Below are 488,996 nucleotides of genomic sequence, written 5' to 3' on the forward strand. Positions count from 1 at the left end.
AGAATGCAGTCCTAATGCAAAGTCTCAACCTGAAACATACTACGTGTAAGCTTGCTAATGGAAATTATACTCTGCAGGCATCCTGTATTAGTTTTCAACTAGCTGCATCTCACTGCTGAGAATTAGTAGACAAAGTCTTCCATCTCTTCCTGTTTGTTTATGAAAACTGGTAAGATTTCTTCCAAGAATTCTGACAAAGGAAAATGTCTATTTCATTAGACATAGGAGCAGAATTAGGCCATTCAGCCCACCGAATCTGCTCTGTTATTCAATTATGGCTGCTTTTTAAAATTTCTCTCAATCCCATTCTTCAGCCTTCTCCATCTAACCTTTGACACCGTAACTAATCAAGAACCTATCAACTTCTGCTTTAAATATAGCCAATGACTTGGCCTCCAGAACCATCTGTGGCAATAAATTCCACAGACAAACTACACTCTGGCTAAAGAAACCCCTTCCCATCACTGTATTAAATGGACGCTCCTGCATTCTGAGGGTATACCCTCTGGTCCGAGACACCCCACTACAGGAAACATCCTCTTCACATCCACTCTATCTAAGTCTTTCAATATTTGATAAGTTTCAATCAGATCCCCCCTCCCTCATTCTTCTAAATTCCAGCGAGTACAGGCCCAAAGCTATAAAGACTACATGATTCTCATTGCATAGCCCAACTTACAAGTGCTTAATTGTCACATGTACTTCAGTGTAACCAGCTGTATTTGAGGTGCATGGAACAGGAAGAGCAATTACCATGGCCAGTTAGTTACAAGGAGAGGTTAGACAAACCTGGAGAGTTGGTGGTTTAGCCTGGCCTAATTGAAGTTTATCAGATTTATGACAGGCACAGATAGGGCAGATGGAGTCTTTCCTCAAGGGTGGAGACGGCAAATACAGGAGAGCATAGTTTTAAAGTGAGGGGAGAAGATTCAAGGAGATTTACAGGGCATGTTTATTTTTTTGACACAGACAAGCATGTGAACAGGCAAGGAATGTAGACCATGTGCAAGCAGATGGGATTAGTTGAAATTTTCATTGTCAACACAGAAGTTATGGGCTAAAGCGCCTTGATCCTGTGCTGTACTGTTCTCTGTCCAGTGTCATAGTTCTGCCAGATTACTGGATTATGGAATTATTGGAATTTTCACTTGGAGTTTGGGCAGATACACTTTTGATTCATTCTATGAGATAATCTACCTAACTTCCTGCAAGTCCTGCTTTAGTTGTGCCAAGCTCAAGGGCTTAATCGTGTCAGGACTTGGGGCCCGGATCAATATAAAGTATGTTTCTGGAAAGACTATTTGCATCAATACCTGCTTTTCCTGTGATGTCGTTAATAAAGTTAAACTAAGGCTCTACAATCAGTTTCCAGCACTCCTGCAACCACCCGCTGTTCTCATGCTTAGGCTATTAATATGAACAATGCATTTGTGTATCTTGGAGAATGAAATAGGGTTGGAGGACTAAATGCTGATGGCCAAAAGTTCCAAGGTCATTATTATAAGAGCTCATGATTTTCTGCAGCAAAAATCTTGCCAAATAATTTTTTACTTTAAACTGAAAAGCATCTTTCTTAAGGTAGGACTTTTTTGAGCCAGGAATCTGGATGAAATTACATTGATTGGATGAAATATCATTTTATTGAAGAATTTGTAAATATCCCATATAGTAACTTTGAGTCACCCTGAGATTTAATGAACTGTATTGTGTCTTGGTATTCATATCTTTAAGAGAAAGTTCAAAGCAGTCTATAAGGCTGGAGAGTCAACATGTTCAGTACCTTACATTGAATAGCTTGACATCTTTTTACCATGGCTTTTATTCATAGCACATTATTGTTCTAAATTTACCTTCCTAGGTAAATCATCAGTAAACCTATAAATGGGATTTATTCAGCATAATATTGAGATATAATGTAATGTACATAATTAACTGAAAATTGTGATAATATAAAACTAATATAATAATTTTTTTCATAGCTAATTAGGTGACTTGCAGGAATGGACATCTTTCATGAAAATATCTGTTTTCTGGCCACGTCTTTTCTGCATGTGTAGACTTGAAACCATTAATTACACAGAGTGTTGTGCAATCAGCTTTACTGAGTTGTATTTGTCATCTTCATGCCTTTCTCTATTCAGTCTTAGTTAATCACTGGCACCTAAAAGGTTTTTTTTAAAAAACTCAATATTAGCAGAGCAATGGTAAAGTTATCTCCTCATCAAATAATTAAAAATAAGAATTGTAAATGTAAGGAAGACCAATGGGGATTTAAAAATTTATATTTCACTGGCTATATTTATTTAAGGTTTTGCAAAAGCCACAACATCAGTAGGCTATGCCCTTGTGATTATCACCCTTTGCTTACCAAAGTTTTGTCTGTCCTTCAGCACATGTTTGGTTCAAAGAGAAGGCTAACCATATCGTGCTGCAAAAAAGTTGTTTTGTAAACCTAATTACTTTCTCATCTTCAAATTATATATTTGTTAAAGACTGGCTATCAGGCCTGTCCAGGTAGGCTGCTCCCAGTCTTCACCCAGCTGACAGGAGTCACCTGCCACTCATTTCCAACTCATCACCTGCAGCCAGTCTTCACCCAGCTTTCATCCACAGACCTTTGTTCACCCACCAAACCAGACAGTCTCAAACAATTGCTTCTAGCCTTCAGTTACCTTGTTGCTTTGTTGTGTCAAGTATTTGTGGCCCCTCATGGTTTGTCATTTTGCAGTTTATTATTAAAGTGGTTGCTCACTGCTAAATTATCCCTGCTGCTCAGTTTCTGAGTCAAGCTTCCTCTACATTTTTTGACAAGATGGACGAACCAACAATTGACCCAGCAGCATTTGCTCACCTAAACGAAGTTGTCCCATCAACAGGGAGTACACAACCCAGAAGCAGCAGGAACCCATTGACCATCTGTTCATTGCTCTCAGCTAACTCTGTCTCATTAAAGTAACCCCGCAGCAGTCAGCCTCCCAGTGCAGCAACTTCCTGTCCCTTTGCATCTTGCACTTTGAGCTGCAGTCATCTCTATTCTACAGACCCTGCCAAAATTGCCTTGATCTCTCTTGACAGGACGTGCTCTGACCTGGGGTGTCACCAACTGGGACATTAAACCATATCTGTAATAAACACCAGCAATTCACTGCTAAGATGCAGAGGGGTTTCAAACATCCGGGAAGTGGTTGGGAGGCAGATCGGAAACTGGCTGCACCAAGGATCGTGTTCGTGGCTGAATCACACCATTGAATTCAGGACCCTCACAGTGGATTGTGGCTGGGATGCAGAAGCGCTGCTGACCCATTACCATCATGGCCTCTCAGAGTGCTTGAAACAAGAGCTGTTTACCTGAGAGATGCCCACCAGCCTCGAAAGCCTCATCATTCTGGCCCTCTATGTTGACAAGTGTTTTATGTAATGATCCTCTGCACCATCAGCCAAAACCCCAGTTCCACTCCCAGAAACCGTGTCAGGCTGCAAGAACCCATGTCATCAGGGTGAGCTCCCTTAACCCCCAAAAGCTTGTGCATCGGTGAAAAAACAACTTATGCACTGACTGTGGAGCTACCGATCACCCATGCATCAAATACCCGTTCTGTCTAGAAAAACAGCACCACCAGGTAGAGACAAGGGTCCTGCCTCCCCCTCCCAGCCCCTCATTCCAGCACCATAAACCGAGTCAGTCTTTCTGTCCCGCTCCATATCCCGATGGCTCTACAAACACAGGAAGCTCTGGTGGATTCCAGTGTAGCAGGCAATGTTCTGGAATGGACCATGTGTGTGCAGCTTGGACTCCCCACCAGATTTATCTCTCACCTCTTCTGCGTCATGGCCCTTAGGGTTCGGGATGCTTGGAGCATGCACACAGCCTTTACTCTTGATCATTGGAGAGAACCATGAGTCCATCCAATTCCCTCTTATCAAATCACTGAGTACTGTACTCATCTTGGGTTACCCCTGGCTCTCCACTCATGACCTCACTTCGTCAGGCTTACTGCTGAGTTGGGGACCCACCTGCTGGGCCTCCTGCCTGCAACCTCAGCTGACTTGACCCCATAAATTTGTGGAGATGGAGGAGACTTTCAATTTCACCAAACTCCCATAGGAATACATGACTTGGCCATCATCTTCAGTCAAAGCAAAGCCTGTACCCTTCTGCCTCACAGACCACACGGCTGCAAGTTCAACCTCTTCTCAAGCACCAATCCTCCCCGAGGTGATCTGCTCTTCCTCTTTCCTCGGAGACCCAAGTCATGAATGACTACTTCATTGAAGCGCTACAGAATGGCTATCCAGTGCAGATTTTTTCTTCGTCAAAAAGAAAGATAGGTGACTTCATCAACCACCGTGGTACTCAACAAAATCAACATTAAGAACGGCTGCCCTCTCTCCTTGATGGACAACACATTAGAAACATTCACTGGGGTCCAGATCTTCACCAAAATGGATTTATCATGGGCGTACAACCTGATCCACATCTGCCAGGGGGATCACGTGGAAGATGGCATTCAGAACACCCACTGGCCATTATGAATGATTGGTAATGCCTTAAGAAATTTTCCAACAGTTCAGCTGTTTTCCAAGCCTTCATCAACGAGATCCTCTGAGACATGCTGCATTTGTCTACCTTGACAACAACTTCATCTTCTCCAAGAACCTCAAAGACCTACATCTGTTCAGTCCTTCAGCATCTCCTCAAAAACCAGCTTTACTACAACTTATCAACATGCCTGTTCCACACCCCAGTTGTTTCCTTTCTGGAGTACAAGCTTTCACCCCAAAGGTATAACCATGAACCAAGAGAAAGTGTGAGCTCTCATTGAATGGCCCTGACTATGCTCTTGAAACAGCTACAGCACTTCTTGGGCTTCTCCAACTTCTATCTCCATTTCATCAGGAACTACAGCCAAATTGCCACTCCCCTCACCAAACCATCTACCTCACAGGTAACCATGGACCACACTTTTGAGGAGCTCAGAAGATGCTTCACCACTTCTCCTATTCTCCACCATCCAAACCCCTCCAGATGTTTTGTGGTAGAGGTAGACGTATTTGACGTGGGCATTGGGGCCGTCCTCTCCCAGTGAAGACTGGACAAGAAGACACCATTGTGCCTTCTTCGTGTGCAAGTTCAACTCTACGTACTACACTATACATGAAGAAGGAGACAGCGAGGTATTTGCCATTAACTAGGCCTTGGAGGAATGGAGACATTGGTTGATGGGAAACACTAGGCCCTCTCTGATCTGGATTGACCACCAGAGCCTCCTATCCATGCAACAGGTACACCAACTTGACCCACGTAAGGCCATCTGGGCCCTCTTTGAGAAATTCAACTTCATCATCTACTGATCTAGTTCCAAGAACACTAAGGCAGATGCCCTGACATGTCAGTTTGACCTAGCTGAGATGGAAATCAGCCCTTTGTTAGATTCTCACCCTGATTACCTGGGATCTTGAGAACCAGATCCTACAGCATAAGCCTGCTCTCGCCAACACATACGACAACTATATGTACATGCCAGAAGCCAGGTGATCTGAGGCACTCCAGTGAGCCCATTTCTCACCCTTCTCCAAATATCCAACAACAATTTTCTGTGCTACCTGTTCTGATAGCTCACCATGATCGCAGATGTACATCAGTTGTTGCTGCTTGTCCTCAAAGTGCCCAGTCCAATTCCTCCAACTAGTGGTACTCTGAGGTCCAATCACCATGGATTTCATTGGGTGTTTGCCATCTTCCGATTGGGTCACGGTGATCATGACAGTGGTGGACTGGTTCTTCGAGGCAGCCCAATTCACTTTCCTACCCAAACTTCCATCAGCTGATGAGATGGCAGACATGGTTCTCCAACATATATTTCGCCTCCATGGTTTACCTCAGGACATTGTGTTAGACCGGGGATATACTTCATCCCCTGCATCTGGCAAGCATTCTGTTCCCTCCCCTACACCTCAGTGAGCTTTGTCCTCTGACTATCATCTTCAGACCAACGGTCAGTCCGAAAGTCAATCAGCAAGTGGAGAAGTTTCTGTGATGCTTTGCCATCTCTAACCCTTCTACATGGAAACGGTATCTCCCCCAATCTACACACCTTCTCTGCTTCTTTTGAATTGCTTCATGGCTGGCAACCCCCATTGTTCCCCACGGAGGAGCCAACGGTTGAGGTTCTGTCTGCCAGGGCCCTGCTGGGATGCTTGCCAGAGGGCTCAGAGAGCCATCCTAGCTGCCAACCATGCCTACAGCCACCAGGCTAACCAGTGTTGGTGCCCAGCCAGACTACTCCAACCTGGCACTGTATCTTTTGTCCATCTGTCCTTGCACACAGACTCCTGTAAGTTCTTGCCCTGGTTCATTGGTCCCTTTGAGATCAGCTATCACATAAACCCAGTCACTTACCATTTTCAGCTGCCACCATCCCTCAGGATCACCCCTACTTTCCATGTGTCCTGGTTCAAGCTCATGGTCCATGGGCCACTCATCCCGCCTGAGCCTGCACCCCCAGAACCAAGGATGGTGGAAGGTGGTCCATTGTCTACAGTTCACTGGTTGGTAAATATACGTTGTGGTGGATGTGGCATACAATACCTGGTCGACTGGGAGGCAAGGTCACAGGTGCCATCCTGTTTCATCTTGGATCCCTGATGGTCCTGGGTCATTGCATAGTGGCCATATGTCAGGCCTGCACAGGCGGTACAGTACTTCCCTGTTTCTACCCAGCTAACAGGAATCACCTGCACCCTATTCAACCCCACCTCTCATTCACAGTTCTTATTAGCCCATTGAACCAGCCGGTCTCAACCAATGGCTCCGAAGCTTCAGTTACCTTGTTGCCTTGATGTGCTAAATATCTGTTCCTTGTTTTGTGGCCCCCTTTGGCTTGTTATTTTGCAGTTTATTATTGAAGTAATGACTCGCCATGAAATGGTCTGCTGCTCTGTTGTTTAGGGCAAGCCTCTGCTATATTTCCTGACACTGTCAGCAGGTGGCAATCCTTTGCCTGAAAAGATTTTTAAAAGAAAAAACTTATTTATTCTGAACAAGACTTTATTAAAAGCAAAGTTTCCTTTACTTCCTTTTTGTGGAAATACAATATAGTTATAGATGCATTTCCTTGCTCTCAGAGTCCCACAAATAGCAATTATTTGTTCCATGGAGTGGAGCTTTGTCTTGAACTTTATTCAGACTATGGAGATACATGGTAGTAAAACATCAGCTATAACTGCACTGCAAAATGCTAGCATCAGCATAATATGACTTCAAGCATTCTCAATTCACTTTTTTTGGTGATCTGAATTCTAGATTTTTAGAAAATATTTGATAGTAAATATTAGGAACTAATACTTGAGATTGTATGGTATACTTTTTCTTTGTGTGGAGAGAATGTATCACATGTTATCAAACAACTACATCTACCAGTGTAAGTTCTTACATGTTTCTGGTTTGAAATTTAAATTAAATCATATCACTTTCTAAAAACCCTGGTACAACAGATTCTTCCCCTACTAAGTTCTCAAATTATAACCGTGGAAGAAATGTAGATTATCTCCAAATTACCCTGCATTTGGAATTTAAGGTTTTACAAGATTTGTAAATCTTGGTCAAATGGGTCAAATTTATACCTGATCTCCTGTCTTCCAGCTTATTGTTGGAATAGTGTTGTAATTAGATGAAGAGACAAGATATTCAATGTACGACACAGTAATTTGTATAAAGGCAAATGTTTCCCACTTCTTCCATTTAACTGCATAAAAACTGACTGTTCTGCTTTCCAATTTCCAAACTAACATCCTATTCAGAGCAAAAGTAAGGCCAAATAAGTGCAATATGAAAATAAAGTTGAGTATGTAAATACTATGTGAGTATTTCTCTTCCAGCTATTATCTCATCATCTCTGTATATGTTCTATGCATGCCTTTATTACTGGCTAAAAAGCACGATAGGTTAATTACTTGTTTGACTTCTACCCAATTTAGTCTGTGATAATGCTGACTTAATCTGAAGCTGTTTGGATGATGAAAATTTTCACATGACTTTTCATGTATTATGTACACAAGACGTAAGTTTTTAAATGACAGTGTTTTTCAAGAGGATGACCTCCTGGTCATGCAGCCACTGGTTTCTCCAAAAGAAACGAAACAGGAACATTGTCAAATTAGGAATTACAAGTTCACCTTATAGAACTGTATGGAAAGAAATTCAATAACACAATTTGACTTAAAGTTGTTGGAAACAAAATAACATGTAAGTATCAAGAATTTTGATTCACTTCTCACACACTTCCAATGGTCACAGTTCCAAAAAATATTTTAGTTTTCTGCTTGTGTATTTGCTTCTGGGTGCGATTCAGCACCAACTTCTGAATTATTTGTACATTAATTATAATTAGACTCCCCCTCCCATTTTGTTGGCACTACAACATTCCCACTAGCAGGAGATTATTTGCAATGGAAAAACTGTGTGTCTGATTTCTATATTAAATGAAAATGGATGTTATTACGAAGTATTTCATGTTAATACATTTAGATATTTTATTTTAAATTATACTAGGCAATGTGATAATGTACGCATTGATTCTCCTGATGAAGGCAATTAACACATTCTCACCCTCACCAGATTCAACTACTAGAGGCAGAAATGTTTGTGTAAGAAGCTAGGAAATCCAAATTATTAAGTGATACCCATCTTTGTTTTCCCTCATTTTGAACTAGAAAATAAAGTGGAATTTGCTCATGATAAAGATACAGTAAAAGTTAAGTCTGAGATTTCCTCTTCAGAAGAACACGAGATGTTGCTTTTGTGAAGAAAATAATTTAGATTATTTTAACAATATTAGTTATGTGTTTCATATAAAATTAAGATAATAAATTTTGATTTGAATTTGATATATATGTACAAATAATTAGATGTTGAAAAATTAAATCCATAATATTACTCAATTTATTGTATTATTGAAATATTTCTTATTATAGCTTAGTGAGCATAATATTATTTAAACAATGCTTAGGTAAAGTTTAAGATGAAGTGTAAACCTGAATGTTGTACGTTAGTGGTAAGCATTTGAAATACAATGGATTGTGGTTAATTGGGACACATCAGGACCATACATTTTGGCTCAGTTAAGCAGTTGCACAATTAGCCGAAGTTTCATGGAAACAGTTAAAAATGTATAAAAACACAAACTACCATTTAACTGAGTAACAAATTATGTATTTAAATTAAATACAGAATATATTAGAACACCATCAATTCTACTACAGTACTATAAGACTGTATTTTAGTTCCTATTAGTTATTGATGGAGAAATTCAGATATGCTGTCGCTTTATTTTAACGAAAGCAGTGCAGACATCTCATGTAGATAATGAAATGCCTTCATAAAATGCTATCAACAATTGCATCCTTTATCTTCCTTGTAACATTCAAATTGATTGTCGATACCTTTAGATTCTTTGTAGTGCCTAACTTGTTGAAGTAGTGAAATTGTTTAATTTTTCACTCTCGGCCATTCCTTGTGTCTCCAAGGCTGAATTCTTGAAACTACAATGAACATATCAGTTCTGAATTGTCATCCTGGTTATTTCTTGCCAACTAACAGTGGCAGAAATAACCACTTTTTGAAAATAAGCTCATGCAACTGATGCTATTTAAAAACTGTTCGTTCTAAGCACATTATAGTGTGTTCATGTTTGACACTAGTTAGAAACTGTTTGGCAACAGTCTCCTGCCTTAATTAAATAGCATAGTTCCCCAAATAAACAAATGGAGCCCAGGCTATCTTCTTGATTATTTTTTGTTCTTTAAGAGGTGGCCCAAATTAAGTGGCTGCACTGATTACCCGATGGCCCAACTAACTGGAATTCACTGTATTGAGTGTTGCTTCTGTTGATATTTGTAATGTTTAAATATACTTGAAGGAAAATTTCATATCATGCTCTTAGGATTTTTCTTCATTATCTTAAAAGTGTAAGATTATGAGATGTTTGCTTAGTGGATGATTTCAGCTTCAAATTTATCTTGATGATAGCTTGAAAAGTGGGCACATGTTTTTATATTTTTATGTGTATTTTTAAAAATAAAGTTTAAAAGGTATGAACCAAGTCTGGAATTCTTAGAACTGTGTCTTATTCTTCAGCACTCTGCTGAACTAGTAACAGAACTTTAAGGAAAATTTCTAATGTCACAAAAAAAAACTTGTACTTGTGGCTTTGCAAATCCTTTAATTATGTCTGTTTTTTTCAATCAAAGTTTAATAGTGTTTTGTCAAGGATTAAACATGGGCTGTTAAAACAATTTCTAAATTATCTGCTGGTAGTTTCATAGTGAAATGACATTGAAATTATATAAAAATACATCATTTAATATTTCCTTATTGATTTCCAGACTAATTCAAAAATTTATTTCCAGGAACAACACAATTCTGGATAAATTTTCTTTGCATGTTTAAGCAAGTATTATTTTGCTTTGGCAAATTTATAAATGAAGACAAAGTTTAAATTGGATGGTTTAATTAGGATTTAAAAAAAATTAATAATATCTCATACACTCAATCCTGATCAATAATTCACTTGGAGCACTTCCCCATGCCATCTCAATTATATTTACAACCTTTGCTCTGTGTGCCTTGGTACCCTACTTTTCTCTGTAACGAAACATGATGTCCATCACAAATTGTGAGAAATTTGGAGACTTGATCATTTCTAACCTCTCTTCCCCCATCCTTTCTAAACGTAGTTCTTCTGCTCTGGCCGTGGTTCTTTTTCCTATGCTTCTAATGTACCTAAAGCAGCAGCTCCAGAATGTGCCAATTTTCCTTTCTGCACTGAGGAATCTGATCATAAAACTTTTTCTCTTAAGGAAGGTAATGATAGGATCATGCCCTGGTTCATCACCTCTTTGATAATCAGACCACTATATGCTATTTTCATGAATTTTTACTTGCATGTTTAAATTTATTGTCCATGGTGCTATTTCTGTAGAACAATGCCAAGCTCCGGGGGTTTAGGGGGGGGGGGTTGAGAAACTTTTTGTCATTAAAAGGAGAATCATGTGTCAATCTCAGTAAAGAGTGACAATTGCAATTATGACTAGAACTGATATGAGGGGACTGGCTTAACTTATTTTTGGTATACAAGATTTACTGAAGGAGTAATCATATAATCAAGTTCCAGTGTCCATCCTGAACAAGCTGAGTTAAATGGTGGTAGAGAGTCTGGTCCACTGTCACAAATCAGCATTTTCATTCTGTGACATGTTGAAGCATAAGATGAAATCTCCCTCCCAGTGGTGCGAATTTAGATTTATCATTGAACTATATGGCTGTCCTTTTGAGAATAGTTGATCCTTCTCAACAAGCCTATTCACCTGAACCTCCTGGAAGAAAAATAATCGTAAAAGTGTGATCACTCAAGTCGAGTAAGTTACTCTTCTAGGGAGGTGTCTATTGGTAGGTCCCTGGGTAGCTGGAGATGCTAAAATGGGATCTACATATTCTGGTGCAGTGTGGGCATGAGTAAATGGTGATCGTGGTGAATGGTTGGGTCTTTTTGTTGTTCCACTCTCTCCTTTTGCAGCTGCCACTTGTTCTCTGTAGCATAGCAGAGGTCGCTCTCATGTAGCATAGCTGCTTCTTGAACAGATTTCCTCCAGGTGTATCTGTTGAGTACAATGTCTTAACAGTTTTTCGATGTAATGTTGGATATCTTTAGACTGATTTTGATGTTATCTTTGAAGTGTTTCTTTGCCCACCAAGTGCTTATTGACCTTCCTTCAACTGGAAGTAAAGGCTCTGTTTGGAGAGATGTGAGTTAGCAATCTGGATGACATGATCTGTCCATCAGAGTAGGTGCTGCTTTATCATGGTGGAGATGCTATTTACATTGGCCTCCTCCAGTACGCAGGTGTTAGTGCATCTGTCCTTCTAGCTGATCCTCAATCTTTCATAAAGATCTTCGGTGTATCGTTCCAGGGCTTTCAGGTGTCTACTGTAGGTGATCCAATGTCCAGTTCCATTCAGTAATGAAAGGAGGATGACTGCGCTATAGATCAAAAGTTTTGTTTGGACCTGTAGATTGCTGTCTTCAAAGACTCTTATCCTTAATTTTGCATTGGTTCCACTAGCACTACTCAGGCAGAAAAGTAAAATATTTTGTGACTCTACCATCCTGGGATCCAAATTCCAGAAAGTGATGAATATACTAATATTTTAGTAACAATCTGCCTGCAGAAAATCCTAACTTTATCAAACTGTTGAATAACAAACCTGATTATATTTTAAAAAAAAGGCAAAATGAAAAATCTGTGTAGGGATTTGTTGTATCAGATTTGAATCTTTATCTGTTCCTTCCAGTAAAATACAATGTTTTGACTCCATCTGCTGGCAATGTGGTGACTTTTTTTCCAAAATAAAAAATTATACCTATTATGTTTGGGTTACAAAAATCTGACTAAAGAAACAATACTAAGTCATGAATTAATGTAATGTCTGGTATACTATTATTATTTATTCATATTTGTTAATGCAATATACATTTTAGAAATTGCTATTGATTATTGCCCAGTTGCCTACTGACACCATTGTGCAAAAAGGCGTATGACTCTTCCTCTTTTAGTTGTCTTGGCTTGCCCTTTCCAACATGAATCCAAACAATCCTCTCTTGTCAATGACTACCTTACATGAAGTATCATTATCTGATTCTTGGTTGCAGTTAATGAAACCAGATACAAGAGCAGGTGGAACTCCAGATGCATACATTGGAAAGATCTTAGCACTGTCTCTTCCATCTGACCCCTGAGTCGTTCACTCACAATCTGGCTTCTACCCATCCTAATAACTGCAGTGATGAGAATGCAACAGCATTAGTGACAGCACCAGCGTTCAAAAAAGTCTATCAGCTGGATCAAGGCTCCCCAACCTTTCTTTATGCCTTGGACCCCTACTATTAACAAAGGGGTCCGTAGACCCCAGTTTGTTACCCAAGCTAGAAGCTGAACAATGGGGATGAGGATTAGGTAGAAGCTGCAATGTTATACTTGAGTTCAGATATAAGAATAGATGTGACCTATTTCTAGGATGTAGTAATTAGGCAAGGATTCTATATCGAGTGGCTGTAAGCTACAGTGTCTCAGATAATGGTTAACTCCAGGGAGAGAGGGAGGCAGGGTCCTGGCAGTATCATGTTGACTCTTTTCCTTTTTGGCCCTGTAGGCTTCCAGTGGATATTGTGTTGTCCCTCTCCAAAGATACTGGACATTGAATGTAACTTCAGTAGGTGAGGTAGTGGAGATGGATGAGCCTCATAATGCTGCAATGCTTTGCTTTGTGTGTAGCCATCCAGGAAGGCCTTGAAGCAACCTGACAAAGGGGCATCTCATTCTACACAAGGTACTCAAAGATTTGTTACATTGGCCTGAGGTGGCATCAGCATTTGAGGTGCAACTCCTTTAAGTATTCAAAGAGAGGCTATAACTTTGTCTATTCTGCAAATACAAACACTTGTACATAGGACATGGATATAAGAACTGTGGAAGTGACAGATCACCTTGAATTGAAAAAACAACTAAAAGATATGTCACATGCAACATCTCTCCACCCAAGTTTCCATTGGGGGATCCCAACATAGAGAGATTTCCACAGGAACCTCCTTGGCTGACAGATGGCAGAACAAACCAAGGATGTAAGTTGCTAAGGAAATTTCCTGCACATCAACCCATTACACTGCCTCAGGTCGACTATTTTCAGTGTGTGAAAATTGCATTGGGAATTCTGTTAGTATGTTCAGGCCTTTTGATGATATGTTTGATATTAATTTGAAGGCAAACAAAATTAGACCTTGGGTTTATACAAAGATCAAGGAAGGATATTTTGCATCATTTGTTGTTTTAGGGTAAATTCTGAGCACTGTAGAATGTGATGCTATTTCTAAACTACTTGTTTCCCTTCAGCTTCATCATCTGAAAATACAACATTAGTTTTTGCATTTATACTTACACCACCCACCTCTGTCTTACACACCATGGAGTTTTTAAATTTCCTCAGACCAAACACTGGGAAAGCTGAAGCCACTGTCTTTCAGTCTGATCACAAACTCTATTCCAAAGCCAATGCACTGAAATTGAATGACACTGTTTCATGTATATCTGACCTAAATGCAGTTAAAAGTTCAAAGTAAATTTATTATTGAAGTACATAAATATCACGATATACAACCTAGAGATTCATTTTTTGCAGGCATACTCAATAAATCCATAATAGAATCAATGAAAGACTGCCCCCACGGGTGTTCTACCAGTATGCAAAAGACAACAAACTGTGCAAATACAAAATAAAGAAAAAAAAAGAAATAAATGAGCAAATAAATAAATAAATGGTAGGGCATTGAGGAATGCAGAGGAACAGAGAGATCTAGGAATAACTGTGCATAGTTCCCTGAAAGTGGAGTCTCATGTAGATAGGGTGGTGAAGAGGGCTTTTGGAACGCTGGCCTTTATAAATCAAAGCATTGAGTACAGAAGTTGGGATGCAATGCTAAAGTTGTACAAGGCATTGGTAAGGCCAAATTTGGAATATTGTGTGCAGTTCTGGTCACTGAATTATAGGAAAGATATCAATAAATTAGAGAGAGTGCAGAGACGATTTACTAGGATGTTACCTGGGTTTCAGCAATTAAGTTACAGAGAAAGGTTGAACAAGTTAGGTCTCTATTCATTGGAGCGTAGAAGGTTGAGGGGGGATTTGATCGAGGTATTTAAAATTTTGAGAGGGATAGATAGAGTTGACGTGAACAGGCTGCTTCCATTGAGAGTAGGGGAGATTCAAACTAGAGGACATGATTTGAGAGTTAGGGGGCAGAAGTTTAAGGGAAACACAAGGGGGTATTTCTTTACTCAAAGAGTGATAGCTGTGTGGAATGAGCTTTCTGTAGAAGTAGTAGAGGCCAGTTCAGTTGTGTCATTTAAGGTAAAATTGGATAGGTATATGGACAGGAAAGGAGTGGAGGGTTATGGGCTGAGTGCGGGTAGGTGGGACTAGGTGAGATTAAGGGTTCGGCACGGACTAGGAGGGCCAAGATGGCCTGTTTCCATGCTGTGATTGTTATATGGTTATATGGTTAAGCAATTAGTATCGAGAACATGAGCTGAAGAGTTCGTGAAAATGAGTCCAAAGTTTCTGGGAACAGTTCAATGATGGGGCACGTGAGGATGAGTGAAGTGATCCCTTTGGTTCAAGAGCCTGATGGTTGAGGAGTAGTAGCTATTCCTGAACCTGTTGATGTGAGTCCTGAGGATCCTGTATCTTCTTCCTGATAATGGCAGTGAGAAGAGAGCATGTCCTGGGTGGGGAAGTGGGTTGGGGGGGGGGGGGGAACCGGAGGATGGATACTGCAACATTTTGTGTAGATGTGCTCAATGGTGTGGAGGACTTACACTCGTGATGGACTAGGCCATATCCACTACTTCCTGTCAGATTTTCTGTTCCAAGGGCATTGATGTTTACATACCAGTGTGTAAAAGAGCACATCTATATACTCTCTACTATAGCAATTTGTCTATATACTCTCATCTATAGCAATTTGTCAAAGTTTTAGGTGTCATGCTTAATCTTCGCAAACTCCATAGGAAGTAGAGGTGCTGCCGTGCTTCCTTAATAATTGCACTTACATGCTGGGTCCTGGACAGGTCTTCCAAAAATAATAACATCAAACATTTTAAAGTTGCTAACCCTCTCCTTCTGATCCTCTGACGAGGACTGGTTCTTGGACCTCTGGTTTCTTTCTCCTGAAGTAAATAATCAGCTGCATGGTCTTGCTGACATTGAGTAAGAGGTTGTTGTTGAAGAACCACTCAGCCATATTTTCAATCTCCCTCCTTTATGCTGATTCATCACTACCTTTGATTCAGCCAACGACAGTGGTATCATCAGCAAGCTTAAATATGGCATTGAAGCTGTGCTTAGTCACACAGTCATAAGTACACAGTGAGCACAGCAGGGGGCTAAACACACAGCCTTGTGGTGCAACTGGGGTCAAACTGGAGAGGATCCAAGTCGTTCCTCAGGCAGGAGTTGATATGTTTCATTACCAACCGCTTAAAACATATCATCACCATGGAGGAAAGTGCTACTGCACAATAGTCATTGAGGTAAGTTACTACATTCTCTTAAGCATCAGTATAAATGAAGCCTGCTTGAAGCAGGTGGGTACCTCTGACTGCTGAAGTGAGGTGTCAAAAATCTCAGTGAACACTCCAGCCAGTTTTGAACATGATCTCTACATTACCAATAAGACTAACTGCTTCCACCTCCTTTCTTTTGCTAGGCTCTTCTCTATCTTTGCCTATGTGCGATCGAACCTTCATTTATACTTTAATTACATCCAGGTTTGACTAATCCAATGTACTTCTGACCAATATTCCTTGTTCTACACTCTGTAATCATCCAATTTTCTGCTACTCTTGTCTTAATTCACCCATGACTCTTGTGCTTACATTGACTTCTACTTAAGCAATGCTCAGTTTTAAACACAAAGTACACTGCAGATGCTGTGGTCAAATCAACACGTACGAACAAGCTGGATGAACTCAGCAGGTTGGGCAGCATCTGTTGAAATGAGCAGTCAACATTTCGGGCTGAGACCCTTCGTCAGGTCTGAAGGAGGAGGGGGCAGGGGTCCTATAAGGAGGGTGGGGGGAGGGTGGAAGGTGCCTTACACTTCCTCCCTCAAGTGCTACACCTGCCCTTACACTTCTTCCCTCACCACCATTCAGGGCCCCAGACAGCCCTTCCAGGTGAGGCGACCCTTCACCTGTGAGTCGGCTGGTGTGGTATACTACATCCGGTGCTCCCGGTGTGGTCTTTTATATACTGGTGAGACCCGACGCAGACTGGGAGACCGTTTTGCTGAACACCTATGATCGGTCCGCCAGAGAAAGCAGGATCTCCCAGTGGCCACACATTTTAATTCCATGTTCCATTCCAATTCTGTTATGTCTATCCATGGCCTCCTCTACTGTCAAGATAAAGCCACACTCAGGTTGGAGGAACAACACCTTATATACTGGCTGGGTAGCCTCCAACCTGATGGCATGAACATTGACTTCTCTAACTATCGTTAATGCCCCTTCTCCCCTTCTTACCCCATCCCTGACATATTTAGTTTGTTTTTTTTTCTCTCTCTCTGCCCATCATTCTGCCTGTTCTCCATCTCCCTCTGGTGCTCCCCCCCTCCCCCTTTCTTTCTCCCGAGGCCTCCCGTCCCATGATCCTTTCCCTTCTCCAGCTCTGTATTACTTTCACCAATCACCTTTTCAGCTCTTAGCTTCATCCCACCCCCTCCAGTCTTCTCCTATCATTTTGCATTTCCCCCTCCCCCCCACTACTTTCAAATCTCTTAGTATCTTTCCTTTCAGTTAGTCCTGACGAAGGGTCTCGGCCCAAAACATCGACAGTGCTTCTCCTTGACCTGCTGTGTTCCACCAGCATTTTGAATTTCCAGCATCTGCAGATTTCCTCATGTTTGTTTGTACATTAAATTGCATCTGCCATGAATTTACCCACTCACCTAACCTATCCAAGTTACCCTGCATCCTCTTAGCATCCTCCTCACCGCCACTCAGCTTCGTGTCATCCACAAACTTGGAGATGCTGCATTTAATTCCCTCATCTAAATCATTAATATATATTGTAAACAACTGGGGTCCCAGCACTGAGCCTTGTGGTACCCCACTAGTCACTGCCTGCCATTCTGAAAAGGTCCCGTTTACTCCCACTCTTTGCTTCCTGTCTGCCAACCAATTCTCTATCCACATCAATACCATACCCCCAATACCGCGTGCTTTAAGTTTGCACACTAATCTCCTGTGTGGGACCTTGTCAAAAGCCTTTTGAAATCTAAATATACCACATCCACTGGTTCTCCCCTATCCACTCTACTAGTTACATCTTCAAAAAATTCTATAAGGTTCGTCAGATATGATTTTCCTTTCACAAATCCATGCTGACTTTGTCCGATGATTTCACCTCTTTCCAAATGTGCTGTTATCACATCTTTGATAACTGACTCTGGCATTTTCCCCACCACCGATGTCAGTCTAACCGGTCTATAATTCCCCAGTTTTTCTCTCCCTCCTTTTTTAAAAAGTGGGGTTACGTTAGCCACCCTCCAATCCTCAGGAACTAATCCAGAATCTAAGGAGTTTTGAAAAATTATCACCAATGCATCCACTATTTCTTGGGCTACTTCCTTAAGCACTCTGGGATGCAGACCATCTGGCCCTAGGGATTTACCTGCCTTTAATCCCTTCAATTTACTTAACACCACTTCCCTACTAACATGTATTCCCTTCAGTTCTCCATCTCACTAGACCCTCGGTCCCTTACTATTTCCAGAAGATTATTTATGACCTCCTTAGTGAAGACAGAACCAAAGTAGTTATTCAATTGGTCTGCCATGATCTTGTTCCCTATGATCAATTCACCTGTTTCTGACTGTAAAGGACCTACATTTGTCTTGACCAATCTTTTTCTTTTCACGTATCTATAAAAGCTTTTACAGTCAGTTTTTATGTTCCCTGCCAACTTTCTCTCATAATATTTTTTCCCTTTCCTAATTAAGCCCTTTGTCCTCCTCTGCTCATCTCTGAATTTCTCCCAGTCCTCAGGTGTGCTGCTTTTTTATTTGCTAATTTATATGTTTCTTCTTTGGACTTGATACTATCCCTAATTTCCCTTGTCAGCCACAGGTGCACTTCCTTCCCTGGTTTATTCTTTTGCCAAACTAGGATGAACAATTGTTGTAGCTCATCCATGCGATCTTTAAATGCCATTGCATATCCACCGTCAACCCTTTAAGTATCATTTGCCAGTCTATCTTAGCTAATTCACGTCTCATACCTTCAAAGTTACCCTTCTTTAAGTTCAGAACCTTTGTTTCTGAATTAACTATTTCACTCTCCATCTTAATGAAGAATTCCACCATATTATGGTCACTCTTACCCAAGGGGCCTCGCACGACAAGATTGCTAACTAACCCTTCCTCATTGCTCAATACCCAATCTAGAATGGCCTGCTCTCTAGTTGGTTCCTCGACATGTTGGTTCAGAAAACCATCCCGCATACATTCCAAGAAATCCTCTTCCTCAGCATCCTTACCAATTTGGTTCACCCAATCTATATGTAGATTGAAGTCACCCATTATAACTACTGTTCCTTTATTGCACGCATTTCTAATTTCCTGTTTAATGCCATCCCCAACCTCACTACTACTGTTAGGTGGCCTGTACACAACTCCCACCAGTGTTTTCTGCCCCTTAGTGTTATGCAGCTCCACCCATATTGATTCCACATCCTCCAGGCTAATGTCCTTCTTTTCTATTGCGTTAATCTCCTCTCCTTTTCTTTCCTGTCTATCCCTCCTGAATATTGAATATCCCTGGATGTTGAGCTCCCATCCTTGGTCACCCTGGAGCCCTGTCTCTGTGATCCCAATTATATCATATTCATTAATAACTATCTGCACATTCAATTCATCCACCTTGTTACGAATGCTCCTCGCATTGACACACAAAGCCTTCAGGCTTGTTTTTACTACACTTAGCCCTTATACAATTATGTTGAAAAGTGGCCCTTTTTGCCCTGGATTTGCCTGCTTGCCACTTTTCACCTTACTACTTTCTGCTTCTACCCTCATTTTACACCCCTCTGTCTCTCTGCACTTGTTCCCATCCCCCTGCCATATTAGTTTAAAGCCGCCTGAACAGCAGTAGCAAACGCTCCCCCTCGGACATTGGTTCCAGTCCAGCCCAGGTGCAGACTGTCCTGTTTATACCAGTCCCACCTCCCCCAGAACTGGTTCCAATGCCCCAGAAATTTAAATCCCTCTCCCTTGCACCATTTTTCAAGCCACATATTCATCTGAAATATCCTCCTATTTCTACTGTGACTAGCATGTGGCACTGGTAGTAATCCAGAGATTATTACCTTTGTGGTCCTACTTTTTAGTTTATATCCTAACTCCCTAAATTCACCTTGTAGGACCTCATCCCGTTTTTTACCTATATCGTTGGTACCTATGTGCACCACGACCACTGGCTGTTCACCCTTCCATTCCAGAATGTCCTGCAGCCATTCATAGACATCCTTTACCCTTGCACCAGGGAGGCAACATACCATCCTGGAGTATCGGTTGTGGCCGCAGAAACGCCTATCTATTTCCCTTACAATTGAATCCCCTATCACTATAGCTCTCCCACTCCTTTTCCTTCCCTCCTGTGCTGCAGAGCCACCCATGGTGCCATGAACTCGGCTGCTGCTGCCTTCCCCGATGAAACATCTCCCCCAACAGTATCCAAAACAGTATATCTGTTTAGGAGGGAGATGACCTCAGGGGACTCCTGCACCACCTGCCTACTGCTACACTGTCTAGTGGCCACCCCTTCCCTTTCTGCCTGTGTAGCCTTTACCTGCGGTGTGGCCAACTCACTGATCGTGCTGTTCACGACTTTCTCAGCATCGCGGATGCTCCAGTATGAATCCAATCGCAGCTCCAGATGCTCAATGCGGTCTGCCAGAAGCTGCAGTTAGACACACTTCCTGCACACATAGTCGTCAGGGACACTGGAAGTATCCCTGATTTCCCACATGCTGCAGGATGAACAAACCACGGGGCTGATCTCAGCTGCCATGACCTACCCAATACTTGCCTCAACTTTTGAAACTTTCTCCTTTGAAAGGAACTTACCCAGCCTTACCTCACTTGGAGTGAAGCTCGTCCTCAGCCCCTTCTCGTCAAAGCCTCAAATCTCCACTCCTTCACTGGCCCACTCACTCACTGGCCACTTTCCACAAAAGTAAAGTGAATGGTGACCAGAGGCAGGAGGTTTGCAGCAGTAAAATCCAGTGTCATGAAGTTCGCATTCCCTTATCATTTCTATGGTGAATCTGTCTTGAGCATGGTTTTAAAAAACTTATACTGAATGTTCTGCACAGTACAAGGCAACTTAAAATTTTCAAACCCCATTCTAATGTCTCACTGATGAATGGTGGATGAAGCTAGGATTGATGCAGAGATTTGTTAACAACCAATATCACATATGGTGGAAATCTGAAATTTAAAGAAGTGTGGATCACCCAGAAAGATGGGTTGTGTCCATGGTAAGAAAAACACAAAGGAAAACATTAATGAAGGGTCTTGGGCCTGAAACATTAACTTGGTTTCTGTTTGGAATAACCCAGCTCGTCAGGCAGCATCTATGGTGAGGAATAATCAATCGATGTCTGGGCTGACACATTCATCAGAAGTGGAAAGGAAAGGGACAGAACCCTGATGAAGGGTCTCAGCCTTAAATGTCAACTGTTTATTCCCTTCCATTGATAGATGCCACCCGACTGGCTGAATTTCTCCAGCACTTTGAGTGCTTGCTCCGCAGTTCCACTTACTGCCCGTTACACCACTGGCGTTTAGGGCAGCAATGAAGATCCTCCATCTCTCGCGGTGTTCAGGACTTCCTTCATCATGGCAGTAGCTTCCTCGGGTTTTCAGTACTGTCAGTCACTCAAGTACTGGGTGGAGACTCAGATGGAGAAGAATTCGCATTGTTGTTTCCGTAATAGTTTCGGTTTTTTTTAGTCAGGGTTGTTAGCCCTGAGCTAAACCCCCGAACCTAGAGGACTGGTGGGCCATTCTTAGTCTGGCCTCCACCCTTTGATCTGTTTGGCACGGAGAGCCAAAGCATAAAGCTCCGACTCCAGCCAACGTGGTTCTCCGGGTCATTGAGGCACGCAAGCCTCCAAACCCAACGACAAGTTCGTGGTCCCCTGAAGGTCAACATAGCCAGTATCTGCAGAATTTCTTTGCATTTCCATTTCTCTTTCTACAGATGCTGCCTAGCAAACTAAATTTTTCCCAACCTTTTATATTAACTACGAGATCTTTTCTAGAAATTCAGGATTAGTACCGGTTGCAGCTTTCCGTCCGCAAAACAGTCCCTTTTCTCTTAGTCACAAATTTTGCACGTGAGACTAAATTGTGCTCTACGACATGAAACTATGGTCACATCTTAAATGTTACATATGTAAATTAACATAAAAAACAGTACGTTAACAAAAGATTTGTATCAGATCTTTGCATCAGAAAAGAGTAAATAAGCCACCTTTAAACAGAGTGCACGGACAATAGCTACGTTGCAACCTAACTTTATGTTCATGATTGACGTGCCGGACAGCCGTACGGATTTGTTGTTTTTTAAAATAAGCACCAATGGCTATCCGGCGGGCGGGATTAACTGATGCTGCGGACGGTAAACGGGGGGGTCAGGAAGGGGTCGGCGAGAACGTCTTCCTGCTGGAGATCCCTTGCCACGCTGCACCCTCTCGCATTCGCACCCGGCTCTTATTCGGATCCCACCTCGGGGCTGGTGAAGCCTTTGAAAGGATCCTTCGCATTACTTACGTCGCTTGCAAGTTTGGTTGGCCGGAGGTTTGGGCCGAGGCTTTCGGCGGCGTGTGGGAGTCCGCGGGCTGCTGTGAGCACATTCTCCGTCTCCTGGCGTGAGCGGCGCGGCCTGGCTATGCCGGTCAGGAACAAGTCCAAAACGGCCACCAGAGACTCGGGCCAGCGTGTAGATAGTGGTTCGGAGGAGGAGGGGGAATGTAAGCTGGAGAACAACCGAGGCGATGCGGACATTGTCAAATCTCCTAGTGACCCCAAAGAGTACAGGTAAGGAGCGGCGGTTCTCTTTAGGGCCTGCACCGGCCAGCGATGGATGGGGAGAGGGTGGCCTGCCAAAGTCACGGGCAGATTTTCTTTTTGTGTTGCTGAAAAACACTCATGTTAAATCATTCCTGGGACATAAATGTGGGACCTGATAGTGAACGATCCAAAAATCGGAGGGAGATGTCTTTAACAGATCTTCCCCATGGAGAATTTCTTCATTTGCGTACAACGAAGATCAGGGTGCAAGTTGAGGATTGCCTCTGGAAGGCAGTCAGATTGGAGTTCATTAGATTTCCATTTATAACCTCAGAACCTGTAGAACGCTAGAAGATACTGCTGTTTAAGTAATCGTTATGTGATTTCCAAGTAGCAGCCCCGAACTGAATTGGGGAATATTTTAATTATTTTTCAGAGGCAATTATATGCTCCAACGTTTTCATGTATGTATTGGAGGCAGTTTAGTCCCGTTTCGTTACTGGCGTTTTTCATTTGCTACGCGATTACTACTATGTGAGCATTTCCCAACTCTGTAGTGTGAGGACTTGTAACGATATCCGGAAATGTTTAGAAAATCGGATTATCAGCAGGATTTTGTTGAGAGAATATTTGTGAGTAAAATATGTATGGAAATAACAATGACTAACATATATAATTCAAGTACAGGTAAGGTTCAAGGTCGACCTTGAATCTGCTTGTGACTACAGTATTGTGCGTTGCTAATCTTTTAGTTTATTATGTACGTTAGCTGGGATGTTATTTTTATATATTTTATATGTTTATAAGGTGGCAAACAAAAAAACTTAAAATATATCACAGTATGTATTTCTTTGATATCAGTGTGTAAAGTTACCAACTGTTCTGTGCTTCATTAAGCATCATCCAGATTAAAAAATATTGTTTTTAAAATTTAATTTGTGCTGAGGTGACCTGTCTTCTTGAGCATCCTTTATTGTAATTGCTCAATTACTGCTGAATATACCTAATGCCCAGACATGGAGTTATCTCTCCAACTTGCTGTCTTTAAGATCTTATTGAAGAAGACTTTTAGGAGTTATTCCATGTGCTCTCTTTATTGCCATTCATTTGGCAAGAATGCATTATGAAAGCTGTTGCTGAAAGCTGTTAAAAACATGTTAGTTGAAATTGTCCACTGAAATTCAGATCTGTGTTGCCTTTATTGATCCAAGTGACTGAAATGTTATCTGCAGAATTATTGTCAAAAACTGAGAAACTGTGCAGATGCTGGAAATATAAAGCGCCCCCCCCCCCCCCCCCCAGAACTGAGCAGGTCAGACAGCATCTATGGAAAGTCTACGTTTTGGGCCAAGACCATTCTTCAGGACTAATTCTTGTCAAATATGTTTTGTCTTAAAATGAAGCACAGCAAAGGTGATTAAAGTGAATTACACTCTAAATGTCCTCCTGATGGAGCTACAAAATTTTAAGAACTAAACTCTAAGAGTCTTTTCAGGCTAGAGTTCACTGGTTATTAAGGAATTGAAACCTGCTTGTTTTGGTACAAAATAAAGAAGTTAACAAGAGTGGATACAGTCTTCATAGGGTTTGATTTCAGGAGTGCTTGGTTAAGCTGATTTTCCAGAATTATGCAACACACATGTTCACTTTCATGTTAATCTCGATGAAGCTACCTCATTCGTTTCACATCATTGATATTTCTCAATACCTTTGTACCTTCTCTCTTCATTGCACATCCAATACCATTTTGCAAGTTACAACTGAATGTGCTTCAACCATGCTTTCAGTAAATACCATTCCTGTTCATAATAGCTCAGCGTTTTTATCAAAAAAGTTCCCTGATTTTTGCCTTTGCCAGCTAACTTCAGTATGTCATCTGTTTGTTACCCCTTGTGTGAAACAGTCCTCTAACTGATCAAAACTCATTCATGGAAGTAACATTACTGGAACATTGATTTGGAGTAGACAAGGTGTTTTGTTTAAGTAATGAAAATTAATGACTAAATAAAGTGCTTGGATTTAATTAACATTAAAGTATGAAAAGTGAATTTTAAAAAATGTTGGCCCCAAAGTTGTGGCCAGATTTGCAGCATGATTGTGGCACTCCTGATATTTTTTTGCATATGGTAGTGAAACATTAGGCAAGACATATAAATGGTTAATGGCAGAAAGAAAGATATAGTTGCTGTTGGAGATGAGATGGATAGGTCCCTAGGGCTCAAGATGTGATATACCCCAGGTTATTGAGGGAGGCAAGAGATGAGAGCTAGGTCCTTAATCAATAACTTAATGACCTCTCTAACCACAGGCAAAGTCTTGGAGCACTAGCAAGTAGCTAATGTTAATATTACTCAAAAGGGAAGAAGGGATGATCCTGGAAACTATAGACTGGTGAGTCTCATATTAGTGCTAGGGAAAGGATTCTTATCAATAAGAATTATGAGCATTTGGAAAACAATGTCCTTCTGCAAGGTCCCTTATGCTAGGCTAATCCAGATGATTAAGCTGCATAGTGATTTGGTTGTTTGGGTTCAGGATTGGCTTACCCTTTGAAGACAACATGGTCGATGGGACTTATTCTGGCTGGAGGTCTGTGACTAGTGTTCTGCAGGGATCCATACTGGGAGCCTCAACTATTTGTTATATAAATGACTTGGATGATAACTAGATGAGTGAGTTAGTAAGTTTGCTGACTACAAAAATTGGTATTGCAGGCAATATTGCCAAGCATATTGCAAAATATAGATCAGTTGTAAAAATGCAAGATGGAGCTTAACCTGACCAAAAGTGTACTTTGGAAGGTTATGCTGAGGTATAGATAGAGCAGACAGACCACTGGTATCACTTTCTCAGAGCTGAAATGCCTAATACTTGAGGGCATGCTTTTCAGGTGAGAACGTTCAAAGGAAATGTGTGGATCAAATTTATTTATAGAGTAGTGGGTACTGCCTGGGGTGGAAATGGAAACAAATACAATAGAATAGAAATTTGGTACAACCGAAGGGCCATTTGCTATTAGTTTTGTGAAGATATTTTGTTCTTTGCCTCATGGCATAAGTACTGTGACATTCTTGTCCTTGGATGATAGATCTATTCCTCAAAGTATTTTAAAGAGTAAGTACCCCTTTTGATATTAAAATAAATCACTATCATTCATTTTCTCTAACACTGAAAATTGTAGATGTGTAATGACATTTACTTGTTAAACAATTCTTTAAAATAACAATTCTCCACCTTTTGTTAATTTTCAGAGCTTGTGATGTCAGCTTCACAAGATGTCAACCTCATGGTTAAATAGAACATGTGTTATCATCTTTCTCTAAGTATATCTCTTGTTCCCTGTTTCCTCACTGCACATCAAAAGATAGCACTTCTCAAAACCTGCCATGCAACACATCATTGTGATTTAAATTTTCATTAATTCGTTTAGAGATACAGTATGAAACAGGCCCTTCCAGCTCAATGAGCCGCACCACCCAGCAGCCCAACTATTTAAACACAAAGTACACTGCAGATGCTGTGGTCAAATCAACATGTACAAACAAGCTGGATAAACTCAGCAGGAGAGGCAGCATCTGTTGAAATGAGCAGTCAACGTTTCAGGCTGAGACCCGACAAATGTTGCCCGACCTGCTGAATAGCCCAACTATTTAAAGCTAGCCTAATCACAGGACAATTAATGGGTACGTCTTTGGACTGTGGGAGGAAACTGGAGCACTTGGAGAAAACTCGTGCCCTCATGGGAAGAACGCACAGACTTTATTTTTACAGAGGACGTCAGAATAGAACTTGGAACACCCTGGGCTGTAGTAGCATTGTGCTAACAGCTACGCTGTCATACTCATTTCCCCTCTCTCCTCCTCCATATTCCAGCTTCTGCTCCCTTCTTTCCCAGTTCTGGTGAAAGGTTCAAATGCCTCCAGCATTTTGTGTGTGTTGCTCAGCATTTCCAGCATCTGCAGAATCTGTTGCATTTATATCTCAGAAACTCCTGATGCTTTTTGTTACCTTGATGTAACAAATTGTGGCCTCTTCAACTTGCAGATGTAGTGTTTCAGCATTACTTAAGGTGTAGGTAGGCAGTGTGCAGAATTGTTAGTTAACTACTGTACCTGATTGTATGTACCAATCTGAATCTTCAAATTATTTCATTCAGCTGAAGAAAGTGGTCTAAACTTGTAGGAAAAGCAGCTTGGGCAAAAGTAAAGGTGAAAATGATGAAGTGCAAAGTTTTAGTATAAAAAGTTTTTAAAAATGAAACTATCAATTATAAATGTGATTAAGAATGAATAATAAATATAAATGAATACAATATTTAGTGATCTTTTATCATTTTAACATGGCACATCAAGTAAAGTAGATTTTTGTATGGAAAAAGTAATTTGTTATAAATGCTCTCAATGTATTTCAGGTATATCAAATTAGAAAACGGTTTAAATGCACTCTTAATCTCGGATATGCCCATTGATAAGTCTGGACCAGATAAACAGATTGAGGAAGATGAAAGTGATAGTGATGATGTCAGTTCTGGGAGTTTGTCAAATAATGATTCTGCTGAAGATTCATCAGGAGATGCTGAAGATTCTTCAGGAGACGATGAAGAAGATGAATTTGAAGATTCACAACATTGTATGGGGAAAAAGAAATCAGAGAAGCAGGTAAATTTTTTTCTTTGACCATCACCCATGAAGTTTTAAGTGAGATTGCTGAAAGAATCATAAAGAACCGGTAGTTCTTTAAAGTCTATGATTATAGAGTGAAGGGTTAATTCTGCTTTTCAGTATCAGTAGAATTCCATTCTGTAATCACCTGGGTAGAGATGTCAGGATCTCCAGGACTAGTTTTGATCACATGTGGGAGTTGGTGGCTGTTTGGTGAGAAACTTCTTGCATACTATATTTTTCTTAATTGGTTAAGATCCATTTCTGGATTTTATTCTGTACAAAGAATATATGGTTTCGGAAGGGCTGAAAATATGAACAACTGTGGAAGAAGGCCTTGATGTATTTCGGATATCTTCACATTGATAAGTGTTTATTGACTGTGATGAAGTGTTTTGAGAGGTTGGTGATGAAACCTATGAACTCCTGCCTGAGAAGCGACTTAGATCCACTCCAATTTACCTACCAGAGCAACAGGTCCACAGCAGATGCTATTACATTGGCTCATCAGTCAACGCTGGAACATCTGAACAGCAAAGATGCATACATCAGGGTGCTCTTTACCAACTACAGCTCAGCATTCAATACCATCATCCCTTCAATACTAATTAATAAGCTCTGAAACCTTAGCCTCAATGCATCCTTGTCAATTTGGATCCTGGATTTCCTCACTTAGAGACCCCAATCAATTCAGACTGGCAACAACATCTCATCCACAATCTCCATCAGCACAGGTGCACCACAAGGCTGTGTGCTAGTCCTCTGTTCTACTTGCTTTACATTTGACCATGTGGCTATGCACAGTTCCAATGCCATATTCAAGCTTGCTGATGACACCACTGTTGTAGACAGAATCAAAGTTGGAAATGACTCTGCATATAGGAAGGAGGTGAAAAATCTGACTGAGTGGTGTCATTATAAAAGTCTTTTATTCAATGTCAGCAAGACCAAGGAGCTGATTGTAGACTTCTGGAGAAGAAAACTAGAAGTCCATGAGCCAGTTCTCATTGAGTGAGCACAGGTGGAGAGGGTTAGCAACTTTAAATTCATCCTGGGCCTAGCATGCAAGTGCAGTAATGACGAAAGCATGGCAGCGCCTCTATTTCCTTATGAGTTTGTGGAGATTCAGCATGAAATCTAAAACTCTGACAAACCTCTCTGTAGAGAGTATATTGTAGTGGAGAGTATATTAACTGGCTGCATCAGACCCTGGTATGGAAACATCAATGCCCCTGAAAGGAAAATACGATAAAAATTAGTGGATATACTTGTCCATCACATGTAAAGCCTTCCTACCATTTGAACCCATCTACATGAAATGCTGTCGCGGAAAAGCAGTGTCCATCATCATTGACCTCCCCACAACCCAGAGCATGCTCTCTTCTTGCTGGCTGCCATCAAGAAGGTATGAGAGCCTCAGGACTTGCAACACCAGGTTCAGGAACAGTAACTCCCCCCAGCGATCAGCTTCTAAACCAAAGGAGGTAACTTCACTTGCCTTATCATTGAAGTGTTCCTTCAACCAGTGGATTCACTTTCAAAGACTCATCTCAGGTTCTCAACATTTATTGTTTATATATTTAATAATATTATTTCTTCCTTTTATATAGGCATGGTTTGTTGCCTTCTGCGCTCTGGTTGAACTTCCAGTTGGGCAGTCTTTCACTGATTTTGCTAGGGTTATTATTTTATAGATTTGAGTAGGCCAACAAGAAAATGAATCTCAGGGGTATATGGTAACATAACTGAGAATAAAAATTACTTTGAACTTTGAAAATGTGCTGAAGGAATGTGTCTAGAAATACCGATGCATGGTTTAAATTTGATATATCGACACCTTCCCCCCCCCCAACAGATATTGCCCAACCCCCAACCTGCTGAGTACTTTCAGCAGTTTGTTGCTCCAGATTCCAGCAATTGTCATTCACTGCTGTTCATCCTACTCTCGATTGAAGGCCCAAATTATATCTCCTTACACTTGGCAAATTGCCATTCTTTGGTCCAACTCCCTGACTGATCACAATCTCTTTGCAATTCATTGTAACCTGCTTCACTATCGGCAAGATCCCCTAATTTAGGATAATCAGTAGACATTATAGTCGTGCCATGTACATTCATATCAAATCATTTACATTCATGAAAAATGAGGGGTTCCAGTACTGAACCCTGAGGTACACCACTAGTGACAAGACTTTGGACTCTGTGTTAACTTTTCAGATTTTTGTATTTGAATGGAATATTACATTTGTAAACTATGCAAAATATCTTATTTTTTTAAGTGATTAGGTATTCTGTTTATATATAATAAAGGACATACTCGGGTATTGTCTCCAGGAAATGTAGAATATTAGTTTATTGGTTAAGTTTATCATTGTTGCTACAGGCAAATCTTTGGATACTCAGATGGGAAAGACTGTGGAAATATTTTTAATGATTTCATTGTTTGTAGTCAGCAGCTGCCCTTTGCGTTGGGATTGGAAGTTTTAGTGATCCCGATGACCTTCCAGGATTAGCACATTTTTTGGAACACAGTGAGTTAAGCTTTCAGCTTTGATATTTGAGTGTAATCCTTAAATGCTTTACACATTTAGAAATATGTTTTTTCTTTCATAACTAATTGTGAAATATGGCATGATTAGTGTTGGGAGGTCCATGATTTAATGTGAACTCGATATATTCAAATCTAATTTGATTCTTTGTGCAACATTCATGTAAGATTTTAATTAATCTGGATGAATCATATTGGTATATTTGGCAAGTTATTAAAGAAATTAATTGGTATTATTCAGTAATGACTTGAATTTTTCAGTTTTTTGATCTTTTGCTCATATTTCAGAGCAAACATGAAGTTTGAAACAAAATATTTGCATATTGTTCGAGCTCATGAGACTAGATGTTTCAATCCTTTTGATAAGCAGATCCTAGCTCAGATTTCTTGAGGTGGGGACTAGTGGGTGGCAGATGTCCAGGGGTCATCAGGTGGGCACCCCACTTCTTAGATGTTTTGTGAGTTTAAACCCACTGCATTTCCAGAGGTGACCTAGTGTACCAGGAGTGCTCCCCATTACATCTGCCCAACCATGGGTCATTTTAGAGCCCAGCTGCCATGAGTCCTCTTCATCCATAACCAGTGGCTGCTTCACTCTGCCACCTCTGAGAGTCTTTTATAGCTTGCTGCTGGCCCTAGCCTTGGGCTCCCAATCCCTACAGCAATCTGACCATGGGAATAGCGATAAATCCTCTGCAGTCAGCCTCTACTAGGAGAGTCTGGACCTTCCATCCACGCTGCTTAGCATCTGTAGCCAGCTCAGTGTATCTTACATGCCACTAATACCCCTCGTGCAGGTACTTGCTGATCAGTCACCTTCTTGTTTGGCTTGCCATTTATCTTGCTACAAATTCAAACTGCAATATGGCTCCATTACCTCATCACTCATTTACTTCATTCTTTCCAGCAACTTAAACCTTCCATACTTTCTGTGTTACGACAGCATCTTCTCTAGTTGCTGTTTTCATGAATTTTGGAATACCTTTCTGTCAAATCTACTTTGGTCTTCATTTTTGAACCCAATCACTTCTCATTTTGCTGCTGCTCAGTGTTCTGTTATTTTCATTTGGAGCAATATTTGTGTTGTCTATGCATGAAGAAATTGGTGTTTTGAATGCTTTAATTTGTATTTGCTTGGAAGACAGGACTGAGGCAAAAAAGTAGTGAGGCCATAGTCCGGAAGTGGATTACAGAAGTGGAAGTGCTTGTTATATTGAGGCAGATTTGTGTGGATCAGTCCCAGGGATTGAACAGTTCTTAGCCATGAGTGAGGTGCCAGAAGGCTAGAGGATAGAAAATGTTATGTCATTCAAGAATGGCTCGAATAATAAACTAGAAAATTAGAAGCCGATGAGCCTGATGGAATTTATGGCAAATGATTGGAAATTTTTGTAAGAGAAGGTATTCAGAAGATGCAGGATTGTTCAACCAAAGAAGAGAATATATTCTAAAGGAAGGATGAGGCACCATGGCCGACATGGGAAGTAAAAGACAATTTTAAACCGAAAGAGTACATATAATATAGCAAAAAGTAGTGGCAAAGCAATAAGATTTGGAAGCTCTTAAAGAGCAACAGAAGGCAACTAAAAAAGCAACAAGGAGATGTACAATAATATAAAAGAAAATGCCAAAATTTTTTTTAGGTATAGAAGGAGTAAAGTGAGCATAGAGTTCACATTGGAAGGCTGGAAAATGATGTATGGGGCAAAGAAATAGCGGATAAACTGAGTATTTTGTGCCAGCTTTCCCTGTGGAAGACATTAGCAGCATGCCATAAATTTGATAATGTGTTGAGGCAGAAGTGAGTAAGGTTGCTCTTACTTCCCAAGCTAAAAGTGCTCAGGAGGCTGAAATATCTGAAGATATACAAGTCACCTGCATCAAATGGACTACACTCCAGGGTTCTGTAAAGTAGCTGAAGAGATTGTTGAGGTATTAGTAATGATCTTTCAAGAGTCACCAGATTCTGGAATGGTTCCAGAGGACTGGAAAATTGTGAATGTCGCTCACTATTTAAGAAGGGAAGGAGGCCAAAGAAAGGTGATCAAAGGCCAGATAGTTTGACTTCAGTCGTTGACCAGATGTTAGAAGTTCATTATTACTGATGAGGTTTTGGGTTACTTGGAAGCATGATAAAGTAGGCCAAAGTCAACATGGTTTACTTGAAGGAAAATCTTACCTGACAGATCTCTTGAAATTGTTTGAGAAGATAAAGGGTAGAATATAGAAAGGAGAGTCGGTGGGTGTTTACCTGGATTTTCAGAAGGCCTTTGACAAGGAGTTGCACATGAGGCTGCTAAACAAGATATGAGTCCATGGTGTTTTAGGAAATTTGCTAGCTTGGACAGAAGTTTGGCTGACTAACAGAAAGAGTATGTGAATAAAGGGGGCCTTTTCTGGTTGGCTGTGGGTGACTAGTGGTGTTCTGTGGGGTCATTGTTGGGTGTGCTACTTTTTACATTATACATTAATGATCTGGTTGACAGAATTGATGACCTTGTGGGTGATAAAGATAAGTGGAGGGGCAAGTAGTGTTGAGGAAGCAGGGAGTCTTCAGAAGGACTTGGACAGATTAGGGGAATAGGCAAGTGACAGTGGAGGGAAGAGTATGGTCAGGCACTTTGGTAGAAGGAATAAAGGTGTAAACCTTTCTACAAGGGGAGCAAATTCAGAAACTGAGGTAATAATGAACTTGAGAGTCCTTGTGCAGGATTCCCTAAAAGTTTCCTTAAAGATTGCCTTACTAATAAGGAAAGCAAATTAATTTTTAGCATTTTTTTCTACAGAATATAAGAACAAAGATGTAATGCAGATGCTTTATAAGGTATTGCTCAACACATTTAGAGTATTGTGAGTCCCTTACCTAAGAAATAATATGCTGGTAGTGGAGAGGGTCCAGAGGAGATTTATGAGAATCATCCTGGGAATGAAAGGGTTGATGTACAGGATGATGAGTGTTTGGTTCTGGACCTATACTTGCTGGAGTTTAGAAGAATGAGGAAGAATCTCATTGAAACATTTCGGATATTGAAGGGTCTAGTAGAGTGGACATGGAGAGCATGTTCCAAAATGGGAGAGTCTAGGACTAGAGGACACACCATCACAAGAGAAGGATGTCTCTTTAGAACAGATATGTGAAGGATTTTCTTTAGCCAGAGAGTGGTGACTCTGTAGAATTCATTACCAGAAACAGTCATGGAGGCCAAGTTGCTGGGTATATTTAAAGTGAAGGTTGATAGTTTCTTTAATTGGAGAGGCATCGAAGTTATAAGATGAATGGTTGGTGACATTGGAGAATGGTGTTGAGATGGAAAATTAATCAGACTTGACTGAGTAGTAGAGCAGATTCAATGGGTAAAATGGTCTAATTCTGCTGTCTTATGGTCTGAATGGATAGGATGTGAAAAATAGTGCATTCTCGTTAATTGAGCCATTGGTTATTAGGTACAGGCACTTATTTGGGACATCTTGAAGAATAAAAACAAAACAAGAAAATAGCTGTGATTCCCTCCTATTTGGAACACTATGCTACTTAATTGGGGCAGAAGCTTGTTGCTGAACGGTTTCTAACTAGCATCCATCGTGTACTTACGTGGCTATTAATCACTATACCGTGCTTAGGTCGTTCAGTTTTTAAGTAGCAGCAGTTGCATGTGCTTGTGTTCAAAAAGCAATGATATATGTCATTGATAGTTGGCAGGAAGTATGCAGGAAGACAGTTCGGAACTGTTTTGCTTCTGTGGTTTCGAACATTCAGGCTTGGAGATACCAGATATGGCCAGGAGTGAAAATGAAATTATTTCACTAATTCAACAAGTTAATCATATTGAGTGTTACAATGAAAATGAGGATTTGGAAGGTGCAGTTGTCTAAAGCATTGTATGAAAGCAGTCCATTATCTGCACTTGTCCATACTGATTTTGTTCATTTACAGTCAATCAAAAAACATGACAGATGAATTCCTCTGTAAATAACTTTTAGAAATTAGTTTTATAGTACTGTAGAGGTATTGCTAGTGTTCTAATTCATTCTTTATTTCATTTAAATACATAAATTGTTACTCAGTTAAATGGTGGTTTGTCTTTTTTTATACCTGTTAACTATTACCATGAACTTTTGGCTAATTGGGCCAAAATGTACTGGTCCTGACATCACCCAATCAAATGGAATCCACTGTACTTGAGTACTTGCCATCCAGGAGGACAGGGAAGTTAATTCTATCTTGCAACTGATGCAATTTGATATTTTATGTTCATGACAGCAGTAAGAAGTGTAATTTTGTTTTGGCATAACTCTGATTTGTCAGCACAACACAGCCATTCATCCTAACTCATCTTATTCAGTACTTTTAATTCCTTCCATAGAGATTGTAAAGTGAGATTCCACTTAGATTACAGTGAATTTAATTGAACTCTGCTTTTGAATTTTCTTTTAATTTGTCAAAACACATGACTTGTAAATTGAATAAATTGTACTTTTTTGTAGTCATAGTTTTATGGTCTCTTGATTCTTGTTTCCAGTATACGTTTAACTTTTGTTGCAGTGGTCTTTATGGGGAGTGAAAGATATCCTGATGAGAATGGTTTTGATGCTTTCCTGAAAAAACATGGTGGTAGTGACAATGCATCAACTGATTGTGAGCACACAGTATTTCAGTTTGACGTCCAGAGAAAGTACTTTAAGGCCGCCCTTGATAGGTAAGCTTGTATTCGATAACCCATAACCATTTATATTTACAGTTGTATTGTTGGTATTAATTGAAAATCTGTTTTTGTTTTTAAAAAAAAAAGAGAAAAGCTGCCAATACTCAGCAGATTAGGTAGCATCTGTGGTGGGGGTGGGGGAAGAAACATTTCATGTTTTGGATTTAAGACCTGTGGCAGAACAGAGAAAATTAAAAATCAAGTTAGGGTTAAGTTGCTGAGAGGGTGGGGGAGGCTGGGTAGGGCAAGGTATGATATGATGAGGCCTGTGATGCCCACTTGATCCTAATATATAGAGCTGTTTTGTAAAGAGATTAATGAAAGCATTAAGAAGGGGGGGGGGGGGAGAGAAAATAAACTAATGAGTGCGTTTTCTCACTTTTCTAGTCTTCCTGAAGAGTTTTTCATCTGAAAGTTAGTCTTTCCTTTTCCACATTTGCTACCTGTTGAGCTTATTGTATAAACCCATGATAACTTGTTGCTGATATTTTCTCAGTCAGAAGGGTAAAATTAATAAAAGGCAAATGGTCATGAGCAACACACACAAAATGCTGGAGGAGCTCAGCAGGCCAGGCAGCATTGATGTGTTTGTTGCTTGGATTTCCAACAACTGCAGACTTTTTTCTTGTTTGTAAAAGGCAAATGGTCTTTTGATGAGGAGGCAAAATTTCTGTTTTTGAGTACATAAAATCATTAACTAAAGAAGTTCACAAAATGCAAGATCAATCCTGAGGATGATTTGATTAATATTTGGGTACATATCTTTTCACTGTTCAGGTAATTAAGAGCAGATGTAATCACCACCTTGTAAAAATGATTTTTTTTCCAGCAACGACTGATGTATATTTAATGATAGCATTTGGAAGAAAATGTGGAATTGATTCATCAGTGGTTGCTTCTAGTTTTTCTTTATTTGCCAAAGCGAATGGACATTGGAGAGTTGTAAAGTTTAAGTTTAATTACATCGTCTCAAAATAATGTTTGCTTTGGAATTGCTCAACCTCATTTCAAGAGAGGAAAACACTCATTATTTGTAGAATGAGAAAAAGGTTGATTACCTTTCATAACAAAGATCCTGATCAAAGCTCATCAACTTGAAGCAGCACTGCTATTCTCACATCACAGGTTATGCCAGACCTTCCAAGTATTCCTTGTGTTTTTCCATTTTGTTTTTACTCCAAATTCCCAGAATTTCCAGTATTATGAATTTCATTTTTTCATTATTCAGTACAAAAATAAGTACTATAATTTGTGGTATAATATTCAAAATTGCCAATGATATTGAAAGCATCATCTTCCAAATAAATTGTAGCACATTTGACCTCCATAAATCTGTCTTTCACTTATTCTTATTTGCTTCTTTATATTGCCTATTTTTACAGATCCTTTACTATGCCTGACTGATTCTGTTGAAATTTGATTCCAATCCATAAATCCTTCTGTCTCAATTTTTCATCTATGTGAAATGTACTTAGTAGTATTAAATTTCACACTCTCTGTTAGACCAGTTTCATTTGTAAGGAAAATATCAAATTACATAATGGTCTGCTCCAGTGTATTGGGATCTGGCATATTAATTTCCGTGTAGGCTTTTTTTGGGATGGAATTAGGTTCAAATTCATATTTGTTCTCTTGGCTGTTGGGGTTTAAACTATTCCTGTGTAATGTTAAGGTGTGTGGCTCCCCATTGAATCACCATTGGAGGTTATATAGCTGTAGATATATAATTTTAACCCGCAATAGTTTTAGCATTGAAAGAGAGGTGAAACATTTTCAGCACCCTAAAAATAGTAGGAGAAAATCAGATGTAGCTTGTAGCATGCAAATTCAGTTGAATTTTGTGGCAGCAGTGCAAAAAAAAATGTATTGATTGAAAGATGAATGGGAATTTGGGTAACACAAATATCAAGGATTTTCACTGAAAGAAGAAAGAGGGAAGTGGAGAAAGTTCTTGAACCAAGGATATTTAATTATGTAATATTTTACCATGGGATATCTGAGGTAATTGGTGTATTATTGGCACTTTTATTGAAATACAGTTAAAAGCTTTGTTTGCATCTAGACAGATCATTCTACACACAAGTTCATTGAGGTAGTAAAAAAGCATGTACAGAATGTATTATTAAGGTTCCAGAGAAAGTGCAGCTTGTCAAGTGAGGTGTAAGGGCCACGACAAGATTGATTATGAGATCAGGAGATGTTTATTGCCCAAGAAATCCATACAAGGGTTTTATAGCAGCAGGATACCAGCCCTTGAGGCTTAAGCTTTTGATGGAGAGAGCATGGAAGAGAATGACCGGGGTGGGAGGGTCTTTGATTGCGTGGGCTGTGTTCACAACATTCTGCAATTGGGCAGAGCAGTTGTCTAAGGGAAAATACCTTGAGGTTAAAGAGAATGGTATGATATTTGATAAGTAGAGAGTGAAGTATATTTGGAGAATATGGAGGTTGGGATCGTGGGATTTGAATGAACACATGTTGTAATTTCCATAATTCATTGAAAACATTCTTTTATTAGTCTGAGCCAAGTAGCCAAGTAGTTTTAGCTTGTGTTGAGCTGTATAAAGAAAGGTGTTTTCTGTGAGAATTGACCACTGAACAGATTGGCTACTATGTGATCTTACTTTAATTCTCTCTATTCTTACTAGTTTTGGTATGTGAAATGTAATCTTAATTTGCCAGTTTATTGTGATAGATGTATTTACCCAGGGCATAAACGCCATGAAAATCTGCTTTTTGCAGCAGCAGCACAGTCATTATAAATAGTAGTGGTTTCTGTCATGTCGCAAGAGGACAGGAACCCTGTGCAGCAATGTTCCCTATGAGGTGTGCCTGCACGCACATCTTTTGCTGCTAGCGCACAAAGGGATTTAAACTGCACACAAAGAGTTGTCGCACTCTAGCTGATTGGCATGTTAAGTATACTTCAATCACATTTCCTTTCTTTTCTTTTTAAATCTTTTTATTAATTTTAAACAAACATAAATGAAACATGAATACAGAGTTTGAGAGTACATAATTAATAGGTTAAAGTATAAATATAAATAGATGATAATCCATATATAATAACCTCCCAAACTCATAGTAATTACGAAAAATGGAGTAAATAAGAACCCCCCCCCCCAAAAAAAAACCTAACCAACATGGGCCATTGGATTATGTCAAATATACACAGTAGAGTCAATAACTCTGCACCTCCATCCAAATAATTAAGAATAATAAAAGTAAGGTTTAGGAAAGTCAGTTTAGCTCATATGAAAATGTTGAATAAATGGTCTCCAAGTTTTTTCAAATTTAACTGAAGGGTCAAAGACAACATTTCTAATTTTTTCTGAACTCAAACAAGAAATAGTTTGAGAAAACCACTGAAATATAGTTGAAGGGTTAATTTCTTTCCAGTTCAATAGAATAGATCTTCTAGCCATTAATGTAACAAATGCAATCATCTGCCGGGCTGAGAGGGATAAACAAATATTATCCACCATTGGTAAACCGAAAATTGTAGTAATAGGATGCAGTTGCAATTTGATATTCAGAACTGTTGAAATAGTACTGAAAATATCTTTCCAATAATTTTGCAAGCAAGGGCAAGACCAAAACGTGGGTCAATGAAGCAACTTCAGAATGACATCTGTCACAGGTTGGATTAACATAAGAATAAAATCGAGCAAGTTTATCCTTGGACATGTGGAGCCCTATGTACAACCTTAAATTGTATTAGGGCATGTTTAGCACAAATAGAAGAAGAATTGACTAATTGTAAAATTTTCTCCCACTGCTCAGTGGGTATAAGACAATGAAGTTCTTTTTCTTATTCCTCCTCAATTTTTTTCTGATACTTTTGGCTGTATTTTCATGATCATATTATAAATAATGGCTACTAAACCCTTCTGGCAAGGATTCAGAGCTAAAATTTTTTCCATAATGGACATAATTTTGGAGACTGTAACATATTATTCAAGAAATTTCTAACTTGCACGTATCTTTAAAAAAAGAGTTTTAGGCAAATTATATTTATTAGATAGCTGTTCAAAGGACATAAAACTGTTATCTAAAAATAGATCATGAAAATATGTTATACCTTTTGTTTTCCATAATACAAAGGCTTGATCCATAAGAGGGCTGAAAAAAAATGTTAAGATATAATAGGGCTTGATAAGATAAACTTATCCAAGCCAAAGAATTTACGAAATTGAAACCATATTCGCAATGTATGTTTAACTATAGGATTAGTTATTTGTTTATTCAGTTTAGATAAAGCAAAACGAAGCGAAGATCCTAAAATAGAAAACAATGAAAAGTCTTGTACAGATTTATATTCCAAATTTACCTATTGTGGGCAAGATGCTATAATTGATTCTTGTGTCCAAAATATTAATTATCGAATATTAACTGTCCAATAGTAAAATCTCTGGTTTGGCAAAGCCAAACCACCCTCCTTCTTAGGCGTCTGTAAATATTTTTTTCTTAATCTAGGATTTTTATTCTGCCACACATACGAGGATATTTTGGAGTCAATAATATCAAAAAAAGATTTAGGAATAAAACTTGGTAATATTTGGAATAAATATAGTTTCACAATACTGGAGATCTTAATATTGCTGTCAAGTTCATGGACTGATGGTGAGCACTAATAGTTTTGCCATTATTTTTTCAAAAACCTTTGCTTTTATAACAACAGACCCATCTCAATCTGTATTTCTTTCAGGTGGGCACAATTTTTCATTGGCCCCTTAATGATCCAAGACACCATTGATCGTGAAGTAGAGACAGTAGATAGTGGTAATGTACTGTTATATAATTATATACATTTTTCTGGTTAAAGTCTTTTGAACAGGCTGAAAATGCTTATTATTTTTGGTAATCTCAAACGAATAATGTAATATTTATGTGAAATAACAATTTTTTTCAGAGTTTCAGCTTGCTATGCCATCTGATTCAAGTAGAAAAGAATTATTATTTGGAAGTCTTGCTAGACCTGGTCATCCTATGGGAAAATTCTTCTGGGGTAAGATGTCTATTTCCATATTACTTTTCTTTTCTTAATTTTGTTCTTGCACTGCGATGATTCATATATCTTTGTAATATCAACAGGAAATTCACAGACACTGAAACATACACCAAAAGAGAAAAACATTGATACCTATGCTAGACTTAAACAGTTTTGGAAGCGCCATTACTCTGCTCAATACATGACTCTGGCTGTCCAGTCAAAAGGTGAATATTCATTGTTTGCATTATTTACTCTTGATTCTGGACGATACAGTAGTGATTCTTTGAATAATTATAGAAGTGCCACCTAATGTTATAACATTTGCTATATGATTAAGATAATGTATTTTAGAAATTTCACATTTGTTACTCTCAAATAAACTTTGCACCAACAGTAGTGAGAGTCTGGATGTTGAGTGCACATCCATGCTTTAGGGAATATCAGAAGTCCTGCACACCAAATGGATGGAAAATATTCCACAGCCAAATTATTATTTTATCCAGAACTGTGAAAGCTTAAAATGCTTAAAGCAGCTAAAAATATTTAAAGCATTTAAAAAGAAAAGCAGAGAAAGCCACTGAATTTGGGAGCCTTCACCTTCTGATGTTCAGTGCATCTTCAACTTCCACCTCAGCAACTAAATTCAATGGTAAATTTGAGCCTCACCTTTTTGCCATCCATGTCTATCGTGCAAGATGGCATCCCTGGTTTAAAAAAAAGTTCACTTTAATTTTTTATTTATCATAAATATAGTATTTATGTTTTGTTAAAATCTGGTTATTTATAAATTTGAACTAAATTCATGCCGCCTTTAATTATTAAGAGCTAGTTAAGCTGTTTTTAGAATTAAAAACCTTAGCAGATTTTATGACAGTGGCATCCATGAGCTGGGCCTCAGCTTCAGTCACATCTGCCTTGCCATGGGGGCCACAGCTGGAGGATTCTACAGGGTCATAAAAGGTTAACGTAGCCATGGGGGTTGTATGGGAGCGGTGGGTAGTTATGAAGAAGACGTGGGTTGAGTCATTGAAGATAAAGCCCAGTAAGTTAAGAACTCAAACTTAAAAGCCTAAAACAGGTTAAAAATATAATTGATTAACCAAGTAGAGATTAAAAGTACTGAAAAGATAAAAACAGTATGTCTGAACTAATAAACTATTCACAAGTCTTTTTTTTATATTAGTTTTTTTTATACATATTCTACATCGCTACAGATAAAAAACCCCAGATCGAAATGAAGAACGTTAATACATTGCAAAAGTAAACATACAATAATAATATAATACAAAAGAAGATAATTGAGAAAGCACCCAAATTGAAGACATGTAAAATTAGTATCCTCCCCAAGCCCCGCAACAAAAAAGAACTCCAGACCAACCACAACATAATATAGAGAGTATACATCAGGACATTCAAACCCCCAAAACTGTAAATACACTTAGCAACAGAAGATATTAATGCCTACTACCAAAAAAAAGGAGCTGAAAGCAAGGGACCGAAAAAAAACCTTAGTTAAGAGGAAGGTTATGAAAGTACTCAATAAAAGGTCCCCAGACCTTATGGAACTTTGTATCCAAATTAAGAACTGAATAATGAATTTTTTCAACGTCTAAGCAGGACATAATATCATTAAGCCATTGAGCATGCATGGGCGGGGCAACATCTCTCCATCTAAGGAGGATTAAATGGCTAGCCAGGAGAGAAGCAAGAGATAATATTCGACACTTAGTCGAACTCAGATGTAAATCTGTCTCACCCAAAAAACCGAACAAAGCAATTCAAGGGTTAGGTTCTAGGTGGTGATTCAGAATATAAGATAATGTTATGAAGACATTGTTCCAAAATTTCTCCAAGCTAGGACAAAACCAATACATATGAATGAGAGAGGCTTCGCCCCTTTTGCATTTATCACAAAGAGGACTAATATTAGGGTAAAATCGAGATAGTTTAGATTTAGACATATGGGCTCTATGAACAATCTTAAACTGTAAAAGGCAATGGCGAGCACAAAGAGAGGTTGAATTAACCAATTTGAGAATCGAGTCCCAAGTCTCATCAGATAAGGAGATATTTAAATCATGCTCCCAATTTTATCCACAGGGGCATGCCATAAGGATGCTAATTTATCACGAATAAGTGATATTAAACCTTTACCTAGTGGATTAATAGAAAGAAATAAATCCATAACAATTTTCTCAGGCATTTCAGGGAAGTTAGGAATTAAAGGATTAATAAAGTGTCTAATTTGGAGATATCTAAAAAAATGAGCATTGGGCAGATTGAACTTAGCAGAGAGCTGTTGAAAAGATGCGAAGCGATTATCAATAAAAAGATCTTCAAAATGTCTAACGCCCTTCCTATACCAATCATGGAATGCTGAATCATACGTAGTAGGTAAAAAAAGGGTGATTATGTAAGATAGGGCTAGAAAAGGAAAAACCATGGAAACCATAAGATTTCCTAAACTGAGCCCATATATGCAAAGTGTGTCTAACAAGAGGATTAACAATTAATCTGGACAAACTACTAGGGAGTGCAGAGCCAAGAAGTGCAGAGATAGATAAATCTTTAGTGGAACTCAACTCCATTGCCACCCAATTAGGCACTCGGGTTGGCCATGGAAAAAAGACCAAAAGGTAGCACAACGTATATTGGCTGCCCAATAATATAAACGAAAGTTAGGTAAAGCCATCCCACCCCCTTTTTTAGATTTTTGGAGATAAACTTTATTAATTCTAGAGCGCTTATTCTTCCACAGATATGACAAAATTATAAGAGTCTAAGGAATCAAAAGATTTGGGAATAAAAATTGGGATTGATTGAAATAAATATAAAAGTTTAGGGAGAACATACATTTTAACAACATTAATACGACCTACCAAAGACATAGATAGAGGTGACCATTGTAACAGACTCTGTTTTATAGTATATGAAAGATTGGCAAAATTTTCACGAAAGAGATCTTTAAACTTCCTTGTGACTGTAATCCCAAGATAAGTAAATTGATTATGAACTACTTTAAAAGGGAGATCACAAAATGTTAATTCTTGTGCTTCTTTATTAATTGGGAAAAGTTCGCTGTTACGTAAATTAAGTTTATAGCCAGAGAACTGGCTAAACTGATCAAGAAGTGAAAACATTGGAGGTAAGGATGTAGACGGATTTGAAAGAAAAAGTAATAAGTCATCAGCATAAAGAGAAACTTTATGCTCAACACCCCCTCTCCAAATCCCGGTCAATTCAGGACAATTTCGAAATGCTATCGCCAAAGGTTCTATAGCCAAATCAAAGAGAAAGGGACTTAAAGGGCATCCCTGATGGGTGCCACGTTTGAGGTTAAATAACTGGGATTTCTGAAAATTAGTCAAAACAGAAGCAGTAGGACACAAATACAGCAATTTGATCCAAGAGATAAAACATTGACCGAAGTCAAATTTTTCTAAAACTGCAAAAAGGTAGTTCCACTCTATACGATCAAGTACTTTCTCCGCATCGAGGGAAATAACACATTCAGGAATCCCAGTTGGAGTGAATATAAAATGTTAAATAAACGCCGAATGTTTAAAAAAAGGAAGACGGTTTTTAATAAAACCAGTTTGATCATCAGAAATAATAGAGGGAATAACAGTTTCTAATCTATAAGCCAAAACTTTGGCCAAGATTTTAACATCAACATTAAGCAAAGAAATCGGCCTATACGAGGAACACTCTGTTGGGTCTTTACCCTTTTTTAATAAAAGAATAATAGATGCCTCATTAAAAGAGGGTAGCAATTTACCGTAATTAAATGAGTCAGATAATACTGAGAATAACTGAGGAGAAAGAAGTGAAAAGAATGATTTATAAAATTCTACGGGGAACCCATCAGGTCCAGGAGATTTCCCTGAAGACAATGCAGAAATTGCAAAAGATATTTCTTCTGATGATATAGGCGCATTAAGTTTGGCTTTAAAATCAGATGAAAGCAAAGGAATATTCAGATTATTTAAAAAATGATCAACAGAGATATTGTCATTCAAAGATTCAGAGGAATAAAGTCGGGAATCAAAATTTTTAAATGTGTCATTGATTTCTAAGTGATCCGATGTAAAGTCTCCATTTTCCTTCCGGATCTTTTTAATATGTTGTTTGGCTTTGGAACGTCTCAGCTGATTGGCTAAAAATTTACCAGATTTGTCACCATGCATATAGAAGCGACTCTTACTTTCAAGAAGTTGGAGTTCGACAGGTTGAGTAGACAGAAGATTAAATTTAGTTTGAAGTTCAATACGCTTCTTGTATAATTCAGGATTCTTAGTTTGAGCATACAGTTGATCCAATTCTTTAATCTGATTAATGAGGTCTAATCGATCTGCACAGGACTTTCTATTAAGATTTGCTGTATAGGAGATTATTGGACCCCTCAAATATGCTTTCATGGCATCCCAGACAATCTGGGATGATATTTCAGATGATGTATTGGTGTTAAAATAAAAGGTTATCTGATCCTTAATAAATTTTAGAAAATCATCATCCGATAATAAAGTCAAGTCAAAACGCCAGTGTTTATTCCTCTGAGGGAGACCAGGAAAATTTAAAGACAAAGTAATTGGGGCATGGTCAGAAATCAGTACACTCTGATAGTCACAAGGATAGACAAATGGAATAAGTTGATTATCGAGTAAAAAGTAGTCAATTCTAGTAAAGGTGTGGTGAACATGTGGAAAAAAAAGAATAGTCTCTCTCAGTAGGATGAAGGAAACGCCATATATCAGAAATACCATAATTAGAGAGAAGAGTGAATGCCATATATCAGATATCTTATTATGGAGTTCAGAAGGAATATTTGAATTAATAAGGATGAGACCGCCCCACTAGCTTTGGTAGCAAAATTGCTGACCCGCCCACTTTGACAGAAGCCGAAAATGATCAAAACTATGAATATGAGTTTCTTGAAGGAAAGCAATGTCAGCTTTGAGTTGTTTAATATGCGAGAAGACCTTCCTTCTTTTAACAGGATGATTCAATCCCTTTACATTCCAGCTCACAAATTTAAGTGAATTAACAATTATCAATTGTTAGTGCATAGAAGGTAGCAGGCATATAAAAAATCAAACAGTACAATAACAGTTTGGGAGCAAAAATGTAAACACAGATCCGTAGAATCAAAACAGAGACATGTCCTGAATAACAAAGGAAAACAAAAGAAACAGTGAGTAGTGTTGGAACTGCAGAACCCCCCCCCCCCCGCAACCCAAAATTAGACTGCTACCTAAAAAAGCAGCTAGCTCTACCCAAAAAATTAACCCAAGTATGACTTCCAGTTCTGTGTCGTTAACAAAAGTTCCGTATAAATAATATAGCAAATAATAACTAATTTATGCACTAGAAAACAGAATTACAAATAGGAACAACTTCAACAGAAGTATAAAACTTAATACAAAGAAAATCAGAAGAAAACTAAAACTAACCTACCCGTGAAAAATTAGAAAAGATTAAAAGGAAAAAAAGGGAGGGAGAAAAGGGGGAAATTATAAAATTCAAAGAGAGTCCTTATCAACCATTTACAGAAAAAAAAAGCAAAACTTAAACTATGAATCAAGCAACAGGGAGGCCTTCAATAAAAAAACTCCAAAAATTCCAAAACAAGTTAAAGACAATTGTAGTTCTCTATAGATAAGGTTATACAAAAATAAAATAGATTACACAGGTAAAATCTAAAAGTTCGCAGGGAAACATTAAACTTAAATTATCTATTTAGAAAAAACGCACCAAGTCCAGGGAGAGATTGACTACAACCCTTAGAGTTTCAATAGATAATGACCGAATTAGTCAAGTAAAGTCTGAGTTCGGAAAAAAATAGTTTTACTTCGAGAAGTATTTATCAACCATTTTAGAAGGTCAGGCCGGTTCCGAAGAAGACGAGGTGGCTGGAAGACTTCCAACAAACGCCTCAGCCTCCTTCACTGATTTAAACCACTTATAATCTCCAGTAGTAAGTGTAATTTGAAGATCGACTGGATTTCGGAGAGAGGGTCTGAATCCGCGATCAAAAAGCACTTTCATTACATCTTTAAACTCAGCACGCATCTTCAGAACCTGGGGGGCAAAATCCTCCACAAAATGAATGACCGTATTTTGAAAAGCAAAAGTACCTCTGTGGAGTGCCTCCATCGTCAAACGGTTTTTCACCTGGTATTGATGAAAGCATAAAATAATCGGCTGTGGGCGGGAACCCAGAATTGCTCGAGGAACATAGATCCTGTGTGCCCTTACAAGCTCAGGTGGAGTTGGAAGAAATTCTTTCCCAAAAATCTCACAGAGAAACTTAGAAAAAAATTCAACGGGAGAGTCCTTTTCGGTGGCCTCTTGCAAACCAAGAATTCATAGATTGCAACGTCTGCTCCGATTTTCAAGATCCACCATTTTGGAAAAAAGTTTACTATTCTTCTCTAGGTTGGAGCAGAGAGTTTCAAGATATTGAACACGGCGTTTTAAATCTTCAGAAGTTACGTCAATGCAAGATAAATGTTCAGCATGTTCATCCACTCTAGCATTCATCTGATCCAGTTTGACATTCAGCTGGTTGAAAGAAGTTCTAAATTCAGTTCTAAAATCCATTAAAGTATCTTATCGATGTTGTTCCAGAACAGCGAGAATGTCAGCCGGCAAAGCCATAGAAGTTTCCTTTTTCCCGGTTTTAGTACTTTTGGTAGCCATTATAAGATAGATGTGTTCGCAGGCAGGTAAAAGAGAACTAATGAAATACCTAACTAAGGTTTAAGAAGGGAGACATATAGTGCAAAGGTAAGAAGAATAACGGAGCAAAAGTTTGGAGCAACTAAACAATCGCCATCTTACCGGAAGTCCACAAGTCTTTTAAAATTAACAAACCTTTGCTAAAGGTTGTTCCTTTCTATTGAAATCAATGGAGGCTGCCCCATGTGCCTTCTATCTGGTATTGAATTCTCCAGTGAGTGTAAATTGAAGAACATTTAGCTCAAGTTTCTTTTGCACAGTGGATTTCTTGAGCTGTGCACCATTGAAGTACAGTCTGCTGTCAGCGGCTTCCAAATTTGCATACAGAAGTGCAAAATCCTCCCATTGATTTATGCAAGTTCCTGTGCGGAGGATCAACTTTACCTTGAAAGGTTATCGTACTTATCATAGATTTCGATGTGCACTGCAAATTTAGTATGGCAGGCTTACAAGGAAAACTGCAAATTATAAATGTGGACATAGAAATTGATACTGGAAAAGCAGGTAAGCAATATACACAAATATCAGTAATCAATTTTTTTGATAAAAATCTTTGGAAGATGTTTTATAAATAACACAGCTGTAAGGGCAGCAAGTATAGCTGCAGATGTGACCGATTACTCCCATGTTTTCTTGCTTGGAGTTCTAGAGCTCACGAACCTGTTCTATTCTGAACTCTACACTGTGACTTGCATAAAGAGAGAGAGAGAATTGGTTTTAAAAGCGCACCATCTGTCAGTTTTGTAAGAAAGCATTTGATATAGATGTCCAATCTTGAATTTCAAGGATGCATCAGTGAATTTTAATGAAGACTAGACTTAAATTTAGGAACAATTTTGATGAATGTAGCATGCGATGGGTTAAACTAATGCCATTTTCCTTTTAACAATTGCAGAAAGCCTGGATACTTTAGAAGCATGGGTGAAGGAAATTTTTTCTCAAATACCAAACAAGTAGGACCTGTTCTGCATCGTTACAGTATTTCATGCATTTTTTTTAGATTATAAGAAAAATTGCGAATTATATTTGAGTATTTTTCATATTCAAAAATATTGGCTTCTTGTAATGCCATTCCATGGGTAGTAGATACACTTTAGTACTTTAATCAGGTGGTTTATCTTCATGTATGATGGTAACTTTTTCCAAATCAGTTGATTGTGGGTATGCTTCATGCACCTAAGCTCATTAACACCAAATATCCCTATGTTCCATAGGGATCAGAAATATCTCATTTCTCCCCTCTTTAGAACCATAGAACATTACAGCACAGAAACAGGCCTTTTGGCCCTTCTTGGCTGTGCCGAACCATTTTTCTGCCTAGTCCCATTGACCTGCACCTGGGTCATATCCCTCCAAACCCCTCTCATCCATATACCTGTCCAAGTTTTTCTTAAATGTCAAAAGTGAGCCCGCATTCACCACTTCATCTGGCAGCTCATTCCACACTCCCACCACTCTCTGCGTGAAGAAGCCCCCCCCCCAATGTTCCCTTTAAACTTTTCCCCCTTCACTCTTAACCCATGACCACTTTTTTTTCTCCCCTTGCCTTGGTGGAAAAAACCTGTTTGCATTCACTCTATCTATATCCATTATAATTTTATACACCTCTATCAAATCCCCCCTTATTCTCCTACGCTCCAGGGAATAAAGTCCTAACCTATTCAACCTTTCTCTGTAACTCAGTTTCTCAAGTCCTGGCAACATCCTTGTAAACCTTCTCTGCACTCTTTCAACCTTCCTGTAATATCCTTCCTGTAATTAGGTGACTAAAACTGCACAAAATACTCCAAATTTGGTCTCACCAATGTCTTGTACAACCTCACCATTACATCCCAACTCTTATACTCAATACTTTGATTTATAAGGGCCAATGTACCAAAAGCTGTCTTTACAACCCTATCTACTTGTGACGCCACTTTTAGGGAATTATGTATCTGTACTCCCAGATCCCTCTGTTCTACTGCACTCCTCAGTGTTCTACCCTTCCGAAGTGCAATACCTCACACTTGTCCACATTAAACTCCATCTGCCATTTTTCAGCCCATTCCTCCAACTGGTCCAAATCCCTCTGCAAGCTTTGAAAACCTTCCTCACAGTCCACTACACCTCCAATCTTTGTATCATCAGCAAATTTGCTGATCCAATTTGCCACATTATCATCCAGATCATTAATATAGATGACAAATAACAATGGACCCAGCACTGATCCCTGTGACACACCACTAGTCACAGGCCTTCACTCAGAGTAGCAACCCTCCACTACCACTCTCTGGCTTCTTCCATTCAGCCAATGTCTAATCCAGTTTACTACCTCTCCATGTATACCTAGCGACGGAATCTTCCTAACTAACTTCCCATGCGGGACCTTGTCAAAGGCCTTACAGAAGTCCATGTATACAACATCCACTGCCTTCCCATCATTCACTTTCTTGATAACTTCCTCGAAAAACTCTAATAGATTGGTTAAACATGACCTACCACGCACTAAGCCATGCTGACTTTTTCTAATAAGTCCCTGTCTATCCAGATACTTGTAGATCCTATCTCTTAGTATTCCTTCCAATAATTTACCTACTACCGATGTCAAACTTACCGTCCTATAATTTCCCGGCTTACTTTTTGAGCCTTTTTTAAACAACTGAACTACATGAGCTATCCTCCAATCCTCCGGCACCTGACCTGTGGATATCAACATTTTAAATATTTCTGCCAGGGCCCCTGCAATTTCAACACTAGTCTTCTTCAAGGTCCGAGGGAATACCCTGTCAGGTCCTGGGGATTTATCTACTCTGATTTGCCTCATGACAGCAAAATACCTCCTCCTCTGATCTGTAAAAGTTCCATGACTTCCCTACTTGTTTGCCGTGTTTCTATATACTCCATTCCAGTTTCCCTAGTAAATACAGATGCAAAAAACCCATTTAATATCTCTCCCATTTCTTTTGGTTCCATACATAGCTGACCACTCTGATCTTCAAGAGGACCAATTTTATCCCTTATTATCCTTTTGCTCTTAACGTACCTGTAGAAGCTCTTAGGATTATCCTTCACCCTGACTGCCAAAGCAACCTTGTGTCTTTTAGCCCTCCTGATTTCTTAAGTATTTTCTTCCTCTCTTTATACTCCTCAAGCATCTTATTTCCTCTTTGTTGCTATGCATGTTATACATCTCTCTCTTCTTTATCAGAGTTCCAATATCCCTCGAGAACCAAAGTTTCTTATTCTTGTTCATTTTGCCTTTAACCCTGACAGGAACATACAAACTCTGCACTCTCAAAATTTCTCCTTTGAAGGCTTCCCACTTAACAATCACATCCTTGCCAGAGAACAACCTGTCCCAATCTACGCTTTTTAGATCCTTTCTCATTTCTTCAAATTTGGCCTTTTTCCTGTTCAGAACCTCCACCAGAGGACCAGATCTATCTTTATCCATGATCAAGTTGAAACTAATAGCGTTATGATCACTGGAACCAAAGTGTTCCCCTACATACACTTCCATCACCTGCCCTAACTCATTTCCTAGTAGGAGATCTAATATTGCATCCTCCCTAGTTGGTACATCTATATATTGATTTAGAAAACTTTCCTGAACATTTACAAACTCTAACCCATCTAAACCTTTAACAGTATGGGAGTCCCAATCAACGTGTGGAAAATTAAAATCCCCTACAATCACAACTTTCTGTGTCCTGAAGTTGTCTGTTATCTCTCTGTAGATTTCGCTGACTATTGGGTGGTCTATAATACAAACCTATTAATGTGGTCATACCTTTCCTGTTTCTCAGCTCCACCCATACCCATATGGCCTCAGTGGACAAGCCCTCCAATCTGTCCTGCCTAAGCACTGCTGTAATATTTTCCCTGACTAGCAAAGCTACCCCCCCCAACCCCCACCCTTCATCCCTCTGCCTCTATCACGTCTGAAACATCGGAACCCTGGAACATTGAGCTGCCAGTCCTACCCCTCCTGTAGCCAAGTTTCAGTAATGGCTATGATGTCATAATTCCATGTGTCAATCCAGGTCCTCAGCTCGTCTGCCTTTCCCACAATACTCCTTGCATTGAAATATACACACCTCAAAATATTATTACCACCACACTCAACCTTACTATTTGTGACTTTGCATGAACTACTAACATCATTTATTTTTACCCCCATTCCACTATCTATTTTGGCACTCTGGTTCCCATCCGCCTTTGTACGAATGCCATAGCCTTCAACAATTTAAAAGGAATTGCCACCATTTTGACTACTTTTCTTGCACAGCTCCTCATGACTTGAGTGGCCCTTTACTGAATGTCAAAGCATTTCAAGGGGCTGGGTACACATTTCCAGTGTGAAGACCCTAATATGTGGATGCTCTGGACAACACTGGTTTATACCATTTCCCTTGTATCCAGGTACAGAGCACATGGAAAATGAACCTTGCTGTGTCTTTTAAACAGCAACTGAGTCATCCACTGGTTCAGTGGTAATTTTATGAGCTGTGCTGTGGTTATTTCTGTGGCGTGGCTTTTGATGATGTGCTGTGCACAGTGTATTGTTGGGTAGGCAAATGGTGAGTTTGCTGTTTGTTGCTCACTTCTGCCTTGACATCAGTGAAAATGTGATTGGCAAGTCAGTATTATTGAGTTCTAAAACCATGGTTTCCCTGCTCTGTATCATTGGTTTCACTAATGAATTTGATTTATGGTAGCCAAAGATTTTTTTTTTGTTAATTTTAAGAATAACTTGAATGCCGCAAGACAAAAAATTGGTACATCATATTATTATCATGCATATTTAAAAAATGAATTCTGGTTTAGAAGTATACTTGTAGAACTGAGAAATATAATTGCTAATGCTCATTTCTGAAAAATGTGACAAATAAATATTTATTTTCTCCTGATGTTTGTTTTTCACATGAAGTGGTCTTCCTAAACCAGATTTTTCTGATGTCGGGGGTCCCTTTGATACACCTGCTTTTAATAAACTTTATAGAGGTATGTGTACTATTGGATATCATTTACTTTTATCATACTTTAAGGTTCTTCATTTTATTTATTCATACAGTAATACTATAATATATATTTAATTTGTACCAGTGTAATAGTTTGTGTACATAAATGCATTGAATGTGTATATAAACTGGAAAAGCACAGCAACAGGTCTTTCAGCCCACCACATCTGTTCCGACTCTGGTTAATCCCATCTGCCTGCACATGATTTGTCCCTCTATCCCTTACCTATTCATGTTACGCTGTTTGAGAGCAAAATATCCAAGTTTGTTCAACCTCTAAGTTATTTGATGCAAATTCAGGAAGTATCCTGGTGAACATTTTTTGCATTATCTCCAAAGCCTCCACATCTTTCCTCTAGTTAACCAGAAGTGCAGATAATAATGCCAGTTACTGTAATTGATGGGTTACACAGCTACAGTATGACTCCTTTATACTTAGTGCCCTGACTATTCATGCATGCTTACCATCCTGTCCACTTGTGTTGCCCCTTTCAGGGCACTATGGACTTGCAAAGATCCCTCTGTCTATTAATACTCCTCAGGGCTATAATTTCCTGTATGCAGTCTTCTTGCATTTGACTTTCCAGTGTTCATCACCTCACCTTTGTCCAGATTAAATGCCATCTGCCCATATTTCAAACAGATCTGTTTTCTGCTATATCCTTTTATAACCTACCTTACTATCCACAACCCCACCAATTTTTGTGTGGTCTGCAAAATTATTAATAGGACCACCTATATTTTATTTATTTTTTAATTTAGAGATGCAGCAAGGTAGACAAGGCCCTTCCGGTCAACAAGCCCGTCCTACCCAATTACACCCATGTGTCCATTTAACTTACTAACTGTGCATCTTTACAATGTGTGAGCACAAAATTAACACACTGGTAATGGGGAGAATATTCAAGCTCCATATAGAGAGTGTCAGGAATTGAGCCCAGGTTGCTGGCACTGTAAAGCATTATGCTAACATCTACACTACAGTGTGTCCTCATAAAATCCAAGTTATTTTCAAACAACAGAGATCTCAATGCTGGTTCCACATCTTCAGTCAGAATGACATGTCTCCAGTACTACCACTGTTGTCTGTAATCAAGCCATATCATATCCAGCTTAACAACTTATTGTGATCATCTGGGTTAATCTTCTGGACCAACTTAGAAGTAGTAAAGTTTATGTTAACAATACCCACTGCCCTCTTTTCATCACTCATCTTTGATACTCTTATTACTTTTGTGAGACTAGGGTTCTCTTCACAAGACCATGAGACCATGCTGAATGTCCCCTGTAAGTCCACGCATTTTTAAATGCAAGGAAATCCTGATCCTAGAAGTCTTCAGGAATTTCCTTACCAGGAACTTGTAAGATCACAGACCCATCATTTCCTGGATTATTTTTGTTGCCCTTCTTAAACAGAGCACAACATTAATTGTTCTCCAGTTGATTGGGACCTTGCCCATATTTAAAGAGGATACAGAGATTTGTCAATGTCCTAGCAATCCCTTCCCTTGACTTGCTCAGTGTCTTGGGATCAGATCCTGGAGATTTATCCATCTTATTGTTTTTCAAGAGGCCTGACACTTCCTCTTCCTCCTTAATATCACCAAATCCTTTCCTGGACTGTCAATCTATGTCCTTTTCCTAGAATGCCAATGCAAAACACTTGTTAAGAACATAAATGCAAGATTGTTATACGTGCATTGAGGACCTCGCTCTTCCTCTGGATCCACAAATGAATTTCCTCCTTTGTCCTTGAGTGGATCTACCCTTTTCTCGACTCCTATTATAGATGCTTGGAATCCTCCTTAATCTCCTGCTGACTTTTATAGCAGCAGGTATGCAAAGAAGGCCTGGAAGATCATTGAGGACACCAGTCACCCAACCATAAACTATTTCAGCTTCAGTCTGGCAAATGGTACCGCAGCATTAAAGTCAGGACCAACAGGCTACAGGACAGCTTCTTGTTACAAGCCATTAGACTTAAATTCACATGTCTGTAAATTACGACTGAGTCAGTAAGCAAGGATATTTACTCCCTTGTGTTGTGGGCCGGATGTAAGATTTAAATAAATATAAATAATGCAATTGATCAGGATATTTCATGGCCTATTTTAGCTCCCTTAATTCCTTGGATCCTCCTTGATTCCTTTAAATTCTTTAAGGGCCTTGTCTAATTTCACCTTGTACTTTTTGTTATTAACAGTGTGGTTTAATTGCTTTTGATTGGTCTTAAAAAGCCACTTAGAGGTGGAAGCAAAAATACTTTGTCATTTAAGAATGACATAATTTTTCTGGAAAAAAATAACGTCTAAAAGTGAGGTTTGTGAAGCTGAAATAATTTCTTTAAGCAATGATGTCTTTATAGAATTCGTGAATTCTAACTAATGGGTGTTTGATTTTTCAGTGGCTATCACTGAATGTGTATTTGAAATGCAATTAAATAGACCCCAAACTTCCTTCACACTGAGGCATTTCAGCAGAGAGCAATGTGCCTAAATCATTCTCGGTGATACAGCAAATGTATCACAAGTTTTAAATATACCTTGTGATGCAATTGAAATAGACATTATGGCTGTTTGAAGTCAAGCTTAAAAAAAATAACATTATTGTACTTTATTTTGCAGTTATTCCTGTGAAGAATGTTCACTCTCTGAATATAACTTGGGCGCTGCCACCTCAGAAACAGTATTACAGGTATAGAATTGCATTCTAAAATATATTTTTTAAGGCGCTTACATATAAAAAGTTGTGAATATTACTACCTGAATTTGCTTATTTTTTGTGATAACTTTGACCTGCCCATGGACTGTTTACTAGGAACATACCCTGCACCCCACCCTATTAATTTGAGGTTGCCTGTATTACCTGTCAAGTACATTTCTAAAAGTACCAGGAGGTTTCAATTACTGCCACATTAAACCCTTGGAAGATGAGCTTTGCGATTAACGTACAATACTTCTTGACCTATTTCTAGGTTGGAAGTAGGGGCTAAGTATCCTAGGGAAAACTTATTGTTTTCTTATGACCAGATATATCTTTCTGCAGTTAAAAACTTTTCATAAACTGTAAGGCCAGCTTACTTATGTGCTTCTCAAGCTTTTAAAATTATAACTCCTTTTTCAAGGTGCTGACTACTGAAATCAGTGGGATCCCACTGCTAATAGCATTCCAAAAACAAAAATGCCCTTCAAGCATTATGCTGCTTCCTATGATCGAGCAAGTTTAGTTCCAATTTTTCGCTGTCCCCTGAATTCCACACATCAGCTGTGCAGAATCTTGTCAAAACCTTTGCTGAAATCCTTGTAAATGCCATCATATATTTTCACATCATCTTTCCTCCTTATTTTCTCCTCAAACAATCAAGTTAGTTAAGCATACCTTTCTTTAACAGATTTTGGAAGTTAATCTATTCCTTCTAAAAGAAGATTTTTAGACTTGATTCCACTAATTTGCTCAAACAAATTGAGCCATAATTACTTGCTTTATACCCATTCTTATTTTAAACAACAGTGGAACATTAGCTGATCTCCAATCCTTGAGCACCACTCCATTGGCCAGACTGATCTGAAACTGATGATTATGCCTTCTACAGATTTGTCTCTCAACATTAGTTATATATTTTATTCAGACACCAGTTGATTCACTTTCAGTGTTATTTCACTTCTAATGAAATGTGTTAATGATATCTAAATTTTCATTTTTAAGTTAGATCTTCTGGATCTTTCTCTACAGTTTAGAAGACAGTTGCAATTTAATCATTAAAAACCTTGCCCAATTCTGCCTCTGCACATGCTATTATTTTGGTCTCTGTTGGGCTCCTTGGTTTGGTTATTCCCTTTTATGCACTTGTATATTTTCTTTGATTTTAGTTGTAAATATTGTTACTCTATCCTCTTTTTTTTGGTCTCTTAATTTCTACTTTTAGCTTTTTATACATTTTGAATTCACTAGTTTATTAAGCTCTGCATCTAATGTAAGCTATTTTTCCCTTTTGACTTGTTATCCTTGTTGCTCTAGAATAGATAGTCCTGTTCATTTTATTTATTAGATCATGTATACCCTGAATTGCTTGAACTTCGAATGCTTCCCATTGAATTGATTTACTTTCTAGTGGTTGCTTCCAGTCCACACTTAGTAAACAATCCAGTAATTTAGAGCCTATTTTATCTGTATTTTTTTCCAATACTATATTGCATTAAATTAACGTAATTACAATCACTATCATACAAGTGTTCTCTTGTCATCTTCATTTCCAAAGTAAATTTCAAATCGCTACCCTCTCTTCTTTCCAGATATTACCTAAAAAAAATAAACCATACCAAATGTAATTTTTGAAATTCCACACGCCTTATATTGACCAAATCCTAATTATGGTGAAGTTACATCCCCCACTGTACTGTACTAGTGTTTTTGTATGTCAGAAATTTGCCACAGATTTGCTCTTCCATGTTTCTTAGGCTGTTTGAGTTTTGTATTCCATTCCCAGTCTTTCCGTTGTTACTCAGTGGGTCAGGCAGCATCTGTAGTTACAAATAGATAGCTGTTGTTTCACATTGAGACAGCGATCTGCAGCCTCCTATGTCTCTAATTTATTCAAAGGTTTTTCTACAAATTATCCCTATACACAGCCGGGATTATATATTTAATTAATGTTGACATCTTTTTTTAAATTTTCATTTTTATTCCATCTGAAAATCTGCAATCAGGAATGTCAAATTGTTGCTTCTGACTTTTTTGATTTATGTTTTAGTATTATGTAAGTATTTACTTGTTTGTATTACGATGTTTATAATTTTAACAGGATAAAGCCACTCCATTATATATCATGGCTTATTGGACATGAAGGTAAAGGCAGTATCCTGTCCCTGCTTCGCTCCAAGTAAGTATTAGGCACAATGAAGGTCAAAAATTTTAAACCTTGGCGCATGGTGGATGTTTCAATTTTATTGTTATTTTCATAATTAATACTGTGGAAAGATAAATCTGACTCTGTCATGTGGTTCAGAACACTTGGTTTATACAAAGGTTAATGAGTATCGTTTTGCATTACAAGGCACAATAATGCCAAAATAGGTTTACATGAAGTAATTTGAAGCAAAGAAATACTTTCTGTCGCTAGCACTAACTATTCTTTTAGATTTGAGATATGTGCTGTGTTCCACTGCTGAAATTAGTTCCTTAGAAATCATTCGAATCATGGTGACTATGATCGAACTTTTAGGTGAACCTTTTTAAATGCAATTAATTAAATAAAATTTAATACTAGAAAGAGAACTGTCATTCCTTTCACCTTATTTAGTAATTTGACATGGATTAATTTATTGTGTAATGTGAAAGCTTGAAATCCTTCTGACATGTACAGTAAGCTTAATTTTGATTTTTTTTCCTGCTGTAAAATTTAGCATAAAGTTCAAAAATTCAAAGTAAGCTTAGTAGCACAGTACATATATGTCACCATGTACAACCCTGAGATTCATTTTCTCATTCAGAGTAAACACAAAGAAACACAATAGAATCAATGAAAGACCTCCCCTAACAAGATGGACAATCATCAGAGGCAACTAATTGTGCAAATACAAAAAGGGAAAATAATAATAAATAAACAATAAACATTGAGAACTTGAGATGAAGAGTCCTTCAAAGTGAGTCCATAGGTTGTGGGAACAGTTCAGGGGTGAGTGAAGCTATCCCATCTGGTTCAAGAACCTGATGGTTGAGGAGTAGTAACTGTTCCTGAACCTGGTGGTGTGGGTCTTGAGACTCCTCTACCACCTTACTGATGGCAGCAGCAAGAAAGGAGCATAGCCTGGATGGTGGGGTCTTTGATGATAAATGCTGCTTTCCTGCAACAGCATTCTGTGTAGGTGTGCTCACTGTTGGGGAGGCTGATGGGGATTGTGTAGGCAATGTTGTTGCCAATCCAAGCTGATTGGCTGCTGCAAGTAAAGAAGTAGAGGATCCAATTGCACAAGGAGGTAGAGAGGTATAGGTCTTGAAGTTTATTTGATTAGCTTTGAGGGGATAATAGCATTGAATGCTGAGCTTTAGTCAATGAAGTGCATGCTGATATATGCATCCTCAATTCAATGAAATGGCATCTGTTGACCTTTTGTGATGATAGGCAAATTAAGATGGATCCAAGTGGCTTCTCAGGCAGATGTTGATATGTTTCATCTCCAGCTTCTCAAAGCACTTCATCACAGTGGTTGTAAGTGCTACTGGATGATGGTCATTGTGGTAGCTAAGCACATTCTTTTTAGGCACTGGTATAATTGAAGCCTACTTGAAGCAGGCAGTACCTTGCTGCTGAAGTGAGAGTTTAAAGATATCGGTGAATACTCTAGTCAGTTTACCACCACAGGTCTTTAGTACTTGCTCGGGTACCCCATTTGGGCCGGATGCTTTTGATGGGTTCACCCTCCTGAAGGATGCTTTCATATTGGCGTCAGAAACTGAAATCACATGATCTCTGAGGGCCTTGGGAGTTCATAAAGGTGCCTCCATGTTTTGACAATCAAAACAGGTACAGAAGGCGTTGATCTCATTTGAGAATGAAGTCCTGTTGTCACCTACATCACTTGCTTTCAGTTTGTAGAAGGTGATGGTATTCAAGCCCGGCTACAGCTGTCAAGCATCCTTCAGTGATTCATGTTCGGTCTGGATTGCCATTTTGCTTGTGACATGGTTTTCTGAAGGTCATACCTGGACCTCTTGCATTTTACTGATTGTCAGAACTGAACACTACTGATCTGGCCCTCAAGCAGATTGCAGATCGCATGGTTCTTACAGGGCTTTTGGTTGAGAAAGACTGATAAAAGTCCATTACAACTGTGTGTATTCCTCTGATCTATTCCCCCTTTTCTCCAAAAGTACCATTTTGATGAATGGATACTAGTTCCATGTGAACAGGCTACTCCAGTTACTGTTTGTCCTTGTTCTGTTTAATTCATCATTACAAGTGTTCAAGGGTTTGGATTGAGTGAAGAACCTTAAGTTTCTCAGACACCTCTTTATGCAGCTGACCCAAGAGGGCACAGTTTTCTGCTCTTGAAGATCATCATCTGGTATTTGTTCTTTCTTTCTCTTCCAACTCAGAAGCTTGGAAGTTGGAAAAGGTTTTGATGGTCAATGTTGCACTTAAGTAAGATTAACTTGGACAGAAATGTGGAGACAAATCATTTGACTTTGATAAAATTCAGATTACTTTTCTGACAAATAAAGAATGCCATGCCTAACATTATTGAGTTGTTTACTGAATGAAGCATTCGAGTCTTCAAAGAATTTTATCAGTTTCAAAACGTGAATAAAAGCATTGCGGGCCATTTTGAGAGCTATCGGACTTCTGTGTGCAACAGCAAGCCTATAAACTTTGTCATTTTCAATACTAAGCTCTCAAAATAGCTGAGAACTGAGAGCATGAGATGATTTTGTTTACTGCTGTGATAACAGTACTTAATGATTTGTGCATCATTCATAACGGTTGATAAGCCCACACCACATGGTACAAAAAAAAGATTGATTTTTGCCTGAAGATTTGATTTTGTTAAACTTGGAGATCAAAAATCTGCTCTGGAATTTTTTATTTTCCAGTTCCAATTGACTCATCCAATTGCCAGAGCAAATTCTGTTGTGCTAAGTATATTGCACAAAGTGTCTTCCACATTCTTAGCTGTTTCATCTGTTAAGGACATGCTTTTGAACAGTCTGACCTGGCATTTTTGTGGTATCCTGAAGGATTCGGCTAACTTGATTATAAAGAATGCAAGTATGGCTGTGAAACCCATTGCTGGAGCAGACTTCAGGCTGGATAGAAGTGGTGGAGTCCAGGCCCAAGAGTGAGAAATAAACCCATTTTTAGCTGATTCCAAGTGCTGAACCAGGTTTAAGATTAAGACATCAAGGCTGAGGGCAAAGGATAAACTGGTATTCAGCTCTCTACTCCATGAGGCTTTACTTGCCTCAATGTTGAACTGATCCTGTAGCTATGGCCTGAACTTCAACCCTTTGTATGTCATACCCTAATTCACAGGAATTGCAACACCGACTGGTGGTGTAGTAGCATTAGCATTGGACTTCAAGGCAGATGGTCCTGAGTTCAAACCCAGCTGGGTCCCAACCTTGGCAGCAGCAGTATCTGTGCAGAAGAAATCATATCTTGCCATGAAAAGGTCACAAAGAGTCGGAGTCTGAACGACAACTGTATGGGAACTACAGTAGTGAACAGCAATGAAGTGCATATCAGGCCCAGAAAAAACACCATTTCCTCGGTCCGTGTTTCTCATAATGTGTCAAGTACAAAAGTGCCACATTGATTCATGAACTATAATGTGCCTTGAACAAAGTCTAAGAGAATGATGGGTTAGCAAGAGATGAGGTGATTAAGTGGTCATTGTGATTCATTATAAGACACTGAGAATAAAATGCTAAGAGTAATTTATTTCTTAAACTAAGCATGTAATCCTTAAGCTGACCTCCTTGCTACCAAGTCCCCTCCCACCATCTCCTTTATCTTTATCATCCAGTTAGAAACTCACATCGCCCAGGGGAGCGATATCATCCATTTGGGAACCACTGATCTTGAGGCAAATAACTTTCTGACTTCACCTTTCTCATTTTCATGTCTTCTTGCAACTTTGGTAAACAATTAACCAATGTAACATCCCTCATTATCTGCTCTTAGTATTGATTCTAGTAAGCAAAATTTAAAGTTTTGAATACTTTTTCAGTTGTCATAGCATGATCTTTGGTAATCTTGTGAATTAACCAGTTAGTTTTTCCATTGTTTTTCTCATCCTGATAGCCCAAATCTACTATGAATGATTCATTCTCAGTGTTAATCTGTAATCCAGATGGCTTGGTTGCTTTGGTTCAAGATGCAATATGAAGGATTGTATTCTTAACCTTTAGAGCCATTGAAATTAATGACATTTGTATTGCATAAACTTGTGACAAAGTTCTAACTACCTGTTTTTAAAAAAAATAAATCTTTTAAGGCAAATAAGGGAATTAAATTGACATCTTCCATGTTCTACTGGTTTGAAGGCTGAAGACTGATTTTGGAAGCAATATGATGTCATGTCTTATAGCTGCTGCTCTGTTCCTTTATCCAGGTCCAGTGGAAGCTGTAAAACATAGAACATAGAATAGTACAGCACGTTACAGGCCCTTTGGCCCACAATGTTGTACTGACCTTCAAACCCTGCCTCCCATATAACCCCCCCACCTTAAATTCCTCCATATACCTGTCTAGTAGTCTCTCAAATTTCACTAGTGTATCTGCCTCCACCACTGACTCAGGCAGTGTATTCCACACACCAACCACTCTCTGAGTGAAAAACCTTCCTCTAATATCCCCCTTGAACTTCCCTCCCCTTACCTTAAAGCCATGTCCTCTTGTACTGAGCAGTGGTGCCCTGGGGAAGAGGCGCTGGCTGTCCACTCTGTCTATTCCTCTTATTATCTTGTACACCTCTATCATGTCTCCTCTCATCCTCCTTGTCTCCAAAGAGTAAAGCCCTAGCTCCCTTAATCTCTGATCATAATCCATACTCTCTAAGCCAGGCAGCATCCTGGTAAATCTCCTCTGTACCCTTTCCAATGCTTCCGCATCCTTCCTATAGTGAGGCAACCAGAACTGGACACAGGTAGGAGAATACAGGTCTTTATCTCTGGTTATGCTTCTGTGAATTAAACAAGCATAGCCAAACTTGACAAAGATCTTAATCTGTGTTTTAAACTTCCTTATTAAAGTTGTTTTGTTAGATCTTTAGTCTCCAAGCTCAACTGAAATAGGAATTCTTTTCTAGGTGCTTGGCTCTTGCCTTATTTGGTGGAAATGGTGAAACTGGATTTGAACAAAATTCAACATATTCTGTGTTCAACATCTCTATTACGTTAACTGATGAAGGCTATCAGCAGTTCTATGAGGTAACAACAGTAGTAATTATTTAGCTATTAATTTTGTATGCAGTGTTTTCTCTCTTTTGTTCCTGTCCAGTGGGAATTAATTCAAATCTCCTAACTTTATTGAATCAAAGGCAAATAATTCTCATTGTCAATTTTTGAGTATTGGCCCACATTTTGGCTGAAGAGGAATGTTGTTTGCTGCCAGTCTTGAGAGTGGGTGCAGGGGCTAGGGGTTATCATGCTCAGGGAAGAAAACCAGCCTGATGTGCTCAGTGATTCTGACGGATTGTTTTCTCTAGGTTGACTGACTGATCATTCATTGTGGTTGTTATTCATTATGAGAGAGAGAGAGAGAGAATAGGTTTAAAGTTAGATTTCCAAGCTCATTTTGTTTCGCAGTAATGTTTTGTATGTTGTTTTTAAAAACTCAGCTATACCTCATTGAAAAAAATGTGTACACTTTTTTATTGATGTGTTCAAAAATCTGAAAGTTCACTTCATACATTGATTGTATTAACAGATCATGCAAAAGCCTGCTGGTAGAGTTTTGGTTTTCTACATTTAACAGTTTATGGGCAACTGTACTCAGTAATGATATATCTTGAGAGATTTATTATTCTTCCAATCACAAATTATGGATCTTTTAAACAGCAGTTGATTTAGTTTGCTGTATAATAACACTTGCTTTTTTTTAATATAGGTTGCACATATTGTGTTTCAATACATGAAAATGTTACAGAATCTTGGACCTCAGGAGAGGTGATATTTCTTTCATATTATGGCTTATTTTTATTTCAGCTCATTAGCCATTCACAGAAAATGCTGCATGTCATTATGTTTTTCCAAATGTGAAGAAAATCTACTGCATGAAGGTTAACTTTGCCTCATTATCAAAAAGTGACGTTTTTCCTTTCTATTAATATATGGCTGCTTTTCCTGAAACTAGTTTTGAGGTACAATTTGCCATCACTGGCAACACTCTTGTTCTTTCATGTGACTCTTAATATCATCAGTTTTTATGACAAACATTTGACACAGTGCTCATCCATGGATGCAAGGGAAGGGAATGTTGATTGTTACAAATGAAGAGTACTGATCCCTATCCTACTTCATTTACCCAGCAGAAAATTGTTAATCTGACATCCCAGTCACAAACCTGTGTTCCACCCATTTCAGATGTTTGAATAATTTCACCAGCCTGCCATAAAAGCAAGGAGTATTTATTATCCTTCCAGTAAGGAAGAGATTTTTGTCAGTTTCTTATATTTTAATTTGAAATAAACTTGTTGAATTATCTTCACAGAATATTACGTTATAATATGTTTATGAAATTTGTATTCTGTAGGCCTCCAAGTAGTATAGCCAGGTTTCTTGTAATTTAAACCTCTAATTCCGATATCTTTTCTCAACCCAGATTTGTATTTGCCATTGTATCACTTTTCATTAGAGGTTTACAATGGGAGCTTTCTTCCAAGGTTCAGTTTTAACTTGGTAAAGACAAAGGATTGAGTCTAGAAATTTTTGTACCGTATTAGAAGTTGTCTTTATCTACTAAATATTTAGTATGGAATTAATGTGTTCTTTGGGGTAATAAATACTTTTGTTAATTACCTGATTATGCTGACTTTTCTCCCCAGAATTTATAAAGAGATTCAAAAAATTGAAGATAATGAATTCCATTACCAGGAGCAGGTATAAAGTGTATCATTTCCATCTTTCTCGCACTCTTTAGTTATTGCTAATTAATTAATTATAGAAATACAATCTTCACCTTTTGATATTTTTTCTTAGACTGATCCAATCGATTTCGTAGAAAATATTTGTGAAAATATGCAGCTTTTTAAAAAAGAAGATTTTCTCACTGGAGACCAGTTACTGTTTGAGTACAAGCCTGAGGTAAATATTAATGTGTTAATTACTTGTTATGTAATTATGCTACAGATTTTATTGAACTGTTGGAAGAAATTGCCTTTTTACAATTGTTCAATGTGAAAGGATCTTAACTGTAATGCTACTCTTAAAAATTTTAAGAGGTACTCTTTTAAAAGAGATAATTTTGAGATAACTTAAAATCTCAAGGGGCACTCCTTGAAATTGAGATTAGGGTGAGGCAGTGACTTTTCTCCTTTTAAAGTGCAGTTTCTTTAACTTGGCAGGTTCTTTGAAATGTATGTTGCATTTACACACAGAAGATACACATTGCAAAATAATATGTAGAAGAAACATGAGTTACTCTTGTATGTGATCTATACACTGAATGTCACAGTGATGCAGTTTGGTTCCACTAATTATTCTTTTCTTATGTTTTCTTCACACCTATTGCCCATAAAATGATTTCTATTTCTCTTGAAAGAGCTGAAAATGTTTTGAAAAGGATTGTTTCAATTGTTCTTTATAGTATATTTGCTATTCAGGAGGCTGAAGATATAAAATATTTTATGGAACTATTTAGCTGGGAAGAGTCTGAGATGATTAGTTTCAAACACAGTAATCCTCCGATTTCATCTCTTTGTTGGAAAACAACTTAAGCAAAGCTTTTGCTTTACAGGGTTGCTATGCTTTTTGTTTCTATTTCCTTTATGAACTCCTTCTTGGATCTAAATTGTCATTTTTACAGAGCATGAGTGTATTTAGCAAAGGGGATAGTTTTTTTTATTATTGCTTCTTTGTGAAGTACTTGATGATTTTCCCTGGCCATATTGTTTCCGTCATAAAGCAGTTGGGGTTATCAGACCTATTACATTGATGTATAAGGCCATTGATGGCTGTGCCAGCACCTCTCTAATACTTATTAATTTATATAGTGTACATTTTATTTCAAAATTGTTTGTTTGTGTGTGCATGCATACAACCGAAGGTGCAGTTTCTATTGTACATTGGAAAGTGTTACTGAATAATCTGGAAAGACAACTCTTCTAAACAATTTTTCAATAAATAATTGGAATTGTAAACAAAACCATTGTTTATGTCTCTCAGGATGAACTGCACTGTTTCAATTCATTTGAAATCTTTTGTAATGTAGGTTTGTATTTTCTTTATTTCAGTATAGATTAAGTCTCTTTTGTGCTAGAGGAAGTCTGCCTGAGCCATCAATTTTTTTTTCCCAGGTTATTGCTGCTGCTATTTCCCAACTGACCCCACAGAAAGCAAATTTGATTCTCCTTTCTCCCAACAATGAAGGAAAATGTACTCTCACAGAGCGGTGGTTTGGGACGTCATATAGTGTTGAAGGTAAAATGTCAAATAATAGGAGAGTAACTCAGTGTATCATTGGAATGGTAGAAATTTCTAAGGAAATAAATGAAATAGGGTGCTTAGAAAATGTTATGAAATATAAATGCTAGAATAGAATATCTCAAAATCTAATGGTAGAAACAATCAACTGGTTAGGCAGCAGTGAAAAGAGAAATACAGCGACATTGCAGGTCAAAGGAAGGTGGAATTTAATCCAGGTGAGTTTGAGGTGATGTATTTGGGGAGGTCATATTGGGGTAGGATGTACAAAGGATGGGAAGAATTTCAGTGAATAGAGGGACCTTGGCTCTGAGTTCATAGTTCCCTCAAAGTGGCAATATATGTAGATAGGGTGGTGAAGAAAGCTTACCTTCATAGTTTGGGGCACGGAATGTATAAGTTGGGATGTTATATTGCAAACTTATGAAATGTTAGTTAAACTGCAATGGAATATTGGGTGCAGTTCTAACTGCCACACTGTAGCAGCAGGTGGTTGTGCGAGAGGAAATGCAGAGGAGATTCAGCAGCATGTTGCCTGGATTGGTTGATTTCAGGTATGAAAAGAATTGTATAGATTGTGTTTGTTTTCCCTGAAGTGAAGGGGGCTGAGTGGTGACTTGAGAGGTATATAAAATTATAAATCAATGACGCAGTAGATAGTATGAATCTTTCCCATATTGAAGCTATCAGAAATAAGAAAACATTGATTTCAGCTAGAGGAAAGAGTTTCAAAGGGGAATTGAGTTTTTTTTAAACAGTGTGATTGATGCCTGGAACTTGCTGCCAGAAGAAGAATTGTAGTTTTCCTTAAATAGTTGATCATTTCAAACGATATCTTCATTCTGTGTTAATAGGAATTGACAGACATTGGGCTGAAACATGGGCAAGTGATTTCCCTTTGAATCCTGCCCTTCACTTGCCAGAAAAGAACGAATACATAGGTGAGTCAAATTTTTAAATTATCTTAGTCATACAGCTAACAAAATTTACAAAATAAAATATTCACCAATAATTTAAGATAATAAATATTAACCTTACCAGAGCTAAGCGTTAAAATAATGCTTTCTTTATACCCAGCAACTGACTTTACACTGAAGAGCTCTGATTGTACTGATACCATGTATCCAGTGAAAATCTTAAATTGTAAGAGTGGATGCTTATGGTACAAAAAAGACACAAAGTTTCAGATTCCTAAAGGTAAGTTTCCTTGTGGATATTTTGCTTTAATCTGCATTAAGTAAGAGGTGCAGCCACAATTCTGTGATGGTGGAAAAAGTTTATAGCTTATGGCCTCCTACATTGCAGGACATCTTGCACTCTACCTTCAAAGGCTGGTTGTATGTCTTTTCAAGTCCTTTTTCCAATCCCACACTGATATCAGCGTTCTTCACTATCGTAGTGTGGCCAAACTGGAAGAACAGCACCTTGTATTACATTTGGATAGACTACAGCTCAATAGTATGAACAATGAGTTTTCTAATTTTGGATAGCTCACTCACTTTGTGTTCCAGTGGGATGTCTTTGTTTCCTCCTACCTCATCACCAAACATCACCTTCTCAACTTGGCTCTGTTTGCCTATCATCCCTTTCTTACCTGATCCTGATCCCACCGAGCACTTACCAGCCTCCTTCACTACCTGTCCTCTTGCCATCATTGTGTCTATAAACAGTATTGTGCAAAAGTCTTGGGCACATGTTAAAAAAGTAAGTAAAGAGAAGATGCTTTCAAAAATAACAAAGTTTCTACATATCAAAGTTACAATAAAAAGCAGTAAGTAGTTTAAAATTAAAACCTAAATCAGATCAATATTTGATGTGACCACACTATGCCTTTTAAAAGTGCATCAGTTCTCCCACGTACACCATCATGCAGTTTTATAAGAAAAATGGCTGGTGGGTTGTCCAAGCATCTTGGACTACTTGCTACATTTCTTCTGCAGACTCTGGCTGTCTGGCTTGCTTCTGACTCAGGACAGCCTCTGTGTTGAGATCAGGGAACTGTGGAGGCCATACCATCTGCTGCAGAACTCCTTGATATTTTTGCTGAAGATAATTCTTTATGACCTTGGCCCTGTGTGTGAGGTCATTGTCCTGCTGCAAAATGAAGTTGAGACCACCCAGTCAAATGCCTCCCTGATGGTGTTGCATGTTCTCTGCAGACACGCATTCATCTAGCACTCTTCATTTCTTCTATGGACAAACTGTTGCCTGTTTGAGCCAAAAATTTGAAATTTTGATTCATCAGCTGAGTGCACTTGCTGCCATTGTTCAGCACACTAGACCTTGTATTTTTGTGCAGAGGCAAGTCTCTTAGCTTAATTTCCACTTCAGAGGAATGGCTTTTTGGCAACAACTCTTCCATGAAGACCATTTCTGAGAAGACTTCAATGGACTGTAAAGGGCTGTCCTTGGTTTCCAGTGGTTTCTGTGTATTCAGAGCTGATAACAATGCTAGACGACTTCCAATATAGGAGGAACATCAGCTTAATGTATATCTTGTCTGCTGCACTCAATTTCTATGGCTAATAACTGTGTTTCTGGTCCTCAACCTTGCCCATATCTTTGTGATTCTTTAGAAGAGCTTGGACAGCACATCTTGAAATTCCTGTGTGCCACAAAATTTCTGCTTGGGAGAGACCTTGCTAACGCAGGATGACCACCTTGTTTCTTGTTGCTATGCTCACTCTTGCAATGGTGTAAGAATTGATGATTTGAAGGTTAAAATGTCACATCTGCCACACCCTCACTTTTTCGTATGGTTGTCCTTTGCCCAGTTTGATTCCTTCTGCACCCTGTTTGTTTCAGTTAATCAGTTTATTTTACTCAGCTCATTGTCACTGATTATAAGAATTCTGTTTGTTACCTTTGTTTAATCATGCATAGTGCTAATGCCTACAAAGTAATTGAGTTTTTATTTGAAAAGTGGTCTAATATTTAATATGTTACTTTCTTTAATGCAGTACCGGAAATTCTCTGTGGCATTTAATTTTATTTTGGAAAATAAGTGTTTGGAAGTCAAAAATTTCCTTGTTTCTACTGACATACTAATGCAGATAACAAAAAATAAACATATAAAATAAAATGTATATAAAGGTTCTTGGGTGCGCAAGACTTTTGCACAATACTATATTTCTTTATGGTTCTCTTTTTTTTAATTGTTCCACCTATCACCAGCCAGTCTTGGTGTCAACGGTTGACTGGCCCTACCTACCTCTCCCTCACTCAATCTGTCCCTGTTCCAGTTAATACCAACCAGCTTCTGTCTCACCCCTCTTTTTATTTTTACTGGATACCTTTCTCCTGCATTCTCAGGGCTGACATATGGTCTTGGTTCAAAATTTCAACCATCCCTTTGCCTCCAGTGTTGCTGTTTAACCTTCATGCTGAGTTCTTCCTGCATGTTATTTTGTTTTTGCTCCAAATTCCAGCAAGTCTCCTGTCTATTGTCCATGCAGTGCAGGTGTCAGTCAAGAATTATTCTACTTGTAATATTCTTGCAGAATGTGTGTCCTTGTGAAATAATTTTATAAGTGTCAAATAAGTAACAGATTTATGGTTATAATGTAATTAGTAAAACCTATTGCAACAAATGGAAGGGAAATATCGTTTATTTTTTAGTTTTTTAAATATTTGGATATTTTTATTTACAGTAATGTAGTGTATGTATTATTGCTTTTAAAGATCTCATAAATTATTACTTTACAGGTTATATCCGATTCCACTTGATATCGTCTCACATCCATAAATCTGCAGAAAAGTAAGAGTTTAACTAATCAGTGTAAATATACTAATATAATTGTCATAAATTAGATCATGCAGGGTTCATGTTTACATGAAATTCATGTTTATATTTAGCAAAGAACACTAATAAGAGAGAAATAGTATTACAGCTGAACTTTTAGTAATGTGCAATAAAAATCTGGGGAGAGCACATTGTACTGCTTTTTATACTATCAAGCAGTGACAACTTCTGAGGACTGATAACACAAGTGAGTTCAAGGAAATCATGTACAACTGCAAGCACTTACAGTTTTGTTATTGACTCGTGAACAAAATGACCACCTCGTTCTGATAGATCAATTTCAAAGATTCAAGGTTAATGTCTATTTTTATCCACTGCCTTCAGTGTGTGTGAAAACAACTTAATGAATTTCTATTACTTGTTCAAAAGGCCAATTTGTAGAAGTTATGAAAAAATGTAATTGTTAAGACATTTTAGCAATTTAGTGGATTGTACAGTTCAATTTAATTACATACATCTCTTTATTTTCCCCTAGCTTGGTGCTGTTTGATTTATTCGTAAATATTGTGGCTCACAACCTTGCTGAACCTGCATATGAAGCTGATGTTGCACTGCTGGAGTATAAACTAGTGGCTGAAGAGCATGGATTAGTCATCAAAGTGAAAGGATTTAACCACAAACTTGGGGTATGTAATTCAGTCTGAGTTCCATTATTAGTTATATACTTAACTAAAAACACTGTTTCTCACTCAACTGTAGTTCCTTATTCCTGACACGAAGGGACATTGAAAAGCAGGCCCCATTGGGTTTCAGGAATTTGTCCAGATGCAATTTGAAGTTCAAAGTAAATTTATTAAAGTTATTAATTATCATATGTCACCACTGGCTACCCTGAGATTCATTTTCATGTGGGCATTCACAGTAGATACAAAGAAGCACAGTAGAATCAATGGAAAATCTTTAGACAACCAAGAAGACAAACAATCAACATGCAAAGGTCAGCAAACTGTGCAAATACTAAAAGAGAAAAACAAAATAATAATAAATAAATATGCAGTAAATATCGAGAATGAGTTGTAGAGTTTTGACAATGAAGCCATAGGTTCTGGAATCAGTTTAATGATGGGGTGAATGAAGTTATCTCTGGTTCATGAGCCTGATGGTTGAGAGGAAATAAATGTACCTGAAACTGGTGGTGTGTGGCCTGAGGTTCTTGTACCTCCTTCACAAGTCATAACACATATTTGAGATATGGTATAAAATTTATCCCTATGGACGTAAACACAGAATGCAAAAGAAACCTTTTGTCAATTTATAGGTTTAGTCACTTAATGTAGTGAAGAGATAGGGTTGACCTCCTTTGCCAAACCCTCTCCAGTCCAGAAACATGAACAGCTGTCCCAAGAGTGCAGTGCTGCCATGCTCTTTACCTATGAGGCATATTCTCTGCGTTATGCATTATGGGGAGTTGCTGTCGCTTCTTAAAGAAGTCCCTTAACATTTACTCTGCTTACACTATCCCTGCACTTTAGCCCTTCAAGCCCTTGTACTACTTCCAAATCATCTTTCCACTCTGAATTCCAGTTCTCGTAGTTCATCCCTATAAGATGAACTCGGGATGATTCCTTAGTTCCCTAACTTCCCCACTTCCTAATCTGTGAACCTTGCACATCAAGAGATCTGTCACATTGTCCTTGAATAGAGAGTGTGTGACAAAGGAGGGATTCCACTGTGACTACCAACCAAATTGCTTGGGTGATGTTATATCCAAACCTACAGTACTGAGTGACACCCTGAAGGAATGTATGTAAATAGTGGTTTTGTGTTACAGAAAATGTCTATGGATGGTTTTTCTAGGACTGTAAACCTTCCATAACATGGGTTGGGGAGTATTGTCTGTGGTTCTTTAAGTCTAGTGAAATGTCACGGTATTTTCTAGCCTCCTAATTGCTATTTTAGTGTTTATTAGTATTTCCTCTGTTATTGCTGTATTGAAGTACTGGGACTCCTTACCTGGCAGTATTGTGGGTGTACCTTCACCAGAAAGACTGCAGTGGATCAATGGCTTACTAGCACTGCCTCAAGGTGATAAAAGCCAGCTGTGCTAGTAAAGACCACAGCTGAAAAAAGGAATGCAAAAAAAAAAAAAAATTGCTCCTTGTGGCCCTTTTTCTCTAACTCTGACGTGTGGTTTGTGTATTCCAGCTAAATTTGTTCACATTTTTATTAATCATTCTCTTCCACGGTCTAAAATGAACTCCCTTAGCACCACTACCCTCCTCCACCCTTTCCAAAGAAGCACAGGAAATAATGATTTGTGTTTTGAAGCTGAAGTATGTGAGCATTTTGATGAATCTGAGAACATGGACTGTAGAGATCAGAATCATGATCTTGTCCCTGGGAACTGAGTTCTAGTTTGAGTTTGGATATTTTCTTACATGGGAGTGTTGTGCAATTTCTGATATTAAGCTAAAGAAGGGAATAAAACAAACTAAAGAAAGTGGATTGTATTTCTTGTACCAATATACAATGCTTGCAAAATTCTACAGATAAATCATTTAAGTAACCTCTTTTCACCAGCTTCTGTTTCAGCTCATCATTGATCATCTGGCCAACTTTGCAACCACTCCAGATGTGTTTGGAATGATTGTAGAACAATTAAAAAAGAGTTACTTCAATGTTTTGATCAAACCTGAAAAACTGGGAAAGTAAGTAAAGAATTCATTCATTTATTGATGCTTTAATTGTAATTGTTTCATTTTGAGACGTCTTTTAATGGTAGAAGTGATGTCTTTTAAATTCCCACTCATAATCATATCCACTGGAAGATTGTTATTGCATCTAATATGTTTTGCTCCACTCTTACTTGAGCAATGTGAATCGAGTTGACAAGACCATCATTCATTGTCATATCTATGTCCTTGAAAAGATATGCTGGTGACACCCAAGTAGAATACTAAACCTTTTGGGGGAGTAGAAAAAATTCAATGATCAATGGATAAAGCACAGTAAAGTTTATATGTATGTTCATGAATTAGATGGGTGTTTAGTGCATTCTGATGCTTTCAGGATTGCCTTTACCTCCACTGGCTGTGTATTTTGGATTGATTAATTAGTGATAATCTATAAACTTGTGAATGATCATTTCTTTCATGCTAGCATTAAGATTCCATCCTTGTTCAGAGATGTGTATAGGAGCGCCCTAAGAACTGAGCCAAGGCTAACGTTGAAGTGCCAACTTGGTAAAGCTCTATCAACAGGTGAAGCAGCATGATTCAGTAAACCCACAACCATCAAATCAAACTAAAGTTCTGCAGTCCTGTCACATCCTGTCGTGACCTCACTTGTTTCTCCTCCATTTCCAGCACATCCCATCTTCCCACTGTCAAAACAAGGTTGTGGTTCCCCTCGTCCTTGTCTTACCACTTACGAACCTATGTATCCAGTACGTCATTGTTAATAACTTCTGCCATCTACTGTACAATAGGATTCTACTACTAAGCACACTTTTCCCTCCCCCACTCCCTGCACCATTCTGTGGTGATTGCTGTCTACATGATTCCCTTGTTCACTCATCCCTCCCAACTGACCTCCCTCCTGGCACTTGTCCCTTCAAGTGTGACAAGTGCTATACCCTTCACCTACACTTCCTCCCTCACCATAATTAAGGCTCCTAAAAGGCTTTCCAGGTGAGACAACACTTCACCTGTGAGACTTTTGGGGTCTTCTGGTGCTCCTGGAGCAGCCTTCTTTACATCTGTGAATCCTGATGTAGTTTCAGGGACCGCTTTATTGAGCACCTTCATTCTGTCTGAAGGCAGAATCTCCTGGTAGCCATCATTTCAATTTGACCTTTTATTCCCATTCTGACATGTTCCAATACTGCCATGATGAGACCACTTTCAGGATGTAGAAGCAACACCTTGTTCCATCTGGGTAGCCTGAAGGCATAAATATCAATTTTGCTAACTCCCAGTCATTTCTCCCCCTTCCCCCTTCTCTCTTTTCCTATTTCCCATTCCAGTTCCTTTGTCACCCTCTCTCTTCTCCTCACCTGCCTATCTCCTCCCTCTGGTGCCCCTCCTCCTTCCCTTTCTTATACGGTCCACTGTCCTCTCTTGTTAGATTGCTCCTCTAGCCTCTTATCTCTTCCAGCTATCACCTCCAAGCTTCTTACTTCATCACTCCTACCTTCCCTTTCACCTGATTTCACCTGTCACCTGCCAGTTTATGCTGCATCCCTTCCTCACCTCAATCTTCTGATTCTGGCCTCTGCTTCTTTCCAGACCCAATGAAGGGGGTGTGCCTGAAACATCAACTCTTTACTCCCCTCCATAGATGCTGCCTGACCTGTTGAGTTGCTCCAACAATTTATGTGTTGATTTTTTTATGCCAGTTTTTTTGTGCAGTCACTCACTGTCAAAATCCTCAGGTTCCCATTTGATTAGACCAACCAGATAATTAGACCTGTAGCTTTAGAGAAGGTTGGTAACTCCTGTAAGTGATGACTCAGTTCTTCATTCTCCATAGCATTTTCACCATCTTCAAGGGAATATTGTCCACTTGCTCAGATGAATACAACTTAATTGACGATCAAGATTGAGTTATGCTTGTTTTACATGAAGCAGCTTCTGTGAACAGTATCCTGTGGTCCCTCTTTAAAATTCAGTGCTCTTAAATGGCAACCTCTCTCTGCTCACCCTAGGGTGTCAGCTATCTTTCCAAAATATGGTGCTTGGAATTCTATACAATATTCTGATTGAGTAATCTTGAGCAATATGTTAAGGATTTAGCATAAATTCTTAGCATTTTTTTCCATTTAAGGCCCCTGTTGACAAAACTATATCTGTATACTTCTGTGGTGAATGGTCCACTGTACTCTAAATGTTTTTTTTATGAAGTTATGCCATTTGGGAGCTTTATTACAGACATTTCTTCTTGGAGTGTCTTAAATAAATTGAATTGCAGACTTTGAATATGTGCATCAGCAAGTGGCCTTTCTTTTGTGCTGTCTTTTTGTAGAGATGTACGATTATCGATTCTGGAACATGAACGGTGGTCTTTGATGCAGAAGTACCAGACCTTGATGAAAGGTGGAATTTCAATCGAAGCACTGATGTCATTTGTGAAGAACTTTAAATCCCACCTTTTTGTAGAAGGACTAGTGCAAGGAAATTTCACAAGCAAAGTAAATGTTTTAGTGCGAAATAGTTAACCAGCAAAAGATAGTTTCTGTTGACATTGAACATTTCTAAGAAGGTTGGAAATATTGTAAATTATACTGAGGGAGGGTGTGGAAACTACGTTCTTAAAATGTTGTTATTCTGGATAACACAAAGCCTGGGAGAAACCCACACGGTCACATACAAGATGCACACAGATGATGCAAGGTATCAGATTGAATGGGGTTGCTGAAGCTGTGCAGCAACACCCCAGCTGCTTTAGATGCTTCTGCATGTCGAAGATGCCGGGTTTCAGCGATATTTCCGAATGTCTCTGAAACAACAAACAATAAGGGGGGTGAAAAGTACAGTACTGTGCAAATTGACTTGGGCACCTTAGATTTTTTTTTGTATAAGTTTTGTTTTGAATGTTTATTTTTTTGGTCTTCAGGATTAGTGTGCTAGGTAGGGCAAATCTTAGATTTTCAAGCATTAATTTTCCAGAAGAGTAAATGTTACAGAGAAATGTTTGTATTTTTATAAAGAAAGTAACATATTAAGTAATAAACCACTTTTCAAATAAAAACGATTACTTTTTAGATATATAGCCCAGTGCATAATTAAACAAGAAAACAAACAGGTGCTATGACATAATGAGTTGAATGAACTAAACTGATAAACTGAAACAGGGTGAAGAAGGAATTGAACTAGGTGAAGTACAACCAAACAGAAAGTGAGGGTGTGGCAGGTGTGACATTTTAACCTTCAAATCATGAATTCTTATAACCATGACAAGAGTGAACATAGCAATAAGACGCACAGTAGTCATCCTGCATCAACAAGGTCTCTCCCAAGCAGAATTTTCATAGTAAGCAAGAGTTTCAATATCTGCTGGCTAAGCTCTTCTAAAGAATCATTAAGAAATGGACAAGATTGAGGATCAGAAACACAGTGGGTGGCCATGGAAACTGCAGCAGATGAGAGATGCATCAAACTGATACCCATCTAAATTGGAAGAAATCCAGCATTGCTATCAGCTCTGTACTCAAGTGCAGCCCTCTATAATCCAGAGAAGTCTTGCCAGAAGTAATTTTCATGAAGTTGCTGCCAAAGAGACATTGCTCCAAGGCTCTGCACAAGATCACAAGGACTGGAATACTGAGCATTGACAGCAAGTGCTCTGGACTGACAAGTCAAAATTTTAAAATTTTGTCTCGTAACAGGAGACAGTTTGTCCATAGAAGAGCACTGCATGGATGAGGGTCAGCAGCCAAGAGTGAAGTGTGGCAGAGGCTCCATGCAGCTTTGGGGCTGCATTTTTGCAAATAGAATTGATGATCTGTTCAGAATTAATGGAATCCTTAATATTGAAATACTGAATTCTTATCAATCATGCAATACCACCAGGGAGGTGACAGATCTGGCCTAACTTCATTCTGCAGCAGGACAATGGCCCCAGGCGCACAGCCAAGGTCATGAAGAATTATCTTCTGCAAAAAGAAGAACAAGGGGTTTTACAAAAGATGGTATGGCTTCTATAGAGCCCTGATATGAACATCATCAAAGCTATTTGGATTACCTGGAGAGACAGAAGCAAGCGAGATGGCCAGAGTGTGCAGAAGAACTGTGGCAAGTTCTGCAAGATGCTTGGAACCACCTACCAGCTGATCTTATAAAACTGCATGACAGTGTACCTCAGAAAACTGATGTGGTTTTAAAGGCAAAGGGTTCTAACAGCAAATATTGATTTGGTTTACTGCTTTTTCTAGTAATTTTTTGATACTTGGAAATTTTTCATTTCATTATTTTTGAAAGCATCTTTGCTTTACAGATTTTTTTTCACGTGCCTAGACTTATGCATAGTATTGTATATCTAAAAATATATTTTAAAATCATCTATTAATGAAGCAGAAAATGTTTGTTTTTTTTTTAGAAAAAAAGTATCCTGGCTTTATTACAGTTCAGAAAATTTGTAGTTTCTGTTTTTGACCATGATAGCATCAAATCCATCAACTTTTTGCCACATACTTGGGTTATTTTTGCTCAGCACTGCCAGGCCAACTTGGGTCATTGTCATGCAGATAGATACTGTTTCTAGTGCCCCTTATGAGGAGGACATTCACATTATTTCTCAAATTCATTGGGTTCAGACACAAGTCTTATTGAACTGTTTTTAATTTTCATTTCTTCTCACCAAATTTGCTGCCAATGCTTTTAAAATCTGGCATTTAAGGTCACAATGGGCACAAGAACTACAAGTGTTAACATTTTGTTATTATACATACACAGTACTGAGTAGAAAGCCCTGGGGCTTAACTAGTTAATTTAGTGCATTCTGATTGGGGAAATTTAAGATGTGTGTTTTGATTCATGTAGTACATCTGCTTTGACTTTAAACAGATTTTATTTTTTATTTATCAAAGGTAGTGTTTCAGCATGAAACTAATGATTCTGTTTTCTCTTCAAAGGAGTCCGTTGAATTTCTAAATTATATTGTGAAGTAAGTATTTTGTTCTTCCTCCTTGTCACACAAATGTGGTGAAATTCGTAATGAATTACTGGTGAATTCTAAAAATAAAGCCCTCCCTGCTAAACAAAATATAACTTTCTGAAAGCCCAGAAATGCTGTTTGAATTTCTTATAATTCCATATAATTTTAAAATGGTAGAATGATTACTATACTTTGTTAATTGCATTGCAGGAAGCTGCAGTGTAAACCACTGGTGAAGGATGTACCTGTGCAGTTCAGGGTTGTGGAATTACCTAATAAGCCACATGTGTGCAAAGTGAAGTCACTGAACAAAAATGATGCCAATTCAGAGGTCACTGTTTATTATCAGGTGAATTACTAACAACGTATTCATTTTTCACCCAATTTTAGCTATTTTCAAACGTTTTCTTCTGTGATCAATGGTTGATGCAGACTCATAAGTTTACCATCTTACAGTATCCTGTCTTGAATGTCTCTATAACTCCTAATCTTTAGTGTTTTCTCAATCTGTTGGAGATACTCTTGGTTGAAAATCATAATCATATATTCTTTCCATAGTTAATGTAACAGAGTTAGAAGGATTTCAGTAAGTTTTTTATTCTGTCTCTCAAAGTAGTAGTGCATATTGCCAAATTGTCCATGTTCAACCTTTCATGTTTTGAAGGATCTGGTGCTTTCCTGGTGTATATGTCAAATAAACTCTTCTTGGGCTTCCAGCCAGGTACAGGTATCGATGACAAACTCCGCTATCTTCATCAGGGATGATGCCGAGTCTGGCGGTAATTGTACTGCTGTAGCCCATCCCTCCTGATTGGATGAGAGGAGGGACGTCCCATGGCAGTATAAATACCACCAGACTAGAGATGCCTCAGCATTGTCCCTGATGAAGGTGATGGAGTTTGTCATCGAAACGTCAATTATTATCGATACCTGTAACTGGCTGGAAGCCCAAGAAGAGTTTATTCTTTCAAGAACTTTTGCAAAGAATATTTCTAATGTCAGCTTATTTTTATTAAATCTAAAATTATTTGTTAAATTACACAGTATACTGTGAATGTACTGTATGAAAATATAAGCATTGTATTTAATCATAACAGCATCATTATTAAATGACTACAGGCTTGCCACTCATTTTGATATTGTTTGTTTTAATTTGGCTATTAACAAGTGAAAGATTCTTTTAAGACTAAATAGCTAACTTTAATATTTTTTCAGTCAGGTTGTCACAAAGTAAGGGAAAACGCCCTTATGGAACTACTTGTTGTAAGTAAATGTACACAAAATCTCATTTTCAATATTAGTAATTTTAATTTCTAAAAAATACTTATTTGTTGAAGGAATCATTTGAGAGTTCACTAGTATTTGTCAGAAGGCCTTTGGAATTCCAAGTCCTACTGTTTTTTTCACTCTTTGTTTCACTCTCGGCCATGTAGAAGTTACATTACAGTTGTAATTCATTGGTATTTTATGTATACTCTTACAACTCAATCACAATTTTCTATTTTACTCACGTTTCAGACCTATTTATACTTGCTACTTCCCAATTTCAATTTGGGTTAGAAAAGACCTGCTTCAGTAGACACAAATTAAAATGTACTGCATGTTTTAATGGCTGAAACATCTACTAACTTCCCCTTCTCCATTATAACTATATATATTTTCAATGTTGTAAGTAAGTCATATAAATATGCTTATTTCTCTATATGTTCACTGGCTTGAGTAAGAGATGCTACAGATGTGCTTGGCACTTGCAGTTTGCACAGTGCAGACATCCCATGGGGCAAATTGAATAAATCCAGTCCCAACTTTATTGGTACAGTTTTTATGCTAATTGTGCCTTACCACAAATTATGTTATAACTAGAAGGGGACAAAGCTTGGCAGAGACAATGTTGAAAAATTCTTCTTCAGTCGGCTAAGCTGGATGTCAAAGCTGTCAGAATACTAAATGTATTTGAATATTTCTGGCATATTTTAGTGACATGAGTTGCACTTGCATAGGTTGACACTGATCTGTGGAAGGCCATTTGGCTTCTGGTACCTTCTCAACCATTTAATCAGATCATTTTACCTCTGTATAACTTCCCTGTTTGGACCTAATCATTTGATTCCCTTAACATCTAAAAACTGGTGAGTTGGTCTTAAATGTACTCTATGACTGAGTCTCCACAGTTCTGCTCATTTGTGAATTTTTAAGTTTCACTGCAGTCTGTGCAAAAGGATTTCTTCATGAATCATGGTTGTCATGGACATAATAAAAACAGTCAAAGATGAGTGTGTCCCTACAAAATCATTAAATCTTCCCCAACCAGAAGCCCTGGAAGGACCATGACATAAGCAGTCTGCTGAGGGCCAGATCAGTGGCATTCATGACTGATGACCAAGTAATAGAAGAAGGTTCAAATACTATCTCTGGAAAGCTATCTCACGTATGAAGTGGCAATTCTGGACTGAACTTGAATCACTGAAGGATGCTCAAAAGCTGTGGAAGGGCGTGAATGCTATTACTCTTTAAAAGTGAAAACGAGTGACATAGGTGACAACAAGGCTTTGCTCCCAGATGAGCTCAATGCCTTCTATCCTCAATTTGACCGTGGAGGAGCCTTCACAAATGCCCACAGCCCCTGATGACCCTGAGATTTCAGTCTCTGAGGCTGACAAGAGAGCATCCTTTAGGAGAGTGAACACATCCAGCCCAAATTCTGAACTGGGCTGAATATTAAAGAGTGGGTCTGATCAACAGGCTGGACATCTTTAATCTCTAGCAGTCAGAGGTACCCACCTGCTTCAAGCAAGCTTCAATTATACCAATGCCTAAGAAAACCATGGTAACCTGCCTTAATGACTGTCATCCAGTAGCACTTACGCCCACAGTGATGAAGTACTTTGAGAGTTTGGTAATGAAACATATCAACTCCTGCCTGAGAAGTGACTTGGATCCATTCCATTTTGGCAGCCATCACAATATGTCCACAGCAGATGGCATTGCATTGGCTCTTCACTCAATCCTGGAACATCTAGACAGAAAAGCTACATACATCAGGATGCTCTTTATTGACTACAGCTTGGCATTCAGTACCATCATCCCTTCAAAACTAATCAGTAAGCTCCAAGAGCTTGTCCTCAATAACTTCTAGTGCAATTGGATTCTTGATTTCTTCACTTGCAGACCTGTCATTTTGGATTGACAACTTCATCTCCTCCCGTGTCTTCATCAGCACAAGTCCACCACAAACCTGCGTGCTTAGCCCCCTACTACATTCGCTTTACACTTATGACTGTGAAGCTAAGCACTGCTCCTCCAATGGCCTTTTTAAGTTTGCCAATGACGCCGCTGTCATAGGCCAAAGCAAAGGTGGTGACGAATCAGTATATACGAGGGAGATAGAAAATCTGGCTTTGTGATGCCACAACAATCACTTCCCACTCAATGTCAGCAAGAACAAGAAGTTGATCTTCGACTTCAGGAGGTTCAAACTAGAGGTTTACGTGCCATTTCTCATCAGGGAATCGGGGGTGGAGAGGTTCAGCAACTTTAAATTCCTTGGTGTTATCATTTCAGATGATCTCTCCAGGCCCAGCGTCCAAGTGCAGTTATGAAGAAAGCATAGCTGTGCCTCTGCTTCCGTAGGAGTTTATGAAGATTGAGCATGACCCTAAAACTTCTGATAAACTTCAATAAATGTGTGGTGGAAAGTATATTAACTGGTTGAATCACAGCTTGGTATGGAAACACCATTGATCTTGAACGGAAAATCTTCCAAAAAGTAGTGGACACAGACCAGTCCATCACAGTTAAAGCTCTCCCAACCATTGCAGGAAAGCAGCATCCACCATCAAGGAACCTCACCACCGAGGACTTGTTCTCTTCTCACTGCTGCCATCAGTAAGAAGGTATAGGAGCCTCAAGACCTACACACCAAGTTCAGGAACAGTTATTAGCCCTCAACCATCAGGCTCTTCATACAGAGGGGATAACTTCACTCACTTCATCATTGCTATTTTCCCACAACATATGAACTCACTTGCAAGGACTCTTCATCTCAGGTTCTCGATATTTATCGCTTATTTATTTTTTCTTCTGTGTTTTCACATTGGTTGTTTGTCCGTCTGTTTGGTGCAACAGTTCATTGATTCTATTATGTTTCCTCAATTTACTGTGTATGCCCACAAGAAAATGATTCTTGGCATTGGACTGGACTGGTCAAAGAACACTGAGGCTGTCTACAAGAAGAGTCAGAGCCATCTCTACTTCCTGAGAAGACTGAGGTCCTTTAATATCTGCTGGACGATGCTGAGGATGTTCTACGAGTCTGTGGTGGCCAGTGCTGTCATGTTTGCTGTTGTGTGCTGGGGCAGCAGGCTGAGGGTAGCAGACACCAACAGAATCAACAAACTCATTCATGAGGCCAGTGATGTTGTGGGGGTGGAACTGGGCTGTCTGACGGTGGTGTCTGAAAAGAGGATGCTGTCCAAGTTGCATGCCATCTTGGACAATGACTCCCATCCACTCCATAATGTATTGGTTAGGTACAGGAGTACATTCAGCCAGAGACTCATTCCACCAAGATGTAACACTGAGTATCATAAGAAGTCATTACTGCCTGTGGCCATCAAACCGTACAACTCCTCCCTCGGAGTGTCAGACACCCTGAGCCAATAGGCTGGTCCTGGACTTATTTCCACTTGGCATAATTAACTTATTATTTAATTATTTATGGTTTTATATTGCTATATTTCTACACTATTCTTGGTTGGTGCGACTGTAACAAAACCCAATTTCCCTCGGGATCAACAAAGTATGTTTGAATGTGGTGATGTCTGTGTACTTCAATAATAAATTTTATTTTGATCTTAGAACTTTGAACTGTGATAGGTCCTGAGTGGCTGTAGACCATGACATATTCTAATTATCACAGCTACGGGAAGCATGAATTCCACCTCAGCCTTATCAGGCTTCTGAGGAATGTGTATGTTTCAGTGAGATCACCCTAATTTTTGTCATGATTAGATTTCCACTCTGTACACAGCCTTTTTGTGGTGTTGTCCAGCTTAGCTTTTGCCTTCAAAATTGCTTGCTGAACTTCCTAACAACTTTTAAGGATTTTTGTCAAAGGACACAGTTTACCCTTATAATCTGTCATTATTTTAAAAAGTACAGGAATCTCTGGAACAGAAAGTTCCTGAGAGCTGTTTGTAAGCCAATCTAAGTTAGAAATAAATTTCCATAGCTATCTATATATCACTCTGCATATATACATGCTGTAATGCTTTCAATTCATTGAATAATTATCTTCACTGCCAAACTAATGGAACATACACTCATTCCTTTCATTAGTGAATACCATCAAACATTTTGTTGTTGTTACTAGTTTTAAATGTGCTTTAACGATGTGTGGGAAAATGTGTAGTGTTGTACAAACCATGTCACTTGTAGCCCAGGGAGTCCCTATATTCTGCATTACTTGTCTCTTTTTTTCCACGAAAGTGGATAACATTGAATTTTTCCATAATAAGTGGAATATGTTATGTCCTTAACTTGTCTATGTCCCTGCACTCCTGTCAGGCCTCACTACCTCCTGGCTTATTATCATCTTAAAACTTTGATAAATTTAGTTCACACTCTTCATAAATATCATTGAGATAAAAACTGTAAGCAGCAGTGCCTCTGTAGAACCCTACTTGTCAAACCTACCTCTCTCCCAAAAATGGCCCATTTTTAAAGGGTTGTCAAACATGATTTTCTTTTCATAAATCTATGTAGCTGTGCTCAATCATGTTATTTCTGAACTTGCCTGTTACCATTTCCTTCATAAGTCTCCTGGACCTTCCTATTCATGCTGGTTCAGCAAGTTCCCCTTTATTTCTCTTAAATTATGCAGTTACATTTGCTTCAAATCAATGGAAACTTGCTTGAAACTGATCGTCTTCCAAGATTTCACACCATCTCCTCTAAGACTCTGAACATTGTTAGCCCTTTTTTTGTTATGTGTTAAAACTTTTTAAAAAAATCCTTGCAAGAGGGACAGATTCTACTTTATACCGTACAGAGAACAAGATTCTTTTGCTGAGATGATTTTGATCCTTGATTTCAGATGCACATGGAAGAACCTTGTTTTGATTTTCTGAGGACAAAGGAAACACTTGGGTAAATATTTTTTCACCTTTTTAATAATGTGTATTATTCAAAGTCCTTATCAGCAATGCTCTTCTTGAAACTCACGTGAAGTAAAGACTAGGATGTCATTTTGGTTCAAAAGAGTAAATATAGATATAATTGAATGACATTGCATTCTAGATTTAAAAGTGGGTAAAAAGTAAACAAAGAATGCAGTTCAACAGTGTAGAATACTAAATAATGCAATTCATTGTGATTTTAAAACATCAATTGTATTAAAATTGGAATGTCCAGTTCAGTGCTAAGCAGGATTGTAGAATATCAGCTAAAATCCTGGCCCAGCAAGAAAGACAGACAAAAAGAAAATTGAACATTGAAATAACTGTCAGAGTTCAGAAATCAGATTTTCATTTTGATCAGAGTAGATGGTTGCAAGAGGATTGGAGACGTATTTATATCGTGTTATATGACATGTTTTTGTGTGGTTCCTGGGCTGCTGCCAATTTTTCCACTGGAGATGGTTTTCTTGTCACTGGTTCTGAAATGAAGTTGTAAGATTGACTTGATTATTGGAAAGACTGGTGAGATTTCAGTGAGTTCTTTTTCTGAAGATGAACTGTATTTTAGTTAATTAAAATAAAACACTATGTTGCAGCTCTATATTTGTGAAGGGAAGTCAAATATGTGCAGTGTGTGTTATAATGAACACTGATGTATTTAAATAAAATGAATAAGGGGCAAACAAAATCAAATTGTAGGGGTTGGTGGAAAGTAGAAATAATAATTTGTTGTAATGTTGCCGAAATTCTTGAATGTTCCTTAATAACTGGACACCAACTGAATGCCATCTCTATGCCTTCCTTGTAGCACAAAAAGGAGATGTTGGTTTATTGGATTTGATAGATAAATTGAATTAGTTTGAAAAATATTTGACAAATTTGCTCCTGCTGTGGGAATTTGCTTACTAGTTTCATTATGAGATCTTCAACTCCTATTCAAAATGCACTGGATTGTTAAAGTCTCACATTTGTGGTTGTAATCAAATAAAATTATTGAATAAATTTCAGTTAAAAGTAAATACTGTGCATTGCTTGAACAATTCTTGAAGTTTGTTTACAAAAAGGTTGATCCTACATTCCATAAATAAGCTTTCTACTGACAAGTAGAGAGTAATTTGAAATAACAGCTCCTTTCATGTAGTTTTATATTCTATGCTTTCAGGTACCACGTGTATCCTTCCAGCCGAAATACTTCTGGAATTTTGGGATTCTCAATCACAGTGGAAACCCAGGCAACAAAATTTAAGTGCGTTTTTCTGATTGTTGCTTCTGTTCATTGTATCTTTGGGCTGGGCAGGGGAAAGAGTGCAGCAATTAGCTTTGAAAATTACAGAATGATATGATACAGAATTTGGTGCAAGTGAGTTATCCACTTCTCTCTTTTATACCTCCTCTCTAAACCAACCTTGTGTTATTCACTAATCTCTTTATCAATTTCTTTCGCCATCACCTGAATTTTGCATTTACACTTTCATGTCTTGCACTATCATATTCCTTTTTGTGTGCTTTACTCCTTTCTTTTAATTTTCTGCATCTTAAAGATTGCTTTCTCTTGAGCTTCTAAATATTCACAGCTGCTGGTAATTCCTGTTGTTGAATTTGTGGGAATAGAGGGAATGGGGATTAGAATGAATGTGGATTCCAGTTAGAGGAATAGCCATGATCTTATTGAATGTGTACTGTGGAACAACCCTTATTTTCATTTCAGATGTCATTTTATAATTTAATGTACAGGGTCCTGATTCCAGCATTATTAATTGTATTTAAATTCTTAAACAGTACTGAAGTAGTAGACAAGAAAATTGAAGAATTTCTGAAAAGCTTTAATAAGAGATTAATGTCAATGAATCAGGATTCCTTCAATGCTCAGGTAAGTAATATTACAAATAATTTAATTGTAAAACTTTTCAAAATCAGTTCTGTATAGCTCTTGTTAGTCCAATAGAGCTTTTAATTTAAAAAAAGTAACTGTCGCTAAAAAATTGGAGAAATGTCTCTTGTGTGTTTTCTCATCTATGTGGCAACCCATGCTGATATAATTGGAAAATATGTCTATTCCACAAATGTGCTGATAGTTTGAAACTGTAACTGCTTCTGTTTAGTCAGCTTGCACATCTTCTCCTGACCCTGGTAACTGTACACCAGAGAAATAGAAAACGAAAATGCTGCGTTGTTGATGGAGTGGGGGAGGCAGTGGGGGTGGAGGAAACAAAGGGGTCTCTGTGGAAAAATGGGAAGATAAATTATGTTAACCATTCACATTGGAAACTCTTCTGACCTGCTGAGTGTTTCTAGTATTTTCTTTTTTGTTTCAGATTTGCTGTATCTGCAGTTTCTATTAAATTCTCAGTTACTCTGGTTAAACTTGCACAATTCATCTCCACGTGCTTTCCACCCCCCACCCCACAAAAAAAACACTATTGTCTTTCTCTTTTACCCAGCCACTAATTCAATATCCACATTCACGTGAGCTGGATCGTTTGAAACAAGACTATTCAAACTTATTTATCCTGAGCTGAGATTCAAAAAGCATGTGTCTTCCATCACTGAGAGTGTGTTAAAACACTCTTTCAGCAGTGTTTTAGATCTGCTGCTAAAACACGTTCTTGCTTTAGTCACATTCACATTTGAGTGCATTCCAATCTCTTAAAGAACATTGGAGCAACCAGCAATGTGCTGATGCAAATCAGGGGGTCATGCAGCATTGTTAGAGGAAAAAAGAGTTGACATTTAAAGGTCAAAACCCTGCTTCAGGGCTGGTTGGCCTCTTACCTACCCTCTCCCCTAGCCCCCTTCACCCATCTTCAACCCCCTCCCACTCCAGGCTCCATCCACTCACTTCACACTCGATTTCCCTGCTCTAATCCCACCTACCATCTGGTTTCAACTCCAAAAGCTTGCATTTTCATCTCCTTTACTTTTACAGATCTAGCTTTGGTAGTGTTTTGTGCTGCTTGTGCCTCCCTCCAGCAACTGCCTCCTATCTTTATGCTCCTCTTCCCCCCCCCCCCCCCCAACCTTTCTCCACCTGTTTTTGCTCTGTACCTGTGCCTCCATTTGTTACCTGCTACAGGCTTCCAACTCCATCCCTTCACCTCCCCTACTGGGCACCACCTGCGTGCCATCTCACATCCATCCTCAGTCTACCTATCACTTTTTGGAACCCTCTCTGCTGGCCATCTTGCTTCTCCACTCTGTCCTGATGCAGTGTTTCAACCCAAAATGTCAACAATTCCTTTCCATCCACAGATTCTACATGGCCTGTTGAGTTCCTCCAGTAAAGTGTTTGTTGCTCCAGATTCCAGCATCTGTAGTATCTTGGGTCTCATTGGTCAGTACATGGGTCTTGTCAGAAAGTCTGAGCAAATAATTTCAGAGCCATAAAGCAATACTCCATAGATACAGGCCCTTAAGCTTAACAAGTCTATGCTGACCAGTGCCCACCCAGCTAATCCCAATTTCCTGCATTTGACCCATATTCCTCCAGCCCTGCCCTCCATATACTTATCCAAGTACTTAAATGATACTACTGTACCAACCTGCCTCAACCACTTTTTCTGGCAGCTCATTCATTATCACACTGTCCTCTGTATGAAAGAGATGTCCCTTTGTAAATTTCCTCCTCTCTAGGGAAAAGATTGATGTCATTCACCTTGCCAGCTACACCTGCCTCTCATAGTTTTAAACATTTTTATTTCATCCTCTTATTTTTCAAAGAATAAAGTCCTATCCTGGCAGCCTCTTGCTTTCACTCAGGCCCTCTAATCCTGGCAACATCCTTTAAATCTTTACTACACTCACAGGGTGACCAAAATTGTACATAGTACTCCAAGTGTGGCATCACCAATGACTTGCACAAGTACAACATATAAGACCATAAGACGTAGGAGCAGAATGAGGCCATTTGGCCTATCGAGTGCTCAGCCATTTTATCATGGCTGATCCAATTTTCCTCTCAGCGCTAATCTCCTGCCTTCTCCCTGTATCCCATCATGCCTTGACCAATCAAGAATCTGTCAGCCTCTGTCTTAGATATACATAAAGACTTGGCCTCCACAGCTGCCTGTGGCAAAGAATCCCAGATTTACCACTCTCTGGCTATAGAAATTCCTCCATCTCTTCAAAAAGTATGCCCCTTTAGTCTGAGGCTGTGTCCTCTGGTCTTGGACATTCCCACCATAGGAAACATCCTCTCCACATCCACTCTGTCAAGCCTTTCACCATTCAATGAGGTCACCCCTCATTCTTCTGAATTCTAGTGAATATGGGCCCAGAACCATCAAACATTCTTCATAATGCATGCCATTCAATCCTGGAATCATTGAACCTCTTTTGAACTCTCTCCAGTGTCAGCACATCCTTTCTAAGATAAGGGGCCCAAACCTGGTCACAATACAACAGTCTTTACTGCCAGTAAAGACCAGTCTTTATCAGGTCTCACCAGTGCTTTATAAAATTTCAACATTGCATCCTTGCTTTTATATTCTAATCCTCTTGAAATAAATGCTAACATGGCATTTGCCTTCCTCACCACAACTTGACCTGCAAATTAACTCTTGGGGAATCATGCACAGGACTCTCATGCCCCTTTGCAAATCTGTTTTTATTTATATTTTCTCTCCATTTAGAAAATACTCGACCCTTTCATTTCTTCTACCAAGTGCATGACCATACACTTCCCAACATTCTATTCCATCTGTCATTTCTTCGCCCGTTTTCCTAATCTGTAAGTCCTTGTGTAGCCTACTTCCTCAAAACTACTTGCCCTTCCACCTATCTTCATATTGTCTGCAAACTTTGAAACAAAACCATCAATTCCATCATTCAAATCATTGACATACAACATATAAAGACCCCTGTGGAAAACCACTAGTCATTGGCTGCCAGCTAGAAAAGGCTCCCTTTTGTTCCCACTCTTTGCCTCCGACCAATCAGCCACTGCTTTATCCATGCTAGAATCTATCCTGTAATACTATGGGCTTGTGGTTTGTTGAGAGCCTTATGTGTCACCTTGTCAAAGGTCTTCTGAAAATCCAAGTACATAGCATCTACCAATTCTCCTTTGTCTATCCTTCTTGTTATTTCTTCAAGGATTCCAACAGATTTGTCAGAAGAGATTTTCCCTTGAGGAAACCATGCTGACTGTGGTCTATTTTATCATGTGCCTCCAAATACCCTGAGACATCATCCTTAATTGACTCCACAGGGGTCAGTCTGTGGAGTCAATTAAGACCATAATATATAGGAGGAGAATTGTGCCATTTGGCCCATCGAGTCTGTTCTGCCAATCATGGCTGATCCATTTTCCCCCTTCCTCTATAGACCCCACTAATTGGCTTATAGTTCCTATCTTCTGCCTCTCACCCCTCTCTAAGAGTGGAGCGACATTTGCAATTTTCCAGTCTTTGGGAGCCATGCCAGAACCTAGCGAATCTTGAAAGATCATTACTATAATATCCTAACTCCTATGCTCAGTACCCTGACTGATGCAGGCCAGCATGCTAATTGTCTTTTGAACACCTGTCTGCCTATGATGCTGCTTTCAACAAGCAATGGACGTACTCGTAGGTTCCGCTGTTCCATTACATTCCCTAGTGCCCTACCATTCATGGTGTAAGTCCTCCACTGGTTTGACTTTCCAAGATACATTACTTTATACTTTGCTGTAAAGAACTCCATTCGCTACTCCTCAGCCAACTTCCCTAACTGATCAAGATTCCCTTGTACAGGTAGTCCCTGAGTTACGAACGTCCGACTTATGGACAACTCGTACTTAGGAACCGAGGACGGAGAACGCCGTCCACCATTTTAAGTCGTTGCCGTTGACACTGGGTTGAGTGTTTAACTTTGTATTTGGCTTAAATTTTTCTTAGTAAGATTCATCCCGACCCACTGCACCCCCACCCCCCACCGTTTCAGTCGGCTGGTGGCACAGTGAGATCAGCATCAGGTTCAAGAACGGAGGTTTCCGAGTTCGATCCAGTGACAGACCTCTCCCGTGCCGGGTTGATGTCGATCCAGTGACTCCCGTACCATCTGTGCTGGGTTGATGTCGAGCTCGCAACTCCACCTCGTAAAAAAAAAAGCACTGCCACCTCCAGTTTAAATTCCTACGTGGAATGTTGTGGAGGATCAAATACCCAAACCCAGCACAGCCCCCACTTGTCCCATTTAGCCTGTCTCAGTGTGGTGGTCCTTACGACCCAGTGGAGCTCGGGACCCGCTGCCTACGGTGTTTCTGTTCCATTGATGGGAAGCGATCGCGATTGAAAATAAAGTGGAAATAATGGTGGTTTGGAAAGAGGTGAAACGCCATCGGTCATTGGAAAAGCATTAGGCTACAGTCGGTCAACGATCAGAACAATTTTAAAGGATAATGGATAAAGTGAGAATAAAGGACCATGTGAAAGGCCCTGCCCCGATGAAAGCTACAATTATTACTAAGCAACGCAGTGGTTTAATTATTGGAATACATACATTTCTTAAGTGTTTTATATGTATAGAAAGGTAAAATATATACTATATACTAAGGTAAACGTTTAACTAACTGACGCTAAATACTACCGGATGTTCTTGTTCCGACTTACGTACAAATCCGACTTAAAGACAAACTCGGGAACAGAACTCGTACGTAACCCGGGGACTGCCTGTAATCTACAATAACCTTCACTACCAGCAATACCTCATAATTTTGTGCATCTGCAGCTTGCTGATCAAGTATTAGTATCCAAATCACATATAAAATAAATAAATCTCTTATTAGATTATGCAAAAGAGATATTTTGGGCAACATGGACAGTGAAATTCCACTTGGGCTTCCCCTGGCAAATTATAGAATACAAAATATAGAACACCTACACATAGTACAGGCCTTTTGGCTCACAATGTTGTGCTGACCTTATAACCTACTCTTAAGATTAATCTACTGATGGATTTGAGGAAATATGCTGTACGTTATCAAATGAAGTGGGCTTTAAAAACTGACAACAGTACCTGGGGCTGACCTGTAAAATTTCTTAAATGTCCTAATATATTTACCTCTCCCACCATCCTTGGTGGTAGAGATGTGTGTATAAAAAAAACTTGCCTCTGACATTTGCCCCCCCATACTTTCCTCCAATTGCCTTAAAAATTTTAGCTGACAGATTTATCACCTCAAAGATGATCTCATCTTTAAATGAATTTGGGTTGAATCAGGTTAGTATGCATCAGTTACTCCGGTCACCATTGAGCAGTTTTGGACAGCATAGTGACATACCTTGTAGAGTTGCTGCTTCATGGCTCCAGTGACCCATTTTCAATTCTGATCTTCAGTGCTGTCTGTGAGGAGGTTTCCCTGTGACTGCTTGGTGTTCCTTTGGGTGTTCTGTGTCCCCTCACATCCCAAAAGATATGTGCCCATTTAAAATTTCCCCTTGTGTATGGAATGTGGACAGGAGTGGAGAGTTAACTTGAATGTGGGAAGGATAAAATGGATTAGGACAAGTCTGTCGCAGACTCTGTGGGTCCGAGGCCCTGTTTCAATTCTGTATCTCTGAGTCTAATGAAGGTGGAATTCAAATTAAGGATACTATTTGCTTCCTCCAGTATGTGTATATGAACATACATGTTTGTTTGTAATGTTGGTCTTTAACAGTAATATCTCAGGGTAGGTTAATGCCTATTTAGTAAGACAAGTCAGGGAGTCACATCTAGTGTTTAATGGTAATTTAAGCAACACCGAAATAGCATTTTTTTAAAAACTAAGTTTGTGCATCATAACTTGTATCCAAGTTTACATCTTTGTTTTGATGTTGGTAATTTTGCTACATAAATCCTTTCAAAAACACTAAATTTGCTTCTCTCTGTATTTATTGTGTCACATAGTTGGGAAAGAGTAGATTTAATAATAAGAAATTTACATTGGGGTTTAGATATGGTAAAAAGAAACTTTTCATTTGTGGAACGATCAAGATTACCAATAGATACAGGGTAACATGACAAAGAACTTAAGATACAATTTGCAGGACTCTTGGTAAAGAATTGTGAAACAGGTTTCTGAATTACTCTACTAAGGTTGGGCATTATTTTATTAAACTTAACCTTTACTATGATAATTTTGTTGTGTAGAAATCCTCCTGGAGCTAAGTATGCTTTATACCAGCAGGTGCGTGTTCTACCTTCTTCTGCAATTCGGGTCTATTGAAGTAAATGGAACCGGGTATAGGAAGCTGAGCAGAACACTTGGAGCAGTTACCAGTTTAGATATTGTTTTGCCAATCTAATGTTCAGCTGCAAACTAATAAATAAAGTATATTTCTTTTGTTTTCTTTTTCTTTTGCCTTTGTTTTGATTATTGCTTGATTTGAGCAATGCTGTATTTCAGTTTGTTGATTTTTTTCATCTTTTTCAACAGGTAACTGCATTGATTAAGCTTAAGCTATGTGAAGATACACATCTAGGAGAAGAGGTGGACAGAAATTGGGATGAAGTTTTTACACAACAATATCTGTTTGACAGGCTTACCCATGAGGTATTAATAAGTTAAATATATTACTAAGAAAGGATGTTACACTTGATGCAGCCTAGCTTACATGGAAAATTATTTGATTAAGTAATTAATTTTTAAAACATTCTAATTGATAAAAGTATTTCAAGTTTTACTATTTAAAGATTTTAGAGCAATGAGAATTTTGAGAATATTCTTTTATCTTTGTACTAGATTAACCATACTTAATTTCAATCATTTAATTCTCATCTAATACAATTTGGAATTGTAGTCATACAGCACGATAACAGATATTTCAGTCCACCTAATCCACACCATCAAGTGCCTATTTACGTTAATTCTGAACTAATTGTATTCTGTTCTCCCCAAATTCTTGATCTTATTAAATAATGGATCAGCAATAAAGGGCCATATTCTAACTTGCATGATACATAAATAATTTATATCTGTACTTTCACAAATCTACATAAGCTGGGAATGAGAGAGGAAACTTCCTCCCAATCATTTTGGGGGGAAAGATTTTGGAAAGTGGACTTGGCCTTGCATGCAGCCATGTCTTCCTTAATACATTTCATTTGAAAGGAACAGAAGAATTGCTGGCAAAGATTGGAAGGAACAAAGTTTTCCTCATTTTTTAAAAAATCCAAATTACGTTTGATTAATAACAGTTGTCAAAATTCTTATTATATTGAAAGTGTATAACTATTGTGTTAATACTATACTGATTTCTTTTGTTATCAGATTCAAGCTCTTAAGTCATTCAGCAAAGCGGATTTGGTGAACTGGTTCGGTGATCATCAGGGAGGGAAGAGTAAAAAACTTAGTATTCACGTAAGTAAGGCCTGTCTTTAAATAATCTCTTGTGTAGCTATTTTATATGTAAAAGGTCCACCATAAAAGTAGTTCCGATGAAATGTAAAACAGTACTGTAAATGTGAAGACATAAGAGGTGCTGGAAACTAGAGCTTAAAAAGTGCTGGGGGAACTCAGTGGGCAGCATCAGTGGAGGGGAAGTTTTGATCTAAAATGTCAATTCCTTCCTTCCCCACCCCCACCTCCTCCCAACGAATACTGCTTATCCTGAGTTTCTCCAACAGTTTAGATATACTTTATTGATCCCAAAGGAAATTACAGTGTCACAGTAACATCACAAATGCACTGATATACAAATATTGGAAGGGAAGGGAAGTAATAAGGAATAAAAAATAAGTTGCCTCAAACAGTATAACAGGAGGTGGTGGTCATTGCTTTCCTGGCTTATAGGTTGACTCATTATATAGAGTCTAATGGCCGAGGGTAAGAATGACCTCGTATAACACTCTTTGGAGTGGCACATTTATATTTAGTCTATTACTAAAAGTGCTCCTCTGTTCAGCCAAGGTGGCATGCAGAGGGTGAGAAACATTGTCCAGAATTGCCAGGATTTTCCATAGCATCCTTTGTTCTACCACTGACTCCAGTGTGACAAGTTTGACGCCTATAACAGAGTCAGCCTTTCTGATCAGTTTATTGAGCCTGTTGGCATAATCCATGTTGATGCCATTGCCGTAGTACACCACCACATAGAAGATTGTACTGGCGACAACAGACTAGTAGAACATGTGAACGAGAGGCCTGTATACTCCAAAGGTCCTCAGTCTTCTTGGGAAGTAGAGGCGACTCTTGGCCCTTCTTGTACATAGCCTCTGTGTTGGTGCTCTACTCAAATCTGTTATCCAGGTCATCCCCAGGTACTGTTGTCAGTTTTTAAAGCCCGCTTCATCTGATAACATACAGCATATTTCCTCAAATCCATTAGTAGATGTGTCATATAAAAATGCCCATTGAGTCTGCTCTGCCATTCCACCATGGCTGATTTAGTCATAGATAAATACAGCACAGAAACAGGCCCTTTGGCCCATCTGATCCATGCTGAAGCATTTAAACTGCCTACTCCAATCAATCTACTCTGGGTCCTTAGCCCTTCATACCCCTAACATCCACGTACCTATCAGTCAGATGCCTTACTGAAGTCCATGTAGACAACATCCACTGCCTTACCTTTATCGGCTTTCCTGGTAACTTCCTCGAAAAACTCTATCTCAGTTGGACGTGTCCTACCACTCATGAAGCAGTGCTGACTATCATTCATCAGTCCATGTCCATCCAGATACTCATATCTGGTCCCTTGGTATACCTTCCAATAACGTTCCCACTATCGATGTCAGGCTTACCAGCCTGTAATTTCCCGATTCATTTTTAGAGCCTTTCTTAAACAGCTGAACAACATTAGCTATCCTCCAATCCTCTGGTACCTTACCTGTCACTAAGGATAATTTAAATATCTCAGCTGAGGCCCCTGCAATTTCTGCAGTTGCCTCCCACAGGGTCCAAGGGAACATCTTGTCAGATCCTGGGGACCTATCCACCCTAATTTGCTTCAAGCTAGCAAACATCTCCCTCCTCTGTAATCTGTCAAGGGTCCATGAAGTCGATGCTACCTTGGCTCACTTCTATATACTGTCTAACTCCAGAGTAAATGCAGATACATAGGTCTTTCCCCCATCTCTTTTGGCTCCACACATTGACTACTATTCTGATCTTCCAGAGGACCAGCTTTGTCCCTTGCAATCCTTTTCCTCTTAACATACAGAAGCAAGAAAAAGTTTGTGAACCCTTTGCAATTACCTGGTTTTCTGCATTAATTACTCATAAGATGTGGTCTCTTGTTGGAACTTCTAGTACTGATTGAAGAGACTTTCCTGAACACATTTGACAAGCTCCATCCCACGTAGTGTTTTTACAGCATGGGAGTTCCAATCAATAAGTGGAAAGTTAAAATCACCTACTATAGCAATCTTGTTTCTTGAAACAGTCTGCGATCTCTATAAATTTGTTCCCTTAATTCCCATGGACTGTTGGGTGGTCGGTAATATAGCCCATTAACATGGTCATGCCTTCCTTATTTCTCATCTTCACCCATAACACCTCAGTAGGTGAATTCTCTAGTCTGTCCTGAGTACTGCCGTGACACTTCCTCTGAAGAGCAACACCACTTGCCCTCCCACTCTGTCGCATCTTAAACAACAAAATCCCAGAATAGTAAGTTGCCAGTCTGGTCCCTCCTGCAACCTAATGGCTCACTAATGGCTACAGTGTCATAGTTCCATGTATTGATCCATGCCCTGAGCTCACCTGCCATTCCCACAACACTTCTTCTATTTAAATATAGACAGCTCAGGACATTAGTTGTACCATGCTCAACCTTTTGTTTCCTGACTTTGTGGTCTTAACAACATGTGTCCACAACCTCTCCTTTATCTGTGCTGGCACTGTAGATTAAAACCCCCGTGCAGCATTGGTAAACCTTCCTGCTAGGATATTAGTCCCCTTCCAGTTCAGGTGCAAACAGTCTCTTCTGTACAGGTCCGACCTTCCCTGGAAGACAGCCTAAAGATCCAAAAATTTTATGTCCTCCCTCCTGCACTAACTCTTCGGCCACATGTTAATCTCTATAATCTTCCTATTTCTGGTCTCACTAGCACATGGCAATCCTGAGATCACAACCCTGGAGGTTCTGCCCTTTACCTTAGCACTAACCTCCCTGAATTCATTTTCCAAAACCTCATCACTCTTCCTGTCTATGTCATTGCTACCTACATGGACCACGTCCTCTAGCTACTCAGCCTTCCACTTAAAAATGCTGAAGACCCTATTGGAGATTTTCCCAGCACCTAGGAGTCAACATATCATCAGAGAATCTTGTTTACATCCACAGGACCTCCCTTCTGTTCTCCTAACAAATGAATCTCCTCTCACCACTGCTCTCCTCTTCCCCACCTACTCCTTTTCCTTACTGAGTCAGACTCGGACTCAGTGCCAGAGACCTGACTCTGTGACTTTCCAATGCTAAGTCATCCCCGCCCCCCCCCCCCCCCCCACCAACCTCCGCAACAGTATCCAAAGTGGCATACCTTTTGTTAAGGGGCTGACCAACTCTGCATTGGCTGTTTTAACTTTTCCCTTCCTGTGACCCAGTTTTTGGGTCCTGCACCTTTGGTGTAACCACCTCCCTATATGTCCTACCTATCACCCCCCCCCCCCCAAATGATCCGGACTTCATTTAGTTCCAGTTCAAACTCCTTAACGTGGAATGTTTACCTGCAAGAAGTGCATCTTAGTCATCAGGAACACTGGAGTCTACCTGTCTTCCCATATCCTGCAAGAGGAACGTTCATCTATTTTGCCTGGCATCCCTCCTGCTTTAACTGAGCAACACAAAGAAGGATAATCGACTGTGGGGGGGGAGGAGAGAATCTACCTACAGCTTTATGCTTTCTCTGACTGAAGTCTCTCCTCACTGAAACTTCAAAATCCCCACTCTTAACACTGTCTTCTCCAAAAATGGTCACTTCACTTGTCCCTGCCTTAATTTAATTTGTTCTTGCAAATCAATCTTGATCGCTGATTGGCTGCTGTTCAAAAACACCAAACTGCTGTGAGTCAATGCCTTAGGTACTCCATCATTGAGCCTCAGTAAGCTACATCTTCTCGTGTTTCGCATCTCTCATTGGCCACTGCTTAAAAACACCAAACTGCTGCAGTTCAATGCTTTATGTATTTGTTTGGCTAACCTGAGTGAGCTACGGTTTCTCACACTTCAGATCTCTGGTTGTATCGGTATCATCCTATCTATACTAATCCTATTTGTCTGCATTGGGCCTGCATGCCACCATGTCTTTCTTGTCCAAATGCCTTTTAAATATTGTCATTTGATCTGCCTCTAGCAGCCTTTTCCAGAAAACCAGCATCATTTGTCTGCAAAAACACCCTTTAGTTCCAGACTCTAATGCCCCTGGAAAATTATTATCTATACCCTGCATCATCTTGTAAGGTCACTCATCACCTTCATATATCTAATGAGAATAAACTCAGCCAATACAATCTCTCCTTACAACTACCTTTCTGGATTGCTTCTAGTGCTAAGATTATTGAGTACTGTATTAGCATAGGTCAGGTAAATGCTTGGTTGAAGGGATGGTGTTTAGGTTCCTGGATCACCAAGATTGCTTCTGCAGAAGGGAGATTACACCTCAACTAGAATGGGACCAACCTCATTGAGGGGAAGATTTGCCTGTGCTGTTGGTCTAGGTGTTCGGGTGGAGAGGGAAAACAGCAAGTCCAGTAGGCAGAGGAAGGCTCAACAGGAATTCAAAGCTAAGTTGCGCCTATTTAAATACGAGATAACTAAAGTAGATGAACTCAAAGCTAATTTAAGCAAAGAAACACAATATAGATGCCATCACAGAGACGTGGCTGGCAACTCAATATCCCAGGGTATAAAATATTCAGGTGAGACAATGAAGTTAATGAGGACGTGGCATTGCACTGTTAGTTAGTGCATGACTTCAGTACTGAGAGAGGATATCCTTGAAAGCTTCTCAAATGAGGCCAAATAGGTAGAAATTGGGAACAAAGTCTGTTGACATCTTATTAGGATGTATTACAGATCTCCCAACAAGACAATAAGAGATAGAACAACAATATTTTGGCAATAAAACTGGGTTGTGGTACCAGGGAGTATTAATTTCCTGAAGAATAACTAGGCTTGTCTTAAAGACTGAGGAAGATGACATTTTTGAAATGTATCCTGGACAGCTTTTTGACAATTTTTATAAACTAATGAGGAAAGGAACATTGCTGGATCTTGGGCAATGAAACTGATTGAAAGGAGTGTTGGTGGGGGTGTGCTATTAGAAGAGTGACTGTAGCTCCTTATATTTCAAAGTATTTGGAAAAAGATTGGGGTGGGCCAGAAATAAACATCTTAAAATGGCAGAATGCTGATTTCATGAGAACAAGAGCATCCACTTACAGCGACATTTGCACTGTGGGAAAGAACTCAAAGGAGAAATAGGAATTCAGTGCAAATGTAAAGGCCAGGAACAGGTTCAGGTGATTCTGGGCATTGAGTATTATTGAGATTGGTTAGAGATAAAGGAAGCATGAGGCAGGTACAGAGAACTAAAGATAAATGAGGCCCATCAGAGTAGAAAATAAGGCAAAACGATTTGGTGTAATGAGTCCCTCTTTTGCCGGTCTGAAGTTATGTGTTCAGGCTTTTCAGAGTGCAGCATTTCCACGTCCTTCATCTGTGAGGCATTGTCTCAAGTGCTGCATTGATCTGCAGCAGCCTGGGCTGGCTTAAACTAATTCCTAGGCTTTTACTCAACTTGAACTACTTTTTACACATTTCTCCCATGAACCTTGATCTTTGAATTCCATCACTTTCCCACTTACAAAACTCTTACCTAATCCCTGAGCGTTGCGAGTCAGAGAAAATGCTACAGCCCCTATCAAAATATAAGCAGTACTCATGCAGTGCACCCTGAAAATCAATTATGAATGTGGATCTTGTATTCTGGCACTGTATGATTTCACTTACTTATGATTTGTGCCACAGTGTAGATATGATGTATATTACTCACCTCAGTGTAATAATCAGCATTTCAGAAAAGACCTAAAATCCTCAGGAAAAGTCCAAAAAAGATTGAGAATATTCTACTGGTTGTGATCTGGAAGAAAGAGTTACAGTACTATTGACATTGAAGCAATAATAGCTGGATTACTTTTAAATAGAACTGTAATAGATTGAGGGGCAAGTGGCCTATCATGTAGAAACATTGATTGTGATATACTCATGTTAATTCTTGTTGATTATCATTTCATAGGTAATTGGATATGGGCAACATGAACCAGATAAGGCAACAGACTCCACATTTGAAGCTCAGCCTATGGGTGGAGAAAATAATCAACTAACTTATTATGTATCTGTGTCTCCTCTGATGAAAGATGCAATTGCCATTAACAACATCTCTGCTTTCACTTCAAGTCTAAAGCTTTACAATTTTCATAAAATTTTGAAATGAGGTTAAATCAAACCATAAGAATGTGGTGTGTTGCTAAGAATGTGCAGTTAACCTATAAAATGAAATCTGATTAGTGTTTCTGCTTTGAGCAAAGGCATTTCACCATGAACTGATATATTTCAAAAGTATGTTAATATAACTAAGAGTTTATTATGAGGTTTATGCCTTTACAGATCATCCAATAACATTGCACCAATTCACTGAGGCGCAGGTACAAGTAGATATTTAAATGATAATGCACTTTGGTTTGCCATTACTTCACTTTTTGGGGGGAAAAGTCACAACAGTTTGGTAATAATTTTTTCAAGAGGTATTATGAATGCTTCCTGTTCATAGTAAGCCTCAAACCTGACACACCAACCAGTTCTGCATGCGAAATAATCATTATGCAGCCTTGGATAACTCCCCAATGAACTGGTGTTCTTAGAATACCAAACTGATACTTTTGCAAAGAAAACAATAACTAATCCTTAATTAAAGCTGTGAGGGAGTTGTTTTAAACCTGTATTGTTTGATTTTATTGCTTTCTAGTTTTGGTGGGGAGTAGGGACATTTTAAATTTCCTGTAAGAATTACAATTCATAAGTTGAAGCCAATTGGTGTTTTCTTTTCATTTAAATGACATTGATTAATTTTAGAAATTACCATAAAGGTGGTTACAGTGGGAATCAATTTACAGGGGATGGAGGTAAATTCCTAGTTGTGTTCTTTTTCAATCCTAGATTTTGGTTTCTAACTATATATATTAGAGTACCTTAGAACTTTAAAGTAGAAAGGCTTGTTTCTGACATTTTATTTTGTCTTAAAATTTTAAAGTTCTGTAAGAGTTATGCTTTATTGTGGTTTTATTTTAATAGCTCAAAATGAAAGTGAAAATAAGCTAGAATTTTTGAGTTAAATATAAAGAGAAATTTTGCATACTATTTTAGAAGTAGCAAACAGTATTGATTCTGGTTTCTTAAAAAAAATCATATGAATTTCTACACCTCAATAACCTTAAAAGACACAGTATGTATTACAATGTGCATCCAAGCAAATTTATTATACTTGAGCATAATAACTACTGGAAGAATTCAGTGGGTCAAGAAGCATCTGTGGAAACAGAAGAAATGTTGATGTTTTAGACTGAGATGGGGAGGAAGGATGGCCAGCATATACAGTAGCTAAGTAGAACCAGGTTTGGGGGAGTGGAGAATGATGGGCAGATGGTTGATAAGGATGGAAAAGATGAAAAGGAGAGGGAACCTGGGGTGACTGTTGGCAGTAGAAAGGAATACAAGGAGTGTGTTATGTGAAAGTAGAAAATTCAACATTCATGCCATGGGTTTGCAAGTTACCTAAGTGGGATATAGATGCTGTTCTACAGTTAGTCTCATGTCTTCAGTTGACTACTATTGAGAATGATAGTTTTGACTGAGCTCAAGGTGGAAAGGTATATAATTTGTTCTTGGATGATTTTTTTCCCTCCCTTTAAGCTGTATATAAGAATTTGACATTAGAAGGTTTCAGCAAATAAATCTGCATTCTATTTAACAAATCTGGGGAAAACTAGTAGCACACAGGTGACATTGAATGTTTTATAAACTTAACTTGCTGCCCTTACAGACATGTTCAACAATTGGACACTTTTAGTTGGGACAGCAAGTCTCAATCAAATACATGTACAGTTAGCTTCGTAAATAATTGGATTGTTTTTAACTGGCAATAATTAGTTAAACTTGCATGTGAAAGAGATTTGAATGAGCATCAAATTATTAAACTTGGTCTCCACACAAGTTAGTGTATTTAGAGGCAGTATAAGGAAAAACTGTACCATTTGCTAGCTTCTGTTTCTTACCAATTTTAAATAGGTGATCATTTTGAACAATTACAAATTATTGATTCTGAAATTACTGTACTGGTTGCTGCAGTCCACAGAAATAACTCCAGAGTGGTGGTAAAAAGGCAGTTCAAAAATTTTGAGACCAGGCATGCAGTAGGATGGTGTTGGCAATGGTATTCATGGCTTAAAAAATGGTGATAGTTAGCTTCAGGAGCCGCTATTGAAATGTTAAAATATAAAGCTGCTGCTAATAGTTGAAGGTGACTATGAGCAGATAACCTTTCCTGAAGCTTACGCAGGGCACTCATTTTTTGAGTCACAATGCTCCTTCCATATTTCCACTGTATAAAAATTGTGAACTGCTGTAACCCCATCTTTGCATGATTGTATTAATTCTGGTAATCTCGTTTCAGCTTGTGCAAGGTGTCTTTTGTCAATAGTGAAAAGGCAGAACTATTAATAAGAGAAACGAGGGATCCAAATGTATAATGAACATGTATATGCAAAGAGAAATGAAAAAAAATTGTGAACTTTTTTGGTGTACAGCAAAAGAGAAATTACTTTTATCCTGTAAAATTAAAGTTGTGATTAAACTAACAAAAATATTGTAATCATTTTCCTTGCCCTGTAAGCCAAAAATTTAAGTATTTTCTGATGGTTCTATATTGTCAGATATTTGTTATTCAAATAGTGCAACATTAATTTGAGCAAAATCATTATGGTCACTTCCAAATGTTCTCCATGAAGGTTTATTATGTTGTTACAATAATCAGAATGAAAACTAGCCGCAATCATTCATTTTTGGAATAAAATTATATACAGGTTTCAATCAAATGTGACACTCTGAAATTAATAACAAGGCCTCTGTGTTAAATTATAAAGCAGTCATTGGCTTCATTTTCATTTTGTACCTGCTATATATAAACATGTATTCCAGTTCACACTTCTTATTAATGAAATTCTCCATATATATATATATATATATTTACTATATATGTACACATATCTATGAAAAGAGGTTCAGGCAATAAAGAAACATTCTAAGAGAGTCCTACATTTGCAAACAGGACTTAAGAACAATACATCAAAGTGGTACATTTTTAATTCTGTAGCATGACATTACGGACAGTGCACTAAAATAGGTTGTACAGCTATCCAAAATCTATTCTTGGCTGCCTTTTTGATTTGCAGTGTTGACATAAATTTGGCAGATGAAATTGCATACTTGGAGAATTGCAACACACTACTACAAGTTTCTGAAGTGGAGCAGGAGCAAACATTCCAATATTTCATTGTACAGCACTAAAAAGAATATTCTTACAACTCTTGCAGGATGTTAATTGTTCCACCACATCTTTTTGAAGTCCAATTTCCCTGAGAAACAAACCACTTAAAATTTACCAGATGAAATCTAAACAATGCATTTCTTAAATGAATGCATTTATGTAACCACAAAGTTATAGTGTTTTATTAAATATTAAGAAACGATACAAAATTTCTGTTAGGCAAAAGGAAGTCTTAATTGTAGGCTTTAAATGTTCAACCATTTTGAGTAATATCCTAATATTTATTGCCACCTAGCCTCTTTAGCAGTGGATAATCATATATCCAACATTCGCCATCTTCATGGAACACCTAAGAGGGAAAAGATCAAAGGTAATTTCCAACCTTGCGTCAAGCAAACTATATTAAATAAATGAACACAAAGGGAAGACAGTTGTGCAGCTGGTAAAGGGTGGAACAGAGGTAGAACCAGTAGCGCTGCTTCATAGCTCCTCTGACCACATTTCAAATCTGACCTCCAGTGCACAGCTTGTACATACTTCACATATTATGTTATGGATAATAATACCCCAGTATTGTTTTCCTCCCACATTTCAAAAATGTGCTTGTTACAAGATTAATCAAGTGCTGTAAATTGCCCCTACTGCACAGGTGAAGTGGTAAAACTGAGAGATTAATGATGAGAGTTTATAGCCATATGCACAGGTGTAATGAAAAATACTAAATGGGTATTTGATGCTTTTATGAATTTGGTCTTTTTATGCTGTTATCTTTCTAAGACTGACATAGCAAACTAAATACATATGGTGCCAAATATAGTTGAAATAGCTTCCTTTCCATTGCTCTAGGTAACTGCTTTATAAAACACCCCCATTCTGTCTGCAAGGGTAACCTTAAGGTTAAGTGGCTAGCCTCTATAACTGACTATCTCACTCACGGCTTAATCTATCCTTTTGGGTTCTAACTGTATTCTCACAAAGCTCAAAAAAAACCTGATTAGATTGCAATAGATTACAATCATTAGTCATCCTTGTTTAGTTCCTCAGTTCCAGCACTCAATTTGCTCCCCAACCACAGATTTCATTCATCCATACCTGTTTTTTTTACACCAGCTAAAAGCAACATACTATTACTATCACACAGTCTTTCTTGGTCTCCAGCCTATTAAAGATATTGCTTCATTTTCTTTCCACTCCTATCCTTAGCAATTTCAAACAATTCATTTCTAACTACACCAACCAATTGGGCAAAAGGGCCTATTTCCATTGCTGGAGGAATCTCAGATGGTGGCAGTAGGGCATACAGGAGTGAGATATAATAGCTGGTTGAGTAGTGTCGCAGCAACAACTTTGCACCCAACATTATTAAGACTAAAGAGCCAATTGTGGACTTCAGAAAGGGTCAGACAAGGAAACACACACCAGTCATTGTGTTGCCTTTACGGCACTTATTTAAAATATTTTCGCTTTAGTAATTCGTTTGTTAGCATTTTAGTTAAAAGTCAGGATTGTTTAAAGTAAATTCGTTGTCTGTGATATATCGCGGCATGCGATGACGTCACATCCGGTTTCGCCGCATCCTGTGGGAAAATACTGGTTTGGAGAAACGGGAAGGAGGGGGCTCACATGTGTAGGATCAGCGCGAGAAAAGTTGTCTTTCTACGCACTAGAAACATAGTGAAGCAACGCCGTAAGTTCATGAGATAATTGATATGTTGAATTAAAATGTTAACGCTGATTCTGTTAAAAGTAATGATGGTTGATAAGGTTTATGTTTTCGTTAGTTAAAGAGTTGCGGATAGTTTGTGTTGAAGTGTATTTAAAGCAGTCAATAGCGTAGGTAGATTCTGACTGTATGCTGCACTTTAATGTAATGTAGTTGTTGTAGTTTTACTTTTGCAAGTATTTACGATGTAAATGTGATATCAAGAAGGAAACAAACGCTGTACAAATCTTGTATTGTTTTATCACAGTTTTCACCATATGTTAATGAGGAAGAGTGAACAGTAAACGGTTAATCTTACTGCGATCCTGTTTTCATTGACTATGGTTTACCTCGGTGTTTAGTTCGGCGTTCTCTTACACCCGAGCGAGAACACTACAGTGAAAAGGCGGCATTATCAGGTGTTTCAAGTGCTGCAATGACAACTCGATCCAGCATCAAAATGTTGCCATCCAGCGACAGGGGCAGTAGGGCATCATCAAGTAAGGCTGCCCATGCAAGAGCTAAGGCAGAAGCCGCCAAGGTGCGAGCATTCTACGCCAAACAAGAAGCAAAATTGAAAATGGAAGAGGCTACCAGAGAAGCCGAAAACCAGAAGGAAGTGGCTGCTAGAGAAGCCAAAAACCAGTTGGAAAGGGCAAGGATAGCATCAGAGTTAGAAGTCCTGACGCTATACCGAGAAGCAGAAGCTGCCAGGGTGGAAGCAGAGTTAATAGAAGATGCTGAAGAAATGTATGATCTGGTTGACGTAAAATCTACTTAAGAAAAGATCAGATTGGAACGCACAAGCGACTATGTCCAATCTCAAATAGACCTGAAGATTCGTTCTTCCTCTCCATACTTATACGATAACGCCCCACTTCACGAGGAGTCTCAGAGAGGCCCAATTGCATCACATCCATCCGAGGAAGACAATTTACCCTTGCAACTCCGCGATGAATTCAAGAACGAAAGGGCTGATGACAAATACTTCTCGACACCAAACTTACCAGATTTGGCGAGAGGCAAAGACCGAATTCAGGACAGCGAATTCCATAACAGAAGTACGCCCTCAGTCATATACCCGCCGACATATTCCCACAGCCCGCATGCCACTTGCAGTTGAACCCATGGCACAGTATTTAGCACGACGAGATCTTGTCACTTCAGGACTGTACCAGTCTGACGATAAACCTGAAAATGACCGTGCATGGTACTCCACGTTCACCAACGCTATTGACGGAGTCCAACCCAGAGCAACCCAAGAGTTGGACCTTATGGCGAAATGGCTGGGGAAAGAATCATGCGACCAGGTGAGACGCATACGTTCAGTGTACATCAACAAACCCGAGCTAGCCTTAAGCAAAGCATGGGAGAGACTTCGGGAGGGCTATGTGGCCCCCGAAATTATTGAAGCGGCGCTATATCGACATCTGGGAAATTTTCCTAAGGTGTCAGCCAAGGACCACACGAAGTTAAGAGAGCTCGGAGATTTACTCACGGAGATTCAAGGCGCCAAAGAAGATGGCTACTCAACTGGTCGAGTATACCTCGATACTCCATTCGGGATTAGACAAATCGCGACAAACTTCCATTTGGACTGCAGGGAAGGTGGATGTCAGTTGCCTCAGAGTACAAGGAAGAGAACAATGGTTGATTTCCTCCCTTCGAGTATTTCACTAGGTTTGTGTGCAAGGAGGTGAAGAAGCGAAACGACCCTAGCCTCATGGGTCCAGGAAGCAGTACAATTTACACCAAGCCAGATAAATCAACTTCGAATAATTTCAACATTAATAAACCTGTCTCAGTGCTTAAGACTGAAGCCTTTACAACTAACGACCCTAGCAAGAATTGTCCATTGCATAACAAACCCCACCCCCTCAGAAAATGCAGAACGTTTAGGGAAAAACCCCTTGAAGAGTGGTTGGCTCTTCTCAAGGAGAAAAGAATATGTTTTAAAAGCTGTTTCTCTACCTCACCTTGCTAGAGAGTGTACGATCCCCATGAAGTGTCCTGAATGTAATAGCACTAATCATGATCGGGCCATGCATCCCAGCCCGTTACCGCAAACCGACGAAGCTCCTTCACCCCCACAACAGGACGGCAGAGAGGGAGAGGCTCACTCCAGGACAACTGTTGTCAGCTCGAGCTGTACAGAAGTTTGCGGTCAAGCTCAGTCAAGCCATTCTTGTTCAAAGATCTGCCTCACTAAGGTGTACCCTAAGGGAGCCAAAGACAAGGCATCAAAGCCTATGTAATTCTGGACGATCAGAGCAATCGCTCACTAGTCAGTCCAGAGTTCTTTGACTTGTTCAACATTGAGAGTAATCAGTTCCCATACTACCTTAGAACTTGCTCAGGCAATGTGGAAACTTATGGAAGGAAGGCAGAAGGCTTCCAGCTCGAGTCCCTGGATGGTAAAGTCGTCATCTGTCTCCCTCCACTCTTAGAGTGCAATGAAATTTTGAAGAACCACACTGAGATCCCGACGCCAAGTGCGGTGCTACACCAGCCACATCTCCACCACATCGCCAAACACATCCCAGAACTGGGTCCAAAAGCAGAAATACTCCTGCTATTAGGAAGAGATGTTCTCCGGGTGCACAAGGTTAGGCAGCAGGTCAATGGACCACACGACGCCCCCTTTGCACAACGCCTGGATCTGGGCTGGGTGGTGACAGGAGAGGTGTGCCCTGGCAATGTACACAAACCTACGGTTAACACATTCAAGACCAATATGCTAGAGAGTGGCCGCCATTCAATTTTTCAACCCCGCACAAGTGTCATGTGTATTAAGGAAGCATGACAAGGCTTTAACAAATGTAAAGTAACTGATGAGACGCTGGGTCAGTCAGTCTTCACTTAAACTGAGCATGATAATAAACTTGCTCCAACAGCTCAAGACACCATTTTCTTAAAAACAAAGGACACCAAGGTCTTCAGAGACGAAGGAAATAATTGGGTCGCCCCACTACCTTTCAGAGAACCATGCCAGTGCTTGCCAAACAACAAAGAGCAGGCAGTCAAGCGGTTCACGTCCTTGCAAAAAACCCTGAAAAGGAAACCTGAGATGCAACGCACCCGATTGACCCACGAGGTACTGTGCACACTAATGGCAGAGGTCACAGCCATTATAAATGCACGATCACTCCTACCCGTGTCTTCTGACCCGGAAAACCCCCTCATACTCTCGCCATCAATGCTCCTTATGTAGAAGGCAGGAGCTCCCCCTCCACCAGGGGACTTCTCTGATAAAGATTTGTACACAAAGCAATGGAGACAGGTCCAGGCTCTGGCAAATCAGTTCTGGTCTCGTTGGAGACAGGAATATCTACCTTTGTCATCATAGAGGAATCAGAAGTGAAGTAAGTTCAAGATCCTGGGTGTCAATATCTCTGAGGATCTAAGCTGGACCCCAACATATTGATGTGGCTATATTTAATTAGGAGTTTGAGGAAATTTGGTGTCACCTAAAACACTCAATTTCTATGAGAGCATTCTAATTGGCTGCATCACCATCTGGTATGGTGGGGGCGGGGGGGGGAAGGGGAGAGAACATGGCTTCTGGACAGGATTGAAGCTGGAGAGAGTTGTAAAATTAGCCAGCTCCATCATTGGCACTAGTCTCTGTAGTATCCAAGACATCTTTAGGGAATGGTCCCCAAAATGGTGGTGTCCGTTATTAGAGACCGCCATCAGCCCAGAACATGCCCTTTCCTCATTGTTAACCACCAAGAAAAAGGTACAGAAGCCTAAAGGCACACTCAACAATTCAGAAACATCTTTCTTCCCCTCTGCCATCTGATAACTGAATGGACATGAACACTTCCTCACTACTCTTTTTCTGCACTACTAATTTAAGTAATATATATACACTCACTGTAACAGCTTTTGCCACTCTATATCATGTATTGCATTGTACCGCTACCGAAAAGTTAACAAATTTCATGACATATGTTCATGATATTAAACCTGATTCTGATTTCTCTGCTTTACGGCTTATTGACCTAAAGTGTTTCTCAACTTGCAGCTTTTTCCTTTGTATTTATATACCCATGCTAGTCTAAACAAGAAGTTTTATTTCGATTGTTGTCTGTAAAAGTTTGCCCACCACTGATATTGCTTTGACTGGTTTCACTATCTTGTTTAAATGGAGGTAAGACATTTGAGCCTTAGTCTTCTGGTGCCACCTGATTTGTCCCAAGACTGCGAGAAATTTGCAATTTTTCACCTTCACTTCTGTCAATACTGGTTAGGCTACTTCCTCCTCTACCAGAAAATTTAACTGCACTGTCAACTCTTGTGGGGTCACAAACAGCGTTAGTTTATTTTGGCTTTCACTAACTGATTTTAATTTGCACTATAAATAACAACATTATTGTTTGGTGTATAAGTAGTTAAATCTGATAAAAGAAATGTGCGCTTTCATACCCGTGTCTCCCACTGAACTTCATTCTCCTTCCTCTCCCTTGCTTCAGCTCTTTGTCTTTCTTCAAGTCTGTGTTTTGCCTCTGTGGCAGCATCAATATCCTTTATTTTTAAGTTGTATGTTACGTCCTTCCAAAGTCTGTAGAAAACCACAAATAGAATCCATGTTTTTTGACACATATCCAAATTTCTAGCCATCAGTTTACAATAGATGCTCTACAAGGAAACAATTTGTACTAATATTATAGTATTTTTACTGGAGAGTGAGTGTTAAAAGGACAGTGAAATGTGATCTAAGTGACTTTTGACTGTGGAATGATTGTTGGTGCTGAAAGGTTAGTATCTCAAATGCTAATCTCAGCTTTTCACAAAGAACAGCCTCCAGCATTTACAGAGAATGGTGCAAGAAACAAAAAACAGAGTGGCAGTTCTGTGAACGAAAAAGCCTTGTTTTATCAAAAATTTCTTTAGATATATAAAGCGTAAGAGAGACATGAGTAGCTATTGGACCGCTGGAAAATGATGTAGTCAAGGTAGTAAAATGTGACAAGGAAATAGCAGACAAACTGAATAAGTATTTAGCATTAGTCTTCACTGTAGAAGACACTAGCAATATGTCAGAAGTTTGAAGTGTCAGAGGGCAGTAGTGAATAACGTTGCTATTACTAGGAAGAAGGTGCTTGGGAAATTGAAAGATCTGAAGGTAGATAAAGTCACCTGGATCAAATGATCTAAACCCCAGAGTTATGAAAGGGGTGGCTGAAGTTCAAGAATCAGTAGATTCTGACATGGTTCCAGGGGACTGGAAAATTGCAAATGTCACTCCATTCTTCAATAAGGGAGGGAGGCAGAAGAAAGAAAATTTATAGGCAAGTTAGTCTGACCTCAGTGATTGGAAGGATGTTGAGAGTTTATTGTTAAAGATCTGGTTTTTGGATATTTAAGAGGCACATGATAAAATAGGCCTTAGCAGCATGGTTTCCTTTAAGAGAAATCTTGTCTGACAAAACTGTTGGAATTCTTTGAAGAAATAACAAGCAGGATAGACAAAGGAGAATTGGTGGATGCTGTGCACTTGAATTTCCAGAAGGCCTCTGACAAGGAACCATACATGAGGCTGCTTAACAGTTAGCCCATGGATTACAGGAAAGACACTAGCTTTGGCTAATTGGTAGGAGGCAAAGAGTGGGAGTAAAAGGAGCCTTTACTGTTCCACAGGGGTGTGTATTGGGACCACTTCTTTTTATGTTATATGTCAGTGATTTGAATGATGGAAATGGTGACTTTATGGCTAGGTTTGCGAATGATATGAAGATAGGTGGAGGGGAAGGTAGTTTTGAAGAAACAGAAAGGCTACAGAAGGACTAGTTTAATTCTCAGTTACGCTGTTGAGTGGATATGACATTTAGTTTCACTTTTTTGACAACAGTTATCATGTCTGTGATGCAGCTTCCAGTGGCTGGGCAAGTCCAAACCGAATCCAGGTGAGGGATGTGAACACATCGTGGTTGTAAGTCACAAACAAATAGAGCATCTTTGAGCATCATCTTTAACTTTTGCTGAAGATACCAAAAACGGCAGCCATCCTGCTGATGGTGCAGGCTATTTAAACTAGGTATTAGATTGTCACAATACACTCAAAGAGGAATAACATTCTTACACATCTAATATTTTCACATTAAATTTACATTTGTGGTTTAGAAATGATGCGCATGATAATTTAGAGGAACCTGCCTAAAATTTAGTAAATTTAAAATACAGCTGCATTATTAGGAAAACTGAAAACATTTGGAGATTTATAAAATAATCACAGACAGGTACATATTTAACAAAAAAATATAAACTTATTAGGAAATGTGCCTTATCTGAGTTTCATGTACCCAACACTTAGTTCCTATACTGATAAGTAATATCTCAGAAATAACTAAGTAAAATAGCTGAGTTCTCTTGCTCACTGTTCTACATTTAGAAGCATTATACGAAAACAATAAGGAATTGGTTTGCCATTTCTGTATGCCACATTAACTATAACTGTTGCACTCCCATTGACATAAGTTTCCAGTTAGTAGTTCGTAAAGAATATAACAAAATATAATAGAATGCTCATTGTGGTGTTAGATGTAGTTTAATATAAAGGTGCATATTAAATTTAAAATATTACTCATTAGGCTCTTCTTAAAAACAAAATCATTCCAAGCCATTTAAAGGAATATAGAGAAGTATTTTAATAATGAAAACTAAAAATACCTTTGTGGTCAGCAAATGCTATGAACCTTCTGCATAGCCTACTAAATTTACAATATTGTGATTAAAAAGTAGAATATCGCTCTCTTCCATAATCATTCAATCTCAATACAAAGATCCTCATTACCTTCTGGATTCAAAGTCATCTTGATCTTCCAATTTTCTTACTTTCTTTTTGACAATGGGCATTTTCTTTGTATCCACAAATATGCTGCTTTCCTTCATTACAAACACAATAGCCCTTATTAGCTTAGTCATTGAGATATTTTTAAAGTGCATAATCTTGATTGTTGAATTATATTAATTAAAAATTATATATATTCCAAGCATCATTTCTGTGAATTTAATTTTGTACTTTAAACCCTTCTCAACTTTTCTTAGATGGGAGCATCTATCAAGGTTTCTACTGTAATTCATAAATTTCTCATCATCTCCTCAACAATTCCTGTACAATAAGTATTTTATTGGCATCCAGTGATGTTACTATAATTAAATTGCCTAATTATCTCATGAAATCAAAAAGACTATCAGTATAATATTCCATACTACCAGGTTTTTTTTGGAAATGAAAAGGTAGCATGAATTAAAATAATAAAAAAGCTGAGAATCTGAAATGAAGACAAAGTTCATGAAATAATCAGCTGGGTAGCACAAAGCTGTCTTATAGTTCCAATGATTGAGAAAATCTGCAGATGTTGGAAATCCAAGGCAGCTGGAGGAACTCAGCAGGTTAGGCAGCACTGATCATTATGGTTGTTATCGTTAGAATGACCTGGGTTCAAACCATGCCCCCAGTATTGTCTGTGTGGAGTCTGCATGTTTTCCTGTGGGCTTCCCCCAGATATTGCAGTTTCCTTCCCAATCCCAAGGTCATGGGTGCAGGTAAATTGGTGATTGTAAAATACCCCAGCTGTGTAGATGCGGTGATAGAATGTAAGGGGGAGTTAATGGGAAAGAGGGGAAAATAAAATACAGCTAGTGTATGACTAGTGTAAAAAGGTCATCCTCTACACGTGTTCCCTTGGGCTGTGCACTGAACCCACTGATGTACACTCTGCGAACGCATGACTGCAAGGTCAATCACATGATCGACTTCACCAATAACACCATAGTGGTGGGGCTCATCACCAGCAACGATGAGAAGAGAGGAGGTGGAAGAGCTCAAGTCCTGGAGCCAGGCAAAACAAAGGAAGAAGATGGTTATCAAATTCAGGAGAACTCACATCTTTCTCCAACAACAGCGTAGCAGTAGGAACTACAAGCTTTATTAAACTCATGAGAATGCACATCACACATAACCTCTCATGGTCCAGAAAAGTCAAGAAAGCTCGCCAACAGCTCTGCTTTCTGAGGAGGCTGAAGAGAGCTGGACTTTGCAATTCCATACATGCCTCATTCTACAGATGTGCAGTAACAGCATCCTCCCAGGCTCAAAATACAGATACTGCACTGTGGCGGACAGGAAACTCTACAACGGGCAGTCAAAACTGACCAACGCATCACTGGCACCAGCCAACCCGCCAAAAAAGGCCAAATAAGTGAAAGTGTGCTTAGGAGGGTTAACGGCGACTCCTTTGCTTGCATCTTCAGAAACAGCTCTATTTCCATTTTTAATATCTCTATTTTTCCCTTTCAGGGTTCTTTTGAAGACCCTGACCTGGAATTACACACTGACTACGGTTCTTTGCAGGAATGGGACCCGCTGTCAGGGTTGCCGTTGTTAACATGCCGAAGGGTTGGCCTAAGAGTGCGACTCAGATTCGGAAGCCTAGGATCTTGGGGCTCTGAAGATGGATGTATCGAGGGTCGGTGTCATGATAGGAGACCTGTGTGTACTCAGGGGAGTGGAAATATCTACTGCGGTGTGCCTGGAGACCCTGAATATTTGCGACCTTCAGGCACAGAGCTCGAAAAAAGCGATGTAACGGACTTCTCCCACTGTAAACCAGCGAGTTGTTATGTCTCCCCACTCGCTGGGAAAATGGAGACACCTTGTTCTCGAGAGGGAGAGTGGGAGGGAGAGGGAGAGAGAGAGAGAACGAGAACTTGTGGTATGTCAAATACCCTCTGAAATGCAGTCTTTGGGGTAACTGCAAGTCTGTGTCTTTGCTGTTGCTTTGCTCATGCTTGAGTGCTCAGTGGTGGTGCTGATGCTGTTTTTGTGGATGGTTGCAAAGAAAAAGCACTTCAGGATGTATACATTTCTCTAACTTTTGAAACTTTTTATATACAGAAAGATGTCAGCAAAGTTCCAGTGATCCCACACACTCTGCTCAACCCCATCAGGGAGGAGGCTATATAGCATTCATGCCAGGACCACTGCACTCAAAAATAAAATTACTTTTCTCAGCAGTAAGGATGATCAGCACCTCCACCATGACTTTATTTCCCATCAGTCACCTACGTACAGCCTAGTGTCATACAATCAATGTACACAAGTTATCTTATGTATTTATATTTATTGTGTTTTATTATTGTTGTGTTCATTATCTTTTGTGTTTTTTTTGTGCTGCATCGGATCCAGGATAACAATTATTTTGTACTCCTTACACTTGTATATAGAAAATTACATTAAACAATCATGAGATGTGTAATGGTTGGTTAAGGGCTGAAATGTCTGTGCCCAGGTTGTATGACAGACAAGCAGGTCCAGAGACACACAGTTAACCTTTAATGTCCTTACTCCTACTCCACAAAATGTTGTGTCATCTGCTGAGTATTTCAAACAGTTCATTTTATTTATAGAAAAAGTTAATCATTTTAAATAATTTTTATTCAAAGTCTAAACTGCTAGATTTTGCATCTAAACAATAATTTGTCTTGGATTATTCATTTATCTATCAGAAAAAGAGTACTGCATGCAAAGTGATACTTATATCTTTTTCCAGAGACAATGCTTACCCCAGTACTCCATTTAGCATACATCGCTCCATTCCACTCCCCTTCAATTGAGCAAAAGGATTTCTTGTCATGTGGAGAACTAAAACAGCAAATTAATAGGTAATTTCATTCAAGTTATTGTTGATAAATAATGATAATAAGATATCTAATATAAACCTACAAGATTTCTGCAGTTACTCGGTGTTTCTTGCCTCCGTAGAAGGGTTTAGTATGAAATATAATGCTGGCATTGTATCCTGTTTTAGCACAAGTTATGTTGCATTCACCTCCTAGTTCCACCCATGGAACCGTTAGAATTGACCTGTCAAACAAATTAGAAAATCTTCAAAAAGCACATTTAACTTGGCTTTCAAATTAAATAATAAGATTCCCTTAATATATACTTATGGACAATATGTACAGTATATTTTAAGTGGTACTATATTGGCCAGTACTTGCCTTCCATAGCCATTTGGAAAAGTGAGAATATAGTGCTCATCATAATCAAGCAGTGAGACACATCCTGTCAAAATACAAGAAACAGGCAGAAATGGTGAATTAGCCAAAATTTGTAAAAGCTCACTGTGAGGAAAACACAGCCTGAAAACAAAAATAACTACAGCAAAAAGTCTCAACACCTAGAATATAAAACTAAATAAGCAGAATGATGAATGACTCATCAACTTCTTTTATACATCATGAAACAATTTCAGATCCACAAGGTAGATTTTTGCTTATTACTGGTCTACTTTTCAATCAGAAAGTTGTTCTAGTTAACGTTTATGCTCCAAATACTGATTGTCCTGAATTTTTTAAAATGCTTATTTACATCTTTTCCTAATCTGAATCAATATAGACTGATAATGGGTGGGGATTTTAACTGTTGTTTAAACCCTGTGATGGATAGATCCAAGCCTACCCAAACTCTTCCGAATAAATCGGCTTCTCTTATTAACTCTTTTATGATTGATTCAGCTATTTGTGAAATTTGGCGTTTTCTTCACCCTAATGACAAAGAGTTTTCATACTTTTCCCATGTTTATCATAATTACTCAAGAATTGATTATTTTTTCATTGATCACCATTTACTCAAAGATGTTACTGATTGTAAATATGACTGTATTACCATATCTGACCATACACCTCTGAAGTTATCTATTAAAATAACAGATTCATATGTCAATACTAAATTTTGGAGGTTTAATCCTATTTTATTGCAGGATTTAGATTTTGTTAACTTTATTAAACAACAAATTGATTTGTTTTTCGCAACAAATTCTACAGTAGAGATCTCTAGTGGAATTTTGTGGGATACTTTTAAAGCATATATTCGTGGACAGATTATTTCATACTCTGCTGGAGTTAGGAAAAGAACTAATTCTAAAATATTAACATTAGTTGATAAAATCAAAGCAATTGATAAAATTTATTCAATGACTCCAAGTAAAGAACTTTATAAAGAAAGAGTGGAACTTCAAATGGAACATAGTTTATTATTATCCTCTTCGATTGAAAGTCAGTTAATTAAATCAAAAACCCAATTCTATATGCATGGAGATAAGTCTGGTAAATTATTGGCTAACCATTTGAAAATTGTTTCGGATAAACGACAGATTACTAGAATTCGTAAACAAGATGGTACTCTGACGATCGATCACAAAGAGATAAACATAGCCTTTCAAGATTTTTATAACTCCTTATATCAATCAGAATTCACTAAGGACTCTTCTATAATAAATGAATTTTTAAGGAAATTGAATATTCCAAAAATAACTGTTGAGGATAATGTAATTTTAGATACACCTATTACGGAATCTGAAATAGAAAAGGCTATTTCTTTAATGAATTCTGGTAAAGCTTCTGGTCCAGATGGTTTTCCTGTAGAATTTAAAAAATCTTTTTCTTCTATACTTTCTCCTTGGCTTTGTAAAATTTTTGAAGATGTATTAATTGTAGGTAAACTACCACAATCTTTTTATGAAGCTTCTATTTCTTTAATTCTTAAAAAAGATAAAGACCCTACTGAATGTGCATCCTATCGACCTATATCCTTATTAAATACGGATTTTAAGATTTTCAGTAAAATTTTAGATTAGAATATATTACCTCGAATTATTTCTGATGATCAGACTGGATCTATTAAAAATCGCTATTCATCTTTTAACATTAGAAAATTAATTAATATTATTTATACTTCTTCATCTAAAATACCAGAATGTGTTATATCTTTAGATGCTGAAAAAGCATTTGACAGAGTTGAATGGCCGTATTTATTTACTACAATGCAACAATTTAATTTTAGTTCAAAATTTATATCATGGATTAAATTAATATACCATAAACCTTTAGCTTCGGTTTTTACCAATAATCAAAGATCCCCTTTTTTTTCAGTTATTTCATGGTACGAGGCAAGGTTGCCCTTTAAGTCCTTTACTATTTGACATTGCTTTAGAACCGTTGGCTATAGCTATTCAGGAATCACCTAATATTCTGGGTATTACCCGTGGGGAGAGGACGTATAAAGTATCATTGTACGCTGATGATTTGTTATTATATATATCTGACCCTGAAAAATCTATCCCTGCTATTTCGTCTTTGCTTGCTCAATTTAGTAATTTTTCTGGTTATAAATTGAATTTTAACAAGAGTGAACTATTTCCATTAAATATGCAAGTTCCAATTTATAAAGATTTACCATATAAAATTGTTACAGATTATTTTACTTACCTAGGTATTAAAATTACTAAAAAACATAAAGATCTATTTAAGGTTAACTTTTTACCTTTAATTGATCAAATTAAGCAACTTGCTATTAGGTGGTCTTCACTATCTTTGTCATTGGTTGGTAGAGTTAATGCTATTAAGATGATGATACTACCTAAATTCTTATATTTATTTCAAGTATTACCAATTTTTATTCCTAAAGCTTTTTTTGATACTATTGACTCTAAAATATCTTCTTATTTGTGGCAGAACAAAAACCCTAGATTGGGTAAAAAATATTTACAGAAGCCTAAGAAGGAGGGCGGCTTGGCTTTACCAAACTTAAGATTTTACTATTGGGCAGTCAATATACGGTATTTAATATTCTGGACACAAGAATGGACTATAGCTACTTGTTCACAATGGGTAAATTTGGAATGTAAACCTGTGCAAGATTTTTCATTGATTTCAATCTTAGGATCTTCACTTCCTTTTTCTTTATTCAAATTGAATAAACAGATAACTAATCCTATAGTCAGATATACATTACGAATTTGGTTTCAATTTCGTAAATTTTTTGACTTGAATAAATTTATTTTATCATGTCCTATAATATCTAATTATTTTTTTCGGCCTTCATCTATGGATCAAGTTTTTCTTTTATGGAAAACAAAAGGTATAACATGTTTTTGTGATCTGTTTCTGGATGATAACATTATGTCCTTTGAACAGCTATCTAATAAATATAATTTACCTAAAACCCATTTTTTTTTAGATATTTGCAAGTTAGAAATTTTTTGTATAATGAGAGTCTTTTTCGAAAGAATGTCCATTGGACATTACAGATTGAATTTTAGCTTTTAATCCTTATCAAAAGGGTTTAGTAGCCATCATTTATAAGATGATCATGAATTTACAGTTAGATGTATCAGAAAAAATTAAGAAGGAATGGCAAGAAGAGTTGCATTGTCTTATATCTACTGAGCAATGGGAAAAATTTTTATTATTGGTAAATTCGTCCTCTATCTGTGCTAAACATGCCCTAATACAATTTAAGGTTGTACATAGAGCTCATATGTCTAAGGATAAACTGGCTCGATTTTACTCTCATCTTAACTCAACCTGCGATAGATGTCATTCTGATGTTGCTTCATTGACTCATATGTTCTGGTCTTGTCCTTGTTTACAAAATTATTGGAAAGGTATCTTCAGTATTATTTCAAAAGTCTTAAAAATTAATTTTCAACCACATCCTCTTACTGCAATTTTCGATTTACCAATGACGGATAATAATTGTTTATCTGCTTCATCTCAACGAATGATTGCATTTGTTACATTAATGGCTAGAAGATCTATATTATTGAATTGGAAAGAAATTAATCCTCCAACTGTATTTCAGTGGTTTTCTCAAACTATTTCTTGTTTGAGTTTAGAAAAGATTAGAAGAGTGGTTTTTGAACCTTCAGTTAAATTTGAAGAAACTTGGAGACCTTTTATTCAACATTTTCACATGAGTTGAATTGTCTTTTCCTAAACCTTACTTATATTATCCTTAATCGATTGGATGGAGGTTCAGAGTTATTGGCACTACTGTATATGCACTTAATATTATTCAATGGCCCATGTTGGTTAGTGTTTTTTTTCTCTCTTTTTTTGGGGGTTTTTTCCTTTTTTTTTCTTTTTACTTCTTTGTTCATTATTGTTCTGGGTTTGAGAGGTTATATATTTTTATTATTACATATCTGAATGTCTATTTAAACTATTAATTATGTACTCTCAAACATTTTGTATTCATGTTTCACTTATGTTTGTTTAAAACTAATAAAAAGATTTAAAAAGAAAGAAAGATTTTAATCCAAATATTAATTACATGGATCTGAATGCAACAGCTACAATGGAAAGGGAATAATGTCATGGAAATAATTTTAAAATTACTGACCAAGCAGATAAAGAAAAAGATATTAAATTATTTGTTGCTCAAGAAAGAGAACAAAATCAGGAATTTTCGGATGTTAAGAATCACTTCAAAATTAAGGGTTTTGTAAAAGAGATAAAATTTGACTGTCAGTTTTGAAATCATTAGCAAGCTGAGACCTGTTAATGATTTCAAAACCGACACTCGATTGAAGGACGATAACGTAATTTCATACGAAGAAATTCAATAGATGTATGGTGAAGAGTATATTGACTGGCTGTAAAACAGCCTGGTATAAGAACACCAAAGCCCATGAACAGAAAATCCTACAAAAAGTAATGGACAAGGCCCAGTTTATCATGGGTAAAGCCCTCCCCACCATTAACCACATGTACATTGAGGATAGTCACAGGAAAGCAGCATCTATCATCAAAGACCCCCACCACCAGGTTCTGGAACAGTTAGTAACCCTCAACCATCAGGCCCTTGAACCAAAGGAGCTGACCTCTCTTGCCCCATGATTGAAATGTTTCCACAACCTATGGATTCACTTTCAAGGACTCTTCGTCTCAAGGTTCTCAATATCTATTGCTTATTTATTTATTTATTCATTCATTCATTCGTTTTCTCTTGTGTTTGCAGTGTGTTGTCTTGCACTTTGGTTGTTTGTCCAACCTGTTGGGTTGGCCTTTCATTGATTCTATTATGGCTCTTGGATTTACTGAGTATGCCCGTAAAAAAAAAAGAATATTTTTGTATATGATAACATACATGTACTTTGATAATAAATTTACTTTAAACTTTGAAATTAGCTCCAAGGATTAATGCAATACAGCTGCCATGAGAGGGAGCCAGAACCAAAATAAAAACTGGTGAAAAGGCTCAAGATAATATTAAATGTCATTGAAATAAACTGAAAGTGGATATAGAGAAACAAAACACATTAAAAGACTCCTCTTTGCCTAGAATTATTTCCATTAAGAGTTTTCTGGAGCAGCATCCAAGTGTTTACTGCTCAACCTAGATATGCTCAGTATGAAATCCAAATGGTTCTACAAAATTTGACAATTTGTAGAAACAATTCATTTCAGCTTTGTAACTGGGCTAAGTAGTTGTATACTTATAAAAAAAACTGCATGTAAGATATCCATATTTATTGTTGCCTAATGAAAAAGCCAAAAATAGTGAGATTCAGAAAAATAATTTGTGATTGATTTGGGATAATAAATTAGCCATGACAAAATGGTTGAGCAGACTCGTGGACTAAATGGTCTAATTCTGCTTCTATGTCTTGTGGTCTTCAACAATAACCACATTACTGACAATATTAACACAAGAAAGCAATTCAAAAATACAGGTGGAACAAAGAAGCCCAGCAATCCACATATGAGAGAGGGGAGTATAATTTATTCATCACACTAAGCACTGAAAATAAGACCGAACCTGAATGAACAAAGGGAACATCATCACCCACGTCACAGACCAGATGGGACCAGGTTCACTGTCTCTTCTACAGTGGCCTCACTCAAAAGTGGTAATAGGTGGTCCACTATTGGCTTCTTTGAGGAAGTGAAGTCATCCAAGGCTCATGATATATAACATACATATCTGACAATCTCCTTTAGAAATATATAGAACAAAGAACAGTATAGCACAGGAACAGGATCTTCGGTCCACAATGCCTTCACTGAACAGATAGTCAAATTAAACTAAATCTCTTTTGCCTATACATAGTATTCCTCCCTATTCATGTGTCTAAGAGATCCTCAGTCACCATTGCTTCCACCCCCATTCTTAGCAGCATTCCCTACCATGCTCTGTGTAAAAAAAAATAAGCCCAGTACATACTTAAACCTTCTCCCTTCCATTTTAAACTTATGTCCTCTGGTATTTGACATTTCTACCCTGGAAGAAAGATTCTATCTGCTCTTTTCACATTTCATAGCAGAAAACAGTACACCTTACGAACAGGCCCTTCAGCCTGCAATGTTGTCCAAACTAATTAAGCTAATGATGTCTAATTACACTAATACCTCCTGCCTGCACATGGTTTGCATCTCTCTATTCCATGCACAACTATGTGCCTAAAAGCCTCTTAAATGCCTCTAATTTCTGCCTCCGCCATCATCCCCAGGCACCCACCACTCTAGAAAAAAAATAACCTTGTCCTATACATCTTTGAACCTTCCCCTGATCATCTTAAATCCATGTATTAGATCTTTCAATTCTGGGAGAAAGATACCAGCTTTCCACTGTAGCCCTCTTAACTTTGAAACTTCCATCAGGTCTTCCCTCAGCCTCTGCCATTCCAGGGAAAACAAGTCTCACCAACCTATCCTTATAGCAATCAGGCAGCATCCTGGTAAAACTCTGCGTTTTCCAAAGCCTCCACATTCTTCCTATAATAGGGCTACCACAACTGAACAGTATACTGTAGATGAAGCCCATCCAATGTTTTATAAAGCTTCCCAACTCTCGAACTCAATGCCTTGGCTAACAAAGGGAAGCACACCACCCTATCACATTCAGGCAAGATGACTGGACCCCAAGATCTTGTACACATCAACAGTATCAGGTTCCTACGATTAACTGTGTACTTTCCCATTACGTCTGCTCTTCCAAAGTGTTCCATCTCACTTGCCCCGATTAAACTCTACCAGCCATTATTTCACCCAAATGTGCAACTGATCAATAACCCTCTGTATCCTTCAGCAACCTTCTGCACTAGCCACACCATCAATCTTTGTTCTCTGCAGACTTACTAAACCACCCATCCATGTTTTCATCCCAGTCATCTTATATATATCATAATTTTTAAGAACTTCTACCCTACCCTCCTATGTTCCAGAGAAAACAATCCAAGTTGTCCAACTTCTCTTTAGAGCTCATACCCACTAATCCAGGCAAATCTGTTCTTTACCCTTTCCAAAGCATCCTTGTCCTTCCTGTAATAGGGCAACCAGAATTGCAAATAATATGAAATCATAGCATGGTTGCTATATCTAATGTTGTTGAAATTGGAGAGATATGTACATTTGCAGGCAAAAAGGATCAGTTTAATTTGGCATCATTATCTTAACTAATAATGTGGCAAGGGGCCTATCCCTGTGATGTACTGCTCTATCAGTCTGTTAGGCAAGGTAAGATAGTACTTGTCCAAAGGTATGACAGCACGGGAAAAAGACTGTATAGAACAAAAACCTAAACTGTGCAAGTAGCTTATTGCTGAGGAAATGTAGAGTATTAGTGGAGATAGATATTTCTTAAAATAAACTCACCTTGTCCAATGTTATGCACTCCTATAGACATCCCTAGAAACTTAGATTTAGTCCAAATGTGCGCATTGAACTGGATTTTCTTCGAGAGACATTCAGCATAAAATGCAGAAACTGTAACAAATGAGAAAACTGTAATCAATTCATGTTCTAATAGAAAGTAGAACAAAGCATTAAGATAGAGAAATACATAAAAGTTACAATGTAGAAGCATGCCATTGGACACAGTTCAATCTTGTCTGCCTTGTGAGTAACTAATTCCATTCCACTTCCATATATTCAATAACCAGTGGATAGGAGCAAATTTCCCATTCCAAATTTACAAATACAATTCTATTCAGTACTATCAAGCACAACAGAAGGCCAAGCTGAAGAACAGGAAGTGAACCTGCTGGCAGGTATCTTGCTGTAACAAGTTACACTAAGATGATATGCATAAAAAGGAACAAATCTTTTGAAACTGCATTTTTGAATATAATAATTTCCATCTTAATCAGTCCTGCTATTACGCAATACTCACCAAAGCTTAGATCAATGACACATCAACAGCCAGGAACAATGAGCTTCAATAGCAACTGGTATCACAGCTCAGCAAAAGTACAGCATTAAATTATGACATTACATCAGAAAAAGACCCTGAATCATTTTTGATACCTTATAAGACTAAAACATCCACTTCAGCTTTGACAAAACACCTATGATAAGGTTCAAAACACCAACTGCCGAAGGAACTCAGTAGGTCAGAGAGAATTTGCAGAGGGAAATGGACAGTCGACCTTCATCTGGACTACTAGATGGCCAATATAAAGTAGTGAGGAGAAGTGATTGTGTAAGCTGTAGGTGGATCCTGGTGAGGAGGGATGCAAGGCAACTGGAGTAAGGGTGAGTGGAAATAGTGACAGACACTGATAGTGATAGGTGGAGGCAAAGGGCTGTAGATGATGGAATCTAATAAAAAAGGGAGGGGGACAGTAGGGGGGGAAGGAACATGGGAGGAGTGTCTGGGCGATGGGCAGAGGAGGGCAAAGAAATGGTGGTTGTAGAGGGTTGGTACAGGAGGAACTGGGTAGATCAGGTGAAAGGAAAAAAACAAGACAGGGAGCAGATAACTGAAATTTGAGAATTCAAATGTTTATGCTGGTTTGGTTCCAGGTGGAAATGAGGTGCATTTCCTCTGGTATGTATTTAGTTACTCAGTTTCAGTTACTCCTTTTCGTTTTGCATTTTCAGCTAATGTTCTGCTTCTCATAATTCCAGTTTGTTTTTTTTTTGCTCTAACTGTACTTATTCATTTTTTAATCTAAATGTCACTGAGCTTGTTACGTCACAGAGACAATCTTGGCCTCCACTCTATCACAGATATTACCCCACCCCCCATCCTCGTGCTCCAGAACTTTGGTTTTATTTTGGGTGCCTAACATTGCCAGTTTTCTGCTAATTATTGTTCAATAGTTATTGAATATAAACTGAGATTATTACTCACAAGATTGAGCACTTTCAGAGATAAACACTGGCTATATACTAAAATGGTACTGAAATCGTACATTTAGCCTACTGTTCTTTAAAAGAGAAATTTGGTTTGTTCTCACCATGTATTTTAGTTTCCCTTCAAACAACACAATTCTTTTCCTTTCAAATACTTAACCCATCCTTTACTGAAGTTACTACCAAATTTTTTGCATCATCCTATCAGGCAGTAGGATGATGATAACTCATCATGTAAAAATATTATTAATTTTTCCATGATTTAATTATTATTGCAGCTTTTGGTCTTCTAATTAACAATCCTTCAAGCAAACACAAATTTCTGTTTAATCAAAGCACATGAGGAAATGGAATACCTCAGTATTCCCTACTCTAAACAGTTACAGCTTTACCTGCCCTTCCACATAACTAAAGTCCATCATCCCTGTTGGCATTCCAGAAAATCTGCTCTGCATCCTACTCTCTGGTCTTACTATCTGTGGGGTGATCAGGTTACTGAATCTAAACAGTGGTAGACACTGTGAGCCTGTCAAAGTTGGGGAGGGAAGGCAATAAGAATGTCTAGTCAGCCATGGAAAAGGTAACAATGATAATGAAATAGTCAGAAAATAGAAATTCTATGATGCATTTGGGTATCTTTAACATGATTACTGAGATTAAACTCACTTGGTGGGTGATGAGACACTTGCTCTGCTACGAAGGTCACACTGTTCTGACTGGCCTCTGGGATTGGTCCTGCAGCAACAGGCTCCTGTGGTGAAAAAACTCATCTGAAAATTTTCCTTACTGAGAATGTAAGCTTACTAACATGTACCAGAATACATTTCTGAAAACTATTTAAAGCAACAGTTATGTACACATTATCTAAACAGTGTAATCTTGTAGAGTTTAGAAAGAGGCCCTTTTGGCTCACCACATCCAGCTAGGTAGGTTGTGAAGAATCAGCAAAGAGCGGTAAGATAATACACCTGGTTGAGCGGTGCTGTAACAATAACCTGTCACTCAAAGTTGCAGAAGTGAAAAACTGATGGTTGTTTTCAGGAACAGGAGGAAAGCAAACATGTGCCAGTCTACATTGATAGATCAGTGAAAGGCAACAGATTTAAATCTCTGAGCGTTAATGACATCTTTTGTGGCTATCATTGATCAGGAGGTACTGAAGCTGGAATTCCCATGCTATAAGTTCAAGGACAGCGTCCCCCTTTCAACCATTCGGTTCTTGAGGCAACCTGCAATCCCTAATCACTACCTCAGTATAGCAACACTATGACCATTTGAACTACAATTGATGTTTTTTTTGTTCTGATAGTGTTCTTCCTTGAATTATTTATGTTTTCATGTGAATTTTGTTTATCTGATGCTATGTGCAAATGATGGCATTGCAACTAAGTTTTACACTGCTTCTGAAAATTCTTGTGGGACTAAACAAAAATAGGACAAGAATCTTACAAGAAAATTATTAGAAAAATGAAGCAACTTACTGCATTTTCTTCAATTTCAATCTCAGGTACTATCCAATGACATTTAAAAATCTCTCCAAGAATAGGATTGTATGGTTTCTTGGCTACCGATCCTTTGCGGCCAGCGTGGAAGGCTGAGAGATACCATTTGACAACCTGCACCATTCGGTCCCTTGGGTCAGTTTGGTCTACAATACTTTTTAAAGAAAGCATTTCAGTAAATGTCAAACACGAGGAAATCTGCAGATGCTGTAAATTCAAACAACAACACACACAAAATGCTGGTGGAACACAGCAGGCCAGGCAGCATCTATAGGGGGAAGCGCTGTCGACGTTTCGGGCCGAGACCCTTCGTCAGGACTAACCGAAAGGAAAGATAGTAAGAAATTTGAAAGTAGTGGGGGGAGGGGGAAATGCAAAATGATAGGAGAAGACCGCAGGGGGTGGGATGAAGCTAAGAGCTGGAAAGGTGATTGGCGAAAGTGATACAGAGCTGGAGAAGGGAAAGGATCATGGGATGGGAGGCCTCAGGAGCAAGAAAGGGGGGGGGGGGGGGCAAGCACCAGAGGGAGATGGAGAACAGGCAAACAACTAAATATGTCAGGGATGGGGTAAGAAGGGGAGGAGGGGCATTAACAGAAGTTAGAGAAGTCAATGTTCATGCCATCAGGTTGGAGGCTACCCAGCCGGTATATAAGGTGTTCCTCCAACCTGAGTTTGGATTCATTTTGACAATAGAGGAGGCCATGGATAGACGTATCAGAATGGGAATGGGACGTGGAATTAAAATGTGTGGCCACTGGGAGATCCTGCTTTCTCTGGCAAACTGGGCGTAGGCATTCAGCGAAACGGTCTCCCAGTCTGCGTAGGGTCTCACCAATATATAAAAGGCCACACCGGGAGCACCGGACGCAGTATACCACACCAGCCGACTCACAGGTGAAGTGTCACCTCACCTGGAAGGACTGTCTGGGGCCCTGAATGGTGGCGAGGGAGGAAGTGTAAGGGCAGGTGTAGCATTTGTTCCGTTTACAAGGATAAGTGCCAGGAGGGAAATCGGTGGGAAGGGATGTGGGGGGACGAGTGGACAAGGGAGTCGCGTAGGGAGTGATCCCTGCGAAAAGCAGAAGGGGGGGTGGAGGGAAAAATGTGTTTAGTAGTGGGATCCCGTTGGAGGTGGCAGAAGTTACAGAGAATTATACGTTGGACCTGGAGGCTGGTGGGGTGGTAGGTAAGGACAAAGGGAACCCTATCCTGAGTGGGGTGGCGGGTGGATGGGGTGAGGGCAGATGAGCGGGAAATGGGAGAGATGCGTTTGAGAGCAGAGTTGATGGTGGACGAAGGGAAGCCCCTTTGTTTAAAAAAGGAAGACATCTCCTTCATCCTGGAATGAAAAGCCTTATCCTGAGAGCAGATGCGGCAGAGACGGAGGAATTGTGAGAAGGGGATAGCCTTTTTGCAAGAGACAGGGTGGGAAGAGGAATAGTCCAGGTAGCTGTGAGAGTCTGTAGGCTTATAGTAGATATCAGTAGATAGACCGTCTCCAGAGATGGAGACAGAAAGATCAAGAAAGGGGAGGGAGGTGTCGGAAATGGACCAGGTAAATTTGAGGGCAGGGTGAAAGTTGGAGGCAAAGTTAATGAAGTCAACGAGCTCAGCATGCGTGCATGAGGCAGCACCAATGCAGTCGTCGATGTAGCAAAGGAAAAGTTTGCCTGTTCTCCATCTCCCCCTGGTGCACGCCCCCTCCCCTTTCTTTCTCCTGAGGCCTCCCGTCCCATGATCCTTTCCCATCTCCAGCTCTGTATCACTTTCGCCAATCACCTTTCCAGCTCTTAGCTTCATCCCACCCCCTCCGGTCTTCTCCTATCATTTCACATTTCCCCCTCCCCCCACTACTTTCAAATCTCTTACTATCTTTCCTTTCGGTTAGTCCTGACGAAGGGTCTCGCCCCGAAACATCAACAGCGCTTCACCCTATAGATGCTGCCTGGCCTGCTGTGTTCGACCAGCATTTTGTATATATTTTAGTAAATGTATTCAATTTGTACATTATATAAATACAAACTAAATCCAAGAGAAAAACATTTAAAAGACCAGCTTTATCCTATACTATGCACAATTCTCAATGTTAGTGTCATTTGATTTAATCTGAAGCATCTCTTCCATTATTTTTTATTTTAAACATATACCAATAAACCATTCAGATATGGCAAGTAGAAAGAAGCTGATATTAACAGTTGGTTTAAGGTTGGGTGGGGGGAGGGGGAGGGTTTTGTTAGGGTTAGAGAGGCAAAGTCATAAAAGTGAGAAACAAACTGCTTGGAGAAGTTAGGTGCCAAGCAGCATCTGTGGAGGCAAAGAGATAGTCAATGTTTAGGTCGAAACTCTTTATCAGGATATTCAGAGTCTCAACCAAAGAAGTCAATGATCTCTTGACCCACAGTTTGTTTTTAGTTCCAGGCTCCAGCATTGCTGTCTCTTGTGTCTCCATGATCTGAAAGGGCAGCATGAGGAAACAGTGCTGTTTGGTGCTAGGTGTTTTAAACTATGATTTGGAGCTCACTACCCATATGAGAGATAGAAAGAATTAATCCTGACTTTTGAAAGGGAATGCATTTGAGGGAAAATAATTTGCTGGATTACAAGAGCAAAATAATAGAGCTGAAAAGATTGCTTCTAAGGAGCTGGCACAGACTCAAATGGACCAAATAGCTTCTTTCTGTGCTGTAATAATCCGAAGGCTCAGGGATAGGATTTACAAGTTGTTCTGGAGGGGCCTATGCTTTGAGGTGGTCCTGGGAAAGATCAGGGATTGAGGGGACTGAAGAGATTTGAGACCCTGTAGGTGACCGGAATAAAAAACTGCTGGGAAGAGATCCTTGTATTGGCCTGGTTACCATCCTTTCATTGGACTAAAACTGTCCTCAGCTGTCTTGCAAAGTCTTGCTTCTGCATGAGTGAGCAACAACATTTTGGGCCAAACATCCACCTTAGAGATTTGAGCAAGTTTATACATGGAGAGCCCACAACAAATTTTGTGCCTTATGAGAACAAAATGAGAAGTACTTAATCACATTTGGAGTTTGTTTGGTTTTAAATTTATTTTTTTTTAGCCTCTTGCAGAAAATCATGCCACCACACGAAATAATTTCAATACATTAATTCTGAACATATCCCAAGAGTGTACAACTTACCACAAAAACCACACTTCCTGTGCACCTTCCTTGTCTTTGTTATCCACCCAGCTTCTCATCACCTTCCCCACATGGTTGCATCTGACCATCACCCACACAATTTACCTCCTATCCTCTCCGCCACATAATTCATCTGCTCATCACCCTTCCCTTACCAAGCTCAGCTTATCACCTTAGTTAATCAGATTCCAGGATTTGCAGTCCTCCTGTCTCTACTTACCACCTTCCGACCACTGTCTCCACCTTGGCCCTCCCTTTCCAATGCCCTCCTCTCACCCAAATGGCTCCACTGGTTCCTCCTACTACCTGTCAGCTTCTGCTTCAGATGGCCCTCTTGCCTCTTTACACTGGCTATCTCCCCCTCTAAACTCAGTGCTGATGGAGGGCTTCAACCCGAAAGGTTGACCATCTCTTTGTCTCTGCAGAAGCTGCTTGACACACTGAGTTCCTCCAGCAGTTTGTTTATCTTTGCTCCAGAGTACAGTATCTTTAGTCTCTGTGTCAACAAAATCTCTTTTTTATTTTCCATCCTGAAGTAAAATACTGCAAGCTGCACATGAGAATAGTTTGCAATCAAATCAGTGGCCACTTCTGGAAATTTTCAACTTCATCACTCCAAAAGTCACTCAAGGGCAGCACTTTACTAAGATGTCATGCAGATGAAATGGAAACAATCCTGAAGAAATTCCTTTAAACTGCATGTGTATGTTAATCCTATGTTACATCTAAATTTATCAGCATCATAATATTTCTAGGTTTTCCAGTAATTCTAGATTAATAAGTTAAGAAGTTATTTACCTTACAAATAAATCCGGATGTGCAAAGAAGTCTGCGTACATTTCTAACAAAGACCGCCTTTCCAAAATAAAAGTGGGAAGCACCACCTGAAAGAGGATCAGCATTTTGTTTTAACGAGCACAAAAATTCATATTACTTATTTTCAGAATTAATAGTTGATCTGCATAGAGTATCCAAAGCAGTAGAACTAAACAACAAAGTGCTTACCAAGGATGGGAATCTAAAAGGCTCAAATTACCTTAATATTTCTAACATTCAGAAACACATATATTGATTCCAATTGTTTTAAGGTTCAACACAAAAAACGCAGGAACTGACTTAAAACACAACCAAACTTATAATTTCAATGCCGCTAATCAAAAGAACAAAGACAATTTAAATAGTGATTTTCTAAAAAAAAACTTTTAACTTAAAAAAAGGCAAACCAAACCAATGGAGATTTATCAGAATATTCAAACAAAATCATCTGCCATTCTCACCTTTGTTAGATCCATTCCCAGTCGGACTTGGGATAGGAGATGCATGATAACACTCTTATGCTCTTCGACAGATTCCCCTTCCCCCTCATCATCTCTCTCATCATGCGTATCAAACAGCTCTAGGAATGACAGGAAGCACTGAGGAATCTGATATGTTGTATATGCCATCACATTCATATTAGCTTCAACGTGAACTGTTTAATGCTAAAGCTCAGAATATTGAAAAATGGCAAAAAACTTTACCCCTTGAAATGTTGCTTATTTATAAATCTAATATTCTGCTGACAACAATTTAGTCAAACTTTTCTATAAGCTTGAAAATTCTGTCAAAATTAAAAAGTCTTGATATAGTTGAAGCTTCTTGCCAGAGTCCGAAAAATTTGAAATTTTCTCTCAACTCTAAGATCATCCAAGGTATAAAAATAAGATCTATTGACTAACTAACAATATCAATGAACACACAGTGAAACCAGAAGTATTCATAATTAGATATATAGCTAGATGCGGCCTACAGCAGTAAAATAGACAATCCTGGACTAAAATAGAACACCCTTAAACTAAATTCAAAACTGAAAACTTACTAAATTAAGCTGAATTTTTAAGGCTAACATAACCTTGCTGTACAGATAGTTAAATAAAATATGTACACTGATCTAACATTTGCACTTCTGGGTCTTCCTAAGAAAACTCGTGCTTCAAAACACAAGGCAAAAAAACTTTTATAACAAGCATCCATTAGAAAGCTACTGATAAGATGGTGTTGTAGCGGTGTGCTACAAGCAGCGCTAAAATTACGACACGGAGTCGGTAACTGCAGTCGAAGGAAAAAAACTTTATTCGAAAACTTCAGCCTCACTTTTAAGCCTCTGTCAACCGGCCCCCCATGGCGAAGAGGCTCCAAAGCTCTGTGCTCGCAAACCCCCGTAGGCTATCTAATTGTGAGTCGGTTCGCATACTCTAGGAAATGAGCCGCCACATAGTATTGATTAAAATATTCAAATCATCCCTCCAGGAATGAATAAATTTAACTGATCTACCAAATGTATAATCATTTGGGGACCTTGCGTGACATTTTGCAGCCTGTAATTTCCCTTAAAGGGTTTTTTTTGAACTGACTAAACAACCTGGCACCTTTGCGATCTCCTAGGGGATTCAGTGAACTAGATTGTCAACAGTACAGGTACAGCTGGGTTGGCCATCGCGAGGGTTGGATGCCTGATGATGGAAAACAACCCTGTGGTGGGCTGATGTAAGCTTTGAGCATGGTTAAAATCATCCAGTGCCAGAGCAGGCAACAACCAGGTGTTCAGGACCATCTGCCTGTGTTTGACTGGTCTCCCACTCTTGTTACTACCGATGGGTGAGAGGAGCAGTCTTGGGTTGCATACCACCAGGTTCAGGAGCAGTTGTTGCCCTGCAGCCATTGCACAGGCTTTACTCGCCTTAGGGCTGAATGCTCTGGAGCTGTACACTCACCTTTGGGATCTCTGCAGCCCATGTTACATGTGCTTTTGTTACTTCTTTTTTTTTACTATTTGCATGATTTGAAAAAAAGGACGAAAGAAGGACGAACCAATGTTCGGCTCACCACTCTGTGAGGTTTACTGAAGTGACTCTACTGCTGTGACCTGCAACTATCGCCACCTGGCTCAGCTCTGAACTGGCTCAGTGTCCGTGGACTCTGCGTTAATGGCCTGTATTGTTTGTACAACTCTTATTGTTTGCATGGTTTGTTCTTTTTCTTGCACACTGGGTGTTTGATGGTCTTTGTTGTGTGTTGTTTTTTTTAAAAAATTGTTCTATTGGGTTTCTTTATTTTGTGGCTGCCTGCAAGAAGATGAATCTCAAGGTTGTATACATTATACATTTGTAGATAATAAACGTCCTTGAACTTTGAAGAGGTTCTAACTGCTCTCAACTTAAGAAATGAGCATAATTGAGCAGAAACATACCTGCATCATTTGTTCCATTAGACATGGAGGAGTTCAATGATTCTGTGGTGTCTGGGCGCTTCAGACTGCCACCTGTGTTGCTGTGAGAGATCACTGCCGGAGATTTAGCACTACAAAAATTAAAAACAGTCTCTGTAGTGTTGATAATGGAATATTTAAACTGCAGTCAATGACACTGTATAATGATGATTTCTTCTAAATTTTAATTCCAAGATCTTACTATTTCTTGAGCTCAGGGCTTTGGTTATTTTAATATTGAGCATATCGTCAAACAGTTGTAGAGGAATGGTGATGGTGATGGGGGAAACTTTTAACAGCTCAAAAAGAGCAATAACACAGCTTAAAACTATTAAACCAAAGAACCAAATATAACTTTCAAGTAAGATTGAAATAATAAAGATTATTTTTATTTTACAAAATGATTAACCATGCTCAAAGTCATTTTGAAGCATCTAGAACAGGGGTGGGCAAACTTTTTGACTTGAGGGCCACAAAGGGTTCTAAAATTTGACAGGGGGGCCGGACCAGGAGCAGATGGACGGAGTGTTTTGGTAATACACCTCATAAGAGAAAATAAAATATCATGGGATATGTAGAAAACATGTGCTTTAATTTCAATTGAAAATGAACAAATGCATTACAACAAAATATCTGTCTTTGAAGTCCCATGGTATTTAGCTATTTATTGAAGTGACTTTTAAAACACTGAAAATTAAATGAATAAAATACAGCTTTTTTAATAGTAACAGTTATTTTAAAGCAATGAAAATTCTGTTACCCTTCAAGATATTATCATCATCACTCTCCTCCTGACTGTCTTTATTTCAAAAACGGTAGGAGATGCAGGTCTACTTGTCCTGCTCCTTCTTATTCAATTGTCCCCTGTGCCAAAACTCAACAACGACCAGCCAGTATGCGGGGCGCGTTATTTGATCTGGAGCGCATTTTTTATTTTGAGAACATACGTGCACCTGCGCACTACTCATGTCCATCACTTAACAGAAATGACATGTAACATGTAAGGCTTATTGAAAAAAATATTTTCAAATGCATTTTTTACATAACACAACGAAGAAACTTATTTTTAATTTCAGTGGGAACAGTGTTGTTGGTCTCCCTTTTTAGCCAGCGCATCAAAGTCTGGATTTAGTTTTGTTGTGGCGATTCTCAGGATGGACCTGAGGTGTTGGTCAGTTAACTTGGATCTGTGGCTGGCTTTGTTGATGTTCATGACGCTGAACGCCTGTTCACACAAATAGGTCGAGCCGAACAAAGAGTAAAGTGCAAATGTGGAGTAATACGCTGCACCTCAACAAAGGTCAATGTGTAGCGGTGTGCTACATGCACCGCTAAAATTACGACACGGAGTCGGTAACTGCAGTCGAAGATAAAAACTTTATTCGAAATCCCCAGCCTAACTTTTAAGCCTCCCTCAACCTGCCCCCCTGCGCAGAGGCTCCAAAGCTCTATGCTCGCAAATCCCCGCAGGCTATCTCCCGTAGCCAGAACGTTGGCTAATTGTGAGCCGGTTCGGATGTGCCAGGAAATGGTTCGCCACAAATGTATATAGAATGCGTCATCTATTGGGAAAACGCCAGAATTGCGGGGGGAAAACGTTAAGAAGGTTTATTAATATAATTTCATCAAGTTCTGAGGGCCGGATTCAAAAGTTTAACGGGCCGCATATGGCCCGCGGGCCATAGTTTGCCCATGCCTGATCTAGAACATTTAATACAAATTTAAATTCTATCAAATGCTCTTGAAAGTATTCTCTATTTTTTAAAAAAGAGAATCTCTAATGTCTGTCTCATTTCATATGATGTTAGCAGTCAGCAGCTAGCATCTAGGAAAAAATGTAATGCTTAAAGTAAGATGCAACTGAAGATCAAATTTTAACACTGAGGAATTCAATTTGTAATGCTATATGCTAAATGACTGATCTTTGGGTAAACACAGACACAATAAGACTGAGTTAATATAGCCATTTCTGTGTTCGTGCCAATACTGATAACTTAAAAGACAAATTTGAATTTGCAAGTCTCCTAGCAATTTAAACCAACAACCAGAAGTGCCACATAAAACATGTACCAAAAATAACATCTGACTGCAACATTCCACATGTATAGAACTGTGAGAATTAAGAATCGCAAAAGATGTTGCATAACATCAAGTAACTGTTACTTTAATAAACTTGCAGCTTAAGCACACTGGTGAGTACACTTTTCTAACAAGCACCTATCATTATTTATTCAATTTTTAAAACAATTTAGTTTTTCCATTAATTCTAAATCAAAGGGACCTTTGTCATGATCAAGCCTTTGCATGAACTTAAGATTTTTTAGAATTATGCATAATCAAACTATTAACTCCACCACTGCTGATCATAATCTACACCAAATTTATTGTAGTTTGTTGAGAATACATTATTATATATTGTAATTCCTCTACAAGCTTGTTCAATGTTATAATACCATATCCTTGTCACCGCAGCTTCTTTTTGATAAAACAGCAACTTACATCTATACTATTAAAACCTCCCAAGGATTTTCCAGGATTATCAGAGAAAAAAAAAATGACACAAGTGGATCTGCTGGGCAAATGTATGTTTAAAGACCTCCCAACAGAGAAGGCTTTTGCAAAAGGAAGAAAGACCATAAAGTAACAGCAATGTGGGGGTGAGAGACGTAGAAGGTCAGAGCTAGATATTTGCAATATTCTTGGCCGATTATACCTGTACATGGTCTCAGAATATACAGGTGTCCTTTTAGAAAGTTGATGAGGAGGAATTTCTTCTGGTAGAGTAGTGAATCTATGGAATTCTTTGCCACAGGCAGCTGTGGAGACCAAGTCGTTATGTATATTTAAGGCAGAGGTTGATAGATTCTTGATTGGTCAGGGCATGAAGGGATTCGGGGAGAAGGCAAAAGATTGGATCCACCATCAGGAAATGGTGGAGCAGACCCGATGAGACAAATAGTCTTATATTGCTCCTATATCTTATGGCCTGGTGTGGGGGTGTAGGGGGGAGGGAGAGGGAGAGAGATGGAGAGACAGAGAGAGCATGATAGTGAGAGAGAGAGATGAACGGGGGGGGGGGGAGAGAGAGATGAACGGGAGAGGAGGGAGGGAGAGGGAGAGGGAGAGGGCGAGAAAGAGAGCGAGAGAGAGAGAGAGAGCGCGAGAGAGAGAGAGAGAGAGCGAGAGAGAGAGAGAGAGAGAGCGAGAGAGCGAGAGAGAGAGAGAGAGAGAGAGAGAGAGAGAGAGAGAGAGAGAGAGAGAGAGATATCTATATATGAATGGGAGAGGGAAAATATTGATGCCCTGGCCAGGAAAAAAGGAAGAATGGGACAAGTACAAGCAGCTGAAATCAAGTGAATCCCTGAAAGAGTACAAGGGGGTGTAATGAAGAGGAAATCAGGAGGGCAGAATGGGAACAGAGATGATTTAGGAAAATAAGAAGTTGGTATTGACTGGTAGGGCGGAACGGCTGGCTGCATGCTGCAGAATTCTACGATTAACTTCAATAATAAGCATTTAAAATTGATTACGTAACCTACTTAACATAAATTTCATAGAAAAAAATCCATAATTCTTAATTCAGGACAGCATCAAACAGCTCTCAGATCACAATCCTTAAAAGCCCATCTTTTCAGCAGCTTCACCTGTCACTTTAATCTAAGCCACAAATACCAATACCAAATTACTGCAAATTATGCTGGGAAACTCAAACCTGCATGAAATTTAAAGCATACAACTTGTTACAAGTTGACAATTAAAAAAATTTCAGCATTGGTCACCTTAACAACACGTTATTTTCAGAATATCAATGGAAAAAGACAAGTTTTCACTCCAATGTATTTATCTAATATGGAGCAACAATTGTGTATTCGATTGTATAAAAGGTATAGAAAAGAGAACTTAAACACAGATTGTGCTTCCTGGCTTTTGTCCATGAGAATAATGACAATAAGATTTAAAGGCCAAATCTATTATATTTTATAAGTAATCAGTTTTAAGTTTTCAATGATTATAAAAACTTCATAAATGAATAAAACATTTTGCAAGATATTAAGTTTTGCTGACATTAAGTGAGTGAGTTAAGTTAGTCTCCAAAAAATGTGTTCTGGCAGCCTTTTTTTGCATGAGTTAACACAAATCTCAAATAATTGTTTTAATAGTGGGTATGTGCATTTAATAATGAAGAATGAGGATTATATTTAAAATTACTCTTTTTAAAATTAATTTTAAAATGTTTAATGTTTTAACTATGTCACTTTACACCATTCAGTGAGATCTCCACAAATCCAGGACTGAACACAATACTCCAAATGTGGTCTAAGCAGAGTTTTATAGACCTGCAACATTAGTTCACAGCTCCAGAACTCAATCCCCAACTAACGAAGGCCAATGCGACTTCTTAACCACCGCAGATGTGGACCCCAAAACTCCTGTTTCTCTATAGAGCTAAAAATCCTTCCATTAATCTTGTACTCTGCTTTAAGTTTGACCTTCTGAAGTGTATTATTTCACAATTCACTGGATTGAACTCTACCACTTCTGAGCCCAGCTCTGCTTCCTAAAAATGTCTCATTTTAACCTACAACAACCTTTTACACTTTTCTCATAACTTCATAAAGTATTTGGAGGAAAGTATAGGGGCAATGTCAGAAGTATGTTCCTTCACACAGAGAGCGGTAGGTGCATTGAACATGCTCCCAGGGTTGGTGATAGTGGCAGATACATTAAGGAGATTTAAGAGGCTCTTAGATAGACATATGGAATGAAGACAAATGGTAGGTTATGTGGGAGGGAAGGGTTAGATTGATTTTAGAGTAGGTTAAAGGGTCAGCACAACATCGTGGGTCAAAGGGTTTGTGCTGTTCTATGCGTATCCAGAACACCACAAATCTTGTACATACATCAACAAAAATGCTTAAAATTTCCAATTAAACTTATACATAAAAAATCTACACATTCAATTTTTAATAATTGTACTTCTCTACTCAAGTTATTGCGTAGAGAAGTATGTTTCCTCCTCTATAACAACACTGTACTAACATAAAAATTGCCTGTATAACCAAGGTTTGTGTGATTTTCTTCAATAGATTATAGATCTAGGAAAATGCTTTCCCAGAACATCAGTTACAAACAATGAAGTTGCAGTGTTTGGTACCATATCTTAACAACCTTCCCACAGCAACAAAATATTCTTCTGTAAAAATTCCTTCTTTGAATATGGATGTGACATAAAATAGGGACTCCAAACAGCATTTTACAGTGGCATGCAAAAGTTTGGGCACCCCTGGTCAAAATTTCTGTTACTGTGAATAGTTAAGTGAATAGAAGATGAACTGATCTCCAAAAGTCATAAGGTTAAAGATGAAACATTTTCAACATTTTAAGCAAGATTACTGTATTATTTTTGTTTTGTACAATTTTAGAGTGGGGAAAAAAGGAAAGGAACACCATGCAAAAGTTTGAGCACCCCAAGAGATTAGCTCTCAGATAACTTTTACTAAGGTCTCAGACCTTAATTAGCTTGTTAGGGCTATGGCTTGTTCACAGTCATCGTTAGGAAAGGCCAGGTACCCTGACTCCTCAAACCTTGTCCCAACAATCAGCAGCCATGGGCTCCTCTAAGCAGCTGCTTAGCCCTCTGAAAATTAAAATAAATGATGCCCACAAAGCAGGAGAAGGCTATAAGAAAATAGCAAAGCATTTTCAGGTAGCCATTTCCTCAGTTCGCAATGTAATTAAGAATTAAGTTAACAGGAACGGTGGAGGTCAAGTTGAGGTCTGGAAGACCAAGAAAACTTTCCAAGAGAACTGCTGGTAGGATTGCTAGAAAGGCAAATCAAAAGCCCCGTTTGACGGCAAAAGACCTTCAGGAAGATTTAGCAGACCCTGGAGTGATGGTGCACTGTTCTACTGTGCAGCAGCACCTGCACAAAATATGACCTTCATGGAAGAGTCATCAGAAGAAAACCTTTCCTGCATACTCACCACTAAATTCAGCGTCAGAAGTTTGCAAAGGAACATCTAAACAAGCCTGATGCATTTTGGAAACAAGTCCTGTAGACTAATGAAGTTAAAATAGAATTTTTTGGTTGCAATGAGCAAAGGTATGTTTGGAGAAAAAATGGTGCAGAATTTCATGAAAAGAACACCTCTCCAACTGTTAAGCACAGGGGTGGATCGATCATGCTTTCGGCTTGTGTTGCAGCCAGTGGCACGGAGAACATTTCACTGGTAGAGGGAAGAATGAATTCAATTAAATACCAGCAAATTCTGGAAGCAAACATCACATCGTCTGTAAAAAAGCTGAAGATAAAAAAAGGATGGCTTCTACAACAGGATAATGATCTTAAACACATCTCAAAATCCACAATGGGCTACCTCAAGAGGCACAAGTGGAAAGTTTTGCCATGGCCCTCACAGTCCCCCCATCCAAACATCATTGAAAATCTGTGGATAGAACTCAAAAGAGCAGTGCATGCAAGACAGCCCAAGAATCTCACAGAACTAGAAGCCTTTTGCAAAGAAGAATGGGCAAAAATCCCCCAAACAAGAATTGAAAGACTCTTAGCTAGCTACAGGAAGTGTTTATAAGCTGTGATACTTGCCAAAGGGGGTGATACTAAGCACTGACCATGCAGGGTGCCCAAACTTTTGCTTCTGGCCCTTTCCCTTTTTTGTTATTTTAAAACTATAAAAGATGGAAATAAAAAGTAATCTTGCTTAAAATATTAAAGAAATGTGTCATCTTTAACTTTATGCCTTTTGGAAATCGGTCACCTTTTATTCACTTAGCTATTCATAGTAACTGAAATTTTGACCAGGGGTGCCTAAACTTTTGCATGCCACTGTATATACATTTGGTGGCCACTTTATTAGTACATCTGCTCGTTCATGCAATTATCTAATTCGCCAATTATGCGACTGCAACTCAATGCATAAAAGCACGCAGATACGGTCAAGAGGTTCAGTTGCTGTTCTGACCAAACATCAGAATGGGGAAGAAATGTGATCCAAATGATTTTGACTGTGGAATAATTGTTGGTGCGAGACAGGGTGGCTTGAGTGTCTCAGAAACTGCTGATTCTCTTGGGATTTCCATGCACAGCAGTCTCCCGGGTTTATAGAGAATGCTGTAATAAGTAGAAAAACATCCAGGGAGTGGCAGTCCTGTGGATGAAGTCACCTTGTTAATGGGAGAGGTCAGAGGAGAATGGCCAGACTGGTTCAAGTTGACAGGAAGGAAATAGTAACTGTTGCCTGTTACAAATGACCATATGTTACAACAGCAGAACATATCTGAATGCACAGCATGTCAGTCCTTGAAATGGATGGGCTATAGAAGAAGACCACAACTGGGTCCCACTGTGTGGCCACTTTATTAGGTACAACTCCTTGTCAAGCTGACTTGTTGCCCCTTAGTGATATCCCACAACTTCAGGTGACCCAGATTCATCTCTGACCACCAATTCTGTCTATGTGAAATTTGCATGATAACCTTTTATACCATAAGGTATTTTGACTGCATGGGTTTTCACAGGAGATCCAGTTTCCTCCCATAAGCCAAAAATGTGTGGTTTGGTAAGTTAGTTGGTTCCTGTATATTGTGTCGAGTTAAAATGAGGAGAATTACTTCAGTGTAGAATTATTGTAATAAGGTGTTTTAAGTTAAATTGTTGCATTTAAAGCCTTTATCTAATGTCAAATCAAGAACGCAAGAAAATAGCAGAAGCAGGCCACCTGGCCCTTCGAGCTTCTGGAGAGTATTTTGTGTTTAAGCTTCTCACCATTGGATCATAGGTGATCTTCTCTGGGCTGCAACTGCTCTTCTGTGCCAGCTTCCCATTGCCCTCAATTCCCTGAACTTTAAAAAAAAGTTATCTACCTCCTCTTTAAGAAACACCAACAATTTAGCTTTCAGAACCTTTAAGGATCTAGAATTCCAAGGATTTACTACCATCTGCAAGAAAAAAAATCTATGCACCTCAAATTTTAAATACAACTTTGTAAATAGATATCTTCATTAGACTTTCCCACTTATGGAAACACCTACCATGTCATATCTGCTTTCATGAAGATCGCCCTCATTCTTTCAAACTCATTTTTAAAAAAAACTTAGTGACAGGATAATCATTTTGCCCTAGGAATTAGTCAAGCGAGTTTCTGCTAGACCACATTCAATGTTAGATTTTCTTTCTCAAAAAAGCAGAATCAAAACTGTGTCAACAGGGAAGAGTAACAAAAATTGCATAACGATTTTTTTCTTTCCCATATCAAAACCTTAAACCAGTCTCAGAATAGTACACTTACTTCACTCAGTTAGTAAAAAGAAAGTTGACTCGCTCAAAAATTTTCATGAAAAGCTCAATAGCAAGTATGTCTTAAAATATATTATTTTTAATGGCTTCTGAAATTGTTTTGAAAAATAACATTTTTCATTTGCTCTTTTTAATAGTTAAGAAAATATTCCATGTAAGGTACTCACTCTAAGCAACGCTTCGGAGAAGAGTTGCTCTGGTAGAATTCATCTGCATCATAGAATTCATCCTCACTACTGGAATATGAAAAATCTGGCACTGTATTAGGAGACAGATTTACATGGCTGGGAGAAGTGATGCTGCTGGTTGGTGCTGACTGTCCACTTCCTAAACAACAGACACACACAATCATACTTCAGATGTTAAGATCTTACTGGGAGATTCTCTTCACCACCACACACCCCTCTGCACCAATATCAGAGATGCAATCAAATAGACCACAATGTTTTATTATTTTGCCATTAGGATGTTTTGTTAAAAATGTATACCTATCTGCTTTGCAACATGCATTCTACTTCACCTTATTTTTGCAACAGTTACCAGCTTTAGCTGAAGGTAACTATTTTGCCTGAATGTTAAGTTGAATTTGCAAAGATGTGTTCTTCAAAATGGAAAGCATTTCCCCTATGTACCCAGCAGCACACACAAAGTGCTGGTGGAATGCAGCAGGCCAGGCAGCATCTATAGGAAGAAGCACAGTCAACGTTTCAGGCCAAGACCCTTCATCAGGACTAACTGAAAGAAGAGATAGTCTGTACCCCTATGTACCCAATTCTTTTCACTCAAGTACAATTTGGAGGAGTAACAAATACAGTAACAATAAAATGCTGCCGAGTTGTGTTTTGTAATTCCCGATGTTGGGGAAGTCCAGAACGAGGGGTCACAGTTTAAGGATAAAGGGGAAGCCTTTTAGGATTGAGATGAGGAGAAACTTCTTCACACAGACAGTGGTGACTCTGTGGAATTCTCTGACACAGGAAACAGTTGAGGCCAGTTCATTGGCTATATTTAAGCGGGAGTTAGATATGGCCCTTGTGGCCAAAGGGATCAGGGGGTTATGGAGAGAAAGCAGGTACAGGGTTCTGAGTTGGATGATCAGCCATGATCATACTGAATAGCGGTGCAGGCTCGAAGGGCCGAATGGCCTACTTCTGCACTTATTTTCTATGTTTCTAACTTGTAAGCAAACTGTATGCCTTCCCATCCAATGTACTTAGCAAAACTGGCACTCACTTTTCATTCATAAATAAGAGAAAATCTGCAGATGCTGGAAATCCAAGCAACACACATAAAATGCTGGAGGAACTCAGTAGCCCAAGCAGCATCTACGGGAAAGAGTACAGTGGATACCTTGGCCTATCCTGATGAAGGGTCTTGGTCCAAAACTTCAACTGTACTATATTTCTCTTTCAGAAAAAAGAAGTTAATTCGTGCTTAGTGCATGATGAACTGCCCGTCACAAAGTGAAAAGCAGCCTTCTTTTCATTTCAGTGTTTAGTAAGCCACCGAGGGAGGTACAATGTGACTGAAATACTCAAAGCCAGCAGATTAAATGCAAACATTGCAAATGTGACTATCTACAAATGACCAAGGAATTCTTCTTGATTTATAAAGTAACCATTTGCGGAGTAAGTATGTTAAGTGCACCATAACAGCAATGCATCAATATGGACATTAAATCAGATTCTCATAAGATCAAAATTCTAAGGATATGATTCAATTAACCTACTTATGCTATACATTCACTTCTGAAATTGAGAAGAAGCTGTTCTCAAAACTACTGCGAATACAACCTTTAGGCTCTCTTTATGGAGTGCTACAAAGGCTGAATAGCCTTCACTCCTTTAACACTCCTCACTGCAGCAGGGCAAGAGAAGGCATGGCTTTGTAGGGATAATAAAATGAACTGGAAATGTATCAGCTCAATATAAATATTCTCCCTCAAGGTTGACTGCTGGCCCTTTATTCCCCAATTCTTGTAAGGGGAGTTTCAGAACACACAATAAAACTGCAGTGGGTGTATTTGAATTACACATCAAGAATCCTGTTCAACTAGAAGGCTCAAACATTAATAGAGCACTTAAGATTTAATCTTGTATAACTGAGCAGCAGTAATTCTTCTGAATGAAAAATAGAAAACAAAATATATCCAACCTGTACTATTTGGAGTTGGCGTCTGGTGATTACCCATTGCATTAACGGCAGATCCCACAGCCAAAGTTGATGGACGCTGTTCAGCTTTGCATAACTGAGCAGGTTCTGTCAAAAAAAGCATCTTCAAAAATATGAATTACAAAGCCTCTTTAACACTGTACTGTCTGGACTGAAATCAAAAGTACAGTGTGTCCTTTTGTAACTAACTCAGTCTCCAACTGTATACACTGTATTAAATGTTTACAATACATCCTGTTTTTCATGTATTTTCAAAGATTCAAAGTACATTTATTATCGATGTATACTGTACACAACCCTGAGATTCATCCTCAAGTATCAAAAAAGTAATACATTTCAATGTTATAAACAAACAGGATCTATTCTTCAAAAAAAAACTTTTTATCACAGTTTAATCAGATTGGTAACATTCACATTAACTTTTCCTATTCTATTAAAAACAGTGGGAGGACTTGCAAATGAGACACTTCACCCAAAAAAAAATTAAATGTTCTTGCACTATATTCAATCCCAGTGTGCAAATTGCACTCTTAATACCATTTGCAGCATGGCATCATGAATAACGGGAAGTCATTCATATGGAGACCAGAACATTTCAACCATAACTGCTGGTACAGTACATAGTAAAAATGAGAACGATTTTTCCAGGACCATGGTGTCCTGGTGTTTTTTTCAGGACATGACACAGTACAAAAACTAGACTGCTACATAAAAAACACAGAAAAAAACTACACTAGACTACAGACCTACCCAGGACTGCATAAAATGCATAAAACAGTGCAGGGATTACAATAAATAATAAACAAGCCAATAGGACAGTAAGATGTCAGTCCAGGCTCTGGGTTTTGAGGAGTCTAATAGCTTGGGGGAAGAAACTGTTACAGTTTGGTCGTGAGAGCCCGAATGCTTTGGTGCTTTTTCCCAGACGGCAGGAGGGAGAAGAGTTTGTCTAAGGGGTGTGCGGGGTCCTTCATAAATGTCTGTAATAGCGGGAAGAGAGACCCCGATGATCTTGTCAGCTGACCTCACTATCTGCTGCAGGGTCTTGCGATCTGAGATGGTGCAATTTCCGAACCAGCCAATGATGCAGCTGCTCAGGATGCTTTCAATACAACCACTGTAGAATGTGATGAGGGTGGGGGGGGGGGGGGGGTGGGAGATGGACTTTACTCAGCCTTCACAGAAAGCAGAGACGCTGCTGGGCTTTCTTTGCTATGGAGCTGGTGTTGAGGGACCAGGTGAGATTCTCCACCAGGTGAACACCAAGAAATCTGGTGCTCTTAACAATCTCTACTGAGGAGCCATCAAAGTTCAGCAGAGAGTGGTCGTTCCGTGCCCTCCTGAAGTCAACAACCATCTCTTTTTATATTTTCTGTTTATTTTATATTTCACTAAGTACTGTTTGTTCAATCAGAAAATTTTACTAATGACAATAAACACTATCCTCTTGTATCATAATGTTTGAAAATTTACACAAAAGAGAATGGAAAAAGTTAATAATGTGCCCTCTTATTGCTGAGTGACATAATAACATCAAGCGAGGGCAGGTACACAAATATGTGCAATGTCAAGTTACTTTTGGTGCAACACCATTATGAATGAATGAACGAAATTAATTTATTTCAGTCAGTACAAAATTTTTAAATAGTTTTTTAAACTTGTTAAGTGTAGTGCATGCTTTTAAATTCTTACTACAACTGTTCCATAGATTCACCCCTCTGACTGAAATATAATGATTTTTTACATTTGTTCTTATTCTTTGTGTTTGAAATATACATGTTCCTCTCAAATCATGTTGACTTTCTCTCATTTTAAACAACCTTTGGATACTTTGTGGTAGCTGTCCATTTTTTTACTTTATACATAATTTGTATTATTTTAAAATCGATGAAACTTCTGAATTTTAAAGTGTTTAGTTGCATAAATAATGGATTGGTTGGCTCATAATAACTTGTCTTATTTACAATTCGTATAACTTTCTTTTGCAGTAGAAAAATTGAATTTGTATTTGTTTTGTATGTATTTCCCCATACCCCTACACAGTAGGTCATGAATGGGACTATAAGTGAACAGTATAATGTCTAGAAAGATTCCTGATTTAAGAAATCTTGTGCTTTGTACAGTATTGCAATAGATTTTGACATTTTTGCTTTGACATAATTCATTTGTGGATTCCAGCTTAATTTACTATTACCACTCCTAAAAATTTTGTTTTAGATACCTTATCAATTTCAACATCATTTATTCTAAGTTTAGAATCATACGGTTTCCAGATATTAAGAATTTAGTTTTACTTAGATTCAGTGATTATTTGTTAGTATCAAATCATTTCTTTAAATTTTTGGTGTTATACAGCACAGAAACATGCCCTTCAGCCCTCCATGCCAACCAAGACTCCCATCTCAGCAAGTCCCATTTGCCTCCATCTAAACTTTTTCAATCCATTCATCGTCTGAGTCCCTTGTAAATGTTGTTAATAGAACTGTCTGAAACACTTCTTCTGGCAGCTCATTCCAATACAACGACCAAGCTCTGGGTGAAAAATTTAACCCTTGTATTCTTACTAAATCTCTTCCCTCTCACTTTACACCTATTCCCTTTACTTTTTGATTCACTGTGAAGTAGACTGTATATATGTCCCTCCTAGTTTGATAAACTAAGATTCTCCTATGCTCCCATGAAAAGACATCCAATCTGCTCAACTTCTCTCCACTATTCAGTCCCCTGAGTCCTGACAACATCCTCCTAAATCTCCTCAAACATTTCTGTTAACAATTCCTGATCAGGCTTTGACTATCTAAGTGATCGAAGATCTCGATCCTTAAAATTCCTAGTAATTTCCCTACAACCGAATCCAGGTTCCCTAGACTGTCCGTGTTAACCTTCTTGAACAATGGAATATTAACCACCTTCCAGTCTTCTGTAGCTTCACTAGTGACAAAACGAACAAGCATTTCTACAAAGGCCTCTGTGATCTCTTCCCTGGCCCACTATGAAATCCAGGGGGGCACTTGGTCAGGCCCTGGGGACTACCCCAAATTAATACACTATGAAGCTTCGTAATAGGTGTATGATCCAAAATCTCATTATTTGTCTTCATTTCTTTGTATCTGTGATATTTTCCTTGGTAAAATCTGAGAGAAATAGACATTAAAAATATCAGTCATTCCTGTGGCTCCACACAGAGGCAGCCCTGATGGTCTTTGAGAGAACCTAATCTCTCACTATTCACCCTTGTACTGTTGATATAACTGAAGAACATCTTGGTCTACCACATTCATTTGATTTTTTTTTGCCTTCCTGATCTCCTTCTTAAATCCGCTTACTTATTGAGGGATTCATTCACAGCCGAAGTTCCTTAAGGTTGTTATAGCCAGGGGAGGTAATGGGGACAAGCTCCCACTCCCTACTCAATTCTCCCAATGGCGTGCTCCTCAAATGGCCTCTGATAACCAAGTCCAGCTCTGGGCCTTCACATGTGGCTTAGCTACTAAGCCCAGTGAAACCACTTCTACTAATAGGAAAAGGGTCAAAGCTGGGTTACTGACACCTTAAAACCAGTTGCTTCAGGCAGATGGGGCTCGTAAGCAGTGGTTGGTAGCTCATCTACGAGAAGGAAAACTCTGATCTCAAACCTCTGCCACCTTGAGGTTATACCCACTCATGGGGAAGGCTTTGGGAGTAAACCCCAAGGGGAAAATTCAGAATTGGAGTCCCTAAGGCTGTTCTACATTTAAGTTCAATGCTGACTGGCAACAAACAGTATCAGTCTCTGCCATTCCTTTGGGTTCATCAGATCTGTGGAGAGGGAGAGCTTGTTACATTAGGCAACAGCTTGCTTTCCATATTGTATTGCCCAGGCTTGCAAATCCAGACTGCTAGGACACAAGATCCATGGCCAGCTCTGATCAGCGGCCTCCCCCATTCGCACCCAACTGCCTAAACATAATCAAGACGAACTTCTACAGATGCTGGATGTTGCCTAAACATGATGTACACTTCCTCCTTTTTCCCTTACCAGAACCTCAATATCTCTTGTAAACTAGGGATCCTTGGACTTCATATACCTACCTTTCATACTAACAGGAACATGCTACCACTGGATTCCTGATATGATCCTTTAAAAAAAAACCTCACACGTGCTAACAGTTCCTTTGCTTTTAGATACAGTCACCCAGTCAACCACAGATGGATCCTGCTTAATGTCCTCAAAACTGGGCAAGACTTTAATTTGTGGACATGTTCTGTCTTGTTCCATAACTTTTTTAAAACTAATAGATTTGAGATCACTGAACTCCACTGATACTTTAGTTACTTGGCCTGCCTTATTTCTTAACAAGAGGTCCAAAATTGTTTTTTTCCTGAGTAGGTTCCTCCATACATTGCATGAAGATTGGATGCACCTCACAAATTCTGACCCATCCAGGGCCTTTGAATTCTAGATGCCCCAACTGATATTGGTAAAACTGAAACCTCTCACTAGCACTACCATACTATTATTCACAACTACATTCAATTTCTTAACATACTTGCTCATCAAGTTCCTGCTGACTATTGGATAGGGTTTTAATACAGTGATTATCACTGTCTAATTTCTAAATTCTACCCACCTGGCCCTCTTCAATGATTCCTCAAGAACATCCTATACATTGCTGTAACGTTCTTCCCTATCAAAAATGGAGCACACTATCCATTCTCATCTCTTCCTCTGTCACTCCTAAAACATCAGTGGCATAAAAGATCAACCTGAGAGTCCTGATGTTACCTCATCAATGTTTCTGTTATGGTCATAACATCCCAGTCCTGAAAAGCAATCCATGTCTTCAGTTTGTCTGCCGTACCTATTATGCTATGTTCATTGAAATAGTTGTAATTTAAAGCAGTGGTCCTGCCCGGCCTTTTTAGTGTAAACATGGCTATCCCAATTGATAGGCCTACGCGCCGGCTTTTGCACATATCCCGGTCTTCTCATTGAGTTCACTTGTTCAAGTCCTAGTATATACTTATGAAATCTCTTTAGATTCACCTCTGTCTTCTCTGCCAAATCTATCTCATGCTCACTTCTGATTTCCTTTTAAGTAGATTCCTGCAAACCCTATACTTCTCCTGGGATTCACTTGATTTCAGCTACCAATAACTGGCACACGTCTTCTTTTTCTTGAACAGAGAGCCTCAATATCCAGTGCCATTCAGGGCTCCTTCCTCCTGCCATCCCTGCCCTTCATTGTTACAGGAAACGCAGACCTTAAGCTCCCAATATCTCATTTTAAAAGATCCCCACTTGCCAGATGTCCCTTAATCTGCAAACAACCAATGCAAAGCAACTTTTGCAAATTCATGTCTATTCTGGTCAAAATTTGCCTTGAATACTTTAGAATTTTAACTTGTGAACCAGATAGGCTGCTTCCCTGTTATCTTTGGAAAGATATCACTGTCTGACTTCCCAATCCGAGTAAGGTTTATCTTCACTGACATCCATTAGTTTTGTAGCAGTACAGTACACGACATATTGTGATAATAATTATAAGTTACAAAATAAAGACAGTGCAAAAGACAAATAACTAAGCACTGCTCCTGGACCTTTCAGAAACCTGATGACAGGGTAGAAGCTGTTCTTTAAATATTGAGTGCAAATCTTCAGGCTCCTGTACATCCTCCCCGATGTTGGTAACATAAAGAGGGCATGGCCCAGATAGTGAGAGTCCCTGATGGCTTCTTGAGGTACTACCTCTTGAATGACAGGGTGGGTTGTGCCTGTGATGGAACTAGCTGAGTCTACAGCCCTCGGCAGCTGCAGTCACGAGTGTAAAAAGAGTAGAGTAGTGGCCGAAACACACATCCTTGAGGTGCTCCTGTGTTGATTGCCAGGGAGGACAGTTTGATAAGAAAGATGATAATCCAGTTGCAAATGAAGGTTCAGAGGCCCAGATTTTGAAGCCTGTTAATCCTGTTAATCAGTACTAATGGGATGATAGCAATAAGTCCAGGTTCCTACTCCAGTAGAAGTTAATTCTGTCATGATTTCAAAGCACTTCATCACAGTAAATGAGAGTGCGATCAGGTGTTAATCATACTGGCATCTTACTCTGCTCTTCTTAGACATTGGTATGATTGTTGAACTTTTGAAGCAGGTTAGAATCTTCAAATGCAGCAGTGAGAGCTTGAAGATTCTAGCTAGTTGGTCTGTACAGACTTGCTGCTCCCCACCAGTTAACCTATTGAGCTACATAAAGTCCCCATACTTCCACTGCAGCTATGAAGTATATTCACCACTGAAAACCAATTCAAATAATCTTCAAATCATCTCTCAGAATAAGATGCCTAGTGATAATTCACTGACACAAAGCATTACGTATTATAATTGTAAATTATCACTCTCAAGCTTTATCTGGCATTGTCAATTATATACCTGTCTTCCTCTGACTTTGATCAAAGAGTCATGGCACTTAACAGCAGAGGGAAGAGGTGTTTACCACTTCCTAGTTCAGCCTACAACTCTGTACACTGTGACATATCAAGTACTCATTACTTTTTATTGCCCCTCCTCCCCAGTTTCTATGGTTATCACCCTTTGAGTTATAGAACTCTAGTTTCTTCCAATTTTAGCAAATTAAAAATGTTTCCTCAACTCCCTCCAACTCTTTGAAATAAGCAGATTTAAGACCCCTAGTTTAAGACCTAGGCCGAGGGAAATGGCCCTCCTCGAGTATTTTGTCCCTTTATCAAATTTTACTCAGAAGGAAGGAATTAATTGAATCACATTGCAAGCAGCTTCCCAGTCACTACAAGACCAGCCAAATATTAAAGCATTGTTTCCTTCCCTAGAGTACAACTTAGTTTCAACTCGTTACCTTCCCTTGGTGCCAAAGAACCTTTATTTTTGTTAAACCCATTTGTCATAATGAAAAAGCGTAGCTGGAACCTTTTGGACTACTACTACTAAAGACCTATGCAAACTCTCCTTGTTATCCAAAACCACCCCCACCTCAAAAATTGTCATGTCCTTCAAATTGTTTTTAAAGTTGTAGGCCAGTAAGATAGGTTGTCAGGCCTGCAAATTCTTAGTCCATTCTTAAGTAATAACAGAGGATAGCAGAATTTGATTACAAGGATTAGAGAAAAAAAATAATTTTCACAACTCGTCAGATGGATTGGTGAGGAAGATGCACAGTTAATTGCTCTGGTTACACAAGACACTCTGAAGACAAGACTTGCAGCAATTTGCAGCATAGGATGAAAATTCAGATTAGCATTTAAAAAAACATTTCACATGGTCCTTTGCAATGCAAACTCAGTGGAAAATTCATCTGGAAGGAATTTAAATCCTTACTTAAAGTGCAAGCAACTGGTATTAGTTTAACCAGCCAAGCGAATCATTAATAAGCAGTGGAGAATCTGAACCAGTAGATGTAAGGTAGAGCAGTGTAGCATTTTGGCATTCACTTCAAAGAATAAAATTTAAAAAGAAAGAAGAATTAGAATAAAGCAGAAATGGAGAATTGATTTTCATGAGTAACAATGTTGAAATCCTCGTCCTTGCATTTACAGTAAAACTTGGCCCGTTATATAATCAAGGAAAAGGAATCAACAACAAACACTGCTTATTGCCTTGTCAATGAAATCTACCACCAACGTTTTGCATAGGTAATTTTTTTTCCCTACTCTCACATGAGCAACATTAGCAAGACCAGCATAAGGTCATCAGTTCTAATGCAACAGTAACGTGGTCAAACCCAAGACTTGTATGTTATTACATACTCAATTCTGTAGTTACATCCAAGTGAAACATGAAAACATGGCAGATTTACTTCCTGCAAAATATCTGTAAATAAAATGGATTTTTAATAACAATCCAATGGTTGCTTATTTCCAAATTTTATTTAAGTATATTTAACCACCAAGCTATGGTATGATGTGATTATATTTTTGTCTTCAGCTCAGGTTGACATGTCCACTAATATAGTTACTGCACTGCTGTATCATATTGACTCAATCAGGTCAAATTTGGCTTCAGTTTTCCAGATACATACCACAGTAAGCCACAGAGAGAAACAGCAGAGAAGCAGGCCCATTATCCATGAGTTACGATTTATTAGCATAAATAGATTTCTCAGTTAGCACAGAACAACTTGCCCATGCTAATGCAGATTTACTTATGCTCATATTATTTTTGTGAATGTTGTCCATATCCCTCTATTCCTTTCCTACCCATGAGCATTTTCAACACTATGATTGTATCCAACTCTATCATCTCCACTAGTAGTTTGTTTTATGTCCTCACCACCCTCTGTGTTGAAAAACTTGCACCTCAGATACCCTCCTCACCTTAAAACTATGGTCTTTGGTTTTAAACTCCCATACCCTTGAAAAAGACTGGATATCTACCTTATCTATGCTCCTCAATTTTATGAACCTCTATAAAGGTTGCTCCTCAGCTTCTTGCACTTAACAATCATCTCTAGTATCTTCTTATAACTGAAGCGCTCCACTCCTGGTAATATACACACTATTCCAACTGTAGCCTAGCTAATGTCTTTTTCAGCTGCAACATAATTTTGCCACCTCGATACCCCTGTCTATGAAGGGAAGCAAACATCATCTTCATTATCCACTGCACCTTTGTCAACATTTCCAGGGAATCATAAATTTGCACATCAGCAGTTACAAGTTCCCAGCCATTACTAGCCAAGTTCGGCCAGTATTAAGACAACTCAAAATGAAATGCTCCTTATTTGTGCAAAATAAATCCCATCGACCACCACCCTGCCTAACTTTCCACATGATCTACATCTTTCTGTGGCCTAAGGCAACCATTCTCCCTACCCACAACTCCACCAATCTTCGTGTCATCATCAACAACAGCTTCTCAACTTTTGTTTTCAATTATGCATCTTCCTGTGCTTAAATTCACTGAATAGCATCTATGCAATAATCACAAGACCCATTAACATCATCATCCATTTGACAAAGTCAAAGTCAGTAAATTAAATCTGCAACAAAACTGGATCTACCTGCAAATACAAAACACAAGATCTTTCACTTAATGATTTTTGACTACCAATTAAGTGCTTTGTAAGCAGGACAGTTTTCATAATACATTTGTAAACAGTGACACTGAATTAATGCATACTTCCTTTCTAAATCCCAGCTTGTATATATTTAAATGCCATACAAAAGCAGTGGTAATCACTGCAGGAGTCACGTAAAGAAAAGCAGGTGATTCACTTGGTGAGAAATCTAATTTAATTTTTTTTTCCAAAGACACACAGTTGATAGGATTTAACACAGATGTAAAAGCACTTGGAAGAGGAAATGCTTGAAAGGGCTGGATGAACAGATTAAAATGTATCCCACTCATACAAGTCACATATTGACTCCTTTAGTTGGATATCAAATTAATTGATTGCCTCAACAAAACTTAGCAATTTACAATATTCCATGACATATTCTTTATAGTGGGGTTTTGAAAGAGGATGAGACATTGGCCAAATTTGGATATTACAAATTATTTTACGCCACAATTACAGACATATGAAGATACAGTAGTGGTTGCAGAAATAATTGTGATATATGGAGAGCATTTTAGGCATGATGGAAGATAGTGCAAAAACTACAAAACCCAGAATAAGTTGTTTTTTTTCCCAAAATAATTCACTTCAAAAAAATTAAAAGCATATTTTTTTACTACTTAGTATATTATAAAACTGTCATCTACAAGGTTGAAAAAAAAGAAAATGGATATGCTTTTACTTGAAGTACTGCTCTCAAAAGGAGTTCTGTCTCTCCCAAGGACAAATTTTCAATTATGTAAATAAGTAAACCATAGCCTGAATAAATAACAGTTGCAAGTTACACATCACTATCTACCAATCAGAAGCAAAAATGTAATTTCTACATGTTTTCCTTAAGTGTGATCACTATTAATTAGGCTGGATAATACTACTTTAATAACTCTTTGAGCACAAAACTATTATTTAAAACCCAAAGACAGTAAATACTCGAGCCAACCAACTGTATTTTCAAAGTATATCATGTGCTTCAGCTATGTAATTGTATATACTATTTGATGCAACTATATACCTGGTAGTAAAACAGTTTGGGTAGGCATAGTGCTAATTACAGCTGACTCCAAAGGACTGGGCTGAAAAACTCCATCCACTGGGTTGATTGTACTCTGGAGAGATCAGAAAAAAAGTTAAAAGGTTGTTGCATCACCATACTAATACTGGATAGCATCAGGGCATAGAAACAGATCCAGAGTGGAAGTCAGCTAAAACCTGAGAGAGAGGGGAGGAGAAATTTAAACGAAGAGGAAGGATTATAAAACTAATAACAATTAACTCAGATATAACAACATGGTAATCAATTAAATTTAATCCAGTTATTTGAGCAATTATCAGCATGAAGGCCTACATAAATGTGTCCTGTGATTTATGATATGCAGGATGTGCTTTTCTTTTGCTATTCAGTTGTTTCAATTATGAAAGCACAGTTTCCCAGATGTGCTATGCCTGCCCTTTTTTAACAAAACTTCTTGTAACGTTTGAAAAATACTTCCACGGATTTTGAATGTACTCATTTTATATTTAATTGTTGCTAGAAGTACTGTTAATTTTTCTTTAAAAGATCAAAAATATACGTATAATTTTAAAGAGATGCTCAAAAGTGTCAAGTTACTACCTTAATGAAGTAACAAACAACAATCTTGAAAACATACACATTTGTGACATTATATCCCAATCCTAAAATTCTAAATTAATATGCGTTTGAATTTTTGAACAGCATGATTGTGGCATTTTGCAGAAAAAATTAAGATTCAACAAATAGCACACAGCCAAGAATCAGAATCAGGTTTATTATCACTGACATATGTTGTGAAATTTATCAGTCCAAAATGTGAAATATGGATTATGTCAAAAAGAAAACATGATATGCAGTTCATATTGGTACATGTAAATAATTAAAACTATCATTTCAAGTAACATTAATTGAGGTATTTCAAGAGCAATGCTTTGCAATAAATATTTTCTTTACATTTAAATGAAGTACAGGCTTTAACATTTCAATAATAATGAAACTGGTGCATTCAGTAATTGAAAGCAACAGATAGTAATAAATGAACACATTTATAAAACTTACCATGTCACAGATGAATCCTATCAAAACCTGGATTCATTCATTCCCAGCATTTTGCACAGTACATGATGTGATGCTACACAACATTCAACAAAAATACCAGCAGGCAGCACACTGAAACCATAGCAGGGTTTCAAAAGTTAAACAGCATCTAATTCTACAACCAGGCAAATGAATGCCAAGCAAATATTAAAAGAAGTCCACAAGCTGGATAGAGAATTTCAAGAATTCCAGAAACCAGTGTTACTGATTTTCAAAAAGATGATACAATTTTAAGGTTCAGAGTTCCATAACCCAGCATCTACACATACAGTAGGTCTGAAGCATTAAATGTTCCCTGCTTGGCTGCAAACTGCAGTCCAGTAACTGATTACGGTCATGCTAAACCTTATAGATGTCAAAATAAATGCTTGTATTTTTGCTGTAATCCAAAAACCTGGGAAACAACACAAGGCAGTAATACCATACAGTTTTAGTTTAAGGCACTAATTCAGTCAGTCATGAATACATCTGGACATTTATAACAACAGGAACATCAATATTCTTGTAATTTGTTATGCTTTTACAAATCACTGTAGATGCCAAGCTAGAGAAGACATACAAGAAATGGAAGCAACCAGAAGAGTAAGTAAACAGCAGCAAATCAATAATTGAACATCCAGAAACCTATAAAGATATAGGACTTCTTTATCAACTACATTGCAAATCACTTTTTTTCCTTGTAGCGTATAACCAAGTAAGAAAGAAAAGATCATAAGATGTAGGATAGAGTAACAAAGTATCATACTAATTTATAAACTTACTATCATTCCATTTGCGTGCTTCTCCTCATTACTTTGGTCCTTAAAATTTTAGAAAGAGAGAATTTTTCAAGACACTGTTAAACAACTGGGCAAAGTCTAAAATAATCCATTTAGAGCTTAGGTAATCATTAGTATACTTAGAACTAAATGAGCCCAGAATTTAAATGTTCACTTTTTTTTTTAACTGGAGGCATAATTCAATAACTACATAGCAAAAGCTTTGAAAATACAGTGCCTATAAGAAGTATTCACCCCCCTCGAAGTTTTAAAGTTTTATTCTTTCACAACATTGAATCACATTGGACTTAATTCGGCTTTGACACTGCGCAACAGAAAAAGACTCTTTCATGTCAAGGTGAAAACAAACCTCTATAAAGTTATCCAAATTAATTACAAATAAGAAATACAAAATAATTGATTGGACAAATATTCACTCCCTTCAAATCAGTATTTAAAGATGTATCTTTGGCTGCAATTACAGTCTTGAGTCTGTGAGGATAGGTCTCTATCAGCTTTGTACTGCGACACTGCGATTTTGCCCCATTCTTCTTTATAAAGCTGCTGAAGCTCTGTTAGATTGCATGGGGATTGTTAGTGACCAGCCCTTTTCAAATCCAGCCAGAAATTCTCAATTTGATTGAGGTGTGGACACTGACTTGGTCACTCCAGGACATTTAACTTTGTTGCTTTTAAGCCAAAACTGTGTAGCTTTGGCTTTAAGCTTCTGGTCATTGTCTTGCTAGAAAACAAATCCTCTCCCAAGTTTCAGTTGTCTTGCAGACAGCATCAGGTTTTCCTCCAGGAATTCCCTGTATTTTGTTTATTCATTTTACCCTCTACCTTCACATAGGGTAAATGCTGATGGCCAAAAAGCCCAATTTTGATTTCATCAGACCATAGAAACTTCTTCCAGCTGACTTCAGCATCTCCCACGTTTTCTGGAAAACTTTAGCCGAGGTATCATGTGGAGTATTTTCCCCCCAATAGTGGCTTTCTCTTTGCCACTCTCACATAAAGCTGTGACAGGTGAAATACCTGGGCAACAGTTGTGTGTAGTCTCTCCCATCTCCCATCAGAAGCAGTAACTCCTCCAGAGTTGTCATAGGTCTCTTGGTGGCCTCCTTCACTATCCTCTTCTGACATGGTCACTCAGTTTTTGAGGATGTACTGCACATGGCAAATTTACAGCTGTGCCATATTCTTTCTATTTCTTGATGATTGACTTAACTGTACTCCAAGGGATATTCAGTGACTTGGAAATTTTCTTGTATTCATCTCGACTTGTGCTTTTCAGTAACCTTTTCATAGAGTTGCTTGGAGTGTTCTTTCGCCTTAATGGTATAGTTTTTACCTGAATACTGACTCACCAGCAGCTGGACCTTCCAGATACAGGTGTACTTTTACTACAATCCACACAATTTACTACAAACCTGTGTTTTCAATCATCGAAACACACAATGATCACCATATAACGAATCATGCAACTTCTAAAACCAATTGGTTGCACCAGTGATGATTTGGTGTGTCATATTAATGGGAGAGAATACCACATACTCAATTACTTTATGTTTTTGTTTGTAATTAATTTAGATCACTTTGTAGAGAACTGTTTTCACTTTGACACAAAATAAACTTTTTTCTGTTGATTAGTGTCAAAAAAAGCCAAATTAATTGATTCAATGCTGTAAAACAATAAAACATGATAACTTCCAAAATGGGGTTTTATAGGCAATGTATGTCAAAGCTGTTTAAAGCAAGGTAGCATTTTTGTTTTTGTTGTTTCTTGTTTGAAAAAAAGTAATATTGCTTTCCTTGTGTTTTATTTTTGGGATGAGCATTCATTATACCAGATACAAAGATATAATGAAATTATCTTACTTCACATTTTTCAGTAACAAATAACATTTGAAACATACTCTAACAGCTCAAACTGAGATTTATGACTTAATAGTAACATGATATAATGTGAGCCCAGTTTTCTGGATTATTATGAAGAGATTACATTTATTCTCCATTTAGCAGGATCATATTCTTTCCTGCATGGCCAATGGGAGAACACTGAGTATTTCTGATCTTCTCCTCTCAGGGGGAATGATACTGAACACTGCTCTGGTCTCACATACTCAGCACAAATTGGTGAAACTGCAAAAACTGTACTTTGTAAACTATCTACCCATGGGGACCAATGGCAGAATAAGACAACTTAGAAAAAAGATGGAAGAAATGTGCCTTTGGCTGTTGTCAACTGCGGTTGCATGAAACAATACACTTGCCAACAATTTTGAAAAGATGTAACTAAGGGAATTGAATTTGCAATGCCTTTTCTGACCAAGGTTAATGTTTTTACATTCAGTTGATATTAAGGATTTTATAAATTTTGGGGTCAATTAACCTAGTCTTGATAGCCATTAATTTTCACCACGTGAATCTGCTATATTAGTTGATTAAAGTAGTAACTAAAAGAAAATTACCAGACAAATAATACTGCATAAAGCATGTTCAACATGTTCCATATTCCACTGCATCAGCAACAAGAACTCACAGTGAGAGGATTTTATTTCCAAAGGAACTAGAACAAGTGACTATGAGCATCACAAGTATATGAAAATGAAAAACTATCTGTAAAATAGATGTCTCCAAAGAACCACAAATAGTATATTACTTTCAGTACTACCAAGGTATCAAGCTAATTGAGACTGCACCTGCCAAGCTACTAACAAACATACACACAGATCCTGATACATGCCCCTTTAGACTTCCAGAGTAATGAAGCAAAGATACAGACCCCTCAGCCCTACTCATCAATGCCAACCAAGCAGACTACATGAGCTGGTCCCACTTGCCTGGATTTGTCCATATACTTCTAAAACTTTCCTATTCACAATTTAGAGCAAACGCCTTTTAAAATGTAATCGTAACCTACTCTACCATTTCCTCGGGCAGCTTGTAACATTTACCCCGCATCCACGGTGTTCTTTAGTTCTTCCCCTTTTCACCTTCAATCTTTGCCCTCAAGTTTGCCCTAGGAAAAAGATGGACTAGATGGAACTGCTAACCTTACCTAAAGAAGGAACTAGTAAGATGGAGAGCTGTGTGCTCAGCTGCAGTTGTGAACAGGAAAAGAATGACAGAAAAGTGACAATAGTAGTTAGATACAACTGGAAACTTGGCTTTATACACCAGAAAGGACTACTGACCAAAGGGAATGAGAGAAGGTCGCCAATCTAAAGGTTGAAGCCACCATGCAGGACTGAAGTATTGATGCTGTGGGTCCACCACTTTCAGATCATATTTTCCCCAACTGGAACATATACCACCATTGCCTTATCATTGGTGGATGAAAACCTGAACATTTTCTGAACACTTTCCAGTTAGTAGTCTACCTCTACATTTCAGGACAAGCAGAAAAAGAGGTTTTGCAGCAATCTATTTTTCTCAAGAACATATTTAAACAAACTTGAACATGTAGGCAGAATAATTGAGCCACAAAATTCTACATTTCTACAGCAAAACAATAAACTGCTGGAAGAACTCAGCAGGTCAAGCAGCATCTGTGGAAACAAAATTGGATGTGTTGATTTCTGAGTTGGAACTCTGCATTTCTGCAGCTTGATAGTGTACAGTGCCTTTGAAATCCTGGCATGATTAGCTCTGTATCAAGATGAGAACTGTACAGAAATAACCAGAATGGGTGGAAAAGGAGGCCAGCCTAGTGCTGCAGTAACAAAATGTAGAACATCAGTTTAGTACACGATTCCACATATGGCTGAACTCAACCATGCAATGAAAGGAGAATGATCTCTGCTTTCACAAACAATCAAATTAAAATTTCTACGTAACAAGATCAAAACCAGATCCTGTCAACATTCAAGAGCAGCTTTTTACCTTCTGAAGTGTACAGATGCAAGACAACATTTGTGAACCCTTCGCATTACCTGGCTTTCGAGATTAATTACTCATAAAATGTGGTCTGATCTTCTTTCTAAGTCATAATATTAGACAAATACAATCTGCCTACAGTAATAACACATGAACAATTGTACTGCAGATCCAACATATAATCCTCTGTAACTTCCGCCACCTCCTACGTGATCCCACCACCAGCTACATCTTTCCCTCCCCCCTCCACTCTCGGCTTTCCGCAGGGATTGCTCCCTACGCGACACCCTTGTCCATTCATCCCTCCCATCCCTCCCCACCGACCTCCCTCCAGGCACTCATCCCTGTAAACGGAAGAAGTGCTACACCTGCCCCCACACTTCTTCCTTCACCACCATCCCAGGCACCAGACAGTCCTTTCAGGTGAGGCACTACTTTACCTGTGAGTCAACTGGGGTGATATACTGTATCTGGTGCTCTCGATGTGGCCATTTATACATTGGGGAGACCCGCCACAGACTGGGAGACCGTTTCCCCGAACACCGGCGCTCAGTCCTCCAGCAGTGGCGGGATCTCCCTGTGGCCACACACTTCAATTCCACAGACCACTCCCACTCCGACATATCTGTCCATGGCCTCCTCTATCGTCAAGATGTGGCCACACACAGGTCGGTGGAGCAATACCTCATCTCCCACCTAGGTAGCCTCCTGCCTGCCGGCATGAACATCCAACTCACAGACCTCCATTGATATCCCTGCCCCCCCCTTACCCCCATCCCCATCTATTATTTTAGTCTGGTTCTCTTCCTCTCTTTTTCCCCCCTCACTATAATCTCCCCCAAGCCCTACCTTTCTTTCTCTTTTATTTCCCATAATTCTCCACCTTCCCCCTAGCCCATTTCCCTCCAGCCTATCACTTCCCAGCTCTCTACTTCATCCCTCCCCCCACTTCTTATCCCCCCTCCACCATCCCATGTTACTTCACTCCTGATGAAGGGTTTTGGCCCAAAACGTCGTCACTACCTCCTCCCATAGATGCTGTCTGGCCTGCTGAGTTCTGCCAGCATTTTGTGTTTTTATGTACTTTTCGTGTCTTTACTGAACACATTGTTTAAATCATTCACAGTCTCTAAGTTCAAAAAAGTATGTGAACCTCTGGGGTGATGCCTTCTACAAAAGCTATTTGAAGCCAGGTGTTCCAATCAATGAGATAAGATTGGAGCTGTGGGTTGTAGAAGTGTCCTACCCTATTAAAAAAGACACATAAAGTTAGGTTACTGACAGAGCCTGCTTGTCTTAAGAAAGATCTGTTTATGTGCATCATGCCTTGATCAAAACAACTTTCAGAAGACCTGAGAAGAATTGCAGAGATGCATAAAGCTGGAGAAGGCTACAAAAACACTTCTAAAACCCAGAGTGTTCATCATTTCACAGTGAGAAATTGTCTACAAATGGAGGAAATTCAGTACTGTTGCTCCTCTCCTTAGGAGTGGGAATCCCTCAAAGATCACACCAAGAGCATAATGTGCAATGCTGAAGGTGGTGAAAAAGAAGCCAAGTTAACAGCAAAAGACTTGCAGAAATCTGTAGAAGTGGGAGTTTTTGTTCATATGTCCATTAAAAGAAAAACACTGAGTAAGAATGGTATTCATGGAAGGACACCACAGAAGAAGCCACTTCTCTCTGAAACAAATTCAAATTCAAGACTCAAGTTCGCAAAAGATCACCTGGATGTTCGACAATGCTTCTGTGGACACAGGAAACAAAAGTTTAAAAGGAGAGCTTCACAGGCGTTCAGTGTCACTTCCGAACAGCAACCGGAGCAGCATACAGTGAGGAGGTTCTTCACAGGTCGGCATGAGTAGCAGAGAGCTAAGCGGAGCAGCCATTGTTGGGAGTGGGAGTGTCAGGCTTCAGCTCAGAACTGCCACTGGCTGTGGCTAAGTTTCTGTTAAGTTTCCCTTTTTACTTACTGCGTCAGGGGTACTAGTGTAGTTTAAATGGTCATTATGTGTTCTTCCTGCCAGACGACCCAAAGTCTCCCAGAGAACGACATCTGCCTGAAGTGCATCCAGCTGCAACTCCTTGAAAACTGTGTTAGGGATCTGGGCCAGCAGTTGGATAATCTTTGGCTTGTACAGGAGATCATCAATCGGAGTTACAGGGAAGTAGTCACCCAAGTTGCAGGAGGCAGGTAGCTAGGTGACTGTCCAGAGAGGAAATTGGAAGACAAACAGGCAGTTAGCGCAGAGCAACCCAGTGGTCATTCCCCTCAATAATGAGTATACTGTTATGGATACTGATACGGAAGATTAGCTCCCATGGGATTGCCACAGGGACCAGGTTACTGGTACTGAGCATGAGTATGTGGTGCAGAAGGAAAAGAGGGAGAAGAGGGGAGTGATAGTGATAGGGGACTCAATAGTCAGATGAACAGACAGGAGATTCTGTGAATGTCAACAAGACATCCAGATGGTCTGCTGCCTTTCAGGTGCCAGGGTCAAGGGTATCTCAGATTGCATCCACAGCATTTTGGTAAGGGAGGCAGAGCACCCCGATATCTTGGTACACATTGGTACCAAAGATGGGAAGGAAAAGCAAAGAGGTCCTGAAGAGAGAATTTAGAGAGCTATGCAGAAAGCTGAGAAGCAGGACCTCCAGGGTAGTAATCTCTGGATTGTTGTATGTGGCATGCACCAGTGAGGGTAGAGACAGGATGATTTGGCAGATAAATGTGTGGCTGAAAAGCTGGTCAGGGGACAGGGCTTCAGGTTCTTGGATCATTGGTATTCCTCTGGGGGAGGTATGACTTGTTCAAAAGTGACGAGTTGCACCTGAACCCGAGGGGGGACCAATATTCTCGTGGGCAGGTTTGTTTGAGCTATTGGGGAGGGCTTAAACTAATTTAGCATGAGATTGGGAAGCAGGGTGAAGGGACTCAGGATAGGGTGGATGGTAGAAAAAAAAAGCAAATATAGTGTGCAGTCAGACTGTCAGGAAGGGCAGCCGGATGATAGGACAAAATTGCAGCCAGCAGAGTGAGCATCGGTCCAGTAGGGATGGAGTATCAAAAAGGGTAGCAAATACATTACTCAAAGTGTTATATCTCAATACATGGAGTATAAGAATTAAGGTGGATGATATTCTTGTACTTTTACACATTGTCAGGTATAATGTTGTAGCCATTACTAAATCGTGGCCGAAGGATAGTTGCAGTTTGGAGCTGAATGCACAAGGTTACAAATTTGTTACGGAGGGATAGGATGCTGGTCCAGAATGGCATCAATTCATTAGAAAGATGAGACATGGGATCGGAAGATGTTGAATCCTTGTAAGTTGAGTTAAGAAACTGCAAGGGTAAAAGGATTCTGATGTCAATTACATACAGGCCTCCCAACAGTAGATGGGGTGTGGACCACAGATTACAACAGGAAATAGAAAAGGCATGTCAAAAGGGCAATGTTATGATAATCATGGCAGATTACAACATGCAGGTAGATTGGGAAAATCAGGTTGGTAATGGATCCCAAGTAAGTGAATTTGTTGAATGCCCATGAGTTGACTTTTTAGAGCAGTTTGTCACCGAGCCTACTAGGGGATCAGCTATACTGGTTTGGGTGTTATGTAATGAACCGGAGATGATTTGCTAGCTCAGGAGGCAGTGATCACAATTTGAAATTTGATAGGGAGAAAGTAAAGCCTGATGCAACAGTATTTCAGTGGAATAAAGGAAATTATAGCGGTATGAGAGAGGAGTTGGCCAAAGTAAATTTGAAGGAGATGCTGTTAGGGATGACAGCAGAGCTGTAATGGCTTGAGTTTTAGGGAAAATGAGGAAGGTGCAGGAGAGATATTCCAAACACAAAGAAGTACTCTAATTGCAAATTTGTACACCTGTGGCCTACAAGAGAAGCCAAAGCCAATGTAAAAGCAAAAGAGAGTGCATACAACAAAGCAAAAATTAGCAGTAAGATAGAGGATTGGAAAGCTTTTTAAAACATACAGAAAGCAACTAAAAAAATAACTAGAAGGGAAAAGATAAAATATGAAAGCAAGCTCACAAACAGTATCAAGCAGGATAGAAAAGGCTTTTTCAAGTACACAAAAAATAAAAGAGATGAGAGTGGATATAGAACTGCTAGAAAATGAGGCCGGGGAAACAATTATTGGGGGGGGGGGGGCAAAGAGGAGGCAGATGAATTAAATGAGTATTTTGCTCAGTCTTCACTGTGGAAGACACTAGCAGTGTGCCAGGTGTGAGGAAAGAAGTGAGTTCCGTTACAAAGAACCACAGAACATCACAGCACAGAATCAGGCCTTTTGGCCCTTCTTGTCTGTGCCAAACCATTTTTCTGCCTAGTCCCACTGACCTGCACCTGGACCATATCCCTTCATACACCTCTTATCCATGTACATGTCTTCTTAAATGTTAAAAGTGAGTCTGCATTTACCATTTCATCTGGCAGCTCATTCCACACTCCCACCACTCACTATGTGAAGAAACCCCCCTCCCTAATGTTCCCTTTAAACTCTTCCCCCTTCACCCTTAACCCATGTCCTCTGGTTTTTTTCTCCCCTAGCCTCAATGGAAAAAGCCTGCTTGCATTCACTCTATCTATACCCATCATAATTTTATATACTATCAAATCTCCCCTCATTCTTCTACACTCCAAGGAATAAAGTCCTAACCTATTCAACCTTTCTCTGTAACTCAGTTTAGTCCCTACAAGGGAGAATGTGCTCAAACAGCTGAATGACCTAAAGGTACACATTTCACCCAGATCAGATGAACTACACCCTTGGGTTCTGAACCTAAAGGTACACATTTCACCCAGATCAGATGAACTACACCCTTGGGTTCTGAAAGTGATAGTGATAGAGACTGTGGAAGTAATAGTAATGATCTTCCAAGAATCACTGGACTCTGGCATCGTTCCAGAGGCCAAGAAAATTGCAAATTTCACTCCACTTGTTGGGACCGCTTCTTTTTATGCTGTATATCAATGATTTAGGTAATGGAATAGATGGCTTTGTTGCCAAGTTTGCAGATGATAGAAGGATTGGTGGCGGGCCGGTAGTTGAGGAAATAGGAAGGCTGTAGAAAGACTTAGCCAGATTAGGAGACTGGGCAAGTAAGTGGTAAATGAAATACAATGTAGCAAAATGCATGATCATGCACTTTGGTGGAAGAAATACATGTGCAGACTATTTTCTAAACTGGGAGAAAATCCAAAATTCTGAGATGCAAAGGGTCTTGGGAGTACTTGTGCAAAACCACCCTAAAGGTTAACTTGCAGGTTGAGTCAGTGGGGAGGAAGGCAAATGCTATGTTAACATTCATTTCAGGAGGTCTAGAATACAAGAGCAGGGATGTGATACGGAGACTTTACAAGGCACCAGTGACGCCTCAACTGAGTACTGTGAACAGTTTTGGGCTCCTCATCTAAGGTGAACACGAGAAAATCTGCAGATGCTGGAAATTCAAACAACAACACACACAAAATGCTGGTAGAACACAGCAGGCTAGGCAGCATCTATAGGGAGAAGCACTGTCGATGTTTCGGGCCGAGACCCTTCGCTGGGACTAACTGAAAGGAAAGATAGTAAGAGATTTGAAAGTAGTGGGGGGTGGGGGAAATGTGAAATGATAGAAGACCGGAGGGGGTGGAATGAAGCTAAGAGCTGGAAAGGTGATTGGCGAAAGTGATACAGAGCTGGAGATGGGAAAGGATCATTGGACAGGAGGCCTCAGGAAAAAGAAAGGGGGGGAGCACCAGAGGTGAGATGGAGAACAGGCAAACAACTAAATATGTCAGGGATGGGGTAAGAAGGGGAGGAGGGGCATTAACAGAAGTTAGAGAAGTCAATGTTCATGCCCTTCTATCTACTATAAGCCTACAGACTCTCACAGCTACCTGGACTATTCCTCTTCCCACCCTACCTCTTGCAAAAAGGCTATCTCCTTCTCACAATTTCTCCATCTCCGCCGCATCTGCTCTCAGGATGAGGCTTTTCTTTCCAGGACGAAGGAGATGTCTTCCTTCTTTAAACAAAGGGGCTTCCCTTCGTCCACCATCAACTCTGCTCTCAAACGCATCTCTCCCATTTCCCGCACATATGCCCTCACCCCATCCACCCGCCACCCCACTCGGGATAGGGTTCCCCTTGTCCTTACCTACCACCCCACCAGCATCCAGGTCCAACATATAATTCTCAGTATCTTCCGCCACCTCCAACGGGATCCCACTACCAAACATGTTTTTTCCTCTCCCCCCCTTTCTGCTTTTCGCAGGGATCGCTCCCTACGTGACTCCCTTGTCCACTCGTCCCCCCCATCCCTTCCCACCGATCTCCCTCCTGGCACTTATCCTTGTAAACGGAACAAGTGCTACACCTGCCCTTACACTTCCTCCCTCACCACCATTCAGGGCCCCAGACAGTCCTTCCAGGTGAGGTGACACTTCACCTGTGAGTCGGCTGGTGTGGTATACTGCGTCCGGTGCTCCCGGTGTGGCCTTTCATATATTGGTGAGACCCGACGCAGACTGGGAGACCGTTTCGTGGAACACCACCGCTCGGTCCACCAGAAAAAGCAGGATCTCCCAGTGGCCACACATTTTAATTCCACGTCCCATTCCCATTCTGATATGTCTATCCATGGCCTCCTCTATTGTCAAAATGAATCCAAACTCAGGTTGGAGGAACAACATCTTATATACCGGCTGGGTAGCCTCCAACTTGAGGGCATGAACATTGACTTCTCTAACTTCCATTAATGCCCCTCCTCCCCTTCTTACCCCATCCCTGACATATTTAGTTGTTTGCCTGTTCTCCATCTCCCTCTGGTGCTTCCCCCCCCCCTTTTCTTTCTCCTGAGGCCTCCCATCCCATGATCCTTTCCCTTCTCCAGCTCTGTATCACTTTCGCCAATCACCTTTCCAGCTCTTAGCTTCATCCCACCCCCTCCGGTCTTCTCCTATCATTTCACATTTCCCCCTCCCCCCACGACTTTCAAATCTCTTACTATCTTTCCTTTCGGTTAGTCCTGATGAAGTGTCTCAGCCCGAAACGTCGACAGCGCTTTTCCCTATAGATGCTGCCGAGCCTGCTGTGTTATACCAACATTTTGTGTGTGTTGTTGTAAGAAAAGATGTGCTGGCATTGGAGAGGATTCAGAGGAGATACACAAGGATGATTCAGAGAATGAAAGTATTGTCATATGCAGAACGTTTGATGGCTCTGGGCCTGTACTCACTGGAATTTAGAAGGGTGAGCAGGAGATCTCATTTAAACCTTTCAAATGTTGAAAGGCCTGGACAGAGTAGATGTGGAAAGGATGTTTTTGGTGGTGGGTGAGCCTAGGACAAGAAGGCATAGCCTCAGGATAGAGGGGCATCCATTTAAAACACGAGTTGTGGAGAAATTCCTTTAGCCAGAGGGTGGTGAATTTGTTAAGAGGCTGTAGAGGCGAGGTCATTGGGTGTATTCAAGGTGCAGATTGATAGGTTCTTGACTGACCAAGGCATCAAAGGTTACGGGGAGAAGGCCGAGGAGTGGGGCTGAGGAACCAAAGGAAAAAAAGGATCAGTAATGATTGAATTTCGGAGCAGACTTGATGGGCCAAATAGCCTAATTCTGCTCCTATGTCTTATGGTACAAATGTTGAACGTTTTGGCAGAAATGCACAATGCTACGCTTGGAGGAAGAAAAGGCACTGCACACCAACACCAAAACCTCAACCTAACTGTGAAGCATGGTGGAAGGAGCATCATTGTTTGGGGCTGCTTTGCTGCCTCAGGGCCTGGACAGCTTGCAATTATTGAGGAAACAATATATTCAAAATTGTACCAAGACATTTTAGAAGAGAATGCCAGGGTAGTGGTCAGTCACCTTAAACTTATTAGAAGTTGGATGACGCAACAAGTTAATGATACAAGAATAAATGAACAACAGAATGGTTTAAAAAGAAGAAAGTTTGTGTTTTGGAAAGGCCAAGTCAGAATCCAGTCCTTAACCCAATTGAAATGTTGTGGCATGACCTGAAGAGGGCTGCTCATGCAAGGTATCCCAGAAATATTGATAAACTGAAACAGGTTTGTACGGAGTAATGTTCTAAAATTCTTCCTCGTCATTGTGCAAGTCTGACCAGCAGCTACAGGAAACGTTTGGTGGAGGTTATTGCTGCTAAAGGAGATTCTACCAGTTACTAAACACAAGGGTTCAAATACTTTCTTTCCAGCCCAGACAGTGAATGATTAAACAATGTGTTCAATAAAGACATGAAATGTGCAATTGTTTGTATGCGATTAGTTTAGGAAGATTGTGTTTGTCTATTATTGTGACTTCGATGAAGATCAGACCACATTTCATGAGTAATTAATGCAGAAAACCAGGTAATTGCAAAGGGTTCACAAACTTTTTTTTTGCAGCTGTACATCTGGTGGAAGAAATTGGTAGTTCAAATGAACAAGATGCTATTTAATAAGAACAAAAATAGAAAATGCAGCTATTTACATTAAAGAAATTAGAAGCGCAATTTCACTGACTGGATAGTGCATCTTGGAAACATCTCCACATAATTTCTAATCACTTCAATCTATGAAGGAAATTAGCATGTATAATGATGCATGAGAAGACAACCTCCTTCACATAGTTTGACAATTTAATGAAATAGAAGAAACCTCAACACCGATGTCATTCAGATAAATGAGTTTAAAATTTACAGAATTCACGTATTGATTATTCTAACTTTGTCCGCAGAAATATAACATGGAATTCATATTCAAATCTAGGCACAATTGTATGGTGTCAATTACAAATCAATTAAAAAAATTAAGTTTGAATTATACAACATTAAAGACAGAGCAAAGCAAGTCAAGTAACATAAAGAGATTACTTATCAAACAAGGGAATTAAACAATTTTAAATTACTTATTATACTTAGAATGACATAAGAAATTATCCTGTCTGTTCCATTCCAATTGCCAGAAAAGCAGTAACATTAGCTCCATCCCCCTTTCCTTATTTCCTTGCATCCCTGTACTTAATTGTGATTCATAGTCATCTACTCTCATTAATTTGCCTTTATCCAATGCTAACTTAGCTGTCACCAACATGACTATGGGATTTAAATGGGACTTAAAACATGCAGAGGAAATTAATCTTGTAGATGCCAGCATGAACTAAACAATTTATAATTTTCTTTATACAAACAAAACCAATAAGATTACAAATCATATATAGTTTGATGTTGTCTTGCTGAACAAAATAATTCTGAAAGTAGGTGGTAATCATGCAAAAAAATTGACCCATTGCTGAACAAATACTAGTTGCTCAGATCTTCATAATGAAGATTTGACAGATAATATAGTACTGTTCTACTAAATTATTGAAAACTATTTCACAAATAGTTTGATGCAGTCAACCAGATGTAAGAAAGATAAATACAAAAGTTAGTTAATGATGTTGGCTGCCATCTTACCTTGGCAATCTGCAGCAACACTATACAGTGTTTAATAGATTCAACCATGTTCTGCAAAAATAAAAAAATGCACCATCGGCAATGATCAAAAGTATTTTTCACAGTTTAATCCAACATTTAACTGTACTTAAGCTAACTGTGATTAGCCAATAAGTCAATAAAAAAAATCACAGAGAAACTTACATTTGTTACTTCCTTGAGATTTTCAATTTTCTGGAAAATATATAGCAAACAAGTTAACTTAAAATTTCCCAATAACAAAACATTAAGGTAAAATGGTTTAAATAATCTCAAATACATAAAAAATGAACAAGCAATAAGCTTCAAGTATTAAATGCCAAGTGAAAAGTAGTCAAAATTGAATTTTTCACTGCTTGTTGTACGAAATAACTCAAGACATCAGTAACACAACAGTACTTCTCTATCAGGAAAACCAAGGAAAAGGACATAAGCAATAGCTTTAGAACCTAATCTATCAAAGGTTCAGCAATGAAACCCTATCAGTAGCTTGAGTGGCTCCTGTTATGTAGATCACACAATTCTACAAATTTTATCAACAGTCCATGACAGTAGCCCTGCACAAAGTTTAAATTAGAGGGTGATTTATAACTGCTCGCCTTGGTCCAAAATTTTTTTATCCCAAGTACAACACATACAGAATTGAAGGGGTATATGCTTTTGTAAGCTCATAACTATCACTGTTATTGATCTACAATGATCCAGGCATAAACAATATGCAACTTACTATTTGAGTATTGCATACATCAATGTGCTCTTTATAAACCACAGCTCAGCATTCAATACCATAATTCCATCAAAACTAAACAATAAGCTTCTAGATCTTGGTCTCAGTACTTCCGTGTGCAATTGGATCCTTGATTTCCTCACTTGTAAAACTAATGTCAGTTTGGATTGGCAACAATATCTCCTCCAGGATCTCCATGAGCACAGATGCACCATAAAAATGTATGCTTAGCCCCCTGCTCTAGTCGCTTCACACTTATGACTGTATGGCTAAGCATAGCTCCATTGCAACATTCATATTTGCTGTTGACATTACTGTCGTATGCAGAAGCAAAGGTGGTGACTAATCAATATACAAGAGGGAGACTGAAAATCTGGCTGAGTGGTGAAATAACAAAAACCTCTTACTCAATATCAACAAGACCAAGAAGCTGATAACTGACTTCAGGAGAAGAACACATGAGTCAATCCTCACTGGAGGATCAGAGACAGAGAGGGTCAGCAATTTTCCATTCCTCAGTGTTATTTCGGTGGACCTGTCCTGGGTCCAGCACGCAAGTGAAATTATGAAGAAAGCACAGCAGCAGATATGACCCACAGATTCATGGGTAAAGCCCTCCTGACCATTGAGCACATTTACACAAAGCGCTATCGTAGGAAAGCAGCAACATCATCAGGGAACTCCACGACACAGGACATGCTCTCTTCTTGCTGCTACTATCAAGAACGTGGTAAAGGAACCTCAGGACTCACACAACCAAGTTCAGGAACAGTTATTACCCTTCAACCATCAGACTCTTGAACTAAAGGGGATAACTTCACTCATCTTCACGCCCCATAATTGAGATATTCCCACAACCTAAGGACTCATCTCCAAGGACCCTTTATATTATGTTCTTGATATTTATTGTTTATTTATTATTACTACTTTCTTTCTTTTTGTATTTGCACAGTTTGCTATCTTTTGCACACTGCTGGAATGCCCAAGTTGGTGCGGTCTCTATTATGGTTTTATTGAGTATGCCCACAAGAAAATGAATTTCAGGGTTGTATATGGTGTCCTTCGATAATAAATTTCAGAATCAGATTTATCACCGGCATGTGATGTGAAATTTGTTATCTTAGCAGTGGCAGTTCATAATCTAGCAGAGAAAAAAAAGTAAAAGTAAATCAATTACAGTATACATATATTGAATAATTAAAAACGTGCAAAAATGAGAAATACTGTTATATTAAAAAAGTGCCCAAGGGTTCAATGATCATTTAGGAATCAGATGACAGAGGGGAAGAAGCTGTTCCTGAATCGCTGAGTGTGTGCCTTCACCTCCTACCTGATGGTAACAGTGAGAAAAGGACATGCCCTGGGTGCTGGGGGTCCTTAGTAATGGAAGCTGCCTTTCTGAGACACTGCTCCCTGAAGATGAGGCTAGTACCCAAGATGGAGCTGACTAGATTCACAAATTTTTGCAGCTTCTTTCAGTTCTGTGCAGTAGCACCCCCCCCCCCAACCAAAACAGACAGTGACGCAGCCTGACAGAATGCTCCCCACGGTACATCCACAGAAGTTTTTGAGTGTATTTGTTACCATGCCAAATCTCCTCAAACTCCCAATTAAGTATAGCTGCTGCCTTGCTTTCTTTATAACTGGATCGATATGTTGGGTCCAGGTTAGATCCTCGGAGATCTTAACACCCAGGAACTTGAAACTGCTCACTCTCTCCACTTCTGATCCCTCTATGAAGATTGGTATGTGTTCCTTCATCTTACCCTTCCTGAAGTCCACAATTAGCTCTTTCTTCTTATTGACATTGAGTGCCAGGTTGCTGCTGTGGCACCACTCCACTACTTGGCTGATCTCACTCTTGTACACCCTCTCATCACCACCTGAGATTCTACCAACAATAGTTGTATCGTCAGCAAGTTTCTAGATGGTACTTGAGCTATGCCTAGCCACACAGTCATGTGTATATAGAGAGTAGAGCAGTGGGCTAAACACATACCACTTGAGGTGCGCCAGTGTTGATCGTCAGCGAGGAGGATATGTTATCACCAGTCTGCACAAATTGTGGTCTTCTGGTTAAGAAGTCGAGGATCCAATTGCAGAGGGAGGTACAGAGGCCCAGGTTCTGCAACTTCTCAATCAGGATTGTGGGAATGATAGTATTAAATGCTGAGCTATAATCGATTAACAGCATCCTGACATAGGTGTTTGTGTTGTCCAGGTGGTCTAAAGCTGTGTGAAGAGCCATTGAGATTGCATCTGTCGTTGACCTATTGTGGTGATAGGCAAATTGCAAATGGTCCAGGTCCTTGCTGAGGCAGGAGTTCTGTCTAGTCATGACCAACCTCTCAAAGGATTTCACCACTGTTGATATGAGTGCTACTGGGCGATAGTCCTTTGGGCAGCTCAGATAATTCTTCTTAGGCACTGGTATAATTGTTGCTTTTTTGAAGCATGTGGGAACTTCCGCCCGTAGCAGTAAGAGGTTGAAAATTTGAATATTAATCCTTTTTTAACATGTAGCCAAAGACAATTACAGGAGGACAGATGACCGTCTTAAATAAGAAGGGAGAAGGAGGAAGAGAAAGGGCTTCATAAAAGGAAATTCCATATATCGGAGTCGAGGATTTTGTTAGTACAGCTGCCAAAGGTGAAACACAATAGGAGCAAGAAGACATGTGGTCCTTCACACCTGTTCTGCCATTCAACAAGGTAATGGCTTTAGTTCCATTTTCCTAGCAGTTTCCATAACCCTTGACGCCTCTATAGATTAAATATCTGTCTTCATTGGTCTTGAAGATAATGAGTAATTCAGCCACTAGGGCTCTATAGGAGTGAAAATTCACAAGATTTATGAACCTCAATGGAAAGAAAATTCTGCACACATATTTCTGATACTGTGCTCCACTATTATAGATCCCCCCACAAGGAAAAATAACCTCTCAGTTTTTCAAAAAGCAACAAACTGCTGATGCTGAGAAACAGAAAATGCTTGAATCTCAAGTAAGCCATATCTCTTGAGAAAGAAACAGGTAACATTTTGAATTGGTGACTTTCTTTAGAACAAGGAAAAGTTAGAAGGAAAATATGCTTTTGGTTACAGAGAATGAGCAGTTGTTGAGAGAAGAAAAGGAATTTTCAAAAAGAACCAAATGAAGCAAATAATGATTGTGCTGGCTTGATAGAGGGTGAGGATTGTTCTGTTTAATTGTAGGTAATCTATCTGCAGTATACACTGATGAAAGAACATAAGAAATCAAAACAGGATCAAGCCATCCAGCCCGATACCTGCTTCACCATACAGTAAGCTCATATCTAATCTCTTAGCCAGAAAAACTTTCCTACTCACCCTATACCCTTTTTATATCCATGACCATTATTGATCTCTCTCATCAAACCTAACTCTTCAAGATTCAAGACTGTTTAATGTCATTTCCAGTACACAAGTGAAAGGAGAATGAAATAATTGTTATTCTGGATGCAATGTAGCATATAAAAAAAAGCAAACTAAGATAATAAACACAATAATAAAAAAGATACGATCAACATAAATACATAAGATAGTGTTAGCCAGAAAAACTACAATCAGTGAACAGCAATGGAGGTGGCCATTTTGTGTTACTGTCCTTGCAGCTGTCAGTTTGTGACTGATCCGCTGATTTTAGCTCTGGGATAACTTAATCACAGCAATTGAGTGTGGACACAAGGAGTTTCTGCTAATGATCTGCTAAACCTGAGATCATTCTAAGATAAGAAAGTATTCATTGTGCATAATGACAGGTTTGCAGAGGTAATCACTTCATCTGGGCCCAGTCCCTGGGTGACCTGATTTGACTGGTTTAATCCAGAGTTGAACAGAACAAAAGAAGTCACCATCAAGGTGAAGGCCATGTGTAGCCCTGGGCTACACCCAATGCGAATCTGACACAGATCTTTTTGATTATTTTGAGCCAATGACATTGAAAGTCATAGATTGATTTGATAAGGAAAAGTATAAAAATAGACAACTTGGGAGCTCAGGCAGCAACAGCTCTCCAGAGACCAATGAATGCAGATTGGGAGGATCTCACATCGGGCATAAGGTTACCTCAGGACCACGAGGAACACCTGGCCAGTGCAGATGCTTTTTTCTTTTTTCTTCTTTGACTGCTCATGGAGAGTCAGGGAAATTTAGCAGATGTAAAACGCAGGTTGTAAAAATTCACATACATGTGAACTGAGCCAATAAAGGTACTTGACAGTAAAAACAGATTCCATCTCTCCCTGACTGATCATTATTGGTGAGAAAAATGAACAGTCAATGTTTTGGGCCCAGACTCTTCATCAGGACTAGAAGGAAGTTTAAAAAAAACGGAGAAGGAGAAGTCTGAAAGAGGAGAGTGGACCATGGGAGAAACGGAAGGAAGAGGCACACCAGAGGGGGATGATAGGCAGATGATGATAAGAGAAAGGGTAAAATCAGAGCCAGAATAGAGAAGGGAAAAGGAGAGAAGCGGGAAAGAGGGAGAAGTTACCAGAAGCATCAATGTTCATACTGTCAGGTTGGAGGATACCAAGTGATGCCAGAATTGGAATACAAGAATCTTAGAAGACTAGGAAGGTTCTAGGGTGATATTTTAGAACAATGCTTTACCAGAACTGGCAGTGCCAGTCAATAGGTATAGGACTAATGGTCGAATGAATTCACTGCAGAGAGCAGAACTCCAGATGAATTCAAGCTTACACTGAATGGAAAAATGACTCACAGAAGAGCAAAAATTCGCAAAAACAGAAACAGAGTTAAGGGCCTGAATAGCTCATAAGTTGAGACATGATTGGTGTTAATAAAATCAAAAATAATTGAACATTTCAAAGAAAAACCTCCTCAAGCAGTCATCAATTAATTAGAACTGCTGCTACTGTGATATGAAAGTAAAATTATTGCAGAGAATCCAAAACAAACATTGGAGTAGTTTAAGAAAACCTCTAACATACCTAATTTCTACATACCCACATAGAGAATATGCTTCAGAACTCCTACCAGAAAAGATTTCTTTTTAATAAAAGGTGTTTCACCACAGTCAATGAATGCTAATTTATACGTACTATTTACAGTGACAATCTTCAAGCCGTCAGATGCAGAAACAGAATGTTTAATTTAAAACATTGCTTTTTATTTCAGTGTTTTATAGCACACCTGCAATGAAGAGGGTTTATATGTGCTCTATAGATTCCGTCATAAACCTTGATAAGTTTTGGAAAGCATATTTGCGTAAGGATTTGGTGAACAGCACTAAAGATCAGTCAGATCCCTTAGGTGTGCTGGAGCTGCTGATCTCAAATGAAACAACTTTATGAGAACTGCAGTAGGATAAAGTATACAAAGCACTTTGTATCTTTGGAAACAATAATTCACAAGTTAGTCAAATAATGACAGAAAAGGAAAGGCAACAATGGCCGAACAATTAAGGTTATATTTAATACTCTTTTTACTATGAGGTTGAATTTGCTTTTACATTCATCACATTGCTCAAATATTTAACCTTCAGAAAAAAATTGTAAAATTGTGCGAGGGGTTAGGGCTTAGGGGTTTGGAGTTTGACGTTTTTGTTGCTGTTTTTCCTGTGGGCAATCTGTTAAGCTTTTTGTGTTTGAGAGAGGGAGTCAGAGGTTGGGTGTTTGGGGTTTGGTGTTCTCATTGCTGTTTTACCGTGTGGGCGCTCTGTTAGTTTTTACTGTGTGAGAAAGGGAGTTGGGGAGTTTGTGAGTTTTTCTTTTTTTGTGCGTGGGGGGGTGATGTCTTTCTTTCTTTCAATGACTTTGTTTTGTAGCTATCTGGAGAAAACAAATATCAGAGTTGTACACTGCATACATACTTTAATAGTAAAATTAACCTTTGAAAAATGCAGATAATTAGCTCATTGAAGTTAACAACTGACCAAACCTGTCATAAAAATTTTCCCCTTCCTGAAGCTGCTAACTTGCTGAATATTTTCTCCATCCTAATTTGGCTGACGGTATTCAATTTCTCATTAACATATCAGATTAAGATAATTAGCCTGAAAATTATTATCTAAAGGAGAGTACTGTATACTTGATAGTTTTAAAGAAATCATTTTTAACATCAAATTGTTGCTAATTTGCAAATCATTAAAGTTACAAGTCACAAATAAATGAGAACTTACCCTTCTCTGCTCATCATCATTGCAAGTCTTGACTTTTTCATCAAACAACTGGAAGTGTGGAAAGAAAAAGCCATTCCAACAGAAATAATCAACACAGGGGCAGTACAAATCTTTATTCAAGTTACTTCAACATTGATCAGATATTAATAACTTCCAACGCAAAACTCTTGAGCAATTTTTAAAAACATTTGGCACTATTTAAACTAAGTTTGAACGCAAATCCAAGTTAAGCTAAATAATTTAGTGTGTTTATATGATAATTACATTTTCTGTTTTTGACCAATGAAAAATAAAATAAACTGGATTAACATAAATAATAAATCTAAGCTAAAGTTATAAAGAAATTATTTTTGCTTTTGGTCATGTATTCTCCTGCTTTGTTTTTTGATGTTCTATGCTTTTTCCCCCATTAGAAATCCACACCTTTCTGAATTATAAAATCTTTTGAAATGTTTAATGCACCCTATTGCCAATAAGTGGATAGAATGGCTGAAGCTTAAGTCTGACAGTGCAAGTTGAAGGAGAGAAAGAGCCAAAGTAAGCAGCTGATGGTCAAGTAGGCAGCTGGAAATATACGCAGACAACCAGACAGGTTGCCACAGTGAATCCACAATAAAATCAGAGGCTGATGGCAGGATAAAAGCAGGGCTCGATTATCTTGCAGGTGGCTTTTAGAAATACTTAAAACTTTCAAGTACTGGAAGGAAGTATTCCAAACTTTCTCGGTACTTTTCAAGGTAAATTTTAAGCCTAACCCTTTGACCGCATTATTTGGTATTATTGGAGGAAAGTACTTTATTTTGGAGACACCTGATTTGCATATTTTGGCTTTTACTTCTCTCATAGCTAGGAGGGCGCTCTTGCTTAAATGGAAGGATGCTGTTCTGCCTACTCATGCTCAATGGTTACGGGATGTTATGTCATGCTTAAATTTAGAGAAGATCCGATGTTCAGTTTTTGAATCTAGACAAGACTTCTATACATTGTGGGGACCATTTCTGAGTTATTTTCAAAACTTTTGATTTGTTGCAAAAGTACAGACGGTGGCTAATAATATACAGGTGTCCCCTGCTTTACGAATGTTCACTTTACACCATTTCGGCTTAAGAAAGGTTTTGTAGGAACGCTCTACCTTTGTAAAGGGGGACACACCTGTATTTTATTATATGATATGGTTTTTTTTCCTTTTCTCTTGCTTTTCCTAAGAGCTCTGACTTTGATAGTGGGTTTAGATTTTTCTTCTGTATAATAACATTATTGTATTTAAATATTACTATTTAATTTAATTTTTATGAATACAGGGTTTTGTGATTATAACTGTATTTTTAATACAATGTATTTGGTACTATTTTTTTTTCTTTTTACTTATAATATATCTTCTTGTACTCTGTATTCCTTTATGCAGAATCTAATAAAAATATTGAAAGAGAGAAAACTTTGTCATGTTGATCTATAGAGACTGCCATATTAACTGTAGCAATCATTCAATTGAAAAATCTCATCTTTCTGCTGATACAAAGCACTTTAAAAGTTTTCTGAATTTTTGAACGACTTCCATATATGCAATAACTAGAAATTTAATATACAAGAACAAGGGCATTATCCCAACTAATACTTATTTCAAAGTAACATTATCCATAAATTGAGACCAAATTTTAGTTGTAATAATTCCATAAAAATAAATTTTAAAACATTCGAGGAAAACAGAATTTAATTTATTCTATGCACACAAGCACTACATTTAGGGTTTCCATTTTTGAGGATCTTTATTAGAACAAAGGCAAGTAAATACTCACAATGAGTAAAGAAAAAATAACAAAAGGAATAAAGAAAATCAAACCATAGAAAAATAATGTCTTGTCTGCCTACAGGTGATCCCCACATTACAAGAAAATGGGCCATTTCATAATTTTCCTAAGTGTAAATCCAAATCATCTCTGCAGGCAGCAAGAAACAGAAGTTAAAAATGTGTTAATTTATTTGTTCCCCACCCCCCCCCAAACATTTTTGGGTATTGAATTTGCAAATTCTGTAAAGGTGAATTTCAGGTGAATTAGTCTTACTGTGGGAATCAACTTTATTATAACTTTCACCTTCTCCTTTATAAACTCTTATCCAACCTAATGGATTCTTGGCTGCTCTCAACTTCATGTGATCTGACTCTTTACTTCCTTTTCTTGATCTCTGTGTCTTCATCTCAAAAGTTAGGCTATCTACTCATATCCTTTGTAAGCTTCCCTGACTTCCGTGGCTATTGCCACTACACTTCATCCCCAGCGGCAAGTAAACTACTGGAAGAACTTAGTGGGCCAAGCAGCATTCATTCATGAAGGCAAAGGGACGACTGACATTTCAGGTTGAGACTCTACATCAGGACTGAGAATGTAGAGGGAAGGATGATAGGTGCTATCTGACAGGTGGAACTAGATGAGGTCATAGTCATTTGGATTGTAATAATAGAGACAAGTGAGAGAAGGGAGGAGAGAATAGTGGACAGAGGCCAGTAGGAGATCAGTAGAACCAAATAAGGGAGAGATGGCCAGATGGAATTGGGAAGATGGGGAGGGTGGCACATCTATGTAATGAGTTTGGAGTGGGGTGAAAGGAGGTTAAGGTGAACAAAGTGAGAAAGCTCTGGGTGAACTGGTGGAAGTGGGGTAGGGGGGAGGGCTGGAGTGGGTTACCTTAAAATGGAAAAATCCACCATCCATACACTGGGAGTGAAAAGTAGGTACTGTTCTTCTGGTAGGTGTTTGGCCTCACTATGACAGTGGTAAACGCAGAAGGCAGAGAGGTCAGAGTGGGAATGAGAAAGGAAGGAGAAATGACATATCATCACCAACTCTCTGTGTGTACAGGTGCACCACAAAAAGATTGCTTATTTTACTATCAGGAACCACTTAGTGACTGGAAAAAGATGCTCTTGAAGGTACAAGTGAAATCCTGCCTCACCTAAAAGGGCTATCTAGGTTCTTCAAAGGTGGTGAAAGGTTTATCATTGCCCCCTCTACCATTGTTAACAAAAACTTTGACCATATTTTATCTATCTCCCGTACCACAACTTTCACTCCCTCTCTTTCAGAATGAAGTCTCCTGGTCCTTCAGCTTCCACCCACCAGCCTCTACATTCAACTGAAAATTCTCTGTAATTTCCACTACATTCAAAGAGATTCCAAAATCAGACACCCACGGTATGCCCGTTTCTCACTGTTACCATCAGGTAGGGGGTACAGAAGCCTGAAGGCACACACTCAGTGATACAGGAACAGCTTCTTCCTTGATAATGGATGCTGCCTTTCTGAGACACCGCTCCCTAAAGATGTCCTGGGTACTTCGTAGGCTAGTGCCCAAGATGGAGCTGACTAGATTTACAACCTTCTGCAGCTTCTTTCGGTCCTGTGCAGTAGTCCCTCCATACCAGATGGACCTGTCAGAATGCTGTCCATGGTACAGCTATAGAAGTTTTTGAGTGTATTTGACTGCATTGATATGTTGGGACCAGGTTAGATCCTCAGAGATCTTGTCACCCACGAACTTGCAGCTGCTCACTCTCTCCACTTCTGATCCCTCTATGAGGATTGGTATGTGTTCCTTCTAATCCAGACAGCATCCTGGCAAATCTCCTCCACACCCACTGTAAAGCTTCCACCTCCTTCCTATAATGAGGCAACCAGAACTGAAAATAACATTTTGCTACATTACCTCACGGTTTGTGAGCTTAACCCTGGAGACCAAAAGCCAACAATATGTCTTCTTAACCATCCTATCAACTTACTCAACAACTTGGAGGAACCGTTGGACATGGTCCCCAAGATACCTTTGTTCCTCCACACTGCTAAGAATTCTGCCATTAACTATGTATTCTGCCTTCAGGCTTGGCCTACCAAGTTGTATCACTAGACACTTTTTTTTAAGACAGAATCCATCTGCTACTTCTCAATCGATCTGTGCATCCCGTCATTCTCCTGTTGTCACCTGAGACAACTTTCTACACTATCCACAACACCACCAACGTTTGTGGCATCTACAAACTTACTAATCCACAGCTCCACTTCCTCAAAGTAATTTAGAATCATAGAGTTATAGAATGCTACAGTGCAGTAACAGGCCCTTTGGCCCATCCAGTCCATGCCCAACTATTATTCTGCCTAGTCCCGTCAACTTGCAGCTGGACCATAGCTCTCCATGCCCCTTCCCACATATGCAAGTATCCAAGCTTCTCTCAAACATTTGAAATCAAATCTACAGACACCACATCCAGTGGCAGCTTGTTCTACACTCTCACCCTCAGAGAAGATGCTCATGTTCCTGATCAACATTTCATCTTTCAGCCTTAACTGATGAACTCTAGTTCTAATCTCACCCAACCTCATTAAAAAAAATCTTGCTTACATTTACCCTACCTATACCCTTCATAACACTGCCTAGTTGATGGGTGTCCATGTTCTCTCTCTGTAACTGCTCCCATTTGCAGACAGACCAATTAACCTTATTTTCACCTTATCACCATGGGAACTCTGGTTTTACCTGATCAGGCACATCGGCACCATGTCCCACCCACACTGCCCCAACCACAGCTAACTGAGTTTCCTTTCCCTTCACTTCTCATTTCTGACAAAGGGTCTTTGACTTGAATTATTAACACCTTTTCTCTTCCTACAGATGCAGCCTGACCCACTGAGTATTTCTAGCATTTTCTGTTTTTATTTTGCTACACTCTGATACAGATCAGCTGGGAATTTGGGCAGCAAAATAACAAAATTCTAAAAATTGCAAGGTAATGCATTTTGCATAGGCTGGGTTTGAGACGACAAGGGAGCTACATGTTGCTCAAAGACGTGGTGGAGGCAGATACAATTGCAACATTTAAAAGTGACTTGGAATGAAAAGTCGAAGGATGCAGGCTTCAAGCAAGCAAATGGGATTCGCATAGATAGGCATCACAGCTGGCATGCACGAGTTGGGTTGAAGGGCTTGTTTCTATGCTATACAACTCTAAGACGACATAGATAAAATTTTGAGGGTGTTAGATGGTGAAAAAAAAAATTTATTACTTAAGGAGCAAACACGAGGAAATCTGCAGATGCTGGAAATTCAATAGCGCTTCTCCCTATAGATGCTGCCTGGCCTGCTGTGTTCCACCAGCATTTTGTGTGTGTTGTTTGTATTTATTACTTAACCTATGATGGGATATCTCAGGCAAGAAGGTATTGGGTGAGAGGAAGAAAGCATTGAAGAGATGGTAGAGATATTTTCATAACATTTAAGAAGCAGCTAGACAAGCACTTCTATCACCAAGTCATTGAAGCAACAAACCTAATATTGGTGAATGAGTTTAATGTAAATAGGTATATTGGGAAGCTTGGACACAGAAATGGACCTTTGGCCTACCTTGTTGTAAGACTCTAATAAAACACTTTCTCACCCTGCCTTAATAAATCATGCAGTTGGTCTTCACTCTACAGACTAAACCACAGAACATCTACCTATACCCAGCTCCTGTGTTCCCAATATCTTTAACATTTTTTAAATTTCATTTTTATAACCAAAATGCATCTATTCCTTTTGATGAATTTCCCACATTTACTTAAAAACACATTAAAATATTACTTTCATGTTCTTATTAAGCACATAAATATCAATCCAAATGGAGTCTTCCTGCTTTTTTGACACTTTTTTTTATAACAATGATGTTTGGGAAAGTGTCAGTCATTGGGGGTCAATATTGAGAAAGCACATACTTTGGATATAGCAAATCATTTCCAGCAACTGAGCCACAGGAAAAAGTGTGTTTAGGTTCAAAGACAAGAGGTTGCTAACAATGAAGTATGGTAGAAATAAGAGAAAAAGACAGGGGAACGAAGGGAAAAGTAAAAGAAGAAAAGGAAATTACTTCATGTGATCTCAGAATATTTCAAAAAGCTTTATAACCAGTCAAGTATTTTTAAAATACAGAACTAGGAAATGAATTAAATTGTACATAGCAAGATTCAATAAAGATCAGTTATACTTTGTAATGTTGCTTAAAAGACAAATATACCAACACAACCACCCTGCTAGTCTACAAACCAACATTCTAGAATTATTTACAGTTACTTCAGAAAACAGATTGCACCTCTTGCGGTGCAATAATGCCCAGGTATTTGTCCAACCTCACCTGTTTAGGTCTCTGAAATGAGATGCTCCTATTAATGAGGTTAGCGTGCTACTAACCAATTCATAGCTGAATCATGGCTGATTACATACACATTACTTCATGAGGCATTCAGAGATGAGGTGGCTTATAGTTTTCAACTTCAGCAGAAACTCTGGGGACTAATTATGGTCAAATTGACAAGAAACTGATTTGGTAGATTTCAAATTCTGACTGTGGAATTTGATCCTTACCAATCAAATTGCACATAATAGTTAAAACTATTATGCCTTGTATGTGATATCACACTGGTCTTCTAGGCAAATGTGTAAATTTTTCATAGAGTACAGGATAGAATCAATTCCATTACCTTCAGCTGATCAATTAAAATCTGTAAGTAGGCATCAGCTTCAGCAAGCTTCTTGTCAAAATCTTGAACACTTGGAACAAACCCTGCTTCAGAACCCTACCAAAATAAAATGGTTACAGTAATTTGTAAGGCATCTTCTGGCCATTAGAAGAAACTTCTGAACTTTAAAGACCTCAGCACTATTACCATATCATATCCTTTTGCACAAATTGCTCAAGTGGATACTTAAAACAGGAAATTACACCAGAAGTAGATATACTCCTGCTTAACACCTGCTTTTTTCATCTTACATGAATATAATCAACCAATTTTATTGAAGATTTAAAACCAGAATCCTTTCAGCTTTTCAACTCCTAATATTAGCTATTAGCTGCTTGCTTATTATCACACAAGCCATCCACACTGCAGCACAATCCCATCAATATATTTCCCTGTTATTTTCTTGTGACCCTAATATTTAGACTCTCATTTTCCCACCAAGTCCCACACTTTGCCTTTGATCCATTGGCCAATTGCCCAGACTGAGGGATAATTTAGTCACCAATTGACTTACAAGCACAAATTAGGGAAGAAGAGGTACCCAGAATGCCCAGAAGGAACTCAGAGAGAATGTGCAAACTCAACACAGACAGCCCAAGGTCAGAAATGCAGCCAAATCACTGAGCTGCAAAGCTATTATCAGCCAGCATTTTTATAACTCCCCAATACATTTTTAAAATTGTGTGTACTTTTTCTTCTCTGATCCATCAGAGAGGGATCTCCAAGACCAACAATTAATCCACGTAACAATCTGAGTGATGAATTTGATGTGCTTTCACTTCATGCTACCAAATTTGTTGATACTGTAAAAATTACCAAACAACTCAGTTTGCAACTAAAGCAGCTAAAAAACACAATGCGAATTTAATAATTACAAACTTTCCTTACTTGAAATACCAATTAAGATATTTAAATTAATGTAAATAATACTGTGGGATTCAGACTATTCTGTTGTTCAGTACAGCCTACATGCAATCCCCAGGTTACGGCCATTCAATTTGCCCTTACAGAATTCACAAACCAACACCCCAAATTTGAGATACAGAACAAAATACAGAATTTGTGAAAAAGTCAATAATTTTTTTCAATTATTTCTTGATACAAGCACTGTTGACATGGCTTTGCTTTACAGAAAAACGGGATGTTGGCCCTTTACTAACACTGCAACCCACTGCAATAGCTTGTGGGCTGCTTGTACTCATTTCTGAAATGCTTGTAAATACCTTGTGATTGCAGCTCTTTGAAATTCTCTATCCCAGAGATGCTCAGTCATCAAGTATACTGTAATAAGATTTAGACTGATAGATTTTGAAGTTAAGCAAGGGATAGGGAAATCAGAAGGTGCACAGAAAAAGATATAGAGCATCATTTGAAAGTTAGAGCAAACCTGAAGGATTGCTGTGGCCGTCATGTACTTCTATTACTGGGAGTTATTCTGTTCCAATACTAAATAACTGAGTTTCACCAAACCAAATAAAATCCCAACTCTTCCACTTATTAAAGATGTTAAAATCAGTGCCAAGGAGAAATATAAGTGCTTTCTACATTGCACTTTAAATATCATACAACGAGCCAATTAACACAAATTTGCTCTATTTTTTTCCAAAATAAATTAGACTCTAGAGCAGGAGTAGCGAACCTAGGGCACACATGTCCAAGATGGCACGTGCAAGTATTTTGTTGGCACATGGCATGCAGCGCCATCCCTTGATTCTTTAAACCCCTTCCATAATAAAAAAAATGCATAATGCTTACTTTCAAATGAAGCAGTAATTGATTTTTTACAACCCGAGAGCAGTGATTTGTTTCTCACAGGAAACATCTCACACCAGCTTGATGGCTACAAGATCACATGACATTGAACAATACATTTCCTCGTAGACACATTGTACAAATCAGTATTTGAATAATAGATGGTTGGGCTAATTGGCATTCTTCTTTTGTCACTCATGAGTAAACACTATATATTCAGTGATAATAACAGTAGATCTGATGTAGTTTAATACCACCATGCATATTTATTTTTGCAATAAATGTTTATATAAGGAAAACTATGTTAAAAAGGCTCTAGAGCTTTCCCGGCGTATGCTCAGGCTTCCAGTTGGGTACAGGTATCAATTTTAAATGACATTTCGATGACAAACTCTGCCATCTGCTTCAGGAATGATGCCTGGGCACATGATATTCCTACCCCCATTGTTCGTCCCCCCCCCCCAATTGGTGAGTCCTCATCCAATCAGGTTCTGCTGACCCACCTTGTTTACAATTGACTTCCAGTTATTACTTAGAGCAAGACTTCCATCTTTGTTAAAATTCTTTTCCTCTGGTTTTATTTCAATGGTTTCCTTTACCAGGTGGTCCCAAAAGCCACTGGCACTACATAGCAGTTTTGTGCCGAAATCAATCCTATGGCCATTGCAAATGCAAAGTTCTACTACCACTGATTTTTGGGACTGCTTGGTGAACTAGAGGAAAAGAATTTTAATAAAGAACTGGAATTTGATTGCAAACAAGGTGGGACAGTGGAAATCCAATTGGATGAAGATTAACCAATCAGGAAGGAAGGACGACAGGGGTATCAACACCATCGGACCAGACATGCCTAAGCATCATCCCTGATAAAGATGGCAAAATCTGTCATTGAAATGATAGTTAAAATTGATACTTGTACCCAGCTGGAAGCCCAGGAAGAGTTTATTCCAAAATTATGTTATTTAAGTTTTTAATCCACAAGTTATTTTTAAGTTGTGTTTACCCTTTACAGTTAGTTCAGAATGCCAGATGCACCAGTAAAGAAACAAACAAAGGTTTTCAAGCAGTGAAATGAAAGATTTGACATGATTAAAAGGGATGATTGAAACATCATGTGTTTTGTGCTCCAAAGCACTGGTCTGCCCGACTTCCTCAATAAAGCAGCATTATGAAATTTCATAAATCGCACTGTGGTAAGAGAAAGCAAGAGCAAAAAGAAAAGATTTCTCGAGATATCAGCAAGAAATGCAGCCAATTATTTTGATATTTATGTCAAGCAGCCCTAACTGCTGCTAGCTTTGAGATTTTAAAGATGTTTGTTCAACATGAAAAAACACTTAGGGATGGGGAATACTTTATAAAGAATTAAGGCTAGCGTTTGCTCCTTTCATTTCTGTTGGTCTTCCAGAAAAATATTCAGCACAATGCAGTATTTCCGCTCACTGGCAAATACTTAAAAGATAGAATATTAATAATGAAAACAAAGATAGCAGAACAACTAAGATAAAAACACAAAATGCTGGCAGAACTCAGCAGGCCAGACAGCATCTATGGGAGGAGGTAGTGATGACGTTTCAGGTTGAAACCCTTCATCAGGAGTGAAGTAACATGGGATGGTCGAGGGGGGATAAGAAGTTGGGGGAGGGATGAAGTAGAGAGCTGGGAAGTGATAGGCTGGAGGGAAATGGGCTAGGGGGAAGGTGGAGAATTATGGGAAATAAAAGAGAAAGAAAGGTAGGGCTGGGGGAGATTATAGTGAGGGGGGAAAAAGCGAGAGAAAGAGAACCAGACTAAAATTATAGATAGAGATGGGGTAAGGCGGGGGGCAGGGATATCAACGGAGGTCTGTGAGTTGAATGTTCTTGCCGGCAGGTAGGAGGCTACTTAGGCGGGAGATAAGGTATTGCTCCATCGACCTGCGTGTGGCCTCATCTTGACAGTAGACGAGGCTATGGACAGACATGTCGGAGTGGGAGTGGTCTGTGGAATTGAAGTGTGTGGCCACAGGGAGATCCCGCCACTGCTGGAGGACTGAGTGCCTGTGTTCGGCGGCACTGTCTCCCAGTCTGCGGTGGGTCTCCCCAATGTATAAATGGTCACATCGGGAGCACTGGATACGGTATATCACCCCAGTTGACTCACAGGTGAAGTGGTGCCTCACCTGAAAGGACTGTCTGGGGCCTAGGATGGTGGTGAGGGAAGAAGTGTGGGGGTGGGTGTAGCACTTCTTCCGTTTGCAGGGATAAGTGCCTGGAGGGAGGTTGGTGGGGAGGGATGGGAGGGGGATGAATGGACAAGGGAGTCACGTAGGGAGCGATCCCTGCAGAAAGCCGAGAGTGGGAGGGAGGGGAAGATGTGGTTGGTGGTGGGATCACGTAGGAGGTGGCGGAAGTTACGGAGGATTATACGTTGTATCTATAGGCTGATAAGGTGATAGGTGAGGACCAAGGGGACTCTATCCATGATGGGCTGGCGGGGGGATGGGGTGAGGGCAGAGGTGCGTGAAATACGGGAGACGCGATGGAGGGCAGAGTTGATAGTGGATGAAGGGAAGCCCCTTTCTTTAAAAAAGGACATCTCCTTTGTTCTAGAATGAAAGGCCTCATCCTGAGAGCAGATGCGGCAGAGGCAGAGGAATTGAGAGAAAGGGTTAGCATTTTTGCAGGAGACAGGGTGGGAGGAGGAATAGTCTAGGTAGCTGTGGGAGTCTGTAGGTTTGTAATAGACATCGGTGGATAGACTGTCTCCAGAGATAGAAACAGAAAGATCTAGAAAGGGGAGGGAGGTGTCGGAAATAGACCAGGTGAATTTGAGGGCGGGGTTAGAGTTGGAGGCGAAGTTAATGAAGTCGACGAGCTCAGCATGTGTACAGGAAGCAGCGCCAATGCAGTCGTCGATATAATGTAAGAAAAGAGGAGGACATATTACTTCACTCCTGATGAAGGGTTTCGGCCCGAAACGTTGTCACTCCCATAGATGCTGTCTGGCCTGCTGAGTTCTGCCAGCATTTTGTGTTTTTATTTATTTCCAGCATCTGCAGATTCACTCGTGTTGCCTTAGAACAACTAAGATATTGGTCCATGTAAATTTCTTTCCATTCCAAGAGCAATGGGTACATTATCAGCTAGGCTAATCATAATTGCTTAAGTTTGTAGTGGTGATGAAATATACAAGGAATTGGCCAACTTACAAACATTACCTGAACCCCCGCAAGAATTGCAATGAAAGACTATAAGATCATAAGACACAAGAGCAGAATTAGGACATCTAAATCGAACCTTCTTCGCCATTCCATCATGGCTGATTTAGTATCTCTCTCAACAACATTTTCCTGCCCCGTAACCTTTGACACCCTGACTAATCAAGAACCTATCAAGATTCAAAAGATTCAAGATTCAAAAACTTTATTGTCATTCTAACCGTACATCAGCTCTGCAGGGCAGAATGAGACAGCGTTTCCCAGGAGCAGTGCAATCATAACATAACAAATGCAATACTAAATAATAAACATAACAATAAATAGTAAAACACAACAGCCACATGTCAGTTAAAAACAAGTTATAAGTGTCCAGTGCAAGTTACAAGTGTCCAAAGCAGAGTCAGGTAGAGCAGCTATTTAGCAGTCTGACTGCCTGTGGGAGGAAGCTGTTTCGTAGCCTTGTGGTTTTAGTTTTGATGCTCCTGTAATGATTACCTGATGGCAGAAGAACAAACAGTTCATGGAGAGGGTGTGAGGGGTCTTTAATGATGTGTCTTCTGGAGGCATCGACTCTGAAAGAGGTCTTGGACAGAAGGTAGGGAGACCCCAATAACCTCTGCTCCCCTAACCACCCTCTGCAAGGCTTTGTTGGCAGCACTGCAGCTGGAGTACCAGGTTGTGATGCAAAAGGTCAGCACACTCTCAACCACGCCTCTGTAGAATGTAGTTAAGATATTAGTGGGGAGTGATGCTTGTTTAAGCTTCCTCAGAAAGTGCAATCTCTGCTGGGCTCGTTTCACAATCCCAGTGGTGTTCCTGGACCAGGTGAGATTGTCCAAGGTCTGCATTCCAAGGAACTTGATGTTTTCCACTCTCTCCACTGTGGAGCCGCTGATGCTGAGGGGTGTGTGCTCAGGCTGAGACCGTCTGAAATCGACGATCATCTCCTTGGTTTTGGTGACATCAAGCATCAAGTTGTTGTCACTGCACTAGCTCTCTAGGTGTTTAACCTCCTCCCTGTACATTGTTTCATCAAATTTAATGATCAGGTTCTCCTTGAATCTGGCTGCACAGTCATGTGTTAGCAGTGTAAACAGCAATGGGTTAAGCACACAGCCTTGTGGGGATCCAGTGCTCAGTGTGATGGAGTCGGAGATGTTCCTGCCAACACGGACTGACTGTGGTCTCTCTGTCAAAAAATCCAGAATCCAGCCACACATGGCAGTGTTAAGGTCAAGCAGCAACAGTTCTCCACTAGTCTCTGCGGGATGATGGTATTGAACGCTGAACTGCAATCAACGTAAAGGATTCTGGCACAAGTGTCTTTATTGTCCAAGTGAGAGAGAACTGTGTGCAGTGTGGTTGATATTGCGTCCTCTATGGAGCGATTTGGACGATAAGCAAACTGTAGAAGATCCAGTGATGAGGGGAGGCTGGCTGTGATATGAGGCTTGACCTGATGAGGCTAAACCTCCGCTTTAAAAATGCTCAATAAACTGGCCTCCACAGATGTCTGTGACAATGAATTCCACAGATTCACTACACTCCACCTAAAGAAATTCCTTCTCGGCCCTGTTGTAAATGGATGTCCCTCTAGTCTGAGGCTGTGCACTCTGGTCCTATAAGAAACATCCTCCTTATATCCACTCAATCCAGATCTTTCAATATTCGACAGGTTTCAATGAGATCCTCCATTATCTTCTAAACTCCAGCAAGTACAAGCCCAGAGTCATCAAACACTCCTTGGTAGCTTGTTCCTCTCCAAGCTTTGTGGACAAAAATTGCTGTTACTTTAGCATTTGTCTGCATTTTACAAGGCTAAGTTGCAAGCTCGACACTCAACCTAGCATGGATGGAAAGCACACAAGCAGCCAGCTGGATTTGAACACAGGACCACTCACCTCAGAGTCTGGTGTGGATGACACTACATCAACCCTCCTTAGACATTATCCCCTTCATTCGCAGAATCATTCTAGTGAACCTCCTTTGGACCCTTGTCAGCACATCTTTTCTTAGATAAGGGGCCCAAAACTGCTCACAATAAACCAAGTGCAGTCTGACCAATGCCTTATAAAGGCTCAGCATAACATCCATCCTCTCAAAGTGAATGCCAACATTGCATGTCCCTTCCTTACTACTGATGTAACCTACATGTTAGTCTTCAAGAAATCCTGCATAAGGACTTCCAAGTCCCTTTGCACCTGATTTTTGTATTTTTCCATTGAGAAAATAGTTACACCTTTATTCCATCTGCCAAAGTGTATGGCCATCCATTTCTCAACACTATATTCCACTTCTTTCCCCTTCTCCCAATCCAAGTCCCTCTGCTGATTCCCTGCTCCCCCAACACTACATGCCCCCCCCCTGTCTATAGTCCAAAAACTTGGCCACAAAGCCATCAGTTCTGTCATCCAAATCATTCACATAAAATGTGAAAAGAAGCAGCCCCAACACCAGCCCCTGCGGAACACCACTTGTCACATGCAGGCAACCAGAAAAGGCTCCCTTTATTCCCTCTCTTTGCCTCCTGCCAGTCAGCCAATCTTCTATCCATGCTAGCACTGTTCCTGTAATACCATGGGCTCTTATCTTGTTAAGCAGCCTCATGTGTAGCATGTTATCAAAAGCCTTCTGAAAATTCAAGTAAACAACATCCACTGACTCTCCTTTGACTATCCTACGGGTTATTTCCTCAAAGAATTCAAACAAATCTGTCAGACAGATTTCCACTTATGGAAACCATGCTATCTTTGGCCTTCCCAAGCACTGAAGTCAGGCTAACTGGCCTATAATCTCCTTTCTTCTGCCTCCCTCCCTTCTTAAAGGGCTGAGTGATATTTGCAATTTTCCAGTCATCCAGAACTATTCCAGAATTTGGCAATTCTTGAAAGATCATTACTAATGCTTCCACAATCTCTTCAGCTACCTTTTTCAGAACCCTAGGATATAGTCCACCTGGCTCAGATGATTTATCAACCTTCAGACCTTTCATTTTCCCAAGCACCACCGCCTTAGAAATAGCAACAACACTCATTTCTGCCCTTTGACACTCTTGAATTCCTGGTATACTGCCTGTGTCTTCCATAACGGAGATGGATGCAAAATACTTAAGACTCCTCTGCCATTTCTCCCCCCCTCCCCATTACTACCTCTCCAGCATCATTTTCCAGTGGTCCGATATACACTCTTGTCTCTCTTTTGCTATTTATATATCTGAAAGAACTTCTGGTATCCTGTTTTATATTAGTGGCTAGATTCCCTTCATATTTCATCTTTTCTCTCCTTATTGCTTTTTTAAATTGCCTTCTGTTGGCTTTAAAAGCTTCCTAATCCTCTACATTCCCACTAATGCTTCCTATATTGTATGCCCTCTCTTTTGTTTTTATGCTTTCTTTGACTTCACTTGTCAGCCACAATTGCCTCATCCTCCCTTTAGAATACTTCTTCATCTTTCGGATGTATCTATCCCTGTACCTTCCAAATTGTCTCAGGTATTCCAGCCATTGTTGTGTTGTCATCATTCCTGCCGGTGCCCCCACCAGTCAACTTTGACCAGCTCCTCCCTTATGCCTCTGTGATTCCCTTTACTCCACTGTACTACTGATACATTGGACTTTAGCTGCTTCCTCTCAAACTGCTGGGTGAATTCTATCATATTATGATCACTACTTCCTAAGAGTTCCTTTACCTTAAGCTTCCTAATCAAATTTGGTTCATTACACAACACCCATTCCAGAATTGCTTCCCCCCTAGCTGCTCTAAAAAGCCAACTTGTAGTCAATCTACAAATTCCCACTCTTCGGAATTTCTCAACCTGGTTTTCCCAATCTACATATCTGCAAATTGAAATCCTTGCATGGCATTGCCCTTTCCACATGCCTTTTCTATCTCCCATTGTAAACTGTGTCCCATATCCTGGCTACTATTTGGAGGCTCCTATCAAGGTCTTTTTACCCTTGCAGTTTCTTATCTCGACCCACAAGGATTCTACATCTTCTAATATTATGTCACCCCTTTCGAAGGATTTCATTTCTTTTTTTTTTACCAACAGAGCACTCATCCCTTTGCTTACCTGTGATTCCTTTCTACACAAGGTGTATCCTTGGATGTTAAGCTCCCAACTACGATCTTCTTTCAGCCATGGCTCTGTGATGCTCATAAAGTTGTACTTGCCAATCTCTAATTGCGCTACTATATTCTGTATACTGTGTGCATTCAAATATAACGTCTTCATTCTTGTTTTATTACCCTTCTTGATTTTGCCCCCATGTTACACTTCCACCGACGGCAAGTTTGCCTTATAATCTGCCTGTCCTTCCTTGCAGTCTCACTAACTACACACTGCATCTACTTTTATACCAATTGGCCCATTCTCAGCCCTATCATTCTATTCCCCCCCCCACCCCTCTCCCAACAAAACCATCCCAGACAGCTCAAGCAAACTTGTCTGCAAGGATATTGGTCTTCCCCCACCCCCCCCCCCCCCCAGTTCTGGTGTAACCTGCCCTTTTTGTACAGATCCAAAAATCTAAAACCCTGCCTCCTAAACAATTCCTTGGCCACATATTCATCTGCCTAATCTTTAAATTATTAATATTGCTAATCTTTGAACAGGTTTTCTAAAATGTTTCATTTATTGCAATCTGTTTTCTCTTTTATAGTTTTATTGTTAGTTATATTTATCTAATATAGCTTTATTAATAATAATATTCAATACACCTAAATAAGCAACAGAACTCATCCTTCTTCCTTAAAAAAAGTTCATAATTATTGCTATTTCATTAATGATAATCTCTTCTCAAAATTCCCACAGTATGCAAGAGAATTTTCTTTTTCAGACAATCGACAATATGGCACATGCTCTCGGAAAGGTTAGCCACCCCTGCAATATCATGGCAGGGAGGCATGTAGAGTCTGTCAGTAAGTGACAGCACTCACAAAAAGGCTTTGACAGCTGGTACTGCTACAACCCCAAGGCTCAAGAGTAGTCAAAATTGTTAACATCACTGAATGTGTGTGAATGCCTGACATATGAAAGATCAGCTAGGACCTGTCATCCAGAAATGTACTGCACAAGAAGAGGTCCTTTGACCTGTCAGGTCTGCGCCAATCAGTGAAGCAAAAAAATGTTACAGTTGATGTCAAAAAGCCTCAAGCGTGCACACATACACGTCTAAAAACCATTCAATCACACGTACATGACAGCTGATTTCTCACATTTTTAATGTAAACTAGGAATGTGTGAAAGCTCATCTTGCCCTTGGCACCAGGTGGAAGATGCTCTCTTTGGTTGAAGCACATGCCGGCAGAGCACATCACATCTCTGGTGAGAAATACTGATAAGTTCTGATATATGCTCATGGTGTATCTGAGTGTATCACTGAGTGTATCTCTGTGGTCTTCTGCTGTTGTAGTCTATCCACTTCAAGGCCTGATATGTTGTGCATTCAGTGATGTTTTCCTGCACACTACTGTTACAACAGGTGTATATTTAAAGTTACTGTCACATTCTTGTCAGCTTGAACGAGCCTAGCCATTCTCCTTTGATCCCTCTCATTAACAAGTTATTTTTGTCCACAAAACATCCACTCATTGGTTGGTTTTTTCCATTTCACACCATCCTCTGTAAGATCAGGGGTGGGCAAACTTTTTGACTTGTAGGCCACAAAGGGTTCTAAAATTTGACAGGGGGGCAGATGGACAGAGTGTTTTGGTAATACACCTCATAAGGGAAAATAACATATCATGGGATATGTAGAAAACATGTGCTTTAATTTCAATTGAAAATGAACAAATGCATTACAACAAAATATCTCTCTTTGAAGTCCCATGGTATTTAGCTATTTATTGAAATGACTTTTAAAACACTGAAAATTAAATGAATAAAATACAGCTTTTTTTAATAGTAACAGTTATTATTTTAAAGAACTGAAAATTCTGTTATCCTTCAAGATATTATCATCATCACTCTCCTCCTGACTGTCTTTATTTCAAAAACGGTAGGAAATGCAGGTCTACTTGTCCTGCTCCTTCTTATTCAATTGTCCCCTGTGCCAAAACTCAACAACGACCAACACAAGGACAGAACAGTGACAGCGCGCCAGTATGCGGAGCACGTTATTTGATCTGGAGCGCATTTTTTATTTTGAGAACGTACGTGCACCTGCGCACTACTCATGTCCATCACTTAACAGAAATGACATGTAACATGTAAGGCTTATTGAAAAAAATATTTTCAAATGCATTTTTTACATAACACAACGAAGAAACTTATTTTTAATTTCAGTGGGAACAGTGTTGTTGGTCTCCCTTTTTAGCCAGCGCATCAAAGTCTGGATTTAGTTTTGTTGTGGCGATTCTCAGGATGGATCTGAGGTGTTGGTCAGTTAACTTGGATCTGTGACTGGCTTTGTTGATGTTCATGACGCTGAACGCCTGTTCACACAAATAGGTCGAGCTGAACAAAGAGTAAAGCGCAAATGTGGAGTAATACGCTGCACCTCAACAAAGGTCAATGTATATAGAGTGCGTCATCTATTGGGAAAATGCCAGAATTGTGGGGAAAAAACGTTAACAAGGTTTATTAATATAATTTCATCAAGTTCTGCGGGCCGGATTAAAAAGCTTAACGGGCCGCATAGGGCCCCCGGGCTGTAGTTTGCCCATGCCTGCTTTAGATACTGTTTTGCATGAAAATCCCAGGATTTCTTCCCCATTCTGATGTTTGGTCAAAAAACAACTGAATCTCTTGACCATGTTTGCATGCTTTTACGTACTGGGTTGCTGCCACTGATTAGCTGATTAGATATTTGCATTAACAAGTGCACAGCTGTACCTAATAAAGTGATCACTAAGTGTAAGTGCTGGCACTTCTACAAGAGATCTGCTCCAATGCAAATAAACCAGTAACAGTTCTTATTAGCAAAATAAAACATGGTTGAATATATAAATGATATGATAAATCAACAGATCTGTTAACTGATAAGGAAAGTAAATCCATTAAATTGCTCTTTATAACTACAGTTATATTGCCATTCATACTTTGGCTTCAGGTGTCAACAGATTGAAAAGGCAATTCAATCTTAGTAGGTGCAGATATCAGCTTTTAGATATAATTAAAGCAAGAGTGCTGAGATCAGTATCAACAGCCTGATTCATGATGTTAGTCATTGCACTGGGAAGGATAATTCAGGCAAATACATCTGAAAATAGTACTTCATTGATCTTAAAACAGGTTTAACTTTTACAAAACAAGTTATCTAAGAAAGGGTCCTACTTATTTACTCAAAATGCATACCAAGAATGCTCCTCTATAACTCAATAAAAAGTATACTTGGCAGTGATCACATGAAAAATCATACTTCTACATTCAAAGTGTGATCTGCATTTATATAACATTTGTCACAAACGGGCACGTTTGTAGATGCTTTATGAACAAGCTAACATATTCTCCGGTTGCGTATATTTATTTATTATCAGCCACAGCACAAATTCACATGAATATATAAAATCAACAAAATCATCTCATTTGGTCACATGCACAATTTGAATGTGAGCAGTCATTCTTGTCATAAGATTCACATGATTTTTACACAAGGCTGTTCAAATGATTAGACCCATGCTGACTCAGTGGAAGCACTAAATACTATGTCTGCTCCTATTCCCATTTAACTTTTATTTTTCAAAAACCAAATTAGGTTCAGTGAATAAAAATCTACAATTTACGATTCATATCAACTCAAACTTGAATAATGGCAGAGCTACAATTGATAAACTACGACAGACAAGTTAAAACTTTTATATATTCTTACATGTCAGACATTTACAGCTAGAGTTGCATGAAAAAGTTTGTGAACCCTTTGCATTTACCTGGTTTTTGTATTAATCACTCATAAAATGTGGTCTGATGTTCATCCAAGTCAAAATAACAGACAAACACAATTGGCCTAAACTAATAACACACAAACAATTGTACTTTTTCATGTTTTTATTGAACACATTGTTCAATCATTCACAGTCCAGGCTGGAAAAAGAATGTGAACCCTTGTATTTAATAACTGGTAGAACCCCCTTTAGCAGCAATAACCTCCACCAAACGTTTCCTGTAAATGCTGATCAGACTTGCCCAATGGCAAGGAGGAATTATAGAACATTCCTCCACATAAAACTGTTTCAGTTTATCAATATCTCTGGGACATCTTGCATGAACAGCACTCTTCAGGTCACACCACAGCATTTCAATTCAGTTAAGATTGGCTTAGCCAATCCAAAACACAAATTTTCTTCTTTTTAAACCATTGTGTTGTGATCGACTCTTGTGTTTCACATTGTTGCCTTGTTGCATCATCCAACTTCTGTTAAGCTTCAGATGACAGACTGCTACCCTGACATTCTCTTGTAAAATGTCTTGAAACGATTTTGAAATCAATTGTTCAAAAAAACCATGATGGTTTTCACTATGCTTCAGAGTTAGGATGAGGTTTTGGTAGTGGCATGCAGTGAGTGCCCTTTTCCCTCCAATCATAGGTGTGTGTATTTCTGCCAAAAAGTTCAACTTTTGTCTCATCTATCCACAGAACATTGCCCCAGAAGCATGTGGAACACCCTGGTAGTCTTTTGCAAACTGGAGATGTGCAGCAATGTTTTTGTTTGGAGATCTCAGTGGTGTCATTCCATGAACACCATTCTTGTTCAGTGTTTTTCTTACACATGAACAGAGACTTTAACAATTTCTGGAGTTCTCTGGAGATCTTTTGCTGTTATCCTTCGGTTCATTTTCACCTCCTTCAGCCTTACTCTTACTGTGGATCGATGAAAACTCAGGTCCATAGAAACGCTTTTGTAGCCTTTTCCAGCTTTATGCATCTCTACAATTCTTCTAAGATCCTCTGAAAGTTGCTTTGATCGAAGCATGGTGCGCATAATCAGATCTTTCTTGAGAAGAGCAGGCTCTGTCAGTAACCTGACTTTGTGTATCTCCTTCATAGGTCAGCGCACCTCTCTAAGCCACACCTCAATCTCATCTCATTGATTGGAACACGTGACTCCGAATAGCTTCTGTCGAAGGCATTACCTCAGAGGTTCTCATACTTTTTCGAACCTAGACTAATAGTTTAAATGGTGTACTTAGTATTGACATGGAGAAGTACAATTGTTTGTGTGTTACTAGCTTAGTCAGATTGTGTTTATCTATTATTATGCTTAGATGTAGATCAGACCACCTTGTCTGAGTACTTAATGCAGAAAAACAGGTAATTTCAAAGGGTTCACAAACTTTTTCTTGCAACTGTATGTCCTTACAATCGACATTACATTTGAATAACTCCACTTTGGCTTATGAGCATATATGACCTAGCATGGCCTTCCTAAATAAAGGAACTACTTAAATTAGATTTCCTCCATTCTTCTGGCCCCTCACCTCAGCTAACAAAGATGCAAAAGTATCAGTCAAGCCTCAGCTATCTCATTCAGGGCTGAATATATATCAATCCTTCTGTGCCTTGTGATATTAAACACCTCTTTATACTAATTTTCTGCCGATTATCCACATGCCCTTCCCTGAATTCGCTATTTTCGACATGCTTCTCCTTAGTGATTGGTGTGGTTTAATATTGTCACATGTACCAACATACAGATAATTTCATTGCAGCGTTGCATTGAAGAAATAAAGGGAAAATAAAAAATAGAGTCCAGAACAAAGTGTTACAGAGGAAGGGCAGTGCATGCAGACAGACAATACGGTGCAAAGCCATAATGAGGTAGATTGTGAGGTCAAGGGTTCATCATATCTTACAAGAAAACCAATCAATAGTCTTGTAACAGCAGAACTGAACTGTCCTCTAGAGTGGTAGTACATGTTTTCGGACTTCTGTATTTTTGCCTGATGTCCAGGGTGGATGAGACCTTTGATTATGTTGGCTGCTTTAATGAGGCAGTGAGAAATGTAGACAGTGGATACCGATGAGAAGTACTCATTTAGGACCTCAATCACATTGCCCACTTAACATTCCCCTTTGGTCGACCCAACTATCCTTTTCTTCTGGATATCCTATAGAATGCTTGGAAATCTCCGTACTCTTACAGGCCAAGGATATTTCATGGTCCATTTTTGCTTTCCAAATTTCTTTTTCCAATCTTTCTTACACACTGCAATTTCTCAAGGGTCTCACTCAATTGCTGTCACCTACATTTGCCATTTACTACCTTTTGATTTCACCCCGATCAAACTTTTAATGTCCCAGTGTCATTTAAGGATCCCTAATATTGCCATCTTTTCCCTACACCTTCGTTGAACATACTGAACATGAACTTTCACTGTCTCTCTTTAAATTTCTACACATGTACAGTGGAGAGCATTCTGATTGGTTACAATGGATTGTAGATCAGCCAGTTCCATTACGGACATAAGCCTCATCATGACAGAAGACGTCTTCAAAAAGCAGTTTCTCAAGAATATGGCATTCCATCATTAAGGACCCAGGGCTTTATTATTACCATCAGGGAGGAGGTAAAGGAGCCTGAAGACCCACACTCAACATTTCAGGAACAGTTTCTTCCCCCTTGCTATCAGATTTCTGAATGGTCCATGAATACTAGCTTGCTATTCCTTTTTCTGTTTAGTTTTGTTATTTATCAGCAATATCCCTTTCAATAACTATCTTGAAATTTTTAAGAATTGTGGTTACTGTTCCCAAAGTTCAACCTGCCAGCACTTCTATCACCTGCACAACTTCATTTCCTAAGACAAGATCAAGCATTGCCTCTCTCCAGCAGGACTACCTAAACATCGTGTTCCAAAAATTTTCTTGCATGTACTAAACAAATTCTACCCATCCAGGACTCTCACATCAAGACAATCCCAGTTAACACTGGGAAAATTACAATCCCCCACTACTATAACCTTATTGCTCCTGCACCTTTCTGTGATGTATGCATACATCCGTTCCTTGAATTTCCATTGATAACTGGGAGGCCTATAGCAAAGTGATTGCTTCTCGGTTATCCTCAGATTCTATCACATGGCTGATGGATGATCCCAGTAACATATAATCTAAGTACCATTTTACATTATCCATGATCCGATCAGTGATTCTCCCTCCCTTTTGCATTGCTTCTGCCACATCAGGATTGGCAGTCAGCTTGGACCAGCCCTCTGTCTCTTGTGTCATCAGATCCTAATCCTTCAGGTTGTTCAGGATATGATTCAAAGCAACTAGGCATGCAGCAAGAGCCAGGTGGAGAATTCAGCCAATTATACAGAATACAATTCCCCCAACAATAGAAATTGGCATTGAGTTGGGGGTGGGGGTTGGAAGAAGAAAGTGGTCATTATGTGAGAAGAGCAAATAGCATTGACAAGCATAATGTAGAATTGGCCAATACCTCATCCCAAACATTTTTCTTCCCACTGGAATATGAAAAAGGACTGTGACCACAGAAACATAATGTAGGAATCTTCAGAAAAAGTGGAGTGGGGGACACGTATTGAACAAGATCCATACCCTGAAGGCTATTTTTGTAAGTGCCTGGATCAATGTATGCATGGACCCTATGCTTGAAACACCAAGTGTTACAATACACTCACTGACCCTGAAGGATTGACTAGCTATGTTGCTGTGAAACATACATTGTGGTGAAGCCTAGTCATTTATTGTAATGCTTTATGAGCAAAAATTTAGATAAGCATGAAACTCTTATTTAACTGGTCGTGAAAGGATCATATCTGTCAAATTCTTCATGCACAGAGATACAATGCCACAACACTTCACATTCAAGTCCCATATTGTGAAGATGAGACCATCTTCCATTTCCCAAGAAGATCTGGAGAGGGATGCATGTGTTTTTGTCAGGGTACATGCTGAAAGTTGTGCATCACAGACCATGTTCTCTTCTCGCTGCTGCCATCAGGAAGGAGGTACAGGAGCATCAGGTCCCACATCACCAGGTTCAGGCACAGCTATTACCTTCAACCATCAGGCTCTTGAACCAGCGGGGATAATTCACTCAACTTCATTTGCACCATCAATGAAGTTCCCACAAGCTATGGACTCTCTTTCTCAATACTTATTGCTTATGTATTTAGTATTATTTCTTTTTTTCTTTTGTATTTGAACATTGGTTGTCTGACCTGTTGGGTGCAATCTTTCATTGATTTTATTATGGTTCTTGGAATTAATGAGTATGCACGCAAGAAAACAAATTTCAGGTTGCATATAGTAAAATATATGTGCTTTAATAATAAATTTACTTTGACCTTTAAAGGCAGTTCTGAAGAGCACAGATTGTAGCAACCATTAATAGAAGTCAATATGGCACAAGCTGGACTTGGTCAGTCCTAAACCCTCTGGCCTTCCAAAACAAGGAGCCATCCCTGAATGAACTTTGCAGACTGGCTGATTTCAAGGTCTAGGACATATGCTAAGATATACACTGAAGGATCTATGTGGAAAGCTTACAACTTAAAGACCTCCTTCCATTGCATAAATTGAGGAACTGGTACCCCATACATAAGTCCTTCTGACCTCTCACACCATATGTGAAAGAAAAATTGACATGCTTGCTTTATAACCCAGAGTTTGTAAGCAAATTGGTTGGTGAGAGATATTCCATTTGCTCTATCCTTTCTTAAATTTGTATTTATTACATTAATGCACTAGATGCCAATATTTGTTCCAACATCACTGCAACTTTAGAAAATTAGTTCTCACATTATAACTGACATCCTAGATCAAAAAGCTCATAACTATGACCAATTCCAGAACAATCAATTATATTTAACACTATAAAAGATATTTCACAATTGAAAGTCATTCTCCCAAATTTTGGAATTATGATTAGAGTCCTCTTGCCAAAGCAATAATCACTGCATGATGAAATTAATCATCTTTCACACTTCCTCAAATAAAAAAATCCTGCTGGTTCTACTATAGACATAAACTTTTATTTACGTACTAAATATCACAGCAGAGGAACTGAAAATTGTTTCATAGTGTAGTCCCTTCATTATGGATTAACTATTGGCCAGAACAATATGTGTCCTTGCAAAGTAAAATTAAAGATCACTCCTACATGCTTCAGATTGATACTTGGTTAAATTTAGGATCTGAAACACCACACCTCTGACAGTGCAGCACTCACCAAAACTATTCTGGAGACCCTAGCTAAATCTTTTTTTTGTCTCAAATATTTGGCATGGGACTTGAATCCATAATCTTTTGGTTCAAAAGTGAATGGTACCAACAGAACATCTGATACTGTATCTAAATTGGAATGTGAATGGGGAAGCAGTCCAACTCAGTTGAACCACAAAAAGCAGTCAGAAACTATTTTTTTAAATGAACTATTTCTGTTTCTAACAACCCACATAGAAACGAGCTAGTAAAACACCAAATACTTTCAGAGTTACTCTTTGGAACTGATTTGATGATCAGTTTTAAAGGTGAGGAGCACAGAGCAGTCACGCAAATAGCAATCTGTGCAAAATTTTAAAATACTGTTATTTAAATCTACCCTTTGATTTATTTTACAATTTTGTTAATCCCATGAAACGTTGACAATTTTTTTAAAAATCTGGATTAAAACTCAATGTTCATTAAATTAATAATAGTCTTGTTTTAAGGCTTTAAGAGACTCTAGGATAGCCTAAAAGGCAAAGAAAAAGAATACAGTTATTTGTTTGCCTTTATCGCCATCCTAATCATTCTGCCAGAGTCAAGCACTTGGCCCTTATAAAATTTAGCCATTTACCATTCTGATCAAAATTATGAGAATGAAAATCAAATATGTTCTAAACCAAAGGGAAAAAAATTAGTTACTGTGCTGATAGAGATACTAAAAAGTTTTCCCAAAATGCTCAATAATGCTCATGGTCCTATATGGTATGCAATAATTCAAGCTAGATAGATTTTATGGGATTACGGTCAAGCTTGGCAGTAATACCCAACCAATACTTATTAGCAAGATCTGCACATCAACAATAGATGCTCAAGGAAGATACCAGAAAATAAACCACATCTTTATACCATAACCAGAACAAGTGAACAAGATTAGAAACAAATGGAGGAAAATATAATTAATTATCAACAGGATTTACAAATATGTATGTATGTTAGAGAATGATAGAGGCAAGTGAAGATTACAAGTTCTACTGAAGTAAGTCTTCAAAAATGTTACCCATATGGGTATTTCCAAGAGGAACTATAATCTAAACAAAGTCTTAACATTGCTACATATCTTGAAAGCATTTATTTCTACCACTGCTTTTTGGAATGAATTATATATAACTTTGAGGATTAACTCTGGCCCCTTTTTTAAAAAACGAGACCCTAAAATCTACAGATTTGCAAAGGTTACACAGAATCAATGTCATAAATACGAAAAACGTCGACATTTTCAACATAGAGGAAGGGAGGGGCAAATCGAGAAAAACCCGTTTCCTTTTTATATTAAAATACAGTGACGAAAGTTCTAATTAAATGTGATGATGCACAGAAAATGATTGAAAATATCCAGCGATTTCAATATTCACATCAGTATTTCCACATCATTAATTTGGTAAATACGTAAGTAAAAACAATACACGATCCAGCATAAACACCACAATAACCACAACCCAAACAAAACTAGAGCTATTTTAAAGTTCCAAGATAACATTTGAAAACACTTAAAAAGGACCACGGACACTAGATCGAAAAGAGAAAGCAACGTGGCCTACTACCCAAATGAGGATGTTTATGCAACTTACACCGGTGAATCCTTTCACTGCCATATTTTCATCCGCTTCAATCCAAAGTTAACGACGATTTGTTCATTTTCATAGCAAACGTTTACAAAATAAGTGATTTTATTTCCTCTGATTAAACAAAGAGCTCTGATCGTGAACAGTTTTGAACGCCGGGCTTCTTAGAAGCAACACAAAACAGTACTTCCTCTGTTTGCTAATCTATGAACTTCAGAACCTGCTCGCAGCAGCGACCCGATTGGCTTAAGCTCCTGTATATAATAGGGTTATGCACTGATTGGTCTAGGATCACCACCATTAAGCTATGTCATTATTTGTTTACATTTGAGGAAGGAGAACATTTTTTAAAAAATCTTGCGACTGAACACACTACGTGCAAAATTGCCAATTTTATTGCAACAAATAAAAGGACAGATTTATTTTTTAAAGAAGAGCTTTCGAATTTCTCGGCACACTTGCACAGTTTGGAAGTATTTTATCTGGATTTTGCAATGCATTTTGCAATTTATCTCATTTTCCAATTTTCAATTTTCAATTTTCATTTTTCATTTCTCAATTTTCAATTGGTATCGTGGTCCTTGTAGAATCAAGTATACAGTAAAGATTTAGGAGTCGAACTGTAACGTTAACGCTGGAGTTCTATTTGAAAATCATTTAACCTTTTTGTTCAAATACCGAGTGTTGATAACTGCAATTAAGTCGTTGTTAGATATCACTAATTATGAATACAACTACGTATTAAAATGCAAAACAATTAAGTTATGCAGTCACACGTAACAGCAGTGACTCAAGGGAGCAGGATAGCACATAGTAATAGAATCGTCACGGTACACTTAGCTAACATTTGGCACATCCAGTCAGCGTAAATCCCATTCTGAAAGGTGCCTTTATTAGAACATGCCTGGAGGAATATAATAATGCTGTCTCCAGCAGGTCAAAAAACATTTACTGGCGTTAAGCAAATATTTCTAGTTGGAAGATGCTTGAATATTAAATGCAACAGACCCTTTCATTCAGGCTGTTTGTGAATCTGCTTACAATGCTAATCAAAGTTCAAAGTAAATTTATTATCAAAGTACGTCACCAAATACAACCCTGAGATTCTTTTATTTTGCGGGTATACTCGGTAAACAGTTATTTGTGACTGCACCAGGAGTTATTGAGGCTTAGGAGCTTGATTAGTCCAGTGCTGGTCTGTAATCTAGTGTAGCTTTCTCTGTGTTGTTTTTTTTATAACATAGTTCAGTCTAGTTTTTTGTACTGTGTCATGTAAACCATGGTCCTGAAAAACGTCGTCTCATTTTTACTATGCACTGTACCAGCAGTTATGGTCGAAATGACATAAAAGTTGACTTGACTTGACTTGACTTGATCTACATAACTTCTAAGGTAGGAATTGATATGTTTCAATATCCACCTCTCAAAACACTTAATCCCTGTGGATGTTAAGTGCTACCACTTGAGGCTGGTTACCATAGTACAACTCTGGACAAAGATTTTGCTTCCTGAATACTTTTGGGTGTTCCTTATGGATTTTGGACTGTTGATGAAAATCACCATGAAATTTTCGTAACACGCACCATTTTTTAAAAATCAACTATATATTTGTTTTTTTCCAATTCATAATTTAAGTCATAATAACTAATGCCAAGATTAAGTAAGTTATTTTTGTTAGTTCACAAATCAAACAGGACATAATCACAGGTAATTCAAAGAAAATTCCAGTGGGACTGGAGAAAATTGCATGGAAGGCATTCAAGGATTTTGCTGCAAATTTTCTTGGCAACTACAGAGCAGCTGGTTGACAACATGCTTTAAACATACAAAACCATGAAGTGCAACATGCCACTAAAGATTCATTTTCTGCATTCCCATTTAGACTTTTTCCCTGCAAATCTTGACACTGTCAGTGGTGAACATGGTGAAAGGTTTCACCAGAACATTGGAGTCATAGGGAAACAGTATCAGGGCAACTGGAATCCATCAATGCTGGCTGATTATTGTTGGACATTAAAGCAAGAAGCCTCAGATACAGAGTACAAACAAAGTTGATCAACAAACATTTTTAGCTAATTGAACTATTGCAAAGTGTCAGCACCTTAATGCAACTAAATGTATTATATTCAATATAAGTCAATTTCTTGATTCTCCGAAGTCCTACGTAATACAAGTAGTCAGAAATTATATTTGTGTTCAGCCTCAAGCAGTCTATTAAAAACAAAAAAAAAATTCTGAGGAAGCAACAGTTTATAAAAATATGTTGCCCAGGGTAATTGAAGCCTGCTTAATGCAGGTGGGTACCTCAGACTGCTGAAGCAAGATATTAAAGATCTCAACGAACACTCCAGCCAGTTGAGTGCACAGGTCTCTTAGTACTTGATCAGGTACTCTGCCTGGGCCGGATGCTTTTTATGGGTTCACCCACCTGAAAGCTGCTCCCACATCGTCTTCAGAGACTGAAATTACAGGATCATCAGGGGCCGTGGGAGTTTGTGATGGTTCCTCCATGTTTTGATGGTCAAAGTATACAAGGCATTCAGCTCATCTGGAAGTGAAGCCCTGTTGTTACCCATGTTGCTCGATTTAATTTTTTTAAGAGGTGATAGTATTCAAGCCCTGCCACAACTGTTGAGCATCCTTTGTCAATTCAAATTTAGTCCAGAATTGCACCTTGACCATGAGATGGGTTTCCAGAGAATGTACCTCTTGTAACTTTCTTCGTCACCAAACTTGAATGCCTCTGATCTGACCTTCAGCGCATTACCGATCTCATGGTTCATCTAGGGCTTCTGGTTCAAGAAAACTCTCAATGATTTTGTGCAAACACATTTGTCTAAAATCTACTGTTTTAATAATAAATTAGCTGGGTGATACTGGGTTTGACCTTTTTCCCCACAAGGTGAAAACTTTATATGCAAACTGAAAGTTAACAGGAACTTGAGGTAAAGGAGCCATTAGGAGGTAGTAACCATAATATGATAAGTTTTAATCTACAATTTGAGAGGGAGAAGGGAAAATAGGAAGTGTCAGTATTACAGTTGAACAAAGAGGACTATGGAGCTATGAGGGAGGAGCTGGCCAAAGTTGACTGGAAAGATACCCCAGCAGGGATGACAGTGGAACAACAATGGCAGGTATTTCTGGGAATAATACAGAAGGTGCAGGATCAGTTCATTCCAAAGAGGAAGAAAGGTTCTAAGGGGAGTAGGGGGCAACCGTGGCTAACAAGGGAAGTCAAGGACAGTATAAAAATAAAAGAGAAGTATAACATAGCAAAGATGAGCGGGAAGCCAGAGGATTGGGAAACTTTTAAAGAGCAACAGAAGATAACTAGAAAGGCAATATGGAGAGAAAAGATGAGGTACAAAGGTAAGCTAGCCAAGAATATAAAGGAGGATAGTAAAAGCTTCTTTAGGTATGTGAAGAGGAACAAATTAATTAAGACCGAAGTTGGGCCCTTGAAGACAGAAACGGGTGAATTTATTATGGGGAACAAGGAAATGGCAGACGAGTTGAACAGGTACTTTGGATCTGTCTTCACGAGGGAAGACACAAACAATCTCCCAGATATAATAGTGGCCAGAGGACCTAGGGTCATGGAGGAACTGAAGGAAATTCACATTAGGCAGAAAATGGTGTTGGGTAGACTGATGGGACTGAAGGCTGATAAATTCCCAGGGCCTGATGGTCTGCATCCCAGGGTAATTAAGGAGGTGGCTCTAGAAATTGTAGATGCATTGGTAATCATTTTCCAATGTTCTACTATAGATTCAGGATCAGTTCCTGTAGATTGGAAAGTAGCTAATGTTATCCCACTTTTTAAGAAAGGAGGGAGAGAGAAAACAGGGAATGATAGACCAGCTAGCCTGATATCAGTGGTGGGGAAGATGCTGGAGTCAATTATAAAAGGTGAATTAGCGGCACATTTGGATAGCAGTAACAGGATTGATCCGAGTCAGCATGGATTTATGAAGGGGAAATCATGCTTGACTAATCTTCCGGAATTTTTTGAGGATGTAACTATGAAAATGGACAAGGGACAGCCAGTGGATATGGTGTACCTGGACTTTCAGAAAGCCTTTTGATAAGGTCCCACACAGGAGATTAGTGAGCAAAATTAGAACACACGGTATTGGGGGTAAGGTACTGACAAACAAAGAGTAGGGATTAACTGGTCCCTTTCAGAATGGCAGGCAGTGACTAGTGGGGTACCGCAAGGCTCGGTGCTGGACCGCAGCTATTTACAATATACGTTAATTATTTAGATGATGGGATTAAAAATAACATTAGCAAATTTGCAGATGACACAAAGCTGGGTGGCAGTGTGAAATGTGAGGAGGATGTTGGGAGAATGCAGGGTGACTTGGACAGGTTGGGTGAGTGGGCAGATGCAGTTTAATGTGGATAAATGTGAGGTTATCCACTTTGGTGGCAAGAACAGGAAGGCAGATTACTATCTAAATGGTGTCAAGTTAGGAAAAGGGAAAGTACAACTAGATCTAGGTGATCTAGCTGGAGCTGGAGCTAGTGGTGAACCTGAGGAAGGCTAAGGCACCGGTGACCCCTGTTTCCATCCAAGGGGTCAGTGTGGACATGGTGGAGGATTACAAATACCTGGGGATATGAACTTACAATAAACTGGACTGGTCAAAGAGCACTGAGGCTGTCTACAAGAAGGGTCAGAGCCGTCTCTACTTCCTGAGGAGACTGAGGTCCTTTAACATCTGCCAGATGATGTTCTACGAGTCTGCGGTGGCCAGTGCTATCACGTTTGCTGTTGTGTGCTGGGGCAGCAGGATGAGGGTAGCAGACACCAACAGAATCAACAAACTCATTCGTAAGGCCAGTGATGTTGTGAGGGTGGAACTGGAGTCTCTGACAGTGGTGTCTGAAAAGAGGATGCTGTCCAAGTTGCATGCCATCTTGGACAATGTCTCCCATCCACTACATAATGTACTGGTTAGGCACAGGAGTACATTCAGCCAGAGACTCATTTCACCGAGATGCAACACTGAGGGTCATAGGAAGTCATTCCTGCCGGTGGCCATCAAACTTTACATCTCCTCCCTCGGAGTGTCAGACACCCTTAGCCAATAGGCTGGTCCTGGACTTATTTCCACTTGGCATAATTTACTTGTTATTATTTAATTATTTATGGGGTTTTTTTGCCATATTTCTACACTATTCTTGGTTGGTGCAACTGTAACAAAACCCAATTTCCCTTGGGATCAATAAAGTATGTCTGTCTGTCTGTCTTGTTCATCAGTCATGAAAGTAAGCATGCAGGTGCAACAGGCAGTGAAGAAAGCTTCATTACACGGAGAGTTGAGTATAGGAGCAAAGAGGTCCTTCTGCAGTTGTACAGGGCCCTGGTGAGACCACACCTGGAGTATTGTGTTCAGTTTTGATCTCCAAATTTGAGGAAGGACATTCTTGCTATTGCGGGAGTGCACAAGGTTAATTCCTGGGATGGTAGGACTGTCGGGACTGCTGAAAGATTGGAGCGACTGGGTTTGTAGACACTGGAATTTAGAAGGATGAGAGGGGATCTGATTGAAACATTATTAAGGGATTGGACACGCTAGAGGCAGGAAACATGTTCCCGATGTTGGGGGAGTCCAGAACCAGAGGCCACAGTTTAAGAATACAGGGTAGGCCATTTAGAACAGAGTTGAGGAAAAACATTTTCACCCAGAGAGTTGTGGATCTGTGGAACACTCTGCCTCAGAAGGCAGTGGAGGCCAATTCTCTGGATGCTTTCAAGAAAGAGTTAGATAGAGCTCTTAAAGATAGCGGAGTCAAGGGATATGGGGAGAAGGCAGGAACAGGGTACTGATTGTGGATGATCAGCCATGATCACAGTAAATGGTGGTGCTGGCTCGAAAGGCCTACTCCTGCACCTATTGTCTATTGTCTAGTGAGTAGATGATACCATTGAAGAAATATTAACGTTTGGCAGTGGGGAACAGGAATCACAAATTTACAACATCATTTGCCACATCTAGGAAGAACAGGACATCCCAGGGAACCTTTGATCATGACCATCTTTAGGAGATAAATTCCATCGTGATAACTACAGGAGCATCTCCACATTTCTGCACCACTGCCCTGCTCCACTCCTACTTTTCAATCACTGAAGGATATTTTCCCATCAGTGTGGATTCTGTCCATTGAAAAGCATAATGGACATGATCTTCAACTTCAGTAGATCTGCAGAAAATAACATCAATCAGCCTACATGGCTTTTTTTAACTTCACAAAAGCCTTTGTCTCCATCAATTGAAAGGGGTCAAAGACCAATCTTCTCAAATCTAGCTGCCCTTAGAAATCATATGCGGATTTTAAGCCATAATCACAAAAACTTGATTCACACTAAGCCTAATCTCAATATAGAATAGTATTAAGGAAGGCTGCATCATTGCCCTGACATTTTCCCCTATCTTTTGCAACACTGCTCTACCTATTCTTCAAAGAGCTCTATATTAGGAGTGTAGATAACCTACAGGACAAATGTTTAGCCTACATCACTTCCAGTCAAGAATCTGGATTGGTCTAATTTCAGTCATTAAATAGCAGTTGATAACACTCCAGTGTTTATTTACCAACTAATTCAATAAAGGGAATGGGGTTTGCAGTCAACATCCACAAAACAAAGATTACCAACTTACCTACTACATACAGTATTTAATATTAATCCAACAAATCATGTAAAAATTAACAAATTCACCTTTTTCAATTCACTCAGCAGCAATTGTTACTGGTGAATTTACAAATTATGCATAGGACTGTTTCCTAACTTGTCCTAAAAGACATCTCTATCCACAATGCCGTAAGGATTTCAATGAATGCATTTTCCTCAGTTTCAAAAGCACACGAAACTGAACAGCCCTTGTACCTGCTCTGTCAAATAGATCATGGCTGAACTACAACTTCTGTGGCACCCTTCTAAACCAACCCATCTCTCTAGTCCCTGTATATCTAAAAATAAATTTCATTTGTTATTGAAGCAATTTTGCTCACTGAATATTTTGCAAATATTCAACAGAAAACTTTGTTTACATGGCAACCGTAAAATGTCTTCATTGTCATCGGCTTACTTGTATCCTTCAAGGAAGGAACTCGGCCAATCTGAACTGGCTTGGTCAATGTAATTCCTCTGGACATTTACCTTCCCTCTCTTCAGAGGGAAACTGGATAGACAATAAATGCTTGTCAGTGATATTCACATGCTAACAATAAATATATATGGCATATAAAAATTATTGTTTTGAACAACATTGCTTTTATAAGGATGAATATAATACTTTAGTTAGAATAAGTGGTGAATTTCTTTCCATTCTTTCCTTCAGAATCCACCAATTCCATCACAGGCACAACCCTCCCGCCATCAAGGATTATCTTCAAAAGACAATGCCATCCATCACAGAAGGCCCTCATCACATTACTATCATTAGCGAGGAGATACAGGAACCTGAAGATCCACAATTAACATTTGTGGAAGCTTCTTTCCTTCGGCCATCAGATTTCTCAATGGTCCATGAACCCTTGAACACTACTTATTTGGTTTTGTAACTTATAATTTCTATGTTCTACGCTGTATTGTTGCCGCAAAATAAGTTTTACATTTTTGCTAACAACCTGATTCTGATAATAAACAGTGCTATTGATAAAGGACCTTGAATAAGGACAATTATCTTTTCACTGAGAAATTGATGTGGTCTAGACTTAAGACAAATGAAGACCAATACTATAAATCGTACTAAATGAGAATTTAACAGGTAATTGATGACCTTTGAGGGGATAAATGCAAAACCAGGTATGGAACTGAGTATTACTACTTTTTCAAAAAGCTATAATAGGCCTGCTTGGCCCTAGAAAACACAGGAATGGAGAGCAGAGGAGCATAAACAAACCAATTAGCCTGCTTGCGCCCTCTGTCACTCAATGACATCTCAGCTAACCTCACTTTAAATACGATTTTGGTGCCATCTCCTTTAAATTGGGGACATGGCTTCAAGATATGGGGGTGGGGTCATTGAGCAACTTGTCCATTTTCCATGTGTGTTCCCTTAAGTGCTCCAGTTTCCTGCTAGGAAAGCTGCTAGGTTAAATAGCTGGTGTATGTAGATGACAAGAGAATCACTAGAGGTTAATGGACATTGGAGAGGGGTCACAGGGAAATATGGAATTGATGCTTGGAGAGCTGGGAAAGTCAATGGGCCAAATTACCTCCTTCTAGGTCTCAAGGATATATAAACTGAGACACTGAAGTTTGGATTCTTTTTCAAGTAAGTGTTATAATAGACTCCACAACCTCGTGACTTGTCCATTACAATAGTCCAACAATATTTCCACACCCAAAACTTTGCCCCTGAAAATGGTGTTGGCTATTACCAGCAAGTTGACAGTGACAGATGCACGTAAACCAAGTTTGGATTTACCATGAAGACCAACAGACTAGGGGAAGATTCTGGACCATCTAATTATTTGGTGATGACAATGCAGTTGATATTGTTTGAATTGTTATATTCTTATGTTGTGATCAAAGGTTCTTTTAGAATTCAGGAAAAAGTCACAAAACTTGTTGCTTCATGATTATTTTATTAAGGGTTTATAGAACAAAGAAAACAGGGACAGAACAGACATTGATAGAGGTCTACTAAGCAAAAAGAGAGATAAAAGAACAACAAGAAGATAATGATGCTTTGTGCTTTGCCATTTTATACCCAAAGATACGGAACAATTCCATTCAAATTTATGGATAGAGTTAACCAATGAGAACATCATTATTCAAATAATGCACTACAGCGAATCCTACAGAGCTTTCCAGAATTGTGCTTTGTTTAACCACTAGAGGCATATTAAACACACACATACTTGGATACCACAAGGAAGCAGAGGGAGCAGTTACTTGTATACAAGTGATTATATAAAACGCAAACTGACATTAAACTGTTAAACTGCAAAGTAACAATTAAACAATGTAAGAATGAAACAGTCAGCTCCAACAATACCCCTTCTGTCTCTGAATCACACATTTAGTATCATTACATCTGAAAATTCAGTGGCAGAAAAACGTGTGGTATTGACATTAAGTATAAAATAGAGTAGATTCCAGTTAATTGGGACATATAAGGGCAGTACACTTTGGCTCAATTAAGCAGCTGCTGCAATGAGCTGAAGTTGAATGATAATAGTTAAAGGTATATAAAAAAAAACCACAGGAGCAATTCAGCATACACTGCCTCAAACAAAATCAGTGCAGACACCTTGTGTAAATAACGGACTGTCTTCAAACAATACTTTCAATGATTGCATCCTTCAAATCTATATTTTCATTGTAACATTTAAGATGATTGTTGATACCTTCAGATTCTTTATACAGATAGTCCCCCAGTTACGTATGAGTTCCACTCGAGTCCGTCTTTAAGTCAGATTTGTACGTAAGTCAGAACAAGTACATCCAGTATTATTTAGCGTCAGTTAGTCAAACGTTTATCTTAGTATATAGTACATGTTTTACCTTTCAATGCATATAAAACACTTAAAAAACATAAGTATTCTAATAATTAAACCACTGCGTTGCTTAGTAATAATTATAGTTTTCACATGCTCCATTATTCTAACTTTATCCTTTAAAATTGTTCCGAATGTTGACCAACTGTAGCCTAATGCTTTTCCAATGACTGATGGCATTTTACCTCTTTCTAAACGTTTTATTATTTCCACTCTATTTTCAATCACGATCGCTTCCCATCATTAGAACAGAAACACTGTGGGTGGCGGGTCCCGAGCTCCGCCGGCTCCTGAAGTCCGCTGGGTCCTAAGGACCACCACACTGTGATAGGCTAAACAGGACAAGTGGGGGCTGTGCTGGGTTTGGGTATTTGATCTTCCACAATATTCCGCGTGGGAATTTAAACTGGAGGTGGGTGCTTTTTTTATGAGGTCGAGTTGCGAGCTTGACATCGACCCATCACGGATGGTACAGGAGACAATGGATCGACATCAACCCGGCACAGGAGCGGTTTGTCACTGGATCGAACTCTGAAACCTCCATTCTCCAGCCCGGTGTTGATCTCACTGCGCCACCAGCCGACCGGAACGGTAGTGGGGGGGGTCAGGGTGAATCTTACTAAGAAAAATTTAAGCCAAATACAAAGTTAAACACTCAATACAGTGTCAACTGCAACCACTTAAAATGGCAGACCACATCGTGATCCGACTTAAAATGGCGGATGGCATCACAATCTGACTTAAAATGGTAGATGGCGTTCTCCTTCCTCGGTTCGTAAGTACGAGTTGTCCGTAAGTCGGACGTTCATAACTCGGGGACTACCTGTATTTCCCAACTTGAAGGAATGAAATCATTTCATTTTCACTCTCAGCAATTTCTGGCATCTCCAGGTCTGAATGTTTGAATCCACAGTAAGCAATATGGTTCTGAATTATCTTACTGCTTATTTCTTGGCAACTACCAGTGACAGATATCACTGTTTTTTGAATATAAGCATACTCAACTGACGGTATATAAAAACGGTGCAGTGCCTAACACTAGTTCGAAACTGTTAAGTCTCCTGTCTCAATTAAGCAGTATAGTGTCCCAAATAAATGAAGGAGAAAAAGACATATACGTTCAAACGCTGTTCATAGACTTCAGTTTAGCATTCAGCACAATCATCCCTCAGAAACTGATTGGAAAGCTGAGCCTACTAGGCTTGAACACTTCCCTCTGCAACTGGATACTAGACTTCCTGACTGGGAGACCTCAGTCAGTCCAGATCGGAGGCAGCATCTCCAACACCAGAAGGAGATAGCAAAAATAAGAAATTAGCAAAAATACAACAACAAATCATATTAGAATAAATGTCATTATGTCTAGTAGTTGTAACTTGCTTGCAGTCTTCTGGCTGGTTTGTAATTTGCTCAGTGTAGGCACTATGACATAGGTGTTATAAGCAGAATGACCACAGCACTTGTCTTCACTGGGAGCCACTTTAGCTTTCTTGTAGTGGCTGGTGTGTGTCCATTTACTGTTACCTTCTACTGTCAGTGCCGAGTTACGAATTAACAGCACTTGCTAAAGACCTTTCCATCCAGTTCTCAATGGTTCCTAAAGTCGTTTCTTAATCAGTAATAAGGGTGTGTCCCCCTTCTGTTTGTTTCACTCCAAGCAGCAGAAATCTGTTGAGAAGACTGGACAGTTTGGGTTAATTTCACAAAATAGTGAACTGAATTGTCTGCTGTAATGAGTATACCAGCCTCTCTGAGATTGAGGGCTCCTGGCAGTGACTTAGGACACCCTGTTACCACCTCGAGCGGCCTCGGTTTAGCTTACTTGTTTGCGGTTGCTCTGATGTTACGTACATAGGAAGAGCCAAAGGCTATAGTACGCCTTCCTCATGAGACTTAGTCAATCACTGTTGTTGGTTTTCTTCATTTGTTCCACTTGTCCTGATGACTCTGGGTGATGTGGATAGTGCAACAACTCAATTTTTTGTAATTTATTTTTTATTGAAGTTCATCATCAAACATTTCCATAAGATGTATTTCAGATATTGTACATATATATAATAATCATATATGCCACAAATCTCCACATGATATTTATCTGAGGTATACACTTATAGAAAAGAGAGGAAAGAAAGAACAAGCGAAAGGAAAAAACTATGTACAAATAGGGAGTGATTTTTTTTTAAAACAACATATTCATTGATTTGAGAGGATAAAATAAGGCCTATGAGATGTTATGTAGTTAAACCAATTTTCCCAGTATGAATCAAATTGTTCCAACTTATGATTAACAGATGCTGTTATCTTCTCCATTTTGTAAATGTCCATTGTAATTTCCATCCATGCATTTAAGGTTGGGCTCTCCTGTGATAACCATTTCCTAGTAAGAGTCTTTTTACCAGCCACCCGCAGTATATTCATTAAATATTTATCTCTTTTCAACCATTCTTTAGGTAAATACCCAAAATATATGGTCTTACTCTCTAAGGGTATTTCACGTTTAAAGATGTCTTGTAGGGCATTGTGTATCTCACTCCAATAGTCTTTGATAACAGAGCATTCCCAGAAAAATGATAATGGTTTGCATTTTGATTTCCACAATTTCCCCAGCAAATAGGGGGGTTACTATCATAATGGGATTTCTGAGAGGGTGAAATAAAATATCTAATCAAGTTTTTTCATTCTAACTTCCTCCATTTCTGTAATCTGGTACACTTCCATTGATACCTCCACATTATTGTCCATTCTTCCTCAGATATAATTATCCCTCCTTCCTTCTCCCATTTTGTTTTAATGTATGAGGCTGAATGTGTTTTAAGATTTGAGAAACCCTTATATACGTTTGAAATGATTCTACTACTGTTATCTGAATTACCTGGTTTTCTAAATAGCTCTATCAAACATGTTCTTGCCTTGGTTACATTTTTAACCGTCCTATTAACATATTGTCACATCTGTAAATACTGATAAAAGTCTTGTTTTTCTAATAATTGTTTCTCTTTAAGCATTTCAAAACTGAACAGTGTTCCTTCTTTCATTATATTGCAAAGAACTGTTATTCCTTTAACTGTCCAGCCCTTAAATCTAGCATCCAGTTTATTTGGAGTAAAATCTGAGTCATATTTAAGAACTGCAATATCTCCCTCTAGTTTATATTCTTTTATAATAGTTTTCCATATTTTAAGAGTCCATTTCACCCATGGGTTATCAATAGTATTTATGTACCTTTATAGGTTGTTAGCAGCCAAAATTGCCTGTACGGGGATGGGAAGTATCCCCTCCTCAATGTTTTTCCATTGAGCGTCATGTGATGAGTTACACCAACGTATCACAGCTCTCAACTGTGCTGCAAAATAATAATCTCTAAGAGAAGGTAGGCCCCATACCCCCGGCTAATTGCAAAGTTTTGAGATGAACTCTAGGCCTTTTACCTTGCCAAATATATCTTGACAACATTTTGTTCCATTCATTGAATTGATTTTGATTAATCTCTATCAGTAGAGTATGAAAAGAGATACAATAGTCTGAGCAGTATATTCATTTTAATAGATTCAATCCTTGAACAAAAGGAATTAGGTTCCATCTTGTTATATCTTACTTAATTTTTTTATATAGAGGCAGATAATTGCATTCTGATAATTTTGCCAAATCTTTTGGCATAATAATTCCAAAATATTTGAAAGACTCTGTTTGCCATGCCCAGGGATATATATTTTCAATTTCTCTTGCTGGGGTATAGTTGTATGAAAGATATAAGTTCCAGATATAATGTGAAAAGTAGTGGTGACCATGCACAACCCTGTCTCGTGCCCCTTTCTAGGGCAAAACTATTTGATAAATATCCATTGATTTTAATCCTAGCAGTAGGATTGTCATATAGTGCCTGTATATAGTTTAATAATTGTCATGGAAACCAAATCTACGTAAAACTCTGTAAAGAAAATTACAATTTCCGAATCAAATGCCTTTTCAGCATCCATGTTTATCACTATTATTTTGATTTTATTTTTATTTGTATATGATCGATAATGTGGTGCCCTTCGTATATTGTCTTGTGTTTGGCGTTGTTGTATAAAACCTGTCCGATCGTTATGTATCAGTGTGGGTAGAAAATGCTTCTAATCGTTTAGCCATGATGGAGGTACGTAATCTATAATCTACATTAAGAATGGATATTGGTCTAAATGACCCACATTCCATTTTATCCTTGCCTTCTTTCGGGATAGCTGAGATTATTGCCTCCTTCCAGCTGGGTGACACTTGTGCCTTTTTTAGAGCCCAGTTCAGTGTGGCGAGTAAGACAGGAATTAACTCATTTTAAAATTCTTTGTACCTCTCTGCCATATACCCACCTGACCCTGGTGACTTGCTTAATTTAAGCCTACTAATTGCAGCTTTTAGTTCAACTTCAGTTACATCAGCAGTCATCGTTCTATTTTGTTCTTCGCTTAAAGTGGGTAACTCTAGAGAAGTCAGGAAGGTGTCAATATGGGTTATGCTTCTCCCTGGAACTTTGGAATATAGAGTTTTGTAAAACACTTCAAAAGCTTCTTGAATTTCACTTAGCTTAATTTTTTTAATTATTTTTGTTCTTGGATCCCAAATTCTATTAATTGTACTTTCTGCTATTTTTTTTTCAGTTTCCAACCAGTATTTTCATAGACTTAGATCCACTTTCATAATGTTTCTGTTTCAAAAACACTAAATCTTTCCTGATTTCTTGTGTAGCCAAACTATTAATTTCATTCCTAATTTTTAAAACTTCCTCTAATGTATCCTGTGCCAAATTCAATTTGTGCTTTTTTCTAGTTCCTTCAGCCTATTTTGTAATTCCTCTAATGTTTTATTCCTTGTATGAAGATATCACTCTAATATTCCCTCTTAAAACAGCCTTTAGAGTATCCTGTAGAATGGGTGAAACCTCTCCATTATCACTGAATTGTAAGTAAAGACCAATTTCTCTTTTAATTCATTCCTTAAAGTTGGGATCATTGAGGAGACTTGAATTTAATTTCCAAATAGTATTCTTTGGTTGTAGGTCAAAATCAACAGATACATATATAGGTGCATAGTCACTTACATCTATTGTCCCAGTTCCACAGGTGTTTATTTTGTCTTTGTCTTTTCTAAATGTCATGAAATAGTCTATTCTTGTATATACAGAATGGGGGGGCAGAATAATAAATGTAATCCCTTCTGTTGTGGAAAATATCCTTCCATATATCAATTAGACCAACATCCTCAAAAAGGGTATTAACTTTCTTATGTAGGGATTTTGTTTCATAGGTTTTTCTATTGGAAGAGTCTAACTTTGGTTGTAATTGTAAATTTAAGTCTCCCCCACATATCAGGAGACCTTCTGTTTCCGTTACCATAACATTAGTAATTTTCTGAAAGAAACTAATATCACTTCCTGGGCGTGCATATATATTCAATAGAGTAACTGAATTTCCATCTATATTCCCCCTTACCAGAATATATCTGCCCTCCTTATCTCCCATTTCGAATATTTTTTTCAAAATTTAGCTTGCTTGAGATAAGAATAGCAACTCCTCTCCTATGTCCTGATTTCTACGAGGAGAAAAACACATTAGTGAAGCCCATTCTCTTTAGTTTTCCATGCTCATTATCACTTAAGTGAGTTTCCTACAAATATACACATGGCATTGTTCTATTTTAATTTTGGATAGAATTTTACTTTGTTTGATTGGATTTAACAACCCATTGACATTAAAAGAAATGAATTTTACTTTGTCCTTAGCCATGTGTATTTATCTGTCAATATATGTTTGAAATTAGCAGAATAAAACTTAATCGATCTACTCCCTGAAAAAATAAGAAACCAAGAGATGTGAATAATAAAAAAAAAGGCAACGAAGGTGTGATTCCAAGGCTGAGGTCTCTAGTAGATGACCCTGGGTTGAGCTAGAATAAACATCTAGCTGTGGGGGATTAGCCCCTCTTACCTGTGAGTTGAGGGTCCCCGTTGCAGTACCCATAAAAGTAAGTAAACAAATCTATGTCCATTACACAGAAAAGATTTCCCTGTGTATTCCTCCCATATTATATATCTCTATCCTCATCAGGTAGGGGAAAAGGAGTGAATGAATGAATGAATAAAAAAATAATTGAGTAATATAAAATCCACATTATAATAAGAACCCACAGCCACTTCCAGGACAGCAGCGACATGCAGCGCATGTGGAAGGGCATTCAGGACATCACCAACTACAGGGCAACATCACCTAATTGTGCAGGTGATGCCTCACTCCCAGATGCACTGAACAACTTCTATGCTCGTTTTGAGGTGGAAAATGACATGGCAGCGAAGAAGTCCACCCCTCCTCTAAATGACCAGGTGCTGTGTCTCACTGTGGCCGATGTGAGGAGAACCCTGTGCAGGGTCAACCCACGGAAGCTGCTGGACCAGACAATATTCCAGGTAGAGTGCTTAGAGGATATGCAGATCAGATAGCAGATGTTCTCACTGACATCTTCAACATCTCCCTTCAAGGCCACCACCATCATCCCGCGCGCCGAAGAAATCTTCAGTATCCTGCCTCAATGACTACTGTCCTGTTGCACTCACATCCATCATGAAGTGTTTCGAGAGGCTTGTCATGAGGCACATCAAGACCCTGCTGCCCCCTCCTCACTGGACCCACCACAGTTCGCATACCATCCCAACCGTTCAACAGACGATGCCATTGCCATCACCCCCCACCTGGCCCTAATCCACCTGGACAAAAAAATATGTACATTCGAATGCTGTTCATAGACTTCAGTTCAGCATTCAACACAATCATTCCTCAGAAACTGATTGGAAAGCTGAACCTACTGGGCCTGAACACCTTTCTCTGCAACTGGATACTAGACTTCCTGACTGGGAGACCTCAGTCAGTCCGGATCGGAAGCAGCATCTCCAACACCATCACACTGAGCACAGGAGCCCCCCAGGGCTGTGTGCTCAATCCACTGCTGTTCACTCTGCTGACCCACAACTGTGCTGCAACACACAGCTCAAACCACATCATCAAGTTCACCAATGACATGATCGTGATGGGTCTCATCAGCAAGAACGATGTGACAGCATACAGAGAGGAGGTGCAGCAACTAACGGACCAATGCAGAGCCAACAACCTTCTCTGAATATGAACAAAACAAAAGAGATGGTTGTTGACTGCACGAAGACATGGAACGACCACTCTCTGCTGAACATCGATGGCTCCTTGGTAGAGATCGTTAAGAGCACCAAATATCTTGGTGTTCACCTGGTAGAGAATCTCACCTGGTCCCTCAACACCAGCTCCATAGCAAAGAAGGTCCAGCAGCGTCTCTACTTTCTGCGAAGGCTGAGAAAAGTCCATCTCCCACACCCCCCTCATCCTCATCACATTCTACAGAGGATGTATTGAGAGCATCCTGAGCAGCTGCATTGCTGCCTGGTTCAGAAATTACACCATCTCAGATCGTAAGACCCTGCAGTGGATCGGGCGGTCAGCTGAGATCATCGGGGTCTCTCTTCCCGCCATTACAGACATTTACACTACATGCTACATCCGCAAAGCAAACAGCATTATGAAGGACCCCACGCACCCCTCATACAAACTCTTCTCCTTCCTGCCATCTGGGAAAAGGCACCGAAGCATTTGGGCTCTCACGACCAGACTATGTAAGTTTCTTCCTCCAAACCATCAGACTCCTCAGTACCCAGAGTCTGGACTGACACCAACTTACTGCCCTCTACAGTGTTTATTGTCTAGTTTATTTTTTTATTGAAATGCCTGCACTGTTTTGTACACTTTATGCAGTCCTGGGTAGGTCTGCAGTCTAGTGATTTTTTCTGTGTTGTTTTCACGTAGTTCAGTGTAGTTTTTGTACTGTTTCATATAGCACCATGGTCCTGAAAAATGTTGTCTCATTTTTACTATGTACTGTACCAGCAGTTATGTTTGAAATGACAATAAAAAGTGACTTGACTTGTATTTCTTCAGATAGGTCTATTTTTGCTTCCGTTTAGGTTATCAACACTTTTAAAGTTAAGCCAAACCTAATGGTTCTTCTGGAGGGGGTGAGGGCTCTCTTCAGAAAACTCACAGTCTCTTCCTGATATACTTCTCTTGCCCTCCTCCCATCCCCTGCTTCTCAATTCTCTAATTATTTCCCAAGCAGAGCGGGATAACTGCTCAACCAGGCTTTCTCTCGGTTTGATCACACTGACGGGCAACCCCCTGGCCTTCATGTCTGTGTTCGCCTCTTCCACTGTCCGATACAGCCGTGTCCCATCTTCATAAAACACTCGGAGTTTGGCAGGGTATGGAGTTTGGAATCTAATCTTCCCTTGCTTTAATATTCACTTTACTTCAGAGTATTCTTTACATTTCTGCAGGACCGCCGGGAGGTAACCTTGATCGAATTATCATCCAAAAACACCCTCTTCTTTCCCCAGGCCCTTAGAATCTCCGCCTTGGTATTGTATTGAAGGAATCAAATTACTATTGAGCGTGGCTTATTTTCTCTGTCTCCAGTAGGCCTCAGGATCAGCACATGGTGCACCCTCTCAATTTCAAGCTCCATAGTCAAAGGAATCTCCAGCACGTTCTGCAGCAACTTTTGTACAAACTCCATCATAGACAAATCCTCTGCTCCTTCGGGAACATTGAATATCCTGATATTTTTCCACCGTGATCTTCCCTCCTGGTCAAGCAGTTTACTTTATTGTTGATTTAATATTTTTATCGTCTTTCTTAGTATCCATTCCATGTTTTGCACATGATCTACCATCTTCTCAATTCATGTCTCTGCCACTGCTATTTTTTGATTGATGGTGGCGAGCTCTGACTTGATATCATTTAGTGGCTGTTTTATATCTTTTTGGAACTCCCGTATCTCTTCCAGAATTTTTATCATATTTGCTGTTTCGCCTGAATGAGGCCCATTGTCAGCCTCACTACCACGCGGTCGGGTAGGACAGCCACTTGCTGCACCCCTCTCGTCCACAGGCTTTGCAGTGATGCTTTTTTTAATCTCCATTCTTTTTTGCCCCATTCTTGCCCCCCTTACCAATTCAGATATTTTCAAAAGATCTTATATTTGATGGATTAACGGGGCAAAATATGCATTTTTCCGGAGGAGCTATTGACTTAATCTGCCATTCTGGACGATGACGTCACCGGAACCCCCAATGAAACTATTCAATGTTCATCAGTTAACATAATTCCTGACAAACAGCTCCAATGTATTCCTTGGTCAGAATCGACTTGACATGGTAATCCTCATTTACAAATAGAATCTTTGCTTAGAGTTTTTGCTACATGTGTGGCAAGGGCTTTTTTTTGCTAGAATTGCCTCCACCCATCTTGAAAACTTGCCCACTATTACCAATACATCTGAGTATCCTTGACACTTTGGTAAAATGTAATCCACTTGTAAGTGTAAAAATGGACCAGATAGGGCAGGAACCCTTAATTGTGGTGGCTTTGCCCACTGCTCCAGGATTTATTTTTTGGCATGTCATGCATCTTTCAAGCATTGGCCAAGGCTATGCCCTGAGCTTTGGATTCCAACATCATTGGAAGAATCTGTCAGTCCTCTTTTCCATTCTAATGGATCCTAAGGAGTGTATTTGCAGTACCTGATAAGGATGCAGCTTAGTTGGGACTACAATATCCCACCATTCTCCATTCAGAACCACTTCGCCTCTCAGGAACTTACAGCTTACAACTTACATCTCTCAGATATCTGTACATTTGTCTGTGATAGAGAATTCAAAATTGTTTCCTTAATTCCAGTTGTCAGATTCACTGCACATGTTCCTGGTACTACTTCTACTCCTTCCCAAGCTGTCCTTTTTACAAGTTCATCATTGTGGTCATTTTGGAGTGGTTTTTCCATTTCAATACAGCAACTTCTGGGGGCAGTTGTATGACATCAGTAAGTTCTTATGTTAGTTGGCCAATTCTTGATTGGGGTTCCTACAGCCTTAAGAAATCCTCTGTCTCCATAAGTTTACAAAATCATTAAAAATTCCAAAAGCATATTGAGAATCAGTCTATACATTAACTGACCTTCCTTCTGCCAACTTAACAGGCCTCAATCAAAGCTTTCTATTCTGCCTGTCAAACAGAGACACCAGGAGCCATGTTTCCTCATGGCAGGGTTTCAGTTTCAGAAAGAACCATTCAAATTCCTCTCTCAATCATTGAGAAGCCAGTGTACAAATCTTTGGCAGAGTAATAACCAACAGGAAGCTGTTGGTCTCCATGTTGTTGAGCGAAGACTGCCTTCATATGTTTCTCATTGACATCTGAGGTAAATTAACTTTATCAGGAATTCCCCATGCAGAAGCAGTGAACAATGTCACCTTTAAAGTTTGAAACGTTTTCACTTATTCATTATTAAGACTACTAGGGTCATCTGAGCGCTTACTGGCTTTCAGTAGATTGTTGAGTAGCTGGGCATACATGTACTGTTGCAGCTACACAAACCCAGAAATGATCGGAGTTGCTGAACTGTTTTAGGAGGTTTTGCTGACCTATAGGCTTTTGCACAATTCTCAGTGACTTCCTGCCTCCCTTGGGAAATTTTCTGTCCCAAGTAAATTATCTCCTCTTGTTGCAATTGTGCCTCATGTAGATTTGCTTTGGGATCTTTGGAGAATAGAGAATATAAAGTACATCTTGTTCATGCTGGTCTGCAGTTTCTGATGCAATCAGGACATTAACCACGTATTGTACGATAGTCGAATCAATGGCTGCCAAGTCTCTTAAGAGATAGACAGTGGGACTGTTGCTCTCGCACACTGGTATTGTTCACAATCAACTGTAAAAGCCAATCACAATTGACATTCAGGTGCCAGTGACAAGAATACACTGGGCACATCAATAATTGTAATCAACTTGTGTGATGTCCTCTGGAAACTGAAAACAGTTGATGGATCAATACATTGATTAACAATGGTTTAATCTTCAGTCCTGTGTGCCTTCACTCTCTTGATCTTCACTGGAACAAGCTGTGACATAGCTCTCCATCCTATTGTTCCATCACTATCAGTCTTACTCAAGTCACCAGAGGCGGCTGTAAGATTCATGCCATGTTCATTCTGTAATTCTTTGGAGTTCTGATGGTGTCGCTGTCTCAGGAGGCTGTCCACTGACAACAGTAATTCCTCGGTGCTTAGATAGTGTCGCTGTCTCTGGGAACTGTTTGATGTGGGCTGCAAATACTCGGCACAGCTTAATAAGTTGATGTTTCACAGAGTGGACTACCAGCAATAACGTCACTAGCAGCGCACTTGCAGAGTCATGCATTTGAAGTCAGGGCTGAGCTTTTTCATTTTGTTTTAGTTTGCATCCAAGCTCTGCATAATGCACTTCAAATGAATTACCATGTTGTTCTTTCGTTTGCTCTGTTAATGCAATTATTTGCTCTTCAGACTTTTTAAACTGTCTCTATCATTGTTAAAAAATATAACATCGTTGGTAAATTATATCAAACAAATATTTTATTCAGGCAAGAGCTCTTAGTCTGTTTCACGACTCTGGCCATTGTTTTGAATCGATCTTACTTTGTATGTATTTTTTATCACTTTGACGCAATCTCAAAATCTTCATCGATTACAACCAAATAGAATGCAGAACCAGTATTTTTACTAGGTATCAAAACACATAATGGTACAACTGAAATAGATTGTAACTGAATAGGTTACAGCTGAGTAGTTTGCAACTGATATTTTCTTGTTCCCTTTTAAATAACAATGCAGCAGTGCTCAATCATAATTTCTATCTGATATCCGAAGCCAGAACCTATTTTCCTCTCAGGCAACAGAGGAAGAGTGGAAGTTCTTACCCTTTTGTTCAGGTACCAAAACCACACCCCCCCACCTTTGTCTTCAAATGTTCTGAGTCCTAAACCTCATAATCCTCCCGACTATGCCACATTTTGGATTCTGATGTTTTAATCAAAGGTTCTTTTAGGCGTCAAGAAAGAGGCACAAAACTTGCTACTTCACAATTGTTTTCTTAAGCATTGATAGAACAAAGAAAATGGACAGAACAGACAGTGATAGCAAAGAGGGGGACTAAGCAAAGAGTCCCTACTAAGCAAAGAGAGGGGCAAAAGAACCAAGACCTAAGAATAAGATGGTGCTGCTTTGTGTTTAACTATTTTATGCCCATAGAAAGGGAACAATTCCATTTAAATTTATAGATAATTAACCAATTAGAAAGTCATTATTCAAATAAGCAGAACAAATAAGTTTTCAGAGCTTACTACAAGTATACTTGGTATAACCACTAGAGGAATACTTAACTTGCATATACAGAACATACTCCAGACATTAAGAAACAGAATAACCAGTTGCTTTTATACAATTATTTAAAACACAAGCAGATAAGTCAGTTAAACTGCCAAGAGAATGTCAATGAAACAGTCTAAGAATTAAATAGTGACATCCAACAGAATAGACTACCAAATATGCTTAGTAGTGAAAAATGTGGCAGCACAAAGATTACAAATTACCCAAGGGACACAAGGCAGAGTGATGCTGAATGTTGCTTTTCTGTATGGAGCAGACAAACAAAAATGTTCACCACAAACTAGTATTTGAACTAGATATTAAATACTTGGCTGCAACAGACAATGAAAAGCTTCAAGGTTCCTGAAGTGGTTTGACAGAAGAATATGAATCAGAATCCGGTTTAGTATCACCAGCATATGTTGTGAAGTTTGTTGTCTTTGCGGCAGAAGCACAATGTAATATATAATAGACAAAAAACATGAATTACAGTAAGTATTCATATATTAAATAATGCAGTTAAATAAGTAGTGCAAAAATTTAAAAAAAATGTAGTGAGGCAGTGTTTACGGGTTCAATGTCCTTTTAAAATTGAATGGCAGAAGGGAAGAAGCTGTTTTTGAATCATTGAGTGTGTGCCTTCAGGCTCCTGTACCTCCTGATGATGACAGCAATGAGAATAGGGCATGTCTTGGGAGTACTTAATGATGGATGCTAACTTTTTGAGGCATCGCTCCTTGAAGATGTTGTGTATACTAGTGCACATGATATTCTGGAGGCTCGTAAACATGACGGAGCTGACTAATTTTACAAGTCTCTGCAGCTTATTCTGATCCTGTGCAGTAGCCCATCCATACCAGACAGTTAGAAATTTGCAAGTGTCTTTGGTGACAGACAAAATCTCCTCAAACTCCTAATGAAATACAGCTGCTGTCATGCCTTCTTTGTATCTGTATCAATATGATGAGCCCAGGATAGTTCCTCAGAGATATTGACACCTAGAAACATGAAATTACTCACTCTTTCCCTATATGAAGTCTGGTATGTGTTCCCTTGCTTTACCCTTTCTGAACTCCACAATCAGTTATTTGTTCTTATTAACATTGACATTGTTGCTGCGACACCACTCAACCAGCTGATAAATCTCGCCCCTGTACTCCTTCTCGTCATCATCTGAAATTTTGCTAACAATAGGCAGATACATTTAAATGAAGAGGGGTAAGTAGTAATATATCTTTGCAGCAAAAACAGTTAGTGCAAGAACTAAGAGACTTGTACATTGATGCAAAAAAAAAATTTGAAGGTAGCAGATTAGACTGAAAAAAGTCCATGTTTTTTTCATGCAGTCAGAGAATACAAAAGCTGGGACATATTGTACAAATTTATTAAGGCCATCTCAAGGAAAATTTGGTGTAGTGGTAATTACCACTGGATAAGTAATCCAGAGACCCAATTATATGCTGAGTTCAAATCCCACCATGGCAGATGGTGAATTTGAATTCAATAAACATATCTGATGACCATGAAACCATGTTGATTGTCATAAAAGCCCATCTGGTTCACTACTGCCCTTTAGGGGAGCAATCCTACCTGGTCTGGTCTATGTGTGACTCAGATACATAGCAATGTGGTTGACTCTTAAATGACCTCTGAATGGCCTAGCAACCACTAAAAAGAAAATAATGAGGAATGAACCTGGGCAGATAACCCGGCATCGTCCTAGGCACTGGAAATGACAATGGCAAAACCAGCCTTGTTGACCATGTGAAATCCTCCTTACTAACATCTAGGGACTTGTGCCAAAGTCAGGCAACAACCTGACGTAGTTGTACTGACAGAATCATACCTTACCGTTAACATTCCAGACGCCATCATTACCATTCCTGGGTATGTACTGTCTCACCGGCAGGACAGACCTAACAGAGGTGGTGGCACAAGTGCGAACATCAACCCTAGACCCCATCTGGTCTCATGGCCCCAGGTTAAACATGGGCAAAGAAACCTGCTGCCGATTATCACATCCAGTCCTCCCTCAGCTGATGAATCAGTACTTTTCTATGTTGAGCAGCATTTGGAGGGGGCACTGAGGATGGCAATGAACAGAATGTACTCTGGGTGGGGGACTTCAATGTCCATCACCCAGAATGGCTTAGTAGTACCACCACAGGGGGACGTCATGTGATGACGTAGAATTGAGACGTGAAAAGCCAGCTCTCCCCTAAAAAAACTAATTAATTAATGTTTAAGTGAAGAAAAGTTAGTAAATATTTTCTAAAAACTATGTCTAAACTACTAAGGATTTTCCTTAGATATGCCTCCTAAACAGACAAAGCAGAAAACTTCTACTTTGCAGACAGTACAAGCTGGGCCGGCCACCATGAAGAAGCCTCGGACTCAAGTGCATCTTACCTCCAGCGATATAGAACAGGAATCGGCCGCAACATCAACAGCTTCTAAGAAGGAACAAAAGGAACTGCGTGTGCGCGCAGGAAAAGGCAAGCACAAACATGAGCAATTTGAACTACAAATTCCAGCTACGATTGGAAGCGGAAGTGAAAATGAACCCGAAGAGGATTCGGATTCTCCGGAACATACAGATGAAGATGAGGAGGTAAAAGAAGAACAACAGGAAAAGGTTGGAGGTGGAAGATATTCTAGAGACATAAGAGAAGCTTTGGCGCAAACAATGCACGAATTAAAAGAATTAAAAATATTAAAATGATATTAAAAATATGAAGACTATGTTTGATAAAATGGTGAAAAAACAGGAGAAAACGGACAAGAAAGTTAAAAAGCTGGAAGAAATAACAGGAGACACTATTGATAGAGTGAATAAAATGGAAGATAATATTCTTCCCTGGACATCAGAAAGAAAACAACTGTTGGAAAAAAATAGACGTGCTTAAAAATTTTAGTAGACAAAATAATATTAAAATTGTTGGTCTTAAAGAAGGGATAGAGGGAGAGGATCCAATAAAATTTTTTCAAAAATGGATCCTGGAAAATTTGGAAATGAAAGAGGGAACCCAGTTGATTGAAATCGAAAGGGTCCACAGAGCCTCAAGACCAAAACCTCAACCTGATAAAAACCCAGGACTAATCTTGATAAAATGCTTAAGATATCAAGATAAAGAAAAGATCCTGAAGGCGGCTGCCCAACTTGCCAGAAAGAGAAACGGGCCATTGATGACAGCAGGGAAGGCAATTCTTTTCTATCCTGATATAAGTTATGACCTTCAGAAGGGAAAGAAGGAATTTAACCCAGCGAAAAAAGTTTTATGGGAAAAGGGTTATAACTTTATATTGCGCCACCCGGCAACACTGATAATTTTTTTGGATGATGGAAAAAGAAGATTTTTTTTTACTGATCATCGGGATGCAGAGGAGTTTGCACAAGAACTCCCAAATATTCACCAGACACAGAAAAGATTTAAAAGTGAAACAGGTTAAAGATGAAGATGGGGACATTGAAGTGAGTTGATGGACATTAAGGACAGAAGAATATTTAAATATACTTTTAATTATATGATACAGGGGAGAAAGGTAAAAATTTCAGAAATATCAATCGAGAGTAGTGATATTATTTTTTCTTCCCATATATAGTTATTGCATGTTACGGGGGAGCTGGGGAAACTTCAGATTGATCGCTACGGGATTCACTTGTGTAATCATGGCGTTTGCCATGACCCGCACAATGGAGGGGGGTAATGTGTTTTTTTTTCATTCACAACATTAGCAGGGGGGGTTTTTTGTTTTTTTTCTTTATTATCTATTTTTCTTTCTCTGCCTGAATGATCGGAGGGGAGACACAAAGCAGCATGGAGAATTTTAAAATAATTCCCCAAGATACTATGAGAGTTTAAAAATTATATATTATTATAGACCAGAGTAACCCCATTAAAAATAATGACTAATTTACTGAATTTTTAAAGTTTTAATATTAATGGGTTTAATGGACTGGTGAAAAGGAATTTTAACATATATTAAGAAAATGAAAATATATATAGCTTTTATACAAGAAATAAATTTAACAGAGATAGAACATCAGAAATTAAAGAGAGATTGGGTCAGAAATGTTATAGTAGCTTCATTTAATTCAAAGGCGAGGGGAGTTGCAATTTTGATCAACAAAATGTTACCAATTAAAATACAAAATGTATTAATTGATTCTGCGGGAAGATATGCAATTATACATTGTCAAATCTTTTCAGAACTATGGACACTTATGAATATTTATGCACCAAATGAAAACGATGTAAAAGAGGCTTTTTTGAATTTGGCTGATGCACACAATAAAATATTAATAGGTGGAGACTTTAACTTTTGTCTAGACCCAGTCTTAGATAGATCAACAAAGGTTGTTACAAAACCAAAAGTAGCAAAATTAACTTTATCATTGATGAAAGATTTAAATTTGATTGATATATGAAGAATTAACCCAAGAGAAAGAGATTATTCATTTTATTCAAATAGACATAAAACCTATTCAAGGATTGATTTTTTTCCTACTATCAGCAAATATTCATGACTGAGTGAAAAATATGGCATATAAAGCAAGGATATTGTCAGATCATTCCCCTTTGATAATGACAATGATAATGATGGGTAAGGAGGAATCGATTTACAGATGGAGATTTAATTCAATATTATTAAAACGTCAAGATTTTTGTGATTTTATGAAAAAACAGATTCCTTTTTTTTTAGATACAGACTCAGTTGATGATAAATTTATATTATGGGAAGCGATGAAGGCATATTTCAGAGGCCAGATAATAAGTTATACTTCTAAAATTATGAAGGAATATATGGTAGAAATAGATCAACTGGAAAAAGAGATTACAAAATTAGAAAAAGAATCTCAAGAAAAACAAAGACAACTTGTTAATAAGAAGCTACAATATAATACACTTCAGATATACCAAACAGAAAAAGCAATTTTGAGAACTAAACAGAGATATTATGAACTAGGTGAAAGATCATACAAGATTCTTGCTTGGCAGTTGAAAACAGACCAGGCCTCCAAAACGATAAATGCAATTAGAACAAGTGTAAATAAAATTACTTATAAACCTTTAGAAATCAATGAAATTTTAAAAATTTTTTATTCTGAACTGTATCAATCAGAATCACAAAATGATATTGTTGAGATAGAAAGGTTTTTATCACAAATACCTCTCCCAAAATTGAATTCGGAAGAACAGAAGGGATTAGATGTGCCTTTTAAATTAAAAGAGGTCGAAGAAGCTCTAGGATCACTTCAGAGTAATAAATCTCCAGGAGAAGATGGTTTTCCGCCTGAATTTTACAATAAGTTTAAAGATTTATTAATTCCTCCTTTTATGGAGCTAATACACCAAGTGGAAAGAACGCATAAATTTCCAGAATCTTTTTTGACAGCTATTTTAATAGTATTGCCAAAAAAAGACAGAAATCTTTTAAAGCCAACATCATATAGACCTATTTCTTTGTTGAACACAGACTATAAAATAATAGCAAAGATTTTATCTAATAGATTATCTAAATACTTACCAAAATTAATACACAAGGACCAAACAGGATTTATTAAAAATAGACAATCGGCAGATAATGTCACTCGGTTACTTAGCATAATTCATTTGGCACAAAAGAGGGAAGAAATGAGTGTGGCAGTTGCTTTGGATGCAGAAAAAGCATTTGATAGATTGGAATGGGATTTTTTATTTAAGGTATTGGAAAAATATGGATTAAGAGTATCTTTTACAAAATGGATTAAAATCTTAAATACTAACCCCAAAGCTAAAGTGGTGATAAATGGCCAAATTTCAACATCATTTCAGTTAACAAGGTCAACTAGACAAGGTTGTCCATTATCACCTGCTTTATTTGTGTTGGCAATAGAACCATTAGCTGAATTAATTAGAACTGACTCAGATATTATGGGTTTCAGAATTAACCAGGAGGAATACAAGATTAACTTATTTGCTGATGATGTTCTGATTTATCTAACTAACCCATTACATTCATTGTGTAAATTATCTTCTAGATTGGAAGAATATGGGAAAATATCAGGGTATAAAATAAATTGGGATAAAAGTGAAATTCTATCCCTTACTAAAGGAGATTATAGTCAATGACAATTAATAACTCAATTTAGATGGCTGATAAATGGCATAAAGTATTTAGGTATAAGAGTTGATAATGATATAAAGAATTTATATAAATTAAATTATTTGCCATTATTGAAAAAAATTCAAGAGGATCTTGATAAATGGATAATGTTACCAATAACATTGTAGAGACAATGCTGTAAAAATGAATATATTCCCTAGATTACAATATTTATTCCAAACACTACCAATACAATTACCGCAGAAGTTTTTTCAAGAGTTAAATAAATGTGTGAGGAAATTCCTTTGGAACGGTAAGATGTCAAGAATATCGTTGGGAAAATTGACATTGAAATTTGACCTAGGAGGGTAACAATTACCAAATTTTAAGAATTATTACAAAGCAAATCAACTTAGATTTATTGCATCTTTTTTCGATGAAGATAAACCAGCATGGATTAGAATAGAATTAGATAAAATAGGAGAAAATATACCAGAAGATTTTATATATAAATGGGAATCTAAATGGATACGGGAAAAGAAAGAATCTTCTATACTAAAACATTTGATTGATTTATGGAATAAGATAAATGTTGATGATGAGATAAAGAAATCTTTATTAGCAAAGAGACCTTTAATTCAAAATAAACATCCCTTTTACAAAGGATAATCAACTTTTATATAACTGGTTTCACAAAGGGATTAGACATATAGGAGATTGTTTGAAAAGAGGTATATTAATGTCATTTGACCAATTAAAGAATAAATAAAAAATATCAATCTTTTTTGTTATTTCTAATTAAGGGCTTATTTAAGAGATAAACTGGAACAATCAATGTTATTGCCAAAACCTAATGAAATAGAAACTTTAATTCATAAAAAAGGAAAAATTAAAAAAATTATTTCTGGTATGTATAATTTGATTCAAGAACAGGCAATTAAACAAGGAATTCATAAGTCAAGATAAAAATGGGAAACTGATTTGAATATTAAAATTGATGAAACAAGTTGGTGGCAATACTGTGGCGACCCATTTCCTGGCACATCCGAACCGGCTCACAATTAGATAGCCTACGGGGGTTTGCGAGCACAGAGCTTTGGAGCCTCTGCGCCACGGGGGGCAGGTTGAGGGAGGCTTAAAAGTGAGGCTGAGGATTTCGAATAAAGTTTTTTCCTTCGACTGCAGTTACCGATTCCGTGTCGTAATTTTAGCGCTGCGTGTAGCACACCGCTACAATTGGTGACCCCGACGGTCCAAACAATTTTTGGACCAGAAATGACCGACGCCGCCTCTGTTCATGCGGTTTCGTTGAAACTGCCGGGTTTCTGGACACAGCGACCGAACCTATGGTTCCAGCAAGCCGAAGCCCAATTCCACATTCGCCAGATCACCTCAGAAGACACCCGCTACTACTACGTGGTGAGCTCCCTCGACCAGGACACAGCGGCCCAGGTCGCGGAGTTCGTACAGCCGCCCCCGGCAGACGGCAAGTACACGGAATTCAAAGCCCTGCTCCTCAGGACTTTCGGACTCTCACGGCGCGAGCGGGCTGCCCATTTACTGCACCTGGATGGCTTGGGCGACAGACCTCCATCGGCTTTAATGAATGAGATGTTGTCTCTGGCCGGAGGACACACACCCTGCCTCATGTTTTAGCAGGCATTCCTGGAGCAGCTGCCCGAGGACATACGCCTGCTGCTGTCCGACGCGGATTTCAGTGACCCCCGGAAGGTAGCAGCTCGGGCGGACTTGCTGTGGAACGCCAAAAAGGTGAGCGGGGCGTCCATCGCACAGATCTCCCAGCCACGCTCCCAGCAGCAAACCAGTCCAGGCCCGGCCGCAGAGCCCGCCAACCCCCAGCCCTAGGAACACTGCTGCTTCTACCACCAGCGGTGGAGCGCAGAAGCCCGCTGTTGTAGCCCACCCTGCAAGTTCCCGGGAAACGCCAGGGCCAGCCGCCGCTGATGGCTACGGCGGCTGGCCTTCGGGATAGCCTCCTGTATGTGTGGGATAGAAGGTTGGGACGCCGGTTTTTGGTCGACACTGGCCGCCGTAGCCCAACCGCTTCTGGGTGTGGATTTTTTGCGGGCTCACAGCCTACTGGTCGACCTGCCCAGGAAGAGACTGGTACACGTCGAGACCTTTCAGACGTTCTCCCTGGGTGCAGCCCAGTTGCCAGCCCCTCAACTCGGCTCCATCACGCTGTCCGACAACGACTTCACCAGGGTCCTGGCAGATTTCCCATCGGTTCTGGCACCGCAGTTCACAGTGGCCATGCCCCGACACGGCGTACAGCACCACATCCTGACCCAGGGTCCACCCCTCCACGCCCGCGCTCGGCGGCTTCCCCCTGACAAGCTCCGACTTCCAGGCTCGGAGTTCCAGAGGATGGAGGAATTGGGGATCATCCGGCGGTCCGACAGTCCATGGGCCTCCCCCCTGCACATGGTGCCCAAAGCGACGGGAGGCTGGAGACCGTGCGGCGACTACCGCAGGCTGAACGAGGCTACCACACTGGACCGCTACCCTGTACCAAACATTCAGGACTTTGCAGCAAACCTGCACGGCGCACGGATCTTCTCCAAGGTAGACCTCGTCCGAGGGTACCATCAGATCCCGATGCATCCTGACGACGTCCCCAAAATGGCTCTCATCACCCCGTTTGGCCTTTTCAAGTTCCTCTGCATGCCGATTGGCCTGAAGAATGCCGCACAGACGTTCCAGCGGTTAATGGACGCGGTGGGACAGGACCTGGACTTCGCGTTCATCTATTTGGACGACATCCTCATAGCCAGCAGCAGTCGTCAGGAGCATCTGTCCCACCTCCGTCAACTCTGCACCCGACTGAGTGAGTACGGTCTTACAATCAACCCCGCCAAATGCCAGTTCGGACTCGATACCATTGACTTCCTGGGCCACAGGATTACTAAAGACGGGGCAACCCCTCTGCCCGCTAAGGTAGATGCGGTCCGCCACTTCCCCCGACCCACCACGATCAAAGGTCTTCAGGAATTCGTAGGTATGGTCAATTTCTACCACCGCTTCCTCCCTTCAGCTGCCCGTATCATGCGCCCCCTGCTCACCCTGATGTCGGGTCCGAGCAAGGACATTACCTGGGATGAGGAGTCCGCCGCCGCTTTCGTTCAAAGGAAGCTTTGGCGGACGCCGCAATGCTAGTACATCCCAGAATGGACGCCCCTACCACCCTCACAGTGGACGCATCTAACACGGCAGTCAGTGGGGTGCTAGAGCAACTCATCGCAGGTCGCTGGCAACCCCTGGCGTTTTTCAGCAAACACCTGCGGCCACCCGAGCTCAAGTACAGTACTTTCGACTGGGAACTGTTGGCGCTCTACCTGGCAATCCGGCATTTCAGGTACTTCCTAGAAGGTCGACCCTTCACCGCGTTCACGGACTACAAACCGCTTACCTTTGCGTTTACGAAAGCGTCCGACCCCTGGTCGTCCCGCCAGCAACGCCACCTGTCCTACATCTCTGAATACACGACGGATGTCCGGCACGTCTCGGGTAAGGACAATGTCGTGGCGGATGCGCTCTCTCGCCCTACCGTTCATGCCCTTTCCCAAGGGGTAGACTTTGAGGCACTGGCAGAGGCGCAGCAGGCGGATGAGGAGATTCCAAGTTACAGAACCGCAGTCTCCGGTTTGCAGCTCCAGGACCTCCCCGTAGGCCCAGGTGAGAGGACCCTACTCTGTGACGTCGTCACCGGCCAGCCCCGTCCCGTCGTCCCGACAGCCTGGCGGCGCCGTGTTTTCCACTCCATTCATAACTTGGCGCATCCCTCCATCCGGACAACTGTCCGGATGGTTTCCAGCAGGTTCATTTGGCACGGACTCCACAAACAGGTCAGTGAATGAGCCAAAACGTGCATGCACTGCCAGACGGCCAAGGTGCAGCGGCACACCAAAGCCCCACCGCAGTAGTTCCATCCCGCCCACCGGCGTTTCGACCACATTCATGTGGATATCGTGGGCCCCCTGCCAGTGTCGCACGGAGCACGGCACCTCCTATCGTGGACTGGTTCACAAGATGGCCAGAGGTGGTCCCACTCACCGACACCACCTCCGAATCTTGCGCCCGAGCCCTGATCACCACCTGGATATCTCGCTTTGGTGTACCGGCCCACATTACCTCCGACAGAGGCGCCCAGTTCACCTCCAGCCTGTGGTCAGCTATGGCCAGCCTTTTGGGGACTCAGCTGCACCACACAACTGCCTACCACCCACAGTCGAACTAGCTAGTGGAGCGTTTCCACCGTCATCTGAAGTCGGCCCTCATGGCCTGCCTGCGAGGAGCCAACTGGGCGGACGAGCTTCCCTGGGTCCTACTCGGCATCTGCACAGCGCCCAAGGACGACCTGCACGCCTCGTCGGCCGAGTTGGTATACGGCGCGCCCCTGGTCGTCCCCGGGGCGTTCCTACCAGCCCCATGGGGGCAAGACGAAGATCCCGCAGCAGTCCTGGGCAGACTACGCGAGAAGCTCGGTAACCTGGCCCCCATACCCACTTCACAGCACGGGCGGAACCTGACCTGCGTACCCAAAGACCTGCAGAACTGTAAGTTTGTGATTGTACGAAGGGGCAGGCATCGGCCACCGCTGCAGCGGCCATACGAGGGGCCGTTTATGGTGCTCCGGAACAACGGGTCCACCTTCGTGCTGGACGTTGGGGGGAAAGAGGTTTTCATGGTGGACCGCCTCAAACTGGCCCATGTGGACCTGGCATAACTGGCCGAGTTTCCAGCACCTCGGCGCAGAGGCCGACCTCCCAAGCAGGTTCTGGCCCAGACTGTGGACATTGGGGGGTTATATGGCGACACATTTCCTGGTACATCCGAACCAGCTCACAATTAGATAGCCTATGGGGGTTTGCGAGCACAGAGCTTTGGAGCCTCTGCACCAAGGGGGGCAGGTTGAGGGAGGCTTAAAAGTGAGGCTGAGGATTTCGAATAAAGTTTTTTCCTTCGACTGCAGTTACTAACTCCATGTCGTAATTTTAGCGCTGCGTGTAGCACACTGCTACAATATAACTTTTTACATCAAATATATATTACACCACAAAAAATAAATAGATTAAACTCAAATTTATCTGATCAATGTTTTTGATGTAATCAATAAATTGGTACTTTTTTTACACTCTGCTTGGTCTTGTTTTAAAATTCAACCTTTTTGGACAAATTTAAGAGTTTTACTGGAACAAATTATTGGAATACAACTTCCACATAATCCAACATTTTTTTTACTAGACAATATTGAAGGGATAAAATTGAAATCCAAATTGAATAAATATCAGAAAGAATTCATAAAAATTGCTTTGGCAGTAGCCAAAAAGGCTATTGCAGTTGCTTGGAAATCGGATTCATACTTTCATTCATATCGTTGGAAGGATGATATTTTTAGCTGCATTCCACTTGAAAAAAATTACTTATAATTTAAGAGATAAATATGAAATATTTCTGAAAATTTGGCACCCTTATCTACAAAGAATAGGATTAAATATATAGGTGCTCCGAAGATAAAATTATTGGTTATCTGGGGAAATAAATAAATAAATACACATATTAAAGCTATTATGAACTCCGTGAAGCATGTGGGGATCTTCCGATATCCAGGCATTCTTTCTTTCTTTCTTTTTTCTTCTCTTTTTTCTCTGTAGGGATATGTTAGGGGGGAGGGGTTTGGGGGGGGAAGGGTTGATAATTTTTTTTTCTTTCTGTAACCTATTTGAAAATTCAATAAAAAATTTACTTTAAAAAAAAATAGTACCACCACAGACCAAGCTGGTCAGGTCCTACTGGACATAACTACTAGACTGGGACTACAGCAGGTGGTGAGGGAACCAACACAAAGGAAAAGCACACCTGACCTCATCTCACTAATCTGTCTGCTGCAGAAGCATCTGTCCATGACAGCATTGGTAGAAGTGCCCACCGCACAGTAATTTGTGGAGACTAAATCCCGTCTCCATATTGAAGAAACCCTCCACAACATTGTGTGGCACTACCACAATGCTAAATGGAATAGATTTTCAACAGATCTAGCGACCCAAGTCTGGGCATTATGAGGCGCTTTGGGCCATCAGCAGCAGCAGAATTGTATTCAGTTACAATCTATAACCTCTTAGCCTGGGATAGTCCCCACTCTAACATTACCACCCAGCCAGGGGATCAACCTTGGTTCAATGAAGAGTACAAGAGGACATGCTGAGAACAACACCAGGCATACCTCAATATGAGGCATCACCCTGGTGAAGCCACAATACAGGACTACTTGCATGCCAAACACAATAAGCAGTAAGTAGTAGACAGAGCTGAGTGATCCCACAGCCGACGGATCAGATCTAAGCTCCGTAAGTCCTGCCACATGGTGGTGGACAATCAATCTACTCATTGGAGGAGGTGGCTCCACAAATATCTCCATCCTCAATGACAGAGGAGCCCAGTACACCTGTGCAAAAGACAACGTTGAGGCATTTGCAACAACCTTCAGCCAGAAGTACCAAGTCGATGATCTGGCTTGGCCTCCTCCAGAAGCCCCCAGCATTCCCCAGCTGTCAATTTGCAACCAATCTGATTCACTCCACATGATATCAAAAAATGGCTGAAAGCACTGGATACTACAAAGGCTATGGGTCCCAGACAAAATCTGAAAATTTGTGTTCCAGACTTGCTATGCCACTAGCCAAGCTGTTCCAGTACAACTACAACACCATCATCTACCCGGCAATATGGAAAATTGCCCAGGTGTTTCCTGTACACAAGAAACAGGACAAGTTCAATACATCCAATTACCACCCTATCAGTCTACTCTCAATTGTCAGTACAGTAATGAAGATGTCATTAACAGTGCTGTCATGCAGCACCTACTCACAGTAACTTGTTTACAGATGCCCAGTCTGGGTTCCGCAAGGACACTCAGCTCCTGACCTCATCAACTCCTTGGTCCAGACATGGACCAAAGAGCTCAACACCAGACGTGAGCTGAGAGTGATAGCCTTTGACATCAAGGCAGCATTTGACCAAGTATGGCATCAAGGTGCCGTAGCTAAAATGGAGTCAATGAGAATTGGGGGGAAACTCCTCTACTGGTTGGAATCATACTTGACACAGAAGATAGTTGTGGTGGTTGGAGATGAATTGTCTTATCCTCAGGACATCACTACACAAGTTCCTCAGGGAAGTGTCCAAGGACCAACCACCTTCAGCTGCTTCATCACTGACCTTTTCTCCATCATAAGGTCAGAAGTGGGGATGTTCGCAGATGACTGCACAATTTTCTACATTCCTCAGATAGTGAAGCAGTTCATACCCAAATGCAGCAGGACCTGGACAATATCCAGCCTTGGACTAACAAAAAATGGCAAATAACGTTCGAGCCACACAAGTGCCAAGCAATGACCATCTCCAATAAGAGAGGCACTAACCATTGTCCCTTAACATGCAGTGGCATCACCATCACTGAATACCCTACTATCAATATTCTGGGGGTTACCATTGAAACTGAACTGGTCTAGCCAAATAAACACCGTAGCTACCAGAGCAGGTCAAAGGCTAAGAATCCTACAGCATGAAACTTATCTCCTGACTCTGCAAAGCCTGTCCACCATCTACAAGGCTCAGGTCAGGAACATAACGGAATACTCACCTGCATAATTGCAGCTCGATCAACACTCAAGAAGCTTGACACCATCCAGTACAAGGCAGCCCATTTCATTGGTACCCCTTCCTTAAGCATCCAATCCCTCCACCAGCGATGAAGAATTGCAGCAGTGTGTACTATCTATAAGATGCACTGCAACAACACAAAGTTCTTCAGGCAGCACCTTCCAGACCCATGACCATTACCATCTAGAAGGACGAGAACAGCAGATACCTGGGAACACCACTACTTGTTAATCCCCCTCCAGGTTGCTCACCAGCCTAACTTGGAAACATATCACAGTACCTTTATTGTCGCTGGGTCAAAAATTATGGAATTCCCTCCCTAACAGCACTGTGAGTGTACCTACACCTCAGGGACTGCAGCGGTTCAAGAAGGCAGCTCATCACCACCTTCTCAAGGGCAACTAGGGATGGGAAATAAATGCTGGCTTAGATGGTGACACCCATATCCCGTAAATGAATAATTTTTTTTAATGCTTAGCTAAAATTGGTGCATAGTGTTCAATTTGGGACTCTACGTTTTAGAAAAGGTATGGAAGGCACAGAAAACAGAATACAGAAAAACAGAATTAGTGATTCCAGGGATGAGGGATTTCAATTCCATGAGAAACGAGGCAATGCGAGAACATACATAATATAGCCATTACGAAGCAGAGCAAGTAGTTACTTTTATACAATTATGTAAAAAACAAGTAGACAATGAATTGCTAAATTGCAAGGATAAATGTTAAACTGATCCCACATATGCTCCACAAGCTTAAAATCCCAGGACTCTCCTTTGTGTATTATATTTATGCCTCTGCACCTAGTCATCCAGATGAAAAATAGGAAATAACAATCTGTCCCACGATCACACAAGTTTCAAGAAAATACAATACTTGGCAACTGAAACAAAAGGTTTCCCAACTCCCACTTCCCCTGTAATATACAGAAAATTATATCCCTTGAGGTTAATTATAAAATGCATTCACCTCCTTTGCTAAGCAGAACTCAACCCCATGCAATTGAAACTCATGTGTGACGTCTACTGATCAAGTTTGGTTTGTTCCACTCTAGAGCTTTGTTTTATTATATCTATTTTAAATTATTTTTTAAATTGAGATACAGCACAGAACAGGCCTTTCTGGCCTTTTGAGCCACGCTGCCCAGCAAACCCCAACAACCCCCAACTTAACCTTAGTATAATCATGGGACAATTTACAATGATCAATTAACCTCCTAACTGGTGTGCCTTTGGACTGTGGGAGGAAATCGAAGCGCCTGGAGAAAACCTATACATTCCATGGGGAGGACATACAGAGCACACTGGGATTGAACTCTGAATTCCGAAGCCCCGAGACAGAATAGCTTTGCACTATCAACTACGCTACCACTGCAACCCGTGAAGTTGAGGGTTATGATACCATCTTCAACAGAAAGCCACACCTTAGCACATTAACCTCAATATTCATGCACCACCTGCAACCAGATCACCAAAAGTCACACCACATTCAGGGCTCTGATCCGAAATGTTGATAATTCCTTTCACCTCTACAGATGCTGTTCGACCTGCTGAGTTCCATCAGTACATTCTTCAATTAGTTCATGTTGGGTACTTCAGTCACTTCATCATCACTCTTTATTGCTCCCTATGCTTTGACAAGGGTGAGCTTGGGTTGTATATCTGGAACTCAGGTCCATTCACTCACCAAATGCATGGGACTGTCGGGTGAGGAAGTGAAGCTGGTGAGTAGTTAACATAGCATTGGAAAATCTGCACAAGATACTTGCTTGCATTCTTATAAATGTAATGTGTAGAAACAGGCCTTAAACCTGGTAGTTATTTCTCAAGTGGATCATCACTAAAGCATATTAATGACTCCAGCCTGAAGAAGGCAAGACAAAATAACGAGAAAGAGTGAAGAAGAAAGAAATCTACACCAGCAAAGTGTGGAAAGGGGATGAGGAGATAAAGGGGGACGAATAGACCTGTCAATAGGAAATACAACTCTTCATGATCCCCTGACATTCTAGTTCAACCCTTTTCTCCAAGGAGCATTCTTGTGCAGCAAACAAAGTAGATAGAGTTTCAATTTCAACAATTAATCCTTATTTTGTGTTAGTTTTCCTCCTCTGAAATACACATGTCCAACACATTCCCTTAAGAAAATGTTCTCTAAACATCTTTAAACTATTCCTCCTCACTCTTCAAGCAACTAGTCTTATGCTCTAAGACCTTAGCTTTTTCTTCCAGATATGCTGTTTACCCATAAAAAATGCCTTAAATTCTTACAGCAAGTGATTTTTACATTAGTCTCAAAGTTAAGAAGTGCCCAGAAGCATCAGGCTTACAACTCCATATTTGTAGAAATGTACAGCCAACCAAAAATTAAACAACTCAACTGCAAATAGTAGATAATCTCTTTGAATGATAGTAGGTCATTGTGTATAAGTGGATTTGGGGCCAAGCAGAAAAAGCTGAGGATGCAGGAATGGTAGATTTTCTCTGGTACAAAAAATGAGTTTAGTAGTACAAGGTTAAAGAAAGTGTTAGCTGGACTGTCCAGTCCCAGAAAGACTTGACTGGTTGGCTAACAATCTCCAATAGTACATATGCCTTCTTTGTGATGACTGTACTCAGATGCAAATAGCCTCACCAATATTGTGGGTGAGGCAACTGCACCAAAAATGTGAACCTGTATATTAGATACCCAAAGATACTCTGACTAACTACATTGGTTCCTTGCAGATGTTGGCAATGGCCTTCTTGCTGATCAGATTGCTTCTGACACCCCAGTCTACTCTTTGAAGTTTAGAGATTAGAAATGAGCAAGTCAAATGTATTGCATTTGACATCTTAATCAATGAGTGAATAGACCATTCTCATTAAATTCAGCAGGACCAACATCTTACTGTGTATCTTATGTTTTCAAGCTGACAAGCTTGACCCCCATCTTGTTAGTTAGCCAAGCCAATATGCTTATTAGATGACAGATTTGGGCAAACACGTGAAAACTAAATTTTGATCCAAAAGCTTGTGAGTTTTTGAAAGCTTGTTAACTTTATTTCTTCTCATTTGCAAATTAACAAATTGAGAAAGCATCATCTCCTCCCAAACCAGTCCAAGCAGCCCACCTTGGGTACAAAACAAAATCTCTTTCCCCAAAATATTACAATGAATCTTTTACATTATTATGCAAAAATCCAAGTATCATACTGCTTCAGTATCATAGGGTCAACCTCTGGAATGCACATCAGTCATAATACTACATTGGAACTGCACGCAACAGCAGTTATTTTTAGTCTATGAGCTTTAAAAGCTTAACTTCCACAGTATTTTTCTACTGGAAGTGATGAAGAAATTGATTCCCACAGATAGAGCATTTTACATTAAAATCCAATAAAAACTCACCCTGAGCTGCAGAGTATGACGAAGAATAGTTTCCTCTAATGCATGAATCCACTGCTCTCTCTCATCAGCATCACGGGCTGTAAAAATATACAAGATTGGTAATTTTGATAAAACAATAATGGAGCCAATAGAAATGGAAGCCTTATAATACCATTAATTAACTTTTCCAAAGTACAGTACTAGATCATTCATTGCCTTTGCAATTTAAACCTCATGAACTTTTGGCCCTTTGAACCATGGATTTCTTTTCCCCAGGAATCTCTGCTACAGTCATTTTTCCATTGATCTGGAATCAAATAGATCTTAAAATATTCAGCAATGACTTTACAAAGATAACTACTGGCAGAGAGATTTAACAATAATAATTATACAACATATGTAATCATTAAAACACCTTATAATGTGGCCCACCCCTTCATAACTTTAAAGTTTATTTGTGCAAAATCTATTTGCTGTATCTTCTATATAACCCATGGGTTTATTTTGTTCAAATTTTTCTTACTTATTTACTGAAGATGGTGCCAGCAAACAAGGTGACCAAAGACAACATCCTTCAGATAGTTCAAAGCTACTCTTTGAACTATTTCTTTCAAATACGATTCTGCTACTAAGCTTCTATGTGCGATTGGAACCCATGAGTTACATTATGACAGTATGTTTTCAGGCCGATTGAACAATCTGACACCTTGCTGTCTCCTAGGTAGTTTGGTGAGGTTCTGAGTGAAGTGTGCAACCTGAAGGCCAAGAATCCTGGAAACAGGGTTTGAGCCCATGATCGACCCCATTTCTCCCCGATTAAAGCATCGAGCAAGATTAAAATCAATGACGAGAGCGGAAGACAAGCAGGTGTTCAGCGCCATCTGCCTGTGTTTGACTGGTCTCCCTCTCCGTCTCACTCAATACTGCCAGAGTCTTGGACCTTGGGCAAGGTTTAATCAAAATGTGGTTAGTGGATTGTACTCTGCAGTTCATGTTACATGTGTGCTTCTGGTTACTCTTATCATCACTAGTTTGTATGATTTTGATCAGGGCAGCTGGCTCTACAGCCTGCAGTGAATGAACGGCACAGCACTAAATTGAACTGAACTAAACTGAACATTCATAGACTACATCAATGCCTCTGTAGTTTCATGTTTTATATTCTGTTTTTCACTCGTTATTTGCTGTTTGCATGATCTGTTCTTTTTTTTAAAGCACGTTAGGTTTTTGTTTCTCTGAATGAGTTCCATGGCTTTCTTTGTTTCATGGCTGTCTGGGAAGACGAGTCTCAGGGTTGTATACTGCATACAAACTTTGATTACAAATGTGCTTGGAATCTTTTAACCTTCAATTCCAGTGTTTCCAAACTGAAATTTGCAAAACTTTGGTGGCTGCATGTGGAGTCATAGTGTTTTTTTCTAAATTGCATCACCTATAGGTTTTCTGCAGTTCATTACAACCAAAGAAGCACTTTCTTTTTAATTTAATTCGTTCACATGCTGCAGGTATCACTGATGCAAAAGAGGCACATATTCCTGATGCACAAGGGACTCCAAGTGCCATGATTAAACAGAGATGAGCTGCCTTCTTAAACAATGACAATGCATATTACTAGAGAAGAGCCAAAGTACACAAGTTCCAAATAACAGCTTGATAGCACAAAAACAGGTCTTTCCGCCCATGTCCATACTGAGTGTTGCACCTATCTAGAGTACACCAGCACCATTTACTCACATCAGTTCCCTAACCTTTGGTACTTGCAACAAACACAGAACGCTGGAGGAACTCAGCAGGTCAGGCAGCATCTATGGAAAAGAGTACAGTCAACATTTCATGACGAAACCAAGTGCCTGCCAAGATCCTTTTCAAATGTGATGAGAATATTTGCTTCCACTACACTACCAGGCAGCACATTCTGGACTCCAAACACTCTGGGCCCAGCATGAAATTGCAATTATTTGGAGGATGCAATCTTTGATTGCATTGTACAAAGGCAGTCCATTATATGCACTAGGAATCTGCAGTGATTTTAGAAACATAGAAAGCCTACAGCACAATACAGGCCCTTCATCCCACAATGCTGTGCCAAACATGTACTTATTTTAGAAATTATCTATGGTTACCCATGGTCCTCTATTTTTCTAAGCTCCATGTACCTATCCAGGAGTCTCTTAAAAGACTCTATTGTATCATATCTGCCTCCACCACCATCGCCGGCAGCCCATTCCACGCACTCACCACTCTATCAGGTCACCTCTCATCCTCCTTCACACCAAGGAGAAGGGCCGAATTCACTCAATCTATTCTCATGAGGCATGCTCCCCAATCCAGGCAACATTCTTGTAAATCTCCTCTGGACCCTTTCTATAGTTTCCACATCCTTCCTCTGGTGAGGTGACCAGAACTGAGCACAGTACTCCAAGTCGGGTCTGACCAGGGTTCTATATATCTGTAATGTTACCTCTCGGCTCTTGAACTCAGTCCTACAGTTGATGAAGGCCAGTACACTGTATGCCTTCTTAACCACACAGTCAACCTGTGCAGCAGCTTTGAGTGTCCTATGGACTCTGACCCCAAGATCCCTCTGATCCTCCACACTGCCAAGAGTCTTACCATTAATACTGTACTCTACCATCACATTTGACCAACCAAAATGAATCACCAGAGACTTATCTTGGTTGATCTCCATCTGCCACTTCTCAGCCCAGTTTTGCATCCTATTGACGTCCCGCTGTAACCTCCGACAGCCCACCACACTATCCACAACACCCCCAACCCTTGTGTCATCAGCAAATTTACTAACCCATCCCTCCACTTCCTCATCCATGTCATTTATAAAAATCACGAAGAGAAGGGGTCCCAAAACAGATCCCTGAGGCACACCACTCGTCACCGACCTACATGCAGAATATGAGCCATCTACAACTACCCTTTGCCTTCTGTGGGCAAGCCAATTCTGGATCCAGAAAGCAAGGTCCCTTGGATCCCATGCCTCCTTACTTTCTCAATAAGCCTTGTATTGGGTACCTTATCAAATGCCTTGCTGAAATCCATATACACTACATCTACTGCTCTACATTCATCAATGTGTTTAGTCACATCCTCAAAAAATTCAATCAGGCTCGTAAGGCATGACCTGCCTTTGACAAAGCCATACTGACTATTCCTAATCATATTATGCCTTTCCAAATATTAATAAATCCTGCCCATCAGAATCTTCTCCATCAACTTACCAACCACTGAGGTAAGACTCACTGGTCTATAATTTCCTGGCCTATCTCTACTCCCTTTCTTGAATAAGGGAACAACATCAGCAACCCTCCAGTCCTCTGGAACCTCTCCCCTCCCCATGGATGATGCAAAGATCATTGCCAGAGGCTCAGCAATCTCCTCCATTGCCTCCCAGAGTAGCCTGGGGTACATCTCATCTGGTCCCGGTGATTTATCCAACTTGATGCTTTCCAAAAGCTCCAGCACATCCTCTTTCTTAATGTCTATATGCTCAAGCCTTTCAGTCCACTGTAAGTCATCCCCACAATCCCTCAAACAGGAGTACGTATTGTTAAGGGGGACAGCCAAGGAAGCACTCTCCAGTATCTGACTCTTGCCCTTCCCTCTCCTGACTGCTACCCACTTACCTGTCTCCCGAGACCCTGGTATGACTATTTGCTTATAGCTCCTATCACCTCTTCATTTTCTCTAACCAGACAATTTTGTTTATTACATACACTGCAGTTTTATAGTACTATTGTATAGTTCTAATTTGTTCCATATTTTATTTAAGTACACAATTTGTTACACATTGTCTTTTTATAGCTTTTTTTGTAATTTTTTTATTGAAGTTCATCAAACATTTCCATAAGATGTATTTCAGACATTGTACATATATATCATATAATCATATATATCACAAATCTCCACAAAGCACTTATCTGAAGTATACACTCATAGAAAAGAGTGGAAAGAAAAAACAAGCAAAAGGAAAGAACTATGTACAAGTAGGGAGTGATCTCTTTTTTTTACAACAGATTCATTGATTTGTGAGAATAAAATCAGGCCCATGAGGCATTATGTAGTTAAGCCAATTTTCCCCAGTATGAATCAAGTTGTTCCAAATTGGATAAAATTCTCTTTATGTTTGATTGGATTTAATAGCCCATTGACATTAAAAGAAATGAATTTTACCTTGCCCTTAGCCATCTGTATTTATCTGTCAATGTACCATTGAAATTAGAATAAAACTTAATCAATCTACTCCCTGAACAAATAAGAACCAAGAAACACAGAATAACAAAAATGGCAACGAACGTGTGATTCCAAGGCTGAGGTCTCTAGTAGATGACCCTGCGTTGAGCTAGAGAAAATGTCTAGCTGTGGGGGAATAATCCTCCTACTTATGAGTTGAGGACCCCCAATGAAGTATTCATAAAAGTCAGTGAACAAATCCATTACACAGAAAAGATTTCCCTGTGTACTCCTCCTATATAACATACATACGGACGCAGGCTCCGCAGTTTCGCTTTTTTAATTTCTATTTCTTCTCCCCATTCTTGCCCCTCTTTTCAGTTCAAATATTTTTCAAAAAATATTATATTTGATGGGATAATGGGGCTTAATACACGTTTTTCCAGAGGAGCTTGTGACTTAAGCTGCCATTCTCAATTATGACATCACCGGAACCCCCTTTTTATAGCTTTTTAATGATGTCCATGAAACTGACTAATAGAGCAGCCACTTAATTGGGCCAAAGTGCACTGGTCCCAATTAACCAGAATCCACTGCATTTCTCTCCTCATCTGTTCATCAGGTGTTTCACTTGACTGATAGCAACTTTTTGATTTGTACTAGAATGCACAAGTCCTTCAACTGTCTGTCATTCAAAATGTTTCTTCCACATATGGTCTACATCAGACTTCTTACAACAGATTGTGTAATTACTTAATTTCCCACCACTTACACTGCAGAATCAATCTGAACAATTAATATCATGTTATTATGATAGGTCTAGCACAGGAGCAATACAGGCATTCAGCTGGATAGAGAGAAATGGCCAAGCGTGATTTAGGATCAGGTTTGTAAAGAAACTTAAACTTGTTTTAACCTCTTTTAAAAATCTCATCATCACAGGCAAGGCCAGTGTTTACTGCACATTAATTTTCCTTGATGGTGAACTGAATTTTTGAACTACTGCAAAGCTCTCATGAGGGTATTTCCACAGTTGAGTAGAGAGTATAAAAGAATTTGCAATAAATTTCCATTTTAGGACAACTTGCGATTCAGAGGGAATCCTGCAAGCAGCAATGTTTCCAGTACTTGCCGTCCTTGCCTTCCTTAGTTGTTAAAGTTGCTGGTTTGGAAGGTGATGCCATACTAAATGCAAAATCATCAGCAAATTATATTCACTTCTGACCTTATGGTTGTATGTAATTTATTAAGTGAAGTAGCTGAAGATGATTGTACTGAGGACACCAATTCAATGAACTACTGCAGTGATATCTTGCAGTTGGATTGATTGACCTTTACATCATGACCACTTTATTTTAAAACAAGTTATGACTCTAACTAGGTAAGATTTTTGGCCTTAATGCCCCATGACCCAAGCTATACAAATGTTTCACTTAATCAATGATATAATAAGCAATCACTTCTAACTCCTCTATTTGCACCAAGGCAATAATAAGGTCTAGTTCACAGTAACACTTAGAGAATGCTGATAAACAGGTTTATTGACGCAGTGCTGTTTTAAAGTACTGCTGAAAACATCTTCAATCACTTTGCTAATCAATGAGCAGTAATTAGCAGGATAGGATTTAAACATTTTGATTTTCTTCCATATAATTGACATAACAATAAACTATTGCTTGCAATTTGAATGTTTCTGAATCACTTTGAAATTTAAAAATATTTGCATTTCTAAGTGCTTAGAGCAGTTGACAGGGAGTGACAGTTCATCAGCTTCCAGAAGTACTTCATTGCTTTACAAGTGGAACTGATTCAGCCACAGCCCACTCACCCCACCCCATGGCAACATTCAGCTACACAAGGTCCAACTTCAATTACCTTGCTACTTAGAAACAGGAATTATTATCTGCATTATGAAACCAACAATTATCCACATTTCAGAAGTTTGGGAGATCCTGTTTACCCTGTATACCTCGGACTTTAGATACAACAACTGAGTCATGTCATCTGCAGAAATTCTCTGATGACTCAGCGATAGTTGGGTGTACAAAGGGAGGAAGGTAGGATGATTACAGGGCCCTGGTGGAGGACTTTGTCAGATGGTGCATGCTGAATTATCAGCAAGACAAAGGAGATGGTGATGGACTTCAGGAAGACTAAATGGTGCCACAACTCGAAGTCAGCAAAACCAGAGCTAATTACTGACTGCAGTAGGATGAAACGGGAGGTACGTTAGCCAGTCCATATCAGGGAATCATAGGTGAAGAGGGTCAGTAACGCTGAATTCCTTGGTGTTATCATTTCAGAGGATTTATCCTGGGTAGAGCAAGTGAGTGTCGTTTCAAAGAATGGCACTTTTTTAGATGTCTGCAAACATTTGGCATGTCATCTAAATCTTTGACAAAGTTTTATAGATGCATCACACACTGGTATAGGAACATCAATATTCTTAAATGTAAAAGCCTACAAAAAGTAGTGGACACAGCCCTGTCTATCATGGGTAAAGCATCCCCAACATTGCGCACATCGACAAGGAGCACCATCTCAGAAAAACAGTCTTCATCATCAAGGACCCTTACCATCCAGGCCATGCTCTCTTCTCACTACTGCTATCAGGAGGGAAGTACAGGAGCCTTGGGTCCCACACCAGCAGGTTGAGGAACAGTTTTAACTCCGCAACCATCAGGCTCCTGAACCAGAGGGGATAACTTCGCCCAAACCTGATTACATAACCTATGGACTCAATCTCAAGGACTCAACAATGCATGTTCTCATTATTATTATTTTGTTTTTCTATTTGTATTTACATAATCTGTCGTCTTTTATTTAGCGAAACCGCAAGAATAGGCCCTCCTGGCCTTTTCAGACACACTGTCCGACAATCCTGATTTAACCCCAAGCTAATCACAGGACGACTTACAATTATACTGTGGGAGTCTTCACATTTCTGGTACTGTGGAAGGAAACCAGAGACCTGGAGAAAACCCACATATTCCATGAGGAGGATGTACACTGACTCCTTGCAGATGGTGTCAGATTTGAACTCCGAATTCTGATGTCCTGAGATGTAACAGTGCCACACTAATCTCTGTGCTATCGTGGGGCACATTGGTGGTCTTCCCGTCTTGTTTTTATGTAGATTTTCACTGATTCCATTGTATTTCTTTGCATTTACTATGAATGCCCAAGAAAATGAATCCCAGGGTAGTTCAGTATATCATGATGTGCTTGTACTTTGTTAATAAATTTACTTTTGAACGTTAAACTGTCAAGGCATAAAAGGCAGAAATTTCATGCAAATAAGTTCACAAACCAAAGACTGATTTCTAATTATCTTTGTTTTCAACACACTATGATATTCTACATCCAAAAAATCAAATTATACAGGAAAGCATCAGATACCAGATTAGATACAAATCAAACAGTTACAGAATGAAGGTTTCTCTGTCACTCACAGAAACTGATGGGATGAACCTAGAAGAAAGACAGGACATCTTGGACTGAGCCAACCACTCAGAATTAGCACCATATTCTCCCCCTGTTTAACACTTTCTGCAAAAATATAATCATGTTGTGACCCTCACCAGAGAGAATTCCCAGTAACAAATGGGCCTCAGAGATGCAGCCCTAAAGCCTGTTGCTCTCACTAAGTTAAAACTGGCTCATGGATGGATCTAAATAACACTCTGAGGGACTTGGCCATCAACATTAGAAATGCAAATATTTACATATTTAAATATTTGATTCTGATTTAATTCTCAGACTTTAAAAAAAAACACGTTAAAGTGATGCAAATGATATCAGACCAGTGCTTTTGGGGGAAAAAAGTACCAAAGTACAAACTTCTTTTTTTGTTCAGAGTATGCTATGCAAAACGACCTTTGAGAAGTTGATATCTAAAATACATACAATTGCACAAATGATGATCACCTTCACAGCTCCAATTATTCCTGCATAGTCATGCTCAACTGATAACTGAAGTGTCCTGTGTACATGAGGATGTTATAAAACAGATTTCAAGTTCAAATAGAAAGCATTAAGGAATATAGATCAACAAGGAATAAGAGACCTTGAAGACTTGAAACCAAATAGGATACATAAAGCTGAAGTGAATGACACAAGGCCAAAAAGATGAGGGAAGTCAATAATGGTAGAATTATGTAAACATTTATAAGTCAGCATGTTCTATTGCAAATATATTTCTTTTACATTCATTATCCCTTTTATTGATTTTAAATTTATGCTTGGGGTTTACTGAATTCCTCTGCTGTCATGGACATCTACACTCCATGTATCAAATTGTCATTAGTTATGAAATACCAACTATTTGACCAAACACCAATGAAAACACAACAAAATGTCTAAAACCAGGATGATGTTTCACTTGAAGAGGAAAATGGAGGAGCTCATTCAAGATTACTACCACCCTGCTTCTATGATAAAGGTCTTGGGAAAAGCTACACAAGAGGCCATGACAAGTTGCTGCAGTGCTTCTGGATGATACACACTATAACCATTGCCCACATGTTATGGAGATAATGAATGCTCAATTCTGTGAAGAATGGCACGTCAGAACAGCTGGCTGCTTTGCTCTAGGTGATACTGTGTTTCTCAGGTGTTAAATATCCATTCACCCAGCCAAGTACAGAGTATTATAGCACAATTATAGCACACTCATCAGAGTCTTATAACTGGTAGAAGTCAAGTGAGTCATTCACCACAGAATAGTTGGCTTTTGATTAGTTTTAGTAGCCAAAATTCAGATTCAGATTCAATTTATTGTCGTTTATAACCACAAATACAATGCAGTTAAAAATGAGACAACGTTCTCCGGAATGATATCACAAAAAAGCACAAAACAGACTACACAAGAAAAACCACATTACGTTTGGTAATCCCCAATCCAGAGTCCGGAGAGGCTGCTGTGTATCAATATCGCGCTAATGTCTCAGCACGCTCCCCGGAAAGGAACTCCAAACCCATCAGACAAAACTAAAGCTACAAGACATACACAAAACCACATAGTTACATATAGTTATAGTTAACATATAGTTTCAACAGTGCATTCAATACCATAATTGATAAAGACTAACTGACAAAGACCACATAATTATAACACATAGTTTCAACAGTGCAAAGCAATACTGTAATCTGATAAAGAACAGTCCATGGCACAGTTTAAAAGAGAGTCTCAAAGTCCCAACAGCCCATCATCTCACGCAGATGGTAGAAGGAAGAAAAATTCTTCCTGCCATGAACCTCCAGTGCTGCAGCTTGCCGATGCAGGACTTTGGGAGCCCCGACGAAAACCAACTGCTGCTTTAACAAACATCTATGCCTTTCCCCATTCTAACCTTGATGATTGCAACATTTTTTCGGGTCTAACTTTTCACCACCCATAAACTGGAGCTCATCCAAATTCCTGCTTCTATCATATTGCTGCACCAAGTCCTTTTTATTTTGCACCTGATCCATATTAGCTGTACATTGGCAAGCCCATGATTTTAAAATAACCTAGATATTCTTTGCTAATCCCTTCATATTTTACTTTGCCTTGCACTGGAAAATCCAGAGATGGCACTGATGAACCACAGCAACATTCTGTGGGCTACAGGCAATACTTCCAAACATACTTTTAAATATATCACTTTTCAATTACTCTACAATTACTCAATTTGAAGCAAGGTAATTTCCCTCTAGGGTCTCAGCAGACCAGACAAGTACGGCATCTTTAAACCAACAAAGAGTATTGCAACAGCTGAAAGTGAGGCAGATGGGAGGGGACTCCAAGCCGCTGAAACGCAGAGGGATGAAGCCCCCCTCTATCCAGCATCTTGTCAGCAAATGTACAGTTGCTGGAAAACAAAATTGAGGTCTTGAGGGCAAGATTGCTGTGTTGGAGGAAAATGAGAGACTGGTGTATTCTATGTCTGAGCAAGACTTGGCTTTTTCCCAGTACACCAGATACAGTGATTTTTGATTTTCAAGAAGGCTTTCGGTTTTCCATCTGGACCAAAATGCTGATTCAGAAAATGCAAAAGGTGGAGGTATGTGTTTGATGATAAACTCTTGGTGGTGTTCTGATGTGGCAGTTTCCCCAGCCTTGAACAATTAATGGTCAAATGCAGTGCACACTAGAAAGTTCTCCTCCATAATACTGACCACAGTTTACATACCACCAGCAGCTGACCATAGTCAAGTGCTTGAGATATTGCATGATGCTGTCTCCAAACAAGCAGTAGTTCATCCCAATGCATTTCAAATCATAGTCAGGGACTACAACCAGGCTTGTTTGAAGAAAATCCTGCCCAATAACAATCAGCGTATAACCTGTAGCACTGGACATCCAAACACACTAGACCACTGTTAGATAAAGAATGCCTACCATTCCATGCCCAGGCAGCATTTCAGTAAATCTGATCCAACCTGCATACAAGCAGTGGTTGAAGAGCAAATGTCCTGAGCTGTCAACAGAGGTGGTCGCAGAAGACAGAGGAGTGGCTATGGGATTGCTTCCGAGTCAGCTAACTGAGTCATGTTCAAGGACTCATTTATGGATATGAATGAATGCACCATGGTTGTCACAGGCTTTATTGAAACAGTTATAGATGAGTGTGTTTTCACAAAATCATTCAGAGTCTTCCCCAATCAGAAGTCCTGAATGAACCATGTGCATTCAAGTGTGGTGACGAAGAAAGTTAGAAGAGGTCCAGGTACAATCTCTGGAAAGTCATCTCACAGGCGAAGTGGCAAATACAGACTAAACATGAATCAACAAAGGATGCTCAACAGTTGTGGCAGCTCTTGAATACTATCACCTCTTATAAAGTTAAATCAAATAATATAGGTGACAGCAGGGCTTCGCTCCCAGATGAGCTCAATGCTAGACTAGCTTTGACCATCAAAACTCCCACAGTCCCCAATGATCCTATGATTCCAGTCTCTGAGGCTGACTTACGAGCAGTAGGGTGAACCCATGAAAAGCATCTAGTCAAGAAGAGGTACCTGGCCAAAGGTACCAAGGACCTGTGCTGATCAACTGGCTGGAGTGTTCACTGAGATCTTTAACCTCATGCTTCAGCAGTCTCAGGTACCCACCTGCTTCAAGCCAGCTTCAACAATACCGGTGCCCAAGAAGAACATGGTAACCTGCCTTAATGACAATCGCCCAGTAGCACTTACATCCACAGCAACAAAGTGTTTTTGAGAGATGAGCGATGAAGCATATCAACTCCGGCCAAAGAAGCATCTTACATCCACTCCAATTTGCTTACTGGAGAGAAAGGTCCACAGCAGATGATATCTCTATGCTCATCACACCTGAGGACTGGGAGAAATTCAGAGTTCAGCAGAGGAGGACAAAGGGCTTAATTAGGAAAGGGAAAAAAGATTATGAGAGAAAGCTGGCAGCGAACATAAAAACTGACTGTAAAAGCCTTTACAGATATGTAAAAAGAAAAAGATTGGTCAAGACAAATGTAGGTCCTTTACAGTCAGAAACAGGTGAATTGATCATAGGGAACAAGGACATGGCAGACCAATTGAATAACTACTTTGGTTCTGTCTTTACCAAGGAGGACATAAATAATCTTCCAGAAATAGTAGGGGACCGAGGGTCTAGTGAGATGGAGGAACTGAGGGAAATACATGTTAGTAGGGAAGTGGTGTTAGGTAAATTGAAGGGATTAAAGGCAGATAAATCCCCAGGGCCAGATGGTCTGCATCCCAGAGTGCTTAAGAAAGTAGCCCAAGAAATAGTGGATGCATTAGTGATAATTTTTCAAAACTCCTTAGATTCTGGATTAGTTCCTGAGGATTGGAGGGTGGCTAATGTAACTCCACTTTTTAAAAAAGGAAGAAGAGAAAAGCCAGGGAATTATAGACCGGTTAGTCTGACATCGGTGGTGGGGAAAATGCTAGAGTCGGTTATCAAAGATGTGGTAACAGCACATTTGGAAAGAGGTGAAATCATTGGACAAAGTCAGCGTGGATTTGTGAAAGGAAAATCATATCTGACAAATCTTATAGAATTTTTTGAAGATGTGACTAGTTGAGTCGATAGGGGAGAGCCAGTGGATGTGGTATATTTAGATTTTCAAAAGGCTTTTGACAAGGTCCCACACAGGAGATTAGTGTGCAAACTTAAAGCACATGGTATTGGGGGTATGGTATTGATGTGGATAGAGAATTGGTTGACAGACAGGAAGCAAAGAGTGGGAGTAAACGGGACCTTTTCAGAATAGCAGGGGTGACTAGTGGGGTACCGCAAGGCTCAGTGCTGGGACCCCAGTTGTTTACAATATATATTAATGATTAAGACGAGGGAATGAAATGCAGCATCTCCAAGTTTGCGGATGACACAAAGCTGGGCAGCAGTGTTAGCTGTGAGGAGGATGCTAAGAGGATGCAGGATGACTTGGATAGGTTAGGTGAGTGGGCAAATTCATGGCAGATGCAATTTAATGTGGATAAATGTGAGGTTATCCACTTTGGTTGCAAGAACAGGAAAACAGATTATCTGAACGGTGGCCGATTATGAAAAGGGGAGGTGCAACGAGACCTGGGTGTCATTGTACACCAGTCATTGAAGGTGGGCATGCAGGTACAGCAGGTGGTGAGAAAGGCAAATGGTATGTTGGCATTCATAGCAAAAGGATTTGAGTACAGGAACAGGGAGGTTCTATTGCAGTTGTACAAGGCCTTGGTGAGAGCGCACCTGGAGTATCGTGTGCAGTTTTGGTCCCCTAATCTGAGGAAAGACAATCTTGCCATAGAGGGAGTACAAAGAAGGTTCACCAGATTGATTCCTAGGATGGCAGGACTTTCATATGAAGAAGAACTGGATCGACTAGGCTTATACTCACTGGAATTTAGAAGATTGGGGGGGGGATCTTAATGAAAGGTATTGAAACTAAACTAACTTAATGAACGTAATGAAACTAAAGGGATTGGACAGGCTAGATGCAGGAAGATTGTTTCTGATGTTGTTAAGTCCAGAACAAGGGGTCACAGTTTAAGGATAAAGGGGAAGCCTTTTAGGACCGAGATGAGGAAAAGCTTCTTCACACAGACAGTGGTGAATCTGCGGAATTCTCTGCCACAGGAAACAGTTGAGGCCAGTTCATTGGCCATATTCAAGAGGATGTTAGATATGGCCCTTGTGACTAAAGGGATCAGGGGGTATGGAGAGAAAGCAGGTACAGGGTTCTGAATTGGATGATCAGCCATGATCATACTGAATGGCGATGCAGGCTCGAAGGGCCGAATGGCCTACTCCTGCACCTATTTTCTATGTTTTTATGTTTCACTCAACACAAACATCTGGACAGCAAAGATGCATACATCAGGATACTCTTTATCAACTACAGCTCAGCATTTGATACCATCTTCTCCTCAAAACTAATCAATAAGCTCCTAGACTTTGGCCTCAATACTTCCTTGTGTAATTGGATCCTCGAATTCCTCACTTGCAGACACCAGTTATTTTGAATTGGCAACATCTCCTCCACAACCTCCATCAGCATAGGTGCACCCACAAGGCAGTGTGCTTAGCCCCTGCTCCACTTGCGGAACACTTATGACTGTGTGGCTAAGCATAGGTCCAACGCCATATTCAAGCTTGCTAACTACACCACTGTTGTAGGCCACATCAAAGATGTTAACGAATCAGCATATAAAAAGGAAACTGAAAATCTGGCTGAGTGGTGCCATAACAACAACCATCACCGTTAACAACACCAAGAAGTTGATTATTAACTTTAGAAGGAGGAAACCAGAGTTCATGAGCAAGTCCTCACTGGAGGATCAGAGATGGAGAGGGTCAGCAACTTTAAGTTCCTCAGTGTTACTATTTCATAGGACCTGTCCTGGCCCCAGCTCACAAGTGCTATTACGAAGAAAGCAAGGCAGCTCCTCTACTTCCTTTGAAGTTTGCGAAGATTCAGCATGACATCTAAACTTCTATAGATGTGTAGCGGAGAGAATATTGACCGACTGCACCACAACCTCATATGGAAACACAAATGCCTTTGAATGGAAAATTCTACAAACTGTAGTGGAAATGGCCTAGTCCATCACGGGTGAAGGCCTCCACACCATTGAGCACATCTATATGAAATGCTGTCACAGGAAAGCAGCATCCATCATCAGGGATCCCACCACCCAAGACTTACTTTCTTCTTGCTGCTGCCATCAGGAAGAAGGTACACAAGCCTCAGTACTCACATCATCAGGTTCAGTGACAGTTATTACCCCTCAACCATCAGGCTCTTGAATGAAAGATGATTAACTTCACTTGCCCCATCATTGAAATGATCCCACAACCAATGGACTCACTCTCAAGAACTCTTCATCATGATTTAAATATTTATTTATTGTTTCTTTGTTTTTTCATATTTGCATAATTGTCTTTTGCACACTGGTTGAATGCCCAAGTTGATGCAGTCTTTCATTGATATTGTTATTATTCTATGCATTTGTTGAGTATGCTGCAAGAAAATGAATCTCAGGGTTGTATTCTTTAAACAGTCTTATTTTAATATTTTCTAGTAAAATTAAATTGTCACCAAATTGATTAAAGCTTATGTTAGAACAAGAGCACAGCCGATGAATGATGTTGGGTCAACTGGCTTTAAAGCAAATTGTAGTCTGTCTGACTAAATAAGATGTGGCCCATAGATAAATGAATTCCTGCTTTGGGGGCAGGGATCCAGTTTAAAAGTTGAATAAATTGTAATAGGGTCAGGGGTCCTCAATATTAATTTAAATGATCAGAGATGCATTTGCAAATGAGAAACCAGGTTCTGATCTGGGCTAGGTCAAATTACCTAGCAAAATTATAGCTCCTTGAGCTAGAGTTGGGTTTATATTAGCTGTGGTTAAGCTGGATTTTAATTGTGTGCTGGGGCCAGTTAGCACACTGTCAATATCACAGACTTAATGATTCATAACTTTACTGAATAGACCCTACTTCCTCAATACCTTTGATTGACAAAAGCTTATTAGTCTCAGACTTAAAGTCAACAATGACCAATTGCGGAAGAACTTTTCAAATGTTTAATACACATTGCATTCAGAAATGGTTCAAAATTCACTTCTACAAGTTTTAGCTCTAATACTCACATTGCGCACCAAGCCCTAGATACCCTAACCAGTGGAAATAACTTCTACCTACCTCACCAATTCCCTTAATTTCTTGAAATTTTCAATTAAATCGCCACTTTGTCTTTAAACTTTCATGTTGTGTAAACCTAGTTTTTATTTAACTCGCAATTAAACCTTTGCACTCTAGATAACATTCTCAACATCATTTTTTAAATAAAGATTCATTTATAATATATTGTGGTCATTGGGAAAGGCAGCAGTTATTGCTCATACCCAATTGCCTGAAGTGATGATGTACATTCTGGAAACACTGCATTTCTTCTTATGAGGATCCTACCAGAGATTTGTTAGGTATGGGAGTTCGAGGATTTAGGGTTTCTAAGTGAAGAGTCAAGATAGTGGGAGACTTGGGGTGAAACCTACAAAACCTGGGGTGTTTCCATGAGCCTTTACATGGTGGTAGAGTTCATTAATTTAGGAGATGCAATTAAAACACTTTTGCAAGTGATTATAGTGCATTTTGCAGATTGTTTCATAGCAAGAGTACACCAGATGGTGGAGAAAAAAATTATTTTCAGGATATTGCATGTGGTAGCAAACAGTAAGCTACCAGCTCCCCCAATACACATGTATGAGCTCCCATATACACTGCTAAATTTAAATGAAAACAAGACTTGGGGGAAAAAAACATTTACATGTAACCTCTTAGCATTAATCAGATACCATTGCCTCTTAAGAACTATACATTGCACTGTGCATATGTGACTACCATATAGAGTGATTTTGTGCATTTTCTTATGGTGAAAATTGAATTATAGACATCTAAAAGTAAGGATCCTACTTTTAATATCCAGGGACAGGCCTGTACTTTGAACTAAATGGCATCAAGCACCATCAGAGCAGCACTCCTTCAAATAAGTAGAACCATTTGGGGTCATGAAGTTTGTGAAGTTACCATTGCTAGGGAAAAGGTTCTTGGGAAACTGAAAGGTCTGAAGGTAGACAAGTCACATGGCCCAGAGGGCGTACACTCCAGAGTTTTGAAAGGGATGGCTAAAGAAATCACAGAGGCATTAATAATAATCAAGAATCACTGGATTCTGGATTGATTCTGGAACACTGGAAAATTGCAAATCACACACCATTTTTTAAGAAGGGAGAGAGGCAGAACAAAGGAAACTATAGGCTGGTTAATCTGACCTCAGTGGGTGGGAAGATGTGGTTTCATGGTACCTAGAGGCATGTTATAAAATAGGCCAGTGTCAGCATGGTTTGCTCAAGGAGAAATCTTGTCTGACAAATGTGTTGGAATTATTTTAAGAAATAATAAGCAGGATAGTCAAAGGAGAATCGGTTGATGTCATGTACTTGGGTTTTCAGGAGGCCTTGGACAAGCTGCCACACGTGAGGCTGCTTAACAAGCTATGGGCCCATGGCATTACTTGATAGATTCTAGTATTGATAAAGCAGTGGCTGATTGGAAAGGAGCAAAGAGCAGGAATAAAGGGAGCATCTTCTGATTGGCTGCCAGTGACTAGTGGTGTTCCACAAGGGTCTATATAGGGACAGATTCTTTTTACGTTATATGTCAATGATTTGGATGATGGAATTGATGGCTTTGCTGCAAAGTTTGCAGACAATATGAAGATAGGTGGAAGGCCAGGTAGTTTTGAGAAAACAGGAAGGCTACAGAAGGACTTAGACAGATTAGGAGAATGAGAGGAGAAATGGTAGATGGAATACAGTGATGGGAGTGTAAAATTATGCACTTTTGTAGAAGAAACTATTTCTTAAATGGAGAGAAAGTGCAACAATCCGATGTGCAAAGGAACTTAGGAGCCCTTGGGCAGGATTCTCTAGAGGCTAATTTGCAGGTTGAGACTGTGGTGAGGAAGCCAAATGCGATGTTAGCATTGATTTCAAGAGGACTAGAATATAAAAGCAAGGATGTCATATTCAGACTCCATAAAGCACTGTTGAGGCCTCACTTGTGAGCAGTTATGGGCCCCTTATCTCAGAAAGGATGTACTGAATTTAGAAGAATGAGGGGTGACTTCATTGAACCCTATCAAATGGTGAAAGGCCTTGACTGAGTGGATGTGGATAGGATGTTTCCTATGGTGGGAGTGTCTAAGACCAAAGGACACAGCCTCAAAATAGAGGAGCATCCTTTTAGAACAGGGATGGAGGAATTTCTTTAGCCACAGAGTGGTGAATCTGTGGAATTTGTTGACACAGGCAGCTGTAGAGGTCAAGTCTTCATGTATACTTAAGGTAGATGTTGATGGTTTCTTGATTGATCAGGGCAGGAAGGATTATGGGGGAGAGGCAGGAGGTTGGGGCTGAGAGAAATATTGGATCAGCCTTGATAAAATGGCAAAGCAGACTATGGGCCAAATGGCCTAATTCTGCTCCAATATCTTATGATCTTATGGTTTTTTCCTTCTCGTTCTTGATAGTGGTAAGGTTTTGGGTATCAGAAGACAAGGTACTGAAGAAATAAGAATGGAACACTTCATATTATAATGAAAGATCTTTTGTGAAATTGTTCAAGATGGTCAAATCAGGGATACTGCTCAGAGGTTCTCCAGCAGCAATTTACTCGGTTGAGATACCCGACTTCTAACCATCCTCTCCCATGCAACACTGGAGTGCTACCGCCTTGGTTTTCATTAAGTTTATTTTAACAGAGTTCTTTAAAAGTGCTCTGGTCAAATCCTGCCTTACTCTCAACTAGCCCTTGGAACACTAATTCACAGGAATTGCATCACTGCATGGTTAGTGTATGGTGTTCAAGTTTAGAATATGTCCTTTCGAATTGTCTTGACTGTATTTCTCTAGCTGAAGTCCCAAACGAGATATTGCTGCCTCGCTTTGTTTGCCTTCAGGCAGAATCAAGATTTGTCTGACATATGATGACATCATAAATTTCCCTTTATTGATCACAGCACTTGAGGCTAGACTTGAACAATAGTGATTGCAGTGGCCATTAGTTCATAACAAAAATAAGACCATAATACCACAAGATTTAGGAGCAGAAACAGGTTAGTTGGCCCATCGAATCTGCTCCACTAGTTCATCATGGCTGCTCTGTCTTCCTCTCAGCTCCAACCTCCTTCATGAATCTAGCAATATCTGCCTTAAATATACATAAAGACTTGGTCTCCAGAGCTGCCTGTGGTAACGAATCCCACAGATTCACCACTCCCTGGCTAAAGAAATTCCTCCTCATCTTTGTTCTAAAAGGACGCCCCTCTATTCTGAGGCTGTGTCCTCTGGCCTTAACTCTCCCACAATAGGAAATATCCACTCCACATACACTCTGTCGAGGACTTTCAACATTCAATAGTTTTCAATGAGGTCACCCCTCATTCCTCTGAATTCTAGTGAATACAGGCCCAGAGCCATCAAAAGCCTTTCAATCCCAGATTCATTTTTGTGAACTTCCTTTGAACCTTTTCCAGTGTCAGCACATCCTCTCTTAGATAAGGGGCACAAAACTGCTCAAAATACTCCAAGTAAAGCCTCACTAGTACTTTATAAAACCTCAACATTTCATGCCTGTTTTTATATTCTAGATCTATTGAAATGAATGCATACATTGCAATTCCTCACCACAGACTCAACTTGCAAATTAACCTTGAGAATCCTGTACAAGGACTCCCAAGTCCCTTTGCACTTTAGATTTCTGAACTTTCTCTCCATTTAGAAGATAGTTTCCTCTTATTTCTTCTACCAAACATCATGACCATACACTTCCCAGCGTTGTAGTCCATTTGCCATTTCTTTATCTACTGTCTTAACCTGTCTGTCCTTCTGTAGCCTCTCTGCTTATTCAAAACTACCTGCCCCTCCACCTATCTTTGTATCATCCACAAACTTTGCCCTAAAGCCATCAATTCCATCATCCAAGTCATTTACATGCAATGCAAAACGAAGCAATCCCAACACAGACCCCTGTGGAACACCACGAATCATTGGTAGCCTAACAGAGAAGGCTCAATTTATTCCCACTCTTTGCTTCCTGCCAATCCACTGCTTTATCCATGCTAGTGTTTTTCCTGTAATCCCATGGGGTCTTAACTTGTTAAGCAGCCTTATGTGTGACACCTTGCCAAATGCCTACTTGAAATCCAAGTACACATCTATCAGTTCTCCTTGGCATGAAAATGGCAGAAACAGACCAAACGAAAAAGTGTGGACAGTTTTGTGTGGAGTGTCTGAAATATGGATTTATATCAGCACCAAGTAACCAACAGCAGCCGATGTGTCTGTTATGTGAAAAAGTTTTTTTCCAAATGAGGCAATGAAACTGACCAGGCTACTTGCACATTTGAAGAAGAAACAAACTGATCAAGCAAACAAGAACATCTTCAGTCACTTTGCATAAATTTCAGAAACATAAAGCACTTCAAAACATGTTTACTAGCACCTCACAACAAAACAGTGATTGCATGCTTCATACAACATTTCAATGCTTATTGCTAATCTGGAAAGCCCCATGCAACTGGAGAAGAACTGATTCTGCCAGCAGTAAGGGAGGTTCTGAGTATAGTATTGTAGAAGTCATCAGACCAAATAATTAAAGTCATTCTGCTCAGTGACAACTTTATTCAAAGACAAATAGATGAAATATCTGAAAATGTGGAAGACACGTTGTGCATTATACTTAGGACAACAGTGTTTGTTCTGCTGTTGGATCAGTCAGCTTTTCCTGGAGATTAATCTTGGCTTCTGGGTTATATTCACTTCATAAAAGATGAAAGTGAGTTGTTATTTACAAGGGGCCGAGAAACTGATATGATGGGGGAGTCAATATTTCGAGTTGTTGAGCAATGTTTTCAAAGGGCATGGTATTCCACTCACCAACATTCTTGCTTGTGCAACAGATGGGACTCATTGATGACAGGATGCCACCAAGAGGCTGAAAAAAGTAAGCTGTTCTTTATTGCCTTTCCAACATCATATTTAGTGGAGGGCAATGTCAGTACAGTTGCCGAACTTCTTTCACAGCAACAAAGCAAACTGCAAATTACTGTATGTGGGAATCTGAGATTCCTTCTGACTGATGTTGAGAACCTGCTAACACCTCATCCATCTCAGTGAAAGGAGAAAGTAGTGAAAAGCTGGACTACTAATCTACACTCTAAAATTGTTAATGAAAATAGTTTTACTGTAATCAAATTTAAAAATAATTTATAGTTTTATGCAACAGCCAGGAAGAGATAGGGGATGCTGTTGATATGGTCTGGGAGGCAATGGGACAGTAACCCAAAAAGGTTTGGGAACCACTGCACCACACCTGCCTGCCACCTTGCATTATAGATACAAAGGTCAGCATTTCATTATCCTTTATCAGGTTTCATGCTCAGTTTGAAGAAACTAAACTGGAATTAATCAAAGTTTTGCCAAACTCAAAATATTAACAAGCACACGTGCAGTTGGTTGAAAGTAAGTTACCCCCCAGAACAAATTACTGACAGCTAAGTGAACAAGGCAAATTGCTTAGAAGGTTAAATTTTATTACTTTGAAACAAGTGGTATTTGTCATTTTATGGAAACAGTATGTATTATTCTTGGCTAGAAATTAAAATGCTAAGGTACTGGTATTTACGCACCACACAAGCCTACTTCCATACACAATTACAGCAACCTCTCATTTTCTCCAATGCTTATTCCCCTTCAATCTACTTCTCAAAATTTCTCTGAATTACTTCCTGTGGTAAAATATTTTAGATATTTACCACTCTTCTGGGCAATACTTTCTCCTGTATCATGAACATTTTGTATCTATTGTTTCTAACTTTAAATCTTTTATACTGATAGTCAGCTATTTGTTGTACTAACTCGATCACTCTCTTCTATACACTTCCTTAGTCCGAAAGGTTGTCAATCTCTTCTCCAGTAAAGCTCTCCCAGCTTTTAAGCTTTTCAATAAGAGCACATGTCTCTTACACTATTCTTAATGTATTCACATCTTTCTTGAAGTTTCCAGAATACTTTATTTCAATTATCTATCTCAATGCAACACATTTCTTTAATTTCACATGTTAAGTTTCCAATTTGTAGAATAAAAATGTAAATTTCCTCAAGTATTTCGACTGCAGCAATACTGAGAAAGAGTGAACATGTTTATCCTTGCACCTTTGCATCCTAAATGAGAACTGTTTGAGGCTTATTTGGTAACTGAGATTAACAAACTAATTACTTCTGTTACACTGAATTTACAAAGCAGTAAAAAAACCAATTATAAGGTGTTGCCTCAATCAATATTAACTTAACCATTCTAATAAATATTGCTAAAATTAGAATCAGAGGCCCATTACTATTTTCCACTTGCAAGTTTGAAATGCTTGTGACAGGAACCAAATTAGTAATCACTAATCCTTTTCCAATCAGATCTTGGGTCTAATATGTAATACATCTGAAGGAGAAATTTGAAGTGTAATAATAACAGTAATGATCAATAAAACAAGGCAATGAAACAATGATAATTTAAACAAGGGAAATAAAAAGAGCAAGTTATGTATAAAAAGCAACTTAAACTGACGCTCATCTTTTTAACACCTGGAATATGCAGTTTTCTAAATTACAACTATTCCTAACCCAATAGCTTTGCCATGCTATTTCTTAACCAGATGTCCTGACTTTCTCAATGAAAATGTTAAACAATATCATACAAATTTCAAGTGAGAAAGGAAAATTGAAATGACAATGCCTTACCCTTCCTACCGGTGAACCACAGCATACAGTGACGAAACATGACAAAAAGCTGGTCAAATTAGTAATAAAATCAGGAAGAGAATGCAATGATGGCACATAAATGAAGAGACAAATAATGCCAGTGGAAGAAATCGTAGGTTTGCAGAATACAAGTCTCCACCTTAAAGGACAAAAGCTGCTTTCGGCTTTCCCATTAATGCACATCTGCAGTACTCAGTTGAGGCACAACCCTGCTTGGCTTGGTCACTGTACTGCCAGTGCTGCCAGTCCTCTGGCTGTACAGCAGCAGTTAAAAGAGCATCAAGCAGTTCATAAAATTGTAAACAGATAACAGGATTGCTTTTCTCTTCATAACTTCTTTATTTTTTACATAATATTCAAAATCAAATGAAGACAGATCCTTATTTATCATGGTTTTAACGTAGTTGTAAAATGCCTAGTATTTAACCTGCTAAATAATCAAGTTCTAGAATATTCAGTCTCACGCATGCTTCACATGGTCTGTTAAAATACATATCCATGCACAAAATTTCAAGTGCCAGCTTTCATTCAACATCTTCACAGTCAAAGTACTTTCAGCCCTTCAAATGCATGTTGGAATTGCTCTGCTCTCACCTTGAAAATGGAATGTCTTCTGATCCACAGTGACTGTGAAGGTGCTGTCATCCTCATCGTCTATACCAATCACAGCTCCCTGTGAAAGAGAGACCAAAAAGCCTGGTGAAGCAAGCAGTGACATCACCAGCTTACTGCACAGTAATGTTCAGAACCGAACGTGAGAGAATCCAAACAATGCAAAAACAACATACAGTATGCATCGATCTTTCCCATGAGATTTTACAGAAAATCCCTAACAATCTGAAATTTGCAAGAATTTTGTTTTCTAAATGGATGTTTAACACTGCTACAAGAAATTCATCAGCAGATGCACTGCAGATTTTATAAACACACTTGTCACCAATAAAAGCATCATCAATACATTTCAAACACTAGCTTTAAAAGAAAAGCTGAACAAATTAATCAACTTTCTTGCAATTATGCACAAGTATTTTTAAAATTAAATAAAAAAAAGAAATATGAAAACTTCCCACTGAATTCAAGATTTCTGCAAATGATCTCCAGCATTCTTCTTCTCCCCCCCCCACCCCCACATGCCCTTGGCAGACATTCAATGATGATCAATATTAACATAACATACATTTTCAGAAAATGTTAATAATTATTGTGCTAGACAGCAGTTTCCAAAGGTCGGCTAATCAAAAGTACATTAATTCTTTATACTGGGTTAACTCTATCTTTACTGCAATGACCAAATATTATATAGAAACATGTTAACATTGCATTTTAAATAAATTTTAAATACCTACAGATAAAAGGTTAAAAACCAAGTAAAAACATTCTGGGTTAACAAATGAATCCTGAAGAGTTTGCATGCAAGATATTCTCTTTACATCCACCTCCTGACTACTGCACCCATTTTTATGCTGGTTTGTATCAAATTTCCATAATCTGCTTTTTAATTATATTTTCAAGCTCGTTCTTCTCCAACATGTGACATCAGAAAAAAATTTCTATTACATAGTGCAACATGTAAACTTACCCATTGCTTCTGCAAGAATTATGTCAACTATCCTAAATAGTCTTACTGTCAGGGTGTTAAGTCAAGCAATTGAATTTAAAAGCTTCAGATGATTGTCACCAGGATAAATCAGCTTGTGCTTGAGAGCCAGTAGAGGAAGAAATTGGAGAAGTCAATCAGGGAACCAGTGAGAGCACAAATTCAGGCTTATAGACATGAACTGTATTTGAAGGCAGGAGTACCAAGCCAATTGTCACAAATTCATTTGTTACCATTCTATTTAACTGTGATCATCATCTTCTGTGGAATATTGCAGTACATAATATTGATATTTCTGAACATAATCAAGCAGGGGTAATTCGCCCTCCTGAAAATATGTAATCTCTGCATGTATACTGAAAACATTTTACTTTAAATTTCCTTTACCTAGGTTAATCTATTCACTAATAGCTGAGCTGCAATTTCAAAGCTATTATTTCCAGCAGAAACATCTGATCTTCTGTTCTGCTCCTGAAATCACTGAGAGGATTACATCAAGTTCTAAGTGGAGAGGCTGGAAGCTTTTATTAAGTGAACAATAAGTAGTACATTGTAGAAGTTAATTAAAAACAATTTTAAAAACAGGATTGCTGAAATGTCTTTCAATTATTTCTAAACATTTCTAGTTATTTAGAAACAATGATCAAGACTTTGACAGCATAAGCAGTTAAACGAAGTCAGGGGAATTCATGTAAAGAACATTAGTTTCCACCACCCAAAGCCTAGTTATTACATGCAGCCTGTTCTCATTGCAGAGAGGCTACAACAGCATTGCAAGGACATTAGGGGCAATATGGCCACAAAAGGCAAGTGTAATGAAAGGCAAGTACATGGGCCAAGGAATGGTCCAGGTCCAGAAAGATCTTACCTAATATCTACTGCTACGAAACCCGTAACTGGGTCACTTACCAGCAAAGATAGAGAGGTCCATTGAAGTCTGATGGTACTATTTTTTAAAGTATTTATTGATAAAGGGGCACAAAAATAAGATTAATGCAAACATACAGATAATATACATCATCAATACTAAATCTAAAGCGCGGGTATAATAATAACCAATAAGAAATAGCTCTATCGTTGTCTAGGGGATAATGTATTGTCCGATGGAAATATAACAGTCACTGTTAGTTCATTCACGCTGCAGCATTTTGAGTTTAAGAGAGAGGCGGTTTAAAACTTGGCCAGGTCTTTTATGATGCCAATCCGTTGAGGCAGGGGAATGGGTTTCCCCATTGTTAGCTAAAAGCCGTTTTCCGTGGTTTCAGCCACCAGTTCCAGTAATGGAACTGAACGCATGTGGCCTCCTTCAGATGACTTCCTGCTATTACGTGGTTGCTTAACGTTTCTTCTGGTGCATCTGAGGGGCTGTTCCTACAGACCCTCTTTTATCCTGACTCGCAGGGTCGTAGATGTCAATCAGGTTGGGGGTGGTGCAATCTCTCCCTCAACCAGCCCACTTTGCCTGAGGGCGTTCACGTAGCATAGTATCTCAATCCACAAATTGGTCTCCAAGAGACAATGGCCATGTCCCGTAGCTTTACAACACCGGGGAAACAAGTCATTCTGCACGTCCCTCTCTCATTTCCTGGGCCCCTTGACCCAACCGAACTGTGATCTTGCAATTCTCACAAAGGAGGGGGCTTCGGACGTAACACTAACTTATTGAAACCCTGATGCTCCCTCAATCTCTAGTTTTAACCGTTTTTGTTTGTTAAGCTGGCCTACAGTTGCCAGCTTAATAAATCTACTACCTATAGCCTCACACTACAAATTCAATAATCTACACAGCCAAATGCCTTATAACCCTTGTCCCTGCTTTAATTTGGTAGCTTTGAGGTCAACAAAACACCTGTGCAAAACACAAATATCTAGACTATTATTATCCTCCCAATTTGGTTCTCACAATTTCTATCTTCATATTAACTTGTTTAGACCTGAATCAAGTGACAATCTCTGGATGATGTAGGAGTGAAGCATGCTCCAGAACACGAGAGAAGATCAGATTGATCTACAAAACAGTACTTCCGATGGTTAAACTTGTACTAAGACATATTATTTTAATTTCCCCCTCTTTGGAGGAGATTCTTAGAGATAACATCTACAAGCATTTGGAGAAGCAGAGTCTGACTGCCTCAAGCTTGACTGAGTTATTTGGCAAAGTGAAATAAACGAACTGATGAAGGCAAAGTCATGGACGTGGGGCATAATGGATTTTAGTAAGGCATTTGACAAAATCATACAAGGTAGGCTTATTCAGAAGGTCCGGAGGCATGGCATCCAGGAAAACTTGGTTACAAGGATTCAAAATTGGTATGCTCATGGAAGGTAAAGAATGATTGTAGATCCAAGAACATTATCAAAGAATGTATAAACTATACAGCCTTGAAACTTGTCTGCTTACTGGCAGCCACAAAGTAAGAAACCTGAAAGAACCCAATTAAACAAAATAACGACCAAGATCCAATGTACAGAGAGAGACAAAAAACTCCACAAATTACACAAATAAAAGAAACAAGCCATCATTCTGAATCAAGCTGAGTCCTTAGATCCAAATTCTTGGAGCAGCCAAGAGTGGGCCCAAAGCCCACTTATCATATTAGAGGGGCAAATTGCTGGGAAGCAAGCAGACACGAAGTACAGGAGCCAGCTCAGTCTCACAGGTCAGTGTCAGAGACAGAGGAGTGCACACCACAGGAGAGTGAATGAAATCAGCCCGATTCTTGCTTCTGGTCCCAAAACACTGCCTTTCCAGTCTACCTGGATCGGCGTTTAAATTGTCCAAACAGCAGATTGTGTCTTACATTAGGAACCTGGTCCTGCTGCTGTGAAACACACCAGGCCTAGACCACGCCACCCAGCTTGAAGCCATTCTTGACCTCTCTAAATCAGCTCAGCGCTTAGTGATCCAACCTCACAACCAGGTTAGTTGGATGGGCATCGAAACTCTTCTACCTCCATTGCTCCTCCCAAAATCGCTCACTCCAACTCCACCTGCTTTGATTTTGCAAAACACCAGCACAGCTCATCCCTTGAATTTGCTTTGCCTTCACTTGCCTCTTCATTGTTTGCAGTGATAGGTTACCACAGTTTACTTCAGAAAAGGTGTTATTAATAACATTTTTAGTCGAATTTCTTGACTTCTGAACTACCAGTGAACTGTCTCTTCCCTTCAGAGGCACCATCTTAAACCGGAAGAGACAGAGTGAATTCTGTCAGGAGGTCAGTGACTAGTGGTGTTCTGCAGGGTTTGTTCTGAAACCCCTGCTCGTTGTGATTTTTTTAGCAAAGATTTCAATGGCAAAGTGGAAAGGTGGATTAGTACATTTGCAAATGACATGAAGGTTGGCGCTATCGTGGAAAGCGAAGAAGGTTGTCATTGGTTAGGATGCAGAGCTGACTGAGATTTTGCAATTGGAATTCAATCTAGAAAATGTGAAGTGAACTACTTTGGAAAGTCAAATACAGGGTTAATGACAGGATTCTTAACAGAATGAAGGAACAGAGGAAACTGTTAGGGTCTACATCCATAGATCTCTCAAAGTTGCAGCACCAATTGACAATTAAGCTATATTGGCCTTCACTAATCAGGGGAATGAGTTCAAGAACTGCAAGGTAATGTTGCACTTCCTTCAAACTCTGGTTAACCACACTTCAAATATTGTGTTCAGTTCTGGAGCTGCCCCTATACAAAAGATGTGGAAGCTTTGGAGGAGAGATTCCCAACCTTCTTTACGCCATGAACCAATACCATTAAGCAAGTTGGAACACCTGGTTGGAAATCCCCGCTTTGGAGAGTCCAGATGAGATGCTGCCTGGATTAGAGAGCACTGAGAATAGGTTGAATGAGCTACGCCTTTCTCTTTGAGAAGGAGAGTGAGAGCTGACTTTATTGAGATGTGCAAGAAGATAAACGGCAGAAGTAGAGTGGAAAGCCAGAGACTACCCACTCCCCCCCCTAACCAGACTGAAGTAGTTCATATAAGGGGGCATAACTTTTAGGTGATTAGAGGGTTTTTTAAAAACACTAGGAGTGGTAGGTGCAAGGAACATGCTGCTAGAGGTTGTGGTAAAGGCAAAAACATTAGGAACATTTCAGAGAATCTTAGGTAGGCATACGGACAAAAGAAGATTGTCGGATGGAAGGATTAGATGATCTCAGAATAGGTTAAAGGGTTGGCACAACATTGAGTCCAAGGGGCCTGTACTGTGCTGTTCTATGTTGTTTTCCTGGTTTGCCCTATTTAGCACAGTAACAGAACCACATGGAACCCTCCTTATCCGCAGGTTCCACATGTGTGGATTCAACCAGCCACAGATCAGGAAAACCGGAAGTTCTCTCTCCAGCACTTGTTGTTTGAGCACGTACAGACTTTTTTTCTTGTCATTATTCCCCAAACAATACAGTATAACAACTATTTACATAGCATTTACATTGTATTAGGTATTATAAGTAATCTAGAGATGATTTGAAGTATACAGGAGGATGTGCGTAGGTTATTGTGGATCGGGAATCGAAAAAACCCCAGAAGTTCTCCAAGTCGGAACAGGTACGTCTGGTATTATTTAGTGTCAGTTAGTCAAACGTTTGTCTTAGTATATAGTATCCATTTTACCTTTCTATGCATATAAAACACTTAAGAAACATACGTATTTAGATATTATGTCCTTCTTAGACCTTGAAAAAATTCATTATTGTTTTTAATTCGGACATAAAGTTCCATAAGGTCTGGGGACCTTTTATTGAGTACTTTCATAACCTTCCTCTTAACTAAGGTTGTTGTTGTTTTTTTTGGTCCCTTGCTTTCAGCTCTTTTTTTTTGGTAGTAGGCATTAATATCTTCTGTTTTTAAGTGTATTTACAGTTTTGGGGGTTTGAATGTCCTGATTTACATTCTCTATATTGTGTTGTGGTTGGTCTGGAGTTTTTTTTTGTTGCGGGGCTTGGGGAGGATACTAATTTTGCATGTCTTCAATTTGGGTGCTTTCTCAATTATCTTTTTTGTATTATATTATTATTGTATGTTTATTTTTGCACTGTATTAATTTTCTTCATTTTGATTTGGGTTTTTTTTCTATCTGTAGCGATGTAGAAAATGCATAAAAAACTAATAAAAAAAAGAAACATACGTATTTCAATAATTAAACCACTGCATTGTTTAGTAATAACTGTAACTTTCATTGGGGCAGGGGCTTCACATGCTCCATTCTCACTTTATCCTTTAAAATTGTTCCGATCATTGACTGACTGTAGCCTAACCCTTTTCCAATGACGCTTCACCTTTTTCCAATCACTTTATTATTTCCACTTCATTTTCAATTGTGATCGCTTTCCGTCAATGGAACAGAAACAGCAGCAGCCGCAGGTGGCGGGTCCCAAGCACAACCGGGTCCTAAAGTCCACCGCACTGAGACAGGTTAAATAAGGGACTTAAGCATCATGTTTTTTGGTATCAAATATTGTCTGAGAACATTTACTGTAGGCAACATTGCTGATTTTCTATGAGCTGTGTGGGTCCCTATCTTAACATTTGTTTCTTATACAAAAGATGGGGGGGGGGGGGTAGAGAACCTGCAGTTATGTTCAGGCAGCAGTACTTAATTAGTCCTTGATCAGTGCTAAAGGATCCTCTAGGATATCACACAGCTCTAAATATACTTTTTTTTTTAATTATTAAGGCTGGGTTACATACTCAGTAATAATGTAAATTAAGCTTGTTCGGAAATTATGCACATTTTGTTCTGTGTAACGGAATAGATTGTGCTAATAATACTTGCAATGGATTGCTGAATTCATGACCAGCATTAAGGAAAAAAATTCTACATTTAGAAAGTACTTTGTTGAGAGTAGCTCAAATGGCTAAATGATTTCAAATCTGTGCCAGGAGCAGAGTAATTGCCATTTGCTGCTATACATCTTAGCAGCATCTGTTCTTTAAGCACTGAACTTCATTTAATTACAATACCATTACTGTGAAATACCTCTGTTCAGTCTGCAAGTACGATGAGTTTCCTGTCAAGTTAACTCTCTACCACTTCATGCCAACCCTTACGCCCTTGAACCCTCCTATTTCGCATTCTAATGATGCTCAGTGGAAGTTCAAAGAATTGCATCTCATCTTTCGGGTGGATACATTTACAGTGCCACACACTCAGCATTGAATCGACAATAATCATATGAAATTATTAATATTAATTTATTTGGACAACTGCTATCAGTAACAATTCCGGTGCTGCAATTTACATCTCTTATCAACCCATCTTATGTTTCTTTCCTTGTTCCATTATTATACCTGCGCATTGTATCTTAATCTATTGGCCATTTCAGTCTCTCCTTCCTTCAGTGCTAACAAAGACCTTCCTTTCAGTTCTTCCCTCCTACCTCCCCTTGAATAAGCACTTCCTCAATAAAGTAGAAAATAACAAAGCACCTTCAAAGATGAATACAAAAGGTTACACAGAACAAATTTTTAAGTTCAATATAAAATATTTAACATTTAATTCATTCATGAAAATGGAATGACATGAGCTTGAATTTCACTGCATTATTGATGACCAACATTGATGTTCTTAAATCTTGTAACTGAAGATAAAACTACATTTGGCAACTACATCTTCCATATACCTCTGATACTGATGATTTCTAAATGAGCAGATTAAATTACCATTTTTGTGCAAGTCATATATAAGTAATTAGTCAGTGTAACAGAAGTAAACACATCAATTGTGAAGACTAATAATGCGTTCAGTACAAAGTAAGCTGACACTTCAACAGAAAATAATAATTTCTTGCTCGAGACATGAATGAAGCAAATTGATTACGTCTTGTGCAACATAGTAGAGTCTACAAACCCTTGTTGTCTGCTTTAAATCAAATAATCAAATTCCTCAGTTCAATTATCTACACCATGAATGGAAACAAAAACAAATGAGATGTCTGGGAATAAAAAATTACTGAATTCTGGGTTGGAATTCAGAAGTTGCCACTGAAAGACAATGTTTTTCCTTGAATTGCATCAATATTTGATTAAAATGAAATCTAGATATTTCCTGACATGCAAGTATTTCAAACGTCCACTTCAATGCCCTTAACTTTGTTTATTTATGCATAATTCATCTGTAGATTTTATTCTTATTTTCCCAAGTTATTATGCGTTACATGTGTGTTATGTGTACTACGTGCTTTAGAGAAACATTGTCTCATTCACTTGAATTTCATTGGTGAAAAATCAGTTTAGGGTTATGGGTGTGGCAAGGCCAGCATTTTTTGTCCGGCCTCATTTCCAATTGAATAGGTAATGATAAATCAAATTCTTGATTCACCACATTCCTTCTAGTGAAAGTATTCCTGCAATGCAGGATGCAGAGTAGCAAGTCTTAACCCCAATGACAAAGGAACATCAATTTTTATGCAGAATAGTTGGTGGCTTGGAGAGGAACCAGAACTTGGTGGAAGCTCATCGCGTCTACTATATACACTGCTATAGTCTTGGGGGAAATATGCAAAATACAGAGATTTAATTGAAATCTCATTACTCTCTCATTTCTCTTTTAATGAGAAAGTAATGAAAGTCAGCAATGTCTTTTCTTATTCCAAATGGAATTTCCTTTTATGGAAATTCATCTTTAATGTAATGTAAGTTACTGACTTCATATAATTTAAGTGGCACCAGCTCAAGAGCTTAGAATATTGCTCACATTGAGGCTTTGGACATATTTTTGGACTTTCAGATAACATCTTTAAAAGAAAACATTGATCAGGTGATGCTTACACAGTGCTGGAAGAATAAGGAGAACATTACAGTTATTAAATATTCTACACTTAACCAGAATTTAGTTGAAGCAAACACAAACTTCCATCACTCTGCAGCCTTGGATACAGATAATTAATAATGATCATGGAACTAACAGACTTTTGAAAAAATACATTTGGAGTAACCAAGGTTCTGCTAAGGAAATAGGCTTCTAACCCAACCTGGCATTTTTGGTTCCTGCAACAGCATCCTGAAGGTCAACATAATTCCTCAGGTTTCTAGAACAATTCCAAAAGCCTGTCCAATACAGTCCATTTATAGTCTTAAATGGAACCATACCACAGAATTTTTGGGAAACTAATGCCTGACAGTGCCAGAGGAACCAGAGCATCAGCACCCCAGAAATGAAAGCACTTTTAAGCATTTTGTTTGTGTCCTAATGACAATCAACTCATGCATTCTGCCATCCTTCATTTTACAGCAGATATAAGCCTTAGCTTTAGTGCCTTGTTCTCCCTCCCAACTGAATTTCTTCTCGCTTTATTGGATTCATAAGCATTTGCAAAATCAGGATTAGGCCAAATTAAGGCAGTCAGCATGACTTTTTGCAGGTCCAGTCACATCTTAATAACTTTACTGAGTCCTTTGAGGAGGAAATAAAGGTGGAGTCATGGACGTTATCTATGTGGATTTTAGTAAGGTGTTTGACAAGGCAGAAGGCTCATCCAGAAGATTCTGATGGGATCGACAGTGAATTGGCTATTTGAGTCCAGAACTGTCTTGCCCAAAGACGAAAGAATAGTGGTTGACAGGACTTCTTCTGGCTGGAGGTCTGTGACTACTGATTCCTAAAGGGATTCAAGCAGACACTTCTGTTTATGATTTATATAAATTATCTGGATGAAAATGTGGATGGTTGGGTTGGTAAACTCACAGATGATACCAAAGATTGGTAATGTTGTGGATAATATAAAAGATTTACGTAAGGAGTGGTCGCCAAACCGTTGATCACGATCAACTGGTCGATCTTTGAGACTTTCCTACTAGATCCCGAAAAAACTGAAAAATAAATACACAAATACTACTGAGATTGTTTCCAGGTTGCTGGGTTTTAGTTCCATTCTTTCTGCCCAGTATGCATGCATGTAGCTCCCCCGCCACGTGCTGGTCCCCAACCACCAGGCCACAAGGAAATGATATGAGTCTGCTGTACCTTTCCTTATTCCCTGTCACGCCCACTGTTGAACTTGAATACACACGAGGTCATTACCCAAGCGCATCAGGGATCGCTGGTTGGTCTCGGGTAACCAGCCGCTTCGTGCGACCGGCAGGAAGTCCCATTGCTACTGGCCTGGAGCTCGGATAGATGGGCGCTGCTTCTAAACCTGTTCACCACACTGAACATTCGTAGGGAAGCTGGTGCTAAAATATTCACAGACGACCTAATTGAGGCTCAGCGTTTCGTAAGTAGCAGAGCAGCTACCTCGCTGTGATCTACTGAAACAAACTTTTGTCGGCCAATAGATCCAAGAGGGGTGGACACGTCCTGCTGCACTCCTCACCCGGTCGGTCGCTTTCTCCGGACTGCGACCACCACAGCCACGATACGGGAAAAGACGCACCTGGCCAAGGCAGCGGGCGGGCAGGAGGTTGGAGCTCATGCGGATGGGAGATTGTTTAATGAGGCAATGAAACTCTCAAAACTGCTTCGGTACCCTGAGTCCAAGCACCCCGCACTTAAATACAAACCTGCTGAGTTTTCTCCCAGCAAGCGGGACAGTAGGCAAGTGCTGAGAGCCACGTAAAGTAAATTGTGGAATAGACTGGACATAAGGAACCTGCTTCTAGTATTGCTGTATTCCGGTCATGTTTAATGCCCCCCTCCCCCCCCACTGGTTGGTCGGTCCGCAAGAATATTGCCAATACTAAACCGGTCCACGGTGCAAAAAAAAAGGATGGTGACCCCTGGTGTTCATACATTATTTCTACTTCCAGGTTGCAGGGTTTTACTTCTGGTCTTTTCTGCCCCAGTGCGCATGCATGTAACTAATCGATTTGGAGTCGATCTTGCCTTTCACTAAGACCGAGGTAGGGGATCTTGGGCTTCAAAAGGTTGGTAACCACTAATGTAAGGTATACCAGTCACAGATGAGATAAATGCCAAATAGAATTTAATCTGGCCATGTGTAAGGTATTGCACTTTGGGAGACCAAATGTAGAGGAACAGTACACTGAGTAGACTGAGAGTGGCCATCTTTGTCTCTAGGGTCGAAGTATCTAATACTATAGGGCCTGCAGGACAGATATTTTTCAATTAGAGTTGTCAGTGCCTTCAATGCACTCCCAGGGTTGTTGGTAGAAGCAAATATAAGGTTCCCTACCCCCCCCCCCAATTGTTGGATGGGACAAGAATGCGCTGAAGATGGAGGTATATAGACACTATGTACTCAAAAGGGATTTGTTTAGTTAAGCATTTGAATACTATTTTAATTAGTTGTTATGCTGTTGTCTGTTGTTATACTGTACTGTTCTATGTTCTAACAAACATAAGGATATCAGTCTTCATTATTGTGCTGCTTCAATATTGACCGCCTTACCAAATGAACAGGAGCTAAAAAATGTAATAGTTCTGTGTGTACATGTATTATATATACACACATGCACATACATACATGTACACACCTATACAAAAACTTTTGCATATTAATGAGCCTCAAAAGAACAAATCCTATAAAATCTGCCGTGAATAAGATTGAATAAACTACTATAACCAAAAATACTAACTGAAAGTGATCTGTGAATTTACATTTAACAGAGTTACATACTCCAAGTTGAAAATAAAACAAGTGAAGCAAATTAAATATGGTGTAATGAGGTCACAATTGGCATCCAAAGGATTGAATTGAAATGGGGAAAGAGACAACCCTTTATACTTTAACATTCACAAATGGCATGGCTGATCTTGATCAACTACAACTTTTATGCTATCCACACACAGCAATTGATCTGGTACAACTCATTACTAATAGCTACAGCCTCCTTGGTAAGAGATTAAACATTTACATCTCACAACATAGATTCACGTATTGCTCAAGACAAGGAACATATTGCTCCTTGTCTTGATCCTAAATGCTCCACCCACTATTCCAAGGCCACAAACCTTAGTTGCAGCTTTTAAAAAAATATCCTCATAACATTTCCTCAGTCATGGCCTTTAAGAATTTAAGATGTTTTATTGAAATTACATTCAATCTTCACTCCATGATGTACCAATATTTTCAATCTCTTCATGCAATAATATCTTTATTCCACGAGTCAAGTGAACTTTTTGTTAAACATATCCTCTGAGAATTGTTCTTTAAGAAGGAAGTCCAAATTCATACAAACTTCAAGGTGCAACCTCCACTAATATTCTACAGAGCTGCTACAGGCAGGTACAATTACAATGGCTAAAAGATATTGAAATAATAAGAGATTTACTGGAGGAACTCAGAGGGTCAAGGTATGGGGGTGGGGGGTTGTCATTATTTCAGGACAGTATGGAGAGAGCCAGTATAAAGAGGAGCAGGGAGCTACAAGATTCAGAATCAGGTTTATTATCACCGGCATGTGACGTGAAATTAGTTAACTTAACAGTAGCAGTTCAATGCAATACGTAATCTAGCAAACAGAGAAAATAATAATAATAATTAAAATAAAACACAATAAATAAACAAGTAAATCAATTATGTATATTGAATAGATTATTTAAAAATGTGCAAAAATACTGTATATTAAAAAAGTGAGGTAGTGTCCAAAGCTTCAAAGTCCATTTAGGAATTGGATGGCAGAGGGGTAGAAGCTGTTCCTGAATCACTGAGTGTGTGCCTTCAGGCTTCTGTACCTCCTACCTGATGGTATCAGTGAGAAAAGGGCATGCCCTGGGAGCTCGAGTTCTTTAATAATGGATACTGCCTTCCTGTGACATCGCTTCCTAAAGATGTCCTGGGCACTTTGTAGGCTAGTGCCCAAGATGAAGCTGACTAGATTTGCAACCTTCTGTAGCTTTTTTTTGATCCTGTGCGGTAGCCCCTCCATACAAGACAGCCTGTCAGAATGCTCTCCATGGAACAACTATAGAAGTCTTTAAGCGTATTTGTTCACATGCCAAATCGCTTCAAATTCCTAATAAAGTATAGCCACTGTCTTGCCTTCTTTATGACTACATCAGTATGTTGAGGCCAGGTTAGATCCTCAGAGACCTTGACACCCAGGAACTTGAAGCTGCTCACTCTTTCCACGTCTGATCCCTCTACGAGGATTGGTATGTGTTCCCCTGTCTTACCCTTCCTGAAGTTCACAATCAGCTCTTTGGAGTAGTAAGGAAGGATGAACGATAACAGGCAGGTTAAGTGTGGAATTCAAAGACAGGGCCAGGTGGTTAACAAATGCCTGGGAAGTGGGGCAAAGAAGGTGAAAATATGGGGAGGACACCCAACTGGAGAACTCAACATTTGTGCCATTGAGTTGTCGGATTCCCTGGTGGAATGTGAAGCGTCATTCCTCTCATTCCTCTGGTAGTAGAGAAGGCAGAGGATAAACAGGGCTGCGTGGGAATGGGAAAGATAATTGAGATCACATGTTATTGTGCTCAAAGCCTAAGTGCTGTACAAAATAGTTACCCAGTTTGCACTTCCTATCATGGACATAGGAGACCATATAGGAAGTACCAAATATAGCAGTCCAAATTGGAGGTGGTGCAAGCAAATCTTTGCCTCAACTGAAAGGGCAGCTTAGGTCAATTGGTTGCGATGAAGGAGATGTGCAGGGTAAAGTGGCAGGAGCCAGGGAAGGGTAGAGAGAGGGATGAGAAGAATTGGGATTCAAAGGGAGTGGTCCCTGTTCAAGACAAGAAGGGGTGGGGAGTAGAATGTGGCTGGTGGTGGAATCTCCAGATGATCTGCTGAATACAGAGGCTAGTAAGGTGAAAGGTAAGAACCAGGTTATGGTTCTGTCTGAATGGAGGTGGATTGAGAGTAGCAGTTCAAGAAACAGACGAGATGCAAGAGAGGGCTCCATCAACCACAGTAGAAGGGAATCCAATCAGGTCCACCTTAGAGCAGATGAGACAGATGGAGAAACAAGGAAAAAAATGTTAGCATCTTTACAAGAAAAAAACTGAAAAGAACTGCAATCTAGGTAGCTGTGGGACTTAGTAGGTTTATCATAAGTGCCAGTGGATAGTTTGGCTCCTGAAGATTGGGAGAGGGTCTAGCAAAGGGGCAGGAGAGTCTGAAATGCTCTGCATGCATTTAAGAACAGGATGGAAATTAATGGGGAGAAGGTGATAAAAATTGATCAGTTCTATATGGGTACAAGAAGCAGCACTAATGCAGTCACTGACGTATTGGAGGAACAGCTGCAGAGTGGAGAGCATTTGGAATAGGAACCGTTCCACATAACTAAAAGAAAAACTGGCACAGCTAGAGCTCATAATGGGGCCTCAGGACTATACTTCTGAGCTGTAGAAGTGAGAATATTCATGAAGGAAAAATAGTCCTATTTTGTCCTTTCTTCCACCCCACCCCAGTTTGATCCATCCACCACGAGTTCAGTAATGTGGCGAGCAAAGTTAAGTGAAGTTCTCCCCTCTGGTTTAAGAGCCTGATGTTTGAGGGATTGTAATTGTTCCTGAACCTTGTGGTGTGGGTCTTGAGGCTCCTGTACCTTTTTCCTGTTGGCAACAGCGAGAAGGCATCGCCTGGGTGTTGCTGGGGGGGGGGGGGTTCCTTGATGATGGATGCTGCTTTCCTCCTACAGCACTCTGTGTAAATGTGTTCAATGATTGCGAGGGCTTTACCTGTGATAGACTGAGCCATATCCACTACTTTTTGTGGCATTTTCCATTTAAGGGCATTGGTGTTTCCATACCAGGATGTGATGCAACTAGTCAATACACTCTCCACTACACATCTATAGAAATTTGTCAAGGTTTCAGACATCATGCCAAATTCTCACAAGCTCCTAAGGAAGAAGAGGCACTGTCATGCTTTCTTCATAATTGCACGTGTTAGACCCAGGACAGATCCTCTGAAATGACAACACTGAGGAATTTAAAGTTGCCAAACTTCTCCACCTCTGATCCCCCGATGAGGACTGGCTCATGGACCTCCGGTTTCCTCCCCCTGAAGTCAATGATCAGCTCCTTGGTTTTACTGACATCAAGACACTCCAGCAGCCATATGCACCTTCATTGACCTTCCCACCAATATTTTTCCTGTCCTTTCAACACCCCCTCCCCACTTTACCTTCAGCCACACTTAACTATCTTTGTCTCCCAACTCCACCACTCTCCTCCCCTGCCTGGTTCAATCTGCCTGTTAACCTTCAGTTTTCCTCATTTTACCAATCATCTCTGCCTCTACCTCACCATGTCCCATTTCTCTTTAAAATGGCTCCTCCATTCAATAAGATCATGACTGATCTGGCCATGGGCTCAGCTCCAATTTGCCTTTTTCCCATAATCCTTGACTCACTTGCTATACAAAAATCTATTGAACTGTGCCTTAAATATATTTATCAAATTAGCCTCTACTGCTTCAAGGGAAGAAAACTCTACAGATTCACTATTCTCTGGGAAAAGCAGTTTCTCTTCATCTTGATCTATTCCCCAAATCTTGAGGTTATTACCCCTGGTTCTAGTCTCACTTACTGGTGGAGACAACTCTCCTGCCTCTATCTTAACTATCCTTTTCAGATTGTATCTATTTCGAGTTAGGCCAAATCTAACCAATCTTAGTTTTTCCAGGGAGGAAGCTATCAAGAAGGTTGATGAAGAGTAGACAGTGGACATTTAAAAGGTCTTCTAAAGTCCATATAGACAAAGTCCCGCATGGGAGGCTGTTCCAGAAGTTTGAGTTGCACACTTTTCAAGATAAAGTAGCCATTTGAATTTAACATTAGCTCAGCAGGAAAAGATAAGAGTGACAGCAGATGGTTGTCTCTCTGACTGGAGGCCTGTGACTTGTGACGTGAGGATCAGTGCTGGGTCCATTGTTGTTTATCATTTATATTAATGATTTAGGATGATAATGTGGTAAACTGAATCAGCAAACTTGCAGTTGACACCAAGATTGGTGGTGTAGTGGACAGCATGAAAGGTTATCAAAACTTACAGCATGATCTTAACTAACCGGGAAAATGGATTGAGAAAATGGCACAAGGAATTTAATACAGACAAGTGTGAGGTGTACATTTTAGCAGGACAAACCAGGGTGCATTGTGAATGGTAGGGCTCTGAGGGGTACAGTAGAGTCAAGGGACCAGGCAAGAGATCCACAATTCCTTGAAATTGACACCACAAGTAGATAGGGTCAAAAAGTGACCTTTTTGCACATTGGCCTTCATATATCTGGGGTCTGAGTACAGGAGTTCGGACGTTATGTTAATTTATATAAGATGTTGCTGAGGCCGAATATTTTTGAATGCAAGAGGGGAAGTTGGAGGTTTTGATGCTACTGTCTCTGTTCTTTTCTGTGAGTGAGAGGAGGTTGGGAATTGATATTGGTATTCTTTTTTTTCTGCAAGGGAAGGGGCATGGGACTTTGGGGTTTACGAGTTTTGTTTCTTTTTCATGACAGGGCAGGGTGTTTATGTCTTCTCTTTCAATAACACCTACGGACTTCCTGTATTTTATAGCTATCCGGATAAGACAAATAGAGTTGTATTGTACATGCAAACTTTGACAATACCATGTACCTTTGAGTATTGTGTGCTGTTCTGCTCAACTACCTCAAGAAAAATATCAATAAGATTAAAAGAATACAGAGAAAAATTAGTTACCAGCAATTGATGACCAGAGTTATAAGGATGGGTTGAATTGGTTAGAACTTTATTTCCTGGAGTGCAGAACAATAGGGGAAAGGTGAGACAATCTTAGAAAGGTATACAAAATTTGAAGGGGATTGATAGAGTGAATGTATGCAGGGTTATTCCCCACCAGGTTGGGTAAAAGTAGAACTAGGGTTCATAGGCTTAGGGTGAAAGGTGAAATAATTAAGGGAGAAATTTCATCATTTGGAGGGTGGTGTGACTATGGAATGAGCAATCAGTGGAAGTAGTGGATGAGTAATCAATTCTAACATTTAAGAGAGGAGAGTTTGGTCCAATGATGTGCAGAGTTTTGTACAAACTCTGCAGTTTCTTACAGTCCTATGCAGAGCAGTTGCTAAACCAAGTAGATATACATCCAGACAGAACGCTTTCTATGGTGCATCCATAAAAATTGGTAAAGAGTCGACAGGGACATGCTGAATTTCACAAAAAGGGAGAAAATTTGTTTAGCACTGGTATTCACTGGAACCTAAAAGTCAAATCAATTGGACAACAATTTGGAGGAAACAATTTCACAGAAAAGATAAACTAAAGCCAAAATGAAGAATGTTGAGCAGAAATTATTGAAAAAATTAAATATACAATAAATTGAGATTTTAAAATATTTTGATACATTAGTAATCTAATTCCACAAATATACCAACAGTGGAATTTATTAAACTTACCCTCAATCTGACACAGCCTCTTCTGGAACCTCGCATCATTTTGTCCTTGGACTGGGGTGGGGGGGGGGGGGAATTAAAAAAGAAAAGTAATGTGAACCTGATTATAAGATACAATAACAAAAAACAGATCAAATTCATATCCTAAAATCAATTAAAAAGCACAATCTTTCTGATAAGGGAAGAAAAATAACTTTCATTGCACATTAACCAGTTGAACTATTGGGACAAAAAGCCCAATCTTGAATTTTGTTGGAAATAGGGAGCATGAAGTAAACAATACAGGTTTGTCTAGAATAAAAACAAAAAATAATCCAAAATATTACAGTTGGGTGGGGGGGGGTCAAATTTTATGACACTCAGAAGAAAAAAAATACATGGGTTGAAAATAGTCACTCCTAGAAGCCAATGGCTTAAAAATTATTATTTAATCACTGAATGAACAAATTACAAGCATATAGATACAATAGCTAATGATGTAAAACCAAAACCAACAAAAGGAAACAAGGTGGACTACAAATGAGGTAGTGATATTTCAAATTCTTATTACCAGCTTAATTTGAGCAGAAGGATACTTTATACACTTACAAAACAGTTTTCTTTCTGGTACTTTATTATATTTTTAATTATCTCGCAATTTTCCACACACAAAAACAATACTCCAACTAAAACAAAACAATCACATATAAAACACAAATGGCCCCAGTCTGGATGGACTGCAGGACAATCAGTTGCGTTAATGGGCACAAGAAAGAAAAAGTTACTGGGAAATGAGAAAGGGAATAATTTGAGAGCTAACATAGCCACTTATCTACTGCTACAATGTAAGAAAATATACTTAAGTAATAAAATATCCAAGTGCAGCACAAATAGGCCATTCAGCCCACTGAGTCTGCTCAACAAGATCATGGCCAATCTTCTGACTCAATAGCTGTCCTATTGTCATGTCCCTTGATCCCACTAATATCCAAACTTCTATTTAATAAAATTCTGAATACAATCAATGACTCCACACTCCTCCTGGACAGACGATTCCAAAGAGTCACCATCCTATTTCACGTTGCCTCAATCCTGAATGTCTTGTGCCTCACTTTGATGCTGGCTACTATTTCCATTCTTCTCAACCAAAGAAATCACCCTCCCTGTATCTCTGGAATTTTACCCATTTCTGTGCAATCTTGTTCCATTCTTTACAGTTGTATACAATCATGAATCAAGTATAATGTGCTCCTAAGGGGTTCTCTAATAGTGGGTCATCAGTGGCTGTAGAAGCCAATCTGCGATTGACATATTCTGGTGCAGTGTGGGCACGACTTAGTGGTGGCTGTGGTTAATGGCTGGGTCCTTTTGTTGTTCAGTCTCTCCTCTTTCAGCTGCCACTTGTTCTTTGCGGCACAGCAAAAGCCGCTCTCATGTAGCGCAGCTGCCTCTTGAACAGATTCACTGTAGGGGTATCTATTGAGGAGAAAGGAAATCATAGGCTGGTTAGCCTGACTTCAATGATTGGGAAGATGTTGGAATCGATTATTAAGGATGAGGTCTCAGTGTACTTGGACACACATCATAAAATAGGCCATGGTCAGCATTGTTTGCTCAAGGGAAAATCTTGTTTGCCAAATGTGTTGGAATTCTTTGAAGAAATAAACTGGACAGAAAAAGGAGAATCGGTTGATATTGTGTACTTGGATTTTCAGAAGACCTTTAACAAGGTGCCTCGTGAGGCTGCTTAATAAATTAAGAGCCCATGGTATTACAGGAAAGATTCTAGCATGGAAAAAGCAGTGGCTGATTGGCAGGAGCCATGGAGTGGGAATAAAGGGAGCCTTTTCTGGCTGGCTGCTGATGACTAGCGGTGTTCCACAGGGGGCTATGTCTGGACCAATACTTTTTACGTTATATGTCAATAATTTGGATGAGGAAATTAATGTCTTTATTGCAAGGTTTGCAGATGATATGAAGACTGGTGGAGGGGCAGATAGTTTTAAGGAAGCAGAGGGGCTACAGAAGGACACAAGACAGATTATGAGAATGTGCAAAGAAATGGCAGATGGAATATAGTGTCAGGAAGTGTATGGTCATGCACTGGTAGAAGAAATGAAAGGGTTGACTATTTTCTAAATGGAGAGAAAACACAAAAAAATGATTTGCAAAGGGACTTGGGAGTTCTTGTACAGGATTCCTCCAAGGTTAATTTACAGATTGAATCTGTGGTGAGGCAGGTAAATGCAATGTTAGCATTCATTTCAAGAGGACTAAAATATAAAAGCAAGAATGTTGAGACTTTATAAAGCACTGGTGAGACCTCACTTGGGAGTATTGGGCCCCTTATTTCAGAAAGGGTGTGCTGAAACTGTAGAGGGTTCAAAGGAAGTTAACAAAGATGATTCCAGGATTGAATGCTTGTTATATGAAGAATGTTTGATGGCTCTGATCTTGTATTCATTGGAATTCAGAAGAATGAGGGGTTACCTCATTGAATCCTATCAAATGGTGAAAGGCCTTGATAGGAAATATCCTCTCCACATCCACTCTATGGTGGAAGAGTCTAAGACCTGAGGGCCACAGCCTCAGAATAAAGTGGCATCCTTTTAGAACAGAATTGAGGGTGTACTTCTTCAGTCAGAGTGGTGAATCTGTGGAATTCTTTGCCAGAGGCTGCCGTGGAGGCCAAGTCTTATGTATATTTACGGCAAAGGTTGATAGTTCAGGCCATGAAGGGATATGGGGAGAAGGCAGGAGACTGGAGCCCAGAGGAAAATTGGATCAGCTAAATGGTACAATTCAGCCCCTATATCTAATGGTCTTACAGTCTAAAACAGCAAAAGAAAAATGTGATGTATTTCCCCTAGTAATTTCCCCTAAACAGGATGGGCAACTGATCAGCTAAATTACCAAATATATTACAAAGTCATTGTGCAAATGTGCATCTTGATGTGAACAACTTCCATCATTCAATAGCCATACACAGCAAAAATATGGACAGCTTCACTCAATTCACAGGATTTCCTCTCCCAACTAAAAGGCTATGAAAAAATTACCAACAAACTGCAATGACCAAAACACACATCGTGCAATATCCTTCCAACATATTTCTCAACTCTAATGTAGCCCAGAGCCAGGATATTGTTCAATGTCCTGTCAAAATTTGCAGTAGCCTTGCATCAACTCCAAGTCATGAACAAAATCTTGGTCCATTTTGTGGCAATGACTCCAAATCTCAAATCTAGATCTGTGCTTCTCGAAATTGCATGCCCCTAGTTTGTAAATTCAAATATTATCTTAAATAGCCCCTTTAGTGTTAAATGGAAGCAAGATTCTCCTATTTCTGTGGGTTCTGACATGGCTGTCAACAGCAAACTGAGACCTGCAACAGCCATTTTAAAAAGCATTTAAAAGGTGCTGGCAAGTAGATAGTTTGGGAGATAACACACTTCTGCCTTCACATGTGCTCTACCTTTCTCTATAATTCCAATATTCTTGGCCCACGTCAACTTGAACAGGGATTTCTACAACTTGATAGGCATGTTACACCTTTTCAACAACATTCTTCAATTTTTTCTTCTGTGGCAACAAATTACCAGATAGACAATGGAGCTCAGCATAAAGAAGCCAGGTTGGGAATTGAGTTCTGGACACATGAACAATTTGGCATGATCATACAAGCCACAGCAAAACTAGATGCTGATATGGGTTTGCTTATCCTGGATTTATGGGATTATTTGTGCTCTTTCGCTCCTGTACCTGAAGATAGCTATCACAGAACAACAGTGTTTGCTGCTGCACTGTAAACCAGGAGCTTTACGCTTGGAAGTCACATGTTCAATTATCACTCAAAGCCCATAGTGACACACTAAACGTGAATTTCAACTGTAATGAATACCTTTGCCAGGCAATACTTCCCTATAATAAACTCCCCACCTACCCAAAGGACAGGAAGCAGGATACATTTTCCAAGAGCCGATTGTGGAGCCAATTGTTAGGAGAAGCACAAAAAGATTGGCAATAATTTGTTAAGATGAGAGATTGAATTCTGCTGAAGGAACAAGAAAAATGTTGACGTAATGAGTAGTCTTGCTTGATACTTGTCTACACTGACGGTGAGTCTGTTATCTTATCAATGGATCTATCACAACTTGTCTAACATCATGTGCAGAAACAGGACAAAAATATATTTTTAGGGCATCAAGATTTGAGAAGAATGCTCTACAGTCCATCCTGATTTGCCAAGTTTTTTTAAGATGAGAAAAAGACATGCAACATGGTTGATCAGTTTTCTGTGTTTCTTCTGATGTTGGAACATGGTTAAGATCATATCCAGTGTACTTCTACAGGGATGAAATCCAGTTTCTTCACAGTTTAAATATTAAAAAACACAAAGGAAAAAAAAGCAAATTATTATTTTTTAATAGTGTTAGCTCCTGAATAACAAAAATTGTTGTCTGTGCATTTTATTCTTTCTTTGGGTTTATGAAAATTTGTTATTTGATATGAAACATACTAACAAATACACATTTTGGTAAATGACTTATTTTTTTTAAGCTGCTAAGTAATGTGCAAAGTATTACACAACAAAGCTTAAAGACTGCTTAATACTTGCCATAATTAACAGCATAACTCTATAATAGTGTAGAAACTTCAGCAGATTCCAAGCCTAATCATTCATTACACAGGCAGTAATAAGACGTGTCAGGCTTAAATGATCAATCATGTTACCAAACATACATTATCAGCACCAAAGCAAGCATATTATTACAACTAAATTACTGATGACAACCATGAAAGGTTGACTGCAGAGAACAAATAAAAGATGACACTCCGTGTAAGAGCCATTACAAAGAAAGCACAGCAGTAACTCTACTTTCTTAGAAGTTTGCAAAGATTCAGCATGTTATGTAGAACTTTGACAAACTTCTTTAGATGTGTGATGGAGAATATATTGGCTGGTTGCATCATGGCCTGGTAAAGAAACACCAATGCCTTTGAATGCAAAAGCCTACAAAAAAAAAATAGTGGATATAACCCAGTCGATCAAGGTTAGTTGTCCCCACCATTGAGCACATCTACAAGGAAGGCTGTTGCAGGAATGTAGCATCCATCATAAAGGACTGCCACCTTCTAGGGCACTCTCCTTTCTCACGGCTGCCTTCAGGAAGGTGGTACAAGACCCTCAGGACCAACACCACCAGGTTCAGGAACAGCTATTACTCCTCAACCATCAGGCTGTTGAACCAGAGGGGACAAGTTCACTTAACCTCACTAGCCCCGTTACTTAACTATTCCCACAACCTATGGACTCAAGGCAAGAACTCGTCATGTCAACGTCTCAATATTTATTCACAAACAAGAGAAAATCTGCAGACGCTGGAAATCCAAGCCATGCACACAAAACGCTGGAGGAACTCAGAAGGCCAGGCAGCAACAGTGGGGAAAAAGTAGTTGATGTTTCAGGCCAAAACCCTTCAGCAGGGCTGATATTTATTGCTCATTTATTATTAGTTTTTTTTTCTTTTTGTATTTTCACAATTTGATGTCTTTTGTAAATTGGTTGTTCATCTTCATTGCCTCCTGCCCAACTAGGTTACCTGGCCAAGTACTAAAGACCTGTGCTGATCAACTGGCTCATGTGTTCACCAAGATCCTTCGCCAAGTCTGTGTGAGATACCCACCTACTTCAAGGCGGCTTCAATTATTCTGGTGCCCAAGAAAAGCATAGTGACCTGCCTCAATGATTATGGCCCAACAGCACCTACATCTGCATCGATTAAGCATTTTGAGAGGCTTACTGATAGCATCACTATCATAGGTCAAATCAAACGTGGTGATGAATCAGTATATAGCAGGGAAATTGAAAATCTGGCTGAGTAGTGTCATAACAGTAACCTTTTATGCAGTGCCAGCAAGATCAAGGGGCTGATTATTGACTTCAGGAGAAGGAAACCACAGGTCCATGATCCAAAGGATCAGAGGTATAGCGTGCTGTGTATTTAATATTTAAATGTTTGACAAACTACCTTTATACCAGTGGTTCCCAACATGGGGCATACGCCCCACAGGGAGGTAATTTGATTTTTAAGGGGGGCAATTCGAGAATGAGTTATTAACAGTGAATTTTTTCTAGTAGGTCTGTGTGAGTATGAGTGTGTGTGCGAATTAATACATATGTGTATATACAGTATGCATACATAAAAATACTTGTGTGTATGTACATGTGTAATTGCGTATATACTGTATATATATATATATATATATATATATATATAGTGTATCACCATCATTACAACCATCAAATGGCTTTCATAATTAAATTAATGAATTGACTGATGTAGGAAGGAACAAAGAAACAAGTCCAAACGCGTAAGAAACTCGTACAAGGTCGCGCCAATGCTGCTTTTTGCAGTAGCTTTCGGTTCTTGGTGGTGTGAAGGTGTGTACATTGCGTCATCTCTTTTAAACGGTGTATCTGTCTTTGTATGCTGTAGAAACGAATCGGCATTGTTTTATTTATTTATTATTATTTTAATATCAATTAATGTTCTTTTTTTACAATTTCTTAGTAATTTCTTCCTCAGAGCTTTAACAGTCCTTTGGTTCTTTTATTTTTCTCTTTCATGAATGCCATGTTCTTTGGAAGCTTGTTTAAACCAAGTTAATGGTCTTTTAGGCTTCCTCCAGGTGAATAGGAGTTCACTTTCTGAATAATAAGAATTATATATCACCACAGAGGTGATATATCAGGATTTTAGAGGTGATTAGGTTGGGCATGGCCAAAAAAAGGTTGGGAACCACTGCTTTATACTATTCCAGTTAGCATAATTGACCATAATACCCAAAGATGGTTCTTGTCCATACATATGAAGCAGAAGTTGCTTTGAACACCTGAAGAGGAATCCTCTGGTTTGGTTGGTTCATTGATTGGCTCCATTTCACTGTTTGGTTCCAGCCTGCGCTGTATTATTGTGCAACCTGTTTTCCGTAGATCTGTAGATAAAGTTGAGAAGGTGTACTTGACTTACCAACCGTTAAACTGCATGAACTCGTTCCATACTGCGACTCAAGGGCACCCTGGTTGCGGATTTATGCATCCCCAATAACATCTGTTTGGTTGGCAAGGTCAGATGAGATTGCCGAGTTTCAGAAGTGTTGTGACAACAAGTGCTCACCACCTGCAGAGCTATGGTTCTTCGTGTTCCAGTACCTCATCCTTTTTTTGGGGAAATGCCTGCTCTACTAACGGCTGACCAGGTCTCACGTCTCAGGTCTCACCGCTCCTCCAAGAATATTGAATAACCCCGCCCGTCTTTGGGAATCACTGATGTAGAATCTCCTCCTCCTGACAAGACATATGGTATTGACTTATCCTGCATCAGTAGATTTACCAACCATTCGGCAGGTTGATGGGACCAAGGACAATATTCAGTACAGACTCAAATTTAGAAACATCTTCAAATCAATGAGCAACATACTGGGATCAACCAAGTAGAACATCCACACCATGGTAAAGCTGCACCAGAGGTGTTTTATGTCCACACTCTTTAACCAGTTACAATGCTGGCTCCTGACAGAACAAGCTTGCCAAGCTATCATCATTCCACACCGTGAGCCTCTGTACTTTCTGGCCAAGAAAAATCTCCAACCATGCCTTACTCCTTCAGTCATCATGAGGAAGCATTGTGATAGATTGGGCACATGATGAGGAGAGGCCAATTCCATCATCATGACTGCACTTCATTAGACCCCCGAAGGACAGAGGAAAAATAGAGAGTAAAGACAACTTGGTGCTGTACCAGAGAGGCAGAAATGAGGACCCTGAACAAAACCTGGGGCACAACAGAGAAGGTGGCCAAGGACAGAGATGGCGGGCCTTCATTGATGTCCTACACCAGCTGTGTGACAGGCAGTAACCAACTCCTGTTCACCAGTTCATTAGTGAGACTAATGGTAGTGAGATGCACGGCCTCTGTTGTTGCGTGTACCAGGCCCTCTACCTGTGGCATTATTCTGTTACAGTCACACAGGAGAGGTGGTGGTGTCGGAGAGAACAGAGGCACTGGAATTGGTGCTGGGTCCCCATGTTGGTGCAACTGTGCTCATCTGAATTTGCACAAGATGAGGATATTGCCACGTGCTTGTTCTTGCAGAAACCTGGCTACAGGATAACATCCCATTCACAATCAATCTTCAGGCCATACCACTCAGGACATGGGCTAATAATATTTTATGCGTGACTGTATGTGCTATCATACTATATGTGCTATGTACTGTAGGCGATTGTATGTACTGTGTTTCACACCTTGGCCCTCCCTAGGGGAATGCCGTTTCATTTCACTGTATACATTTGTATGGTTGAATGACAAACTTGAACTTGATGCTAATGTAATCACAATCTTTGTCAAATTGTTAAATAAATGATTTATCAACTAATTCTCGTGCACTGTCAACCCATTTTTGCCAAGAGACTGGAGACTATACATTTTTGATAAATTCAAATGAATGTTTTAGAGTGATTAGCAAAAGAATTGAATCATAAAAGCATATTGAAGGTGCAAACTACCCCCCCACACACACACAATCTAGATTTATAGTATTTTTAATCCTGGTCTCGAGAGTCAAAGCAAATTACAGCATAGAAACAGGCCCTTCAAATCATAGTCCTCACTCAATTATCAACTGTACATGTACATTAATCTTGTGTTGAACTCATTTTTATTCTCCACACTTTCCTGGATTCTACTGGTTTACACATTTAGGCAGACAAATTTAGGCAGGACTTCACACAATGAATGATAGAGGTTTGGGGAATGTTGTTCAACAGAAGGACCTAGATATACAAATACATGACTCCCTGAAAGTGGTTTACAAACAGGATGGCGACTAAAGCTTTTGGTATCTTGGCCTTTACCAGTCAGGACCATGAGTATAGAAGCAGAAAAATTAAGTGCAATTGTACAAAGTTTCATTCAGTACATATTTGGAATGTTTTGTTCAGTTTTTGTCACCCTGCCATAGAAAATATTCCATTAAGGTGGAAAGAGTGCAAATGAGATTTAGGAAGATATTGCTGGATTGAGTATTGGAGAGGTTGAGCAGGTTGGCACTTTTCCCAATGGAGCACAGGAGAATAAGGGGTGATCTTAAAGAGTTCTATAGAATTATGATGGTCATAGATAGGATGAATGTGCGCAGTCTTTCCCCCCTCCCCGCAGGTTTGGGAGAATCAACAACAAGAAGCATAGATTTAAAATGACTGGAGAGAGAATCAATAGGAATCTGAGGGTCGACTTTGTCCACCCAAAGAGCACTTGGTATTTGGAATGAGCTACCAGAGGAAGTAGTTGAGACAGGTACATGGGTAAGAAAGGTTTAGAGGTATGGGGCCAAACACAAATGGGACAAGCTTAGATTGGAATCTAGGTCAGCATTGACCAGTTGGACTGAAGGCCTGTTTCCAAGCTGCACACAGTGGCTACTTAATTTATCAATGGGCAAGTCTTTGGGATGCCAGAGAAAACCCATGGAGTCACAGGAACAACATGCCACTATGCTGTTCCAATCCAGTTCCCATTACCGACTGTTTGCTGCCTGTATCGCTGGTCGAAAATTCTTTGAATTCTTTGAATTATGATACAATCACATTGGCCTTTGATCACCTGGGCAATACCAATACATATGTCAGGCAGCTGTTCATTAACTACAGCTCAGGGGGACGTCACGTGATGACGTAGGATCAAGACGTGGAAATCCAGCTCTCCCATAAAAACTAGTAAAATAAAGTTTAAGTGAAGAAGAGTTAATAAATATCTTCTAAAAACTACTTATAAACAACTCAGGACTATCTTTAGATATGTCTGCTAAACAGAAACAGAAGAGAACTACTACTTTGAAGACAGCGCAAGTTGGCCATTATGACGAAACCTCGTACTCAAGTTGGATCTCTTTCCGATGAAGCACATGTCGCCTCCGATGATGCAGAACAGGAAACTGTGGCAGCATCCACAGTCTCTATGAAGAAACAGCAGGAACTGCACATGCGTGAAGAAACGGGTATGTGCAAACAAAACTACAAGTTCCAGCTGTGACTGAAAGTGAAAGTGAACTGGAAGTAGAATCAGACTCTCTGGAAAACACAGATGAGGAAATTGATGAAGGAGAAGAAGAACAGGAAGAAATTAAAAGTGGAAGACTTTCTGGAGACATAAGAAAAGCCCTGATACAAATAATGCATGAATTAAAAGCATTAAAAGTAATAAAAACAGATATTAAGAATACAAAGATTACACTTGATAAGGTGGTGGAAAAACAAATGAAAATGGATAAGAAAGTTAAAAAGTTGGAAGAAAAAACGGGAGACACCACTGAAAGAGTGAACAAGATGGAAGATAATATCCTTGCCTGGACATCAGAAAGAAAACTGTTGTTGGAAAAAGTAGATGTGGTTGAAAATTTTAGCAGATGAAACAATATTAAGATTGCTGGTTTTAAAGAAGGTATAGAGGAAGAAGATCCAATAAAATTCTTTCAAAAATGGATCCCAGAAATCTTGGAAATGGAAGAGGGAAGTCCGTTAATTGAAATCGAAAAGGCTCATGGAGCTTTAAGACCAAAGCTGCAACAAGATCAAAATCCACGATCGATCTTGATAAAATGCTTAAGATATCAAGAAGATAAGATCTTGAAGGCAGCTGCTCAAGGTGCCAGAAATAGAAATGTGCCATTGACGATAGAAGGGAAAAGAGTTCATTTCTATCCTGATATCATTTACGACCTTTTGAAGAGGAGGAAGGAATTTAACCCAGTGAAAAAAAATCTTATGGGAAAAGGGTTATAAATTTATACTGAGCTACCTAGCAACACTGATAATCTTTTTGGATGACGAAGAAAGAAGATTTTTTACTGACCATCGGAAAGCAGAGCAGTTTGTACAAGAACTTCCTAATATTCGCGAGACGCGGTAAAGAATTATGGAAATGAAATGGATTAAAGATGAAGACTGAGATAGGGATCGGATTTGATGTATATTTAAGAGTAGAAGAATATACAAATATACTTTAAGTATATGATAGAAGGGGAGAAAGATAAAAAAATTGAGGAATATTAATTGGGAGTAGAGATATTAATTTTTTTCTTTATTTATATATATATCTCTTTTTTTGTTACGGAGAGCTGGAAGAGCTTCTGATCGATTGCTGCAGGATTCACGTGTGTAATCATGGTGATTGCCATGACCCGTAAAACGGAGGGGGGTAATGTTGTGTTTCTATTCATTCACAACATTAGTTATCTTTTTGTTATCTTTTTCTTTACTATCTATCATTCTTCTATTTTTCTTTTTTTGCCTGGATGATTGGGGGGGGTGGGGGGGGGAGACACATAGCAACATGGAGAATTTTAAAGAGATTCTCCAAGGTATTATGAAATGACTAGTTTACTCAATTTTTAAAGTTTTTAAAGTTTTAATGGGCTTAATGGATCAGTGAAAAGAAAGAGTTTTAACATATATAAAAATGAAAGTAGATAAAGCTTTTTTGCAGGAAACACATTTAACAGAGATAGAACATCAGAAATTAAAGAGAGATTGGGTTGGAAGTGTTATTGCAGCTTCATTTAATTCAAAGGCGAGGGGAGTTGCAATTTTGGTTAATAAAACCTAACCAATTAAAATACAAAATGTACTAATTGATTCTGCAGGGAGATAAGTGATTATACATTGTCAAATCTTTTTGGAATTATGGACTCTTATGAATATTTATGCACCAAATGAAAATGATGCAAAATTCATACAAGAAGCTGTTTTGAATTGGGCGGACGCACACGATAAAATATTAATAGGTGGAGACTAACTTTTGTCTAGACCCAGTTCTAGATAGGTCAGCTAAGGTTGTTACAAAATCAAAAGCAATAAAACTAACTTTATCATTGACGAAAGACTTAAATTTGATTGATATATGGAGAAGAATTAATCCAAGAGAAAGAGATCATTTTACTCAAATAGACATAAAACTTATTCAAGGATTGATTTTTCCTATTATCAATATCAATAAATATTATCAATATTATCAATAAATATTAAGGATAGAGTGAAAAGTGTGGAATATAAAGCGAGAATACCGTCAGATCATTCCCCCTTGATAATGACAATGATAATGATGGATAAGGAGGAATTGATTTACAGATGGAGATTTAATTCAATTTTATTAAAACGTCAAGATTTTTGTGATTTTATGGGAAAACAGATCCAATTTTTTTTGGATACAAACTCACATTCAGTGGAAGATAAATCTATATTACGGGGAAACGATGAAAGCATATTTGAGGGGCCAGATAGTAAGTTATACTTCTAAAATTAAGAATGAATATATGGTAGAAATAGATCAATTAGAGAAAGAGATTACAAAGTTAGAAAAAGAATCTCAAAGATATATGACAGAAGAAAAACAAAAACTTGTCAATAAGAAGTTACAATATAATACGCTCCAGACATACAGAACAGAAAAAGCAATTATGAGGACTAAACATAGATATTATGAATTAGGTGAAAGATCACACAAGATTTTTGCTTGGCATTTGAAAACAGAACAGGCTTCCAAAACAATAAATGCAATTAGAACAAGTGCAAATAAAATTACTTATAAACCTTTAGAAATTAATGAAACCTTTAAAAGATTTTATTCCAAATTATATCAATCGGAATCACAAAATGAGGTTGCTGAGATAGAATTATTTTTTTTAAATCACAAATAACTCTTCCAGAATTGAATTCGGAAGAACAGAAAGGATTAGATATGCCCTTTACATTAAAAGGGGTTGAAGCAACTCTAGGATCACTCTAGAGAAATAAATCTCCAGGAGAAGACGGTTTTCCGCCTGAATTTTATTAAAAAATTAAAGATTTATTAATTCCTCCCTTTATGGAGTTAATATATCAAGTAGAAAGAACACAAACTTCCACAATCTTTTTCAAAAGCGATCTTAATAGTATTGCCAAAAAAAAGAGAGATCCTTTAAAACCAACATCATATAGGCCTATATCTTTGTTGAATACGGATTATAAAATAATAGCAAAAATTTTATCTAATAGATTATCTAAATATTTACCAAAATTAATACATACGGATCAAACAGGCTTTATTAAAAATAGACAATTAGCAGATATTGTAACTCGGTTACTTAGCATAATTCATTTGACACAAAAGGAGGAAATGAGTGTGGCAGTTGCTTTGGATGCAGAAAAAGCATTTGATAGATTGGAATGGGACTTTTTAATTTAAGGTATTGGAAAAATACAGGTTAGGAAAATCTTTTATAAACTGGATTAAAACCTTAAATACTAGTCCCAAAGCTAAAGTAGTGACAAATGGTCAAATTTCAACATCATTTCAGTTAACAAGGTCAACTAGACAAGGCTGTCCATTATCACCTGCCTTATTTGTATTGGCGATAGAACCATTAGCTGAATTAGAACCGATTCAGATATTATGGGCTTCAGAGTTAACCAGGAGGAATACAAGATTAATTTATTTGCTGATGATATTCTGATTTATCTAACAAACCCATTGCATTCGTTGCATAAACTATCTTTTAGATTAGAAGAATATGGGAAAATATAAGGGTATAAAGTAAACTGGGATAAAAGTGAAATTCTATCCCTTACTAAAGGAGATTATAGTCAATGTCGATTAATAACTCAATTTAGATAGCCGATAAATGGTATAAAATATTTAGATATAAGAGTCAATAACAATATAAAGAACTTATATAAATTAAATTATTTGCCATTATTGAAAAAAATTCAAGAGGATCTTGATAAATGGATGATGTTACCAATAACATTAGTAGGTAGAGTTAATGCTGTAAAAATGAATATATTTCCTAGATTACAATATTTATTCCAAACATTACCAATACAACTGCCACAGAAGTTTTCTCAAGAGTTGAATAAATGTGTGAGGAAGTTTCTTTGGAAAGGTAAGACGTCAAGAATATCATTGGAAAAATTGACATGTAAATTTGACCTAGGAGGGTTACAACTCCCAAATTTTAAAAATTATTATAAAGCAAATCAACTTAGATTTATTGCATCTTTTTTTGATGAAGATAAACCGGCATGGATTAGAATAGAGTTAGATAAGATAGGAGAAAATATACCAGAAGATTTTATATATAAATGGGAATCCAAATGGTTACGGGAAAAGAAAGAATCTCTTATATTAAAACATTTCATTGATTTATGGAATAAGATAAATGTTGATGATGAGATAAAGAAATCTTTATTAGCAAAGAGAACCCTAATTCAAAATAGACTCATTCCTTTTACAACCAACCAACTTTTATATAACTCGTTTCAAAAAGGGATTAGATATAAAGGTGACTCTTTTGAAGGAGGTATATTGATGTTGTTTGATCAACTAAAGAATAAATATCAAATATCAAATAACACCCTTTCCTGTTACTTTCAATTAAGGGCTTACTTAAGAGATAAACTGGGTCAAACAATGTTAACGCTGAAGCCTAATGAAATAGAGATTTTAATTCAAAAAGGAAAAATTAAAAAATTTACTTCTTGTATGTAAAATTTGATTCAAAAACAGACAATTAAACAAGGAATTCATAAGTCAAGACAAAAATGGGAAACTGATTTGAATATTAAAATTGATGAAACAAGTTGGTCAAGACTATGCCTTGACAGTTTGACAAATACAATAAATGTCCAACGTAGATTAGTACAATACAATTTTTTACATTAATTATATATTACACCACAAAAAATAAATAGATTAAACCCAAATTTATCTGACCAATGTTTTCGATGTAATCAAGAAATTGGTACTTTTTTTACACTCTACTTGGTCTTGTTTTAAAATTCTTAAAGACTTTTACTGGAACAAATTATTGGAATACAACTTCCACATAACCCAATATTATTTTTCTTAGTCGATATTGAAGGGATAATACCGAAACCTAAATTGAATAAATATCAGAAAATATTTATAAAAATTGCATTGGCAGTAGCCAAAAAAGCTATAGCAGCTACTTGGAAATCAGATTCATACTTAACTATGGACTGCTGGAATAATGAAATATTTAGCTGCATTCCACTTGAAAAAATTACTTATAATTTAAGAAATGAATATATTTCTGAAAATTTGGCACCCTTATTTACAAAAGATAGGATTAAATATATAGCAAACACGAGGAAATCTGCAGATGCTGGAAATTCAAACAACAACACACACAAAATGTTGGTATAACACAGCAGGCTAGGCAGCGCTGTTGACGTTTCAGGCCGAGACCCTTCATCAGGACTAACTGAAAGGAAAGATAGTAAGAGATTTGAAAGTAGTGGGGGGGGGGGGGGAAATGTGAAATGATAGGAGAAGACCGAAGGGGGTGGGATGAAGCTAAGAGCTGGAAAGGTGATTGACGAAAGTGATACAGAGCTGGAGAAGGGAAAGGATCATGGGATGGGAGGCCTCAGGAGAAAGAAAGGTGGGGGGGAGCACCAGAGGGAGATGGAGAACAGGCAAACAACTAAATATGTCAGGGATGGGGTAAGAAGGGGAGGAGGGGCATTAACGGAAGTTAGAGCAGTCAATGTTCATGCCATCAGGTCGGAGGCTACCCAGCCGGTATATAAGGTGTTGTTCCTCCAACCTGTGTTTGGATTCATTTTGACAATAGAGGAGGCCATGGATAGACATAATAGAATGGGAATGGGACGTGGAATTAAAATGTGTGGCCACTGGGAGATCCTGCTTTCTCTGGCAAACCGGGCGTAGGCATTCAGCGAAACGGTCTCCCAGTCTGCGTAGGGTCTCACCAATATATAAAAGGCCACACCGGGAGCACCGGACGCAGTATACCACACCAGCTGACTCACAGGTGAAGTGTCGCCTCACCTGGAAGGACTGTCTGGGGCACTGAATGGTGGTGAGGGAGGAAGTGTAAGAGCAGGTGTAGCACTTGTGCCGTTTACAAGTATAAGTGCCAGGAGGGAGATCGGTGGGAAGGGATGGGGGGGGGGGGGGGGGGAAACGAGTGGACAAGGGAGTCGCGTGTAGGGAGTGATCCCTGTGAAAAGCAGAAGGGGGGGGGAACGCATTTGTTAGTCGGGTTTGGTGAGACCCGACGCAGACTGGGAGATAGCTTCGTGGAATTTCTACGCTCGGTCCGCCAGAAAAAGCAGGATCTCCCAGTGGCCACACAATTTAATTCCATGTCCCATTCCCATTCTGATATGTCTATCCATGGCCTCCTCTATTGTCAAAATGAATCCAAACTCAGGTTGGAGGAACAACACCTTATATACTGGCTGGGTAGCCTCCAACCTGATGGCATGAACATTGACTTCTTTAACTTCCGTTAATGCCCCTCCTCCCCTTCTTACCCCATCCCTGACATATTTGTTTGCCTGTTCTCCATCTCCCTCTGGTGCTCCCCCCCCCCTTTCTTTCTCCTGAGGCCTCCCATCCCATGATCCTTTCCCTTCTCTAGCTCTGTATTATTTCCGCCAATCACCTTTCCAGCTCTTAGCTTCATCCCACCCCCTCCGGTCTTCTCCTATCATTTTGCATTTCCCCCTCCCCCCACTACTTTCAAATCTCTTACTATCTTTCCTTTCGGTTAGTCCTGACGAAGGGTCTCGGCCCGAAATGTCAACAGCGCTTCTCCCTATAGATGCTGCCTGGCCTGCTGTGTTCGACCAGCATTTTGTGTGTGTTGTTGGATTAAATATATAGGTTCTTCAAAGATAAAATTATTAGCTATTTGGGGGGAAAAAATAAATAAAGATATATACTAAAGCTATTTTGAACTCCATGGAGCATGTGGGGATCTTCAGATATCCAGGCAATCTTTCTTTCTTCTTTCTTTCTCTTTTCTTTTCTTTTTTTTAGATAGGGATCTTAAGGGCTGATATTAACTTTCATTACTTGATTATTCTATTCATTTTATGTAATTCTCTTAAAAATTTAATAAAAAATATTTTTAAAATTAATTACAGCTCATTGCTGAACACAATCATTCCTACCGCTCTGATCAAAAACCTTGAAAATCTGGGCCTCTCTACCCCTCTCTGAAACTGGATCCTTAGACTTTTCCACCAGAAGACAGTCTGTGTATTGAAAATAACATCTCCACCTCTGATAATCAACATTTGCACATCACAAGGATGTCTACTTAGCCCACTGTTCTACTCTCTCTACACCAAATGACTGTGTGGCTAAGCAAAGCTCAAATGCCATCTATAATTTTGCCGACAACACAACTATTGTTGACAGGATTTTAAATGGTGATGAGAAGGCATAGAGAGCAAGATATATCAGCTAGTTGAGTGGCGTCACAACAATAACCTTGCACTCAACATCAGTAAGACCAAAGAATTCATTGTGGACTTCAGAGATATTAAGACAAGGGTGCATACACCAGTGCTTAGATTTCAAGTTCCTGAGTGTTAACATCTCTGCAGATCTATCATGGGCCCAGCATATCAATGCAATAACAAGGAAGGCACAACAGCGGCTGTATTTCATTAGGAGTTTGAGGAGATTCGGTATGTCACCAAAGACACTCTCCAATTTCTACAGATATACTGCGGACAGCACTCTAACTGGCTACGTCACCATCTGGCATGGGGAGCGGTGGTGAGGAGAAACACTGCACAGGATCAAAGTTAGCTGCATAAAGCTGTGGACTCAGTCAGTTCCATCATAGGCACTAGCTTCCCCAGTATCCAGGACATCTTCAAGGAGCAATGTTTCAAAAGGGCTGCATCCATTATTAAAGGCACCCTTCACCCAGGACATGTCCTCTTCTCATTGTTACCATGAGGCAGGAGGTACAGGAGCTTCGAGGAACACACGATTCAGGAAAAGCTTCTTCCCCTCACCATCAGATTTCTGAATGTACATTGAGTACTATCTCTCTACTTTTTCCCCTCCTCTTTCTTCATTATTTAACCTTTTAAATATATTTATACTTACTGCAATTTACTCCTTTTATTATGTATTGCAATGTACTGCTGCACATAGCAACAACAGATGCCAATGATTCTGAAATTATCTGGAAAATACTTATGCACAATTGCTCTAAATGAAAAAGGCTGGAAAACATACATGGAGTCTTTTGCAACATGAAATGTTCATCACAAATAAACAACCTCACAACTATTTTGTTAATCCTTAAACCAATTTCAGAGAAGAATCAGAATCAGGGTGGTCATCAGTGACATATTGATAAATTTGTGGTTTTGCAGCAGCAGTACAGGACAGTACATTACAACAATACAAGTTACAATAAAATAATTTTTAAAATGAATAAGTAGTGCAAAAAGAGAGCAAAATAATGAGGTAGTGTTCATGGGTTTAATCTGATGGTACAGTCAATGTTTTGGGTCAAAATGTCGGCTCTACTTCTATTTTCATAGATTCTGGCTGGCCTGCTGAATTCCTTCAGCATTTTGTATGTGTAGCTTGAATGCAAACAGTTTGTTGGCCTTTATTCTAAGAGTATCTGAAATCAAGAGACAGAGCTGGCTCCAATTGTTTAATACCCTGATGAAACCACATCAGAAATATTATATACAGGCCTGGCTTTCCTCCCCAGGGAAGGAGGAATGTTTTGAAGATTCACCAGATTGATCCCAGGCTTTGCATATTTGTCACAACATGGAGAGATTAAGCAGACCAGGCCAGCGCAATTCAAAAATGAGATGATCTATTGAAACATAAAAATCTTGCAGGTCATTTGATAGACTTGAAGTGGGGATAATATTTTTCTTAACCGAGGCATCAGTCACCTCTGGTAGTGATTGGCCATTTTAAGTCATGAGGATGAAGATATTTATTTATGAACACGGAACTTTAGGTCTGGAACGTACTGCCAGGAATAATAGTGGAGTCACATTCAACTTTACAATTTTAAAAAAAGTACCAGTAAAAAAGTAATCACAAGATTACGGGAGAAGACCAACAGATTTATGTCATGCATCACTAGTATGGACTCAGCAAGCTAAATGTTAGCCTTCCTTACTGTAGTCAATACAATGAAAACTGTTCTGAGCATAATTGAAACATGGTGTATAGTTCTGTGAACAATATATGAAGGAGATCACAATCAGGAGGCACACTGAAGGTTTAGTATAATTAGAGCAGGTATTTGATGAAAGGTATTTGATTAAACATGAAATTTGTTTATGAAAAATGTGAATCATACACTTCAGGAGCAAGAAAGCAAAACAATAGCCTTCATTACCCAATGACAATTCTGTACATTAATTAAAAATTAATGGACCACATTACTCATCACTCCTTCTCATTGACTACATCTTTTCTTGTACCAGCACCTGTCACAGTACCAGCTTCAGTTCCCTCCTTTAGCCATTGCACAGTAGAAGTCCTGTCTCCCACTGATGCATTATTGAAGACACATAATTATCTACATTTAAAATTCACACAAACACATACCTAATCCTATCACCCATCCTTTGGATAGCTCGAAGTGTTAGGACAAATAAAATCATGCAGGAAGGAAACAAGTCCTTTGGCTCACCATGTCCATGCTGGTCAATCTATATTAAATTACATGCTCCAGTACTCATTCATAGCCTATATGCTATTACATTTCAAACCCTCATCTAAATACTTCAGTGTTGTGAGGGGACCTGCCTCCAACAAATAAAATTACTTACACTCTGAAATACGAGTACTTTATTATTTACTACAGATCCAGTTAGGGCCCTTTAATACAAAATAAACGGTAGGACAGTGTCCAATCATGCAAAGTAAAACCCACTGGCGTTAATTGTTTTCATGATAGTTCAATCGTATGAAGATTTTAAAAATACAGTGGATTCTGGTTAATAGGGACATAGCAGGACCAGTACATTTTGGCCTAAGTAAGCAACTGCTCCAATTATCTTAAGTTTTAGGGAAGCAATTACAAAGATATCAAAAAAGACAAACTGTTTATCTGAATAACAATTTATGTACTTAAATGTAATACAGAAAAAAACAGAATGCTACCAATACCTCTACTATACCATAAAACTGTATTAGTTATTGACAAAGGGATTCCTAGTGTACACTGCTGCATTCTTTTGATTGACTGCAAATAAACATAAACCAGTGCAGACAGCTAGTGAAGATAATGGACTGCCTTTGTACAATGGTTTAGATGACTGCAAACTTTAATTCTTTTTCATTCTAAACTTCAAGATGATTGTCGATACCTTGAAATTCTTTGTAGTTCATAACTTGAAGTAGTGAAATTATTTCATTTTCACTCCCCACTATTTCTGGCATCTCCAAGCCCGAATGTTTGACACCACTGTGAGGAAAACAGGTCTGAATTGCCTAACTGCATATTTCTCACCAAATATCAGTGATAAAAATCAAACACACACAACTAAGTCTATTTAAAAGTCTATTCACTCTAAGTATGGTATAGTGTCTCACGGTCACACCAGTGGACATCACTGATGCTAGTTAGAAACTGTTCAGCAAGTCTCCCATCCCAATCCAGTGGCATAATGAAGGGAATTCCAGCTATTTTCTCAAATAGCTTTTGCTCTTTAAGAGTTGTTCCAAATAAGCAGCTGCCACAATTAACCAATGCCCAATTAATCAGAATCCACTGTATTTATATACTCATAAACATGGAATTAAATGAACAAACAGATGTTCTTTTCACAACATGAGACAATTATTAATGAAAGGTTCTGAAGGAATAAACAGCAAAGGAAACTGCACTGATATACAGTGATTACTCATATTTTAAAGGCCAAAATAATCTCACACTCTACAGAGAAGGGAGACAAAAAACTGCAGCTGTCTTCCAAACCATCTTCGCCTTCCAACAAGATCAAGGCTAACCTATCTAATAAAACTTAATTTCTTTAATATCCAGAAATCTAGAAATCTCAGTTTCAGACATTAGCTATAACTGAATATCCACAAGAATCATCATCAACATGTGCTGTGCATCATGAGATACATAGTCTTATGACTATGTTTTTCTACAGGAGTGGTTTGCCATTGCTTTCGTCTTGGCAGTGTCTTTACAAGATGGGTACCCCAGACATTATCAATACTCTTCAGATACTGTCTGCCTGGTATCAGTGGTCACATAACCAGGAATTGTCATGTGTATTAGCTGCTAATAAGATCATCCATCACCTGCTCCTATGGCTTCAGGTGTTCTAGACCAGCGGGAGGGGTCAAATCACAAACAAGAGAAAAGCCTCAGATGCTGGAAATCTGAGCAATACACACACAAAATGCTGGAGGAACTCGGCAGGCCGGGCAGCACCTATGGAGAAACAGTACAGTCGGCACTTCCGACTGTATTCATTCAGTAGAACTGGAGAAAAAAAGATGAGTAGATTTGAAAGGTGGAGGAAGGGGAGAGAGAAACACCAGGCAATAGGTGAAACTTGGAGGTGGAGGGGGGGAATGAAGCAAAGAGCTGGGAAGTTGATTGGTGAAAGAGACGGAAGGCCATGGAAGAAAGAAGGGGGGGGGGGGGGGTAGGAGCACCAGAGGGAGATGATGGGCTGGCAAGGAGATAACATGAGAGAGGGACAAGGGAATGGGAAATTCTGTTTGGGTAGCCTCCAACCTGATGGCATGATTTCTCAAACTTCCAGTAATGCCTCCAACCCCCACCCCACCACCTTCACTATTTCCCATCTTCTTATCCCTCTCACGCCCGCCCATTGCCCCATTGCCTCCCCTCTGGTGCTTCCCCCCCCCCCAATTCTTCTATGGCCTTCTGTCTCTTTCACCAATCAACTTCCTAGCTCTTTGCTTCATCCCTCCCCCTCCAAGTTTCACCTATTGCCTGACACTTCTCTCCCCCCACCTTTCAACCCTCAGCTTTTTCCCTCCAGTCCTGCCAAAGGGTTTCGGCCTGAAAGGTTGACTGTACTTTTTTCCATTGATGCTGCCTGGCCTGCTGAGTTCCTCCAGCATTTTGTATGTGTTGGCCAGCGGGGGTGCAAAGCAGGTGCTACATCTTGCCCAAGGGTGACCTGCAGGCTAGTGGAGGGAAGGAGCACCTTTCACCTCCTTTGGTAGAAACATATCTCCAACCTGTCAACCAAGATCACAAGAATAAAGATCTCCAAAGATTCACCACCTTGAGTGAAGAGATAGGCATTCTAAAATTACATTCATCTTACACCATGTAATGAAAAAGGATCAACATACCAATTTAATCAAGAGCAGTAAAGTGGATTCACTTAAAATAAGGCTAACAAGGCTATTTGTCTTTTAACTATCCAGTATTGTGACTGCATATTACACAACATTTCCTCAGAAAAATGAAATCACTTCTTTTTTAACATTTCAAAATGGCGTGAATTTACTGAGGGCATTTTCCCCTATTCCAGGTCCACGTGTAATGAATTTTGTTTACAAATTAAACGTTCAAATATTTAACACTAAATTATATAAAAATACTTCGTCATAAATATTTAGCAAAGTTTTTGATTGATGATGTGCATCATGCATTTATAAACAAAGGAAACAAGGGTTTAACAAATATTTCGGTGTAACGAACACTCTTCAACAGACAGCAGATAACACTAGACTGTGTGACATTCTTTTGTAAAGTGAACCTATCATTTTTCTACCTGATAGTGTGGATTTGCCGTGCTCTGTGGAGCATTTTGCACACTCGTGGGGGGGGGGGGGAATACTTGTACTTTTGTTCCACAAAGCCACCACCTAATAGGCCACTCGACTATCCTAAAGCTATTTCACCTACTCTCACCTACCAGCCTGACCCTTTAAACTGGAAGTCCAGCCCATTAACTATACGTTCATTTGCTAACCCTATTTAGTTGACGAGCCAATTTTACGAACTAGGAACGCGATTTGATGGCTGCCCCGTCACACACGCAGCAGGTTGCGCCCGCCGGGGGCTGTAGGCCCTCTCTCGCCTTGCTGCCGAAGTTGCTGTGATACACGAATGCAGCCCGCCGTAAAGGCAAACGGGTGGGGATAAAAAACCTGCAGGATGACAAGCGGGCTGCGGCTCCCACTCCGCTCCCCCGACCCGGAGGCCACTAATTCACCTCGAATCCACTCACCGTGTAGTAAGAGAGTAGGCCGGCATTGTAGTCGAGCACGAACCAGCGGTACTGCCATCCTTTCATAACGTTGGTCCACTTGCTGAGCGGCCCTTCCATGATCGACGCCATCTTCGGGGAATGATAACAAACCGACCACTACGTCAGCGCCGCCTGCTCATTGGGAAAAGAACTGAGCTGAGGGGAGGAGACGCAGATTTTATCGCTGACAGAGAGCTTTTTTTAAAGTGGCCAGGTTTACACGCTGACTATTTACGGTGACACCAACTCCGTATTAACTTAGCTTATTCTCACGATTACTTGCCTCTTTCCCTCTCAGTTGCTCAACCGGCTCAAGACTGTCTGCTAGAGAGAATCAGATCATCAGCTGTAAAGCCAACGCAGCGGATAAAATCAATGAAGTGTGAAACAGTTTACGGCAAACAATAACGGCCGTTTTGTTTTGTAACATAAAAACTAAAAATGCTTTCTCAGCTCTTAAAACACATGAGTTAACTATCAGTTCATCAACATAAAAGATTCTGCAGAAGCTGAGAATTCAGAGTAACACGCAGAAAATGCTGGAGGAACTCAGCAGATCAGGCAGCATCTGTGGAAAGGAATAGAGTCGACGTTGCGGGCCGAGACCCTTCCTCAGGACTGGATCGTCTTTAAAACGTATGAAGTTTCAGAGGACTGTATAGTAAATTGACAAACGTTACACATGCATAAAAAGTTAAATATTAAGTTATATGTAACACTGAATGGTGTTAAAGTGTAATAAATGGAATCAAATAGTTCTTTCACAGGTTAATTTCAGAATGTACTTGATACATTGCCTGGCAAGCCCTACCAATAATTCATCTTCATTAAGTGATTTGTTCAGGCAGAGACAGTTGAGATATTACCACCCAGATACAAGATCCTTTACTAATCACAATCACCCCTGACTTGGAATTATTTTGTCTTTCCATCATCCTAGCAAGTACAGATCTTAAAACTCCTTACTCAATGACTCATGTGAGTACTCCCACAAGCCAATAAGGTGGTTAACCAACACCTTCTTATGGCAAATAGGAATGGGCAATTAACAAAGTGAATTTGTACTGTACTTACATAGATAATATAAATAAATCATATTTATTGAATGAAATGATGTCTTTATGGATACTTATCAGAATCAGGTTTATTATCACCACCCTGTGTTGTGAAATTTGTTAACTTAGCAGCAGTTTGATGCAATACAATGATAATATAGAAAGAAAAAAAGTAAATCAATTGCAGTAAGTATATAAATGGATGAGGAGCGATTGATAAGTTCGTGGCCTAAGGTAGACGGCGTCACTTGTAGAAAACCTACAACACATAATTTTCAACATAGTCCCCTCCTACATGTACACGCTTAGTCCAGCAGTCGTGGAGATTACGGATCCCTTCTTTGTAGAAGTAGGCATCTTGGACCTCCAGAAGTGGTCCACAGCAGGGGTGATTGATTTGTTTGTGGCCTAAGTTATAAGGAGATGAGTTATACAGCACTTATTACATGCACGTGCAGTTCAACTCTGAGTGATTATGCTGAAAGTTTGAATTTAATAACTCATCTCTTTCTATGATGGCTAGTATCCAAGATGGAGCTGACTAATTTTACAACTTCCTGTACTTTCTTTCAGTCCAGTGTGGTAGCCCCCACCCCTCCCCCCCCCCCCCCCATCAGTGATACAGCCTGTCATAATGGTCTCCATGGTACATCTATAGAAGTTTTTGAGTGTTTTAGTTGTCAAATCAAATCTCTTCAAACTCCGAATGAAATAAAGCTGTTGTCTTGCCTTCTTTATAGCTGCATCGATAAGTTGGGACTAGGTTAGATCCTCGGAGATCTTAACACACAGGAGCTTTAAATTGCTCACTCTCTCTACTTCTGATCCCTCAATGTGAGGATTGAATTGAATTGTCTTTATTTTTTACATCCTTCACATACATGAGAAGTAAAAATCTTTACATCTCCACCTGAATGTGCAATGTGCCATTTCTAGTAATTTTTATCAGTCAGTATAGCTTCGAAATATGATTGTGTCAGGGCGAATTAATCACTCTGATGGCCTGATGGAATAAGCTGTCCCAAAGCCTGTTAGCCCTGGCTTTAATGCTGCAGTACCGTTTCCTGGATGATAGCAGCTGGAACAGTGTGTGGTTGGGGTGACTTGGGTCCCCAATGATCCTTAAGGCCCTTTTTACACACCTGTATCTGTAAATATTCTAAATAGTGGGAAATTCACACCTACAGATTCTCTGGGCTGTCTGCACCACTTTCTGCAGAGTTCTGCGATTGAGGGAAATACAATTCCCATAACAGGCTGTGATATAGCCAGGCGGGATGCTCTTAATTGTGCCCCTGTAGAAAGTCCTTAGGATTTGGGGACTCATGCCAAACTTCTTTAACCATCTGGGGAGAAAGAGGTGCTGTTGGGCTTTTTTCACCACACATCTGGTACGTACATACCACGTGAGATCCTTGATTATGTGCATACCGAAGAACTTGAAGCTGTTGTGCAACAATGAGGGAGAGGTTGTTTTCTTGACATCACTGTGTCAGAATGATGTCTTCTTCTCTGTCGGCTGCCTGGTTATTATTTGAGGTAAGGCCAATCAATGTAGCATCATCTGCAATTTTAATTAGCAGATTGGAACTGTGGGTGGTGACACAGTCATGGGTATGCAAAGAGGAAAGGAGGGGACTTAGAACACAGCAATTGGGGGGCCTCCTGTGTTGAGGGGCAGAGGTGAGGGAGCCCACTCTTACCACCTGCCAGCAATCTGACAGGAAGTCCAGGATCCAGCTGCACAAGGCAGGGTGAAGGCTGTGGTTCATGTTCTCTCAACTTACCCTTCCTGAAGTCCACAGTCAGTTCTTTTGTCTTCCTGACTTTGTTGCTGAGGCACCACTCAACTAGCTGGTATATCTCACTCGTGTACGCACTCTCATCTACATCTGCGATTCTACCACCAATGGTTGTATCATCAGCAAATGTATAGATGGTATTTAAGCTATGCCTAGCCACACTGTCATGTGTACAGTATAGAGAGAGTAGAGCAGTGGTGTATGCACATACCCCTGAGGTGCACTAGTGTTGATCGTCAGCAAGGAGGATATGTTATCACTAGCTGCACAGATTGTGGTCTTCCAGTTTGGAAGTCGAAGATCCAATAGCAGAAAGAGGTACAGAGGTCCAGGTTCTGTAGCTTATCAATCAGGATCATGGGAATGATGATGTTTTGATGGCTCTGGACCTATACTCGTTGGAGTTTAGAAAAATGAGGAGGAATCTTATTGAAGCCTATTGAATATTGAAAGCCCGAGATAGAGTGTATGTGGAGTGTATGTTTCCTATAGTGGGAGAGTCTAGAATCAGAGGGCACAGCCTCAGAAAAGAGTGACATCTATTCAGAATAGAGATGAGGAGGAATTTCTTCAGCCAGAGGGTAGTGAATCTGTGGGATTCATTGCCACAGACAGCTTTGGAGACCAAGAAATTATATTTAAAGCAGAGGTTGATAGGTTCCTGATTAGTCAGAGAGTGCAAAGGTTATGGGGAGAAGGCAGGTGAATGGGAGTGAGGAGGATAATAAAGCAGCCATAATGGAATAGTGGACCAGATTCAATGGTCCAAATGGCCTAATTCTGTGACTGTGTCTTATTGAGTTATGGTCTTATCTGATTTTACAATAAGCTATTTGTCTGTGTTTGGTGGGGGTTTAGTATTAGCCCATTTAATGATCTAAAAATATTGCCCAGCCTTTTGGGAAGTGAGACTAGCCTGATCCAAAAGAAAAAAAAGTATTTGTACAGTTTGGTGTATTGTGCACAAAGGTCATTTTTCCATCATGCTGGGTGTGGTCTTATATCGATTCTATTCTGTTTCTTGTATTTACTGTGAATGCCCACAAGGAAATGGATCTCAGTATTGTATATGGTGACGTGTACTTTGATAATAAAGTTACTTTGAACCTCAAAAGAAAAGAAAGAGAAAAAAAAGAGAATAGCCTGATCCTCCACTTAGGCAGGGTGACAAGGTTTGTGAAGTTCCTAATTACTTCACAGCATCCACCACTGCATGATTTGTCCTCATTAGTGATTTACCAAATGTTTGTAATCATTTTCCTTGTGGGCAGCAAGCAGTTTGGGTGTGAGGTGGGGAAGTGTGTTGTTTCTCAGGAATACTAAACTATAGTTGGCTCAATATTGAAATTTAAGAGACTACTAGACAGGTATATGGAGAAATTTAAGGTGGAGGGTTATACGGGAGGCAGGGTTTAAGGGTCGGCACAACATTGTGGGCTAAATGGCCTGTACTGTGCTGTATTGTTCTTTGTTCAATATGACGAAAGGGGGAAAATATGAAGATAGAAGTGCTTTTTCTAGTTCTCTTTCTTCATCCAAACACTGGCAAACCGTCTGATCTATTTGAAGGGAGATTGCAGATGGCAGTAAGATGCAAAGTCTACATTTTGGGTTACAACTAGGAAACCTACTTGCTTTTTAATTGGAAGCAGAATGATACACGGGTTTTGTCATTGCTTTCTTATCAGCTCTCAACAATTATTCACACCTGTAATTAAATTTGTTTTAAAACCAGTCATTACCTTGACATTTGTATTGTATTCATGATGTTTAACTCTGTTCATGCTACTTCTTAAACTTTAGTTAATTTTACTTTCTCCCAATACTTATAAAGGTGGCTTGGAATTATGTAGATATATTAATTTCAGTATTTTCAGTATTATGTTGTACAACTGAACTTCCTAATGGAGCTGAATATGTATCACAATAATAAAATACAGAATCAGAATCAGGTTTAATATTACTAGCATATGTCATGAAATTTGTTGTTTTGCAGCAGCAGTACGTTGCAATACAAATAAAAAGCTAGGTTACAATAAGAAATATATACATATGAAATTAAATAAGTAGAGCAAAAAAAAGAAAAAAAGTGAGGTAATGCATGTAAGTTTATTGTCCATTCAGAAATCTGATGGCAGAGGGGAAGAAGCTGTTCTTAAAATGTTGAATATGCGTCTTCAGGCTCCTGTACATCCTCCATGATACAATAGTAGAAATGAAAAGAAGACGTGTCCTAGGTGATGGGAGTCCTTAATGACAGATACCACCTTTCGGAGGCACCGCCTTTTGAAGATATCCTCGATGCTTGGGAGGGCCCATGATGGAGCTGCAACATAGAAGCATAGAATATAGCAAACCTACAGCACACTTCTGAGAGCTCAAGACCCAAAATAGTAACTTTGACTCTTAACTGACATCCTGGAAAACCATTTAATTCAGTTGGAGGAGGCAGCTGGCAATTAAAAAGCTATGATAAATTTTCACCACCATGAATGATGTCAAAAGCACAAGCAAATTTCCTTACCATAACAGTAGAACACTGGGCATTGTCAATAACCAAGAGTAAAATAGTCTTCATTTTTCAGCTATTTTTAAAGTTGTAAATCTTGTTTTATCTTCAAGCTGGATTGCAGCTGAAGTGAGAAGGAAATGGATTAAAGTGTTTTGTTATTGAACATAATCTTTCAAACACAGAAGTAAATAGTGATTGTAGAATAAGTAAAAGTGATGGTATAGTAACTCGTCTCCCTCTCCTCTCTACAGATTTCCTCCCTATCTATCTTCCCCATCCATGCTTTCCCCCTACGGAAGAGGAAATGTGTTTAGAGAATTCCACATGTAATTATTCCTTAAAATGATTCACTGATCTCCTGCCTATATTGATTTTGCAACAATCAACCCTTGGCAAATACTACTGTTCTTCCTCCTGTGTATTCAGCTTATACTAAAAAATTACATTTGATTTTTGTTATTTAATATTCCTTTATTTTGATCATGATTACATTTCGTTCCAGTTGTATTTTTTCCTACCACAATACTGAGTCAGTGGCGAGGAAGGCAAATGCAATGTTAGCATTCATTTCAAGAGGTCTAGAATACAAGAGCAGGGATGTGATGCTGAGGCTTTATAAGGCAATGGTGAGGCCCCACCTTAAGTATTGTGAAGTGTTTTAGGCTGCTCATCTAAGAAAAGATGTGCTGACATTGGAGAGGGTTCAGAGGAGGTCCACAAGGATGATTCCAGGAATGAAAGGGTTATCATATGAGGAATGTTTGCTGGCTCTGGGTTCGTACTTGCTGGAATTTAGAAGGATGGGGGGGGGGGAGGGAGAGGGAGGGGATCTGATCTGACCTGGAATAGGAACGAGAGGGGATCCGGAAAATGAACTGCAAATGGAGGGTTCTGGTATGTGGGTTGGTGAGAGGAGGTTGGAATGAAGTTGAATCCAGATCTGGAAAATGGAAAAAGAAACATAATATTAGAGTGATTTCCAGTGATAGAGAGGAAGGATGGGATTTTTTTTTGGGGTGGGGGGAGAAGTAAAGAAGACTTCAAGGTATTGTTTAAATTTGACCTGGAACAGTCTTCTATCAATCTCATTAAATTAACCACGGAGTTAAAAATGTCTATAGGTGCTATAGGGAATACAGATTGTGCTTGTACTCTAAGAGGAGATAATGTCAATTGTTTGTAAGGATAAGAAACGGTGGGAGAAGGCATTATGTTTGAAGACATTACTTGGCAAAAAGATAGCATCTATGTTGCCTTATGAAAATTGAGGTATTGGGGGTGTTATAATGGGTCTTCTGGTGGAGATTTTGATAGAAGAGGTTAAATCTCATTTATTGGGAAGCAAGGTTATGGAGATAAAAAGATTGCAAGTTTTCAGAAATGGGGAAAGGATAGGTAGTTTATCTATATTGATATATTTTGATGAGGTGAAGCTCTCTGAAGTTAGTTTTGGGTATGTTAGTTATGATGTTTGAGCTTATATTTCACCTCTACCTAGATGTTACAAATGTCTGAGGTTTGGGCATGTTGTGGCAGTATGTTGTGGGAAACTAAGTTGTAGTAAGTGTGGCGGGGAACATAAGTATGAAGATTGTGAAGGCATAAAGTTTAACTGTTGTAATTGTGGAGAAGAACATAATGCAGCTTATAGACAATGTGAAGTTCTTAAGAAGGCAGCTGAAGTTCAACAGGTTAAAGTACAGTTAGGTGTCTTATGCAGAAGCCTTGCAAAGATGTTGATAAAGTATTACCAGTCAGAGAAGCATATGTTGGCATCAGTTCTCTTTCTAAAGATTGTTTATGAGTTGATAAAATGAAGCTTGTGATGTTTATAACATATATGGTGAATTGTACTGCTCAGACATCTAGTTGTACTGAGAAAATTAAAATTGTTGTGAAAACTGCTGAAAAATATATTTGTATAACTGGTGTAATGTGGGAAGCTGTAAACAAAGCTCTGATGGGTGGGATATCTGCAGTTCAGTCTCCTTGTGAAGGTACATAATGGGATTAAGAGTATCTCAGTGGAATGCGAGAAGCCTGATTCCTAATGGTCAAGACTTGAAGTTTATTTCTGATACACCAAATTCACCCAATGTTACATATATCCAGGAAACCTGGTTGTTACCAAATTTAAGTTTTCCTTTGCAGGATTATATTGTAATCAGACGTGATGGGTTAGTTGGTCAAGTGGGTGATGTTGCAAGTTTTATAAAGAAAGGAATAGGATAGAGAGTTGTGGATATGAATGAAGTGTATCAGGGACATAGTCAAAATACTAGATTCAACAGGCAGAAGTGTTAAAGTGGTAGATTTTTATGACTTGAGCAAAGCTTTTGATTGATTTGTTGGAAAGTATATGTAGCTCTAGCTCACTAAGAGTTGTATGGTGTGAAGATTTTAAGGCATATAGTACACTGGTGTTGATTGCAGATGATGGTAATGGTTTTATTGTAGAAGTTTTAGACATTTTACATCCTGTTTGTCTTAATGATGGGAGGAGTATGAGATTTAACATTTATAATAGTTCTGAAACTGCTATAGATCTAACTTTAGTTTTGAACATTCTGGCTGGAGTGGGTGAGTGGGATGTCATGGGAGGTAAACATTGGGAGTGACAATATTCCTATATTTATAAGCTTGGATTTGGATTTACATAGGGGGCAGGAGGCCACTCTTAGGAGGTGATTATTTTGGTAAAGCAAATTGGGAGCAGTTTAAGGTTTAGTGTGATGAATGTTTGTCAGGGTTGGATGTGGAGTTCTGCAGTGGGTTATGTCACATTATTCAAACTGCAGTGGAAGTGATTCCTATTAAAAAGATCATTAATAAGAAAAAGGTTGTTCCATGGTGGACGAAGGAGTGTGCAGAGGCAATTAGGGAGAGAAATAAGGTGTTTAGGAAAGTTAATAATGTCACTCGGAGATTGATACTATTATATAAGAGGGCATAGGCCATGGTGAGGAAAGTGATGAAGGTTGCAAAAAAGGTTTACTGGAAGTCATTTTGTGATAGTGATGAAAGGAATATTAAACTTGGAGACATTTGGGGAATGATTAAGAAAATGAGGGGATCTACAGGGCTAATTAAATTCCAGTATTGATTGAAGAAGGTCATACAATTGTTACTGAAATGGAGAAGGCTGAGTTACTGGTTCAGTCATTTGCTGCAATTCATAATCAAGATAATCTGAGTGAAGAGGCTAAACAATGTAAGTATAAGGTTCTAAGTGAACACCCTGATGTGTTGGAAGCCAGGTGTAGCAAGATAGTATTAGTAATGTAGAGTTTTTCTTGCATGAATTTAAGAAAGCTATTAATACTACAGATCAGACAGCTCCAATAAAGGATATGTTATTGTATTGTTTAAACATATGGCTGACAACTCTCGAGATAATATTAAAAGTCCTGAATCATACTTAGAGTTTAGGCCATCTTCGCCCCTTCATGGAAAATGGTTGTTGTAGTGCCTGATCTAAAACCTGGGAAACCCCTCTAGTTATAGACCAATATCGTTAATGTCTCACTTGTGTAAGCTTATGGAATGTATGGTAATAGAGTGGTTGGATTATATTTCAGGGGAAAAAGAGGTAATCAGAGTTTTATCAGAGTGGATTTCAAAAGGGTAGAATGACTTTGGATGCAGTTTTGTGTTTGGAAAATATTAGGAAAGCACAGATAAATAAAGAAGTTGTAATAGCAGTATTTCTGATATTGAAAAAACATATGATATGTTATGGAAGGAAGGGTTTTAGATTAAATTATGGAAATTAGGATTGTAATATTTTTGAATTTTTTTTATTTGAATTGTCTGTGCAGGTAAGGTAGATTTGGGCTTATATGAGAGATTGGGACCTCACAAGGCAGTATTTGTAGCCCTTTATTGTTTAATATTATGATTAATGACATTTTCTCTGAGTGAGGTATTGGCAAATCAGAAGCTCAGGTGGGGCTAAGAATTAGGGGATTATAGTAAGACTTGTGGATAATGGGCATAGGGGAGATACCTTTTACAGAATACGTGAAACTGTTGGATTGATGGGAGAATGGGATAAAACAAGAAGGGAAGGAATTGTATTGACTCGACTTAGAATTGGGCATTCCTTGTATTTTGTTGGAAAACAGCACTCTGGGATATGTAGGTTTTGTCATCATTATGAAACAGTTGAACACATCCTTTAACAATGTAAAGCATGTAAGGTTGAAAGAAAGCAAATGCAGGCTGCACTACTATCTTTAGGGGTTGACAGTTTTCTTTAAAAAATTTTACTATTATGGAAATGAAATTATTTCACAATAGTCTTTCACTACAATCTGTAGGGCTTTTAGGGGTAATTTAGTTTTCATTTGATAAATAGTCAAGTTTTTATTTCACCACACTTCAGTCCAGTTAGTGGTGGTAATGCACCTTTAAGTTGGACTGCCAACCACCATTAAAAGTCAGGAGATATTTCAGGTGACTTTAGAAAAGATTCTCAAAGTATCAGTATTCACATCTGAGATTGCTGCTATTATTTCAGTCTTGGAATTAGTTGAACTATTAGCTACTTCTGTGATCTGATTTGTTCTTGGTCTTGATATCTATTAAAACAGCTATTTCAAATTGTAGACCAGATATTCTTGAGATTGTACCTCATCTGTTGTGGCAGTAGGGACTAGACCCATGTATACATTTCTTATGGGTTCCTGCCCATGATGGGTTTTAATGGAAATGAGGTGGCAGATGCCCTTGCCAAACAATCATTTAAAATTAAGGATATAAATGTAGTAGTATCTTTGCATAAGAGGGAGATGAAAGCCATAATTAAAAAGTCTATTCAATCAGTGTGGCAACAAAGTTGGGACAAGAAAAAGAAAGGATGGTGTTTGTATAAAATTCAGAGGATGGTGGGAACTCAGCTGGGAGATGGGTATAGAAGGAGGGAAGGTTTATGTGCTAGTTTACGCATTGGACATGCCAAATTGATAATTCCTTGTTCAGAATTAAGATGCAGGATACAAGCATGTGTAGGGTGTGCTCGTCAAGAAAGACTGCAGCATATTGTTTGAATGTAGTTCCAATGAGGTGCAAATGGAACATCTAATTGTTAAATTGTGATCTTTGGGACAATCAAAGCTTAATATTAAAAGTTTGTTAGGATATCACTGCCATTGTAATGTATAGAATTGTGTATTTGATCTTCTTAAAAACTTTAGACCTTTTGTTATTGAGTTTTTGGGGGCAGGAATTTAGTTAATATAGTATATACTTCCCATCCCTGCTCCACAGTCCAACTCAGTAGGTGGTGGTAGTGTACCATGCGTTGCTCTGCCAACTGCTATTAAACTATGTGCAAGAACAAGGAAGCTATAGTGATTGGGCAGGGTTAGAGTGGGAAGAGTTAGAGGCTTTAGCTCAGGCTTTGAGGAGTGGAGCTCAAGGTGATGTTTCTGTTAAGTTCTCTTTTCTTTCTTCTTTATTGCACAAGTAGAAGAGTGGGAATGGAATCAGAGCAGTGGTGTACCACTGTATGATGTGGGAAGTCAGGGAGACCTCCAGTATCTCTGTTCACTACATCTTTGAGAAGTGCATCCAACTGCAGCTCCTTCTGGATCATGTTAGAGAATTGGAGCTGAAGCTGGATGACCTACAGGTTATTCAGGATACAGAGTGTTCGAGTGACAAGAGTTACAAGGAGGCAGTTTCTCCTAATTTACAGGACTGTTAACTTGGTCAGAGGGAAAAGCAACAACAATCAGTGCAGGGTATCCCTCAATAACAAGTATATTTGTTTTTGATACTTTTCAGGGTGATGACCTAGCAGAGGAAAGCTACAGCTGTGATTGTGTGGCTTAGAAGAGAAGACGGGAGAAGAGGTGAGCAGTAGTGATAAGGGATTTACTGGTTATGGGAGGCAACATACCAGTCTGGAATGAAGGGTCAAGGACTTCTAAATCGAGTCCATAGCATCCTTAAACGACAAGGTAAGTAGCCAGAGGTTGTGGTCTAGGGCGGTATCAATGACATAGACAGGAAGGGTGATGAGGTCCTACAGAGTGAGTTCAGGGAGTTTGGTACTAAGATAGAGGACATACCTCCTGCACTTGCTCTAGATACAACTTCAATGGCGTTACCAGTTTCCTTCATCTTCATCACCATTTGTCATTCAATCTCTCCTGGACTGTCACAGATCTTATTCTCTCTGCTCCTTCCTCACCCTTGTAATTCTAAACTTCTATCATGTCTAACATTTCACTGCTAGTCATTGAAAGGTCATCAACTTGAAATGTTCTTGTTTATCTCTATCCAAAATTTCCTGCCTCACTTGCTCCGTATTTACAGCATTGTCTTTTTATTTTGGATTTCTGGCACAAGTTTTTCTTTAGATAGAATACTTTGACAAAATGTTTGCTCATCTGAATGTGGCTCCATGCCATATTTTAATGTGCTGCTATTTTGAAACATTATGGAATGTTTTACTGTTGAAGGAACTGTATTTTACATGAAAATCAGATACATTCAGAATTGGAGCAGTGGTAGGCTAATCAATCCATCAAGACTACTTTTTAAAATTTTAATTAAATCACTGCTATCTAATTTAGCCATTACTCCATATTCCTATTACTGGCAATAAACTTTCATTTTCTTACCACTTGTCTATCTACCTCTACCTTTAAAAAATACAAAGACTATGCTCACATTTTGAGGAATTCTTCCTCAGTGTTGACCATAGACTTTATATTTTGAGATGGAAAATTAAAATGCCTCCTATCTTAAAGGAGCATCCTTTTATAGAGTATTGTGGTTATAGCTAGTGTGCCAAAAACTTTTGCCTATTACTGTATTTGTTAACGTGGAGCAGGGAGAGAGTTTGTAAACCAAGCAGGAGGAAATGATATTGGGAATGGCAAGGATGAAGAAATGTGGGAGGGGTATGGGACAGGTGGCAGAGGAGTGCCAGTTGGGGAATGGCATGGGTGCAGACACACCCAGAACTGAGGCACTAGGCAAGGCCATTCGATTCCAAACAATTGCTTTATTGATTATAGAATGTCTCTCTGGTGCATTCCACTTCCTCCCCTCTCCCTTCTTTTCCCAACCACAATTCCTCTCTCCTTGCCCCCTTCCCACTCAGTCCACAGTAAAGACCCATATCGGTATTGGGTTTATCATCACTCACATGTCATGATTTTCTTTTTGCGGGTGCAGTACAGTGCATACATAACAGTACCAGAGCACTGTGCAAGTCTTGGGCACCCTAGCTAAATGTATGTGCCTGAACTATTACACAGTACTGTATACAACCAGTAGTTATTAGTTCCAGGTTCTTCTAGAAGCATTCTCTCCATATCCACCTTAACAAGATCTCTTGGGATCTTGTATGTTTCAATCTAGTCCCTCTCCCTCTTTAACATTCCAGTATGTTCACTTTTCCTCATAAGTTAACTTACCCATTCTAGAAACTATTTTAGTAAACATTTTCCTAATAACTTCCAACATATTAATGTCATTTCTTAACACTCCTGAAGTAGTCAAACCCTCAGTTAAATCATAACATCCCCACTTTTTAATTTCCATTAGCAATAAATGACAATGTTCTGCTTGATGTCTTAATTACTAGCTAGACAATATGCTACCTTTTGAAAATCAAATAGTAGACACCAAAGTCCCTCTGTATCACAGATCTTTGAAGTCTCACACCATTTAGGTAGTTTTTTTTTTAAAACATTCACTGGTAAAATGGGAAACTTCATATTTTTGATTCTTTGCCTGTGTTCATTGCTTAATTTTGCCAGGAATGAGGATGGATTTTCCTTTGGTGTTAATTCGAGCCACTTGGGGGTTTGTTACTAAACTGAGCTCCTTCATTTATATAGACTAGTGTGTCCTGTCATTTTATGAATGCATTCAGATTTGAATGCTTTCTTGGTGATATGAAGACCATGGAGAAAATTTAGAGTGATTGCTATAGCTAGATCAAACTTCTGTAGTTATCACAATACTGATAGTGTCTCTTAGGACTTAAAATGCAACTTGAATGTGCAGTAGCAAAATTTTTAGACATTTAGGCAGACACATGAACAGGTAGTCAGTAGAGGGATATGGACGTGCAAGCAGATGGGATTAGTTTAGAATAGTTTAACATTGTGGTCAATGTGGGCTGAAGTGCATTTTCTTGTTCTGTATTGTTCAATGCAACAGCGTTTAGAAGAGGGTATTATGATTAATGATGAAACACAATGCATGCATAAATTTAGATGAATCTATGCTTGTTACTAGGATTTTTCATACAAGGAGGGTTATCAGTCTCTTGATGAAATTGTTTTGTGCAGAATGTGCATACTTGAAAATGCAAAAGAACACAAGTTTCAGATAGAGGCTGATCATGTCACGAGGTGGAGACAAGGGTGCTGGGAGAGGACCCACAAGCAGGACACAAACACGTCTTTCTTAGGTACAATAAAATAGTTTATTACTCGCTAGGGGACTAGGAACTAGGAACTAGGATCGCCGCGGACCTGGGACTTGCGGACGGGGGAGCACGGACAGCCGCGGACCTGGGACTTGCGGACGGGGGAGCACGGACAGCCGCGGACCTGGGACTTGGATACCATGGATCACTGCAGCCAGAAACGTGGACACCAAAACACAGGACAAAGAATCTTGAACTAGGACTCCTCCTCCAGATCAGGCATCGAGCCGGGACTCTTCTTCGGGGGGTAGACACAGACACTGGGCATGAACGTTGAGCCAGGACTCCACCTTCAGCTCAGGCACAGAACCAGGACTCTTCTTCGGGGGGGGGGGGGGGGTAGACACGGACAAGGGGCATAAATGTCGAGTCAGGACTCCGTCTTCAACTCACCCCTGGTAGATTGACCTTGCCCGGACCCACTCTGGCGACGGAAGGCGAATTGCTGGTACTCCGATGCGGGCTGGATCTGGCTTGTCGTAGCAGTGGCGGCGACTTGTGAAGGCTTCTTAACATTCTCGCCGTGAATGGCTAAAGCCAAGGGTTTATAAGCTGCCAGTTCGGGTCGAGGGTAGATTACCTTGATGGCCAAGCTCAAGGGACACGTGAAATGGAATTAGAAGGGAACAAGGGGTCAATGGTCCAGATCACAACCTAACTAAATTTAAAGGAGAACCGATCCAGACCATGACAGATCATTTAGCGAACCATAGTAAGCTGTCTGATTCCTGGTGATTGACTTAATTAGTGGCAGATGTACACTAAGAAAAAAAATTCCATTGCTTTTGGGAGCAATTAGTTTATTACAGGGAGGTAGCTATTTAAGAAAGTCTTAGTAATTAAATAAAGGAAATTCTCAGAAGGAGGAGTATATATTAATTCATTTGCACTTTATCTTGCCTCTCAACACAAAATTAGGACCGGGACAAGCCACAAAAATTCCAGATGCCAAGAAACCAGATGACTGGAACACTGAGATGGATGGTGAATAGAGTATAAAGTGAAGATTTGAAATGTTGATTTTTAAAAAAAATTGGTGAACATCTTTCCCCTTAGATTACAACTTATCAAGCTATTTTTTCATGTTGAGAAGCACCAAAGGTTTTGAACATAGATCCCAAATGGGATGATGGGACAGGTGAGATGTTGAGATTTTCATCAGTGAGAGAGGCAGGAATATGCTCATTTAAAAGTGGTGTATGGAACCATTTTTTCCTCTGGCAGTGGACCTTTGGAATTTGCTGCTCCAGTGGGTAGCAGAGACTAGATAATTGGAGATGTAGATAAAAGGCAGAAATAGTTCAAATTTTTGAAAGATACAGGGACTATGGACAACTGGACTGAAGAGGAGCTGAAGCAGCATAAATCATCCATGATCATGTTGATTGATGGGGCAGGCTTGAGGAGCCAAGTGCCTTACTTCTGCTCTTAATTCCTTGTTCTTGAGAATATATACTTAATGCACAAAAGAGAGCCAAATAAGTTGTAATGAGAACACTTTCTGTACATCTCCAGCAAATGAGATGTTGCACAGGGAAAATGATTTCAGGAGAATGAATTCCTAAAGAAAATATTTTGGATTAGGTACCAAAATCAACTCTATGCTCTTGATTTTGAAGGAAACAATATCTTAAAATGAGAGTACCTGAGATGCCAAAAGAATAGATAATTAGGCTTTGAAGCACAGAAATGCGTATTTTGACCCAACTTGCCCATGTCAACCAAGATGCCTATCTATACTAACCCTATTCACCTGCACTTGGCCCACATCTCTCTAAACTCTTCTTATCCATAACGTAGCAAGACATTTTTATTCTTGTACTCAAGTACTCTTGCAATTTCAACCTATTTAACATTTTCCCTCCTAAAGAAGTTTGGAAATAATAACACGTTATTCCTTAGCAAGTTGATGCCCTTTAGTATCCCATAAATCATAGCCCACCAAGCCAAAAAGGTCTTGTTTATTGGTTCTCTTAGTTTTGTATATATTAACTAATTTTCAATCTACCCCAGTAAATTCTCCCCAATCCCTCGTGCATGAACCTTATTCATAACCTCACATGAGGGACCATTTTGAAAAATTTGGAAAATCAAGTACACCATAACCCATGGTTCCCACGAGATATATTCCTAAGAAATTCAGTATATCAGTCCATATTGACTCTGTGCCTCCACATTATTTCCCAGTAAACTTGTACAGAATCCTTTAAGATTGCAACCTCTTCATCACTCCTAATGTCAGCTAGCAGGTCAATATTTCCACGTTTTCTTTGACCTTTCTTAAATAGCAGGGTCACATTTGCTACTTGCCAATCTGTGGGCACTTTTCCAAAATGTATAGAATGTGAAAAGAGCTTTGCCTCCTTTATAACCCTGTCTTTAAAAACTACGGATTGCAGACCATCAGCTCCTTGGAATTTATAAACTTTCAGGTTTAAAGTACCACATATTTTTGCTAAGCCTACACAAAAACCACTGAGAAAATGCATTTAAAACATCCTCTGTAAGGAATCTGCCTCAATTTGCATCTGGTGGAAATTTCACCTTCTGGCATTTACTGCTCTTCTGACATGGTGTAGTGTAGATTGATAGTAAAGCCTAATTATCCAGATTTTCGATCAGTTGAGAATAATAAATATAGGGATATCTACAAAAAACCCAATAGTTCTCTCAAGAAACAATTCTGACCATTTTTATATGAATTACCAATTAGCATTGGCACTCTGGGTTGCTATATAACTTTCAGGTAATATTGTACAGCAAAACGACTTTCCACTTCCGGTTAGTATATAGTGCTTCCTTATCTGAAATTCCAAAATTTGAAAACAGAAAATCAAAATTTCTTTTGAGTGCTGACATGTCACAAATGGAAAATTCCACAAGGCACTGGGAAGGTTCTTGGGCAATGCACAATGCTCTCACCCCACAGACAGTTCTGAGAAGTGACCTCACATATGGAATGAATAGAAGTTAATGATAAACTGGATAGAATAAAAAATCAAGATCTCAATCATTTATTGAAAGAGCGGGTTTATGAGGGTAAGAGTGAACTTATGTTGCTAAATGATATGTTGATAATGAAATAAGCAAAGCTATATCATGATGAACTGTGAAGATAATTGTGAATATTCGGCTGGCTGGTTGCAGAAATTTAAGAAAAGGCATGGCATTAAATTTTTAAGACGTGATGATAAAGCATCTGCTGATCACAAAGCAGTAGAGAAATTGAGTTTGCCAAAATTGTTGCCAAAATTTAACATGCTGAACAACTGTGTGATGAACAAGTTTAGGTCAGACTGCTTTCCGTTAGAACATAAATTCAGAGTTATAAATTATGGAAAGCCCAAGCTATCTCATGATATATTCAAAATCCAAAACACTTCTGGCCAAAACACCAAGCATTTTGGATAAGGTGTACTTAACCCGTATGTTTATAATAAATTTACTTTGAACTTCAATTCCTGGTCAAAATTTTGCTGAGACCTATTGTTCTTTCTAGTTTTTAATGAGAACTGAATTTGCATTCATGGTCATTCTCTTGTTAAATGGTCCAATGTTTCCTGCTAAGTATTACAGTGAATGCAAATGAAGTACTCAAGAATTGCCTTAATGCTTCTCCAAAATATAGCTCATGGTTGGGCTAAATCCCTGAAGGAAAGGGCTGACCTTAATTGAACAGTGGATGTTCATCCCAAATCAAGTGATCTTGTGTATGGAGAAAGCTCATGAAGATCTATTGCTTTTTGCTAGCAAGGGGTTTCACATTCATTTACTTTTTAAATGAAATTGGAATATATTGGAGGTATTGACATTGCAGCATGGGGTTTGATATTATGGCTTGTGTCTTTATGGACGAGAATAATAATTTAGAAAATGTAAAACTAAACAAGGCCTTTATTTCTCATTATCTCTCAACATCATCTCTCATTCGAGCACTTGATCCAAGGATCTTCAGGTTATATCTATGTACTTTGTGATACTAGGCGCTACTTAATGTTTCTTGCTCTGCTACCCTTCCACAAAGCAAGTTTGAAACCTCCACTACTTCTTGGTGGATGGTCCTATGCAAATCAGTTTCAGTAGCTTTTCATGATGGTTGGTATATTCAGTAAATTATTCAAAGTAAATTAAATAACCGAGGTACATATGTCATCATGTACAACCCTGAGATTTGTTTTTTTGCAGGCATACACAGTAAATCCAAGAAACAAAATAGAATCCATGAAAGGCAAATAACCAATGTGCAAAAGATGACAAGCTATGTGCAAATATGAAAATAATAATTAATTATAAACAATAAATATCCTGAAGTCCCTGAAGGGTGAGACCATAGCTTTTGGGAACAGTTCATGTTAAGGAGAGTGAAGTTATCTTGCTGGTTGAAGAGCCTGATGGTTGAGGGGTAATAATAGTTCCTGCAACTGATGGTGTGAGTCCCATGGCTCCTGTATCAACAACGAGATGGCAACAATGAGAAGAGAGCATGGTCTGGGTGGTGGGGGTCCTTGATGGATGCTGCCTTCCTGCAACAGCATTCCATGTAGATGTTCTCAATGGTGGGAAGGGCTTTACCTGTGACGAACTGGACCGTATTCACTACTTTTTGTAGGATTTTATGTTCAAGGGCATTGGTGTTTCCATACCAGTCAGTGCACTCCCTACCACACATCTATAGAAGCTTGTCAAATTTTTTAGATATCATGCAAGCTTCTAAGGAAATGGAGGCACTGCTGTGCTTTCTTTGCTTGCATGCTGACCTTCTCCAACTCTGATCACCCAATGATGACTGCTACATGGACTTCCAGTTTCCTCCTCCTGAAGTCAATGATCAGCTCAGCTCTTTTGTCTTGTTGACATTGAGAAGTTGCTGTTGTGGCAACACTCAGCCAGTTTTTCAATCTCTCTCATTTCTGCTGACTTGTCACCACCTTTGATTCAGCCAGTGACATTGGTGTCATCAGCAAATTTGAATATGGCACTGGAGCTGTGCTTAGCCACACATTCATAAGCGTAAAGTGAGCAGAGCAGGGGGCTAAGCACAAGGCTTTGGCTGCAACTGTGCTGATGGAGATTGTGGAGGAGGTGTTGTTGCCAATCCAAACTGACTGAGATCAGCAAGTCAGGAATTCAAGGATCCAATTGCACAAGGAGGCTTTAAGGCCAAAGTCTTAAAGCTTATTGATTAGTTTTGAGTGGATCATAGTATTGATAGGGGCATAATGGCTTAAGTGCAGAAAATTTAAATTTGACCATGGGTGGCAGTTTCTAAGGAGTTGGGGGAAGGATGAATGAAAATAGTCTGTGACATTACTAAAGCATTCATGTATTCAGATAATTATTTGAAACATATGTTTTGTATTTAATATTAACATCTGAAATATGTTAAGTTTAGAAAGCTGCCAAGAAGGGTTTAATAGTGATCGGAAGTCCAACATGTACCACAAAACAGTTGAGTTTTTTTTAATAAGCAGCACAGCACATATTCTTCACAAGGGAAGACAAGATCAACTTTTTTGAAAAAAATAAAAATGCTGTAAATGGAAGAATTCAGTGTTCAGAGTGGGCACTGAATGAGAATAATCAATTTTTAAAAGGCAGAAATGGCTGGATATGTTGGAAAGATTGACAAGTTTGGTTATACAGTGGATAATTGGCTCATATATACTGAGCTATTGGAACAGTAATTTGAAACAAATGAAATGAGAAGCCATTGCCAATTTTGCTAAGTGCATTGGGTTTAAAGGCATACAGTTTGCTCCAAAGTTTGACTGTTCCAACCAAACCTGCAGAAATGAGTTTTCCTGACTTTGTTAAAGTGATGCAGGAACATTTAGAACCAAGGCCATTGTTGATTGCAGAACACTTCAGGTTTCATAAGCGGAATCAAAAAGAAAAGGCGTCCATTTCAGTGTATGTGATTGAATTGAAGAGCATGTCTGAGCATTGTGAGTTCAGTAATGGGCTTGTTACACTAAGATTATTTAGTTTGTGAAATCCTAAAAGAAAGCATTCAAAACCTGCTCCTAACTAAAGCATAACTTGGATTTTAAAAAGGCAGTCGAAATCACAGTATCAATGGAAATAGCAGACAAAGATGCAACTGAGTAGCAATCAGGAATGAAAGTGTGCGTGAATAAAATTGCAGCTTCTAAACAGAAACCAGCCCAGCTGAACAAATTGTGTTACCATTGTGGCAGGGGTTCCCATTCACTAAAGAAATGAAGGTTTAAATGCAGAAAATGCAACAAAGTAAGTACACATACAAACAGCATGCCATGCAGACAAAAATAAATGGACTGCTCAGAAGAGAAAAAGATGAAGTCAGTTTTGAAAATAAAACTAATCTGTATGCAGTTGATGAAGATTCTGGTAATGATGAGAGTGACACAGAAAAATCAAATCTAGAGATGTACGAATTGAAAACTAACGAGACAAGCAAAATGGCTTGCATTAAAATGAGTGGCAAATTCATTGAAATGTATTTGGACACTGGCTTGGCTGTTTCAGTCATTTCACAAACTGAGTCCGCACAGCAGTTCAAACATACAAAACTGAAGCCTGCAGATATTCAACTAAAGACTTGCACTGAAGAAAAGAGAACTCCTGTGGGAAAGACATCTGTAACAATGAAATACAACGACCAACAAGCCATATTGAACTTGTATGTGGTAAAGACAGGAGGACCAGCATTGTGGGGCATGATGAGCTGAGAGTACATCTTGATTGACGTCCATCCACAATTTGCCTGCCACATCCTCTGCAATGAAGCCAATTGAAAATCAATTAAGAAGTGTACTGAATGATGCCTCAACTGCCTCCCGAGTCACTGGAGATACGAAAACAAAAGATTTAGCAGATGATGTGGATGAGGAAGCCAAGAGGAGAGATCAGATTGTAAAGGGAGCAATAGAAGGATTATAAGAGAATACTCCAGTGAACTAAATGGACCTTCCCAAAATCAAGTTGCGCAACTAGAAGAATAAATGGGAGGGAAGAGATAGAAAGACAGAATATGAATGTGAAAGAGTGAAGGAATGTGAGAACAAAAAAGAAAGGGATTAAAGTAGATTCAGAGAGAGATAAAAGAAGTAAGTGCCCAGAGCTGTCAGAACCACTTTTTGCAGTCTCAGAGACAACTCCTACAATCACAGAGGAATTCCTAGAATCTAAATTTGTTTCACAGCCACAATTCTCACCAGCCAAGCAGAGAGACCTCCCTTGACAGGAAAGACATTTTCCCACATTAGTAAGAAAGCCTCCACAGTGATAAAAACCTTGGCCTGAATGGGACAATTTAAAATTTACTATGCTTTGGCTGTCTGAATATAATATTTACATTATAATATACAGTGTATATAATTGGAATGTATTCTCCATTGAGTTGGTTTATAGCTAAGCAGGCAAAAGTCTGTGTTTAATATTTCAGTAATAATTGAGTGTATGTCTATGTATCTTTGATGAAGCATTCTTGTTCAATTATGGGTTATATGTAAAAACATGTTAATTGCATGTGTCATTACACTACCACATGATACGTGTGCATCTCACTTAAAGATGAAGTAAACCTGTATTCTTGGACACCCGTGTTTTCCTTTGACTTAGTTTAATGCTTTGAAAATACAAAACAGAACATAAACCATGCTGACTTTTGTCTACTTTATCATGTACCTCCAGGTATTCCAAAACCACATCTCTAATAATAGACTCCAGCATCCCCAACACTGGTCAGGCTGACTGGCCTATAATTTCCTTTCTTCTGCCTTCTTCCCTTCTTAAAGGCCGGATCGACATTTGCAATTTTCTATCTTCTGTAATCATTCCAAAGTTTGGTGATTCATGAAAGATCATTTTTGTGCCTCCACATCATTTTCCAGCAGTCTGATATCCACAAGATAATATTTTGCTATATTATCTTCTCTTCCTTTTGCTTTAATGCTGTCTTTGACTTGTCAACCACGGTTGCCTCATCCTCCCTTTAGAATATTTCTTCATCGTTGGGATGTATTTACCCTGTGCCTTCCATTTTTCACCAGAAACACCAGCCATTGTTGTTCTGTCATCATCCCTGCTAGTGTCACTTTCCAATAAACTTTGGCCTGATTCACACTTATGCCTCTAATTCCATTTACTCTAATTTAAAACTGTAAATGGCTCTAATATCTAAGTAGATAACAGCATCTACTTCCAAACAGAAAGCAAGTTAACCACTTGTATCAATTCAGAAAAGCCAAATTCATGTAATTAGCAATACTTCTTTACAATGTGTAAGCATAGTGTATTCGTCTGATTGGCTATCACATGATATACTGTGAGCTGAGGAGATTTCCGAAATTAATTTTGGTACAAGTGTGTTTGCTCCTCCCACATTTGCAGTTGAAGTGGTGATGAACTTCCTTGAAATCCTGCAGTTGTGACTGAGTGTCTTGTTATACTGACTCTGCCCCAAAACCCAATCTTTAGTCAACTTCTGGTACAATGGTATTTTGCACCACGTACAAATGTTTTATTCCTTAAAAGTAGCTTTTTGTTTTTGAATCACTTGGGTTTGTAGGACAAAATAGCAACCTCAAGACAATTTTTTTTAGTGATAACCAACATTTTTTATTTACTGATTTTCCAAATACCATCCTGAAACTTGAGCTCTTTTTCTCTGGATAATCAGAGATGACATTTTACTATTTGTCCACAGGATCATATCCAAGGCTGACTTTCTATTCCATCATGATGATCAAGCATTTCTTAATACCTTGTCAATGAAACCAAGAGATTGAGTCAGCTTTCCTCTAATAGCTACTAGTTTTCCTACTTCTATAAACTGCCCATGTATACAATGCAGGTATCATTCCAAGTCCTCCCTTCACTGATAACTGGAGTTGTAAATATACGTATATTAATATGACTCTCAAAGAACAAGTTATTTTTGACTGAAATGCAATGAACCTTTGCAAATTTACATCCTGGATGATTGTGGAAGCTCTGTCATTGATTGCGCTCAAAATTCTGTATGATCGATTTTGGATACAAGAGAAATTTGGAGAAATGGAAATGGGGCAAACTTGAAGGATTGAATGGCTTACTGCTCTACTATTTCTTAAACTATTTTTACTTAAACTATTCTTTACTTAAAGCATTGTACGCTTGAAGTCTACCAAAATGTTAAAATAAGTCAATAGCTTTAGCAGGGTTCTGAGCACCTCAGAAAATAGATTTTGCAATTTCAAAGTTCAACTTCTGTTTTAAACGTTGCTTTGTGTGCTCTTTATTTGAAAAGTAACTTTATAGCATGATTTATTTTCAGCATATCCGCAGTTTAAGATGTTATAAATAAATGCTGCAAAGTATCACATTTTTAAGGTTTTCAGTTTTGTAATCTTTGGATTTCAATCTTCACAATGAAACAGCGAATTGTGAAATGGTAATCCAAAACATGGTTAAAAATAGATATGCAATGGCATAAAATATCTTTGTTATCTCAAGCTAATAACCTTGGTCTTGGATCTTTTTCATGAGAATAGCCCATTGACCTGAAATTTTGTTTCTCTCTCTTATCTAAACAGCAACATCACCAATAATGTATTCCTCCCTTAGCACTACACTGATGCCAGCCAAGATAAATGCCTTACAAAGAAAGATTTTTTTTCTTTTTGGAACAAACCTGATTTTATCAGCACAAGCTCCTTTTTTTTCCCAATAGTTCCTTTCATTTGCTTCTCTAACTTTCCTGTCAATATAGAAGAAAAATACAGAACAGAATTCACTGCTAGGTTGAAGTAAACATCTGTCTTAGTCTCAGAAACTCCTTTGAATCAGATAATGGTCAAAACTGAGCAGATTGTACTTGTGGGCAAACTTGGATTGATAATTCAAGTTGAATCTAGTACTTGATTCCAGTGTTATAGTTCACCTGAAAATAATGATTCGAAGCAGTGTCCAGGGATGGAACATAGAACAGTACAAATTGAGTAATACACCACAAAATATTGGTGGAACTCAGCATATCAGACAGTGTATATGGAGAGGAATAAACAGTTGACATTTTGGTCAAGATCCTTCAAGACTGGAAAGGAAGTGGGTCGAAGTCAGAACATGAAGGTGAGTGGAGGGAGGGATGAGTACATGGTGGCAGATGATATGTGAAGCCAGGTGAGGGGGAAGGTGGGTGGAAGAGGGGGGGTGAAGTGAGAAGCTGGGAGGTGAAAGGTGGAAAACGACTGAAGGAGGAATCTGATAGTGGAGTGTACCGTGGGAGAAAGAGAAGGAGGAAGAGCAACAAAGGGAGATGGTGGGCAAGTGAGGAGAAGCAAAGGGGTAAGAGGGGAGCCAGAATGGGGAATAAAAAAAAGAAGGGGAAGAGTGGAAAATGACTGAAAATTAGAGAAATCGATGTTTATGCCATCGAGTACAGGCTATTCATTCAGAATATGAGGTGTTGCTCCTCCAACCTGAATGTGGTCTTATCGTAACAGTAGAGGAAGCCATGAATGACATATCAGGCCCAGCTGTGATGCCAATCTACCGATCTCATCTTCTTGCAGAGATTCCTATCTCTATTTTCTGTCTTATTTTTTCTCTATTTCTAAAACATCAACTACTTTCTGAAACATTGACTACTTTTTTCCATGGATGCTGCCTGGCCAGCTGAGTTCCTCTAGCATTTTGTGTAAGTTGCTCTCTATATTCTGTCTGTTCAAGTGTCTGTCTGAATGCCTCTTAAATGGTGCTACTGTTTTTGCGTACATCACCTTCCCTGAGAGCTCATTCCAGGGCATCTCCCACTCTAGAAGGAGAAAGAAAAGTTGACTTGCAAATCTTATTTTGAACATTCCTCATTTCACGTTAAACTTATGCCCACTAGTATTTGACATTTCCACCTGGGAAAAAGGCTGTCAATCCTATCAATCAATTTTGTCTCTTTGTCAGCTCAACCCCTAGAGCTTCTAGTCCTCCAGTGAAAACAACCCAAATTTGTCCAACCTCTCCTTTATAGATAATACAGTCTATTCTAGGCAACATCCTTGTAAATCTTTTCATCACCATCTCCAGAGCTTCAAAATCTTTCATGTAACACAGTGGAGAGAACTTTATACAGCTGGAATGTGACTTCCCATCTTTTATACTCAATACCCTGACAGATTAAGGCAGGCATGCTGTATCCCTTCCTTCCCACCTTATCAGTTTGTATTGCCACTTTCAGGGAGCTGAACTTGTACCCCAGAATTCCTCTCTACATTTCTGGTCCTAAGGGTCCTTCCATTTTACGGTAAGCCTTCCTCTTGCATTTGACTTCTCAATATATCCTCATATTTGTCTGGATGAAATTCTGTCTCCATTTCTCTGCCCACATTTCCACCTGGTTTGTATGTACCTTGTTCTGTCCTTTGAAAACCTTCTTCAATATCCAAAACTATCAATTTTCTTTTCAACAGCAGCTTTACTAATCAGATCACTAAAAACTTTCATCCTGTTTGTTAGTAGAGGCCAATAATAGAGGCCAATAATAGAGGCCAACCACTGATTCTGGTGGAACACCACTCACCACAGACCATTCCCATTAATGGGCATTATTGTATATTCTGAACTTCGGCTACCTGTAACGCTGCTTCAGAATTGAATATGAACCAACTAAATTTCAGCTGAAAGAAGGAAATCTGGAGATATCAGTGTTGAGGTTTCCAGGGCCATTTATTCACAATTGTGTGTGACTTTGCTAAAATCATAAGAGTCTGAAAGTTATGTTTCTATTAAATAATTACATTCTTTGTCACTTAACTTTGTTTTGCAGCAGCTGGAAAGGAGTATGTTGAAAAATGTGCCCTGTTCAAAGTTCAGGCTTATGGTTGTGGTCCATTTCGTTTTATTAGTAATGCTGCTTTTTGCAGTGGCTTTGATAAAAATCAATTGCATTGTAGTGTTCTGGCATTACTAGTACATAAGGATGTTTAAAGGAATATATTTGTGGGTATATATTTGCACTTAAATATTCTGGTCCAAATCAGGTAAGTGTAATAAAGTTCACTAATGATCATTTTAAAATGAAAATCCATTGATTACATAGTCATCATTACTGATTCACATTTGTTATTTCAGATTTATTTTGGTAGCAAAATATAAGTTCCTAAGTACATTATCATTTGGAGTCTCTTAATTTGGTGGTCTTGATAAATGAGTATCACTTCAATATTTTGATCTATTGGCCAAAGGTGCACTTGTGAATATCAAAGAAGAGACTGCAGGAGCTGGTCTGTCATTGAATTTCAAAAGCACAAAGGTTACATTATCTAGAGATTTAGATGAATTCTAAATACATAATTGCTAACTGGTCAAAAGAGGGTGTGCACAGACAAAATCAAAGTTCAAAAACTTGGAAAGAAAACAATTTCACCCTTGATCATGTTATTGATACGTAACCGTATAAAGATAGGGAAATGGAGCAGGAGTAGACCAGTTCGCCCTGGATCCACTGTCCAAAAGAAATCGTGGTTTATTCATACTTGTCTTCAACACATTTTCTGCTCTCTTGAATGTTTTGTTAAGTACCTGTCTATTTCCACTGCACATATTGTCAATGACACCACTGTTCTTTGTGATGGAGAATTACACTGATCTTCATCTTCTGAAAAATGGGTAATCTCTTATTCCAAAACGATACCTCTGACTTCAAGGTACACTCGAGAGGGAAACATCCTCTCCACTCCATTTTTCCAACTACCCCCCCCCCCAAAAAAACTTGTATGTTTATTGGTCTTGGTTTACTGTCACTTGTCCCAAAATAGAATGAAAAGCCGATCATATAGATCAAATTATTACACAGTGCATTGAGGTAGAACAAGGTAAGTCATTAAGAATGCAGAATAAAATGTAAAAGCTGTAGAGAAAATGCAGTGCAGGTAAACAATAAAGAGCAAGATCATAGTGAGATAGATTGTGAGATCAAGAGTCCATCTTATTGCACAAGAGTCCAATTCAAGAGTCTGATAACAGCAGGATAGAAGCCGTCCATGAGCCCAATGGTACATGCTTTTAGGTACCTGTATCTTCTGTCCGATAGGAGAGGAGAGAAGAGAAGAGAGAATGCCTGGAGTGGGGTCTTTGGTTATGCTAGCTGTGTTTCCTGAGGCAGCAAGAAGTATAGACAAAGTCCACAGAGGGGATGCTGCTTCTCATGATGTGCCAATAAGATTATCTTACATTTTTAAAAATTCCATTATGTCACATCCTTGCTTCATGTGACAACTTCATCCTTCGAATCCACTTGTAAACACTTTCTGCACAGCCTCGAATGCAAGTTCATCAATCATCAAATATGAAAACTAAAACAGTATTTCACGTGTGGTCTCACCATTGCTCCATAAGGTTGCATCAAACTTCCCTAACATTAAACTCCTTACTCTGTGCCATAAAGGCCAAGATTCCATTAGCCTTTCTAATTATTTTCTGTAACTGTGTACTAACTTTATGCACTAGGATGATATGTACAGCAATATTTTATTACTTTTTATTTTTCCAAAATGTATAACCTAACATTTTTCCACACTGTATTCTATTGGCCTCTATCTTGCCAATCCTTTAACCTATTTCTCTTTATGTCAACAGAATTGCATTGAATTGACTTATATTTCTTACATCCTTCACATACATGAGGAATAAAAATCTTTATATTACATCTCCATTTAAATGTGCAATGTACGATCATAGTAATTTATAATAATTTATAATAAATAGAACAGTTAATGTAACAGAAATACATTCAAATCAGTATATCAGTCAGGTGGCCTGGTGGAAGAAGCTGTCCTGGAGCCTGTTGGTGCTGGCTTGTATGCTGTGGTACCGTTTCCCAGACGGTAGCAGCTGGATTAGATTGTGGTTGGGGTGACTCAGGTCCCTAATGACCCTACAGGCCCTTTTTATACACCTGTCTTTGTAAATGTCCTGAATCATGGGAAGTACACAACTACAGATGCGCTGGGCTGTACGCACCACTCTCCGTAGAGTCTTGTGATTAAGGGAGGTACAATTAAGGGATGCAGCCAGTCAGGATGCTCTCAATTGTGCCCCTGTAGAAAGTGCTTAGGATTTGGGGGCTCATACCAAACTTCCTCAACCTGAGGTGAAAGAGGTGCTGTTGTACATTTTCACCAGACAGCTGGTGTGTACAGACCACGTGAGATCCTGCTTGTCTGCTCTACGCTCAGCTTTGTCATCCTAACTATGGCTGTAAATTGTAAATGGCTAAGTCCTCAACATTGATCCATTTGGTGTCCTCTAGGTATTGATTGCCAATATGAAAAAGACTTATTTATTCTGAGTCTTTGTTTCCTGTTATCCACTTCCCTATCCATGCGTAAGATATAGGAGCAGAATTAGGCAATTTGGCACATTGGTTCAGTGCTGTCATTCCATCATAGCTGATTTATTATCCCTCTCAATCCTATTCTCCTGCTTTCTCCCTTTGACTCTCTTATTAATCAAGAACCTATCAATTTCCATGTTAGATACATCCACAGTGGATAGCATGATGCTATTACAGCTTAAGAGTGCCCTCCCCGTGGAGTGCATGGGTTTCTCTGGTGTCCTCTCACATTCCAAAGATGTACTGGTTAATTAGTCATTGTAAATTGATTAAGCAAGGGTTAAATTTGATGTTGATACATTTTTTTGAAGAATATATTTCTGTTTCATTTGCACCCTTTTCCTCTGCAGTAACCTTTCATTTGGCACTTTATCAAATGTCTTGTGAAAATGCAAATATACTACATTTACTAGCTTCGCTTTATCCATCCTTTTTGTTATATTCTGGAAGAATACTAACAAATTTGTTTTGCATCATTTCCTTTTCGTACCAAAATTTTAATTCTCCTTAATTGTCCTTTGATGTTTTAAATGTCTTGCTATTATCTTCTCCATAAAAATTCCAATATTTTTTCTCTATAACAGATGCTAGGCCAAGCTCCTGCTTTCTGTCTAACTCCTTTCCTGAATAGCTCAAATAAAAAAAAGTTTTTTTCCCCAGGATGTTTTATGGATGTAAAGAGTGGACCTTTTGAGAAGTTGGAGGAAGATGTTTGTCAAGTATGAAAAGTCCTGGTTAAAATTCAACAGAAACCAAAGAGAACCAAGCATTCGTTATTAGTAAGGTCTAATTGTTTCCTTAAACCCATAATATTTAAGCTAAGCTCGCAGATTCTGCAAACGTAATGCAGGCATATACTGGAACAGAAGTAATCGCGCTCGGCTAACTGAAAAATAAACAAACAGAAGACTTCGTCCAAGATGGAAGGAAGCAAAATGTGTTTTTAGCAGTTTTAGAATTGTTTTTAATAACTAATCTATTGAATCACTGATAAATGAAACTGACGCAATGGCATCTGTTTATGATTGTTGCCTTCAACTTGCTATTTCTCATTAGTTATTTTCACTTCCATTTGACGGCATCTGTAGATTTAAAAATGTTCTTTTTAAAAAGTGTCCAAATTGCGAGAATTGTTCATTTTTTTACGTTAAATATATTTGGACTGATAATTGCGGGATTTCACCCCACGGCTCCCCGTCACCCTTACTCCCTGCCTTTCAGACAGCCAATTCTCCATTCTGCTTGGGCTTTGAATTTGCTTACCAGTTTTATTAAGTGACTGCCACAGGCACGAGAGGAAATGTGTCTGTCCTTGTATTTGCCGGCAAACAGTGCTGAGATAAGTCAGTCCAGGAAGTGTGTTCCATTGGAATTCCGGTGCCAGGTTTTATTTGTAGTCCTGGACTCGCGAACTTTTTTCAGTGCATGATGGGCTAAAGTGAAGGAACCAGCATGGCGGGGCACTTTACAGTCACTCAGGTAAAAGCAGGGCGATCTCACTCAAAATATTCGTACCGTTAATGCGTTTAGGACGATATCTATAAGATAAATCAGCAGATTGCGAAAAGCGGCTCTGGCCCTTGACAGCCCTTACATTTGACTCCATAACGTTCGCATTACATTGGGCCTGTGTGGCAAAGGCAAACGATTAACATGGAAACAAACCTGCGGGCGTAGTTTGCGGAAAGTTTGGGGCTTGTTTTTAAGTTTGTGTTGGGCCTACCCGGCCGAGGCCGACTGGCCTCCGGCCTTCGGCTGCCTCCAGAGGCTGGATTCATCGGCAGATGGGCTGGTACTGCGAAGGCGGCTGTTGTAGTGCAGCTTGGTGGGTGGGGGATGAACCAACAGGGTTTAAATTGTATCGGGAACATGTTTGGCAGATGTAACTTGCAAATTAAGGCCTCCGATTTAAGGGGACTAGATGTGTTCACTCTTAATGCAGTTCCTTATAAATTAACATCTTCTGTTTTGAGTGATAATACATTTGACCCCCCAGTCGTCGTACTTCGCTATTTTCTCATTATTTGTACTGGGCACTTCCTGCCTGCCTGCTCACCCACCCTTTCAGACAAACACTCTAATAATTAAATGGAGAGTGGGGAAGAGTGATTTTTTTCAATGATTCGGCACAACATAGTTCCTGTGCTGTACTGTTCTATGAGCAGACTGAAATTGTACTGGCCCTAAATAGATACTGTTATTTGATCACATAACGCAGTGTACGCTGTTGGCAGCCTTTTAAGTCACAGTGAACATAGATGGGAATTCAATGCGTCCAGATTGCATATTCTTTTACAAATCAGATGTTTAAGATTTAGAGACTTGAAAATGCACTTACTAGTCTATGATGAATTTCTGTATTACAAACTAAATTTGTCCTATTCCTACCACTCTTGTTGTAAGGAATTTGTTTCTTTGGAACTAAGATTAAAAAGTATATAATCAAAGGCATTTTCTTCTCATATATTAGCTTATCAGACAAAGTACAAAACCACAATGTGCCTACAGCCCTGAATTGCATTGTTTATTCCTGACCCATCTTGTTCCCTTTCTAAACCCATATTCTTCCCATCAAATTGCTAACCTTGGGGTTTCCATTCTGGCACTTTAACTCATATTGTGAATGATTTTCTTTCCTTGGCTGTCTTCAAACCTGTTGTTGTCATCCCTCATCCTTAAATAATGGACCCCTATCCAAGCCCTTTTCCTCTCAAGTTTTTTGAACATGCACTTTCCCACTTCTTTCTTCTTTTCCCAAAGTGCCTTGGTTCTATACCTCTAATCTGCTGTTCCTGCCATGTTACCAGAATGGTTGTTGTCAAAAATACTAATAATATCCTGTGAAATAATGATTGACTACAGCATCCTCCTTCATCCTTTTTGAGATGAGAAGGATAGAACACATTTATTTCCATCTTGCCTATCAAGTCACAACCAGAGAATCACCATTGAAGATGGGCGAATGAAGGGTCTTGGTCCAAAACATTGATTGTATATACATTTCCATAGATGTTGCCTGACCTGCTGAGTTCCTCCAGCATTTTGTGTGAATCACCTTTGAACGTTTCTTTTTCGATTCCACACCTCTTGTGCTTCTTAGAATATATCCTTTACTTACCATCACTTTCAGTGTGTCAGCATATTCTTCGCTCACCTGAGGTAATGCAAGTTTGAGATGAAACCCTCAAATAGCATTAAACATCTAGGAGCAATGATCCTTGCCTTTTGTATACTTCTGAGGCCTGGGCTATCTACAGCAAGCGCTAACTGTTCGGGAGGAAGATCACCATCACTGTCTCTGCAAAGTCTTCCAGATTACTGGCTTGATAACAAACTAAAGTCGGTGTCCATCTGAATATCTCATAAATAGAGGAATACTAGATAAACAGAGGAAAAGATTTAATGATCTCAAAACCTCCTTGGAAAAATGTAGGATCCACACCAAGTAATGAGATTTTGCTGCCCTGTGACTGCTTACAGTGGTGTTGAAGCATTTGGAATAGCTTTGAACATCTCAAGCTTGTGCACAGCTCTATGCATAGGCCACAGTTTCAGACAGTTCCAAAGCTATCCACCCTGTTGGGTACCTTCTTCTCCACTTGTGGCATGATCTGTGGGGCCCAACACTGGTTTCTTCAGTCATTTTGGAATTCACAGAACTGGAGGAGAAGTAAGTCATCCTTCTTCCCAAAGGATTGTCTAAGCCCACCCCCCCCCCCCCACCAACACTAACTCATTTACATTCAGCAACATCATCCAAAAATATTGCATCAGTTCTGCTCTGATGGTAGCCAATTCTGCCTAGTGCCCTAACCCTTCGGAAGTTTGCAACTTGTAATACTTCAATATCCAATACTCAGATCAGTAGAAATTTCCTCCGGCAAACCACAATTCATTCTTAGCTTGTCACACCAGACAGCCAGCCACTCTAGTGTTGTTTGGTTAATGTTGAGCAGGTCAGTATCAGCTAAATCTGATGAGAGTGGGCAGTTGCACAGAACGTGTTCAATGTTCTGCACCCTTTTGCCACACTCACAGGATTCGCTGGCCTTCAAACCCCACTTCACCATATTGTCTTCCGTCCTACAAACTCCCGCTCTCGCTCTGTTGAGAGTGCACCACTTCCGACCGTCAAACAGTGCCCCGCCTGGCAACATTTCTGTGGGGTTTGCACTGTATTATTTGGTGGGGTTCTGGCTTCTGTTTTTTGCTGGAGGTCAATCCTGTATGCTTGGGGGTGGGGGGGGGGGGTGTTCCGTGCGGTAGTTTCTCCACTGTAGAAAAGCTTTTCATCAATTCTAGGCGGTTAGAAACTGACATATGATGATGTACTGGGTGCCATGGATCCGAGTTCTGTTCACCTTTTTCAGTTTTTGTTGTTGCGTGCCCTTGGATCTCTGGGGGAGCAATGCCTACAAGTCTGTAAATGATGTTAGTGGGCGTGGATGCAGTGTACCTGTGATTATTTGGCAGACCTCGTTAAGCAATGGGTTTATTTTCTTCGCCTGGGCTGATCTGCCCCACACAGGTGCACAGTATTCTGCAGGTGCATAGCAGAGTGCCTGGGCAGTTGATCTAGTGTGTGAGCATTAGCTCCCCATTTCATGCCTGCTAATTTTTTCAAGAGAGAATTGCGAGAGCTAACTTTCCCTCGGAGTTTTTGGATGTGGGTGGCAAATGAGAGCGTTCTATCCAGTGTCATGCCCAGGTAAATTGAAGTTGGATAGTGTTCGAGCTCCTTCCCACACCAGAAGATCTTGAATTTCCGAGCTGCTTCTCGACTCCTCAGGTGGAATGCACACACTTGAGTTTTTGATGGATTTGGGTTCAGGGACCATTTTTCATAATACTGCTTTATTGCTTCATGGACTGCTGTAAGTTGTACTTCAACTTCTTGGAAGGAGTTAGCTTGTGTTGCTATGCATAGGTCATCTGCATAGATAAACCTGCGTGTGTTAGGAAAGGTTGGTAGGTCGTTTGTGTAAACATCAAATAGTAGAGGTGCCAGGACTGATCCTTGTGGTAGTCTGTTCTTTTGTGGATGCCACCTACTCTTAATTTCATTCATTCCTACATAAAATCTGTGATTTTCTAGGAGGCTTCTTATTACTTTGACTGTGGTTTCGTTCTTCAACATTTTAGATAATTTCAGTAGAAGGCCTTTGTGATTCACAGTGTCGTATGCTGCTGTTAAGTTGATGAATACTGCCCCTGTAATTTGTTGCATTTCAAAGCCATCCTCAATATACTGAGTTAAGTTCAAGACTTGAGCGCAGCAAGAGCGGCCTGGCCTGAACCCGGCTTGGTCTGGTGTTAGAAGTTCTTCGACTAAGGGGGATATTCTTTTCAGTACGAGTCTCTCATTGAGTTTACAGAGAGTGCAGAGCAAGGAAATTGGTCTGTTATTTTTTGGGAATGCTGGGGCTTTTATTGGGTTTTAGGAGAGCAACAACTTTGGCTGTTCTCCATTTTTAAAGTATTTTTAATGATCTTAGGCAACAGTTAAAAAGGGACAGAAGCCAGTGCAGTGCTTTAGGTCCAAGATGTTTAAGGAATTCATTAAGAATCCCATCTATGCGAGCAGCTTTGTTGGATTTTACCTGTGATACTTCATCTAATTCTTCAGGGTGAGAGGTGGGACGTTGTTATTCCTGTTTGAGAGAGCTGACTCTATCTCCTGATGTTGCCTTTTCTTTTGCCTCCGTTCCTTGTTATTTGGTCGACCATTTAATATTAGTTGGTGGGCAACCTGATTGGGTGTTACGGCAGCAATTCTCTGTGGTGGTCTATTGTCTGAGTTGAGTTTCCGAATGGTTGCCCGTGCCTTCTTACTGTCGTTGGTCATGTCTGTGTTTTCTGTCAGTTCCTGCCAATGCTGTTGTTTCTCTTGGCTCAGTAGGGACAGAACTAACTCTCCCATTTCATTTATGTCTTGACCAAACAGGTCTTGGTCGTATAAGTTGACATACTCATCATAGCTTTGCTTGATATCACTAGTTAAGCCCTGAATATATTTGGTTCTGCAGCCTTTGGGTATATTCTGCTGCGCTACTATCCAGATTAGTCGGACAAATTCATCATAATGATCAGGTTCTGGTGGTATGGTGTCGATAAATTGATCCAATTCGCTTTTCTCAGATTAAATCTTGGTAAGTACTTTAATGGTACAGGTCTCAGAACTGGAAGGGATTCTACCTGGACTGGACAATGTTGGGATTTGGGTATATATTGGAGGACTGTTCGTGTGAAGAGGTTGGAGCTTGCTGAGGTAACAAAGGCAAGGTCTGTGTTGTATCCTTTTCTCCATCTGGCACTTGTGAAGGTAGGGTTGTCCTTTAACTCATATAGTAGCTCAAGGCTGTTATTTCGAGCCCATGATACAACTCCTTCTCCGTTTGCATCACCATCTTCGTATTCCCAGTTGGTGCTATGGCTACTAAAGTCACCAATAATGAGGTACATTTTGTCTTGGAGATCTAGGTTAGGTGGCCACATGAATGGTTCATTAGGGGGGTTTGTTGACTGAGATGATATTTATGTGTTTTGTTTCAACTTTCAGAAGTTCCATTGAACCAGCTTAGATGTTTGCTGTGCTCATTACTATAGATTTATCTTTAATGAAGATTGCACTTCCAAAGTTTGACTAGGAGCGTCAGTAGCCAAGTGCATTGCTGGCATGTAGGGTTGGATGTTCAGCCTATGAGTTTCTTGTAGATCTAAGACATAACCTTTGAAGGCCACAAGCTCTTATTCCCAGTTCCATTTTTCCTTGTCTCTCTTGCTGGCAAATTGAACCAGCATCTTTGATTTTAGATTGACTCCAGAATGAAATATTGACCACAATCCTCTTTTATTTTAGTGAAAGCTTTCATAAATATAGTATTCTTGAAAACTGAGTATCATTGGTTGCACTGTAGATATGAGAGCTGACATTGCTGAAGTTAATCTTTCTGAGAGAAAGAAGCTGAACACTACCTTGTGATCCCTCTGCCGTATTATTTATGTACTTTCATTGTAATTTGTACTCAATTTATGACTTTCACCGTGCTGCTGCCACAAAACAGATTTGCCCGATGTTCAGTGGGATTGTCAGGCCTCCTACAAGGGAGGGGGGGGGGGGGCGGGTGTGTGCCCTGTTGCTCTTCTCACTCAGTTGGTCGCTTTCTCTGGACTGCGACGGCCGCGGCCCCGGTACAGGGACCTCCGGCCCTGACCTTGTCCTTGCACCCCACCCACAACCAGCCGTACCTGACCAAGGCATCTGGCGGCAGGCGGGCGGGAAGCTGAAGTTTGGGCCCGGAGGCTGTCTAATGAAGCCCTCAAAACTGCTTCAGCACCCTGAGTCCAAGCACCCAGCACTTAAAGACAAGCCCGATGAGTTTTGTGAGTGGAAAAAACGTGAGCAACGCGGAACAGAAGCTAAGTGCCAAGAGCTGCGAAAACTAAATTACGGAATAGACTGGACATAAGGAACCTGCTTCAAGTATCGCTGTATTCCTGTCGTGTTTAATACCCCCACCCCCCGTCAGCGGGTCCGCATGAATATTGTCAATATTAAACCAGTCCGCTGTTCCAAAAAATGGTGGGTACCCTGGTGTTTATACATTATTTCTATTTCCGGTTTGTGGGGTTTTACTTCTGGTATTTTCTGCCCTGGTGCGCATGCATGTAACTCATTAATCTGGGGTTGATCTCGCCTTTAACTAAGGCTGAGGTAAGGGATCTTGGGCTTAAAAAGGTTGGTGACCACTAATGTAAAGCAACACACACAAACTGCTGGAGGAACTCAGCAGGCCAGGCAGCACCTATGGAAAAAAGTACAGTTGACATTTTGGGCCAAAACCCTTCAGCAGGACTGGCGAAAAAATACTGAGGAGTAGAATAACCTCCAGCATTTTGTGTGTGTTGCTTGGATTTCCAGCATCTGCAGATTTTCTCTTGTTTGAACATCCATGTAAATTTGCTCTGTACTCTTTCAACCTTATTTACATCTTTCCTGTAGGTAGGTGACCAAAACTGCACACAGTACTCCAAATTAGGCCTCACCAACATCTTATACAACTTCAACAAAACATCCCATCTCCTGTACTCAATACATTGATTTATGAAAGCCAATGTGTCAAAAGCTTTCTTTGTAACCCTATCTACCTGTTGACGCCACTTTCAACAAATTGTGGACCTTTATTCCCAGATCCCTTTTTCCTATCACACTCCTCTGTGGCTTACTGCTCACTGACTGAGAGCTACCCTGGCTGGTCTTACCCAAGGGCAATATCTTGCACTTGTCTGCATTAAATTCCATCTACCATTCCTCAGCCCATTTTTCCAGCTGGTCCAGATCCTGCTACAATCCATGACAGTCTTCCTCACGACACCCCTGGTCTTGGTGTCATCCGCAAATTTGCTGATCCGTTTAACCACATTATTATCCAGATTGTTGATATAGATGACAAACAACAAAGGATCTGGCACCGATCTCTGCAGCACACCATTAGTCACAGGCTTCCATTCAGAGAGGCAACCCTCTACTACCACCCTCTGGCTTCTCCCACAATGCAAACATCCAAGCCAATTTACTACCTCATCTTGAATGCCAAGCAACTGGAGCTTATCGACCAACCTTGTCAAATGCCTTACTAAAGTCCATGTAGATAACATCCACTGCCTTGCCTTCATCAGCTTTCCTGGTAACTTTCTTGAAAAACACTTATTAGTCAGATATGACCTACCAAGCACAAAGCAGTGCTGACAATCCTTAATCAGTCACTGTCTATCCAAGTACCTATATGCCCAGTCCCTCAGAATGCCCTCTAATTTTCTCACCAGCCTATCTTGAACAGTGGAACAACATTGCCTATCCTTGAATCCCCCGGTACCTTACCTATTGCTAAGGATGATTTAAATATTCCTGCAATGGCCCTTTAATCAAGTTGTTTTCACTCTTAACCTCTGTAGCTGTTGATCTCCAGCAATTTTCACTTAGGCTGTTTATAAACTCGACCAGACCAATTCTCCGAGATAACTTTTATCTTCTAGCTGTCTCTTGAGGATTGCTGAAATTTAATCTTTCTGTTGACAGATGTGCCTTGAGATGTTTAATCTGCAATTTCCTCCTAAAACTTTCACTTCTTTGCATCTCTATTGCTTCATTTAAAAACGCTCCTTCAGGCCTACATCCTTGACTAAGTTTTTGGTCTAATATTTATTTATGAGGCTTATTGGTAAATTCTGTTTTGAAGTTTTGTGATATGCATTGCAGTATTTTGTTAAATTAAGGGCATGTGGCAACTCACTTTCTGCGCAGGCGAACCGGCTCACAAATAGTCAGCGCGCGGGGGGAGACTTTGGTAATGCACCTCTGACGTCATTTCTGCCCGGAGAGGGCGGGCGCTAGGGATTAAATGCCAGCGCTGCGAAGTTTGAATAAACTAGTCTCGAAACGACTTACCGACTGCAGGCAACACATAAGAGTACGAATTAAGGCTAAAAGTTGTTGAATATACGTAAAATAATAGGCAATTAAAATATTTATCATACTTGGTCAGGTTGACTCACACCTGACAATGCAGTCGTATTCAGTAGGGATGGATCGATGCTTAGGGGAGTGACCGGGAAGGATAATGTGTTTTTTTCCTCTCTGAACTCACAGAAGCGTTTCCCAAACGATGTTTGCATTGCAATGATTGCAGAATGTAAATACTCCGAATTTATCATATCGTGACCTTGTTTGAACTCTCTCAAATTGGGGAAGTGAGACAATGTGCCTTTCTGTAAATCTCTGGCAAGCCCTGTCAACTTGCGCTTGAATGCCAAAACATCCTCCAACATGTGCAGGGCTGTACGTCCTTACCCCTGAAGAGCTGTGTTCAGCGTGTTCAGGTGCACTGTCATGTTCACCATGAAGTGTAGCTTTTCCAGCCACTCTGGCTGTTCCAGCTCAGGAAAGGTGAGCCCTTTGCTGCCCAGGAAAGTTTTCACTTCTTCCAGACACGCGACAAAGCGTTTCAGCACCTCCCCTCTGGACAGCCAGCGATAAAAACACGTTGTAGCGGTGTGCTACACACAGTCAGTAAACTGCAGTCAAAGATAGCTTTATTCGAACTAAACAGCCTTGCTTTTAAGCCTCCCTCAACCCGCCCCCCCATGGGCGCGGATGCTCCAAAAAACACGTACTCACAAACCCCCGTAGGCGATCTCCCTTAGCCTGAACGCTGGCTAATTGTGAGCTGGTTCGGATGTGTCAGGAAATGGGTCGCCACAATGTCTTATTTAGATTGTACAAGATCACCATAATCTTCAAATTTAGAATTACATTTCAAAAACTAATAAACTAACATAAAATACATTTTAATTAAATACTGACCAATTATTTCCCAAAGCAACAGGGAGCCGCTGCACAGACGTAAAAGAGCCACATGTGGCTCCGGAGCCGCAGGTTGCCGACCCCCGGTCTAGACCTTTCAATATTCGAAAGGTTTCAATGATATCCCTTCTCATTTTTTAAAATTCTGAGTACAGGCCTAGAGCTATCAAAAACTCCTCTTACATTAAGCCTTTCCTTCTCAGAATCATTCTTGTGAGCCAGCAAATCTCGCCTTAGATAAGGGGCCAAAACTGCTCACAATGCTCCAAGTGTGGTCTGACCAATGCCTTGTAAAGCCTGCATCATGTCTTAATGTTTTAGCCCTTTCGAATGAGTGCTGATGTTGTATTTGTTCAGAATCCTGGTTTCTGAAAGAGGCGGCTGAAGAGATTGTGGAGGCATTAGTAATGATCTTTCAAGAATCACTAGATTCTGGAATGGTTCTAGAGGACTGTAAATTTCACTCCACTCTTCAAGAAGGGAGAGAAGGAGAAGAAAGGAACTTTGGTCAGTTAGTGTGACCTTGGTGGCTGGAAATATGTTGGAGTCAATTGTTAAGGATGTGGTATCAGGGTACTTGGAGGCACATGATAAAATAGGCCATGGTCAGCATGGTTTCCTCAAAGGAAAATCTTGCCTGACAAATCTGTTGGAATCCTTTGAAGAAATAACATGCAGGATAGATGAAGGAGAATTAGCTGACGTTGTTTACTTGGACTTGCAAAACACCTTAGACAAGGTGCCACATATGAGACTGCTAAACAAGTTATGAACCTATGTTATTACAGGGAAGATTCTAGCATGGATAGAGCAGTGGCTGATTTGCAGGGGCAAAGAGTGGGAATAAGGGGAGCCTTTTCTGATTGGCTGCCGGTGACGAGTGGTGTTCCACAAGGGTCTTATATGTCAATAATTTGAATGATGAAATTGATAGTTTTTTTGCAAAATTTGCAGATGTTACAAAGGTAGGGGAACAACAGGTAGTTTTGAGGAAGTGAAGAAGCTACAGAAGGACAGACGGATTAGGAGAATGGGCAAAGAAATGGTAGATGGAACACACTGTTGGGAAGTGTATGGTCATACACTTTGGAAGAAAAAAAATAAAAGGCTAGAGTATTCTCTAATGGAGAGAAAATACAAAAAAACTGAGGAGCAAAGAAACTTGGAAGTCCTTGAGCAGGATTCCCTAAAGGTTAATTTGCAGATTGAATCTGTGATGAGGAAGGTAAATGCAATATTAGCATTCATTTTAAGAGGACTAGAATATAAAAGCAAGGATGTAATGTTTGAGACTTTATAAAGCACTGGTGAGACCACACCGAGAATTGTGAGCAGTTTTGAGCCCCTTATCTTAGAAAGGATGTGATGAAACTGGAGAGGGTTCAAAGGAAGTTCACGAAAATGATTCCAAGATTGAACAGTTTGTCGTATGAAGAGTGCTTGATGGTCTGGGCTTGTATTCACTAGAATTCAGAAGAATGAGGGGTGACACCTATCAAATGGTGAAAGGCCTTTATAGAGTGGATGTAGCAAGGATGTTTCCTGTGGTGGGAGAGTCCAAGACTAGGCGATACAGCCTCAGAATAGAGGGGCACCCTTTTAGAATGGAGACGAGGAGGAATTTCTTTAGCCAGTGAGTGGTGAATCTGGAAGTCATTGCCACAGGCAACTGTGGAGGCCAAGTCGTTATGTATTTTTCAGGCAGATGTTGATAGATTCTTGATTGGTCAGGGCATGAAGGGATATGGGGAGAAGGCAGGAGATTGGGGCTGAGAGGGAAAATGGATCTGCCTTGATGAAATGGCGAGTAAACTTGATGGGCCAAATGGCCAAATTCTGCTCCTTTGTCTTATGGTTTTATTTGCCTTCCTTTCCACAGGGTCAATTTGCAAGTTAACCTTTAGGGAATCCTGTACAAGGACTCCTGAGTCCCTTTGCACCTCTGATTTTTAAAAAATTTTCTTCTCATTTTAAAAAAAAGTCTCCACTAAAATGCAGGGCGATGCACTTCCCTATACTCTATGCAATCTGCCACTTCTTTGCTTATTTTCTCAAACTGTCCAAGTCCTTCTGCAGATTCCCTGCTTCCTCAACACTACCTGTCTGTCCACCTATCATTTGTATCATCTGCAAACTGGGCCACAGGGCTATCAATTCTGTCATCCAAATCATTGACATATGAAGTAAAAAGAAGTGGTCCCAACTCGGACAGATGTGGAATACCACTAGTCACTGGCAGCCAACTAGAAAAGGCTCTCTTTATTCCCACTCTTTGCATCTTGCTACTGCTTTATCCAAGCCAGAATCTAACCTGTAGTACCATGGGTTTTGATCTTGTTAAGCAGCCTCATGTGCAGGACCTTGTCAAAGGCCTTCTGAAATTCCAAGTACAGAACGTCAACTGATTCTCCTTTATCTGTCCTGATATTTCTTGAAAGAATTCCAATAGATTTGTCAGGCAAGTTTTCTCCTAAAGGAAACCAAGCTGATTTTGGCCTGCTTTATCAAGTGCATCCAAGAAACCGAAACCTCATCCTTAATAATGGACTCCCAACATCTTCCCAACCATTGAAGTCAGGCTAACCTATATTTTCTTTCTTCCGCCTCCTTCCCTTACTAAAGAGTGGTGTGACATTTGCAATTTCTCTGGAACCATTCCAGAATCTAGTGATTTCTGAAAGGTCATTACTTCACAGTCTCTTCAGCAATCTCTTACAGAACCCTGGAGGGTAGTCTGTCTAGTTCAGGTGACTTACCTATCTTTACACCTCTGATCTTCACCAACACTTTCTCCTTGGTAATAGCAACAACACTCACTTCTGCCCCCTGATGCTCTCAAATTGCCAGCACATTGCTATTGTCCTCCACAGATAAGACTGATGCAAAAAACTTAAGTTCATCTGACATTTCTCTGTTCCCCATTACTCCTGCTGCAGCATTATTTCCCTCTCAAACTGCAGGGTGAATTCTATCATGTTGCGATCACTGGCTCTCAAGGGTTTGTTTACCTTAAGCTCCCAAATCAAATCTGGTTCATTATACAACACCCAATCCAGAATTATCTTTTCCCTAGTGGAGTCAACCACAATTTGCTCCAAAAAGTCATCTTGTAGGCATTCTACAAGTTCCTTCCTTTGGGATCTAGCACCAATCTGATTCTCTCAATCTCCTTGCACATTGAAATCCCTCGTTATCATCTTGCCATTATTACATGCATTTTCTGTTTTCCATTATGTTCCACATTCTGGCTACTGTTCGGGAGCCTGTATATAACTCCGATCAAGGTCTATTTATCCTTACAGTATCTTAACTCTATACACAAGGATCCTACATCTTCCAATCCTATGTCACCTCTTTCAAAGGAGCTAATTTAATTTTTATCAACAGAACCACCTCATCCCTCTGCTTATCTGCCTGTCCTTTTGATACAAGGTATATCCTTGGATGTTAAGCTCCCAACTATGATCTTCTTTCAGGCACACCACAATAATGCTCACAACATCTTGCCTATCAATCTCTAACTGAGCTGCAAGATCATCTACCTTATTCTGCATACTGCGACATTCTAATATAACACCTTCGGTCCTGTATTTGTCATCTTTTTTTGATTTTTGTTCCCATGTTAAACTTCACAGCGCAGAGACTGCAATTTTGCTCTATCAATTGCCTGTTGAACCTCACAGTCTACACACATGGCATTGACTTGTATACAGACTGATCCATCCTCAGCCTATCACTCTGGTTCCCATCCCCCAGCCAAATGAATTTAATCCCTCCCCAAAAGCTCTAGCAACTGTGCCCAGAAGGATTTTGGTCTCACTTTGGTTCAGGTGTAACTTGGCAGTAATCTCTTTCCCAGAAGAGATCCCAATGATACAGAAATCTGAAACCCTGCACCACTTTCTCAGCTATGCAGTCATCTGTTCCATCATGCCCGACTAGGGCATGGCACAGTGGGTAATCCAGAGTTTACTATCTTGGAGGTCCTGTTCTTTAACCTGTTCTCTAACTCCCTATACTCACTTTGCTGGACCTCTTCCCCCTTTCCACCCAGTCATTAGGGTCAGTGTGCTCTATGATCTATGGCTGCTCACTGTCCCTCTTGAGAATCATCTGTAGCCACTCTGAGCCAATCTGGACCTCAGCACCTGGGAGGCAACATACTCTTTTATCCATCCCTGTAACTATTGATTCTCCTACCACTACCACTTCCCCTGACTTCTGCTGAGCCTCAGGGCTGCTGCTGCTGTGCCCTGATAGGTCACCCCCCCCCCCACCCAGCAGGGTAAACCTGCCACTCTGAGGGGAATGGCCGCAGGGGACCCTGCACTGACTGCTAACTTCCCTTACTTCTGGTGGTCACCCATCTGCTATTGGAAGGCTGCACCCTGGTTTCTGACAATTTCCATTGTCCGTTCAAGTTAAGAAAAAAAACACTGCTCATAACATTTACAGTAAATCATTTCTGAGAAACCAAAACAGTCCTGAATCTTTTTCAATACATGATGTCTCGGTTGGACCTGCATGGTTGCATATTGAAGTTCAGGGGTTTTACACAGTCATTGAAGTTTATACATCTCAGTTTGGTCAATGACTATTATGATAGTTCATACTTTATACTGTTTATTTATTTTGTATTCTCTATTGTTATCAGCACCGTTGTCATATTTTCATGTTTGCATAAAACTTGCTGAAGAGAGTGGAGAGGGTCAGCAACTTTAAATTCCTCAGTGTTATCATTTTTGAGGACTGTCCTAAGCCCAACATGGCAGCACCTCTACTTCCTTAGGAGTTTGTGAAGAGTCAACATAACACCTGAAACTTTGACAAACTGCTATAGATGTGCAGTGGAGAGCATATTGACTGGCTGCATCACAGCCTGGTATGGAAACACTAATGCCCTTGAATGGAAAATCCTACAAAAAGTAGTGGATCCAGCCCAGTATGTCATGGGTAAAGCCCTCTCCACCATTTAACACATATACATCAAATGCTGTTGCAGAAAAGCAGCATCCATTATCAGGCATCCCCACTACCCAGGTCACGTCCTGTCTCACTGCTGCCGTCAGGAAGAAGGTACAGAAACTTCAGGACTCGCACCTTCAGTTTCAGGAACAGTTACTACTCCTTAGCCACTAGGCTCTTAAACCAAATGGGTAACTTCACTCAACTTCACTTGCCCGATCATTGAAAAGTTCCTGCAATGAATGAACTCACTTTCAAGGAGTCTTCATCTCATATTCTCAATATTTATTGCTTATTCATCTATTATTTCTTTATTTTTGTATTTGCGTAGTTTGTTGTCTTCTCCACTTCGGTGGAATGCCCAAGTTGAGTGGTCTGTCATAGATTCTGTTATGGTTATTATTCTATAGATTTATTGGATATGCCCACAAAAATGAATCTTATGGTGGTATATGTTGACAGATATGTACTTTGATAATAAATTTACTTTGAACTTGTATAAGATGTAATGACACAGCAACAGACCATTTGGCCCAATGAGTCAATGCTTGTGTTTGTGCTATGCTCAAGCCAACTCCCATTTATCTATCTATCTATCTATCTACCTACCTATTTATTTATTTATTTATCTATTAATTAATTAATTAATTAATTAAGATTCTGCATGGAATAGGCCCTTCTATTAGGATAACTATTTGGAATTAATACACAGTTTTGCAGTTTTCTGGATTTTTATTACCCTCTGCATGCCATCTTGGCTGAACAGAGGAGTACTTTTAGTAATAGACTAAGACAACTACACTGCTCTGAAGAGTGCTATTTTAGGTCATACTTACCTTTGGCCATTTTGTTCTATAATGAGTCAACCTATAGCTGGGAAAGTGATGACACCCCCACTTCTTCCTGGTAGACTGTTTGCGGTAACTTATTTTTTATTCTTTCTTATTTCTCTTCTAATATTTATATATTTGTCCATTTGTAATGCTATTATGACACTGTAATTCCCTTTGGGATCAATAAAAGTATTTACTGTAGTGTTTTTGGTAGTGTTCTAATTTGTTCTGTATTTCATTTAAATACATAATCTCTTACTCAGTTAAATGGTAGTTTATCTTTTTTATACCATAGAACCATAGAACAGTGCAGCACAGAAAACAGGCCATTCGGCTCTTCTAGTCTGTGCCAAAAGTTTATTCTGCTAGTCCCATTGACCTGCACCCAGTCCATAACCCTCCAGACCTCTCCCATCCACGTATCCATCCAATTTATTCTTAAAACTTAAGAGTGAGCCTGCATTTACCACGTCAGATGGCAGCTTGTTCCACACTTCCACCACTCTCTGAGTGAAGAAGTTCCACCTAATGTTCCCCCTGTACCTTTCCACTTTCACCCTAAAGTCATGTCCTCTCGTATTTATCTCTCCTAATCTAAGTGGAAAGAGCCTACTCGCATTTACTCTTTCTATACCCCTCATAATTTTGTAAACCTCTAACAAATCCCCCCTCATTCTTCTATGCTCCAAAGAATAAAGTCCTAACCTATTCAATCTTTTCCTGTCACTCAACTCCTGAAGACCCGGCAACATCCTAGTAAATCTTCTCTGCATTCTTTCAATCTTACTGATCTCCTTCCTATAGTTAGGTGACCAGAACTGTACACAATATTACAAATTTGGCTTCACCAATGTCTGATACAACCTCACCATAACATCCCAACTCCTATACTCAGTGCTTTGATTTATGAATGCCAGGATGCCAAAAGCCTTCTTTACAACCCTGTCTACCTGTGACACCACTTTCAGGGAATTATGTATCTGAACTCCCAGATCCTTTTGTTCCTTCCCATTCCTCAGTGCCCTACCATTTACTGTGTATGTCCTACCTTGATTTGTCCTTCCAAAATGCAACACCTCACACTTGTCGGCATTAAATTTCATCTGCCATTTTCTGGCCCATTTTTCCAGTTGGTCCAGATCCCTCTGCAAGCTTTGGAAAGTCTTCCTCACTGTCCACAACACCTCCAATCTTAGTGTCATCAACAAACTTGCTGATCCAATTTATCACATTATCATCTAGATCATTGATATAGACAACAAACAAAAATGGTCCCAGCAGAGATCCCTGAGGCACACCACTAGTCACAGGCCTCCAGTCTGAGAAGCAATCATCCACTACCACTCTGTCTTCTCCCACATAGCCAATTTCGAATCCAGTTTACAACCTCTCCATGGATACCTAGTGTCTGAACCTTCTGAACTAACCTCCCATGTGGGACCTTGTCAAAGGCCTTACTAAAGTTCATGTAGACAACATCCACAGCCTTTCCTTCATCTACTTCTTGGTAACCTCCTCAAAAAACTACAAGATTCGTTGAACACGATCTACCATGCACAAAGCTATGCTGACCATCCTCATTCATCCCTTGGTTGTCCATATACTTGTATATCCAATCTCTCAGAACACCTTCCAATAATTTACCTACTACTGATGTCCAGCTCATTGGCCTGTAATTACCTGGTTTACTTTTGGAGCTTTTTTAAAACAATGGAACAACATGAGCTACCCGCCAATCCTTTGGCACTGCACCCGTGTCTAAGGACATTTAAAATATTTCTGCCAGGGCCCCTACAATTTCTACACAAGTTTCTCTCAAGGTCTGAGGAAATATCAAGTCAGTCCCAGGGGATTTATCTGCCTTTATTCACTGTAAGGCAGCAAGCACCTCCTCCTCTTTAACCCCTATATGTTCCATGACACTACTGCTTGTTACCCATTGTTCCATATACGCTATGGCAGTTTTCCTCAGTAAATACTGATGCAAAAAAACTGTTTAAGATCTCCCCCATATCGTGAGGCTCCACACATAGATGACCACTCTGATCTTCTAGAGGACCAATTCTGTCCCTTACTATCCTTTTACTTTTAATATACTTGTAGAAACCCTTCGGGTTTACCTTCACATTATCTGCCAAAGCAACCTCATGTCTTTTTACCTTCCTGATTTGCTTCTTTAGTATTTTCTTACATTTTCTATACTCTTCAATTACCTCATTTGTTCCTTGTTGCTGATACCTGCTATACACCTCTTTCTTTTTCTTAACCAGATCGCCAATATCCCTTGAAAACCAAAGTTCCTTATGCCTGTTAACTTTGCCTTTAATCCTGGCAGGAACATGCAAACTCTGCACTCTCAAAATTTCGCCTTTGAAGGCTTTCCACTTACTAAACACATCCTTGCCAGAAAACAACTTATCCCAATCCAGTCTTCCTAGATCCTTTCTCATTTCCTCAGAATTGGCTCTTCTCCAGTTTAGAACCTCAACTCGAGGACCAGGCCTATCCTTATCTATAATTAACTTGAAACCAATGACATTATGGTCACTGGACCCAAAATGTTTGCCTACACGTACTTCTGTCATCTGACCTGTCTGATTCCCTAATAGGAGATCAAGTATTGCATCTTCTCTCCTAGGTACCTCTATATATTGATTTAGAAAACTTTCCTGAACACATTTTCAAACTCCAAGCCACCTAGCCCTTTCACAGTGTGGAAGTCCCGGTCAAAATGTGGAAAGTTAAAATCTCCTACTATTACAACTTTCTGTTTCTTAGATTGGTCTGCTATCTCTCTACAGATTTGCTCCTCCAATTCTCTCTGACAATTGGGCTGTCTATAATACAGCCCTATTAGTGTGGTTACACCTTTTCCGTTCCTCAGCTCTACCCTTCTTAACTATGTCCATGAAACTTCAGCTAATTGGGACAGCTGCTTAATTGGGCCAAAGTATACTGATCCTGATATGCCCCAATTAACTGAAATCCACTGCATGTTCTTCCTTGGGTGGAGATGAAAATAGTACCTGTACTCCAGATGTAGTTTCAGGAGCATGCTGCAAGTTTATATCAAAACATCCTTTGTTTTCCATGCCTTTTGTAATAAAGACCAATATTCCATCATCCTTGCTAATTACTTACTGTCCTGCATGACAAATCTGTCTGTCTTATGTATCAAATCTCTGCAGATCCCTTTGTTGGACAACATTTTGTAGTCCCATGCTATTTCCATAAGTGCTTTTTCATTTTTCTTTCCCAAGGGTATTACCTGATATTTGCAAATATTATATGATAATTGTCAGCTTCCAGTTTACTCAACTAATCTGTATCCCCCTTCAAACTTTGTGTGTTCTGTTAACTTGCTGAACCATCCATCTTGTATTTTCAGCAAAAATGTTTCTTCATTCAAGTGCCGAAGATTGTAAATAATAGAAGTCCCAGCACTGATCTTGTTGCCACTCTCATCACTGATTGCCAAATGATGCTATTTAGTGTGGCTGCTGTTTTTCTGTTAGCTACTTCCCTGTTCGTGTCAACATATAACCCTCTTCTTAAGCAAGAACTTTTAAGGTGCCACTTTATTGAATGCCTTCTGGAAAATACAAATACCTTGCATTGCATCAGCTGGTTGCCCTTTATCCACCCTGTATTATTCTCAAAGAAGTCTAGCTGGTTTGTCAAACAATACTTCCTTTTTGTAAAACAATGTTAACACTGCTTGATTGTCTTATGATATTCTGCATGCTTGGCTAATGTGGAATAAGGGATTTCAACCTTTTCCAAAGAACAGATGTTTGGCGAACCCTTTCTTTGCCTAAACGTGTTGGACTCAGGACAGATCCTCTGAGATATTGGTACTGAGGAACGTGAAACTGCTCACCCTTTGCACTGGTGATCCATCAATTTGCGACTGGTGTATGTTTTTCTAACTCCCCCCTCCTGAAATCCCCATTCTGGTGATTGTGCTAATTTATTGTCAGGAATTAGACTATGACCATTTATTTTCCTGTACAGAACTGATCCAGTAAATTTTTAGTTCATTGGACTCACAATGTCATAATTTGGAATTGTGTTCTGGACCTTTATATTAAGTAATTTTATGGCAGAGGTTTGCTGATTTCCTGTTGTTACATTATTTGCTCACTATTGGATGGCGTTCAGTGAAGCAACTTTTATTAGTAACAGATGGAGTCTAGAAACTGCTTGAATTGGAAATTTATCACCACTGGATTCATGATGGCATAAAAATCATTTTCCATGTTGTATTTTCTCTGTTATCCCACATTTTATTTCTGAACTGGGGCGAGAGTAAGGGAATTGAAGGGGAGTGACTGTTGGGATGCAGTTAAGAATATAAATTATAATTTGTGACTTCAGTATGCAAGCTGCTTCACATAAGAAACAGGAGCCAGAGACTCATTCCACCGAGATGCAACACTGAGCATCATAGGAAGTCATTCGTACCTGTGGCCATCAAACTTTACAACTCCTCCCTCGGAGTGTCAGACACCCTGAGCCAATAGGCCAGTCCTGGACTTAATTCCACTTGGCATGATTAACTTATTATTATTTAATTATTTATGATTTTATATTGCCATATTTCTACACTATTCTTGGTTGGTGCAGCTGTAACGAAACCCAGTTTCCCTCGGGATCAATAACATATGTCAGTCTGTCTGTCAGCCTTTTTCATCATTCAACATGATTATAATGGCTGATCTGATCTTTGTTTCCTTTGTTAATCTCCATAACAATTTTTCATTAATAACTCTAAATTGTGTTTATTGCAGCATCCATAGCACTTTATGATACGAGAATCTGAAAGAATCATAACCACATTAGAGGAGGATTTATCTTCATGTATCTCAAGTAATGGATCTCTTGCTATCCTGAAAACATACCCTGTATTCTAAACTTCACCACTAGGGGAAACCGCTTCACATCATTTATCTGCCAAGCCCTCCTACAAATTGTATATTAGTGAAATCACCTTTTTCTGATCTCCAAAGAATTTATGGCAATTCGACAGAATCTTTCTTCAAAAGAAGACCCCAAATTTTCTTATTCTAGGCCAGGGGTTCCCGACCTTTTTATCCTCTGGACCCCTACCATTAACTGAGGGGTGCATGGAACCCAGAGTGGGAGCCCTGTTCTAGACATATAATCTCTTTCTTCTTTTTCAATCTTTTTATTGATTTTCACATATACACAAAAAAAAAATAACATAATAATAAGTAAATTATAAATACAATAGACTTGAAATCACATTGATAATAAGATAATAATATCCTACTAAACATCAACAAAAGAAAGTACCTTAATCAAGTCCACATGATTATATGAAAAAAAAAACAAATAACCATTAAAAAAGAAAAAAAAATATTAAAAAAATATGTGAGAAAAAATATATGTTAAAAAAAATAAAACACTAAACTAAACTAACATAGGCAATAACAACAGTTTACAAGTATAAGATAGTGTCAAAGAACTCCGGAACTCCATACCTGAACATGAATAAGCAGAAAGGTCCGGAAAAGGCCAAATTAATTCATATGAAAATGTCGAATAAACGGTCTCCAAGTTTCTTCAAATTTAATTGATGAGTCAAAAATAGTGCTTCTAATTTTTTCCAAACTCAGATAAGAAATAGTTTGAGAAAGCCACTGAAATGTAGTAGGAGGATTTACTTCTTTCCAATTTTGTAGTATAGACCTTCTGGCCATTAATGTTACAAAAGCAATCATTCGTCTGATTGAGGGGGAAAACTGATTGCCATCTTCATTTGGTATGCCAAAAATTGCAGTAATAAAATGAGGTTGTAAATCTATATTCCAAATTGAGGAAATAGTAGTAAATATATCCTTCCAATAATTATGTAAAGTGGGACATGACCAAAACATATGGGTCAATGAGGCCACTGCTAAATGACATCTGTCACATAGAGGGTTAATATGAGAATAGAATCGAGCAAGTTTATCTTTAGACATATGAGCTCTATGTACAATTTTAAATTGTATTAAAGCATGTTTAGCACATATAGAAGAAGAATTAACCATTTGCAAAATTTTTTCCCATTTATCTGTTGATATGTTATATTGAAGTTCTTTTTCCCATTCTTGTTTAATTCTAACTGATATTTCTGGTTGTATCTTCATAATCATATTATAAATAAAAGCTACTAATCCCTTCTGACAAGGATTTAAGATAAAGATCAAATCTGTAGTGTCCATCAAAGTTGAATTAGGAAAAGATGGTAAAACTTTATGTAAAAAATTTCTAATTTGTAAATATCTGAAAAAATTAGATTTAGGTAATTCAAATTTATTAGAAAGTTGATCAAATGACATCAAAGTATCTTCAAAAAAGAGATCACGAAAACATTTTATACCTTTCCTTTTCCATATGTTAAAAGCTTGATCTGTCCAGGAAGGTTTGAAAAAGAAATTAAATAAGATAGGGCTATCAAGAACAAAGTTTTTCAAAATAAAGAACTTACGAAATTGAAACCAAATTCGTAATGTATGTTTAATAACAGGATTAAATATTTGTTTATTAAATTTAACTAAATCCGCAGGAAGACAAGAACCAAGAACAGAGAATAGAGAATATCCCTTTACCTCATTACATTCCAAATTTACCCACTGTGGGCACAGTGGTGAATCCAAATCTAATTTCCAATACAATAAATTACGAATATTATTTGCCCAATAATAAAATCTAAAATTAGGTAAAGCTAAACCACCGTCTTTTTTTGATTTTTGTAATTGCTTTTTACTTAACCTAGGGTTTTTATTTTGCCACACAAATGAAGAAATTTTTGAATCAATGCTATCAAAAAAAGACTTAGGAATAAAAACTGGTAGGGCTTGAAATAAATATAAAAATTTCGGTAAAATCATCATTTTGACAGCATTAATCCGACCAATTAATGATAAAAACAAGGGAGACCATCTTGTAGTAAGTTGATGAATTTGATGAAGCATAGGTAAAAAATTCATTCTAAATAAATCTTTATATTTCTTGGTAATTTTTATACCTAGATAAGTGAAGTTATCAGTAACAACTTTAAATGGTGTCCTATCAGTCAATAAAGTTTGTGCATTTAAAGGAAATAATTCACTCTTATCTAAATTTAGTTTATAACCAGAAAAAGTACCAAATTGAACCAACAAGGATAAAATAGCAGGAATAGACCTATCAGGGTCAGAAATATATAACAGCAAATCATCAGCATAAAGAGATAATTTATATAACTTCTCATTACGGGTAATACCAAAAATATTAGGAGATTCACGAATAGCAATAGCTAAAGGTTCTAATGCAATATTAAATAATAAAGGACTTAAGGGACAACCCTGTCTCGTACCACGAGATAATTGAAAAAAAGAGGATCTGTGGTTATTCGTAAAAACAGAAGCAACAGGTTTATGATATATTAATTTAATCCATGATATAAAATTAGGACTAAAATTAAAATTTCTCAATGTATTAAATAAGTATATCCATTCAACTCTATCAAAAGCTTTTTCAGCATCTAATGAAATAACACATTCTGGGATTGTGGGTGGTGAAGTATGAATTATATTAATCAATTTTCTAACATTAAAAAAGGAATACCGATTCCTCATAAAACCAGTTTGATCTTCTGAAATAATCTGAGACAGTACTTTTTCTAATCTAATAGCTAAAATTTTTGTAAGAATCTTAGAATCTACATTTAATAATGATATAGGGCGATAAGATGTACATAAAGTAGGATCTTTATCTTTTTTAAGAATTAGAGAAATATTAGCTTCATAAAAAGATTGAGGTAATCTCTTCTTAGCAAACGCATCATTAAAAATTTCACCTAACCAAGGAGAAAGCAAAGAAGAAAAAGTTTTAAAAAATTCTACTATATAACCATCAGGACCAGGAGCTTTCCCTGAATTCATTGATGAAATAGCCTCTCCTATTTCCACTATAGAAATAGGAGCATCTAACAGACTGTGATCTTCATCAGTCAGTTTAGGAATATTCAAATTGTTAAAAAAATTATCTATCATGGACTGGTCACCATCAAATTCTGAATGATATAAAGATTTATAAAAATCTTGAAAGGTGTTATTAATTTCTTTATGATCAGTAGTTAAATTACCGTCTGATTTGCGAATTTTAATAATTTGTCGCTTAGACATATAATCTCATGGACTTGAACTACACCACTTAAAACAACTTTGTCTCCCCTTACATTCTGCTGCTTTGCAGCTCTCTCGGTACTGGTTTCAAGTATTGGTTAACATGTAGCCAAATTGATTCACCAATTGAGGGTAAAAGTTTATTGTGGTATGTCTTAATGATCTGAGACATGGTGTTAATGCCAAGGGCTTCCGGCACTATCTCCTGTCATATATTTACAGTTGCAAGAAAAAGTTTGCGACTCTTTGCAGTTGCCTGGTTTTCTGCATTAAATACTCATAAAATGTGGGCTGAACTTCATCTAAGTGACAATAGTAGACAAACACAATCTGCCTAAACTAATAACACACAAAGAATCTCGCCAATACTGAGTACACTATTTAAATAATCACAATCTAGGTTCAAAAAAGTAGGTGAAACTCTGGGGTAATGCTTTCTACTAAAGCTAAAGTGTGCCAATCAATGAGATGAGATTGGAGGTGTGGGTTGCAGAGGTGCCCTACCCTATTTTTAAAAAAAAAGATCCACAGTCAGATTATTGACAGTGCCTGCTCTTCTCAAGAAAGATCTGTTTATGTGCACCATGCTCAATCAAAACAACTGTCAGAGGACATTAGAAGAAGAATTGTAAAGATGCATGAAGCTGGAAATGACAACAAAGGCATTTCAAAAGACCTTGGTGTTCATTAGTCCAGTAAGAGAAATTGTCTGCAAATGAAGGAAATTCAGTACTGTTGTTACACTCCATAGGAGAGATCACACTAAGAACACAATGTGCAATGCTGAGGGAGATGATAAAGAGCCCAGGAGTAACAACAAAAGACCTGCAGAAATCTCTACAACTTGCTAAAGTCTCTGTTCATGTATGCATTATAAGAAAAACACTGAACGAGAATGGTGTTTGGGGAAGAACACAATGGAGGAAACCATTGCTGTCCAAAAAAAAAAATATTGCTGCACATTTCAAGTTTGCAAAAGACCTTCCTGGATGTTCCACAACATTCCTGGGTAATCTTCTGTGGACAGATGGAACAAAAGTTGAATTTTTTGGCAAAAATGCATACCACTATGTTTGGAGGAAAAAAGGGCACTGCACACCAACAACAAAACCCCATCCCATCTGTGAAGCATGGTGGAAGGAGCATCAAGGTTTGGGGTTGCTTTGCTGCCTCAGGGCCTGGACAGCTTGCAGTTGTTGAGGGAACAATGAAATTATTCAAAATTGTATCAAGACAATTGCCAAGACAGTCAAGGAATAGCCAAGTCAGAATCAATTGCAATGCTGTGGCATGACCTGAAGAGGGCTGTTCATGCAAGGCATCCCAAAAATATTGATGAACTGGAACAGTTTTGCATGGAGGAATGGTCCAAAGTTCCTCCTCGCCATTGTGCAAGTCTGATCAGCAGCTGCAGGAAATGTTTGGTGGGAGTTTTTGTTGCTAAAGGAAGTTCTGCCAGTTATTAAATGCAAGAGTTCACATACTTTGTCCAACCTGGACTGTGAATGATTAAACAACTTGTTCAACAAAGATGTGAAAAGTATATTTGTTTGTGTGTTATTAGTTCAGGCTGATTGTGTTTTATTATTACTTAGATGAAGATCAGACCTCATTTTATGAGTAATGCAGAAAACCAGGTAATTAAATGGTTCACAAACTTTTTCTGGCGGCTGTATCTCCGTGTTTTCTCTGGTGGCTCTTTCCAAGGATTATGGTGGAGGAACCCTGAGACTTTGACATTCTTAAATTCAAAATATACTTTAGGACACACACGAGTTCTTTTTTTTTAAACTTAGCAGCGTTCAGTGGAGTATTACACCTTTGCCATGCTAAATTGGTCCATGGGTCAATGTTGGCTAATCCATTTGATTTTAATCTTGTTTCAGTGTTGTGATACAAATGAAAGGCTGACCGAGAAATGTCAGAGGGCAGTTAAAAGTCAGCAATATTGCTTTGAATCTGGAGTGAAATTGAGGGCCAAATTCTTTCCTGGAATGACTATTAGTGACCAGAATTTAATGGTCACCGTTAATGAAGCAAGCATTTTATCAAAAGAAAATCTCTCTTGATAATGAGACCAGCAATCTAATGCATAAGAACATATGAAATAGGAGCCGGCCATGTGGCCCGTCGAGCCTGCTCCTCCATTCAATAAGATCATGACTGATCTGGCCACGGATTCATCTCCACCTAACTGTCTTTTCCCTATAGCCCTAATTCCCCTAACATGCAAAAATGTCTCTAATCTTATCTTAAATATATTTACTGAGGTAACCTCCATTGCTTCATTGGGCAGAGAATTCAGCAATGCTCCTGGAAGGTGGCAGTTTTTAATAATTTCTGATTATTGTATTGGCAAATAATTAAGTCATAATGTGTATAGGACTTGGTTTGATGTTGCAATTTGTGAATCAAATGTGTACTTGGGACAGAAACCTCGTTTTCATGCTGTTACAGGCTCAGTTAGCTGCTGTCAGCCAGGGCACTAATAAAGGCACATTTGAAATTTAAAATGAAAACTGAAAATGCTGAAACTGCTCAGCAGGTCAGGGAGAATCTGCGGAGAAAAGGGAAGTTGAAATTTCAGGTCAATGACCTTTCATTGGAACTTGAAAATGTTTATAATGTCTCAAGATGTTACAGAGACTGAGGAACATGGAGGGAATAAAATAGAAAATCTATGATAGGAATACAAAAAAAGGATGATGGTTAAAATTAGTGGTGACAGACCACTTTATTTTTATCAGTTATCAGAAGTGGGGGGGGGGGGAATTGGCTAAGGATCTCTTTCCTAATCAATAATAAACATTGAGATTGTTCTATATTTCAGATTTCTCAATTTTGACCTTTAGAATTTGTGATCAGTCATGGTCAGGACATTTATAACCACTTTCTCCTGAGCAAGTGACTCCGAGCAGGAGCATGTCATGGGATAAAGCAGCAGGCAGCAAGAACAAGTTTAGTAATCTGGATAGCCGTGAGCACGGAATGACCACTTTTCAAAGTTTCTATTCTGAAAGGGGAAATCGGCAAAATAGGGGAGGGTAAAAAAAATATAAAGTGCTTCTTATTTTGTCTGCTTCTCTTAGTTTATAATTGCATGGGTTAGAAACTAATGTATAAAATATTCTAATCAGGATGTACTGCCTGTGCTAGCAAGGTCAGGAATAGAAAGAGGCCAGATGAATTTGTGGCTGAAAAACTCAAACAGAGGGTAGAGATTCAGTTTCTTGGATGATGGGCATCTCTTCTGACGTAGAGGCTACTTGTACGAGAGGAATGGATTACACTTGAACAAGAGAGGCATGAATATCCTTGCAGAGAAATCTGCCACTGCCAAGTGAAACCAGATAACCAGTGGGGTGGGACTCTGAGCACGGGCAAGTCATAGGGTAAAGCAGTAGACAGCAAGAACAAGCTTAGTAATCAGTATAGCCATGAGCATGGCAAAGGAATGTTCATCTAAACTATTTCAATGCACAAGGTTTGACAAGTAAGGCATACAAGCAGAGCTTGGATTGCCTCTGAGGACTGAGATATTGTAACCATAACAGAATTGTGGCGAGACAATGGCAGGACAGTAAGGTCAATATTCCAGGATATGGATGTCTCAGACGCGGCAGAGATAGAGATTATCGAGAATGTGGTATTGTTGCTTTGATGAGATCGGGCTTAAGAGCAATACTGAGAAATGAAATCATCTACATGGTAAAACTTAAGAAACAAGAAGGGAGGGTCACTCTACTGGAGGCATATAGATTCCTCAGCAGTCTGCAGGAGTTTTGAGCAGCAGTTGTAGAGAAATTGCTCATAGTTGTAAGGATTAAAATGTATTATAGGGAGATTTTTATTTTCCTTGTATTGACTGGACTACCCAGAGTGGACTTTCTGGAATGTTTACTGAGTTGCTATGTAGAGAGCCCTACTTGGGAGGGTTCTTTGGGAACAAGGCAGGGCAAGTAACTGAAGTGGCAGTCAAGGAGCACTTTGGCTCTTGTGATATTAGTTTTAAGATGGCAATGGAAAGGTATAGCACAGGCCCACATGTTAGAGTACTAAAATGGAGCAGGGCTAATTTCAGAGTAAGGTGGCTGCGCCAGATAATATCTCAGGCCAAGTATTCAGAAGTGTGCACACCACTGGCTCACTGATGTCTTCAAGGGCATTTTCAACGCATCACTCATCCAGGCTGCAATACCCACATGCTTCATATCATTATCATACCATTATCCCTGTACTAAAGCACTCTACAGCTTCAGAACTAAGCGACTCCCCTGCCTGGTGGTACTGACACCATCACGACTAGTAATAGCACTCATCAAAAACTCCACTCCTGCCTCATTGAACATCAGTGAAGCTGATGCTGGCATACATCAGTGACTGTGGGCTGCAGAAAATTGTTCCAGTTTTCCATTTAAGTATACTTATTTAGAATTACTTTCACTACAGTCTGAAGCATGTAAATTTCCTCAACTCCAGACTACGAAATCATTGATCTTTGCATCTCACGATCAAAAGTGGAGCGGAAGAAATGAGCTCCAGCCGAGCAGTTAAGTGCAGCGCCTTTACAGGTCCACACCATGGCCACGGCTGGAAACATGGAGGGGAGGCGGAATCCAAGCCAGGCTGAAACGCCGAGAAATGAGGCCTGCTCTACCCAGCATCTGTTGGAAAATGTGCAGTTGCTGGAAAATAAGATTGATGATCTTAGGCCATGGCAGCTGTATCTGACGCAAATCAGTTGTTTGTTGCTTTGAGACTTGCTTAACAGAGAGAGCACGCCAGACACAATTATCTGACCAGAAGATTTTACCATTTTTAGAATGGATTGTGGTGGCGTGTGTTTTTTTTAGTCAATTCTCTTTGGTGTTCGGATGTGGGGGATATGTTGACCTCTTGTTCTCCTGGCTTGGAACACATAACGATTAAACGTGTATGACTGTATTTGTCTTGGGAGTTCTCATCCATGACCCTGTCCGGGGTTTATATGCCACCGGCGGCCGATTATATGCAAGCTCTCATGAAACTGCACAATGTCGTCTGTAGGCAAGAACCAGCCCATCCTGACGCATTTCAAATTCTAGTTGGTGGCTTTAACCAGGCCTGTTTGAAGAAAACCCTGCCTATTTATCACCAACACATAACCTGTTGCATCAGAGGACCCAACACAGTAGACCACTGCTACACTATGACAAGGAAAGCCTATCATTCCTTCCCAGAACTGCATTTTGCCAAGTCAGATCATTTGGCTGTACTACTGTCTGCGTACAGACAGAGCCAAAAGAGCAAAGCTCCAGAGATCAAGAAAACTAGGAAATGGTCGTGGGAGGCAGGGGAACAGTTACAGGTCTGCCTTGAGTCAGTGGACTGGGCTGTGTTCAAGCACTCATCTGAGGATGTGAATAACTACACCAGGGTCATAACAGTCTTTTTTAAAACAGCTGTAGCTGAGTGTGTCCTCACAAAATCATTCAGGGTTTGCCCCATTCAGAAACCCTGGGTGAACCATGAAATCCAGAATCTGCTGAGAGCCAGGTCAGAGGCATTCAAGTCTGGAGATCAAGAATGTTACAGAAGGTGCAGGTGTGATCTCTGGAAAGCTATCTCATGGGTGAAGTGGACTAGACTGGTATCAATGAGGGATGCTCGACAGCTGTGGCAGGGTTTGAATGTCATAATCTCCTACAAAGTTAAATCTTGCGACATAGGGAACAGCAGAGCTTTGCTTGCAGATGAGCTCAATGCCTTCTATCTTCGTTATGACCACCAGAACAGGGTGGAATGATTGTGCACCCCTCATGTCTCCTGGTGATCCTTTGATCTCAGTATTTGAAAATGACATGCAGGCTGCCTTCAAGAGAGTGAATTCAAGGAAAGCATCTGGGCCACACCGAGTATCTGGCTGAGTACTGAAGACCTGTGATAACCAACTATCCGGTGTGTTTATGGATGTCTTCAGCTTCTTGCTCCGGCTGTGTGTGGTACCCAACTGCATCCAGCAAGCTTCAGTCATACTGGTACCCAAGAAAAACATGCTGACTTGCCTCAGTGTCTAGCACCCATTGGCACTTGCATCCACTGATGAAGTGTTTTGAGAGGCTGGTGTTGGAACATATCAGTTCGTCTTGAGTGGTGGCTTGGATGCACTCCAATTTGTCCACCGATACAACAGGCCCACAGCAGATGCCATCTCATTGGCTCCTCACACAACCCTGGAACAGAAAGGATGCATACATCAGGATGCTCTTTTATCAATTACAGTCTAGTATTTAATGTCATTATCCCCTCAAAGCTAATCAGTAAACTTCGAGACCAGGGCCTCAATACCACCTTGTGCAATTGGATCCTGGATTTCTTCACTTGTAGACCTCAGTCAGTTCAGATTACCAAAAACATTTCCACAATCTCCCTCAGCATAGGAGCCCTACAGGGATGTGTACTTAGCCCCTGCTCTACTCACTTTACACCTACAACTGTGTGGCTAAGTACAGATCCAACATCATGTACAAGTTTATTGATGACATGACGATTGTCGGTTGAAACAAAGGTGGTGATGAATCAGCATTCAGGAGGGAGACTGAAAATCTGGCTGAGTGGTGTAGTAATATCATCTTCTCAATGTCAATAAGACCAAGTAACTGATTGTTGACTCCAGGAGAGGGAAATCATTGAAGGATCAGAGGTGGAGAAGGTCAGTAACTAAATTCCTGGATATCACCATCTCAAAGCACCTGTCCTAGACCTATCATATAAATTTAATTATACCACTGTGCACACTGTGATATTTATGTCAGTATGCTGTTTCTGGATTTCACTTCAGCATTCAACACCATTATCCTACAGACCATGTTGAGCAAACTCGTACTCCTCGGTCTAAGTACTAAGTACCGTGCAACTGGATGTTGGACTTCCTACCTACAGACCTCAGATAGTCAAGATGCACGACTGCTCCTCCCTCTCCATCGTCCTCAATGTGTGTGCCCCCACCCCCCCACAGGGCTGTGCGCTGAGCCGATTGCTGTACACTCAGCTCACACATGACTGCCCGGCCAAACACTTGAGTACTCACATTGTCAAGTTCAGTGATGACACAACAGTGGTGGAGCTCATCACGGACAGCAATGAAACGGAATATAGGGAGGAGATGGAAGAGCTTAAGGCCTGGTGCATGCAAGTAACCTCTTCCTCAGTGTTATGATGAACAAGATGGTTATCAACTTCAGGAGAACTTGCAGCACTCACACACCTCTTTACATCAGCAGAAACTGTGACTAGTTATAAACTCCTGCGAGTGCACATTCAGCATAATCCCTCATTGTCCCTGAACACATTCTACACAATCAGGAAAGCTCATCAAAGCTCCCGCTACTTTCTGAGGATGCTCAGAGAGCTGGACCATGTGCATCGATACCCATATCATTCTTCAGATGTACAGTAGAAAACATCCTAACAAGTTGCGTCACTGCACGGTATGGAAGCTGCACCATGGTAGACAGGAATGGGAAGTCAAAACTGCCCAACACACCACTGGCATCAGCCTACCCATCATCAAGAAAACAAATCTCAGGACGTTATATGGTAACTTTGATAATAAACTCCTGCTGAAGGGTTTCAGCCTGAAACATTGATTGTACTTTTTTCCATAGATGCTACCTGGCCTGCTGCATTCCTCCAGCATTTTGTGTGTTTTACAGAGAGGATGTGTAGACAGAAAGATGCTGGAAAAGAGCCAGTAACATCATGAAGAATCCCACCCACCCTGTTCATACACTGCTTGTACCACTCCCTTCAGGGAGAGGGCCATGTTGCATCCGTCAGGACCACTAGACTCAAAAACAGTTACTTTTCCCAGACCATAACTCTGATCAACACTTCAACCCACTAATCCACCCCTCCACATCCCCAATATCCACTTTAACATTTCCTGCCAGTCACCTTATGTACAGACACTCCTCTGCCTAGTGTCACTTTATGGACATGCAATCAACCTCTGTATGTAGATAAGCTATCTTATGTATTTATATCTATTGTGTTTTTTAAGTTATTATTGTGCTCTTTACCTTATTGAGTTTTTTTGCGCTGGTTCAGATCTGAGTAACAATTATTTTGTTCCCTTCTACACTTGTGCACTGAAAATGAGATTAAACAATCTGGTATCTGGAATCTTGAATCTGGCAGCATCTCACAGAGGTGAATTGAATGAGCGTGTTGGAAGAAAAATGAACTAATGAAGTTCAAATTTCAAAGTAAATTTATTATCAAAGTACATATACTTTACCATGTACAATGCTGAGATTAATCTTCTTGTGAGCAAACACAGTAAATCTAAGAAACCCAACACAGTCAATGAAAGTCCATACCCAACAGTCCGAATAAACAAGCAGTGTGCAATAGACTACAAACTGCAAGGACATAAGAAACAAAAATATAATAATAAAATAAATAAGTAAGTGATAAATATCAAGAACGTGAGATGAAGAATCTTAGAAAGTGAAAGTAGGAGGGTTGTGGGGAACAGTTAATTGATGGGGCGAGTGAAATTATATCTCTTCTGGTTTAAGAGCCTGATGGTTGAAGGTCATGACTGTTCCTGATCCTGGTGGTGATGGTTCTGAAGCTCCTGTACCACCACCTGAGGGCAGCAGTGAGGAGAGAGCCTGGTATGGGTGGTGGGGGTCCTTGATGTAGTAGGCTGGTTTGGAAGGTTAGGTCCCATAGAATAAAAGGTGATTACTTCGATGGATTCAAAATTGGCTTGGAGGTAGGAAGCAGAGTGAAGTGGTTGAAGGTTATTTCTCAGAATGGAGGCTAGTGACCTGTGATGTGCTGTTGGGACTCTTATTATTTCTTATTTTTATAAATGTTTTAAATATGAATGTACAAGGCTCGATCTGTAAATTTGCAGTTGATACAAGGTTAGGTAAAGGTATAGAGATTTGATGTATGTTTCTAATTACATATAAAATAATGTACATTTGCTTCAGAATAAATCAGCAAAGAGGATAGTGATGAAGGTTATCATGGGTTGCAAGTGAATCTTTATTGGTTGGGGAGTAGCAAATTAATTTCAGTGCAGATACATGGTAGATGATGCATTTTGGAAAGTCAAACAAGTGTAGTACACCCTATCCTCGTTATATATGTCTTCAGACTATGCGTATTCACAGTTATGCGAGGAACCTATTTCTACCAACTTATATGTGTCCAAAACTCACAGTTATGCGAGGAGCACTGCTTTCCTGGCAATACAAGTCACGTGCGCATGTCTCATGGTCTCACATTGGTTTTGGTAACGTAGGGATGCGTGATCTTGCGCTCTTAAATTTTTGTTGGTTTTACCTACGGTACAGTGATTTTGTGCTTGAAATATTTAAATCTGCCTCCTAATCGTCTGATGTCATGTCCTGGGCCATCAGCCGAGCGGCTGGGAACCGCTTTAACACTTGGGAAAAAAAAAGTTGGAAATTATAACCAGCGCAGCATCAGGTGAAGGTAACACAGCTCTGGGACGCTACTGCCGGGAACAGAACCTTGTCTTTAAAGTTCTTTTGTTGATTGACAATGCGCCAGCCCATCCTAAACATTTGGACAGCATTCATCCTAACATAACAGTGTGTTTCCTGCCACTAACACAACATCGCTGATTCAGCCATTCGACCAAGGTGTGATCCATATTCAAGCCATATTTTTTCTATGGCGAACTATCAGATGCTGTAAGCAACAGACAATTTTGAAAATCCCAGGAGTTTACCAACGGTGAGGGAATGGCGGAAGTCAGAACACTTGGCACAAATAGCGATGGACATGGACCCAAGTTTAGAACGGAGTCAGCATTTGAGTCATTCCCTGCCATCAACCCTTCTTCCCTACAAGCAAATTTATGCTGAAAAACAAAATGCTGCCAAGCAAACAACCCTCACCATGTTATTCAAGCCAGTGTCATCTCCTGCTGCAGGCAGTTCTAAGAGCTCTGTGAGTCTTCCTTCACCCCTGTGCTGTGCTTGATATGATCCTGACACCGCAATAATCACTCATCTCCTGGAGCGAACACACCTGCCACTGTTGGTGTGTACTGTACACCCTAGTATATTAACTTTCTATGATTTATTGCATTGAATATTACCTTAAATTGATGAAATATAATACGAATGTGCCTTGTGGTACTGCTTTTGTGTCGTATTGGTATGAAAATGTGAATAAATTGCAAATAAAACATATTTCGGAAGCCCTCTGGAACGCATCCCTATTTTCTCCATTTAAATATTTATTCACATTATGTGTCGACTGCAAGGAACGTATCCCCTGCATATAATGAGGACAGGGTGTACTATGAATAGTAGGGCACTAGGGAGCGTAATGGAGCAGAGTAACCTCGGATTGTAAATGCATGATTCATTGAAAGCAGTATCCTAGGTAGACAGGTTAGTGATATAGTTATGTAGTATGCCGGCCTTTGTCAGTCAGGGCATTGAGTATAGGAGTTGGGATGTTATGTTGCAGTTACATAAATAGTTGGTGAAGCTGCACCTCAGTTTTGGTCACCCTGTTATAGGAAGAATGTGCTTTAAACTGGAAAGAATGTAGAAAAGATTTGAGGATTTTGCTATAAATAGAGGGCCTAGGAGAGTGGGGCCAGGCTATGTTTTTATGCCTTGGAGCATAGGCGCGTGTGGGGGTGATCTTACAGGGGTTTATAAAATCCGAGGAGCATCGATAAGATGGTCTTTCCCCAGGGTTGGGTACTCCAAAACTGGAGGCATAGATTTAGAGTGAGATGAAAGATTTGAAATGAAGAGGATTGAGGGACAACTTTGTCATTCAGAAAGTGGTGATTATATGGAGCAAGCTGCCAGTGGAACTGGTTGAGAGAGATTCAGTAGTTCATTTCAGAGGTACTTGAAGAAGTATATACAGGGTAGGGCTTAGAGGATTATAAGCTGACTGTAGGAAAGCGGCACTGTGACTCGATATATGTTTCTAATTACATATAAAATAATACACATTTGCTTCAGAATAAATCAGCAAAGAGGCACTGTTCAAAAAGGTTGTTCTAATTCAATATGTTGAATCAAAAGTTGGGGTTATTGAATGGTGCTCTGCAATAATATTTCCTTAAAACTTAAGTAAAACAATAAGTTATGTAACATCATATGATATCAATATAACATTTGAGTGTGTCACTTTTGTTGCAGATTTCCATCTTATTGGTCAGGTTCCAACTGCTGAATATTTTCTCCTGCTGATTTTTCCATTTATGTATGCTTGAGTTTCGGGTCAGGTTTACTGCAGGAAAATTTTTAGTTATGTCGTCTTGTTGGCATAAGACATAGAAGCAGAATTAGGCCATTTGGCCTATTGAGTATGCTCTGTCATTTGATCATGGCTGATGTACTTTCACTCTCAATCCCATTCTCCTGCCTTCTCCCAGTAACCTTTAATGTCCTTACTAATCAAGAACCTATCAAGCTTCGTTTTAAAAATACCCAGTGACTTGGCCTCAGTGGCTGTCTATGAATTCCACAGATTCACCACTCTCTGGCTAAAGAAATTCCTCCTCATCTTTTTTCTAAATGGACATCTCTTTATCGTGAGGCTGTGCCCTCTGGTCCTTGACTCTCCTACTATAGGAAACATCCTCTCCACATCACTTTATCTAGATCTTCCAAAATTTGGTATGTTTTAATGAAATTCCCCCCTCATTCTTCTAAACAGTGAGTGCAGGCATTAATGTCTGGTTTGAATTTCTTAAATTATTCTCTTACCTATTTCCTTAAGCAATCTGGTCATTTGGAAAGTGGGTTGGGGGATATTTAGACATATCTATGGTTAACACCAATGAAATATACCTGTCTGTGGGAAAATCTGTAATTACTCAGTCATGAGTTGTATGAGTAACGTAAGTAATCAAGTCCTCATAAGAGAGAGGTTTGTAGAAATTACGTCATTGCAGTTTTTCAAAAACGGATAAATTTTTGAAAGATCAAGGAATTGAGGGCTTTAGGAACTTGCATAGAAGAGGAGATGGAGACCTAAATATGATTAGGCATGAACATATTGAATGGCAGAACAGACGTAAGGAGCTGAATGACCTGCTCTGCTCCTATTTTCTGGTTTAAGATGGCGCAACCAAAGACATGCAACGGCTTACTGAGTTCAAAAGCAAAGGAATTCGATTTAAGAACATTACCAATAACACTTTTTTAACTGAATTGTGGTCAACTATCACTGAAAGCAATAAAGAGGTGAGCAAAGGCAAAGCAAATTCATGAGATGTGTTCTGTTGGAGCCATGCTGGTTGGAGTGGACGATTCGGAGGGGGAAAGATGGGACAAAAGAGTTCTGATGCCCATCCAGCTGGCCCAGATGCTAGGATAGATCACACTAAGTGCCGAGCTGATCTGGAGAGGTCAAGAGTGGCTTCTTCAGCAGTGAAATCGAAGTCTGAAGTGAATCGCTGAGCGGAGTGTTCTAGCCCCAGAATGATTTGTTAGAGTGAGGCCCGGGTCCTAATGTGAGGTACAATCTGCTGTTTGGACAATCTAAACACTGGCCCGTATAGCCTGAAGGGCAGGGTGCCAAGAGTGAAGGGAGGTTGGATTGCTCTGGGTGCCAAGCCATTCTGGAGTGGTTGAGAACAGCTTCTTCTGCACTGAAATCTAGGCCTGGAGTGATTTGCCATGGTAGGGCCTGGGTCCTGGTGCAAGTTGTGATCTGCTGTTCAGAAAATTAAATGCTGGCCCAAATAGACTGGGGTCTCCTCTTTCTGCAGTGTTAAGGCTGTGAGACTGCCCCTGGCTGCTGTGCCTCATGTCTGCGAACTGTGTGGTGATGTGCCCCACAAGTTTGATGAACTGAATACTGAGGCTTTGGGCCTACTTTGGACTGAACTGGGGATTAGGATCTAAGGGTTCAATTTGGTTTGGAATGCTGTTTTTGCTCACTTCTATTGTTTGCATGATTTGTTTTTTTTCTCCCTGCTTTGGAGGTTTGTCTTTTTTTAATTGGGTTCTTTCGGATTCTTTGCTTTCTGACTGCCTGTAAGCAAACAAATTTCAAGGTTGTATAATTTATACATTCTTCAATAATAAATGTACTTTGAATTTGAATTTTTTTTTATCTTCTTGGGTTTTAATGAGCTGTTCACAGTTGGGCAACTGAAGTGAACTATAGTAAAGGTCACCAAATTGGTTACCGTAAATTCCGGACTATAAGCCGCTACTTTTTTCCCACGCTTTGAACACTGCGGCAACACTGCGGCCTATACTACGGTGCGGCTAATGCATGTTTTTTTTTCATGCCGCCAAAAACATTTTGCCTTGTAACAGTAGACCAATAAAATTGATGAATAGTTCACAGAGATCCAATGAAATTGTACGATAAATCAAGTGCACTTTCACAATTAAATTATTGTAAATCAGTCATTTGTACTCACCCTCATCAACATGGAAAACACTCGAAGAAAAGCATATGATGCAGCTTTTAAGTTAAAGGCGATCAATCTGGTGGTTGAAGAAGGAAATCGAGCTGCTGCACATAATCTTGGCATAAATGAATCGATGGTGAGATGGTGGAGACGCCAGCGTGAAGAACTGAGTCAATGCAAAAAGACGACAAAAGCTTTCAGAGGTAATCATAGCAGATGGCCCGAACTTGAAAACTTTCTTGAAGACTGGGTTAACACACATAGAGAGTAGGCGGCTGCGGTGTTTCCACCTGCAGATCAGACTGAAGGCTAAAGCAATCGCCACCAAAATGAAAATCGAAGATTTTAGAGGTGGGCCATCGTGGTGTTTTAGATTTATGAGACGAAATGGCCTGTCCGTCAGGTTACGCACGACTCTGTGTCAGCAGCTCCCTCCCGACCACGAGGAAAAACTTGCTAACTTCCGCACATTCACTCAAACAAAGATAGCGGAGAATTCCATCGGGCCAGATGATATCATAAATATGGATGAAGTACCTTTGACATTTGACCTGCCTCTCACTCGGACTTTTTTAATAAAAAAGGTGACTCGTCCATCACACTGAAAACAAGTGGCCATGAGAGAACGCATTTTACTTGTGTTCTGAGCTGCACAGCATCCGGACTAAAGCTTCCACTGATGGTGATTTTTTAAGCGGCTGACAATGAAAGTTCAGTGAAAGCTGCCATCAAGAGTACAAACTCAATTCCAGCTGTGATTCCTGGGGGCACCACGAAGTATTTGCAGCCACTGGACATCAGCGTGAACCGGGCATTTAAAGTGGCACTGCGCGTTGAGTGGGAGGCTTGGATGACGAGCGGTGAGAAATCCTTTACCAAAACAGGACGCATGCGAAGAGCATCTTTAACTCAAGTCTGCCAGTGGATCCTAAATGCGTGGAGCGGTGTCACAACTTCCACCATCACCAGTGGTTTTCGAAAGGCTGGACTGCTGCGTGATGAAGAGGACCGCGTGCGCTCAAGTGAGAGCGACAACGAAGAGACTGAAGTGAGTGACGAGATCCTGAGGTTTTATTCAATTCGGACACTGAAGAAGAGGACTTTGATGGTTTTAGTGTGCAGGAGGAAGATGAAGAAGGCAATCAATAACTTTTCCTGGTAGGCTGCAGTATATATATATATTTTTTTACCAGTCGTTAGGAGATATTGGAATGTTGTTCGTGCACTGTTCAATAAAAAAAGTATACGCAACGTAATTTGTGTGTTACCGATACGTATGTATATTTAAAAGTAGCTGTGTTACAGGCACTGTTCGAAAAAAAGCATTTGCAATATATATTTGTTTATGTTACCATACGGATTTAATTATAAGTTAAAAAATCCTCACGTGTAATATCTTTCTGTGTAAATATCTCATATTACAACGTGGGACACCTGCGGCTTAAGATCCAGTGTGGCTTGTACAAGTACAAAATTGATTTTCTTTCTAAAATTAGAGCGTGCGGCTTTTAATCAGGTGTGCTCTGTAGTCCGGAATCTACGGTAGTTAAAAAAATCTAATGTAAATACAGTTTTAAAAAAAGTGGGATGGTGCTGCATAGAACTTGTTTGTAAGAGATGAGGGTTACGTATATGGATTTAATAGTAACATCATGGTTGTATAAACCATGCATTCTTGTTACTTACATGTCCTTGTTTTTTGCTGATCTTTGCATACTTCACTAGAATATTATTGTTTCATTTTCAGGGTCACTTCAGAAGAGTTAGTTATTGAGAATTTTATTTTTACTTAAGAGACTGAAAGATGTATTTTGCTGTCTCAGATTTGACATTGGTTAAGCAGCAAATCATGGTTGGTCATCATCAACACACTTTTTTTACCCCTGTATTAATACTATTTATATGTATAAAAGGCAAAAAATCTGAAATATTTAATTTGTACAAGTATCCATTCCTTCAAAATTATTATTCTGGATATGATTTCAAAAGCTTCAGATATAGAAAATCTTTTCCTTCCCTTCAAAAGCGCAAAATTTTCACCAAAATTATGGAACACTGTATTACAAAATGGGAGGCAGCTCATAGCAAGAACAGCCCAAACCGAACTGGCCCCATGTGAGAGTGATGGAGGGGGATTCCAGAGAGGAGGAATGCAGCCAGCCAATGCGGCCCACCGAAACTGGGCTGACTGCAGCTCTCTGAGAGAGGTTAACCCATCGGGGAGGCAGTGGAGTTGTGTTTGCAATGAGCCGCTGGTGAGAAGATCAGAGGGTGACTCCAGTGACTCCAACATCAGTCAGAGGACCCAAAATAATTTTACATGTCGGATTGCAAGAACTTCCTGCCATCGGATCAGGTTCCCTGCCTCCTCCTTGCGCCAGGGAGACAAGTCTCCCATTTGTGCACCCCGAGGAGAAAAGGGAATTATAGAATTTAGAAATGAGATTAGAATTATTTGCCATTAATGAAATAAGTAAATTTAGGTGATTGTTGTCAATTCATACTCTAGAGTAGGACCTTGTGCTTGGATTTCACAGCGCCCCCCCCCCCCCCATCACCACGTCATTCTTCCCCACACCTCGACCCCGTCCCTCGTCCCTCCCACCTGTCACAAATCCAGGAGCCATCCTCCTCTTTCACAGAGGTCACTCCCTAGGGTCATTGTCTCTATAATTAAATGAGGAAACTGTAACTGCCTTCTCAATTATAGTTCCATCCTCCTAGTCTCGTTCCCCTTCCTCTTCTAACCGTCCACCTGCGGGGGGTGGGGGGGTAGGGAGGAGTTGGTGTCACAGTTGATTGTGCTCTGGAAGTGCAGCTCCCAAACCCTCCCCTCCCTCTGCGTCATGGAAGGTGTTCAGTGAGCCAGTTGACGATGCGCCGGTTGAACCCGGTCCAGTTAGAGTGCTTGTCTGTGTGATGTACATTATGGACCTTGTGAACTTAGTGATGGCCCCCCTTCCTATCCAGGGATTTAAGCCCAAATGTGACCTTCAGCTAAATCAGCTGATTCTTCATCTCCATAGCCATCTCGTTCTCATTATAAAATCCAAAGTAGCTGGACTGCCTAGGGGTGATGACACCATCATCTAGCCTACCAATCAGATCAAATGCCCTGGATGAAAAAGTGGAGGGATGAGTTAGTAAATTTGCAGATGACACGAAGGTTGGAGGTGTTGTGGATAGTGTGGAGGGCTGTCAGAGGTTACAGCGGGACCTTGATAGAATGCAAAACTGGGCTGGGAAGTGGCAGATAGAGTTCAACCTAGATAAGTGTGAGGTGGTTCATTTTGGTAGGTCAAATATGATGGCAGAATATAGTATTAATGGTTAGACGCATGGCAATGTGGAGGATCAGAGGGATCTTGGGGTCCAAGTCCATAAGACACTCAAAGCTGCTACTCAGGTTGACTCTGTGGTTAAGAAAGCATAAAGTGCATTGGCTTTCATCAATTGTGGGATTGAGTTCAGGAGCAGAGAGGTAATGTTGCAGCTGTATAGGACCCTAGTCAGACCCCACTTGGAGTACTGTGCTGAGTTCTGATCACCTCTCTACAGGAAAGATGTGGAAAACCATAGAAAGGGTGCAGAGGAGATTTACAAGGATATTGCCTGGATTAGGGAGCATGACTTATGAGAATAGGTTGAGTGAACTCGGCCTTTTTCCTTTGAGCGACAGAGGATGAGAGGTGACCTGATAGAGCTGTATAAGATGATGAGAGGCAGTGATCGTATGGATAGTCAGAGTTTTTTTTCCCAGAGCTTTAAATGGCTTGCACAAGAGGGCACAGTTTTAAGGTGCTGGGGAGTACGTACAGAGGAGATGTCAGGGGTAAGTTTTTTTACGCAGAGAATGGTGAGTGCGTGGAATGGGCTGCCAGCGATGGTGGTGTAAACGGATACAATAGGGTCTTTTAAGAGACCCCTGGACCTATGGAGCTCAGAAAAATAGAGGGCTATGGGTAACCCTAGGTAATTTCTCAGTTAAGGACAAGTTCGGCACAGCTTTGTGGGCCGAAGGGCCTGTATGGTGCTGTAAGTTTTCTATGTTTCTATGTGCAGTTCAAAATAGAAATCTCGATGATACTCTTGGTGATGCTCTGTTCTTCCACGTGGTGTTGTACAGCTTTTTCAGATTAGAACAAGACATCAAGTCTTAAATCCACTCAGTGTTGGTCTTTGGATAAATGTAACTTAATTTCTTCTGGTAACACCTAATAATTCCATGATTCACAACTTTTATATAAAAATGCTTGATGTCTTGCCTTCTATTTTTATCATCATGCATATGTCCCAATATTAACTTCACTTTCTGTAAGATGTTTAGCTAAGTAAAGTGGGTGCTCCTTGCTTGCTGTCTGGAAATCCTTGATGTTATGTCTGCTTGATAACCACAATGTTGCTGGATGCCTCAAATGTAATTGGAGAGAAGGAATTCTGTGTCCCAATCATTGTGGGTTTGTTTCATTCGGATCAGCAATGAAATACTTCTCATTCATCACTGAATTGAATTGAATTGAATTGACTTTATTTCTTACATTCTTCACATACATGAGTAAAAGTCTTTATGTTACATCTCTGTCTGAGTGTGCAATGTGCCGAATGCAGATGGCTAGTGATTTAAAGACACCTTTAATGTATTTCAAGAATTATGAAGATCTCTGATGCATCCTCCTTTGCAGCGACTGTGAAAGAAGACACCATTTGAACAGAGAAGTTTACTTTGACCTAGTTAATTATTTCCACCAAGTGTTTGTTTTTCATAATGGTTTAATCTTTAGTTAATCCCACAATCTCTTCTATTGGTGTCATGTGAAGAAGTTTTACTCTCAACCCTTTAGAGCCAGAGCTGTTTTGTTTTGAAAATCTGGAAAACTTGAATGGAATTAACATCTAAGTAGGTCAGGCTGAAATAATCTGTTAGAAAGCAGAGCTTTGAAACTGGAAACTGTTTATATTTCATAAATGTGAAATATTTGAGATTGCTCCATACTTCCCAAAGTCCAGTCTCTTCTTTGCTATCACTTTCCCTTTAACAGTGTAACCTATACAGAGACTGGTCTCCACTGGGGGAAGAAGTTACCTTTATATTGTGCATTGTACCTTCAGATCATTACATTATGCTCTATAGTTAATATAGTTCTTTTGAAGTGTGTTTACTGTTTGAACATGAGAGCTGTTGTAGCTGTTTGGTGCACAGCAAGCTTCCATAAACACAATATTACAAATGAGCCTTTTAGGGTGTTGATTCTAGGAAAATTTTAGACAGGACTCTGTAACTGGATCTTCTCCCTTCACCTATTTAAGTGGAGACTTTGAAAGACGGCCCATCTGACAGTTTTATATCTCCCTTAGTACCGCAATGCAGTGTCTGTCTGAAACATGTCTGGTGTTTCTGGAGAGGGGCATTGTGATGCTTCATTTTTTTATTTTTAGCTCTCATCATTTTCCAGTCAACCTCTTGTACTCTCAAAATATAAGAAAAAGAAGCAGTGTACATTTTTCATGGGAATTCATAAGCTTGTAGTTACCCCATATCTAAGTAAGGATGTGCTGGCATTGGAGAGTCTTCAGAGGAAATTTACGAGAATGATCCTAGGAATAAAAGGGTTAATGTATGAGGTTAGTTTGGCTCTGAGCCTATACTTGCTGAAGTTTAGAAGATTAAGGGGAAATCTTACTGAAATCTACTGAATATTGAAAGTCCTAGGTAGAATGGACAGGGAGGAGATATTTCCAATGGTGGGGGAGTCTAGGACCAGTGGGCACAGCCTCAGAATAGGAGGATATTTCTTCAAAAAAAGCGATCAGGAGGAATTTCTTTAGCCAGAGGGTGATGTATCTGTGGAATACACTCACAAACAGCTTTGGAGGCCAAGTCATTGGGAGATTGTTAGGTTATTAGTAAGATTAGATTAGCTGTATGTATCAAATGTACATTGAAGCAAACAGTGAAATACATTGTTTGCATCAACAACCAACACAGTCTAAGGATTGTTCTGGGGCAGCCCGCAAGTGTCACCATGCTTCTGACGTCAACATACATAGTATATCCATAACTGACTAACCCTAACTCATTCTATGTGTTTTGGAACATGGGCAGAAACCGGAGCACCCAGGAGAAATTGATGCGGGAGAATGTACAAACTGCTTACAGATCGCAGCGGAGATTGAACCCCAATTCTACAGCTAGTGATGTAAAGCATCTTGCATCAAAGATTATGAGGAGAAGGCAGGAGAATAGGGTTGAATTAGAAAAACATACTCAAGTGGCCACCTTATTTGGCGCACAGGCTCATTAATGCAAATATCTAATCAGCCAATCATGTGGCTGCAACTCAATGCATAAAAACATGTGGACATGATCAAGAGGTCAGACCAAATATCAGAATGAGGAAGAAATGTGATCGAAGTGACTTTGACTGTGGAATGACAAAGTGGTTTAAGTCTTTCTGAAACCGCTGATCTCCTGGGATCTTCATGCACAACAGTCTTTAGAGTTTACAGAGAATGGTGTGAAAAATTAAAAAAAACTCTAATGAGCAACAGTTCTGTGGGCAAAAACGCTTTGTTAATGAGAAAGCTCAGAGGGAATGACCAGGCTGGTTCAAGCTGACAGAAAGGTGACAGTAACTCAAGTAGCCATGTGTAATAGTAGTGGTGTGCAGAAGAGTGTCTCTGAACTCACAACACGTCAAACCTCGAAGTGGACACACTATAGTAGTAGAAAATCACGCCAGGTTCTACTCCTGTACCTAATTAAGTGGCCACTGGATGTGGATAGAGTGGACAACCAGCACCTTTATTCCCGGGGTAGCAATAGCTAATACCAGAGGGCATCTGTATAGTGTGATTGGAGCAAGGTCAGATGTCTGTAATACATGTTTTGCACAACGGTAGGTGCCTGGGAGCACCACTGGGGCTGGCAGTCAAAGTTGATACATTGGACATATTTAAGAGACTTTTAGGCAGAGGGATGAAAGAAATGTTGGAGGGTTATGCATTATGTAGGAGAGAAGGGTCGAATTTGGAGTAGGTTAAAAGATCAGCGCAGGATTGTAAACTGAAGGGCCTGTACAGTGCTATACCGTTCTGTGTTCTATGTTAATTGAGGAGATTTTTAAAATTTATATAATCATGAATATTTTAGAATTGATGACGAGGTGCTTGTTGGAAAAAAATCCCAACTATCCATGGACTCCAGGGCTGTTATGGGACCTAGACATAACTTAAAGCAATTTAATTCGGCAAACACAGTTATCAACCAGTTGTGATAATATTGTTTTAACATGAGCCAGAATATTTTTTTAAAAACCCTCAAGAAGACATGTGTTTGTAACCAGCATTTTAACATATTTCTTAGGCTTTCTGAATGTTTAGTATTCCTCTGGAATAAATGAAATATTCTGTGCATCTACCAATTAAGCTACAAACCTCTGCTGCCACTTGTTTTCACATATCAGGTTGTGAACTGTTTGCATGCTGTCTAGCTCTCAAGCTGTTTGTCATTTGCTGGATTTCTAGGTTGTTATGTAGTGCTTAAGGAAATGCACGGTGTGGAAGTAATTGAACAGCTGTACAGCTGTTGTTTTAGCTCTCTCTTTCTTTTCAGTGTTGATCAAAATTTCAAATCTGCAAGTGACTTTGGTTCCAAATGAGTTCCTAAATTGAGTAACTAGTTTCAAAATTCTGTAACTTCTCTCTGATTATTACGGCAGAGTTCAAAGTTCAAATTGATGTATTTAATCCACTGCATGCAGAACTTTTAATCTGATCCATGGGGTTAAATGAGTTGACAGTGTTTTGAAGGACCAAGTGCCCTCCTTGTGTAGTCACAGTTATAGTTTAAACACAAAGTGAGCCCTTCAGTCCATAATCTCCATGCTAACCTCTTTTCCAATCTACGCAGATCCCATTCCCCTGTATCAGGTCCACATCCTTGCGTGCCTCGTCTATTTAAGCAGTGATTGCATCTCATTCTGTCACTACATTTGGCAATGAACTCCATTCATCGCTACTTTCAGTTAAATTTGCTCCTCAAATCCCCTTTAAAACTCCCATCCTCTCACTTTAAACTTGTACGTCCTTATTTTTGATATCACCACCTTGAACTTTTAGTACAATAAAACTCCAGCAATGGTGTTCGATTGTTCAGAAATCCCAGTGAACACCCAGCTCTCTAGGCGATGTTCGCCACTCCATTTTAACTCACTGAGGTCCCGGTTCCCTCACTCTCTTCCAGCTCACTGGGATCCTAATTCCCAGACTCCCACCCCATAAGCACCACACTTTCCAGCTCCCTTCCAAACTTGTCATTGACCTAAATGCTGTGGAACATAGGGAAAAATAAGTGATTTAAAGGATGTAGGTGCATTAATGTGAGTAATATACCAAGACCCACCACCATTGAAAATAAAAGTGTAAAGTGCTGGGATCACTCAGCAAGTGACAGGAGGAGGAGAGAAACTTTTTGTTCTTGTGAGCCTTGGGTTATTTTCTGATTGGAATGCTCCTTGGCCTGAGTTGATTTATGAGATTGTAGCTTTGTAGATTGTTTTGCATACATTTGGTCTTGGTACATGTCAATCAGAATTGCTGGTTTGACATAGATCTGCGACCTGTGTGAAGTTTGTTCATGCATCTATAGTTTTCTGTTTACTGTTTTTGAACCTAGCTGTGATGGCTCTCCAATTCAAACGCAGTTCAAACCCTCTGTTAATCCAGAACGGTATCTTTTGGTGGCAACAGACAGCACAAAAAATAGATTTAAAAAAAATACATTGTGAATTTCGCTCTTCAGGTCAGAATACTCACTGTCTGATTTTTTTTCTTACAGCTCTCAAGCGGAAACCCTTTATATGAAAAGTATTATCGTCAGGTAAATTGTGTTTTAATTTTATCCATGTGGCAATAACCCATTACAGATGTTTGAAGACACTGATCTGCACAGACTGCCAAATGATGATGCTGTATATGCATGAAAGGTTTGTGGGCAATGCTGTGCGTAAACATATTTTTCCATCTATAAGAATAATTTTTAAGATACATTTCGAACAGTATAAAATTGTTAGCTTACGACACATTTTCCATACAGATATCTGAAATCTAGAGTCCTGAAATCCATTTTGTATTTATTTTACTACTTTTTATTTATCTCTTTAATTAGGTGTGCTAATTTGCATTTTGGTAAATTTTCACAGCTTCTGGAGCTTTTTAATATGTTTTTCAACATTACTGTGTCATCCGTGAGTGAGATCACAGGACAGGGTGAAGTTAGGACTACAGGACTTTGAGAAGTAGATATGTGTTTTGATAGGGAGATTAGGATTAGTTCACCAAATTGTGTCTTGTTAGGGCTTTGAGGAGCATTGGTAGTGGAGTTTTTGAAGCAAACAGTTGTTGGAACATGGAATGCTGTGTAATTGAGGCAAAATCAGATGTGTGGCAAGAATGTGATATCTTTAGAATGGGGCAGCTGAGATTGTGCATGCAATTACCGTAAATTCCGATGTATAAACCGACCCCCCATTTTCTAGGTTTAAAAAGTGACTTTTCCATGTTACCTTTGTATAATCCGATCCCTTGTGTAGAGGTTTTTGATTTAACCAGAAAAGACCACAAGATCTCACATGCCGGTACTCAGCTTTGCCGAATCCGGAACCTGGAAATTTTGTGAACCAGTACCTGCTAAGAAAACAGGCCTACACGTTGTAGAGCGTTATAAGTGAATTCTTAGTAAATAAATCAGGGAGTTTTGGATGAGGTTCCCGATGGTGAAGAATCTTCTGAAATGTAACCCCCATGAAACCACTTAGTGCCCATCTTAATCTCGTTAAAACAACACAGGGTGGTGGGATCAGTACGAGTACTCAGTATTGAGTTTGCGACCACCATGTACAAAAGATTAAAACGAATGCGATATGATGCTGGCTTCAAGCTGAAGGTTGTTGATTTTGCTAAAGGAATGAATAATTCTGCAGCTGCTTAGTGTAAACGAGAAACAAGTGAGAGAGTGGAGAAAGGCAGAGGACACGCTGAGGGAAATGCCAAAGATGAAATGTGCAAAACACGCCAGTGGACAGAACTGGAAGAAAAAGTTTTAGAATGGGTGAATCACCAGCGATCGACTGGATACATTGTTACCACAGAAATGATTCAAGTTCAAGCGTTGAAAAATACTGTGATGCCAGCGAAAATTTCAAAGCTACGCAAAGTTGGTGGGCCCGATTGTATTGAGACTAAAAATAAAGATTGCCCAGAAGTTGCTGAGCGACCTTGAGAATAAGAAAGGGGGAGAAAACAGTCCTTGTCAAAACAATTGGATACGAGAAGCAACATTTTACCATCATGTTAACAGGTATGGCTGATGGGACCAAACTACCACCGATGGTGATTTTTTTAAAGCAGAAAGCATTCCCAAAGAAAGAAAAATTCCCACAGGGTGGTGTTTACGTTCAAGAACGTGGCTGGATGGATGGAAGCGGGTTGCTTGAAGTGGGTAAAGAGGTGTGGTGTCAATGTCCCGAAGGTTTCAGGAAGGAAAAGTCGCTACCTGTCTGGGACATGTTCAAAACGCACTTGTCAGATGAGACAAAAGCAGCATTGAAAGCTGAAAATATGGACATTGCAGTCATCCCTGGTGGTTTGTGTAAATTTTGTAAGCGTTTGTATTTTCTTTTGTATTTGACTCAAAAACAGCAAATAAATGCAACCTGTCTTCCATGTATTCGTTTTCCAAAGTTAGCACCCTCTATATAAGACGACCCCCTAATTTTAGGACCAAAAGTTAGGGCAAGATTCTCGACTTACACACTGGAATTTATGGTAATTCAATATTAGATATAAGGATTCATTACCCCTTGAAAGAAGGTATATAAACGGAAACACATTTTAGTCTCCAAAAATAAGAGAAGGAAGAAATTGGCAGACTGAACCATCCTTGAGGTGTGGCCACTGAAGTTGGCTGAGGTCCTCAAATGACTGCTGAGCCCACGGTCAAGTGCTGGAATTGGAGTTTGTACATGACCTGTTATTAGCTCTTTTTGCCTCATACAATTTACTTAAAATTTGTTGACTTTTCATTTGATCCTATAATGTTCACCGTAAAAGTTGAATTTTATTGTTCATCATGACCTTATGCACTGATACACTGATGAGTATATTTAAGAGGGAGATCAATAGACGTTTGTGCATTAAGGTGTTGAGGAATATTGGGATACTGCAGGAAAATAGAGCTGATACAAAGATTTAGCTGAGCTGTTGAATGGCAGATCAAGTTTGATGGTTGCAAGTTGCATGTCCTGTTTCTGCTTTTTGTTTTGTGTTATTATAAATGAAGCTTATTAGGTTCATAAATTTTATATGGGGAAGAAAGCCGACCATCTTCACCCGTTCTGCCCTGTATCTGATTCCAGACCCACTGATGTGGTTGACTCTTAACAACTACTCGGCTCAGGTGGAATTTGCTGAATATTCCAATAGTAAGCAGCTGGAAATAAATTTCAGTGTACAGAAATCATCCTTATTATCAATGATCCCATCTGTTCTCTTGCAGAAATATTTCAACCATTCTAAAAATAGCAGTGCATTTTCCTTAGTAATGATATCAGTTCAAGCAAAGGTCAGCTTTTTGAAAAACAAAGTGCTTGTATTCTCCCAGTATTACAAAGGCAGCATTTTTTGGAACTCATTATATTCGACACTAACTTTTTAATATTAGATTAACTGGATCCCATGTTCTTCACCAGAAGATTCATTGTTTGGAAAGAAAAATTATCACTTGATCACGTTATGACTATGTCACCTATAAGGAAATAATGCAGGGATGTTTTTAGATAGCCACACACATAAAATGATTTTCTTTCAATTTTGGAGGGAAAGGATTGGGACAATTAATTATGCATTTTATAAGCTGACTGCATTTGCACATTGACAGATGGTTTTCATTTATTAAGGTCATATTGTTGGCTCACCCAACCTGGGGTAAAACAGGAAGTCCCTGGTCATTTAATGATACCTGTCAGAATTTTTATTGTGATAGGTTTCAGTTCCTTTGGAACAGGTTGGCCAAGTGAGACCAAACAAACTTAGTTATAGTTTTCAATCTGAACTATTGTCATTGACCTATCTGGAAAAAGCCATGTACATGTAGGTATTGGATTAATTTGATAGAAGATCCTAGGTCAAATATCTTCTGAATTTGCACACTGCTTTGTAAATGAAGGATCGTTACATGCTTGTGGTAATGAAATGTTAAATGCATCAGATTTTCCTACATATCTCACACAAATATTTTAAAATAGGATTTGTGAACCCCTTAACTCCCCAGCCGCCACAAATGCACCTTGATGTAGACTAAGACCTGTCAGTGATGAATGCATAATGTGAAAACACATTCACCTTATCACAAACAAGAAAATCTACAGATGCTGGACATCCAAACAATGCACACAAAATGCTGGAGGAACTCGGAAGCCAAGCCAGCGCTTATGGAAAAGAGTACAGTCGATGTTTTGGGCCAAGACACTTCATCAGGGCTCAATGATGAAGAGCTGCAGCCGGAAACATCAACTACACTCTTTTCTATAGATGCTGCTTGGCTTGCTGAGTTCCTCCAGCACTTTGTGCATGTGGCTCACTTTTACTTATAGTACCTTGATATATTTATTTATTTGTTTTTGGATGATTATTTGTTTTTCCCAGTTGTTCTTTTGGGATTGGGTTTTTTTTCTGATTAAAATATTGCATTTCAATTTTATTCGCTTTGGTGAAAGATTAGTTAGTGACTATCATTAAAATATTGTCAAAGTCCTCACTTAATGGATGACTTGGATAAGGAATTTATCTAGGAGCAGATGTTCAGAAGCAAAGCCATGCTATATATTTATTTCTAGGTTTTTCATTTTGATTGATGTTTTTATTTACTAGGGATGAATATATAGCTTCATTTTGATCCTTCTCCCGAATTCCAGCCCAAAGTTTAAGAAATGTTAAAATAAACGAATCGCTATCTAATTAGTACAACAATATCATACCATCAGATCTTGCAAGATTCAAGATTGTTTCTTGTGATTTGTCAGTACAAAGGAGGATGAAATGATTGATTAGATGGCCAACGTGGGATATTGTGATATAAATATTCATGTGCTGCAGATCAGAGCAGCTGCATGCCTACACTTTTAATAATTTTTGGGCTTATCTTGTTCTTCTGCAGATTGATCCAACAAATAGTGGCAGAGTTGGAGCTGCAGAAGCTGCCTCGTTTCTGAAAAAGTCTGGCCTGTCTGATCTAGTACTTGGAAAGGTACTGCTTTCTCAAGTTGTACATGTACCCTCTGTGTCTTGTGGAGAACTCAAATGCCTTAGTCTCATTGTATTTCCTTTCTTTTCAAATCTTTTTATTATTATTATTATTATTATTCAAAATACACAGGTACATCAAAGTAATAACACTTACAATGCCTCAAAAAAATTATCTTAAAGATTGAAAGTTTTTGTGAATAAAAAAAAAACCCTACTAAGCATTGTATTTCCTAAAATAATATGGCAAGTAAATTATTCTTCTGGTAAATTGACAATTAACAATAATCCTCTATGTAAAATACATCTTATCCAGTTCTCTTCTAATCTTGTTCACTCCTATCAACTTTTTTAAATATCTTGATTTTGTTCCCTTCTACTATTCATTCTCATTTCATTTTATAATTTTCTGAGTAATCTTCAGTTGAAATTTTTTTTTTACTTTTCTGTGCTGTAAACCTTAACACAAAAACCATACTGCTGTAATATTTTTACATAATTCAATTTACTTTCAAAGTATGTTTATTCCTTAGGTTGGATCAAGTGCTCATCGTGTTAGTTGCCTTAACTATTTTCTTTTGCATTTCCTAAATAATCACCAGCTTCCGCTTGAAGAAATTGTTCCTCAGTTCCATTTAAAATCATTTATCTATTGTCTTAAGCCTGTGCCTTCTAGTTTTTGGGTCCCCTCTCTAACGAAAGGACTTATTTCACCTTATCTGTACATCTCAAGATTTCCTGTGTTCCAAGGAATAAAGTCCTAGCCTGCCTAAACCTCTTCCTATGACTTAGGCTCTCAAGTCCTGAAAGCATCTTCATAAATGTTAATCATCTCTGGATTCTGCAGTATATTATCTATCCACTTGCACTCAATAAATACAGATTGTGCAGCGGAGATAAAGTTCATTCAGCCTATTGTCCTGTGCTTAGGCTGGGGTTAAATAGGTAGGTTGCTGGGTGGTGTGGCTTTTTGGGCTGGAATGGCCTGTTCTATTGTATTTCTAAATAAAATAAATGAAAACTAATGATAGGGCTGGTCATCCATCTAGATTTGAGATGCCTGTACTAATATTCTTCAGGTACTGGATTTAGCCTTATTTTTCTGACAGTCATTGTTTTTCAAGGATTGTGGAATGATGCTAAAGTGCATATGAATATGTCAAATTGCAATAACAGTTAAAGCTGTGCTACATAACTATTTAAATCTATCACATGTGTTTGTTTTTCAGATATGGGATTTAGCTGATGCTGATGCTAAGGGCTTTTTAAATAAACAGGTATTTAAGCATTAAAATTGGAATAGATTGCAAAAACCTGGATTTATGTATTTTTTAATTTGTATTTTGACAGCTTCAATTGTAACTTTCATGTAGTGCCTTTAATGGAGCTTAAGAATCACAAAGAAAAGAATGATACTGAGCCACGTGAGATTTTGGGGGTAGCTGGTCAAAATCTTAATCAAAGAACTGGTTTCTAAAGATTTTCTTAAATGGGGAAAGATTGAGAGGTGGGAAAGATTTTGAGAGGAAATTAGAACTTGTGACATGCCAGTTGAAGATGTGGTGCTATTAAACCAGGCATGCACAAGAGGCAGAGTTAGAGAAGCATATGTAGACTTTAAGATTGTAGAGCAGGAAAAGATAAGACAGAAGTTGGGAGGGCAAGACCCAGGATGGACTTGAAAATCAGGAGAAATTGAAAGCCAAGGAAGCCGGTGTAGGACAACAGGAATGTGATCATGTACAAACTAGATGATGCCAATTCAAGGTAAGGTAGTGGAGTTTTAAGAGTTCTCAAGAGAATGTAATTTGGATGGCTAGTCAGGAATGTGTTGGAATAGTCCATTGAGGCAATTAAAAAATGTGGGCAACACACACTAAGTGCTGGAGGATCTCAGCAGGCTTGGCAACATCTATGGAAAGAGTTCGATCAACGTTTCAGGCTGAGACCTTTTTGCAGGACTGGGAAAATTTTTCTCCTGTGAGGGGGTTTTAAAGTTGCTAACAGTTGTGCTTATTTGTTAAATTTATTTTTCTGTTCATCTTTTTTTCCTTTAGGAATTTTTTGTTGCCCTAAAACTTGTAGGATGTGCACAAAATGGACTTGAGGTATCTTTGAACAGTTTAAACCTTGTTGCCTCAGCACCAAAAATTGTAAGTAAATTAATTTCTTATCTTAAGTTATTTGAAATAGCAGTAGAATATTATTTTGTAATTCCTGTTGAGGAATTGGGTCTGATGTTTACATTTTTTCAGTCAATGCTATTAATCTATTTCTCAGTTGATACCTTTTTAAATCTTAGTTCTGCATGTAAATAGAGTAGACAACATTGTGTTATCTTTCATTTTCTCTGCTTCCTTCTCTTCCCCTTTACTTGCTCCTTCCCAGTCATCTCAGTGCATTGTAGTGAACTTGTTTGTTCCCTGTGATATCTCTCCAACCTTCCATTCACATGCCGTGCTGCCTATATATTTTATTCTCCCACACTCCTTTCTCCCAGTTTTCTCCCATTTTATGCTTTTGTTCTATTTTCTGTCTAATTTCTTCCCTTTCCCTCTCTTGGTACAGTATTATAAATCCTAAAACTATAAGAGTGATTTCAAACAATTAATTTTCTGGCTGTTTTATATCACAAAGTGTTTCAGAGTCCCCAGAACTCTTTATGGATGTCTAGGGTATCTCAATAATGTATACTGTATTATACTAGTATCCAAGTACAGGCACTTTAACCAACATGGTGTTGTATTTAATCCGTCATTTTTCTGTGCTTGTTGACCAGAAGTAGTTTTATTCTATAAATGTTGGTATGTGCAGTGCCACCTCCTTTCTCATATCACTGTAACTTCCTTTAATCCACTTTAATACTGCTATGTCAGACTTTACTTGTTGAACTCAAATCATGTTGTGATCACTGGCTCCTAAGGGCTCTTTTACCTTAAGCTTCCTTATCACCTCCAATACATCACATTACACCCAATCCAGAATAGCTGATCACCTAGTAGGCTCAATGACAAACTGCTCTAAAAAGCCATCTCGTAGGCATTCAACAAACTCTCTCTCTTGAGATCCATTACCAACCTGATTTTCCCAATCGACCTGCATGTTAAAATCTCCCATGACTATCATCTGTGGTCCACATCCCAGCTACTATTGTTGGGAGGCCTGTATATAATTGCCAACAGGGTCCTTTTACCCTTGAAATTTCTTAATTCAACATCTTCTGATCCAATGTCACATCTTCCTACTGATTTGATGCCATTCCTTACCAGCAGAGCCAAAACATCCCTTCTTCCTACCTTCCTATCCCTCCAGTACAACATTCAGCTCCCAAAGACAGCCATTCTTCAGCCATGATTCAGTGATGGCCACAACATCATACCTGACAATCTGTAAAACTGCAACAAGATCATCCACCTTATTTCTTATATTCTGTGCAGTGAGATATAATACTTTGAGTGCTGTATTTTGTAGGTGTGTATACCTCTGTCATCCTATGTTTCCTCTTCCTTTTAGAATGATAGAAGTAGTCCATTACCCAGTAGTGGATCAGCACCTGTTGATGCTCCTTGGGCTGTGAAGGTACAGTGTTTAACTGTGATTTTTTGAGATGTTTTAAAACTATTCAATGAAAGACTGAAAGAGGGAATTGACAAAAAATATAATTTTTAAAAAGTTCTATATTGTAACAAATACTATTTAAATGTGCGACAGTTGAGGAACAGTGGAAGATTTTCAAAGAGATTTTTCGTCGTACTCAACAAAAGCATATTCCAGTTAAAAACACGGACAGTAAGGGTGGGGGGAGCCAGCAACTAATGAAATAAAGGAAGGCATCAAACTAAAAGATCATGCATACAAAGTTACCAAAAATAGTGGGAAACTGGAAGTTTGGGGAAACTTTAAAAGCAAAAAAGAGCCACTGAACTAGGAATAAAGAAAGGGAAGCTAGATTATGAAAACAAACTAGCACAAAATATAAAAACAGATATTAAAAGTTTTTATAGTTGTAAAGCGGAAAAAGGTGGCTAAAGTGAATTTAGGTCCCTTGGAGAACGAGAAGGGGGAATTGATATTGGGAAATGAAATGGCAGAGGCTTTGAATGATTCTTCGTAAGTCTTCATGGTGGAGGACACATCTAACATGCCAAAGAGAGATGTTATGGATGCAATGGGAAGCGAGGACCTTGATACAATAGCTATCACTAAAGAGGTAGTGCTGAGCAAACTTGTGGGCCTGAAGATAGACAAGTCCTCTGGTTCTGATGGAATGCATCCCAGGGTACTGAAAGAAATGGCAGAAGTTATAGTAGAGGCTTTGGCAAAATTCTCTGAACTCTGAGCAGGTCCCGGCAGATTGGAAGATAGTGAATGTGACACCACCGTTCAAAAAAGGATATAGGCAAAAGGCAGGCAACTATAGACCAGTTAGTTTAATATCTGTAGTTGGGAAAATGCTTGAAGCTATCATTATAGAAGAAATAACAAGGCATTTGGAAAGAAATAGATTCATCAGGCAGACGCAGCATGGATTCAGCAAAGGCAGGTCCTGTTTGAGAAGCACTGGAGTTTTTTGAGGATGAGCACAGTGGATAGAGGGGAACAGGTAGACATTATTTACTTGGATTTCCAGAAGGCGTCGATAAGGTGCCACATAAAAGACTTATCCATAAGACAATGATGCCAGGCTTTATTAAAAACCGTTTCCCTTTTTTTAACATTCGGCGTTTATTTAATATCTTATACTCACCTCCAACTGGGATTCCTGAATGTGTTGTTTCCCTCGATGCGGAGAAAGCATTTGATCGTACAGAGTGGAACTTACCTTTTTGCAGTTTTAGAAAAATTTGACCTTGGCCTAAGTTTCATCTCTTGGATCCAATTGCTGTACCTGTGTCCTACTGCCTCTGTTTTAACCAATTTTCAGAAATCCCAAGTATTTAATCTCAAACGTGGCACCTGCCAGGGATGCCCCTTAAGTCCCTTTCTCTTTGATTTGGCTATGGAACCTCTGGCAATAGCATTTCGAAACTGCCCTGAATTGACTGGGACTTGGAGAGGGGGTGTTGAGCATAAAGTTTCTCTCTATGCTGATGACTTATTACTCTTACTCTCAAATCCGTCTACATCCTTACCTCTAATGTTTTCACTTCTTGACCAGTTTAGCCAGATCTCTGGCTATAAACTTAATTTACATAAGAGTGGACTTCTCCCAATTAATAAAGAAGCACAAGAACTAAAATTTCATGATCTCCCTTTTAAAGTAGTCCATAATCAATTTACTTATCTTGGAATTACAGTCACAAGGAAGTTTAAAGATCTCTTTCGTGAAAACTTTGCCAATCTTTCATAAGCTATAAAACAGAGTCTGGTACAATGGTCACCTCTATCTATGTCTTTGGTAGGTCGTATTAATGTTGTTAAAATGTATGTTCTCCCCAAATTTCTATACGTATTTCAATCTATCCCAATTTCCTAAGTCTTTTTTTGATTCCTTACACTCTATTATTTTGTCATATCTGTGGCAGAATAAGCGCTCTAGAATTAATAAAATCCATCTCCAAAAATCTAAAAAAGAGGGTTAGGCTTTACCTAACTTTCGTTTATATTATTGGGCAGCTAATATACGTTGTGCTACCTTCTGGTCTTTCTTCCATGGCCAACCCGAGTGCCCTAACTGGGTGGCAATGGAGCTGAGCTCCACTAATGAATTATCTATCTCTGCACTTCTTGGGTCTGCACTCCCTAGTAGTCTGGCCAGATCAATAGCTAATCCTCTTGTTAGACACACTTTGCATATATGGGCTCAGATCAGGAAATGCTATGGTTTCCAGGGGTTTTCCGTTTCCAGCCCTATTGCTCATAATCACCTTTTTTTACCTACTACATAGGATTCAGCATTCCAGGTTTGGTATAGGAAGGGCATTAGACATTTTGAAGATCTTTTCATTGATAATCGCTTCGCTTCTTTTCAGCAGCTCTCTGTTAAGTTCAATCTGCCCAATGCTCATTTTTTCAGATATCTCCAAATCTGACACTTTATTGCTCCTTTAATTCCTAACTTTCCTGAAATGCCTGCGAAAAATGCTATGGACCTATTTCTTTCCATGAATCCACTATGTAAAGGCTTAATATCAATCATCCGAGATAAACTAGCAGCCTTACGATGGGCCCCCATGGATAAAATCAAAATGGCCTGGGAGCAGGATTTAAATATCTCCTTATCTGGGATTCAGTTCTCAAATCGGTTAACTCAACCTCTCTTTGTGCTCGCCACTGCCTTTTACAGTTTAAGATTGTTCATAGAGCCCATTTGTCTAAATCTAAACTATCTCGATTCTACCCTAGCGTTAGTCTGTGATAAATGCAAGAGGGGTGTGGCCTCTGTCACCCATATGTACTGGTTCTGTCCTAGCTTGGAGAAATTCTGGAAAGATGTCTTCATTACATTATCGTGTATTCTGAATCAGCACCTAGAACTAAACCCCTTAATTGCTCTGTTTGGTTTTTGGGGCGAGACAGATTTATATCTGGGTCCGACCAAATGCCGAATATTATCCTTTGCCTCTCTCCTGGCTAGACGCTTGATCCTCCTCAGATGGAGAGATGTTGCCCCGCCCACCCATGCTCAATGGCTTAACGACATCATGGCCTGTTTGGACTTCGAAAAAATTCATTATTCAGTTCTCAATTCGGATCTAAAGTTCCATAAGGTCTGGGGACCTTTTATCGAGTACTTTCATAACCTTCCTCTTGACTAGGGTTTTTTTTTTCTTTTCGGTCCCTTGCTTTCAGCTCCTTTCTTTTCTGGTAGAAGGCATTATTACCCTCTGTTGCTGAGTGTATTCACAGTCTGGGAGTTTGGCTGTCCTGACTTATACTCTCTATATTGTGTTGTGGTTGGTCTGGAGTTGCTGTTGTTTTTTCTTGTGTTGTGGGGCTTGGGGAGGACACTAAGCTTACTTGTCTTTAATTTAGGTGCTTTTTTTTTGCTAAATTCTCTTCCTTTGTAGCATATTGTTATTGTATGCTTAATTTTGCACTGTTTTAATGTTCCTCATTAGGATTTGGGGTTTTTAATTTGTAAAATGTTTTGAAAAACTAACAAAAAAATTTAAAAAAAAGACAATGATGCATAGAGTTGGGGGTGGAATATTAGCATGGATAGAGCATTGGTTAACCCAATGGAAAGCAGAGAGTTGTGATATATGGGTATTACTCTGGTTGGCAATCAGTAGTGAGTGCTGTGCTGCAGGGGTCGGTGCTGGGCACGCAGCTGTTCACGATATACATTAACGATCTGGAAGAGGGGATCGAGTGTAGTGTATTTAAGTTTGCTGATGATACTAAATTGAGTGGAAAAGCAAACTGTGCAGAAGATATGAAGAGTCTGCAGAAAGATATAGATAGGTTAAGTGAGCGGTCAGGGGTCTGGAGTACAATGCTGGTAAATGCGAGGTCATCCACTTTGGAAGGAAAAATGAAAGAGCACGTTATTTAAATGGTAAAACATTGCAGCACGCTGCTGTGCAGATGGACTTGGGAGTGCTTGTGTGTGAATCGCAAGAGGTTGGTTTGCAGGTGCAACAGGCTATCAAGTAGGCAAATGGAAGGTTGGCTTTCATTGCTAGAGGGATTGAATTTAAGAGCAGGGAGATTATGCTGCAACTGTACAGGATACTGGTGAGGCTGCACCTGGAGTACTGCGTGCAATTCTGGTCTCCTTACTTGAGGAAGGATATACTGGCTTTGGAGGTGGTGCAAAGGAGGTTTACCAGGTTGATTCCATAGATGAGGGGGTTAGACTATGTGCAGAGATTGCATCGGCTGGGACCGTACTCGCTGGAATTCAGAAGAAAGAGAGGAGCTCTTATGGAAACATATAAAATTATGAAAGGGATTGATAAGATAGAGGCAGGAAAGTTGTTTCCACTGGGAGGTGAGACTAGAACTAGGGGACAAAGCCTCAAGATTAGGAGAGTAGATTTAGAATGGAGATGAAGAGGAACTACTTTTCCCAGAGGGTGGTGAATCTGTGGAATTCTCTGCCCAATGAAGCAGTGGAAGCTACCTCAGTAAATATATTTAAGATAAGGTTGGATAGATTTTTGCATTGTAGGGGATTTAAGGGTTATGGGGAAAAGGCAGGTAGGTGGAGGTGAGTCCATGGCCAGATCAGCCATGATCTTATTGAATGGCGGAGCAGGCTCGATGGGCCAGAAGGCCTACTCCTGCTCCTATTCCTTATGTTCTTAAATGAGAAACTCATGAGATTCTGCAGATGCTGGAAATTCAGAGTAAGGCACACAAAATGCTGGAGGAACTCAGTAGGTCAGGAGGCATCTATGACGAGGAATAAAGAGTTGATGCTTTGGGCAGAGACCCTTCATCAGGACCGGAAAGGAAGCTGGGGGTGGGGAAGAAGCCAGAATGTGGGGAGGGGAAGTAGCAGATAGCAGGTGAAGCCAGGTGAATGTGAAGGTAGGTGTTGGGGAGGGGGAATGAGTGCAAAACTAGGAGGTGATAGGTGGAAAAGGTGAAGGGCTAAAGAAAAAGGAATCTGATTGGAGAAGTGAGGAAAGTGAAGGAGGAGGGGTACCAGAGGGAGGTGATAAGCAGGTGAAAAGAGAAGGGGCAAGAGGGCATCCAGAATTGGGGATGGAAAAAGAGAGAAAAAGGAGGGGGAGAAATTATCAGAAGTTAGGGATCTGAGTTTGTACCTGGGAACTTGTGGATCTTACCAGGCGTCTTTTGTAATTTATGAAATGTATTGTTCACATACAGTATATTATGGTAGAACCTACTCACCAGAGATGTGGATGTGCATCAAATCTGGTTCTTTGTGCTCCCAACTAGTTTCAAAGTTTTAAGTAAAGAGCTTAGTATCAATGGGAAGCTAAAGTTTATAAATAAGTATTGATTAAATATGGTAATTATATTGTCCAGATAGTCCAGCAATGTTTGTTCTTCCATGTCTAGAAACTTTCAAGATAGCTTTTGATTTTTTTTCCAATCCTTAGGGTTTTATGTATATAATATTCAATACAATTTGTGTGAGCAATTCATGAAATTTTAAAGCTTATGAATTGATTATTTACATTTAATAGCCTTCAGTTACAACCAAACAATTCAATTATAACAAAAGTGCAAGTTAAGGGAATTTAGAAGATTATTTGATTATATCTTTATTGATATAACTTGCAGCTTGAGGAAAAGTCGAAGTATGATGTAATTTTTGACAGCCTTAATCCTGTGAATGGTTTCCTGTCTGGTGATAAAGTAAAACCCGTGCTTCTCAACTCTAAACTACCTGTGGATGTCCTGGGAAGGGTAAGTAAAATCTTAAACTTAAAAATGAATACTTCGTGATATTGAAAAGACAAAACAAGGCACTTGTTACAGTACAGTGCGCTGGAAGATGATCTTTAATTAGAAAGTTTTTCCACATGTTCTATTGTGGTATATTCCAATCTATCTACATCGGCTTCAATGCTTTATTCTCTTAGTCTCTCTCCACCTTTTAACGTGTGTGTGCTAAAAGGAAAGCATGGAATAAAGGAACAAATTTTAGTGACAGTTACATTGCATCTTCTAGGTAAGAACAGCTTGGATGTATAAAAGTGATCATGTAAATTGGATATCAAATTTTAGTTTCCTTTTGTGGCTATATTTTATACTAGTTTAATTATATACAAGGTACAGTCGAACATCAACAGGCTGTAAGGCCAGATTCCAGTTACAAGGTTTTAATGCTTTGTGTGTGGAATATCTTCTAGTGCAGGTAGGCACTCTGGTTGCATGGAAGAGTTAGTCTGAAGGCCTGTTAGCATGCTGTCCAACTCTGTCTGTTACAAGAGAATATATTTTGTGTTTTTTTCCCATCTAAACGGATTTCTTGTCCAAGATGAAACTTTTTTCCAGCAATCTTTATGCTTAACATTTTGTGTTTGAGGTTTTTATGTATGATATGCAATGATTGTTTAAGGTGATCTGAGTCTTACAGCTAAAGATATAGAACTAAATTGAGGATCACCACGGGAAATATGATACTATGTTTAAAAATACCATGAGATGTATATTGACTCAGATTTTTCTGGGGGATGTCAGCGAGTCTACGTGATATTGCCAACAGTTTCCCTGGAAAATGCCGTGAACTTGAGTCTCCCAAATAAATTTCAAAAGCACTAACAGAGGCCTGCTAACTATTTGCTAACTGTATATGAGCAGCAGGGAATTAACTACCTGTGCCATTCCAGAATATGTTTATTTATTTCCTTGTTATATTAAGAATATTTAAAATATTTGATCATTTCTGATTTTTTGATCGTTTGATAATCTGTCAGTTATTCTCAAATAGTAGGTGTCTTTGGGAAGTCTGTTAGCTGGCTAAACAAAGAGGCTGTGCTTTACTAGCTGTCGTAAGGCTTTTCCTTAGGTTCTTGCCAGTCAGCTGGAAGTTGGCCTTTTTGAGAAAGTTATCGTCACATCCTCTGAACCGAAGTATGGAAATAGCAGTAGGTCATGGGATTTCAGCCAGAAATTTCTGTGCTGTTATGATGTGATGTATTTGCATCTTACTGTATTTAAGCATATTTTAACGAAATACAGACTCCTTTGGTAATTCTGTGTCAGCCATTTAGTCACATGATGTGCAGGATGTATGTCTGGGCTCACAACATATTCTCATTAAAAATTCAGGGAACAGTGGACAGTTAGAAATGAATTATGTGCCCCAGTTCAGTCACTTCATGGCAGTGAAATCATCTGCTGTGATTGACATTGGAATATCCAGTAATATCTATTTGCAATAGTTTAAAAAAAATGCTGCTGTGATGTGTAATTTTGTGAAAATTTGGATAAGAAAGTGCAAATATGTATAATTATTTACCTAATGCATCTTTGCGGTAACATTTTATTAAACTAAGAATGTGTAATATTGTGATTGATAAGGCTTCACAGTGGCACAGCAGGTGGATCTGCTGCCTCATAGCTGAGTGAGCCAGGTTTAGTTCTGACCTCTGCTGCTGTCTGTGTCTCCTCTCTTTGAATTTGTAAATTTCTTTCAGGTTATCTAGTAATCTCTCATTTACTAAAGGCACATCTGTTAGGTTAATGGAATACGTTAAGTTGTCCCTAGGTTAACAAATGGTAGCAGAATCAGATGGGAATATCTGATGGACATGTAAAATGGACAAGATAACCAGAAAGTGGGGAAGTGAGAGCTAATTGTTTTAAAACCATGTTTAGATTTGATGGCCTTCTGTGTTGTCATGAAATTTGACTGAAGGATATGATTTTCTTGACTGTCCTCTTTAGTTTAACAATATTTAACATATGTTGCCCTATTTGATGAAGCTTACAAACATTAAAGCTGGATTTTGCTTTAGAAATATCATTGAAGGTAACAGTAGCTGCAGATATGCAGTGACGTCTAGATGTCCATCATGCTGATCGGGCTGGTTTGCTACATCAGAAGGTTAAGCTGGCTATTTGCTAAAACACAAACCAGTTGTTTTCAGTAGATAAAGTTGTGAGTGATGTGTAGTTCAGGTCACTTTTGCCAGCAACTATACTGTAATATCTAACCAGTTACAGAAAGGTTCCGGAGAAAAGTCAGTGAAGTCCTGGTGATTTCAATGTGTTTGCTGCCTCAAGTGTATACTTGTCTGAATAATAGTTTTTTTAATAGATATTCTATGTTGAACAAGTTGAATTCTGAACTCGTTTTTTTATTACTTTACAGGTCTGGGACCTCAGCGACACAGATCGTGATGGTTTATTAGACCGTGATGAATTTGCTGTTGTAAGTTGCTAATTAATTTTATTTGTATCAGCTGTAAAGCCACAGGCTGCTTGATATCTGATTCTAGTCTGGTTGTAGTTCCTTATCCTGTTACAACTCTAGAGAGACGAGGGGTACCAGATGGTATAATTTGGAGCAAAATGAAACAAACTGCTGGAGGAACTGAGTGGGTCAATCTGTATCTGTGGAGGCGAGGGGATGGCCAGTGTTTCAGGTTGAGACCATGCATCAGGATTGAATGTAGAGGAGAGATGGGCAGTATAAGAGTTGAGAGGGGTTGGTGAGGCAGGGGCTGGTAGGTGATGATAGAATCAGATGAAGAAGGGGATGATGAATAGCTGGGCACTGTGGGGGAGGAAAATATAGGGGGCAGGTGGATGATATCAACAAACAGATAAGGAGAGAGAGAAAACAGGGCAAATGGAGCCAGATTGGGGGGTGGGTGCACGGGGTAAAGAGTGTGGGTGATAGATACAGTTTGTAGATAGTTGGAACCAGGAGGAGGAGGAGGAGAATGAAACTCCGTCAGGATGGTGGGGGTGGGGTGAGGAGTGCAGTTGATGGAACCTGTGTGGATCAGAAGGAAGTAAAAAGAGAACAGGCGGAGTGGACTACGTGAAATTGAAATTGATGGCCACTGGGTCTCCTGCAGGTTGTTGAACCAGTTTCCAGGGCTGGTTGCTTCATCCTGAGCAAGATGCTCTTGTCGTACTCTCTAAATTCCCTCTGCCCCGTAGAGGTAACTTTCACAAAACTGGTCTGTGTCTTTTGTGCCAAAGCAGATCTAAGTAGGGAGTTGAGGCTTGCCTTCCTATTAGTTGTATAGAATCTCAGCCATGGCTGAGATTTGTAAGTGTCTATTGTGCTTCAGGTTCTGATAATTTTACTGTTTGCTCTCACCCCATCTTCTCATCTCCTACTAGAGTTTTCCTTAGGGATTTTGTTGCCTGACTGAGTGGCTCATCCTTTCTTGCTGTATCCTCTTCACCTGGCCCTACATTTCCCCTCTTTTCCAGATTTGCTATTGAGATATTAACTTCAGTTTTAAAAAAAAACTCAGTTGTTACTAATTTTTGTTTTCTAGACCTTCATCTCTTAAGGGTCAACATGTTAATAGGATTCTGTCTCTCATTCATAAATTCTGGCATTCTTGCTGATCAACTTTGAATCTTTCTTCCTCAGCTCAGTTTTAATTTTCAAGTTCCTCTTCACTCCTTCTCATGCATTCTGCAGCTTTCTTCAGCCCGATGTTAGTTCCACATCACTCATCTTTTGCATCTCATGGCTAAAATTAGATTTTTTTTCCCAGTTTTGTAAGTTTTCTGTGAAGCATTATTAATCTTTTTTTTGTTTGAAGGAAAACTTTCTCAAAATACTTTGCTTTCATTAATCATTCACTCACCTGTCCAGGTCTCTCCGACCATCCTCTAACTCCTACATATGAGTGTTTTATTTCTTTTTATGAAGTGTCCTTTGAAACTTGCTAATAAAACTGCTAAATAAATGCACATTTCAAAAGTCCAAGGAGACATTTGCTATACTTTAATTATTAAAAAAATTAAAAACAAACTCCTATTTATAATGCATCTCCCAAGGCCTTATTAGAGCCAGTTTAGTACCTTGTGGAATGCTGGCTTTGTTGTTACACAGGAAATGCAGCAGCCATAATGTCAATTAAATTATGCCTTTCCACTGTTGAGCCTAAAATATTTCTTTACAAATATATTTTCTCACTAGTTTGATGAGTTTCAAATGGGCCATTAAGCAATGGGCTACACGCTTAGATGTTACATATTTCAGGACCTCCTTGTCAATGACTGCTGAAGCTGCATCTATAATACAAAATCTATTGTAGGCTACATATTTGTTTGTGCTGTTGGCAGCACATAAAGAATTCCAGAATCAAGCTGTGCTCTTTAGAAGCTTGATGCTTCCCTGCAGCAATAATCAAAAAATGACACCAAGGCGAGTGCTGTGATTCCGGTTACAGCAAGTAACCTGATGGGAACAACATTGTACTTTCCCTACTGGAACTAAAATTAACTCTACTATTTCTTGACTAACATTACATGATTAAACATCTGCTCAAATGTAGTGCCGATAATACCCTGAGGCATGGAATACAATTTATTGATGCTCTGTAGTTTTTAAGCCTAATATTCCATCTAGTAAGTGTCTCTTCCATGTATTTCACCAGGGACATTCTAAATAATGTTGTACGTACCTATATGAAGGCCACAGGTCTGTACTATTGTGCCAACCGCTGTGTTGGTGATTGTGAGAAGTCCCCGTTCCTAAAAGCTTCACAGTAGAGATGAAATCATGAAGATTGTTACATAGATTAAATATAAAGCTCTGATGATATATAGTATCAGGCTTCCAGTTTAGCTGTTCATTAGGTTAGTTTATTGAAGCTACCAGTTTTCATGTACCCGTACTGTTTATAAATTTTGAGAAAATATCTCCCCACCCCTTTTTGGTTTTTGCTGGACTAGTTGGTTTCAGTTTATTTCTTGTATTCTGTTGTGTAAAAATGAAAACAAAATGCAGGCAAGATTCACATAACCAAACAATTGCATGGCCTGCTAAAAGCTGTGAAATAAATGCTGTAATCTACGATTTGCATGCTTTCTGATGAATGTTTCAGTGAATTTCTATGATGGTGCAGCCATATTTGTGGGATTTCTAAATAAAGACTGTTCTTGAGTACCATTGCAATGTGTGTTATTGGCGTTCTGGTCTCTGCTAATGGGATGGACTCAGAGCCGATTTAGCAACTGAATTCTAGCCTGCAGATCATTAGAAACAACAAAATTGTACACCATCACAATCTGTATTTGCTGAGCTCAGTATATCCTTCACTCTGCCATTACCACCAAACCAGGGATTCAACTATGAATCATTGAAGAATGCAAGAGGACACACTGGGACCAAACAAAAGATGCCTATAAAAGGGTTGTCAGCCTAGCAAAGCTGCAGTGTTAAATTACATGCTTACTAAACAGAATATGATAGAACTAAGCAATCCCACAACTAATTGTTCAGATCATTAGTCTTCATATACCTAATGTGGTGGACAGTTAACCAGCTGCATGGAGGACGAAACTCCAAGAACATTTACAACCTCAAAGCCAATGAAAGAGTTTGTGCTCAAGCCAAGGCAGAAATGTTTTCTACTATATTTACTTAAAAAATACTGAGTCGATGGTTCATCTTGCATACCTTTGAGAGCACCATCATCACGAAGCCAAGCAGTTGCAGTGTAATGTAGAAAATTGTCGCTGTATGTCTTAGCTACAATAAAGGGGCACATCCAATCTGGTTATTTTCTTCCCAATTATTTGCCAAGTAACTTACGACAGTATCACTTAATCACCAGGCACAAAACTCTTGGCCCACTCTCAGCAATGATCCATGTCCTCCTGAGTCCTAGAGCTAAGAGAAAAACCCTACCAATGCCATGTCCACAAAATCTTTCAAATTCACTACAAGGATAGGTGAGCCAATGTTTGCCTTTCTCCACCCCCCCCCCCCCCCACCGTACTGAATCATTGGTTACATTCAGCTGGCTACATCGAGTAGACCATGTCCTTTGTAAGGCTGATTCCAGACTCCCAAGCAGACATTACTCTGAGCTGCAGCAGGAAGAGACCACTAGACAGAATGATAGCAGAACTGATAACAGCACTTTGGTCAAACAACAGCTGTGGCAAAAAGAAGCAGAGATAATGTTTCAAATGAAAGGCCCTTAATCGTGCACTGCTCAATAGCTTCCTCACTGATGCCCAATTTCACTAGTGCCACTTGCCAGAACTCATCACAATTATCCAAACTTTGACCAATGAATTGAATAACTGGAGATGAGAGAGGTTGCTCTTAATATAAAGGCAGCTTGTGATAAAATGTTGCATGAAGGAACTCTGATGAATGGGTATCAAGGTAAATGCTCCGATTATTGGAATCATACTTTGCATGAAGGAATATGCTGAGATTCTTGGAGATAAAATATCGCATGCCCATGGCTGTGCTGCAGGACTTTTTCATGGTAGCGTCCTCAGTCCAATCATCTTAAGCTGCTTCATCCATGACCTTCCTACAGAAGGCCAAAAGTGGGAAGTTAACTGCTGATTGCACAATGTTACATTTTATTTGCAACTCTTCAGAAAATTAACAAAATTTAATAACTCAGAACCTTAAAGTGAAAAAAGAGGTGGGACAGCAAAAGAGACTACTGAAGTTTACTGCATTTATAGCCAAATGTACAGCTACTATCGGTGGAGCAATTAAAATTGATTAAATCGAAGGCACACAAATCTTCAGAAACTTGCAAGATGGAAGGAGACTTTATAGCTAGAAGCAATGCTCAGGAAACAGTTTTAAAATTGAGGCTTTGTGTAATCAGGGTTTACTCTGTACAAATGAGCACCTAGCCATCAATGGCTAAATAGGATGTTGCAGATTAGGATGGAAGAACCAGAATTCTGAATGGTCTCAGTTTTACTGAAGTTGAATATGGGAGACCGTACAGAAAAATAATGGAAAACAGACCTAGACAAAGGATGTGCATTGCTATAACATCTAAAAAAGATCTTAAAATTCATCCAATTAATTAAGAACAGAGGCCTTGTCATTGTTGTAGCTGTAACGAATAATATCTACAATTGATATAACATGAGGAATGTATGTAGTCTAATGTTTAAAATAGTATATGTGGCAGTCTTAGCAACAACAAGTTAAGGTGGAGGCCGAGTTGGACAGTATTATGGAAATCTTGAAATTATGAATTTAAAACAGAAAATCTGAGAAATGCTCATTAGGTCAGGCTGCACTTTTGGAGAGAGAAATAGAATTAATGATCCATGGTCAAAGACCTTTCTTCAGAAGTGGGGTAACTTAGAAAACAGGCATGTTTGATCTTGTAGAGAAGTGGGGGGGGGGAGGAAATATCCATACTTTCTCAGCATTTGCTATCATTTTTATGTTTCCTTTTCAGTAACTACTTTGTCTTGAATCTCTCAGCCCTGGAAAGTTATTTTCTCTCTCCTTGATGTTTCCTCTGTTTTCACCTGTTCCATGCAGAGAAGATGTTGTTAACATGCCTTCAGCACTCTCAACACTAATCTATCTCATCTATCATCTCTTAGTCTTCACCCTGTCAAAAACATTCTGTTTGATCTCTCCATTCCTTTGCTTTCTTTAAGTTTGAATATGCCTGTGTTCCAAATCATTTTGTGTTCTGGAAAAAAACATTAGACCTGAAATGTTTCTGTCCCTACAGGTGGTGCCTGACCAGCTGAGCGTTCGACATTTTCTGTTTTTATTTCAGATGTTATGAAACTAATGTTCATAGTGAAGGTGCTGAGGTCTGAAGTTCATTTTGGGATTGCATGCAAACGAGGTTGCAAATAGTCTGATTCAGTCTCGGACAATTGTTTATGGAGAGGAATAGAGTCAGTAGTGAGAGAAGAGGTCAATTTGGGGACTGATGATGAGTTCTATCTGTCCATTGCTACTACTTGATATTGGTCAAACATACTGACAGTATTTTACAGTGCCCACCAGGTAAGAACAACATGTTTCATTTCCTGAAGAACATTAGTGAACCTGATAAGATTTTACAGCAATCCAATTGCTGATATTTAGTGTTAACCTTTTCCCCCAGTTTTGGGCAGGCACATAGTTATGGAAAAGCTAGTTACTTAATGGTTCTGTGATTTATTTATAATTAGAATTTTGTGAAGATTAATTATTTAGTATTGCTTTCTTTCACAAGGCTATGTACTTGGTTTACCGTGCCCTTGAGAAGGAGCCTGTGCCGTTTTCACTGCCACCTGCCTTAATACCTCCATCAAAGAGGAAAAAAGCTAATGTTCCTTCTGCGGTGCCACTTATTCCATCTCCGCCTTCTGCCAAGGAAAGCCGACAATCCCTACCTCCTGTGGGAATTCTACCTACCAAAACAGCAGCGGCACAGGTAATACACGTAATAGTAGCGTTAGCTCTTTAATATCATTGCTTTATTGATTTCAACAAAATATATTTCAGGAGATTCTGGCATGTGAACTAGATTTTAACTATCCTAGTTCTTGCTCCCTCTTATTATTGTCTGAAGCCCTGACCCTGGATCTGACCCCCTACAAACTTTTGTATTTGCCAGATACAACCCCAACTCCTCTAAGTCACTGATCTGAACTCACTAACTTTGATACTTATGAGGCACCTGAACCCACAACCCTGACTCGAATCCTAACTGTCAGTTCCATCTCTTCTGAACCTTCATACAGAAGGGATGATACCGTATCAAGCCTTGCATCCTGTGGGAATTCTGCCAACCAGTGAGCCAGAGACCGTTGCTGCCTCACTATGCTAGCATCTCGGGTTCAGTCCTGACTTTGGATGCAAACTTTGTGATTTGCGCATTCTGTCTGTGACAGTGGGGCTTTTCCCTCAGTGCTCCTGCTTCCTGTCCACAATGCATACAGCATGTGTGTGGCTGTTGGGTTAGCTAGCCACTGCAAGTTGCCCCTTATGTAGATGAGTGGTAGAATCTAGGGGGAGCTGATGAGAAGATGTAAACTGGGATTAATGTTGAATAAGTGTGAATGGTTTGTTCTGAAGTAGGCTGGATTGACCAAAGAGCCAATTTCCATGTTGTACCTCTCTATAGCGGTGCAACCCATAGAGCAATCTTGGTATGGCTTTGAAGTCATTTTCAGTAACATCACTATCTCAACTCACTTTTATCTTGTGCATCTGCATTTTCATGGGACATAGAACAGTACTGCCCAGAAACGGACTTCCACTACCACCCCAGGCACTGTATCGCAAACACTCACTATTCTGTGTTTTTTCCCACATATCTGCTTTAAATTTGCTGTCTTTCACCTTAAGTGCATGCTAGTACTAGACATTTTGACTGTAGGAAGCAGATTCTAGTTCTCTGTGCCTCTCATAATTTTATAAGCTTCATTCAGGTCTGCAGTCTGCCTTTACTATTGAAGAGAATCAAACACAGTTTGTCCAATTTCTTATAGCACACGCCCTCTAATCCAGGCAACATCCTGGTAAACGTCTTCTGAACATCGTCTTCACATTTGTCCTAAAATGAGGCAACCAGAATTGAATGCAATACTCCGGATGTGGCCTGACCAGAGTTCTGTAAAGCTGTGTTTCACAATCAGTTAAATTTTATTGTGATTTTTATGGCAGTTATTGTCAACCTGCTAGGCAAATTCTGTTGACTGATCATGGTGTATTGCTAAAAGATTACAATTCATGACCACAATAAACTAAAACGGGTCGTAAAGGGCATGCTTCAGATCAGAAAGGTGGAGTAAGCTGCTCTGCAAACAAGCTTTAGCATGATGGAGGTGATATATCTACAATGTAATATTTTGGGTAAAGTATATCTTGAGAGTTTTAAACTTGGGGAATAATCCTGCATTTCTGTCGTTTAAGAAGCAATTTATTTTACAGTCTGTTAAATGGGTTGTAACACCAGCTGACAAAACAAAATATGATGAAATCTTCATGAAAACTGACAAAGACCAGGATGGGTTTGTCTCTGGAGTGGAAGTAAAAGATTTCTTTCTCACCACGGGTTTGGGTCCAGCAACACTGGCTCGTATCTGGTAAGTAGTCACCATGGGTTTAATAGTAACCATTACTCTACTTTCGTTCACGATTTAGAAAGTGACCTTAATGTCCTTGTGTTACCACAGATTTTGGTAATTTCTGTTGAAATTATTTTAGTCTTCTAGTACTGCAATTAGACTGGCAATTCTTGAACGCAGGAGGGGAAATACTTTTAATTACTGTTCAGCACAGTTGTATTCTATTCACATTATCTCATCTTTTCAAATTATGCACAGTACTATAATTGATTTAAATTAATTAATTGCAATGTGCGTTAGGCAAAGACAGTCTGAGTTAGCTGTTACAGTGCCTTGAAAAATTATTCAACCCCAATCCTTTGTTCACTTAAATGAGTCTTACAACCAGGGATTTTGATCAATTTAACTGAGATTTTTTTTTTTGTGAATCACAGGCTCCTTTTTTCACAGTGGATCTCAAAACATGGAAAATTGTGAAGCATGATAAAGTAAAAATTCAGAAACAGAAGTGTAAGCAGCTTGAAAAGTACTCATCCCCCTTTCCTTAGTACTTAATTGAACCACCTCTCACAGCTAATACCATCAGTAGTCTTTATGGACACATCTACTAGCTTTGCACAATGTGGTAGAGTAAGATTTGCCCATTCCTCCTTGCAAAAAAGCTGTGCCAGGTTAGTTGGGGAGTGGCAGTGGACAGCAGTCTTGAGGTCTTGCTGGAGATGCTTGATCAGGTTAAGGTTGGGGGCTGAATACTTTTTCAAAGCACTAAACGTCTTATTCAGTACAGTTACTTGTCATTGTTCTTAAGCTGGAAATTTGTCAAACAATGAAAATATTTTCGGTCTGTGTAAAGACTGTAGGGGAGACACACTGAGTACTTAGCAGTCAATGAAAAGAGCAGTGCACCAATAATGCCTGACAACTTTGATGTTCTTAACAATAAAGTGCTATGTGAAATCACAGTGAATCATTCTGGAAGAGTTAATTCTTAATATTTTTGAGAAAATTGTGAAGCTTGTTTTTGTAGGTGAAAATCTGACTTCAAAGATTTTGATGATTGCCAGTTGTAGATTGATATGCAATAATTAAGCCATTTTTGTGAACAAAACTTTTTCTTCATATGGTACCTTGCATGCCTGCAAGAAATTCTAATACATCCCTTCGTTGTTGTTCTGTACCTTCCCCAATGTAGTTCCATTTGCTCTTCAATTATCTACTTGGATATGTTCTCCTGCTCTATCTTTCTTATCCCCTGGCCCATCTAGTTTCATCTGTCTATCATCTTTTCCTTGACTGTCCTAAATATCACCTCCCAAATTCAGTATCAAAACTTGTCTTCTTTACCTCCCCCACATGGCTATATCTGCCCATTATCCCCCACCTTGTTTGTTTCCATCAATTATGTAGCAACTTATGTCTTCATTCCCCTTCATTTCTTTATAATGCTTATATTCCCTCTACACTCTCAGTACTGAGAGAGAGCAGAGTTTTGACCTGAAACAGCGACCATTCATTTACTACCACAGGTGCCCTTTGTCCTGCTGTGTTTTCAGTTTGTTCTTCCCCCTCTCCCCCACCGCCCCCCCCCCCCCGGATTTCCAGTATCTGCAGTCTCTTGTGTATACCAGAAAGTTTGCAAATTACAAAGTCCTTTGGATTGTAAATTAATTATAAGGAAAACAGGTTCAGGTGCTGTTTTTGTTTCTGGGAGGAATGCTGGAGAATTCTTTCATGAGCACTTTCATGTAAATTTTATGTCCATGTGAAATGTCAGGCAATATATCAAAAGAGGGCTACAATGAACTCTGGTCTAGCTTATTATGCTTCATATCCAACTCCATACAGAAAGCTGATAGCTTTGAATCGTACTCGGGACAGTCCAGCAGAAAAATACTGGGTCTGAAGTCTGGGTTAATATCTACTAATATGTTTGTCTCCAGTGAAAGTAGCCTCTGTTCAGTATGGATTATAGGATATTAAAAACTCTCCTGCTATATAGATTTCACAGCTGGTGGGAACAAAGAAAGGAAGTGCTGTGCCTCTGCATTTATTTTTTTCTGAATTCTGAATTTAAACATGTGATTTAAAAATTGTGTCCAACTAATCCATCTGTGGAAGACTTGGCCAAACAATAATTGAACCATGCCTAACTATTTGGTAGTTTCAAATTCGAAGTAAACTTAGTATTGAAGCGCATTTATGTCACCATATACAACCCTGAGATTCATTTTCTTGTGGGTGTACTCAATAAGTTTATAGAACAATAATCATAACAGAATTAGTGAAAGACTTGGGCGTTCAACCAGTGTGCAAAAGACAACAAACTGTGCAAATACAAAAAGAAAGAAATAATAATAAATAAATAAGCAATAGGTATTGAGAACGTGAGATGAAAAGTCCTTGAAAGTGAGTCCATTGGTCGTGGGAATATTTCAAAGTTGGGGTCAAGTGAAGTTGAGTGAAGCTATCCTCTTTGGTTCAAGAGCCTGATGGTTGAGGGATAATAACTGATCCTGAACATGGTCATGTGAGTGCACTGATGGCAGCAGTGAGAAGAGAGTGGTGGGGGGGCGGGGGTGGTCCCTGATGATGGATGCTGCTCTTCTGTGACAGCGTTTCACAGGGATGTCTTTATCTGTGATGCACTGCGCCGTATCTACTACTTGTAGGATTTTCCGTTCAAGGGCATTGGTGTTTCCATACCAGGCTGTGACGCAGCCAGTCAACATACTCTCCACGATACATCTATAAAAGTTTGTCTGGAAATTTTCGCAAACTCTCAAAGAAAGTAGAGGTGCTGCTGTGCTTTCTTTGCAATTCCACATTCGAGGCTCTCTGAAATAATAATAATAATAGTGAGGAATTTTCATGTTTGACTTGCATACCAAGCTTATTCGGGTGACGTGGAGAATGACCCTGTTGATGGTGGCATGCTTCCTAATGAGCCCTAAAAGTCCATTTTGGAATTGGCTAGCACTGGACAACTAACAGATGCAAAACTCCAATTTAGTGTATTAACTGTGATGAGAGGTTGGTACATAATGGACATTGGACATTTCCTGACCAAAAGAAATGGCCTAACCAGTTTGGGGCTATATAGGGATGTGTTCCCTGTCTTCAATAGAAAGATAAGATTGCTTCTGCCACAGCTTTTGGTGGGGGAAAATAGAGTTTTCCCCTCCCCCCACTTAACCTGGTGGCATTAAATATTTAACTTGATTAAGAAAGGTTTGAAAAGAAATTGAGTTTCGAGGTCTTCTTGTTGTGATGCTTTGGCCACAGATGGCCTCCTAGCTAATTTAGATTAGCAATATCTGACTTTAATGTGACTTCTACCATAGCAGGTAATACTTCCTTAAAAGGGTTAGATATTTTAATCATCGAATCATTTTTGCCATTCTTTCTCAAAACATGATCAAATTTTTAATCAATAATTAAACATACCTTTACAGTTCAAGTAGATTTTCACAGCTTTATGATTATTGGCAGTGCTGTGTAATTTGTGACACAAGAACTTGAGAAGAGAATTTTTGAAAAATATTTCAAAGGAATACACATTTTTGTATTTAACTTATAAAACTGAGCATATGACAAAATGCTATAGTCATTTTAGTCTTTGTTTGAATTTAAGATACAAGAGAATTCTACCTATTCAGTGCTATTACATGCAGGTTTTGAGATCTCTTAATTTTCTGCCTTCACAGGGCACTCTGTGATACAAATGATTGTGGGAAGCTGAATAAAGAACAGTTTGCCTTGGCTCTACATTTAATAAACCAGAAGCTAACTAAAGGCATTGATCCACCTCAGGTTCTTACTGCAGAAATGATGCCTCCTTCTGATATTGCGCAAAAGGTAAACTGTTGTTTTTGCATGAAATTAGTGCTACATGATGGAAAGAGACAGCATTGGCATGGTTTTGTATGTTGTGGCCTCTACTCATGATCTCAACAACAGTCATTCAGTTTCTGAAGGAATATCTGAAGTGATCTGACTAATGATTCAGACTTGTTTGTAAACAACTCATACAATTATTCCTGGAGAGCAGGAGGGTAATGATTGTAATATTTGTTGGTTTTATTTAAATCACCCTTTCCTGTCACATGGTTTCACACATTATTCATGTACATTCTCTGCCTTTGTCACTTCCTTTTTGCCATCTGTTACAAAGCTAAAGATGTCAGATTGGGACCCAAAACAGGAAATGTGTTGTCTATGGAAGTGGAATAACCAAGCTTCATTCAAAATCCATCAGTGTGCACATGAAACATAGGGTGATCTGCATGATAAGTTTGATTCCAGTGATAATGCATTCTGAATATAAAAACTTCAAATTGATTGAACACTTTTGAGAATAGTAGTAGATCTTCTGGATTTTGTTGACCTTATAAGCCATTCAAAATTTTGAGTTTTTGGTTCCATTTGTACATTGTTTCTGAATGGATTTGATTTTTTTTCAATGAAATTCTTTTGGTGCCTTTAGAAATAATTGGATAAAATCTTATTGGGCACTACAGGTGGAAAAGGTAAGTTTATTTTGATAGTAAGAAACAGAAAGGGCTGGGAGTGGACAATCAAGTTAGCATCTATAGAGAAAACAAGGCAGGTTGTTATTTAGTACTGCAACCCTCTTTGAAATTGATTACTTTGAGACAACCAGGTATTTTAATAGAGTCAGAAGTCAAGATGAATGGAGCAGGAGAAAAGGGACAAGATAACAGTTAATAGGATGAATATTTAAATAAAAACAGACACTTTCATATGTGAAGGAAATTGATATGAATAGACAGAATGAACCACACTTAGGAAATGTGCCAGTCATCTAAGAAAGCAGATCTGCTTTTTCTTTTAAACAGGAGGAGGAAGGTAAGTGTGAAATTATAATGGAAATGCCAGCAGTCAGCTGTTGAGTTTCTGTTTGAATTTATTAAAATCAGTGTCCACACCCACTTGAAATGTTTGATTCTGTTCTGGAAGCTTGAGTAAGATTTTGGCCAGAGCAATACATAGACCCTAGATTGCATTTTTAAAAAATTTTGCTTCAAATAGATTGTCCTGAACATGAACTTTACATTCCATTTTTGTCTTTTTTGGTCTTGTATGCAGTGTACCAGTACCTGAAATTCTCCATTCAAATTTCCACGCCTTTCATTTTCCATTGTTGTTATAATTAGTACCATTTTCTGCTTTGTTGTGTATTTATAGCATAATTAGATGTGCATGCATTGTCTAATTGCTGTTTTTGTTAATGTCAACGTTTGTGGTTTTAGTATCATTTTCTTCTGCTTCCTTTCTATAATTTTTCTCTGCTATCATTTTGTGTTATTTATCTAATTTAAGTGATCCAGAATAATGTCCTGAATATTAATCAAGACTTATTGTGGGATTATTTGTGTATTGCTAGATTTTCTGCTAGAGTCTTTTCATAGTTTCCATTTTAAAATTTGTCTTTATTTGGGAATAATTTTACTGTTTTAATGTACTATTGGGATTTTGCAGTAAAATAATCTTGTAACTTTAGCTTGTAACAGCATGTTTAAATCATTGCATATCAGTATGGTAGAGAAGCAACCTAATCTTTCACTTTTGCCATTAAATAAAAGATTTCATAAATTTGGGTTGGTGGCTGTCTAATACTTATTTTCTCTCTCTCTCTCTCTGTCTCTGATTGTCTTCCTCTTCCTGAGTTATAGGTCAGTATGCTATGAGTATGTCAATGTAATTGCAATTAGAAATTTAAATTTTCTGTCAGTGGTATTAATTCTTCCGAACACTCTACTCTGAAGTTGCTAGATTTCTTGTTTGGGCACTCTTTGATGCAAAACAGACATTCAAGGAAATTGCAGGCCTCAGAAATAATCCAGTTTAGTTTTTTTGTAGCTTTACTAATTCTCTTTGAACCTTTCTTTCTTGCATTCTACTTGCCTTTGCTTTGCTACAGGCTCTATGCCTTTCTCACTGTGCCAGTCATCCTTGCTGCACTGCTTTGATGTCCCTAATATGTGAATAATGCTGGAAGCCTAACGTAGCACTTCTTCGTTTAAAATGCAAGGTTAGCATAATTATTTACTCTGTAATCTGTCCTATGTTCATTTTCCTTCGCTCATGGTGAACAAATCCTTCTAGATTTTTAATCTTTTATTTGCAGTTTTTTGACCAAGCACAGGTTTCAAAAATTATGTAATCCATCAAGATTAAAATCAGGCTTTGTAGTATTTCGCTGCATTTGACTACTAAACAAAATAATATGTTCTTTTGAGTTAATAGATAATCTAAAAGAAGTTGGGGGGGTAGATTTGACAACATTAATAAATTATTAATTAGTATGTTTTTGGCCAATTAATTTCTTGTTCTGCTAATTAACATTGTAAAGTTATGGGACATCTAAACCAGGTTACTGTGCGTGACAGAGGAAAATATTCTTACATTATAATCTGGTGCTCAGAATTAAACTTTAACATGGCATTCATTAGGTCAGGGCTTCAGATTTCATACATACTGTATATCAATCAATTTAGATTGGATTTTAATATTGTTGGAGCAAAAAAATATGATGGACAGGTTGAGGATGAGAATTATGCTCCAGTAAAACTCGTGTGCTCTGTTTAATCTGGAAAATGCGATTTAAACTGTGAAATAGAGTAATGCTGTGAATTTTTAACTGATCTGAAATCACGTGATAATATGTCTAAGGGCTTAAATAACCCAACACATGCTTTCCACAGAATGGAGCCACTCTGAGCACTGTAGCTGACTTTTCAGCCATCAAAGAACTTGATTCTATACACAACGAAATAGCCGATCTTCACAGGTAAACACATTTTTGATACTGTATGCACATCTTTTGAGTATAAAAGATATAGAACTGTGCAGGATGATATCAAACATTATGGAAATTCAATATTATACTATGTCTTGCCGTAAAGGATAATTACAAAAATAACAATTACTGGGTAAATATACTTGAGGTAAGTGTTCTAATTGATAATTATCTGCTGCAAATTGTTTTAGAAATATTAGTTTAATTATCTGTTTGTCTGAAAGTGTCAGCAAGACGTGTCAATGCAAAATATCTTTATAAACCAAATAGCACATTCTTTTTCTCAAGTCCCTACAATAGTTAGAGCCAGTGTGTTTTCACAAGGAATTTGATGGTTTTTGACAATGGAAATTATTAAAAATTGAATTTGTTTTCTAAAGCAAGTGAAACCCCTTTTTACCAGGCGTGTGTAGAGACGTGATTCGTTAGTCCCTCACTAACAGTCACTGGACTTAGTGTTGAGAAAACCACCTTTCTCAAACTTCATACCTTGGGTCCCACCAAAGCCAGGAAGTTGGGATGTCTCAACCACCTGAACCTCGATCTTTGCAAATATTGTCCCCATACAATTAAACATCCACAAGAAATAACAATGCACTGCGTACAATTATAAAGCATATTTACAAATTTCAGTTTTATCGAACAGATAGTAGGAAGAAGAAAAGAAAAAAAAATAAAAGGGCTCATTACAGTTAACCCAGTCCAAATGTGCACACAAGTTGGAGCTCATCTTGTAGTTGTCTTTAACTCACACGCTGGACCCATGGTTTGTGTGAAAGCAGATACTTCCTTCCAAATGTCGCTCGAAATCCATCTCAAACAAGTGGGCTCCCCCATGGGGGTATTGGTTCTTCCTCCTTAAAGCCATTCATCTGCACCAACACGTGCAACAGGGATGGCATCCTCAGCCACCTTCCCTCCTGTCTTCTCCCAGCTCCTGCCAAAAATACCTCGACCCACATCAGTGTCTGTCACAAAAATCTCTCCACCCAGCATTCTTTAGAACCTACTTCCAATTCCATCATGATTGGCTGACACAACGTTCCTTAATTGAACAATATAGCCCCTTTAGCTCAAACCCAAACATGCTAAAAGCAGAACAGACTGCTCTTACAGAACTGCTAAAATGAAATATCTACAGCATAGTAGTAAAAACTTAACCAGGGTGTTACACAAGGGTTCGCAAACTTTTGAGATGAAAGGCTTGCGTTTGCACTCATATAAAACAACTTTGGATGAGAGTCAGTATTTCATGTCTGGAATGAAGAATCTTGCTTCTTAAAAAGTTAATTCTGTTTTTCTTCACACAGATGCCAACTAAATTAACAGATGTTTGCAGCATTTTCTGTTTTATTTCAGATTGCTAATATCTGCAATTTTATGATTTTCATAATATAAAATTAAAGTTTGACAGAGCAATAGGCCATTCATGAAGAGCTGAAACAAGCCAAATACATTCCCACAAGAGGGAAAGGCAAGGAAATCGAAACCAGAACTCCTTGAATGATGAGGGAAATTGAGATTACCGTGATATTTAAAGAAAATTATATAATATTTGTCATTTGAATTCATTCAGTGAAAGCCAAATTTCGAGATTCAGAGTAAATTTATTATCAAAGTGCATATATTTCCTCATATACAACCCCGAGATTCATTTTCTTGGGTGTTCAATCAGTGTGCAAAAGACAACAAACGGTGCACATACAAAAATAAATAAATAATAACAATAAATGAATATCGAGAAAATTATATGAGGAGTCCTTGAAAGTGGGAACATTTCAGTGATGGGGAAAGTGAAGTTAGCCCATTTGGTTCAAGAGCCTAATGGTTCAGAAATAATAACTATTCCTGAATCTGGTAATGTGAATCCTGAGGCTCCTGTTCCTTCTTCCTGATGGCAGCAGTGAGGAGAGAGCATGACCTTGATGGTGGTGATGAGGGCATCACTGAGGATGGATCCAGCAAGTTAAGTACTGTTTTAAGAGGCAAACTGCAGTCGGTAAGGCAAGCATCTGACAATAGACTGTCATTTAGCGTGAATGCATTTAACAACATGTAAACAAAATAGTAAAAAGGGCAGGTTTGGATCTTCTAGATCTAAAGAAAGGATAAAAGTTCAGTAATGCAGTGAAAGTATCAATGTTTACTAAGGAGGAATATTCTGTTGGAGCAACTGCAGATGGTACAAGTCATGAATGGATAAAAATTGATAAGAAAATGGTTCCAGAAAGACTTGCTTTGCTCTTAATGGAGAGGCTGTTGTGCCAGGTGGCTTGTATTCCTAGTTGTTGAGAGAAACAGAGGTTGTTGACACACTTGCCGTGATCTAATCTTCCCTGGATACATGAAGGAACGCAAGGTTTAGAAAGTGGAAAAGATGATTGATTACCTTATGGTGATATTATTTGTAGCCTGGACAGTTAAAAATTGAAGGTGGATAAAGTAGTAAAAGATATAATTGGATGGGTGGAGTGTGAGTTAACAGGTACTTGAAGAAATCTGAGTTAATTAAAGATCCAACATGGATCTATAAAAGGAATATCATGTTTGACTAAACTAATAGAATTTTTTAATGGACTAGTAGAGGGAGCTGATAAAAGCTGATTCTAAAGTCTTTCATAAAAGGCTTGTTAACAAGGTTGTGTCTTATATTTGGAGGGTTTGTGTCAATTTGAACAAAATCTGATTTAAGGACAAAAATAACAGCAAGTTTTAGAAGACTTTTTTTCCCAGACCAGAAGATGTCGATGATGCTGTTCCACATTTTGACCAAAATTCTTCCTTTTATATATGACATAGAAATCTGAATGTAGAATAAAACGTCAAGTTTGCCTCGGACACCAGTTTCAGCGGCATAGCAAACAGCTGGGTGGCTGCAGTGGGACACAGATAGGTAAGCAGAAAGGGTATAGAGGTGACAGATAGCATTTAATATTGAAAATGTAGAGGTAGTGTAATTTGATAGAAGGGAGAGGTTTGACGATTCTTATGGGAGAGAGGAGGGCAGAAATGGTTTTCCCCGTTCCCCTCCCTCCCCCATAGCTGACAAGGTTCTTATTTCCTGTATTTCTGTTGTCACTTCTTCTCTCCAGAACAATGCAGGGTTTACTTTCTCTTCCTTTCCGAATGGTCCTTCATAGTTTCCAAGACTTCCAGTACAAGCCACCACCAGATATATCATCCCTTTTCTTTCCCTGGCTGCAGTCCAAAGGGACTGCTCCCTCTGTGAGGTTTGGGTTCATTGTTACATCTCCACGAATATCCAAACCCCTTTTCCTGGCACTTCCCCCTGCAATCTCAGCGACTTGTTCTTTACTTCTCTTCTTGCCATCCTTGGCCCCAAGCATACATTTCAGGTGAAGTAGTGTTTTATCTGCTTTACTACCATTTTAGTATAATTCTTCTGGTGCTCTTGATGTGGTCTCTTTTACACTGGGAAGGACAAATGCAAAATGGGTGACTGCTTTCCAGAACATCTCTGTTCATTTCACAAGAATGGCTCTGAGTTTTTAGGTGTTGTCACTTTATTTTGACACTCCAGTCCCATTTAACTCTGCTTTTGGCCTCCAACATTGTTATGATAAAGCACATAGCTTGTCTTCAGAATTGGAAAGTGATAGCCTTCTGGATGTTGTATTCTGCAGTATCAGGCATTCTAGCCCCTTGCCTTGCATTTTGCAGTGTTCTATTTTTCTTTCCCTCCCATCTACCCATCCAGCCAAATTCCTGCTGTTCACCAGCCTGTAACACTCTTTCATCCAGCATCACCACTAGTCGTGTCACAGAATCCTTCTGGCCTCTCTCTCATAGAAAGAAAAAAAGAGTAGGTCTGCCTTTCCTCTGTTTTCTGCTGCTTGAAGCTTAAAATTATTTTTAGTTTTTTCTGTTCTGACAAAAACCATTGATTTGAAACATAGCTCTGTTTCTTTCTCAGTAGGTACTGTCTGATTTGGTTACTCCCAGCATTTTGTTTAACAGCTTCTTTCCCTAACGTACCAGGTGATACCTCAAAAAAAGGAAGGTGTACTCAATAAAAATATTGAAGATATATTTACAAATTATTTGATAATATGTAGTCATGTTACCTTGCTAACTTGCTACTCATTTCTCTCTCTGTATTTTTGCATAGAAATGGTGTAATTGCATTCCATGCAGTGATAGTGCTGCACATAGGACAGCACAGCACAGGAACAGGCCCTTCGGTCCACAAGTCTGTGACAAACATGTTGGCAAATCAAATCAAACCCATCTGCCTGCACGTAATTCATATCCCTCTATTCCCTTGTATGTTCATGAGAGTTTCTAAATGCCTCTTAAATGCCACTATCAACCACCAGCTCTGAAGGCACCTACCGCTCTGTATTTAAAAAAACATCTTCCCCCCACCCCCCCCCATCTTCTTTAAACTTCCCCCCTCTCAACTTAAAGCTATGTTATCTATATTTGACATTTCTATCCTGGGAGAGACAGGGGAAGACTGACTATCCACTCTATTCTCTCAGGTTTCCCTTCTGTCTCCAATGCCTTAATATCGAATGTTATGACTCTGCAGTTCATATTGCAGAAAAGCTCCATGTAGCTTTATATCTGTGCTTTGTTTGCAGATTCTCTGAGTTTTGATGCCCAAGTTGTGTCACAACCAAGTCAGAATACTATGTGACTAAAATCAGGATTGAACTGCTTCTCCAGATTTGCTTACTCACTCTATTTGAAAATTCCATTTATGCTTTACTAACCAAGTGAGGTACTGCAGGAACTCTATGAATGCTTGCATTGTTCCACCTTTCTTTGCATTGCTCAAAAGGTTGAGAATGTGCTCCCATTTCAGTAAAAGGAGTATAATAGAGACATATTCATACAAAACTACAACACAGAAACAGGCCTTTCAGCCCACTTAGTCCGTGTGAAACCTGGTCTCATCAACCTGCGCTCAGACCAAAGGCCTCCATACCCGACCTAACCAAACTTCTCTTAAACATTAAAATCAAAGTCACATCCACACCTTGTGCTGGCTGCTTGCTCCACACTCTCATCACCATTTGAGTGAAGAAAGTCCTGTCATGTTCCCCTGAAACATTTCACTTTTCACCCTTAACCTATGACCTCTGTTGTAGTCTCAGCCAGCCTCAGTGGAAAAAGACTTGCATCTTTCCCATAGGTAGGTGGCTAAAACTACACACAGTGCTCCAAAGTAGGCCTCGCCAATGTCTTGTACAGCTTGAACATAACATCCTATCTCCTGTACTCAGTACTTTGATCCATGAAGGCCAACACACCAAAAGCTTTCCTTATGGCCCTATCTTCTTGTGACGCCACTTTCAATGAATTATGGGCCTGTATGGCCAGATCTCTTAGTTCTATCACACTCCTCAGTTCCCTACCGTTCACTGTGTAACACCTACCCTGATTGGTCCTATCCAGATGTAATACCTTGCACTTGTCTGCATTAAGTTCTGTCTGCTGTTTTTCTAGCTGGTCCAGATCTTGCTGCAAGCTCTGATGGTCTTCTTTGCTATCCACTACATCCCCAATCTCAGTGCCATTTGCAAATTTGCTGATCCAGTTAACTACATTATCATCCTGAAAATTGGTATAGATAACCAACAACAGCAGACCTAGCACTGTCCCTGTGGCGCTCCACTAGCCACAGGCCTCTAGTCAGAGAGGCAACCATCTACAGCCATGTAGACTACATCCACTGCCTTGCCTTCATCAACTTTCCTGGTAACTTCCTTGAAAAACTCTATAAGATTGGTTAGACAATACTTACCATGCACAAAGCCATACTGACTATAGTCCATGCCTATTCAAATATTCATACATCTGGTCCCTTAGAATACCTTCCAATAACTTTCCCACTACTGATGTCAGACTCACCGGCCTGTAATTTCCCTCCTCCACCAACTCCATAGCTGTGTGTTAAACTGTACTGTTTTTTTTCTTTCTGGCCTCACTAGCATGTGGTACTGGTGGCAATCCTGGGATCACAACCTTGAAGGTCCTGCCCTCAAACTTAGTACCTAACTCCTTGAACTCATTTTGCAGACCCTGAACTCACTGTACTATTGTGCAGCAAATACTTTATGTCATTAAACACATGCTCATGGGAGACATAAGTGACTGCACATGTTGTAATCTGGAGAAATATAGTCTGCTGGAGGAACTTGGCAATTAAGCAGCACCTTTGGGTGGGAAGGAACTGTTGATGGTTTGGGTTGAAACTCTGCATCATAGTGAGAATAACTGATAAGATATTTAGTTTAATTTCCTATATGGATCAGTGGATGAGGAGTAGTGTGCAATGGCTCTACATTGGAGGGGAATGCCAATCCTTCAACTTTCCAATTGGTGTGTATGCCATTCAATCTGTCCTCACTGCATGACAAAGCTTTCATGGAGCTCTGAATCCCCTGGTCTTTGTGCTGGTGAATGGCCTCTGCTATAGGCAATCTAGGTGCAATGCCTAGCTGGAAATGCAATTCTCAAAGAGGGGCAAAGCTAAGGAGGACACGGGAGCAAGCAAACCTCCCAAAAAATAACAATGAGGCATCTTGTTTTCCAGATTGATAATTTGAATGTTTTACATGATGATAGTAACCTAGTTATTAATGTGGTGTTCTGAAGCTATTAGTTTCATTTATGAATGCAGACCTGGTATCCAAATTATTTGTCTTAGGATATTGGTAAATTGACTCCTTTATACTTCTGTTACCTTGGAAGTCTTTTTCTCAACACCACCTGAATTTTTTATTAAGCAGAAATTACTTATTCAACACCTAGATGCATCCTGCACAAATTCCGACCTAGATTCTGCTGTGCATGTTTACTTATGACTAAGTAATCTTCACTTACCCTGTTTTCCAGTACCTTCATTTATAAATCAGAATCTTCCCTTTAATCATGGATCCCTCTGCCAAATACACTTTGCTGATCACACCAGTCTTCAGTCCCATCTCTGCTCTGCTGATTTGAGTTCATTGTGCGCTCACATTTCTCTCAGGAGCAGAGAGTTCACTTTAAGTGTATCTATACTCTGGGCTTCTTCCCCCAAATCTTTTCTACTTCCTACTTTATCCTACTTTCAAAACTGTTTGAAATTGCCCTGAATTGTGTTGTCAGTTCCCATTATAATTTGTATTGGAATATCATGCTTTGTTAGATGTAGAATGCAGGGTTTGTAACAATCGGTTTCTCTCTCTAAGCAACACTTTTGACTCCTGAACAGTTGATCACCAACTTGTTCTCTTCAGAGCAGGTTGTATTCAGCAGAAGGAAAGATTCAAGGGAAATATTTATGCTCACTGGCAAAACTTTCTTTAAAGAGGAGGCCACAACTGTAGCTTTGTCTAATGAACAAGGTCACCAAATGGACTCAATTCCCTCTATCTACTGATGATCTGAAAATGGCATAATATAAATTTAATTATGTTTCAAATAGGCGCCATGGTTCCTATTTTGGGTCATTAGCCTTGGCTCACTTATTAATGTGTACGTGTGCAGAATTGTCAGATAAGACCTGATGTCTCCTTAGGTCAGATAGCATAGAAATAGTCATGGATATAGCTGACAATAAAACTGGCTTGCAAAATAATAATAGTTTTGAGATCTGTGCTTTACTGGCAAGGCCACCATTTATTGCTCATTCCTAATAGGCATTGAGAAAACAGCTGCATTCATTGTGTTGAAACAAATCTCACAGTAGTGAGTTCCAGGATGCAGACCTAGCACTGACGACAGGCCAGTCATGTACAGTACTTACAAGGTAGGGCATGGTATTCAAATGCTCCGCTGGTCCTGGTGTTCATGAATTGGGGACCTGTCGCTGGGGTCGCTCACATGAGGCACTGTTATTTATTTCTTCATTGGTAAGCTACAGCTGACGTGTGCCTGTTCCTGGCTAGTATTGAGCTTCTTGAGTGTTATTGGAGTTATCCAGCCAAGTAGAGGCTGTTCCATTACATTCTTGACATGTACCTTGTAGTTGGTAGAAAAGCCTGGGGCTGTCAGGAGATGAATTTCTAGCTGTGGGATACCCATCTTCTGGTCTCCACTTAAAAGCATAGAAAGCCTACAGCACAATACAGGCCCTTCGGCCCATGATGCTGTGCTGAGCATGTACTTTAGAAATTACTTAGGGTTACCATAGCCCTCTATTTTTCTAAGCTTGTGGGCACAGTGTTGCTATGTGGCTGGTCCAGTTGAATTCCTGGTCAACGTGACCTGTCCACTTATAGTGGGACTCGGCAACATTAAAATGTTGGGATGTGTTAACATTTATTTTTGAGGCACACATGTTACTTGCTCTATGCAGACATCTTCAAGGAGCGGTGCCTCAGGAAGCCAGTGTCCATCATTAAGGACCCCCCCCCCCCCCCCCAGCTTCCCAGGACATGCCCTTTTCTCACTGTTACCATCAGGAAAGGAGGTACAGAAGCATGAAGGTGCACACACAGCGATTCAGGAACAACTTCTTCCCCTCTGCCATCTGATTTCTAAATGGACATTGAACCCATGAACACCACCTCATACTTACTTTTAAATTTCTGTTTTTGCACTGCTTATTTTAACTTAACTATTTAATATACATACAGTCAGCTCTTCTTATCCGTGGATTCCGCATGTGCGAATTCAACCGACCGCGAATCGCGAAAACCAGGATGTGCTCTTCCAGCACTTGTTTGAGCATGTACAGATTTTTTTTTCTTGTCATTATTCTCTAAACAATGCAGTATAACAACCATTTTATATAGCATTTACATTGTATTAGGTATTATAAGTAATCTAGAGATGATTTAAAGTATACAGGAGGATGTGCGTGGGTTATCGTGCATTGGGATCGAAAAAAATTGGAAGTTCTCTTACTTATTAAGTCGGAGCAGATACATCTGGTATTATTTATTGTCAGTTAGTCAAATGTTTGTCTTAGTATATAGTATATATTTGACCTTTCTATGCATATAAAACATTTAACGTATGTTTCAGCGCTGGGCTCGGGAACGGAAGTTCTCGGGACTCGGGACAGATTGCTCCCAAGTGCGCTCTTCACCGTGCCAGCTTGATGTGGATGATCAAAAGCCAAAAACCCAATAATTAGACCACTGCGTTGCTTAGTAATAATTGTAACTTTCATCGGGGCAGAGCCTTTCTCACTTTATCCTTTAAAATTGTTCAAATCGTTGATCGACGTAGCCTAACGCTTTTCCAATGACCGATGGCGTTTCACCTCTTTCCAATTGCTTTATTATTTCCACTTCATTTTCAATCGTGATCATGATTATTGTCATGAACAGAAACCCTGCGGATTCAGAGCTCGGCTGCTGGGTCCTAATGTCCACCGCACTGAGACAGGTTAAATAAGGTCTGGGGTTTCGCTGGGTCCTAATGTCCACCGCACTGAGACAGGTTAAATAAGGTCTGGGGTTTCGCTGGGTCCTAATGTCCACCGCACTGAGACAGGTTAAATAAGGTCTGGGGTTTCGCTGGGTTCTAAGGTCCACCGCACTGAGACAGGTTAAATAAGGTCTGGGGTTTCGCTGGGTTCTAAGGTCCACCGCATTGAGACAGGTTGAATAAGGTCTGGGGTTTCGCTGGGTTCTAATGTCCACCGCACTGAGACAGGTTAAATAAGGTCTGGGGTTTCGCTGGGTCCTAATGTCCACCGCACTGAGACAGGTTAAATAAGGTCTGGGGTTTCGCTGGGTTCTAAGGTCCACCGCATTGAGACAGGTTAAATAAGGAACTTGAGCATCTGCGAATTTTGGTATCCGTGAGGGGTCCCGGAACCAATCCCCCACAGATAAGGAGGGCCGACTGTATAATTACCGTAATTCTATTTTTTTCTATATTGATACTGTATTGTGTTGTACTGCTGCCGCAAAGTTAACGAATTTCATGACATATACCAATGATATTAATTCTGATTCAGACTCACATTTCATTATCACATATGATCAAAACATAGAAATGCATCATTTGCAATTACAACCAGTGCACCAGTGAGGGCAGCCTGCAACTGATGCTGCACATTCCAGTGAAAACAGCATGCCCATAGTGTTCCACAGAACACACAAACAGCATCAACAACAACAAAACAGCAGCAGCAAAATAAACTCTCTTCCCATCCCTCCCACCCACACAGGCATCCAGCCCCAGGCCTCTGGCCTCTAGTCATTCATGAGTTTGACACTTGCTAATAAATCACAAATGTAATTGACCATTATGAAAATCTTTGGTATTCAACCTTGCTTTCGCCTTCAGAAGATGGCTGACTCAGGAGACAAACTTTGGGGACTCCCATAGTGGTATCCTAGGGCTGAAAAGATTTTCATACAACAACTGCAATTACATTTTGTGTGAGGAAAATCTCTTGACAATATCCAGAGTGAATTGTAGCTAAGTAATACATTGAAAGAGATGGGGAAAATTATCAGAATCAAAAATTGTTTTTTTGTCACACTTTACCAACATTATTGTTTTTTCTTTAATTTAGTATCAAATGGAATTTTGTATGGAATGCAGTCAGGTCTGCTTCTCCAATCTCTTTCTAACCTTGCCATCAGTACTCTAAAAACGCAGTTCCAATTATCCAGTTTAAACAAAAATCATGCATCTGCACACATACTTACTCCAGAAATCTTAAGTAAACATGCATTTTTGCCTATAGGTGAAAAATACCGAGGAGTTATTTACTGTAGAAATATTAAAGATGGGCCGCAGTGTCCCTTAATAAAGGCATAAACAATGACATGTAATGGTGTAAGCTCCTTGAGGACTTGGAGAAGGTAGAGTAAATAAAGGCCTGTTGTATTACTTTCAGTGTATATCACACTCCCAGGTTTTTTTGTTGATTTGGTTTTATAGATTTGAGCTAGTTCTCTCTGGTGTATGTAGCAACTTATGTCTTTATCTTGGATACATTTGGTGACATTCTGTTTTTTTTAAAATCAGATCCTGGTTGTCTTTTTCAATGATAAATTAATTTGAAACAATTGCATAATATATACCTTCCACATTTTGGTGAGAACTAGCAAGCAATTTGTCTTTAAAAGTGCTTGGGTTGCCATCATCAGTAATACTCAGAACCTCAGTGAAAACCTAATCCAGCAGCTGTATAAAACTTGGAAATAATTCTCAAGAGCTTTATTTGAAGAAATAAATGATTTCTAGTTCACTATTTGCAGGTGCATGATGTGCTTTACAAATTTGCAAATGATATATTAGTTTTGTATTTAAAAAGCCATAATTTAATATTTGTTCTATTATATCATAGTCTTTTCTTAATAAACTACCTTTTGATTTATCGTTATTAACTGCCAGCTTACTGCCAGATGACCTGTTTACCTCCCTGCCACTGCTGTCTTCACCACTGTAAATTACTTCATCACACTGTCTCACAGGCTTGGTAACCACCTTCTATTTATATAACGATTCCCTTAGCAAGCTGCTGCTGCTGCGGTGTAGTTAAACAATTGTACATACCTGGCAACTCTTTAAAAAAAATCACAGTCAAATATCATTAGGGCAATTCAGGAAACCTATTTTGTATCTTCTTCATTATTCTTCCCCCCCCCCCCCCCCCCCACCTTTCCACATGAAATTAAATGAATGACTATGCAGAGTGCTATGTCTCCCGGGCTAGGTTGCTTTCCACGTGACTATTATTTCCTGGTTTCTGAAGAGATTCTGTAGAATCTGAAACCCTTGTCTGCGTATGTGGTGAGAGAGGGCAGGCTTACAATTGTTGGAGAACATCAGCCTCTGCTGATTATATCGTGCAGGTATGCAGTCATAGGATTCACTCATGACATTCAATTGATATGCATTTGATCTTAAACTCCACATTTCTGAAGCTGAGCTGAGTGCCAAGTTAGAATGCACCGCAAAGATGATGCGAGTGGTAAGAGATTGTTTAAAATCTGCACGGCACCGCTCTTCACCCGATGACCGGTGAGTCTGAAAATTATCAGGGGTTGGGGGGTGGGGAGAAGAGAGGTATGTGTTATGAGGTTCAAAAGACAATTGACAGATCAAAATAAAATTGTCGGCCATATCTGTGCACTGTCAGATTCTCATTAGTGGTGACTTCATACCGGATTAAAATTTTGCAAACATTTTCATGCCATTAATGTGATGCTATGTTAAATTTAGAATGCAAATGAAATAATTAAAATATCATGTAAGAAAGCCACAATTCATGTATGTCGTAAGATTTAGAAGCATACCAGCATTCCTGTTTTGCAGACAAAATCCTTAATTAAACAGAAAAGAATAATATTTCTGTCATATTCTAAAAATTCTCTTTTTTTAAAAATGTAATTTGTTAATTAAAGGACAATATTTTTACAAAAATGTTTTGAATGTCTGTTGTTTTGATACTAATCAAAATGTTTGTGTATTGGTAGTTTAAAATTTAGTTTTGTATAAAATATAGTTTAATGGTGGGATGATGCTTTTAGCTCCTCCTCTTCCTATAAACTCTAGCTTTGATTAGCCAACAGCTCCATAGCAACAGTGACATTTGTGATGAAAAATAGTCTCATTGATTTTCGACTCTGTATTTCACAGAACCCTTTCAGATATCAGGCATTTTCATTCCTCACTGAAATTAGGCATTTCATTCGTAGTTTAAAAGGTTACTGATAACCTTCCCTGTTTCCTTTCAAGCACCAGCTCATTGTAAGACGATGCATTTGAAGGGCGAGTCAGGTTTTGGGAGCTGGTTAGCTGTTCCTGCTGTAGCTGATGTCCTTAAGTATACTTGCCTTGTTTGCTGGTCTTCCAGGGAGAAAAGCACTGTTGAAGTGGAAATCAAAGAAAAGGAAGAAGCGGTCAAGCAGCGAACGAGTGAGGTCCAGGCAAGTATTAATTGCACCAGTTGTTTAAGTTAAGTGATCAGCATCTGCAAAGTCATGCTGTCCTTGCTGGATTTTCAGACTGTTTATCAGATGCTGAGATTTTGCCGATTTTACTGTCCATGAAGGGTTTTAGTTAGGATAACTGTCAGGTATGTCATGCAGAATTTTTACTGAAGCCAAGCAGTAGCTGTTTTTCAAGATGAAAAATATGGATTACTGTTGGTGAAAAATTAGTTTTACAATTTTCAAATACATCTATTAAGACAGATTAAGCCATTTGAAAAATTAACTATTAAAATAGTGAATCTGTTGTATCTAATGAATATTTTCTAATTGTTCAAGTACAATGACTTTTTAGCTTGAACAAAATTTGTACAAGAGCTTTTTGCTGAATATTTTTGCCTGAGGCATCAACAAGCACATTGATATTTAAGTGTCTAATACAGTTTTTCAGATTCCCTGTGAGCATCGAATTATTCTCAGCTCTAAGGATACTTGCAGCAATCATCATTAATTAATCAATAAACAGTTTAGGTGTCTGTTTCTTAAAATTAAGTTCTGTTTACCCTAGCTACTATGATGTCATTAATAGAGATGGTAGCATAGTTGAAGAGGGGATAGTAAGGGGCAAACATTACCCTTTTTATTGTTGGTTATGACTGATAAAACATCATTAGATTTCCAAATCATGACCAGCTCCAAAGTGAAATTCTTTCATTAAGCATCATACCAGATTTCAGTTGCATGACGCAGCTAAGATAGCTCAAAGAAATGTAGCTGCATTGTTATTGTGTGGTAGAATTCAATTCAAAATGAATGATTGTATTACATTTATGAAAGCTTCCTAAGAGAGCTATAAGAGCAAATCTAATATTTTTGCTTAATATGTCTTTTGAGGTTTTCAGCAAAATATTATAATCTGTGCAATTTGTTATTCTTTCATGAGCCCTCCCACTCATTCTTCTGTTACTGTTTGGTTATATTTAGCAGCTTTAGAATGTCTACTCTAATACCTTTTCATACTGTAAATTATAGCAATTCTGATGTATATAAATTTTGCTTCAGTTTTTAAAAACAGAATTGCTGAGTACAGCAGGCAGTAAAAACACCATTTGCCGGTACTACAGGGTCTGTTTTTCTTGAGTGGATACTGCAGGTTTTCAAGATACTGTGTGATTTAGCGAAATTAATAAATTTGTTTGGTTTTGAATAATATTTGGTTACTTCAGAAAGTAAATGCATTTTGATAGTCAGATACCAGGTTGTCTGAATGCATTTAACACTTCTGTTTTCATAACACTGTAATGGAGAGTCGTGAAACAAGAGTCTAGAGGTTTTCACACAATGTGGTTGGGAAAAAATAGTCCTAGAATTACATTTGTGCATTTGATGCCAGATTTCAAAATGGATTGAGAAAAGGGCTGCCAATATGTTGCTTAACCATCGTCTTAGTGGAGGAGGTGTATAATGCAGAGTCACATGGAAGGTGAGAGCTTCTCATGCAGAGCTGTGTTGCTGTTGAATAATTTGGGCTCCAGATGATAGTTTTGACGTTTAGTCACTGAACTAAATTGTCACCTTTTGAAGTAACTGCTGAATTATTCTTCTTGGGAATCCAGATATATGCAGCTATTTATGATGATAACTGAGTTCACTTAAATTGTTCATACATTTTAAGCTGGTCAGCATTGTTTTTCTTGCAATAAAGTTTGCTTTCCATGTGAACTTTATATTGTGGCCTTTACTCTGATGGACGTACATTACAATATAATTTATAAGTAATGCAAGAGGGAAATGCTGTGCACTGTCCATCAGTTGTGGACATTGTTCCCTTTCATGTGCCGTTTTTTAAAAATTTACCAACATCATCTCAAAGTAATTTGCAGTCAATGAGCTGCTCATTGATGTAATGTAATGAAATTCAGCACCAGATTGCACAGAGTGAAGTGTCATGTACATTGTCATGACTGAAAGAATTATTTGTGCTAATGATAGTGGTTGAAGGATAACATGATCGAGGCACTGGAAAAGCAGCTTGTTTTTAAGTGGTAATGTGTGATACTTGTGTTCACCTGAAAGCATCATTGACACTTTAAATGAATGGTTCTGATAAAAATTGTGGTAGTATGATATTTCCTGTGTGGCACTGAATTTAAACAAAAATGTGTAACAAGCTTTTGAATGGCCATCTACTACCGATTTATTCCAAAGTGATAACTGAGCTAAGACTAAATCCTATTGAATGTTTCATTCCAAAAGCTAGCAAGTTGGCTTGAGATTCCAATTTCTTCACACAATTGCGCTTGAGACAACAATGGATGTAGTGACTGAGTGAAAGCTGCCGACGACAAGGAAGATGCAGAAAGGTTAAACTAATGTTCTAAGCACTCAAAGAAGAGCAGCTAAAACTTCTCATGATAATAAAAGAAATTGAAAGGATAATAAGCCACATGGCACTTCAAGGTTCCTCCACTATTTAGTAATGTCATGGCTGACATTATGCCTTTGGTCATATCCCTTGATTACAGTGTCCATAAATCTTATCAGTTTTAGCCTTTAATATACTCAGTGACTGGCTATTTACAATCCTAGTACATTCAAGCCTTGAGAGGAGAATTCAAAGTGTTTTGTTGCTGAGAGAAGTAAGGGGATTTGAGGAATTGGCTATAATCTTCCCAACTTCTCAAGACATCAGATCCACCTAGTTCTTGTCCATGTTTAAAACATCTCTTGTTTCTTGATGGCCTGAGTTTGGTACAATGCTTATGTCTGATCAAATCAACACTTTTATTTAACTCCTAATTCTTGACCCATGCACTGATGATTTGGCTTCATGTTACAGGAAATTATAGTACAGGTAATTTTTTGGGAATGGAATCACCTCCCTCAGTTATACTAAAAAGTAGAAATCTAATTAAATCTGACTTAGCCTGGTGAACTATTTAATTGTTGATCCTTTTCTATGAATTCAGATCTTTGAGCCCTACATCTGTAAGTGTAACATCTGTAACACTTTGGCCCTTGTCCATCTTTAAAACATCCCTTGTTTCTGGCTAGCCAGGTTTTGACACAATCAAATCAGGTATGATTGATGCAATTCATTGTTAACACTCTTTATTTGTGTGATTTTTTTTCATTCTGTTAACTTTAGATTGGTTAAACTTTCATGTCTAAGACGAGAACTGGAGAGAAATGTAATGTAAATGAGGCAATGCATCTATATTGAGTCAAGTTTATTGTAAATCAAAGTTATTAGTCATTTAACTGCAGTGATGATGTGCACTGGCACCATGGTTCTAATTCACAGCCTAATTGCATGCTCTTCTCCCTGCTTTTCCAAATTGGTTAATTTGAGAGAATATGGCTGTTGAAGCCAGTAACATCAGAAATCAAAAAATCAACTTTATTATCCTGTGTGCAATTACATGTATGCACATGGTCAATTATAAAGTCTTTGCAGCAGCATTACTCTCTATAAAAACCTGGTAATCCCTGTGATTGATCCCTATTGTTTGGTAATATAGACTTGTAAGCCACAAATAGTGTGGAAGTGGATGAATATGTTGGAATTCAGGATTTCTTTGCATTGAAACACAGATGTTTTGTATTAAGTTCATGGGTGGGGGATTTATTGATAGCCACTTTAATCATGTTGTCATGAATAATTGGCTTTGACAGTTAGGCAAAGAACTGCACCTTCTAAAGAATTTCTAGGCAGTGCTACTTTGCGGCAGTGCTAATGTGACCATTAAATAATGTTGGCTATGTTGGGTTTTGATGCTTTCTGTATTTGGAGTTTTCCAGCTCCCTTGGGTGGGGTGATGAGACAAACAGTTCAGAATTGCAGCTAACAAAGAAGTAATCATGTTATGTTCAAAGTAAATAAATGTCACCATACACTGTACAACCCGGAGATTCATTTACTTGTGGGCATACTCAATAAATCCAGTAGCCATAATAGAATCAGTGAAAGACCTCACCAATGGGGGTGGACAACCAGTGTGCAAAAGGTAACAAACTGCAAATACAAAAATGAAAAAAAGAATAATAATAGTAAATAAGTGTTAATTATTGAGAACGTGAGATGAAGTGTCCTTCAAAGTGAATCTATAGGTTGTGGAAAGCTCAATGATAGGGTAAGTGAAGTTACCCCCTCTGGATCAGGCACCTGTAGGTTGAGGGGTAAGTGTTCCTGAACCTGGTGGTATGAGGTCTAAGGCTCCTGTACCACCTCCCTGATGGCAGCAGCGAGAGGAAAGCAAGACCTGGGTGGTGAGGGCCCCTGATGATGGATGCTGCTTTAATTTTTTTTTATTTTGTTGAGATAGAGCATGGAAAAGGCCCTTCCAGCCCTTTGAGCTGCGCCACTCAACAATTCCCCAATTTAATCTTAGCCTAATCTTGGGGCAATTTACAATGACCAATAAACTACCAAAATGTATATCTTTGGACTGTGGGAGGAAACCCATGCAGTCATAAGGAGAATATGCTAACTCCTTACAGGTAGCAGTGGGAATTCATGTATAATGCTCCACGTAGATGTGCTCAATGGTGGGGAGGACTCTATCTTTGATGGAGTGGGCTGAAACCATTATTTTTGTAGGATTTTCTGTTCAAGGGCATTCACAAACTACTCAGGAAGTTGAGGTGCTGCCATTCTTTCTTTGTAATTGCACTTGCATGTTGGGCCCAGGACAGGTCACTGAGATGATAATACCACTGATCCCCTGATGAAGACCTGACAGGTATCTCCATTTCTGCTGAATGGATGAATCATCAAGGTAAAGCAAATGCATCGCCCTGATTAAGATTTTTACTGTGGGTATCATTTTAGCAGTTCTGTAAGAGCAGTCTGTTCTGCTTTCACCCTGTTTGGGTTTGAGCTGAGGTAAGAGGCTTTGTTGTACACCTTAGGAATGTGGTGTCAGCCAGTCAGGATGGTGGAAATGGGAGAAGGTTCTGGTGAACAGTGGTGTTTGGAGGTTTGTTTTTAGGTGGGAGCTGGGAGGACACGGGGAGAAGATGGCTGAGGATGCCATCCCTGTTGCACAGGGTACTTTGTGCAGATGAATTGCTTCAAGGAGGAAGGAGCAAGACTCCCGTGGGAGATCTGTTTGTTCAAGATGGATTTCGAGCAACATTCAGAAGGTTGCGTGTGCTTTCACACAGACTGTGGGTCCAGCGCATGAGTGACAGACAAGAATAATGGGACCTTTTTGGTTTTTTTCTTTCTTTCCATTAACTGTTTGCTTAAGTTAACATTTTTAAGTATACTACTTTATAATTGTATGAAGTGTACAAGCTGTTATTTTTTTGCCGACGGGCTGTTGCAGGGGTAGAAGATCACACAGCAGTCACACAAGCTGGGGTCTGGGTGGGCGAGGCATCCCAACCTCAGGGATTTGGCTGAACCGAAGTTGTGTACACCCTAGACATACGAAGCCTGAGACAGGTGGGTTTCTCACCGCAGAGTCCGCGGCTGTTAGTGAGGGTCCGAGATGCCCAGTAAAAGTATGGAATAATTTTCAGATCTAAATTTATTAATGTGTACCTAGCTTTGATATAAATATAGTTATAAAAAGTAGCGCCATTATTAAAAACAAAAAATGCTGGAAACTCTCAGCAAGTCAGACAGCTGAGAAATAAAAATAGCCTTTCAAGCTGAAGACTTTCATCAGGACAAGGAAAGTAACTCTTAAGTTACTTTGAGAATGGGGAAGAGATGGAGCAAAGGAAATATCTGATAGTGAGGGCAACACAAGTGAATCTGCAGATGCTGGAAATAAATAAAAACACAAAATGCTGGCAGAACTCAGCAGGCCAGACAGCATCTATGGGAGGAGGTAGTGACAATGTTTCGAAACCTCCTGATGAAGGGTTTCAGCCTGAAACGTCGTCACTACCTCCTCCCATAGATGCTGTCTGGCCTGCTGAGTTCTGCCAGCATTTTGTGTTTTTTTATCTGATAGGGAAGGTCAGGTTGGGCATGATCATAAGCTGTTGAAGAAACCTGGTTGCTGTTTATTGAGATCAGTTAGAGAATGACACAAGCTAAGTGACATGTATAAAAAAAAAAGTATAATACAAAGCTTAGGAAGTGCTCAGTAAGTGTGTGGAGGGTAAAACTGAGTTAATACGACAGATTGGTGATCTGCAGTACAACAGGTTAGAGTACGAGTGGGGTGGAAAATTCAGGTGTTGGCAACTAGAAGATCAAGTTCACCTGTGTATATACTGTACCTAGACTTTTTTGTCTGCAATGTAGAGGAGAGTACATCATGAAAAGCTGTACACTTGACTGGAAGGATTGCAAGTGAATTACATCTTCTCTGTATGGGTCTCTGTATGGTGGAAAGTAGAGGGCTAAAACATCAGGTTGCATGGAAAGCGGCATGAGCAAGGAAATGGTTGATGAGCAGATCAGGGAATTACAAATGGATGGCCCCTTAAGAGTTTTGAAAGAGGATGAATGGGAAAAACATCTGATGGTGGGATCTCTATGGAGGTGATGGAAGTAGTGAAAGGATGATCAATTGAATATGGAATCCGTTGGGATGGAAGTTGATGATCAGGAGAACTCTTTCCAGTAGCAGAGTGGTAACAATCAGGGGGTCTGAGCTCTTTATCTTAAGACATGTATTTGAATCCCACTATAGCAGCAGGGAATTTAAATTCATGTAATTAAATAAAAATGGAATTTTAAAATATGGCTATTTTCATTAATAGTGAAAGCATAGGATCCTTGTGCAGCCTCTGTGTTTCTCTACTGTTTTTCTGAGAAAGAACTGCCTTTCCAATATAATTTACTCTTTACTGGATGACGACATTGATTAAATGATATCTTGAGTGAGATGTACTCATTTCAGACTTCAGCTTTGATATGAGCAACTTTTCACAGTTGCAAGCATTGCATTGTGGAGATTTCTGAAATTCTCTGTCCAGGGGGAACTGCCAAATTACTTTCCCAAATGGACAAGAAACGCAATAAACCAAGCTTTCCCTGCACATCAGTTTCAGGTTAGATACTCCAGTCTGCACCGACATTGCCTGCATACCAGATGAGCATCTTTCCCAGTTGAGAGGGATTCCATCTCCTCAGCATCGAGCTGTTTTGTAATGCTAGATCACTACCTCCTGAATTTCTTTACTTTATTGCAGGTAACAGCCTTGATTCATTGACTTTTCACTACTCCTTCATGGACCTTATTCTACTCAGCTCACTAGTTGACTATCGAGTACCCAGGGATTTCATTCATAAATGTGGTTCACAGGTTGTATCAATATGTTGAATACAGCTTTAGTGTAGGGTGAGAGCAATGCCACCACCACAACACATGATAGCAGACTCTAGTGCTTAAGGTTGTCACATCCTGTGAAGCTCTGTCACCTTGGGTTAGTTGTATCTTCCTCAAAAGGAAGAGATGCTTCTATATACCATATATTCAGCACTCTGCATACAGTGGATTCCGGTTAATTGGGACACATCAGGATCAGTACATTTTAGCCCATTTAAGCAACTGCCCCAACTAGCTGAAATTTCATGGAAGTAGTTAAAAAGGTATGAAAAGAAAACACTAACTACCATTTAACTGAGTAACAGATTATGTATTTAAGTGAAATACAGAACAAATTTGAACATTATTAATACTACACAGTACTATAAAACTGTGCTTTAGTTCCTAATAATTGGTTTGGTGGTTGTCTGTTGTACCTGATGATGACAGGAAACCTGTGTAGGAAAGTTTTTAAAGTAGGGAAATGCCATTGTACTGGGGCATTTCCACTTCTCAACCTTGGAAGTCCGGGTTCAATCGTACAAATGTTGTCACAACTGCTCTTCCTTGGTTGCAGTGGTTGACTATGACTGTGCCTTGTTATGCCCTTCACCCTCTACAAAGCTTTGCAGAACCCCCTTCCTGGCCATTGATAGGTTTCATCTGCCCAGTCTGCCAGAGCTGACTTTGCTTGATAGGATAGGCAATGTCCCTATCTCACCAGAGTATAAAGCCTGTCAGCTATCCTCATCTGGTTTAGCCCACCTGTCGAAGTGATGTGTTGCGGTGTGCCTCTTGGTTGTATGCAACAGCTCCTTGCAGTACATGTGAGAGCTGAGTGTATGCTGCTGTGTTCTTTAGATTTACTGTAAATGAACAAAGTTAGCATAGACACCTAGTGTAGATAATGGACTGTCTTCATACAATTTTCCGAAGATTGCATCCTCCAAATCTTTACTTACATTGCAACATTCAAGGTATCTTAAAAATTTTCAAAAGTTCCTAACTTACTGAAGTAATGAAATAGTTTCATTTTCATTCTCATTTCCAACATCTCCAAGCCTGAATGCTTGAAATTGCAGTGAGAAAAACAGTTCAGAATTGTCTTACTGGTTATTTCTTGCCAACTATCAGTGACAAAATTACTGTTTTTTAAGAAGCACACACAATTGGCGCTATTTAAAAACTGTTCAATTTAAGCACAGTGTAGTGTCTTAACACCACACAACTGTACACATCTGACACAAGTTAGAAACTTCTTGGCAACAGTCCCCTGCTACAATTATGTGATATAGAGTCCTAAATAAATGAAAGGAATCCCGCCTATTTTCTTGATTAGTTTTTGTTCTTTGAGAGTTTCCCAATAAAAAGGTTGCCGAATTAACCAATGGCCCAATTAACTAGAATCCACTGTATTCAGTTTTTAGTGTGGGGAAAAAAAAAGCAGAGAGTTGAATGAGCAATTAAAGCTCATGGTCTCTTGTTACCATCGGGGGGAGTACAGGAGCCTGAAAGCGTACACTCAACAATTTTGGAATGGATAATTTTTCCCCTCTGCCATTGGATTTCTAAATGGACATTGAACCCATGAACACTAACTCACTCCTTTTTTCCCCTCTTATTGCACTAATTTAATTTAACTTTTTAAATATATATTTACTGTAATTTACAATTATTATTGCAATGTACTGCTGCCACATAACAATAAATTTCACAACATTTGCAAGTGATATCAAACTGGATTCTGAAGCATTTATGATACAATGTGGTTAGGATGATGTGTGTACCTGAGAAAACAGATAAATTTTAAGAAGCCTAATGTAACATGTCCTGTAATGCTTCTATGACTGTAAAGGAAGTCCAGCACCTTTAAATGCAGATCTTCCATAAACTTCAAGTTAAACTTTGACGAAATCTGAATGTCGTGGTTGGACACCGGAAAGGGGGGAGAAACATAAGACTAAAAAGCATCTTGCTTACTTTGAGAAATATTTGGTTTTCTTGAAATGTTAGGAAACTGTGTAGTTTGGAGCAGGCTGCTAGAGATGTCTCTGTGTTAAAAATGCTGGCTACTTTATCTAATAATTAATTAGAAAGGTAATTTGCGGTATGGTGCAAATACTATTATATTTTTATCCTTTCACAAGAAATTAATATCTCATTTATTGCCCATTCTTAATTACCCTTGAATTAAATATTTTACCAGCCTTCCCACAATGCATTTAAGGATTAATTACATTGCCTGGAATCTCATAAGCCAAATCAGGTGTGGTTAACAAATTTCTTATCCTACAGGGTATTAAAGAGCTAGAGAGAATTTTAAGATCAAGTGGGAAGGTTCATAGTCACTGATGACAGTCTTCTTTTCCAAATAATTGCATCCACGATTTGAACTCTTGTTTCTGGATCATTAATCCAGATACCTTGGTAACAAATCCAGCAGTATCATTACTGTGTGCTGGGGCATTCTTGGCTGTCATATTGATAGAATATTGAGGATATCAAGGAGAAGGAGTAGAAGAAGAGCTACCAAGGGAGATAAAAGGGTGGTTAATAAACCATTTTAAATTAAGCATTGAATAACAGGATTTAAGAAGCAGTTGTACATTGAAATTCACACTTTCACAAGCTTATCTTACCGTGCCTATAGAAATATCCCTCCCCCCCCACCAGAAGTTTTCATGGTTTATTGTTTTACAACATTGAATCACAGTAGATTTTATTTGGCTTTTTTGATGCTGATAAACAGAAAAAGACTCTTTCGAGTCAAAGTGAAAACATTTCTACAAAGTGATCTAAATTAGTTACAACCATAAAACACCAAATAATTGATTGGGTAAGTATTCACACCCTTCAAGTTAGTATTTAGATGCACCTTTGGCAGCAATTACAGCCTTGAGTCTGTGTGAATAGATCTCTAATGGCTGTGCACATCTGAACACTGCAATTTTTCTCCATTCCTCTTTACAAAACTGCTCAAGCTCTGACAGATTGCATGGAGGTTGTGAGTGAACAGACCTTTTCAAGTCCAGTCACAAATTCTCAATTGGATTGAGGACTGGGCTCTGACTTGGCCACACCAGGACATTAATTTTGTTGTTTTTAAGCCATTCCTGTGTAGCTTTGGCTTTATGCTTGAAGTCATTGTTTTACAGTAATACAAATCTCCTTAGTTGCAGATTGCATCCAGTTTTCTTCCAGGATTTCCCTGTACTGTATTTTGCTGCATTCATTTTACCCTCTACCTTCAAAAACCTTCCAGGGCCTGCTGCAGTGAAGCATCCCCACAGCATGATGCAGCCACCACCACACTTCACAGTAGGGATGGTGTGTTTTTGATGACATGCAGTGCTTGGTTACGCCAAACAGAGCATTTAGTCTGAAGGCCAAATAGCTCAATTTTGGTTTCATGAGACCATAGAACCTTCTTCCATCTGATTTCAGAGTCTCCCAGCCACCTTCTGGCAAATTCTAGCTGAGATTTCATGTGAGTGTTTTTTTCAATACTAGCTTTCTCTTTGCCACTCTCCCATAAACCTGCAACTGGTGAAGCACCCAGCAACATTTGTTGAATGCGCTGTCTCTCCCGTCTCAGCCACTGAAGCATGTAACTCCTCCAGACTCATCATAGGTTTCTTGGTGGCCTTCCTCACTGGTCCCCTTCTTCCATGGTGACTCAGTGTTTGAGGACAGTCGGCTCTGAGCAGATTTACAGCTGTGCCAAATTCTTTCCATTTCTTGATGATTAACTTAACTGTACTCCAAGGGATATTCAGTGACTTCAAAATTTTCTTGTATCCATCTCCTGACTTGTGCTTTTCAATAACCTTTTTGGAGATTTGCTTGGAGTGTTATTTAATGGAGTAGTTTTTGCCAGGATACTGACTCACCACCCACTGAACCTTCCAGATACAGATGTATTTTTACTACAATCAATTAAAATGCCTTGACTGCACAGAGCTGATCTCCATTTAACTAATTATGTGACTTCTAATGCCAATTGGCTGCACCAGTGATAACTTGGTGTGTCATACTAAAGGGGGTGAATACTTATGCAATCAATTATTTTATGTTTTATGTTTGTAATTTAATTTGGATCACTTTGTAGAGATCAGTTTTCACTTTGACACGAAAGAGACTTTTTCTGTTGATCAGTGTCGAAAAAACAGTAAAACATGAAAACTTCCAAGGGTAATGAATACTTTTTATAGGCACATGGAAACATTTGAAACAGGGCGGGAGTAAACTATTTAGGCCCTCAAGCCTGTTCTACCATTCACTAACATTATGCCTGAGCCACCCTTGCCTCAACACGTTTCCTGTGCTTTCCTGAAGACATTCGATAAGGTGCCACATAAAAGATATCCATAAGATATGGATGCATGGCATCAGGGATGATGCAGGGGTCAGTGCTGGGCCTGCAATTGTTCACAATATACATTAATGATCTGGAAGAGGGGACCGAGTGTAGTGTGTCTATAAGTTTGCTGATGACACAAAATTGAGTGGAAAAGCAAATTATGCATGTAACACTTACCCAAAAGGCTGGTATATGTCTTGGGGAAACGGAGTTCCAGCAACTCACCAACCCACCTCCCGTACACGCAGGTGCTGTGAGAATCGAGTTTATACCTCGCACCCGCCAACAGTATCAAACCCACAACAAATACCGTTATGAAATACACTTTAAAGAGTTTACTAAAATTAAAAGAGTAGTAGGCAATACAATATATATATAAAAACAAAAGGCGCCAACTTATCAAAGTTCAGTCTGTTTAGTGCACTCGTTGGAGCTCAATCAACGAACCAATCGACCCATCTGGCCGTTGCACCTGGGACCACCCCAGTGGTCTTACGAGCAGTCCAGCACACGTCCACCTTCCTCGGCGTCTTCCTCGGCCTCTCCCTCACACCAAAAAACCCCGCGAAAACCCCTCCCCCAAGTTCCTAGCATCACAAGACACAATAACATTCCCCATTGATTAACAAATGAATACAATTACCATATCAGCCATTCTAAAACGAAACAACAAACGAGAGAAATACTTATCCGACAAAGAAGCATTCCTGCTCGTAAGAAACCAAAGAGGCCATTTTGAGTAACATACACAGGACATTGTACATTCTCTTCCCACCAGCAAATGTCATGCCCTCATGGCATTACTAGAGTTCCCCAAAGCTTCTTGCAACACACAAAACCCAACCCAGGTGCAGAAAGCAGTGACATAACTACCCAGAGCAGTAGAAATCACACTCGGTTCTCCCGGTACCACATATGTCAACCGCTCCAGGGGGTGCCTAATCCTCTGAGATCTCCATACCCCTTCTGCCCCACTGAGCTCCCTTGTCACCTGCGAACCCACTATCTCGGACACCCCAGGTCTACCTGACAGACCCGCACCCCCTTCCTCACGGGGGTCCGCCCTCACCTGAGATCTCTCCGGCTCACGCTCGGGTTCCACCCTCTCTCCCACCAATGTTGGCTGCCTCTCCATCTGACCCTCAAGACCTTCCCTCCTCTCACCCAACTCAGTATGGGAAGGGCCAGGAGCCTCCTGTCCTGCTACTGGAGCACCAGCGAATGGGCCCACTCATCTGAGTCGTCCTATTCCGAATCGGTATTCATTCCCAGGTTAGGGACCCGACCCTGCTCTTCAGCAGCGGGCTCTTCCCTTTCTCCGCGCCCTCGCAGAGTCCTTGTACTGGGCGTAACCTCCCACTCGGGCTCCTTATCCACCTGCACAGCTTGACCCAGTGGCAGCAGGTGATTCCGATGGAGTACCTTGATAGGCCCTTTCCCATCCTCAGGTTTCACCCGGTAAACTGGCAGGTTCGGCATCTGGCTCTCTTTTACATAGGGGCTGGCCGCCCATCGATCTGCCAACTTGTGCTTACCAGGGAGTCCCAAATTCCGTAAAAGGACCCGGTCGCCCGGCAATAATTGGACAAACTTCACCTTTCAATCATACTGCATCTTATTCCTCTGGTTTTTTTTGGTAGCCGCCGCCCCGGCCAACTCGTACGCCCGCTGTAACTCCCTCTTCATGTTGGACACGTACTTTAGATGGGACTTCCCGGGTAATTCACCCACTCCACCTCCAAAACACACGTCAGTGGGCAACCTCGCTTCCCGCCCGAACATCAGATAATAGGGCGAATACCCTGTAGCATCATTGCGAGTACAATTGTAACAGTGAACCAATTGTCCAATATGACGACTCCACCTGCTTTTCTGCCCAATCTCCAGCGTCCTGAGCATATCCAACAGGCTCCTGTTGAACCTCTCTGGCTGAGGATCTCCCTGTGGGTGATAAGGGATAGTCCTGGATTTCTCAACCCCAAGCATAGTCAGTAATTCATGGATAAGGTGGCTCTCAAAGTCCCGCCCCTGATCACTATGGATTCGCCTGGGAAAGTCGTAATGCACAAAATACTTCTCCCATAACACCTTCGCCACTGTAGTCGCCTTCTGATCTTTAGTGGGAAATGCCTGAGCATAGCGAGTGTAATGATCGGTGATGACTAAGACATTCGAGGAGTTGCTGGTGTCAGGCTCAATTGACAGGAAATCCATACATACCAGGTCCAGAGGTCCCGCACTCTGCAAGTGCGACAGTGGAGTCACCGACGCTGGCAGGGTCTTCCTCCAGATGCAACGACTGCATCCCCTACAGTATTCTTCGACATCCCCCCTCATCCGGGGCCAGTAGAACCGGTCTTTGAGTAATCCATAGGTCATTTTCACCCCCAAGTGTCCAGAATCATCATGTAAGGCCTGGAGTACAGCCTGGCGATACTCCTCCGGCAGGACCAGTTGCCAACAGCGGGGTTGGTCCGGAGGCGCCGTGACCCGGTACAAGATTTTGTTCTTTAACTTCAACCGAGACCACTCCTTCAACAACAGAGGCACGAATGTGTGTTTCGCCTTCTCAGCCAATGCCCCATCCCACTTCTCGACCGCTCTCCACACTGTGCCAATGCCCGGGTCATTTTGCTGAGCAGTTGCCATTTCCCTCAGACTCAGTTCCGGCAACTGTTTAGTCCGCAGTGCGGTCAGGTCACAGTAAACTAGGGGTATGGCGTTGTCAAAAACCCCCAAATGGTCCACGGCTCGTTCCAGCCTCCCTCTTCCCTCGGCCTTCACGGTGATAGCAAACTGACACATCGCCTTCACTCCAGGGGCAGGGACACTCTCCCACTCCTCGTCCCTCTCCTGTTCCCCCGGTTCCCGACGAGACAACGCATCCGCATCGACATTCTTGCTTCTGGGGCGGTACCTCAGGCTGAAATTATATACCGACAAGGCTGCCAGCCACCGATGTCCTGTGGCATCCAGCTTCGCCGAAGTCAAAATATAAGTGAGAGGATTGTTATCCGTTCTCACCTCAAACTTGGCTCTGTCCAGGTAATCGCCCAGCTTGTCCACCACAGCCCACTTCAGCGCCAGGATCTCCAACTTGTGAGTGGGATAGTTTCTCTCCGATGGCGACAAGCTTCGGCTGACAAAGGCTACCGGTCTCAATGTTTTGTCATGCTCCTGGTACAGAACAGCTGCTAGACCCTCTCGGCTGGCATTCGTGTGCAGCACATATGGTTTCTGGGGATCGGCAAAAGCCGACACCGGGGCCTGGGTCAGTGCCCTTTTCAAAGATCAGAACGCCTCTTCACATTGATCATCCCATCTCGAGCCAAAAGGTTCCGCCGGGTTCCAGTATCCTCCAATATCCTGCCTCTGGTCCCCCGTCCTCTTCTTTCTCACCAGGGGATAGCCACACAACAGCTGAGTCAATGGGTGACACACTTTGGCGTATCCTTTCACAAATTGCCGGTAATACCCACAGAACCCCAAAAATGAGCGCAGAGCGCCCACTTTCTGGGGTCTCGGCCAGGTGGTCACGGCCTCTAACTTGGTTGGATCAGTAGCCACTCCCTCTCGCGAAATGATATGGCCAATGTAGTTAACCGACGACTTGCAGAACTGGCATTTGTCCAGGGAAAGCTTCAACCCTTCTTCATTAAGCCGGCCCAACACCTTCAACAGCCTCTCCTCATGTTCCTCCAAAGTCGATCCAAACACTATCAAATCGTCCAGATACACCAGCACCTCTAACAGATTCATATCCCCCACAGTTCTCTCCATGAGCCTCTGGAAGGTGGCTGGGGCTCCGGATATGCCTTGGGGCATTCGTTCGAACTGAAAGAACCCCAGCGGGCAGATAAAAGCGGTCTTCTCTTTATCGCCGGCACTCATCGGGATCTGGTAATACCCACTTCTCAAATCCAGCACACTGAACCACTTCGCACCGCTCAGGCAGGCCAGCGCATCCTCGACTCTTGGGACAGTATATCGATCAGGGACAGTTCGCCGATTCAACGTCCTGTAGTCAACACACATGCGCACTCGCCCATTCTTCTTCCGTGCCACCACTATTGGGGACGCATAAGGACTTCGGGACTCAGCTATGATTCCGGCCTCCTTCAACTTGCACAAGTGCTGTCGCACGTCCTCAACGTCTGCCAGAGCCAGCCGCCAGGATCTCTCTTGGAATGGGGTGTCCTCCGTCACCCGGATGGTGTGGCAAGTGCTTTTGGAGCAGCCAACATCAAACTCGCCCCGAGAAAAAACAGCTTCCATCTTCAGCATCTTCTCCACTAGCCGGTGTTTCCACTCCGGCGACACAGGGGAATCCCCGAAGTTAAAGGCTTCAACGGTCAGCTCCCTTCGATGCTCCGATCCCTCTCCGTTAGGGGTCCTCACTGATGCGCTAGACCAGGGGTCGGCAACGTTTACCACTAAAAGAGCCAATATGGACCCATTTCCCACAGAAAAGAAAACACTGGGAGCCACAAAATGAAATAACACTGCATACAACGGGTTTTTTTTGCCTTTATGCTATGTATAAACAAACTATAATGTGTTGCATTTTTGAAATTGATGAACTCCTGCAGAGAAAACGAAATTACATTTCTGCATGCAACAAAAACATTTTGAACTCCGAAAAAAAGACGTTGGGTTGAAGGTTACTACATAGGTAGCCTACCTTGGATCGAAGAATTAAAAGAAAGCGCGCACTGGCGGGTGTCAGGCATTGGCAGTTGTGATGTATATTAATAGCGATAAAAAACACGTTGTAGCGGTGTAGTGCTACACGCAGCGCTAAAATAAAGACTGCAGTCAAAGGTAACTTTATTCGAACTAAACAGCCTTGCTTTAAAGCCTCCCTCAACCCGTCCCCATGGGCGCGGATGCTCCAAAAGACACGTACTCACAAACCCCTGTAGGCTATCTCCCTTAGTCGGAACGGTGGCTAATTGTTCGGATGTGCCAGGAAACGGTGTCTCCGCAAAGTTTTCATATTGTACAAGATCACCATAATCTTCAAATTTCGAATTACATTTTAAAAGCTAACAAACCACGGGGAGCCGCATCACAGAGATCAAAGAGCCGCATGTGGCTCTGGAGCCGCAGGTTGCCGACCTCTGCGCTAGACATTACCGTCACCGGGAACAGATGTGCCAGCGGCATTCCCCTCTTAAAGGTGATTTCTCTTGCCGTGGTGTTCCTGACACTTATAGCTATACTCCTCGCATGTACCACTCCTGGTCTCTGCACTTCGGGCCTCACCAGCGCCCCAGCCAGAAATCGTGTCTCCCCTTCAAGATTGTCTGGGGTGTCTACTAACAGGGCTTCTCCCGTTGGCACTCCTGGGAATCTGGGGGTCCCCATCACTAATGCTACCTCCCCTGGTCCGATCATCTTGGGCCTCGCCTGCGTACACCACACTGACCCTCATTTACACTCCGGGTTCAGCCCTTCGGGGGCAACCCCTTCTTCGAACACTGCTCGAAACACTGGATTCACCGAGAGGGTCTCCAGAAAGTCTTTCCCCCCCTTTCTCCTTACAAGCTCCCAGGAGCCGTCGCAAAACGGGGGAGTTAGTCCCCATCAGGAGGGCAGCACCACCGGGTCAGGACACACCAACACCAACGTCTCAATAGCTTCCGACACTCCCACATTGCCCTCCAAGAACTCCAATATCACCGATAGGTACCCATCGTACGGGTAGTCACCCTTGCTCACACCCTAAATCTGCAGGGCGTCAAATGGGGTTACGGGCAAATGCTTTAGATATTGATTGTAGAAAGACCGGTTCAATAAGGTCACTTGCGATCCCGTATCAAGAACGGCTTTTGCGTAAACTCCCTCTATTCGTAGACCCACACTGGCACGCGGTCCTATCAGCCCATCCGGAATAGAGGCGTGGGCACCGGTGGTCTTCCGGCTGATCTCTGGGGACGTGTTCCTCCAGAGGCTCCAGTCCGTTCCCTCACTGAGCCTCTCCTAAGTTTCCCGACACCTCTCCCTTTTTAGTCGCAGGGGGGGCTTGTCCTCCGCGGGACTCCTTGTCTCTCACAATCCCACCTAAAGTGTCCCTCCTCTCCACAGCTATAGCACACCCTCGGCCTCTCTCTCACACCAAAAAAACCCTAGAAAACTCCTCCCCCAAGTTCCCAGCTTCACAAGACACAATAACATTCCCCATTGATTAACAAATGAATACAATTACCATTATCAGCCATTGTAAAGCGAAACAACAGCGAGAGAAACACTTATCCGACAAAGAAGCATTCCTGCTAGTAACAAACCAAAGAAGCCATTTTGAGTAACATACACAGGACATTGTACATGCAGAAGATGCGGAGATCCTGCAGAGAGATATATATATAGATGGATTAAGTGAGTGGGCAAGGTTCTGACAGGTGGAGTACAATGTTGGTAAATGTGAGGTCATCCACTTTAGAAGGAAAAATGGAAGTTCAGATGATTATTTAAATGGTAAAGGATGGCCAGATCAACCATGATCTTATTGAGCAGGTTTGAAAGGCCAAATGGCCTACTGCTGTTCCCATTTCTTAATGTTCTCCCCATGCCACGACTCCCTTCTACAATAAACGTATGAGTAGTCAATGTGGCAATTGATAGTTATTTTGCCTCCACAGCTGTCTAAGGTGGAGAATTCCAAAGAGTCATGAACGTGAGGGAAGAGATTCACAGAGTAGGAGGATATCCATTATCCAAAATGGGTGACCTCTTACTCTGAAACTATGCCTTATGCTTCTAGTTACCATCTCTACAGGAAGTGTGCACCCTGTCATTTCTCTTCAGAGTTTTTGTTTTAATAAAATTACCGTGCATTCAGTTAAACTCCAGTGAGTTTAGGCCTAACCTTCATTGTTGATCAACCTCTTAGTTCTAACTTCCAACTGGATTGCTACCAATGTAAGCATTTGATAAACATTTGTCGAATCTCTGCCTCACGATGCTGGTGATCTGTCTCAACTTGTTTCCATTTTCTCCTGTGACCTCCGTGTGCTTTTGTTTCCTCTGACACCCCAAAGACAGGGTTGGTTAGGTTAATTGGCTATTTAAATTGTGTCTGTGAGTGTGCGTTAACTATAGAGGCCAAAACTACATATATTACTTCTTGGTCAGGCCCTCCCTAGTTTTATACCCATTATCGCTTGTTGTCAAGTCCAGAATTTCTAAGTACAAGCTTTTCAGAGTACTTGCCATAAAGATGTTGTATTTTCCTATATTATGCTACATCTCTCAACTTCATGCCTGCTCCTTAATACACCTATGTTCTCATGCAGGCTTCCTCTATCCTCACGACTTGATTACCCATCTTTCTTGGTAGCATCAACAAATCTGGCTCCAAATTTTAGTTGAAATCTTCTCAAGTTTACAGTAGTCTGGTTATGCCTGTGGGCAGATTTGTAATTCAAACTGCGGAGCTCTTGTTGAGTACTGAGCAAAATGAGCTTGGTGGTTCACAACAGTTTTCATCCAGACTTCTGATATTGTCAGAATTGTTCAGTTTGTACTTTCACCCTGTGAGTGCTTGATGGCTGACATGGACTCAGCTAAAGAGATTGTTTCAGTGCTGTGCTGTGTGACTCTATAAATCTATGATGTACAATCCAATCATTGCTAGGATTCCCTATGCCCATCTTTCTAGCTTCAGTTCTTTTTTTTTTTGCCAGCTCTTCACACTCTGGATTTCTTGAGGTTTGCACTTTCATGTAGGATTAGGGTCAACATAGAAATCTACAGCACATTACAGGCCCTTTGGCCCACAATGTTAGGCCGACCGTGCAACCTACTCTACAAGCTGCCTAGAATTTCCCTACTGCATAGCTCTCTATTTTTCTAAGCTCCATGTGCCTATCTAAGAGTCAATTAAAAGACCCTATTGTATCCGCCTCTAACACTGTCACTGGCACGCACCCACCACTCTGTACATTTCCAAGCACCTTAAAACTATGCCCCCTCATGTTAGCCACTTCAGCCCTGGGGAAAAAGCCTCTGGCTATCCACACTATCAATGCCTCTCATCATCTTATACACCTCTATCAGGTCACCTCTCATCCTCTGCCGTTCCAAGAAGTAAAGGCCAAGTTCACTCAACCTACTCTCATAGGGCATACTCCCCAATCCAAGCCATATCCTTGTAAATCTCCTATGCACTCTCTCCATAGTATGGACATCCTTCCTGTAGTGAGGTGACCAGAACTGAGCTCAGTGCTCCAAGTGGGGTCTGACCAAGGTCTTGTAGAGCTGTAACATTATCTTATGGCTCTTAAACTCAATCCCTTGTTATTTCTGTGTAAGTAGTGACTTGGTGACTGTTTATCAACTGTCCTTATTGAAACACTCTGGTTTCCTCGACTGCGTAAGTCTGGGGAAGACAATCTCTGGCCCCGCCAAACGTGTGAGATTGAGGTGTAAACCTACCCCCAAACTCCTTGTTTATGTGGATGCTGTGTAATTCGTTACCCTGTTACAAATGAGTGCCACAAAATAACAGACAGTTCACCACATACAATTAAAGATTTAGCTTTATAATTTGTAATTTGACTAACCAGTAAAGATAGAACTAAAAAAGGAAAGGGCCCATTTTTATGTAACGGTCTAATGTTCACAAATTGGAGCTCACGGTTTCCCTGTCTCCGACCCTCCATCGATTACCCCGAGCTTTGTCGAATCACAGCCCCGCTCTGGGTTGAATCCTACGACCGCTTCTCTCTGGCATCTTCTCTCTCTTCATCTCTCTCTAACAAAAGCCTCAAGCCCAACCTTAGTGCCCCTCACCTGAGAAACCTCCCCTTAATCTGACCATCCTAATTGGATGGCAGACAATTCTCCTATCTCTTATCTTCAACAGTAACCCAAACATAAGTGGAAAACAAGTACTTGTACAGAACAGCATAACAGTAAAAATACGTTATTCTTTGGAGACTTGAAACATTTGTGCATTCAGTCCTTGTGAGGTTGAAATGGAAGTAGTCCTTTTCTTTTGGAGCTCCACTACCTAGAGAGTGTCAAACTGGAAATGCCACAGCTTTTAACACCTAATTTTCACAGTATATCACTTGAGACATTGACTTCTAAAATGCTTAAGAACCTCTCATCTGTCCCAAGACATCATTGTATAATTGGTCTGAGCACACTGTAATAGTATTCTGAGAAGATCTTATGCTGCCTGTAAAGTTCATGCCATAATGGACTTGAGGGTCGCTCTGTTACAAATAAACATCACAATCTATAATGGAAATGTTGGCTCAAGAATGTGACGAGGTGTAAGAGTTTGTGGTCAGAAACTCTGTACATTGTACAATTTTCACAAATTAATATCAATAGTTCCTTCTGTGTGGTAATGTAGTTGTTTACGGCACAAATTAAAATTATTTTTCTTTTTCAGAATGTAGATCTTAAGAGTAACTCAGGACAGCCAATAATTATAGCTTATTAATATGGGCAAGGGGAAGTATAGTCTGACAAGTTCAAAGACTAATTTAATAGTGAGTTCAAGTCTGCCAGATCAGTGGAAAACATTAAAGCAAAAATAAACACAACTGTTGTATGAAGATGGAAGGATGGAACAATTACTTTTCATTATCTTTGTGAGTCTTGCAGCAAACTGTATTCCGTTGGAGTTCAGTCGGCAATGGTTAGACAAATAATGTATTTAGCTTGTCTAGTTGATTATTTCTTTTCTGCAGATGATGGAATCTGATAGGAAAGGAAGGTGGAACACAAGCAAATAAAAGTGGTAGAGTGGGCAAGTGGGAGGAAGGGCTCAGTAGGTGCTGGCAGATGGAGTGAGTAGAAGAGGGAAAGAAGGCGAAAGAATGGTGATGGGGTCTGGGGAGGGGATGTGGTGAGTCTATGAGGAACTAGGTAGATCTTGAAAATGAGAGAGAGACAAAGATAGGAAGCGGTTTAGCTGAAGTCCAGGAATCCAGTGTTCATGTTATTGGATTGTAGACTACCTTAGTGGGATTTGAGGTGCTGAATAGTCTTGGGCCTCCTAAAGAATAGAGGTTTAGCCCACTCAGTCTCTCCTTGTTTGACAGGAAGCAACTTGATAAATCTTTACTGCATCACTTTCTTGAAAACGTATGTTATTTATGGTATGGAAATGAGAATTGCACCTGACAAGTTATAGGCAGCCCCTCAGGGTTGGTGTGGGGGATACTTACTTCACTTTTGTAGGTTCTGTAGTGGTGGATGAGGGCTGTGTAAGAATGACATATCTTGCATATAAACGGCAAGGTGAGAGAGCAGGTGGATGAGCGGCTTGTGACGTCAGCCATGATTTTTATTGCTTGTCCAGGTCCTTTGTCTGCTCCTGACTGTATATCCTTAAGATTCTCAATACGATCCTAGATACTTTCTCAACATTTTGAGTACTCATTGGCCAGGTATTCTGAAAAGTTAATAGTGTTGGTCAAGAAAGCTTTGAGCACAAACAAAAGACCTTTCCTCTGCCCATTTGGTGATCTCTTCCCTTGACAGAGCTTGGAATAAAGTGTGTATTAGGGATTCTGGAGTCAGGCAAGTGAATGCCATATATTTGAGACCTCACTGCTCAGTGTACACTGTGACCTTGGGGAGTGTCTTGGGGAGTGTCATAAGTGTCTTATGGATCACTTATCCAAGGGCATTGATGTTCATTCTCTTATCCTTCCAGTAAATTCACAACATGGCAAGTCAGGTTTCACTATGGACTTTCATAATTGTGTATCAAATTCCCTGTTTGGAAAGGCCAACATTTAATTTGAAAGTCAAAATAACCACTGCTGGAAATCTGGAATAAAACTGGCAATTGTTGGAAACTTTCAGCAGGTTAGACAGTCTCTGTGGAAAGAGAAACCAAATTAATTAATACATCTTCATCAGAAAAGGGAAGCATAGAAAACAAGTTAGTTTCAGTTCTAGAGAAGCTGAGAAACTGTCCTAATGAAGGGCCTCGGGCCCAAACGCCTACTCTTTATTTCCTCTCCATTGATGCTGCATGACCTGCTGAGTTCCTCCAGCATTTTGTGTGTGTTACTTTGGATTTCCAGCATCTGCAGAATTTCTTGTGAAAAATGAATTGGTAGAAAAATGATATATAACTGATGAGGTGAAACCAAATGATCAAATGTGGAAAAATGCAGAGAAGTTTAAGGAGAACATGGGAAATTTCTTCATTCAGAGGATCGTGAGAGTGTGGAATGAGCTGCTAGCACAAGTGGTCCATGTGAGCTTGATTTCAACAATAAAAAGAAGTTTGGATAGGTACATGGATAGTAGGGATATGGAGGGTTATGGTCCTAGTACAGGTAGTTGGGAGTAGGCACTTTAAGTGGTTTTGTAATGAAGGACCTGTTTCTGTGCTGTACTTCTCCTGACTCTGTTATGATTCTTTGTATCTCTATGATTTCTCTGTGGCTAACAGCATGCTTTATTGTCACAGGTCAGGGTGGGATAAATCTGGGGATTACAGTTCTCAGCTTATTGAATCTCTCCCTCAATGCCAGAGATCTGGGTTCATTTCTGGCGCCAGGTATTGTCTCTGCAGTTTCCATTTTCTCATGTCACTTCAGTGTGTTCTGGTTTTCCCATTTCCTCTCACACCCCAAAGACATAGGCTATTAGGTTAATTTGCGATTTAGATTGTGTAGGTGTGTGGTAGATGAGAATGTGGGAAAAATTAAATTAATAAGGGAAAACTATTTAGTATAAATTGGTAATTGATGGCCAGCACAGAGGGCCTTTTATGACTCCATAATTGAAGTAGCAGGCAAGCTTAGGGTCACATCTGCAGATGAATGCAGGTTCTCCCTAAACCTACCACATTTGATTTCTCCTGTGTAAAGGATAACATCATGAACACTGAAGGCAAGATACTAGTTTCAAATAAGTTGCACTGTTTGGATCCTGGGAGGTTGTTTTTTAACAGCATTTAAGTTTTTAAAAAATGATTTAACATTAATTATCTATCAGTCTGAATTTGGAACATAATTGTATTTCAAGGTTCTTGTATCTTTGGTCTAAGTCTCTGAAATTTAAGGATGGGCTGGAATATGCTGAGCTTTTCAGGCAGAATGAATGGAATTCAGCCATTGCAGCTGAGATACTGATATTTAACGTGTGCTCTGTGAAACGCTGCTATCTGGGATAGTTTTGAAAAATGGACTGCAGTAGGTGGCACTGCCATCCCAAGACCCCATAGATTTCAATACGGATTGCAGGATGAATGTTTAGGAGGAAAGGGGGAATGAATATTACCATCTTAGAAAAGTATATCGTATTTTGCTTTGACATGTTTAACTAGTTATCTGATTTTAATTTTCCTTACATTTTCAGATTTTTAAAATTCAAATGCTCGAAACATAAAGATTGTTCCCATCCATGCAAGTTTTCACTGCTAGCAAGGCCCTGCCCTTAGCCTTGCAAGCTGTCAGGAATGAGCGAATGTGGCAGATGATGCTTCTTTGTCTGTATTAAGCGTTGTCAATGACAAGGTTGTGGGATATGCCCAGCAGGTCAGGTTATACCAGTAGAGAGAGAGAAAGGCTGAGCCAAAATCACAAGGTCCTCTCTTGCATGTCACAAAGCATTGCTGCTGTACAGATCATGTCCTGAGATGAAGGAATGTGAAGGGCCAACAATCTAACCTTCTGCATTCGGTTGGGTTCAGTTTGGACCTTGGCAGTGTTCTTTGGTAAAGGACTAATTCAGCACAGCCTGATCCAATTCACATAAAATGTTTTCCTATTATCTTGTTAAAAGTGACTTTAAGATAAACAATTGGCAAAAGGGAGAGAAAAACATTGGTTAATTAACTGAATTTTACCTCATTTTCTGAAGATACTGCAGTCCTTGGGTTATATTGCAGTAAAGTCAGCACAGTGTACATAAACTTGTGTAAAAATAGCTTTTATGTGCCTTTGGGGAGCTGGAAGCAAGAAACACACTTATAGTTACAATGCTGGTGAAGAAAAACACGCAGCAGTACAATAATTTAACTGGATGTTCATTCTTTTAAAATGGATAACATTTATAAGCAGTCCAATTAAAGCCACGTTCTACTGTTTCTGGAAAGCTGCAATAAAAGTAGAAAATGTAGTATTTAGTAGTTATGGCAGCATCTGTGGAGAATTGGAGTTAATATTTCAGTTCATTGACCTTTGCTGCAAACTGTTTAGAATTTTAATGTGATTTATCAGATAAAAGGCAGGGAAATGGGGAGCGGTTGAAAGGAATTAAGGGGAAGAAATATGAGTACAGTAAAGTTTAATGTCGTGTACATAAGTACGGTGAAGTATAGGTAGAGTGAAAAGCTTGCAGTCAACACAGAATATAAATTATACACAAAATTATATCTTACAATGGGCGGAAAAAGACTGCAAAAGCAAGGCAAGTCCATGGTAGTGCAAGAACTTGTCTGTAATGTTCTTTTGCTGAATCAGGGTTAGGGTTGTGCAGATAGGTTCAAGTTCTGATGGTCGTTGGAAGTCAGCTGTTCCTGAGCCTGTCGATGTTGTACCACTTGTACCTTCAGCCTGAAGGTAGTAACGAGAAGAGGGCATAACATGCCTGCAGTTATATTTCAAGCTTGAGGAGATTTGATATGTCACCAAAAACTCTAGCAAATTTCTACAGGTGTGCCATGGAGAGCATTCCATCTGGTTGATTCACCATCTGATGTGGAGGGGCCAATGCACAGGATCAGAAAAAGATGCAGAAGGTTGTAAACCCAGTCAGCTTCATCATGGGCACTAGCCTCCCCACCAGCTAGGACATCTTCAAAAGGCAAAGCACGATGGTAACCATCATCATCCAGCACCTGCCCCGATCATTCCTACCATCAATGAGGAAGTGCAAGAGCCTGAAGATGCACACTTAACATTTTAGGAACAGCTTCTTCTCCTCTGCCATCAGATTTCTAAATGGTCCATGAACACCTCCTCACTACTTTATTCTCTTTTTCAGAATCAGGTTTATTATCACCGGCACATGTTGTGGAATTTGTTAACTCAGCAGCCGCAGTTCAATGTAATACATAATATAGAAGGGGAAAAATAATAAATAAATTACAGTATACATATATTGAATAGATTAAAAATTGTGCAAAAACAAAAATAATATATATTAAAAAAGTGAGGTAGTGTTCAAGGGTTCAAAGTCTATTTAGGGATCAGATGGCAGAGGGAAAGAAGCTGTTCCTGAATCGCTGAGTGTGTGCCTTCAGGTTTCTATACCTCCTACCTGATGGTAACAGTGAGAAAAGGGCATGCCCTGGGTGCTGGGGGTCCTTAATAATGGACGCTGCCTTTCTGAGACACCGCTCCTTGAAGATGTCCTGGGTACTTTGTAGACTCGTACTCAAGTTGGAGGCAACTAAATTTACAACCTTCTGCAGCTTCTTCTTGTCCTGCGCAATAGCCCCCCCCCCCCCCCACCATACCAGACAGTGATGCAGCCTGTCAGAACTTTCTCCACGGTACATCTATAGAAGTTTTTGAATATTTGTTGACCTATCAAATCTCTTCAAACTCCTAATAAAGTGTTGTTGCTGTCTTGCCTTCTTTATAACTACATCGATATGTTGGAACCAGGTTAGATCCTCAGAGATCTTGACACCCAAGAACCTGAAACTGCTCACTCTCTCCATTTCTATGAGGATTGGTATGTGTTCCTTCATCTTACCCTTCCTGAAGTCCACAATCAGCTCTTTCGTCTTACTGACGTTGAGTACCAGGTTATTGCTGCAACACCACTCCACCAGTTGGCATATCTTGCTCCTGTACGCCCTCTCATCACCATCTGAGATACCACCAACTAGCAAATTTATAGATGGTGTTTGAGCTATGTCTAGCCACACAGTCATGGGTCTGTGGAGAGTAGAGCAGTGGGCTAAGCACACACACCTGAGGTATGACAGTTTTGATCGTCAGCGAGGAGGAGATGTTATCACCAATCTACACAGACTGTGATCTTCTGGTTAGAAAGTCGAGGATCCAATTGCAGAGGGCGGTACAGAGGCCCAGGTTCTGCAACTTCTCAATCAGGATTGTAGGAATGATGGTATTAAATGCTGAGCTATAGTCGATGAACAGCATCCTGACATAGGTGTTTGTGTTGTCCAGGTGGTCTAAAGTCACATGGAGAGCCATTGAGATTGCGTCTGCCATTGACCTATTATGGCGATGGGCAAATTGCAATGGGTCCAGGTCCTTGCTGGTGCAGGAGGTCAGTCTAGTCATGACCAACCTCTTAAAGCATTTAATCACTGTAGATGTGTTTTTGCACTATTTATTTATCTTTATATATTCTTATTGCAAATTATAGTAACGTATAAGTATGGCACTTTACTACTGCAAAACAACAAATTTTACAACATATATCAATGATAATAAACTGGGTGTTGGGGATTCTTGACGATAGATGCCACCGCCTTGGGGTAGCACCTGCTGCTGGTGCTGGTCACTGGTGGGGCGAAAGGGCAACCATAGGGACCAGTGTTGTTTCCAGTGTTGAGCATTGTTTATGATCCAAAATTAAACTTGACAATGGAAGGCAGTGTCTTTTTCCCAGGCTGACAATGAGTTTTCAGGGAACAGTGTTGAGAATTGAGCATAATAGGAGTGGGAGCGGTAATAAAAATAGCAGGTATATGGTTGCGCAGGATCATGCTTATGGTCAGCAAAATTATCAAACCATTTGCACAGGGTGCAGTTGGAGGGAAGATTTTTAACTGCAGCAGGGAGGAGGTGAATGGGTATGCACAGCATCGCCGCCCCCTCCCACCTTGGCAATACAGTGTGTGTGGGAAACAGAGGTTGTGAGGTGACTGAGTGGCCTGGATGTTTTGTCTGTAATGTTTCCCAAGAAGGTAATGTTTGTAATTTCACTACATTGAAGGTTGTAGTTTGAGCGCACATAGCCAGAATAATGTAATACTTTATATTTAAAACATGACAAGGACCTGCTTGGTCCTGGAGTATGAGTCATAAATGGTTTAGTTAAATTAATTCGTATTAAATGAAATTGAAGCAATGCTCAGTTAAATAAAACTGTACTGACTTATATATTCTAATTTTAAGTATGCCAGCAGCAGTTCTGAGGCTGAGAAATGTAATCTGTATATCAAGCACCACAGAAGTAATCCACTCAGTCAGTAGTTGTATTATATCTTGTAGATAGTGCTCTGGGCAGTGGCTTCGTTTGCTGTTGAGGATATTATGGGAAGTATATATATTTTAACACTTCAGTTGATCAAGTGTGTTCTTATATTTAAGTGACTGTCTTGATTGCAGGATCTCCAAGATGAAGTCAATAAGGAAAGCACAAACCTACAGAAATTACAGGAGCAGAGGCAAGAAGTACAGGATGTTCTCAATGACTTGGATCAACAGAAGAACAAACTGGAGGAGCAGTTAAACGACATCAGGCAGAAATGCACAGAGGAGACACAGTTGGTAAGTTCTAGTGAATTCTGGTGGAACACAGCAGGCCAGGCAACATCTGTAATAAGAAGCACTGTCGACGTTTCGGGCCGAGACCCTTCGTCAGGACTAACCGAAAAGAGAGATACTAAGAGATTTGAAAGTAATGGGGGGAGGGGGGAAATGCGAAATGATAAGAGAAGACCGGAGGGGGTGGGATGAAGCTAAGAGCTGGAAAGGAGATTGGCAAAAGTGAGACAGAGCTGGAGAACGGAAAGGATCATGGGACGGGAGAAAGAAAGGGAGAGGGGAGCACCAGAAGGAGATGGAGGATGGGCAGAGAGAGAGAGAGAAAAAAACAAACAACTAAATATGTCAGGGATGGGGTAAGAAGGGGAGGAGGGGCATTAACAGAAGTTAGAGAAGTCAATGTTCATGCCATCAGGTTGGAGGCAACCCAGCCGGTATATAAGGTGTTGTTCCTCCAACCTGAGTGTGGCTTCATCTTGACAGTGGAGACGGCCATGGATAGACATATCAGAATGGGAATGGGACATGGAATTAAAATGTGTGGCCACTGGGAGATCCTGCTTTCTCTGGCGGACAGAGTGTAGGTGTTCAGCGAAACGGTTTCCCAGTCTGCATCGGTTCTCACCAATATATAAAAGGCCACACCTGCAGCACCGGACGCAGTATACCACACCAGCCGACTCACAGGTGAAGTGTCACCTCACCTGGAAGGACTGTCTGAGGCCCTGAATGGTGGTGAGGGAGAAAGTGTAAGGGCAGGTGTAGCACTTGTTCCGTTTACAAGGATAAGTGCCAGGTGGGAGATCGGTGGGAAGGGGTGGGACAAAGGAGTCGCATAGGGAGTGATCCCTGCAGAAACCCTCCCCCTCCCTTTCTGCTTTCCACAGGGATCACTCCCTACGCGACTCCTCCCTCCTTGGTTTAAGAATAAGTAATGAAGGATAATAAATGATGGCATTACCGGTAGTATCCACTTACTGTGAATAGATGATGAAAATAAAAATGCATTCAATTATATGAATTAAAGTTCCCAAATGATTGAATTTGTGCCTTTGCAAAAGTTCTTTGAAATATAGTAACATACCAGCTATACTGTCAAAACTCTTACTGCAATTCCTGGAATACATTATATACTATTATCTCATTTTTCTTTCACGTAAAAATCAGGCTTGGTAATCATTCTACCACATTAAATATTTGGAATTGTCCAAATAAGTATTACTCATTACTCACCTTGGTTTCAGATCTCATCACTAAAGACTGAGATTTCAAATCAGGAAACCCAGATATCATCTTATAAGGAGGAGCTGATGCGAGCACAGGAGGAACTGGAACGACTGCATCAGGAGACAGCCGAGCTGGAAGAGCGAATGGACACAAGTCAAGCCCAGCTGGAACCTATACAGCAATCTCTTTGGTCATCCCATCATGATATTAATCAGGTAAATTGACCATTGCTTACGGACTAGATTACTGATATTTCTTGAATTAGCAATTTATGATTTTTACATTAGATTATTGCGTCAGTAAATTGGGAGATTTTCCATTAACGTAAAACTTAGGGATAGGGCTTTGTAGGGGCAGGCTTTGTCTCACAATCCTGACTGAACTCTTTGAGGAAGGAAGTGACAAAACAAACTGATGAAAGCAGAGCAGTGGAGGTAATGTATGTGGATTTTAGTGAGGTGTTAGACGAGGTTTCCCATGGTAGGCACATTCAGAAAGTTTGGAGACGTGCGATTCAGGGAAACTTGGCTATGTGGCTCCAGAAATGGCCTACAAGAGCTCAGTTGTTCCATTCAATATCAGGGAAATATATACAATATACATCCTGAAACTCTTGTTCTTCACAGGCGTCCATGAAAACAGAAGAGTGCCCTAAAGAATAAGTGACAGTTAAATGTTAGAACCCCAAAGCACCCCCACTTCCTTCCCCCACACACAAGCAGCAGCAAAGCAACGACTTTCCCCCACTCCTGCAAAAAAGCATCAGCACCCTCCACCCACCAAGCAAGCAATAGCAAACCCCCAATAAAGACCATGGTCTGCAGTAAAACAAAAACCAATCAATCACCTGACAATTCAACATACCACAGGCTCTCTCTAACAACAGCGAGAGGGGAGACATTACAAAACAACTCGCTGATTTACAGTGTTAAAAGTCTGTTATGCCGTTTTTTCTTTCGAGTTCTCCAACCAGAGAATTGGCAACAAACTCTCCCCATCAACGAGAGAGAGCATGCGATTTGCCGAGTTCAGAGCATCTGACAGCTACTGCTGTTCCCAATGTTCTGTTCTCTCCTGTGACATTTCATTTGGCGGCACCAGCTTAGAATCGGCCCATCCACAGGGCCGCAAAGCCTTGGAATCTCTAATGTGCACTTATTTTCTAGACCATGAAAAGTATCTGGTTGTGAGGCCCCAGGAGCAGGTCCCAACATCGCAAAGAACTGGTCTGAGTGTATCTCCAGGCCAGGGTCTTCAACAGAACTCTGTTTACCATAAAAAGGAAAAAGGAGGACATCAAAGGTAGAAAATAAGCTTTTTTTCATAGATGCACTCAATGAGTTACTATTGAGCACCATTCGCCTACCCATAGAACAGAGAGTGGTAGTAGATGGAGCGTATTCTGCCTGGAGGTCCATGACCATAAGAAAGTATCAGCTTTTTGTTGTGAGTGCCAGATTGCAAGGCCCTTGAAGATAAACCTATCAAATTTGCAAGGAATGGAGAGTTGGAGAGTGCAGATATCAGGGCTGCAAAAGCTAGAAGTGATTACAGAAAGGTGGAACAGTGAGACTATGAAAAGGTTTGAAAATGAGTGTTATAATTTTAAGTTAGACGTGATGTTAACCAGGATTGTGGTTCAAGTTAGCTCAGAGGCATCCTTGCTGTCAACTTGTGTAGACATCAGCTGGCTTAATCGTCTACATTCATAGGCTATGCAAATGAAATAGAATGGCACCTTAGCAACTGGCAGCCAAAGAAGCCCGAACATATTATGTGTGCCTTGCTGAAAATAACTAGCTATGCTTATTTTAAAGAAAAACTTGTTAAGGGATTATGTGCATACATGTTTGAACTGCTTTTGGTTATTGGAAATACAAGAGACTGCAGATAATGGAAGCTGGAGGAATAAAAATGTACTGAAAGAACTGATGGGTCAACCAGCATCTGTGAAGGCAAAGGGACTGTCAAGATTTTGGGTCAATGCTATCAGACTGAATAAATGTGAGAGGAAAGGATGAGATGGGGGTTATAGGTGGAATGTGATGAAGGGATGGGGCTCTAAGCTCCATTTTCCCCATGCCACATCAATGTCATTTCCAGGCTGAAAACTCATTGTCTTATTATTTATAAGTATTTCAGATTGTCCACCTGTCACCCAGGTATTTTAAGCACGTTCAATAACTCCTTGAGTTTTGTATTGAAAGGTGAAGTTCAAGTTGTCTGAGTTGCACAACGAGGAAAGCACAAACAACCAACTCAGGTGGCAGAATCATCTGCAACCTATTGTCAATGGCAGTGTTGAGCACTGTGATCTCAACAACGGTGTTGGTGAGTCCACTGAGCAGAAGGAAGATACAGAGCGGCAAAGTCCATTGGAGAAAGAAGAGGCCATTATTGAGCCTGTGGTAAGACATTTTCAATCACTTCAATTCAGCTGTATTTGAAATAATTTTGTTCATAAATATAAACTGCACTATTTTGTGAATTCCCTGGCCTTCAGTTTCAAGCAGTTAGTACAACCATTAAGTGACATTTCAAAGGTTAATCATGTTTATTTTCTGCAGTCTACATCGAGGAGTTTAAAAACTGGAGTGGAAAATTTAACTTTGAAAGAAATTACATGGTTGCAAATGATAGTCTACGCAATGTGCAGTTGCAAGAACAGGTTTGCGACCCTTTACAGTTACTTGGTTTTCTGCATTAAACACTCAAAATGTAGTCTGATCTTCATCTAAGTCACAATAACAGACAAACGCAATCTGCCTAAGCTAATAACATGCAAATTTGTCATGTCTTTATTTAACACATTGTTTAATCATTCACAGTATAGGCTGGGAAAAAATATGTGAATCCTTGTGTTTAATAGCTGGTAGAACCTCCACAAACGTTTCCTGTAGCTGCTGATCAGACTTGCACAATGACAAGGAGGAACTTTAGACCATTCTTTCATATTAAGCTGTTTCAGTTCATCAGTATTTCTGGGATACCTTGCATGAATCTTCAGATCATGCCACAGCATCTCAATTGGGTCAAGGTCTGGATTCTGATTTGACCATTCCAAAAAACACATTTTCTTCTTTTTAAACCATCCTGTTATTGATTGGATCATCGATTTGTTGCATTATCCAACTTCTATTAAGCATCACATGACTGACCGTACCCCGATATTTTACTGTAAAATGTCTTGATACAATATTAAGTTAATTGTTCCCTCAACGTTTGCAAGCTGTCCAGGCCCTGAGGCAGCAAAGCAGCCCCCAACCATGATGCTTCTTCCACCATGCTTCACAGTTGGAATGAAGTTTTGGTGTTGGTGTGTAGTGCCCTTTTTCCTCCAAACATAGTGCTATGCATTTCTGCCAAGAAGTTGAACTTTTGTCTCATCTATCCACAGAGCATTGTCCCAGAAGCATTGTTGAACATCCAGGTAGTCTTTTGCAAACTTGAGACATGCAAGCAATGTTTTTTTTTTGGAGAGGGGTGGTTTCCTCCATGCTGTCCTTCCATGAACACCATTCTTATTCAATGTTTTTCTTAAAGTGGACACATGAACAGAGACTTCAGCAAGTTCTCAAGACTTCTGCAGGTCCCTTGCTTTTGCCTTTGGATTCTTTTTCTCCTTCAACATTGCACATTGTGCTCTTGGGTGTGTTTTTTGCAGGATGCCCACTTCTAAGGAGAGTAGTACTGAATTTCATCCATTTGTAGACAATTTCTGTTACTGTGTACTAATGAATACTCAGGTCCTTTAGGTATGTTTTTGTAGCCTTTTCCAGCTACATGCATTTCTACAGTTCTTCTAGGGTCCTCTGAAAGTTGCTTTGATCGAGACATGGTGCACGTAAACAGATCTTTCTTGAGAAGAGCAGGTTCTGTCAGTACTCTGACTTTGCGTGTGCTTTTATTTATAGGGTAGGGAACCTCTACAACCCACACCTCCAATCTTATCTCATTGATTTGAATACCTGACTCCAAATAGCTTTTGTAGAAGGCATTACCCCAGACATACTTTTTTACATACTTTTTCACATACTTTTTTGAACCTAGACTGTGATTGCTTAAATGGTGTACTCAGTAGTAACAAGAAGTACAATTGTTTGTGTGTTATTAGTTTAAGCAAATTGTGTTTGTCTATTATTGTGACTTAAATGAAGGTCAGACATTTTGAATAATTAATACAGAGAACCAGGTAATTCCAAAGGGTTCACAAACTTTATCTTGCAACTGTACTTGTCACACAAAATAATGTTGATGGGCTGATCAACTTCTAGCTGGTTGTCCTAGGTACAGGGGCTCTAGGAACCGAACCACATATCCCAGATGGGACACTTTGTTATTTTCGGATTTTGAGATTTGCCTCTAATTTGCCAGAATCCCAACTTGATTAATGCTTCAGAATTCTATAATCAGTGTTTAACAGAAATGGGAACAAAATATCCTTGTCCCATTTCTCCATTTCTCATATAAAATAAAAAGGTGCTGCAATTTATTTGCAAATTTGGTACATTCTGTGGAGACAGAAACAGCATTAACATTTCAGAAAAGTGACCCTTCATCAGAACTGGAAAAGTGTGTGTTTAAGTTCCAGAGAGAGGGAGGGGTGGAGGGAACAAAAGAAGTATCTTTATAATTGTGAAGAGCAAAATGTGTATGTCACAAATGCTTTCAGAGCCATCTATTTAATAGTTATGACATCACTTAAGGAAAGAGATGTGGCAATGGAAGCATGTTTTCATCAACACCTTATTGAAAACAAGAAAGGAAATTGGAACCGTTGAGGGTCAGCCAAGTAAAAGATACTGATAGAAATCTCACTGGAGAGCAGTTTCTCGAAGACAAGTGGCACTGACTTGAACAATAATTGAAAATCAAATGATTAAAATCAATTCAGTTGAAATCTATTGGCTGTGTTTGTTCAACCTAGCTATTAATGTTATAATTCAGGAAGTTGGAGCTGTAATGCATTTCAATTTGGTGTTTACAATGAGTTATTTGTACCTTGTTTATTTGTAGATATTTTTTATCATGCCTGGTTAAACTTCCCCCTTTGCAATCAAGTAACTGTTGATGATAGTAGTACATAAGCACTTAACACTCTTTATATGATGGGTATTTATCCATTTATTTTCATTGAGCCTTTTCAGTTTTCAGTAATGCATTTGTGTGAATATTGTTTCTAGGTCAACAACAGCATTGCTGAACCCACCCTCGGCACAACACCGATGATGAAGACGGAACAGACTGAAATTCAGCAACCCAGTCTTGCAGAAAATGTGAGTTTGGTTATGGACATTTTCTCACAGAGAACATGAATGTTGATTAAAATTACTGTTTAGGTTTTTGGGCTGGGGTGTGATTGTTGGAATTGGATCTCTCTCCCGGCTTGATTCAATCATTAAATGGAAGTTTTGCTTTCGGACAGAAGTATCAGTTTAGTTCTTAATTTAGCTCTCGCTCATATTCCTATATAATCATTTGAAATATTCTGATTTGCAGTTTTGTTAAATTTTATACAGTTTGGAAGTACTGGTTGAATTTAAAAGGGATTTGAAATTGAGATGCAAGCCAACACTTTATTGTCAGTTAAACACTGCAGTGCCATGCACTGATAGATAGTTAAACACCAACAATTTTAGGAAGGTTTGTTTCCTTTTATACTTTTACAAACGTGTTTCAGATGGTCAAGGCATGTTATTTAGCTGAAGTTATGTTGGGAATATGAATATTCTCAGAATTTTTTATTGCTTAGCTTTAATATAGTTGATGCAATTTGGTTTTTAATTTTGAAGTATTTTTTGTTCATCAAAATTGCTTTTAAAATGGTTTGAATATTGCTGTTTTCTACTGAGAGCATACTTGGCTTAAATGTTTGATAATAGTCATCTGAAGAAGGTGCCTTTGCAATCAAAAGCATATATATCATGAAAGAAATATCCAAAATTTAACCAGTATATACTCTTATACATAAATGTATATTTTTAATTCTTGTAGGAAGATCCTTTTGATATGAAAGCTAGTGAATACCCCAACAATATCACAGACCCCAACCTAGACTTCTTTCAAACAGATCCGTTCACTGGAAGTAAGTTAACTTTTTTGATCTCATTTTGAAACTTAATATTTTCTTTACATAGTTTTATAAAACTGGGACATTTTTCAGCAGATGTATGAAATAAATACACCTGAGCTTCCTGCACCATGGCCAAATCAAACTTCTAATAAAGGAGAAATTAAAATAGAATTTCATTTGTTGTAGTACAAAATGCTGCAAAATAAACCAGTGATAAAGAGGTCAAATATGATGGCAGAATATAGTATTAATGGTAAGACGCTTGGCAGTGTGGAGGATCAGAGGGATCTTGGGGTCCGAGTCCATAGGACACTCAAAGCAGCTGCACAGGTGGACTCTGGTTAAGAAGGCATACGGTGCATTGGCCTTCATCAACTGTGGTATTGAGTTTAAGAGCCGAGAGGTAATGTTGCAGCTGTATAGGACCCTGGTCAGACCCCACTTGGAGTACTGTGCTGAATTCTGATCACCTCTCTACAGGAAGTATGTGGAAACCATAGAAAGGGTGCAGAGGAGATTTACAAGGATGTAGCCTATGTTGGGAAGCGTGCCTTATGAGAATAGGTTGAATGAACTCGGCCTTTTTTCCTTGGAGCGACGGAGAATGAGAGGTGACCTGATAGAGATGTACATTCGACGTTACCAACCTTTTAAAGTCCAAGATCCCCAAGATCCCCTACCTCGGCCTTAGTTGAAAGGCAAGATCGACCCCAGATCGATTAGTTACACACATGCGCACCGGGACAGATAAAACCGGAAGTAAAACCCCACAACCTGGAAGTAGAAATAATGTGCGTACATCAGGGGTACCCAGCCTTTTTCGCACCGCGGACCTGTTTAATATTGTCCAGTCTGTTCCACAGTTCAGTTTTCACGGCTCTTGGCACTTAGCTTCTGTCCCACACTGCTCACGTTTTTTCCACTCACAAAACTCAATGGGTTTGTCTTCAAGTGCAGGGTGCTCGGACTCAAGGTGCCGAAGCAGTTTTGAGGGCTTCATTGCCTCATTAGACAGCCTCCGGGCCCGAACTGCAGCCTCCTGCCCGCCCACCGCCAGCTGCCTTGGCTAGGTACGGCTGGTCGTGGGTGGGTTGAGAGGACAAGGTCAGGGCCGGAGGTCCCCATGCCGGGGCTGCGGTGGTCACAGTCCAGGGAGCGCGGCTGACCAAGCGGGGAGTGTGACAGGGTCCGTGCCTGCCCCCCTTGTGGGATCTATTGGCCGACAAAAGTTTGTTTCAGTAGATCGCAGCAAGGTAGCTGCTCTGCTACTTATGAAATCCTGAGCCCAAATTAGGTCATCTGCAAATATTTTAGCACTGGGTTCCCCACGAGCATTCGGTGTGTTAAACAGGTTTAGAGGTGGCGCCCATCTGTCCAAGCTCCAGGCCAGTAGCTACGGCGCTTCCCGCCAGCCACGCGAGGCCAACCAGTGATCCCTGGCGCGAGGGTGTCACTACATTTAGGCAACTGATGACTGCGCGTGGGTTCAAGTTCAACAGTGGGTGTGACAGGGAATGAGGAAAGGTGAAGTTGACTCATATCATTTCCTCATGGCCCGGTGGTTGGGGACGATTGAATTACACTGTGTAGTGCGGGAGAACTACACGCATGTGCACTGGGCAGAAAGAACGGAACTAAAACCCCGCAACCCAGAAACAATCTCTCAACAGTATTTGTGTATTTATTTTTCTTTTTTTGTTTCGGGATCTACTGGGAAAGTCTCAAAGATCGATCGCGATCGATAGGTTGGCCACCACCAGTGTACATGACGATGAGAGGCATTGATTGTGTGGATAGTCAGAGGCTTTTTCCCAGGGCTGAAATGGTTAGCATGAGAGGGCACAGTTTTAAGATGCTTGGAAGCAGGTACAAAGGAGATGTCAGGGGTAAATTTTTTACACAGGGAGTGGTGAGTGCGTGGAATGGGCTGCCAGCGATGGTGATGGAGGCGGATATGATAGGGTCTTTTAAAAGACTCCTGGATATGTACATGGAGCTTAGAAAAACAGAGGACCTTGGGTAAACCTAGGTAACTTCTAAGGTAAGGACATGTTCGACACAGCTTTGTGGGCTGAAAGGCCTGTATTATGCTGTAGGTTTTCTATGTTTCCTAAACTTGCAGTTTTAGTTTCTAATTAAACATACGACTGCAGATTCCAAAATAATTGGTGCTTGAGATGGTTAATAATCATTTATTTATTGACTTGGGATGCAATTATATTGCATCAATCAATTAGTTTCAAAGCACTTGAGACCATCCTAACTTAATGATTTTTATAATTCGTTCATTGGCTGTTTATGATATAGGCAAGACCAGTGTTTATTGAACATTACTAATGGCCCACTGAACCACTTTAAAAGACAATTAGAGTTAAGTACATTGTGTAGATCTGGTTTCATGTATGGATCTCAATTGGGAATTCTGGCATATCTCTTCCTCTGAAGGACATTATGAAACCAAACAGTCATAACAGTCTGGTAGTTTCATGGCCAATGTAACAGATTAGGCTTAATTGATTACTTGAATTTAAAATTTTCAGTTCCTTCAAGCCTACCTTTAAGATTTATAACAATTTGGTGGAAAAAAACTTGTATTTTACCCAATGAGTGTGGTGGATTCTCTTGCTGCAAGGTCCTGACACTTCCCTCCCCCCCCCCCCCCCACCACTCAATTTGACATTTGATACTGAACATCTTCTTAGAGTTAAGAGGCAGTTAATAGACAGCCATAAGCCCCAGTCTTTATTGCTGTCACGTGGAGTTTGCTCTGGAGGACTATACCTTAAATTATGCAGTTCTACCATTTTGATTTTCTCTTGTAATTCAAAATCCCCAATCATAGTTGGTCTGTGCATCACCTTTGCGTTATGAAACTTTCCCACACAGAATTCACAAAAGATACCCCAATAATTTGACATATGGAATAAAACTCTCTCACTGAATATATGTTACAAATCAATACAAAATTATTTTTCCCTGCACACACTTGACCCACGCATTGATGCTGCTACTGTGTATTATGGAAATAACAACACAGACTGATATTGAGGAATCCAATAACCCTTCCCCCACCACCCTTGTAATATAGTAGTCACTGTTTTGGCACATGATAAGGAAACATGACTTGCAAAATAGCTCTACGGTACTGCAAGGCAATGATAGTGTAGAAATTATAGAACAATAAGTTAGAAGTTGCCAGAGAAATAAGATAAATAAATCTTCTATAACGTGACTAATAAATTGACTGAATGAAACAGCTTTTTGTGAATGTTCATATGTACATAGCAGTGTAGTACTCCCCTTTCAGAAGGCCAGTCTGAATAAAAGGTGTATCATATTTGATAATCACACTAACTCAATACATATGACAATGAACCATTGTTCATAAGGAGCTGTTCAGCAATCAACTAAGCTTCTAAGCTCTGTTAGTACTTCCACAATGTGTATTTCAAATTAGCACCTATGGCAACGCTGCTGTAACCTCCTTTCAGAAGGTACAATTTACCCGCTATGAGCGATCTTTTGGCACTAAAGCAGATTGCAAGTGTCAAAGGCGATGAGAAACCGGAACCCAGTCAGAGTGCAGAACACTGAGTGCACAACAGTTCACTCTCTCAAAACAAAATTCAACTCACGATCTCGTTACCAGTATCCAATATTTCTGCTAATTTGCCTTGCTTTGTATCTGCTCCCCTTAATCTCTCTCTTTCCTTCCAAAAATTCTCCATCCCCTCCATTTTTCACTTCCTCCTTTCTCTTCCTTTACCCCTCCCCAAAAGCCCTACCCTTCCACTTTGCCTCATCTTTCCTTTTCCACCCCCAATTCAAAATCAAACTCATTTCACACCCTTTGCTAAAGTAAAGAAAATATTAAATATTAACTATATAATACACATAAAGCAGCAATAGTTTTCAGATAGGGAACATGGTTGCACAATAAAACACACATGTACCTGTGTAATTGCTGTGGATCTATTCTTGAAAAAGTTATTCTTTAAACATCATTTAATTCAATTATTTTTCCCCAGATGATCCCTTTAAGGATGATCTATTTGGGAAGGTTGACATTGCAGGTAAGGAAAAAAATTTGCAAGTTACTTCCACTTGAAGCTGTTTCACCAAATGTGCACTAGGACAGACAACGTGACATCGCAGTTAGCACTGCTGCCCTGGAGCTCCCAGGTTCGATCCTGATCTCAGGTGCTTTGTTCTTGTGTGCAGTTCTCATTTTCTCCCTGAGATGCCAAGGTTTCCGGTAGTTGCTTTGGTTTTCCACCACTTCCCAAAGATTTGCTGTAGGCTACCATAAATTACTCGTTAGTCTAAAGTGCCAAAAAGAATCAAAGAATAACTGATAGATGTATGAGAAGTAATACAGTAATACAGTGTCTTGCAAGAAAATAATAGGGATGGAATGGGACTGAATACAAAGTTGATTCTTTCTCTCAAGTCTAAATAAGGTGAGGCTGTTTTTAAAAGGTAGCAAGAGTTTTTGTTGTGGGGTCATGCCTGGTGTAACAAGAGATAAACGGTCTTAGCTGAAGCATGGCAATTTTATTTAATGCTTAACGTCATGTTTATTGTCAAACTACTTATCTATTCTTATAATAAGATCGGTTCAAGCATATAATATTCTGATTTTTATTGTTTACAATCATGATGACACATTTGTCAGGAAAATTTGAATTTTAAATTTCTTCTACACCAGCCCTATACACATTTTTGATGGAGTTGAAGCTCCTAGGGCACTTTACAGAAGAATATATCTTCACAAGCCTCACACAAAATATCAGGACAGGTGACCAAAACCTAGTCATGGGCTAGGTTTTAAGGAGCACCTTAAATGATGAGAAATGGGTAGACTGGTGGAGTGATTTAGCGTAGGGACTCCAGATCATGGGGCCCTGGCAACTGAAGGCACCAGCACATATGGTGGAGTAATTAAAATTAAGCTGCAAATGATGCTAGTATTTGAACTGCACAGATACCACAAAGCTTGTGGGACGGGAGGAGAATACAAAAGCGGGAAGAAATGACACCACAGAGAAAGTGGAATGTGAGCATAACAATTTTAAAACTGAATTACTGCAGAGAAACGGTTATAGATTCCCAGATATTCAGTGACTGTTGAACAGGATGAGCGTAGAAATGTGAAGGCCAGCCTGAATTAGCATTGCAAAGAAATAATGTAAATGCTATCAGCACTCTTCTACACTCAGGGGAATGAAAGATTAGGTATGTGTCATCTACATTACTTAGGAGGAAAAACCTGATATTAGCTTAGATCTCCATTGGAGTGAGCTGTTACGAACCCCGTAACTGGGTCACTTACCAGCAAAGATAGAGAGGTCCGTTGAAATCTGATGGTACTATTTTTAAAAGTATTTATTGATAAAGGGGCACAAAAATAAGATTAATGCAAACATACAGACGTGTCAATTCATATTCATATTTTTAACCTTATAGTAAAAGTGATTCATTGTATTCCCTGTGTGTCTCATTTACTCATCATACAATGGCCACATCTGCTGTGGAAAGAATTGTGCATGTGCTGCGCAAGTAAATGATGTTTACTGTTACAGCGTTCATTAAACTAAGGAGGGAGAGCAAAAATGGAAGAGATAAGGATGGGAGAGTATTCATTCTAGTTGTTTAACAGCTTGCCAGTTTAAGAACCTACCAGTTCATCTGCAAATCTAGCTATGAAATGTCATGCTAGTAATTTCATATAATCTGGAAATCTTAAAAAAATATTTACTAGCTTTCGTAACTTTAAAAGGTGATGTTCTCAGAGGTGGATAAAATTGTTCAGACTAAATTTTTAAGAACTACTTTCTCTTGTTTGTGAAACTTCATTCATTCTGTGGTGGATTTTTTGCAGTATAAACAGCCCCTGATCCTCTCAAAAACTCTTACTTACAACATGAAGCCTGAAAATTCAAAAACTGTCATACTGAAAATGTGAAATTAAAAACAGAAACTGCTAGGAACACTCAGTAAGTCAGGTAGCACCTGGTTAAAGAGAAGCTGAGAAAATATTTCTGATCATAGATCCTGAACCAGAATATCATGAAGCTATTTGTTTGAATACATTTAGCCTACATTTGGAGGAATTTGGTCTTGCGTATCTGGGCTTAATAGTTATTTCTAGTGAGCTCAGACTTAACTGATAATTATGGTAGGCATCATCTCTGCTATAAGTTTTTTGATTGTGCTATCATTTTTGTTATGGTGTTTTGCAGATCCTTTTGGAGGTGATCCTTTTAAAGGCACAGACCCTTTTGCTGATGCGTCTGATAACTTCTTTCAGCAGTCTGCAAATGACCCATTTACAGCCACAGAGGGTGATCTTTTCAATAATGCATTAACTAATACTAATGTGGAATCAGTAAGTATGGGAAAAATTATGTATTCAGTTGCCATTATCGTTAAACAAAGTACAAAGAAACCAATCTAAAACTGATAAGGCAGCAGCATAATGATATGGAATGAAGTGATTACCATTGCAAACCTTGTTGGGCTGCAAGTTCCAGTTAATAATGAAATGGAAGAGCAGGAGAGTATTTATCAGGGTGCGTTTTAGTGTGTTCCACCCATAATACGGTGTTTTTAAAAAAAAGCTGGATCTAAGTCTTGGATCCAAAGGGTTACTTATTGATTACATTACAGGACTATCAATTGCAGGAAGAACTGAGAGTTGCCAAAACTGGGGCATTTGAATTTAGTTAATCTAAACTTGAGTCAATAATATTGGCCCAGAAGCCACTGGATCAGTAGTTCAGTCATTCCCTTTAATATCAGAGAATATATACAACATACAACCTGAAATTCTTGAAGTAAAGGAGCCATTAGGAGGTTGTGACCATAATATGATAAGTTTTTATCTGCAATTTGAGAAGGATAAGGGCAGCTCGGAGGTGTCAGTGTTGCAATTGAACAAATGAGACTATGGAGCCGTGACGGAGGAGCTGGCCAAAGTTAAATGGACGAATATCCTAGCAGAAAAGACAGTGGAACAGCAATGGCAGGTATTCTTGGAAATAATGCACAAGATGCAAAATCAGTTCATCCCCCGGAGAAGGAAGGATTCAAAGGGGGGAAAGGGGCCACAGTGGTTGACAAAGGACGTCAGAGATGGCATAGCATTAAAAAAACAAGGAAGTATGACAGAGCTAAGGTGAGTGGGAGGACAGATGATTGGGAAATTTTTAAGGAACAACAGAACTTAACTAAAAAGGCAATACGGGGAGAAAAAATGAGGTACGAACGCAGGCTAGCCAGGAATATAAAGGAGGATAGCAAAAGCTTTTTTAGGTATGTGAAGAGAAAGAAGATAGTTAAGAACAGTGTTGGGCCCTTGAAGAATGAATTGGGTGAAATTGTTATGGGAAACAGAGAAATGGCAGAAGAACTTAATAAGTACTTTAGATCTGTCTTCACTAAGGAAGACACAAGCAATCTCCCAGATGTATGGATGGGCCAAGGACATAGGGTAACAGGGGAAATTAAACAGATTGACATTAGGAAGGAAACGGTATGAGTAGACTGATGGTACTGAAGGCTGACAAATCACCAGGTCCAAATGGTCTGCATCCTAGGGTATTAAAGGAGGTGGCCCTGGAAATTGCGGATGCATTGGTAATCATTTTCCAATGTTCCTTAGATTCAGGATCAGTTCCTGAGGATTGGAGAATGGCTAATGTTATCCCACTTTTTAATAAAGGAGGGAGGGAGAAAACAGAGAACTATAGACCTGTCAGCCTGACATCGGTGGTGGGGAAGATGTTAGAGTCCATTATTAAGGATGAAATAGTGGCATATCTAGATAGCAGTGATAGGATTGGGCCAAGCCAGCATGGATTTACCAAGGTAAATCATGCTTGACTAATCTATTGGAGTTTTTCGAGGATGTAACCAGGAAGTTAGACAAGGGAGATCCAGTGGATGTAGTGTACCACGATTTTCAGAAGGCATTTGATAAGGTCCCACATAGGAGATTGGTGGGTAAAATGAAAGCTCATGGCATGGGGGGAAGACATTGACATGGATAGAAAACTGGTTGGCAGATAGAAAGCAAAGGGTAGCGGTGAATGGGTGTTTCTCGGAATGGCACGTGGTGACTAGTGGGGTGCTACAGGGCTCGGTATTGGGACCACAGCTGTTTACGATTTACGTCAACGATTTAGATGAAGGCATTGAGAATAACATCAGCAAGTTTGCTGATGATACTAAGCTGGGTGGCAGTGTGACATGTGATGAGGATGTTAGGAGAATTCAGGGTGACTTGGATAGGCTGGGTGAGTGGGCAGATACTTGGCAGATGATGCTTAATGTGAATGTGTGAGGTTATCCACTTTGGGAGTAAGAACAGGAAGGCAGATTATTATCTGAACGGTGTAGAGTTAGGTAAGGGAGAAATACAAAGAGATCTAGGAGTCCTTGTTCATCAGTCACTGAAGGTGAATGAGCAAGTGCAGCAGGCAGTGAAGAAGGCTAATGGAATGTTGGCATTTATTACAAAGGGAATTGAGTACAAGAGCAAGGAGATCCTCTTGCACTTGTACAGGGCCCTGGTGAGACCACATATGGAATATTGTGTACAGTTTTGGTCTCCAGGGTTAAGGAAGGACATCCTGGCTATAGAGGAAGTGCAGCGTAGATTCACAAGTTTAATTCCTGGGATGTCAGGACTGTCTTATGCAGAGAGGTTAGAGAGACTGGGCTTGTACATGTTGGAATTAAGGAGACTGAGAGTGGATCTGATTGCAACATATAAGATTATTAAGGGATTGGACAAGATAGAGGCAGGAAATATGTTCCAGATGCTGGGAGAGTCCAGTGCCAGAGGGCATGGTTTGAAAATAAGGGGTAGGTCATTTAGGACAGAGTTGAGGAAAAACTTCTTCTCCCAGAGAGTTGTGGGGGTGTGGAATGCACTGCCTCTGAAGGCAGTGGAGGCCAATTCTCTCGACACTTTCAAGAAGGAGCTAGATAGGTATCTTATGGATAGGGGAATCAAGGGATATGGGGACAAGGCAGGAACCGGGTATTGATAGTAGATGATCAGCCATGATCTCAAAATGGCGGTGCAGGCTTGAAGGGCCGAATGGTCTACTTCTGCACCTATTGTCTATTGTCTTGTTCTTCGCAGACATCCACAAAAAGCCCCAAAGCCCACCCACTCCTCCCCCATGTACAAGCAGCAGCAAAGCATCGACCCTTCCTCTACCCCACTTAATTCAGCAAAAAAAGCAGCAGCACCCTCCGCCCACCAAGAAGCAAATAGCAAAGCCCCCAAGAGAGACCATGATCTGCAATACAACAAAAACTAATTGTTCACCTGACAATTCAACATTCCACAGGCTCACTCTCTTCCTAATGAAGAGGCAGAGAGGTGTTACACAGCGAGGAGGAGACAGAAACAAAACAACTCGCTGATTTAGGGTGTTTAAGTCTGCCATGTTGTTTATTTCCCCAAGTACTCAGACCCAGCAGCAAACTCTTCCCCAACAACGAAGGAAAGAGAGACAGAGATGTAAGTTCAGAGTCCCCACTCTTCCTGATATTCTGTTAAATCCCGTAACATTTCAGTTAGTGGTACTAGCTTATAATCAGCTTGTTCCCAGGGCCACAAAGCCTCAGGACCCTGAAGGCACTCTCATCTTCTAGGCCATGTCCTTGCGATATCGTAAACAGCCGAGAACGGGAACCAACATAACAAAAAGCCTAAGATTGTGTTCAGCTCCAGGTCAGGGTCTTTCCACCTTGGCCTATCCACCTTGAAAAGGAAAAAGAGAGACATTAAAGATAGAAATTGAACTGTTTCTGCAGAGAGCTCAAGGAAGTTGCTGACTAGCGCCATTGGAACTTTGCCCTCCATTTTAAAAACTAACTGGTTGATCAATGTTCCTTAGGAAAGGAAAACTGCTGTTCTTACCAAGACTGATCTTTGTGACTTCAAAGCAGACCTAACAGAGCAAACCGTTTTGTTCAAGGTCAATTAGCAGTGGGCATTAGTTGTTTTTAACAACAAATACCACATCCTGAAAATGAACACATTTTGAAACCGTTCTGAAGAACACGGCCTAGATATGTGTTTCAGGAATAGTGTTTATTTTCAGAGTGTTGTTGCAAAATTCAGTGAGGCTTGAGGCACGCAGCATCAGTGGACAAACAGTGGCCCTCGCACACCTCCTTTTGCATGCTGACTGTTACCAAGCAGACACAGGCAAGTCTGGGACTTGGGGTCAGGTCTAAGAAAGTGATGGTTAATTCAGAACCTCAGCCAAATTCCAATTGGAATGAGGGAGGCAGGAAATTAGACTGATACATGGAAGTCCACTGCAAGGTTCCCAATCCCAGGCTGAGGTCTGCTTGGAGCTGTTGTGTCTGTGGTCAGAGTCACCATTGAAGCACTGAACCTGGTGACATAGAAGTCTTCACTCATCAAAATAAGCTCAAAAGTACATCACATCTTATATCCTTGAGATCAATACAATTAAAAATGTATCATTTACTTCAATACTTTGGCTTGACAGTGTTTCCTGTGAATTGCATATCGACAGTGGGAGACACCTCTGAATGTTCAAATATGCTTGCTGAGATAAACTAATTGCGATTGTTCCTGAACTTGCACGATGTTACAATGGTGCAAATTCCTTAAACCCATCTTTGGCTGGTGCAGACACAAACATCTCATCTTCAATTTACTGCTTGCAGTATATAATTGCAACTGGAGATTGGTTCGTTAAAACTGAAGACTGGCTCTTGCTTGAATTAATATCTGCAACATTCACATAAATCCTGAATACTCCCTGACACAGCAATTCTAATAATATATGGTTGTTCTGTGGAAAGAAACCATAGACCTCTCAGAATAATATGACAGTTTTTTTTTGGGACAGTGCTCAGTGAGGGTGTTGTTCAGGAAATTATGCAATTCTCTGTGGTACTGATAAGGAAATTAACTAAAATTTAAGCTACTTTGAGTTGCATGAGCCATGACCTCTTGATTTGAGCCAAAATTAAAAGATCACTGAAATCTTTTGGATACATGTTTTTGAATGGCAAGATCTTTAATGGAGTAATCTTTTTCCTGGAAATTTAGTCCACAAATCTAGTGTTCATTATATTTAGAAAAAAAGAACTAGAATTGATATAGTGTCTTTGATTTTCCCGGATTTCCATTAATTCATCACAGGCAGGGCCCTCCTACATGCAACAGCAAGATAAATTATAAGATAATCAGTTCAACTCAGTGGCATCCAAGAATCCAGGGGGAGCTTCTGCTTTCCTTTGATTGTAATACTTCCTTATTTTTGGGAGATAACTGAAATCCCTTTTTGGCTATGTTGTGAGAATTAGTACAAAAGTCTTGGGCACATATATATAGCTAGGGTTCCTAATAGTTCTGCACAGTATTGTAGTAATTTTATGTATTGCACTGTACTGCTGCCTCAAATAAAAAGATTTCATGACATACTTGAGTGATCATAAACCTGATTCTGATATGGTCTCTATTGTGGACTGAGAGTGGCAATGGGGCAGAGAGAGAGAAATCATGGTTGGAAAAAGGGGAAGAGGTGGAATTTAATTGAATTGACTTTATTTCTTACAACCTTCACATACATGAGGAGTAAAAATCTTTACATTATATCTCTGTCTAAATGTACAATCATAGCAATTTATAATAAATAGAATCAGAGAGACATTCTATAATGATCAATAAACCATTGCAATCAAATGATCTTGCCTTGTGTCTCAGGGCTGGGTGTTCCATGGCACCCTCCCCCTGCCCATGGCTATTAAATATTTTTGTGGACTAAGTTCCAATGCCTTGATTCTGTGTATCCAGAACAAATTGAGATTTCTTTTACGCAGTAAAATATACACCGATATAAAATATTTGATTTCTCAGTTTTCTGAATTTTCACTGCATGTAAAACAAAGTTTATAGTTATGTTTATATACATTTGACTTTAGACAGAAGCAATAAATGCCAATGATCCATTTGTTCCTGGTGGTGGTACAGTCTCATCCACTGCTGATACAGGTGAGAAATTTAGATTAACAATTATTAATACTGTAGGCACTGTAATGTCGGCCTTCTGTTGTTTACAGAAATTGGCTAATTAGGTATTCATGTCGTCATTCACATTGCCGTGAGCATATTCTTGAGTGCATTTACGCTCTGTTGTTGCCCTTTTTAGTGCTCCACCTTTCCAATTTATCTGTATTTCTAGCCTTTCCGTGAGTTGTACCAAATCTTCTGTTTGCCAGTCCCCGTTGTCTTTCATAAGCAGTCACTCAGGACCAAGGATGCCTGCTTCCACTCATGTTCTGTGAGTTCTGATGAGGCTAATGTGAAAATTATGTTATCTTCCTCAGTGCAGCAGATGCAAGGGTGAAGGGGTGGATAGTTTATGAAATGGTGTACTCATTTCTTGGGCTTTCTTGGTCTCCTAATGCATGGATTTGAGGTTCCACTCCCGAATGTTCCTCTTTAGATATTCTTGACAAGGTTTTCCCAGGAATTGGGGAGAAATATTGCAATTTTTCCAAGGAGATTTTGAGAAAATCCTTGTCTACCTGGCAAACTCTTCTCAGGTAGAGTTAGACTAGAATGTTGGTTTTGGGAGTCTGGTATTGGGCATGTGAGCAATGTGCCTGCCCAGTCTCTTCCCTGAATGCACTGTGGTCTATTATATTGACTGTTAGCCATATGTAACTAATTAGCACCCCACATCTAGTGAATTGAATTTTATTAAGGAATTTAAAAATAATTACAAGATGTTTCACACAAAAACTGAATATGCATATAGTTGGAACTGGAGGGATTGAGTTAAAAGGAGAGATTAGGCGGGCAAGCGTTATTTTTCCTAGAGTGCAGGAGGCTGAGGGGTGATCTTATAGAGGTATGTAAAATCCTGAGGGGCACAGATAGGGGAAGTTTAAAACTAGAGGGTTTAAGGTGAGAGGGGAAAGATTTAAAGAGAACCTGTGAGGTGATATTACTCATTAGAGAGTGGCAGACGAGTGGAATGAGATGCCAGAAGGTGAGGTTGCTATCTCCATGTGGTTGCTATCTCACATTCAGATTCAGTTTATTGTCATTTATAAACCACAAATACAATGCAGTTAAAAAATGAGACAACGTTCTCCAGAATGATATCACGAAAAAGCACAAAACAGACCACACAAGAAAAACCACATAACGTTTGGTAATCCCCAATCCAGAGTCTGGAGAGGTTGCTGCGTATTGATATCACGCTACCATCTTAGCACGTTCCCCGGAAAGGAACTACAAACCTATCAGACAAACCTAAAGCTAAAAGACCTACACAAAACCACATAGTTACATATAGTTATAGTTAACATATAGTTTCAACAGTGCAGACAATACCATAATTGATAAAAGACTAACTGACAAAGACCACATAATTATAACAAATAGTTTCAACGGTGCAAAGCAATACCATAATCCGATAAAGAGCAGTCCATGGCACGGTTTAAAAGAAAGTTTCAAAGTCCCGACAGCCCATCGTCTCACGCAGACGGTAGAAGAAAGAAAAACTCTTCCTGCCATGAACTTCCAGCGCCGCAGCTTGCCGATACAGCACTTTGGGAGCCCCGACCACAGCCAAGTCCAAGACTGTCCGAGAACTTCAAGCCTCCGACACCGAGTACCATCTCTGCCGAGCGCTTTGACCCTGGCACCGGCTGCCAAGCAACAGGCAAAGCCGAGGATTCGGGGCCTTCCTCCTGGAGGTTTTTCCGATCGCACAGTAGCAGCAATAAAGTTCTTGGTTTTGTTCAAAGGAACAATCCACTGCAAGATAAAACTAATTTGTCCTCGAACTGTGGTCCTTGCATATGAGGATATCGAGATTTCGAAAAGTGGGCAAAGTATGATACACAGATATTTCTCAAACTGGAACTCATATGTATGGGTGGGGACTTCTCTATGATTTAAAAAGCAAGAACCTTAGAAAATTGTTTGTGAAGTTATCGAAAAGCTAGTTTCTGGATGTATGGGGAAGTTATCTTAGCTCATGTCCCCTGGTCCTCCATCATTCTTACAGCTTATGCAAGATTAACACGAAGTTGTATATTAATGGAGAGTTTTAACTGTACACCTGTAGTACAAGATGAAGGGCTTCTGCTAGAAGTCAGATAGCCAAAAAATTGGCCAAAGAGTGAGATTTTGAATTGAAGAGGTTAAACAGTGCGAAGTTTGGAGAGTGTTTCAAGGTTTGAGCCTTGGCACTTGGGTATGGCTTTTAAAAATATAAAAGATGTTCAAGAGGCCAGAATTCAAGTGAAGACTCAACTTGTTTGTTGCTGCTGGTAGAAGCTCAAGATGTCTTGAAAATGAGGTAGGTGAGACAGCTTGAGCTGTTCTTAATCAGCTGATGGGGTTGGAGATGAGTTTTCCAGATTGCAAGTTCTCTACCTGGTTTTCATCTTTTTTATCTCTCAGCAGAACGGGGAATGTCTGTTCTGTGATGCATGGGTCATCACATCTACATGAGATAAGCTAACTGGACCAATGGATTTTCCTTCTGTCACTCTTACTGATTTAAAAACAGAGGAGAGTTTCACAACATGATGGTAGATCTTTCATTAACCACAACCAAATTAATTGCGTTTATCTTTATTGTGTAGAAGTTACTTTCTATGAAGGTTAGAGTACATGGCTAAATCGTGTTAATGATAGCCGTCTGAAATAAGCTGCACAAAATCTCATCCATTGTTGTTCCTGGCAAGCAGGCCTTCCCTCCTCCTTTGCCATGCTTCCAATTTCCTAGTCTAAGTGCAAAATGATTTCATAGAATTTGAACACTTAAACATATACATTGCAGTTTTAGCACCCTTTGGACATCTGAAAATATTTTGTAATCAGTGAAATTCTTAGCAAATAGTCTTTACTGTAGCTGTAACAATATTGCAAAACAATTAACCTATATTAAAGTAAATGCACCTTAAGAGATTATGCTTCCAAGTATACTTTGACTGTAAAAAATATCTTGTGTACTTTCCCCCATGTACATTTAAATGTATAATAGTGCCATAACTTATGCTCATGAAAGTATGTGAATTAAGTACAACTGAGGCCCATTTGCCTTTTTATATTTTATCAGTGAGCACATATCCAATATTTTCCCACATTTGAGGCTCCTGTCAGAAATCTTTTGAGAAGAGTTTGTACTGTGTTCTAGATTATGTTTGCTAACATGATTGCAGTTCAGTGTAGCTGCTATGATTATCTGAAACAGGCATCAAAATAATTGTTTTTGTAATGATATTGATATTGCATTCTTTCTATGTTTCAGTTACTGATCCTTTTGTCTCAGTGTTTGGAAACGATTCATTTGGAAGTGGATTTGCAAATTTTAATACACTATCACAGGTAATTATGAATATATCATTGGAACATTTTCGTACTTATTTTAAATCTTGTAAGATTCAGAAAATTGGCTAGATAGAATGTTGAATAAGTTTAACAGAGAGTAGTAAATTCCCTTTCTGTTCACATTTGAAGTATTTTTAATTAAATATTACACTTTGAGTAGCCTATCTTATTTAAGAACTACAGCATTAATAATGATGAAATAATTTATATTTAGACAAAACTCTCAAATTAAAGTTATACCAAGTTAGAGACTCATTCTAATACAGCATTCTGAAAGAGTTCTAGCTGTGCTTTGTTAGGAATGAACGTATCCTTTTGAATAATTTGTGAAAATAACTTAACACTAAAGGTCTTATTAGTGCTGAATACAGAATAAGATGTCAAAAATGTAGAATATAAATTTAAAATTGGCTTCTTTTATCCTTGATCACTCTTATTTACATTCCTCAGTTGCTTCTGCCTCTTATCTCCTGTACACCCTAGAGATTTTGCTGTTATAGAGGCTGAACAGTGACTGTAACGATATGAGAGTAATATAGGTTTAGCTTTTCTTTTACATACATAGATTGCAAGCTGCATGTGCACTTTATCATGTGCCTCAGAAATTTCGCAAGCTAATTCTTTTGAAACACATTGATTTCTTGTAATTATTTTGCTCACAGAAGATCCTCAAAATCAACATTGTTTACAAAAGCTGTATTAATACTGTTGATTGGTAATTAAAAAGAAAACAGTTGGATTTGGTAGCTGGAGTTATAACTACACAAGAAGTTGCAAATGAGAAAATCTGCAGAATCTGGAAATCTGAGCAACTCACACAAAATGCTAGAGGGACTCAGCAGGCCAAGCGGCATCTATAGCGAAAGAGTAAACAGTCGTCATTTCATCAGGACTGGGGGGCGGGGGGGAAAGAAGTTTGGAAGTTAGAGTAAAACGGTAGGGGGAGGAGAACAAGAAATGCTAGGTGATCAGTGAAACCGGGAGAGGGGAAGGGGAAATAAAGAGCTGGGAAGTCAATTTGTGAAAGAGATAAAGGGCTAGAGAAGGTGGAATCTGATAGGAGAGGATGGAAAGCCATGGAAGAAAGGGAAGGGGGAGGAGCACCAGAGGGAAGTGATGGGCAGGTAAGGAGATAAAGTGAGAGAGGGAAATGGGAATAGGGGAATGGGGAATGGTGGAGGAGAGGCAGAGGAGCAATTACCGGAAGTTCGACTAAATCAGTGTTCGTGCCATCAGGTTGGAGGCAACCCAGCTGGAATACAAGGTGTTGTTCTCCCAACTTGAGTGTGGCCTCAACACAGCAATCCATGGCCACCAATACTGTGGGTACTCTCGAACTTCTGGTAATTGCCCCCCCCCCCCCCCCTTCACCATTCCCCATTCCCATTTCCCTCTCTCTCCTTGGAACCAGAGTGCCAGAACAGTTTGTGGAGAGGTTGTGGAGGCAGATCTTGGTAAGATCGCAGACCAAGTTAGGAATCAAAAGGTTGAACATTGTGCTAAGATGAGGTTACTAATTTACAAACAGAGGCAATGTGTAATGAGGAGAAGACTGTTGATAGGGCAAAATTGCCGTCAACAGGATGAGTTGCAACACAAAAGGTGGACAGAATCAAAAAGGATGAACAGAACTGAAGGTGTTATATTTGAATGCCCACAGTACACGGAATAAGGTGGATGAACTTGCAGCACAGTTGCAGATTGACAGGTATGATGTTGTAGGCATCACTGAATCACGGCTGTAAGAAGATTACAGCTGGGAGCTTAGTGTCTAAGGATACACATTGCATTGAATGGACAGGCAGGATGTGGCTCTGCTGGTAAAAAATGGTTAGTAAGAGGTGACATAGGGGTGGAAGGTGTGGAATCATTGTGGATAGAGCCAAGGAACTGCAAGGGTAGAAAGATCCTGATGGGAGTTGCATACAGACCCTCAAACAGTAGTAAGAATATGGCCTACAAATTACAATAGGAGATAGAAAATTCATGCCAAAAGGGCAGTGTTACAGTAGTAATGGAGGGACTTCAATACACAAGAAGATCAGGTTGGGGAATTTCTAGAGTGCCTATAAGATGGTTTTTCAGAGGATCAGCTATTCTGTACTGGGTGTTGTGCAATGAACCAGAATTGATTCAGAGAGCTTAAGGTAAAAGATCCCTTAGGGGAAAGTGATCATAACATGATCAAATTTGCCCTGAACTTTGAGAAGAAGTAGTTAAAGTCTGATGTATCAGTAGTACAGTAGAGTAATGGGAATCACATTAAGACCATTATGAAGACAATAAGATATAGGAGCAGAATTAGGCCATCTGGCCCATGGCGTCTGCTCTGCCATTCCATCATGGCTGATCCAATTTTCCTCTCAGTCCTAATTCCCTGCATTCACCCCGTATCCCTTTATGCCCAGACCAATTAAGAATCTATGAACCTCAGCCTTAAATATACGTAAAGACTTGGCCTCCACAGCTTCATTTGCCAAAGAATTCCACAGATTCACCACTCTCTGTCTAAAGAAATTCCTCCTCATCTCCATTCTAAAAGCGCGCCCCTCTATTTTGAGGTTGTGTACTCTGGTATTGGACTTTCCCACAGTAGGAAGCATCCTCTCCATACCCACTCTATTAAGGCCTTTCATCATTCGATAGGTTTCAATGAGGGTACCCCTCAGTCTTCTGAATTCCAGTCAATACAGACCCAAAGCCATCAAACACACTTCAAATGTCAAGCCATTCATTTCTGGAATCATTTTTGTGAACCTCCTTTGAATCCTCTCCTTTTTCGGCATATCTTTTCTAAGATAAAGGGCACAACCCTGCTCACAATACTCCAAGTGAGGCTTCACCAGTGCTTTATAAAGTCTCAATATTACATCCTTGCTTTTATCTTCTAGTCCTCTTGAAATGAATGTGAACATTGCATTTGCCCTCCTCACCACAAACTCAACCTACAAATTAACCTTTAGGGAATCCTGCACAAGGGCTCCCAACTCCCTTTGTACCTCAGTTTTTTTGTAGTTTCTCTCCATCTAAAAACACTGACAACCCTTTCGCTTCTTCTACCGAAGGGTGTGACCCCTCTATCTATCTTCATATTGTCTGCAAACTTTGCAATAAAGCCATCAATTCAATCATCCAAATCATTGACATATATCGTAAAAAGTAACGGTCCCAACACAGACCCCTGTCTAACACCACTATTCATCAGCAGCTAGCCAGAAGAGGCTCCCTGTATTCCCAGTCTTTGTCTCCTGCCAATCAGCCACTGCTTTATCCATGCTAGAGTCTGAAATACCATGGGCTTGTAGCTCGCAGCTTCATGTGTGGTACCTTGTCAAAGGCCTTCTGAAAATCCAAGAACACAACATCAACCTTTCTGTATGCAATATGCTTGATACCGTACATGTCAAAGCATTCGCGTAGAAGGGGAAAGACACTTTAGACATCCATGATGTCCGTTCACTTCAACTTGAATGCTCCAAAGTCTTAGACTCTGAATTACTCCTGGTGCCACGTGCTAGCCAAGGCAGGAATACGATGAAGGTACTGATGTATGCGTGGCTGAGGAAGTGGTGCAAGGGGCAGGATTTCAGAATTCTGTATCATTGGGATCTCTTCGGGAGAAGGTATTACCTGTACACGGGACAGATTACACCTGAACCTGAGTAGGACCAAAATCCTTGCGAGCAGGTTTGCTAGAGTTGTTGGGGAGGGTTTAAACTCATTTGGCAGGGGAATGGGAACCAGAGTGATAGGGCGAAACTAGTGGGATGAGTTGAAGTGTAATATGGGGACAAAATCAAAAAGGTTGATGAATAAAGGATTATATTTGAATGTACGAAGTATACAGAATAAGGTAACTGTTCTTGTAGCGCAGTTAGAGATCGGCAGGTAAGACATTATGGGCTGAGATGTGGCTGATAAAAGATAGTTGGGAGCCTAACATCTGAGGGTAAACCTTGTATTGAAAGGAAAGGCAGGTGGCAGAGTGTGTAAGGTAGCTCAGATGGTAAAAAAAAACTAATTCCTTAGAGGTGACACAAGATTAGAAGATGTAGAGTCCTTGTGGGTAGAGTTAAGACACTAGAAGGGCAAAAAGATTCTGTTGAGAATTATATACAGGCCTCCCAACAGCACACAGGATATAAATTTCAATAAGAAATAGAAAAAGCATATAATAAGGATAATGTTGAAATTGTCATGTGGAACTTCGATGCGTAGGTAGATTGGGAAGATCACTCTGGTGTGAAACCCAAGAGAGGGAATTTGTAAAATGCCCACAAGATGGCTTTTAGAGCAGCTTGTGGTTGAACCACTAGGAGAAAGGTGATTTGGAATTGGGTAATTTGGGTGTTGTGTAATTAATCATATTTGATTAGGAAGTTTAAAGTGAAGAGGAAACCTTGCCGGACAAGTCTTTTGGAATTCTTTGAAGTAACAGGCAGGATAGACAAAGGAGTCAGTGAATATCATTTACTTTTATAAGGTGCCGCACATGAGACTGCTTAACAAGATAAGAGCCGATGGTATTACAGGAAAGTTGCTAACATGGATAGAAAATTTACTGATTGGCAGGAAACAAAGAGTTGAAAAAAAGGGGCTTATTCTGGTTAGCTGCCAGTGACAAATGGTGTTCCGCAGGGGATGATATGAGGACCACTTCAATTATTTGGATGACGGAATTGTTGGCTTTGTAGCTGAGTTTGCAGACGATACAAAGACATGAGGAAGGGTAGGTGGTGTTCAGAAAGCAGGGAATCTGCAGAATGACTTAAATGACATTCACTAACTCTTCATTTGTCTATTCTGCCTGTTATTTCCTCAAAGAATTCCAACAGATTTGTGAGGCAATTTCCCCTTAAGGAAACCATGCTGACTTTGTCCTACTTTATCATGTGACTTCAAGTATCCTGAAACCTTATCCTTAATAATGGACTCAACTTTCCGAACCACTGAAGTCAGGCTAACTAGCCTATTATTTCCTTTCTTCTGCCACCCTCTCTTCTTGGAGTAAAGTGACATTTGTGATCTTCCAGTCCTTCGAATCATTCCAGAATCTGGTGACTCTTGAAAGATCGTTACAAATGCTGCCAAAATCTCTTCAGCTACCTGTTGCAGAACCCTGGGGTGTAGTCCATTTGGTCGAAGTTTATCTACCTTCAGACCTTTAAGTTTCCCAAGCACCTTCTCCTTAGTAATAGCAACTGCACTGACTTCTGCCCCCTGACATTCTTGAAATTCTGGCATACTGCTGGTGCCTTCCACAGTGAAGACTGATGCAAAATACTTCAGTTCATTTGCCATTTCTTTGTACCCCATTACTACCTCTCCAGAGTCATTTTCCAGCGGTCCAATACGCACTCTCACCTTCTTGTATACTATGTATCAACTTTGATATTTGTGGCTAGCTTACTTTCATATTTCATCTTTTCTGTCCTATTGCCCCCTCTTGTTTTTATGCTTTCTTTGACTTTCTTTGTAAGCTATGGTTGCCTCATCCTCCCTTTAGAATACTACATCTTTGGCGTGTATCTATCCTGTGTCTCACAAATTACCCCAGAAACTCCAGCCATTGCCACTCTATCATGTTCCTTTCTAGTGTTCCCTTCCGATCAATTTTGGCCTGCTCTTCTCTCGTGCCTCTGTAATCCCCTTTGCTCCACTGTAAGGCTGATACGCCTAATGTTATCTTTCCCTCTCAAACTGCAGGGTGAATTCTATCAAATTATGATCACTGTCTCCCCAGGGTTTCTTTACCTAATCAAATCTGGTTCATTATGCAACCCCCAATCCAGAATTGCCTCTCCCCTAGTGAACTCAACCACAAGCTGCTCTAAAAAACCATCTTGTAGGCATCCTACAAATTCCCTTTTGGGACCCAGCACCAATCTGATTTTCCCAATCTACCCCCTTGACTATCATAACATTGCCCTATTTCAGATAAGTGCTAAGCTACAGATATGCTACAAACCCATAATCATAGAATGAATTTTAAAACTCAGTCAGGAGAAGGAAAGTGACAAGCTTCAAAGCTTTCCAAAGAATGTAAAGTTCATTAGATGCATTTTCCTGTCTGTGGCAATTAAAAAAGCAGTATAAGGGAGTTGGGTTGATGTAAATGAAAGGTTGACATACACCGCCTCTGACCAGTAGTTAAAAGTCTTGCTTCAAGTAGTTAGCATCAATTACAGATGAACATTTTTTTGCATGGTAGCATGAAGGTATGTTGTGATCATCAAATTCTTTGGTCATTGAGTTTTCTGGTACATTACATCCAAAGCTTGTTTAGACATAATTTTTGCATCACTGTTCACTTTTTTTCCTTCTATTTTCAATTTGTATTTCTGCCTTTAGTCCAATCATGCAGATCCTTTCATTTCTGCTCCGGGAGCAGATTCTGAAAAGGAAGCCATTGGAAAAAATATATTCACAGATGATCCCTCAAAAAATGAAGAACTTCCTCCAGCATTACCGCCAAAAGTCGGTACACCAACAAGACCCCCTCCTCCACCACCTGGTACGTGAATGCAAGTGCTTCAAAAGTAGTACAGTTTTTTTTCAAGGACTACTTTTTCTTCCTTTCATTATGAACATAAGAGTTAATCAGACATCCTTTGCTCATTGCTCATTAAATTCCTTTAATTTACATTGAAGAAGGATCTCATTATGACCAAAGGAAGTTTTAATTCAAATTTAGGTTTGAATTTGATCTTGTTTGTAAGTTAACCATTTCAACTTAAGATATTGAAAATTCTAATAGGAAAAATGTTTAATATTTGTGTTTTAAATGTAGGTAAAAGACTGTCCCTTGTAAAGTCAGAATCATCCGACTCCTTCAAGTCAAATGATCCTTTCCATCCATTTAACTCAGGTGATTCATTCCATAAAGAGAAACAGCTTGATCCATTTGCTCCTACCTCTCCAAGTAAAGTTGTTGGAGACAATCCAAATTTTGCAAACTTCAACACTGTAAGTATGGTTTGTTTGAGTTGTTAATTTCCTTAACGTGGACAAAAAAAAAACATATGGATTGTTAACACAAAGTACACTGCAGATGTTGTGGTCAAATCAACATGTACAAACAAGCTGGATGAACTCAGCAGGTCGGGCAGCATCCGTTGAAATGAGCAGTCAACGTTTCGGGCCGAGACCCTTCCCCAGGACTGAAGAAGGAGGGGGCAGGGGCCCTATAAAGAAGGGGGAGGGTGAAAGGTGCCAGGTGAAAAACCAATCAGAGGAAAGATCAAGGGGTAGGGGAGGGGAAGCAGGGAGGGGATAGGCAGGAGAGAAGAAGGAACCTAAGGGGAAAGCACTATGGGTAGTAGTAGAAGGCAGAATCATGAGAGAGGTGATAGGCAGCTAGAAGAAGAGACAGAGTGAAAGTGGGATGGGGGAAGGGAGAGGGAAGGAATTACCGGAAGTTGGAGAATTTGATGTTCATACCAAGGGGCTGGAGACTACCCAGACAGTATATGAGGTGTTGCTCCTCCAACATGAGTTTGGCCTCATTGTGGCAGTAGAGGAGGCCATGTATGGACATAACCGATTGGGAATGTGAAGCAGAGTTGAAGTTGACAGAGTTGATCCTGTCTGTTGTGGCGGACGGAGCGTAGGTGCTCGACGAAGCGGTCCCCCAATCTGCGTCGGGTCTCGCCGATGTAGAGGAGGTCACACCAGAAGCACTGGATGCAATAGATTACCCTAACAGACTTGCAAGTGAAGTGTTGCCTCACCTGGAAGGACTGTTTGGTGCCCTGAATGGTGGCCTCCTCTACATCAGCAAGACCCGACACAGATTGAGGGACCGCTTCGTCCAGCACCTCCGCTCCGTCCGCCACAACAGACAGGACCTCCCAGTTGCCACCCACTTCAACTCTGCTTCACATTCCCATTCGGATATGTCCATACATGGCCTCCTCTACTGCCACAATGAGGCCAAACTCAGGTTGGAGGAGCAACACCTCATATACCGTCTGGGTAGTCTCCAGCTCCTTGGTATGAACATTGAATTCTCCAACTTCCGATAATTCCCTCCCTCTCCCTTGCCCCATCACACTTTTACTCTGCCTCCTCTTCCAGCTGCCTATCACTTCTCTCATGATTCTGCCTTCTACTACCCATAGTGCTTTCCCCTTACATTCCTTCTTCACCTCTCCAGCCTATCCCCTCCCTGCTTCCCCTCCCCTGCCCCTTGATCTTTCCTCTGATTGGTTTTTCACCTGGCACCTTCCACCCTTCCCCCTCCTTCTTCAGTCCTGGGGAAGGGTCTCGGCCCGAAACATTGACTGCTCATTTCAACGGATGCTACCCGACCTGCTGAGTTCATCCAGCTTGTTTGTTCGTGTTGATCTGGGTTGTTAATATATTTTGTTTTGCATATATGGCAGCATGCAGTTCTGCAATAGTTTTTGAATCTAAATTTAGTGTCACAACATGAATTATTATCCATAGCAGTCAAAGTGTACATTATTTATCTTGTCAGTACTGCCAGAGAACAAAAGTTGTTCAGAAGCCTGGTGGACAGAGTAAAGTGCAAACTGGAGAGCTGATCAGCTCAGGCCACATTTGAAAATCTTTCTTTTGAACCCATGAAATGTATTTTCAAAGGACTATCCTGGAGTAAAGGAGAAATTTTGGGGTAGGCTGCAGGGAAAATCAAGAAAGGTTGTATATTTCATTATAACTCCCAATGAAATTGGCAAAAAATTGTCAGTGGCTCTAAAGGGAGGACTTTTCATTGAGTATTTTCCTATTTTTAAGGAAAATACTAAAGAAAATACTGACATCTTTGGAAGAGGTGAGATGAGACTAGTTAGGTCTTGTTCCCTGTTGCTGAATATTTAACCACTAAGTAATTCCAGAAGTATTTGAATTCGTAATTTTGAAAAGCTGTCAACTCCAGTAGCCATTCAATCTTAAAAAACCATCAACTAAATAGAGAAAGGTGACTGGTTCTTGTATATTAGCCTCAAGATGGTGTCTGCAGAATGTATTTGTTACCAGTAAATACCGTAAATTCCGGACTATAAGCCGCTACTTTTATCCCACGCTTTCAACACTGCGGCCTATACTACGGTGCGGCTAATGCATATTTTTTTTTCATGCCACCAAAAACATTTTGCCTCGTAACAGTAGACCAATAAAATTGATGAGTAGTTCACAGAGGTCCAATGAAATTGTACGATAAATCAAGTGCACTTTCACAATTAAATTATTGTAAATCAGTCATTTGTACTCACCCTCATCAACATGGAAAACACTCGAAGAAAAGCATATGATGCAGCTTTTAAGTTAAAGGCAATCAATCTGGCGGTTGAAGAAGGAAATCGAGCTGCTGCACATAACCTTGGCATAAATGAATCGATGGTGAGACGGTGGAGACGCCAGCGTGAAGAACTGAGTCAATGCAAAAAGACGACAAAAGCTTTCAGAGGTAATCATAGCAGATGGCCCGAACTTGAAAACTTTCTTGAAGACTGGGTTAACACACAGAGAGCAGGCGGCTGCGGTGTTTCCACCTGCAGATCAGACTGAAGGCTAAAGCAATCGCCACCAAAATGAAAATCGAAGATTTTAGAGGTGGGCCATCGTGGTGTTTTAGATTTATGAGACGAAAAGGCCTGTCTGTCAGGGTACGCACGACTCTGTGTCAGTAGCTCCCTCCCGACCACGAGGAAAAACTTGCTAACTTCTGCACATTCACTCAAACAAAGATAGCGGAGAATTCCATCGGGCCAGATGATATCATAAATATGGATGAAGTACCTTTGACGTTTGACCTGCCTTTCACTCGGACTGTTAATAAAAAAGGTGACTCGTCCATCACACTGAAAACAAGTGGCCATGAGAGAACGCATTTTACTTGTGTTCTGAGCTGCACAGCATCCAGACTAAAGCTTCCACCGATGGTGATTTTTAAGCGGCTGACAATGCCAAAGGAAAAATTCTCAAAAGAAATCATGGTGAAAGTCAATAAGAAAGATTGGATGATGGAGAGTCTAATGAAGGATTGGCTGAGAGAGTGCTACGCCAAGCGACCAGGGGGATTTTTTCACAGAAAAAAACGGCGCTGCGCGTTGAGTGGGAGTCTTGGATGACGAGCGGCGAGAAATCCTTTACCAAAACGGGACGCATGCGAAGAGCATCTTTAACTCAAGTCTGCCAGTGGATCCTAAATGCGTGGAGCCATGTCACAACATCCACTATCACCAACGGGTTTCAAAAGGCTGGACTGCTGCGTGATGAAGAGGACCGCGTGTGCTCAAGTGAGAGCGACAACGAAGAGACTGAAGTGAGTGACGAGATCCTGAGGTTGTTCAATTCGGACACTGAAGAAGAGGACTTTGATGGTTTTAGTGCGCAGGAGGAAGATGAAGAAGGTGATCAATAACTTTTCCTGGTAGGCTGCAGTATTTTTTAAACAGTCGTTAGGAGATATTGGAATGTTGTTCGTGCACTGTTCAGTAAAAAAGTATATGCAACGTAATTTGTGTGTTACCGATACGTATGTATATTTAAAAGTAGCTGTGTTACAGGCACTGTTCGAAAAAAAGCATTTGCAATATGTATTTGTTTATGTTACCATACGGATTTAATTAAAAGTTAAAAAATCTTCACGTGTAATATCTTTCTGTGTAAATATCTCATATTACAACGTGGGACACCTGCGACTTAAAATCCGGTGCGGCCTGTACAAGTACAAAATTGATTTTCTTTCTAAAATTAGAGCGTGCGTCTTTTAATCAGGTGTGCTCTGTAGTCCGGAATTTACGGTAATATCTATTTTTAAGAGGTAAATTGAATTGATATTCAAATTCCCTAAAGGCAACCAAAGAATGTTATTAACATATTGATATTGTTCCTGCTGTAAGTACAAACTATATTGACAATTTTTTTTCTGTTTTCTATAAGAACAGTTTGTAGTTTCCTGTTCAGCTCTGTTCTTAATGTTTCAGTATCCCAGTGAAGAAGACCAGATAGAATGGGCCAAGAGGGAAAGTGAGCGAGCAGAGGAGGAGCGACTAGCGAGATTAAACCAACAAGAACAAGAGGACTTGGAACTGGCTATAGCACTTAGTAAATCTGAAATATCTGAAGCATGACGTGCTCCCTCACTATTATTGGTCATCTTAACTCACTAACCAATACTGTTCTTACTAATGTTTTCCATAAAAGCTACCTAAAATAAATTTGAAAATACTGAAGACTCTGACTTCTTGACATGAAATTGTTTGTTAATGAGAGATCAGTGTGATGAAACCTATTAATTCAGAACTATTAAATATTCTTTATCCTGTATATTAAACAAAAGCAAAATACAAACTAAGTACTGAAGCAAATCTGTTAAGTGCAGTCAATTCAATTCTAATAATACTATTTTGCTTTATTGGGTAATGGAGCCTCTCATCTCAGCAGCTTCTTGTTTAAATAATATTGTTCAATTGAATATGTCATTGAACAGCTGTATATATTACACCTACTTAGTTACAAAGTAGAGTTAAATAATCATAAACTTTGAGTGTAGCACATTAACTGTTTCTGTAACCACCAGTTGCGGGCAATATATAACTGTATAGAGCATATGTTTCAGGTTACCTGCTGAAACTGCTGCTGTAAGTTAAACATGCACTGCTGAACTTTTTACTGGCTTTATTTTTTTAAACTTATCCATTTATAAATTTTAAGTGACATTCCTTTTATGTTCATGCTGACTGGATGAATAAATAAAAAAAAATAAATTGTAAGCTTATATAAATTTATTCTGTTGAATCCATTGCAATACGGTATCTTGAATTCATTCAACTGGTCTGCCTCAATGGTGCAGGTTCTCAAACACGGTTAGTCAAGAAATCCACAAGTTGGTTTCCCTTTTTTGTCCATCTGACAGAAGTCTTTGTTTGAAATAACTTTTGTTCATACACTTTTCAGCCCTATTCCTTGTACTTTGTGGCCTATACTACATCTCCCCATATTACATATTCCCTTGTGCTAACTTGCAATATTTTTTGCATTGAAGGTGTTCAACTATTTCATTTTGCAGGGTCAATTTTTTTAATATAGCATATTATGCCACCTCTTTTGCACTCTCACTTTTCTATGATCTCAGTTTGTTTCTTCTTCCATATTTGTGCAGCTTATTTTCATTTTTATCATTATTCTGAAGAATATGAAGGCATTTTCTCATGTCATAGTCTTGTTTGCTACCTGTTCACTTTTTTGTTGAACTTGCAAATATAATTTCCCATGTAATAGAAATACATCTGAAGGAGTTTGTATTTTCAAGTCTCAAATTAATTTCATGAGGTCAACCACTGAAATCATGCTTATCCCATTCTTTATTAAGGACGTTTTATCAATAGTTATTGTTCTTCCTTTAACAGACAACTAACTCCCTATTTTTATAAGTGCTGTCTATTTGACCTTTCACTTTCTTTAGTGAAAGATCGTCTATTTTAGCACCAACAGCTGGTGTCCTGGGTTTTGATATCTAATGATACTTTCAAGTTTATTGATTAACAGTTTTGACATTATAACCCTATTGTACCTGCTATCTTTGTAAATATCCCATTGCAAATTTTTATACCCTCTACCTCAATTAAACAGTTATTCAGTATTTTAGCCTATTTTTCTCTAATTGCATCTTTTCATTTCAAACATTTTCTTTTATTTGCTTTGACATCCTTTTTTTTAAAATACTACTTTCTTGGTTTTTGGCTTCTAATTGTTCCCCTTAATTTGGTTCCCTATTTTATAAATTCATCTGTATTTTATTAGTATTTTGCCATTGTGATCATATTTTTGTTCACTGTTTATATGTTTGCTTGTTTCTGGTGGTTAATGCTGCATACTGGAGAGCACCTTGCAACTTTATCTTAGAACTTTATAGCCATCAAATCAACAAAAGCACCAAAAATTTAAAAATAACATCCACAGATGCTGGCAATATGGAAAACAAAACAGAAAAAGCTTGAAACACTCAAAACATTAGGTATCCCATATAGTCCCACCAAAGACATTGTGTTTGATGTGGTCATCCCTCCCCATCATCTCTGCCACTGCAAACTAACTTGTTTTCCCTGCTCATTCCTTTTTGTTTTGTTTTTCATCCATAGAAGCTGCCAGACCTCCTGAGCATTTCCAACATTTTCTGATTTTGCAGAAGAAATTAAAGTAGGAGTAGGTCACTCATCCCCTCAGCTTTGTTCAGCCATTCAGTAAGATTATGGGTGATCTTTTACCTTTATGCAACTTAACTGTTCTACTCCCTCTGCTTCCATCATACCTCAAAGAAAAATACTCTCCATCAGTATTACACTCAGTAACTTACTGGGATTACAAAGATTCCCTTTGCTATGGAGGGAAAATTTTCTTTTCCATCTCTGAATAGTTGACTCCCTTATTTTGACATTATCTCCCCTAGTTTTCAAACATCCAAGCAGTAGGAAACAACAACACAGCACCCACCTTGCCACCTTAAAAAGAAATTTGTATTTTCAATATGATCACCCCTTGTTTTCTAAACGTTAGCCAAAATTATTTAATCTCTTCTCATAGGAAATGTCTTCCCCCTCCCTGTCTCTATTTTCAATTTCAGGAAGCAGTCTCACAATCTGTATTTGGTTTCTGAGTTGTATGGAAGACCACATTGTGAATACCAACTGGAGTATGCTAGTCTACACTAGGTCTAGTGAATCACCGCTGAAGGGATTATTTAGGTCTGTGGATGGTGGGGTGGGAAGGACAAAAAAGACTGATGGAACATTGGCATTCTGGCTCCATTTGTCTGTGGCCTGCATTCTTCTAACAAGATCCAAAATAATCTTGATGAACAGCACCTCATCCTTCCTCTGGGCATTTTACAGCCTTCAAAATTCAATTTTGTCTTGAATTACTTTGGGTAAATCAATCTCCACAGAGCAATGAATTATAAATGGTTAAATACAAGTCTTAATGAATATATTAATGTAAATGTATAAATGATCAACATTTTTAGTTGTAGAGAAACGGTTTCCTTTGGTGGGGTAATGAAAACAGGCATTGCCTCAAATTAAATGGCCTTTTAGATGTGCAACACAGTCTGGTGTGTGGCCAGGAGCTGGGAGTCAGAGAAAGGCTGAGGTTAAGAGCTGTGATTATAGTGCAGCTGGGCCATATGCGTTCTACACTTGAGAATTCTCGTACCACATGGTAGCTATTCACTTTTGCTCTGGTAAAGTTGCCCTTGGCTATTAGCTGTCTGTGGAAAAAACAATGGATAATGTTTAAAGTTGTAATATACTGAAGCAGCAAATGTTGCACAAGGAAAGGAAGGTCAGAATGGATCTGAAGTGAGAATTGAAATGGAGCATCACCAGAATCTCAGTTATCCTTGCAGACTGAGCAGAATTGTTTATCAATTTCTAATTTTCATATGATCTTATGTAAAGGAGACAAGTGCAGTCAGTACAGTAATGCAGTTAATGGTAGTTACTGGAGTTTACTTCCATCTTAAGAATGTAAGAAACAGGAGCACGAATAGTCTGGTGAAGCCCTTGAACCTGCTCCTCCATTCAATAAGCTCATGGCTGATGCAGACTTGGCCTCAACACCACTTGCACAGTCTTTGATGGTTCAAATTTCCATTACTTTCTACCTCAATGACTTTGCTTCCACAGCTCTAAAGGGTAGCAAATTCCTAGATGCCAAGACCCTCTGAAAGAAGAAATACCTCATCTCCATCTACTTCTGAGTTATTTTTGTACCCTCTATTAAGGGAAACGTATCGGCTTTCATCCTGTTGATTTCCCCCTGAATCTTATATAGAACAGACCTGATAGGCTGAATGGCCTGAATTTGTTACTCTATTTTATGGCCTTGTATCTTGTGTTTTACATAAGGCCATACCTCATGACCTGGTGCATTCTTCTTGTGGGAAGCTGGAAAAGAGATTGGAGAGTAACTGATTTGCACCATTGTTTGAAATGGGTAGTAAAAAAACAAGCGAGGAAACTACAGGACTGTGTGCCCAACATCAGTGGTGAGTAAATTGCTGGAGGGAAATCCTAGGGGCAAGATGTGATTCAAGACAGTCAGCACAGCCTTGTTCAAAGTAAAACTTGTCAGAGTACATATATGTCACCACATACAGCCCTGAGATTCTTTTTCTGCGGGCATACTTAGCAAATCTACAGAACAGCAACTGTAAACAGGATCAATGGTCAACAAGCTCTGCAAATGCAAATATAAATAAATAGCAATAAATAATGAAAGTATGAAATAACAAGGTAAAGAGTCCTTAAAGCAACACCAGAAGTAGAATGAGTGTAGTTACCTTCTTTTGTTCAAGAGCCTGATGGTTGAGGGTTCTTAACTGTTCTTGAATCTAGTAGTGCAAGTCCTTGTACTTTCTATCTGATGTCAACAGTGAGAAGAGAGTACCTTGTGCATGAGAAACCCAAAATACTGGAGGAACTCAGCAGGTCAGGCAAGAAGAGGATAAACAAATCAATGTTTGAACTGAGACTCTTCTTCAGGATTGGAGAGGAAGGGGGAAGATGCCAGAATAAAAAGTTTGGTGGAAGGTGGGTAAGGAGGCTAGTTAGCAGGTGACAGGAGAAGCCTGGTGGGGAAGAAAGGTTAAAGGGCTGGAGAGGAAGGAATCTGATAGGAGAGGAGAGTGGGAAGGAGGAAGGAGCCCAGGGGAGGGGCAGGCAGGTGAGGAGAGGTAGAAGACTAGAGTGGGGAACAGAGGACGAGGGGATGGGGAGGTCTATGTAGAACCACATTCAAACTTACCCAGATAATGCCCCCAACTCTTTCTCCATTAGACTGATGACTGCTTGGTGCTGCTTCATGCACCCATGCTGAGCTCGTCAACTTAATCAACTTTGCCTCCAACTTCCACCCTGCCTTCAAATTCACATCTCTGACACCTCTCTCCCTTTCTCAATCTCTCTGTCTCTATCTCTGAAGACAAACTGTCAACAGTTATCCTGACTATATCTCATCCCATCCTGTTTCAATTAAAAATGCTATTCCTTTCTTTTCAGATCCTTTGTCTCGGCCACATCTGTTCTCAGGATTCAGCCTTCCGGTTCAGGATATCACAGGTGTCCTCCTCCGAAGAACAGGGTTTTCCTTCCTCTACCATAGATGCTGCCCTCACCCGTATCTCCTCCATTTCCCAAATATCTTCCCACCACCTTATCAGTGACAAGTTCCTCTTGTCTTTACCTACCACCCCATGAGCCTCTACATGCAACACATCATTCTCTGCAACTTCCACCATCTCCTACCACCAAACATATTATTTTTTCCCTCCCTCTCTGCTTTCTGTAGGGATTGCTCCCTCCATCCTTCCCTTGTCCATTTGTCCCTCTCCACTAATTTCCCTTCCAGCACTTACCCATGCAAGTAACCAAAATGCTACACTTCCCCATTCATTCCCCATACACTTCTTCCCTCATTTCCCCAGGGCCCCAAAGAGTCCGAGGTGAGGCTGTTGGGGTTGTCTATTGTGTTTGGTGCTCCTGATGCACCAGCCTCTATATTGGTGACCGCTTCATCAAGCACCTCCATTCCATCCGCTAAAAATGGAACTTCCCAGTGGCCAAACCTTTGAATTCTGATTCCCATTCCTGTTCCAGTATGTCGGTCAATGTCCTCCTCTTGTGCCATGATGAGTCCACTCTGAGGGTGCAGGAGCAACACCTTCCAGCCTGGTTGTACGAAAATCAATTTCTCTTAATAGTAAAAAGCAATACACTCCCCCTCCACTCTTCTATTCCCCTCTTTAGCTTCTTAACTCTTTTCACCTGCCTGTCACCCCTCCCTGGGTCTCCTCCTCTTTCCTTTTGTCCTGTGGTCTACTCTCCTCTCTTATCAGATTCTTTTCTCTCCAGCCCTTACCTTTCCATCCCACCAGGCTTCACCTGATACCTTCTAACTCCCTTTCTTCCCCTCACCTCCTACCTTTTTATTCTGGTGTCTACCCCCTACCTTTTCAGTCCTGGAGAAGGGTCTCGGCCCCAAATGTTGACTGTTATGCTGTTTAAGAAAGGCTCTAAAAATAAATCAGGAGATTATAGGCCAGTGAGCCATACATCAGTAGTGGGAAAGTTATTGAAAGGTATTCTAAGGGACATGATATATATGAGTACTTGGATAGACAGGGACTGATTAGGGATAATCAACATGACTTTGTGCCTGATAGTTGTGCCTAAACAATCTTAAGAGGTTTTTTTTTGAGGAAGTTGCCAGAAAAGTTGTTGACAGGAAGACAGTGTTGTCTTCGTGGATTTCAGCAAGACATTCAAGAAGATACTGCATGGGAGGCTGGTCAAGAAGGATGAAGGATCAGTCGCTCAGCATTCAAAATGAGATAGTAAACTGGATTAGACATTGGCTTTGTGGGAGAAGCCGGAGAATGGTGGTAGATAGTTGCCTCTCTGACTGGAGGCCTATGACTAGTGGAGTGCCACAGGGATGGGTGCTGGGTCAGTTGTTGTTTGTCATTTTTATCAATGATCTGGATGATATTGTGGTTAACTGGATCAACAAATTTGCAGATGACCTCAAGATTGGGGGTGTAGAGGACAGCGAGGAAGACTATCGGGGTTGCAGCAGGATCTGGACCAGCTGGGAAAATGGGCTGAAAAATGCCAGTTGTAATTTAATGCAGACAAGTGTAAGGTGTTGCACTTCAGCTGGACGAACTAGGATAGGTCTTACACAGTGAATGGTAGGGCACTGAGGTGTGTGGTGGAACAAAGGGATCTGGGAGTACAGGTCCATAATTCACTGAAACATGCAGGACAGGTGGGTAGGGTCAAAGAGAAAGCTTTTGGTACATTTGGCTTTTATAAATTGAAGGATTGAGTACAGGGAATAGGATGTTATGTTAAAGTTATATAAGACATTGGTGAAGTCTAATTTGGAGTATTGAATGTAGTTTTGGTCACTTACCTACAGGAAAGATGTAAATAAGGTTGAAAGAGTACAGAGAAAATTTACAAGGATGTTGCTGGGTCTGGAGGACCAAAGATATAAAAAAGATTGAATAGGTTAGGACTTTATTCCTTGGAGCATAGAAGATTGAGGGGAGATTTGATAGTGGTATACAAACTTATGAGGGGCATAGATAGGGTAAATGCACTCAGGCTTTTTCCACAGAGGTTGGGTGGGACTACAAGTGGAGGTCATGGAATTAGGGCGAAATGTGAAACGTTCAAGGGGACCACGTGGGGGAAGCCTCTTCACACAGAGGGCCGTGAGAGTGTAGAACAAGCTGCCTGTGCATGTGTGGCATACAAGCTCAATGTGAATGTTTGAGAGAGATTTGGATAGGTTGGTGGGGGTATTGAGGGGCTAAGGTCTGGCTGCAGGACAATGGGAGTGGGCAGTTTAAATGGTCTGGCATAGTCTGGATGGGCTGAAGGGCCTGTTTCTGTGCTGCATTTTGCTATGACAGTTATACTATGTTTATTCATTTCCACAGATGCTGCCTGGCTGTTGAGTTCCTCTAGCATTTTGTGTGTGTTACTTTGGATTTCTAGTATCTGCAGGATTTCTTGTGTTTATTGTTTGGGTGGGTAGATCACTTGGGATTCAGGGAGAGATAGCTAACTGGATTCATAATTGGCTCAGTGATAGAAAGTAGAGGGTGATGGTTGAAGGCTGTGTCTTGAACTGGAGGCACATGTCTAATCGTGTACCATGGGGTGCTGGGACCTTAGTTGTTTGTAATTTATACAAACAATTTGGATGTGACTGTACAAGATATCATTGGTAAGATTTTGGATGATACTAAAATAATTAGTGTTATGGATTATGAAAAATTACATAAAATTGATAAGCTAGGGATGTGGGCTAAGGACTAGCAAATGGCTTTCAATCCAGGTAAATGTGAAGTATTGCATCTTGGGCTTAAACCAGGGTAGGACATACACCGGATGGTAGAGTCACGGGGATTGTTATGGAATTCAAGCACCCAAGAGTGCAAGAGTACAGTTCACTGGAAGTGGTGTCACTGGTGGCTAGAGTGGTGAATAATCCTCATCTGTCAGGGCACTGACTATAGGAGTTAGGAAAAACACAAAATGCTGGCAGAACTCAGCAGGCCAGACAGCATCTATGGGAGGAGGTAGTGACGACGTTTCAGGCTGAAACCCTTCATCAGGAGGTTTCGAAACATTGTCACTACCTCCTCCCATAGATGCTGTCTGGCCTGCTGAGTTCTGCCAGCATTTTGTGTTTTTACTTATTTCCAGCATCTGTAGATTCACTCGTGTTGCCATAGGAGTTAGGAAGCAGTGTTGCAGTTGTTTAAGATGATGCTGAGGCCGCATTTGGAATACTGTAGTTTAGTTATTGGAAACGACCCTAGACTATTGCCCTCTCCTTCCTACTACTGAGGCAATTATGAATCCAGCAACTGATTTGCCTTGGGATCTCATGTGATTCCAGACTAGTCTGCTATGAGGGACCTGGTCAAGGCTTTGCTAAAGCCCATAGAGACAACATCTACTGCCCCACTTTCATCTACCCTTTTGGTTACCTCCTTAAAGAACTTTGTCAGATACAATTTCCCCTGCACAAAGCTGAGCTGTCCGTCCAAAATTCAATAGTCCCTCAGAATCCCAACCAGCAATGTCAGACGCATTGTCTCGTATTACCGGGCCTGGTTTTGCCATCCTTTATTACACTGAAAAGAATACAGAAAAAATAGATTTATCAGAATGTTGCTTAGACTGGGAGCCTGAGAGGTTGTGTGGACTAGGACTTACTTCCCTGGAACGTAGAATATTGAGGATTGAACTGATGGAGGTATACAAGGCCATAAGGGGCACAGATGGTGAAATCACAGTCTTTTTCCATAGAAAGGCATAGATTTAGGATCAATGACAAAAGATTTAAAAGGGAAATCAGAGGTGAGTTCTCCAC

At 39.6% G+C, this 488,996-nt stretch overlaps 3 protein-coding genes and 1 long non-coding RNA gene across 8 annotated transcripts; 2 read left to right on the plus strand and 2 right to left on the minus strand.

Moving 5' to 3' along the window:
• Nucleotides 1-22,279: 22,279 nt before the first annotated feature.
• On the plus strand, nucleotides 22,280-99,860 carry LOC132401907 (nardilysin-like). Its single transcript, XM_059984251.1, has 31 exons — nucleotides 22,280-22,712; nucleotides 27,097-27,343; nucleotides 29,796-29,877; nucleotides 34,438-34,591; nucleotides 39,306-39,379; nucleotides 39,510-39,605; nucleotides 39,692-39,814; nucleotides 47,224-47,281; nucleotides 51,238-51,311; nucleotides 53,953-54,022; nucleotides 56,130-56,207; nucleotides 61,135-61,255; nucleotides 61,935-61,993; nucleotides 62,872-62,926; nucleotides 63,026-63,130; nucleotides 64,342-64,465; nucleotides 65,323-65,409; nucleotides 65,546-65,665; nucleotides 68,174-68,225; nucleotides 68,746-68,896; nucleotides 70,791-70,918; nucleotides 73,233-73,398; nucleotides 75,841-75,872; nucleotides 76,074-76,212; nucleotides 77,079-77,126; nucleotides 81,958-82,010; nucleotides 83,202-83,285; nucleotides 83,819-83,909; nucleotides 90,435-90,551; nucleotides 91,269-91,358; nucleotides 97,238-99,860. The coding sequence occupies exons 1-31, from the start codon at nucleotides 22,282-22,284 to the stop codon at nucleotides 97,433-97,435; spliced, it is 3,507 nt and encodes a 1,168-aa protein (XP_059840234.1). The 5' UTR covers nucleotides 22,280-22,281; the 3' UTR covers nucleotides 97,436-99,860.
• A 132-nt stretch (nucleotides 99,861-99,992) lies between these two features.
• osbpl9 (oxysterol binding protein-like 9) lies at nucleotides 99,993-301,006 on the minus strand. Of its 3 annotated transcripts, XM_059984252.1 has the most exons (24): nucleotides 299,944-301,006; nucleotides 276,864-276,914; nucleotides 259,573-259,651; nucleotides 236,971-237,047; nucleotides 178,275-178,370; nucleotides 171,772-171,819; nucleotides 165,046-165,075; nucleotides 164,863-164,913; nucleotides 151,503-151,541; nucleotides 149,644-149,737; nucleotides 139,546-139,650; nucleotides 137,559-137,718; nucleotides 129,059-129,168; nucleotides 127,107-127,225; nucleotides 126,628-126,713; nucleotides 122,654-122,828; nucleotides 121,839-121,923; nucleotides 119,691-119,801; nucleotides 112,254-112,317; nucleotides 111,976-112,116; nucleotides 111,816-111,894; nucleotides 109,042-109,133; nucleotides 106,674-106,809; nucleotides 99,993-100,892 (listed from the first exon to the last, which is right to left on the minus strand). In XM_059984252.1, exons 1-24 carry the CDS (start codon nucleotides 300,052-300,054, stop codon nucleotides 100,818-100,820), a joined length of 2,214 nt encoding a protein of 737 aa, XP_059840235.1. In that variant the 5' UTR covers nucleotides 300,055-301,006; the 3' UTR covers nucleotides 99,993-100,817. The 3 variants fall into 3 exon arrangements, with proteins under 3 accessions (XP_059840235.1, XP_059840236.1, XP_059840237.1); XM_059984253.1 differs by lacking the exon at nucleotides 151,503-151,541; XM_059984254.1 differs by lacking the exons at nucleotides 236,971-237,047; nucleotides 259,573-259,651; nucleotides 276,864-276,914; nucleotides 299,944-301,006 and adding an exon at nucleotides 198,008-198,189.
• A 3,277-nt stretch (nucleotides 301,007-304,283) lies between these two features.
• On the minus strand, nucleotides 304,284-318,001 carry LOC132401909 (uncharacterized). The gene is made up of 3 exons (XR_009514742.1): nucleotides 314,179-318,001; nucleotides 305,346-305,454; nucleotides 304,284-305,147 (listed from the first exon to the last, which is right to left on the minus strand). It is a non-coding gene; the product is annotated as an uncharacterized LOC132401909 (long non-coding RNA).
• Nucleotides 318,002-329,457: 11,456 nt separating this feature from the next.
• On the plus strand, nucleotides 329,458-481,694 carry eps15 (epidermal growth factor receptor pathway substrate 15). Of its 3 annotated transcripts, none has more exons than XM_059984256.1 (25): nucleotides 329,461-329,614; nucleotides 374,733-374,774; nucleotides 379,110-379,199; nucleotides 380,425-380,472; nucleotides 381,253-381,348; nucleotides 382,709-382,774; nucleotides 388,397-388,522; nucleotides 390,936-390,995; nucleotides 396,769-396,969; nucleotides 398,472-398,626; nucleotides 402,313-402,463; nucleotides 405,334-405,419; nucleotides 418,210-418,282; nucleotides 446,209-446,370; nucleotides 447,612-447,809; nucleotides 449,802-450,002; nucleotides 452,778-452,870; nucleotides 453,589-453,679; nucleotides 457,696-457,740; nucleotides 459,910-460,055; nucleotides 465,650-465,719; nucleotides 469,000-469,076; nucleotides 475,431-475,593; nucleotides 475,948-476,045; nucleotides 480,032-481,694. In XM_059984256.1, the coding sequence occupies exons 1-25, from the start codon at nucleotides 329,588-329,590 to the stop codon at nucleotides 480,176-480,178; spliced, it is 2,712 nt and encodes a 903-aa protein (XP_059840239.1). In that variant the 5' UTR covers nucleotides 329,461-329,587; the 3' UTR covers nucleotides 480,179-481,694. The 3 variants fall into 3 exon arrangements, 2 of the variants coding, with proteins under 2 accessions (XP_059840239.1, XP_059840238.1); XM_059984255.1 differs by having other exon boundaries at nucleotides 329,465-329,614; nucleotides 475,870-476,045; XR_009514743.1 differs by lacking the exons at nucleotides 475,431-475,593; nucleotides 475,948-476,045; nucleotides 480,032-481,694 and adding an exon at nucleotides 468,150-468,277 and having other exon boundaries at nucleotides 329,458-329,614.
• Nucleotides 481,695-488,996: the final 7,302 nt, after the last annotated feature.

The sequence above is a fragment of the Hypanus sabinus genome, chromosome 11 (genome assembly GCF_030144855.1).
Source record: "Hypanus sabinus isolate sHypSab1 chromosome 11, sHypSab1.hap1, whole genome shotgun sequence".
In the NCBI taxonomy this organism is placed as follows: domain Eukaryota; kingdom Metazoa; phylum Chordata; class Chondrichthyes; order Myliobatiformes; family Dasyatidae; genus Hypanus; species Hypanus sabinus.

Coding starts and splice junctions, on each gene's coding strand:
- osbpl9 (XM_059984252.1), bottom strand. CDS start 300,054: ATGGCGTCGATCATGGAAGGGCCGCTCAGCAAGTGGACCAACGTTATG. Junction 127,226..129,058: donor TAATGGAACAAATGATGCAG/GTATGTTTCTGC, acceptor TGTCATTCCTAG/AGCTGTTTGATACGCATGAT. Junction 122,829..126,627: donor CATCCGGATTTATTTGTAAG/GTAAATAACTTC, acceptor TTCTTTAAAAAG/TATTGTAGACCAAACTGACC.
- LOC132401907 (XM_059984251.1), top strand. CDS start 22,282: ATGCTGCGGACGGTAAACGGGGGGGTCAGGAAGGGGTCGGCGAGAACG. Junction 22,713..27,096: donor AGTGACCCCAAAGAGTACAG/GTAAGGAGCGGC, acceptor AATGTATTTCAG/GTATATCAAATTAGAAAACG. Junction 56,208..61,134: donor CTGTCCCTGCTTCGCTCCAA/GTAAGTATTAGG, acceptor ATTCTTTTCTAG/GTGCTTGGCTCTTGCCTTAT.
- eps15 (XM_059984255.1), top strand. CDS start 329,588: ATGGCGGGGCACTTTACAGTCACTCAG. Junction 381,349..382,708: donor TTGCCTCAGCACCAAAAATT/GTAAGTAAATTA, acceptor TCTTCCTTTTAG/AATGATAGAAGTAGTCCATT. Junction 460,056..465,649: donor CTAATACTAATGTGGAATCA/GTAAGTATGGGA, acceptor ATTTGACTTTAG/ACAGAAGCAATAAATGCCAA.